Source organism: Podarcis tiliguerta (assembly GCF_965153285.1).
Source record: "Podarcis tiliguerta genome assembly, chromosome: 3".
Lineage (NCBI taxonomy): Eukaryota > Metazoa > Chordata > Lepidosauria > Squamata > Lacertidae > Podarcis > Podarcis tiliguerta.
The window spans coordinates 93,366,663-93,806,037 of record NC_139536.1 but is presented as its reverse complement, the minus strand read 5'-3'; the positions used below and the strand labels follow the sequence as shown (position 1 = coordinate 93,806,037).

General features: G+C 41.6%; 2 protein-coding genes and 2 long non-coding RNA genes across 23 annotated transcripts; 2 read left to right on the top strand and 2 right to left on the bottom strand.

The window, feature by feature from the left end:
* The first annotated feature begins 28,799 nt into the window (after positions 1-28,799).
* LOC310673443 lies at positions 28,800-68,445 on the top strand. The gene is made up of 4 exons (XR_014509015.1): positions 28,800-30,519; positions 63,466-65,195; positions 65,726-65,847; positions 68,340-68,445. It is a non-coding gene; the product is annotated as an uncharacterized lncRNA (long non-coding RNA).
* On the bottom strand, positions 54,266-128,338 carry PXDN (peroxidasin). Of its 4 annotated transcripts, XR_014508940.1 has the most exons (24): positions 127,230-128,338; positions 101,867-101,938; positions 100,821-100,892; positions 95,931-96,002; positions 91,676-91,747; positions 89,725-89,796; positions 87,800-87,969; positions 84,612-84,729; positions 83,988-84,157; positions 82,374-82,646; positions 82,130-82,246; positions 80,397-80,555; positions 79,829-79,941; positions 78,826-78,982; positions 77,356-77,464; positions 75,427-75,584; positions 71,243-72,746; positions 69,944-70,078; positions 68,367-68,575; positions 65,116-65,233; positions 60,991-61,123; positions 59,540-59,653; positions 58,425-58,610; positions 54,266-56,064 (listed from the first exon to the last, which is right to left on the bottom strand). XR_014508940.1 is itself a non-coding variant. In XM_083431434.1 (23 exons), the coding sequence occupies exons 1-23, from the start codon at positions 127,460-127,462 to the stop codon at positions 58,485-58,487; spliced, it is 4,476 nt and encodes a 1,491-aa protein (XP_083287560.1). In that variant the 5' UTR covers positions 127,463-128,338; the 3' UTR covers positions 57,275-58,484. The 4 variants fall into 4 exon arrangements, 2 of the variants coding, with proteins under 2 accessions (XP_083287560.1, XP_083287561.1); XR_014508941.1 differs by lacking the exon at positions 95,931-96,002; XM_083431434.1 differs by lacking the exon at positions 54,266-56,064 and having other exon boundaries at positions 57,275-58,610.
* Positions 128,339-131,853: 3,515 nt separating this feature from the next.
* Positions 131,854-418,477, bottom strand: MYT1L (myelin transcription factor 1 like). 17 transcript variants are annotated; one of them, XM_083431460.1, is made up of 25 exons: positions 418,387-418,477; positions 325,494-325,597; positions 324,084-324,133; positions 243,665-243,719; positions 243,444-243,477; positions 243,079-243,141; positions 223,621-223,994; positions 219,930-220,025; positions 202,396-203,370; positions 196,029-196,163; positions 191,718-191,808; positions 188,593-188,700; positions 184,564-184,775; positions 178,477-178,724; positions 173,997-174,233; positions 171,408-171,529; positions 170,964-171,026; positions 170,395-170,463; positions 150,969-151,031; positions 147,399-147,482; positions 145,600-145,821; positions 139,379-139,470; positions 137,043-137,146; positions 135,112-135,255; positions 131,854-134,774 (listed from the first exon to the last, which is right to left on the bottom strand). In XM_083431460.1, exons 3-25 carry the CDS (start codon positions 324,120-324,122, stop codon positions 134,634-134,636), a joined length of 3,771 nt encoding a protein of 1,256 aa, XP_083287586.1. In that variant the 5' UTR covers positions 324,123-324,133; positions 325,494-325,597; positions 418,387-418,477; the 3' UTR covers positions 131,854-134,633. The 17 variants fall into 17 exon arrangements, with proteins under 17 accessions (XP_083287586.1, XP_083287585.1, XP_083287575.1 ...); XM_083431459.1 differs by lacking the exon at positions 418,387-418,477 and adding an exon at positions 412,071-412,509; XM_083431449.1 differs by lacking the exon at positions 418,387-418,477 and adding an exon at positions 412,080-412,509.
* On the top strand, positions 159,939-173,057 carry LOC310673441. Its single transcript, XR_014509013.1, has 3 exons — positions 159,939-160,085; positions 170,894-171,061; positions 171,442-173,057. It is a non-coding gene; the product is annotated as an uncharacterized lncRNA (long non-coding RNA).
* Positions 418,478-439,375: the final 20,898 nt, after the last annotated feature.

Below are 439,375 nucleotides of genomic sequence, written 5' to 3'. Positions count from 1 at the left end.
TATCTGGTAAAGTCAGGAAAAATAGACACGTCATGGTGGGTCAAGTTATAGTAAGCAACATCTGGTTAAGTAGCTCAGGTCAAAGTCAGCCTGGTTGAGATAAGCCAAGGTTTGTTTAGTCAGGTCAAGGCAAGACAAGTCGCAGCAGATTCTGATGAGCATTGATCAGGACCATGGATAGCACCAAGTGTGGCCAACTACTTCAGTTGCAGAAAAATGTCTCTGCAAAGGTTTGGACTGAGCCATAGAATCAGAGTTGGAAAGGGACACCGAGGATCATCTAGTCCATCCCCCTGAAATGCAGCTGTCCCTCATGGGGATCAAACCTGTAAGAAGAAAAGTCATCTCAGAATCAGGAGAAGATAGGAGAAGTATGTCCTCAGGCTGAGAAGCTGTAGGAGTAGCAGCTGAGGGCTTACTTCTGAGTGGGGTGACCAGCCGTGTGTCAGGATCTGACAACAGAGGACAGAAGCAGGACAACTGGCCACCCTATCCCCAAAAGCCTTAAAGCACATGAAGTGGAGACTGAAAAACTTTTCCAACACCTATGCACAAATAGCTGTAAGCACTAGAATTAACTGTTCCATATGGAAGTGTCTGTGAGGGAACATTTTTTTGTCAACTGGAGCTGTTGCTTTTAAAGGAGTGCTAAACTCTGTTCTCAAGCGGCTTCCTTTAACCAGATTAAATTGTAATACTAGGCAGAAGAACTCCCAGCCTCTACATGTGGGAGAAATTAGCTCCACTTACGTCTTTCTAATAATGGCAATGTTGAAAACGGGGGGGGGGGGGGGATCACAAGCTACCAGAAGGAAAACAGATTTTGTGTTTCACTGGAGGAATGACTGGGGACAGGTGTGGGAGTCCGTATCACCAGCTCTGCCACGGTACGTGTAAAACTGGAGGAGAAACAAGTCCCCCACCACCACCACTTTCAATCGTCCCACTTTTTCTTACTATTTCACAAGCCTGTGGTTTTTTTTGGCGGGGGGGGGAGTTGAGCAATGATTATCTCCAGCTCCACTCCAATATAAAAAAGGCCACATAACATACTGTGTGGCAATACTAATTTATGAACGCTCCCTGGTCTCACAACAGTTAAACCCTTTAAAATAACAAATTTCCCTTCCTGGCTGAGGAAGAAAAATGTAACAGGCCCGGCACTGCCCACCCTCCCCAAAATATATACACAAGGATGTACAACAAAGTAAGCCATCACCGTCCACAACAAGACAAGAATTAACTTCATTTCCCCTTAGAGATTTTGGTGGTTTATGAATTTGCAGAGCTTAGAGCTAATCTCAGATAAATCCAAACTGCCCCGTTTTATGAAGGCAATGTTTCTGCTATAAATAAGCAAGAGCGCCAGAACCAAATGCATTTTTATACGTGGTGCTGGAGCACTCCAACTTATCTTGATGCATTATCTATTTCACCAAAGAACACTTTTCTTCTTTATATATGAAGGTATATTATTAGTGGTTTAGTACCAGTGCTTATCTAAAGCCGGCTGACTTTTTCTACCCACTTTTCCTCTCACACAAATAGAGGTGATGGGATGAGGAGGGGCTCCATTCTGGACTCAAATTTATAGCCTAATGTAATCTGCTAATATACCTCTCCCAGCCCCTTTCAAAACTACGTCTTACTAGTGTGGGTGCCTCAGGTACTGAAATTCTCCTGCAGCCAACACAGATAGGCTGGGTGAGAGGTGAATTATTCTAAATTACTCAGGAAGCAATCAACCCAGCCAAGGTTTCCACTACCTGGGGCCATCTGCTCAGAGCCCAGCAAAACCTAACCCCAAATATATCACCAGCTCTCCAAAAACCCTCATTCCTCTGTCCTGCTGTGCAAGTCCAATCATGGGTACTCAGAAATGAGTCCCATTAAAAGTAAAACTGCAATCTAATGCTAATATCCTGCAGAAAGCTTCCTGTGTCATCCTAATTCCTGGGGGGGGAGAGGAAGGCAAAGGAATGGGCTGCCATTACTGGAATCAAACCCAAACCAGGATGCTCTCGAGATGAGCAAGCTTTGGGAAGTAGCAACTGACCCATCTTAAGGTACCTTCACCTAGCAAGGGTTATAGCAGGTCACAGTTGGTTGGAAATTAATTTCTGGCTGTTTGGATTCTAACATGCCACAAGTAAGCCTTATCACCAAAGAGATAATGCACACTGATTCTTATTTTCCACTTAAGCCTAGAACAGCATTGGGTCCATATGGAGCTGAACTGTGAACATTGATTCTCTTGGGTGCCTGAAATTCTGTTCATGCACAAATATCAATCATTTATCTGGGGCTTGCAGAAGCTTTACAAGGGACAACAAAGGAACCCAATCAGGCAGCACACACCATGCTGGCAATGACAGTCTTACTGGCTTCTGCATATAGAATGGGGAAGGCGCCATCTTGTCCTTTGCCTCAGGCAGCAAAATGCATTGGACCAGCCCTGGCAATACCTCCACCATCACTCAGTCAAAGGAGTGAAGGCAAAGGACTTTCAGAAGCCAGCTCAGCTCCTACTGTCACTGGATCCTGCCTTGGATTGGCTGGAGACTACTCAAGCATCCACAGATGAAATGCCACCTACATCACAACTCACTTTTTATTGCTTTTAAAACTTATCAAGAGAAAGAAACCAGGAAACAATTCCCTTACAAATACAATTATCATGCCTACTCAGAAGAGAATTAAGTTATACGAGTTCTGTGGGACATATAGTTAAGGAACACTCTCTCGAGGGCCCTATGAACTTAGCATGAAGAACACTTAAAAGCTTCCCAGGAAACTACAAGTCCATAAAGCACCATATGCATGGATGCTATTGTAACTAACAATAACAAATGATTTAAAAAACTAAGTTTCTAAACAACCGAATTGGGACTAACCTTTGCATCTTTAGACATTCTCTCCCTCAATATGCCAACACACACACACACACACACACATCTTACTAATATTGTACTTTTAAGCAGAGAAGAGATCTAATCTGAGCTAGAAAGTACTCTACTGAAATAGCCCTGTTATGCCATCGATTCTTGTCTTAATTAATGAAGTAGTTAAAAAAAAGCCCATTGTTCTTTATGGAATATGTTCATGGATCATCCTACATGGGAAGGCATGGATTAGTTCACTGGAGCAACATAGCTTCAGATGAGGTTGGTAATGCTTGTGTAAACCAGAATGCTATTACATCTGGGTGTTAAACTAGCAAGAGATCTGTTGGAATGTTTTAATTCATTCTTTTGTGTCACCCATGTTGTGCCTGGTACACTGCCTGTGGAAATAAACTCCATCCTGGGCTTGCAAACCTGTGAACTCAGACCTGATTTCAGCTGTTTTAGAGATGGGGATAGCCAAACACTAAGATTCATACGACTATAGAAATCAGAGCAAAATGTGGTAATTACTAGTCATGGCAATAAGGCAGGTGCATGAATAAATGCAAATTTCGAGTGTCATCCAGATAAGATTAAGCACACTTAAGTACCTTTGATTGCGATGGGACTTCACTTGGGTGGCAGCTTTGAGTGTTCTGTTGATTATTTCCATAGCAATGAAGAAGAAAACAGAAAAGCCATAATAAAGGACTGTACTCTATAAGAAACAAAACTGATCTCTAGGGATTAAAAAAGGGAGAGATGCAAAGCTGACCATGCTAAAATGAGAGCTTTAAGCTCATGAAGCAATGGTGTAACTGCTGGAGACATTGCAAGAAAGCAAACCACGCAACCAGTAACATATGAAACACTGTATACATAGCATACATAGATAGTAGTTGTAGTAGTGAAAACAACATCCAGCCCGTATATATTTCCTTAAAACAACTTCCAGAAATGAATTCACAACTTGTCCTGTAGCAAGTTCAGCAGATGGCAAAACTCACTCCAGTTTCTGCAGGGTGAAAATCAGCCTCTTGCTCAATGTTTGGCCTCATTTACTGAATTTACATATCCTGAAGTGTTGTATCAATACAAAACCAGGGGTGTGATGTGTCAAAAATGAATTCTGACATCATTTGTGTGTGTGCTTGCATGTGTGCATATGAATGTGCATCAGTTTGCCTCTATTTTCTTTTCACTGTGATGTTATTCGTCATAAACTAGGGAACAGTCATTATTTGTCCAACAGTACCACCTTCTGTGAAAACTGAGAAGTGCAAGCATGTCATTAAAACTCAGTCAAAGCGTGAATGTGCTTGGCTATGAAGTTTCAGCTGCTTTATTTTCTTAATAAATTTCTTTTGAAGGATCACACTAAGGATGCAACTCAAACAAACTTAGTAACTTTCAAAAACTGCAGTGTCAAGCTTAGCACGTGTTTAACTTTCTGCAGCTGGGTTCAGCAGGAGAAACGTCTCTGCGATATACAATTTTATATTTCTTTCTGGTGAGGCAAAAACAACGGAGGAGGTGTTTTGCAAGTCTGTTTTATTTCAGCATTCGATTAACACAATTCCACTCATCTTTCCATCCGATTCATGTACTAGGATGACTTCACACACATACACATGCTATTTTTGTTTTAGTATTTATCACTGGTGGCAAGAGCCCTCCAGGACGGAAGGCATAGACACCAACACTAGGTGGAGCTGGAAGCAATGACAGGCAGAGCCAACACCTTCTTGACTGTTGAGCCCACTGATAAGTCTTGTCTGTTCCACCAACCAGAGTCTTCACACACAGGGGAAGTCCCTAACTCACTGAGAGTTTGAGACCCATCAGCTACTATCCCCTGTTTTATCCAGCCAGTCAAATCCATTTTCTGGGATATGGCCGCTGTCACATGCTGATGGCATCTAGGAACCACAGGTGAGAGCTGAGTGCGGGGGGGGGGGGAGCAAGGTGGACAAACTACCCCCAGAATGAGCACAACATGTCCCCCACCCAAGGTACTACCCCTCCCCTCACATCCTATCAAGCAAAGAAAACAGTTTATGCTGTAACTAAGAAGTTAAAAACCAGGATAGAGCACTGGTTGCAAACTTGAGGGAACATCAGTCCTGTCCCAAATATCAGCCCTCTGTCCAAGCCTGCCTACCACTGGCTAATCAGGCCAGCAGGCTTGGATCCAGCACCTGACAGACAGAGGGGGAATTACACTCCCCTCGCTTGCTCAGATAGAATTCCAGCACCCAGAACTCCCTTGCTGGGTCCTACGAGAGTAGGCGCTGGCCTACAATCCCACGATGCCACCACACTGAGAAGGTGAGCGGACCTGTTCACTTCAAAGTTTGGTTTTAATTGTGTATCATGACAACGCCAATACTAAAATACTAAAAACAACAGGTTTAGAAACAGAGTAGGAGCACATTACAAGGCAACCACAGTCAATCATTTAGGGAGAGAAGGGCTAACACTCGCATGCATAACTTTTTTGTCAAAGTCAATAAGACTGACTCCTTAATTTTGTCAAACGTTTACTGCCTAACAAACGTCCTTTCGTAAATTATTAAAAATGCTTGATAAACATGCAGGAAAGCTTTCTGAACGGGAGCTTCAAAATACATATTTTCAGCAATACACATCCAACCCTGCTCTACTCCCATTAAAAACTTATTGCAGGCAAACAAACAAGCTTCTTTGTTGTCTGCTGTGTAGAGAACGCAACCGAGAGCAAAACTGAAAAGCAGAGCAAAGGAAAGGTCAAGAGATGGAGCCAAAATTTAGCTCATAATACAAAGTTCTGAGATTTAACTCTTCAGATGTTATTATACAGGCTGCCCCCCCCCCATTCTCTTAAGTAATTATAGGGTGATTGCGATCACGAAAAATCCACCCTCAGGCAGTGAAAGTCTTGAGTGAGCAAGGTTCTTCCAAATAAGGCTTTTGTCGAGCATTTTCCCTGCCTTATTCGCCCAATTTCTCAGAGTCCTATTCTTAAATTGCTCCTGTTCTTAAAACACGCTGTCGTAGTCTGTTACATCACAAATTAAAAAGACAATTCTCCCAAAACAAAATTCCTGGATGGGGAAGTGGGTGGAACCAGCAGCAGAGCATGCTTTAATTGTGTCAGGGGGGGTACATGCACACACACTGGGGGGTGGCACAGAGGGTAAAAAGAGCCCACCATGTGCACTCGCTGCCAACACAACACCAGCTTCAAGTCGCTTTGTGAGGCTGGGATCTGATCAGCAAAGTGACACAGAGCTGGCTTGGGGAGGGCGGCATGAGCTGTGCGCCCCCCAGGAAAATGTGCCCGGGGTAATCGCCCTTGCAGCCCAGCCCCACTCTACACCGCTGGGTAAAGCACTGGCTACAGGGTAGGTGTGGCAATGAATCTGGCTAATGGAAAAACAATCCCATTTCCGTATAATTTATTGCCCGCTCCCAAAGAACAATTGTCACTGATTTACTGTGAACATACAAAAGCATTTCCAGGTATGACCTCTCTCTCTCTCTTGTGACGCTATCACTGAAATCTTCAGGCAATGGTGATGAGTGAATCCTCCCGGTTTCAGTCTGGAATGCAGGAGCAGCACAAGTTGCTTCCGAACATAATGCCTCATTCCTGCATGTGTAAGACTAGTCCAAAATTCAGATTTGATGCCCCTCCGATGACATCGTTGGGTGTCCCCATGAGCAGCTGGGACCTGCCACACTGCCAATCTCAATTCCCTGGAACCTACCAGGGTTTCCCAGGGTGCTTAATGTGAGAAAGCGTGTTCTCCCTAAAATGAGAGCACATGTTGCGGTGGGGTCTGCCAGGCCAACCCTCTGTTGCCAGGCAGGTTAATGGTTATTGCCTGAAGCAACGATTGGCTGACCGGGTTGCTGGGGCAAATTGCAAGTTGCAAATTGGGCGCGGGGGACCAAAGGCTTTAAATATTGGGGGCACTCTGCTTTTGCTTTCTCTTTCGCAGAGTGCATTGGATCACCCACCCGCCCGCCCTGTGTTCCGGTTGACCTTGCTATGCCTGTCATGGGGTCACCTGCTGTTGGGGCAGGGGCCTAGTAGGAATTTTGCCATTTGGTGATTGGCTGTGCCATTTGGTTTTTGCCTACTACTTAGCAATTCGTCACAACTTGTAAGGTTGCTCAACTGATCCCCAACATTGTTTTCCTTTCACTGGCTTCCGAGGGAGTTCCGAGGGAGTTCGGAATGCCAGTTCTGTCCCATGCGGGGGGACAGATAGTCATAACCAATGCCTAAGCAACCACTCACAGATTATGTATTTTAATAAAGTTGTGGCCAAAATAGTGCCAAAAACCTTAAACAAAAATTACGTGTGATTTGTGAATTATTTTGAGGGGTGGCTCCACATGCAAATCAGGCATCTTGGACACTGTGTTTCCATCTACTCTGTACAATCACACTTTGGGCTAAGCAAAATGCCCTTTCACGTACACACACACACACACACACACACACGGATATATGTGCCATGCTTTGTGAAACACTGGCATAGAGTATCCTTGTCTATTTATTATTATTATTACATTGATATCCCAACTTTCCTAAGCAGCTCAAGGTGGGATTTATGTTTATCCACCCCTCCCCCCATGTTATCCTCACAAGAGTGCTGGATTTAGAGAGCTGCAGGCAGTTCCCCTAATGACAACACAGTTGTACCTTGGTTGTCGAACTGAATCTGTTCCAGGAGTCCGTGCAACTCCCAGAACCATTCGAAAACCAAGGTGCGGCTTACAATTGGGTACAAGAGCTTCCTGTGCTCGATCTGAAGCCGTGGAAGCCACATCAGATGTTCAGCTTCCAAAAAATGTTTGCAAGCTGCAACACTCACTTCCAGGTTTTCGACGTTCAGGATCCAAAATGTTCGGCAACTAAGCTGTTCGACAACCAAGGTACAACTGAAATTAAATAAATAAGTCCAAGGTTTTTATGATATTTTTTGTTAATAACTTTTGTTAATAATCTTTGTTAATAACCGCATAAAAAGTAGCATAAACACAGCTGAAGCTTAAGGTTTATAACTACGTAAGAAAAGAAAAGTATATGTTTTGTGTGTGGGTGTGTGTGGGTGTGCGCGCATGTATATGATTGAAATCTCAAATTACTCCACGAGATGTACTATATATATGTAATGTATTGTAAGACTATTAATAAAGCTTGTTACATTGCTAAATAAATAAATAATAAATACCTATATTTCTATAGGTCCCTACTGAGAAGATCAATTTCAAAAGCAACTGTACCAAAATGAATTATTGCAAAAACAACAATGGGGGGGAGGAAGAGAACCAAATTTTGTTATTGCTCAGGATGTCGTATTACCAAAGTCAGCACCTGCTCACGACAACCCTGTGACGTAGGTTAGGCTGGCCCAAGGTCACCCAAGGAGCTTCGTGACCAAGTGAAGATTTGAACCCTGGTCTTTGAAACCCCAGTCCAAGTCACATGACCACACTGGCTCTTTCTTCATAGCATGCAGGAAGTTCTCTCTCTATGTTCCTTCTTTCTTTTTAACAGCACAATGCTCCCACCACACACGACAGCAACACTTTCTGTATTTTCAGCATCTCCAGCAAATATTTGGATAGTTTTCCTATTTTTTTTTCGGGGTTTACTTTTAATGTTATTTATTTTCTGTGTGTCATAATTTTAAAACAACATCCTCTTGGGGCTGGATTTAATAAAAATATATGTGCTTTCCTGCTCAAACTCTCCCAAACTTCCCAAGGGATAGTCTTCCCTATAGCTAATTAGGGCATTTTCTTGTCTCTCTCTTTTTATCCTGAATACTGGCTAGAAAGCAAAGGGAAGTCCTCCAGCTGCCTCGCTCTCTTCTTTTGCTTGGCTCAGAATTGGAAAGGAAGAGAGCAAGTCTGCTGGAGGTCTGCACTTTGCCTTGAAGCCTCCTGCTGAAAATTCAGGTGCTGCTTCATTACATTTACGGCATGGGTAGGCAAACTAAGGCCAGATCCGGCCCAATCGCCTTCTAAATCTGGGCCACGGACAGTCCAGGAATCAGCATGTTTTTACATGAGTAGAATATGTCCTTTTATTTAAAATGCATCTCTGGGTTATTTGTAGGGCAAAGGAATTGGTTCATATATATTTTCCAAAATATAGTCCGGCCCCCCACAAGGTCTGAGGGACAGTTGACTGGCTCCCTGCTGAAAAAGTTTGCTGACCCCTGATTTACAGGATAGGAGAACAGAGAGAGAGAGAGAGAGAGAGAGAGAGAGAGAGAGAGAGAGAGAGAGAGAGAGAGAGAGAGACTCAGCTACATTTGTCACAATAATGCGATTTGGATGCGTTTTAAACATGTAACACCAGATGGCGCCAGAGAGCGAGAATTGTTTAAAACAGGCTTTCTCATTGGAATTCTTTCTTTTGGTAAAAAGGATCTAATTTCTGGCTCATTTACAGCGTTGTATTCCTGTGTTTAGAAAGAGATTTGGCTTCCTAATGTCCCTCTTCTTTTGTTTTGTCCTTTTTATTTTCTCTGCATTGCTGAGACTTCTGTTTTGTTTTGCCCTTTCTTTTCCTTTCCTGGTGGGTGATTTACATGGCTTGGATGTTTAGTTTTACCCAGTTTTTATGTTGCTGGAGGGGTGCTTTGCTTAGTTTGAGTGCATGTGTTTTGCCAATTGTTTTATTTCATTGTCCTGTTGGTTGGTGTGTGTGTGTTCCATTGGGCATCACCAGTTCTCATTGCTGTGAAACGGGTATTTTGTGGTACCCAACACATTTTTTCAAACGGGCCTGAAAAACTTTGGGATCCACACCCTACAGGACCGAATAGAGGTTATAATTGTACATAAGTAAGCCTCTTTCCACATAATTGGGGGGCCTCTTTCCACATAATTGGGCTCCCTCCGCGCTCCGGAGGCTGCGCGTTGCTTTCGCTGAAGCCTGGAGAGCGAGAGGGGTCGGTGCACACTCTCACTCTCCAGGCTTCAGGGATAGCTGCCTGAAGCCTTCGGAGCACAGCGCGAGTTTCCGCTGCGCTCCGCAGGCTTCGGGTTCCTTTTGCTGAAGCCGGGAGAGCAAGACTCTCCTGGCTTCAGCAGAGAGGGAGAGCTGCGCAGGCCCCTTCAGCCAAGTGGGAGGAAATGGAAGGGGCTCTGTTTCTCCTGCCGCTTCACTGAAGGGGCGCTGAGCAGAGAGGGGGAGATTTTTTTTCTTGTTCTCCCCCTCTAAAACAAGGTGTGTCCTATGATCCAGTGCGTCCTATAGAGCGAAAAATACGGTAAAATATATACAATGCAGGTAGGTGTTTATGTTGCTAATACACTTTGCATAGATTTGTATTTAAGATAAATACTGTTACAGACTGACTAACCCTGAGGCAGACAGCAGCGTAACGGAAAATACCTGCTGCTCTAACTGTTAAGACTGTTAATAACTGCCATAACTGAACCAACCGAAATAACTGCCTCAGGCGTATGACATCACAGAGTTCTACAGCTCTACTTTCCTTGGGAGAAATTTTGGAAGGTATGGAGTTGTGACCCCTGAGCCAAGGAGATAAGTAACTATACAACCTTTAGAAGACATGTGAAAGCAACCCTGTATAGGGAAAGCTTTTTATTTTTTAAAAAAATGTTTAATGTTTTTATGTATGTTGGAAGCCACTCAGAGTGGCTATGGCAACCCAGTCAGGTTATCTATTACAGTGGTACCTTGGGTTACATACGCTTCAGGTTACAGACTCCACTAACCCAGAAATAGTACCTCGGGTTAAGAACTTTGCTTCAGGATGAGAACAGAAATTGCATGGCGGGAGCGGGAGGTCCCATTAGCTAAAGTGGTGCTTCAGGTTAAGAACAGTTTCAGGTTAAGAACGGACCTCCAGAACGAATTAAGTACTTAACCTGAGGTATTGCTGTACTATTATTATTATTATTATTATTATTATTATTATTATTAAATAGGATGTCCCTATTTTCATCAGAGACATGTTGGAGGGTGTGATATTGGTAAGGTCTTGTGTGCTTTTCCATCCCCACCAAATCTATTCTTACCAACTGCCCTATCTAACCCCATTATTTAATTTGCTTGTTATGAGCCTCGTATGGCTGTTCTGAATCACACAACTAGAGTTGCCTGCTGCAGACCTGGTCTCCACCATCATGTCTTTGTCAGCCTTGCCAGCCAGTGATTGGAGGAAGGTCTGCTTTATAGGTCTAGACTCCTTTCATCATACTGGGTACCAATTCATGGGGTGAGCACACACATAGCAGGTTCACAGACCTTCCTCTAATGCAGGGACAGTTTTTGTGTGTACACCAACAGGAGGTGTCATACCATGGGTGGGTCCAATAGGTGTAGCCCCACTCCATGTAATGGCTATTGCAAGACTCAGAAATCCCAATCACTGCCTTGGTGAGAATTTTTTTTTGCAGGAGCAATATACCTTGATGTATATTTTTTTTCCTGACCACAAGGCGGTAGTGTTACTCTGTTCCTTTTGCTATATAGTGGTTCTTGAACTTAATCCATTCCAGGAGTCCATTCGACTCCCAAAACCGTTCAAAAACCAAGACACGGCTTCTGATTGGCTACAGGAGCTTCCTGCACTCGAGCAGAAGCCGCATTGTATGTTCAGCTTCTGAAACATGTTTGCAAACCGGAACAGTTACTCCCGGGTTTGCGGCATTCAGGAGCCGATTTGTTTGGCAACTAAGCCGTTCGAGAACCAAGGTACAACTGTACTTTCATTTTTTATTGTTGTTGTTGTTGTTGTTGTTGTTGTTAGTGGGGATGGTGGTGGGATTGTAACCCAAGAAAATAAGAAATGTGTATATTGATGAAACTGTTAAAACTATGAATGTGTCAAAAGAACTTCAGGCATCTCAATTCATGTTCAGTTCCCTCACTCCCACAGCCTACACAAAGGAATACCCCATTAGAAAGTTCTCCTACTTAATTCTACCGCAATGGATAGGAAACTTACAAAAGCACAAGAGTTGTTTCATTCATTTCTATGGTGCTTGAGAGTGATAATTTCTAAAGGATTGTACCCAAAAACAATGCTGCATTTTGGAGTTGGAGTTCCTCTGGTTTTCAAAATTGTTGTGTTCTCTGGTGTCAAAGAGAATACATGTATGAGGAGGTCTGGGGGCATAAGTACATTCCAGTAGTTTGTTGTCATCTGTTTGGGTGGGTTGTTTCCCAATTCTGTTCTCCCATGGTGGGGTCAGCAGCAACATTGTGTTCCTTGCACACCAGTCCCTCTTTGGAGGTCACCAGACATCCATACGTGGGTGCAATGTTTGAACAGGGCGTTATGCTTTGACAATCCAGTGTGTTTAGGCCAAGATTGTGAAGCCAGTTTTTTGGATTTTACGTGGGATGTCTACCGAGATACTAGAAAGAAGCCTCCTTCAGGAAATGGATGGCTGGACAACAAGAAAGTTAAAGATGTCTAAAGGAGGGGGGAAAGAGACAGAAAAGAACATTTCTCTGCAGATTTTTAAGGGAAAATGCTACATTTAGTATTGTGCTATGGCAATCATTTCGGCAAGGCAAGCATTTTAGTCTGCCAGATGGAGCAATTTCCCCTTTCCCTCCGCCCTCTGTGTGTTGTTCCAGGGGTTTTGTCTACCTCCTCAGCTAATTTTGGGGGTGCAGGGACACATGGGTGGGAGGGGGAAGCCCTATTGTGCAAGCAGAAGTCCTTTGCTGAATCTCTCCTTAAATTGTTTTCGCCACACTAGCATCAGCTAGAAAGTGCTGTTAGGAGACATCTATATGCACCACTTGCATATAAACAGTTCCCAGAATGATTTAACAATCATTCCCTTTTCTCAGGGAACTCTGGCAGTTGTAGCTTTGTGAGGGGAACAGGAGTGTCCAAACAGAGCTCAGCACCCTTAACAAACTACGCTTCCCAGCATGCTTTGGGGGAAGCCATGGCTGTTAAAGTAGTATGTTTAATGTTTGTGTGGCCTCAGTCTGGCTGGCTTCTGTATGTGGAATTGGAAGGTTGCCCCATCTTGTCCTCCACCTCAGGCAACAAAATGCCCTGGTCCTCCCCTGACACAGACTCTCTTCTTACAAAAGGAATTCTGTTTGAATGACTCCTTTTCCGAACCTCTGTATTTTCCTTGGCTTAACTGTCCCTCTAGCAGCCAGGATAATTTGGGCAACAGGTTTAACCTTGCCGGCTTTATGACAGTTCACTGAAGTTCCCCTATACCTTGCTTTTTTCAAATATTCTGTATATAAACATACCATTTGATTCTTCACATCAGGAGTTTCCACCTTTCAAATGACAGAGTGAATCACCATCCAAGGACACTATAGAAAGGCCATCCTAATAGGCTTTCAAAGTCATGTGGTGGATGGCTTGCTCTGGGATTGAAGGATTCCCACAAGTCCTGCCAGACATTGTATTTAATCACGGACAATGAACTAGTTCATTATACATAGTAAACACTGTGCCAATTTTTGAGAGAGCTGAAGAGGGGAACTGGGAGGGCTTGGGGTGGAGGGGTTGTGTGGGAAACTATGAATGAGAAGATTTTGCTGACTCTTGCAGATGCACGGCTCGACACAGTGTATATTAGAATGTTTCCCATACCATTTGTTGGCGTATGGAAGCATTGCTCAATGATAAGGGCATGTTTCAGGAGGCTGTCAAAACACCAAGCTGGATTGAGTGAGGGGCAGAGAGGGAGACTGATTAAAACATTAGCAAAGAAAAGCATTGCTCATCACAAAAGATGCTGTCTCTCGCACAAATGCAAAACATTTGCTCTTTGAAAAATCGCACCAAAGTGGGAGCATTAACACATTTGCAGCATTAGTCATGTTTTCTAATCAGCTCCTACGATGTTGCCAAAATACCTACTTATGTCTGCAAACAGGATTTCTCAATTTGTAAGCAGGAAACACATGCACATTCAATTAACAAAAAACAAAAAACCTTTTGTGTTTAAGATGTTGTGTAAAGGGTTTTCCACAATCCGTCAAGCTCCAAAATGCTAGGAAACAGCAGCAACTGATGTATTACTTAGGCAACATGGAACTGGTCCCTTACATCTCTCTATCACTAGATTACTGCAATGGAATTGTACATTGGGCTGCCTCTGAAGATCGTATGGAAACTTCAGCTGGTGAAACTTCAGTGTCCATTTTGCTCACTGAGCAGGATGGTTTGAGCATATTACACTGATCCTGGTCTGACTGCTCTGGCTACCAACTAGATTCTGGGCCCAATTCAAAGTGATGGTTTTGAACCATAAACAGCTCAGGACCGCAATACGTCGTGGACCACCTCTCCCCATATGAACTGCCCCGGACTCTGCAATTATCATCTGAGGACCATCTTTGTGTGCCTCCTCCATAAGAGGTCCAGAGGGTGGTAACACGAGAACAGGCCTTTACTGCAGTGGCTCCCTACTTGTAGAATGCTCTCCCAGGGAGACTTGCCTAGCACCCTTGTTACATATATTTAGGTGCTGGACAAAAACATTCCTCTTCTCCCAGGCCTTTGGCTAATTAAACAATCTATGGCCTTTTAAACTTGGAGTGTATTGTTTGCTCGTTATTATGAAGGAATGGGTTTCTGTGTAGTCAGTTTAAAACTGACTCAACCCCCCCCCCCCTTTCTTCTTTCTCCAAGAGAGCACTCTAAAATGCATAAAACCTGAGCTGTTGAGCAAATGCATAACAAGGACACAGCTGTATAAACAAACTCTCTCCTTTATCAGTCATGGCAAGGGATGACCTTGGCTGTTCCAGTAGAACAGGGATGACACGTCTAGATCGTATCTTATGTCCTGACCACAGTGACGCACAGACCTAGTCTGGGAACAGCACCAGAGTGTGTTCTTGGAGATGGTGACCTCTTGCTCCAAGATAAGAGTAGGAACAGGAATGTCCTTTTATGGTCAGAAATACAGGAAGGAATACCCTTTTATGGTTAAGGATACCGGAGCAGGAACATATGTGATGTCAACCTGCGTGTATAGGCTGACGTGGTTGGATTCCTGGGGAAGGAGGGAGAGGGTGCCTGGAGGATATATATACTGCATGAAATTTCTCATTTCTTTCGACTTGCTGTGGACTGACCATGCAAGTGCCTTCTGCTATCCGGAGAGCAGAATAAACACTTTCTTTGAATCAACCTCGGTGTCATTTGACTTCCTTCCTCCCTCTCGGGAGCAACACAGACCCAATCGGTGAACTCCAATAAGGCTACATTTCTGGTATGTATTTCTGTGTTTTTATATTGTAAACTGCCCTGTGATCCTCAGATGAAAGGCTTATAGCATAACCTCCAACATTTCTCTGATGAAAATAGGAGTGCCCCATTCCATATTGATAATTTTACTTTTTATACCCCACACATCTTACTGGGTTGCTCCAACCACTCTGGGCAGTTTCCAATGTATATAAAAAACATAGTAAAATATTAAACATTTTTTTTAAAATTCCTATAAAAGGATTGCCTTCAGATGGCTTGGGGGGTCGGATAACTCCATACCCTCCAACATTTCTCCAGTGAACATAGGGAGATCCTAAGGAAAAGTGGGACATTATGGGATCAAATCAGAAACCAGGATGGCTTCTCTAAATCAGGGCTGTCCCTGAAAAATAGGGACACTTGGAGGGTCTGATATAGAAATTTTATAATAATAATAAAGTGCACAGAAAAAGCATAAACAAATCAAGAAAGTATGGAAGCAAGTATGAGGCATAATGCAAAGGCATAATGCAAAGCCAGCAATAAATGGTAGGCAAATAATGCCCTTGGCAATCAGTGCATATAATATCAGCTCCTAGATTATGCAGTCTAAATCCAATTACTGTTAAAGTCAATAACCTGAAAGCACTACTACTAATTTGAGAAACCAGGCTGTAGTCAGTTCTTTTAGGTCTCAGACTGCAAATTATGCTTCAGTCACATGTCTGTTTTCAGCAGAACTACCAAACTCCTGCTCTTGTATTTCAGCCTAAAAATATCAGTCTACACTGCTCAGTTCAGAAGTCTTTTGCAGTCAGTGCATGATAAATCCCAAGTTGATTCCCACAGGTTTAAGAAATTACACCCCCAATTCTATCTTCAGACAATCAGGTATTTACTTCCATCTATTCTTCAATCATTATAATTGTCAGAACCGTCCACCTTTGAGACAACATGCTTCTTCCCATAAAGTAAAATAAATTCAGAATCCAAAGTATTAGGGTTTAATCAGCCATGTGCTGATTTAGGTAACTGGTCCTCCCACACTTAGGTTTTAGCCACATAAGCAACAGAAGTTGATTGATGAAGGAGCAGCTCAGAAGCAATTTATCACTAATCCCTCAGTCACACTGAAAAGGAAGCCACAAAGCAGGCTGAAGGGGCAAACAGGAAGATATTAATTTAAAGGGACACGAGCTCTTAAAAGCCTCAGCAACACTTTGCCTGTCTATTCTGAACAGACTGATGCTGTGATTGTGTTGGGATCCCCTCTGCCACAACCATGTCAGAACAGATCTGAAAAAACATGAATGGACAGCAAAAAACACTGGAATTCAACAACTTGGCAATGACATCACCTGAATTTTCCATCTGCCTTGCATGCAGTAAGTCACAAGTTTGTCCCTGGTAGGCTTTAGAAACACTCTCTGCTGGAAACCCTGGAGAACTGCTGCCAATCAGTGTAGACAATACTGAGATGGATGGACCAATAGTTTGCTAAAGCAGGTTCCTATGTTCAATGGAATCTACTAAGAGTAGCAGCAGCTCTCCAGAGTTTGAAGCAAAAAGTCTTGTTTATGTCTGCTCATCTTTCAACGATAATTCTAGTTATACCCCAGTCAGTATAAACAGCTTCCTCTGTTCCTATGAAGTGAACAAAAGATAGCAATTCCAGGGGGAAAGGCATTTCAGTGAATTCCATCCCTTATACTCAAACAATAGACATGCTCTTAACATGAAATCATATATGCCAATCTACAGCTGTGATCTTTATCACCAAAACCCTAAAGTTGATAATAATTGTATGGCATTTCTAATAGGGAGGGAGAGAGGCTCATGGTGTAAACTAACAGAACACAGGTAATTCCACAAGGAGGAATAGTCTCCAAGTCCTCAGGTCATCAGTTTAGTAAACCTGGGAGAATGCAGCTACATTCTTTACCTGCTCCATTCCACTTCACTGCTACCCTAATACATGTTAACACATGATCTTGAAAGGAAAACATGACCAAATATAACAGTATGGAACTGAGTCACAGCTGGGACTCTTGGTATCTGTCCTTCTAATTAGAGATAATGGGCTAATCAGTAGCAGAAGGCAACTTCAGGAATGGAACTCCAGGAATTGGAAAGATTCCGCCTAACACATCACAAAAGGGAAGCAGATTTCTAATGCTGTCTGACAGCAGCAAATACAAAAAAAATGGCATTGAGGCTAAGGAACACTGAGATCCAAAACAGCAAATTCTTGGCTTTCCCAAATCATTTTCCTAGGACTTCTCCACCTCGTCTGCAAAAAAAAATTGATATTCATTTTGTCTGTTTATCCTGTGAGGTTTTCCATATCTAACAGAATGGTTTCTCCTGGGACTGACTAACAGCACAGCCGTTTTGTCCGATAAGGCAAACAAAGAGATGCTGTTATTCTGTTTGCACAGAAGCTTTCTGGGAAAACGGAACAAAACTTGACAGTAGCAATAAAGGGAGTTTGGAAACCAGCATCAGCAGAAGAATTACAGAAGTGTTTACTTCTGCAAAAACAGAACCTCAAAAGTCTCCATGTAATACAGTGCACCACAGCATATATTCTTTAGCTGAAGGGCTCACAGGATTGCTACGGATTAACCCTGATGCAATGCTTATAATGGACCTGGTACCACAAAGAATATAGAGATGACAACTGTTTATGCCTCAAGAGCTGACGTCTCTTAGGATCTCTGGTCTATGACTCAATAAGCAAATGGAATAAAAGGCTGACCATCAATTCAATAATTCCCAGGAGCCCATTTTCCTTAATTGTCCACAGATTTGAAGTAGTCACAAACCATAGTCTTACACTCTTTCTGAGTACAGCTGAAGGAGCCACACACTAGCTGAAAATTCTTTACCAACATGTAGGCCAAACAACTCTCACCTGCCCTGCTTCATGCACTCCTTGAGTGCTCTTGCCTAGCTGGAAAGTGTTCTTGAACTGTGTGCCTACCTGGCAGCAGGTGGGTATGTCAAGTCCCCAGTTCAGGGTCAATCCACAAGTCCAAAGTACTGCAGAGATCCTGGAGCATCCAAACTGAGGCCCACCAACACGGGCAGTTGAGCAGACATAGCACCTCAGCTCTGCTGCTCTTTTGTACTTTGCCTGCTGATTGCAGCATCTGAGCTTGATGAGCCAAATGACCCTCACCTGTTCCAATCCTCCTCCACACCTCCTCCCAGAGCTAGCGAGCTCCACCTGGCCAGCTAGTAAGCTAGGCTGTGGGTCCTTCTAGAGAGTATCCTTTCCACTGCTCCCTACGCCTCAGAGCTTGCCATGTTCAGGGAGACTGGGGTCTCTCTGTGATGGGTCCTGCTGCCTTGGTTCCTATGCCCTGACCCCCATCTCCTCATCATCCTCCATCAGCCCGTGAGTACTTCCTTCACCAACCTCTCCCTCCCCATCCCCAGCTTGCCCCGGTGTGTCCCAGTCCCACTACATTCCTTGCTGGGATCCTCTTCCTTTTCCCCATTGTCCTGCCAGTTCATGGCACTGTGCTAGTGTCTACTGCCACTTTGGCCTCTGGCCTATTCAACCACCAACCAGGGCTAGATTTAGGTTTGATGAGGCCTAAGCTACTGAAGGTAATGGGGCCCTTTATATGTCCAGCTGTTCTTTGTCAACGGCAAATTGTCACTGTTTTTGTGTTGAATATAGGCGATATGGTAATTTATGGACCTAATAGGTATCTAAAGCCATTTGCAAATAATAAAATATGTATTTTAATATTAGATAACAGGTACAACAGCTTGACCTACATTCAACTGTGCAGCACTGCAGTCTGCAGCTGCATGCTACATGTTTCCATGCAAGCAGTCCATGCAGAATGTAGGCACCCTATATATAGAAATGAGGAAACCAGTGATATTTTAGGGAGCAGGCGGGGCCCATTACTTACATCAGAGGAGCCTACACAACACAAAACACTGTTGCTGTATGGAGGTTTTATTTTATTTGTTTTTTATCCTATATTTTGGAAATGTACATCCAGTATTTTTTCCCCTTTAAATTTTTTGGGGCACCCAAGAGAGTGGGGCCCTAAGCTATAGCTTGTTTAGCTTATATGTAAATCCGGCACTGCCACCAACATATCTCCAGAAGGTTACACATATGAGACAAAGGCTCTCAAATTAGGTCTAGACCCAGACCTGCTTAGCTTTATCAAGGTTGTGTGTCTTAAACCCTGTCCAGGAATTCTCAACTTCACTGATTTTGCTCATTCTTCATGACCCGGAACCCTTCAATTCTCCAGCATTTCACAGACTCTGTGGCGGTCAAAAGCAAATTCCCACCCCCACCCCCCGCTCCTGTCCTCTCATCACAGGCCTTCAAATTTATTTATCTATTACAAAGTTCACACAGCACTTTTCACTCCTGTGAAAAACCTCTCAAAGTGTTTCACATAATAATGTGCTTCATATAAAACAGATTTTTGAGAATAAAACTGTAAAATGCCAACGGTTCCGTACGCCTCAGAGCCTGTCATGTTCAGGGAGACTGGGGCACACAACTGGCCAGGTGTATGTGGGGAACAGCTCACCGTCAGATCAGTAAATCTACTGCATTCATGCCGCTGGGACTCTTTTTGACTGGCATGGTAGAAGCCATGTGTCCTAATTACATGGTTTTAGAGACTTGCTGGAAACTTAATTTCAGCAAGCCTACCCAGACCTATTTAGGTTCCCTAGGTTTGTTTTAGGTTCCCTAGGCCATTTAGGTTCCTAGGCCAATCGCATGGTCGGCGGTTCGAATCCCCATGGGGGAATGCGCTCCCGTCGTTCGGTCCCAGCGCCTGCCAACCTAGCAGTTCGAAAGCACCCCCGGGTGCAAGTAGATAAATAGGGACCGCTTACCAGCGGGAAGGTAAACGGCGTTCTGTGTGCTGCGCTGGCTCGCCAGATGCAGCTTGTCACGCTGGCCACGTGACCCGGAAGTGTCTCTGGACAGCGCTGGCTCCTGGCCTATAGAGTGAGATGAGCGCACAACCCTAGAGTCTGTCAAGACTGGCCCGTACGGGCAGGGGTACCTTTACCTTTACTTTAGGTTTGTTTTAAAAACACTCTATCAACTGTGTTTTATTGATAATTAACTTGGTTTTTTAAAAATCAGTTTCATGACATTTAGTTGTGTTTTCTCAACAGTGTTAGAGAGTTTTGTGATTAAGTGGTACACAAATATTTCTAAAAATAAAATAGAGGGGGGGGGGAAATACATCCATATCTTTCACATTGCCTTAGGCTCAAAGTAGCTGAGCTACAACAGCTTTAAAAAACAAAACATTCAGTTTTTTCTTTAAAATTCCCATGGAACTCTTAAAATCTCTTGTCTATCAAGTAACCTCAACCTATATCCATTTAGACAATCCTTATGCAAGCCCCTCAATTCCATCCACACTATTATTATACAAGACAAGATCTGAACTTTTCGTTCTAAGTCAAGGAACACTATTAAGTATTGGTTTAATGTGCCTCCGACGTGCAGTTCACAAGAAGTTAGAAATATGCTCCTAATGTGTAGAAAATGTTTTCCAGACAAAATTAGCTTTCTACATGGGTCTGTCTAGGCATTTTTAAAGATTACAACATCTGGGAAGTGATTTCAATTCCCTCTTAACCACAAATCTCTGGACATACTACTGGCTTTCAGGAGAGAAATGTGGAAAAATTGCAAAATCCAACTCAGAGCTTAATTTGTTAGGATGCGAACACTGATATTATTTACACTTTTTTATACAGTAGTGGATTGTCATTACCTTTACAAAATGAATTAAGTTTTATCTTCTTTTGAGGCACATTTGCTGAGCTATCAATATTTATTCCCTATGGATCACACAGATAGTGAAAAAAGACTTTTTTTCCAAGTAGCATAACATATTGGCTGCGCCATCTGAGTTCCCCTCACCCCAATTTTCAGTGCTTGTACTGTCATCTTGGCATCTTGGTGTGCATCGTGTTAAGTTGGTGAGACTTTATGTCCACCATTAATACGTAGCCATCCAAATTGTTTTGCAAAGGTGGCAGCCTGCCAAGAGGCAGCACTGAGATACAAGACATCATGTTTGAAAAACACAAGATATTCTAGTCCAACCATTTGGCAGACTGACAACAGCAAGAGGCCAAATTCTGATGTTAAAACACCTGTTTCTTTAAACACCTTTCAACCCCCCTTTTTGGTGCTGTGCCTCATACAAGAATTATAGTTGCAATTCGCTTCATCGTCAAGTCTTTTAAAGAAAGGCAATAATTTTATGACCCTCATCCTATGAACCAAGAGCAATGGAACAATTACTAGTGTGAATCGGAATGTTCATTTAAAAAATCAACATGCAAACATTTGGTAGGTGCCTTCAAGATGATAAACTGAGGGGGGGGGGATGAACTGTGCCTAAATAAATATTGACTAGCTCTATACACAGGGACGCGGGTGGCGCTGTGGGTAAAAGCCTCAGTGCCTAGGGCTTGCTGATCGAAAGGCCGGTGGTTCGAATCCCTGCGGCGGGGTGCGCTCCCGTTGTTCGGTCCCAGCGCCTGCCAACCTAGCAGTTTGAAAGCACTCCCGGGTGAAAGTAGATAAATAGGGACCGCTTACTAGCGGGAAGGTAAACGGCGTTTCCGTGTGAGGTTCTGGCTCGCCAGAGCAGCGATGTCACGCTGGCCACGTGACCCGGAAGTGTCTCCGGACAGCGCTGGCCCCCGGCCTCTTAAGTGAGATGGGCGCACAACCCTAGAGTCTGTCAAGACTGGCCCGTACGGGCAGGGGTACCTTTACCTTAACTTTAGCTCTATACACTACAGTGACGGTTAGTTGTTTATATGTGATTCTGACGTTGTACTCCACAAATCACAGAAAAGCAGAATTGACTCCTTTCCCTCTACGGTACAGTTGGGGAACCTGTTCCTCCAGACATTGTGGGACCACAACTCCCAAGATGGTCAAAGGTCAGGGATTATGAGAGTTGTAGTCCAATGACCACTGGATTCCCCAGTCCTGCCCTCAAGGGAGAGATGATTAGGATACAGAGGGGTCATACTTGAAGGATGCCAGTCTGAAAGTTAACTCTGCTTCTGGAGGTCTTAACACTGCTGCAGCTGCACTTGACAGAAGTCCTGTCTTGTTAAAATACAGGCTTTAATTGTAAAACAAAGGTACATTCTCTCATTCGCTTGCACGCAAAGGCAAAAACTCCCCAAACAGGAAGTTGCTTCTTATGCGGACCATCTGGCAAGTTTATCCCATTATCCAAGCAGTGCAGGAGCAACATTCCAGAGCAAAACAGGAAAGGTCAAAGAAAGTCGGAGCCAGTGGTTTGCCATGATTATAAGCCCACTCATTAAAATATTGGGAATTGCACACTGAAATTTTAGGACTCTTTCTACTTTGACCTCCGTCCCGTGAACACCTCTTGGTGACATTGTTTTGCAGAAAAAGTCTGGACAGCAGCCCTCTCAATTTGCTCAAAAGTCAACCCCACACTCTGCAAAATTTATCAACAGCACTATTCTCATGTCATCAAAAGAGACAAGATTTTATAACTTGCATAGCAAGGGCCATTCAGTTTGTGACTTTATTTGAGCAAATAATTTTTTTCAATTTATTTGAACAACAAAATTGCTCTAGTGACATTGTTGCTTTCGTAACAGAGGCGATGTGGTAGAGGCAATGGGGTGTTGGACTAGACACAGCAGACCTGGGTTCAGAGCCGTGATTGCCCCCAGGCCTAGTCTTGAATGAGCCAAATCTTGAGAAATGTGGTTTGTTAAGGATGCTGGGTACTGCAGCTTTGTTAGGGGGAAACTGCCACCCCCAGGATTTGTGGGGTACAGGGAAGTCATGTGTTTCAAAAGGAATATTGGCTTTGCTTCAAATGTATGGTGTGGGTCTGCCCTCTAGTACCTCATTTAAAGTGGAATAACTCCATGTATGCTGACTCAATGTTTTGGCAAGATCTTCTGAATGAATCACCATGTTCTTAGTCAGTAACAAATGGAACAGTCCCCAGGACATAGACATATGGCCCAGTTTACAGCAATTAAAATAACAGGGCATCCTTCACTGTATTTTGAAGTTTATAGAGACAAATCTGGATACACTGGTAATCTGTTATAAAGATACCATTAATACTTCTTGGGAGTTTAATCTTCAACCCACTCCCATCCCCCATCCCCACAATTGTTGCTGATTATGCTCCCAAACTTCCCTATATTGCTGGATGTGAGAAAACAGCGATACAGTGTAGGCTCTTTATGTAGGAAAATAGGGTTGCCACTCAAACCAGGTGTTTGAAGGCCCGGCTCATTTTGGGTATTTGGTAGATACTTTATTAATGTATCTGCTTTGTCAGTCTATCCCTGTGAAACACATTGCCAGGTGGCTGATGATATGGTTAAATATCACTGCAGCCAACTGGCTGAACATCTAGAAGGCTCTCCTGCTGGTAGTGATTAGAATGGAGAGACAAGAGGATTTCAGCAGCCATGATTTACAATGCTCCAAGGTTTGCTAGTTCCCAAACCAACTGAGCTGAAAATTCCCAGACTTCCAAGGCATCTGATAATGGAACAAGCATTAGTAGCAAGACATGACCACATCTGTAAAAGGAGCTCAGCGACGCTACGCACTCTTGTCATAAAATCCACATATCTTCTTTAACTACCAGATACAATGCTGTCAAATCATCTAAATCAACATGCTGCAGGAAAATATTTCTGAAACAATAAACCTGCTGGAGGAAGCATAAAAGGAGGCAGGAAATACAGATGGACCCCAAAAATCAGCATCTCCTTTAAAAAGTATTAAAAACAAGATACAGTGGTGCCCCGCAAGACGAATGCCTTGCAAGACGGAAAACCCTCTAGACGAAAGGGTTTTCCGTTTTTCAATGTGCTTCGCAGGACGAATTTCTCTATGAGCTTGCTTCGCAAGACGAAAATGTCTTGCGATTCCTGGGGTTTTTCCCCCGCTCCCCACCCCCTTTTTCTAAGGCACTAAGCTGCTAATAGCCTTTTAGCAGCTAATCCGCTAATCCCTTAAACCTTTAATAGCCGCTAATAGCCGCTAAACCGCTAATAGCGCTAATCCGCTAATCTGCTAATGGGCTTGCTTCGCAAGACGAAAAAACCACTAGACGAAGAGACTCACGGAATGGATTCTTTTCGTCTTGCGAGGCACCACTGTACTGTAGAATTGCAGGCACCTTGTATAACTATTTCCCCTTCCATTATCAAGGTTGAGTTTATATGAATTCTATGAACTACAGTGGTACCTCAGGTTACATACGCTTCAGGTTACATACGCTTCAGGTTACACACTCCACTAACCTAGAAATAGTACCTCAGGTTAAGAACTTTGCTTCAGGATGAGAACAGAAATCGTGCTCTGGCGGCGCGGCGGCAGCAGGAGGCCCCATTAGCTAAAGCGGTGCTTCAGGTTAAGAACAGTTTCAGGTTAAGAACGGGCCTCCGGAACAAATTAAGTACTTAACCAGAGGTACCACTGTACAGTCTAGTAAAGGGCTGGAACTCTCCTCTTAGAGATTTTAGAACTACAGTTGTGTACACACAACATTATATTCTACATTCTACTTAAGATGGGGGGAAATGAGAAACTGAGAGAAACTGAAATTGATAGATTGGTCCATCCCTTGTGTTCAGTGAGACTTGCTCCCAGCTAAATAAGATTGCTGCCTCACTTTCATTTATTTCACAAGGTTTCACTTGGATGGCATTGTGCCTTTTGTCTGTGCAAGCAATAGTGTCAACTTTGGGAGAGTTTTAGAAAGTTCATTTTTGAAATGTGGCATGGGAAAGAGTAATCCTATAGGAAGGCTACTGGATTGGAGTCTATGAACTATGAATGGAGCTTGTCTTGTGAAATGTGACTTTCTCACTTCAGCCCTGCTGTAAGGTAAAGGTAAAGGGATCCCTGACCATTAGGTCCAGTCGTGGCTGACTCTGGGGTTGCGGCGTTCAGCTCAAATTATTGGCCAAGGGAGCTGGCGTACAGCTTCCGTGTCATGTGGCCAGCATGACTAAGCCGCTTCTGGTGAACCAGAGCAGCGCACGGAAACGGTGTTTACCTTCCCACCGGAGCGGTACCTATTTATCTACTTGCATTTTGATGTGCTTTCGAACTGCTAGGTTGACAGGAGCAGGGACCGAGCAACGGGGGCTCACCCCGTTGTGGGGATTTGAACAGCCGACCTTCTGATCGTCAAGTCCTAGGCTCTGTGGTTTAACCCACAGTGCCACCCGCATCCTGCTGTAGCCACCCCAAAAAGTGACTCCTGATGGATCAGGCAACCCACTGGAATGGTTTGGGACACAGAGCTGCAACTGGAATCACTGGATAAGAAGACCCTGCTTGCACAAGAGGGTTTCTGCCTTTTGGATTCAGCCCACTGAAATGGAGCTTGGGACAAAAATGGAAAATGCAATAGCAACAATGAGTCTTGCTTCACAGATATCCAGGACATAGTGCTATCTGATGACTATGCCATAGTAATGATGGAGCCATTCCCTGTAAACTTTGCAGACATCATCCCAACATGAAATTACTTTGATCACACTCTGTCTCAGGGTAATAAATTCCTAGTTCAAAGCAATAAGGAAATGACAAACAGAAGAGGCCCATTTTTTGCAAATGGATGCTACTGCAAAGGAAGGCTACAAACCCTTAATGAGGAATGTTTCGGGTCAGGCTTTTCCCCCCAGCCTTCTCAGTAAAAGATACAGTTTGACAAACATACACTTTCAAAAGTGACACATTAAAGTCCTTACTATGAAAGTCAAACTGAAGTAAAAACAACGTTTCAGAGGCAGCTATAGTCCCTGTCAGAATGTCTGCTTCTGCTATTAAACAAATGTTGCTTCCAGACAATTTGTTTACTGAGTGTTCATTCTGATTTGCTCACGCACATTTTCAGGAATTTTTGACCACTTTGGCTATTTAATAAGCATTCGTTTTGACTTTTTTTTTAGTGAGGAGGTTATGTGATGGTGTGTCAAACGAGTGCTACCCCACAGTGCTGAAAGGTACATGCACCAATTTTGGAAAGTCCCATTTCCCTCTTTCTAGAAGAAAAAGAGTATATTAATAAGCCAAGCATGAAGAACAACCAGGGGTGTTAGAGGAGGGGTAGCACCCCTGGTGGGAGACATGTTCTTCTGTGCTCCTTCTTGGGTATTTTTGTCCACTTATGGTCCCCACCCAACACTCAACTTGCTCCTGTGGCTGCTAGAAGCTGTCAGCATGTGACAGCAGCCACACCCCGGGAAATGGCTTTTAGTTCAGGCATGGCCAAACTTGGCCCTCCAGATGTTTTGGGACTACAAATCCCATCATACCTGACCACTGGTCCCGTTAGCTAGGGATGATGGGAAATGTAGTCCCAAAACATCTGGAGGGCCAAGTTTAGCCATGCCTGGTCCAGTTAAACGAGGTGAGGGTAGCCACTGGGTCTCAAACCTTTGGTGAGTTTGGGGCTTCCCCTGCATGCAAAGACAGACTCTGGTGGATTGAGCAGACAAGACCAACAGTGGGTCCAACAGTCAAGATGGCGGTTTCTGGGAAGTGAAGGGCAAATGGGGCTTGTCAACCTGGGAAGGTAGTCCACCAAGGAAAATTCTAGTCCTAAGCCTCTGCTGTCTTGTGGGATATCAGAAGAAGAAGAAGAAGAAGAAGAAGAAGAAGAAGAAGAAGAAGGGTAGTTTGGATTTGATATCCTGCTTTATCGCTACTCTAAGGAGTCTCAAAGGGGACGCGGGTGGCGCTGTGGGTAAAAGCCTCAGCACCTAGGGCTTGCTGATCGAAAGGTCGGCGGTTCGAATCCCCGCGGCAGGATGCTCTCCCGTTGTTCGGTCCCAGCGCCTGCCAACCTAGCAGTTCGAAAGCACTCCCAGGTGCAAGTAGATAAATAGGGACCGCTTACTAGCGGGAAGGTAAACAGCGTTTCCGTGTGCGGCTCTGGCTCACCAGAGCAGCGATGTCACGCTGGCCACGTGACCCAGAAGTGTCTCCGGACAGCGCTGGCCCCCGGCCTCTTGAGTGAGATGGGCGCACAACCCTAGAGTCTGTCAAGACTGGCCCGTACGGGCAGGGGTACCTTTATCTTTACCTAAGGAGTCTCAAAGTGGCTAACAATCTCCTTTCCCTTCCTCCCCCACAACAAACACTCTGCGAGGTGAGGCTGAGAGACTTCAGAGAAGTGTGACTAACCCAAGGTCACCCAGCAGCTACATGTGGAGGAGCGGGGAAGTGAACCCAGTTCACCAGATTACGAGTCTACCGCTCTTCACCACTACACCACAGTGGCTAAGCTAAGGAGTGAACCCTGTACAAATCTGGAGTGGAGTCTGTACGGTGGTTGGGTGGTGCCTTGTACACTGCCTTCTAGCAACTTGAGCAGCCAAGCTGATGCCAAACTTATTGCTCTGCTTTCCTTTGGACCACATCGAGACTTGACATCTGGGCAACCCAGGACCTCCATACACACTGCCTAGGCTTATGAGCCAGGGAGGCCATTTTGGTGCTGCTAATGCGGCGGTTTGACTTCACCCCCAGAGGCACATTCCATTGTGTCTTGAGACAGGTGCCAACAACTGCAGCTCCACTTCATGTTAGTTTGTATTAGTGTGGACACATCATAGTGATGTAAGCGGCAGGCTAAATCCTTATCTCCACGTGCACCAAAGGGCCAAGTTTGTGAATCTCCTGACATCACAATGACTTCAGGTAACCTGTTTTTACCTGCAGAGTTTGAATTTGCAGCACCTGAATTTACTAGTATGAAAATTTTTGAAGCAGGAAGAGGGGTTGTTGTGCAAAAGAGCAAAATCTACTTAAATTGTACAAACTGAAATTTGCCAGTATGGGATTGAATCCCACTTGCAAAATAGTGTCAGTCTAGAAATATCCCTAGTAAACATTTTGCCACCGTATACAACACAGCCAGAATTTGGCAAACTAATAATCCATAAAGGATTAAAATGCAGTGGGATGGATCTGCTTTTAGATGCCAAGTGACTTCCAGTGCAGCTCTATACTTATCTACTCAGAAGTAAAGTCCATTCATTTCATTGTGGCTTACCATCAGGTAATAGGGCCTATGATTTCAGCCTCAATCCTCCACATAATTTTGACATGTATAAAGGTTGCAAACTCTTGCTCAGGCAGGTGCATTGACGCACACCAGCTGGCCTAACATCTGGAAATGAGCAAATCTCATTGTTCCCCAGATAACATTAAAATGTTGCACTATCAGCAAATACCTTATGCCAGTATTTCAATTTTTATTGCATTCCTTTTTTAAAAAACACCCTCTGTTGCATAGTATGTCTCTTTGGTACCTCTTAAAACAGGCGTTCCTGTTTGTAATTTAGATGTGTGCAAGCAGTTGTGTGTACAAGCATGTATTCAGTGCAGTAAGGTAAAGGTAAAGGGATCCCTGACCATTAGGTCCAGTCGTGGCTGACTCTGGGGTTGCAGCGCTCATCTTGCTTTATTGGCCGAGGGAGCCGTCATACAGCTTCTGGGTCATGTGGCCAGCATGACTAAGCTGCTTCTGGCAAAACAGAGCAGCGCATGGAAACGCTGTTTACCTTCCCGCTAGAGCGGTACCTATTTATCTACTTGCACTTTGACGTGCTTTCAAACTGCTAGGTTGGCAGGAGCAGGGACCAAGCAACGGGAGCTCACCCCGTCGTGGGGATTTGAACCGCCGACCTTCTGATTGTCAAGTCCTAGGCTCTGTGGTTTAACCCACAGCACCACCCACGTCCCATTCATTGCAGTCCTTGAGTTTAAATTAAAATAGATGTTTTTCTAAGTATGGTCTTGGGGGGAAATATAAGAACCCCACAGAGGCCGTGTTTCTCCCATAAGAAATGCTACATACTTTATTTATCATGGCCTTCGGAGTGCTCCATTTCTCTTTAAATTACAGTAGTTGCAAAGGTGTGTATGGTCCAATTACCGCAGTCAGTAGTAAACAAAAGTGTTCTTTGTCCCAGAGACTGCTCTTCATTAGGGCAACATGGGGCAGTGCCCTTTCTGCCAGAGTTCCCTCACACCGATATAATTCACAGCATCCTTAACCAACAACAATTCCTGAGATTCTTTGGGAGAAGACATGCGCTTTAAATGTGTGCTGGGGTGTGGATCTATGAAAGCTAAATATGTTAGTCTGTTAAAAGGTGCCATAATTCTTGGGGTCTTTTCTTTCCCCCCTACAACAATCTAACAAGCGTACCCTTCTGGATTTTCTTGCTTAATTATTGGCTTCCTCCTGGGAGAAAGACGGCCAAAGATCATTCTCAGACATTTTAGGAGCAATAAATCGCACAGTAGGAAAGCTATTTCCCATTGTTTAATCCAAAATACGTGCAGCCAATTGGAAAGCGAGTGCATGGAGGAGAAATATGAATTCACATGCAGACTGCCCTGCTTTTGGAGATGCACACTTTGAGGTTCAGCAATGAACAGAGAATAAGTAATTCAAAAGCTTTAGGGAATGAACTGCACTAACCAAGCCATTCCAGGATTGCTTTTCTAAAACAGAACTGCACTGACGCTAATCAGGTTCCACAGTCACTGCATTAACTGTGACCGAGGAAGCCTCCAGCCCAAATCTCACCTGCTTCCCCAACCTCCTTGCTGTCCCATCCCAGTCCCAACAGAGGCAGTTCCATCACCAAGACAACACTGCCTCCACTTCCATACAAGGTATTGCTGCTTTTCCTTTACAGAGGGAAAGAGGGAGAGAATGAGCAATCTAGAAGATGACATCATCTTTCGCTGGGCGAAGGAAAGCTATTCCTCTGTTCAGAACCCTCAAGGATGTTCTAGCTACTTCCTGGCTATTGTATCTTATTAAGAAGAATTTCTCTGTCCATTGAGCAATTAGCCAGTAATTCCCCTAACTAAAGGACCATTGTTCATAAAAATATGAAGTGCTTTGAATGTTGGAAATGCAGTACTGTTAAATCCATTTTTAATTCTAAGAACATTTTAATTCTATTAATGCTGAATTGCTTTTTAATTATTGTCCCTCCCCCCGCCCATCATTTTAGTTGTTCTTATTTTATTTGTAAGCCGCCTTGAATCCCTGCTAGGGACAAAGGCGGGAGAGAAATAAATATACAACAACAACAAGCAAACAACACAAACTAGTGTTAGCTCAGTTAATTCTGTGGGGCTGTGCCTTTAAATCAGGGGATGGTTGTGGAAAAGAGGAGTGGGAAGGCCCTTTTAAGACACAACACCATGTGAGAGGGTCTTCTCTTGTCCCCAGGCTATGGAATGCCCTCCCCTCCAAGGTGTATCTTGCACCAAGATTGTTCAGGTTTCGCCATCAGATCAAGACTCACCTCATTACCCAGGCGTTGGGGTAAGTGAATGCTTTCTTCTTACTGTGCTACCTCACTCCTGCTTTGCTGCTCTTGTGACTTTGCTTAGTCTTGTGGTTTAAATTTAATGGTTTTATTGTCCGGTATATTTTGTTTTCAATGGTGATATTTTGTGCAACCTGCCATGGGTCCATTCTGTGAAGGGCAGGCTGTAAGTATAGATAATGTTCTTATTTATTTTTTAAAGATAAATTAGGATCTCACAGTGTAGCGGTAAGAGTTCCTATCTCCCAGGAGTTCAGCATTAGCAACAGCTGAAAGCTATACACATGCCCACCCCTTAAATTAGACTCCTAGAGTGGAAAAATTATTATGAGGAAACCAAGAGTGGATTTGTGAGTGCAAAAGACTGCAAACTCACGAATGCCTGGACTGAACATATGCATGTTCCTTAATTCTAATAACATATCCTCTTCCTCTTCCTTCTCACCCCTATTTGGTACCTGGTGGACCTCAAGGTAATAATAATAATACAATATCAGGTTTCTAGGAAGCTTGTTATATATCCACCGCTGCCTTAAAGGACAAGTCTTCCTTCTCTCCCATTGCTAAAGGATTGTGATCTTCAGAAACTTAAGACAACTACTAACTGAACAACACTGGGGAAAAGACAGCTTCTTCAATCAATACCAGCTGTGGGGACATGTTAAATAAGGAGTTCCACAGGTGCTTGAACATTTTAGGACAGAGGGAGTTGTCTCTTTAAGAGTACCGGTAATTTACACAGCCCACTTCAACTTGCCTTGATTGAAGAAACACTTCCAAGTTACAGACCCATATATTCAAAGTTCATTGCTTTGCTCAAAGAATCATGGGAGCTGCTGTTTACCCTCACAGAACTATAGTTCCCAGGACCCTTAAAAATTACAACTCCCAGGATACCATGCACTTTTATGTTGGTATAAAAGAAGAATTCCTGAATGCCAAGAGCCAAGTCTGGGGCAACTACTCTTTGATGAGAGAACCCCCAGCAGATATTTAAAATCATAAAACATGCAGCAAAGTAAAGGAAGTATAGGCTGTTAGACCTTTAACAAAGACCTTTCCGAGTTCCAAAACTCCCCTCTTCCCCCGGCATAGGAAAAATACCACACATTTAGTAGGCTAAAAATCGGTTAACTTACAAACTCTTCAAAGGTCAGGTTCATGTGCTTTTCCATACATCAGTGTAAAAGGATGCACAGGCAGTCAAACTTGGCTTAGTTCCCAAGTGGTGAAAGTTCCTAAATTATTGGGATAGGGACTGAAGAGTGATGTGTGAGAGCCATGCAGACTGAGCTTGGAGCAACCAGCTGAGACCCCCTCATAAGCTGAGCTCCTCAGACTGAAGGGAAATAAAGGTTTGATTATTTACCTCCTCCCTAGGTGAGCTAAACCTGGCCTGGCAGCTTTATACATTAAATAGACTTAAGCATGTTGGTTATATGAGGCTCTAATTATTTGGTGTGCCTTTTTATGCTTAACAGTTAATGAGTTTTGCTTCAGATGTGATCTTTGTCTAGCAGGCCCTGGATTTGGGCTTCATTAGTCCTTTGCAAACTAGTCATATTTTTTTTAGGAAATAATGAGACAGACAGAAAGATCCATGATTGGTCAGAAACAGCTTTCAGTTTTGAAGCACAGCCTTGTGTGGGAGTTGACTAATTAATGCAAGGCCAGTTCAGGAGAGCCAAGTCCTCAGTCAGGGGGAATAATATAAATCCACATAGGCACACTCTTGGGACTGTGTTAGCACACATCCTGCATTCTAACTTTCACATTGCTCTTCTAGGTCCACTGGCTGTCATCAAGTTTCTTCTCACCCACATTTGTCCAGATTCAACCTTTGCTGGGGTTTTTTCTTTAGCCAGCTGTTTGCAGTTCTCTGTTTAGGATAGAGACTGCCTTGCTCTGTATAAGCTGTCCTGCAAAAGCTGTGCTTTTGGGCTGCAGTCCTCAACACCCTCAAATACCTTCTGCAGCCCATTTCAAGGAGCATATTTTGCAGGATCACAGAATGTTGGATGGGGTCTTGGAGGTCACCTAACTTAACCCTGTGCTTTAGGCAAGAGCTACATTGCAGGATGCAGCTACAACTTCCCTGGAAGTTGGCTGCGCAGGCCCTGCTTAAATACCTCCAGTGAAAGAAAGCCCACCACTGTTGAACAACTCTTACTCTTAGGAAGCTGAGGTTTACCTGAAATCTGCTTCCAAGCAATTCCCACCCAAATCTGATCATCACCAGCATAACAGCCCTTCAGATCTTTGAAGGCTCATATCTCCTCATGGGTTGCTCTCTTCTGGACACAGCCTGGTTGGTCAGTGTCCTTAAAACATAGTGCTCAGAAGTGGGCACAATCCGTTCCAGATGTACCAGGGAACTGATTTGGAAGTATGTAGAGCATCGGTTTTGAAGCACACATGTACACATAAATCAAAACACTGAAGTCATCAACTTCTGTATAATGCAATGATTAATGTTCAGCTAGCCTGCTTTTGCCATGATGAAATAAAAATATAATAATAAGACAAGAAGCATTCCACTTGACCTCCACTAAGCACCCGTCAGTTTTGAGTGTGTGTGTGTGTTTTGGGGGGTGCTTGTTTTATTTATGACTGCTTTTCATATTATTAAAATAATTATTTTACTGATTTAGAAGTATTTATAGGCTGCTTAATTGGGAAACTCTAAATGGTGCACTTGGTAACTGCTTTGCACTGAGCTGCTCATAGGGAGGACCAGGAAACTAAGTGCTCAGTGTCCAGAGGGGGAGCCATGTTGAATTGCTGCAGCAAACACGCAAAGAAGAGAGTCTTGGCACCTTCACGGGACAAAGGAATTTATCACACATGTATTAAGCATAGGCTAAGCCAGCTTCATATAACCAACATGCTTGAGTGTAATTAATGCATGAAGGGGTTAATACCATAGAGTAAACTGTTCTGTCAGGCTTAGCCTATGTCACTTCCCCTCACCTTGGGAGGAAATAGATAACTAAACCTTTGTTCCCTCTGTCTACATGTGAACTTCTCTGAGCTACTCTCTCCAGTCGAACCAACCTCTTTTGTTCCAGACAGGAATGGAGCCTGAAACTAGCATTTCCCTAAACCAATAGTTTAGGAACTTTAACCATTTTGTGGCCAAGCAGTGTTTCCCTGCCTGTGCAACTTTTTGTGACTGCTGTATGGAAAAGGACACGACTCTTTGGAGAGTTTGTAAGTAAACCATTTTTATAACTTACCAAATGTGTGGCCTATCCGATTGCTAGGGAAGTGGAAACCTTTGGAAGGGGATTTAAAAAAGGTTGCTTTGGAATTCAGTGGAAAGGGCATATTTTAAAGGTTTTACAATCTATATTTTCCATGCTTTCTTTGCTATATGTTTTGCCATGTTAAATCTGTGCTGGGGTTCTCACACCAAGGAGTACTTGCCCCAAACTTTGATATTGGATTCCAGGGATTTTCTAACATTAAAGATGCCAGGTGCAACCAATGTTTTGTGAATTACACAGTTGTCATTACCTCTATACTTCCCACATTTTGTTTCTCTGTGTTTGCAACTCTCTCCTGCCTCAGCTGCCCCTGCCCAAACTATGTGTATATATAAACATGCAATTCAGGATGCTTCTTGTATCTCATGAAGTTCAGAGTAACACTGCTTGTAATCTCATGAAGTTGCCTCTAGTCACCAAAAGCTTAGTCTTTGTGTGCTTCCAGGCTGCCACTATTTGAATCTCACCCCCCAGTCACATGCCAGCAAAATCAGGTTGTGCCATTAGAGCTGATATGGATGTCTTGCGCAATAAAGCCACTTTCCCAGAAGATCATACTTTGTGGGCTAAAGGGATGGGTAAAGTATGGGATAACACTTGCTTTGAAGTAGCAGCAAACAAATCAGGATAGATGCTCAGTAAAAGGTGGTCTGAAAGTACCCTTTTGTCCTTTTTAAAGGCAGGTCTTGTTGCTCAGTCAGTTGTTGGGAGCATGTTTGAGATCTCTTTCAGAAACTGTACTGCTCTGTTAGCTTCTGGAAACCATTCAAGGTGTCAGCAAGGTAACCCCTGCTGGTCAGGCCCTGCATCAGGTGCTATAGTGTGTGAAGTTAGGGCATCTCAGCAAGAAGCAAGGGCATTACTGCAATGGGCCCAATGAACTCCTGCATGACATTCAGAGTTGATCAAAGGCACCTGTTCTAAGCAGTTTTCAGCCCCAAAGTTTTAATGAGAGCTTGCTGGTGCTGTTATGAACGTTACAGGCTTTGCTATATTTATATTTTATTGGGAGTTTGCTCTGCGGGTTTATTGCTTTCATCTTTGTTGCCTGGAGCTTTGGAGAGGTGGAATGGAAATGTTTAAAATAAATAAAATAAATGTGCACATAAAACAGGCTTTTAAAAGAAATTCTCTGATTAGTAGAGTTCCTCTCTGTCCTACAAAGTTCAAAGAGGGGAAGTGAGCACTTAAAAGTGAATTCAGCCGGTTTTGTATCAATCAGAATTGGTATACTTTTTTATAAAGGATGCCCTCTTTTGCCAGGCAGGTTTCGTCATCAAGGTTAATTCTACCTTTGTACAGTTGGCTAGCTACTAAACATTCATACACCTCTCTCTATCTTTCATCCAAGCAAGCAAGAAGCATGATCAGAATTCAAGGACACATTCTAGCCAAGCAAAAACCCTTGGGTTGCAAAACAGAAGCATTGAAGTGTGTGGCCTGGAGATAGTTATGTGGGCAAAACAGAGAGGTCTTGAGATCTGCTGGGGCTGAGATTCTCTAATCTTGTATTCTGTATTTAAAACTTCAGGTGGCCCTGGAGAATATTCAGAACCAAAAAGCACTTCACTTCACCAAAATAATAATATTAAAAATTCCACCAAGCACTAATTTGCCTCTTTCCTTTTGCCAACAAAGAGGACATATTGTGAAATAGAAATTAAATATTGTTAAGATTCTTTGTAGAAACCTTTTGCTATCACTTGATTTTCCCAATGCAGAGAATTACGAGAAGTGAAAACGTAAGCAATCAAAGCAAATAAAGGTTTGAAAACAATACAGGCAAGGCTATGAAATGGCTGGCTTAGTCATTGCTATCTGTGGGTCCCTCCAGATGGTTGTTTGATTGCTGGTGAATTCAACATGTTCTTGATGCAATAAGAGTGCCTTGGTGGTGGATTTATTCTGCTTTGTTAGCTGTTCTGCGATGCTTCCCCGGTGCTGCCATTATTGCTGTCCAGAGCGGCTATAGCGCAACAAAAGTGAGGGTGGGGGACCAGAACTTTTGTGGTATGAAAAGTTAATGGGATTTCAGCAGGGAGTTTGGGGGCATGCGCTGATTGGAAATGAGGTGGTGTGACCGCCCCAAAACTTTTGCATTCACAAATGGTGTTGAAAGCAGGATCCCGTGTTATTGTGTTCATGATACTGTCAGGGCAAATCATCATGGAAGTACAATAGTTTGTCTGGAGAGATGTGGTCTGCAAGTAACTTTTCTGGGTGGACATTTCACGCAGAGGTTATTTTCCATCATGTGAACTGATTCAGCATGTAGCCGTTGCTTCGCTGCTGTCTACACAAGCCTCACGTGTGAGAGAAACAACGCATTTCCTGTGGGATATATTTGTCTAATGGTGGCACTCAGTCATACAATCCCTTCAGTCTTTCCCGTCTAAACAGAATAGGTCATCTCAATGCTTTCTTTGTAATCGATAATGTAAATCAGGGTTTCTTCCTCCACCTCCTCCCCCCCCCCCCTTTTCTCCTGCAAATGCAAGAATTGTACCTTCGCCAGAGCTTGGTTGTTCTTGTTGTTTTATTTGTTAAGCTGGATTTAATTTGTGCACACAATAACCCCTCCCTTATGTTTCATTTTCAGTATAGCTAACTTGCTGAGGCCGCAGCCTGTGAAAGCAGCTGGGGAAATTTACTTGGCATTCTGTGACTACCCCTACCCTGGCGTTAACCTGTTATTTTTGTTTTGTTTCTGTTTTGTTTTTTTAAAAAATGAGGCTGTTACAGAACATTGCAAGGAATCCCCATATAGTCTGGAATACACTAATATTCTGGAACGCAGTAACAGCCTGCTCCCAGAAGCTACTATGGTGGTTAGTGAGTAGCCATGATGGGAGAGCTTACATACGTTCTGTGCACAGTGAAAGGGGTCTGGGCACACTTTCTAAACTGCTCCCCCCCCCCAGCAGGATATTATGCCTGTCTTCACCCTAAGACTGCTCTTCCAGAATTGCTGCTGGAAGTCTGACGCTTGCTATAAGGCCTCAGCAGAATAGCAAAAGGTAGAATTTGAGGAGACTGTGCATTGTTAGGGACAGGTTATCCAAAAGGCACGGTAAAGCTGTTACAGAACTTGCAGTATCACCCTATGGGTCAAAACATTTTATTTCATTGCATATGGACCAGCTGTCCTTATTTAGTAGAGGCCTTCTTTATTTTGTGGTACCCGCTGCTGGTAAAACTCCAGGAAAGGGATGTACAGTCAACGATTGATTTGTAGGGTTACATTCCTGACCTCTGCATAAGTTGACAGAGCATGCATAAGCTTATTGCACCCCCGTTATGCCCCATTACACCCCTGCCCCACCCCTTTTCCCACCACTTCTGGGTCTCCACGATGCAAGTGCGTGCGGTTGTGTGTAAATTGGACATGCATAAATCAGGTCATTGCCTGTAGCTCAAATGGTGGAGCAGCTGCTTTGGATTCTCAGGTTCGATCCCAGCGTCTCCGGGTAGGACTGGGAAAGGCTGCCTGCCTGAAACCCTGGAGAGCAATTACCACTCAGAGCAGATCTACACTCATGGTTTTTAACGTTAAGGAATGGTTTTGATAAATGTGTATGGACATGACACATGACGTCCTACTTTTAATGTCCATAATGCTTTATTAAAATGTGACACCGGAGGGTGCTGCAGAGCAACCAGCAGCAGGGAGACAGCGTTTTGACAGAGAAAAAAATGCTGTAATTAACAAATATACCCTGTGACGTTTTAGAATGGCATATGTAATATCATTCTAATAATGTTAAAAGGTCAGTGTAGATCCAGCCTCAGTGACCAGTGATCAGTGACTCAGCAGCTTTCTCTGTTCTGTTCCTAATACAGTAGTACCTTGGATCCCAAATGCCCTGGAACTCGGATGTTTTGGCGTCTGAACACTGCAAACCCAGAAGTGATTGTTCCGGTTTGTGAAAATTCTTTTGGAAACCGAACGTCCGACCGGGCTTCCTCCAGCCAATCAGAAGCAGCGATTTGCTTTTCGACCATTTTGGAAGTCGAACGGACTTCTGGAATGGATTCCGTTCGACTTCCAAGGTACGACTGTATTTCTTTGGGGGGGACTTCTTGCAAAATATTTTGTTACAGCACCTTCCTAGCTTTGGAACTGTTCAGGTTTCAGCAAATCCACCAAACCTCCAGAAAGCTGCATACATGTAACAAAAAATTTCCCTCAAAATCATTTTAATATCTTCAAAGATATTTGTCTTGGCTGTCTTTGACTTCCATAAATATGAATGCAGTTGTGCTCTCGCCTTGATGTTTATGGAAAATACTCAAGGGGACCCTTCCTGGAATTCCCTTCCATAAACCACCAGCCAGGAAACCTGAGAGCAGAAGTTACCTCTGTTCAGCTGTGCTTCAGGGAAAAACAGTCCACGAAGATTCTGTTTTGCTTTTATTAAGTAACAGAGCAACAGCATTTCCCCTTCCAAGCCATTGTAGTGATTAAGAGAATTTATGCTCAATTATGTCAAATACAGTGGTACCTCGGGTTAAGTACTTAATTCCTTTCAGAGGTCTGTACTTAACCTGAAACTGTTCTTAACCTGAAGCACCACTTTAGCTAAATGGGGCCTCCTGCTGCTGCCGTGCCGCTGGAGCACAATTTCTGTTCTCATCCTGAAGCAAAGTTCTTAACCTGAAGCACTATTTCTGGGTTAGCGGAGTCTGTAACCTGAAGCGTCTGTAACCTGAGGTACCACTGTATATCCTCTAATGCATTTGCAGTTTACTTATTTGTTGCTGCTAAAGATTGCCCTCATTACAGAAGAACAAGCTTTCCCACAATCAATCTGGTCAGCTTGTCCTGTTTTCTGCTCATTGTCTTCTCCTTTTTAGGGAAGCTCTTTATATTAGCACTGATTCACCGAAATGAAAATAGTGCCAGCTTTCAGCCTCTACTCTTGACATGCAGTAAAAAAAATGACATCATTTTTAAAATTTATTGTTGCATCCAGATTTGCAAAGTGCACCCACTGCCACCCAAACCAGCCAACACTTCCTGTTTAAAACCCTAAAACATCACCAGAAATATTATATGCTCTGACGGCTCTCAGTACAAATGAATAATAGCAGAGCCCTGAGCCAAAAATGAGAACGGTGGAGATTGAAGAAATGTTTAATGAGCAGGCTGCAAGAGGGAAAATGCCATGCAAATGAGAGAGCCAATAAGCTGCTCTGCAAGTTGGGAAAAATAAAATGTTGGGGGCGGGGAGCTTCTCATTGGGAAGCGGAACAGTCATCACTGTCGCTTCAAGCATTGCCTCTTTCTTGATCCTGCTGGATTTTTTTGTTGCAATGTGCTCTTTACATTCTCAGGGGGCACACCCTGAATTCTAAAGTGGTTAGGATGCTGGGGGGTTGTTGGTAGTAGAAGGTAATAGATGTCTGAACCTTCACTGCTAGAGGCAGTTTGCCTCTCTGCGCGAGTTGCTGCTGCACTCCTATCTTATTTGCAGGCTTCTCAAGAGCAAAAGTGAAACTAGGCTTTATTTCACCTGGGTCGGAGACTCAGTTTGGCACCCTCCATGCACATTTGTGTACACAAACACACTCTGGAGGCTTCACCCAGGGCAAAATACCTGGCTACCACCACCACCACCCCAATAGCTATGGCTCTGCTCAAGAGATATCTGGTTGGCCACTGTGAGAGCAGGATGCTGACTAGATGAACCTTTGGCCTGATCCAGTAAGGCTCTTATATCCTTCTACTATGCACAGATACCCAGTGGAGGTTGGTCCACTGGTTGGAGCATTGCCCCACCAAGCCCAGTCTCACATCTGCCTCCACCCTTACTTATGATCAGTCTAGACGCAGCCTTTCTCAACCTGTGGGTCCCCAGATGTTGTTGGACTACAACTCCCATCATCCCTGAGCTCTGGCCTTGCTAGCTAGGGATGGTGGGAGTTGTAGTCCAACAACATCTGGGGACCCACAGGTTGAGAACCGCTCTAGAGGGTGGCCCTGCCTGTCAGCTTCCTCCTCGTAAAACTCAGCAGGGAGGAGGATGGGGACAAAACCAAAAGTAGTTGGCTCTGACAGTTTGGAGCTCTAGTGCCACCTGCTGTTGGGCTCCCGGCCTTCTTGCCTAATGAGCAGCCACTGCCGCCACCCTCACTTACTATGTCCCCATTGCTCATTGTTGTTCCTACCACGTGTGAATAGTTATAGGATCAAGCTGGTAATAGCACAATGAAGTCAATTTTGTGCAGTGCCAGGTCTTTGGCATGGGGGCAGGAGTGGAGTGAGGATGTTGTTGTTTAGTCGTTTAGTCATGTCCGAGTCTTCGTGACCCCATGGACTAGAGCACGCCAGGCACTCCTGTCTTCCACTGCCTCCCGTAGTTTGGTCAGACTCATGTTTGTAGCTTCAAGAACACTGTCCAACCATTTGTCCTCTGTCATCCCCTTCTCCTTGTGCCCTCTATCTTTCCCAACATCAGGGTCTTTTCCAGGGAGTTTTCTCTTCTCATGAGGTGGCCAAAGTATTGGAGCCTCAGCTTCAGGATCTGTCCTTCCAGTGAGCACTCAGGGCTGATTTCCTTCAGAATGGATACGTTTGATCTTCTTGCAGTCCATGGGACTCTCAAGAGTCTCCTCCAGCACCATAATTCAAAAGCATCAATTCTTCGGTGATCAGCCTTCTTTATGGGAGAGGTAGGATAGAATCGTAGAATTGTAGAGTTGGAAGGGACGCCAAGGGTCATCTTGTCCAACCCTCTGCAATGCAGGAATCTCAACTAAAGCATCTGTGACAGACGACCATCCAACCTCTGCTTAAAAACATCCAATGAAGGAGAGTCCACCACCTACCAAGGGAGTCAGTTCCACTGGCAAACAGCTCTTACAGTCAGAAAGTTCTTCCAGTTGCTTAGTTGTGATAGATGCACCACATTTTAGGAATGTGTGGGAATTCCAAATTAAAAATTAGGAACCAGCGGGTGGGCAGAGGCTTTGCATGAAGAAGGTCCCATGTTGAGTTAGAGATGAGTTAGAATTGGGAAGACACTTGTCTGAAGGGCATTGCCAGTCCCTGTAGACACAACACTGAGCTAGATGGGCCTTCAGTGTAAGACGGTGGCCTGTGTTCTTAACCTGACAGCATGAGTGCTCAAATCGACTTCCTTCCCTGTATGATAAATGGACGAGATGCCAGATGGAAGCCGTGAAAACTCTTCATTGCTCTGGTCCAGCTGCTCAGTGGGGAAAGAATAAGATAGAGAGGGAAACTGCTGTGGATCTGGTTGCCTGTGGGTTTGAACTAAGAAATACCCATTGATGTAAATGCTAGGTAGAGAACAGGACAAGTCGCTATATGAGAAATTCTAAAAACAGAAAATCCCAGGGGTGATGAAACAAGAGTGCATTGTGGCTTCTGAGACTGGGAAGTATTTTATTTTATTTTCCAAGCAAGGCCAAAAGAGAACACCAGGGTCACATTGTTATATTCCAAAGGGGGTTGCTATGTGTGCAATGGCTAGTGTTTAGTGTTTGTTTTAAGAAGGGAAAGAGACCTTGCTGAAGTGCATGGTTGATCCACTGGCTTGATAGACAAGCTGGAAACACACCTATAGCAGGCTTAGCGATTGTCCACGTCTTTGCTTTGCAACTGTTGAATTATCCCATAAATCAGGCAAATGCTATTCTCTCATGCTCTCAATAATACCCCCCAGTATATTGCCTGCAGCTGTTCCCTATATCACCCCATTCCCTTTCCTGGTGGATTACTATTACATTATTATGAGTTTGTGGGGTGGGACAGATCCCCACAAATTCTTAAATCTAGTGAAAAATTAGCTAATATTTGGAGTATTAAGGAGAGATGCCAGGCACAGGCGATACCATTTATCCTGTTAGGAGACAGAGGCTGCCACAAGAGACTAGGCCCCTGCGGGACTTGACATCTTTCTGCAGGACCTGCAAGACAGAGCTGTTCCACCAGGCCAGGGGTCTGCAACCCGCGGCTCCGGAGCCGCATGTGGCTCTTTTACACCTTTGCTGCGGCTCCGGGGCGGATACTAGCGAGGGGAGGAGGTGCATTGTGCACCCCGACACTCCCTACTGTGGCGGGCGCTGTACTGGCTGTGACATCACATGGGGCGGTGCGTGCGTTAGTCACGCACCGTCCCAACGTCACCTTCCCTCCCGCCCGCCCGCTACATTGTAAGGGGCATGTACACTGGTCACTGCATTGAAAGGGGGCATGTACGGTGGTCACTGTTTTGAAGGGGAGTGAAGAACACTCACACACAAAAAGGTAACTTGTTAATTTAACGTTTATTTCTATGAGGAGGAGTAATTCTGAGGGGTCAAACAAAGAAATAATAAAAAAGTGACAAAAAAGTTATTTTTATAATGACGAGTTTTGCGGCTCCCAGTTTTTTTTTTCCTTCGGAAACGGGTCCAAGTGGCTCTTTTTGTCTTAAAGGTTGCAGACCCCTGCACCAGGCCTTTGGCCAGGGCACAGCCTGACTCCCTCCTTTGGCAATCCTCACAGAACTTCTAGCCCAATGGTTGCCATTAATTTGATTGGAATTAATTTTAGAATGAAATGATTTTAGAATGTTTTATCGTTTTACTGTTGTTAGCCGCTCTGAGCCCGGCTTCGGCTGGGGAGGGCAGGATATAAATAAATTATTATTATTATTATTATTATTATTATTATTATTATTATTCCATTAAGAAACAAAGAGAGCAGAGTACCAGGCCATTAAGAGCAATTGACAATGCAAATACTTTCCTTCCCCTAGCTCTGAGTAGTGGACAGAGACAGAAGAACTGGGAGCGGAAGGTTGCCAGGGTTACAGGGGGAGTGATGTCGCCACAGGAAAAAGTGTCCATTTGCAGGAGGTTTTTGAAAGTAAGGCAGGGGCAGAAATCCATGTGGAGAGGCTGTACCCAGAAATGGGAAAGGGGGCTGGCTTCTGCTCTGAACCCAAGATTGTTGAAGCCTTGAGAGTAGCAACAAGAGAGACACTTGGGATGTAATGTTCTGCGCTTCCCCGCCATCAAGGCTCAGGTGTGTCTACATAAAGCCATCTATCTTAAAGATGCTACAGTCTCAGCTGTGCCTCGTTTTTCCGAAGGAAACCTAAACCCTGCTTAAGTGCCAAGGCTTCTGGAACCTCTCACTGCTCAGCAGGGGTTGGAGTGGCCAATAACAATATATTTGGTTCTAGGAACCTCCCAACTCTCCAGGGCTTCATAGAGAAGTCTTTCTCAGTCCTACTTCGAGATGACAGGGATTGAACCTGCGACACACCTGAATCTAAAGCATATGCTCTAGCTGTGCGCTGTGACTCCATCTATGTCTGGAAAACGTCAGGTTTAGTTTGTAGCTATTTGCAACACATTGGAACACTCCCCTTGCCTGAGCCCCAGTTTGCACTTTGAAAGTGGATAGAAGATAGAGAAAAGTTGGCTGGAAAAGACTGGTAAAAAAAACTTTCTGACCTGGCACAAACATCTAGCCAAGATATTGGGAGGCCTTTGACACTGCCTTTATAAACCATTGTTTGCCATGCGCTGAACCACGATGAACTAGAGCTGAATGAAATATTTTCCTGCACATATTTCTGGCACAAAAATGGTGTTTTCGAGGCAGGAGGCTGAAATGCCCCCCCCCCCACACTGCCTCTCTGCTTATTGTAATTCAGTTTTTATTTTATTTTCAGGGCTGGCTCTCTGCTGCATGACTGGAAATTGTTTAGGCACAATTTCCCACTCTCGAGCCAAGCTTTCTCTTTTAATAGGAAATGGTCACAGCCAATCAGGGATCCCATAGTGAGCAGGATGATGCCACAGTGCCAGTTCAGAGCAAGGGCCTTCTAACTGTGTCAGCATTGTTCTCTTTTGAATGGGAGGACACATTCACTGGCCCCCCTTCTGCAGCACCTCTGACAAATCATAAAAAGGTGAAGCACCTTTTTATGAACAGCTCATTACAGGTGGCACTATGAGTCTCCAATATTTAGGCCACAAGGAAAGTGTTCCTGAAAAAAGGCTATCCTTGACTTCTACGCACCACACATTTAAGCACCCCTTCAAGAATACTGGGAACTGAAGTTTGCTACTTATAGAGCTACAATTCCTAGCATCCTTAACAAATTAAGATTCCCGTGGTTATTGGGTGGTATGTATGTTTTAAATTTCCACAGCCATTTAAATCCCCTAGTACATCCCCTTACCCCAAAACAAGCACCATGCTAAAAGTCACTTGTAAGTTTAAATATATATATATGTACTTGTAAGTTTAAATATATATATTTTTCTTCCAAACATTGCTTTCGTATAGCTTGTGCATGATCCAAAGCTAGAGTTCATTTTATTAGCATCTAAAAACAACATTGTTTTGGGGGAAAATTCGGAACACTGCTTACATTTTTTATTTTCGTGAATTGTTACCATTAGCCTTCTCGTAGTTAGGTATAAGACAGCATATTTTATGCGATATGGTCTGGAGAGAAAGTTGTGGGTTGTACTGTTGTGTGATCTGCAGGGGTTTCTCCCATTGCTAGTCCCTAACTCATCACATCCTTTTTGGCAGCGCAAGTTTCTTTGGAAACGTGAGACAGTTGCCAAATGCTCGGGCTGCTCCAAGAGAGTTGCGTTCTCTCCCCCCCCCCCCCCATATTGGGCAGCTGTTTCCAGTGAGTGTTTATGTAATGTTCTGGCATTCTAAAAAAGCACAAGCTCTAGACAAAGGAGCTGAGATTTATTTATTTTTAAAGGCTAACGCCACCTTAGGTTTGCACACTCCTTTCGCACGTGAAGTATGAAACTGTCTGCTTCAGAGAAAAAGCAGTGACTTTTGTTGTTGCTGCTGCTGTTCCTTTCTAAAATAGAAATCTAGCAAGTTAATACAAAAATACTAGGCTAGCATAGCTTCCAACATTTTTCCGATGAAAATAGGGATGTTCTATTTCAGAATAATAACAATTTTTTTATTTATACCCCGCCCATCTGACTGGGTTGCCCTAGCCACTCTGGGCAGCTTCCAACATATATAAAAACATAATAAAACATTAAACATTTTTTTTAAAAACCCTTCCCTATACAGGGCTGCCTTCAGATGTCTTCTAAAGTTTGTATCTCCTTGGCTCGGGGGTCACATAACTCCATACCCTCCAATGTTTCTCCATTGAAAATAGGGATGTCCTATGGAAAAGCGGGACAGATAAGAAACTGGGAAAGCTTCTTTAAATCCAGAACTGTCCCTGGAAAATAGGGACACTTGGAGGGTCTGCTAGAAGCTGAGTTTTGCCTGTTAGGGGCTCTGCATTTTTCATGACAAATGGTGTATGGCAGGGAGGGAATTGAGGACTGGGTCCCCCAGTTTCACAAGTGCCAGAGTCACAGACGGCTCTTGCGTTCTCTTATATTATGTTCTCTTTTCATTTATAATTCTTTCAGAACTGGTAAGTTTCATTAACCACCAGCTGATCTGGTCCAGCTGCTGGGGTTAAGAAGAGATAGTGAAACTAATGAGTTCCATAAGAATTATGAAGAAGGAAAGGAGAAATCAAGGAAAGGGAAGTTGATGACCCTGCAAATTGTCTTCCTTCACAAAGCCACCCCAGAACTTCTATCATGAAGCTGCCATCTGGGCAACAAGAAGCTAGGAGAGAAACGAAGTCAAGGCAGGGCCCAGAACCAAGGGGCAGAAAGTGCAAAGGCAAGAGACAGCAGAGCAGGGTGAGGCTCAAAAGAAAAGTCACATATAGCCTGATGACCCAGAGGGCTGTTTGCTAAAGAGGAATGAATTGTCACTGGAACTTTGGATGAAGAAGCTAGTCAGATAACCAAGGCAAAGAGGTAGTGTGTGCCTGTCTGAATTTGTCCTACTGACAACCAAATGTTTGGCTAAAAATCTTTACTTTACTATTGTTTGTTTTAATACATCTACATTATTCAGTTATTTAATCCCGACAAACCAGCCAGCCATGGTTCTACCTCAAATGCTACAATGCCATTACAAGTGGAAATAGTCCTGCAATGAGGTTTATTAATATTTTTCAGCTTGGCACGTCTCAATCATAATTGTAAATTGCTCTCCTGAGCACAGTGTACAGACATATTAGACGCTATGCCTCTTTATGTTATCACTGGGCCTTGAATGACTGCAGGTGCGATAATATCACACTCTTGGGGCCTGCTTGGAGGGAAAACACATACATTAGAAATCTCATAAGGATAGAAGCTCTGGTTAAAATGTGACTTACACATCTGCTGCCTAACAGTGCTAGCCTCCTCTCTCTATCTGAGATCTTAGCAGAACTTGAGAAAAACTCACATATTAACCTAGTGATGAATTATGTTCTAAAGACCCAGCAGCTTTGGTTCAATTCAGAAGCGAATTTCTGGATACTGGGTTGTCAAGAATTATTTGTTTCTTGATTTCTGAGCTATCTCTTCTCCCCAACCCACCAACCCCAGCCAGGCATTAGGAGTGGAGAGACAGAAACCAAGAGGCCTGTCATGCAAGCCTGAAAATGTGCCATCCCATGCCAGCCAAGAGGCACTATGGCACCTCTAATCTAATTATTATTATTATTATTATTATTATTATTATTATTATTAATACCCCGCCCTCCCCAGCCAAGGCCGGGCTCAGGGCGGCTAACAAGCAATAATAAAAACAAGTTGAATGAATACAACTTAAAAACAAGATTAAAATACGACATTAAAATATTGGAACATTGAAATATTAAAATGCAGCCTCATCACAGGAGGAGAAAGGAAAAAGAAAGAGGGGGAGGGAATCAAATCTAGGAATTATACAGTGCATGGGAACAAGATGAGACAGGAGATTCTGCTCTTCCCTTTTGCCAAGGGTCAGGCAGGAATGTGTCAGAGGCAACAGATTTGATCTTTGCAATCTGAGAAATCATTTTTAAATGCCAGGGTAATTTAAACGAGTCAGCCCCTCTGTACAGGCACGCAATGATACCCTTGATTCTCTCTTCCTCCCTGCAGACCTCACACAAAGCCATTCATCATGTATCCCTCACTTCATTGTACTGGGTGACAGCTGTGCGCTCATGGATGATTTCAGGCCTTTTGGCAGCTAATGCTGACTGCCAGCCCCATACAGCTGTAACCTTGGCCCGTAATGCTGATAAAAGCTGTGCCCCCAAGAATACTAAGAAGAAAACAAATGCCCTTTTGTCCATATGGATGGCAGGGAAGAAGATCCAGTTATGTTTTTAACAGCTATGGCTTTGACATCCCTCCCTCCCCTCTGTCACTGTTTTTAAAAACAATAACTGGTAGTTCTAGGAGCCTAGTCCCAGTGAAGTGGGGGGAAATATTATTGGTTTTAATAGGCAAGCCTAGTGTGACACAGTAGATTCACATGGCTACTTATTTTTTTTACTTCCTTTAGTATTTTTTCAAGCTTTTTCTTTGCGACTTCGAGGACTAGAACCTTATTTTACACATCGTATTTCTCTTTCTCTAGTCCACCTAATTCTGCACCAAGTCCCACATCTTACAGGTATATGTAATTTACAGGATCCCGTCAACAGTTCGACATTTCCAGAGGCTAATAAGAGACCAAACTTATAGATGCTTGGCAAAGGCAGTCACTGCTTATATGACTTCCTCTTATAATGGATAGGATAGTGGGAGCTAAGTATTTTAGACTGTATAGAAGCATAGTTCAATGCCCACACTTCAGGGCAGTGAGCTGAAACCTGTGGCCTTCTGGAAGTTCTCAGACTCCAACTCCCATAAGCCCCCAGTTGCATGGCAAGTGGTCAGGGATGATGGGATTTGTCGTCTGACAACATCTGGAGGGCCACAGCACAGGAAATAATAAAAATATTTGCTGCGTCCTGGCTGCAGATAGTTTTGCTACACCCAGGAAAACTGCTTGAATAGTTAAGGCAGGTCCGTACAACTTGCAATGCACCAAGTTCAACACAAGCTGCCAACTAAGTATGAGGGCTCAGTGGAAGATCCATAAAACTTCTGTTTTTGTTGTCTCTCTGGGACTACTGAGCTCCCGTTGCTCAGTCCGTGCTCCTGCCAACCTAGCAGTTCGAAAGCACCTCAAAGTGCAAGTAGATAAATAGGTACCGCTCTGGCGGGAAGGTGAACGGCATCTCTGTGCGCTGCTCTGGTTCGCCAGAAGCGGCTTAGTCATGCTGGCCACATGACCCAGAAGCTGTATGCCGGCTCCCTCGGCCAATAAAGCGAGATGAGCGCCGCAACCCCAGAGTCGGCCACGACTGGACCTAATGGTCAGGGGTCTCTTTACCTTTACCTAGGACTACTAAAAAACAACCCCAGAGGTGTCAAGTACCTGGCAGATTGCCTGATTTAGGAGATACATATTCCGTCCTAAGAGACTGGGATGTACAAATTTTAGAGAACTTTGATTTAAGGAGATTAGAAACTGTCTGGAACTGAAGTTTGGAAACAAAAGAGCAAATACTATGAAGAAGTACAGAAAAAGGGGAGAAAAGACTCGGGATCATGATTAGACTCCAATAGCAGTGTGTAGGCAGTAGATGAGTCACGTCATATAGCAGGGATAGTCAACAGTGCTCTTCAGCTCCCATTAACCCCCCAGGCAGCATGGCCAGCGCTGAGAAAGGATGGGAGTTGGAGTACCATGCTGTGGTGCCAGTGTGGTGTAGTGGTTAAGAGCGGTAGTCTTGTAATCTGGGGAACCGGGTTCGCGTCTCCGCTCCTCCACATGCAGCTGCTGGGTGACCTTGGGCCAGTCACACTTCTTTGAAGTCTCTCAGCCCCACTCACCTCACAGAATGTTTGTTGTGGGGGAGGAAGGGAAAGGAGAATGTTAGCCGCTTTGAGACTCCTGAAGGGGAGTGAATGGCGGGATATCAAATCCAAACTCTACTATCGATTCTGTATTTTTATTACGGAGGAGTGAAAGTGCTTTTTGAAAACTAGGAGCCAGTTCAAAAGGTCAAAACTGGAGAATAATTCAGTTCATTCTTGTGTTATTTCAACAGAGCTTTTAAATACCGTTTTCAAACAATTATTTTTATTTTCCAATATCTCGGTATCTCCCAATAAGTGCAGCAGCACTTATTGACACAGGTCAAACAGCCACTTCCACATAGAAATCTGACAACGGAAATCCTGTCTGCCAGGCTAGGATACCTGGCAATGGTCATTGATTGCTTTACTTGGGCAGCCCGGCCATTCTTTTGTGATGGTAAATACTTAAATTCCTGGATCCTGGTCACAGGCTCACCCTATTCATACACAAAGACGCCCTAAAGACAGGTAAGCAAAATACAATGGAGAGGCTTTCCCATTTCCTTCCTCCTTGCAGAGAAACATTTGAGGTCAATTTGGGAGAGTCAAAATGGTTTCAGGATTGCTCTCCTGTACTATTTCAGACACATGGTTTATATACTTATGTGTTTGCCTTTTAAATTTATGAACATTTAATTTATATATTTGAGACCTTAAATTCTTATAATTCTCTGTTGTCCATATGACTTTGTCCTCCAAATCACTGCTTTCCTACACTTTTCTCTGTCTCAATCTGGATTTTCTCATATCCTTTTGGAGCATCCCTGGTATGAGAAAGTCCAGATCAAGGAAGGTCAAAAGTGTGGGAAGGCAGTGATTTGGAGAATCACTGTAGCCATATGGACCACAGAGAATTAACGGGAAGCTTACTACCCACATTAAACAACAGTGAGGATGAGTCCTTAGTGTCTCTTTGTGGGTGCTTCCCTTCTATTGCATTCTGCTTAAATTGGAAACTCATAGCTTAAGCTATAGCTGTGTGTGTCTGTCCCTTTGATCTATTTTAATGGATTACTTGCAGCAAGGGTTTTTCCCTGCTTCAGGGCTCCTGACACACAAATAAAGAGCCTTTTGTGTTGACTTGAATTAAAGTTGAATAAGCCTGGTAAACATCTGGTAGATCTTACAGGAACAGCAGGAGACACAAAAGCTGACAAGAGTAGCTGCCCTATGGGAAATCTCAGCTTTCAGATCTGCATAAGGAAGAACAATACCAAAGTTGTATTTCCTCAAAGCGCCTTGACAAAGGCTGGAAAGAACAAGCCAGTGAAGTGATGTCCGCCGCTTGCCAATTTTGGCAACGTGTCCGAATGTTCACGGAGGCAACACCTTTAACAATAAAAACAACTCTGCGTCCATATGGTGAGGAATATCATAGCTGCCCTCATGCAAAACGAAAACCTGCTACAGCAAGAGTCTGTTGAAAGTCTTTCGTTATCCCTATGGCAACAGCCGAAGCAAAAAGCTGATCTTGGGACAAGTGGAAAGTATGTTATGAGAAAACCAGACATTCCAAAGGGGAGGCAGAGGAAAAGGATCTCTGCAATTTACCAGGAAAAGTATGCTGAAGTTACCGTTCAAAACATGTGGAATGACAGCCAAGTAGCACAAAGGGAACGATAACAAAGGAGGGGAAAGGTAAACTAGTTGGCTCTGGTCCTTGCGAATTCTGTGGGGAGTAAAGATAAAAAGGGGACAACTGAGCAGGCTAGCCATATCTCATGGCCAAGCTAGCCGTATCTCGCATTTCTAACCACACGCTCCAAAGTAATTACAGTCTAATCTAGATGAGGATTCTTTAGGGTGTTTCTGCGTATAAAGGTAAAGGTACCCCTGCCCGTACGGGCTAGTTATGTCCGACTCATCTTGCTCTAGAGGCGGTGAGCCGGCGCCGTCCGAGGACACTTCCAGGTCAAAGATTTGATTGAGGTTCTTCTGATAGGAGCAATTCAGCTGGAGAACTGCTTGAAAGAGCATCTCCTTTGCATGCAGAAGGCCTCTAGTTCCATCCCTGGCATTGCCAGATAGAAAGAACCAGATGGAAGTCTGAAATCTTGGAGAGTCCCTGCCAGTCAGGGCAGATAATGCTGAGCTAGATGGAGCAGTGATCTGACTCGGAATAAGGCAGCTAACTGGATTTTCCTTCTTTCCCCCCGAGCCCTTGGAGAGTTAGAGTCAATGCTTACTATGGCCCTGGGGACACTCTCCCAGGGACCACAGGATTACAAATAATTATTTCAAAAATGACTGGCACATCGCATATGCTCAATACATCTCACTGTGTCAGTATAGATCAGTACATCATAGGTTTTCTCCAGATAGTTCCTGCCTCCTTATTTCTATTTACATCTATAGTGCTTTGGGTTTGTTTTGCTAGGGTTGCTCCTTGCACGCTGTCGGCCATTTTGTATTATATGCCTTTTAGGCAGCTCCACAATCGCAGAGAACATGCTTAGTTAGGCTTTCTCCTCCGTGGCCTGAGGGCAGTGGGGATGTTTTAGGTCAGATCTATGTGTTCGACTGAAGTGCGTAAATCCAGCATGCTCTGAGCCAGAGTTGTTCATTTTGTCTTCAAGGTCAGCTACAATGGTGATAATAACTGATGACCTTTACTTCCAATGGCTAAAGAGCAGTGGTAATTTCCCAAGGATGATTGTTTTCTCTTTCCACAAAAGCCAGGATTTTCTCAAGAGTTTCTCTCTCCTGCTGTTTCCTCCAGGTTTTCTCACCCCTTCCAGAGCAGCCTTTTAAAGCCTCTTCTATTTCCTGTTCTTCCTCCTCTCTTGGCTCTTAACAGAGTGCATCTGTTTTCTCTGTTTAGGTTATTGAAACTGTCTACTAATCTAAGATATGCACCTTTCAGTTTATGCTCCTCAGTGTTGTTTTTAATCCAGCAATTGCTTTTCTAGCAGCTGACCTAAAAGCACCTCACCCCCCAAATAGGCCAATATTTTCCTGGCCAACTGTTACATGCACAAAGGGCATATAGGAAGTGCCAAAAGTGGCAATTGCTGTACGTTAGGGATGGGGAATCAGCCTAGGGGCAGCATTCTATCCTGGACAACCTTCTAAGGACTACATGCCAATGGTAGATGGGATCCAATGGCAAAAGTGGGTGGAGCACTGGATGTGGCACTTACCTTTGTCCAATAGGCCAAATCTCTCCATTGCCCATTCAAACAAACAAGATGAAATATCACAGTCCAATGACACACGCCAGCCAGGAAAAAGTGCTTGAGGATGACATGGAGCAGGGTCAGTGAGGGGTATAGATGGTGGGGAGTGGTGTGACCGGAGGAGGAGTTGTTTGGCTCTGGAAATTCCTGCATTTGCCCCCCATGCGTAAGGTTGTCCTCCTCTGATTTACACATATTTCGGGTAAGGGGAACTTGTAGTCCAACAACATTTGGAGGGCCACAACTCCCATCATTCCTGACCCATGGCCATACTGGTTGGGGCTGAAGGGACCCAGAATCGAAGCACATCTGGAGGGTCACAGGTTCACCATCACTGGTATAGTAGTAATCTCAGAATGAGACAACCAGAAATATGTTTTAGAGGGCAAAATCCTTGAAGGACACCCCAGCTCTGTCTGCAGTGTATGTTTAGGCAATGTGATTGCGTTGGTATGGCGGGAACAATACTCATATCTAAACTGATTAAGAGGTTTGGAGAATGTTTCCATGGGCATAATACATCGCAGATAAGCAGTATCTAGTGTGCAGGTCCAAACCATAAAATGGAAAATATGAGATGACAGAATGTCTTTTCAGTATGCTACTCATCCTTTTACATGTTCTGAATTTGTTTCTTGGGTGAAATCTATGGTGTCTTGGGCTGTTTAAAAGACTCTTACACCTGTCTAGGTAAGAAGAATGGGTAACTATAGTTTATGAATAATTAGGAATTATCCTATGTAATATTTATATGAACATGATATTAGCAAGAGGAAACTAAGTCTGGAAAACATAGCTGAAATGTAGACAATGGGGGTTCTGGTCTATTACCATACCAAAAGATCTTCACATCTGTGAAAGTTGCAAGTGTACAGAATTACAAAGAACAATGCTGATATGTTTCCGGAGTACAAGCTGTACCTTGATAGTTCTTGGTGTGAAGCACAGGATCAAAACTCTGGGATGGTGCCCAGAGAACATCTGATTCATCCCTCAATATAAAGTTAGCCTCTCATAATACAATCTAAGTAATACTGAAAGGGGCTTAGAAGTAGAATGCTGGTGAAGAAGCCTTCAAAGTTAGGGCTGCCATATGTCCGTATATTACCAGGATTTCAAAGGTGGAATTGACGTCTGGGGTGAATTTCTGAGAAGTGGTGCTGTGTCCTGGATCTTCGGCAAGTCAGTTGAAAAAATGTTGTTTTTTGCATTAGCTCAACTTTTTGGGTGTCCTGGGCTTAACTTTTTGAAAAATGGCAACTCTAACAAAGTGAAGAGTTCACTTTCCACATGATCTAGATGCCCCTGAGGCCTTGTTCTGTTGAACGGTCACTTTAAAATGTGAAGGTTCGTTATTGTTTCACAAGTTGTGTATGTCTTTAAGGGCCAGGGCCAGGGCAAATAACGAGACCCAGTCTTACAGCTGTGAAACATAGCAGGTGCTGCTAGGTTGTGTTAATGAAGCTGTGTCAGCAATTGGGTATAATATACAGTGGTGCCTTGCAAGACGAAATTAATTCGTTCCGCAAGTCTCTTCGTCTAGCGGTTTTTTCCTCTTGCGAAGCAACCCTATTAGCGGTTTAGCGGCTATTAGCGGCTATTAAAGGCTTAAAGGATTAGCGGATTAGCTGCTAAAAGGCTATTAGCGGTTTAGCGGCTTAGAAAAAGGGGGTGGGGAGCGAAAAAAAATGCAAGACATTTTCGTCTTGCGAAGCAAGCCCATGGGGAAATTCGTCTTGCGAAGCGCATTGAAAAACGGAAAACCCTTTCGTCTAGCGGGTTTTCCGTCTTGCGAGGCATTCATCTTGCGGGGCACCACTGTATAAGGAGCAGCACCTAGCTCTCCCATTACCCTGGGGGATGGGTTGGTGGTTGGGTCTGGTTTGTTGTTGATGTATTTAGTGTATAAGGAGTTTTTGTTTTTGTTATTAAAACCTTGTTTAAGTTATTTTTGAGTCCCTTTTTAATGCATGGTCTCCCCAGCAAGCTCTCTGCAGCGCTACTAAACTGCAAATAGCCAACATGTTCATGTGTGCGCAACTGTTGAAGCCAGGCAGGAATGCCATTAACTCAACAGCCCAATTGGTAAATGTGTGCCTGGTTACCTGTGGTTAGTGATATTGTCCTACATCAACAGGGCGCACCATGCACTGACAAACTGACATGCAAGCAGATTCATTTAAATAATTACCCATGACTCTTTTAAAAAATGTGACCTGTTTATTGTAACTGAGAAGCATTCATAACAGTGCAAACAATTCTTTGGTAGATTTATTTAGTACAATAAAAATAACTAAGACTTCACTTTTGGTAGGAATTTTTTTTTATAAAAAAAAGTAAATAAATATGGAACAATTGCAACTGAAGAAATACTGAGAAAAATGATCATTCGGCCATTGGCCACTGTCTTAAAATGTTACATAGGCTTTAATCAGCAGAAAATGTAAAAAGAAAAAGAAAAACATATTCATTTGTACAATGTTTGAATTAAAAAAAAAATAAAAATTAGAATGAGACCTATTTCCTAATCCAGTTTACCACCAGAGGTTTAGTGGTAATAAATGCTGGAATCTGTATAATTTTACATACTAATTTGGCAAATACTGATTAGATATCTGCTTTATTTAACAAGGGAAAACAGAGGTATATTTGGTTAATGAATACATGGAAAATACTAAAGTGGCCGACACTACAATTGTATACAGAAGTAGGACCCATTGAATTTAATGGGGCTTACTCTCAGGTATGTGGTTATAGCATTACAAACTAAAATACCTGAGTAGGTTTTTCCGCTCCCCTCTTTTAAAACGATACACAATTGAAAATTAAGGGTGATTGGTAACATTAAAAAACTTCCTCTAGCCACCAATATGCTTGTTATCGTTCTAGCCCTTGTTTTGAAATCTGTCCAAGTTTGTAAGAATTTTAGATAGCAGCTTGGAAAGCACAGCTGGGATCTGGATTTTCAATAAAGCAAAATATTTTCGTGCACTGAAAGACCTTAAGAATTAAACTCCAAATTTAAATATAACACATAAAAATAGGTATTTTGCTGCAATGGCACAAAGCCAAATATTTGTGTATGAAACTGCCTCACAGTACAAACCTGTGCATGTTTACTCAGAAGTAAGTCCTGCTGTGTTTCATGGAGTCTTCATAGGCTGCAATTCAATCCCATCCCCGTTAGTTAGCGATTTAAGATAGAGTGCAGGGCTCTGTCCACTTATGTTGTGTGTATGTCCATTTGTAGCAGAGGTTGGTATGCTGCCAATAAGTCCTGAAACGGGGAATTTCAAAGCAAGGTGCCAGAAACTTTGGGATCCAAAGCCCGCAGAACCCTCAGCAGCCTAGTTTTAAGCTCCTCAGCTATTCTAGCCTTGGCAGTGGAACAGCAAAAAAATGTAAAAAAAAAAACCAACCCCATCTTCAGCTTTCCATCCTGGCTGGTAGGGCTTTGGCTCTCAGGCGCCTATTGTCCCTGGTCTGGTTATGATTGCAATCATGATGCTGTATGCACTCCATTTTGCTTAACACCACCATGTAGAGACACAGTTGCTGTCTCCATCAAACAGGTTTCTTGGCTAATTTGGCAATGCACAATATAATAGATAGCAAATGATTTATGCGAGGGAGCTGATGTGCCAAAATATTATTAGACTGGCTTTATTTAATGCACTACTGTGTTATCAAACAAAATTATTAAGCAAGTTGAAAAGCTTCCTGTATTTGCCCGCTCCCCTCTTTTTCGATATGGCATTGCTTTTTTAAGTCCCTGATCCTTAAATCCTAATGATTTAACTTAGCAATCAGTGACTTTGTCTTTAGCATTGGTTAGAAAAGAGAGTGAGTGTGTCAGGACTTGAAGAACACTGCTATATTCCAGGGAATTAAGATTTGTTTTCTGGAAAAGCACCATTTAAGAAACCAAACATGTCTGTCAAATGAGGTATGAGAGTTTTCCTTCACTGTATGTAATAATACATGTTGGTTATAAAGAGGCAAAGTTGAAAATACAAAGGTAAACAATGGCAAGTTAATGTAGACGTACATTCGACAGTGCTTTTTTTTAACGTCTAAACTGGGCACACAGATTCACAAAAAAGTAATCATTAACATGATTTTGACACAAGGACTATGGGGGCAGGGCGGGAAACAGGCACTATGCATTATGGGGAAAAACCCTTAAATGAAACCATATTTTTAAAATAAAGTTTGTAAAGGAACAGCTAATCTCTATTTGGTAGGCCTTCTGTCGGATGGGTTTTTCACGCCATGGTACAGCTTAGGAACAGATCTACAGGAGCAAGTTTTTTTTGAACAATTCAGTAGGTAGGTGTCATTTAGTGCCTTTCACTAAGCTGTGCTTCACTATAATTTCTCCACCCCCTTAGTTTAAGTGGGCCTGCCCTTTTCTATCTGCACACCTTTGTTTTTACTTTCACATTCCATGACAATACCATGGAATACTATACTAGAAGATAGAAGAGGATGCGTACACCCAGTGGCGTAGCGTGGGTTGTCAGCACCCGGGGCAAGGCAAGTAATTTGCGCCCCCTAACCTGTGGATTTGCGCCCCCTAACCCTAACCCTCAGATGTTGCGCCCGGTGTGGCCGGCCCCCCCTGCACCCCCCGTGCTACGCCACTGCGTACACCGTACCCTTGAGAAATAAGATGCTGGGGAACGATACACTTTTTAACAACCACACAAGGCAGCAGAAATAGGACTAATGAAGCTTTCACAATCCTTGTACCTTGATTCCAAGATAATCCAAATTCACTGACAGGCAGCTATTGATGGGGAAAGGAGTCTCCCTGGGAAGACATGTGGCAGCTTCAGGCACAATGCAGGACCTAAATCGAGAGTGAATCTGACATAGGTCTGATTCTTGGGGGTGGAGGGAGGGGATGCCCAGTCAGCTATGCTTTTTAAGAGCAAAATGACTCCAAAATTAGAGGGCATCATATTAAAAACAAAAGGTTGCAGCATGGAGGGCTTCTGTTCACTGTTCCCAGTCAGTTAGACATGCCCCCCCCCATGTCTCCCATTTTATTTCCTCTTGCACATGATTTTTCTACCACTGCAACAGGAATTTAGTATTCTGTGGCAAGTCAGGATGCACAGACCCCATTGGGCAGTCTTTGCCTCACATCCCAATTTCAGGGATTTCCCCTTAATATTAGTATACATTTCCAAACCTTGGGAATCCTCCAAGCCAGCTAAAAACTCTCTCTCTCTCTCTCTCTCGTGTGTATATGTGTGTAGTGCCATTTTCACAATATAAGCTACAACATTTGCATCATAGCATCACAAATAGAGGGAATTATATCTGCTAGAGCTCACCAAAGTTCAGTCCTTGCATCCATTCAAGCAGCAGCAGGGGATATATGAAGTATTCCAGGGGAAAGCAATCTTGAACAGGTGGAAATGCTACCACTGAGTAACTACAGAGAATCTCTATATGCAGGGTTTGTTTGTTTTTCAGCTGGAACTCAAGTTCCAGCACCTCTCAGGTGGGTGCCATTGGCATTTTAAGAGAACAAGGGAGGCGTTCATGCTGAGTTCATGCCAGCACCTCTTTTTCTAGAAAAAATATCCCAGGCATTAAATGTTCCAGATGGGACGATGGTGCTTTTGGAAATCTGAGTTCTAGATTGTATTTCCCCACCCCTAGAAATTAAGCTCAGATAAGAGGATTTGCTATTACTGTACTGCTTCAGTGCCCTATAGTTTGCAGTGCTGGAGGGGTAGGGCATTTTATCCCATTTATGACATCAGATAAGCAGTAGGAACCCTCTACGGTCCAATCCAAGCAATATTTTCTCAAGGGCAAACACTGCAAATGAGGCCAGAGGTGTCCAGAAAAGTCAGGTAAGTCCTATCTCAGGTTTAGCTCAATGTGCAGTAGTCAGAGCAGCCTCTTTTTTGTTATTGCTGCTGTATTGCAGCAGTGCCTTTTCTTTCATGAGTACACAGACTTTTGAATTACGTTACACAGTGCAAGGCTGAACACATATTTTATGCCTATGATTTCTAATCATCTCCTAGGTATTGAACAGAGAAATAAAGAAGGGCAACTGTGGACAGTGGATAGGACAGAATATTAATACTGCAAAGAGATGCGGGAGAAAACCACAGCAAAATTTGTGTTCTCCACCCTCATCCTCCTTTAGAATTGGCGCTGCCACAGAATATTGAGTAAATACTGAGTGAATGCTGTAAAGACATGATGTGAGTAGCTAAATAAGTAGACTATGGGTCTCAGAAAGACAAACTAGCTCCATCAAGGTATTTGACAGAAGGCAAGCTAGACTATCAACACTGGGCTGCACAGTATTTTAAAAAAACAAAAGCTGTGGCCCTCTTTGTCCTAATAAATGGCTCCTGACTTCCTTTGGCCAGTGTATGGAGAAATAAAAGCCAGCCTAATAAGACTCAAAACCACTTAGCAAAGGAGTCTTTAAAAAGTAGCACCAAGTTTTCAGTTTGTTGAACCTGAGAAGATTGTCCTGTCCTGTGTATTCCCTTTCAATACTTTTACACGGTGGTTTTTCAGTGGGCAAGCATGTAAAATAATACATTTCCTTACATTGTTACACCATCATTTGAATGCTGTCCTGCAAACGTCCTGTTGTGGTTTTATGCCTAATGTTACCTGTATTTTGCCATCAGCAGATATCCATATGACTTGTATTGTGACCATTGCAAAGCAGGCTTAGAGCTTATTTTCCTTGCTAACAGTTTGTTTTAAGCAGACAGGACAGCAAACTCCTTTAAGCTTCACAGGTGTTGCACAATCGTTCGGTGGACATGATTCCACGTAACAGGTTATCTGGCCAACCTGTGTTAAGAAAATTATAGCAACAGCTTAGCACACATCCTAATAAAGTGTTCAATAGCCAGTGACATTATTCAGCAAATATCCTCCCACAACTGCCATTATGCCATGAGCTACTAAGATCACTCATTTAATCAGTTTTCTACCACAGAACCCACATTTAATCTAATGGTTATTAATGTCAGCCGTGTTTAAAGTTATTGTCCCTAACTCACACTTCAATGTATGAGACTCTCTACAGTCCAATGGACATACGAGATAATAGCTAGCTTATCCTGAAAAATCTTCAAGAGTTTGAATTGTGTAATCTGAGTTAAATTGGAAGAAATTTCAGGAATCTTCTTCTGCACTGTTTATTCAGTAATCTGCATTACCAGATTTCACTAGTTTGGGGAAGGGGCAGGAAACAGGACCCCTCTAGCCAGGCCCTACCCAGCCCCCAGACCACACTAGCAAATTTCAACCATGCCTTTGGTTTCTGAAACATTAGCAGGCATTGCTCAAAACATTTTACAGCTGTAAGAACTAAGGGCTGGCTCTTCAGAATAAAATAAAATAAAGCTGGGATTCTTAGGAAGCCAATTTCTGTGCCCATTTCCATACTGTTCTGGCAGTAGCTCCTTTGGTGAGAAGACAAGCCAGTAGACTGACTGAACAGAAGCTTGTCTTGCTGGCAGTGAAAACTGTTGAGGCCAAAACAGCAATCAAAGTTCCAGCTGTATTCATTATTCTCACTTCTTCAGTTTGCAAGTGCAAAAACTGCAATGGCAATTACCTTTATTTACAATTGAGAACACTGCAAAATCAGTATGATGTTGGAACCCTATTCATGCTTACTTGGGAATACGCCCCACTGAACACAATGAGCCATGTCTAGGTAAGCGTGGAGACGCCATATTAAAACCATGAAAATGAATATTCTGATTACTCACTTTGCATTCGCACGTGGTGCACGGGTCTTTTTTCCAGGTTTCGTTACTGGAATAAGATTTACCCTTTTCGTCAGTGCATTCAGATCTACTGAGCCGTGATTCAAGTTTCTTTATCTGAAGAAAGGCAGGAAATCCTTGTTTAGCTATCTGTATACTAAAAGCATTCTCATTACCTTTCGTATGCAAGCCAGTAAAACCACAGAAACACAGCCTTCTCTTAAGTACTCAAATTGTATCTAGTTTGTTTTACTGAGAGATGCAGTCCAATAGGGTTCCTGGCTGGTTGTGGAGGCTGAAGGATGCATTTAATGTCACATTTCATTTGACTGTCAAAAAGCTCTGCTACTGGAAGGAATGGGGTCAAGCAGAAGTTATAGTCTGGTAGTTTCCAAAGTAGGTATTTCTGGTCTGTGACCGTAATAAATCAATTCATTCATTCAAAGTGGGTGGTACTGCCCCCTGGAGGGCAGTGGGATTACCTAAGAGGGGCGCTCTAAGAGGCAAGGGGGCAGTAAGAGGTATAAATGACTATGATACTTTGAAAACCTGGTATTACTAGATCAAGTTCATCAATTTTGTTGAATTTTTTGAACTATATTGGATTTTGGATAAATGTGCAATTAATTGCTACTGTTTTGAATTTTTCTGTGTTATCATATGCAAAAGACCATTCTGAACAATGTTTTTTATAGGGTAGGGGGCACTGGGGGATGAGGTTATGGAACCAAGCAGGTGATGGCCTGAGGTTTGGGAACCACTGTTCTAGGCCCAAGATTTGCTGCTTGTTGATGGCATGTATTCACACATGAAAGGGCATATGTGTGTAATTGAGGATGTCCTACTCACTTCAGGAGATGGAAGCCAAGAGATGGATTTGAGATGTCCAGTGTTGAGCACAATGAAGTTACATATTTATTGTATGTATATCCAACCTTCATTATGAGGAGCTCATAGTTCTCCGCCACCCTCACAATAGCCCTGTGGGAATCCTTCTCTCTCTCTCTCTCTCTCTCTCTCTCTCACACACACACACACACACACCTGGATCTTAAAAATGCTTCCACTGCCACAAGGATTCCTTCAATGAGTGGAAGGGCCTTTAATTCAGTGGGGGGAAACTGTTCTTTTACCAATTCCTTTCACCACTCTCGTGCCACCTTCTATGCCATCCTAGAGGGTCAACCAGACCTCCAGTGAATTGTTTTTCCTGTGTGCAACTCTCAACCCATTCTGCCGTGGGTGCCGATAGCATATTTTCAACCCATTACATGCATTCTTTCATACAATGAGCAGGGAGCTTAAGACAGTGACTTTCCACCCACTTATCTGGGTGTAAGCCCCATTGGACTCGTGAGACTTACTTCTGATCAGACATGTATGGGATTATACTGCTGAAACACTTTCTGTGCCACATAGTCTAATATTATCTGAAGAACCTTTTTTATGTTCACCTGTTTTCTGAGGTCCGTGATAGTTTTTTGCATGTCACCAACAAATTCTTTGAAGTCATTCATGACGGGTGCTTTCTTGCGCTCATCAAAGGATGAGATGGTGAGGTTAGAAAATTTATTCTCCCTTGCAGAACTGCAACGACAAAAAGTTAACCAGTATATTAAGCAGGAGGGGCAACCCATTTCTTTTTTGATACGTAGACGTTTCTATAAAGAATGTTAGTTTACTAGTATGCTTATGCTGTACAAATTAGGCTTAGGTGTTTCAATCCCTTGCAGACACACAATGGAGGATCTAGCAATGGCAGAAAAGAATTAGGAACTTTCCACAACGGTTATGATTTGCAATGGTGACCCTTTGGTGCTGAATTAGATACAGAGTTGATATAGTCATTAAAAGTTCTTAGACTCCACATAGTGAAGGCCAGATGGCAACTGCTTTCTCCTCAAGATGTTTTTGAAATAGGTGTTGCTGCTGTAACAGAATTCTTTCACGATGTGAAACTTGGCATAAACTTTACCGCATGCAGGAAAAAAAGAATATGCTGATTGGCAGGTGTTCCCTTTATTGAGCTTTACATTCTGCAGACTTACCGGTAAAATAAATGCCAGTAATACATTCCAAAAAAAATCAGAAGGCTCGCAGTCTAATAAAGTGCTTTAATCCTCTCTCCTCCCCATGTTACTTGAGATAAGGATGAGAAAGCCAGCCAAGATCAGAAAGAGAATGCAGATCTAAAAGTCTACAGCAACAAGTGAACACATGCATTATTATTCTCCAGTGTATAAAATGTGACCCGTGTAGCAGAATTACTATTTCCTCTCCCAAGAGAATCTCAGTTTTACTTACAAAGAAAACTTAAGCAACACTTAGTGAAAGAAGGAGATTGGCGCTGAAGGGAAAAACAGCAGAGTGTAGGATTCAGTCCTAACATCCCCATTGTACTTGAATGCTAAAAACTGACCCCTTTGTATTGCAGGAGGGTTGGAGAAGAGGAGCAGAGGCTTGAAACAATCTGAAAAGGTCGACCAAAGCAACATCGTTTCAGCCATTACTCACTAAGTCTTTACACTTCACCATGGAAAGATGTTACATCATTAAGGTGTAGAATGACCCTGTTATTCTTTAGAAGATATATGGATATTTAATTTTATATTAAATATCCATATATTTGAAAAGAATATATATTTAAAAGAATGCTCCAACTACCGCACAATTGCACTCATTTCACATGCTAGCAAGGTTATGCTTAAAATTCTACAAGGAAGGCTATATGGACCGAGAACTCCCAGAAGTGCAAGCTGGATTTAGAAGAGGCAAAGGAACCAGAGACCAAATTGCAAACATGCGCTGGATTATGGAGAAAGCTAGAGAGTTCCAGAAAGACATCTACTTCTGCTTCATTGACTATGCAAAAGCCTTTGACTGTGTCGACCACAGCAAACTATGGCAAGTTCTTAAAGAAATGGGAGTGCCTGATCCCCTCATCTGTCTCCTGAGAAATCTCTATGTGGGACAACTGGATATGGAACAACTGATTGGCTCAAAATTGGGAAAGGAGTACGGCAAGGCTGTATATTGTCTCCCTGCTTATTTAACTTCTATGCAGAATTCATCATGCAAAAGGCTGGGCTGGACGAATCCCAAGCCGGAATTAAGATTGCCGGAAGAAATATCAACAACCTCAGATATGCAGATGACACAACCTTGATGGCAGAAAGTGAGGAGGAATTAAAGAACCTTTTAATGAGGGTGAAAGAGGAGAGCGCGAAATATGGTCTGAAGCTCAACATCACAAAAACGAAGATCATGTCCACTGGGCCCATCACCTCCTGGCAAATAAAAGGGGAAGAAATGGAGGCAGTGAGAGATTTTACTTTCTTGGGCTCCATGATCACTGCAGATGGTGACAGCAGTCACGAAATTAAAAGACGCCTGCTCCTTGGGAGAAAGGCGATGGAAAACCTAGACAGCGTCCTAAAAAGCAGAGACATCACCTTGCCAATAAAGGTCCGTATAGTTAAAGCCATAGTTTTCCCAGTAGTGATGTATGGAAGTGAGAGCTGGACCATAAAGAAGGCTGATCGCCGAAGAATCGATGCTTTTGAATTGTGCTGGAGGAGACTCTTGAGAGTCCCATGGACTGCAAGAAGATCAAACACATCCATTCTTAAGGAAATTAGCCCTGAGTGCTCACTGGAAGGACAGATTGTGAAGCTGAGGCTCCAATACTTTGGCCACCTCATGAGAAGAGAAGACTCCCTGGTAAAGACCCTGATGTTGGGAAAGATGGAGGGCATAAGGAGAAGGGGACGACAGAGGACGAGATAGTTGGACAGTGTTATCGAAGCTACAAACATGAGTCTGATCAAACTGTGGGAGACAGTGGAAGACAGAAGTGCCTGGCGTGCTCTGGTCCATGGGGTCACGAAGAGTCGGACATGACTAAACAAACAAAAATTTTATATTCCCAGTCACAGAATAGTGTATCCTGGAAACAGCAGAGCAGGAATTTCTACTCTGCAGATGCATTCTGCTTCTAAAGGTAATAATAAATACAACGAAGAACTTGACCTCTTTCCATCTCTTTGCAGCTGATGGAAGTATATAAAACGGTAGCATTTAAAAGGCAAAAACCAGGGTTGTTGTTGTTTTTTTGGTCTTTCCTGCTTTTTTAAACAAAATTATTTAATAGTATTGTTATTATATGTTAAGAAGTGCATCATATTAATTTTAACCCTTGTTTATTGTTGTTTCATAGTGCTGAAACATGCACAGTTCCCCCCCCCCCATTTTTATTACCTTTGCATGTTTTTAAATGCCTCTCACTAGAAATAAGCATATGTTAAAAGACTGACTCGCAAACAAATGGAAGATTAAAGACTTGGTGATTGTCTTAGATCTGGGTTTTTAAACGATAAAATATGAAACTCTAACAAACATTCATACTGGCTAATTTCCAAGCATGGTATCCCATTACAGGTTTTGCAAGCTACAGACTATTTTACAAATCTGAGACCGTTACAGTGTGTACTACACACATTTTTAAGCATCTCTCCCACCTACCAAAATGACAAGAACCATACACTTCAACTTCCTAAGATATTTACATCATGTTCGCATCCTCCTGTTCAGAGAAAAAAACCAGGAGGAGAGAAGGAAAAGCCAAAATGTAATTTAGGTGTGTTGTTGATGCAACTCATAAATTACTTTGCCTATGCACTGAAGGCATGACGCCCATCTATCATCCTAGGTGGAAAAAGTACACTTGGATTAGCAAAGCTGTTCAGGATTTTTATTATTAAAAGCCCTGTACATTAGTAGGACATACAAGATTCTTAAAAAATAAATGTTATTTGCTTTAGAACTGGAATTGTATTAATTAAAGAATCCAATAATCCTGTTCCTAACATGATATTCTGACATGTTTGTTGCTTCGCATTACCAAGGCTTCCCCAGATATCTCCCTCGTAAGATGCTATGGCTAACTAGAGCCAAGTGTCATCAGCAAACTGACGACACCTCACTCCAAAACGCCTAATGACCGCTCCTAATGGCTTCTTGTAGATATTAAACAGCACTGGAGATAACACACCTTTGTTGTATGATTCACAATCCACTTGGTCTTATCAAAATGATTTTGAATAGTAGGCTGGCACTCAGTGCATGAATCTCTGGAAGGATAGCAACCCATAAAAAATACAACGGCGCAAAAAATGACCGCATTTTGGATCACACAAGGTAGCCAACCTTGCAATCTGAATAACCATGTATTTGCCCCGAATTATTTTTCCTATGTAAGATAAAACAAGTCTGGGATTCTGAATGATTGCTTGTGATGCATTTGCCAAGAAAGAGTTCTTTCTAAAGCTATTTAATTATGAAGCACTTGAAATAAAAGGAATGCAATTTTGGAAACGAGTAAGACATACGACCTCCTAGCTGATAAGATACGGCCACATTCCTAAAATTCATGTGCTGAAGGACAAAAGTAAATAAAGACTTGCAGCAGAATGTTTGGGAGGTGTCCAGAGACTTCTGTGCCTCAGTAATAACATGCATGTTTACATATTGTCCTTTTTTAAAAATGAATGAATGAATAAATAAATAAATAAAACCTTTACCTTGTTTTTGACATTTTCATGTGCTTTGATGGCTTGTCTTCACGGAAGCTGAAATCAAGGGAACGTCTTCCTCGAAAGTGGTAAGAGAATGCATTGAATTGTCCTCTAGTTCTACAGTCTGAAATTGAACAGAATGTTATGGGGTTTATGAACACGTTTTCAGATTTTAAAGACATGTGAGTTAAACCACAGAGCCTAGGACTTGCCTATCAGAAGGTCGGCGGTTCGAATCCCCGCGACGGGGTGAGCTCCCATTGCTTGGTCCCTGCTCCTGCCAACCTAGCAGTTCGAAAGCACATCAAAGTGCAAGTAGATAAATAGGTACCGCTCCGGTGGGAAGGTAAACAGTGTTTCCGTGCGCTGCTCTGGTTTGCCAGAAGCAGCTTAGTCATGCTGGCCACATGACCCGGAAGCTGTACGCTGGCTCCCTCAGCCAATAAAGCGAGATGAGCGCCGCAACCCCAGAGTCGGCCACGACTGGACCTAATGGTCAGGGGTCCCTTTACCCTTTACCTATTGTGCCCAGTAAACTGTAATTGGCTTTTTAATTTTCTGGCTTGGAAAACTGTATGGAAAAGCTCAAAATAACCTCTTCCCTAAAATCTTTTAGTGAAATATCAAGTACCTCTCTAAGAGACATACAGAGAGAGAGAAACTTCACTTACAGTGAAATTAAACATCTACAGGAAGTTTGATTATACATTGGAGGCCGAGGTAGGCAGCTGTTTGCAGGTGCTATATACTTTACCCCTTAGGAGATGGGAAGACAGGGGTGGTGAATAGTATGGGAACTCACACTAGGGTTGTGCAAAGCTTTCCTACAGTAGATTTGCTGGCTGAGAGTGGAAGAGAATGTTAGTGATGTGCTATTTACTGCTGAGAGAGGAGGTTTGTTCATCAAAGTTCTCTGCCTGAAAGATTTGAACAGATTCCTTTTTCAGGGGGCATCACTATGCAGATCTGTGGTTTGAGAGGGTTGGCTTATGTTGATGCTTTAAGATTTGCGTTTCAGGAAAGCTCAAAAGGGCAAGAAAGCTGTCAAGGGTATTGGAAGAAAAGGAAGATGAAATATTAATCACTTTTGAGAGAGACACACATGGAGAGAAACTACTTTGCTTACCAGATTAAAACAGTAATTCTGTGGCGGCAATGGTTTGTCAAACAAGTATCTGGGTTTTGTTATTATGCAGAGGAAGAGCCACTTTGTTTTTCTTTTTATTACACTGCTTTACTACTTGCTAAACTTCCAGGAAGAGATACATTTCAGTAACAAATATAACAAACAAAAATCTATTCTGGAAAAGTATTTAGGAGCAAGGAAAACAGGATGGATAATGAAAACAGATACATTCTATTATGTAGTGTTGCCATAATAAAGACTCAATAAAAAGGCCAGCTTTTTATAGTATACACCTTGGCCAAACTGTCAAATTTTGATTGACAAGTGCTTGTTTGCAGAATAGGAGCAATGTTTCTCATTTCAATATATAGAGGAACAAAATGTCTGTAAGTGTAATAGCCTCTTCTTGCTTTGTCTCAAAATAGTGAAAACTTCCATTAGCTGCTGAGGAAGAAAGGGGTGCAATGGGAACAAATTTGGAATTGGGAGAGCCTGAAATATAAATACCCACGGTTTGAAGATCCTCACTCCCTTTAGAGTAGGGCCTAGGCCCCTCCAAATTCAGCTGCAGCTCAAAGTGGGCCTCTGCTAGTGTGTCACCCTTGCCAGTTCTTCCTACTTCTTCCTAAACCAACAAAAACCTTAATCTTTGGGAGAGGGGTAACCACCTGTGTTATGTACTGAAGTTCTCACCCTGGGCCAGCAGGGGGATACTGTAGATAGTTATGCAAATAAGGGATTGGAAGTGACGTTCAGTGATTGGATAGTTTTAGAAAGTTGTTACAATTACGTGTACTGGAGCTCTATATAAGCAGGCTGACTGAACCCTTCAGCTCAGTTCTGTTCTGGCCTCTGAAGAAAGAAGAGCTGTTTGAAGAATCACTGTGTCGTCTGATATGTTCACCCACAACTTAACAACCTGTGGTGAAGGTTCATTAGAGATAATGTAGGCACTGGTGACCTCTTCTTGATGGAAAATGGAGGTCCTGATCATGTTGAGGACTGTTATTCCATTGGGGCTCATGGGATTTACATTTCTTTCTGCCTCTAAAGGTGAAGAGGTTGGGGCAGGAGGAGACTACAAACTTCACGCACGCCAACTAAATTCCAGTGCAGAAGAGACAATGAGTCCTGTCTTGTTCCTAGTGAGCTTTCACAACTGCCACTTCCTCTCCTTCCCAACTGCTGTTATTGTTTTGTCTGGGAAGGAGCCAGGGGGAATTGACCAGGATGACTGTCTAAGAGATAAGGATAAACTTTACTGTAAACAGTGCTAGCCATAGACTTCTCTTGAGGAGAGCAGATGAGGTTCAGGCAAAGTGAGCCAATGCATACTCACATGCTACAGTCCAAACTGAACATGTATTAAGCATAATGAATACGACGTCTAGCTTTTGCCAGATATGAGCCACTAAAGCACAGTGCTTATTAAATACTTGTATATCACATGGATACTCCATCTTTCTTCAAATGTCCTTATTGGGGAAGGAGGGCATGCATGGGTGTTTTATTTTTCATCCTTTCTCACCAGCCTTTTAAGATTGGGTTAGAATGGTCATTCCAGGGGAGAATGCTCACTTCTCAAAGATCTCCCGACAGGGCAGGGATTTGAACCCATGTCCCTAGAGTTCAATTTTAAGAAGTTTTGCGCTATGCCACCACATTCAGCAGGATTTGTGCAAGAAGAACTAAAAGCCTTAGAACATCTAAACAGCTGCTTTGAGAAAGGAACTTAATAACCTATTTTCCTCAACTTGTTTCCCTGCCTAATATCAATGAAGTTATTTCAGAGGTCCAGAGGGTGGCAACACAAGAATGGTCCTTTACTGTGGTGGCTCCTCTTCTGTAGAATGCTCTCCCCGGGAAGGCTCGCCTGGTACCATGATTATATATATCTTTCAGCACCAGGCAAAAACTTACCTCTATAACCAGGCCTTTGACCATTAACTATCTGTAGCCTTTTGGAAGTGGAGGGATGTTTTTAATGTATCTATGTGGGGTTGTTGTTTTTTTGGGTCTGTCTGTTAATTGCTTTATAAACCCAAAGCAACTTAGATGCAAACAAATTCAATAAATAAATAAATAATAATAATTTCCTTTTCAGAATAATTGTGTGTGGGTGTCTACCTACCTTCACAGCAATCTTGCCACATCCTGAGATCTACTTTAGGAATTTCATCGCAGCTTCCATATCCATGTGGGAACTCAGCCACTCTGAAAACATCACGTTGCACTCTGGTTATGTTGTCGCCATTGTCACACAGAATTCTGGCAAGGGATGCCTGCTTGATCTGAGTCAACTGAGATGGAGTAAACACACCTGGATTCTCATGCCATAACCTATAGTCTCACATAAAGTAAGAATAAATCATTAGACAAATCTCAATGAAAAAAAATATGGATAGAACATTCCATCGGAAGATGGGATTAAACTCTGCAATTATCAGGACTGTTGGTGGGAGTCAACTAAGTTGTTGCATGCATGGAACAAGGTATGCTTGCACAATGGGACTCCACCTCCATGAATCACCACTGCCTGATGGCGAGTATTTCTTAGCTCACCTGCCATTTCAACCCTTAAATGAAAATCCAATGTCAATATATTAAAATACTCCAGTACACCAGAACTAGTCTGTCCTTTGAGAAGATAGGCAAATTGCCTTGAGCATTAAAATAACTGCAAAATGGTGGTCAGTTACTTACTGTTCTTTGTGAGACATATACTGAAATGAGCTCACAGTCTTTCAATAAAAACCCACTCCATGTTTTACTTCCCTTCACTTCCATGGTGGGAGAGGGGAGGCAAGCCCTTTTTTTGGTGTTCCTATTATTAAACAGGGACACGGGTGGCGCAGTGGGTTAAACCACAGAGCCTAGGACTTGCCGATCAGAAGGTAGGCGGTTCAAATCCCCACAACGGGGTGAGCTCCCGTTGTTTGGTCCCTGCTCCTGCCAACCTAGCAGTTTGAAAGCACGTCAAAGTGCAAGTAGGTAAATGGCGTTTCTGTGCACTGCTCTGGTTTGCCAGAAGCGGCTTAGCCACATGACCTGGAAGCTGTATGCCGGCTCCCTCAGCCAATAAAGCGAGATGAGCGCCGCAACCCCAGAGTCAGCCACAACTGGACCTAATGGTCAGGGGTCCCTTTACCTTTACTGTTAAACAAGTCAATCAGACCTGAGAAGCTATGTTATACTGTTTAAGACAAGGGCTCTTTTTTTCAGCTGGAACTCAGTTCCGGCATCTCTCAGCTGAGTGCCATTGCCATAAGAGAGGCGTTCATAGTGAGTTCCAGCACCTATTTTTCTTGAAAAACAGCACTGTTAAGACCATGGGCCCATAGCACTAGGCCACATTAAATGGCAATGGCTGTCCAGGAAGACAGGGACCTTCTGATGCACTCTGGCAATGCCATGGATGGAATCTGTTGCTTCTGCATGCAGAGCAAATGCACATCATTCTGAGATCTAACAGCAGATTCTGATCTATATTCTGCCTGCCTTTCAATTTTCCTGAACATGCCCCCCCCCCCCACCAATTCCTACATTTTTACCACAGGGTACTCTTCCTCCTATACTAGCCAGTTATGGTAACTGAAAAATTAATTAAGCATAAGAAAGAGGATACACAGCCACTATCGCTGATTACTGTTAAGATGGTGAAATTACTAATTTTGAATTATTATTTTTTTGTTTTCTACCAAAACTTACCTGTCCCCATCTCGGAGACGCTTAAACTGTGTGCTCAGGAGACACATCAGTGTTGGTCCCAATCTGCTACCAGGAATTAAATCTTCCACCATAAGAGCAGGAAACAAATCTATGTTCAGTGGTGAACCATATAACCTATTACAAGTAAGATGAATGATTGAGGATTTATAAAAATGAATTCCAAATACAGTGGTACCTCAGGTTACATATGCTTCAGGTTACATACACTTCAGGTTACAGACTCCGTTAACCCAGAAATAGTGCTTCAGGTTAAGCACTTTGCTTCAGGATGAGAACAGAAATCGTGCTCCGGCGGCGCGGCGGCAGCAGGAGGCCCCATTAGCTAAAGTGGTGCTTTAGGTTAAGAACACTTTCAGGTTAAGTACGGACCTCCAGAATGAATTAAGTACTTAACCTGAGGTTAAGCAAGGTAATGTAAACCTCTGCTGTAACTCAGAAGGTAACCTCCAACATTTTAAACATTAGTTGGTTCAGCAAATCTATCAAATAAATCCATCTATCTAGATAGCACAAAGGCATTCTTAGCTTTGTCTAAGGGCAGTAGTGTCATATGCAAGTTTAAATATATGTGTATATAATATATTGACAGACTGCCATGAAATTAAACATTCTGGGTTGTATCCAATGCTGCTGGTTCCTCCTCCTCTTCTCTCTCCTATAGCCCAATCATGCACCTTCAAAAGCTCTTCTAAAGAATCAGGAGATCCTCTGGAGCAGATCTGGGGAGCATGCAGGGAGAGGAGGAGGAGAAGAAAAAGTCCTGTTGTGTGAGCAGAAGTGTTGGATACAACCCTTTGAAAGTGCATAACTTACAATTGAGAGCTTTATTGCTTTTGTTTAAAGAAATAAGAATGTTTAGTTCCCACCAAATAAGTACATTTTTATTTTAAGTCACATTTATCTAACACTTTGAGACGCGGGTGGCGCTGTGGGTTAAACCACAGAGCCTAGGACTTGCCGATCAGAAGGTCGTTGGTTTGAATCCCAGAGACGGGGTGAGCTCCCGTTGCTCTGTCCCTGCTCCTGCCAACCTAGCAGTTCGAAAGCACGTCAAAGTGCAAGTAGATAAATAGGTACCGCTCTGGCGGGAAGGTAAACAGCGTTTCCATGCGCTACTCTGGTTTGCCAGAAGTGGCTTAGTCATGCTGGCCACATGACCTGGAAGCTATACGCCGGCTCCCTCGGCCAATAAAGTGAGATGAGCACCGCAACCCCAGAGTCGGCCACGACTGGACCTAATGGTCAGGGGTCCCTTTACTTTACCTATCTAACACTTACCTCCTGAGTTTCTCTCTGATGTCAGGATTCTTGATTTCATTTTTCAAATCTTCAAACGTGTGAGCCGAAGAAAGGTTACAGTAAACTCTAAAATCGTGGTAAGGTGGTACTCCGTGATCTCTACCTCTTTGAATATTCATTGCGGCCAGATCTAACGCTACTGCCCGAGCCATGGAGAAAAGCCTCTCTGTCAATTCCGTATTGAGCAACTGCGACGTTACACGCATCTTACCAGCGACACCAAATAAACCCCTTAGAAGCGGGTCAATGCCTCCTTCGTTTACAATCCGAAACGGGGAGAAGAACGCTTTATGAAGAGGTATGTGGCCTTGTGGAATAGTCTCAAAGTTTTCATCCAACCGATACAGTATGGGATTGATCAGCGTGTGACCAAACCTAAAAGCGGCAGTTGCAAATTCATTAGTTATTCCAGAATTAATATTGGGGTCGTAACCTTTATATTCGCCAAGCATCTTCAATCCTACCTCTCCCAAAATCTTAGGCAGCCAGTGGCTGTACGTTATGTGTTGCATTTCTGCACCCACAATCTTGCGTGTTTCGTGATAAATTGTATCGCCGTCCCAGTGTGGGTTGAGTTTCAGCAACTCTGTGGCAATCCTGTTGTGCTCTCTGAACCACAGGGTATGCATGCTGGTGAGTCCCAGCTGTTCATTGGCGCGATGGTCGCCGGCTAAGAAGCAAGGAATCGGGCTCTCATTCTCATCCCGCATACATTCAGTTGGTGGGCCGGTAGCAAATGGGAGAAGAGGCTTCCCAGATCTCTGCACAATGCCCTGTCTCAGAAGCCCCCTGTGGCTTGCCAAATCTCTGATTTCTTGTGCCTCGTGATCCGAACTGCCATACACATTGGATGCATCGATATAGGAAGTCAGCTGGTTGATCTGTTCTCGTGGGTAAACCGAATTCATGAGAAGGGAAGTCATGCCGCTTCCGCACACCGGGCTGGAACGCACAAAAAACATGCACCGCGCTCCGTTCCTGACTCGAGGGTCGTTGGGCGGCACCATGATGGAGAAACACGGGGGGTCGTTTGTACAAACGGAGCTGCAGTGCTGGCCATCAGAAAACCTGGCTTCACTCAGAGCAGCAACGGTGGAGTCCAGGTCATGGTCTAGGAATTGGCCCCATTGCATCAGCATATGGCTAAACTGGTCGTCAGGGGTTATTGTTTCCGTCCCGATCAGCGTGGTTGAAACCAAGCGTGGCATTGGGAGTGTGTGTCCATTATACCGCCGGTTAGCTCCAATGCCCCTTGGCAAATTAAATCCGTTTTCGTAGACTGACTTCAGCAAGCGTTCAAAGGCTGTTAGGGAGGCTCCCCACATCGGATGCTGCAAGTTATTGCAGGTCCCATCATGTGTTCTGTATTTCTGGTGATAGCACATATCTGAGCAGTTATTCACACGCCTATGGGCCGTGCAGCCTGAGAGGTTAGCTATCAGATTCAAATACTGTGGAGACACAAGGTCATTATAGTGATAGCCTGAAACAGATAAGAGAGAGAGAGGGAAGGATCAAATACTTTTTAAGTCCTGGAAACAAAAATGCTATTACTACATGCTTTAATCAGTTTTAACCATGTACAATCTACAACACTGATAAACTAATTAGTTGGGGGGCATTTTAAATCAGGGTACTGTGAGTTAAGGGGCACAGTTCTTTACCTTTTGAGGCTCTTTTGGTTCTGGTGTGTTACTGCAATAGGAACGGGAAAGAAAATATTAAAGATAGCCATTTTCTTTCGGAAAGAAGGCACAGGAGCTATGATGAATGGTAGCTTCTGTTTATTATATCATAAGCTAGAAAGCTCCCTCTTTCGATATCTCAAAAGGTGTGACATTACTTGATCTATTAATCGACCAGTTGACTTCACACACAGTCATTACTGAGAATACAGGCCCCCTTGAGTACAATGGGGCTTCCCATGAGGAAGTGGGTGTAGGGTTGCAGATCACCTTTAGGAGGTAGCACAAAAATTATTCTTTTCCTAGTAGTATTTTTAAAAAAACTTGCTTAAAGTAATGGGAGACAAGCTACAAATAACTTAATCACAAACTTTTTTTATTTTAAAAAAACTGATCCACCAGTGCCCTTGGTTGCACATAATGCTGGCATAATACAATGCTATGGAAATTAATTTGTGCATGAGCTACAGCTTCCACAATCCCTGTTTTGCTTCCTTGGTAGGGCAGCAGCTTAGGAGTTATGCATTTTGTGACCTGTTTCTCTCAAACAGACATCTATTAGAAGCCAAGGCTTATTCGTAAAAAGAGACAATAAGAAAAAACTAAGATTGTTTCAGCCATATCCAGTATGATTGTATTATTGCCAGAATTGTTTGCGAATTACTTTTTAAGAATGATTAAAATTATTTTATATAATATTTAATCTAGAAATGTTAGGATTTTATTCACAACTATTCTTGAAAATGGTTTGTTTCGACAAGACTGCTATCAAATATATCACAACAGTTCCACACAAAAAACGTACATTGTCAAAGTCATGATTTGGATTTGGAGAATGCGACAAGACAATAAACGACTCAGTATATATTATCTGTTTAGTCCGAATTATGTGGAGAAATCTGGGTAGTTGAGTTACTCTGGTAACGTTTCAAAACCATGAAGCATAGAACCTTGTGCTGAGTTCAGGGTTTTGAGTTTAAGTTTTTAGTATATTTTAATAAAACTCACAATTACTCAAAACAGAAGAACCATCCTAAGGAAAAGTATTTCCTTTCACATGATCAACCTGGCTGCAGCAGTTCATTACCTGCCAAGTCCTAGCTGTTCTGCCTTTCTAAGATTTTGGTATAGCTTCCAACTACTTTGCAACATGCCTCAAGCACAGATAACTGCCAAAAACAAGGCCTTGGAGGGATTATTAAATAATTGCTTTACAAATGCCAATTTAGGTTATGCTGATACATTCAGACTAAGGATATGGGTATTCCACCGGGGCAATTATTAGGCGTTGTCAGAAAAGGTGATTACAAAACACGCTTTAAGCAGTGTGGATATAGAGTTGCTCATATCCTCAAGCAGCATTCCACACTGGAGGGAAAGAAGTAAAGAGTCATATGTGTTTCATTTGTGAAACCCTCGGATGAACCTTTATGGTGCTAAAACATCTTATTTGCATTTTGCTTTCAGAATAAAGTATGCAGTTTGAGAGAAGAGAGACACTTCGAAAGAGAAGAATGAGGGGAGGGAGAGAAAACATTTTTTAAAAATCCCGCTATGTATTATTTTTGAATTTAACCTGTTGTGTAGGTGCTATTTGAGGCACTTACAAAAGTTTCACATACTTCATTCCAGCTCATGGAGTCTACACCACTCTTTTCAGCTGTTCGGTGTCAATGCCATGTGTCAATGGCTATTCCTTCATTTGGGGCACAAACTATCTGAGCCCCAGCCTGCAGTTCAAGAACCCTAGCTTCAATTCCTAGCCTGTTCCTTCACCCACCACAACTTTCTTCCCACCCAAGCACTTTATGTTTGTGATGAAACATTTAATTTTACCCCCAAAGCACCTTTTCTGGAGGGAAAATGAAACCAGGTTGCTCACCACTATTGCTTTTCACTTTGCCGGAAGCAGTTTAGATCAGAGACATCTTCCTGGCGCAAGACTTTTTTAAAAAAGAAGGTTTCAGATGTGCATTTTATTTATTATATACAGCTAAAACCCTACGCTCAAGATACACCAGCCGAGAGGACAGAGGAGGTGGAGAAGGCCCACTATGCCAAACAAGGAACACAAGGCATGTCACTGTCACAGGTGGTACACAGGCAGAGATGCTCAAATCTAGCAATGGTGCTGGCATAGCTGGGACTGGCATGTCCACACCTGCCAAATCCACCTTTAGAATCTGGCCCTGATACCAACGATGGAACTCACAGGAGGGATATGTTTGCCACTAAACTGATTTGAAAACTAAAACCACACAACCCACAACTGACCACCAACTCCTAGTCCCACAACAGAACACAGGACTTGGCATAACACACATGACATAACTCTACACCCAGTGACAGCACGCAACATCTGTATATAAGCTTCTGACAAAGAGGCCAAAACCTGGACAATAAGGCACACAGCGCTGGACTATGCCACTCCAGGCTAATGTCATGCATAATTAGAGCACACAAGGCAAAAGCACTGACTTGTTCCATTTAGGTCAACCATCAGACCATCTTGCACATGTTCTTGAATTAGCTGCAATGTTCTTTCGAATATTTCTCCAGCTCTTGCTTGCTCAACAGTGTAAGGATCTCTTGGGTATCGAAATAAGGCCAGCAGATCATTTGGAGAACGAGGGCGGCTAATAGATGAAAACAGGAAGAAGACATAAAAGTAAAAGGGTAAACAGAGCCATCCAGATGTGTGTGATAAAGCGGCTGTGCCTTTAACACTATGTGCTGACTGGTTACTAATATGAAGACTATGATCTATAAAAGCTCTAATTGCTATATTAAATTGTTGGCAACAAGTCGTTCATAAATACATACCTTGATTGCTTATCCCCCAAATGGCAAGCAAGAAATAAATAAATAAAGTATCAGCAGCTGACAACTTCACATGGTTTGTTGAGTAAGGACTGTCAAGCATGCTGCACAACCACAAAACGAAACAAGGAGAAAAGAACCCCTTGTTGACACATTTCACTAGATTCACTGTGGACTGGAGTATACAAAATCTAAGAAAATGTCTCCATCACATGCATTGGGCAGGACTCAGCTAATGAGGCCCATCAGCGAGAGCCTTTCATTTGTGCAATGGGGCTTTCCCTTCTCTTCCCTCCCCCAATGTGGCCCACAAAATTGGGTCTTTGGGAGGGGAGAGGTCAGGAGAATCCCCAGAACAGCTCGCTGGGGTGGAAGGAATAGTTCCAAAAGACGTGAGTGGAAAGCTATACATGTGCACAACTGGGATCCTGAAAGTATGCTTCAAAACTTGAGAGAGTTGTTTCCAAAGATAAGCTAGTGTTGTTTCAAAAGGGGACAAGTGTACTTTGGCATGAGATCTTAGGGACACAAGGAGAGCCCTGATGGGATGGAACAGTGGTCCATCTACTCCTGCATCCTGTTGCCACGGTGGCCAACCAGATGCCTATGGGAACCCTTCTGATTGGCAAATCCTAGGCTCAAGTGTTAAAAACCTCCCCATACAGAGCTGCCTTCTAAAAGTTGTGTAATTCTTTATCTCCTTGACATCTGAAGGGAGAGCATTCCACAGGGAGGACACCACTACTGAGAGGGGCCCTCTTCCTGGTTCCCTGTAACTTCACTTCTCACAGTGAGGGAGCCAACAGAAGACCCTCGGAGGAGGACCTCAGTGTCTGGGCTGAGCGATAGAGGTGGGGACGCTCCTTCAGGTATACTGGGCTGAGGCTCTTTAGGGCTTTAAAGGACAGCACCAACACTTTGAATTGTGCCTGGAAACATACTGGGAGCCAGTGAAGATCCTTTTGGACCGGTGTTATATGGTCCCGGCAGCCACTTCCAGTCACCAGTCTAGCTGTTGCATACTGGATTAGTTGTAGTTTCCAAGTCACCTTCAAAGGCAGCCCCACGTAGAGCGCATTGCAGTGGAGAATAGTAGTACTTCCTCTTTTTCCTCCCTCAAATAGTTGTACAGCTTCTATGGGGAAGATTTTGAACTGGTTGGGCTTCTACAATTACTTGGAAACTGGAAAAGCCACATGGCTCTGATTTAGGGAATCGGATACACAGCTTCTGCACTTCCAGTCTCCAAAGAGTCAGCAGGCCTTAGACTAAGTGCTCCCTATCCTCCAGTCCAAACAACCAGTAGAAATATCCCAGAAGCTTAGTTATGCCTCAGTGGGAAAGCATTTTGTGCTACACCACCCACTGAGATTGCAGGCAACTGATGTGTGGATATGCCTATATGGGATTACTTGTGAAGAGAGGGGGATTTATCGTAGCTAAAAGAATTACAAGATGTAGAGTATCCGGTTGATCTTTGAGCAAAACTGCCATGTCCCCTCAAGCTACTGTTACAAAACGAACAAGTAATAAACCAGCACACTGTCATGATGAAATAAAATAAAACAAAAACCCTCCAGACAATACCTGTCAAACAAATGTGTACGGGTTGAGTTTATTGCTCTGTCAACAGTAGCAATTGCTTCAACAATTGAGCTTGCTACAAACTGATCTCCATTTCGACTGACATCAGGAACTAGAGAGAGGGGGAGAGGAAAAAAAGCTGCAAATTTATCCACATACAAAAATGACTCACTATAAGCAAAGTCTAGACACGACATCATTTTTGTATTACAAATCAATCTCTTCTTTTCTAAAAAGTTTCACTTTTACAGCTGAAAAATTTCAATATATTGAGAACATCCTTAAAAAAAAAACAGATTGCATTGGGAATATGCCTCCATTCTTCTACAAGTTCAATGAAAAGGTATAAATTACCATTAGTATTTGTTCTTTGTTTTGTAATACAAAGGTGTTAAAGAACCCCAAACCACAATGCCATATAAGCCAAAGACACACTTAAAATATGTGAGCCATGATAGATTCACACTGTCTAAAAGGCTCTGGGCTTTTTCTTGATCACTTGATCCCATTACCTTCTAAAATAGATAGGAGTTTCAAAGGCAGTGCATTGGAAGAAAGCAAGAAAGCAAGCAAGAAAGCAAGCAAGCAATCTCTGACTCTTTAGGTCTTCCTAAAGCAAATCCAGGGTTCTCAGCTGCAGCATGTAATCTTATCTGTATCTTAGCAACATTTCTGATCTAGAGGGGGGGGGGAGGCTGGGTGGTCTCTAGGAAAGATGAAAGACTCCTATTTGCCCTGGAAAGCATTTTATCTCTTCAGTATTCTCAGTCTCTTGAAATTCTGCCACAACTTCCCTGCACACCTTCCTTCTAATAGTGAATGCAAGTGGTGAGTGTCAACAGAACTGTAGCCATAACAGCCACTGAGAAATAAGGAGGAGGTATCAGCAAGCTTGTGGAAACTCTGAGGTTTGCAGAAGTACAAAAAACCCCACAGCCCAACCCTTTACAATAAGCCAGGTGGAACAAACCTCGCCAAAAATAGCCCATTCCAAATTCTAGATTACCTTTCTAACGGCATCCTCTGAAACAGGAGACAATGATGTATATTAGTGAATTTGCTGGCGGACACCTTATTATCGAGCCATCCAAAGAATAATTAAATATGCAGTAGAAATTATCTTCCCTTGGTGTGCCTGACACCTGTGTTTCAAAATACCTTTCCATTTCCCTCATTCCCTGCAACCCTTCCCTTTTAAAGTAAAGGTAAAGGGACCCCTGACCATTAGGTCCAGTCGTGGACGACTCTGGGGTTGTGGCGCTCATCTCGCTTTATTGGCCGAGGGAGCCGGCATACAGCTTCCGGGTCATGTGGCCAGCATGACTAAGCCGCTTGTGGCGAACCAGAAGTTTTTATAATTTCTACATTCTACCACCAGTTACTGCATTGCCAGTGAAGCCTCTTCTCTTCTGAAGATCCTGGTAATTTTTTTAGAGAGAGACTTCCACACCAACTGCAGTTTATAAATCTTACCATTTACACTTAGTACCATACTAACTGAAGAATATCCAATTGTATTCCTTGCGACACATTCGTAACGGCCTTCATCCGCTGGTCCAACATCACGAATGGTAAGAAATCCCTCAGGGCTAACGTGAAATTTTCCACTTTCAGTAACTTGAACACCATCCTGCGGCAAATCAGAAAGCCAATTTAATTTACTGTTTTAAGTCCACCCGCTGGTGATAATCAAACACTAACAAACTTAAATAAATTAAAAAATACATTGTATTAATAACGAGAGCTATGCATGAAGAATATAGGATGGGATTCAACTGTAAGCAGAAGTCCTGTGTGCCCCTCAAAATTGGCTCCAGAACCCCCCAGAACAGCATGCAGGGAGAAGGGATTGTTCCTTTTGCAGGTTGAAATGTTTGCCTTTGGCTGAAGATGAATTCCTCCCATACTATTACCAAGTAGGAGGGCAACTTTTGAGTCTCATATATTCAGCATTTCATTTATAAATTACAGTGCTTTGTATAATTTTAAAATTTGTAAGCATGGCGATTGGAGGATGGGTCATAGCCAAATATTTTCACAGAATTGAGAAAGCATTAGAACTATTATTCCCCTCCTGCTTGCTGTTCCAAAGCTCTCTTCGACCATTCTTGTTCAAATTTATTTGTCTCCCTTCCCTTTGTCAAAGGCTTTGCTACACATTGTCACATCCTACAGTTTAATATTCCAGGCTCTCAAATGAGGAATTTCTCTTTTTTCCAGTATTTTGCATATAAAGCCCTTGCTGCTAATATCATGTATATAATCATCTTTGCCTTTAGGAAGCATATTTTCCAGATTAATTGCATTGTTAAGTACCTGCAGTTTGAATAACTTTTCCAAACACATGGTCTCAGAAAGAAGCGAAACTAATAATTTATACCAAGGCGCCACAGCTGTCAGCTACCATATGCTTTGTAAAGAACGAACTACACAGGAATCTGAAAACCCATTCTTATTATAAACATGAGTTTATTACCTTATTCCATGTTATTACTGGCTCAGGCTCTCCTTGAGAACTGCATGGAATCTGCACATTTGTGCCAACTACTACTGTCATATCACTTGGAACATTACCAAACACAGGGGTTACTAAAAAATAAAATAAAATAAAAGTTGCACAGAAGCCATCACAAGCGGCTAAAAGTCTTTAAACAGAAACATTCACATTCATCGAGGCTACAGTTGTACACCCACAAACCTCTATTCAACTAAAAATTCTGGTGATGAAAAAATTCTGTATTTCATCGCTATCATCCCTATAAATGTGTCAAGCTTTATCTTCCTAGCTTGTCTCAAATAGAGAGATTACATCTCTCTCTCTCTCTCTCTCTCTCTCTCTCTCTGTGTGTGTGTGTGTGTGTGTGAGAGAGAGAGAGAGAGAGAGAGAGAGAGAGAGAGAGAAATTGAACAGTATATCAACTGTATACTTAATAGTTCTTAACATGTGTATGTTCAAAATAAGGAAAATCTAGTCTGATTTCAAACCGAAAGGTGGTTTAAAACATATTAACAATCTGGATGAACATGAGTTTTTGTGAACCTACCTCTAGGCTGTACAGTCAGATGAACAGCAACTCTTTGAGATCCTACAATGTTAACAGCTTGACATTCATACTGGCCTTGATCATGTAAAGCAACTCTGGAAATCCTCAGTGTTCCAGATGATAGGACTAAGTGCCTTCTGTCTACAGAAAGTTGGCTTCCTGAAACATACAATTATTTTTTTCAAAAAAAGGAAAGTATTGCACCATTGATTTGACCACTGGGCCAACAATATTTCCAAAGCATTCTTCATTCTGTCAACCTTGTTCTTACAAAAAGAAGATGAAATAGGACAATTAAAATGGACAAATCTTACTTGGTTCCGGTTGATATCATTCCCCTCCCCAGCTTTCCCAGAAAATGCAGCATGGGGAGGCAATGTACTTTAAGAAAATATTTATGTATATTCTCAAGCCTAAAACAACCCTGTTTTAACCATCTCATATTTGCACAGGTCTGGGTCCAGGCCAGTTTGATTTGGTGGAAGCTCATATTTTGCATTCTCCCAATTGTGGATTTGCCTTCTTCACTAAGCTTAGCCAAAGAGATTTTAAAGCACTAAGAATGATACCAGAAATGATCATTGCGAAAGAATAAGTCAAAACTGATTTCCTCTTATAATTGTATTGTCTTAATTCCATTGCAGAAAGGAAAACACTTTTGAGATAATGGAAGATTTTTAAAAAGTGAAAATTAATATCAAATATCATGTACTAATATGGCAAATGCTGTCTACTGCACTTTTTACATCTTCTTCTGTGCGTGCTCTATTTTAATAAATATATAAAAATTTTGAAATAAAACAATAAATTTTAGCTTTTCACCTTGATCACAAATTACTTGGAAGCATATCCTAGTGAAATCAACAGTTCAAAGTGATCAACACAATTCTGCAGGTTCTTTAATGCAAGTGTAAACAGTAACATGTGTGTATTTGAGTTCTTCCACCTGTTTCCTCTGCAGCAGCTGCAGAGGAAAACAAGAGGAAAAATCTGTGAATGGCTGAAACTTCTGCACCTTCATATAATATATTTAGAAGAGGAATATCTTCACAATCACGTAAACATAAGTTGTTTGGACTTCAGATATAACATGTATCTGAAGGAAGTTTCAAGTCATTCTCAACTAAGAAAACAGCTCAAATCTTGTCTTTATTTCAGATACATAAATTATAAGTGATTGGTGCCTACAATTCAAAGCATATGTAATGGTCACATGTGTTAGTAACCTGTTATGGAAAAAAGGAAGGAGATAAGGTTAAAGTTGATGGTTGTATCAAGTCAAGTTGTCCCATTCACACAAGAGCATCCATTTATGCAACAGAACCTTGGGGGCCAGGTGGGGAGAGAGATTCAGAGGAAGGAGAGAGGTGGGAAGTTCTGTTGTGCGAGGGAAACCTTCCTTGGATACAGTCCTAAGCCTAAAAATCTTCCAAGTTAATCAAAAGGCAAGAGCAACATGTGGGACAGAGGTAACTGATGGAACAGCCAAAGAATGGAGACCATCTGGCCGTACCCAATAATGACCAAATTTTCCTGAGCTAGACTTCAGGGGCTCTTAAACCCAAACTCAAATGAGAGGTGAATTTTTGAAACCAAGAACAACTGTTACTAGCAAAATCAGGGAAACTGAAATAGACATAATTTCTGCTAGATCACATAATGGCTTGAATTTTGCAAAAGCGTATTAATTTTTTTCAAGGTGTACAGATTTCTCCCCAAATCAGAATTCTTACCTCCTTTAGTCCAGGCAATGACTGGCTGTGGATATCCCTGGGCCTCACAAGGGAAGTCAACAGTTTGTCCCTCAATTACTATTCTGTCTTGAGGAGTCACAGTAAACTGAGGTACGGCTATGTGATAAAGAGAAAATGGAAAGAGAGTCAGAATATATACTTCGGACTATTCCCCCCCACCCCCAATAGCTCACTGAACCACAGAACATCAGTACTTAAGATTGTAGATCAAAACACCACGTACCTTGAACAATGATGAATGCAGTCGCATGGATGCTATCGATGCTGTTGGTTGCAAAACAGGCATATTCTCCACCATCTTCCTGCTCCACGTTTTGGATGTAAAGCCCTCCTGACGGAGTTATGGTGATGCGAGGGTCACTTGGGAGAGGAGTTCTGTCCCCTTTAGTCCATGTGATCCGTGGCTGGGGGTGACCGGTTGCGCTGCATTCCAGGGTGACACTTTCTCCAACCAGTACCTCTGTATTTTGGGGGTGAATCACAAAGCTTGGCCTAGCTGTAACAAATGGAATAATGTTTAAGATACCCTCTGTTAATACCAATATTCTGGCATTTAGAGAAATGAAACAAAAGGAATGTACACTCTTTAAAAGAAGCTGCTGTATAAAAGTTGAGAAACGAGAAATTTCAAGCAAAACATGAGGAAAAAGCAAACTGAATTTCCCCTTGATCACAGTACAGTGGTACCTCGGGTTATGTACCGTCCCCTTTGCGAACGCTTTGGCTTACGCGCTCCGCTAACCCGGAAGTAGGTGCTCCTTGTTGTGAACTTTGCCCCGAGATTCAAGCGGAGGTTGTGCTCCGGCGCCGCAGGACACCATTAGCAAAAGCACGCCTTATGTTACGAGTGGTTTCCGGTTACGAACGGACCTCTGGAACCAATTAAGTTCGTAACCGGAGGTACCACTGTAAAACTAGCAGTAGGCAATGTGGTGGTGCCATAGGAGCCAACTCCTAGGGGCCATGGGGGGGGAGGTTCAGCCCCCGCAATAAGTGACAAGTGAGATGCTGCTGTTTACTGAGGAGAGGGGGAACTGAGACGTGACACAGAGACTGACAAAGTGCAAATATAGCCGCAGAAGCACCAGACTGATTCCACCAGCGCATTTCTACTGCCCCAACATCCCTGCCACCTTGGTCTCTCCTCCTCCTTCCCTGGAAGCAGTAGCAACACAGTCATCAGGAGGTCAGATGAGCGCCGCTTCCCTGCCATACCTTCTGCAGTTGACTACAGTGGTACCTCGGGTTACATACACTTCAGGTTACAGACGCCGCTAACCCATAAATAGTACCTCGGGTTAAGAACTTTGCTTCAGGATGAGAACAGGAATCGTGCTCCAGTGGCGCGGCGGCAGCAGGAGGCCCCATTAGCTAAATTGGTGCTTCAGGTGAAGAACAGTTTTAGGTTAAGAACAGACCTCCAGAATGAATTAAGTTCTTAGCCCAAGGTACCACTGCACAGCTGTTTATCCCTGACTGTTTTTTCTTCCTGCAGCAGTTGTTCCTGGCAACTGAGTTCCACCAGGAGAGTGCTCAGCTCCCACTCGCAACTAATGCACTTTAAATCTCACCCACCTCCTGTTATATAGGCCCTATATCATAGGGATATTATTATGTTATAGGGAATCTGGTGTGGCCCTAAATATTTCTGATTTCACACGACTTCTAAATTTACAAAATAAAAATAAAAGGAAGGCCCTGGTCATGCTGTTTTGTGTGTTCTAGATCTGCAATGGGTCATGCAAATTATATTGTACTATTAAGCTTATCTCTTTGAATAAGAGGTATGCAACATAGTATTTTTTTTAAAAAAAACACACATTAGAAATCTACACACCTGGTGAACCAAAGTAGCGTAGAGTAACTTCTTGAGTTTTCACTTCTCCTGCCACATTTTTGGCCATGCACTGGTAAATGCCCTGGTCAGTCTCTTGAGTGTTCTGAATCATGAGCGTGCCATCATCGAGCAAGTTCAAACGGGAATCCGTTTTCATACTGAGCTCATTACTATGGAGAGAGAAAACTGTGGGACTAAACACCTTCAATTTATAAGTATTCTAAAAAAATTACCCCAAAAAACTGAACGTGAATTTGTTCAGTGTGTTGTGTGTGCAGGCCCTCACAGAACTGTATAAAAGGAAAAGATATCGCAGCTAAACTCAAAATGCAAACAGTTTTTGCAAGTGATCTGATGTTGGTCAATGAACTCTTAAGATGAGTCTACACATAGAAAATTATTTTCGAATAATATTAATACTAATACATTTTATTTATACCCCACCCTCCCCAGCAAGACCGGGCTCAGGGCGGCTAACACCCGATATAAAAACAAATTGATTGAAATACAACTTAAAAACAAGATTAAAATACAACATTAAAACACAGCCTCATTTCAATGGAAACTCAAATCAAAAACTTTTTAGGGGGGTGAAAATGTCCAGTCTTCACCAAGTAGCCTTACTTGTTTCGAAGCCAAATAATTTCTGGTTTGGGATTGCCTTCAGCTCTGCAAGTGAAGTAAACGGTATTCCCTGAGGTAACATCCACATCCTGAGGCTCTGATGTAATTCTTGGTCTCTCTGTATAATCAACAAAGCATTTTATTTTTTTTAATGTGACTGAAAAATAAACTATGAATAGGTTAGCTCTTCCATTTTAATGTAAGGTATAAAAGATTACCGTATTTTTCGCACCATAGGACGCACTTTTTCCCTCCTAAAAAGCAAGGGAAAATGTGTGTGCGTCCTATGGAGCGAATGCAGGGGGGAGGCAGGCGGGAAAAGCCCCCAAGAGCCGCACACAAGCTCCGTGCGCTCTTGCGGGCTTTTCCACAGGAGGGAGAAGGGACTGACTGGCCGCATCAGTCCCTTCCCCCACCTCCCAGAAAAGCCAGGAGAAGCCGCGATCTCTTTAAAGGGGTTGTGCGGCTTCTGCGGGCTTTTGCGAGAGGTGAGGGAATCCCCCCACCTCCCAGGAAAGTCAGGAGAAGCCGTGCAACCCTTTTAAAGTGCGCGCGGCTTCTGCCGGTTTTGCGGGAGGTGGGGGAATTCCCCCACTTCCCGGAAAAACCAGGAGAAGCCGCAATCTCTTTAAAGGGGTTGTGTGGCTCCTGTGGGCTTTTGCGAGAGGTGAGGGAATCCCCCCCACCTCCCAGTAAAGCCAGGAAAGTCCTGCGCAGCGTCTCCCAGCAAGGAGAGGCTGCACGGGGCTAAAGGGGAAGCTAAAACAGCAAGCGGGATCCATCCCGCTTGCTGCCTTGGCTTGCTCCATAGCTGCACACAACCCCTCCGGTAAGGAGAAGCTGCACGGGGCTATGGCTTCTTTAGCCCTGCGCAGCGTCTCCCGGCAAGGAGAGGTTGCGCGGGGCTAAAGAGGAAGCCAAAACAGTGAGCGGGATCCATCCTGCTCGCTGCCTTGGCTTGTGCCATAGCCACGCGCAACCCCTCCGGCATGGAGAGGTTGTGCGCAGCCTGTACGCTGCTCTTTGGGGCTGGCGGGGAAAAAAGTTTTTTTTTCTTGATTTCCCCCCCTAAAAACTGGGTGCGCCCTATCGTCCGGTGCGCCCTATGGTGCGAAAAATATTATAGTTCTCACAGATGAAGTTAGGCTGTGTGAACCTAAACACTATTAAGCATAACATCAGTTATTATTTTAGGCTAATAATAAAGTTTTAATATATATTAACAAAAAAGTTTACAGTATGAAGATCTATATGCCATGCATTACACAATTTCTTTAATGTCTCCTTCTAAGAACAATTTTTAAAATGCAGTGTCATACGTAGTACAGCTGTCTCAAATAACTGTACCACCAAGAGTTTTCAGACTTTCAATGCAATGACAGAAAAACTGTAGAGGTAAAAAGAACCACATGAGGCATCATTTAAAACACATAAGAGTAGACCTTCACAGCTTGCTGAACACAATACTTAAGAGCCCTGCTGGAGCAGAATAAAGGCCTAACTCGCCCAGCATTCTGTCCTCACAAATGCTTATGGGTAGCCGCAAACTCAGACATCAACTATGTTAAGTCAGGAGCCTGACAATACTCTTGTTTTTGCAGTCCCAAGCAGGCAGCCAGAACAGGTTGTTTATTAAGTCCAACGGGCCACATGGCTGGCTTGGTTTGGTGGTTCACAAGCCATGCAGGCCTGGCTTAAAAGTACCCTGTATCTCTTTCGAGGGTTTTAATTTCAGCTCTGTCGTGTTATGTGTATCAGCGCCACATGAATGTTTGGCTGCTTGCCTAGAATTTATATCCTCACATTTACTCAGCCGTCACACGACACGTGCAAATTTCCAAGCAAGATGCCCAAATCATATTTTCATTATTATAGGATGAAGTAGTAATTCACGGACATTTAAATACCCTTCAAGCAATCCTTTCTGTTTCAAGATGTGTGTTTTTTTAAAAAAAAGGTTTATTACATTGGGCAGTATCCAATGATGTACATAGTTCTGTTGACACAAGGACCTCTGGCTGAGCACTGGCGTTTCCACCTGACTCTCTACCCTCTGTGCATGCCCCCTCAATCTGCTCTGAGGTCTCTCCCAACCCTTTGGAAGGGAGGTAAGTCAAGCTCAGGAAGACTCTGGCTCTGGCTAGGGGACAGCCAGGAGGGGAGGGAGGAAAAGCATGCTTTCAGGGACCAGTGACTTGAAGAAGAAGAAGAAGAAGAAGAAGAAGAAGAAGAAGAAGAAGAGGAGGAGGAGTTTGGATTTGATATCCCGCCTTTCACTCCCTTTAAGGAGTCTCAAAGCAGCTAACATTCTCCTTTCCCTTCCTCCCCCACAACAAACACTCTGTGAGGTGAGTGGGGCTGAGAGACTTCAAAGAAGTGTGACTGGCCCAAGGTCACCCAGCAGCTGCATGTGGAGGAGCGGAGACGCGAACCCGGTTCCCCAGACTTACGAGACTACCGCTCTTAACTACTACACCACACTGGCTCTCCATGCCTCATGAAAACAAAGAAGACATTGGAAGAGCAGGGTTGGACCAAATGACCCTCAAGGTCCCTTCTAACTCTACGACAGTATGATTCTATGATTTGGGGAGGGTGTGGGGGCACAAAGGGAGAGGAGATGGAGGGGAAGTTCCATCGTCCAGACAGAAATAGCAGAAGCACTTTGTTGGAGACTGCCCATAGTTTTGTGGATTATTGCTAACAAAATGCCGAGAAGGGGCTGCGATACAGAATGGCGTGCTTTCATAATGCAAAAAATAAATGAGGATGAGCCAGGAATCAATGGAGTAGAGAGATCCCAGGAAACAATTAAATCATTTATTGTTAATACAAGTGGTACCTCGGGTTACATACGCTTCAGGTTACAGACTCTGCTAACCTAGAAATAGTACCTCGGGTTAAGAACTTTGCTTCAGGATGAGAACAGAAATCGTGCTCCGGCGGCACGGCAGCAGCAGGAGTCCCCATTAACTAAATTGGTGCTTCAGGTTAAGAACAGTTTCAGATTAAGAATGGACCTCTGGAACGAATTAAGTACTTAACCCGAGGTACCACTGTATGAAGTACACATGGGCAAGATGTACTTCTCAACAAAATTTAGATATCATCCCCACCCACCCCGGAAACAGACAGATGGAGGCAAATTACACACACACACACACACACACAAAATCAATCCATCTTACCACAGTTAAGTTCTTCTGGTGTTATTGTGGCCACTGATCTTCCCTGGATTCTCCTTGGAAATTCACAAGTAGCTGCAGCTTGTGCATTACCGGACTCTGCATATGTCTTCAGCAAATCTGCTAGCCACAGTATTTCACAGTCACAGTGAAGTGCATTTGAATCCAGACGCCTGGACAAAACAACAAACTGTACATATTAATGAGATCAAGCATGACACGTACGTACTGTGAGATGCTGTAACATTATGCAGAATGCTAGTGGGAAACCTGAAAGCCAGGAGATCCTAATTTCATTGGCACCAGTTAAAAGTGAATTGTGACCCTTCAGCTACGAACCTTGTACTGAATGAAGCAGTCTTTACTTGAAGCAAATTTGAGAGTCAGACTAAGGTTACTCTGCCTCAGACTGCAGTCAGTTGCTACAACCCGAGTGCAATTAATCAAGGGGTGTGTTTAGTGAAGGATTGGGAGGGGGGGCTAAGAGACAATTTGAAAGAATAGTATTTAAAACTATGGGGTTGCTGAGATCCACCTGGGATAAAATGGAATGTTGCAGCTGTAAGTTAAAATACTGCCACTGATTCCGAATCTCCTCCCCACCCAACTCCATTTTCCCATCAAATGACACACAGATATTATTACATGTTATTTCTCTTAAGATTAATAAACTGTGCTTTTATACTAAATTTCCTTTTTTTCTGTGTATATTGTAATGTTTTATTGTTGCTATGGCCATCGGCTGATGCGAATAAAGTTCTATCTATCATCTATCTATCTATCTATCTATCTATCTATCTATCATCTATCTATCTATCTATCTATCTATCTTAAGATTAATAAACTTAAACGGTGCAGTTTTGTGATACATGAAGAAACCACCTCCTTCTGTTGTTATATTAATAAAACACAATGTGATGAGTGACTAAAATAATAATAATAAAAAAGAGGAGCCGGCAAGATTTTTAAAAGCTGTCATTATTCAGTCTACACACTAGAAGAAGGAGAAGAAGAGGAGGAGGAGGAGGAGGAGGAGGAGGAGGAGGAGGAGGAGGAGGAGGAGGAGGAGGAGTTTGGATTTGATATCCCGCCTTTCACTCCCTTTAAGGAGTCTCAAAGCGGCTAACATTCTCCTTTCCCTTCCTCCCCCACAACAAACACTCTGTGAGGTGAGTGGGGCTGAGAGACTTCAAAGAAGTGTGACTGGCCCAAGGTCACCCAGCAACTGCATGTGGAGGAGCGGAGACGCGAACCCGGTTCCCCAGATTACAAGACTACCGCTCTCAACCACTACACCACACTGGCTCATAATTGTCAAGATAAAACATGTAAAACTAGAGGTTAATTTATTTCCTTCTCCAGATGAAGCAAGGTGAAATGAAGATGCGATAGGAAGAGTTCAGGCTAATGTTTAGCAGTGACTCCTGTAAAAAAATTTACGACCCTGGTCCACAGTTTACTCAACTAATAGCAATAGCACCATTACTCACTGCACTGGAATACAGGAAATTGGTTTTGGGAAAGAAACAGATGTGATGAGAGAGAGAGAGCAAGTTACTGTGACAGATCTGCAATCTTTATATTTACCAGGAATCTGTGCTAGTGGTCGTGAACGAATTGTCAATTGCAACAGGTATTCTCTCTCTGTTTAAGATAATAGAAAGCTTTCTGCATTTGTAGCACCAAAGGTCAGAAAAACAGGAAGGGGCTTGCTCAGGAGCCAAATGTGTATTATCTGCTGAACACTGAGATTCTGTACCTAGCACAAATCTAGCTTAAAATACTGGCAGGTCAGCAATGAGATAGATACTGCCTCTATCAAGAGTTACCACCTGAAAATGGCATATAAATACAAGAGCTTTAAAGAGTTAGAGTTAGTTGACAGAAGATTAAGTACAATTTTAAAGGGGAAAAGGAAATTTACTTACAGTCGCTTCATAGATTCCAAGTGACTAAATGTCCCGGGAATTAAATGGGATATTCTGTTGTTATGTAAAAATCTGTTGAAATATTGCATTTACTAATTAGCGGTTTGAATGCCTTATACCAGTCTTTCCCCAGTCTAGCATGCTTCCTGTGTACTCCTTTTTTAAAAAAAACATGTTGATGTATTTGTTGCTGCATATCATTGTATTTTTATAAGTAATGACCCAATATTCCTGTTAATGACTATAAAATACGTTCGAAAGCTGAGGGCATCTGGAAAAAATGTAAGTGATGATGTAGCTCAATCTTATGGAAGTTTTAACTAGTAAATTGAGATTTACCCTCAAGTTAGTAATTTACCCTCAAATCTGGCTGTTGCCAGATTTTAGGGGGCTTTGGGCAAGGTACTCACAAAGGGTGGTATCTAGGAAAGTAGCTCTGATAGCAAAAGGACTTCTACTTGTGCAATGGAACTTCCTCTCTTCTCCTCATGCACCCGCCTCAAAACTGGTTTGGTGGGTTGGGGAAATCACAGAACAGATTTAGGGGGGAAAGAAATCCTTACTTCTGTGCAGCCAGAAGCCCTTACACTACCTTGTCTGCGCACAACGGCACTGCTTCTCAATCTCTTGCAGCCTCCGTTTCTCTCAGCCTTGTTCTTCCAGTTTGTTCCCTGGTCTCTCTGCTCCCACTTCCAGCTGTGCCCCCACCCCTGCCAGTTCCTCCCACCCTGCCAGCCAGGCATGCTGCGCCCTGCCAGTTAGAAGATCAAGCCGAGAGGAAAGGGAACTAGGCTGCGTAATCATAAAGTGTAGTTCCTTTCTCACTTCCTCTCAGCTCCATTTTCAAAATGGTAGCCGATTGCCTAAGCAGCAGTTGCCAAGATCTCAATAGAAACTGTGCTTGGAGATACTTGAGTGGATTTTAAACTGCAATTTATTTCCTTTGCAGTTAAAAATCCAAATTGCACTTTTGCCGCGAGATTAGCAGCAGGCTGGGTGGCCAGCCTAGGGTCAATCCTTTTTTTAAAAAAAAATAAAAATATTTTATTAGGTTTTTTACATAAAAAATTAGACAAAAAACCCCCAAAACCCCCAGAAAGATACAAAGTTACAAAAACACAAAACAACAAAAAACATTGAAAAGAAAAAGCAATAATAAAAACAGTTCCATCTTCATAATATTTCTTGCATTTACTTATTTCTCCGACTTCCCCACACCTCCCTTCACTGTATTCCAAATCATATATTTAATCAGCAAATCCCTTCCCTCTGTCTTAATTGATCTTTGTCTTAATTTTGGTATCTTAATATAACTTGATCTCCTTAGTATCTTAAAATATCAAATCTTTTCAGCCTAGGGTCAATCCAGGCTGGTGTGTATGTGTGAGAGAGAAAGAGGAAAAAAAGAGAGATCACTTTGTCTCAAGAACAGTGGCTACAGGGACTTGAACTTCAGTTCCAATGTCCAAGCACAGCAGTGCTACTGCACAGAATTTCCTCCCAGGGAAAACTATATATACTGAGGCTACATTTTATTTAGGGCTTATCCAGATGGCAGCTTCCTTACTAGCTAATTTAGCACAGAGTAAAATGTATGCAAAAGGAGAGGTTCCAAACAGCATGGAGGCCTTGAGCTTGGAACTTGGACTGTGTACACATTTAGGGCTTGAAACACAGCAAGGTGGTTCTTTTTCTCAAGCCAGATCAGTGCTGCTTTAGGTAAAAACACATCGAAATGAAGCCTTTCTTAAGAGACAACAAGAAAGATATAGATTGTGGCTAACATCACGCGTACACCGCTTCCCAAAGCAGAAGTGAGAGCACCTGGAGGTTGAGTAAAAGGGGCTGTGTACACAGTCTAGGATAATAAGGAATCGCCATGGGGACTGTCATCCTCCATGTGAGGGGAAGCTGCCATCTGGAAGAAGGAGTAAACAAAAACAAAACTTACAATCTTTCAAGTTTGGGAAGATGGGTAAATGATTCTGGTTCCAATGTTTCAATTTGATTAAAGTGCAGGTACCTGTTGGGGAAGGGGAAGGGAAATAAGACGACACAGAAACACAGTGTGCTTAATAAAGGGTCCCAAAGCAGCTGCTTAAAAAAAAAAATGTGTACAAGTAACTTGGATCCTACAGCCATCCTGCATTAAACAGAAAGCCCAAGCCTTTATACAACAGGTGGTGCCCATGATCTACTAATGCAGTACAAATTATCAGATAGGATCACTATATATCAATCACCAGGAGATTCAGAACATTTCAGAACAAACCTATGAATAACATTATATTAAAGGATAATGTTTGGATGTGATGTCAGCAAGTCCTGCTAACACAGCAGAACTTAACACCTTTCCCCCTCCATGCACCCTCTCCAAATCTGTTTGCTTTTGATGGCATTCATATACATATGAATGAGCTCTTAACTATATATATGAATGAGCTCTTAACTGATTATATATATATGAATGAGCTCTTAACTGATTCATGAACTTACTGGCCCTCAAATCAGAATGAAAGAAAAAGGAAAAAAAAGATGATTGCTTTGTGATTAATGTTTCCATCCACGAAATATAACGTATGCTTTATCTACAGCAAACATCTTTCTCCTGTAAACAAACTACCACTTACCTCAGCATACATTGCTTACATGAAATAGTTAAGAAATACAATTCTACATTTGTTCTCCAATGAGAAACTTTCAGCTCAAATTTAAACCTAAAAAAATAAATGCTGTCATTATGCACACATGCAGCAGATCCACTTATGATCATGTGCCACAGCAGTGCCTGGGATACACAAGTAGGGACATTTAAACCTTCTACAAAACACTGATACAGGAAATAATTGTTTACGTCCAATATGAGCTACGGCATGCAGTTCAATTTCACATTACATGCTTCTTCATTCCTGTTTTGGTGAGCTCTAGAACAGAGTAGTACCTACATCCATTTCCAGCACCGTCATTTACCGTATTTTTTGCTCTATAAGACGCACCAGACCACAAGACGCACCTAGTTTTTGGAGGAGGAAAACAAGAAAAAAAATATTCTGAATCTCAGAAGCCAGGACAGCAAGAGGGACTGCTGCGCAGTGAAAGCAGCAATCCCTCTTGCTGTTCTGGCTTCTGGGATAGCTGCGCAGCCTGCATTCGCTCCATAAGACGCACACACATTTCCCCTTACTTTTAAGGAGGGAAAAAGTGAGTCTTATAGAGCAAAAAATACGGTAAATGATATTTGGTAAAAAGACTGGGCTTAAGAGTAGCTTCTCTGTTTATACTTAATGACTAGCGTAGGAATGTTGTCCTTACAAGTACGGAAAAGGCAGAACATTCTACTAGTCATATTCTCAACCTTCAAAGTTACACAAAAACACACCCAGAAGTAATGACAGCTGTTTGAAAACATCTGTAAGCCTTTTAAGCTATTTTGTTTATATTTTACTACTACTTTCTTTTGAAATATTGCACCCCTAAGAATTTTGCACCCATGGCAATTGCTCTCGTGACCCCCGCCCACACTACGCCACTGGACACAGCTATTGTGAGCAAATGTGTTATTCTGTGATTAATATTCTACCAGTAACGAACCAAGGATATGTTGCAATAACAGAGAACAATAAAAGTTACATCATTTTTTGTACAGTGAAGAATCATTTTGCAGAAGAACAGGCAGAATCTACAGAGCAATGCTTCCGCCACCACCCATTAAAATGTACCTCCACCTGATATATATGACAGTGAAAGCATGCAATTTTTGAAAGCATCATCATGCACCTTAAAACCGAAAAAGTTCAAAATAAAAAAAAGAAAGGTGTGTGGTTCTACTTGGAGTAACCAAATCGTACGCTGTTCTGTACTTCACAATTAGGTAGAACACTATTGATATAGGTAGTTAGCATCTGGGATCCCACTGATGTCACAACAGAAGTGCTTAGGAAATGGGAATGATGGTCTGATGTCACTTCTTAAATGAATGTCTGTGTGTAACTCTACATCATGCTTGCAACCATACATCAAACTGCTGCATTAAATTTCATCACCAAGCTACAGCAAAGCTTAAGCACCTTCTGAAAACCTTAGTGCTGCATCAACACCACAGGAGTATGGCGAATATGAAAACTTATGTGTTTGTGTTAAAGAAAAGTTAATATATTAAAATCCACCTCAGACAACAATTTTGTCAAATCGGCTTCATTTGAAATTCATGGAGACTATATCTATGGATGATGACCATCTATGATAGCTAAACTGGAACCCTTATAATCAAAAGTAGTATCCTTCTGATTTAAAGATGAATAGGCAAATGGGGAGGCTACTTCCAACACATCTTGCTGACAAGATTCCCAGAGGTTTTGGCAGGCTACATTGACCCTTGGTCTGATCCAGCAAGTCAGTTTCCTTCCTTCCTTCCTTCCTTCCTTCCTGTGCATAGACTCATGCACTGACTTATATTGATTTAAGTCAATGGGATCTGAGTTGGAAGATTAAATCAATGTGATAAAGCCCATTGCAGCTTGACTTTCTTACTTTAACCACCACTAAAATGTCATTTAAAAGCATATTTTATTCATTTATTTAATAGATTTCTATACCACCCCTTCAAAATACATAAAAATAAGAACAAAAATATGGCATTAGGCATTCATACAAACAAATAAATAAATACACACTGACAAAATATTCAACTACCACACCCAACAATTCTTCATGAGTTATTCTGCAGAAATTCAGCTATATCTGATGGGATACTAATATAGCAGAATCATGCTGTTGTGTACTGCACAACTGAAGTTTAAAATGCTGTGGCAGGGATGGGCAACTTGTGGCTTTCTACAGATCATTGCATTGCGGCGCCCAACATCCTTGACCATTGGCCATGCTGCCTGGGACTGATGGAAGCTCATCAAACATACTGTACGTAGTTAAATCTATAACTGAATCTATCACAGCACTAAGGACTATTGCGATTTCACACACCCACAGCCAAAATGTACTCTTGTCCCGTTGAAATCCATAAGGAGTTTAGTCTTCTGTAGGTTACAGGGTGTGCTCCCCAGCCATATTTTTCTATATTTTGAGTTTTCCTCTGTCTGATGCAGGGTGGATAAAAATCAATGATTTTTTAAAAGGTTTTTTTTAATTATTTAAACCAGTATTTTAAAAAAATTAAATTGGATTTTTAAAATAAAATGCTTCTGGAGGAAAAACCTTTCTAAAGATAGTTTTCTATTTAAGTTACATTATAGTCCAAAGGCTATTCATCAGCAAATAAGAATTTGTTTTAAGTTTTTCAAGTGTGCTAAAACTCAGTCTGTTTTTTTAAAAAACAACAACAAGACGTTTAACCACATCAGTTAACAAACATGGATACATATGCTATAATGTTATTGTTTTAAGTAAATTGCTTAAATTGCTGTTAAGGAAATGATTATTTTTCTCCTTCAAATAAAGTACAGCAGAACAGTTGTCCAAATATAAACTGTTAACTTATTAAACCTCACAATAATTTCGTAATTATCTGTCTATGTATTTCTAATACTATAACCAAATCAGTAATTTTTGATATAAGTGTAAAAACTACTCTGATAATTTATTACTCCAAAAATGAAACCTTCATCTGGTTGTAAATATTAAGATTATACCAGCAAGAATGAGTCTTTCTGTTAAAAAAAAAAAAAGATTTAAATCAAGCCTTACTGACTAGTGATTTAAATTAAGTCTTACTGACTAGTGATAAATCGATTTGATTTAAATCAAATCCACCCTGGTTTGATGAGCCAAAAGCATACCAAATTAAAAATACTTTAATTGCAAAAAGTATAGGCTGGGGAAAAATCAGAACATAAATTCTACCTGGTTACATTGAGGCAATCATAAGTTAATTCCACGAAATTCAAAACTGAAAAGTATTTGATCCTAATACATGTTTTAATTATTGTTGCTATACTTGAGTCTGCTCACGTTAAGTCATTATAAAATGAACGGATAGCCTTGAGATGTAAATCACAAATGCAATATGAACACAGACAGAATGAATTTGACAGACACGTTTTCTGCGCACCACTAATTGCAACCACGTTGGACTAGAAACCCATTCCGTGCAGACATGCAAGGCATGCAGGCAAGAAATGTCGACCAAAAACGTGCACTTTTTCTCTGAGGCAACCAAGCAGATGACAGCACAGAAGAGAAAAGGCACTTACAGTTGTTCTAGAGAGGCAAGTCCTTTAAATGCTTGCCTGTCAATTGACTGGATTTCATTCTTGTACAAATAGCTGAAACAAGAAACAATCAGTAATATTAGTATACACAAACAAGAGCTACATTAATGTGGGATGGAATTAAGGCGACACGTGAGGACAGTTTTCCAAATACATATTAGAAAGCAACAAAACAAGACATGTATGCACACCAAAAACACTTTTATTTTCTTTTTAACTTGAGCATCTGCCTGCCATGGTCTCCGGAAGCCAAATAAGATTTTGCGCAGGATTTATGATGACACACCAAATAGATTTTGGTTCTTTTTGCTCTTCTGGACATGTATCTCCACAGAATTCAATTGGCAGATCTGTGGAGCATCTTTAAAGGCATGAAATACAGCAATTGTCTTCTTCTCTATAGGACCACAGAAGTCTTGAGTGAAGCTAGAATGCATGGAATTATTGGAGAAGTATTTTTTTATTTTTACTGGACTGAGATAAACTATTATTGCAATTCTAGTTCAGTAATGTTTCTACTCTTCTTAGCAACCTGATCCTCTTTTGCATCCAACCACCCTAATTTGTAATAGACTACATCACAGGGATGTCTGCAAACCTCTTGCTAAATAGCCACAGACATAAGATGGAAACTGACAGGTTAAAAAATGTCACTCCAATCACAGAAAAGAGGACAGCATGACTGAGACTTTCCCTTCATATGTTAACTTGAGCCATTGTCCAGACACCAGAGAATGATTCTCACACCCACACAGAGAATGCATAAAACTACATAAAAGCTGCATGCCATCTTACATACCAGTACACTAAACTGTACTTTCCAGAAATGAAAGTTTTTGTTAAGCTTGTGTCTTGCTTCTTGAACACTTTCAATACACTCACAGTGTGCTTTTGGGGTGGGGCACAGCATGTATTTTTCAATCTCCCTCTTCTCTTAGGCAGGTTATTAAAATGCTTCTGTCTTAAGATAGTTAATTAAGCATTTAACTGAAGGGGCTTTTCTCTTCAGGCAACTGGGATACAGCAGTAGCTCCTATTTAAGCCTCCATCTAAGAATGACAGCTGCTGAACCAACACCTGAGTTCTGTTCTTATGGGGTCTCCAGCCTGAGCCCTTCACAGAGCTGTCCAGGGTACCACCAAAGCCTTGTCATGTCTCTGTACTCTTTAGGATATTGCTCAAGAGAGAACAGTTACCATGCATAAAGACCTAGCCAGGGCTTTTTCCCCCAGCTGGAACTCACTGGAACTCAGTTCCAGCACATCTCAGGTGGGCGCCATTACCATTATAAGAGAAAAAGGGAGGCATTCATGATGATTTCTGGCACTTCTTTTTCTAGAAAAATTGCACTTTATCATTTCTATAACATACTAAATTAGCAACATACTTTATCTTACTTGTGATAAGAACAGCCCTATGAGTTGGGTCACTATCAGTTCAACAATCAAAAAGATTTAAAATTTCCTGATCACAGAACTTTAAAAGTCTCATTTGCAACAGAACCTTGAGTCGTTCAGCTGTGTCCTTAGGCCTTTCAACAGCTACATGTTTCCTAGTGTTTTCAAGTTCTATCAATCAAACAAATTTTACAGGTCAGTTAGGTCATAGCAAGGAAAACAAAGTGATGGCTAATCCTATGCAATGATCTTTGTCACTAATAACTGCTTATGGATATCTTACGGACAGTAACCCGCAGGAGAAACTATCCTCTGTTTCTAGATCTGACACTGACTGCCACAGGGCTAAGGGGGGAAATATAAACTGCCATCTTCACAGTTGCAACCTTAGCTTCATTGGATAATTGACCAGGGTCAAATAACAGGCAGTCAACTGACCGGTACGATAATCCTATTTGTACTAGTTTCTTTATTATTTCACAGAGGAAGCCAAACCTCTGCCAGTTCACCGTTCTTCTAATATTTAACTAGCAACATTATGGGTGCTATGGGTATATTAATACACAAATATTTCTTGTTTCACAGAACTGCTACCATTCAAGAAGAGTAATCAGGGTGTCAAAGGTTCCTTGTGCCTAAGAACACAATACATAATTTCTTTCCCCATCTACTAAAACAGGGATGTCCAGCAGTTAGATCGCAATATACTGGTAGACCCCCGGGAGGTTTTGGTAGATTGCGGTCGATTGCCAGGTCCCTTTCTGGTCCCACCCCTAAGAAAAGCTCAACAACTTTGCCCTGCATCCCCAGAAAGGTGGTAGATCGGTAGATCACTGGCAGTTTTTAATTCTGTGAGTAGATCGCAGTCTCTTGGGAGTTGGCCACCCCTGTACTAAAACATTGGAATGTTCTTACAACACTACGAGGAACGTACATGCTCTGTTTCTTTTGATTTATACCTCCAGTAGACAAATTACATTATTTAACAATTTCCCACAAGTAGCTTGCAACCCACTATTTGTAAAGGAATGTGGTCCTCAATGGGATGTTCCCCATTCTTGCCATAAAGAACCAGGAATGCAATAATTTCAGCTTGCAGATTTCAGCTATTTCATTAAATGTGACTTACTGTTGTATAAGGGGGAGGTGGGAGGTGGGTATGGCCACCCAAACTCTCATACACACCTGACTCCCATCTATCCAGTCACACTCACATAAACACACACTGCTCATCTCTCCACCCATCTGCCACCATTTATTCTTCTTCACAGACACAGATATGTACATCTATCCATATTCAGTTATCCATACACGAACACAGCCTTCACTACAACCTGCATTAGAGCAAAACCTCCCATTGATTTCAATGGGAGTTCCTCCCCCACAATACAAATGCCAACCATCAGGAAAACACTCTCTGGATCAAGCCGCCGACATAGAGGTAGAAGGGACTTTAAGCCTTTGCCCCTCACTGTGTTCTGTGAAGGAAATAAGCAGTTATCTTCTTTTTAAAAGACATCTGAAGGCAGCCCTGTTTAGGGAAGTTTTTAATATTTAATGCTGTATTGTTTTTAACACTCGATTGGGAGCTGCCCAGAGTGGCTGGGGAAACTCAGCCAGATGGGCGGGGTATAAATAATAAATTATTATTATTATTATTTGTATTTGGGCAATGCAAATCGCAGATGCGGCAGGCCCAGTCTGGACTGGGACTGCAGTGCAGGGAAAAAGTTTACACTTCTACACTCACATCGGGTCCTGGATCTGGGGTGGGTGTCAGCAGCTGCAATTCCTCCAGAAGACTAGGAGGAAATTAGGACAAGGAGGAGAAGCCCCAGATGTGAAGCCTCCAAGGGCCGCATACAGTTTCCCAGGTGCAAGTTCCCTATAGCCTCATTATGAGCCTTTTCCCGCTTTGACTTCTATTCACAATGCTGGTTTATCAGTACTGCACACACTATTGAAAGAATTAGAATCTGTCAAATTCTTTCTGATATCATAATTTGTTGGATTTTTTTGGTCATCACATTTACACCTACTGTTCTCTTCAGTGCAGATGTTAGTAATGTATTTGTGAATTATGAATATTCACAATACTATCGTGTGTATTATATTTAATAAAATGCTTCAAGGTATCTCTCTGCTGTGCAACTGTATTAAATAAATCAAAGTGCTTTAACACATGTATAATAAAAATAAAATAAAATAAAATAAAAAATACCCCACTCATCTGCCTGGGTTTCCCCAGCCACTCTGGGCGGCTTCCAACAAAATATTAAAGTACAATAGTCTATCAAACATTAAAAGCTTCCCTAAACAGGGCTGCCTTCAGATGTCTTCTAAATAATACACAATTCTAAAAATACAGAATTCAACCCAATTCTTTTCTTAAGGAATTAGGACCGCTCAACACTTGTCTGAATTTGAAAGATTCATCACCGAAAGAGAATTTTTACAGGTGCTAAGTAGTTGGTGGTCCACAGTATTAATTGTTATTAAGGATTTCATATGTGCTTATGACATTTTCATTTTGCTTACATTTTGTAACATTTTAACAAAGATTCTATTAGCATATATCTGGGTCTCTATTTAGCATGCAAATTGTTGTGAAACTCCGATTTTTATATATGCTCTGACAATATTGCCTGTATGAAGATACACCATGGTTGATGCAGATTTCTAACCCCAAACTCACACAAAAACCCAAAACCCAAAACAAAACAACAACAACCCAAATGGAGGCTAAAGCACACACACGAAATATGGAAAGTAAGACTCCACAACTTGTCAACAATCCTCAAATGGAATTCTGTGTAACCTGGTATTTTCTCACAACTACTCACAATGGGAAGACAAATCTCACCCAAGGCTGAAACATGTTGGCTAAGAAAAATACATACTGAACCATAAAGTTATCAGCTTGAATCAGGCAACACTTTACAGGACATAAAATTTAGCATTCACACTGAAAAAAACTTGAAGATCCCCACCCTTCTTTGGTATTCCAGGAACACTACAATAATCTAGATTTCTTACTTATAATCATGCCACAAATGGAGACTTTGCATCTCTTACACACAACTGACTGAAATACCATAAAGCTTTAAAATGCACATGCAGATGCCAGCACAATGACATGGTATGTGATGCTGCGATAGCCACACTAACATTAAAATTAAGTACTTTCTTAACACCTGTTGGTTGGTGTGGTGTGTCTTGCACTGTTATGGTGCACTGAAAATTCTATGTGTAAAATATATTTTTGAAGTTCATAGCAATTGTTTCTTAATACTAATAAACTGAGGTGTTTAATAGTTAGTCCTGGATGAAGTGAAATAAGTAGCACAGACACTGCTATCATTTTCATAATCCTATCAACTTTCTAAACACATTAGAGATGAAAAAATAGCATTTTTTCCATACTGTGCAACACATACATCGTACCTACTTTCTTTATAAAAGCATTTCAACTTACAGATATTTTAGATTTTCAAGGTCTTCAAATGCTCCAGTAGGTATTCTTTTAATGTGATTGTTGTTCAGAAGTCTAGAAAATAGATGAAAATAGTTGTTTACTTTTTCTCCTCCCTCAGAGTACATTTTTCTGAGAAATTGCAACTGCACCACACAGAAACAAAATCAAAACGAGCTTAAAGTGATTTCTTACAACTGTTAGTTGAATTTCATTATCCTTTTCAAAATCTTTCTAAACTGTCTGGGTTCAACTGAGACAGCTGTTTAAATTACTGAGAAAGGAAAAGATTGTTCATCATCATGCACTGCAATAACATTCAGCAATTTGGAATAAAATTAAGAAGTTCTCCTACAAACCAGACCGAAGCAGGCAACTGACAGCTTACTCACTACTGTGTGACATTTTCATGGAATCACACGATTGGAAGAAACTTCGAAGATATTCTATTCCAATCTGCTGCCAATGCAAGGATTCACTAAACTAAAACAGCATCTCTCCTGGGTTGCAATCCAGCATTTACTTCACAGCCTCTATTAAAGGATAGCCAAGCACCTTGTGAGGTAGTTTGTTGAATGTCAAACAGCTCATACTGTCAGGGAGTTTGTCCAAATGTTTAGTTTATTTTTGTTGGTGTTGTTGAACCTAATCAAGGTATTGCCCGCTTATAGATTGTGGATTTTTTTCTTAAGGACCAGCATGAGGCCCTTTGTGTGCTCTCTCTCTCTCCCCACCCCCCAGTGTGTGTTTGTGTGTGTGTCTGTGTGTGTTCAGGTTGAGAATACTGAATTTACTGTTCCAGAACACAATCTTAAAACTAGAAGATGACTGACTTTCTACCACCTGAAGGCTGGAATGGCTTTTTGTGTCCAGTCACAAGGTAACACCAACCAATTTGGCTTCTATTGAAATTTCTAACTGGGTGTATCACCTAAACTTTTTGATGGGAGTCTAGTAGTATCTGGGGGGCCACCCCAGCTGTAAATATTATAATAAATTGTTAAACTGTTTACAAAAGGAAAGTAGGTTTTATGAGGGATGAAACTTACAAGGTGTTCAGATTCTTAAGCCGTCTAAATGCACCAGGCTGGATTTCTTTAATCCTATTAAACCGCAGGTCCCTGTTGATGAAACAAATTAGACTCGTTAGTATAGAGATTACCATTTCAGGTCAGCATTTCAATGATCTTAAAACAAAAAACTTTGCTACCAACTTTACTATATGTATATACAGTGGTGCCTCGCAAGACGAAATTAATTCGTTCTGCGAGTTTTTTTGTCTTGTGAATTTTTCGTCTTGCGAAGCACGGTTTCCCATAGGAAATGCATTGATGGTTTCCCATAGGAATGCATTGACGGTTTTAAGAAAAAGGCGCAAGACGTTTTCGTCTTGCAAAGCAAGCCCATAGGGAAATTCGTCTTGCGAAGCAGCTCAAAAAACGAAAAACTCTTTCGTCTTGCGAGTTTTTCGTCTTGCGAGGCATTCGTCTTGCGAGGTACCACTGTATTTCTCAATCTGCCTTGCTCTAATCAATAGAGTATTCTCCAAAGAAAATGAAGCCTGTTTTGTAAACAAATACAGTGGACACTCGGGTTGCGAATGTGATCAGTGCAGGATGCACATTTGCAACCCGCAGCGCCACTTCTGTGCACGCACTGGTTGTGATTCAGTGCTTCTGTGCATGCGCAAAGTGCAATTTAGCGCTTCTGCGCAGGCGCGACTGCCCGTTCTGGTACTTCCGGGTTTCGGCAGTCCGCAACTCAAAAAAACGCAACCTGAAGCGGCTGTAACCCGAGGTTTGACTGCAATCAAATTTCAGTAAGAATTTAACACTCAGCCTGAATAAAACTGAAAGGCTGTTACCTTTTATGGTAACATGAACAAATGTCACTTTGCTCAGGTGGTATAAAGTAATTAATTGCTCCAGTGTTGAATCACAATAAAGCTTAGCCAACACTACTGATAATTAGTTAAACACTTGATAATTAGTTAATCACAGCAGCTGTCAACTGAAGAATGCCTTTGTTTACTGCTACTAAAACAGCATTTCCCTCTCCAAATACCTACTGAGCTTTGGAAAGTTCAGTGTGTTGAGAAAGAGTCTTCAAGGTCTCTTGCTTTAAAATGGATGTAAATATACTCACACTTGCATAATAAATGCAAGGAAATAAAAACATTGCACATAGTTCTGTGACTAGAATAGTTCACATATGGCCCCTCGAGCAAAAAAATTAGACAATCTTAATACTTCTCGTATCTGAAAAAGTTTACATAATTCTGGTTTAAATAATCTAGAGTGAGCCGAATGAAACCTATGGAAATTCTGTCCACGTCTATCTATATATATTTTTTTTTCAGGAATATTTTATTGGGTTTTACAATAGACATAAAACAACAATAAACAAACAACATCACAACAAAGGAATAGAAAAAAGGGCACTACAACACACAGACGCAAAACAGCAAAATACAAAAAAGAAAATAAACATATTAAAAGCAATTTTTGTCTCCTTGTATTCTTTGCATTAACTTATTTCTCCGACTTCCCCAGACCTTCCTTCTCTGTATTCCAAATCAAATATTCTGCCTTCTGTCCACGTCTATCTATATGACCACTCGTCTACAATTGCAACAACACCCCAACACAACATGTTGGTGCACAGTGATGCATGCTGTGAAGAGTTCAGCAACCGCAACAACCCATCATTTCACAAACTTGAATACTGAAGCATTTAGAGCAGGCATGGGCAAACTGAGCCCTCCAGCTGTTTTGGGACTACAACTCCCATCATCCCTAGCTAACAGGACCAGTGGCCAGAGATGATGGGAATTGTAGTCTCAAAAACATCTGGAGGGCTGAGTTTTCCTATGCCTGATTTAGAGAGATAAAATATGTGTTGGGCATGGATGTGTGTCGGCTGCTTTACAAAATAAGGATTTCGCACATAGTTGGCTGAAAGTAACTCATGTCTTGGATGGGGGAAAGAGGTCCTACGAAAGTGAGTTTCAAATAAACAAAGAAGAACACGTTCATACTGTAAAAAAACAAGACACAAAGTGATACCTATTTGATCTAATTAGTCCATCTTTCAGTTAAAACCCTGAGCTTAACACCACAAAATGCAGGGGGATATGTATACCTCTCGGCACTGACAGCTGGAACGCACCAGAATATTTTCCATATAATGATATCTTCAAAATCTTGGAACTGAGTAAATCAGGGAGCTTATGTTTTCTTTGGACACTCTTTGTTCTTCCATTAAAAAAAAAACTGCCCAGAGGGCAAACTTATCTTTCAGCATATGCCAAGTTTTCAGACATGATATACAATCTCTTCTCTTTTGTTTCTGCTTTTGCCCTGTTCCTGGGGGGTCAACACGAAAATTACCCTTTACAAATTCTTTCCTCAAGGACGGAGCAAATTCTAAAACATTCGTTCCACAGTTTTATGTCATATTTGGGAGAAAGGAATGAACACAGGGGTTTCCATTCAAGAACCATAATAAACAGGAAGAAAAGTTGCTTTAAAGGGAAATAAGATTTCGAACACCTAAAAATAGGGTAGATAGGAGATATAGCTGTTATCGCCACCATTTTAATGAGAAGCACCTAACATAAGACAATGGTTAATTTCCCAGGCAAATAACAAAAGATCTGCAAGCACCAGCAAAACTACATTGCTTGTGTTTACTTTATTCTTTTTAAATTCTTATTCAAGGTCACTGAAACAGGAAATAATAAAAAAGTCATCCGCACAGCAAAAATTAGCAAACGGGGAGGGGGGAGGAATCATATAAAATATGTTATATAAACCAAGGGTGGCTAAGTGTCGCTTGTTCCACTGCAACCAGTTAGAAATAATGTTATGCCTGTACAGTGGTATCTCTGGATGCGAACGGGATCCGTTCCGGAGCCCCATTCGCATCCTGAAGCAAACGCAACCCGCGTCTGCACGGGTCACAATTCACCACTTCTGCGCATGTGCGTCACATCATTTTGAGCGTCTGCGCATGTGCGAGCGGCGAAACCCGGAAGTAACACACTCCGTTACTTCCGGGTGGCCACGGAGCGCAACCCGAAAACGTTCAACCTGAAGCTACTTCAACCCGAGGTATGACTGTAGTTATGAAGACCACCTCTCTCCCTACAGGCCCTCTTGGGTTGTAGTATCCTGTGAGTTTGGGAAGGCGACTCATTGCAGGAAGAAGCCTAGCACTGAGTCTGCCCTAAAACCAGGAATAAGAGGAGTCATGGGAACTTCTACAGCGGCATCTATCTGTGAACAGCAAACCCAGCATAGCTGCTAGGACTCCTTCCACAGGCAAGACTAAGACTCCATCTAGTCCCCTCTGTGCTATGGAAGGAACCACATACCCAGAAGAGTGAGGGGAGCTTCTATTACTGGCTAGGCTTGTCTCTTAGAGACAGGTCCTACACACTGCAGGGTGCTAAATCAGCAGAGGGGCTACTCTTGGGAGTTCCACAGCTTTCAGAAGTTGAAGGTTGGCAGCCCAGGAGATAGCATTCTCTGTGACAGCTGCTCAGGAATTCCCTCCCCATAGAAGTGCATCAGTCAATCATTGTGAACAATACAGTGGTACCTCGGGTTAAGTACTTAATTCGTTCCGGAGGTCCGTTCTTAACCTGAGACTGTTCTTAACCTGAAGCACCGCTTTAGCTAATGGGGCCCCCTGCTGCCGCCGAAGCACGATTTCTGTTCTCATCCTGAAGCAAAGTTCTTAACCCGAGGTACTATTTCTGGGTTAGCAGAGTCTGTAACCTGAAGTGTATGTAACCTGAGGTACCACTGTACTAACAATAATAATGAGACTGGGTACAAGGCAGCCTCCTTTGTTCAATAGCTTTAGTTGTTTTTGAATTAAGATATTTACCATGAAATTGTCATAAAATATATTTCATTCCAAATGCTGAGAAGTGTTGACTACATTTCACCGTATTTCTAATACTTTACAATTTTTCAACCAATGCTATGAAAGTTAGTTTTCGGTAACCTACCAAACCCTGGGCCCTTCTCCTTTAATTCTGCAACTGAACTCACTTTTCCAATTTCTGGCACAGGTGATTGTGGTTGCCACCATTAAGCTCATCAAAAACACTCTTTGGCATTTATAGCTTACCTAATACTTACCAAGATTATTTTTGTTTCTTTTTGAAGCCTTTGTCCAGCTGATTCTTCTATAAGCACTTTGCCCATCTTTAGACAATTCCACCAGATAAGCGCAACACAAATTATATGCACGGCCCAGTCCCAATAAATAAATGCATTAACTTTGTGGATTCTACTTTGTTTCTATAGCATTGTATAAAGAATGTTATATGGAAGCACTTTTAAATTTAAATGCGATGGAAATTCATCTTCTGCTAGAATATTAGTTTTCATTTTTGGACAGACATATCATGCCCTATTTCTCTATTCTATTAATGCTTAAAACGGGTCTTCTCTGCTCTGGGTTTTTTCCAGTACTGTATTTTTGCAACAGGTTTTTTTGGCACCCCTTTCACTAAATAGCTTTCCTGTTAGCAGAACGATGTCTTATTGAATTATTTTCTCTCAAATAATTATCTTTATTCATACATCAATTGCATGAAGGAGCTTTACCCAGTGACTGAGGAGCAGGGCTTAGCCCCCATATGTCCATCTGTTGGCATGGATTTCTGCCTGTGCAGAGGAAGCCTATATCTGAGCAGATGCAGGGAGAAAGGAATTGCAGAGGAGTCCTAGGAGTCCTCATAAGAGAGCTGTTCCTGGAGGAAGAACTGTGAGGGGAAGGCTACCTTCCACTTGCCTTGTCCCACCCTCTAGTCTCTGCTTCTCAATGTGTATTGTATTATTTTATGTACTGTGGCTTGCCATTGTTTTATTGATTATAGTTTAGAAATTATTTATTGTAACTGTTGAGTGGATTTCTGTTTAACTTTTATATGTTGATATTATTAATATTTTATACTATCCTAATGATTGTTGACGCGGGTGGCGCTGTGGGTTAAACCACAGAGCCTAGGACTTGCCGATTAGAGAACATTGGGGGTTCGAATCCCCGTGACGGGGTGAGCTCCCGTTGCTCGGTCCCTGCTCCTGCCAACCTAGCAGTTCGAAAGCACGTCAAAGTGCAAGTAGATAAATAGGTACCGCTCCAGCGGGAAGGTAAATGGCATTCCATGCGCTGCTCTGGTTTGCCAGAAGCGGCTTAGTCCTGCTGGCCACATGACCCGGAAGCTGTATGCAGGCTCCCTTGGCCAATAAAGCAAGATGAGCGCCGCAACCCCAGAATCGGCCACGACTAGACCTAATGGTCAGGGGTCCCTTTACCTTTACCTTTAATGATTGTTGAATGTTACTTTTGTGATGTAGGTTGCAAACAGTTGGACCTGGTGAGCATTTAAGGTCCCCAACCCTAATCTGTGGGTTGCCATCTGATTGGATTTTATACTGATCCTGATCTGATTTGAGGATGTATTTTAATTGATTGTCTGATTTTATGTTAATGTGTTATACATTTGATGTTAGCTGCTCTGAGCCCGGCTTTGGCTGGGGAGGGCGGGATATAAATAAATTATTTATTATTATTATTATCTTGCTGGGTTTTCTTTCTTGGGGAGAAAAATCTGTTTCGTTTCCTCCTTTCGCTTGTCAAAACAAAAACTAGTGAACAGATTTGTTAGCTAGGTGATTCTGTATTAACTTAGTAGCCCTGCTCAGATACAACTCCAACAAGAAACCCAGGAGAGTGGGAAGAATTTGCAGTCTGTGTCAGTACAGTTTTTCACCCCCTCCCTGTTATGAAAACAGGACACAGGTGCGAACAAATAAATATAAGCTTTATAAAATTGAAACAACATGAGTTTGGTGTATAGGAGAATAACTCCTGCCAATATTCTAAGCACCCGTAAAACTCTATGTTTATATGTGCCAAGAGAATGGATTTTGGACCTATTCTAGATCCTCCTCTGCCTACAACTATGCATCTTTGGCCCTTTCCCCAGCTCTTCAAACTCACATTGGGAGATTTTGTGCCTTGTATTTTTGGCAGCAGTCTGAACAGGCCCCAATGAAGACTTTTTCAGTTTATCTTCATCCTCAACTGCTTCCCTACTTTTCTTATAAACAACAGGGACCCTACCTTATGGCAAGGACAGAAAATGCTGTTTAGCATTAAGAGGAGCATACGCTATACTGTCATACCTCGGGTTACGAACGCTGCGGGTTGCGCATTTTCGGGTCGAGGACTGCGCCGAACCCAGAAGTACCGGAATGGGTTACTTTTGGGTTTTGGTGCTCGGGCGTTCGAAAAAACACAAAATGATGTCACACACATAAGCGCTGAATTGCGGCAGACGCGGCGCTGCAGGTTGCGAATGTGCCTCCCGCATGGATCACATTTGCAACCCGAGGTATGACTGTATAAACAAGAGGGCAGCCATGTTCACTTTCAAAAGTTCATAGGCTTTGTTTTATATTAAAAACAACCACCATCACAGCTTCTATATTGAAGTAAATAAAATATCAATAAAACACAATAAAACAAAACAAAAGCAACTCCTATGAACACCAGAAAAACAACAATGCCAGACTAAAGCTAAGAGATAGCAAAAGACTGAAAATATTACACAGACAGCACCAGAGAAGCTTTCCAGCATGTGTCAAAGTGGGGTGCTATAACTGAAAAGGCCCTACACTGGGTCTCTGGTCACTTTAGAACAGGGTTGTGGGTTAGAGCCTCACATTGGGCAAAAGATTCCTGCATTGCAGGGGTATGGAATAGATGACCCTTGTGGTCCCGTCCAACTCTACGATTCTATCTCACTCAGAATGTAGCAGGAGGGCTCGTAAAAGCTGAGAGCGCTGTGTGGTTTCACTGGTTGTAGCTTCATCCATACGATTTGGCTATATGAAAAGAGGTGAACCATTGAGATGGTTTGCATGTCAAGTTCAACCAAACTATGGCTTAGTGCAAACATGTGGGTTCTCAAAGAGGAGACTGTGGCCATGTTGTTGCTCCTCCAGGCCTCCTGCTGAAAGCCAGGATTAAGCTTCGCTTTCCCAGAACTGCCTCCATCAGCATCCTTTCCACGTGGCTACTGGGGCCCTGGGAAAGTATCTGTTAGTGCATGTGCACCAGTGGGCATGCAAATAATTTTATGCATGTAACAGTTTTTTGCAGGAAGCCTCAGTTATGACTGCTCTTTGTGCATGTACACAAACAGTAAAAAGAAGCAAAGAGCAGCCACCACCCGGCAAGATATCCTTTAGTTTATCCTAACGAATATGCAAAATGAAAGCGAGCGTCTTCCAAAGACAAGTGATGAACCACAAAAGACAACAAAACAAACAAACATCTAACCTATAGTCGAAGTAAGAAAATGAAGGAAGGAGGATTTTTAAGCAACCAGGATAACCATATGCTACCCACCCACATTCTGTAGTATGTGGTCAGCTCTAATCACCAACATCTGACACAGAAGTCCAGCCACAGCTGTGTTTTCCTGAAGTAGAGCCCTGCAGCAACAAACTGAGGGCTTATTCTAGAGCAGCATATTGTTTCCCACAATGGCCAGCCAGCTGATTCTGGGACGCCTCAGGCAGTGAGAATGATGGCAATAAACCTATTGCTTATCCCCCAGAAATTGACATTCAAAGAGGTTTTTTAGAAATGACCACCTCATCTAAGCCAGCAGCCACCTCTGCATCTTGAGGCCCTGAATTCCATGCTAAGTATGCATTGCATGAAGAAGTACCGTATTTTTCGCTCCATAAGACGCACACATGAGTTGTGGTCCAAGAGCATCTGAAGAGGGTCACATTGACAACCCCTCGCTATACACAATATCCCATATGCAGGGCTAAGAGACTGAGTGATAAATCAGTAAGTCCCTGGTTTGAATCCCACCTCTCCCATAAACTCAATTGGTCTTAGGCAATCCCTCCTAAGCCTCAGTCCTCCCATCTGGAATTTAGGAAATAATAATACTGACTTGCCTTAAAGACTTGTTGTAAGGGTTGCAAAACGATTGGTTGTTGTTGTTTATTCCCAAGCATGGACTTTTCTGCTGCTGCTACATGAGGTGTTATTTTTTAATTGAACACTCCACAAGGACTCCAAAATCATTTCATTGGATCAGTGTACAGTGGTGCCTCGGGTTACATATGCTTCAGGTTACAGACTCCGCTAACCCAGAAATATTACCTCGGGTTGAGAACTTTGCTTCAGGATGAGAACAGAAATCGTGCGGCGGCGGCGCAGCAGCAGCAGGAGGCCCCATTAGCTAAAGTAGTGCTTCAGTTTAAGAACAGTTTCAGGTTAAGAACAGACCTCCAGAACGAATTAAGTTCTTAACCCGAGGTACCACTGTATATGTGTAGTTGATTATTTGGGGGTAGGGGGTAGGCAGGGGCCCCAATGCAAATCACTTGAAAGAATGGACAGGAACCAATTAGTCCCTTTGTAGGACAATTATTTAATTCATTTAATTAGACAATAAAGTCATTGACCTAGTTCCTGTTTGAACAGATGCTCTTGATGAGCCCTAAACAAATTAAAACAATTCCTCCACTCGGCGGCAGAACACGCACAATGAGGGGATGTATTTACTTTACAAATGCAGACTGAATATTACAGGGGATCTTAATAGCATTTCCCCCCATGTTAGTGAAGCAATTATCATTGCCTAGCCTCTTATGTCACCCTGACACCATCCTCCTATTCTTTGTTCCCCTTGTCAGTCTGATCTCAGGCAAAGCTATATACAGTGGTGCCTCACAAGACGAAATTAATTCGTTCTGCGAGTTTTTTTGTCTTGTGAATTTTTTCGTCTTGCGAAGCACCACTGTGTATTGACGGTTTCCCATAGGAATGCATTGGCGGTTAAATAAAAAAAAAGGCGCAAGACGTTTCGTCTTGCGAAGCAAGCCCATAGGGAAATCCGTCTTGCGAAGCAACTCAGAAAACGGAAAACTCTTTCGTCTTGTGAGTTTTTCGTCTTCCGAGGCATTCGTCTTGCGAGGTACCACTGTACTCTGTTCTAGGAAGTACCGGTACATATGACTAAAATATATGGCCAGGATGTGCTAATTAATACATTTCTTTTATCTGTTTGACATATGTTTGGCACATGGGTTGGAATACAATTTTAATTGGGAATTTTCAAATTGCTAACATCGACTATACACCTGCGATTAATCCAAGAACTAACTATATGGCAGCACAGAAATGAGGGTCAGGGGAAGTTTACATGGTGATATGACTGGTGCCTTTAAAACGTCATGAGGAGTGAAGCAAGGCTGCATTCTGACTCCCACTCTTTTAAACTTTTATATTAATGATCTGCTGTCATACTTAGCCAACGCGTACTTCCCCTCTCCAATAATTAGGAACAGAAAGATCTCAATCTAGATGTATGCAGATGATTTAGTGCTCCTCTCTCTTTCCCGATTGGGCCTCAAAAATCTCCTGGAGGTGTTCAGTACATACTGTAAACAGGAAAGCCTATCTATAAATTACTCTAAGACCAAGATAATGGTTTTTGGCAAACACAGTCCTAGATATAAATGGTACAGCAAGCTACAAAAAAACCCCCACAAAAAAAACAAAAAAACCCCCAAACTCGCTCATTTAGATACCTGGGCACACTCTGGGTGAAACTCTCTCTTGGTAACAGTGGTACCTTGGGTTACATACGCTTCAGGCTACATACGCTTCAGGTTACATACTCTGCTAACCCAGAAATAGTACTTCAGGTTAAGAACTTTGCTTCAGGATGAGAACAGAAATCGTGCTCCAGCGGCGCGGTGGTGGCAGAAGGCCCCATTAGCTAAAGCGGTGCTTCAAGTTAAGAACAGTTTCAGGTTAAGAACGGACCTCCGGAACGAATTAAGTACTTAACCCGAGGTACCACTGTAATCATATGGAGCCAGTGAAAATCAAAGCACAGAAAACCATAGGGACATTGATGAAGTTCTATTAAAATAAGGGAGGTCAACCTTTTGAATCTGCCCTAAATATATTTGGTAGCAAAGTGCTTACTCTAATGCTTTATATGGCATTGAGATCTGGGGTCTGATTAAAGCTTTGGAAACTGTGCAGAATAACTTTTTTGGAAGCTATACTCTTACCATCAGGAATATCAGCAACTCATCTTCATACAGAATCTGGGTGGCCAACAATTAAGGCAAGAGCAGACTGCACTCAGTTAAAATATATTAAAATAATGGCTACTATGTCAATTGGGCATTTTCCTGTGCTGTGCTATACTTAAGTGGGTGATAACCAACTCTGAAAAGCAGCTTGTCAAGATTTTTAGACTATTATTTTTCCAGAACTGAGCTCTGCATTGACCTTGAATAAGTGCCAACTAAGGGATTGGCTCTTCTGGGCAGAATACAGAAAGGATCTGCAATTAATTAGAAACAACCAATTTTCCCCCTTGGTATCCTCTCCTGAGAACAGAGCATTTTAGCGCTAGTTATCCAACCAAACTCTCACCAGCTTCCTTAAGAAATGTCTTTATTCAGGTGTGTTTCTAAGTGATGCCCACTGAAGCCTTGGACGGCTGCCAAAACAAGGTCCCATATGCAGACAGACTTTTTATTTGCGGCCAGCCTCAGGTGAAAGACATCACTCATTACCCGTTAGCCTGCCCCTTAGATAGAGACCCAAGAGATCACTTTCTGAAACCTTTTTTCACACAAGCAAGCAGGTACAACCCAACATAAATGGTTTGGCTTCTTTTGAGAGACAACAGCAGCTTCGTAACACAGGGAATGCCACTCTGCACACTGGCTGCAAAATAAAATAAAATAATCATGAAAAAGGAGTTTAATAAAAAATCACTCTTAGTTGTTGTGGAGATTCAAAGGTTCAATCTAAAACCAAGCTAGATTTAAGCTTGTTGGTGTCTCTGGTATCGTCTCTCTCTTACTTATAAGCCAATGCTGGCTTATATTACGGATGTGTGTTCTGTATTATTTTAGTAATACTATTGCTGCAAGTTTGTCATAGCCTTTAGCTAGAGCAATAAATGTATTAACTGGTTTTTTTCAACATGCATTTAGACAGTGTTTTAAACGGGAACCGTCCTCCCTATTAAAAAAAATCTAAGACTATGATTGTGACAATTTACTGGCATAAAGCGATCTAAATTTCAATCACACAACATACACTGGATGTGTGCTTTTTGTACTATAGCAAGCAGTCCAAACCCACACAAAATGGGTGCACCTCTTGTGGATCATTACTTGCTCAATCTGTCCACCGTGTTTAGCTATAGAAAGAGCCAGATGGAAAACTTGACTGCTGCAAATTCCACAGCTGTGTCTGTCATTTCCAGGGCTACTTTGTTAAGTCTCATATATGTTTGTTAACAGCTTGAGGCTATTAAATTCATCGGGCCTGAGTGCATTCTTATGATTAGCATTTGCAACTCAGATATTATCACCAGTGTCCTGGCAACAATTAAGAATGACAAAAACAGAATCACATAAACATCCAGCCTTCTGAATCCAAGGAAAGGGGGGGGGGGGAGAAGGAACCTACACTTAAAAATGGAAACAAAAAAACTCCTGCCATTCTTGTATAACAAGAACACGCTTGATACAGTATATCAGGATGATGCAGCTGTGTAACCAGACACAATCTTTTCTCTTGTTTTCATATTTGTTTTTTTTAAAAAAGATAAACTACAGTTTCTGGATGTCAGTGGAAAGAAAGGAGTTTGCAAGAACTTCTGGAGTGCAGCCCAGCGGGTGAAGTATAGTAGCTGAATAGAAGCTGTGTGACTCATAGACCAGGAGGGTCGGCTTTTTGCAACTGATTGATTTCAACAATGTGAAAGGATACAATAAAAGTGATATTGTTCACAGGGAGGCTGAGTGAATGAGGCTTGCTGCCTGAACAAGATGGATTAGAGGTGGTGGCAGGGCCTCAGCACCCAAAAGGGCAAAGGAATTGCATTTTAAATGGATTAAAAGATTTTCTTCATCTGTGCACCAGAAGCCTGAAATTCAGAATTAGCCATCAATGAAGTGTTTTAACGATCGTCCACTATCGTTCACTTATCTCCATGAAAAGCCTGCGGATCCACATGCCAGTTTTTACGACCACCAAGTTACATGACTCAGCAGTCATTACAAAAAGAAGACCCAGCAGGCATTGGGATTGTGGGTTGCAATAAGTACAGCAAGTCTCAAAAGTCCACCATATGTTTTTTGAGCACTCAGCACTGTTAAGACACGTTATCTTCATGTGGACTTAGTGTGAATCACCGTATGACTTTGTCCATCTAGACAGAGTTTATTTTATGCTACAAAATCCAGTTTGGGGGGGAAAGGGGGGGAAAGGGCATTTTTCCTATGTTTGTGCTGCAGTTCATCTAAGAGCTGAAGAAGTAAACTTTAAAAACTAAGCAGTGGCTTGTTTCTGACAGAATGAGTTACCAAAGCAAAAATGTCACAGAAGGTTACTGTAATATGTGGGATTGCTGCCTACCGACCAAAATAGCTACTCTGGATTGAAGCCAATCAGTAATTCTTGAATATAAGCCTGATTCAGATTGGCTTCTCACCTGTGATTATGAGCAATTTGTATCATTCAGCACAATGAAGATCGCTTACATTGTTGGAATTTGTACAACAGGTGTACGTCACACGTGCTAAGTGACAAAGCCTGACATCCTCTCAAACGAAAGGATTGTTATTAGAAGCCAAATTATTCACAGAACAAGTGCTGTTTTATTTTCCCTTTAATAAGCAAAAGCTGAAATGACTTGCTGTGTGTAGATAAATATATTTGAAAGCAACAGTGCAATGCAAGGGTGACAGCAGCATATCCCTTTTCCAAAATGAATTGGGAAGTGCAATTCACTACCATTTGGGACAGCCACCTTCTTCTCACGCTTTTAACTCAGCTGACCAACTCACTTTCCAACCAAAAAGGTAAATTTATAACACCTGGTGTCTTGAATCAAGAATCTAGACACTCAGAACAATCTAGCTGTCAAACCTGCAACTAAAATATGAGGACATCCCTATGGACCATTCCCAGCTCAAAGCAAAAGTATCCACCTCTTGTCTGAGCAGCATTTGAAACTAGCATGCCTACATATTTCTGAGGAAAGAGATAACAAGGCAAATTTCTGGTGAGGACTCAAAAGACTCTTTTGGTATGTTTAAGTTGATCTAAGATAGGGCCTTTCAATCAAGGATGTGCCATTGTAGTTTGACCTGCTGTTATGACACTGAACTGTTATTTAGGAATGATATATATAACCATAAAACAGTAGTCAAAAAGTGTTCTGACATCTTTTTTATTACCACTTTTGGCAGATGCTGAACAGGAAACCCCTGTGAGTAGCCTGATCTTTAAATTCTCTTCCTGCAAAGCCATTTGGTGATGAAAACCAAAAAAAGGCCATTAAATTTAAATATATCTGTTTTTGCTTGGTGTTTTTATAAAAGTTGGAATTCTAGACATTTTCCCTTCCATGCATAAGAGTTCTTACAATTCTCAGTGAAATCAAATTTTGAGCAGTAAAGTAAAAAGTAGAATGATTAAAGCCCCTTAAGGCCTGTGGATATGTAGAATGAAAGTTTTTGATTGTATTCTATTGGAAACAATGCAGTCTCACTCAGAAAAAGATGAAACATAAAGAGCTATGTAAAATAGATACCTGAACATATACATTTTTTATATTAATTCCTTTTAATGCACGTAACAAAAATGAAACAATATTGGTAAAGAAGCCCTTTGGTTTCTTCAGAATTTCCATTTCCATGTGCATTTATTTGCACCATTGTCCCAGAGACTGAGTAACAATAAACTCTAAAGCAACACTAAAACATAGCGAGTGAATAAGCAGAAAGATTTGCGAACACCAAAAGCCATCCAAAGGAAAAGCTCTTTTACACAGATGTTCTTGGAACTTTAGCAGGACTCCAGTAGGAATTCAATAACTAACAAATCCAACAAAAGCTCTCACCATGTGGGTAGGCTTTGTCATTTGCATTTCTACATATGGTACTGGAAACAGTAGGTTTGCAGTAAAGGAGAATCAAAAGTGTAACGGCAAATGTACCGTATTCAAAAGAGCGAAAGGTAGGATCAGTTTCCAAAATCAACATGGCGAGTCGAATTGAAGAGGAAAGCTCTCAACCTCCTTGTTTAGAAATAAGACATACTGTGGCTGTTCCTTCCCTTAATCGCTTAATGTGTCCTAGATTAGCTTTTCTGAATCTTTAACAAGACAATCCTCAAAAGAATGGCAACTCAAAAACAGGTCCAACTGAGATCAATGAGTCTTACTATCAGGGGTACTGGGGTATAGGATTGAAATCCTAATCTTTTTAACACGGCAATATTACATATATTTCAGCATAATATTTGTAAACAGTGATCCCCAACAAACACCAGAAATCTACGGCAATTTTTAAGTCTCAGTTCAGAAGTAAACCCATCTGTATCCTCTTCACACCATGCCAAGGGATTAGAAAGTGTATATTGGAAATGTTTTCGGAGATTATAAATAAGAAAGACGAGAGGAAGATGGCAGCAGATGTGTCACCGCAGCTGCCAGGGCGCAATGAAAGGAAAGCTTGCAGACCCTAACATTTCTCCGGTTTCCAAGTCATTAGCTGTTGGGTCTTAAATGTTCATTCAATTTTCTTTTCAAAGGAATCAGCTGGCTCTTAGCAACAGTAATAGCCCCAGAGCAACAAGCATCCAAACCTGGCAACCAATGAGAAGAAGACCTCCCTTCCCCCCCAACATTTGAGAAATTCCATTTCAGCTGAGCCAGCATTCACTCCGCAGTTGCTCTGTACTGCTTTGAAATTTATTCCCATAGCTAAATGTAGCAGAACAAGTTGATTATCCCCACCTTCTCTTGAAACAATGGCAAAGGGACCTTGTTTACTTGACATAACATTCTACTGCAGTGTTGTTGTTGTTGTTTTAAAGCCACCAGGCACAACCAGAGTTTTAACCATTTTTGCCAAGCACAGTGGTGCATCTTTTCTGTTTCTGCCAACAGACGTTGCAGACTGACCTGGAAAGGCTCACATACTTTTCACTTTACCTCTGACACTGAACTGCCTGGGAAAGAAGGCATGAATACTTTTATGAGGAGCAAGTAAGGAATGCAATGGTGCCGACTTTGAATAAATAATAATAATAATAATAATAATAATAATAATAATAATAATACAGTGGTACGGTAAAGGGACCCCTGACTATTAGGTCCAGTCGTGACCGACTCTGGGGTTGTGGTGCTCATCTCACTTTATTGGCCGAGGGAGCCGGCGTACAGCTTCTGGGTCATGTGGCCAGCATGACTAAGCCCCTTCTGGTGAACCAGAGCAGCACACGGAAACGCCGTTTAACTTCCCCCCAGAGTGGTACCTATTTATCTACTTGCACTTTGACATGCTTTCGAACTGCTAGGTTGGCAGGAGCAGGGACCGAGCAACGGGAGCTCACCCCGTCATGGGGATTCGAACCGCCGACCTTCTGATCAGCAAGTCCTAGGCTCTGTGGTTTAACCCACAGCGCCACCCACGTACCTGGGGTTAAGAACTTAATTCGTTCTGGAGGTCTGCTCTTAACCTGAAACTGTTCTTAACCTAAAGCACCACTTTAGCTAATGGGCCCTCCCACTGCCACTGCGCCATTGGAGCACGATTTCTGTTCTCATCCTGAAGCAAAGTTCTTAACCCAAGGTAATATTTCTGGGTTAGCAGAGTCTGTAACCTGAAGCGTATGTAACCTGAACCATATGTAACCTGAGGTACCACTGTAATAATAATAATAATAATAATAATAATAATAATAATAGCTCACAGTTCAGCCATATGCAAACCAATGGAATAGACTGGAAAAACTGGAGCTTCGGCACACATTTAGCCCAGTTTCCCCACGCAATCAGAACTGCATAAAGTAGAACACGGATGTGCTGGCTTGTCCTAGCCCATTCCACTGAGCACCAAGCCAAACCCCGCACCCCCATACAGCGTTCAAAAATTTGCCAGGCACATTTTGCGGCCAGATATTGGCCACTTGCGACCAAGTGAAGATGCCCGAGTGCCAGGATGGAGCTGCATGCCTGGGGTTTCTTGGATCTTGACTGTTTTCACACACTAGCAACACATCCTGTAGAATTCTATCTGTTATATTTTATCTGCACAATCAGAATGCATTTCAGGAAGCAAAAATAATTCTTTTTTTTTCAAGCTACCTGGTCCAAAAATGACAACTTGGCATTCTGTTTTGGCACCTGTAACCCTGGTTTAAGGAGCAACTTGGCCCCTAGCTTATACAGTTTCCAACACTGTCTCCGTGCATCGGGAGGACAAAATGTCTGCACCAGGGAGCTTGCTGTGCTCCTCAAGGCTACCTGTGCAAGGCAGAATCCTGGCTGTGTAAGATTCTAAATCGCAGGATAGGAAGAGGTCCCATTGAGCATAGCAGGCTCTTTGCTACAGACCTTTGTTCACGTAGCACATGGAGGGTGACTTGAGATGCGCTGCAGATGGAAGACAGGGTGTTCATGCCGTCCACTCACCACATGAAATGAAAAGTATCTCTACAGGGCTACTCTGTGTGGGGTTTCACATTCCTCTTGCTTCTGGGAGGAGTAAAATGCAATTCAACATTTCTGAACAGTTTATTTCAGATAAGAAGCATTGCTGTTTTGCATGGGTGATGCATGGCAGACACAAAACAGAAATAACTGGGAATCTTGAAAGCACTCCTTTTGGGTTCATCATCCCAATCATAAAGTCTGATTGCAACTTTTTTATATTGGGTTTGAAAATGGTGAGACACAGTGAGAGAGTTAATTTAGCCCTTCTACCACAGAAATTTGTTGTTTTCATAATTTGATACCACCTTTCTTTTGGAAAACGAGACTCAGGATGGCTGTGTGTGTGTGTGCGCACGTTTGCAACACCAGCACCAGAAACCTGATATAACACCACACATAATTCACATAATTTTAAAAACCTGCATAAGGCACACACACAAAAATGTCTTTTAAAATACCATTTTGTTCTACCTTTTTATTATGCTCTTGATATTTTATGGACTGCTAGCCACTCTAGCCATTGTTTTTTAGAAAGAGAAGTGGGATCAAAACTGGGGGGGGGGGGGAATTTACTTCCCTCTGTGAATGCTAACGTACTATTTGACAGCACAAGTTAACTTTGTATATTGTGCATATCTCTAGGAATGACTGTCCAAGGGGAAGATTCTAGAGGTGTGTGTGTACTTTTTTTTTTGCAGTGGCAACACAGGTTTCTATTTACCACAGAAGACAACACATTTTTGAAGGGAAAGTAAGCAAGGCAGCAAGGAATACATTCCGCCTCAAATAGGACCAGCCCTGCATAAAAGGGGTCAGAATACATAGCAGACCTTATTGATCCAAGCAGAGTGCTCCAACTGAGAACTGAAAAGGAAGCATCCTGTATCAGAATTGTTAATCAGAATCAGAAACTGGAATCTTTGATGGGGGAGTTGGGGGGGGGGGAACACAACCTCCACATGTTGGTCACAAGCACTAAGCTACTATGCACATACAATGTTACATAGCTAGATAGGAACACATCTGTATTCTGCATATCTGCAGCGATGGAGAGTACAAGTTACGCATTATAAAACTACAGGCGTTGGGTTGCATATATGTAAGTTCCAATCCATGCAACAATAATAATTATTATTTGTACCCTGCCCATATGACTGAGTTGCCCAGCCACTCTGGGCAGCTTCCAACAGAGTATACAAAACCACAACAGTACACCACACATTAAATACTTCCCTATACAGGGCTGCCTTCAGGTGTCTATGGAAGGTCATATAATTATTTATCTCTTTGACATCTGACGGGAGGGCGTTCCACAGGACAGGTGCCACTACTGAGATGACCCTCTGCCTGGTTCCCTGTAACCTCACTTCTCACAATGAGGGAATCCCCAGAAGGACCTCGGAGCTAGACCTCAGTTTGGGCTGAATTATGGGGGAAAAGATGCTCCAGATATAAAGTATGTAGGAGGTCTGCACAGGACTATAAAAGATTATTGTGAAGAACAAAACTAAGCATATGCACAATGGATTGTGTGAATAAGACCTCACAACTGTAATGAGGTAAGCATAAAAGCACAGCATGCATGGCATACTCACACACAAAAATCAGACAATGATGACTAAAGCATGCTCATTTAAGGAAGAAATACAAGGAACACTATAAAGGGGGGGAAAAACAGACTCAGTTGTTCCACGAAAAAGCAAAGCCATTACTACTGAGCAGAAAGGAAGCATAGTTTTTCAATTACTACTTAGCTCCACTCAGTAAAACAAAAACCAAACAATGAACTGAAGATTAACAAAAAATAAAACTAACATATAAATGGAAGGATAAAAAAAGCAAAATAAAAAAGGAGATGAGTTGCAGAATATTCAGACAGTTCAGATGAATTAGAACAAGCAGCATTTAGTGTCTTGTTAATAAAGGAATTATTTGGGGGAGGAAAGTATACACCTCATTAGGATTAATCGTTAAATGCATGCTAAGAGAAGCCTGGACAAAGGAAATAATAGGTCTTGTTTTTCACAGAAGGAAAAAAGAAGAGCAGTGAAGAAACAGCACAGCTTAGGGAGAAATCTTTTGCATGATATCTGCCAGCTGAGAGGACACAGGATTTGATGGATACATCAGATGCATCACTGCCACAAAATTAAGCCAGTGGAACAACGCAAATGCATCAGCAGAACAGATTAAACAACTCATGTTTGGGATGGAAGCAGCAAAAGGGAAGAGCACACTTAGCACCAAATCCTATACCTCTTGAGTCCACTGTCATGTGCCTGACAAACAGCACAGCTTCACACCAGCTCCAGATCTGGGGCTTAAATGGGAGAAGGTGAATTTCAAACAGTTGTGCCCATGTGGATGACCAACCCATTCATACAACTGCAGCAGAGAATAGAATATGGTGGAATTTGGCACCCAATCACAGCACACTACTACCAATATATAAATCCTACATCCAGAGACCATGCAAAGGAGAAACAAAGGAGAAGGGGGGCCCTTGCTGATAAGTACAAGTACTGCAACTATCTCCCATGGTACCTCAGGTTAAGTACTTAATACGTTCCGGAGGTCCGTACTTAACCTGAAACTGTTCTTAACCTGAAGCACCACTTTAGCTAATGGGGCCTCCTGCTGCTGCTGCGCCGCCGGAGCCCGATTTCTGTTCTCACCCTGAAGCAAAGTTCTTAACCTGAAGCACTATTTCTGGGTTAGCGGAGTCTGTAACCTGAAGCGTATGTAACCTGAAGCACCACTGTACTGTGTCTTACCTGAGTTGCATGGGTTGGACTCTTACACACTTACACCCACACAGCAGTGAGAAGACACTCATCTCCACCTGCAGGTAAGCTCCACTCCACCACAACCTGGGATGCGGGAGAGAACACCAAAACCCCACACAAGGTAAACAAGGAAACGAGAGATTTGTTGCAAAGCGTACCTGCAGCAAATATCTCCATGTCAGCCCCATGAGAAAATGGTATTTTGCCCCAGCTGCATGGCATAATAATACTCTTCTGTCCCAACAGCTAGGATCAAGGAATTCACTGTGATTCACCTGCAGCGAAGGTCTCTGTTAGCAAAGGCCAGGCACTCTGCCTTCTGGCGACGGTGGTTGTTGGGGGGAACAACCCCCCCCCCCGAGTGCAAGGAGCAGAATAAGCTACAAACACAACCCCTGTAACATCAGTCACTGTCGTTTATGCCTCCCCCTCAATAAAACAGGAGGCACCACTCACTTTCCCCTCTGCTCTCCCACCCCCTTGCCAATAACTACTGTGAACCCATCCCCAGAGATTATGCCTTCTTGTTTCTTATTATTTTCTAGTTTCTTCCTTTCCTCTCTACAGACAACTTTTTAATGGGTACCGTGAATGGAACCAGGAAACCACCCCGTTCCATGTAGACCCTGAGGGAGGCCCATCTGATTTCTACCAGGACGCAGCTAGCTCTTCACTGAAAAGTTTGGATTTGATATCCCGCATTTCACTCCCCTTAGGAGTCTCAAAGCGGCTAAAAATCTCCTTTCCCTTCCTCCCCAACAACAAACACTCTGTGAGGTGAGTGGGGCTGAGAGACTTCAGAGAAGTGTGACTGGCCCAAGGTCACCCAGCAGTTGTATGTGGAGGAGCGGGGAATCGAACCCGGTTCACCAGATTACGAGACTACCGCTCTTAACCACTACACCACACTGGCTCTCTAGTTGCCTACCTACATGCAGCAGGGCAGTTTCTTGCATCCTGCTTGCATCCCCCATAGGAGATAGAAGGGCAACAGCTGGGGATAACCAGGGACCTCACATTTGCTCATCATCTCCACAACTGCTGAAGGCACAGGATCGCTGCGAGAGCAACTGGCAAGCAGCCTCAGGCTTCTGTCTTTGTCCTTATGAGTTAGGACATGTGAGTTAGGAGGTGTGGACGGCAGTCGCTGCCAGAGTGAGGCCTTCCCTTGACTCTAAGCACCACTGGAGGTGAGGAGCTCCTCTTCGTACCATGACAAGGCATGTTTTGAAAACATAATCTCTCTTTTTACCCCAATACCATGGGACAATCTACACAGACTTCCTGGCCAAGAAACGAAAGACAAGTGTGCTATGTATTTTTCATTGATTCCAGACACAAAGGAACCAAGAAGGAAACAGGTGAGGGGGGGGGTCTTTTGCATGTGATCTAAGGGACACACATGACTCAAATCCTGGAAACAATTGATCCATGCCAAGATAACACATTTGCTGAAAGTTATAACCAATGGTATTTTCACCTGCTTCATACTATCATTAATTAAAATTCTGGCTAACAGATTATTCTGATGTGAAAGAGAAACTCGCTTTTTTTAAGGACTATAGGCCAGATCAGCTTAAAGTTCAGTTCACTTCCTTTACGCAACTACTTAGTAGTGCTCTACTGAAATATATGATTCAGATCGCATATAGTGGTACCTCGGGTTAAGTACTTAATTTGTCCCAGAGTCCGTTCTTAACCTGAAACTGTTCTTAACCTGAAGCACCACTTTAGCTAATGGAGCCTTCAGCTGCCACCGCGCAGCCAGAGCACAATTTCTGTTCTCATCCTGAAGCAAAGTTCTTAACCCAAGGTAATCTTTCTGGGTTAGCGGAGCTGTAACCTGAAGTGTCTGTAACCTGAAGCGTATGTAACCCGAGGTACCACTGTATTCCAAATCATTATAGCTCTTAAGGCAAGCTGTCATCCCAAAGGTGAGGTAACTAGTCAGTAAGAATGTGATGTGCTTGTGGTGGAATACTACCGGTACTTCTCAACCCCAACTGAAATAGTCCTTTGCTTATTAAATGCAAGAATTAATGACAATTTACTGTGACGTCCACCAAGCCCCAGCAGTTTTAATCAAGTATTTTGATCTTATATTTCTGATCTCCATCTGCCTTCAGACATGTTTCCATGACAGAGGACAACAACATGATGTCTCATTCAGGGCCATGCACAACTTGGCATTACAGGAAACAGTATAAAGAAAACCGATCAATACAAAAGCCCTCTGTAAATGTACTTTGTTTTAAATGCAAGAAACATTAACCACCCACTTCCTGTACTAGTCAGTTAATTTTTCTTTCCTTTTTTTACAGCTTCTGCGGGATTACTCAGATGCTGCCAAAAGGTTGTGCATTAAGCCAAAGGTTCAGTTAGTGGCAAAATAAATTCCACTTTTTATTTTCAGAAATATTTGGAATCTGAAGCACAGTGGCACATTCTTAAAGGCCTTAAAATAGTCTAAAATCTTTTTTTTTTTTTTTTTAAGAATAGGATTCACAGCTAAAACCTGCATTTATAAAGTTGTGCCCCTAACATATTTATTTGGAAATAAGATCGAATAATATTTCTGGGTAAAGCTGTATTGATCAGTGTGTTAATGATTTCTCCCTTCTAACAGTATTTCTGTAATTCAAGAAAAATGCAAGCAAAACTGCTGATATAATATCTTGCAAGACACTACAAATGTAACAAGACTACGGGCTTGTGAAGTCTTTTTTTTAAGGCGAAGTAAACCGCAGAAGTTGAAGAGCACTTACTGAAACATATCAGTGCCAAAACAGAGGTCTTTGGAAATTCCAGGCATCTGGTTGCCTAGAAATTTAAAATATTTATTCTTTAACAGATATGTAGTCTACTTTTCAATACTCTTCACACAGCAGCTTACAATCGCTTATAAAATACGACCTATAAAATAGAATATAAACTATTTAAAATACCCACTTCACAACAATCCTAAATGTAAAGGTAAAGGGACCACTGACTGTTAGGTCCAGTCGGGGACAACTCTGGGGTTGCGGCGCTCATATCACTTTACTGGCCAAGGGAGCTGGCGTACAGCTTCCGGATCATGTGGCCAGCATGACTAAGCTGCTTGTGGCAAACCAGAGCAGCACACGGAAACACCTTTTACCTTCCTGCCAGAGCAGTACCTATTTATCTACTTTTACTTTGACGTGCTTTCAAACTGCTAGGTTGGCAGGAGCAGGGACCAAACAACGGAAGCTCACCCCGTCACAGGGATTCGAACCGCCGACCTTCCGATTGGCAAGTCCTAGGCTCTGTGGTTTAGACCACAGCGCCACCCGCGTCCCGCCAGACAACAATCCTAGACCAGCACAAAAGCAACAAATAAAACTAACAAATCCCCAATATGCAGATATCAGTCCAGAACACCATTTTGCATTAGGCACTGAAGAGAGAGGTGGACTGAATCTGAAGGGATGCAGTGTGCCTGATAATATCACATGGAACTGAATCTCACAGCTGCAGTGCCACCACCAAAAAGGCTCTGTTCCAAGCAAACGCCTGCCTTGTGCAGGCCTGGCTGCTACAAACTTGATGCAGGCTTGTAGACCTGTAGGAATCTGAATCAATTTTCCATATATCATAAAATGTTAAATTTTAGGCCCTGTTTATGTAGTTTTCAAAACCGCCATGATGACTTGGTCTGTAACTCAGACACAAGAATGACAAAAACTTAAATAACTCACAGAAACAGAACACAGCTACAACTTCACCTGCCTAGATAAATTGCAAACTATTAATTATAAATTTTGCTTAGGGTATTAGTATCCCAATGCAAAAAAAAAAAAAAAGAATCCCAGGTAAAATATATTTCTGGGTTTTTGATCATTGTCTCCCTAAGAGACTAAATGACTACAGTGGTACCTCGGGTTAAGAACTTAATTCGTTCTGGAGGTACATTCTTAACCTGAAACTGTTCTTAACCTGAAACGCCACTTTAGCTAATGGGGCCTCCCACTGCCGCCGAGCGATTTCTGTTCTCATCCTGAAGCAAAGTTCTTAACCCGAGGTACTATTTCTGGGTTAGTGGAGTCTGTAATCTGAAGCATCTGTAAACCGAGGTACCACTGTACTGGGCAATAAACCAACTATGGTTGGTGTTTTTAATGTGGCATGTATTTTCCTTCCTGACTGATATGCAGTCTTGTTAATTTTTTTCATCATGATGGAAATACATTGATGCTGGATTGTTTTGTATGAGGCAGCCCATCTCAGGTGGCAAAAGTGCAAGAGGCATCTCCACCTGCCCCACCAGAATGCTTCCTTTTTCTGAGTATTGGCAAGAGGTGGGCATTATAGTGCATGGCACTGCTGCTGGACAAACATTAAAGCCTTATGGAACGCCCTATCTCTCGCTGTGTTTGGCAAGAGGGAAGGCTTTCCGGGGAACAGCAGAAGTCAAGTGCTGGCTGGGGGGTCAAGTGCAGCACAAGTTAATTGTCGATGTGCTCACAGCCCAAGTAATCCTGTATATATGAATATGAATACTCATAACAGTCAGGCATTCATGGAGCTGCCTTTTTCAAAGGCTGCATCTTGGTCTGAGTCTTGCACATGCTTCATTTTGTACCCTGGAAGATCCCTACAGTATTAAGAGAATACTTACAGTGACATCACTGTGGTTCACACAGTTATGTTAAGTTTGGCATGTCCATAAATCTCTGCAAGATCAGGAGGCTTATGTTCTTCGGGTATAATTGAGTGCAGGCTCTGTTCTGTATATTTTACAGCTACCCACATTAAAACAAAGATGAAAGTATCCCCGAAAGACCCCTTTCTTGCCCGACGAAGTACGCCGCACCTAAAGGCACTAACAAGAATCATGTTTGAAAACTGCTCAGAAGTGGTTTGCTGTTGGGAAAGTGCAGGGAGGGGAACTCTTCAAAACCCTTGCGTTTCATGGCCGTGTTTCCTTTTTAAAGAAAACGTATAAATCCACAAACCCTCTGTCCAAAATACACACAGCACTGTTTCCAGTCAACATTCCCACCTATGGCAAGTACCAAAAGAGGTGGGGGAGCAACAAAAATTGATAAGGGTCCCCAATTATTGCATTCTTAACAGACATATCCCAGGACACCTTTTAAACAGACATTCCTGAAATCGAACAGAACTGAGGGATGAATGGAAATCTACAACAAAGAGGCTTGGGAGGCCAAGTGACTTGGAAAAGCCACACAGTTCATGCCAGTGGCTACATTCCTGAAGAGGACAAAGCCACACAAAAGGTCTCGGAGCTGCAGAGATCAAAACTCTCAGCCAGAAAAACCAGAGCAAAAGGAAGGAATAAACGAAACCACAGAGCAGAGGGCTGGTGTGTGTGTGTGTGTGTGTGTTTTCCTCCAGTGAAACTTCTCCAACAGTGCAGCCGTCAATGAAATCAAAAACCTCCATCGAGGTCACCTTTTTTTTTAGGAAATCAAGAAAGGCTGGGATCGGGTGGCTTGGATCCTTCCCGTATTCCCCGGAGCTTCAAGATCTGCTCCGCTCCTTCCTACCACTTCTTCTGCATTACAGGGCTGCGGGGTCTCTACCCAAGGCGTCCAAACTTAAACTAGCTTGTGGACCTCAGCCAACATGCCTGGGTAGACAAAACACGAAAGGTGGTGGCGGCGGCGCGGACAAAAGAGAAGTCTGCACGGCACCGGTAGCAAGAGACCCAGACCCGCCACGGGCTGCAGACAAAGGAGTGCGCTGGGGGCCGCAGCAGCCGTCGTGGTGCCTCCCCCACCCCACCCCCCAAAAAAAGCCTCAGGTATCCTCCCCTCCCTGGGAGTCTTGCTCAAGCCCCGCGCGATAGACGTGGCTGTCCACAGGAGCCAACTCTCCCCCGGTAAAATAGTTGAGCCCCCCCCCCCCCAAAGTTGCCATTCAAATAATTGGTGCGCGCGCCATGTCTTGGGATCGATGATGCGGGGCGGAGCTTTCCTCGCGCGTCCCCGCAATATTTTATTCAAGTTGCCCCCCCCCCTCTTTCTCTCAACCCCCCCCCCCCCAACTTACAGGATGGTGGTCTGCGGCGACACGGCGGGGACGCTCTCGAGCATGAGGTGCATGCAGCGCACGGTGGTGCGGAAGCAGAGGCAGCGGCTGGGGCACCAAACGCTCCCCCTCGGCGGAGAAGGAGGCGGCGGTGGCGGCTGCTGCTGCTGCGGGGAAGCGAGGGGCAGGAGGCTGCTGAGCAGGACGCCGAGGCAGAGCCCGGGGAAGGCAGCGCCCGCTCTGCGCCGGGCCATGCCGTCGAGCAAAAACCGAGCGGAGGAAGGGGGGTGCGGGGAAAGAGAAGGGGAAAATAAGAAGGAAAGCAGGGCGAGGAGAGGTAGCCGAGGCAGCTCTCGGCTCTGCTGCCGCTGCTCTCGCTCCGGTGGTCGAGCCGGCGGCGGCGGCGGCGGGGGCTTCAAGAGGCGAGCCAGTCGCCAGCGCGCAGCCCGGAGGGGGAGGAGAAAGAGGGGACGGCGGCAGGAGGGGCCGCCTCAGCCAGCCAGCCAGCCAGCTTGCTTGAAAGCAGGCAGCAGCTTCGCCGCGCCAAGGCCGGGGCTTTCCCCTGCGCTCCTCCGCCTGGAGCAGCGCAATGGAGGGAGGAGGAGGAGGGGGCTTCTGGTGGCCTCTTCTTCCACCCCACCCCGGCGCCAGCGGGGGCAATGGCTGCTGATTTTTTTCCCCGCCAGCTGCGAGGAGGGAGAAGAAAACCTCCCCTTATGGCCACCACACCTGGCGGAGGGAAACACAAAAGACCCCCACTTCCGGCAGGCGTAGTTCAGCTGTGGTCGGGATGAGTCTTCTTGTGGCCACTTATTTTGCAGCACTAACCGCTCTGCAAATGGTTCCCAGTGTTGGTATTGACCTGTAAAGCTTTACAGGGCTCAGGGTCTCAATATTCTCTCCATACAAACCAGCCCAGGCCCTGCAATTGTTACCTGTCGTCCTTCGCTATGTCCCCCGCTCCCAGAGAGGTTCAGAGGGCGGCAAAAACATTCCTCTTTACCTATAGCTATTAAATAATACAGTGGTACCTCGGGTTAAGTACTTAATTCGTTCCGGACGTCCATTCTTAACCTGAAACTGTTCTTAACCTGAAGCACCACTTTAGCTAATGGGGCCTCCCACTGCTGCTGCACCACTGGAGCACGATTTCTGTTCTCACCCTGAAGCAAAGTTCTTAACCTGAAGCTACAACTCCCATCATCCCTGCTAGCTAGCGATGATGGGAATTGTAGTCTAGCAACATCAGAGGACTCAAGGTTGAGAAAGAAAGCTGTCCACAGAAAGCTGTCTGTGGACAAACGCCAGCACTCTCGGCCTGAAAGCGAGATGAGCACCGCAACCCCATAGCCGCCTTTGACTAGACTTGACCGGTCAGGGGTCATTTACCTTTTTTTTTACCTGCAGGCGGGGAGGGAAGTGCATGCTCACACATAAGACCCAGTAAAGACACAAAGCACCAATCTTTGGGATCAAATAAGGCCACAACTTTTATTGATTACAGATGTAAGCTGGTTTTGGTGCAGGCATTGGGTGTGTATCCTGAAATCAAGCAGCCACCGCCTGATGGATAGTAGCGGTAGACCACTGCCAGGGGTCACCAGCACATTATCTTGCAGGAATACAGAGTATTTTCCTTGACTTAAGAGAGAGCTGCATCCATCTATCACCTTCAAAGTTACTCCCTGAGAGTATGATGTACTGGTGAGCGAGTGTGATTGATATTGAACAGTTATCATGAAGTTAATTATGGCAAGGAATAGTCTTGGTTAGGACCTGATGCTGGAATTGTATTTTTAAACAGAGAAAAACTTCCACAAAACAGTGGCATGTTTTATTCTCTCACTGAAACTTACAGAATATAATTTGAAGCAGCTTGTTATCAGAACCAAAAGTATTTGTATCAAAAGCCAAATTAAGTGCACAATCACACACACACACACACACACACACACACACACAAGTTCAATACTATTTCTAGGTCAACATGAACTTTTTCTTCCGAGTGTTGTGTAATACCTTGAGGCGGCCAGTGTTAATGTTTATTTAAATGTACTGATAATACTCCAAACGGATGTAATAGGAATGTCCAAATTGTGACATATTTATACTTTTAGTTTTAAACACATAATTTGCTGGCAACGGTCAAAGGGAAGCTAACTTCTGCCAAAGTCAGAACGATGCATATTGTGTGCTAGGAAATCTTAAAAAGTAAAATAGAAAAAGAAAGAAAGACATAATTTACATCTGGAGCAGATTTTTGTTTATTTATCCTTTGCCTGAAACAGGATGTTCTGTGTCAATAAAGATTATGGGGTTATGGCAAAATGTTCTAGAGCAGGATTTTGATAACAACCAATGATTCTAATATCCAATTAGCTTGGGGGGGGGGATTGGCTTTTGGAGGAGTAGAAAACCTTCAACTGATTGCTTCTTCTGAAAGCCAACTATTTTCCAGGCACTATTCAAGATGTATGTAGAGCAATTGGAAGATAAAGTCTAAGTTGGCTGAAGCTAAATCCAGAGGTGGAGGAGGTAGCCAAATCATGGCCAACAGAATTCTTACCAGTTATTACCTTGGCAGACCTCCTTCTGGAGACTTCCAAGAATGAAAGATGATTCCCTACTTTCTGGATAATCCGGACAGCACAACTTTGTTCCTTCCCAGCAGTACAATCAGAGGCAAGTCCTGGCAACGTTTGATTCTTCTGTACAGGAAATGGTGTGACAAATATGCTAGAACATTATCTAAAGAAAAACCAGTGTTTTGATGTAACTATTTGAGCGGTAGCTCAGTAGGAAGAACAAAGATTACCAGGAGGAAAAGTGAAACGCAAATGCACGACAAATATGAGCCTGAATTGAACAACAATAATATATTTTGCAGCCGGGGAAAATATTTAGGTATTTCACATGATGGTCAATTTCAGAACTTTGCAATCAAAAGCAGGTTTACAATGTGAAAAAGGCTTGCATCACAAGTAAAACATCTTTCATGCCTTGCCTCACAAAAATCTGGAATCAAATCAAAGTGGTGGTCCATTTTTTATCCGAATTCTGGATAAAAATGATGGGGTGGGGTATGTTACCTCAAGATGACTTGAAACCAATGAAGTTGTGCTTATTTCTGGCAACTAAAGAACTATTCAGATTCTGGCTACAATTTCTGATGTGCTTCCTTGCACACATGCCTGCTTTATCTTGTTTTTTGTCCAATACTGCCACTTGCTGGTTTTCTCGCCACACTGCTACCGTCTTCAATTGGTTGCCCCATGAGTAAGAATGCAGTTTATGGAAGTTTTAATTTCACATGGTTATCATCACACAGCATAACATTCCAGAAGAAAACACATGGGGCGAATTTGCTTCAGGTTGGTCCTGGCAGCAAGCTGCATATATTTAAAGAATGCATAAAGCCCCGGGATTAATGTAACCAGCATTTTAAAATTCTCATTTCCTGATTTTCTTATAAATTAACACAACAGTCATCTATGGATATTCTTTTTCTTTCTCTGTATAGTTATTTATAGAAAATTCTGGGTTCCACCCCCACCCCTTGACAGAGAATATTTTAAAAGAGAAGGGACCTCTTTTTTAAAAAAAATATATCCATGAATGAATGGATATTTTTAACTCCAGTCTTCAAAAACAAGAAGCAAAGAGAGAGCGAGAGCATGCACAATTTGTTGGTCCTCATCTGCGGCAATGTTGGGTTCAAGACATATGAAGTGATATACAGCTCAGGTCCAGTCTATGTTAAGAGATTTGCCTTATGCTTTATACACTCAGCAGACCACTATGGTCTGTGGGAAAGTTTCTCTTGCAAAGTCCAAAGATCTCAGAACTCAGGGTAGGGCTTTTAGTTTGGCTGCCCCTGTTCTGTGGCATGGCGTTCCTGGCAAGATATACCAGGCACTCAGTCCCTGCAGTTCCCAGAAACAATGGAAGACCATTTTTGTGCTCATAGGATTTCTCAGCTGGATAAACAGGTCTTTGCCAGGGGTGTCTTAATTTGTATTGTTTAATGTTTGCTTTAAATGCATTGACTGGTTTTTGTTTGTTTTGCTTTTTGCTTTGTTTTGTGTTTATCTGTTCGTACATCATGTGTCAAAGGTGATGACTGAATTATTCATTCCTGAGGGATCTCTTGACACTTCAAAACAAAAATCTACTGAGAACCCTGGTATTCTTATAGAAGTGTATTTTGCATTTTCGTCATTTGCTATCATAGATGGTCAAGTCCCAGCTTTTGAAGCCTCAGTTGGAAAGCATGCAGAAAAAAAGATAGATGGATGGATAGATGGATAGATAGAGATATGTAACTGTATGTATGTGTGCATACATGTGCAGGGGGTAGTAAAATCAAAATATCAACCTAATTTCTTAATTTTGGTGTTTTAAAAAATAGGGCTCGTCTTATACATGGGGGTGTCTTATACACAGAAAGATATGGGTGTGTGTGTGTGTATAGGATGAGAATTCAGTTATTAAAAAGGAGAAAGAAAGGTTCCACTGCAAAGTTTGGCTGAATATATGAGACTACCAGTACTGTGGGTGAAATCAAGAAAGGTAACAATGGATTAGAGAACAGCTGTGCTACAAATGTGGCAACACGTTTGTTTGTTTATTTATTCATTTATTTATTTAGAGTAAGATGTGTTCACATCCAGCATGACAAAATTTGTACAAATTTCACAATTTAAAAATGAAGTTATCACAGCAACTTGTGATTTCACACATTTATAGCAAAATTAAAATGTCAACAAACCCATGCCGTGTAGTACAAAAATAAATCAAACCTCAGTTCCACAGAGAGCACAATAAGTAGTTTATACAAAATTCTGTCTTAATAAATGAGCACTTAAATCAAACTCAAGAAAAATGAACAATAAGTTAGAATAAATAAAACTCTGATGACTCACAATAATTTCAGATGAAAGGTCAGCATTCTAATATGTGACACTTTTTTGTGTGTGATCCCTATATAATAGTCACAGATATCTTTTGATTTGATATTATGTACCAACATTAGATGAGCAGCGCGGATTTGTGCTTAAAATCCCTTTTTCCCATTGTACATAGGTGATAACGATAAGAATCCAAAACTGATACTATCTATTACTCTACGGAAAGCATTACTATATTGGCAAAGAAGCGGCAGACACAATGCAGTGGAAAAAAATGCATATGCCCTTATGAACAATGAGAGCCCTAAAAGGAGGCTAGGGCAAAAAGTACAATATATATGGCAGAAGGTGAACGACAAGCACCTTGCTTCAGCTCTCAAAAAGGCAATTCTAAGCATGGCAGCTACAACTAATAGCACAACAGAAAAAGGAGGGCACTATACAGAAGAAGACACTGCAGAGCCCCAAAAGTAATTACATAATCTTCTCCCAGCTAGTTATTAAAGTCCTCGTGGAAAAACTGTAAGCTTTTTGTACAGTGAATAGTATAAAGTGCCGCTGGGATATACATATATTTATACATATATATATATACCGAGGTTGAGTATTGTATCAGAATATTTGTTGTGAGATCCCTGTAGCAAATATTATTGGACGAGCCCACGTCGGCTTCCACTCTAATTTGTTCAAATTTAGTGTCACAAAGCGAATGACACACGAGATTGCACACCTCCGTATGGATATATAGGGCAAGGTAAGTGCAAATAGTCAACTGGCACATTGTGGGGACAATGACCCTGTAAGTCCTGTTCTGCTAAAAATATTTTATTTTATTTATTATTATTATTTTATTATTTTTTACAAAACCCATCTTTTTTATTTATTTTTTTCATAACAAAATTTTTCAAAGTACTTTTGTACTTTCTGCATAACATCAAGACATGGAAGGAAAAGATATGCTATCAAATCGAAATCAATTCAACATCCGACATACACGACACGCCATCTGAATTACTAATTTAAATGGGAGGGGGGGGAAACAAAAAAATGCCGCAAGAAAAAGTGGTCTTATGCATACATATAGTGCAGTTATTTTGAAGAAATAACAATCAAATCTGAAAAGTACAATACGTCTTTTTTTTTTAGCTTGAAATGATGCAATTTAAAGCAAAAAGTGCCAAAGTATATTTAGTTACATTAAATTTTCTGATTGCATTCATTCATTTATTTTTATTTATTTTTTGCAATAGGTAACAGTAGAACAAATAGATAGCATATGGAAATGCCACAGGAATAATGATTGTACGCCAAAAAATAAAAATAATAACCGTAACCCCAGAACCAAAACAGTAAAAAAAAAGGGAACAAGGTAAAAAAAAACAGTTTAACTGAACTGCATTCTATTTCCTATGCAGGGTAGCAATGAATCCAGGCCAGTAACTACTGTAAAGATAAAACTTAGGGGTTCATTCCCAAATTAAAAACTTTTTTTTAATGGCAATATTTCTTTGAAACTATTGCCTTTGTATTAGGAAGGAAAGACTGAACTTCTGAAAGATGAACTACAATGCTGTAACACATAACTCAGAGGGAAACTCTAGGAGTCCTGGAGAAACAGAGGATGTTGGCTCCAAAGTGTATTTGAAAAGAAAAGTTGATATCTTCATGCTGTCCACCTCTGATAGAGCTCCTGTCATTATGGAGGTTCCCATATTCATACCATGTAATGCTTAGAAGTTAATTAAAAAGTGCTGTTTAAGCTGCTTTGAATCTTCTCTCTCAAGTTTCCATGGCTTGATGTTGTCTTACAATAAATTACTCCTTTTACATCTCACATCTAATTCATGCCCTTTGCTTGGAATTAAAAAACAAAACAAAACAAAAAAACCTTCTTTTTATTGCCCCCCGCCACATACCATCCTCTGAAAACAAAAGTCACACAATATTTCAAGCATTGTTCAAAAATAAAGCATTTTTGGCAACCAAATCTTGCTATGAAACAATATGCACACAAAATGTAATTTCTTAAATCCCATAAAATCCTCCAGCAATGAGACAAAATGAGAGTGTCTAAAAAGTGGCCGCAGACTGCAACATTGTCATTCAAAGCGGATTTTCTTTTTTCTTTTTCTTTTTTTTTGTCCATTTCAGTTCAAAATACTAAAACATTTAATCACTAAAGCATTAAAAAGAATTTACACTCTATTTTGATCAGCTTACCTCTTCAGAAATATATTTACCCCAAAAATGTGCATACATTAGCAGCTATAAACATTACATGGCATATCACACTATGTCAGCTTATATGAAAACGTACAAAATGTGAATGTATTCAAAAAACTATTCTGCAGTTACTATCTTTAAAGCAAGACATAAAATTATCATGAAGTCTTGTAAGCATAACACTGTTTTAAACAGAAAGAAATATATAACACTTTCTGGTAAATTACAGCAGCAAAAAACAAGAGGCATCATTTTTTTTTTAAAGGTAAGATTTTTTCACCACTACAGCAGCTGCTCACACCTGAATTCCTCTCACAGCCTGTTTTATATTTTCCAGTAGGGCTTTATTTTCTGGACTCTGATAACGATCTTGATTTGTATACATGTCCGTCAAAGTGGTCACGTAAGCATCAAAATTTTGTTCATTGATTGGTTCCTACGAGATATTAAATAGTAGTTCATATACAACTTTTATTTGCTTAATGGTATATTCATTTATGCATAACAAACTATCACAGCACATTGACACCATTTTCTTAGCACATTAAAAAGGTCTAGTTTAGCGCTTACTTAATTTTTACAGGAGACATCGGAATTGGCCCACCGTGTCTTTTTTTTTTTTTTTTAGCAGTTAAATTTATCTCTATGGTTTCAGGGTTGATACCGCAAATCTCCATCGGGCTGAGGAGCCATAAATATAAAAACAAAAAGACATCTACTGTATGAGGTGAAGGAGACCGCCAAATTCCTTAACTTGTGCCTCAGTCACTTACCATATGCGGTAGCTGGATATTAGCTAGACTATGAATTAAAGATTGGCTTAAATTAGCCAATTCGTGAAGGAGCGACTCATTTTGTTGCTCAATTACTTTGTTTTCTTCTTCTATCGTCTTCAGGTTGCTCTCCATGGTGGTAATCTGAAAGGGACAGAATAGTGTACAATGTAACAGGAAGCAGAACATCTTTAAAACGACGGGGGGGGGGGGAATGTTATGTCAATTATAACACTAAGTTGATCCCGAGTGTCCCTCTATGAGCCAGTGCAGATCTACGGTATTTGGAGGGTGCAGTGCATCTTTTGCTGTTCTATAGCTCATCCAACCTTCCAGAACAGATTTCAGGGAGCAAAAAATGCTCAGGAGGAAGGAAGAATCAGTGACATTCCTTTCCTGGTCTGTGTTCTGTGTTCAGCGTTCCACTTATGGGTGATTCCACATCAAATCAATGCAAAAAACAAGGGTTTTGTCACCAACAATCTCATATTTCGATGAAACTTGGTGTACACCCTTCCCTTATGGTTGAAAGAAACCCCCTTAATTCCCCCCCCCCCTCTGTCTCAAACGGTTTTAATTTTATAGCACTTCGAAGTTTCCTGTAAAATTTCTAAGAGATCTGATCATTGGTTATGGGGGGGAATGTACACAAGGGTATCTTGTGCCAAGGGTCTCAAGAGGGACAGACAACACAGATTTAACAAAACTTTGAAGTGCTATAAAAATTAAAACTATTTGAGATGGGGGGGGGAATCAAGGGGTTTTTTTTCAACCATAAGGGAAGGGTGTACACCAAATTTCATCAACATCTGTGACGGAGGGTGACATGACCTCGTTGAAATGACGTGGAATGACCCTAATGGAAACACTGAACCCAAGCCATTATGTTCTGCCAAATCTCCTGGGCTTGACGTCTCACAATAAAGTACTCCTTTTACACCTCACATCTAATTCATACTCTTCACTTGGAATTAAGAAAAGCCAAGCTTTTTTTTTTTAAAAAAAATGTGCCTACCACATACCATCCTCTGAAATATATATATATAAATCATGCAAATTGTTCCCTGGCCTTACAATGGATTAGTCCATGTCCATTTTTATCTGTAGAAAACTACACTTTTTGAACCATCTACGTAAACTAAGAACAGATGGAAATAGATATTAAGCAGCAGTCAATGACCAAAACTAGATATGACTTTAAGCTTATTTTTAAACACGTGCTCGCAGCCTCCTTTTGTTTTCAAAGAAAGGAGAGCCATCCCTCCACCCTGGATCAGGGCCGCAGCAAAGGGTTCCTTTTCGCCACCCCCATTGTCCAACAATTGTCTCCCTTAAACTGCTTAAAAATCGGAACAAATAAGCACTTTGGGGCAGGAGACCATTTTTGCAAGGAAAATGGAGATGGGAAAATGGTTAAGTGGCCTCTTCCCCTGCAGTGCAATTCAGATCCAAGTTCGGAGCACCACAGTTACTTTTTAGGGGAAAAGGAACATGGCCAGTTGCGATTCAAAACAGTACTTAACATCATGGATAGTTTGCGCCTTTGCACAATGTAGCATCTAGCGTGCCTGAGCAGAAAGCTTGGACCATTGATTTCTGGTGATCTGCCTTTACTCTCCCCCCCCTCCATCTATCATCCATATATAAGAGAGTAAAAGCTGGACATATTCATTTAGAACAAAATCCTTCTTTAACCTGATGGTTTTGATTACGATTTCAGGGAGAAATGTTTGCAGCTGCCATGCTAGGGAAGCAGTACCAAATCACGGTTTTCTAACCTCCCATACGGTTTTTAAAACAGGGCAAACACATTAAGGAAAAATTGGGAGAAAGGAAATAAAATATCCCCACAGAGTGCGACTAGCTTATTTATTTATCTTAATCCAGTCATGTAAAAAACCATTGGATTTAGGACTTTATAAAACTGTTACCTGAGTTCGGAGTTTTATCATATCAGCTTCCATCTGGGAGTTGGATTCATTTAGTTCCTTTATTTCTTCATCTAACTGTTTAATTTCTTCATCATTTTCTATACCTATGCAATAATAAAAAAGATATATTAAAATATAGTTGTTAGAAATCTGAGTTAAGCAACTCAGCCATTTCACAGTTTGAAGTTTAGATCAATAAAACAAAAAGGTCAAAATGGTTACATCTCATGGAATATTCCATTTTAAGCAGAGCCTTCCACAAGCTAAGGTAAGAACATTCTAAGGGGAACCAAGACCGTAGGAATCCACCCGCTGGCAAAGTAACCACACGTGGAAGATTCTATAAGGCTTCATGGTCTCCAGCTCTCTCCCCTGTTGCCCAGGCCCTGTGATGGGTCACTGAAGGGAGTGGCAGGTCTCTGCATACTCTTCACATTTTCATCCTACCCAACCTGTCAAAAAAGGCATGTAGAATATACTGTATTTTTCCGTGTATAAGACGCCCCTATGTATAAGACGACCCCTATTTTTTGAGCCCCAAATTAAGAAATAAATATTTTAAACACCAAACGGAACAATATTGATATTTTATTAAATATTCAAAACACCGGTATATTTAGTACTGTATATTTAAACATCAAACAGTGAGGCAAGCTGTGTGTGCTGCACTTTTGTCTCAGTATTTACGGTATGTACCGTATTTACTCCATGTGTGCTGGCAGATGCGAACACTCATTGAGGAGCTGCGACTGCCAGGCCTGCCTGAGTGAGTGCGCTTGGGGAATGGAGGGTCTGGGTAGCCAGGGGGCAGCTGAGGGAACCGGGTGGAAGGGACAATGTCCGGAGTGGGGGCTGCTGGGGGAGGGGAAGTACCAGACCAGTGTTTGTTGTGAGGTCAATAGTGAGGGGAGGCTGGGGGGAAAGAATATGGATGGCGGCATATATTTATCTATATATTTAATTGCAACGTTCCGTGTATAAGACAACCCCCAATTTTAAAGATCATCTTATACATGGAAAAATATGGTAAGTAGCTTGCAAGGCACAGAGAGGAAGAACTGGATGGTGGTATGGAAAGCATGTGCAGACCCTCCCAACATCCCACTGTGCCATCTGCATGCGTAAGTGGAGGAAAGGGGGAAAATAGAGCAAGTATCCAGCCCAGCTGTGAACCTTGACATTCCCATGGGGTGGAAAAGTCCTTCCACATTCTAAATTTAAACTAATTAAACCACAACTTCTATCTGAGCCCATTCGCTCGAGTAACAGAGTTTGATGGCTGCCCAATGAACTGTGGCATTAAATTCATGTTTCCATCTAATGTGCACTTTTTAGAAAATGCAGACTGTAGTCATTGGCTGGGGGTGGGGTGGGGAGATGACTGGAATCGCTGAAAGTGGGGAGGACAAATTTGACCCTCCTCACAAGCTCCTGATCAAAACCACTTCCCCACAGATGCTATTTGAATTGGGGGGGGGGGGGGACTCTTCATTAGCACCATACAGCTAATTTTTATTTTTTTCTTGAGATATTTGTTCTTGTCTTTCTTTCATATGAATGATATGTAAGGTTACTGAATTGTTGCTCGACATCTCGGTTCTTTTTGCTCATCCATAGCTTCCTGGCATAGTTTTGGGTAAAAAAGGCAGGGTAAAAATGATGAAAATAAAATTGATAAAAGTATCCAAGTTTCATCACAACGCCAGATGAAGTGATTATATTATATGAGCTTTTCTGGCCATACATAGTATAATGGAGCAGATTAAATACCCATGCCCAATGTATAATTTGGGTTAAAGACAACAGGATATTGTGGGAATTTTAGACTTAATGGTTCCCTTTCGATGGTAATGTGGTATTTCAAAATCCAGCCATGCTAAATTTGGGGACCCTCTTCGTCAGTCTGATGAATGAGGCTCTGTACTGGAAGGAGAGGAATTCTGGTAATTCCAAGTGCCTAAAGAACTTTGAGCCAAGGCTGCACTGCTTTGCAAACTTTCCTTGGAGTAAGATGCAATTAATACAGAGGGACATGTTTCTGAGCAAACATGCATATGATTGTGCTTCACATAAGCTTTCTGCTTTACAATGGCAGCACAAATCACAGCATAGGTGTTCTCTGAAGCACGTTCAGAAGCTGATTTTTTTTGCAGCAGCAGCAAAATCACTTCAGTGTCGTACACTGTAGCCTGATGGCACTTTCTAGAAGGACTCCAAGATTGTGTTCAGAAAGACTCCTTTGTAATACCATATAGAGTAAATTATTCTCACAGTGAGAGAGTGAAGTAAACAGTGATAGCTGCGTCTCATTTAATTCACAACAATTAGCTATTTACCATTGCTAGCCCTCTGCTTTATTGTAAGCATTTGTTCTCCCGACAGCTTTGCTCTCTTCATTGCCGACGTAGCTCTGGGGCATCCTGATAGACTGTAGACAATAAGTGAGGAAAGAATTATTAATTGTAATAAGTCACGGGTGTTCAGTACGTCAGCTAAATCGACTACGGAAACAGAGTTACAGGGAAGTCTCTCTCGACTGCCACTGGTAAGGTGCTGGATTCTGAAAGAGAAGAGGAACTGTTCTCAGACAAGAAGAGGAAAAATATAAGACTTAAAAATGGAAAGGGGAAAAAAAACTAGTTACTTTTGTACACCGTGGTATGTCCCTCTTCTCTTTGTCTAATTGGCTGATGTTGCAATAACTTCATTCATTGCCTAAAAACACTGAAAGGTAGAAGAATGCTAGTTTTTCACTAAACAAACAAGGAGAATGGTGCCCATACTTTTGCCTTATATACAAAGGGTAGAGACTTATTTTTATAAAGAAAGCTGTGACTCTGGGGATTATAGTTCAGCTGCGGGGAAGATGCCCATGTTCATCTGTCTTAGAACCTAGTTTTTCTTACCAAATGACAGGAACACGCATTTCATATAAATCCAGTTTTAATAAATCACAGTAGTTATAGTTAGAACACGCACACCTTTTTGCAACAAATTTTCCCCATGGCAATGAAACCTATATTTATCATTCTTATTTAAACTACCTCAAAGGAATAAATATGAATTTATAGCTTGTATCTTATCCCAAATAAGTGATACGCACCCTATTTTAAGCTTGAGGGATTTGAGCTGATTTCATTTCATTTGCAGGTTCAAATACAAATGCAGAAACATTTCCTACCATTGTGTAACAATAGGGCAGCTCCTGAAAAGTTTGTCACAAGTTCTAGATGAGTTCTAATCAAAAATCATATAACCATTCTGTATTTACAAAATAGTATGAGGGAAATTTTGCTGGTTAGGAATTTGACTGCAGGGGGTTGGGCTACTTCCGTCCCTACAATTCTGTGATTCTATGAAATATACTGTATTAGTAAGGGTATGCCTAGAGAACATGGCACAAACTAAGGACCAATTTAGAGTTTTAATTGTTTTTTTACAGTGTTATTTTTCTAGAAAAAGAGGTGTCAGAACCCATCATGTATAGTATATAATATTTATGTATATTGTGGGGCAGATTGGAGTGAAGGCACCTGAAACCAGGCTTAGAGTTTGCATTGGCCCTCCAAGTATTTATCCAGGAAATGGTTTTGCAGGGCTGGCTGAAGAAATTTTGCTTCCCAAAGCAAATCACTACTGGCAATGGAGCAGTGTCCTCTCCTACACTTGAGGGCAGTAAGCAAGGTTATGGGGTGCATACACAGATCCCTCACTATCTACTAAATCAGGCATAGGCAAACTCGGCCCTCCAGATGTTTTGGGACTACAATTCCCATCATCCCTCGCTAACAGGACCAGTGGTCAGAGATTATGGGAGTTGTAGTCCCAAAACATCTGGAGGGACATGTTTGCCTATGGCTGTACTAAATGAAGCACCCACTTCATTCTTACTAATGGGTTGGTCCCATAGTCTGGTTAGAGGAACAAACTTTGGGGACTTGGCCTTTGGTTCAAAGCCTTTGGTACTGGTGGGCGGGGGAAAGGAGGACACTCCAACCTGCTACTCCTGGATGAATAATCTACTAAATAAACTCAGAACAGAGAGGTGGCAGCCTGAGTGCACCAAAGGGAATGAGAGCTTGAGGGCATTGGAGACATCTAACTTCACCCTTTAAGGACAGAAACTTGCAGGAATGGTGCTATTTTCATGGAAGCTACTTTGCACTAATCATTTGGCTCCAGGATCCTAGTAAGAGAAGGTTTGGGGCTCTGGGGGTGGGTGGGTTGCCCTAAACAAAGAATAGAGAGAAGCAGATAGGTTAAGGTGAAAGATGGCAACTGGATTGAATGACCCAGTTCTAGGTGAGCTGGTGGCCATCAAATTTTCAGCCAGTTCACTGTGTAGATAGCAAAATCACAGAATCATGGCCCATCTGATTTGTTGTCTTTCTGTACTTTTGCTGTATTGCTTGCTTTATTAATATGCTGTTAACTGCTTTGGAAGTCTTTGGGCCAAGAAACGCAATACGAATGAACCACAATGTAACATGTTTTCCCCATGTTTTTAGCTCACGTTTTATCTCACGAATTGTAGGTTTGGGGACTATGGGGGGTTTGATATTTGCTGCTATCTACTGTTAATATAGGGACGCGGGTGGCGCTGTGGGTTAAACCACAGAGCCTAGGACTTGTCCGATCAGAAGGTCGGCGGTTCGAATCCCTGCGACGGGGTGAGCTCCCGTTGCTCAGTCCCAGCTCCTGCCAACCTAGCAGTTCGAAAGCACACCAGTGCAAGTAGATAAATAGGTACTGCTCTGGCGGGAAGGTAAAGCAGCTTAGTCATGCTGGCCACATGACCCTGAAGCTGTACGCCGGCTCCCTCGGCCAGTAAAGCGAGATGAGCTCCGCAACCCCAGAGTCAGCTACGACTGTACCCAATGGTCAGGGGTCCCTTTACCTCTTTTTACTGTTAAAATAAGACTGACTGGGTGTGTGGAATCTAACTTTTGAGTTGTCCCTCACTTTCTTGAGAGTATAATCTTAGCACACACCTGGAACTTCTGAGCACTCTTTAAAAGATGTGGGTGGAAGACATGCCTTGCATGCATATTTTTAATTTTATTAAAGGCAAGTTATATTATGGAGAAAAGTGAAGGAATAGAAAAGGAAAGCAAGCTAGTTATGCTTTAACTATTTGTTTGCTTTGATGTTTGTACTGATATTTTCTAATATATTGCTCACAAAAAAAAAGGTGGGCCAATTTAAAGCCTGGGTGAGGTTCACAAATGTAAATCCAAATTTAAAAAAGGAGTGTATGAGACTGACTACTAAGAAGGCAGGGTTCAGATTAGATTCAGAATCTAACCTTAAACCATCTTTAACCATCACAATTTCATATATTATGAATGCAAAGATTAGTCGCAATATATTAAGGAGATCTTCCATTTTCTTGCATGTTATTTCGTTTCCTCGGGCACTAGAGGCCAGTCATAATAATTAGTCTGGTGGAATATAATAAGGATATAGATTTATAGGCAGACTTCATTTCTGTTTATAGTGCTTTAGGGCATAAAATGCCAGCTAGTGAAGATAAATCAGATCTTATTTGCTTTACTCATAGGCCAGATTACTCAACTGTCACTTCCACAGTTCATCATCTGAAGGAAAGTTGGTTACTGTTTGGTGGAATACGCTATAATGGAATTTAGTCTCATAATCATGCATATTGCTTGAGTCTGAAACGGAATAAGGATTCAATCCTGTCACCAGTTGAATGTCGGTAACTAACAACGAATGAGCAAATGCATGACTTCAGTCTCATTGTTATTTGAGCTCTTTCACAAGAGGGGTGGGAATCTCCATCCCACAGGCCAGTCTTGGCTCACCAAGGTGTCCATGTTGAGCTGTGAACCAATTTCCTCCACCTGGTGACATCAGTTGCTGGGTGCAGGGCCAATCCTTCACCAGCATGTTGCCTCAGCATGTGAGCATTGCAGCTTGCAGGGTTGCACTCTGACTCTCTGATCACTAGCTGGCAGGTAAAGGTAAAGGACCCCTGGACGGTTAAGTCCAGTCAAAGGTGACTATGGGGTGTGGCACTCATCTTGCTTCAGGCCCAGGGAGCCAGCATTTGTCCACAGACAGCTTTCCGGGTCATGTGGCCAGCGTGACTAAACTGCTTCTGGTGCACAGAGGACCATGACGAGTGCCTGCTTTTGAGGCTAGCGCTACTGAGCTCATTTCTAGGTTTAGGCCACCAGCTTCTCTAAAGATTTATTTTTCATGCTGCATAACAAACTTGGGACTATTTTGTTACAAATTTCAGAAGAAGAATCTACCCTCTGTTTTTCATCACTTATGGCTTTGACATGTCATGCTAATTATTAACACCCCAGAACTAACTCCGCACGCAAATATCATCTTAACAAAACCGCAACATACTTGAAAGAGATGTGTAGCTGAGGTGAAGAGCTTGGGCTATATCTACTCTTCCAACAAAAATGGTCTGGGAATGGTAGCATGTGGAGTGCTACCCCCCTAATCATCAAACTACAATTTCCTGGGAAGAAGAAGCCAGTTAAATCTGCAGTGTAAATTCATTCAACGTATCTAAGAAACTTAATCGGAGGACACCCTTACAAACATGAGGAGAGACTGTTTCTCACATGAAAAAAATATAATTAGTGCAGAATATATGTGGAATAAATGTGAGGCTAGTTTCGTGCAAAGAGAGAAGAAAAGAAAGCATTCAGTCTGAACAGAATTTTAAAATAAATAGACTTTGGTGCACAAGGAATTAAAAGCAAAACACATTTAACTCCCCAAAGTCACTCATTGTTCTAAAATAATTCCATCCAAGAGAAGCAGCGTTTCATTGGATTATTTGTTGGTTGTATAGAATAATATGCATAATCGCACATAAGATAGAAGCTTTTCCTTACTCACTCCTGAATCACAGATCCTAGATTACAAGTGGGATTAGTTTGTATTCCTGCTATGGTACGCTCTCTCTCTCTCGTGTGCTTTTTCTTAAAAGCATTCTAATGCCTAGTAAAACTTAAGTTGGTTTTCACAAAGACATAATAATTTATAGTTCTGCCTACTCTGGAAGGAACATTCACATGGTTGGCACAAGGCTTAAGAATCCAGGTGAGCTAAATTGTTTCTTTCCTTTGTCAGAACACGTTATCAACAAACCCCACGGATTGTGAAAAGATTTATCCTGGAGGCTGATACATGTCATATGCCTAACCCATAAAGTTGACCAACTCAGAACTCAACAACACACCAGGCAACGACAGGCTTCCCCAGCCTTTGTCATAGAGTTTTAGTCTTGTTTTAAATGCATTTGCTGCTTTCGTGCTTTTAACTGCTTTTCATTATCTATTGCATTTCTCATCTTGAGATGGTGGTTTAGAAGGTGATTAATAAATTAATTGTAATAAGAATAAGAGTAATGGTGTTATTGTCTTTGCTCCGGCCTTGGGTCTTTGAAAGGGAGGTCTTTCCAGGCTGAAGTACTACAGAAACTGCAGTGGCATGCAAGCCCAGGAGATACGTAAAGGAAATGAGCTCCATAGCACTTACACAGGTATGATCTTCTGCCTTCGGCTGGTATGCTTCCATGCCATAACGATATACAGGAGCAAACTAGGCAGTATACTATGTGGTTCATCGGAATACAAATTTATTGTTTTTTTTATATTTAATAACAGAATTTCAATTCCATAGAGTAAGAACTCTTCAGGAATGACAGAACTATTCTGATTCTCCTCTGCCCACCCAGCCTTCTCCTGTGTATGGAGGCAGAACAGGACAGGTTTGTTTCGGCTAATTCTGATTTGTTCCCGCTCATTCTGCATTAAGTATTAGATTTAGAAGTGTGCCTGTTTAATATGCTTTTCTTTCCTAAGGGATCTCTCTCTCTCTATATATATATGTAAATATAATCTACTTTCCACAATCAACAGTCAACAAGTTTTGAAACTGCTCATTGGCATCACCATCAGGACGACACCAATTAGCTAACACTAATTGTTCTATAGCTTCAGTAAAAGGGCTAGTTAACGTAGGTAAAACATTTCCCCCTTTCAATACCTATTCTCTCTCTCTTCAGAGTTCTCGGGTTAAGGCATGTTTGAAGAGCATCTTTACTAACTTTGGACAAGTGAACCATGGGCAAACTATGTTCTGCTAGCAAAAAACTTACAAAAACCATGGAGGTTTGTACTTGGAGATGGCGCAGATTAGAACATCTAGTTGAGTTTAGGCAAATCTAAGCTGCAGATTCTCTAATAAAATTAACATAAGACTAAAACTAGCTGCCTTGAAAGTTTATCAAATAAAAACCAAAGATTGGCACACGGTACTTATTTGTTAATCTGCTTTAGGAAAACAATATTGGGGTCGAATCATTATTATAAGATTGATAGGGTCTAATTTGTTTCAAGGGTGTCATAAACATGAGCTAGGTAGTTCTATCTAGCTTCATACCTGGTTGACTCTTTTTTTCACAGAATAACGTGTTAAAATTAATTTAAAGAGATTTGCCAATGGAGAGCTTATTTCAAATAAGGTACAGTTAGATAGGAGGGGGGAAACCTCTGCAGTTACTTACCTCCTATGTGTAAGAAAACTACCACTGACATGTCCTGAACCATCACATCCTGGGGTCGGACATGACATACCTTCCGTCTTCACGGACTTCCAAGAAAACTGGGAGCCATTCAAATACCCATCCTTTTGCCTTTTAGTAGCTAGAGGGCATCCTGATGCACTACGGTGAGATGCATATTTCCCGGTTATATGACCCTGACCGTCACAACCAGGAACTGGACATCTGGATAGCAGATAGATGAAATAAACTTTATTGTCTTGCCATCATATACCTGGCAGCCTCTACAACAAAGTCAAAATAAATCTCACATAAAAAAAGAACAACCATGCTTTATGGCTTAAAAGAAAAAGCAAACAACAACAAAAAAAAACCCCACCAAGAACACCAACAAGAAATGCAACACAAACATAAAAGATGCTAATGGAATTGGGAACATTCCACTAACAAGCTCTGTGTAAATGTAATGTAATGTCGACACAGTGGGATATGGTAACCGCCAGTCTAGCAAACCTTTGTCACTGACCAGGTCTGCACATAACACCAAGACATGTTTGTTTAAGAAACCATGAATTAACCATAAATTGTTTCACAGATTACCGAAGGAACTTTGGCTTATTTCCCCAAAGTTTAGTCTGATTCCCAGCTCCTTTTCCCTTGTGTGTTTGTAACACGGTGAATGTTGTGGAGTGGGGTGGCCAAGCAAACCACTGTTAAGGAAGGGCGCTAGTTTCACACAGAGTGCCAAGCCATAAATGAAATAAACCAAGGTTTGCCAGTCAAGAACAAACCAAGGCTTCTTAATGTGGTTAGTTGGCAGTAAATAGGCCATAGTTAAGTTGCTGGCATAGAATGCTAAGCCATAATTTAATAAACCATCATTTACTAAAGCAGGGCTTCGTGTTATGTGCAAAACCAGATTTGTGCCTCCCTGGGTGATAAACAGTGAACGTGCTTGTCGGTGAGAAGATCCCGGATTTTTCATGCAGACTTTGCCAACTGCTTTTATAAAATAGGAAAGTCTTAAATTTAGTACCTAGGAGTTGTGATTAGAACTGAACGTTGTGTGCAGGTTTGGCTCTGCTTTTGTTATTATGAAACAGACACAAAACCATACCAAAAATACCCCCTTATGTTTCTCATTGTATTTTAAATTGCCCCTTAAAATGACAGCTTTTTAAAAATTCATGTCCGGTGCAGGGTGTGGCCAATGATCCTAGAGAGCCATACAATATTATAGAAAACCTCAAAGAGCTGGGGAGGCAAATGGTATGCTGTACATACACAGAAAGCGGCTGTGTTGCACAGCTGTCCTGCTGTTGGCTATAGGAAGAGAAAGAATCTGTATGCTCTCCTCAAACTTCTCCCATGGCTAGGCACAGAAAATCTGTGAGTGCCCAAGACTCTAGATTATAGATGGGCAACAGACTCATGTGTGCATATTCTTGATCAAAAGCACAATGCATCCACCAGCTTCTAGTTCATTTGTTCATTGTCTTCAGTAGAAGTATTTGGTCAGATGTTGAACGAATACTATGAAAGCTGCATTTAATTCAAATCTTTCCAGGCACATTGTGTGTGTTTGTATGTATATGTGTGTGAATATATATGAGTAGATATATATGTATATATATATTTGTGTGTGTGTGTGAATGCATGCATATATGAAGTCGTACAGATTTAAAAACAACTAACTTGCATGTAGAAATGTCTTATTGTCATTCAAATATGTATCCAAGAAGAAAACAGGCAGAAGAGATAGCTGAGCATGTTCATAAGAAGTTGACTAGATTCATGCTTACCTAATTGGCTCTTGATCTTCCTTGTCTTCTTTGCTTTGTACTATCCTGATCCCACTTTTCTTTGCTCGTGGACAACCAGAAAGACTGAATGAAAGAAATCATTTCAAGACTGAACACCTTAATTCTAAAAATAATTCTCTTAAGTGTCCTAGAGAATTAAACTTTCTGCAAAAGTTACTTGCAGACGACATCCTTTCTGCATTGACTTTAGTAGTTCTATTCACACCACAAGAGGGAGCCCATGAATCATGATTTCCTCTCACTGCAAAACGAAATTGCTTTCCTGGACCCTTATGGACCAAGACCCTTGGAAGACAAGGACAACTGTGCATTAAATCTCTTGCTAATAGTGTCTCCAGCTATGACACTGATGGGCTTCAGAAGAATGTGAGTCGAGAAAGTCAGAAAGCTATGTGTAATTTATGGCCAAGGGGGAAGGGAAAGGTAAAACAGAGAGGCAAGTGGTGAATGAATCATTTAAAGAAGACACAAAAACCTTTTCAATTCCCTTTCCCCACGGTATATTATTTATTAACGCATGGGGATGCCTTTCTGTTTTCTATAGTGTAACTGGAGGTTGTGATGCATTCCTTCTTTCTTATGAAGAATTCGAAACTTTAGGGCTGGTACTTGATGCAAATTGTATTGATCACAATATCAAAACTAGAATGTGGCTTCTCATTTTTAAGCAGGAGTGGTTTGCAATATAAATGAGGCCCAGGCACTTTGAGGCCTGCCATTATAACACATCTTTCTTACAAAAAAAGAGTTTGAATTCATGATATCAATTACTATACCCACGGAACTGTTGCTTTCATGGCAATCTAAATGGGGGGGGGGGGATAGCATTAATTATCAGGGTAGCTCCCTTTTCAACCATTATGTGTTGCTCGTGCCTGAGTCTATATATGTACCACTTGTATATGTAGTCTGGGTCTTGCAGAATTGACATTCCCTGATTACACGGAGTCCAAATCATGCATGTTGTCAGCACGCAGGCCCTGTGCAAACAGGCACAGCTAATGCAAGGGGGGTGGGGAAGGAAACAGCAGGTTCAACCTCAGCTCCCCTCCACATATTCATTGAAAAATAATGTGACAAAGTCCAGCGAAAAGCCAGAAGTTAGAAAGGGCTAGGAACTGGACATTATATGAAGCGTATGCAGACCTGGTGCCAGAGGTGAGCTAGACCAGGCACTGGTCAAGGACCCAGTTGGCTCAGAAGGTTTCCCATTGGTCTTCCCTTGTTCATCACTCTTCTGGCTGGGCCCCCAGAGCAGTTTCAGTGCTGCAGTTGTGGTCGTCACCCACCATGTTTAATTAATCCAAATGAACCAGCCCTATGCCTATAAATTCTTACAGATCTATTTTATAGGTATAGGGAACCACAGAACTTTATGATGTTTAACATCTAGAATCCCAATGGGACCAGGACTATAGACAAGCCCTGTTCTGGTTGTGGTGGGTGAGTGGCCTTCTTTGGTGACACCATGCCAAGGAACCTGTGAAGTCTGCCGCCAGCCCCATTTATAGGGCTGCTGCAGAAAGGAACATTTGCATCAAAGCTTCCCCCCACCCCTTTGTGTAGGAATACAATATCATCACATTTGCAAACTTTCTTGCTGCCGCCACCAATGAATGAGGTGGACTGGGAATGAAGAAACTTAGAACATAATGCTGTCATGACATATGATAAGTATATATCTACATATTACACAAGGAAGAGAATTTGACACAGGGATAGAGGTTTTAGCCATAGGCCCATGGTGCATGTCATGTGTAGTCCTGACTTTAGTTTATGAGAGGCCTTTTAGTAACTGGGACTTGGAAACTGAATCTCCTTGGTAACCTGATTCTAAAGGTGGGTTTTTGAACAAAATACATCAGGATTCCTGGAGGCCCAAGTCACCTCCCACCTGATCGTGTTTGCTTCTTGTAACTTCTCCTAAGCTGCATGCACACAATACACTTAAAGCACCCACCCAGCCCCGCAAGAATGCTGAAAGCTGTAGTTTGTCGCTCACAGAACTACAATTCCCAGCACCTTTAACAAACCACAGTTTACAAGATTTGGGGTTTCAGTGTACGGTGTGCAAACAGCCCTGGTCACTGATACATTATTTTAGAATGAGATGAGCAACAAGGGCTGCGTACACACTGTACATTTAAACCACATGGCTTCTCCTAAAAAATCTTCTGAACTTCTGAACAAACTCTTCTGAGTTTGTTAAGGGTGCTGGGAATCGTAGCATAATCCTTTCTACCTGTGAACGTAATCCTTTCTACCTTCCTATGGATATTGGCATGTGCTTAACTTACCAGTAACCAGACACAATCAATGTAAGCACATTTTAAGGTTATTTACATGATATGGATTGGAGCAGCTTGTGTATGGACCAGCTGATGTGGATGTGAATAAATATGGACTAGCTGAAACATCAAGTAATAAGAAAACAATTTCCATAAAGTTCCAGGCATTTTAGCATATATGGTAGATTGTGTCAAGAACTGCATTAAACCAAAACCTGTAATGCTACAGCAAGAAGTGATCTGTCTGCTTCAAATGTTATGTCTAAAATGAAACTTCCTAAGAAGCCATGGCTTGGACTCTGAGACTCTGTGAGCATAAGTCAAATGAAAGGATCCTCCTGTTAGCAAGAAGCAAAGGTGGGAGATGTTGATTTCCACTAAAGTCCCCTGAAAATATTGCCCAGAGTTTTGAGGAACACTCTGGAATAATGTGGGAGTGATGCAGGGGGCTGCAGGTGAAAGGAGGAACTGATGTAATCCTCTTGCTCCATCTCAGTTGTGAATAGTTATGGTTCTGAAATCCCACAATGCTAGAGACTCTCATTGTTTGTCAGTTTGTTTTAGGAGGGTGGCTATCATCATCATCATTTTTTTAAGCCTGAAAACTGGTAATAATTCAACCGTAACCATGTGCCCCTTTTACAAATTTCTGATGGTGCTTTTATATTGACATTTAGGTGTGATTTTTCTGTGAGCTGTCTCAAAGATCCGGTTGAAAATGCAGGTTGAAATATAATTTTTTCAAAAGACAAACACAAACCAGGACGTTCACAAAGAAGTATCTGAAGTAATAAGTAGGGAGATAGGCACCTGTAGCAATATTTCTTTTGTGTGAGGCTGAACTCCATGTGACAACAGTCACATGCTTGAAACAATCATTCCAATTGTTTTGGGACTTTTGAACCCTATTATACTGGCACAATTTGTCTGTGCATTTGATGTGGCTGAACTTTGCTGTGGTGTTTGTTTTGAGTCTATAAATGAATTGTAACTTTTTATTTAATGTTGCCATTAGCAGTTTTCAATATAATGAGTTGTTTGTAGCTGAGTATCGATTTGTTTTGAGACTTACTCATTTTTACAATGGACTTAGTTGTTGGCTGGATCTGTTGTGAATACACACTGAGTGCAGTAACTGAAGATACTTGACAAGCACAGCTCCCCAACGCCCTTTGCTGGTGGGCCTTGTGATTCAAGACCAAGACCAAGTCGACCCATGAAATGGAAATCACTGTGATAAAGAGCTCAACATTTTACATACCTTCGATGTGAAGCATAATTTCCGGTAATATGCCCAGAGCCATCACAACCAGGTGTGGGACACCTAAAAGAAACAAGAGAGTTGTTTGAGTAACTTGTTTGGGAGACATAAAAGCCTACATCATCAGAAACCTTGGCATTTGCCCAGTTGTGCTTACAGTGGAAATTCCATAAAGCCTCTTTCACTGAACATTTGCCGGACGTAAAAAAAAACCCTTCCAAAGGCCTATATAGTCAAGTATGATTTTTCCAATGGCCAACCAGATAGGAAGCCCACAAGCACGAAATGAGTGCAATAGCGTTCTCCTACTTTTGTGTTGAAAATGCTATTAATCACAAGCATAAATGTGCTTGTTTCTAGGTCACCCAGTGCCAGTTCCAGGTTTGGGGTGGGAGGTGGTGTCTTTTGGACAATATTCTTTCTGTGAGTTCGCCTCCTTGTCTTTGCCATTGTTGCTTTTGTCCATTCACTTGCTTTTCCATGGGCAAATCTGACCACCTACCCGAGGGAGATGACAAGGGTGTGTGTAGAGATTTATTACCCCACCTCATTCCTCTGTAAGGGGATGAGGGCAGGCAACAGTAAGGCAGATTAGCAGCAGAGACTCCAGGGTTTAGAGTTGAACTCCCTACTGGTTTGAGTTTCTTGGAAGATGCCTGATCATACCAGACCCTGCAATCCCATCCCCAGCGATCAGCTCCTGGATATCTTCAGTATCAACAACAAATGACCCAAGTCTCTGAATTTGCAAACCCACAACAGGAAAAGGACAAGAACTGCACTGATGTTAGCGTAACAACGGCAACATTACATGCTAGTCGTAATATTTCGCAGGTAATTAATGTACATCGTCACAGCCAGGCAATGAATGATGTTGATTTAGCTAGGAAGATCTCTTCACCAGAGGAAATGTCCTTCTAGCAAGGCAGAAGAAAGCTAGGCAGGACAAAACAACAACAAAAAGTATACTGCCCTCTTGTGGGCAAAAGCCAAGATTCATTATTATTATTCTCATTATTATTTTACTTGCCTAATTACTTAAAAACATTGTCAGACTTACATAATTTATAGAAAGCTCAACTGCTAGTATCTTTAGGAATTCACCATTTTACAGCCTAAAGAGTTTTACCTCCAAAAAACAAACCCCCAAACAAATCCTAAACAGAAACATGTCTGAGTTCATTCAAATCCTGGCAACTATCTAGTTTAATAACTTTTCTCTGGATTTCTAAGTCTACTCCGTTTTTCTGCTCTTCTTGTTAATCACAAATATTAAAGCTTGAAGGCAGCAAGTTCATATAGCTGAGATTTTATCCCCCCCCCCAACCGGATGTGGCCCGTCCATTCTTCCTTCCTCTTCTCTCTCTCCCTCCCTCCCTCTCTTTCTCTCTCTCTTTACATATCCCACCCGTGTCAGGGTACAAAAATAAAGTGGGCAAAGTACCCCTTTGCAAAGCCGCATGCAGCATTTGCTGAGCAATGGAGGCGGGAGAAGGAGTTCACAAAGTGGCATGACATTATTAGCTCAAGCCGTGTCAGTTGGGGCTTGTGTCAAAAGAAGTTAGGCTCTGCGACCGCTTCTCACTTTCCCTGCCATGTCCTGTTGTAGTGTATAATGCCACTGTGCCATGTAACACGCCATCACAGGACAAAACCACCCAGTGGGACAGTGATCTCCCTCACTTTTGGCAGGAAAAGTCCTGTAGGCCCGACTATAGCATGGTTGTCATGGCGATGCCACTGGTGTGACTGCTCTTTGCTTCTCCACCCCTCCTCCCGCAACACATTTTTATTATTTTTTTAGACTCTCATCTAGCACACATTTTCAGAATCAATGCATGATTTAATTATGGCTTTCCAGCTCTTTAAGGCTGTGGTTTACCCTCCAGTCAAGAGACTCTTTCTGTCTTTCTTTCTTTTTACATTAAACACACTTTTCAGAACTGGAAAATGCTTCAGTTAAATCTCGTGTTTTTTTTCAAATTCCAGGGCTGCCGTGCAATTCCATTTTGCAGTGTTCCTATGTTCTGCAGCACTGGGTGTAAACTTCTATGTAATTCAGAATTATCTCAGGGGTGTTTGTGTGTGTGTGTGTGTGTGACGTTTTAAAGATCCAAGCTTTCCCTCCACCAGACTAACCAGCAGCAATTCTTCCGAGTGGAACTTCCTTTGCTAACAAGCTGACAAATCTGAGACTGACCTAGAGGGCAACTTTTCATTAAGTAGCAAATCGCTCCCTTCTATAGTATTAAAAAGGAGGTAGGGGGAGGAAGAGATCACATTCATTATCTCAGTTCACGACTCATTTATTAACTTGGTATTAGATTAACTAGATTACATTTCCCCCACAAATTTTATTTTCAGGAGAAAGAATGATAAGATGAGTGATATGTACCCCCATTCATACAGGCACTGCTTCCAACAGCATTCTCCAGGGCTACTGACAGAATGAATTATGTTCTCCTCACCTCACTTTGGGCTGAGTTAAGAGATTGTGACAGTGGGAAAAGAGAGAATAAACCTATGAACTGAGGAAGTGGTCAACAGACAAGTCCTTTCAGAAGCACTTTATGGTAACATATTGAGGATCCAAGTCTGTAAGAATGATCTTGAAAGCACTGCTTGCTACAAAGGCATTTTAAATTGAAAGCCTTTCTAGGTTTTTTCTTTTTTTTTAATTACTCAGAACTATGGAAAACTACTTATAATAATGAACTAATTAAGATGTGCCTGTGTTCACATGAAAACAATTTCTTGCTATTGTTTGCTGCACTGATGAATTGGTGAAGAAATGTTAACAAAAAAACCAAGTTAGTGCCAAAAAAAGGCACTTTTAATAGTATATACCTATATTTTATGCAAATATCCCAGGATTGGCACACTGAAAAGAATACTGGGACCAATTTTTTTGATGTGCACCATCAGTAAACACAGGTAAAATGCTCAGGCACTGGATGGTTAATCCATTTGTGGTAGAACTGCAATGGGTTACCCACCCATCAGTGCCTTGACATTTAGACCCAGATGCTGTTGTTGGCCTCTGTCTGTTTCGAGAGACAACGGAGTGCACCTCCAAGGGCAGAGTCAAAGTGGAGAAAAGACTGGCCCCAAATAACCATCAAACCCAGAAAACAGGCAAACCCTGCAAACAAAACCAGGGTGGGAAGCAACTGCTCTCCAAGAGGGCATTTTCGGGTAAGAGAAGATGGAGCTTGAAGGGACTCACTCTGTAAAAAGACAGTTATAGCCAAAACACATAGCAACTTCTCCTTTGACACACAATCTGCCACTCTTCCTCAAATACTCAAATGTGGTGTATGATTGACCTAAGACTCAATTTTTGCAGTTTGGAAGCCTAATAGCTCAGATAGTGGGATAAAAAAACGTTGCAAGTGCAGATTCACATCATTGTTAGAATAAGCCTCTGGCATGGATAATTGAATTGTCTCAACCTTTTTACTTTGCCTGGATTTCAGCTGTGGGGTTTTAGTTTCGTTTTGTTGTGAGTTTGTCCTGCAATAGCTCCACCAGAAGCTGAAATCACCACTAGCCATGCAGCATTCGCTGCAGAGCTGGGCTGAATTATGTCACACCCAAATTGTGATGTAGGCCTGTGGTGGTGGAACCTAGACATGACTTATGCAAAGACAAACAAACTGCAATTCATGTCCCCGTCCCCCCCAAATACAAGTGGCATTGGAGCTCAAGTAAACAGACTCTCCATAACTAACATGCAATGGCTGAAGATGGAGGGATCTCTGATGAGAGCTCCTGTGGTTCAAATGCAAAGGCTCAGTGCTCGAGAAGGAAGCTGTGGAAGCTTCCCAGCTGGAGGAGGAAGCAATATCAGCAGGCGAGCAAGGAGGAAGAGGCAATGTGGATATATTATCAACATTTCGATTCACTAGTATTTTAGAGATAGACGTAATATGAAAACAGAACTCACAGCACAATTAAAGTGGCAGTGCGGTGATTTCTCTATACCTTATCTATGTTTCTAGCCTCAGACATACTAGAAGGGAAAACATAACGAGTGCTACTCAAGCAAACAACACATCTGCCCTGGGCCAGCACAAGACATTTTGGCACCTGAGGTGAACCACAAAATGGCATCCCCCTCCTTGCCAAGGAAGATGGGGTAAGTGAAGATCTACATCAGGAACGAGGGAGCAATAAAGATCTACATCAGGATCTGGTGCCCCTGTGGATCTTGCCGCTTGAGGCAATTGCCTCACCTTGCCTCATATGTGGTTTGGCCCTACATCTTCCTCTCATTCCAATAACACTGTGGGTGATATGGCCATCAAACTTATAAAAGGCAAAAGGACCTTCTTAAATAAGTGGCCATTCAGTGTGCCAGCTAATAAGTCATAGGGTGATGTGTACCAAATGTGTACCACGTAACCATACCTTAGTGTAGTGCTTTAGAACCATTGGTAAATCAAGGCAAATATGAAATGCATTGGAGTGGAGATTTTGAGGGGAAAGTCACAAAATGAGCTGGGATTTAGTAGAGGAAGATCACTGCTCTTGATCCCATTGAAGACGTTGCACAATTTAGGCAAGAGTACTTTAATCCTGTTAAGGATTAAACACCATTCAGTAAGGTCACATCATGTCTTTTGAACAAAGTGACCAAGGCATTTGAAACAGCAGCTTTGACTTGATTTTGATCATACATGTAGGAGACCAGGGATGGAAATTATTCAGTAAGGAAAAAGGAAATAAGAAATATCGTCCTCTCGCATGGTACTTGAGTGCCTCACATATAAGCATGGGGCTTTTGAAGCTGATCTAGAAGGTATTAGGAAGCCAAGTCACAGCCTTAAGGAGATGTGAGATGATCATATCATCAAAAAGTGGGGAGGATTTTGTTGCAGGGATTCTGGACTGACCCAGAAGAAGGATAATGCCACGGAAAAAGCAACTGTAATAGCAAGGCAAGAAGATTACCAGGATATGGGCAAGGATTTTAGCAACAGGTAGAGAAAGCATGAATAGATTTTGCAGTTGTTACTGAGGGAAAGAAATGAAGAACTTTTCAATAGCCTGTGCTCAGAGGGGAGAATGAAAGACTGAACAGACACAAAAGATAATCATTGATTTTATCTGATATATAGATGGCGTATTAAGACTGTCAAATTCTCTAAGCAGAAAAAAGATAGGTAGTTCATTACCATAAAGTTGTATCAGCACATAATTTTTCTATAGATGTAAGGTTTAAGGGGGAAATAAGATGCTGAACCATAAACAACTGAAAAGGTAAATAAAATATTTCTATTGCAATTTCTACAAACAGACAGTACTTTCCAAAGCTTTGCTTGGGTTGAAGACATTTTACATCATTCAAATAAGATTGCATGCTTAGGGGTGTAGAAATAGGCTGCTGAATCAGCCATGCAGAGCAGAAGGAAAGCCAAAGGTTAAAACGGGAATCAATATTGAGATGAGGAAATGAAAATGATTTGTGCAGCAGAAGGAAAGGGAAGGAACACCACTATGGAGTCAGGGAAAGCCCATATTCTGGTATGGCAGAATCCCACAAAACCATAATTAACACCATGGCTAGAAGACACAAGATGTACGGAGGTAAAGATCAGATGAATCACCACTAGCCCCAAATCAGGTCCACTGTCAGCTGAATCAGCATTACAGGAACCCCAGTTCTTTACCTGTATGTAACAATATGGATTGTTAGTTGCTAGGCAATGTCCTCAAAAAAGAAACCGTGGAAGACAAACTTTCTAAATAAATAAATAAATAAATTGCATTTATCAGTCACCTCACAACCATTGTTCTCTGGACTGACTTGGGAGAGATTCATCTCCTAGTCCCCCACTGTGAAAAAGTTAAGATGCCAAGTTCTGAACCAGTGGTTTCAAGATTTGATTTGTATGCTAGTTGTAGATTTGGTTGTCCACTAGTTATCTTGCTTAAGGCAATCATAAGGTGTAAAGAGTTTTGACAGAGTTTTGATGTGAGAAAGCAGGCAGTAAGTGGTAAAGAGCTTTTTTCCCATACTACTTCCCAGCCATACTACTTCTGTGGGTGAATTACGGGGAAAGTTAAAGCCTCATGTGCTCTTGATGCCATAATGAGTTTGGATTTGATATCCCGCTTTATCACTACCCGAAGGAGTCTCAAAGCGGCTAACAATCTCCTTTCCCTTCCTCTCCCACAACAAACACTCTGCAAGGTGAGTGGGGCTGAGAGACTTCAGAGAAGTGTGACTGGCCCAAGGTCACCCAGCAGCTGCATGTGGAGGAGCGGAGGCGCGAACCCGGTTCACCAGATTACGAGTCTACCGCTCTTAACCACTATACCATGCTGGCTCTCAGCTAACAGGAATATAAAGGGGGGGGAGGGAGGGGGAGCCAGTAAAAATAGAGGGGAGGGGTGAGAGACTTGTGGGATGTGGAAGAGAAAAAGAGGGGCAATATTGACCTGTGATGATAGAGAAGAGAGACTAGGGAACCTTGTGGAATTAAGACAAAGGGAGCAGTTGCAGAATCAGGCGTCGTGCTTCTCAGTCCCTGACCAACCCCATAGAATTAAAAGACAACAGACCGGTTTGGATCTTGACAGCTCCCCTTTTAAGGCATAGAAAATGAACAGATCTTGTAAAATAATAAACAAACAAACCTCCATGTTTATGCCACCGAACAGGGGTTCTTAAGGAGAAGGCTATTGTTTTCAAGCCCTGTTGTGGTCTTCCTAGGAGGTGACTGACTGAGCTCTGTAGGAAGAAGGATGTTTAACCAAATCGACCATTGGTTTCCTCCAGTATGTTCTTATGGGATTTCTTAATGTTTGAATGTGGTGGGACAATGGGAATCCATTTGTTTGCACTTCTGCTCAGCTTTGTATGCAAATGCCAACTGGGTGGACGCAGCTTATTGCTGAGGGACTCTTAGGGCACTGACTGTTTCTATTTGCGAGAGGGATTTTGTCACATACTGGCAAAACCAGGTTACACAAATACAGTTGATTGGGGGCGTATTATGCCACACACCAGCTTCCATTCGAAAGAGGCCCACTGCGATAAGAAAAGTAATGGGGAAACAGTGTAAAGTGTGGGATAACACTTGCTTTGAAGCAATGTCACCTGCTCTCGCTGCAAACAAATCAGAACGAATGCTCAATAAACAGGTTGTCTTTAAATCATGTCTTTAAAACATGATTCAGCAGAAGCCCACCTACTCCTTTGGTCCAACGCTGATTAGGATGTGCCACATCATTTCTTTGCTTCCGTTGGCTATCGTCTCTGGGCTCGTCCATTCTTGCGACTATCTTGTGCTTTCTATTGTAGGCATGGATCCGAGGTATTTTTCATTTGCCCTGCAGCTTTCCCCAGGAAAAAACTGCTTACTGCTGAATTGGAACAAGTGTCAATCTGCAGAAAGCCTGACTGACATTTGTTAAGACTTAGCAGTAAACGGCAGGTATTCCTGGGTAAAGTGGCAGGACAGACGAGAAAGCCCCCCAGGCCTGTGCCTAGAAATCACAATCTGCATGGCAATCCTTAAGTGTTTTTACCTGAGGATTCTATCATTAACTTCCTTCTATCTATCCCCTCCTCAGCAGATGTACACAAATCTTTAGAGTATGTGCACAGATCTCCACAGTGGATATGCACAGATCTGTTGCAGGGGGCTTTGTACCTGAGTGCATCCCCCCGTGCAGGAGTGTGCAGTGACTACATCTGCTTTTGGCACCCCTGCTACTGGCATGCAAGTAGATAAATAGGTACCACTCTGGCGGGAAGGTAAATGGCGTTTCCGTGTGCTGCTCTGGTTCGCCAGAAGCGGCTTAGTCATGCTGGCCACATGACCCGGAAGCTGTACGCCGGCTCCCTCGGCCAATAAAGTGAGATGGGCGCCGCAACCCCAGAATTGGCCACAACTGGACCTAATGGTTAGGGGTCTCTTTACCTTTACCTTTATTACTGGCATGAGACCCCTAGAGGGTTAGCCAAGGATGAATGTGGCCTCAATTTAAAAACTGGTTTGCCAACCCTGATTAAAATGAATGTGCCAGAAAAGTTACAAACATACAGAATTGCAGGAAGGGAAAGCTCTTCAACAGACATAGAATTATAGGTACTGCTATAGCGTGCTTACAGGGACGCGGGTGGCGCTGTGGGTAAAAGCCTCAGCGCCTACGGCTTGCCGATCGAAAGGTCGGCGGTTTGAATCCCCGCGGCGGGGTGCGCTCCCGTTGTTCGGTCCCAGCACCTGCCAACCTAGCAGTTCGAAAGCACTCCCGGGTGCAAGTAGATAAATAGGGACCGCTTACTAGCGGGAAGGTAAACGGCGTTTCCGTGTGCGGCTCTGGCTCGCCAGAGCAGCAATGTCACGCTGGCCACGTGACCCGGAAGTGTCTCCGGACAGCGCTGGCCCCCAGCCTCTTGAGTGAGATGGGCGCACAACCCTAGAGTCTGTCAAGACTGGCTCGTACGGGCAGCAGGGGTACCTTTACCTTTACTATAGCGTGCTTATTCATGACATATCTCACACAAGAGCACTTATCTTGAATGGCATATCTCACACAAGAGCACTTATCTTGAAAAGTGTTCTGAGAGAACTAGCTAAGACTCACTTCTAGGCTTCAAACTATTTTATTGGAGACTATCAGGGGGTAATGTAATTGGGTTACCTATGAGCAACTGGTGTGCTAGTTTTGGTCAGGGCTTACAGAGGATGTTGCTCTATTTCTTCTCTTTTGCCCCCCAGAAACAGCCGCTCAGAATTTCCTGTTACAATCTCTTCTGGGCACAGAGGTGTTAGCTTTCGGGGGCGATGGACGGGGGCGGGGGGGGACGCTGCATGCGCAATGCTCAAGAGGAGCTGGGGTGGAGCCAAACATGGCGACAGTGCAGCTTCAATGGCTGGTGGCTCCTGCCACTGTAACTGAATGCAGGCTGCTTTAACCCACATTCTTCTCAGCGGCAGGAGGAGGAGGAGCCAGGAACTGAAGCTGTGTCATGCTTGGCTCTGCACTCAGCCTCCTTCACCCCCTGATTTTTTGGGGTACTGGAGAGGGGCTTGGAACTCTCTCAAAAAAATATTAGGGGAGACCAAAAGTGCTTGGCCCCCATGAGTTGGCGCCTCTCTCTGGGTAAGATTCCAGAATACCCTGTTGAGCAGATCATGAGTTACCTGTTTGGAAATATGTTTGAAAATAATACTGCGAGGTCTGCAAATGTGATTGTGTAAAGGCCTAGAAAATTAGGAAGGCTACATGCCAAAACTGGGTCTTTTAGTGGCTTGCCAAGACCGTTTTTAAGTATTAACTTGGGAGATGTTCCCTGTTATCTTCTGTTTTACACCAGTAATGTACATAATATTGTTTTGTTATGGCCTGGATTTTTGGGTTGTTCTTTTTTACAAATAAATTGATTATTGATAGGGTATACTAATATTCCTAAGCACAAGTAACTTGGAAGAAAACAGCAATGAGTCTTATGGAAATATATTCTACTAAAATTAGTAAAACTGATGGTAAACAAAATGGAATAAATCTATAGCATAGAGAGTACTTGAAAAGATCCATTGGCATTATGCACATATGTGCAGGACGGCCACAATTAGGCATTTGCAGTGTAGTCCTGGACATGTTTACTCCTAAGTAAGTCCAACTATATTCATTCAGATTCAGGTAGGTAGCCATTCTGGTCTGACATAGTCAAAACAAATTTTAAAAAATGTCCAGTAGCACCTTAGAGACCAACTAAGTTTCTTCTGGGTATAAGCTTTCCTGTGCATGCACACGAAACCTTACACCCAGAACAAACTTAGCTGGTCTCTAAGGTGCTACTGGGCAATTTTTTAATTTTTTAAATTTATATTCATTCAGGTTTACCCTCAGGTAAGGTGCTTTGGAATGAACCCTAAGCTTGATACTTGAGACAAGCAGATCAACAAATATATTTACAACAAAAAGAGATATTAACTTGACTAGATCATACAATTCATGTTATTTATTGAATAATTTAGAAATGAGTTTTCTATGATTAAAATTATTACCGACATACTAAACCAAACATGATGTTTTGTAAGAAACTGTAAGAAAATTATGAAAAGTTATAAGATTAACAGGTTACATATATTAATAAAATGTCATTAATTGAATTGATTTGATTTAGGTTCCCATTGTGAATCCCACTGATGCCATTACTTCTGAGTTATTAGGTCTACATATTTATGTTTTATTGTTTAATGAGGTGGGGCACTAATTAGATTTATCTTCAGATGTATAAGTACAGTGGGATTCCTGATTGAACATCATTTTCCATGGATATATTCTACTTGGATATCTATTGGGATCTGTGTCTCAACTTAGCATACCTATTTGTGTGTATACTAAAGAAACATTGCACTGGTACATTAGGGTATGAGCTGTACTGACCTGTAGCTGATTCTATGTTGATAGGAGCATGGGTATTCAGATACCGGCAAATGGCTTAGACTCTATGCTTCATGAGGATATAGTGATCTTGGTTTTGTAATACTGTATCTGACTGTGACACTATAGTCTCAGTCTGGAATATTTATAATGCTGAGAGATTGAGAGGGTGACTTTTCATTCTGCTTAAGCTACAAAATCTGGAATGAGATCCCAGTGAGACGCTTTGAGTAAGCCCCAAATGAAGCAGGGCTTTGTTTACAGCAATTTCTATTTAAAGTCAAGTTTCATCACAACATGACAATCCAACCTTATCCATTTTATGCAAGCCCCACTAAATTAAATTAAATTTACTCTAAAGAAAGCGTACATAGGATTGTAGTCAAAGTAAATAAAGGTGTCCGTTTGAGGGCACCATGTAAAAACTGAATAAGTTTGCAAAGTTTTAAAGGAAAATAGCAAGTTAATTAACGCTGCAACCCTATGTATATTCTTGGAGTACATCCTACTGAGGTTACTTTTGTGTAAACCTGTGTAGAACTACTCTGTAGCTCTTGCTGGCTTTCAATGTGATCACCTTTCGAGATGAAATCTTAATTATGAAGTTCTTGGAAACTACAGCCACTTCAAACATGACATTTTTGCTACACAATCAGTATGGTGTATGGGACAATAGTTAATTTTGATATAATTATATGAGTTCAGTATCTCCTATATGTTGGTATCTGGACTATAGTTTCTCTGTGCAATGAAGTTACATAGGAGTATGCAACTCTAATTATCCCTTTATACCGCCTATGCAGAGACAAGGGCAAAGGGTACCCCAACATAATGCAGCTGGGCCAGAAGCCTAGTCTACTTGGGTACTGTGTGGGCACCACTGTCATGTGTGAACCAGCCATAGTACTGGTATGCTGTACTGGGATCTGGGCAGGTGGTGATTGCTTTTAGATATTTCTGCTTATAATCCCACGGCCTAAATAATAGATCAGTTATACTTCTGAATTGCAAAAGTTGTTACAAAACCCCTTGCAATTATTTTTTTTAATTATTTCATTTACAGGTATTGAAATTTTCAAACAATTGCCAAACAACCAAAACAAAAATAGAGTATTCCATAAATCCCCCATAGACTCCCCCCTCCCCTTTGTGGGTCCTTATGTTAATATTTTACCTCCTGCATCTTCTCTATTAATCATTCCAATCCTACTAATAATTTTAATTGCTCGCAATTTTTGAGGCATCTTAATATCACAGTAATAATAACCCTATTTATGGGGTTGGGTGGGTTGGTAAAGCTCATTGCAGGACTTGCAGTGTTCGTAACATTGGTATACACACAGATTGGTAGAGGGGAGATTTGCTTTTTCTGGCCACATGACAGAACCTTCATGTTCAACCTGAAGCTTATGCAGGCTCTGTTCAGAGTTACAGATGAATACAGGAAGGTTAGTAGGGAAAGGCCAGTGAGTTCAATCACACTCCATCTGTCCATGCATTCATACCCATAGATATGGCATAAAACAGGGACTAAACTAATTACAGTACAGTTATATTTTGTAGAGTGGAAACAAATGCTGAATTGTCGAGTTGCCATGAGTGGGTGGGGGTGGGGGGGAACATACTGCGTACTTTAACCTGCAAACTGCAGTGGTACCGTGTTACTGCACTAGTTCAGTGCCTTGGCCCAAATGTTGATATAATCCACACTCCAATTATTCATAGGATAATTTCTTTGCTTGTTGAACCACACACCCATAAAATTGTCCGCAACTGGGTTTTAGAACTGAAGGCGTTCTGCTAGACTATTTAGCAGGCTGACAATGGCAGAGCCATCAAGGTGGAACCACCTACGAACAGAAGGCATCATATGCCGGAAACCTCCTCTTTCACTGGACTAATATTCATTATTAATTCAGGGCCGTCAGACTCCATGTATTTGAAAAACCGAAAAACAAGAGTTTAAAACTTCTCTCTCACCTGATATACTGAGAAATTCCAAAATTCAGCCTGGCAAATTCTTACAGGCTGGTGACATCACCAGTCTGGATCAATGCACAAGCAAGATCCAGCATGAGAGGGGTTTGGGGTGTTTTTTTGGAGAAACTTTTAGATCATTTATCATCTTCCCAAGAGTCTTCTCCCAAATCAGAATTAATGGCTTCTGGAATCTGCCACCAGAATGCCTTTCCCTAACTTAGTGATTTTGTGAAACTCAGCTCAGTAGGACTTGTGCACAAAGTAATTCCTTTCTGTAACGATCAACCACATAGTTTTAGTCTTTCTTCATCCCCCTTCTTGGCTGCTGACTTTTACATGCATTTGAAATAACCTCAACACAGCACTAAATCTGTGGGCCACCAGATTTATGTGGCCCTATATGGGCCCTACATGGCAGGGCTACAGCCAGCAACTGAGATCCACAAAGCAACCTGACAAATATGAACAAGGCATTTCCCATTAGTCTCTTTTTCTTATATAGCTCCCAGCACCAACCGCAGGAAGGGCTGATGACAGCTAAATCAATATATGTAGATTTCTTTTGTTGCTGAAGAATAAAATGATAGGTATCAAAGTACTTTCTGGCACTTTGGATTTGATTAACTGAACAGTCTCATTGCAGGAAAAAAGGCAATAATAGTATTTAGCTAGTTATCAAGTTAAACCAATAGTACATACTAGCTAAATCACAGGTGGATAAATGTATAATACCCTTTGATTAGAAATTAATCAAGTGCCCTGCCTTTTATCTAACCTGTGCAATTGGGAAAGGAAGCAGGCCATTAGGCTAGATGTACTCTAGCTTGGATACATGCGTGTGAAGCATGCAACAAATACTTCAATGGACTTTAAAGGCATGTTCTGCCACATATGCACAAGTTGAAAAATAAAAACTACACTTAGCAAGGATGGTAGTTCTCCACCAAATGAAAGGTGAGCCATATTTTATTCTTATTCAATCAAACTGTTCTTCACATAATATCCTATCATATTTTGCCCTCTCAAACCTCTAACTCTAATAAAATCCATTCACCCAGCAATACATTTCTGTGAAAAATCTGCCTGGCCTGTTGGATTTATTCTGTCTCATTATGTGCTACCATGCACCCTATATTAAACATTATCAAATGTTTTGTAGCATATGGACAATAAAATCCACGAAGCAGCTTGGCTATAGAGTTCATATATATTATATGCATCAATATTCTCTCTCTCTCTCTCTCTCTCTCTCTCTCTCTCTCACACACACACACACACACACACACTATATACAGGAATGGTTGCTTCTGAGTACCAGATGTTGTTATGTATATGCAGTTATATCACAGTTGCACTGCATCATGGGCTCTATAATCTGCAATTATACACTGAGGTCCAGCTCCGAGTGCCTTCTGACGGTTCCCTCCCTGCAAGAAGTGAGGTTACAGGGAACCAGGCAGAGGGCCTTCTCGGTAGTGGCGCCTGCCCTGTGGAACACCCTCCCTTCAGATGTCAAGGAAATAAAACAACTATCTGACTTTTAGAAGACATCTGAAGGTAGCCCTGTTTAGGGAAGTTTTAATGTTTGATGTTTTATTCTGTTTTTAATCTGTTGGGAGCCACCCGGAGTGGCTGGGGAACCCAGCCAGAAAGGGGTATAAATATATTATTCTTATTATTCTTATTATTAGCCAAGGCCTTTTTAATGTTTAATATAGGAAGCATGGCAGGATGTTAGGGACTAGTCATAATCTGACAGAAACGAAATAGATACCAGTAAATCCCTCACACCATCAGCAGATGGTAATTCTGAACCTACTTAGACGGTTGTTTTCAGAGGCTGATGCTTGGGGATTATCATTTGGCCTTGTGGGGCCTTCAATGCAGGGTTCCTCAATTCCTCCTGCCATGCTATTTAGCATCTACCTGAAACCACTGAGTGGGGTCATCTGGAATTTTAGAGTATGTTGTCAGCAATGACACATAGCTCTACTTCTCCTTTACATCTGTAGGTTGGGAAGCAGATGTGCTGGACTGAATAAACTGAAGCTCAGTCCAGAGAAGACTGAGGTGCTGTTAGTGGACAGTACACTAGACTGAATGGATAGGAGGAGACCTGCTCTTGATGGAATTACATGCCCTCCGAAGGAACGGGTACGCAGCTTGGGGTACTTCTGGATCCACTGCTGTCATTTGAGGCTAAGCTGGCCTCGGTGATGTGGAATGCCTTCCATCAGCTTCAGTTGGTGGCCCAGTTGCATCCTTATCTGGACAGGAATAGTCTAACTACTGTTGTCTATGCTCTGGTAACCTCCAGATTAGATTACTGCAATGCATAATATGCAGGGCTTCCTCTGAAGTTCAGAAACTTCAGCTGGTGCAGAATTCAGCTGCGAGGTTGCTCACCGTGGAAAGATGGTTTGAGCAAATGACACCAATCCTGGCCCGACTACACTAGCTGCCAATTAAGTTTCCAGGCCCAATCTAAGTGCTGGCTTTGACCTATAACGCCTTAAACAGGTCAGGACTGCAATACCTCAAGGACTGCCTCTCCCGATATGAACTGACCAAGACCCTGTGCTCATCATCTGAGGTCCTTCCTCATGTGTCCTCTCCACAAGAGGCCCAGAGGGTGGCAACATGAGAATAGGCCTTTTCTGCAGTGACTTCCCATTTGTGGAATGCTCTCCCCAGGAAGCCCTGGTGTCTTTATATGTCTTTCTTTATCTTCCTCTGTAACCAGGTCTTTGACCTTCTGTGGCCTTTTAGAAATAGGATGTTTTTGATGTATTTCTCTTTCCTTTTGATATTTTTGATGTATTTCTCTTTCCTTTTGATGTTTTTGATGTATTTCTCTTTCCTTTTGTATCTACTGTATGTGAGTTTTATTGTCTATTTGTTTGACTACAATCTGGAGAAAACACAAATGACTGTTTGCGCCGACTGAGAGCTAAAGAGCGGTTTCCTCCTGGTGGAAAGCTGTGGGACAAGAGGAACTGTGGATTAGCCTTCTGTGAACTCTTAACAAGCTTGAGCTGTACTTTTATTGGCATAGATGCATTTCATCCACTCAACCTGTGGAAGGGAAGGGCCCTTACTTGGCAAAATGAAAAAGACGAGTACTTATTCTAGTTTTCAGGGCTGCATTTGGTGCTTCTGCCTTCCTGACAGAACATTAGGGAAGGAAAGGGAAGCATGGAGACTCTCCTTAGCAGGGGTTCCTGTATGTATATATGTGCGTATGTTTGTATGTCTGGCAGGAAGCTGGAAGAGAAGGATACAGTGGGAAAGTGGCAAGGGGTGTGCCTGGCATGCTCTGGTCCATGGGGTCCTGAAGAGTCAGACACAACTAAATGACTAAACAACAACTGCTTCGCTTCTCTCAGCTTGATGCCTTTCACTTGTCTCATGGGCACCCGAGTTCCCAAGGAACAAGCCTGCCACCAAGTTTCTAGTTTTTGTCTTCTGATATCTTTGGCCCTGCAGCTGTCTCCCAGTTCCACTGGCAAAGCGGCACAGATGCTCCTGTTTTGGAATGCAAGGACATCCAATGCCATACTTTGGAATATTTTCAGTTGTGGAGCTTTTTTACTGAAGTCCATGCACTGGTCATCATGCCTGAAAGGGTGGTTTTTTTGTTCTTACTTCCTTTATGTGCATGGCCCTGATAATTCTTCCACATCAACATCTTCAGAATGGTGGTGAAGGTGATAATACTCTGGCAATAATCTGATTGGCCAGGAAATACACCTTGGAATACCCAGAGTTTCTCTTGTTGCTGCGGCAAAATGAAGAATGGGACCTTTTGCCATGATCCCCTGGTGCTTGATGCTGACTTCAGGGCTTTCCCTTCCTTCCTGTCACCCTCCCTGGGGGCTTTTCTATGACTATGTAGGATGGATTCCAGAAGAGAGGAGGAGGGAGGCAGGTGGGGCAAACCAGGTCTTGCTCCAGCTGGGATAGAAATGAGAGGAGTGGGAAGATTTGTTCCTCCCTGGTAGTTTTAATTAGGGCCCCTCAAGATGACCTATTAATTGAGCATTCTTCCCAAATAGCTTGCACAATGCTTACATGGTGGTTAAACTGCGTCTTGTCTTTGTTGAGCATTCACGCTGATTTGTTTACAGGGTGATTATATGAAAATGAGCATTGTCCTGCATTCATCTCATTTCCTTACAGAGTGTTTATGTGTCTTCCTGTATAAACCACTGAACCTCTTGGGCTTGCTGATCAGAAGGTTGGTGGTTTGATCAGAAGGTCGGCGGTTCAAAAGCACACCAATGCAAGTAGATAAATAGGTACTGCTGTGGCAGGAAGGTAAACGGCATTTCCGTGCGCTCTGGCTTCTGTCATGGTGTTCCATTGTGCCAGAAGCGGTTTAGTCATGCTGGCCACATGACCTGGAAAGCTGTTTGTGGACAAACACCGGCTCCCTCAGTCTGAAGCAAGATGAGCACTGCACTCCATACTTGCCTTTGACTGGATTTAACCATCCAGGGATCCTTTACCTTTATTTGTTCATCCCACACTTTTCAATGCATTACCCTGTCACTTCTCAAGCTGCAAAAAGGCTTTTTTTTTTTAAAGTGGATTTGGTGTGCCAGGGTGACAGAGCATATCAATCCATTTTAAATGCACAAATTTAACATACTGGTATGTGACTGAATCCTGACATTCCGGAGGTGCTCTAAGTTGTGGTGCTGATATTTTGCTGAAAACTGCAGAGAAGCTGGCAGTTGATCAGTCTCATAATTTTCAATACAGATCTGATTGCTGATCAGATGTGGCAATGAGATCTTTATAATTTCAGTATGGAAGCTTACTGCAAGGAGAACAGTAAACATCCAGGAGGCAATATCCATCTGGTAATGACAGAGGAGTCAAAGAAAGAGTTTAAGATTGTCTCTTTCTAACAAATCTTCAGAATGAAGGAGTAGGTGGTTACCTTCAGGTAATAAATCAGACAGGCCAAAAAGTGCATCTTGGAATACCCAGAGCTTCTCTTGTTTCTGCTACAAATGGAAGAATAAGATTTTCTTATCTTTTTCATGATGCTCCTTTCTGAAAGTGACAGCATTCCCCACTGGAGCAGGAATCTAAAAGTGACAAGTTGAAGATGCCCAAATATAGGTTCAAAGAGCTCCACACTCTCACCAGGGAAGCACCAGTTCTGCTACAACACTCATAAATATGTGGTAACTGGGCTGAGACAAGAAAGCCACCTCCCTCACTGATGAGGTTAGAGGACTGAGTCTATCTCATGGACATCTTAAACATCTCATTTGCAAGTGCTTAAAAGCCTGGACTCCCCCCAATGTTGCCAATCCTTTATGAGCACATTAAAAAAATCAACTGCATATTGGATCTTTGTTCTGCAAAAGTGACGGCATCCTTAGCTCTAATGTCCTTTAGGTACTTCTCCGCGGAATTAATATACTTTCCCAGAGTTTTGATAAAAACCATTTGTGTGAAATGGTTTAAAAGAAATTTGAACTATTTTATTATACAGTACATACTGACTGTTCAGAGGACTCATGGGCTAAACACTGTTGTTTATGACGTGAATAAAGTCACAGGGAAAGCAAAAACAGATGATACTGATGTATCCTTGATTTGCTCTTTGTTTTAAGAAAAATGTCTCTCAAGTGGGACCATCTCTGTTTGATAGCCGTTGTGATGGTGCTTGGAATTCTTTCTGTTGCCAAAAAGATCTGATTAAACTTCAAAGGGACACCTGAACTTATTTATACCAATTCAAGTGCGTTCTCATTTATAAATACTATTATGAAGAGTTGAATACAACTCTGATTTTATCCATGACATCTTCCAAAGCCAGATGCTCTTTAGGTCTTCAGTACTCACATAAAAATCCTTCTTGGAAAGTTCTCTCTGGCTGCTTCTGTACTAGCAAATTTCTTTGACATCATTCATTTATCTTGTTTTTATAGGCCAGAGATATCCAATATAGTGATGAGAGGGGGGTCTTGTCGTCTGGGCCAACCGGGACCTCCATACACACTGCTCAGGCTTGCCCCCTAGAGAAGTACTTTGGTGCTGCTAACGCAGCAAAAACAATGTGGGAGGCAACAATTATGAGTTACCAATTACCACAGCCACAGCAGGTGCTGTGATTCTCCATTGTTTTGACTTCACCCCCAGAGGAACACTCCATTGTCTCTCGAGACAGACGGATGCCAACAAAATGCTTCAACTACATCCAAGCAATAAAGAACCTGGGGATGGCCTTGACCCTTCTTGATCCTGTTGCCATGTGTCTCCTTCTGATCTGTGTCCTTTGGTGTACTCTAATTCCTTCCAAATGTCAGACTTATTAGATTATGAACTCCACTGAAGGATCTGTCCCCAACCCCACTCAGCTTTTTGGAATCTGGCGGCAGGTGCCCGCAGTTGAGATATGAAGTGTTATTCTAATCTAGCACTATGCTATCCTAATTTCAAATCTTTCACTGAAAACAGGACACTAAGGAACTTAAAATATAAATGAACATTAAGGTTTGCATTTCCTACTTCCACCAAGTAAGTTTATTTGTCCTACAGGGAAATAAAAGCGACCTGAAAATCTCATGTATTGAAAGAGCCCCTGTTTTTATCTGCTCAACAACTGTTTACTACAAGCTCAATATTTATTCAAATGTTCTGCATCAGAAGGCCAGTAGTTCAATTTCAAAAACATTGCTTTAATGTTATTGTAATTCTAAGGTCTTCACAGCTTCCTCTTTAAAACACAGCATCCCAGACGCTCTCCTACACCATGGATGAACAGCATGGCATCCATAAGGGCTATGAATCTCTGCCTAGCCTGTGCTTGCCGTGACATCACAGCAATCAGCAACCTGTGACAGGACAACGTCCACAGCTTGTGGATCGTAGTCTGTGTTAGTGTTTGATATCCACATGCCGTAAGAAGCTCAGTAAGGTATCAGTAGCTTTGTTCAGTGTCCTCTTATATTCCGAAACTTCTGTTTGCAACTGCTAAGAAAACAATTTAAAAAGAAAAAGAGAGGCATTAATTATATCTTACTTGAGTTCCTGTGAGCTTGTGGCCAGCATACTTCGAATACTTTTGTCAGCCAACGGGCAGCCAGACAGACTGTAAAACAGGTCAGGATAGCCATGTAAGTCAACCTTTTAAACTAAGACCTTCCAAACAAACACAACGTTAAAAAAAATTAAATTAATAAAAAAAAATATTGTAATGCAGAGAAGCGATGGGGCGGGCAAGTGCTGCAATACTGAATTTTGTAACACAAGTTAACCCTCTGAATATATTTAGGTATAAAGCTTTATTGCTGGTGTTATCAGATTTTTTCCCCCTAATAAGTTTGTAGGTATAACAACAAAAAAAGCATTAGTAATCCATGGCTTAACTATCTGAAAAAGTTTTAGGAAATTTAAAAATGTTTTAGTAGTAGTTTTAAAAGAAAAAAGACGTTTATACAACACACAAATCAGCATGCTCTTAAGATCAACATTTATTACTCAAAGGGTTAACACATAGTTCAACATTTTTACTTTGACAGCATTGTTGAGGTAAGCTGAAAACAATAAATTGAAAAGACAGAATCCACCATGAAAAAAATGAAGTCACACCTTCTATGTGAGGCGTAATTACCAGTCACATGACCACTCCCATCACACCCTGGTGTTGGACATCTGCCACCAAACAAAAACAAAAAACAGCCAAAATAGTAAGTATGTTTAAAAAATACTTTTAAAAAGTTTCATTGTTTCCAGTTTAGCTGCAATGTCTGCAAGGGGGGTTTAAGCATCCTACCGAAAAAGCTGCAAAATGAACAGAATTCAATGAAAATGGCGTCTCAGTACGATATAGCATCATTAAGGACAAGCAGGTACCATGTTAGCTTCATCACTTAAACTTAACTGACAGTCTGAAACATTTATATGCTGCAAATGCTGCATGCTCATACTGCAAGGCATATATGTAATTGTTTATTCAAGTCAGACAACGAAAGAGAGAGAGAGAGAAAGGTTATAAAAGGAGTAAAAAATAATTTCACCTCACATTATGCTTACGTTATTAAATCCTTTTTATTCTCTTTGCACTGAGGATACTTGGGCTTAGGGCTTGGGATCGTGACTTCGCCGGGGTACCTTCGTTCTTCTAGCGCCTCTTGGAAAGGATCTAAGTCTTCTGGCTGCAGGCAAGGATAAAGATTAATCAGATTAAATAGCGGGCCATAATGGATAGAGGTATGCCAATGAAATGTTATCTTCTGGGCACAAGGCCTCTTCACCTTCAAAAGTCACCCCGTTCACTTCAGTGGAGTAAATACTTCCACATATGAATTGGATGTCCTGCGCCTTCAGCAAATCACTACTTTGGAAGGATTGCACACTACATCCTCTGCGATGAAGTGAGAGGAACAGTCTGCATGAACATGCGATTCTAAGTGCATACCGTATTTCACTGCATAACGGTCGCATGTTTTAATGCTGATTTTTCCTTTCAAAAAAAGAGCTGTGTGACTATTATGTGTAGGAAAACCCGAGACACAACCATTATGTGAGGAAAAACCTGAGGCGCAACCATTATGTGAGGAAACAATTCTTTATTAATCAACATACTTATGTTTCTGTTGCTTATTATTTGTTTTTGGTGCATCAGTCATTGCAGTTTCTCTCGCCCACCCGCTCCCCTCACACCTTTGCTTGGTACAGAGAATGTGTGCTGAGTGCCCCTGTGACTATTATGCGGTGAATCCTTTGGGATCGATTTTAGGGACTGAAAAAGGGGCGTGGGACTATTATGTGATGGCGACCATTATGAGGTATTAGGGCTGCTTCATAGGCTAACTCAAAGTTCATTCCATCTGTTGGGAACTTCACATTGCTGCTATCACTTGCGCAAGGAGGTCACCGCATGGATTGGTCCTATTGCATAGAAGTCTCTTCATCCTCAGCTGCACACAAAGGAGAGATGTGCATGTATTTCATTTACATGCTGCAGTCCCAATCCATGTGATGAGACTGGTACATAAAGTAGCTACACGGAACGGTTTCCATATGGAAGTCATTTTCACCTGCAACCAAAAATTGCCACTTTTTACTTTCAAATTTGGTGGTGTAATTTAGAATGCGTGAAAGGGAATTTATTGCCGATTTAGAATTCACCTTCGTTTATTCAAATGGCTTGTATGGGAAACTTCAAAATGTCAAAACCACATTTTATATAGATGTTTGCTAATATGGAGTAGCATGGAAAAATAGCCGAGAATTAGGAACTCTGAATGTAGGTATAAAAACTTCTACCGTGCTTGGGTTGGAAATTGCAATATGCTTGTTCTGTGAAGTTGTTCTTTTGGGTATCACCCTCATTTTATGAATAGTTATGTACAAAAATCCACTGGGTTTTTTTTTGGGGGGGGGGGTTGTAGAATGAACATATGTGAAGACTTTACTCTCCCATATATAACATATCCAGAAAAACACAAACATAATAACAGAGTCAATTAATTAAATATCCAAACATAGTATTTGATATTTCATAGTTATATGCACAAACGATGCCTCAGTTCTAAATTACTGTTCTTACTAAGTATAGTTTGTAGGTTAGAATTCACAGCTCTCCACATATTGAATTTGGAAATGTTCAGATTAATGAGCTGAGATGCTCGGACACAAAAATTCCTGTAGATGGCAGTCTAATAAAAAATATGAAAGTTCCGCTTCTGCTTGGTTTGCATATACTATCTTTTATGTATTTTCTCCTATTTTAGTGATAATGTATACAAAGCATATTCCATCATGTCTCATTTAAGGCCCCCCCCTCAAAAAAAAGAAGAAGCTGTGCCATCATTTATTGAACGAAGATTGATATGACAGCAGAGGAAAAGTGCATATAAGATCAGGCAATCAAAATGTACCATCACCAAATTCCTTGACACTAAAGTCTGGGACTGTAAGATCATGTCTGTATTACAGAAGCTTGACTATAAATTGTGCTAAGGAAAAGTTAGAACCTAACAAAGATAAACAGCACCATCATAAATAAAGCAGCACCGATGATTACCAAAAGCCTCCTTTCCAAGCAACAATGGAAAACACAGCACATTCTACCTTTTTTGTCATTTGGAAATTTGTAATGAAAATATAGTCACTAACGAGATTCTTCGTCTCCTTTCTTTACTACCACTTTCAATGTCTGCAATGTCATCACAGCAACAAGAACACGGAAATAATCCCAAGCAGTTTACTTTTTTCCCATTATGGTGAATGGCTAACAGCTTTTTCCAGTATAAGGACAAAAAAATAGGCTATCTATGTGACATGTCTTCTGCTCTGTTAGCAAAGCAGTTTCTATATATCTGCATTCCTTAATATCCCTGAATATGACAACCAAAGTTGATAAGCTAGACAAGTTAGTTGCACAAAATTGCAGTCCCCTGTGTTCATTCTAAATTGAACTTAGATAACCAAAGTATACCTTGAATTTCTGCAATGGAAATCAGAAGGATATGGAAAATGAGCACATAGTTAGTAAAACAATTTCTAGTTAAAATATTTGATCAGATGTCAACCATAGCTGCTTGTGGGTAAATCATTTCCCCACCACCACCACCACTTCTTAGAAATTCAAGGGAACAAAGCATGAAAGAGACATACACTGATTTCTTTCGAGTCATCTTCATCTATCCTACTAGGCTTCATTTTTGTGTAGTCCACCGGCAAATCCCAGCAGTCACTCTCACTCAGCTGGTAACACCTGTTATTCATCACAGCCTGTTGTTGCGGCGACATTGGTTCTAGGGGCGTCAAAATGGTGCAACAGCCATCTCGTTGCCGCTGCTTGTTCAAGCTCAAGTCTAACGTTCCATTTTCATCAACTTCCATATCAGGGTTCTGTTTAAAAACACACACATGCCAAGGGTATAGAGTTCAGTTTGTTGTCATCAATTATTTCCCAGCACATACAGAGTTATAACCAAAAGGAGTGCTCCATTTACAATTCTGCTTCCTGGCAATACTGCTGTATAATCTCTGCAAAACATTTTCTTGTTGCAAATTCTGCTGTCTTGATTTTAACTCCTTGACATGTCTAGTTCTTTGAGTTAACAACTATATGAATCTGATATGGCCTGGAGCGCCTTAATTAGGTGAGCAATCAACAACAGAAGCTTAAACGTTAAATATCAGCAAACCTTTCAAATGCTAGCAACTGTGGAATCAGAAAAGAGAAGTTTTAAGTACTAAACAAAAAAACATAAAAAACATACCATTCTCAACCAGTAACACCAACAGGCAGTTTCATGGGACTGGCCCCCATAAGCCTCTTTGTACTGTGCTTGCCACCTCCATATAAAGTGGAAATGTATTCAAACCACACAGACACCCCATCACAGACATTCAGTGATAAACTGCCTTTACATTCTACAAAGTCCTCCTTTATAATCATCTCAGCTTGGGGAAATGAAACTGGTACTGACATTCCCTGCAGCGATTGAGGAAGTGTGCTGGGAAAGTGAGGCATTTTCTTTCCGCCTTTCTACCTTTCCTTCTCCCTCTTTTATTTCCTTTTGCAAGTGAAGCAAAAATATCACACACACACACTATACACACCTTCAAACCTTTGTTTTCCTAAAGCCAAAATGCACACAGCAATTCATATTTTAAGAGAGAAAGACCCTTCTCCCAAGAAATCTTATTTCAAGCATGGCTCTACTTCCTCATGTTCTAGCAACCTGCTTTCCTTACAGTAATAAAAGCTTCCAGAAGACACTCCAAGAGAAAATATCTTCCCCATGCTTATTACCTAGAAAAATCATACATCACAATCCTGCTTGGATACTGTTTTTAATAGACCAAACTTGATTATTTCCTTGATGGTGATTTGGTGTGGCATTTACCTTCCCAGGAGTACCACTTCGATTTTAATAAAAAGGGAAAACATTGGGGAAGGGGGAATCCTCTTTTAACTTAAAAAAAGAAAATGCAACATCTCCCAGTGATATTACTTAAATTTCTTCTACCTAAACTGGATTAATATTACATGCCAGGGAAAAATAGGTTTTCCTCTCTTCTGTATAATAATACAATGAATTCAAGTAAGATGAAAACAAAAGCTTTCTCCTTTTCTCTAAATTGACATTAATTATTTCTAATAGCTACTTTTGGGATAAGCTGTATTATCCATTTATCTTTATCTTTTGTTAAAGAAAATTTCTCTGCAAAAAGCAGAATATGTTTGCCAGACACAAAGTTCACTTATAGCTTCAAAATCTTGGTTTGATTCACCCTCTGAGTGTTTGTTTGTATAGCCATCTAGTGGTCTCATGAAGGAAGCATAGTTTTGCTGGGAAACGGTTTTAAACAAGCAACATCTCATTAACTCTCTGAACTTTTTTTTTTTTTGTAAAGATGAAATTTCTTCACAATGTTTTTTTTTAAGAGTCTTATTTCTTTTCTTTTTTTAAGACTGAATAAATTATTTAAGTACACGGTCCTAATTGTAAGGATTGCTCCTTTTTGTAATTAGTTCCTTTAGGCTTTGCCAAGTGGTTGTTAATCTATTAAGTGTTCACTAACACTTATAAAGTGGTGTCAGGCTGTGCAGCTCTACTGTGTTGTGTTGAGCTGCATACTAGGGCTACTGAAGACACCTGGGACAGCTTTATATTTTCAGACTAAGGTCTCTCAGCATTAGTGACGGACAGACAGACTTAAGTTCAATCCATCCCAGTTTTGCGTGAGGGTAGAATCAAGTCTACCCTGTCCCGTTTCTAGGTGAATTTTTAAGGGGAAGTCTTTTAAAATCCACATGGTGTGGAGTTGGGGTTTTTTTTTAGCACCTGAGTATTTGTTCCAGGTATTTGTACTTACTCTACCGCATTTGGGCTGCATGTGGGCTGCATCAATAGGAGTATAGCATCTAGATCAAGGGAAGTTATAGTGCCACTGTATTCTGCTCTGGTCAGACCTCACCTGGAGTACTGTCTCCAGTTCTGGGCACCACAGTTCAAGAAGGACACTGACAAACTGGAACGTGTCCAGAGGAGGGCAACCAAAATGGTCAAAGGCCTGAAAATGATGCCTTATGAGGAACGGCTAAGGGAGCTGGGCATGTTTAGCCTGGAGAAGAGGAGGTTAAGGGGTGATATGATAGCCATGTTCAAATATATAAAAGGATGTCACATAGAGGAGGGAGAAAGGTTGTTTTCTGCTGCTCCAGAGAAGCGGACATGGAGCAATGGATCCAAACTACAAGAAAGAAGATTCCACCTAAACATTAGGAAGAACTTCCTGACAGTAAGAGCTGTTCGACAGTGGAATTTGCTGCCAAGGAGTGTGGTGGAGTCTCCTTCTTTGGAGGTCTTTAAGCAGAGGCTTGACAACCATATGTCAGAAGTGCTCTGATGGTGTTTCCTGCTTGGCAGGGGGTTGGACTCGATGGCCCTTGTGGTCTCTTCCAACTCTACGATTCTATGATTCTATGATTTGAAGTGTGGGGGTGTCAAGGAACCTGACACTCAGGCTTTGGGTGGCTAGATAAACATTATTATTTTCAACCCAGTTTTAAAGGGCAAAAATCATTTTTAGAAGAGCAGCCCTCAGTCGCCCCTCATAAAGGATTGTGGATTCCAAGCTGGACGCATGATCCAGATATGTTGATTCTCCCGGATCGAATCAGGTGAGTCTGCTTTGGAGTACAGGTTTGGCAGATTTCTCCTCCATGCCTAGCTCTGTGTAAGAAGTGTGGTTCTGACTAGCTAGTTCCCATCTTTGTGTACAGATACACGAGCAAAACAGGCCTTTCGATTAGTCAGTAGGGGTGCGTTAGCTCCTCATGTTGTTGGGAAGGCTAGCTAAGTATAGATCTCTTTTCTCCTCCCCAACTTCCAATAGGAAACAGTTGGTATTTGGGGCTACCTGAGTTTGCATGCTTATTAGCAACAGGACTAACAGCAGTAATTCCGAGTCCCCACTACTGATGTGTCATTCAACATGGGCAGAACCCTCAGATCTCAAGTACCACCATGGGGAGATTCTCAGAAGTGAGAAATCAGAAAGCTATTTTCAAGTCCCACACCAAAGAATGTGGAAAACAAGCCTTAGTTGCTAACATAGAATGTTCCTTAGGGTCAGGGTTGGAAACAACAGTTTTTAAACAACATCAAAACACTAATGCATGAAAACAAAGGAATGTATTTTTAAAATGTTTTCCATTACTTCCAAAAATTTAGGTCATGGCTTAAAGTTTTTTGAAATATTAAGCTGTAAATAAATGTACTTAATTATATTTTTTTAAAAAGTGGGTAGTCACAGATTTTCCATGGAAATGGAACATCTACCTTCAGCAAGTCTTCAACCTTTTCAGATTCAGGGCCCACCTTTAAACCCAAACATGCATTTCAAGACACATTTCTTAATTTCTAAGCATAAATCTGTATGATCTTAGGCCAGATTTTTCAATATGTTCAAGACACTGTTAAGTGAATATTTATCACTGGACGTAGCAGTTTCCAGGGAGACACAAGCACCACACAAAACAAACGCGCAACATACAAGATGGAGTATGGTTGAAGTTTGAAGTTGTGAGGTGAAGTCACTAATCTTCCTACTGCCCTGCTAATGTTTATTTGTACACACATTATAAAAGTAGGCCTACTCAGGAGTCTAATTCTGCTGTGCCAAACCACTCGTACTTGCCATGCAAAACAAATCCATTGCCAAATTATAATTTAAGTAATAAATAAATAAATACACCAATAAGCACATTAAAGCTATAGCACAGACTGTTCAGTGAATTCAGCTGACATAACCTTTGTAGTCTCCGCAGACCTCACCAGTTAAGGAAACATTTAACAATAACAGCAGGCTTTTTATTCGTTTCCACCCTGTTTTTTAAACACTGTATTCTGAGCTAGATCATATCAGATGGTTGCTGCTGGACTACCATAGCAAAGCTGCAAGATGTCACTGCTAGAATTTATATGGAGAACAAGATTAAGCATCCTTGGAAGCTCTTGCTGTATTTATCATAGATGATTAGTATGATGCCAGTGCAGACAATAAAGCGTTATGCATTTCCCCATTCGACAAACAAATATACATAGAGATATAGAGGCACAGGTTTGTTTGTTTTTACCCTGGAACAGAGATCCTGAGGTTTAGTGGAGAGGTTCTGAGGCATCTCCCTGCAACGAGTGGAAAGGTTCAGTATAGCAGTAGCAGCCATGTGCGCTGCTTCCATGTCATGGGTATAGTCAAAGCTGCTCTTGCTGCAGGTACTGCTGGCGCTGCTGCCTCCTCCACAGCTCATATTGCTGCTGCTGCTAGGGGCATAACTGCTTGTTGTGCTGCTAGTTGGGCTGGAGTTCTTACAGTAACGTTTTGCTGTGGGAAGGAAATATGACAAGGATGACTCAAAAGGGCTGGCACTTATGTACGTACATGTAAAAAAGCAATGCAATCTGCAGAGAATGGTGTTCGAAAGGAACTGCAAAGACTATTAAGGGAGGGGGAAACCCAAGGTGTGTGTGTGTGTGTGTAAAGGAGCCGCTCCTGATAATTTTATGATATTTGAGTGTGGCTTCTTTTGCACAAGAAACCTGGATGTGATACTGAAAAGAAGCAGAGTGATAATCTCCAGAGTATTCTGCAGTGACACTCAGATCAGTTTTATAGCAAGCAAAATGTGCACAATGCACTATAAGGAGGGCTTTTAAAAAAACAAAAACCACACACACACACACCCTCTGTTAACTGTTGGCAGGAGGAGAAGGAATGCACTGCCCCAGGAAAACGGGAGAACTTGCACAAAGCTCCTAATTCACACTATTTTCTGGGGGGGCCTGACAGAAAAGAAGCTCACTGAGAAGATAATATGCCTGATCTCCTCTGTGTTGCCTTTGAAAGTGTTGCTACCTAAACAGTACATTAAGAAGGCATCCCCTCATGAGCTGAACCTGGAACTATTGGAATTCCTTCCTCACCTACCCAGCCAACTGTTTATGTAATATTAAAAGCTATTATGTCTTGGCATAATATTTTTTTTGACAGCGTCTAATATACAAAGGCTGGTTCAGATGTAATGTCAAAAACCATGGTATCTGAAACTTTTACCTGTGGGGCAAATAGATGGTATTGGGGCAAGAATATAATCAGGAAAGTGGCACAGCGTTAAGGGGTAAAATTTCCTAGCCCGGTTCTATGGTTTTGATCTAAACCCAGCCCCTACCCCTGCCAATTGCAATGACTATTTAATTTCTAAACGCCTCAGGAGACAAGAACGGAAGGGAAAGGTACTGGATCAGGCTAAAGGACCATCTACTCCATCATTCTTTCCTCACAGGAAGCTCACAAGTAAGGACCTCTACACACTTGGTCTATGCATCTTCTAAAGCTATCCAGGTTTGTGGCCATCACTACCTCTTGTGAGAGCAAATCTAATAGTTTAGCTATGCCCTGTGTGAAGAAGTGCTGTCTTTTGTCTGTCCCGAAGAGCCTTTTCACAAAACTTCCATATCAACATCTAGTTTTGCATGGTGCAGATGGAGGGAAGGATGGGAGTTTCAAAGCAATGTCTGGGTCCCACAAAAGTCTATGCATAAACAGATCCTAAGCTTCACTGGCCCAGGCAGTCTCTCTGTTTTAGAAGTGGTCATGGCGATTCAAACCATTTGATTTTAGGCATCTAAGTTGTGTGCCTTTTTGCATGCTATACCAATATCATTTATTTATTTATTTTTTTAAAAGAACCCTTCTTACAGTAACTACTTTATGTTCTGAGCACGCATTGGTCACCGGAATTTTTTTTTATGATGATCTTTGACACAAGCTATGGCTCGATATTAACAAAAGTTCAAACATTCCTCAGTTAATATGCCAAACCCTTTGCTCAATTTTCATTTTTAATCATCTGGCACCATAAACTGATGTTTAATTTCCAGATACTAAAATAATCACAGATATTTAGACAACATTGTCTATTCAGAGAACAGCTTCACCCATTATTTGTCCCTGTAATACTGAAATAATCAATATGGCTCAATATATAATTTGTTGACAATATGAATGCTATGGGGGAAGTGTTGGGGAATGTCTGAAGAGGAGAAAACTCAGGTTCACCTCATACACTACAAAAATACTTTAGACCATATTTCTTTTTCCATCTCCGACATCAACATAATGAGAAATTACAATTCAACAATCAATACGCCACCAACTCTACAGAGATCCATTGGTGTATTATCTATATAGTCAAATACATCTGCTTGCTACAAGCACACATGACACAATATCATGGGGACAGAACAAATGTTTTGTGTACAATAGTAAGAATGTACAAAGGAAAAAAACTGAGGTTGAAAAGGAAGCACAATTAATTTGAATGTCAGCACAAATCTTATTCTGAAAAACACTTGTTTCTTCTACTCCTTTTGACTTTCCCCAAGTCATTCCTCATTTCCTTATTATTAAACCTCTAACTTCTCTGCATCCAGTCTCTTATTTGTTTCTATTGCACAACCTATGATCTGCCAAGTTGAACACAGCCCATCATCAACCATAAAGCTCCAGCCGGACCTCAATAAACCCCTTTTGTTGCTTGCTTGAGACTTGAAAACAAATGCATTCTCTGTGTTGACACCTTCCCCAGTTGTAGACTGTCCCTTCCCTGGAAACATGTCTGCCTTATGGCATTTTGGCACCAGACAGAGACCTGTTTATTTGCCCAGACATTTATGGGTTGTTAAGTACAGTTATGGCAAGTTGGCCATTGCTTCAGTTTGTGTCTGAACCATGACTGAATTTTAGAGTTCTGTTTTTATTGTCTCATAATTGTTTCAAATTGTTGTAGTTTTCAATTACGTTGTAACCCATCCTAGAGTGATGTGATGAGGAACTGGCTAAGCACATATTTTTAAACAAAATATCAGGAGAAGGGGTGATAAGGATATGACTATCACAATCATATCTATTTATAAGTTGTACAGAACTGGTCAAATGTAAGTTCCCTGGGCCAGGAAAAGCTTACTTCTGTATTATATACTAGCTTGCTGCTGAAGCATAATAGACCACTTATTAGTAGCACCAGCAGGGCAATCACAACATTGGTTGGATTAAATCCAGGTACTTCTGCCTAACTAGGCTGTGTTTTGGTGGAATTATAGCTATTCTCATCCAGTGATCTTCTTTTCTTGCTTAATTCTAAATACAAGTGAACAGATAAGAGAAGAAATTTGTGTCAGGACTGAAGGTTGCATCTAACAGTATAACTGCATGAGCAGAACAAATACTGTACATGCAACAGAATTTCTTCTCCCTCTCCCCTCTCCTGCCCAATCTGCTCTTCCTAACCTTCGAGAGCAAGTTTCGGGTGGATCTGTGTAAGGGGAGGGAAAGTTCCACTGCGTGAGCAGAAGCCATTTGTCATGTTCAAAGACTTTGTTGGATACAAATCCTTACATTGAGGGTTGACCGTACCATTAGGCAGAGTGAGGTGGCTGGCTCAGGTGACTGAGTTCGGCTGTCACAAAAGGGCAGAAAATAATTAATTTATTGTCATTTTTATTTTATTTTATTTTATTGCTAGGGAGAGATGCTTGTGATATTTTCTGCATCATGTGCCAAAATAATTTGGCCAGTCTTGGTTACTATGCACCTTGACTTTAAGAGTGCCACCATTTGCTGCTCTGCCTCAGGCAGCAAAACGTCTTGGATGGCCCCTATTAGCCACTTTATACTTTCAACATTAACATCAATACAACTACTGTAGTAACCATCACAACACCTTTTTATGCCTCACATACAATACAGGCCAACTTCAGTTCATACTTATTAATAAAATGTTCTCTCACCTTGCACAGTGCAGATAAGCCCCATTTAGATGTTCTCCATCACTGACAATCCAGTTCAACAAATCCTCACGGAATAAGCCTACACCTTAAGCACGTTCTTAGGCTTCTGGCCTCCCCTAAGAATGCTTAAGTTCTTTAGTGAATTGAGGTCCTAAAAGGGTAATTCCTTGGTCCTTACTACACTTTAATTTATACAAACTATGAAGACATAATCCATGCCAATTCTTGTGTGTGAAGGCTTCAATGCATACACACAATAGCTGTAATCCCTTTCAAAACCCCACTAGTTCCTGAAAAACTCTTTCGTACCGGTTTTATGAAATTTGTGTATAAATTGACATGAGAAAGTAAAATCATGGCTAGGCTGCCATTTATTGCCCTGCTTCTGCAAATGAAATCCATTACTGGGTTTGCGTGAGGCATTACCATAGTGTGTCAGATAACAGACTTTGTAGACTTGTTTTTCACTATATACTCATCCTTTGTTTGTTTTTTTAGAATAAAAAAGAACTCAGAAGATGGGTGTGTATGTGTCTCATACCTGCGTTTCATGTCTTCCCCCAAATAAAGATAAATTAAGTTATTGTCCAATAACAAGAGAGCACTGTACTAATCAGTCCAGCAAATGGAACCTGATATCGTTATCTATGTTTGTTACATACAAAAACAACACTACCACAGAATTTTGTTGTGGAGTCTAAATATGCGTATCGGCATCGACACCTGGCATTCTCACACAGTTGACAAGGCCTCAGGATCTTGGCAAGACTCACACATGCTGACACCTGTCTGGTGACCCCTTTTGCTGGGCACCTTGTGTTGTGAGCAGCTGGATAGGGAGTGCTCTGTATTCCAACACAGTGCTGCTCCAGGTATAGCGTGAACTATAATCTAAATTATGTCAGGATTGGCTGTGGGTGGGAAGGGATGCAGAATTACCATACAAACAGGTCCCAGACTTAAGCCCTCTTCACCATGATGCACCTAGAAAGCTGGGCAGACTGCACACCTCCCACTTTGTCTACACAGAATTTCATTACAGTCCAAACACAGGATTGCTCAAAGCGTCATCTGTTATTCTAAATACTGCTGGCATGCTTAAACAGGCAACAGAAGTCTCTTGCTTTATTTAAAGAATTTACAACCCCCTTTTTCTACAAAACCTTATACCTTGAAGGTTGCCTCGCAACAAAACGATGCGAGCATTCTCCAGTTCATTTATCTTTCACTACTTTTCACACCGATCTCACTCTATGTCTGTTCCAAGATATTAGGTCTATTGTGGATTTGTTTGGACTATGGTTAAGATTGTCACTTGGACATTACTGTACCTCTTCTTCACTGCTAGAAACCAGATTGTTTTACACTGACATGTTGTATATTAAAAAACAGAAGTGAAAACATGGCACACATCTCCCCTCCCTCCTTCTGCACACAAAGGTCTAGTAATCATGTGAAGTCTCGGTGCTAATCTATATTCCACAATCATTACACCCCCCCACCGCCCCCTGCCAAAGTAGAGTCATCAGCAGAATCAGGTGATATATAATAATTACAGGTTTTCCAGCACTACCCTCCTTCAGCCCAAAAAAACCCCCATCAAGAATTTGGTAATATATTAGGGCCATAATTAACATGACTAACAAAAGGTGTTGGAACTGCAGCTAAGTTCAACACATTTCCATTTCTCAAACCTCAGAGAGCAAGCACATTATCCTTGTGAGTTAGCAAAGCATTACATAAGCCATAATTCTGGCTCTCCTAGACATTAAAATGGATGCTAAACCACATGGCCTGGGGCCACTGCCCATTTGTATTGCAAACTTAATAACAATAACCCACCAAACTCAATCATTAGACATTATTTGGGGAGGGGGAAAACAAAGCAATCCAGAATCCAGCATGATATAAAGTTTTTGACATGCTTTCATGAAAAGTTCCAGGCAACACCATCATCAAATGAATAGAATTCCCTTAATATAGCAGAAGTCTGCTTATCTGCTTTAAAAACAAACAAAACAAAAACACATCCTTATTCTTGTTGCTTTTCTGCAACCTACCTACTGTTGGCCAATTATGTCAACCTTGTGTAATTAAGGACCAAGTGATATTGACCTGTGCCTCAACTTTTTCGGCCTAACGGATCGGGCCGCAGAAGCAGAAGCAGTTGTGAGTCTCAAGGCTGCAATTTCTGACATAGAAAAAGGCAGAAACCATACCATTTTTATTACTACCAAGCAGGCAGGTGAGATAAATAGACTTCCGCTCTATTACATGGGCATGAACATATACAATACTCAGATGCGGTCTGCATAACCCACACCATTGTTAGATGCAGATTGGTTTCTGATGATTAAAGAGTGTGCACCTCATACCATCATATCCTTTGGGAGAAATATCCCTTGATTGCACCTTGGGAGCTATGGCTCTCTTGCCATATGCATGGTTGTCATAACTGTTATATTCAAACGTAGTCTTAGAGTATTTCTCTAGTTCCTTGGCCAAGTTGGAGCGGGGCGTTGTGGTGGGGACATTGTTTCTGTAGCCATACTGAGGGATCTCCAGCTGCTTAACAAAACACATGGGCCTAGAAATTAAACAAAAACAAACACGTACAGTGTGTTAGACAGATAGTACACAATTTGAAGCCTTGATAGTAACACTTCTTACAGTTTGTTTACTGCACACAAGCAGCAGCAATGCATTTATTTATGTATTTATTTAAGCGCTTAAGTTGTGTTTTAGCAGGACACCTTCCTTCAACAAAAGCCCAGAGAAAACAAATTATAATTACGCCACATGTGGCTAATAGCAAAAGAAATAGGGAAATGGTCCTATTAAACCACCACCAACAACAACAACAACACCACACACACAGAGATATGTTCACACAGAGATATGTTCCCTTGCTATATGAGGCAATAAGGGGAGGAGCATAATTACAGCAGCTCTGCAAGGAGATAGCAAAAGTTACCTGAGCATATTACATGTGCATATAAGTTTTGGAGCAATAGCAATTCCAGGGCCTACCTGCCCCCAGAATAATTTCTAAATCTAGGATGATCAAGGTGTGGGCAATGAGTCCACATGTGCTTTGATATCTAGTGCGTCCACCAACCTCCTGAAGTCTGCTCATTGAACTATACTGCCACTGGCCCGACATTTAACATCACTAAAATTTTGAACTGGTTAGTGCTGGCACCATCAGTCTTTTCAGCTCCCCAAGAGGGCATAATGGTTGACATGCCTCCTTTACACATACTTTTTTCTCACCTACCATTAAGAAAAGGGAAATGCCATATTGGCAGGCTTGTGTGGTGAGATCAAACAGACCTTTTTAAAGTTCTGTGATTTGACTATTTTGCTGTTTCTTTGCAATATCTATGGTCTTATTTCAACTGCTGTTGACCTTAGCATTGCTGGGAACTCATTATTGCAACAAATCATGGCGTGTAATACTGTGTATAAAATTAGAAGCTTCCCACAACCCCTCCCCCGGAAGAGACCAACTCACGTCTCTTCAAAGGTGAGGGGTGGTGGGACAAACTCATCCCTGATAAGTGTGGCAATGTCATTTTCAAGTGCTTCCCCACTGCAATCATAAAATGGCAAATATATAACAATGCAAAATTTAAAAACATCGTGTGTGTGTGTGTGTGTGTGTGTGTGTAAAAACCCTTCTAAGCTGAAATAAAATACAGATGGCAGATTTGCTCCAATGCATGACTGTACATTTGTTAAAAGAAAGCCTCAACTGCACTATCATGGATGGGAGCTCAAATACGTATTAGTTCGTTTAATAAGATGGCTTTGTGCCTCTCAAAGTGAATGTGAGAAATGTCACATAACCATAAACTTTTAGACTTCCAAAGTATTATTTCGTTGGAATTTAGGTAAAAGATATGTATGTATAAATAAGATTTTATTACTCATCCACTTTGATTTTATTTCACGTGCTGGGGTGGAAAATTACTTCTGAGAGAACAGAGCCCAACAGTGTTCTGCAAACACAGAACCAAGATCACTAAAGCAAAAAGCTGCTTTAAACTATGAAAATAGAATTCATATACTGTGCCGTCAAAACAAGTGCTAATTGTACACTGGATCACATATTCTGTAAATCAGATTTCTTCTCAAAAGACTTTTAAAAATGTATCCTACTCCACTTGCACTACAAAAGGGAAATTTCCCCAGAAAGCACCACCTCTGTGGGAAATCCTAAGTAACCTGGCTTCAGTTCTGGATGCATGTTGTTGCTGCTAGGAGACATCTTTAGGTCAAGGTGTGCAGCAAAAAAAACCACAAAAAACCCAACCCCCCAAAACTTAGGCGCTTCTTATGGGTTACTCTGTTTGAAATCAAGTTGAAGGTAATAACAGCAGTCAATACGTGCTTAGCCAGCACAAATATCACAGGGCGAGCTTCAGAGTTTTCATCTTAGGAGCTCTTACAGGAGAAAGGCAGCGGAGAAGTCAAATCTGAGGTGACAATGTAACTCAGATCACCTATCAAGATCTGAAAGGCACGACAGTCCCAGCGGCAAAAGCAAAAGTGCCAAAACATCTATTTGAGGAATCTGTCAAAAGCTCAGGTGCTGCTTCTTATAAGAAGCTTCCTTTGCATGGCATTTGACTTTGCACTAAAGAAATTCTGGTTCGAAAGCAATGGCAAGGCTACACCAGCTTTGTTCTGTTCCTCTTGGCAGCTGCCACAGAAGAGTCTTATCTGTGGTACTGTTGTTTTGATCAACAAAGGAGTTTCCCCCCAAAATTGTTTCTGAAGTGGAAGAGCATGTGGAACACCAAACCCTAAATCTGTAAACTCACATCGTATTTCTGAATGATGAACAAAATCAGCCATGCTTCTTCTTTGGAAAAATTATCTTGTTTTTCTAATGGCATGGAGAAAGCACACTGATACATATGTGATTTCTGCGCCTAATTTAACTATCCTTCTCCCCCCCCCCCCTATTTTTAGACTGTAGAAGAAGCCAGGAAAAAATAATACCAGGGAAACTCTGTAGTGTTTGGCTTTCAAATAGTGGCATTCACTATTAGCAAATTTTCCCGTGCTTTGCATTTTCAGTCTTCCAGATTATGGAGTGATTTGCAACAAAACCTGCAGTTCCAGGGCAGTACTAAGTGCATTTTCAAATACCATTTGAATGAAGATTAGAAACATCATTAGTAGTAAAACCACCACAAGATTTCTAGGCCAAAACACGATTCCTGATTTCTTTTGTGTATGGACGATACTATTAAAATGTCTTTGCCACTGGATTTGCATTGCCATTGGATTAATGAGAGATCTGAGGGCACTCTAAACGTAGCTTCAGACATCATGTTTGTGGGTTTGCTTTTGACATCACTGTAAGTCGTAAATGCATGTGGAAATGAATCCAAAATAGCCCAACATGTTTTGACCAAACCCTCAGCTTTGAGCTTGAGTTTTGGCTGGATTTTTTTTCAGATGATCCAGTATCATGAGGCCACTAAAAATGGTCATTAGACACGTCACTGTGAGAGAGGAAAGCAAAATCTAAATCTATACCTTCAAGTGAAGCCATTCTGTTAATGTTTATAACGAACTAGTTTCCTGACAGAAAACATAGGAAAACTCTCTCTTTTTTCCGAGGGAATGCTGTGTACATCTACACATATGCATTTAATTAGAAAATATTACAGCAGTTGGGTGACCTACACAGCACAGGACATAGCCTTAGGATCCTGACTCTCAAGATTCCCAAGAAAGGTAACTGCTTCAAGGAAATGCTTATAGGTTCTGCACAGGACAACCTAGAAACTGTATTCCTGAGGAATGAGATGAATCATGAATTATTGGCAGCAATAAAACTGTAAGCCATATGATGGTGTAACTTTATCATTCTTTTTAGAGAGAATAAGAAGCCAACTAAACCTCAGTGGGTGGTTTTCATTGTTAAATCTAAGAATGAAAATACTTTTGAATTAGAAATCCATACTGGCAAACTAAAATTTTGAAAAAATAGGGCTTCTGGTTTTCATTTAAACTGATATTTACTAGTAAACGCCTGCTGGAAAAAACAAGACTTACCGGTAAATATTAGTTTATTTCCCAAAGATATCAACTTTTTTTCACACTGTTCTTAGTTTCAGAACTCCAGCAGGCAGCTTTACACCAAACAATGCCTAAGACAAAAATGAGCTTTTCAGCTTTATTGATATTTGCCAAAAAAACATTAACCCACCCACCCCCAGGGTATATTGGTAGGCAGATAAATGCTGAGAACAGGATCCAGAAGCCCTAATTCTAAACACTTCTTCAAGGGTCGTATACTTTTTCTTTCTTTTTTTTTAGTGCTCAGGCTAACTTATTATGCAATTAATCTGGTATACGCTATTAAGTGTTAGAGCAACTCTTAATACCTCAAGACACGATCTGATGCCTGGTTTGATTTGGATGCATCACAGCTCTGATGCTTCTCTTGAGCTTTAGCCAGTTTCTCTGCTGCAGCAATAGGACATCCCGAGAGGCTGCAATTACAGAAAGAAAATGTAATTGTCGTGTCCTGAATAGCTTCATAGAGCCCTTCTTAGTAAATATAAGGAGGAAGCTTGCCAGGAACAAAATAATCTACTTTTTGATGCCCTGCGTTACTCCTCTTCGATGCACAACTCTAGCCTTTAAAGACACAGGGCTGACATCATTAAAAAATAAAATAACTTCCTATCCCACTGTACATAAGAAAAGTTCTGTGAAACGTGTGACCCACCAAGCCAAACACACTTTCCAAGCTACATATTGCGGCATGCCAGCCAGGTACTTGAATATTACCGTTCAGCCGTTCTACAATTTCTGCAAAAAATAAAAGTTGAACGAGCTGTTGATTAACCACCATAAATAGCTGGTGAGCTGCAATCAGCTTGATAGGTCACAAGTTATGCTTTAGTTTCGTGTTCTGGTAAATGTGCAGGAGAACACTACTGCCAGGCAAACAGAATGAAAATCTGAAAATTCCACTTTGCAATACTGTCGGGCAGGATTGCCAACAAGTATTTGGAAAACTTTGTTATTTATATCACTACACTGGTATTTCAGTGGCAATGACGTGTAGGCCAAATTGCGCAGGTTAACACATTACACAATCATTGTTTTGCTTTGAAATGAAGGCTGCAACCCTGAAGCTGCTTATTTGAACATAAGCTTTGCTGAATTCAGGACTTACAACTGGTAAAGATGGTTAGGGCTGACCTGCAAAATGAAGCTGTGCCAATCGTAAATCAAAATAGAATTTAGCCTATAAGTGAAGATATTGCTTGCTGTTGAAATGGATGGAAAGCTGCCTTGGAAAGAACCCAGAATCATGAGGATACAGGAGCTATGGAGCTGAGCATATAATGACAGTTCTGCTTCTGCTAGAAAACAGTTTATGAGAAAAATAAACAACACACTGGTAGTAGCATATATATGAACATTATGACGAGGTAAAGGAAAAGTTGTTTATCTGGTCATAGTTTGCAATATGCTTATCTGATTTCAAAATTTCTACAGAGGAAATCAATACACTCTACGGCAGAATTCTGAACAGAACTTCACTCTGAATCTTCCTGAAATCTAGAAAGTCATTCCCCTTTCTATAGGGGAAAAATAAATCATAAAGCCATAGAAATGTTTAAGAGAAGACACGATACAGTAGACAATGTTTCCTAAACTCTTCCATGGATTACATGGCATGCACTGAGGTGACATGACCACTGGAGTTCATTCATTCAGACATCCTCCATGCCTCTTAGCAAGAGATTACTATTGCTAACCAGCAACACCCATTCTCAAAGTAGATATCTTTTAGGGAGCATGGCAGAGGGGGCCAGGAATGGAGAATCAAATAATGCAAACAGAAAGAGGGGTGCCAAACAGCACTCCTTGATGTCTCAAAAGCCATGGATCTGAGACATGGTGTTTTAATAATCCTACAGCTTTCCCCAGTGCTTTTGTCAAAGCCATGGACATTAAGCAGGGTCAATATTTTTTACAGTTTCATTTAAGGTGGTGGACTCTCCTTCATTGGAAGTTTTAAAGCAGAGTTTGGATGGCCATCTGTCATGGGTGCTTTAGTTGTGATTCCTGATATATTTGTTTTTAACTTCTTGGGCTCAATTACAGTGGTTTGGATCCAGAGTAAGCTAGTTGAACTTCGTTTACATTGAAATCAATGTGAAAAGTCAGCAATAACTAAAATGAAATTTGGTTGCCCTTCACATTAGCTATATTTAAGGGCAGGTTTGTCTAGGCCTTCAGGTTTTTGGTTGATGTTGACTCTGGAGCCAGTTATATTATTTATTGCTGCTGAGTTGGGTTTAAAATGTTTTTATTTTCAATTTTTTTAAAAAAAAATATATTTTAGCTGCTATTGTATATTCTATGTTGTGAGCTACCCTGCTGGAGGAAGAGTTTAGTATAAAAGCAATCATACATAAATGAAGTCCCATTGATTTCAATAGAAGTGAAGGTCACCACAATCCATGTCTACTCAGAAGTTAGTCTTACTGAATTCAGTGGGGCTTATCCCCACTTATGTGGGATTCTACGTCTGGATCCAATCCTTTTATCTTCTGTAGCTTTGAATGGGACCATCTCCAAAAGCAAATTAAAAAGAAAACAACTTCCTGTGGATTTTAAGATAATTTGAAAACAATCCTGCTGTTTTAGTCCTTATACGAGAAGACTTTACTATCTGTGTATAGAAATTTAATTAATCAATTAATTAATTAATTAATTAATAATTTCCAGTTCTACACAATTTGTTATTTGCAATGCACTGGAATCCACAACACTTCATTAACAACAACAAAAAGTTAGTAGGCTAACATGGTATAAAGAAACTGTCCTGGTTCTGATTAGATACACCTTATTTTAGTATCATTGGTGATATTCTCCAGAAGTGCCATTTTATATTTCAATCAGGTGGCAAAGAGATTTCAGTAGAGCTGAGGGGCTTTTGTGTGTGTCAGGATTCGTATCATGGTTAAGAAGCTGCTCTCTGAAATATTAAAGTGCAGAACATTTAAAGAAATTTGTTGCAGCTACTTTTTTTTGTATCTCAAAACAACCAGATATGCAGGTGACTCATATTCAAATACAGGTGAGAAATGATTACAAGCAGCCTGAAGCATTGTGGGAAGGGCAGCTAGCGACCTCTCCCCCAATGATAGAAAATACCTATTGCAGCCTGCTGAAGGAATTTAAGCTTGTATATTCAATTCTCACTTAGGAAATGCAAATGCTGGCCAACAGTGACAAGCCTTGAAATATAGCTTATTATTTGAATTAACTGTGCGCCAGAGTTAATCCTCTCATACGATAAGCCGTAAAGGACAATCAGACTGAGCACATCAGTCCATCTGCTCAGTTAAGGCCCAGAGCATCTTCAAACACACCACACACATACATATGCACACAAACACACACACTTGTCAGGAGACGTTCAGAGGTGTTGTTGCTGTGAAATGGTATCCACCTACATTATAGCTCAGTGAGCACATCATCTTACCTTCTGTGAGAATTCCTGTTGCTATTTACGTGGCCTCGGCCTGTGCAGCCTGGTGTAGGACACTTAAGAACGTTTTCATGCATGGCAAGAACTTGACAAGGAGAAGGAAAGGAAACAGCAGAGTGTGGAAACAACAACAAGAAGAAAAAGATTTCAAGTCCCAGTCTGTAGGAAGCCATTTTAGTACAAAGCAAGATTAATTAATGATCAGCATTCCTGAAAATAGACACGTGACAGGTATAGCCAATAAAAGCCTGGTGAAGGAAAGAGGTGTTGTGGTACTCATTAACATAGGGATGATGTTAATACATTAAGAGTTATGGAGGGCAGGTTATCTAACAATTAATGTGTCTCTGGTGTGACAGTGAAGCAGGAGGCTGCATACATAAGCACTGAGCAAAAGCACTGAACAGCACAGTGGTGAGTTGGAGGTTGGAGCAGTTTTAAGGTGCATATATGCAATAATAAACTGATTAGGTACACAAAACAGGCATCCAGAATCTGGAGTCCATAACTGCATAAAATGTGTGCGAATTCTGAGGTGCTGAAAGCAGTACCAGAAAGATCTTTGAAGCCCAGCTAAGGAATTGGTTCCGAGCTCCACAACTGCCTTGATTACGTAGGACTAACGCTTGTTAAAAGTTCAATGGCAGTTACACTCATGTTGTGATCAGAATAATTGCTAAAAAAATAATAATCTATAGCTGTCAATAAATCATAAAGGGTCCAAAAAAGGAAGAAGAAAAAAAGGAGGGGGGAGAAACCAATATAAGCAAAGAATGTGAGCACATTTTAAAGTCAAGGGGGTGGTGGAGTGATAAATTAGGAATAAAAGGAACCAACAAGGTCTGGTTTAAACAAAAAAGGGTTGTCATTTTCCACCACCAAGCAAGCATTGGGGAGGGGCTGCAATTCAGCGATAGGGGAGCACACTACTTTGTAAATTGCATCTCTGCTATTTTCCAGTGTGGGATTTGAAATATCAGGGATCCCATCCTACAGATCTCAAAGTCTCTGGATTCAATACAATAGGACAGTACTTATAATTTACTTGAACTGAAAACCATTATGTGCCAAACATTCACTTTTTTTTTAACGTTTAAAAATAAATTGAGCTGCATCCAATTGGTGTGCATGTGTACAACATGAAAAATGCTCACATCTGTGTCACTGTTGCTGGACGACTAGTGCAAAATTATGCTACATTTCAAAGGAACCAATCTTTAAAAAAAATCATGTGTAATGCTTACACAAAAGCCTAGAGGACATAAGGAATAAAGCCTGTGCATAATTGATTTAAAGAATAGTCACAACCACCATCATTCATCACCATCACCACACTACTAGCAGTGTACTAAAGATGTGAAAGCTTCACTTTGGATTTCCTGCTATTCAAAGCTGTTCTTGAAACATGCTTTACAAGCCCAGCACTGCAGGAGTAGGGTAAGGAGGAAAAAAAGAGATAGATAGAAAGAGAGAGATGATCTCACCTTTTTCACTTTTGTCACTACTGAACATGCAAACCGTTTAAAGCTATATTCTTCTTTGATTGGTAACGTTTTCTAAATGCTTTATGTTTACCATTTACGTTGGTGGGGAGGGAGGAGATAAACCGCTTTGAGGAACTGAGTAAACATTTGTCTTTGAGAAAATTATAGGCCTTGCTAAACTGGAAATTGAATTCCTTTGATCAGCTCGATTCACACACCAGCTGAGAAGCAGTGTTGCTTCCTTAAAGAGGGATTTCCCTTTCTCCGAGGTTTAAGGGAGACTATGAAATGGACAATACTCTGCCATTGATGCCCTCATACCACTTTTAACTTCAGACTGAGTTAAGTGCTTTCAAGACTCAAAAGTTTCTTGCAGCTTCTCTTTCCAAATCTTCATTGTCATGAATGAAAAATACTTTTTTCACTTCATATATGTGATGATACTACATCACATGGTAATTACTTCTCAATGTAATGGCAGCATGCAGAAGCACTCTCATAGCGATATTGTTTTCAGTGGCAGATATATGAAGAGCTGCTTTGTGGAAAATGACTGTCCTCATCCTAACCCGATGGGGTGATCCTTAAGGAGAATTGAGACAGTTTCACACTGTGTGGAATTTGACTAAGTTCTAAACAGAGGAGACCCACTGAAATTAATGAACATGACTAAGGTCCCTTAATTCTAGTGGGAATTCTTGACCTCACTACTATATTATATATGTTTTTCTGGTGTTTTATATTTATTATTGTTGTTTTTCATTTCAAGCCACTTCCACTATTGTTTTAATGGAAAAGTGGGGTGTAGATATTAAATCAAATACAGTGGTACCTTGGCTCTTGAACTTAGTCCATTCCGGGAGTTCGTTCGACTCTCGAAACTGTTCGAAAACCAAGGCGTGGCTTCCAATTAGCTGCAGGAGCTTCATGCACTCAATCAGAAGCCGTGGAAGCCACATCGGACGTCCGGCTTCTGAAAAATGTTTGCAAACTGGAACACTCACTTCCGGGTTTGCGGCATTCGGGAGCCAATTTGTTCGACAACTAAGCTGTTCGGGAAGCAATGAATCAAATCTACATGTAGCCCAGCTTTTAGAAATCCACCATCTTGCAAAGACTGGATAGCTCAGTTAGTAAGAGCGGAGTGCTGACAAGTGTGGTGCTGATAAAGCGTGTTCTCCTTCATGGAGAGCACATGTTACGGTGGGGTCTTACAAGACACCCCACTGTTGCTGGGCGGGTAAAGGTAGTTGGCCACCATTGCAATTGGGTTCCTCTTGCCATTGGGGAGAATTTGATGTTCCCATTTTTTGATTGACAGCCAAGAATTTTTATATTCCCTGTGCGCAACGTTGAGCTTCCTCTTCTCGCTGTGTGCATCGGATTACCTGCCCTCCCTCCCTATATTTAGGGTTGTTCGCTTTGACCTTGCTATGCCTGACATGGGGCCGTCTGCTTTTGGGGCAGGGGCCTGGTAGGAATTTTGTCCGTTTGGCTGATTGGCTGGTGCCATTTGGTTTTTGCCTACCGTGTAGCAAATCGTCACAACTTATAAGGTTGCGGTTAGGCATTGGTTTTATGAATTGGTTGGTGGAGGGGTAAGGATTGGTGGCGCCTGCCCCTCCAATGCTGCTGCTGCAAGGGAATTCCATTAAAGGAACCCAGGGGCTCCCCATGCTTTTGTCCGAACCCCTGTCAAGGGGCTAGGGCCACGCAAGAGCCCCTGGGAGTATTTGGGGAGAGGTGAGGGCATGGTACCCAACTCCATCACTCTCCCCAAAATGTTTTCCCTTTCTGACTTTCATGGGCATGCAGATGTCAGTCTGTCCCAGTGCGGGATCAGATAGTCGCAACCAATGCCTAAGCAACCACTCACATTTTTTGTATTTTAATAAAGTTGTGGCCAAAATTAAGCCAAAAACCTTAAACAAAAATTCCGTGTGAATTGTGTTTTATTGGGGTAGCTTGGGGACCTCGACACGCAACACCCGGTTGCAGGTTTGATCTCTGGGACAGCTGCTTATTCCTGCATTGCATGAAGTTGGCCTGGGTGATCCTCAGGGTCCCTTTCCAACTCCTTAATTCTATGATTCTATGATTAGAAGCCTTGTTTTTGTAATGTTTGAAGCCTCCCACAAAATCTGAGAATCAGTTTAGTATATTCTTCTTAGCAGGTGGGTGGATGAGTTCTGACAATCTCAGACAATTACGGCACCTGTTTTTGTTTTTTTACATATTCCTTCTCCCTTCATACCTCTTATACAATTGCAGCATTTTTGTACTAACATCCATGCAGAGCTGTATTATTGCAAGTCAACCACAATTCTAAAGGTCAAATATTTGAATTAATTGCTTGAATAATTATGTATATATATAAAAATTTAAAAATGAATCCAATTGCCTATTTTCAAAGTGGAAGGAACATCGGCTCCTTTATTTGAACATGAGAGACTCTATTCAAAAGATGGCTATAATTACTCAGAATTAAAAGCAGTACTGTTTTGTTTTTTTCTGGCGGGGGGGGGAATACCTGCGGCATAGAGAAAAACAACAGTTTGCGAATATCCTAATACTATCAGAATAAAAAGAATACAGCTTTAAAACATCTTTCTTCAAGCATAAAGGTTAGTATAGATGTGAACATGATGAAATAAAGAAAAAAATGCAAATATAACAGAAAACAGTTTGCTAAATTGAGACATATCATACTGGAAAAATGGGACAGAGAAAAAAAGAGAAGGGAAAAAAAGTTTCTTAATGCATGCTAGAAAAATTTGTGTGGAGTTTTATCCCCAGTTTCCATGAAACAATGTGGACTTACTTTCTGGAGGGACCCTATCTTTGTGTGGGCATCCTGACAAACTGCGGTGATGGGGGTAAAGCCCCGTTACATGGCCAGTTCCATCACACCCAGGGGTAGGACATTTGCTTTCTTTCTTTTCTGTTCTTGAGGGATCTATAATTTACAACAAATGTGTCAAGTGAATGATGTTTTCCCTTTTCAGATTTCCAAATGGACGAAGGTTCACTTAATGAATTCAGTTACTCTTTGGAAAATGTTCTCAAAGAACACTGGAAGAAAACACATCTACGACTGAAAACATTTTTATCTCCTGCTTCCTTCTTCTGTACCGTAGGCTCCTATGGTCACAGCTGTCCTCCATTCATGGAGGCTAAATGGTGGTGACTTTCTTCCAGCAAAGCCACCACCACTGTCAACATAACTTCTGTCAAGCATTAGCTATAAGTTGGCTCTGTTTTGAATTTGTTTTAAAAACTATTTTCCTCATATATATTGAAGTCTAGAGATCTTATGCGGGAGAAATTCAGAGTACTGATGATAGTGGACCCAGCTCCTTGCCAAAATTCTTCAAAGATGCAATGCAAATTAATTCTTTTTCAATGGCATGCTAAAACAGACAACACTGTTTCTCAAAAGTTTGCTACAGAATATAAGAACTTACAGAAAAGGATGTTTCTTTCCACTGAACATTAACTACAAGTTTTGTTTTTTTAAAAAAAGTTAAGACTTGCTTTTAAATTGTCCTGTGAAAGTCACCACATATTTAGAACACTTAGATATTCATAACATTCATAATGAAGAGTTGCATCACATTTTGCTGTTTTCGTAATAACCTATGAAAATTATTTTTCTTATTACGCTTATGTGTGTGTTTGCAGAGAATGTTGTGGAATTACTGCTGAAATTGGAATTAAAACTGGAACCCCCAATAGCATTCTTTTACTGAATGCATTGGGGGGGGGGTTGTACTAAAATACCCCTGCTCTTTCCATTTACACAATCCATTATCCTAGGCTAATTATCTCCCAAGCTAATTTCAACTTCTGATTTGTATCCATATTCTAGGGCAGGGGCAAGTAGCTCTTTAGATGTCGTTGGACTTTAACCCTGATCAGTGTCAGTCAGCACAGCCCATGGTTAGGGATGTTGGGAGTTGGTACCCAACTCTTTCTTGAGGGCACCATGTTGGCTCTCCCTGTTCTAAGGAATCTGGCAGAGCATCAATACTAACTAGAGTGATAGGAGAGGGAGGCAGGTAAGAAGAGTAATGTACGTGTCATAATTCCTTGAAATTGCCATTCTCACCCTCAACCTCCTTGCCCCACTGGTTTTCTTCTTTCAGATCCCCTTCTCTCCACCTCCTGCTATAGGTTAGCTTCAGTAGCAATCCTAAAGTTCTTGTTGCAGTGCTGCAACAGCCCTGTGCTGTTGAGTGCCATGAAAAGCAATTTGGTTTGCATTTGTCTCAGCCTATAGAGGCAGGAACTGGGATGATGGGTGGAAGATACAACCAAAAGGGAAAGGGAGACGGACTGGACATAGACTGGACATAAGACACAGGAAGCTGTCTTATACGAAGCCAGGCCATTGGTCCATCTAGTCTGTCTACACTGGCTGGCAGCATCTCTCCAGGACCTCAGACCAGGGACATTTCCAGTCCTACCTGGAGAGACCAGGGATTGAACCTGGGACCTTCTGTGTGTAAAAAAAAGATGCTGTACCACTGAACTACCTCTCTTCCATTTCCCCAAAAGGGGGTCCTGTTCACTCTTTTTCTGTCTTTCCTCTCTGACAACCATTAAAGGGAGAAATAGTAAGTGTGTATGAAGGAGGAGAACCGTCTCCACCACTTCAAATCATAGAAGAAAATTGCCTGTGACCTTCCTTGGTTATGCCTGTGTGAATCAGAGGCTAAAGTCAGCTGTAAGAGAATTGGCAATGCCTAAAAAGATAGGGGGATGATCCTAAAATAAATGATTGTGTAAATATCAGGGCTATCATCTCAGCACCCTTTTCCAATTTGTGTGGCAGTAAAGCCGTGTGTACAGAAACAGGCAGCTAGAGCTAATCCTATCTCCCTAACTAATACAACAATTCACTTTTTTTTTTTTTTTTGGAACTCACATATTTAAAAAACCAACATGTCTTACACCTAAAATGTCAGGTGCAAAGCAACCTTCGGAGTTCAGCAGTACACAGTAAAGTTTACATGATTCAGGATAGTTGGGCGAAAGGACCCCTGTGAATTCTGATCAGAAGCTCCAGATCAGAACATCATCCTTTTATACTGTTGCAATGTTTTAAATACAGTACTAGGAATAATTCATATCTGGTATCAAACAAATGCAGCCAATATTGCTCATAAGATTCTGTCAGCCAAACTCAACCATTTTAGAATTCATCCTTTTAAAGCAATGTTTTCATTTTTTTAAAAAAAACCCAAACATTTATCTATCAGTGCTGTGTGTTTGAACCTGGCATTAGGAAGGACATTAATTCCCTTCAGAATGTTGTTATTCAACTGTCTCAACTCAACTCATTCAACTCATAGGTCTTGATTCAAATCAAACATTATTTTTTGACAGCTCAAAGTTTGGAGAAATTAAGGTGCTTGCCTTTTAGTATTTAAAGCACAGGTTAAAGCAAGAGATTGTATTCCAGGACTGGGGTTTCTAATTAGTGCTTGTTACTGATATATTATACACTGATTCACAACTCAAGCCAATGCACAGGAAACTCTGGGTTATTTGGCCTCTGCTATATATTTGAGCATTGATTTTTCTGCCAGCTCACAGAATAAAAGTGAGAAGCATATGCAGGAATTTAGCGTGCCACTCCAGGAAGGCTTTATACTGGTGTTTCAAACAGTCTGCTTTTGCTCACGGCAGCAGTTTCCCATGACTGGCCTGCCATGATGGGAGCCAGTGCACATGCAACTTAAAGTGGCCAGTTTCATGTGCTTCCACACCTTGTGGTAGATGTGGTATTGCAGAGGGTTGGACCAGCTGAACTTGGAGGGAGGGTCGCTTCCAATTCAAGGATTCTATAATGCAGCGTGCCAGTCACCTATGGAGTCCCACGAACAGGGTATCAATAATCCTCCTGCTTCTGCCGCTTGCCTAAAAACTTCAAAGCACAGGACAGGAAGGCTGCCATACATTTGGCACGCTACATAACATGGTTGGGGAGACTGAATTTGCTTTGGTAGGTCATAAATTGTGCAAGCCTACCCTTAGTGGTTTAAATCCAAAGGTTGTAGTTTAATTAGGTTGACAGGGCTTCCTGACAGCAGGAAGACCAATATATGCATTTAATAACCCCCTGCCAAAAATTAAACCAAATTATAAAGCAACACAAATACTAAAATGCCCCATATTGGTGACTATGTCTGTGGCAGATTATTCAGCCCAAGAAAACAGAAAGAAATTAGTATTGGAGCTGGGAATAGAACTCATCAATGTCTTTCTCTATGTCTCTGAAGTTATGTTACCTCTTGACAGCCATACCATTCATTTGCATACATAAAGCTTTATGGAACTCTTTACATAAAGCACTCTGATATGTTATATTGTGGTCCAAAGAATCCAGCCAATAAGAGCACTGGGTGATATCCAATATCAGTCAAACTCAGAGCTGACCCATTGAATTCAATGGGCCTACTTTTAGTATGAATTAGCTGACTATCTCTCAGAGTATGTTGGTTATTTCTATTTCATATGACAATAATCAAGTGCAACAAGGTACAGTTAACCCAAAAGAGTATAAATCTTCACATCTTAGTTAATTAGATAATAAATGAGGGGGGCATCACTAAGATCAATGAATATTACTGAATTATTGCTACCCATGGGGCTGAACCATACAGTATTCACATCTTAATTTGAAACTCATAAAAACAATGTTTTAACTGTATTACTAATGAGAAGTATAATGCTGGAAACAAGTTAGGCTGAGTGAATCAGAAATGTGGGGCAGGCTCCCTTTGTTTCTAGGTTACTGTTATGGAGCTTTACTATCAAAATGGTTATTTGTCCAAACAAGGAATGGAAATAGCTTTCTCTAGTACTGTGTAAGAAAATATTGAAGGAGAACTTAATACTGACACTTGGGTAATTCAATTTAACATCATGACTGCCTCATAAATATTTCCCTACCGCCTTAGGGAAAGTTGTTGTTCTCTACCAACTCTTGATACAATTGTCCAGTCGGGACTGCAATATTATCAGATATAATTTTGCAACGGTGAGGTTAGGGACACAAAGACATCCGGATACTTTCTAACATGGAAAAGCATATATCTATAGAAAGGATTGCCTCTCGCAATGTTTTTGGAACCCACCATAGGAAAGCAGCAGAAACAGAATTGTTAGGCATTCCTTTTGATGCATCTTCTTCCCTACATTAAAGTGTGTGTATATTCCCTGAGATGTGCACCCCACATCTCCCCCAAGAGGAGACACAGTTGAGGGAATCACCTGTACTTGATGATGAGTGGTGTTAGAAGGATATAGCCTTCATTCATTCACTTTTAATTTTCCTACAGTAGAGCAAAGAAGGTATATGGTTATTTATTTTATCCTGCTCTTTGAAAAGAATTGAGTCTGGACCGCAAGTCTGAGGTTAACATTGCCCAAACTTTCAACATTAGATCCAGGTATCGCTTGTGACTCCTGTTAGCATCATTGTTTATATTTACGTTCAAACTCCGAGAGGTACAGAAGCACCTTCTGTTTCCCCTGAGGTGGCAATGTTTAAATGATATTGGGTCTGGTTAAGGGCATGTTATAATATTATATTATATTCTGTAAGATAAGGACATTTGTAATTTTTACTTGAATGGTGTCTCAACTATTTGCTGATTTGTACAGTGCTTTATTTTCTTTTTAAAAAACGGACTGTCTTTTTTCCTTAATTGCAATAACAGATTAAAATATTGAAGTATATACGCATTACTTTATTGTAGCACGTAATGGGATAGTGTGTTTTTCCTTGTCCGTAAAAATAAGCATTCCGGACCAATTTGAGATATTAATTTGCCTGGGCAAGCATAATGTGCATAGCATGCCAGAAGCGATTCCCATAATTGCGGCAACCATGGTGAAACTGTTTGCCAGTCATACAAATTGATGCTGGCCACATCCATGATTTCATTGCCCATACATTACACTTGTTCATACAAGTGTGTGCCCCACAGTAGTTTGCATGTACAGAAAAATGTATTGGGCGAACGGTCTCAAACGCAGTCAATAACTCACGTGTTGGTATACAACAGTGGCTCAAAACTGGATTGCAAGAAAGCTTCATGCTTTCATCATACTTATGTAGCTTATGAGGGTTATATGGGTCTTTTATTTGTCTTACAAACTTTGCTTAAGGAAAGAAAAAGTCTCCTGTGCAGATATATTGAAAATAATGTTTTAATATCATGATTATACTTTACAGCCCTGTTACCAAGTTCATAATATTTTTAAAAAACACAGAATAACAATTTAATAAAGTGATGCTCTGGAAATCACAGCATCATCCATAACCATCTAGGTTATTCACACCTCCCTCCAATGATTCAGATTCCTCAACTCCCATTAAAGTTAATGGGAGTGAAAAGTATTCTGCTGTTGGGAAACTTTACAAGAATGCAGACTCATAAAAATAGCATGTTGATTTTTACATTGTATATACCTAGACATAATACATGGTTATGGTAATTGTTTATGTTTTGTCTTTTTTGGTCTTATATATTGGATAATTGTTATGGTAGCACCTTAGCTATTTCCACAAAGGCATGAAACCAGTGGAGTGGAATGCATATAAGAAAGAAATTGCTATTGATCTCAGCCCAGGCCAAAGCATGCCTTGCATAGCAAATGATTTCCATTACCTTACTATTAAAGATAATTAATGTGCAGTCGTTGCCCCTATCTCATGTTATCGGTCACTCAGATACTATTCAATTTCTATCAAGCAGCTCTACATTTTATATGGGAGAGGGTTCATCAATAACCACCATCTGGTTATAATTTTATAAATCAAGATGCCCCACACAGTCCAGTCTATAAAAATATGCATTTCCCAGCTAATTGGCTGTCTTGCACAAAATCTTAACGTATAAGTCAATTCATGCAAGATGTATTTGCCTTTAGTTTTAAAATCATAAAATATATTCAGCATTTCTGGACAACCTTCTCTCTTTTAACATGATCTCTTATTCCCTTTGCTTCTCCTGGCATGACGTAATGTTCTACCTAAAGACACAGAGCATTACTTTGAACTACTTGTGCTTCTAGAATTATTTTTTGAGTGCAAAAAAACACATTCAGGTGCATGGCTTGTTAAGATTCACCCCATAGTTCATCATAATACAACATACATTAGAGAGAAATATTACCTTTACCATAATATGGCTTTTTGACATGGCCGTCACTGGACTTAGACTTCCTGTCGTCTCCAGAAAGCTGTCTTGGAGACTGCTCCTCATAGGATCTCATATTATCCCTCCTTCCAGCTTCCATTGCCATTTTTTCCCTCATGGCTTTTGCTCTTTCTGTTTCTAAAGCAATCGCTTTCTCAAGCAGCGTTAAGTTTCCTTTCGTCATATCAAATACCTCTTCCGACCTATCTGAAGTTACAGAGGCGGTGTCGTCATCTCTTTCGTGACACCCGTCCTCTTTTGCACAGCTAGAAAAAGTTCTAGATCTGGGGCTCAACTGTTCTTCAAGCCTCATTAAGTTCATCATATCAGAATAATTCCTATCAGATGTCCTTCCTTGGAAATCTTCTTCTTGCCGGGCATGTTGGCGGGAATTCATGTTTTGCTGTTGATTCCTTTCCTGCGGGTTTGTCTCGCTGAGTTTCCTGGCCAAATCAAAACATTGGTTCCTCAAACATTCCAGGCTGCTGAGACATACTTCTTCGTCGCTCTCTTCCACCATTTTTTCTGTAAGCCCATTGTTGGTAGGCTTCCCCAACATCCCATAGTTCATATTCCTGTTCTCTTGCTGAGACATACCGTCTGCGTAATTTCTGTCATTAACGTTTTCTGAAAGCACTACCCCATGTCCTTGTGCTAACAATTTCAGCGAGTCCACAGTTTCCCTAACAACGTCACTGTCTAAATCTAAACTCAGCTCACTCTTACGGCCAACATTTTCATTTTTGTCGCTATCGTCTTCCAGGCTATTAGATGTATTGCTATTCATTTCTGATTCTGTCCTGGCTCTGTACGCTGCATCCTCTGCAATTTTGCCAAGATTTAACAATGACTTCGCCACCAGTTCATCGTAATTATCATACTCATCATTATTGTTATCATCTTTTTCTGTGTCTTGCATTCGAGTATTGTGACAATTCATTTGATGGTCTTCTGCATAGGAGAAAAAAAAAGAACAAAGAAAGAAAGAGAAATGGAAAAGGAAAGGGAAAAAAAGTGGCTAGAACTGGAACTGTTTTTGCAGTGCCATGGACAGAACACAAACTGCCTATCAATCATACTTTAGCATACAGTGGTTCATAAGCACTAAGAAAACCATATTAATTTAATTTTAGGTTACAGGATTAAGAAAACTGATGGTTCTTATGGAGAAAAGGACACATACCTTTGCTAATTTCTTAGTGAAGCATTACTGGGCTTAGAAAACATATTTTCTTACCAATTTTTTTATTTGACATTATAATCTCAAATAGTTTTTAAACTTTTATTTTGATCTTTTCTTTCTAATTTGCTTTTTGAAAACAGTTGGATTATTTGTGCTAGTTTACTTGTGTGTGTTCTTTCCAAATATCCCCAATCCTATTGTTCAGCAGTTAACACTTGGGGACACACACACACACACACACACACACACCTAAAAGGTTATTCATTTAAGCTCCACAACACTAACATATATTATAGTATTATTATTATATTATATTATATTATATTAATGTAATCACATTTTCCGAGAGGATCAAAAGACATGGGGCTCTTGGGGAAATATGTAGTAGTTGGATGTTTCAATTAATAATTATAGACTGCATATCTCCAGCATATAATTTTAAAAATACAAGTACATAAAGGCATATGCATGCATTCTCAGAAAGCATTTTGTTTGTTCAAACAAAGCAGGCAAAAACCTTAACAAAATCTTTCACGATAGTAATACTTGCTAAATACCAGTAAGTGCTTATTAACCTATGTGCTACATTATCACAGGTAGACATTTTGTTGATATTTCTGTTCTTATAATGGTTCCATAACAAATAGATTCATTTTTCCTGTAATGCCTGTTGGAACTGTTGAAATGAATGGTAGCTATCCATTACACGAATAATATTGTTCATCTATATATGAAAGCCATTCCTCAGCAACCCTTAACGATCTGCCAATCAAGCAGAAACAACAACCAGGTTGGGACGACGCAGGATGGAACAACCTAGATTCTCAGTAGCTGGGGTCACAAAGTGGCAGGGAGCAGCTTTATTTCCTTTCCCTTAACACCCCCCCCCCCCATGAATGAAAACATACTCCCTTCTCCCCTGGCCATATATGTGAATGACTTCTCTTCCCCTCCATAAGCAAAAGCTGAGCCATTAAAGATAACATTGTGGTTGTTGGATATAAGCAACCTTTCATGCCTCCGGTCAGCAGAGGGCAGTGTTGAAATATAGATTGTTGTTTCCAGTCATTCCCACCACCCGAGGCAGCCATGAAACTAGTTTCCACCATGTAGGCTTAGAATCCAAAGCCATCCTTGTAAATATGAAAAAAAACTGTAAGGGCCTCGGTATGGTTTACCTTTTAAAGCAACACTAGTGATGTGTGAATGGGGAAGAAGAGGGGGTGGATCTGGGTAGCTCCAGATTCCAAGCTTTTTAACTCTGCTGAAAACTACCAAAAGAAACCCCACCATGTTTTAATTTTAGAACTCACTTTTGCCTCCACCTGCCACTGTGGTGCTTGTCCTCAATAACAAAGATTCCACAGAGGACTGCAGCATGTAAGATACACTGCACACCCAAGAGAATCCTTGCAATGTACACAAGTCCTCCATCCACATATATCCCATTTGCCATGCTGACTATTTGTTTCAATCGCACTCAGAAAGGAATTCCCAGCTACTGTATTTTTCGCTCTATAAGACGCACCAGACCACAAGACGCACCTAGTTTTTGGAGGAGGAAAACAAGAAAAAAAATATTCTGAATCTCAGAAGCCAGAACAGCAAGAGGGATCGCTGCGCAGCAAAAGCAGTGATCCCTCTTGCTGTTCTGGCTTCTGTGATAGCTGCGCAGCCTGCATTCGCTCCATAAGACGCACACACATTTCCCCTTACTTTTTAGGAGGGAAAAAGTGAGTCTTCAGTTTTTACCACGGGCGCTTTCCCTTACCTTTGTGCCAGAGGTCAAACTAAAAATTACTAAAAGAATTGAAGCAATTATTACAGGGTTGCGAACTGGTCCAAAATGAGATTTTTCAGAGACTTAGTTCATAGTAGTCCAGTCCTGCAAACTGGAGAAGCCAATCAACGTGTGGGAAAAGTTTTTGAACTGCAGTTTGCCAGCAGGCCCAAGAAATGTACAAGCTGCATGTTAGAGATGTGAATCACATTGTTGGCTCTGACAGGGCTCTGATCATCCTTTCATTAGGCAAAGGGAGAAATAGGCTCCATCCTTGTATGCAGATAGGTCCTACATTTAGTGTATTGGGCAAATGCAAGTAAGGATCTTGCAGCACATGCATACTACCGAAGGGGTAATCACTGGCAGCCTCTTCAGCAAAGAATGGTTAACAGCCAAGCTACACTCCTTCCCCCCACAAAGTACAGTTGACTTAAGGTCATCGTGAACAGTACAATCACTAAAATGCACATACACCAAAGAACAAAACCACCCTAACTATCCTTCTAGAAAAATGTGCATTATCGCTTTGAAGTGTCCATTTCTTCCATTCCACAGACTCCTCAGAATTGGGACCCTGCAACTTGAGGTATCTGTGGAATCATGCTACATGCCACAAGTGTGTTGAGGTTGGAACATAGCTTGCTTCAATTTTTCTTAATCACTTTTCAATAATCATAAAATCAGATCGTTCCATAGACACAATGGTCAAGAGTCCTGATCTGCAGGGATAGCCTTTATGAAGGGAAAAAGAAAACTGAGATAGTTGTGAATTGTGGTGAAATACTGCAATGGAGAACATGGCATGAGAAATGCCTAGTTATGAACTCATGCAATGAGCTGAGGTAGGAAGGAGTATTTGCTGTTAGAGGAGAGCCATGCACAAGCCATGCAATGGGTTGACTATGACAATAACCCAATTAGGTACAGGTTTTCTGAAATGATGGTGAGGGACAATACCTCTTCAGGCATTTGTGTACAGCATTAAGGGCTCGCCCACACTTCTGCTTGCCCTGTGCCTAGAAAGCATGGGTCTGAGTGGCTTCCCGCTTAACCCACACTTTCTAGGCATGGGTCCAAGTGGTCTTCTCCTTGCCCCACCCCTTCCCCAGGGAAAACCCACTCTTTCACTCTAAATCAGAGCAAACATCAATCTGCTGGTGTATAAACGTGATCTGCAGGGTATCGATGTAAAAATAAAAGTAAGTAAATAAATGAGTTGGAGGGCGAAAGGAGGAGGTGCATTTGTGGAGGCTTCCCAGGCATTCTAGAACCATGCTAAGTCGGGGTTCGAAAGCACAGCACACATATTGGAAGACGCCACATTTTCCTTGGTTGCTTTTCGATGTTTCTTTGTATTCTGAAACATATGTCAGTGTTTCAGGGATTATGATGAAGAATGCAACTATAATTTAGTATTGGTAGTTGCTGTAATCCTCACAGACAAAGGCTCCAAAAATTTCTCATAATGGGAAATGTATCTGGGTCAGTTTGTGAAGGAGCTTTCTAACAGCATGGTGGGAAACAAATCATTATGGTGGCTTTTTAAAGTTAGACTAAAATGGCAGGGGCAGGGTGGGGGTGGGAAACCTGTGGTCTTCCATATGTTGTTTGATTCCAACTCCCATTGGCTCCAGGGATGTTCCAATAGCAACTGAAGGGGCACAGGTCGCCCAACTTCCACTTAAATAATTCAACCATCATCTTTCTGGTCAGTGCAACAGCAGACCAAAGAAGAAATGAAAGATCTACTCACATAATGGTTTTTCCAGTATCTACTATGACAAGCATATTCTGCACAGGTAAATAGGGATTTTTCCTTCATAGAGAGTAAGTGCAAAAAGCCTCTGGCCACAATATGTGTTGATTTTGGGCTCTTTTGTGCATAGGCCAGACACCCATGTCTCATTATACAGAATTTTGCTTTTCTATCATTGATCTATTGCCCACATGAAATTAACTGCACTCTCCCTCTTACACACACACACACACACACACAAAATCTACTTTAGAATACTTGGGAAATTTGTAGTCATTTCAAAACTCTTGGAAGCACTGCTGTCATCTTCCCTAACTGTGCCAGCATTAAAGGTTTCACCCATGCGTCCCGCATCATCTCTCTCCCCTATCAAACCGCATCCTTCTTTTTTAGGTATCCTGCCACCTCTCGTCCTCTCAATTTGAAACGCTTCTGTTAAAATCAATTTCTTCTCTGGGAGGCACCTCTGCTTAAATCTCTGCACTGTCTCTTTGTGTCACTTTCATGAACTTCAAGCAGCTCCTGATCCTTACATTTAAGGCTCTCCACTTCTTTGGCCTTGACGCTTCTCTCATCTCTCCATACCCGCTTTCTTGCTGTCTCTGTTCTGTGCAAACTGATCCGCTATCACTCTCTTTGATTCTCTCTACTTGTCTTTGCCTTTGTGCCATCACCCATGCTGTTCCATGTGCTTTGGACAACCTTTGTTTATCCTGACAAGCCAACACTTTCTTCTCTGCAGATTCCATCCTTAAAAACCACTTCTCCCTCAAAGATGTTTCTTAAACACACACAGAGTTGCCTGCAGCCATGTCATATCCCCCAAACCTGGTCCTATACTCCTTTAGCAAGTCTTGATTTTTTTCCCATTCACCTGGCCACCTCAAGTGTAGAGCAGAGGTACACAATTCAAAAAACTGACAGCGGTTTCTACTCAAGAGTATGTGTCACATTTTAGCCCATTCTATTATCCACCTTTTTTCTTTCTGCTTCCTTTGCAGCACATTTGTCTTGGAACTCCCATCTTCATTAACTCTTCTCCTTTCTCTCTCTCCATCTCATAGCACTCTCTACTCTCTCGTAGGATTGCCAGGACAAAAACACACAAAAAATGTGATTTTTCGATTGACTTGACTAACATCCAGGACAAAGCAGCCCTTCTCTCCAATCCCTCTCTCCAGGATGTATGGCAGCCCTTCTCTCTTGTATCTGAATTTCATATATTCGCACAACCATTACTTTCACTTTCCCTCTTTCCTCAACTCGTGTGTTTCTTTTCAGCTTCTTTTCTCTCCCCCCCCCCTTAACATCCCATTTCCCTCTCTCCCCCCCATATTTAGCATCACCACAGAAAGGAATATGTTGATTGGCCCAATTCAGAAGGTTTCAGAGGTGGCTTTGCCTTACAAAACTTACAGATTTGAGGCTTAATACAGGGCTAAATATAAGTGTCCCATGGACAGCATATTACCAGAAGAGTAAACTATGTATTCTATTTTTTTTAAAAAAAGGTTCCAACCCATATGCGTGCAGGGATAAACTCAAAACTATATATTTTCCACCCAATCCCAGGTTGTAATTTTTAAGCGTTGACTTACTTCTGGGGTAAGCAACTTTAGATATACAGGCATATGTCTCCTAAAAGGTAAAGGGACCCCTGACCATTAGGTCCAATCGTGGCTGACTCTGGGGTTGTGGCGCTCATCTCGCTTTATTGGCCGAGGGAGCCGGCGTACACCTTCCGGGTTATGTGGCCAGCATGACTAAGCCGCTTCTGGTGAACCAGAGCAGCGCATGGAAACGCCATTTACCTTCCCACCGGAGCGGTACCTATTTATCTACTTGCACTCTGACGTGCTTTCGAACTGCTAGGTTGGCAGGAGCAGGGACCGAGCAACGGGAGCTCACCCCGTCGCGGGGATTCGAACCACCGACCTTCTGATTGGCAAGTTCTAGGCTCTGTGGTTTAACCCACAGCACTACCCACGTCCCACATATGTCTCCTAGGTGTGGTGAATTTTTTTTATTTGTTTCCCCTGTCCCTGATCTGTAACAATGTTGTGCAATGTCACAAATTGTGGTTGCTTACAACTTGCCTTCCATGCACCCACCCTTTTGCTTAGTCATTCAGGACCTTGAAACTGGCTCAGTAGTAGATGGTTTTTGTATGCAGTTTTGCATAATATGTGTTTATTATTTTCACAGGAGAACTGCACCACAAAATCTGGAGAAGTGCAGGTAGCTGTATTTTGGTTCAAGAACTGAATAACGCAGGTTGATGTACAACATGAATGGAATTAATTTCTCCCCCATCATTACCTCTAGGATAGCTGTGAGTAACTCATGGCCCTTCAGATGTTGAGAGACCCCAACAGCCCACCTGTTATCAAGGGCCATTGGGATAGTAGTTGAGCAAAATCTGGAAGGCCATGGATTGCCTCTGAACAGCTTGCGACCATCATGAGGGTACCTGAAGGTTAGCTTTCCCCCACATGAGCTTGTTTAAACATTAAGAGGCCCTTATTCTCAGTCCAGGGACGCGGGTGGCGCTGTGGTCTAAACCACAGAGCCTAGGACTTGCCGATCAGAAGGCTGGCGGTTCAAATCCCTGTAATGGGGTGAGCTCCCGTTGTTCGGTCCCTGCTCCTGCCAACCTAGCAGTTTGAAAGCACGTCAAAGTGCAAGTAGATAAATAGGTACTGCTCTGGCGGGAAGGTAAACGGCGTTTCCGTGCGCTGCTCTGGTTCACCAGAAGCGGCTTAGTCATGCTGGCCACATGACCCGGAAGCTGTACACCGGCTCCCTCAGCCAATAAAGCAAAATGAGCGCCGCAATCCCAGAGTTGGTCGTGACTGGACCTAATGGTCAGGGGTATTCTCAGTACATCTCAACAGTTCATTCATCAAGGGAAAATAGTTATGTTTTGAACAGCATACATGAAGACTGTTCCAAAAAAAAAGTTGCAGACCAATTAAGGATATTTGTTTTGTTTTGTTTTGTTTTTTAAAAATAATTTATATTAAAGATTTCTAGGTGTGGTGAAACTTTGACATGCAGTGTATAATATCTGAATTAGCTTCAGTCCTCTGCCTCATCAAGCATTTCCATTATGTCCGTCCATGCTAAATAGGTTGCCCGCCTCAGTTTAATACAAAGTAATTGATTGTCAGCAGAGTCAAAAAGGTCTATTCATTCATAGATAGTGACTATCTCTAGCACGTCTTCTGTTGATGGTGCTTTATCATCTATAATGCATCCTACTCAAGTCTGTCACAGACCTACAGCATTTGTTATTTATAAGCCCATCACAAGTCATTTGCAAATTAACAGCTGATCTTAAAACCTGTTCAGCTAGCATGTAAGTAGGGGAGATATTGCACAGCAGCAGCTATGCCCACTTAACATTACCTAACATGATGTTTTACAGGTACAGCATTGGCATTTATATGCTTGTGACCCGAACAGATATTCCGAAACAAATGTTCAGGATCAATATGTAGGCCACATTATAAAGCCAAATCAGTATGCATAGGATACAATCCGTATAAATTAAGTAGGCTTGAATCCTGATGAAATTCATTGGACTCACGGCCCAATACTTCTATTCTATGCATGTTCACTCAGCTGCCCTGCTGAATTCAATAAGACTCCCTTCCAAGTAAGCATACGTAGGATTTCACCCTCAAGAATACAGCTAAATGCTTAGGTCTCAATGTAAACTGGGCATATCCAAATTCTTTTGCCCACTGAACGTATAAGCCAAATGCACTCCCCCCGCAACTGCTGATGATTCACATAAATGCAGCACAAGATTTCTGCCCAATCCTCAACCTGTTTTGCTCATTCTAATATGGTTATACTTGGCTCTATCCTCATTACTTCCAATTTCTTTGTGCTGCAGCATTTGACCTACTTGCTTGCAAACAGAACTAATTCACTCCAGTTGAATTGGTTTTCTCTATCCATTTGTGTTTGCTGTTGCACTATGCTTTATGATTTCCTAAAATCAATTTATTAAGCCTGAATGAGATGCTTTATGCAATTCAGGTAAACTGCGGACCATGTTTCGCCTCTACCATATCCATTCAGTGATGCCTGGTAAGTCACCTTGCAGGCAGCACACCCTGCAGAGTTCAGCCCTCTGTTTAAACAACAGCAGCAGCAGCAGCTGCTGCAAATTCCAATTGTGATTTTTAAAAGAGTTAATAAGTATGTGGCTTATTGGTAGGCTTCCTAATACCTTTCCTGCACATGCATTTAAGTTTGTGTACTTCTCATTTGCGCCAAATGGAACAGACAAACTCATGATCAGTAAATACATCATAATCACTATATCAGTAACATGGCACAACCTGCTTGAATCAATTTACGGTGCATGTGGATGGAATAGTAAATATGCAGATAGGATGGAAATAAAGCAGGGGTAGGAAACCTGTGGTTCTCCAGCTGTTCTTGGACTATGACTGCCACCATCCCTGAACAATGACCATGCTGGTTGGGGCTGATGGCTGTTGGCCTCCAACAACATCTGGAGATCCACAGGTTCTCCATCCCTGAAACTTTGGAGATGTGAAAACTAACTCTTCACTCCCCACCCCAGAGCAAGTATCAGGTCAAGCTAAGAGTGAATTACTTTTGACTAGAAGTAAGTGTAGGAAAAATACGGAATTATAGCCTGAGATGTAGAAAACAGATTTGTTTGGCAACTTCAGCAAAAGCTTCAATGCAATAAATCATTATTTCTCAGTAGATTCTGAGGCTTCACAGTTTGAACCATTTCATAAGTTGCAGTAGCCCCAAGCACTAAGTTATCGAGGAAGTTTAATTGCTGAGAGAGGGAGGTGAGTAGAAAAAATATATGCAGGCATCTGACTACGTGGCTTGGCTCTGTCAAGGGGCTTCTCACAAATGTCACCTTTGGCCAGGAAAATATTGTGTCAGTGTGGAGAGCCTTGTAACAGTGCTAAAAACACATGGCAAGGGACTTACATACATGACAAACAGTGCCGGTCCTACTATTGAGCAAAGTGAGAAAACTACCTCAGGCAACTGATTTTAGGTGTCATGAAAGGGCAACAAATTGTTGGTTATTCAAATTTTTATTTTTCCTACCAGGAAGATTTGATGCTTTGGGAATTTTCTGTTTCAGGTGCAAAAAAAACTTAGTTGTTATGCACCTCACCTTGGGGAGCAGGGGCGAGGGACTTGGGGCTGCAAAATGTCCTGGGCCATTCCAGATTACAAACTCTACAAGGAATCACTCTTATACAGAACTATCGCTTAGAAGCTTAAATGTGACTGATGTTGTTTGTGAAGCAATCTTTAATCCACAACCTTTAGCCTTATGAACAAAACCAAGCTATTTGTTGCATTAAATGTGATCTCATGGCATTAATCCAAAACGTAAGAATGAGATGTCCCAAGGACCTTTCATAAATGAAATAACCAGCAGCTAGATTTTCAGGCACACTTTCCTTCCTTAGTTTGTAAAAGCAACTATTCTGCTAGCCCAAATATGGCCCATTAAACCACGTGCTTTGCAACATGTAATCTTTACATGGTAGTCAGACACCTGTACGTTACCTGTTATGTTTTTACTCTGGCTTCCCACTGTTGAAGACGTGCACATGCTAAAGCAATTACAGAAGTGCCAGTAAATCAAAATGGTCTTGATTGCTATTTCTCTTCTTTAGTGGTAAATATGATAACAGCAACAATTCAAGAGTGGAGAACTAATATTACTAAGAGGAACATGATCTTGGGAAATGTGCTGGTTAATCCACCTGCACAGAAGGGCCTCTTGCCCATTTCCACCTCCACCCAACCCAAACAACACCCTCTCACTGGTTCTGTATCAGTAGTACCCAGTACTATTTCCAGATTGATGCCTGCAGTGGGTCTACCTCCCTCACGGACACCAAGGAGAAGGAGCATGGCCAGAAATCTCCAGGGGTCAGTAATGCCTCCTGGAGTTGTCCAGTGATGATCATCCCTGACAGCAGATATGGTAGCAGTGAAGGATAAGGCTATTAACATCCATGATGGTTGTGTATGCCTCTGAATGCCAGTTGCTGGAGAGCATCAGTAGGGAAAATGCCATGGTGCTCAGGTTCTGCTGATATGCTTCCTAGAGGCATCTGGTTGGCCACTGTGAGACCAGGATGCTGGTCTGATCTAGCAAGGGTCTCCCTATGATCTCATGGAATAAACCAGCATAGGTCAATAAAGCAGTGGTCTATGCTGGACGCTGTTGAATAATGTATTCATTTTTTGAATTATGGTGCTGGAGGAGACTCTTGAGAGTCCCATGGGCTGCAAGAAGATCAAACCTATCCATTCTTAAGGAAATCAGCCCTGAGTGTTCACTGGAAGGACAGATCATGAAGCTGAGGCTCCAATATTTGGCCACCTCATGAGAAGAGAAGACTCCCTGGAAAAGACTCTGATGTTGGGAAAGATGGAGGGCACTAGGAGAAGGGGATGACAGAGGATGAGATGGTTGGACAGTGTTCTCAAAGCTACCAGCATGAGTTTGACCAAACTGTGGGAGGCAGTGGAAGACAGGAGTGCCTGGTGTGCTCTGGTCCATGGGGTCATGAAGAGTCGGACATGAATAAATGACTAAACAACAACAACAACAACAACAACGTATTCATTGTGCAGACCCCCTTTCTTCTCCCATTCGTCTTCCATTGGCAGCCACAAGTAACCACTTCAGCCTCCTACTCCCTTCATTCAGGCTTTTAAAACTTCTCCCAGTTTGGAAATGGCAAGAAATAGAAAAGAGTTGCTAATCTGTGTCTAAGTAAATGTGCCTAGCGCATTTTGCTTAGGAAAGGTTTCCGTTTCGTGCCCAATAAGCACGGGACAGGTTTGCCCGGTGGCATTGTGGCCCATAGATTGCAGCAAAGTGCTGGGCAAGGTTTAGCCTAGTTTCCTCTCTATGCAATGGGCTCATGGGAAAAAGCTGTCCCATGAGCCCTTGCTGTAGAGGGGAGGGGAAGTCCTATATAAGGCTGCTTCCCCTGGAGCTCATAGCCATTTTGCTCTGAGCACTTCCCACCTGCCCACCCTTGGGTTAGAGCAGCCTTTCTCAACCTGTGGGTCCCCAGATGTCGTTGAACTACAACTCCCATCACCCCTAGCTAGCAAGGCCAGAGCTCAGCGATGATGGGAGTTGTAGTCCAACAACATCTGGGGACCCACAGGTTGAGAACCGCTGGGTTAGAGCCTTCACTGAGCAATTTTGGGTCACTGGTTGACAAGGCCGGAAATAACACCCCCCCCCAACCTGATTGGCACTTGGTTTTCCCTCAGTGAAATTATGGCTTTCCTTTGTTAGGTGGAAGAACATTGTTTTGTATGATGGCAGAAATGGCATTGGGCAGGATCAACATAGTATAGGGCAGGCCTAGGCAAACTTGGCCCTCCAGATGTTTTGGGACTCCAACTCCCATGATCCCTAGAACAGAACCAGTGGTCAGGGATGATGGGAATTGTAGTCCCAAAACATCTGGATGGCCGAGTTTGCCTATGCCTAGTATAGGGGGTCCCCCATAAGGGGCCCGAGGGGAGGATTGACCATGGCAAACCCAAGCGTGGGTTCGGTATCTGCCTAGTTGGAATCTGCAGCCTGGTTCCCCAGTGAGACCTTTCTTGCTTGCTTGCTTGGCTTGCACCATGGCAAAATTAAACACTGGCCGACTCCCATGGTATAAGTTTGGAGCGATCCAAACCTAGCGGATCCATTTCATCAACATGGGGCTTGTGGAATGATGAACTGATCCTGGGACCCAATGCCATGCCAACCCTTGTCTTGCCTGCTGCTGTTCATAAAGATTTAGCCTGATTTTATCCCATCACCGTTGTACAGTCTGTTTATTTTGCTGCTCTCATCGGTCAGATCATCTGCCTGCCTGGGCAAAAACCATATCTTGTGGGGATAACTGGGCAAAACCAGAATGTTTTACTGCATGAGTCTGTGTGACTGGATCTAAATATATAGACACGTGGAAGACCGACTTCCAGAAATGAACATTCATAGGAAGCATTGCCATTTTTATTTTTTTTAAAGAACTCAAATATTTTGCTGTGGAGGGGGAACTGAAATTTTGCTTTGACATACTATATTATAGGCTCTATAGTGATGTCCTATTTTTTCCTGGACCAGCTTCCCAGACTTTAGTGAAACTACTCTGAACTAATCAGTTTTTGAATCACAACTAGGCAGTCTTACTTCTGTCTCTCTGTTGCATTTGCATTTCAAGTCCTTCCCTGCCTCTCATCCTTACCTTTAAGACTTTTCACCTTTCCCATCATGCCTTGACAAGGGTTTCTTTAGGGACCAAGCTGCGTCTTCACAAAGATTTTATGGAATCCCAATTCAAAATACCCTGCCAATTTCAAATATCTTACTATCTGCAGCAATGGCAGAAAGTAGCAACCATTTTTTCTGTGTACAGTTAATATAAACATATTCAGTTTGCAGCTGAGGCAGGCCTATTAATTCAGAAATATTTTAATAGCCAAGGACACCAAAGCCAGCTTGAGCTCCGTGACCCTTCCAATAGTCCCCTCTAATTACCACTTTGTCTCCTTAAAGTGGTTTCCTTGCTAGTAATAGGCTTCTCTGTCTTTCTCTGACTGCAGCGGCTAGATGCCTGGCTGGCTAATTCTGGCTTCGGCAAAGGACGCTCATGACTGTAATCTGAATTAATTCTTTCAGGTAGATGTATATTTTAAGATACAAAAGCACCGAGTCCAGGGGTACAGGCAATAGATAAACCTAATGTTGTGAAGAAGTCATGGCAAAAGGAGAGAGCACTAATATTACTGTTTGGTGAGAATTATTTCATGCTCTCTGGCAATTTTTGTTTCAAAGCTATGGCATCCTTCATGTTTTGCCTGCTATTGTTTTTGACCACTTAGTGAAACTCCACATACTGAAATTCTAGAAGGAAAAATAATCTCTTTCCCTCCAGGCCAACTACCTTGGCACAATCAAAGGTCCCCAAAAGAAAGAGAGACTGGTTATCTGGAAATCTTTCTGGAGCACAGGTAAGCAAGATGTGGGTAAAATACCTGTAAATTGATACTAAAAAGGAAAGGAGCTTCTGATGGCCCAGGTAAGAATTTTATACTCTTCAAAAACTGCTTCTGCCTTTTCCTGAATTCCCTGAGCTGGTTACGGATAGTTTCGAAATGCCTCATATTTTGTAAACCCACCGCTTCTGAACAAAGTTCAAATTTCAGAAATCAAATTAGATGGACCTAGGTTAAACTGACAATTTATGTTTGTGTAGTTTATTCAGTAGCAGGATTTGACTGCAAAGTTATGAATCTCAGGTGTGCAGTAGGATTAAAAGTATTCTTGTACTAAATTTTTTACTGTTCATACAGAGACTAAAGTGCTATGTCCCCAAGATGAAGCTATCGTGGGTGAGATCACTTCAGATACCCATGAACTGTGTTGCAACATTCTTTTACCAGTGGTGGACCTGGGTACTGTGGCACCCTGTGAGAAGCCAAAATTTGGCGCTCCAATGATGGGTAAGGAGGTGTCTGGCTTTGGAAAGGAGGCATAAGACTCTGGCAGGGTCCCAGATCCCTCCCACCTCCTCCCCAAAGGTGGGAAGATGCTAACTGGGGAGGAGGCAAGAGGACTCTAAGACCCTGCCAGAGCTCTCACACCTCTTTCCCAAAGAGAAGCACTCAGTGTGTGTGTGCACCACTTGCACAGCCCCAAATCCTGCTTTTACATACTAATAGTGTTGTATACGGTTTATGTACGAGAGGGGGAGAAACCCCGGAATGTGGCTGAGAAATTCACAGTGTTATTAGGGATGGACATATAATGTATGTCCCTGACCTTCTCTCTTGCTGCAGGAATAAATAATTTATGGCTTTGCTGCGCTGCCAGAGTATCCGGGGAAGGCCAAATTATGAGTGTGTCAACTCTTCCTTCCTTCCTGGCTATTAATGGGAAGAGGGGAATGGACAGAGGATTGGGGATATTGATGCAATTCCTTTCCATGCTTCCATGATCTGATTGTATGAGGCACATAGACGCTTCTTCTATCCTGGCTGCTTAATGACACAAAGGGAACGTATGGGTAGTTGTTAACATTACTGCACAAAGAAAGAAAGCTACAATACAGAAGTAAGTGTAGTGAAAAACACACACAGTGAACAGAAATAAGTAGGTAATAAAGGGATAAATAAATAAAAATCATTGGCTCTCAAGTAACAAAAGCTTTAGAACAGGCTTTTCCCTGTCAAATTTCTGTGGACATTTCAAACGAAGTGTCTCTTGCATGGAATAGAGAGGTATCGCTTACCTAGACCTATATGATACAGGTAACATTCCCCCCTGTTAAGGAATCAACTTCCTTTGAAATTAAAAAAAAAGTATTTCTGGGTGGGTGTGGAAGTACCGTAGTTTTCAACTCAACTAGGTTTTCACTGCTTCTAGTAAAGTTGCTTGGGCTGTGACTCTGAGATTGTCACTGGTATCTATTGCGACTGAGAATGTATGAACTATCCTCTCCTATTTTATTTTATTTTATTTCCACTTGATGAAGCAGGAAATCCTACTAGGCTACTCCAGCAGGAGCACTTATTGATTATTTGAAGACTTATTGATTACACAAGGGCAGGAAATGGCTTTGCAGGTCCTGCGACAAGACTAGCTAGATGCCAACAATTGGGCAGGGAGGGGAAGGAAGTGGGAGAAAGTTCTAATATGTCAGAAAAGGTCCCCAGCTGCACAGCTCATTTATAATATGTAAGAGGTGAAATCAGCCCAACATTTCTCATGAGCAGATTTAAACAGAACCTTACTATCCGACCAACCACCTTGTGGCGATTTTGTTCCCTTTACACGCTATAATTGGCACTCCACGGTAGACCTAAAAAACCCCAAATCACCGTACTAATCATTCCTTGACAATTAGGAGTGGTGTTTGTTGGCTTGTGCCATTACAGCCACCACCACTTATATAGAGCGCTTGAATTTTAAAGCACTTATCTTCTTCAATCTTTACAAGAGCCCTGTAAGGTAGCCCAGTGCTGCTACCCTCATATTGCAGATACTGAAGCAAGGGCTGAGAGAAAGTAAATGTAGGCTCATCACAGAGATGAACTTCAAACTGAGTGATTCCTGATTCACGCCTGAGCAGCGACTTTCTTAATTCCTTTGAGTGGAAGGGAGGTCACTCTGAGGGCAGATTTAAGGATTGTAGGCCAAGGTCTCCCCCACACCCTCCACAATGGATTGCTTTTCAGTTCTGTTCTTAGGACCAACGCTCATTTGCGATGTGGAGAAAGTTGCTAAATATTTTCCCCAGTCCTATAATACCAGGACTCTTGGGTATCCAGTGAAACTGATGGGACATTCACAGCAATCAAAATAAAGTACTTCTTTACCAGATGCAGATTTGACCCTCCAGATGTTGCTGCAATGTCTGTCATCCCCGACTATTGAGCAATGCTGACTGGAGCTGATTAGAGTTAGTCCAGCAACATCTGGAGGCACATAGTCATCACAACTCGTAGTCACTGATAGAATTATTTCCCATTATTTTGCCAGTCTCCTGGAAGCCACCCAAACTAATGCCCATCCACCCATCTTGTGGCAGAGAATTCCTGGCCTAGCTCAAGAAAAGGGATTCCTTGAGGTACAACGGCTTGTCTTTGAAGAAGGAAAAAAAGACTGAGGTTGATCTACACGTAGCAACATTTGTTTAAATCAGTCAGCTGTCTCTTTCAAGATGCTTGCTATGGGGATAAATTCATCCCTGCATCACTTATTTCTGCCATAATGTATTTGCAAAATAAATGTGAACACTGGGCAGTAATTCTGTATAGACAAAAGGGAACCAGGCAGTGTGCCCATTCTAAGTAATCTCCACCCTATCTCCATATGAAAGTTGATAAATCTCCTTCCTGTGAGTCTTACTGCTGCCTTACTGTTTTATGTAGGGGGGCAAGTTCATAATATTTTGATGGCGTATCCACACTTTGGTAGGAGTTCTGTCCCAAATGCTTATGGATAGTTTGTGAAGGCAGATGTGCATATGAACAAGTTTTGATAAATCCTACCTTCGGATATATATATATATATATATATATATATATATATATATGAATGAACTAAAGGGAGGGTAATACTTTTAGGGTCATCAAAGAGCAACAATATACACATGTTTTTAAACAATGACAATAACAACAGCGAAAGAATAAGGGTGAATTGTTTTTGTACAAATGTAATACATAATAGTGTTATTTTTCTAAGCTATGCCTGATTTGAAAACTAGAATAAAATGCCACAACAAACATTCAACTTTAGTGACCTATTTTTTTCATTTCCTTATTTTATATTAGAACCATGTCACTAGATAACATGATTATGCTGCGGTTGCACTGAAATCCCTTCATGTGCTACTTAGTTTCCCCCACTAATATGATGAGTTATTCAGAATAAATAAAGTGGCACCCCTAGTGATAATATCCATCCTGTATCTCATGAAATATGTCACATTTTCACAATAATGTGAGTTGGGAGGGGCGGGAAAATATTAACGTGTACAAGATTTATAAAGATATGGGGGGGGGGGGAGTCTTCCAGATCTAAACCAGATCTAACCCACACCCCTTTAAGGAAACATAAATATAGACTTGTATAGCATAATTGTAAGAAATGGGTGAGTGTTTCCATCAGTTGTATTGACTCTCCTGGGAGTTCTAGAATCAACCTGATTCTTCCTGACCCTAAGGGGTTTATGAAATACCTGGAGCACAAGCCATCTTGAATGTCTTCATATGATATAGGCTAAATGGTGCCTTGGAACATCTGTTCCTGGAGCTCCTCCACCGGAGATTTCTTTCTATAATAGAAAAGCTTTGTGAAACAGTCTTTGGGAACCATCTACCACCTGATGTGATCTCCTCTCAGAAGAAGGAGAAACAGGTCACTTAAGTTTGGCCTCACAAATTAAACGGGACATTAATACTAATTAAGCAATAACCACCACAGAGGACGGCAAACCTAGAAGAGCCCCCCCCCTCCAACAATGACTCATTCTGCCATGTTACATAGGATTTATGGGATAGGTGATTTCAAGGGGGGTGGGGCTCATAATTTCTTTCGGGGTAAGGGGTGAGATGCAAAGGAAATTTGAAAGATTAGCCATTCTTTTAACGACTAGGGTAGAGCAGTTACGGCCTTTTGAGGGTGTAACAGAACTTTTTGAAGACAAGGTATATATTCAATAAAGGAGACTCAATATACTTAATGATATACTGAAGAAGGTCTTTAAACTGTTGAAAAGGAATTTTAGGGGTACATCTTATTGCTGAGGTGGAAGTCTTTGGTTCTCTTTAATTGGTATTTTGAGATTTGTAAGAGTGTTGCTTTAGTATGCTTTGTATATTTAATCAAAGACCAGGAGTGGAATTTCATAAGAGCCTAACTGCTTTTGAAATTTTATTTATATACCTCGGGATCTATGCTTCTAAAATCCTACACTAGGTGCACTAATGTAAATCCATTGAAATTAGATTAATTTCTGTCAGAGAATGAACCTAGAAGGTCACAGAAATCAAGATCTCAAAGGACCAGGGCTTTTTTTCAGCCAGAAATTGCTGGAACTCAGTTCTGACATCTCTCAGATGGGCGCCATTGCCATTCTAAGAGAATGAGGGAGCTGTTCATGGTGAGCTCTGGCACATCTTTTTCTATAAAAATAGCACTGCCAAAGACTATGCCCAGAATTCTCAAGCACCTTCCAAAACGTCTCAGGCCTCTCTCCAGAACATAACCCGCTGTGCTCCTTGTTCCCCCAAATTAGGGGAAATTGTCACTCTAGAGCAGCCATTGATGTTTCAGGAAATAAGGCAAGCCTCAGTAAGCACGCAGAAGGACTTAGCTGCACACACAGGGCTTCTTTGACGTATTATTTCTTATAGGAGTCTGTTTATTTGGCTATAACCCCTTTGGTGAAACTTTAAGCAAAGGAAGTCTGTAACATTATCCAGAATGGAATTTGTTAACTCCCTTGATCTTAGGGTCTGAGAAAAAACTTGTGCTAATGAGTTGCAGCTTTCTTAAAGCACAATCTCAAATATTCACCTTAAGGGAGCTCAAGTTGCCTGTGCTGTCCACAGGAGGGAAAAAAAAAAAATATCTTAGTGCTGGCACAGAGGTAAGACACCTAGTCTCTTAACTATGGTTTAGAGATTGAGAGTTCTCCACACTGTCTCTTCTCTCTCTTGTACTAATTATCTCTACTTTGTTGGTCTTAACCATCTTCAGTGCTAAGGAAGACCCATTAATCAGATCTGAATGTTGCTTCAGCCCTAACCACAATGAAAACCAGTTGGTGGTGGGAATAAACCAGTGAAAACCAGTGGGTGGTGGGAATAAACCTATACAATTCCACAAAACCCAATCTCACTCTCTTAACCATTGCTTGACAAATCTGGAGTGTTATGTCTATATCGACACAGACTTGAATTTAGGGGGTGAAATACATTTCTCCTAACCTGCTTCGTTAATACACCATCTTAAATTAAACTAGCAAAACCTTCACATTTCTTCAAGAGACAAAAGTTTGTGTTATATTTGGTTATTTGTTTCATGATACCTTTGTGCACTAACAAGCAACAAGTGTGTTGTCTGGTTATATGCGAAGTTTCAAAGAACACAGTGATATAATTATATTTCTATAGTACTATATAAACCCCTTTCCTGCATTTCTACCTTTGTCAAGCATTGTTTTTGCCAGAATCAGGAATGAAAAGGTTATTTCTTATGACTAGAGGCAGTGTACTCTCCAGTTCCTGTTTCTAATAGGAACTAGCTGTGCACAAAACAAATACCCAAAAAGCAGTAACAGTTATTGGCTACTGATTCAGGTCACTTGACCATGTAGCTGTAAAAGTAGTGTGTTCCATAATATATCAGTGGCAATCAATTTATTTCACAAGGTTGTCTAAATTCTAAGTAAGTTTGTTTATTCTCATTATTTTGGATAGCATAGATGCATTATTTGCTATCAAACAGTCTAATCCTATGCATGCATACTCAGAAATAAGCTACATTTCTATCCAATAGTGCTTACTCACTAATAATTATGCATAGTTCCAAATTATTATAAGGTTTGTTGTCCTCCATAAATTCTTCTGTCTGTACAATTGGCCTTCTTAACTTAGTTGTAATTAATGATTACAACCCTTCCTTTTGTTCAAATTCCAAATTAGCAGAATATGAAAAGATGCTTTGTCCCTAAATTGCTCTCTTGCAAAACTTGCATGTTTTCCTTCTCTGAGAATTTGGTAGAATTCAGAAAAGGAACCATATGAGGCACACCTTTCCAGTCTCTTTTAAATGAGTACTTTTAAGCCACTTTCTACTTCTTACCTAAGATAATTCTGAATCAGAAATCAGACAACTTTCATACCTGGTTCCTAAGAGGAATCCAGCTGAGGAGTGCTAAAACTTGTTATTAAAAAAAGAGAATCTTTTTCTTATATTCTTATTGATTGATGATTAGAAATGTGATTCTACCCAACCAAAAACATGTTCCCTGGAAATGGGAACAAAATACTTTTTAGATGGTTCATTATTATTATTTTTATTATTACTGTGTGAATATTCATTTTCATGGCATTAAGGTATGATCTGATTACTGTAGGAACTACTGAAGTTAAAAAACTGGAAACTAGTGTTTAAAATAACACCAATTATTTTAAGAGTCCACAGAACTTGAACAACTGCCTTTGGTTTAATTGTATTAGTAATATATTAACTGGACGTCCAATGAGTGTCTCCTAACTTGTTGAACGGTGTATACATATAATGCTTTTAACAGGGATACCTATGTAAATCTGCCAGTCTCCATAGTTTTAATAAAATCAGCTAAAGTACACAACATCCAAGTCTCAAAGAACCAAAGTAGGTACCACTTGTTCCTTGCCTAAAAAAAGGTGTAGTTTCAAATTTTCGAAAGGGAAGATGCCCATATTGCATTGCCAAGAACACCTGCAAACATGTGGCCATATCTATATGAGAAGCAAACGATTACTATGAAGGAGACAAGTACAGCAAACAAACATGGAATTTTCCGGACACAGATATGTGCAAACATAACCATTTGCTTCCCAAGTTCTTTGGCTAGTCTCGTGGCACTGATAACTCTAAGCATCAATGCAGCCACACTTCTCTGCAAGAATTTTGAGCATGCAGGAGTCTAAGCTACACATTTTGAAAATTGGACTGCTAGCTGTTTCAAGAGCTATTTGTAGGACGGTCATCTGAAAATGATTGTTAAGAGAATGCAGTGAGGACAGTTGTCAGCATGTAGCAGAGAGACGGTAGCAGAGTGATTAGTATTAGCCTTAAAGAAAGATGCACTGCTAAATCCCATAATACCACGCTGGAAGATTAACCCAAAATGTGCATGGTGTTTATCTATGCATTACCACTTTCTTCTTCCTCTTCTTCCTCTTCTTCCTCCTCCTCCTCCTCTTCATCGTCCTCTGCTTCGTCTGCTTCCTCTTCCTCCTCCTCTTCCTCCTCCTCCTCCTCTTCAACCTCCTCCTCATCCCGATCTACTTCTTCATCCTCCTCCTCCTCGTCATCATCAACTTGCTCCTCATTATCATCAGAATATTCCTCTTCCTCCTCCTCTTCTTCCTCTTCCTTATCATCCATTTCCTCAGTTCCATCTGTTTCATAGCATTCATCTACTGAAGAGTTGTCCGTTTTAACTACAAATGATTTTCTTTTAGGAGCCGGTTCTTGGGGTTGCTTCTCTTGCGTCTTTCTTTTTTTTGCCAAAGGACAGCCGTAAACACTGTTCAGGAAAACAAACACATGTTATTGCACCGTCTGCCAGACCACCTGTGAGCATATGATCAAAGGGGGAGGGGACCTGTTTTGATGAAATTGCTTGTTTAAATGCTAGTTCTCCCAACATAAACCTTTGCTTTAAAGATGGCTACAAGAGAGAGATGTGGAAATATTACGAGCGGTCACTAATGAGCTTACATAAGTGACTATTTAAATTCTTATTCCATTAAGTCATAAAATAATAGTGTTGTAAGGAAGCTGAAACGTAATCAAGTCGAATCCCTTGCTGATGAAGGAAACCCATCCCTGCTGCATCCCTAAAAGAGACTATCCATCTTCTGCTTTATCAAATGAATGAGACTATACTGGCCTTAAAATTCTGAGCTGTGGACTTTTCAAGTATTGTTTGAAGTCATATTCTGGTTTATAGAAACACAGAGCTGAAGTCTGATGAAAGCAGAAGAGAGTGGTACCATTACTTTTTCTGATCTAGATGCCATATGTCTACTGGCATAACCCGGAATTGCACTATCCTTTAAAACTGCCACAGTGCACAGGTGACTCTTGTTTAGCTCATGGTCTACTAAAACCCCGATTTCACTGTCAAATGTACTGCTCTCCAGCCAGGAGCCATCCATTGTGTATCTGGGCATTTGCTGTTTCCTGTCTAAATGCAGAACTTCACATTTATCTCTGCTGGTGTTCGTTTTGTTAGTTTTGGCCAAGTTTTTCGTTCTGCCAAGATAATATTGGATCCTGTTTCTGTCTCTGAAGGTATAAGCTGCTCTACTCAATTTGGTGACATCTGCAAATCTGAAGAGCATCCTCTTCACTCCAAGTCAGTTAATGAAGATGTTAAACAACACTGGGCCCGGGAAAGAACCCTGAGGCAACCCCACTTTGTCATTATTCACCAGGCTGATGTTGCTTTTCACTAGGATCAACAGCAGAAATGGATGTCACCCCCAGTGTCCTTGCCTCCCAATAATTAACTAATACTGCAGTCGCCAACAAGCTTGCTCTCAAAATAGTTACCCAGGTGATTTCTGATAAAGAAGTTGTATTCCAGCTAGCAAATTCTAAAACAGAGGGAACCAAAATGTATACCATATGGGGAGGGGGAATCCAATCAAGCTTCTTTATAAAGGCAGTAGTGCAGTATTAACAGCTATTAACATCTCAGCAAACTATGACATCAAATCTAAGTCAGGTTCAGACGGTTTTAAAAATTGTCTCTTAGCCAATAAGCCAGTGGCATATCATCCATGAACTGTAAATGGCAGCCAAATAAATATTTTACACACCATCGGTCTGGATCTTACAGACTAGAGTTGTTACTGTGGGTCCCCCCCCCCCCAAAAAAAACACACATCAGTACCTTGGGTGGGATTCAGCTAACTAGTCCAGCTAGCAGAAGGGCTTCAATTACTGCAATTACTCCTCCCATGTGCCTACCAAAATTGGCTGGGGTGTGTGTTGAGGGAACATCTACCCACCCAAAAGAGTTTGTGGTGGGAGGATTTTTCTGTCTGGTAAACAAAAAAAACCATAGATTCCCTTCACAGAACTAAAAATTCCCGGAGATTTGTGGGAAGAGGGATAGACAGTTACTTAGGAAATGTAGCTCTGTGAAGAGACTAGGGGGTTACCCCAGAAGCCTCTGCCCCTTTAACAAATTGCATTTCCCAGCATTCTTTGGGGGACAGCCATGACTGTTGAAAGTGGTATGATACTGCTTTAAATGTATAGTATGAATGGGGAATTAGTTCTTTATAAAAATGAATCCTTGGCTCCATATTTCATTAACATGTTCATTTGGAGATTTATGGAATGCTGTCGATTTGACTAATTAAAAACCTCTCACAAACTGTCCAGTCAGTCTTATTTTAAAAGTATCTCCTTACATTTCCAGTGATAACCAAAAATTTGTTCAGCCCCACTGTTACACTGAGCAAGATCGTAGTTACATTAACATTAGTGGTTTTGTACAATTAATTTCTCTGAATTATTCAGTACAAATAATGAAAAGAGGGTGGGATTCATAAATAAATACCTAAAAGAAGTGAATAAAAAAGTTCACTAAAGTGAGAAAGGATAGGAGGTGAGAAAGAAAGAAAGAAGAAACCAACACAGTTATTATCTGCAATTGGCTGAACAGGAAGCACCCAGTAAAATGTTATAAACGAATATATTTCATTTTTTCATGTCTTTATGCAAATACATACTGATAAAGTGTTAAATGCACTGATATTTTTATACAGTTCTCTCTTAATACTAAGTTCACTGAGTTAGGGTCCTGAAAGGGAGATGCTGTGGGTGAAGGGAGTTTTAGTCCAACAATATCTGGAGGGCCACGTGCTCCCACCATTGCACCAGTGGTTCCTGCAGGCATTGCCTACTGACCTCTTAGGCTTCATGCATCCAGAAAGGATTTCTGGTACGTAACTACCATGTGACAGCTAGAGATCAAGAGAACTGGAAATGACTGTGTAATGGGGAGGTATGTGTGTAGAATTTGAATGGTTTAGAAATGAGTCAAGCCATTTGCAGGCCCAGGCACAGTGGAGCTGCAGACAATGGTACCAAAGCATGATATAGTTGCAATAAACACAGGACCACCAATGGGGATTTAAACAGGCCACAACTTTATTGATTACAGATGTTAGCAGGGTTTCGTGAAGGCACTGGGCATGTATCTTGAATCGTCTAGCCCATCTGCTGCTTGATTATTTTGGCAGGGTTAATCAAGCTTAGGGATCACCCTATGACGTACATCAGACTGGGGCGACTCTCCTCCAATATCACCATTTGGGGGTGCTATGGCCCATTAGCCCCCACCTGCGTTTCTGGATGGAAGCACCTCTCCCTGTACCCTTTTAAGGGGATACCCTGATCCCTTGGACCTCTCATCCACTTAGACTAAGGATCCAACCCAGTGCTTCATCCGCCATAAACTTGTGGCAATTGCTATGAGGTAGGAAACTCTTCAGAAAGGGTCAATGAGTCTGAAGGCAAATTCCTCCCTGGCCCCAAATACAGCGACTGAAGATTTCCATAGCAAGGTGCTCTGCACTGCCTTCCCACTTAACCTTGGGCAGCCCATCCATATAGGGAGGGTGAGTAGGAATCGGTGACGAATGAGGCTGAATGTGACTAGCTTTTATAGCCAGGGAAGAAGTCCCACCCCCCGGTCCGCTCCCAAACCACGCCCCCTAGCTCACCCATGATTGGCTGTGATCGTGGGTGATGCCCCACCCATCTATGTGGCTGGAAGAGGAAGTGCCGAAGACAGAACGCAACCCCTGACCCACCACAGCTGTGCTGGAGCTCAGCCACTGCTCCTCACCAGCTGACTTGATTCGAGCCATGGCTGGTTCATCACCAGTGCTTTGCATTTCCACAGCTACAGGTATGGCCCCAAGGACAGTTTGTAGATTTATTGCCATGTTAGTTTTGATAATAATGGCAGTACTCTTGCAAATGGCTTCACACTGTGCAAACATTGTGTGGGACTTTATGTACGTATTGATCAAGGAAGGATAACTGTTCTAAAACCCTAGGAAGAGCTGGGTTGCATAATGGCCCTGCAGGTAAGCGGCTTTCATGCTACAAACATGGGTGTGTTACTAGTAAGAGTATTCTTTAAAATAATGTGAGAAGAGGCGTTGAATGTTTCACTCTCTGTGGACACACTGGGTTCTTCACTCATGTACTGATAGCAAAACAACCACCCAATGCTACACTTCACATTTTTCCTCTGTTATCTCTGTGGAGTAAATTGCCACATGTGAAGTTGTTCCATTTTTTAAAAAAAAAAACTAGGATTCCGAAGATAAGCAATCATAAAAATAGTTATGGCCTGCCAACTCACTAACGGCTGGAAGACTGAAGAACTGGATCTTAATAAACAAAAAACCCAAACTTTGCTGTTCATTGGGCAAAAATGACACATGCAGTGCTACTGATGAACTTAATGATCAGGACCAAGCAGATAGGTGAAGCAGAAAATCAAATTAATTCTGGTAGTCATTTAAAAATTAAATGGGATACAGAGCACAAGAAAGGCGGGGGGACAAGTTTATACTGAAAGCAGTGTTGGCCACATGTATACATGGAACAGCATATGCGCAGCGGGAGCTCAAAAGGTCCTTTTCTTCAGAAAAGAATATGCTTAAGAAATATATTTTCAGCATTTACAATGGAATTACAATGGGCGCAACAAACATTTTAATAGTGTGGAAGAAGTTGAAATTTTAAAATGGCACCATCTGGAACTGCGAATGTTTTCATGTTAAAAATCTGCTCAAGAGGGCAGCATTCAGATAAAATTTCTTCATATAGGGTTTGCACCCACCTGCTTTCCCCATGTGTTCAGGAGACTCACCCAGACCCCAGAGCCCCACCAAGAGCACCTCTGTCTTGACTGCACTAAGTTTAAATTAGTTAGTGCTCAGAAAAGCACAACAAACCCTCTTCTTTCTCTTTCCTGCTCATTCTGCTTTCTCAGCGCACGACATTTAATAAACTCTATGGCAACATTATCTATACCCATAGCGATATGCAGAAAAATATTATATTCTTAATGAAATAATACATAATTTCTATGTTATATTTTAATAATGTATTTTAAAATGATGCCTTAAGCCCTTCATGAGCACTGAATTAAAACAGCACTGACAGTATCGTTTATTAATAATAATAATAATTAAGGATACCTTGTAAGAAAAAGTGTATTTAAGATATGGAACCCACTTCCCAAACAGGTAGCTCTAAATCTTTTATTGCTATTAATTTTCCACATCATTAAATTACGATTATTTCTAAGTTGTCGTCCACATGTTCCCATTGGTTTTATATGTGAGCCACTCTTCTGTGTGACTCAAGGTTTTATTATGAAATGTTACATTTCCCAAGAAACCGCTTAATGTTGCAACCCATCTCATCTCTTTTTTCACTTTCCCTGGCTTTTGCCTGTTTACCACCTGGCTCCCTGCTTGATCTTCCTCCTCAGTTTCATGCTCCCTCACCCTGCCTTGATGTCCTCCCTTCAATCCACCCACTCTTACTCTCTCGTCTTCCCTCTCTCCTTCATAGTAGGCTCCCATCCTACTATCCAACCAACATTCTCTCTCAGAGGCTTCTACCCAACCAAGCTCTCTCTGTCTCTCCTGCCACCTCTTTCACTCCCATTTTCCTTTATGTGTATTGATCGGTTGGTTCCTGTTTCCCCTTCTCTTTTCAGTGGCTGGGACTCATACCCACTGTCTGCCCTGTCCTGTCTTTATCCTGGCGGGGCTGGGTAGCACTGCACCCTCAGTGCACTCTCCCCACAAGTCACTTCCGGTCAGACCACCAGCACCTCAATTTACCAGAGAGGATGCCTCTTTGTCCTCTCCTCACACACTATTTGACAGAGCAAGAGAGGAACATGCATTGAAAGAACAGGGAAGTAATGCATGAGTGTTTGACGTAACTATGGGTGGAAGATCAAGACTTTATGCCTGAACAGGAATATGATGTGCATAAAGATACAGTAATGATATAATGTCCATTTAACATAATTCTAAACTAGCATAATTCTAGCCTTGCACGGTCTACAAAAACTGAACTTCAAAATTCACTGTCGTTTAATGGCATTGGAAGTATAGGTCTACTACAGTGGTACCTCGGATTAAGTACTTAATTCATTCCAGAGGTCTGTTCTTAACTTGAAACTGTTCTTAACCTGAAGCACCACTTTAGCTAATGGGGCCTCCCGCTGCCGCCGCGCCACCGCAGCACAATTTCCATTCTCAACCTGAAGCAAAGTTCTTAAGCCGAGGTAATATTTCTGGGTTAGCGGAGTCTGTAACCTGAAGCGTATGTAACCTGAAGCGTATGTAACTTGAGGTACCACTGTATACTATTTATTTGGGGAACAACATGGTATATTTATTGTAAAACTATTGTTGATGTGGAATCAGTGACGGATAACCATTCTAGTTATCCACTACAAAATCCAAATTGACAATAATTTTACAATAAATGCACAACATTGTTCCCCAAATTAATTTTATTCAAGACTAAGCAAAGACACACTTTTATTCATATATTTGGGAAAAAACCAACAAGAAAATTATATAAAGAAACACTATAAGGCAACAACTTAAATTACTATTTAAAAAAAGTGGGGTGGTGGTGGGGAAACAGTAAGGAAGAAAACTGCAGCTAAATCAGGGACACAAGATTCTCACATCCAACTCAAAGTATAATACATTGTTCTGTCTCTTACATGGTTGGTTAGGAATCATTCAAGTGTGTAATATTCTGAATTGTAGTTAGAGGATTGAGATGTTATACATTCCTGATTTCAGAGGAAAAAAGGGATTGTAGCTTTTCTTAGCACAGGGGGAGAAAGTTATTTTCAAGCAACTTAGAAGAGGCAGTACCTTAGCATTCTATAGTGCCATCAGCTACAATCTGGTTCTTTAAAAATATGAAGTATTATTGGCGTACGTTTAGCAAACATAATGACGAACTGTGGGTTCATTTTGCATTTCCTTTTCCTTTCTTACTCAGTAGCTTTGTAATATAACCACTCTTTCTTAATGCAAAACACCTGTTCGCATGTAAGTTGGGGGCAAACATTAATTGTGTGCCGGGGTTCCAACTTGAATAAAAATTGGGGGGAGGGGGGAGGTTAAGTCCGCCTCACATAACTGATCACAAGATGTGGCAGGCACACACACCATTTGAATGGCAATGCCCCCATTTGGTGGGGGACGGGGCTGCTGAGGAGGAGGCTGATCCGGCATCCCGGAAGTGTGTTGCAGCTGCTACTGCCCCTTTGGCAGCAGTGGGCAGTGCCTTACTTGGAGGTTCTGCTGCCTTTGTGGATCTTGCCACCTGAGGTGAGCACTTCACCTTGTGTCATGGATGGACTGGCCCTGCCCCACAGCCTGCTGCAAGGGAGGTTTGGATGGCAGCCTAAGTCTACTTTTACAGATGATATATTTTTTTATAAACAACAACAACACAAAAAACCCCAAACCACAACCTTGACTGAATATGTGGATATTTTCCCTCACAGGATAGGATGAATGAGAAAGATTTCAAAGTGTACCTTAAGAGAGCTAGGAAGTGATTTGTAGTGATAATAATATGCCCTGGAAGCTTGAATTGCTTCCTGCAGACAAACAGTAAAAAAAAAAAGCCAATAATCAGAACCAGTGCTAAAATTAGCAAATAGCAGAATTCAGGTCAAACAGATGTGTCCCGACAACCAGCAATTATTCCCAGAATAGTGCCAAGTCTTACTGAAATCTTGCTATTACAGTTAATCTTATTTGTTTGAATGTGCTCCTTTTATGGTTCTGCTATTAGCAGTCTGTATTCTCATGACATCTTATTTAAAACCCTGTTCGTACCAAGTTACAAGGTTGTACCGAATGCAGTACTCATGCAGTGGGAATTCCTGGTGCCCACCTCCTCATTCCAGCCACCTGTGGCATTGAAAAGGCTTTTTGGAGTGCTAAGAGACACTCAACAAATGCCTAGAGTGTGGGGACAGGAAGCTATAGTGGGAGGAGCTTTCAATGTACTCTTGCCCAAGAACGGAGACTTTCTACAGAGGCCCTTCTCACTGTCCCTTCAGGTATCCATAAAGAGACAGTGCATGGGGGCAGCTTTTCTGTGGTGCCCCTCTGCTGTTGGAACCCCCTCCCCCAAGAGTTCTTTACAAGTCTTTCACTGCTTCAAACCTTTCTTTTGGAAAGCTTCTTCAACTTTTGCTAAACTGTGGTTTAGATGCCTGAACATGGCTGATGTCTCTCAATGGAACCCAACACATAAGGTTACTGTGAGAGCAAGAATAGAGAACCCCACATATATCACCCTGAGCTACTTGGAGGAAATGTGGATTACATACGTAGTGTCATGGACTAGCTGGATTCAGAGGAAATGTGGGAGGCAGCCGTTGGGGCAGGGTAAGAAGGGGGGGGGGGAATTGGTGGTGGGATGACGATGTGTGGTCAGAGGGAGAAGACTGGGAGGAGGAGGTGTCGGAAGCTGAAGAGGCTGTGGCAGAAGGCAGTGCAGAATTAGGGGCAGGAGAGGAGGGGGGCAGGAGAGAGATTGAACCTGCTTGAACCAGCTCCCCTTCCCCCGGACTCCCAGAACACACAGAGAAATGAGAAAGGGCAGAGCAACAAGAGGGAGGACAGTGGAGCCTTGGGCTGCCAGGGAAAGGAACTGGGCTAGGGGAAGAGCCTTAAATGGTAGGAAGACAGGGACCTTCAGTCCTTGTAACTGCTTCATTGGGGCAAGACCTACTGGGAAGGGGTTGCTGTGACCACTAGGACTGAGCTGTTTTGTTTTTGATTTTTAATAAAGAGTTAACTTCACTGACATCAGGTACTTTATTGTTTTATTGCTGACCTACACCTGATTCCAGCTCCTGATATGTAATAATTATTAGATAGTGAAGAGAGTTTTTATCATCCTAGAAAATAGACCACTGTTATTTATGGGAAAGACATGCAAACTGTAGACATGAGAGTGTGTTGCATAGTCCTTTTAGGGAAAGAAATGTGGTTCAAAACAAAAATCTCATCACTAAAATAAATAATTCAAAAATCAAATAAAATGAAGAGTTGGTCCAAAATTGATCCGTGCCACTGCCAACAGAAAGTATTCTACTATTGGGATAAGGATTGCGTTATTATGTGCAGAAGTAAATAGCCACACTGAATTGGTTGTGCTGAACCCAGTCGTAGTAATGACTAGCTCTTCACAGTGCTGTTCATTTAGACACCTCAAAATATTTTACAGATGAGGGCGACTGTCTAGTGTCTCTGTTTTATAGATGCTGAAAATGGAAGGCAGAGAGAGAGAGAGAGAGAGAGAGAGAGAGAGAATGACTTACTCAACATATGAAGATTGCCTTGGTATCCCTCTTAGAGCCACTTTAAGAAGTTGCTCTCACACTATCTGTTTCTATCAGCAAAGTGAGCACATTATGCTATCAGCCAAGCCAGCCATTCTTTAAAAAAAGAAGAAATCTGCTGCAGGTAAGAGGACAAATCTATATGGATATTTGCAGAAGCCTCTTGAGAAAATTATCTTAGTGGGTACTGCTGCTTCTTTTTCCCCCCTTTCCTGCAGCACACACTGAGCCCTCATTTATTTGGTGGCTGTTACAGCAACACATCCCCTCCGGTCGCCCCCTTGTAAACCTTCCCACATCAGACAATGTGGTGGCAAGCAAAGCACTGATGGAGGAGCATGTGCCCAACACCTGCTGTTCAAAAGAAAACAAGTTACCATCATGGAAACACCTAGTTCATGCCAGAGACTTCTGTGCAGATCCTACAGCCCAAATCTGCTCTCACTGTCATGGCACAGATGGACCATTCAGCACCTTCTGACACCATCCTTCTGACACATCTTTCCTTCTCTATCCTGCTCAGTGTTGCACTAAAACGCACAGGGGCTATTCTTCAGTTCCTCCTAGCTGTGAATTTCTAAATGTTTGAAAGAAAAATTCTAAACACACTGAGATCACCAGCCCGCCTTCTCTTTATTTACACACTCTGATGTGGAAGCCTTGTCTCCAAATTCAGGAGTAGGCAGCAATTACTCACTGGTGAAGGAAAGGCAATTTGCACACCCTCAGAGGCACCGTTTCCCTATTTCACAGCACAAGATTCCAGGACCCTCCAGTTCACGTAGCAGGGCTGGGAAAGACCTCTGCTGGTTCACCGCCAGTTCATCAGAGACAATATGCAGTAGGCGGATCAATAGTTTGGCTCCGTAAGTATAAGGCAACTTTTATGTCCTTCATGTCTTCCTGAGCTTACTTCTGAAATTTGAGGTTTGAGATGAAATATCTGATGCATTGTCCCTAATTGTAAATTAGGAGCCAGTCTTAGGGATGTACACTTCCTTCCTTCTTCCATGGAGCAAGATTTAATTTCCACTTAGTACAATAGAACTTATTCCCAGATAAGAAGGTTCTGGGTTGCAACCTCAGAGTTGCATGCATGCCAGCAAAACCATGATTTGCAAACCAACTCGAAACCATGGCTAGCATTCAGTAATTATATTGGTTCAAATACAGCCATGAACAGACAAAGGAAGGATTTCTCTCTATATAAAGGAAAGAAAGAAGGAAGATAAAGGAGTACATATTCTGAGGATTGCTCTCAATTTGCAATAATAATAATAATAATAATAATAATAATAATAATAATATTGCATGATGCCAGTGAAGTAGATAAATAGGTACTGCTCTGGTGGGAAGGTAAACAGCGTTTCCGTGCGCTGCTCTGGTTCGCCAGAAGCGGCTTAGTCATGCTGGCCACATGATCCAGAAGCTGTATGCCGGCTTCCTCAGCCAGTAAAGCAATATGAGCACTGCAAGCCCAGAGTTGTCCGTGACTGGACCTAATGGTCAGGGGTCCCTTTACCTTTAGTGTTACATCTGCACCAGGTTTAAGCCTTAAGCTAAGATAAATGGACCCAACAAAAGCTGATGAATTCATCAGTTTTACCTAGGCATGCCAACGTCCTTTCCTAATTTAAGCTTACTCCTGGAATCTGGTGCAACCACAGCTGTAATGTTGGGTCTTGCCAAGAAGAAAACAAATTTGCATTTTTAAAATGTTATCCCAGTTGGGAAATGGCCACTGCCGTGTGTGATGACTGAATTGGAAGCTATATTAAAATACAGGAGGAAGGGTTTGCATTTTCTCCACCCTACACAATGCTTATCTAACAATTACACCACAGCAGGTGGAGCCAACTTGCCTAGACCATTATCTCCATAGCATCATAGTTAAGCCAGCCTTAATCAAGTTACCTCTTGCGACAAATCAAGGTCACGAAAACCTGTAGCAAAAGAAACGGCAATTTGCCAGCCTACATGGCAAAGGTAATAGAACTGCATATGAAAGATCAAAAACATCCACTGCCATACAAAGCCACAGACCTGGATTTTTGGTGAATGTGTTACACTCTGGTGTATACTTCTTCAGTAATGCATCATGGATTCTGATAAAAAATATACTGCTGTTCTACTGCGAAGGAAGCCAGTAACAGACTTCAGATATATTATGGATTCTCTGTCAGTACGTTTATTGTTTGCTGTGTTTCATTTGAAAATCCTTTCGCTTAGGACTGAAAGTCAGCTGGGGGAAAGCACCTAACAGCATTTAGCTAAATACTGGAGCATGAATGTGTGTGCATATTATTGATTGATTGAATGAATTTATATACCGCCCTATACCCGGAGGTCTCATGCATGTGTTATATACTACACAGCACACACATGATTTTTTGCAAGAATTTCTACATTATTTGTCAGAATTTATTTGGAACCTTTTTTTCTTTTAATAACAAAACTTGTATTATGACCTACACGAGAAATTTGAACTGTGGTCCAATGCAAAGGTGCCATTTTAACTTCAGGGACAAACTTATAATGTCTTCCCTTATACGATTCATTATTTTTCATGTAGTGCAAACAGAGAGTAGGAGAAGCCCAGAGAGAAGAGGGGCTTCTGCCTGTTTTGTCCAAATGGAGCATGATCTTTGAATAGTGCACCACCAAATCCTTCTTTGAAATTAATGTTAAAATATGTATGCCCTGACTTCTGATTTATTATATCATTGACAAATAGTAAAGAGGACAGGCACGTCGTAAAGTTTATGGATGGAGTGATGGCATGCACAATAATGTCTCGTAAAGAATAACAGGGAGGGGGAGTTATTTATTCTTGTGGATTCAAGAACGTACAGATAGACTGTCTGCGTGCACAGAATTTTTCATAAATATCCCACAGTGCACCCCATTGTACAGCCGCCATACATTAATTAGAGCGTTCAGCAGACACTGCAATGTGTTACACTCACCCAAGTGAATCTTCATTTTTCACATGCAGGGCCTTACTAATTAAAATCAGCTTTGCAATTAAATGTGGAAAATTGTGTTAAACTTTCTAGCATGGTTTTAAGGATTGAGGGGGGAGAGCCAGGGGAAGGAAGCAATGTATTTATTTTTAGGGTGTTTTATTTTGTTGCAAATGATTTTTTCCCATCAATATAAGAGCCAGCAAAAAGGGACGTGTGAGGATTTCTCCTCCCGCCGCCACCCCCGTATTATAGATGCTCCTCTCTGTTGCAAGTTGCAATGCTCCACTATCTCTCTGCCAGTACCTGGCCCGGTTCCAATGCTTTTAGTGAGTGCTATCTGTCAAGGCATGAATAATACAGCCCCTAGGCTGTCGGCAGAATCCAAATGAGGCATACATCAGGAAGCAAGCACTCGACTTTAGCTCCAGAACATGCTCCTGTGAAGACAGGCAATTATTCACCCACGGCTGCAGCCATGGCAATCAAACTGGTGGGTGAAAAGGTATAAGAAACATGGGGGGGGGGGATTGAAGAAGAAAAAGAAATATGGCACAACGAGCGGAGGAAACTCAATAATTTTCTAATAAGGGAAGCTTTTCTAATAAGAGAGAGAGAGAGATTGGAGTCCTTTCATTTTTTAAAAGTCTGGATCTGAACTGTTTGTCTAAGACTTCAGAAGATGCTAAAGCAAGCCTAGTTGTTTTGTTTTTAAAAAGTGCACAGAAAGGTAATTCTAAACAGGCAAGTATTTACTTTTTAAAATAAATTTTCAAGGTTTCCATTTTAAAAAAATAGGGGATAAAAAGGAAGAAAGAGATAAGGATCCAATTATTGTAATAACGTTTGGTATCAAATGGACTATTAACAAGGGGGGTATTGATTAAGGGGCTAAAAGCAGAAGGCATCCCATTGCTCCAATCATGGGGGTAGTAACTTCACACATAGGTTTCCCCCCTTAGGACTTTAGCAGATGACCAAGGTGGAAGGGAAGGGTGGGGAGAGAGATGGAGTTTTATTTTTAGCTCTATGCTTGGATTCAGGACTAGCAGCTGAATAACCTGTTCCTTTGTTAACGGGGTGGAGGTGAGACTCCATCCTTTGCTGTGGACAGATGGCTTTTTGCCACCTTTTAATTATTGGGTTAAACGTGATTAAATAATAGGTAAACACTGTGCATAGTGAGGTGGGGGCCACAAAGCCAAAGAAAAAACCATTCATGAAATGGCAAGTGGAAGAGTAATGCTAGTGCTGGTGCTAGCAAGATTACTACCCTCCAATTTTTATTTTATTTTATTTTATTTTTTAAGGCTGCATATGCACTCTTGTCAGAGTGATCAACTGGGGAGGCCAAACTAGATGAAATACTAATTGCACGAATGCAATTGACATGCTTGTTTTTGTTATGTAAATAGAAGCCACAGGGAGACTGTGTGTGTGTGTGTGTGTGTGTGTGTGTGTGTGTGTTTAGTTTATATCTCCTTCCCCCTGCCACAATTGGGGGGGGAAATGCCTCTCCAAAACTGCTATTTGAATGGTAAAGGAAGCCCCCAAAGGCTATCTATTTTAAAAGAAAAGATAATATTTAACATTATATCCAGCCTGGCCCACAATCCATTAAAAACAACAACAGAGTCCTCTCCTCCAAAACAAAACAAAAACAAACAGGCAGGTAAAATGTGTAAATCAGCAGTGATGTCACACATGCAATTTAAGGTGTTTTTCCTTTTTGGGTGATTCTTAAAGCTCCTGATCAAAGTGACCCAACTTTCCTTACCAAGTGGGCAGCAAGAGTATTTCAAAATGGAATCTGCAGATTTTCATTTTGTATTCTTATGTTGTGAACAACCCTGAGATCTACGGATGAAGGGCGGCATACAAATTTAATAAATAATAATTAAATTCTTTAATGTATTGTTATGATTTTACTGTATTTTTATACCATTCACACACACACACACACACACTTTCTTGAGTATTCTAACTGAGAGTGGAAATTGGGACACGAATTCCGCAAAATAAATAAAACAAAACAGGACCTTTCCAGGTTCAGATGTGGGTGTTTACAATGCCAGAGTAACATTTTGCTTTCATTTGTATCTGTGGCACTTCTTCCCCAATAGCTATGACATCACCATTCTGAGGCATGCATTTCCAATACGCTAAAACTGCATTTCTGGGGGTTCTATGCCACCAGCATAACTAATAGCCTCATGAGTTTGCCTGATTCCATTTTAAACTATCGAAGTTAGTGGCTGTCACCACATCCTAAGTGATGTGTGAAAAATAAGTGCTTTCTTTGTCTGCCCTGAATCTCCCCACCAATCAGTGGATGATTACAGGATCTAGCATAATCATGAGATTGGGAGAAAAGCAAGTGCCCTGAGTTTGTACTGTTATAAATTGGTGGGGGGGGGGGCAGGATACCCTAAACTCCTGGTTGGCTAGGTCTTCCCCATAATTCCTGGATTTAATCAAAGTTGGGATTAATCAAACTATGCCAAACGCTCCTGGATTCAGTTTATGTTAATGAGCCAGGCCTCTGGCACAGCTAGCTGAGTGTGGGTCATTGGAGGAACAGAGCTAATAATGGCTGAGACATTAACCCATCAATAAAGCCATTAGGAAGGTGAAGCCAAATGAGGAAGGGTAGGGCCCCTCCTCCAGCTGGGTGTTGGTGGACAGAGACAAAAGGGTGTAAAGGGTGTAGCATTTTGGTTTGGAGGATGTAAGTGAACAGGAACCAAGTGCCTGTTTTACAAACTTGAGAGAGGGGCCAGGGCAGAAGGCGGGCTGTCTGTTTTGTGAGGCAGAGAGGGTCAGACGTGCTGTTTGGGGTCTCTTTGAATTTCAAGTTGCAGCAATGGAAGAAATAGGATCCTCTTGGGATGAGAATACTCTGCACTCTCTCCATCTAGCCTCAGGTTGCATATGTGTGTAAATAAACCATATATCATAAAGTCTGTGTTGTTCTCACTGTCCAAAAGGAAACACAAACTCTGCTACCTTGTGGAACCTCACAGCACATGGAGATTGGGGTGGTGTAATGGGTAACTATGGTTTGTTCTTAGGCGAAAACGGATGTTCTTCCCTTCTTTCCTCCTCTTGTAGGTGAAGGAAGGAGGGCAAGGAAGGAGCTCATAACTCCAAGGCACATTTCCTGCCAGGTAAACCAAGTTGTAGATTAGGAGGGGAAACCAGAGGCCCCTCCTGATGTTGTCAGACCATAGCTCCCACTATTCCTGACCAATGGCCATGCTGGCTGGATCTGGTTGGAGTTGGGAGTTCTCCACAGCCTCTGGAAGGCCACAGGGTTAGATTATCACGAAGAAGCATGCATGAGATAAAGCTTCCTAGTTCATTCTCTCAGGCACAAGGAAGGAGCATCCAAGCTGAGGAAGAGGAGCTGTTCGCTGACAAAGCACAAAGCAATCTACAAAGCCTCGATCCAATGAGATGTGCTGGAGGATGCAGACACACAGTATTTTGGGTACTGGGGTAAAGGTTGGAGAACTGAAGGAATTGGAATGGGCATGAACAGAAGGAACTGTTTCAGGAGCAGAAGCAGCAGTAATGTTCAGTTCAATTTAATATGGTCAACGCACCAATATTAAAGCATTACATATTCAGACACAATAGCAGCAATCTGCCCTGTGTCTGTGAGTGTCTTTATTTTAACGCTGATCTTGGACTGAAGAAATTCAGCCAGCTATACTGCAGATACTAAAATTAATAATTACTGGGAGTCTGCTGGATGAACCAAAAACCACCTATCTGTTCAAATACTGCCTTCCAGTTGAAAGTCGTGAGCACAGTGTAAGCAAATGGCATATGTCTGTAATAAAGAGGCGGCCCTTCACAGGAAAATAGAAGTGGAGCATACTGGAAATCTGGGTACAAATGCTTTCGAATGCAAAACTGCAATATTGTTTCCATTCATCAGAAATTACACCATTTCCTGCTTCCACAAACGCACAATGCTATTCAAAACAAAGACGTATTTGCAATGTGGAGGGGGTGGGAAAACTCTTAAAAAAAAATTAGATAGTGAGTGTCAACTGAAAGCTTTCTTTCCAGTCCTATTAATAAGAGGTCTGTTCCATGGACATAACTGATAATTAGGGTGTTAAGAATTCGCTAACAGCCAGAAATTTTTTTTTGATACTTTTCCAAATTGTCTTGTGAAATGTCCTCAAATTTTCATTTAATTAACAGCTTCAAAATCCAGTCTGTTCATGTATTGACATAGCAGGATCATGTCAAGAAAGCAAAATAATAAAAAATACATCTGAAAGTGAAACAATTTCAACCATGGATCCTTAAACACACGAACATTTATAGCCTCTAATTCTTCCCCTCCCCTGTATCATAAACATATATTAATTAAAATATTTGAAAACTATATCTAAATTCAATTAAAGCATAAAACTGAACTTAATTTGTTAATTATGCAATTCTTAATAAGAACCTAATATTAATATAATTCAAGCACTGGATTGATCCTGGAGTTTGCTAGAGAGAAAGGAGTGCATTTTGCATTATGAAAAAATGAAGAAAAGGTGCAATTTGAAATCAAAACTCAAAAGAATCATATTTTCCTTTGGCAAGCTAATAAAGTCAGTTATTCAACTCTTTGAAATAACCCTGTAGATTAGACTGATATATATTTTAAAATGTGACATGTAAAACTATTGCTGATTCTTCTCTATCTGCATTCAGAAAAAAAGCATTCATCATGTTTTGGGTGTTTGTTTGATACAGATGCTAATATATAATTCTAATATATTAATGAGCTGTTCACTCCTTTCAAGTGCCTTCTGAATTTATTTTCTCTACTTGGGACCTTCCTCTGTCTTGCAGCAAGCCGTGGCTTTATTTCTTCTTCTCTCATCACTTCCGGTCTGTCCTGCTCACCTTCCGGAAGGATGGCTGGGTTTTAAGAATGACAGTTTTCTCCCCATTTTGCACACCCACACACCCCTGCACTACTCTGCAAATTTGCCTCTGGAGACCACCTGGTAGTCTGCAGATCACATTTTGAGAACATCTTAAGTCTGAGCAGAAAAACCGTTATTTGCCCTTAAAAACCCATTGCCATTGGGAATCATCAATCAAATTCTAGGACCAATAAATAAGTCGTATGCTGCAGGCTCGAGCTCCACTCATTTATTCACCCACAATTTTTTCCAACACAAATCTTTGCCACATGGGGAATCAGATACAGTATACCAATGCCACTGCTGTTGCTGCTAAAAGTGTCCAGGTGTGGATTAGATTCCTTGCACCGTCGGCAAAGATTCCATTGGTCTGGTGGAATCTCTCATAAGTTCATGGTAAAAGCAAACCCTAGAACACACCAGGGCCCTAATTCTGAAACTGCTGTCTTAGGACTGGGATATTATACTGTGAAGAAAATAAATGGCTGATAAACTAAAGAACAAAACAACACTTTGGATACAATATTTAAGTCCGTAGTTATTATTATTTAGTTCAGGTATTTATATACCACCTAATAGTCAGAATTTCTAAGTAGTGAAACCCACAAATCCTTGTACTAGGCTGTGCACATCTGTCCAATTGTCCCCCATTATATTTGGGGGAATTGTGATGGCGGCTTCCAGTGGCCTGAGTTTGACACTCAGGAAAGGAAGCACTGAGGCCAAAGTGGACATCTTCGAAAACCAATCACCTAAGTACTTTTTCTTGTGACATTAGGGTGGAACTACTATGGATAGGCAGTCCACAGTTTAGTGTTAAAACATCTGTAGAGGAAACTTCAATCCCCAACATCTTCAGGTACAGACTTCTGTTTGAAACCCTAGAACATAGCTGTCAACTTTCCCCCTTTTTTAAAGGGAAATTCTCTTATTCCGAATAGGATTCCTCGCAAGAAAGGGAAGAGTTGACAGCTATGCCCTGGAAAGCCACTGCCAGTAGGCAGTGCTGAGTTCAATAGACCAATAGCTTGATTCAATATAAGGCAGCTTTCTATGGGTGGTATTCAACTAAATACATGTATGAACACAATAACTTCCACTTGCTCAACCAGACTCCTCCCCCTTTCCCCATTACACGTGCACCCTGCCACCCCCAAATCTGCTCTGGACAGTTGGAGAAACCCCCAGAACCTATTTAGGAGACATATAGGGGAAGGAGACAGGGCTGAAGTCCTATTGCACAAGCAGAACTTGTTGGGCTTGTGTGAAGTGCTACTTAGCACCGTGCTGAATACAACTCACTGTTCCTATTCCCCTTTTCATATTAGTTATGGCTTGGCTCAGATCTCCTCTGTGTTATGCTCTGCTGGTCTTTGGATATATGGAACGGATGAGCAGTAGATGTATATGAATCCCTTGAAACCACATGTCAATGAACTTGTACTTTAAACACAGAAACATAAAGACCAATCTGAAGTAAAGGCCATTGAATTAGGTCCAAACAATGGAAACGAAGGAGTAACAACACTAAACTAACATGTTGTTACTGGAAATTTTATCATTCATCAAAGTCTACAAGGCCTAGCTACTGTATTAATGGCAATAATATAACCATCTGGATCTCAAAGACTCATTATCACTAATCTGTCCTAGAATTGTCCCTTTGAATCTATCCCCGTCATTGAACTCCCTGTGCTCAAAAATCTAAGTTCTTATTCCAGTTATGAACTATATTAAATTATGGAAATCACAATAGCCAGGGGTGAGGGTGGGGAGGCGGGGGTGGGGATAAATGTAAATTTTAATTTGCCTCGCATGAACCACAAAACTGCATACGTTGCCTGACAAAATATAAGCAGAAAATGTGTATTCATGAAAAAGTGTCTTCACTAAAACAGCATTTACACATTCTGTATTTGGGGATTTACTTCTCTCCGTAACTAATATACCTAACGGGACGTAAGTTTGAATGGAAAGTGAGGAAGGAACACCTCAATATCTCAGTGCTTGTTTCCTTTTGTTAGATTTTCATTTTAGAGCGCAGTTTTGCATACAGAAAAGTTAATGGTTGGGAAAGCGAGACTGCAATTAGAAGCAAAGAATGGAACACAAATAATAATAAAAGAATTATTCGGCACACTATTAGACCCCCAGTGATTGTGCCTAGGTCATCAGCAGAATCATGTCAGGTAACTTGCCTACTAAATCGCTTCATTATTTGCGTACACACGCGCACGCACACACACACACACACACACACATTACCTTCTGTGTCTTGCATATTTGCCACTAACATGACCACTGCCATCACAGCCAGGAGTAGGGCAGCTGTAAAAAGGAAGGAATTAATTATATAGGTGTTAGTGTGCTGCACAGAGATTATATTGAAAGCAGGCGGCAGGTATTACAGAGATGGAGGGCAACAAAGACAGAAAGAGAGAAATCAAATAACTGAAGGAAAAAGGGTGGGTGGGGATGCTTTTTATTAGCAAATCCCAGGGGAATTAATTTCATCAGTGCAGCAGGGCATGAGCAAACCACCAATGAACTTGAAAGTGCATTATAACCATTAAAAGGCATGAATTTTCTAAATTGCTAATGGGGATACATTTTACACTCAGCGCACTAACCTGAACAGCTCTTGTATGGCTGGTTCCACGGGAACTGCAGAGAGATGGAAAATATATAAAAATTTATCATCTATCACAAGTACCCCCTTCTCCTGCTGAAAATTGCCAAAAAAGGCTGTGTAAAAAAGCAAGGGTCAGAATGAATCATGCAAAGAGATTCTGGAGGATGAAGGTCACCCTGAGCAGGGGCCTTGAGTGATTTACTGAAGCAAGAGACGTACCTCGAACACCTTTGGACCGTGTGCGATGGCGCTTCTCGTCTGCATCCACCTCCATCTGGGAATAGATTAGCAGGCAGTCAATGCTCTTATCCTGCATGCACAGACTATCAATGCACAGGCTGATACAGTCTCTCTCTCACACACAATTTATTGACAATATTTTAATTCCATTTTATCCTGCAAGGGGAGAGCCTGCATTAAGAGGGTTCTTAAAAAAAAAAAAGCTCCCTACATTTGTTTAGAACCAAAAAAAATACCCACATGGTGCTTTTTTTTTATTATTCTAATCACCTGGCTTATGTGCTCTCTTCCTCTTAACCAGTTTCGTGACTTAAAATACCTGTATAGTAGGTTTCCTTCCCTAACCCCCCCCCCCCCCGTTTCTTTATAAAAGGTCTTTCTTTAAAGGAAACCAAACAGAGGGAGGCTATAACAGATTTCTCTGCAGTTTGAATCTGAGGTTAGGTGCTCTAGCATATTGGGAGGCTTTTAAGAGAGAATTTTAGGCAAAAGAAGAAAGGAAAACAGAGTCAGAAGCACAAAAGAGATATTAAGGCTTGGTATGTCTGCCTGGTCTTGAAACTGCTTTTTCTGCTTGTGTTTGCTGTTGCCTCACTTTAGATAACTTGGTCAAGCCACGTGTTATGGATTAATATTATAATGACTTCAAGTTTCATCAGCACAGGTCCTCTAAATGAATCATGCTCCTTAATCAGAGATCCAAAGGTGTGCTCATATATGCTCCCTGGAAACATATATTGTATTCATGAGGTTCCCTTTAATGCCGATGGAAGGACTAGCTCTACATGCATAATAAAGGGGGGGAGGGATGTTCCATGCATACTTGTATCAAATGAAATGAATGCAGAAGACATTTGTGGGGGCAGCCAGCTCTGGTGAGGCACAGAAGCTCCCATACCCAGGAAAGACCGCTAGATGGACGTGACGGGATGGCAAAGAACAAAAGTCATGTGCAGTCATGGCAATGTGAGGATTTCCAGTCTAACAGCCAACAGTGGTACCTCTGGTTACGTACTTAATTCGTTCCGGAGGTCCGTTCTTAACCTGAAACTGCTCTTAACCTGAAGCACCACTTTAGCTAATGGGGCCTCCCGCTGCCGCCGCACCGCTGCTGCGCAATTTCTGTTCTCATCCTGAAGCAAAGTTCTTAACCTGAGGTACTATTTCTCGATTAGCAGAGTCTGTAACCTGAAGCATATGTAACCCAAGGTACCACAGTAGTTGAGATGCCTAGCAATCAGCAATCGTGGTTGGCATTTTAAAAGTAAATAGTAGGTGTGAGGACCTACATTCAGAATGGGACCAAAGAAGAGAGTTAGGGAGTTCGTATTTATTTGGGGAGAGGGAGATTTTAACCCTTCCTTGCTACATTACCAACCAGAATTTCCTTCGAAATGAGCTTTGCAGGTAGGGGAGGGATGATCAAGGCCACAGCGGGGGGGGGGGGGGGTGTTTCAATGGATTAAAGCCTTCTATCCCCACATTAAGTTCCTGATCTGGATTAGGATCGTGCTTGCAATTTCCTTTTTAAAAAGTCGATCAAGCAATTGTTAATTGTGTGATTAGCATCTCATCTATAGTTTGACCCTCAAACCACCCCCAATAGGCTGTCATTTGAAATCTGGCAAAGGTCTCACCATATTTTGTATAAGATGCTTCTACTGATACAATCCAGTGCATGGAACAAAACAGAAAAATGTTGATATGAACAGTTTATGAAAACACCATGGTGCTTTGAACCTAAGTCCTTCATGAAATAACTAAGAAATGGCCAGCATTCCCTAAAAAAAGAAAGAAAAAAGAAATTTTCAAGAAAAAACTGTGTTGTAATTGAAAAAGACAAATCTCAGTACCAGAGCCCAGTGGGAAGTTACCCTTCATCTCCAAGCGCTGCTGGATGCCCCTCTCACATGTCTTCCTCAAAGAAAGTAGTGAAAAGCTGTCACACTGAATAAATACCTAAAGAGCTGCTGATCATTGCCAGCTCTCATGCACTGGAATTCATTTTAAAACAATACATTTTTCAGAATAGCACACGTTTTTGGATTTAGAACAGAGGTGGGAAACCTGTGGCCCTCCGAATGATGCTGGATGCAACTCTCACCATCCCTGAGTACTGGTCATGTTGGCTGTCTTTTGGTCGCTGCTATTGGAGAGACGTGTTTGGCGTGGCAGCAATTCCCCAGCCGTAGAGACTGTGCCTGGAAACGTTTGAATCGTTCCATTTCACAGAAAGTGGTTGCATTGGATGGCTGGCCCTATTTTGTGACGATGGCATACACCTTTCCGATTGGGGGAATGATATATGGCTGGCCGATATAGCAGATGGCTTGAGGCATTGGTTACAGATGTGAGGGTGTTTGGCGGCGAGCCTTTGGGCTCTTGTGGCGGTTAGGCATTGTTTGAGCTTGCGGGGGGGAGGGGAGGTGTGGCCATCACCTGCCCCTCCATGCTTAAGGGTATTCCGTTAAAGGAATCCGGGGATGTTGATCTTGTCCGAAGCCCGGTCAGGGGCTAGGGCTTTCACACGACCCTGACAGGAACACCAGGGGGAGCTTGAGTTGGTTTGCATCGACAGGGCTCCCCCTACCGGTGTTTACCCTTACCGGACTTGCTGCGCAGCGGGCAGGAGTTAGATATAGTCGGGTCCAAACAATGCCTAAGCCAATACCGCTCACATTCTGTAATTCAATAAAGTTGTGGCCAAATTTGCCCAATAACATAAACCTAATATCTGTGTCCTTGTGTGAGTTATTATCCAATGAGGGGGTTGGCTGCGGAGTCTGGACGTGCAAATGAGAATCACAGACCAACAACATAGAATCATAGAATCATAGAATCATAGAGTTGGAAGAGACCACAAGGGCCATCGAGTCCAACCCCCTGCCAAGCAGGAAACACCATCAGAGCACTCCTGACATATGGTTGTCAAGCCTCTGCTTAAAGACCTCCAAAGAAGGAGACTCCACCACACTCCTTGGCAGGAAGGCTTTCCCAGCACAGAGTTTTGTCTATTCTGTTTATAAGTTTCATTCAGCAGAATATCATTACTGTCTTTTCAAGGCAGGAAAATATTACTGTTGTGCTATTAGGTATAAAACTATAAAGCAGGTGAGAGATTATCACGCACAGCTGATCATCCTATTAAAAGAAACCATAGATGTCTCACCAGAACATCTAAAAGTAATGTCTGTTATGGACCTTCTATGATCATTATGGCTAAAGTTTGGTTAGCTTGCCATTGTAACCTCATGTTCTCAGAAATCAGCCACCAGAGTGGATAAAGAGAAAAGGAAAGCTGTGTATACATGTGATGGGATGAAGAGCTGCTTGTGCGTAAACTGCAAGTCCCTCAGAGTTTGAACAAGTTCTCAAACCTCTGCCTGTGACGGAGCCCCTCCAGCATGGCTGCGTCAATCGCTAGCAGAATCCGAAAGTGGCTGCTTTCGGAAACGTTTCCAACATAAAAGCTCCTTAACGGAAACACGTCTTCTGGACTCTCGGCGTGACAGTTTCCGGCGAGGAACGGGTGTCCCTATAGGAGGTCCTGAGACCTCCCCACTGTTTTCGCTGGAAGCGTCTCTGAGCCATTCCTCCGACTCTCCTTCCCTTGACGTTCCTGTTCGCCCCCTACTGGTTCCCTCTTCAGCTGTTACGTCTCTCTCCACCTCAGAGAGCCTTTGCACCTCCTGTCCTGCCGATGGCAGTTCCCTGACATCCACCTCCCCTCCAGGGCCCCCTTCACCCCCTCCCGTCTCCTCCCCTACGGGTTGGGAGGAGGTAAAACCCCGGAAAGAACCTTCCTCATCGTCCGAAGTTTCGAACACCTTTCTCCACTTGTTGTTGTTCCTAGTCTCTCGGTACTCCTCGTCATCTGAGTCCGTTCCTTCTTCCAACTCCGACTCTGCGAATCCTTCCAGTTCCTCTTCCTCGTCTGTGGTGCCAAAATACTCCCTCCTAAACCTTGCTACCGGCTGTGGTTTCCTCGGGAATCTTTGGTGGAACGTTTCTGTTAAAACCTCGTCATTGACCTCCTCTGCAGTCACCCAGGTGTTTTCTGACTCCGGTTCCCCTTCCCACGCCACCAAATACTCCACCTGATTGCCCTTCCACCTGGAATCGAGGATTTCCGCTACATGGTTACTGCTTTCCCTCTCTTCCAAGACTGGTCCCCTGGTGTACTCCCCTTCACCTCCCCCCTTGTACGGTGACAGTAACGACCTGTGGAACACTGGGTGCAATTTCATATGGCTGGGTAACCGGAGTTTGAAAGCCACTGGGTTGACCTGCTGAATGACCTCAAAGGGTCCCAATCTCTTGGGTCTTAATTTTTTACAACCCCCTTTGAACGGCAACCCTTGGGTAGACAGCCACACCTGATCCCCCACCCTTATTGTTTCACCTTCCCTTCTGTTCTTGTCTGCCTGCTTCTTATATTGTGCCTTGGCCCTTTCTAAGTTGAGCTGAAGCTGACGATGGACCGCTTCCATCTCTTCTACAAAATGTTCGGCCGCTGGGACGCTCCATCTCTCGCCTCCCTCCCCTGGGAATGCCCTGGGGTGACACCCGTAATTAGCCAAAAAGGGGCTCATCCCTGTGGACACATTCTCCGCATTGTTGTAGGCAAATTCTGCCAGCGCCAGCTTTTCGACCCAATCATTCTCTCTGTCATTGACATAACACCTCAGATATTGTTGGAGGATGCCATTTGCTCTTTCCGCCTGCCCGTTGGTTTCAGGGTGCCGGGCAGTCGAAAAATTGACTTCCACGTGCAGCAAGCTCATGAGCTTCCTCCAGAACCTGGAAGTAAATTGTTTCCCGCGGTCTGAGATAACCCTCAAGGGGGCGCCGTGCAGCCTGAAGATGTGTTCTACAAACAACTTCGCCGTTTCTTCCGCTGTGACTGCATGTGAACATGCTACAAAGTGGCACATCTTAGTTAACAGGTCCACTACTACCATGATGGCCGTTTTCCCCTTGGATTTGGGCAGATCCGTCATAAAATCTATTGATACCGCCTCCCAAGGCCGTTCTGGCGTGGGTAATGGTTCTAATAACCCTGCCGGCGCCCTTCTTTCCCCCTTGGCCCTCTGGCATTGGTCACACCCTCTTACATACTCCTTTACATCTTCCCTCACCTTGGGCCACCAAAATTCCCTGGTGACCATCCACATGGTCTTGTGTTGTCCAAAATGTCCCGCCGTGGGACTATCGTGCAACTGCTTGAGTACCCTCCCTCTCAATTCACCTTCTGGTATATACAGTGCCCCTTTGTAATACAATGCCCCGTTTCTTTCCTCAAAACCCTCCGGGCTCTCACCCTCTCCCCTGAGACCTCTGAGCTTATTTTGGGCATATTCTTCATTTTCCGTTTCCTCTACCAGTTCTCGTCTCCCCACCAGCGCCGCCCCACACACCCAGCGGTCCTCAGGAATGACATGTCTTTCTTCGATTGCCCCCTCCCCCTCCAAATACTCTGGTTTGCGTGAGAGAGCGTCCGCCCTGACGTTCTCTGGGCCTGGTACATAACAAATCTCAAAGTGGAATTTGGAAAATTCCTGTGCCCATCTCACTTGTCGTTGGTTGAGTACTCGAGCTGTTCTCCAATACTCCAAATTCTTGTGGTCGGTGCACACTTGCACCTTGTGTTGTGCCCCAATCAATAAATGTCTCCACCTCCGGCACGCTTCGTGAATGGCGAGTAGTTCTCTGTCATACACCGTGTAGTTCCGCTCGGACTTATTCAGCTTCCTCGAGAAGAAGGCACACGGTCTCCACTCCGACGTATTCCTTCCCGGCTGAAGAAGTACCGCCCCTACCGCTCGGTCTGACGCGTCTGTTTCCACTCTCATGGGCTTCTGTAGGTCCACATGCAGAAGTTGTTCTTCCGAGGCGAAAGCCCTTTTCAGTTCTTCAAAAGCTCGCTCCGCCTCCGCCGTCCAAACAAATTTCTTCTTGCTACTGAGGCAGTCGGTGATGGGCGCCGTCAAGTGTGCAAAGTTCTTGATGAACTTCCGATAAAAGTTCCCAAACCCCAGGAATCTTTGCACATCCTTCTTGGTCTTCGGTGTCTTCCATTCCAGCACCACCTGGACCTTGCCTGGATCCATGGCCAATCCTTTGTCTGACAAGCGGTACCCCAGGAATTCCACCTCCTTGGCATGAAACTGGCACTTCTCCAGTTTCACCCACAGCTGATTGGCTTGCAGCCGGCCCAACACTTCTCTCACGTCCCTCACATGCTGCTCTTCATCTTCCGAATACACCAACACGTCATCTAAAAAGGCCACACAATTCTTGTAGAGCAAAGGTCCCAAGACGTGGTTGATAAAACTTTGAAAACATGCGGAGCCGGCTTGGAGACCGAAGGGCATTACGAGGTATTCAAATGCTCCCAAAGGGGTGAACATGGTGGTCTTCCATTCATCCCCCTTCCTTATGCGTATCAGATTGTACGCCCCCCGCAGGTCCAGTTTTGTAAAAATCTTCCCCTTCCTCACCCTGGTCAGAATGTCATCAATTCGGGGCATAGGAAAAGCCAGGGGTTCCGACACGGCATTTAGGGCCCTGAAGTCCACTACAAGTCTCGGCTTATCTGTGTTTTTTTTGTCCACAAAAAACACTGGGCTGCCCCCCACCGCTCGGGACTCTCTGATGAAACCTCGCTTCAGGTTTTTGTCAATGAACTCCCTCAGCTCCTGCATCTCCCTGTCTGACATGGCGTACAGCTTGCCCACTGGGAGTTGAGCCCCAGGGAGTAGGTTGATTTGACAGTCAAAGGGTCTATGCGGCGGCAGTTTGTCCGCTTCCCTTTCGCTAAATACGTTGCTCAGATCTGCATATTGCGGAGGCACCTCCCCTTTATTCATTACCTCCATCCCAGCTAGGGTGAGCCTGGCTCCCCCTGGATCCTTCCCCTGCTTGCAGTGTTCTAGGCAATGCGCTGACCCAAAGGAGACCACCCTCTGATGCCAGCCCACTAGAGGATCGTGTAGTGCCAGCCAGCTCATCCCCAAAATGATGGGAGCTCCTCCTAAGGTGGCCACATTAAACGCTATCCTCTCGGTGTGCCTTGCCACCCTCATTATCATAGGGACTGTCTGTTGGTTCACTTCTCCTCCCAACAGCTCTCTGCCGTCAATTGTGGTCACCTGCAGGGGTTTACTTAAGGGGAGGGTTTGTATCTGGTGCTCAGCTGCGAACTCCTTACTCATGAAATTACAGGAGCTGCCTGAATCCAGAAGGGCCTTGATCTGTAGGGGGTGTCCGTTTGGCAGCTCTAGCAACACCTCTATCACTAGAGCAGGTCTGGGAGGTTCTGGTGAGGGCACTTTCACTGCTTTTGGGCCTGGCTGCTGTGCCCCGACGGTGGCAGCCAGGCGTTGGCTTTTACTTGCTCCTTGCTTTCCTCCTCCTCTCCCCCAACAGCTCCTGCCATGCCTTGCCATTCCTTTCTTCGTGGACAGACTCTGGCAAAGTGTCCTGGCTGTTGGCATAGATAACATTTCTTGGCGCTCTTTCCCTCCTTCTTCCGCCCTTCACCGAGGTTTGAAACTGCGCGCGCCCGCACTGTTCCAACTTCCATCGGCTCTGCCAGCGGGAAAGGCTGCTCTGGAATGTCTGGAATGCGGAGCTCCCTCCAACGTTCTCCTTTCCCCTCCCGCTTCTCCAAAGCCCTCGCTTCCTGGCGCGCTCCTATGGCCAGCGCGGATTTAGTCAGCTGGTCCATAGACTCCGCTCTGGGGGCCCGGGAAAGTTCATCTTTTAAGGACGAAGAGAGCCCTTCTTCGAAAAGCATCTGGATGGGCTCCGACGATAAGTCCCACCCCAATCTATGAATCAACATAGTGAACTCAGTCCAGTACTCACGGACAGACCGGTTCCCCTGTTTGCAAGCCATTAACTGCCTTCGCACCCCTCCCTGCTCAATATCGCTGGAAAACATCAGGTCCATGGCACGAAAAAACTTCATCGTGTCCTTTAGGATCTCATTATTTGCTGCCATCAAGGGTCTAACCCAGTCCTTCGCCCCTGATTCGAGATGGCTAATTACAAAAGCCACTCGCGATTCCTCATCAGGGAAGTCATCAAATTGCAGATTGAGAGCGTATTGCATCTCTGTCCTAAAGGCATGATAGTTTCTGGGGTCCCCCCCAAATTTCTGCACCAATCCTGGCATCTTTCTGGTGAGCGGGGTGGTTTTCTCCTTCCCCCTTTCTGCATCCTGAGCCCTCCTCTCCTCCAGCCTCGCCGTTTGCAAGGCAAGCTGGATCTCCAACGTCCTGTACCTTTCCTCCAGGCTTGGACCTCCTCCAGCTGCTCCTGCTCCTCCGGTTCCTGCTGGTTCGCTCATGATGCCTCTCCCTGGCACAAGCTAGCTTTCGGTGACTTTCGGATTGCTGTGATGGGATGAAGAGCTGCTTGTGCGTAAACTGCAAGTCCCTCAGAGTTTGAACAAGTTCTCAAACCTCTGCCTGTGACGGAGCCCCTCCAGCATGGCTGCGTCAATCGCTAGCAGAATCCGAAAGTGGCTGCTTTCGGAAACGTTTCCAACATAAAAGCTCCTTAACGGAAACACGTCTTCTGGACTCTCGGCGTGACAGTTTCCGGCGAGGAACGGGTGTCCCTATAGGAGGTCCTGAGACCTCCCCACTGTTTTCGCTGGAAGCGTCTCTGAGCCATTCCTCCGACTCTCCTTCCCTTGACGTTCCTGTTCGCCCCCTACTGGTTCCCTCTTCAGCTGTTACGTCTCTCTCCACCTCAGAGAGCCTTTGCACCTCCTGTCCTGCCGATGGCAGTTCCCTGACAATACAGTCCCATTTAGTCTGCATTCAGTGCCTTCTCACCCCTGGTTTGGGAAGCAGTGTACACAGGATATTAGCAACAATCCATGTCTATCCTTTTATTTCTTGTGATGCATTTTGCCCCAACTAGTTTCAATCTGAATTGAGAAAAAGAATGACCTAGCTGCATTTTAAACTGATAGTGTACACAGCCGAACTCCAAAAAAGAACCTGAAACGAAGCAGAGAAAATTCCTTGCAAGCTTTATCAGTCATGTCATGTCAGAATAGCCTTATTTCTTTTTCTGATAGAATTACAAGCTTAGTTGATCAGGGGAATGCCATGGATGTAACATATCTTGATTTCAGTAAGGCATTCAGTGAAGTCTTCTATCATATTCTTGTGGAGAAGTTGCTAAAATGTGGGCTAGACAATGTTACTGTTAAGTAGATTTGTAGCTGGTTGACCGACCAAACTCAGAGATTGCTCACCAACAGTTGTTCGTCATGCTTGGAAAAAGTGGCCTTGGGGTGCCACAGGGTTCTGTCCTGGGCATAGTGTTGTTCAGCATCTTTTAAATTACTTAGATGAAGGAATGGAGGGAGTGCTCATCAAATTTTCAAATAACACGGAACTCAGAATATATTTGTGATTTCTGCATTGCAGGGGTTGGACTAGATGACCTTTGGGGTGCCTTCCAACTCAACAGTTCTGTGATTTACTCACAGGTTAAAAAATGCTAAAGAAATTTGTGTTATCCTTTTCTGCAAATCAACTATAGTTTTAGGTTATCCTATAGGTTTTCTTTACACTTATTAGATGTGTTCCTTTTATCCGTTCCCTTTAAATACAAACCAGGGCCTAATGGAACAAAATTTGTAAAAACAACAACAACAAACAAACAAAATTGTTTAGTATGTTATGAACCTGCTTCTGTTTTAATACTTTGTGATCTTTGTTTTGGATTCAGTTTGTGTTAAGCCTTTTTCTTTTTCTTTTGCCTCTGTCTTTATTGTGAAGGGAACTGTTAGGGATAGAATCCCCCCGCCCCAAACCAAGCTAGGAAATGTATTTCTACAGCTGAAAAGGTGATCATGCATATGTTTTGCTGTTTACAAGTAGGTTCCCTCCTGGAAGTCAGAGCAGAATATTCTGTACACTGATAAAATGAGACTCTTAATTTCTCTGTTTTACTAATGAGTAGTTTTCAGCTGACACATTAGAAGCTATAGAGGCTGCAAGGGGCAATTGTAAAATACACTGTACTCATCTGAAAATGCCTTTACTAAAATCAATAAAATGAGAGATTTTTCCGGCATTTTAAATGTGCCTGCTTATTCTACCAGGGGCTTGAAGCAGAGTCAAGAAGCCAGTCCAGCTTTTGCAGGAAACATTCTTAACCCGTGGTCTATTCATAATCTAATTAGGTTCATCTGCCAACCTGGCTGTTTTGATTTGCAAATGTATAGGAATGAAGCAGCTCAGACAGCTCATCACCAAAACTGCACTGACATTGGGCAAAGCTGATCCTCTGCTCAACAGATCCTTTGTGCAATGTAAGTTGCTGTTTTATGACAAAGGCACTCAGAGCAATTAAAAAAACATACATTTCTCGATAAGGGAACTCTAATAGCATTCATGCCTAAGAAGTCCTTTTGTGTTCAATGGGGCTTGCTCCTGGGTAAGTAGGTATCAGACTGCTGCCTAAATTAGGTCTTATTAATGCTACAGAGATGCCTTCTTTATGCTGTGGGCAGTTCTTGAGAAATATGACCCTGATTTTGATTACTGCTACTGTAATTTTATCAGTACTACTTGTAACTGGTGTTTATTTCAATTACGGACAAGCTAGAATTGACACCAAACACATCTGTATTCCATGGTTGGGATTCTCTTAGAATATGTAAGTGAAAATTAGTGGCTATGTTTAAAACGAGTACTTGATGCCATAATTGGCTAATGTAGTGTTCTTTGGCCATTGTCAAATAAATAAAACTGAAGCCAACAACCGCCAGTTGAAGTTGCAATTCCCCTCTCCACCAAACAAGCGTGTCACAGCTCAGGGATAAAAAGCTTGCCTTTTTCCACTACCCAGTTTTCAAGAAGAGGAACATAACAGGTGACATGATAGAAGTTTATAAAATTGTACGCAATGTAGAAAAAGTGGTTAGAGAAAAACGTTTCTCTTCCTCTCACATAATAGTACAACTCATGGGCATCCAATGAATGCTGGAAGATTTAGGACAGACAAAAGAAAGTGCTTCTGCACTTGTTAATTGGACAATGGAACTCACTGCCACAGGAGGCAGTGACAGCCACAAACTTGGATGGCTTTGAAAGAGGAGTGGACAGAGTCATGGATGGCTATGTTGTACCTCTACTGCTGGGAATCACAGGCGGGCAGAGTGCTATTGCACTCATGACGTACTTGCACGCTTCCCACAGGTATCTGTGAGAAAAGGATGATGGCCTGATGTTCGTATATTTATATTTCATTATTTATAATCTGAATAGTCTCGCTAATGCCATCTCATTCTGGTAAACTCTCAAGAGCGGAGCCAAAACTATCAGTCGCTTTGGCTTGAAAAAGCCTAAACTCAATTTTTGGAAGTCAGCAAAGCTCATCTGTTTAATGGATATTCTGTGTCTGTCGTGCACAGTGAGAGAGGCCTGTCACTATTTCCCCCCTCACCGAGCACTTTCGTAAAGTGTTTGCATATGTCTGTTTCCCTGCTTCTAGGTTCTCTCTATGTAAGTGCCAGGACATTTGTTTCTCTGCTGAACCAAGTTGACCAATTTAGTTTCCTTCATAAGGACGAAGAACGGGATCCTCTAATTAGCACAGCCTTCCCTAACTGGCTTCCACAAGCCCCTACTTCTTGCCACTGCATATAATATTGATGGGATATGTCACCGGAGAAGTGAACTCCCTGTGTCAATCCTGTATTTTAGATTTTCAGCAAGAGGCAGTCATGAGTTCAACTATCCATCTCTCATGTTCATCCTACCAGATGCTTCTGTGAAGCACACATGGCCTGGCTGGAGCTGTTCCATGTCCTGGGTGGCCTAGCAAACATGATTGATAACACTGTGGACACTTTGAAATGGCCTGAAAAAACCATGCCAGAAACTATGGAATTAGCACTATGAGTGCCTTGTTCCTTATACTATGATAGGACAAAAGTTTTCTTTTTAGAAAGCTTTAGAAAGTGTGTGTGTGTAGCAGTTATAATACCCTAATTAACAAAACTATTTTTATTTATTGCGTTCACCTATGCTTAAACAATTGGCTGTTCTACACTTTACAGATAAACAAATATTTTGGTTTCATATGAGAAATTGCCTATAGGGCTGGAGAAATGTTTATTTGTGCTGATCGTCAACAAGAAGTATCACTGAGTTTGTTTTTTTGTCATTGCCTTAAAAGAGATTGGGGTGGAAAGTATTAGTGTCCAAATCAACATTTTATTCCAGGGGCCTCAGTGATTATCTAGGCATTTCTGCATTTCTAAAGTTCTAAAAGGCATGATGGCCCCATAATAAAATTAATAATGTATTTATTCCAGATGGCTAAAAAGCGTCACATTGTCTGAACTATATCTCGCTTAAGAATTCATCACAGATTACTTATTGATTTATTGCCTCCCATACATGCCTCTCAAGGTGATGTACAAGTTGGCAGCATATTGGCCTGTACTTCTCCAGCACCGGTGCCTGGAAGCCTCATGACCCATACCCGCTTCTTGTTGGAATTTTACCCACCTAAAATGCATGGCACAGATATTTAATTAATAATTACGATATTTAATTAATACATCAGAGCCATTGTCTTTTTGACTGGTTTTGTATATTGTATTATTGCTATTTGCCCCACTGTAAACTGCCCTTTGACCTTAGGGAGAGTAATAAATAACAGCAGCAGCAACCTTACAGTAGTGTACAGTGGCTGCTAGAAAATATTCAGCCTGAAGAGCACTCCTGCCTTAGCTGTGCATCCTATGGGGGTTGTGCGGCTATTTCCTTTGCACGCTGAGCTCTGTGCACATTGGCCTACGATGAGCAACTGAGATGCTTTGCTAAAAGCTAATCTGTGCAGACTGCAGCCTGCACCTGTGGCAGTCACACCTGGAATTCAATTCATGCTGTTTTCCAGCAGGAGCTGTACACAGAGGGGGGTCATATAGGCCCTTACCCTGAGAATATTTGCACATGGATTGCACAACTTGCAGGGATCGTGATACAGCGAGACAAACGTCTGAAATATCGTTTCTTCAGTGACTAAATTAGTAACCATTAATGAGCATGGTTTTAACTATGGAAAGGCAGCATACAAATCAAATGATGCATGTATGTGTATATGAAGACAGACTACCTTTCCATTTTTGTTTCCCCTCAAAAAAAGTATAAGATATCCCCCCTTTATTCATATAAAATATCTAATTTCTATAACGTGCTATACTGTTTACTTCAATAATTAATATCCTACACCAGCAAGTTCCACAGATTAATTATACATTTAATAAAATGTATTAGAAAATCCAGAGCTTTTACATTTTTTATGAATATCTTAAGGGGTGATAGCTAACATTGTGATGGTATCATGTATATTTGATGATATATACTTCTTATGGCACCACGAGAACTTCCAAAACTTTTTGGACCAATGGGTGGCTGCTTTCTCTCACACAATTTCCCTTTTGCCATTACCAGTTTTATGCTGCCAGTATCTATATTTCAGCTCGCCAGGAATCCCAAATGGCAGTGACAGCCCATTGCTCTGTGTTTTGCAATTGGAACCATATAAAAATTTACAGGGCAACAATTAGAGTAATGGGTTATAGCTGCCATCTTGAATCTCCTGTGAATGCTGACAAAGGGACAGACTCTCTAGTGATACCTTCAGGGAAGCACTGAAAAGAAGTGAAACATACTTCTCAGAGAGCTCCTGTTGCAGAAATATAGGAGAGGGCTGTGAAAAGGGTTGACCTGTTATAAGACTATTTGCACTAACCATTACACAACTAAACATACAACAGACACACAGCCTGGGAAACAAATTTTGCATGGGTAGCTGTGTACCTTTATCATAGCTAAAACATCAGAGAATCCTGAAATACCTTAAAGACTACCAATTATACCATGCTATATGCTTTCACATACCACAACTGTGCTTGCCAGACGCAGGAAGAATTACCTTCAATTGGCAAATAGCTTTGGAAACAATACACTAAGTAGAGCAAGTACTCAGTGTGGTGCCCCTCCAGATGTTGCTGAGCTCTCATCTTTCTTGGTTGGGATTGATGGGATTTGGAGGAGATTGTGGGTACTACAGCTTTAAAACCTGGACTTCAAAATCACTTTTTAGCTACCATCAACTCGAATGACCAACATCATCTTCCCATAGCAGGACTTCCATGCTGTTATTCCATGCCAAATTTCTAAGGGGTTGCTTGGTATGGGGAAGGCTTTGACCATATTCTGTCACAGATCAATGTTAGTAATTTGCACCATAGCTGAGCCATAATGAGACGGTAAGTGCACAACAAGACAGCTAAGCCTCACGTTACAGCAACTTGCAGTCGCTAATCAACTTTATCTTAGTGATCTGTATCAAAAATCCTTTCGTACTGCTGCAAATAAGGCACAGATGAATTTGCAAAACAGGGGCCCATGCCAGCAAAGAAGGCGAAGGAAAACAGATTGTTGGAATGTTCCGTAACACAAACACCCGCAAATGCTGGGACTTGATTCTATAGTGGCATATATTTTTGCTTCCAGTAATTTGAAGGAGGAGATAACTTGACTTCAACTTTCTGCAACTCAAAAGAATGAACAAAACAATGGTGAAGAGTTTATGGGTAACAAAAGGGCACAGGCAACCGTAAGCTGGTAGAATAGTGGAGATCCCGCTTATATTCAAAAGCTCGTCAAAATATTTTTCCTTGCCCCTTAAGCTTAAATGGTGTCCCTACTGGTAGGTAGGTTACAACAGGATGCTCAAAATCCTTTCACTATGTGTCTAGACGCTATACAACACATCTGCAGTCACCAAGTGAGGGTTCGGTGCAGCTTCCAATGCAGAACACATAAGGAATGCAAGGAAATTAGGTCTTACTGCTTCCGTCCAATTTGACAGCAATGTAAAAAAAAAACAACGTATTTTTCGCTCTATAAGATGCACCAGACCACAAGATGCACCTAGTTTTTGGAGGAGGAAAACAAGAAAAAAAATATTCTGAATCTCAGAAGCCAGAACAGCAAGAGGGATCGCTGTGCAGTGAAAGCAGCAATCCCTCTTGCTGTTCTGGCTTCTGGGATAGCTGCGCAGCCTGCATTTGCCCCATAAGACGCACACACATTTCCCCTTACTTTTTATGAAGGAAAAAGTGAGTCTTATAGAGCAAAAAATATGGTATTTAAAAAGTGCATGCATTTTAGGGTAGTATGTTTATTGATACTAAATATTTAATTTTCTAATTTTGAGCTTGAATCACATCAATTTGCAAATCCTACTAGCGACCACAGACGAACAAAACTGTGGCTGAAAAGCGTGTCTCAATAAATCAAGCAACACTGCAGTAGTGAAAAAGCCAAAAGAGCTGTTTCAAAATCAGAGCTGTAAAGACGTGATAGAAGAATGAAGATTCTTAACTGGATCTGGGCATTGAATGTCAATCCTATTGGAATCCGTAAAAAAAAAAAACTTCAGTCTCCCTCCACACGAAAGGACTTCACCCCTGCAACAATTAATTCTCAGTTAACACCCTCTCATTGACACATCATTTTGCACCAATGAGTGGTCTGAGATGAGGAAGGGAACAATTTCCTAACCTTTACTCATTTGTGAGTTACTGCTATGGACTCAAGAAATGGTAAATACTCTCTCCCTTGTGTATACGGTCTTTCTCACTACTCTATCCCCAATCCCCATCTCCTTGGCAAGCAACATAAAAAAAACACGATTTTGGAACAGTGTTTTGTCTCTGTCTTTGACAGACCAGACAAATTCAGAATTATATCCAACGGTGTGATGCAGCTGATGGCAAGACTTCCATCAGCAGAATGGGGAGAGAAGCAATTTTAAATGATCCCGCAGCCCCGCAGCCCATCACAATTCTAAATCTGCTCAAGTGGGGGGGTTCTGATGGGGGATCTTGCCAAAAATTGTTTACTTCCTGTTCTGCTGATGGAAGCCTTATCATCAGCAGAGTGCCGCTGCTGGGTCCAACCCTCTTCCACCAATTGAATTTAGGCTTGATCTGTAAAGAATGTACCATCATAATGTATTTAATATGATCGACCATTCTCCCTTAGTTTTACTCCTGGATCTTTCATAAACTCAAATTAGAAACCTGTAGGCTTTGCTAAGGGATCTCACTCATGCAACTGCTAAGCCTTAACACTACTCAATTGCTAGAAGCACATCTGACTCAGGTCTCTTTCCCCTTTAAGTACTGCTTCTGGCAACTTCTCACCATACAGAGAAACAGAAGGTGCATGGGAGGTTTAATGAAGCTGTAGTGACATCTGCGTGTTTGTGAATGACAACCTGGATTCCACCACTACGTGAGGTGCCCCAGGTAGCTAACCAGAGGAAGTGTTCAGTTACGGAATGCCCTGCCCATAAAGGATCATGTTGTAGCACCTTCTTTGCCGTCTTTTTGTTATCAGATGAAGACCTTTTTATTCTCCCCAACTTCTACATTGTGAACTTTTGAATCTACTGAATTTCAAGCGTCTTATGAATATTTTTACAGAAGCAGTGCATTCTTTTCTACACTGTTTCCTGCTCATGTGCTACAATTTCGTGTGTTTCACGATTGTTATTGTTTTTAATGTTCTGTTGCTGTAAGCCATCAGAGAACACTGTTACTGGGTAGAATATAAATGCTGTAAACAAAACAACAACAACAACCCATGTGACGATTTCGAGTGATGTGGCTGAAGATTTTACATCTTTTGCTTTTGGAATACAGATTTGAGCATCATTTCCCCAAAAAGTTCATTTGTAGCTTACAATGTAAAATGAGATTCTGCACACATGCACAATTCGAAGGTGGGGGGGAACCTGATTATTATTTCAAGTAGTCTCCAAAGACGCTTGTAATTGCTGACTCACTCCTGAATTGAGCGGAGGGGGTGTTCCCAACATTATGAATATAATTCCCAAAGTTCAACAAAACAGCCACATAATATGCTTGAAATGCAATTACAGTATGGAGTAGAAAATGCAAGGAAGGGGGAAGAGAAAGAAATCTGGTAAGTAATTTTTAAAAATGCAATTTTTCAAGTTTAAGCTGGTATGCTATGCTTGAAAAGGCTGATAAGCATAGGCTACAAGTTGTTGTACATCTGCAGAACAGTTTTAAATGCATAAGCATTTGTAACTGACAAGCAATACTAAGTTCTGAGAAAATGGCTGCAAATTAAGTTTCAGTAACATAGAATAAAAAGAAAGCACAGAGACAAAATGTATGGGGGGAAATAGTAAAGCATATATTCATTCTCTCTCTCATGATATAATTACAAAATTAAGAAGAGCTCGGCTAGATCAGGCCAAGGCCCCTCTAGTCCTGCATTCTGTTCTTGGTAGTCAACTAGATGCCAATGGAAAATCCCCAAGAAGGAGTAGAGTCGTACCTTGGATCCCGGATGCCTTGGTACTCAGACTTTTCGGCTCCCAAACACCACAAACGCAGAAGTGAATGTTCTGGTTTGTGAACATTCTTTGGAACCCAAACATCTGATGGGGTTTATGCAGTTTCCGATTGGCTGCAGGAGCTTCCTGCAGCCAATAAGAAGCTGCCTACACTTTGGTTTCTGAACGTTTTGGAAGTTGAACGGGCTTCCAGAATGGATTCCGTTTGATTTCCAAGGTATGACTGTATAGCAAAACAGCACTTTCCTCATGTTATTTATTTTCATACAAGCATTTCTGTACTGCCCTATCATAAAATATCTGGGTGGTGCACAACAATAAAACATGAAACTCCATTTAAACAATGCGGACAATCATTTGGCTAATAAAAATAATTAAAGAGCTGCAAAAGCCTGTCAACATAACAAAGTCTTCAAGAGATGCCTGAAAGTCAGAAGCAAGGGTTCCATCTGAAGCTTTCATCCACAGCATGGGACCAGCAACACATCTATAGCTAATAGCGCTCTTGTGGATGATCACAGTGATTGAGATGGGATATAAGGGCTCAGGCAGTTCTTAAGGTATCCGGGAAATAAAGTATGCAGAGAAAGGGGAAAGGAAGCCTCGGCTTATACTTATTTCAACTCTTCTCTATATTAGGTCTAAATATCTAACTAGCTAATGTTGAGGTTATTGTTCAATGTTCTTATCACACCCTTGTTATTTTCTTCGCATTGTGCTTTTAAGTGATTTCTGGTTCCAGAGAATAAAATTACTGACTTCTGGAAGAGCCAAAGGGCACTGTCCGAATTATGCTTTATAAATTACTTTACATAATCCTTCTTTCTTTCCTGTTCCAAAGACTTCAGCCACCTGAAACAATAGCTAACTATGTTTGAATAGTACACTGAAGCTTGTCAAGATATAAGGTTCAAGGAGGAGAAGCTGGGGAAATCATATCTTTTTCACTGTGGCATACCATATACACAATTATTCTGCGTCTCAGCCTTTCAATTATTTCATTTCCCCTCCTTTCCATATTGCCACCTCACCCTCATTTCCCCCCCTGCAAGAATATACTGCCACATTCCTTTTTCTGTTTGTGAAGTAGGGATGAATCTCCAGCAGAAAGGCTCCATGCTCCATGAAGGATAGCTCAGAAATTATCTCAGGTTAGAACTACAGATGCTAAACCTTTGCATACTAACACTCAACATGTAGTTGAGTTAAGGCCAACAGCAACATAATCCTTGACAATACCACAAGTCTGCTTAGCATTCAAAGTTTTCAAACTTTCTCTCACCTGCGGTTAGTACAAAAATGAGGACAGTTAACACGCAGGGACAATTTGTACACTCGGCTAAATGGCATTGCCCTGGGTGTTAATATGGCTACACAACATGCCAGTACAGTAGCCTCGTAACAAGATTTCCTTAACAACCCAACCCAAATCTAGCTTGTGTACCCTTTTCAGCAACCCAGTGCCCATGAGGGGAAGTGAGGCAGTTGCCTCAGGTGGCAGATTTGGCAGAGGAAGTATGCAGGTGTGGCAGCAGCTGGGTTTTTTTTTTTTTTTTTTGCATTTTTTGTTTTGCCTGAAGTGGCAAAACATCCTGGGCTGGCCCTGAGCATGCCCAAAGTGCACCGTGGTCTCCTTCAATACCTGATATACATGAGTATTACCAACATCAACTAGATGTATGTTCAAAGAAGCCTTACAAACATTTCACCCAGGCCTTCAATGGCCTTCATCACGCCATGAAGCAGCCTTAATCCACATAATAAATTCGCTTTCAGGAGCACTATGGTGCAAGTTTGTGAAGGCTACTGAGAACAGCTCAACCTGAGCCTCTTAATCTCAGGGTTGTGGGTTTGAGTCCCCTGTGTTGGGCGCAAGATTCCTAAGGGTCCCTTCCAGCTCTGCAAATCTAAATCCAAAATCTCTTCCTTTGGGATGGAGCCCATTAACAGCCCAGCTGTGCAGATCTGAAATATGCATGCTGCCTAACCAGCCCCAGAAAGAGGAAGCATGGTACAGCTTCCTAAAAGAAGTTCAACATGTTTGGTATATTAAAAAAGAAGAAGAAGCAGCGCAACAATTTCGGTGGTTTCCTAAAAAAAAAAAAAAAAACTTTGGGAGTGTCAGTAATTTTACTTTTTGAAATATGTTAAGCATAGGAAAAGCCAAAGTGACAGTCAAGGAAAGTCAGTATTATACTAGTCTTATAAGAAAAAATAACAGGACTTCATAATTGAATAATTACTGTTCTCAGCTGAAACCTCCATGATGCTATCATTAATTATCTGCAAACCATCCTGGAAGATGATCCCCTCACACAAAACTTTGGCCTGTGGAAACAATTGGTCGGCCCTCACTTAAAAACAAAGCCGAACCTGAAGCAAGTAGCAGCATAATGCCACTCAGCAGACACAATGAGGTAGGAAACACATAATGAGGCCAGGTATCACCAGTGTATTTCCTTCTGTCCCAGCAACACATTTACTGTGTATAGTGACATGAGATGTACTATCCAATGCTCGTTCACCTGCACATCCTCCAGTCTCATACCTTGGTTGTTCATTTATTTGGTTGTTCACTTTCAACAATCAGAACAGAGTTTACACTCTTAGAGTGTAAACGTCAGAGTATGAACAGACGTAAACCACACATTAAAAATGGCAACACAAAGAAACCAATGGGAAACTGCAATTTCCAATGACTTAACACAGTTTTGGGCATAAAAATTTAAACATTCCCATAATCACTGTTTTTAATACATCTTATGTGACCCAGTTTCGCTCCTCCATTTTGGACACGAAGAGACTATTTAACATAAATACCCTATAAGCAGCAAATTTCTAATTCTAAGGATGTTATATAAGCAGTTGCTGTTTCAGTGTTCACAAGCTGCTATGACATCCTGATTAAAGGAGGAACAGATCAAGTTTAGAATTTAAAAAATCAAAAAAAAATCTGCAGCATACTATAGTGTATTTAGTCTGTGACAGCTTTCCTTGAGTGTTGAAAGTGCATCTGGCTGGTACTGGTCTGGTTAAATGCTTTTTTATATCCCAGCAATAAGGGGCAGAGGGTGGAATCATAGTAAAAGGTATAAAGGTATAACTATTAATCTGAAGTCCTCATTACAGAGTCTTACATATCTGCCTGTGAAAAATACCATTAAAAAAAATGCGGGACAGATATTAGGGGAGAAATGTTAAATTGGGTGTTGTGAATCTTCAACTTGTTCATTTCCAAGCCCTTAAAATGCATGGGTAGCTCCAAATTTATATAAGATCAGAAAGAATGGCTGTGATGTCTTTAAAAAAAGGACACAGAAACCCTAGAGATATGGCATAAGAAAGGATAATTTTCACTAGACTAATTATATGTAAGTAAAAGGAGGGGGAAATACATATTGGTAATGGAGCTTGACAGGGACATGTGGAATTCCTATCTGGCTCATATTTTCATCCAAGCCAAGAAAAATCTTTGGTACCTGCCTTTCCTTTGAGGTGGGCTCTTACAAGCCTGGCTTACGAAAAAATTCTGGCACCTCTATGCAGCTGAATATCAACTAAATTCAATGTTTTTAGGGTGCAATCTCTGTGGGGCTTTTGGAGTTGTGGGGTTACTGCCACAGCTACCGTTCTACTGTTCATGGTGGCTTGTTGTTGTTGTAAATTGTATACTCCCCTTCATCCAAAAATCACAGGGCTGTTCACAACAGAAACATACAAAATTGCCATGGCAGAAGATGGGAGGCATAATAATCGGACCTTATTGCTGTGTTGCTCCAGGTTGTGGGCTCTATTGCATCTGAACTTGGATCAACCTCATTGCAAGATGGCAGTTGAGACTAGCTCAGGAACCAACACAAGACATACTTTACAATGCAATATTCCAGACGTAAGCTTACCAGGGCATGTGCCACAGCATGCATGAGTTCTGTTTCTAGCTCAGGGTGAGCCAGGCATCTAAAAAAAGACAGCCACATCTGCAAGTGTCCTACACCTTCCTGCCATCTCCAGCTGAGAACTTCCAAAGCATAAATAAAATGCTGAAAAGGTAATTTAAAATAATCTTTAAAAAATGGTGGAAAACAGAAACCAGTCCTACCAGCCATATCAAAACAACAAATAAGGATTTCGGAGCATTTTCAGAACAGAAGCACCTTGCATCCTGCAAATGTGATAAAACGTGAAGAAATGCCTCTCCCTGTACTGTGCTGCCCATGTTAGAGAGGAGACCTAGCACTGGCTTCAGGCTTCACTGACCAGACCAAGAGAAGCACAGGGCTCCAGAAAACATTACTACTACAGCCCTACCTTCCCTGGACATAAACCGTTTCAAGTAGATTAAATAATTGCAGAGGTGCATTTGCAATTTCCATGTTTAATTAAATAACGCAACAAGATGCAACATAATTTCAGGAAATAAAACCCAATTCAACATGCATATATATATATATATATGGGGGGGGGTCTTTTATTGCCAACCTACTGTAGTTAATTTGGAGGTGCGCTCATGCCTCAGACTTCAAGAAATTAACAACCCCCTGAGCAAAAGAAGGAAAAGAGTAACAACTTCCTGGTAAACAAGTCCCCATAAAGAAACTCATTGCTGCTATCTGTCATGCTGCACCAGAATGCTATCAATTCAGTTTGTTTTAATGGTAGCGAGTAATTTGCAGTTGATCCGTTTTCCTGTTTTCTTATCTCCTGTGGGTGGGGGGGACGGTCTGTGCGGTTTCAGAACAGCTATCAGAATTTTGTTTCATTCCTGCTGAATTTATACTTAAATTGCATATGGCATAAAAGCTTAAGACTGTTTAGAAATGCAGCAGTCAAATGATAAATTAATAAGAGGCAAGCAAATAACACATACCCTCCATGTAATTAGCATAAATTAAAGTGGAAATACCACAGGGCCCTCTTGAATGTAACAACGATAGGAAATAAGAACACCTTTTGCATTCAGTCTTGGGCTTGTATGTTTGCTACCAGCGCCAAAACAAAATAAATCAAAGTGCTAGAAAGTAATAAGAAAACGTTAATTTAAAGCTCATATGCAAGACCTGCACATAAACATCTTTACCAAGAACCTGGGGGGGGGGGGGATCTGGCAGTAGGGAGAGCCCGGCACATGAATTTCTGTTAGATATCCGATACCCAAAGCAAAACAGATGCTGAGAGCAGACATGGGAGCAAGTTTTGCACTATTACCATTGTTTCATCAGAGACCTATTGACCTGCTCAAGGCATTTACAAATGTGCTTTATTAAAGCTGCAGCAAAACGTTCAGCCAAAGATAAGGGTGGTTTTTTCCCGAGGCTGCTATTAGGTCTTGAGCTAGAGAGAGCAACTAAAGGATTATTTCTTCTGGTGTGTGAGGCCATCCCCATTGGGTCCTGAAGTATTTCCTAGTAGAAGTCTATGCTCACGGGCACTGACTCTCTCTCCCCCACATCCCAACTCACAGACACTTTTAAAAGTGCAAGTGTGCTGGAACTGAAACACCCACTACTGCCTCTCTAGCCTCCGCAACCTCACATTTTCTTTTCTCACTTTTCCCTTCTCTCTGCACGGTCTACCGCCTGCCCCTTTCCTTTGTCCCCACAGCCTAAGATAGGAAGTCAGACCCTGAGGACCCAAAGGCCAAGCTGCTCTTTCTGCTGTGCCACCATCTCTTTCTCCCTTGGGGAGTCATACCCCTGTTGCTTAGGAGCTGTATGGAGTCTGGCTACCCGGGCATTGTATTTTGAAAGACAAGGTTAATTGCTCTCATAACCACTTTCTCTAGGGGGTTCACAATTACATTCCAGCTGCATTTGTTGTTGTCGTTGTTTCACAAAAAATAAATTAACATGAATGCACAGGTTTCAGTCATCTGAATGTTAACCAAATCACGTGTTAAAAAACAGAGGAGATGCGGCTGCAGTTTATATCTTTGTTGTGCCATAGTAGCCTCATTGACCCCAGCTTGTGATGTGGGGAGAGAAATAGCTATACTTCTTGAAGTTACGTAGAGAGAGGTTCCACTGGTGCTCAATCTAAAATCAACATGATACATAGCTCCCAGCTACACTTGCATTGTCAGCTTATATTCAATATACATTTTTAAAAGGTACCATTACCCTGACTGCTGGCATGCAGTTCCTAAACAATCCCCATTCACCCAAATGCATGAATGTGTGTGTGCGCACACATACACAATGCTAAAATTGTTGACAGTATAGTTATTTGCAAGGCATTTGAATTTAGGCAACTTCTAAGACTGAATAAAAATCTTAAACTTGGAGCCTAGAGGTAGAAGTGCCACTATTGTTTGCATTTACTATTTCTCCTTCTGTGTTCCTTTAAATTTTTTTTTTAAATACCATGTTTAAAAAAAGAGCCACAGCTTAAGAGTTTTATTCCCTTGGTGTTACAGGTTTCCATGGAGATGAGTGGGAATCCCAATGAACGAGGGGTGTGTGGCTATCTATCTCTCACTACAGTATTTGGCTTCTGAACAGCTGATATATTAAGCAGTTGTCAGAAGTACCAAAAGCACTGCAGAAATTAGAACTTCAACACTTGGGCTATTCGGGAATTGGAGAGTTGTGAGCAGGAAGAAGTTGTGGAGACTTGCATGCTGCCCCACCCCCCACCCCCCAGTCCAACCTGGCCATGATCAGCAGCGAAGGGGTGTGTGGAATGGATTTCTAAGCCTGATCACCTGCATATGAATACAAGCCTCCTTGCAATCAAGAACTCTGCATGTTCTGAGCTCCTGGTTGTTGGAAGGCTTGCACGTCCCTTTCACCGAACGTGGCAAGGCTGGGAATGGAGGTTGCGGCACACAGCCCTGCACCAACACCATTTCAGCTTCCTAGCACCTGAAGGGTGAGCTTCATATCTGGGCTCCATAGGTGAAGTCTAACTGCAGCTACAGGTCATGAAAGCTATTTTTTTAAAGCTACTTTAATAGTTAAGGATATAGATTGTATCCCTCACATGTATGATACAATGCTGATTTCAACACAGCCCAGGACTTCAAAACAACACAGAAGTACAGAAAAGAAGGATAGTTGCAGGGATCCCTGTTTTCTTATAATGCAGATAGATGGTTAAAGGGCTTGTTGTTGTTGTTTAGTCGTGTCCGACTCTTCGTGACCCCATGGACCAGAGCATGCCTGGATAAAGGGCTATCCTCCATTAAAAAGAAGAAGAACCTGTAGCCACTTAGAAATCTAACACAGAAAAGTTCTCAGCCAGTCTTCTTTCTAATGCAGGGGTCTTCAACCAGTGTGCCGTGGCATCCCGGGGTACCTTGAATGATGGTTTGGGGTGCCACAGGCAACACTGGCCTCTGTCCCTCTTTCCTTCCCTCCCTTCTTCTGATGCTCTCTTGCCTCTCTGCTTCCCAAAGGCTTGCACAGCTGTTTGTTGCAGCAGCCTTGGCTATAAGCTCCACAAGTGAATGGTGCCTCTTTTGGGGGCGGGGGGGGGGCAGAGCTCAGAGACCAGGGACAGCAGCAATTGCTGCCTGGAGGACTCCCAAGGAGAGGGGAGAGGAGAGGAGGCTGAGGGAATACAGTAGTACCTCGGGTTACAGACGCTTCAGGTTACAGACACTTCAGGTTACTGACTCTGCTAACCCAGAAATAGTACCTTGGGTTAAGAACTTTGCTTCAGGATGAGAACAGAAATCATGCAGCAGCGGCACGGCAGCAGCGGGAGGCCCCATTAGCTAAAGTGTTGCTTCAGGTTAAGAACAGTTTCAGGTTAAGAACGGACCTCCGGAACGAATTAAGTTCTTAACCCAAGGTACCACTGTACTCCAGAAGGGAGGGTGTTCAAAAAAGGGTGAGAGACTGCCAGCTCTGTAGGCAAGGGGTGACATAACTGGGCTCCTGAGCCCTACAGGGGTGCCGCACAAAGAAGGTAAGCTTGAAAACCTCTGCTCTAATATGCTAGATTTATGGATGCAGGGATTTTGTTCATCATGGAGAAGTATTCCAATACTCTGAAGTGGTACAGGTCTGACAAGGCTGTAGCATGTGATTACTGTGACTATGTGAATCAGTTCTTAGGTGAGGGTAACAATCTTCAATGTACAAAATTAAAACTATGCTAAATCCGGACATCATTCAGACACTATCAGGTTTACCATTTCTGGTACTGCAGGTAAGTGTTCCGGCAGTAGAACTAATTAAAGCAGAATCTAATTTTCCTAGTATTGATTTCTCACCACAGATGGAGAATTAAAACGCACCTACCTGTTCAAATTGCCACTTAAACTGTGAAAGCATTAAAACTTACAAATCTAATATGCCCCAAAACTTCAACCACACCTTTTTAAAAATCTTATTTGTAAGAGGAAATCTTTTCTGGTTACAGAAATGCTGATTGCAGGTATATGGTTTGGGCAGATGAAATGTCAATTTTTTTTGGGGGGGGGGTCCCTTCCTTCATAAAGAACTGCATAAGCACCACATTTATGATATCTGATCCTGCTTTGTCCTTGTTCACATGTGCACCAATAAGTGAGAAAGAAGACAAAGCAATGAAACATAATCAGATGTATATAAATTAGATAAACTAGAGAGAGAAAAAGTTCTACTCTCCCCAGATTTGCCTTGTTATCTACCACAAAGATGGCTTTGTGAGGGCTTCTAATCCAATCCAAATATCCTTTATTATACTAGCAATTGGCCATGACAAATGAGGGCTTCTAATGGGAAGGAAACTTTTTCATACAAGAACCTCCTTCACCCAACACTTAAGTTGTAAAACTATGTATGTATGTATGTATGTATGTATGTTGCCTTCCAGATTTTCAGATACCAAATACAGCTAATCAGGTCCCTAGGATGAGTTACTAGGGGAACTTTGGGATAACAGAGGTTTCAGAACTATGCTCCACTTTTGAAATATTAAAAAAGAAGACGCTTATTACTTTATATGTCTGTGAAAAGTTGCAATTAGGCGTTAACGAAGCACAAATAAGGGGGGAAAGGAGCAAAGCAATCTTCTGTAAAGAAGAGGGGAAATGTTAGTGTTTCCCTTGAAATGCAAGCATCTGACTTTTCTAAGAAAAATTCCAGCTGCCTGGAATCAGTCTACCGGAGATTAGAGATGGGCAAAACTGGAGACAGAGGGAGAGGTGATGCCCTTTTCCTTCTCCTACGATGACAGCAAGAGACATGATTGCTGTCACTGCTCTAGTCCTGTGTGCCTCTTGCCATTTGTTCTTAGTTCACTGGCACACATAATTTATTCATTGCAAGATGCACCTGTGCAGTTGCTGGTCAAGGGTGATGTAGAATATCCCTCTGAGCAAAACCAGCGAACCGCACAGAAGGCACAGAATCTGCTGCGGCATCCCAAGTGCTTTCGATTAACATAGTTTTGGGAAATTCAGTCGCGTTGAAATACTGCTGCTGCTGCTTTCACTGTAACTGCAGAGCGCCTCTTCTGCCTTAGTTTTTGTTTTTAGCGCAAAGTAGTTACATATTCAAGTAAACAACTTACCCATGCGATTTTATTTTTCAGCTCTCCAATTCGGAAATCAGCAAAGGGAAAAATTATTTGGCGACAAATACCAAAAACGTAAAAGGTGGAGGGTTCCTGAGGACTAAGTCAGTGCGGCTTCTACCGCACGAAAGCTTGTGCAACTCACGCATCAGATAGCAAACATAATGACATTTGTCATTTGTTAAGGGCCTCAGTAAAATCTAAGGTCCTCTCCAATAGGTAAGAAAGGACCCTGCCATACTTGGGAGGACAATGAATCAAAAGTTTAGAGGAATTAGATTTAAAAACCCGGCTGGATTTATGAGACAAATGCATACCATGTATACTAGCACTTCCAGAAGTAAGCATCACTCCACAAAAGGAATGAAACTCCTATGGATTTCATCTGACCAACGTATTTGCTGATAAACAAGCTACCGTATTTTTCGCTCTATAAGACGCACCAGACCAAAACCAGACGCACCTAGTTTTTGGAGGAGGAAAACAAGAAAAAAAATATTCTGAATCTCAGAAGCCAGAACAGCAAGAGGGATCGCTGCGCAGTGAAAGCAGCAATCCCTCTTGCTGTTCTGGCTTCTGGGATAGCTGCGCAGCCTGCATTCGCTCCATAAGACGCACACACATTTCCCCTTACTTTTTAGGGGGGGGGGAAGTGAGTCTTATAGAGCAAAAAATACGGTATTTTATTTATATTTACATTCATATCCTACAATGTTATCATATCCCACAAAAGAGCCCAGAGTGAGAAACGGGTCTTTGCCCACCTCCTTTTATCCTCAAAATAACCCTGCAAGGAATATTTGGCTAAGAGACTTTGGCTCCCTACATCACACAGCCAGCGTTGTGAATGAGTGATGGCTTGAATCTGGCTCTCCTCGGTTCAGCTCTGACCCTCTAACCCCTACACAACACTAGCTCACAATGCAACTAGCAGCAGTAAGGTCTGAGGTTTGTTGTTTCTTTGAGTACAAAATGATGCAACAGTATTAGATCATACTAACCTGCTTCTGCCTTTATTTGCACAAGACACTTAATTTCTTAAGTCTGACCCCAATTCTTGCATTATTTCTCTAGATGCTGCTATTTCTGAAACAGGATGATTCTATTCCCTCATTGGTTCCCACCTGTCAGTTGAAAACCCTGCCAGGGAAACAACAGACCCATGTTGCGCTCCTCTTACCCTTGATATATTTCCAGGAAGGAACAGACATCTGTTCTATATGCCACAGGTGGGAGTGTGCATGCCCAGCTCCCCACAACATCACATCTAGGTTTGGCCCACACTCCCAGCAACGCATCTGACAGCAGGGAATATGCCACACTCCCGCTGCTACTGGTGCTCCTACTACAAATTTCTGTGTTTGATACACAACTCATGTTGTTTTCAATTTCTGCAGTTTGATCTACAAGTCAGGAAAGGGCTAAACATGCAGAACTTGCTCAGGCTTCTGTGTCTACACCATATGTTTAGGATTTGATTTAATATCTTCGAACATTTTATCTCACTCTCTCACACAAAAGTGTATTCAAGACATTATATACACATACACACACGCACACCTCTATTTCCCAGGGGTTTTTTGGCGGGGGACGGACGACGACTTGCCAGCTAACAACATAACACAGCCCAGTGAAAACTAAAGGGAAATCTTGCGAAATATGAACAGTTAGAAATTTGTAAGTGGGAATAATGGTGAAACACACGCGTGTCAACTGGCTAAAGCTTTGCAGCACAGAAACACATCTGGTATTCCAGTTGAATTCATGACATTAAAATTAAATTACTATTAAAACATACAGTAATGGTAGAAAGATAAGTAGCGTATTATCCCGTCAAAATGCACAACTCCCTATTTCCTATATGTACTGTATAGCAGCTGCTGAACTATAAAAGAATACCACCTCAGGCATTTCTGAGTTTGAGCTGATTTTGGCCTTTGTGCAAATAACAACCATGATGGAGTTCTAAAGCGTTCCCCTCCCCCCATTATGAATTCTGAAAAAGTCAACAGAATAAAATTCAGCTATGCCTTTCCTTCTAAAAGACCCAGACAATATAAACAAGAAATTCTGTTGATCACTGGCTCTCTATTTTAGAAATCATAGTAAGAACACAGAACAGCGTCAAATTAAAAACTAGTTAAACTAACATTTGTTGGACCATTCAGGGCACTGTATCTTGACATTTGGTAGCATATTGGGATAAAACACAGCCCTTCTGGCTTTGAACAGGCCAGAAAGGAGGGGGAGGGGTTGCTGTCAGTGTTAATGCTATTGTCTATTTACATAACACATAAGAGATAATTCAAAAGTCATACACTATAGCAGGATGTTCAAAAAAGACAAATAGCAACACAAAACAATGCTAATTGAACTAGCTCCACATCAGGGGCTGGAGGAAATCAGCTCAGTTCTGAATCGCTTCAAGCCATGTTTAGCCATGTTAAACTTACACTATGGTGAAGAAAAGTAGCAAAGGCAAACCATGGTTTGGAACTGCTTGTCTGTTTTTATTTTCTATCTCAGCAGCCATCTTCAGTTGCTCTGCTCCTCTTGTATCCACAGTGAAGCAGCCTCTTCTCATGGAACAACAGTCCAAATTATGGCTTTTCAATTATGTGTGGTGTAGTGGTTAAGAGTGGTAGACTCGTAATCTGGTGAACCAGGTTCGTGTCTCCGCTCCTCCACATGCAGCTGCTGGGTGACCTTGGGCCAGTCACACTTCTCTGAAGTCTCTCAGCCTCACTCACCTCACAGAGTGTTTGTTGTGGGGGAGGAAGGGAAAGGAGATTGTTAGCCGCTTTGAGACTCCTTAGGGTAGTGATAAAGCGGGATATCAAATCCAAACTCTTCTTCTTCTTCTTATGATTATAATTTTTTAAAATATCTATGCCACCCTTCAACTGAATATCAAGGGTCAGTTTACAATATAAAAGCACAAAAACATACCATAATAACAGACCAAATCAATAACCTCCACCCCCACCCCACACAGTTTAAAAGGCCATATACTGTTTAATTAGCCAAAGGCCTAAGAAAAGAATGTTTTTACCCAGCACCTAAATATATGTAACAAGAGTGCCAGGCAGGTGTCCCAGGGAGAGAATTCCACAAGCAGGGAGTCACTGCAGAAAAGCTCTGGTCTTGTGTTGCCAGCCTCCAGACTTCTCACGGAGAAGGCACACGAAGAAGGCCTTCAGATGAAGATTGCAGGGTCCAAGTCAGTTCATCTGGGGAGAGGCGGTCCTTTAGGTATTGCAGTCCCGAGACATTTATGGCTTCATTTATGGCGTTAAAACCAGCACTTTTAATTCAGCCTGGAAACTATTTGGCAGCCAGTGCAGTCAGGCCAGGATTATATGCTCAAACTGTCCTGCCCCAGTGAGCAACCTGGCCACTGAATTCTGCACCAGCTGAAGTTTCTGAACTACCTTCAGAGACCACGCCATGTATAACATGTTGCAGTAATCTAACCTAGAGGTTACCAGAGCATTGACGACAGAGTGCAGCTATCCCTGTTCAGATAGGGGCGCAGCTGGGCCACCAGCCAAAACTGATGGAATTAACTCCATGCCACCAAGGTCACCTGAGCCTCAAGAGAGAGCAATGGATCCAGAAGCACACTCAAGCTGTGTACCACCTCCCAGGCCACCTCCCATCCATCTGGTTTAAGGAACCACCCACTAACATCACCTCTGTCTTATCTGGATTAAGTTCAGTTTGTTGGCTCTCACCCAATCCATTACTGAGGCAATGCAATGGTCCAGCACACCCACTGCCACACTTCAAGCAACTGAGCTATCCAGCCAATGCTTAAAAAACACTTGGGAATGGAGTTTAAAAGCACAGACCTGCGGGTGTAAAGGAGAAGTAGAGCTGGTGTGTCATCAGCATTTTGCTGTCAACGTACTCCAAAACTCTGGATGACTTCTGTTATCAGGCTTTAACAGCAAAGCACAATTACAAACCAGCTTCAAACTGGTTTGGTACTCCCTCCTAACAAACCAAAATATGTGAAAACATAGGAAGCTGACTCATATACTGAGTCAGAACGCTGGTCCATGAAGCTCAATATTGTCTACACTGACTGGCAGCAGCTTGCCAGGATTTGAGGCAGGAGTCTCTCACAATCCCACCTAAAGATGACAGAGATTGAATTTGGAGCCATTTTCTTGCAAGGTCTATGCTCCACCACTGACTTACAGATCATCGCCAAACCATGGTGTAGCCATTGTGTGATGGATTGGTAACTAGACGCCTTATGATGGAAATGGAGGTGTCTTTCCCAACACCTGACTGATTCCCATGGTTGGACAGCTCCCAATAACATCCAATACAAATAATTTACCAGAATGAAGTTAAAAACCCACAGATTCATGGTTATGGACAAAAGTAAATCAAAGAGGTTTGCAAGTAATAGTAGAGTCCGAGGGGGAAACCAGCCATCCTTGAAAGCTTCCCCTCCCAGCCAGTTGGTTTACTGCAATCAATAACCCTCCAAATTCTATCAACAATAAATAAATCCACTGAAGTCTCTTCGAAGTGCATCCTTTGCTGAATGTTTAATTAAAAGTGAGGCCAAGGTGAAATGCCCCTTCCCCATTTCACTGCCTTATTTGGAGTTGAGAAAATGGGGTGAGGTTTCGGTCAGCTTGGTTGTGACATGGAATTTGTAGGTAGGGATAGAATTCACACCCATTGTAGAACTTCTCTCCCACTGGCCATCATTTCCCCCCCAGCCCTCAGCAGAAGTACTATATAGGGACCTTGGGATTTTGAAAAAGTTGATGGCTAATTCTTGGTAGAATCCTGGAGAAGAGCTCTAAGACAACGGGTGCCTCTGAATTTTGTTCCACCCCAAATTTTGCCGCACGCGCCCAATCCATGATTCCATAACTACTTAAAAATAATTAAATAAGGAAAAATTCCAAAACATACATTAGTGTTGGGCTGAGTAGAACTATTTATTTATCAGTATGCTCCAGAACGACTCACATGGGGGTGCTATTAGCTAAGAAGTGGGTCTGTGATTCTAACCTCCATGCATTCCTCCACTTTATCTGGAGCAGAAGTTAAGCTGATGTGTCTGTGATGTGTTCCAGTGATTTTCATTAAGCAATCTAAGCTGATCCATAGCCCATGATGGTTCTATTGGGAAATACACTCAGAGATCTGTGGCTCAGGTATTTGGGTCATGGAAGATATTAGCCACATGCAGTCACAGAATATGTTTTCTGCTACCACTGCATGGTGTCTAGATGCTCAGAGGAGGTTTTGCCTTTGTCTTTTATGAAATGAGAAAAGTCCATCAGTAGACAGGAGAAAATATTATGAGGGTATAAAATACCCTGTCATGTCGAACTAAGCTAGTCAACAAAGCATATTCTGTACCTTTCTTGCTGAAGAGAGTTGCAGAATATATATTTAATTCCAGCCAGACAATTCAGCAGGGAGCCAGTCTCTGGAACCATCAGGCAAGCTTGGCATAAAGTTATTTTAGAGGACATTGAAAAACAGAAAGCTGAGAATTCATATTCATGATGCACTGTAACTCTTCACCCTGCTGTATTCCTACTAAATTTGAGTTAGGAATGCCACGGACAAGCCAACACCCAATCACAACCATGCCGCTGTTGTTGTTTAATGGAAAGGTAATCCCACTGATAACTCATCTAAACCCAATTCAATTCTTATTGCACTTATGGGCATATAAAAACTTGCTGAGCTGAAAAGGATTTGCCTGTGTACAACTGAACAAGGCTACATCCTGTGTTTCTCAGGCATTTCCTTGCAATTTCAGGATAATATTGAAGCTTGCCTTAACATGAAGGGGAGTAATCTGTGTCAGGTGGCAGATTCCAAAGACAGTAGTGTCAAAGGATAGTGATATTTTCCTGCCTCTCTTCTCTACTTTGGTGCAATTAAAAACTGACCTCACAAGCCAAACTTGGATAATTGACACATTAATTTTCATGCAGTTTCTCATCAGCTTATTTTTATACACATCTTATCATCCTTTGCACGGATTATGACCTGAAGTCATTATGCTGGGGTTCGCCGCCCCCACACCATTATAACTTGCAGATTCTGGGGTGGTCCATGGCCATCCTCTTATGTATTATGGGTTACAAAAATAAGAACAGCTAGGCTGCTAGCCACAAGATGGAGAAATAAGGAATGTAAAGGTGAACATAGTTTATGAATAACAAAACTGTGATTCAGCAATGGAATTGGGCAAAGTTCTTATGATCTCTCAGTAGTGAATCTTGTGTTCCTACTGACTCTCCTTGCAGATTCTCTTCGCCTTCCTCTAATTATCAGATTTCCAAAATGCTGCTGTCTAGAATAAACAGTGGTATTGAAAGGGAGAGTCATACATTTAGTCATCACACCTCATTGTATTCCCCCTGCCCACCGTATGCATGAGCACATATCACTCTGAGCGCACACATTTACAACAGAAGCAATTTCTGACAAAATGTCAAAGTAATGAAAACACTAAACTTAAACAAACATGAGATTCAGTTAATGATAGTATTTAGGGTCACCAGGTTAGCTTTAACATCAACAAAAGTCAGGGAACTAAGGGCTACTCCTTATGATACCATTGCCACATGGAGGCCATTTGAAATTGCAGCTACTTTATGTAATGAGCCATTGTCAGATATTGGATTGCCATGTGATTTGCTCCCACTACATGACAGGTGCTGGTGTGGGAGGCTAAGGATCAAATCCTACTCAGCCATGAGTGTGGGGAAGGATTGTGGCATTAACTAATTAAAGACGTGTCGTGTGTGGTTTTGGTCAACTGAAATTCAGATTTCCAAAACCTTTGGAAACCTTTGCCTTCTTGAGATACGGTATGATGCAACTTTAAAAAATAATATATAAAAGCAAGTACAGTAAGCCCACAACTTATATTAAACATGCATATTGTGCTTTACACACTTGACAGGTTGTTGTTGTTGTTGAAAGAGGCAGGTATTCAGGAAAAACAGACTATGGGAATCCCACCCCATCACTGAACCCAATGTGTTTTGACTATACGCAATTTTGGTCTTAGGCATGATCCCTAGAACATAACACCTACATAAGTTGTGAGCTTACTGTACTCAGAGGCCATCTTTGGGACAATCTTCTTCATTCCCTGTTTTGAGAACTATGAAGGAATTAAATTTTCAACCATTTTGTTGTTGTTGTTGTTGTTGTTGTTATAACACCTGTTATTTACCGTACAGCTAAGTGTCATACATAATATAGAGAACAGATTGAGCTGGTTGAAAATCTAAAAGGTTAAAGGGGCTTTTTCAGTGGAGGCAGCCAGAGAAAAGTAAATATACCTGCTTGCTGTTAGGCGAAGCAAAGGGGGGTGGGGTGGCTGCAGCTGCAGGTCTCACCGCGCAGGCTGCAGACTGTGCCATCACAGTAAGACACCAGAGCCAAATTAGCCGCAATTGCATCCTGAACTCTTAGCACCGCTCATTAAAATTGATCTGTATCTGATTTGTCCCCTAAAGGTTTGGCTGATTAATCTACCAATTATGATAGTTTAAAAACCTGTAACACTGCATCTAATGCAGTCCTGATTTATTGCACTAAACACAAATCTTAATTTGTAGCAATGAGATCTGTTTGTCAAATCTCCACTTTAGAGATACTAGATCAAATAGCAGCACACTAGTGCTGAGCAGGGATTTCTCAGTTCAAAAAGGATCTAGCATTAAAAAAACAAACTCTTGGATGTGAAGCAGGAAGGGACAGTGGTGATGCGGGGAGGGTTGCAGCTGAGGAAAAGAGATCCTATGGATCCCTTTTTCTTACCGCAGCTGCCAGCATTCGTTTTTCTCCACAAATAGACTGAGCATCTGGTAATCTCACAGGGGCTCTATTTTTGTTACTTAGCACACGCACACACAAAGGTGAGGGGGACAGAAAAAATTATCTCAAATGTTCACACATTTAAAAATAAAGCAAGTGCTGTTCAGAGAAGACATTCCCCTTTCCACTTCCCATTACTTCCACAAGCAAATATGACTCTGACGTCTCTCCCCACTCTGGGCATTCCCTGCCAGTTCCTATGATTTCAATCCATTGTTCTGAAAGCCAGTGATGCTTGCTGAGAAGAGGCAAAATCTTCCAGCAGAGAAAGGTTTCTCAATCTTTGCATTTCTGTTTCTCTTCTGCTATGCTCCTTTTTCATTATACACTAACTTTATATTAAAAACCACTCACACTTTGATGTGTGGGTCTCCTCTACGTAACCTTCTTCTGTCTAGTATTTTGCCTCTTCTCTCTCTTACATCCTTTTTAGTTTAGTTTAGTTTAGTTTACATCCTTTACCTAACTAATTTTTTTCAGTCATTTGTCATTCTCCCTCTGTCCGTCTCTTCCTTGACCTACACACCTAGCAATAGGGGAGCAAGTACATATTAAGTATTGGGCCATAGCTCAGTGGTAGAGCATGTAGAAACTCCCAGGCAATCTCCAGGTAGGGCTAGGTATTGCCCCCATCTGAAATGCTAATGCCAATCGCTGTAGCTAATGCTGAGCTAAGAGGATTGGTGGACTGACTCAGTATAACAAAGCTTCCTATGTTCCATGTTAAGTATAGTAATTCAAGCCACCAAAACTGTAAATGTTTGTGTGCATTACTATGTAAGGTAAAGGTAAAGGACCCCTGGGTGGTTAAGACCAGTCAAATTCAACTATGGGGTGCAGAGCTCATCTCCACTTTCAGGCTAAGGGAGCTGGTGTTTGTCCACAGACAGCTTTCCGGGTCTTGGGGCCAGAATGACTAAACCAATTCTGCCACAATGGAACACTGAGTGCCAGAGCGCACAGAAACACTGTTTACCTTCCCACCACAGTGGAACCTATTTATCTATTTGTGCTGGTGTGCTTTCAAACTGCTAGGTTGTCAGGACTTGGGTCACAGCAGATTCGAACTACAAACTTTGTAACTGAATTTTAGAGAGTTCTACAGTAGTTCTCATGTGATTGGCTAATGTTGGGCGGTACCTAGTGAAGGAGAGACTCCATTTTATGTGAAGCAAGGTGACTGTGTTTTAGAATCCACTGTGAACACTGCTAAGTTGAATAGAGTGTTGGAGTGCTTCTTGAAAGAAAGAGAGCAAAGCTGTAGGAGAAGGTAAAAGTTGAAATATCTAATAGGACCTGCAAGGCATGGCCTAATTGAGATACAGAAAGCTGAGGGCTGAATGCTGGAAAGAGAAGAAAATACAGTTGTTTGGAAGTTAGAAGAAACTTGGAGAAGCATGCGACTGTAAATGTTATGTTTCAATTCATCTATAACTATAAATTTTTGCAAGTAAAGTTTTTGAATGTTAAAAGTCTGGGTACTGGTTTAACTTCCAAAGAAGTCAAGGAGTGTGGTGGAGTCTCCTTCTTTGGAGGTCTTTAAGCAGAGGCTTGACAACCATATGTCAGGAGTGCTCTGATGGTGTTTCCTGCTTGGCAGGGGGTTGGACTTGATGGCCCTTGTGGTCTCTTCCAACTCTATGATTCTATGATTCTATGATTTTAAGGGTGCAAATCATATATATGATTTGAGCTTCTTAGCTGTGATTTTGCTACTCTTACTTCAACATTCCTTGACTCACCCAGGGAGAGGATCTGCATTAGATGCTGCCCTGAATGTAATAATAATAATAATAATAATACCCCGCCCATCTGGCTGGAGTTTGAAGCCTTATTTGTCACAGTGATCGCTAGCATTAAAAGCTATCATTTGTTAGCAGGTTATTACAGAAGTGCCACGGTCTTGTTCCAGTGTTTAAAAATAAATTCAAACACCATAGGTGGGAAGCCTTTGCAAATGGGAGCCTTTTTTTAAGCATGACCCTTTCATGTTCTCATAATGTAAAACTGTGACAGAATAGGGACAGTACTGTCTTTTTTGAGAGAGATACCAGGGCTCCAGTATTGTTTCATGTTTTGTACACAGATATGAAAAGATCGCACACCCTGAATTTCCAGCTTCAATGTACCTTTAAAAAAAACCTTCCCTGGGGTGTAACGTGAGAATTGTCTATAGAAAAAGGTAGAGGAAACCACTATTTTACCATAGCTGTGACTCACACTATGCGCCACTGTGCCCACTCGGATACAAAGGCTGTTGAACTTATTGCATGAATTGGTTCACAAGTAGTTTAGCTTCAACAAGGATTTGGGTTATTCCCGTTTCACACTTACAGTGCACTATAGCATTTCGCCGCTGTCAGAGAAGCCGTTTTAGAAATATCAGGGAGATTTGGGCCAGTCTTGTTCCAGTGTTTAAAAATAAAAAAAGCATTTTCTATTTTCATCTTCTTTGCCTTCTTAACTTGACCCCATGGCAATTTGTATATTTAAGTTATTCAACTGTAATATGTGAGTAGAGGGATTTTGGTCCTTCATATATGTATTTTCACTGTTATTAATTAGAGAACTGTGTTGTGATGGTAAACCCCTGCTTGTACATTCTTCCCCTCTCTGAGCAAAGCAATAGTTGCCCCAAGCATCCATCTGTGAAGGTTTCTTGCATATGGCGCCTGCCTCATGGACTCCCAGGTCTTTCCTCCATTGTCTGGACTTGCCCCATCCATTCTTCCACTACTCAAGATACAAGCAGTGCTTATATCAAATGTGGTGTGATACCAGAATGGGGAACTTAATCTTAACATAGTCTCAGCTCTTGTGAAATATACTCGGAGTCGAGTGTGGATTTCATGCTCTTTATTCAGCTCATAGTAGTGAGGTATGAAAGTTTCCCCAAAATATCTGCTTTATATACATTATTTACACAATGGGCCACACGTGATTGGCTAATTCTGGGATTCTCCTGTAGGCCGATCAGGTTGCGGATTCACTTCCACCTATAGCTGGATTGGCTGGCTCCTGCAGACCAATCAGACTGCTGCATTGTTCTAGGACCAATCAGACTGCTACATTCTGGACCCTATTGTTCTAGGACCTATCAGACTGCTAAATTCTGAATCCTATTGTTCTAGGACCAATCAGACTGCTGCCTTTTGGATCCTATTCAACTCAGTACATAACATCTTGCTATAAGCCAGCCAGCTTTGCACGCAAACCGCCTGAGGTTCAATCTCATCTCCAGTTAGGCTGAGGGAGGGGGGAACTGAAATCCCCTTCCTCAGCTCTGAAATCCTGGAGAGCTGCTGCCAAGTCAGAGTAGACAATGCTGAGCTAGATGAACCAATGGTCTAACCCACTAAAAGGCAGCTTCCTATGTTCCTGGGATGACAACATTATTTTGCTGTTCAACAAAGCATTTAAGGTCATAATTTACAAAAATGTTTCACTGTGCTGTAAGTGACAGTTTCTTCTACCCCACGTCCCAGTGCAGGCAGCCAAGCTGTAGCAAACCTCAGGCAAATATGGGAGCTATGTAGGCTGTCACCCAGTATGATGACTCTCAGATCTTCCAGTGAAGAATGGAAGAAATGCCTTGTTGTATGGTCTTGTTGCTTGCATAGCACCCAATTTTGAAGTATGCCTTCTGGCAGGTATCTGGCCAGCGGAGCTGTTTTGTGGATCATGCCCTAAATAATGTGAAATCATCTTTGTTGAAAGGCTTGTCGCAATGAGTGACAATAGACACCCTGTTTGTGTCTGTCACACTGAATGCTTCATCAGGTATCAGTTCATCTATTATTAACTATTTCCAAGGCGGAAATAGAACTGTAGAAGATCTAAACCACAGCCTTATTCAGGTTTTCTCAGTGCACTCTGATACTCAGAAGATGTGCATTCAAGGATAAGCAAAAGGCTCTTCCAAAAAAACTATTGCAGAAAGGGGGTGGGGGTGGTGATCTTATTTAGGAAGAGTCACAGGACAAAAGAACACCTTGTAAGGAAACCTCATTCTTTAAGCACACACATCTTTTAAAGGTGATAGACTAACAATAAAAAATATAAAGAAAAGCAAATAAATGTCAGGAGCAGGAACATGTTCATACTATTACTTATTGTAATGTAAACAACAAGGAAAGGCTTCTAATTGCTTTCTGAGTGTGTGAGAACGGCAGTCTGAACTCATACTGTCCTGGTACCTGGAACAACCAAATTTAGTGTTAAAAGGACCATTATTTGTGCTTGTCACTGCTTCTCTATTGATCTGCATGCCAATCTGCAGGTCAATTTTTTTTTGCAATCAAAAAGTTCTTATGCAGGCCTTAAATAACTTACACCCCACCTACCTATATATAACCCACCAACCACCTACATAAAAGATCTAGGTGATTCTCCAGTCTTCTCTATTTTTGAAGTTCTAGGCAGAAAAAGGGGGTTGGTCTAGCTGGCACTTGGGATAACCAACACATGGCCTGATGGATTAGGTCATGCATGTAGGATTCTTCTTATCCTGCAATGCAGGCTGAATTATCTCTTCAGTTTTAAGCTCTGTGTCCTCATTGGCACAAGTAGGTAAACTAATAGATGTTTCCATTGACCTCAACAGAAACAGAGCAAAATTGTGCTAGTATAGATGTACCAGCAAATGAATCTCTGAAGATGTAAACATTATGAAAGATGCAAACATATCCTAGCAATATCCTATAATGCATGTTAATGCCCTGCACCAATTCACAGAAGAGAAGATCATTGATATGATCAAGCAGCAGGCACAAATGGCTTTAGTTTTGATGCGTGCAGCATTATATACCCTTTGCAAAAGCAAGCCTTCAGAACATGTACATTATTTATGTTAAAATCATCAGCACAAAATATGACAGCATACATTGCGTGGCAAGGTTCCCCCCCACCCCACGAGGTTGAATAAGACACCTGACAACAGTATTTTAGGTTAATCGGCTAAAAAAGGCCTCAACTTTATTGGTTACAGATTGTGAGCGGTATTGGCTTAGGCACTGGACCTAACCGACTATATCTGACTCCCGCTCATCTACGTGGAGTCCGGGAAGGGTTAACCACTAGTAGGAGGAGTCCTGCTAATGTACATCAACTAGGAGCTCCAGCTGGAAGTGTATGAAAAGGGGTGAGATTCCCACTTCGTCCTGCTTAAATCAAGCAGGCCACACCCCCAGTGCAATCAGCTTGGTTGCCTGGGCAGTGACACAGCCAGGAATCCCCCCCCCCCCCGCAATCGTGCAGGGCTGACCACGCCCCTGCACACGTGAAGGGGTCGTGAGTACCCGCAACTCCACTTCCTCCTAAGGCGGAAGTGGCTTTATAAAACCCACAGCACACTAGAACACCAGGGAGGAACATTAATTCGTTTAAAATGACTGTTTCCAAACACCTGTCTTCTTTTTAAAGTATCGTCACAATGTTCTAAAGCAAAATGGGGAAGATTGGAAAAAGGCAGAAAAAAGGTGTTTTGTACAGAGGTAAGAATCAGGAGGTCTCAGGCAGTGCCCACAGTCTCCTTGTAAGATTCTGAGTGTAAAATTGGTGACAGACAAGGGGAAGATTACTGCAAAGCTAAATGATTTGTTTGTCTCAGTATGTTCAACTGGGAGTAGGAGGGAAACATGCCAGAATCGGGAATAAGTTTCCTAGAGGCAGAAAATGAAAAAATAATGAAACAAAAGGTGACTCCAGAATAGGCAAAAAGAAATCACAGCTGGTAAACAGAGAGGAAAAATTCCAGAGCTGGGTAGCTTGGATCCTGATTCTGGAAACTAAGCCTTGTGAGGAGCGCTTGAAGGAGCTGGGTATGTTTAGCCTGGAAAAGAAGAGTCTGAGAGAAGATATGATAGCCATCTTCAGATATCTTAAGGGCTGTCACATGGAAGAGGGAGCACGCTTGTTTTCTCCTGCTCTGGAGCGTAGAACTCAAATCAAAGGAGATTCCAACTAAACATTTGGAAAAACTTTCTGACAGTAAGAGCTGTTCGGCAGTGGAACAGTCTCCTTTGGGAGGTTGTGGACTCTCCTTCCTTGGAGGTTTTTAAGCAGAGGTTGGATGGCCATTAGGGGTGCTTTAGTTGAGATTCCTGCATTGCAGGGGGCTGGACTAGATGACCCTCTGGGTTCCTTCCAACTCTAAGATTCTGTGATTCCTGGGATGACAAACTGCAGGAGGCATCACTCATTAATGCTCTGCCCCAATTCACAGAACTGAGAATAGAGAGGTAAACTTCGAAACAAAAGAGAATTTGAATCAATCAAAATCTTTTAAAAACATTACTCTAGAGAAGTAGGAAAATCTGACCAGCGTTTTGAGAATAATTCTAGAGAATTTTTGAAACTTATTCATGGGAAGATATACGTACTTTAAAAAAATATATCTACAAGATATACCAGAATAATCAAAACCAGGAGAATGGTTTCAGAAGCTCAGTCTAGGTTGCACCCATACAAACAAACAGCCCATGAGACAGGTTTGCATACACTACTGCTAAATGCCTGCTGGGTTGTATTTCAGAGATATGATTGGGAGTTAACGCAATACAAGCAGTCATCATGTTGCATACTGCAGAACAAGTCAAATACAACCTACATAGCAGCTGCCCTGCTCTGAAGGTACCATCTCAGATAGGATAAGCCACTGTGTGTGAACAAGAACGGGCAACAGGCAAACTGACTGGACTCCCACCCTACCTGGTGCACTTGCGATCACTGACATGCTTTTTAAATCACATTTGGTCTTGTATGACTCATTTTTCTTTCAAAAGTAGTCAAAGGTAGTGTGGGAGTCAGTTCAGGATCATGACTTGGAACAAGAAGGCTTTCGTCATATGCCCCTGCTGTAGTCTCAATCAAAATCTGCCCCCATGCGTAATATTCACTATCTGTTTCTATATCATGTTGTTGTTGTTGTCATTGTTCTTCCTGTTTATAATAACAAAAATATCACAATATGCGAAAAAGTATTCTTAGTGTAGGGGGTTTGTGTCAGCATTATATGGGTAGGTCCTTTGTGTATTTTTATTTTATTTTATTGATATAGTGAGAGGTTAGGGATTCCTGAGCTTGACTGGTTAAAAAAAGAAGGGAATAAGTATTACAGTGGTACCTCGGGTTACATACGCTTCAGGTTACATACGCTTCAAGTTACAGACTCAGCTAACCCAGAAATAGTACCTCAGGTTAAGAACTTTGCTTCAGGGTAACAACAGAAATTGTGCTCCAGCGGCGTGGCGGCAGCAGGAGGCCCCATTAGCTAAAGTGGTGCTTCAGGTTAAGAACAGTTTCAGGTTAAGAACGGACCTCCAGAACAAATTAAGTACTTACCTGAGGTACCACTGTACTACTATCCATTTCTATTTCCAAACAGGAATATAGTACTCTTCATCTGAGTAGTACCAGAGCAGTTCCCAAAATGCAAGCAAATGTAATAAAATGAAATACACATTGAAACCTGATAAACCACTAAGTAGTTCCTCATCCAGTCCATCGCAGCACCCAAGCACAGGTGCAGGCTCCTCAGAGCCACACCTGATTAGGATGATATGGAGAAATGGATATGAGTCTCATCGATATACTAGTGACACTTCATGTCCAGATCCCCTAATGGTAACTCCCAACAGCTTCACATAGAGGTTAAAGAACACTGGTAGCTGGAAGCTGCCAGCACCCCCACAGCATAACTGCCAGGATGCCAAGGTACAGCCTCCCAGTGAGAGTTTCTAAATCTAGTCCTGCAGGTGGGAGCCAAATCATTATAACACAGTGCCTCCCACGGTGTCAGGTTCATGTGTTTTTCCATATAGCATTCATAAAACACAGGCAGCAAAACTTCGGTTAGTTCCAAGGCGGTGACAGTTCCTAAATTATTTGGATGGCTTGTAGAAAGCCACACAGTCTGAGCTTGGAGCAACCAAGCCTCAGACCTCTTTACACACTGGAGTTCACATGGAAGACTGAAGGGGAACAATAGAATTGATGACCTTCCTCCCAATGTGAGGGGTAGTGACCTGTCTAAGCTTGGCTGGACAGCTTACTCTATGGCATCAACCCCTTCAGGCCTTAATTAGGCTTAAGCATTTTGGTTATTTGAGGCTGGTTATCCTACAATTGCTATAATTATTAATAATACACAGAATAGAATAAGCACTAAGTTGAGTTGTTGCTGATTATTCCTCAACTGTTAACCATTTCATTAAGAATAGCAGAATGGCTCTGATTAGCTTTGGGGTTGGAGAGTTATGTCAACTTGCTCAACTCCCATCCTCTCACCAGGAGAGCAGGAATATATGGATAAGTATTTACCTTAGCATTTCCTTTGCAACAGAGAGTAGGAAATAAGATGGTGAGGCTTCTTTGAATCAGCTGCTCAAGTGCATGGACCCTAAATAATAATGGACCTCTGAATAATTAAGACACAACAAGGTTGCTGCTTATCATCTATCACCCCATAGAACTGCAGCTATCCCCCACACTAGCATTTTTCTTTCTTTCTGACAGCAGAAAATGTACCCATTTGACTCTTCAGGCAAGGATGTTTTATTTTCTCTGATTGCTGTAATGTACAGATTTTGTTTCACTGTTATACAGTAAGCTTGCAACTTGTGCACATTTAACTTGTGTGCTTTCAGCTTTGAGCACACGGCAAAAAAATTATAAAGGGGGCAGGGGTTCTGGGGAAAATATGGCAACTGCACTCACCATTGAACCCAACGGGGTTTGAGTATACACAATTTTGACTTTAGGTGTGATACCCGAATGTAACCGCAGTGTAAGTAGGCCACCTGTATTCTTCTAACACAATTTTAATATGAGTGTTTAAATGCTTTATTGTTATTCTGGTGGACTATATGTACACTGACCTGGGCTTCTTTGGGGTGAAAGGAGGGGTAAAAATGTAACAATGAAATTAATGAATAACTTCATGTTTTTGTTTTAAATGAGCTTTAACTTGCATTGTTTTGATGTGATTTTAAAAAGAAAAGCATAGTGGGTTGCACAAGAGTTAATCCTGTAAGAAAGTGAATTATCCTCATTGCAGCGGGGCAGTATACATCCGATACAGTGGGCCGATCATGCAGCTCAGATAGTACTTTAGGCAGCCAGTTAAGGAAATTGCCCATTTTAGCAACCCTTATGCTGATTGCACACTGGAAAGTAGATGGGAGCATTCTTGCCTCATTTGCTGATGTAAGCTTTATGCAGCTAGTAGCCAGGTTTCATTCATTTATTTATGTATTTGGGGGGCACTGCACTCAACTTTACTACTTTGTTTACATGCCACAGAATACAGTTGGGGGCATCCTTTGCCAGGCAGGCAGGCAGTGGTAGTCATTAAAGCATGGGTAGGCAAACTAAAGCCCGGGGTTGGATCCAGCCCAATCACATTCTAAATCCGGCCTGCAGATGGTCCGAGAATCAGTGTGTTTTTACATGAGTAGAATGCGTGCTCTTATTTAAAATGCATCTCTGGGTTACTTATGGGGCATAGTTTATATTTTGAAAGGGGGGGGGGAATGAACAGTCTGGCCCCCCACAAGGTCTGAGGGACAGTGAACCGGCCCCCTGCTGAAAAAGTTTGCTAACCCTTGCATTAAAGCTTTGGGTGCCCAAAGCAGGAAGGAAAATGAACATATATAGGGAGGCCATATTCAGAGTCTAGTGGCAATATACAACCTAAAAACAAGGCAATATACAACCTAAAAACACAATACTGTATTTAGGGTGGTGTGCATGGTCCTCACACTAAAAAAGCACAGAGCCGAAGGGGCACAAAATTGAGAAGATCCATGATTGAGAAGATTCATTTTGGGGCACCAAATTCTGGCCTTGCACCGGGTACCATATTACTAAAGTCTGCCCCAGTTGTACTACAAAAAAACACACAATAAGAACAATAAGACCAGCAAAAGTTGGCTGACAAACAAACTCAGATTTGAATGGCGTGTCTGGAAAATAGTTTCCAGAAAATGCTTGAAAGTGAGCAGGGATGACTCCTTCTGAACCTCTACTGGTAAGACGTTCCACAAGGTAACACCTACTACACTAGTAAAGGCTTGGTCCCTGGTAAAATCTCAGGAGTATATGGAACAATTATTTCCCCGGCTACCACAATCATGAGATTTGCTGCTGATAATACCTACAATGGCCTTGTTCATAAATTGCATATTCCCACACAAAGACTTGGAAGGAAGAGTCGGAAGTGCTGGCTTCAAGTTGTGCACACAAAGGGTTTATCTCAACCTCCGTTTGCCTAGCTGCTTTCCCCTAGGAAACCCAAACTTTACCATTGAATCAGAACAAATGGCAGGACAAGTGGAAGTCTGGACGAGCTCATACATAAATTGATTCATTTTACATATAAACTGGTGGTACAACCCCTATAAGGGACACAGGTGGCGCTGTGGTCTAAACCACAGAGCCTAGGGCTTGCCGATCAGAAGGTTGGCGGTTCAAATCCCTGCGACGGGGTGAGCTCCCATTGCTCGGTCCCTGCTCCTGCCCACCTAGCAATTTGAAAGCACGTCAAAGTGCAAGTAGATAAATAGGTACTGCTCCGGCGGGAAGGTAAACACTGTTTCCGTGCACTGCTATGGTTCGCCAGAAGCGGCTTAGTCATGCTGGCCACATGACCTGGAAGCGGTACGCTGACTCCCTCTGCCAGTAAAGAGAGATGAGTGCTGCAACCCCAGAGTCGTCCGCAACTGGACCTAATGGTCAGGGGTCTCTTTACCTTTACACTTACAACCCCTATATGATAAAAAGGAGCTTCCGTCATGTAAATCTGTACCGTGTTATACTGTCCATGTTTCTTTACATGTGTAAAATGTTTTAGTACATTTTTAAATTATTATTTTTTTAAAGAAAGAAGGCCATGCCACTGCAGTCTTTGGAACTAATCCATGAACTGCCATGTAATGCAATAATAACTGATCTGGAGGCTTACAATGAGCTATTGTGCCAGAAATGTAGAAGTCAAGTGCAACACCTGTGCAATGCTAACAGTTTCCTTGGAGATAAGTAGCTTGATCCACTTCTGAACAATCGTACCAATACTGTATAAGTAAGAAACAGAAGGTAAAACACAGAGAGGGGTTGCGTACCAGCGAGTGAGTTTGGAGAATGGAGAATTCCACCTTGTGTCTGAAGAAAAGCATATCCATCAGGTAGCTGGGACTCCCTACGGTCAAAGTGCCAGCATCACAAAGGGCCAATCATGCACCCATTTAAAAGACAAAAGTATACTTTCCGTGCTGAGTTACTTGTGTTTACTGATTCCTGTTTTGCACAACCACCACAGAAATATGGTTTCAGTTTACTTTTATTTATCGCAACTATTAGCCACTTTAAATCTTTTTAGAAAAAGTAAACTCACAGAAACTTACAATACAAAAATTAAAACAAAAAAGCTAAAAGAAAAGAAAAGCTAAAAACACCGATTTACATTAAAAAAGGAATCAACAAATCCCACCCACTAAAAGAGTCACAATATCTAAAACTTTCAAAGTTAAACGCCTAATGCCTGACTAAAAAGGAACATTTTTGCCTGGCGCCTAAAAGTAGTTTAATGATGGTGCCCAGTGTGCCTATTAGGGACAGCATTCCACAGGCATGGAGCCACCACTCAAAAGGCCCTTTCTTGTATTGCCACTTTCCAGACCTCCCTCAGCGAGGGCACATGGAGAAGGACCTCAGAAGGACCTTTAGTTGTTATGTTGGTCAAATTATCACTCACCAAACTTCAACTTAGAACTGCTGCTTCATGAACAGAGAAACCTATTTCATATATCTGAAGGTGGGGAAAGCCAAACAGCAGAAAGCAAAATATATTGCTCTGTACCATTGGTGTCTATCTGTTATCTGCTACTATTTTCTGTATTGTTTTAAACTTTTTTTTAGCTGTTCTAAATGCATTCTGCACATCACCTTGCAACATGTAGGGAAGGCGATTAATTTATAATAATAATAATAATAATAATAATAATAATAATAATAATAATAATGGGCTCAAAATATTACCATTATTAATGCAATTCAAAGATTGTGTTAGCAAATTCAAATGCTGTATTGGAATTCTGAGATTTTTGAAATTCAACACTGAAATGCTTCACTTCTTATTTTTTGTGTATGGAATACTGATCAACTTGGAAATATATTAAATGATATGAAATAATTTAAATATAACTTGGCTTGACCACCTGCACTCTATGGGTAAAGCTAGCAGAGATCAATTCCAATCCTGAACTCAGAGTGAAAGTTAATTATCAATTACTTGGTTAACAATTAGCTTTAACTTTATTCATTTTAATTTTATTAGACTGAACTTACAAAGCCCTTTGCAGTCAAAACAGTAGAAAATATTTGCCCTTCCTTGCTTGGGTTTATCTGTCTTTAATTGTTTCCCCTAAACTGAGCAGAATAGCAAATATCAAATAACACTGTAACTGATTCCACTTTCACTGGTTTTTTGCAACATATCCCCCCTGTAAAAGGTAAAGGGACCCTTGATTGTTAGGTCCAGTCGCAAACGACTCTAGGGTTGTGGAGCTCATCTTCCTTTACTGGTTGAAGGAGCCGGTGTACAGCTTCCGGGTCACGTGGCCAGCATGCCTAAGCCACTTCTGGTGAACCAGAGCAGCACGCGGAAACAGCATTTACCTTCCTGCCAGAGCGGTACCTATTTATCTACTTGCACTTTGACATGCTTTCGAACTGCTAGGTTGGCAGGAGCTGGGACCGAGCAACGGGAGCTCACCCCATCGCGGTGATTCGAACTGCCGACCTTCTGATCGGCAAGCCCTAGGCTCTGTGGTTAAACCCACAGCGCCACCTGCGTCCCTATTACTCCCCTATACCAATGGCTTAATGAAATACATCATATGGTTTACTATGACATCTAAATTGACAAACTGTAGTTTGAGACCTCCAAATCAAGATAAAAAAAATAGGTTGCAATCTTGGCTTGCGTGGCTTGTTCATACCAGAGTTTGCCAGTTCTGGTGGGCACAAAGCTCTTTCCAAAATCCTCTGGACCAGGAGAATCAGAGAAGGTGACATCTGGATACAGCTGTTTTAAAGTAGGTGAGACAAACTCCAGAACCTGGCCCACATTTTAGTAACTCTTTCCCCAGTCCTAGTTCAGTTTTATTTGTTTCATCTATTCTTTCAGAGATGTTTATCATGATTTCATGCACCATTAATATACGCTCCTAACTAATATTGTATTTAGCTTGTCAGCTGTGGCAGCATGCCTGTATAAGCCATATGAATGATAATTTCATAGTCAGTCAAAAACATTTGGTATTATTTATCCAATAGTTATATTGACCTCCCTCGGCTTCCTTTTCAATAGAAGATTGTACATCTAGCATTACTCATTAGTTTGGATAGGCACTCTGGCAGAACTCCCTGGTGTGTGTTGAATTAATTTTTTAAAAAACAGCTTCCTATATACATGTATTTGCCTCCTTCACTCTGTTTGGGAAGGGCAGCCTATGTTTTAGTGGTTCTTGTTTTTATCTGTAAGCTGCATGCATGTATCCTGTCAGGGGAAAAGGCAGGGTATAAGTAAATTTATTATTATTATTATTATTATTATTATTATTAGTGCTGGTGCTGACCTTTAAAGCCCTAAAAGGCCTCAGCTCTGTCTACCTGAAGGAGCATCTCCACCCCCATTGTTCAACCCAGACACTGAGGTCCAGCTCCAAGGGCCTTCTGGTGGTTCCCTCGCTGCGAGAAGTGATGTTAAAGGGAACCAGGCAGAGGGCCTTCTTAGTGGTGGCACCCTCCATGTGGAATGCCCTCCTATCAACAGTTTTTAATGTTTTATTAGGTTTTTATATGTGCTGGAATCTGCCCAGAATGGCTGGAGCAACTCAGCAAGATGGGCGGGGTATAAACAATAAAATTAATAATTAACAACAACAATGAAATGCTTGACCATGCTTAGGAGAACCAAGCCTGCACAAGTGTAAGATGGACATTATTAAAATATGCCATCAAGACATGTCAGTGTATCAAAACTGAGTACAGCAGACAATAGTTCTGCTATTACTGTTTTTGCTGTAATTCAAGCAATGTGTGCAATCGTCTATTAGCAGCCAATGCTTGTGTTCTATAGTTTGCTAGATGTGCTCTGGAGAACTGTGGGCTTAGTATGGATACCATCTTTGTAAAACTTGTGCCAACAGAAACAGGGTGTATAAAATACTTTGTCACTCAGGCGCTGGGACAAACACAGTGATAACACTCATGTATATAATCTTTAGGCAGAGCCATCATGCTATAGCAGCAACAATTTAGAGGGAAAGGGAAAACATCTGCTCGTGCAGACAGTTTTAAGGAGCAGGGCCTGTTACAGTTAACGAGGGCTTTATAAGAGAGTCTGTGTACTGGTCCAGTAAGCGCTTCCGCTGCGCCACCAGCAACAGCTTTCTTTGCAGAGTATTAATTAAGTCCAGTGCAGAGATTCTTCTTGTTGCAGTACAAGCTTCAGAGTCTCAGCAGCAAAAAAACGACACAGGGAAGCCTGTCTTTCCAAAGACAGGTTTATTGCAGAAAGATAACACCTCCAGAGCTTTCAGACATTTTTTGCTTCACGTCCAGCACGCCCCCAAACAGGCAGAGAAAACAAACACTCTTTATATACTGAGCAACTTAACAACTTAACGAGCTTGACTACTTAAAGTCACATTACATTGCTAATTTGCCAGCGTCTTAGGTTTCACACCCTAACACCCCCTCTCGCTGGCAATACAAAACCAAAATTACTTCAGACCCATTTCTTCACAAAAGTTTTCATGCCGCTGAAACCCAAGCGGTTTTGTAAAACCATCAGCTTGATTTTCATGACTGGGACAGTAATTTAATTTAACAATTCCTGCTTTTACCGTTTGACAAACATTTTGAAAGCGGATATCCAAATGTTTTGTACGACCTTTAAACTGCCCATTTTGTGCTAACTTAAGACACGGTTGATTATCACCCCATACAGTGATTGGAGTGATGGCCTTTTCATACATCTCTTGTGCCAAGCATTTGTAAAATTCTAGATCTCTACATAACTCAGATAAGGCACAGAACTCAGCTTCTGTTGACGACAAAGCAATCAGGTTCTGTTTCTTGGATCTCCACCCAATCAGAGAGTTACCAAATTTTATTACACAGCCAGACACTGATTTTCTATCTTTTAAATTTGCCCAATCACTATCTGCCCAACAAGTAATCTGTGCTTGTCCTTCCGAAGATAATTCAAGGCAAAAATCTTTGGTGTATTGTAAATATCTTAACACTCTTTGAATTCCTTTCCATGCATTTACACTAGGTTTTGAAGCTTCTCTGCTGAGTAAGTTAACAGCGTAAGCAATGTCTGGTCTACTCCATTGCGAAAGATGAAGTAAGCTTCCCAGTGCTGACTGAAAGATTTCAGCACGCTTGAATTCAGCACTATCCTTGAACTCATTGTCTTTTACAAAACCCATTTCCATTGGTGTTCTAACACCTGCACACTCTGTCATGCCAAACTTTTTCAACATTTGCAATATCTTGCCTTTTTGATTCAGTAGAAAACTGCCATTTTTGGTCCTATCTATCTGAACACCAAGATAGACCTTCACATCACCAAGATTCTTAACTTTGAAGTGTTTATTTAACTCTTTGGCTAGTTTTTTTACTTGTTCTTGTGTCTTTGAAGTATAAATCAGGTCATCTACATAAACAAGCAAAGATTCTTGAGCATCTCCTGAACCTCTGAAATATAAGCAATTGTCAGCCTTGCTCCTGCTAAAACCAATGCCTACCAAAACGTCATTCAAACACTCATTCCAATTATGAGCAGATTGCTTGAGTCCATAAATAGATTTATGTAGTTTCCATACCTGATTTGATTTACTAACTTTCAATCCTGGCGGTAGCTCCATATAGAGCTCTTCAGCCAAGTCTGAATGAAGATAAGCTGTAGAGACATCAAATTGATTCACTTTAAACCCTTTCTGAGCAGCAACTGCTAATAGTGCCCGTAGGGTTTCACTCCTTGAAGTGGGTGCATAGACTTCAGAATAATGTAACCCCTTTCTTTGCGTAAAACCTCGAGCTACAAGTCTTGCTTTGTACTCTGGTTTCCCCATCGCTGTTGTCTTTAACCTGTACACCCACCTACAACTTACTGCCTTGGCACCTTCTGGCAGTTTGGTGATGGAAAACACACCCAGTTCTTTCATAGAATTCAACTCCTTTTGCATGGCCTCACGCCACCTACTGGCCTCCTCCTGGGGTAATTGCTCAACCTCCTCAAAACTTTCAGGTTCGCAATTTGCCAAACCAGCCCAAACACTAATAGCTTGGTACCTTTCAGGAGGTTTACCTTTGTTGGTACGCTTGGAACGCCTTGGCAGTTCCTGCGATGTTCCTTCAGTTTCCCCCTCTGACTCAGAATCACTAGTCGTCACCTGTTTGTCACTAGTAGTTGAAGAACTTTCTGATTCTGACTTTACACGTCTCTCTTGCTGTACAGGTGAACTTTTAGAGCTAGAAGATTCTGACTTTACAGACTTGGGTGAACTAGGCGATTTCTCACCCTTGTCCTCAGACTCAAATTCCTCAGCCTGTTCTGGAACTAATACCTGCCCTGGGGCCTGAGTTTCATTGTTACTGTTCACCACATCAAATAGTATGTCAGGATTTCCATGAATTTTATTCCAACCATCCTGTTCACAAAATTCCGCACTTCTGCTGATTGTGATTTTCGTTTGATTGCCTTCTACATTCACAAATCTCCAACCTTTTGTGTTTGCTTGATAACCACAGAAAAACATTTCTTTAGACCTAGGATCGCCTTTCCTACGTTGTGCCCTAGGCACCAGCACATAAGCACGACATCCAAAAACTCTTAGATGATCAATTTTTGGTTTTTTTCCAAATAGCATGAAGTAAGGAGTGTTGCCTACTGTGCTATTGTACACTCTGTTAAAAGTATAATTCGCATACAGTGCAGCCTCAGCCCAAAAACGCTGTGGAAGTCCAGAATCAAACAGCAAAGCAGCAATGGCTTCCTGTAATGTTCGAAATTTTCTTTCGGCAACTGCATTCTCCTGTGGTGAATAGGGATTGGTAAGTCTATGAACTATACCTTTCCTTTTTAACCACGTCTCCAGCGTGTGGTTCACATATTCCCCACCACGATCGGATTGTATTTTATGTACCCTGGTGTCAAATTTACATTCGACTTCTTCAATCCAATCCATCAGGATGGAAGCTGCTTGTGATTTTTCTTTCAGAAAGAAAACCCAACTAGCTCTTGAAAAATCATCCACCAAAATTTGCATAAATCTCGCACCTCCAAGTGATTTGACTGGCATAGGGCCACACACGTCTGTGTGCACAAGTTCAAAGGGTTTCTTGCTTACTCTATCAGATCTAGGATAGTTACATGTCTTAACCTTAGCATGTTTACAAGCACAACAATCCAGAAAATTTGGACAGGGTTTAATGTTACACTCCTCAGCTAAATCTGGCATCTTGCTTACATACTTAAAGCATATATGAGCTAACCTTCTGTGTAGTAGATGTACACAACCTGTATGAGGAGCCTTATTTACACACTTAGCTTGCGCTTCACCTGTTGAACATCTACCTGCTGCTAACTGCTCTTCATCCAAAACAAAAAGCCCATCCTCACAGGGAATTTTAACTAGCTCCTTCCCCTGTTTCGAAATGGTGCACACATCATTTTCAAACTTAACCTTAAAACCACTTTTTACCAGGCATGACACACTCAAAAGTCCATTCTTCATTCCTGGAAGAACAAAAACAGGAAGGTTAGTTTGCAAACAGTTAACATAAATTGTGCCTTTAAGGTTCATTTCTCGTTTACTATTGTCTGCTATAGTCACAGTTTTTGCAACTGGCAATGTCTTGCAGTTCATCAAGCTGCCACTAGATGTCGCTGGAACTAAACTGTGACTTGCTCCACTGTCAATTATCCACTTCAAGGTTTGTTGGCTCCTTTTAGGACTCTGTTGTGCTGCCATTGCAGATAGTCCCTTATCAGCACCTGCTCCCCCTCTGAATCGTTGATTCTTGTAGTTCTCACGTCGTCTTCCCCTGTAGCTCCGGAAACTGGCCTTGGACTGTTGAAATTCCTGTTGCTTTTCTGGACACTTTGCTATCAAATGAAACCTGCTGCCACATCGAAAACATGACTTGCTGGCCATAGCAGACACTTGTGAGGCTTCCTTACAGCTCTGCCTGCTAGTTCCCTCACGCTGGGAATTATCTGAACATCCAACCCTTGGGGTATTTGAATTATCAATACGTTTTCGATGATGTTGATATTCTTGCTCACACAATCTACCAGTCACATAATTCATATTCAGCTGGTCCTCTGGCAAAACTTGTAAAGTTAGTACTAAGTTTTCAAACCCTGCATGCAGGCTGCTAAGCAGAGTATAAACTTTAATATTTTCAGGAAAATTCACACCTAGAGATGACAGTCGGTTGAAATACTCAGTCATCTGTGACGTGTGTTCAACCACACTATCCCCTGGCTTCAGTTTCAACTCATACAAAGCACGTATAATGTTCACCTTCTCTCCGGGCGTGGCTCTATGGTAAATTCGCCTAAGAGCTTCCCAAATTTCAAATGCAGACCTTAAATTTTCCACATGAGGTAATTGGGAATCGTCTATCGATACCATCAACATGCATCTAGCTTTAGTGTCCATTTTATCATGTTCCCTGTTCTGAGCATGTGCAGCAGCCTGTTGCTCTGCTGTGGCATCTGCTGCAACAGCCACAAATGGCTTTCGCCTCTGGACATAGTCAGCCCACACTTCTTTGGCTTCCAACCAGACTTGAGCCCTCTTAGACCACTGCACGTAATTAGCAGAGTTCAACTTTGTAAAGGGAACCTGGAAATTTTCCACTGCCATTCTTGGGGTCTGCTGCTACTCCCTCTGTGTGCCCTTGCTTCTCTTTCCCCTTGGGATTTGTTTTACTCACTTTTCAGACGCCTCCAGCCTCTCAGTTCCTTTAAGAGCTGGATTTACGACCAAGCCGGTCTTCTCTCATCCGAAAGCTGCTTTCACTTTCTCTGCACACAATACAGCTGTAGAAATGTAGAAGTTCCCATAACCTAAGAGAGTCTGTGTACTGGTCCAGTAAGCGCTTCCGCTGCGCCACCAGCAACAGCTTTCTTTGCAGAGTATTAATTAAGTCCAGTGCAGAGATTCTTCTTGTTGCAGTACAAGCTTCAGAGTCTCAGCAGCAAAAAAACGACACAGGGAAGCCTGTCTTTCCAAAGACAGGTTTATTGCAGAAAGATAACACCTCCAGAGCTTTCAGACATTTTTTGCTTCACGTCCAGCACGCCCCCAAACAGGCAGAGAAAACAAACACTCTTTATATACTGAGCAACTTAACAACTTAACGAGCTTGACTACTTAAAGTCACATTACATTGCTAATTTGCCAGCGTCTTAGGTTTCACACCCTAACACTTTATGCAGCATCAAATTTAAAAAAAAATATGGGGGTGGGAATGTCAGTTGATTGGGCCTGAGAGTGGAATTGCTCTCTGAACTTTTTCTACAGAAAATTAAAGAGTGATTGGCATAAACAACACCCACACCAGCGAAGCCTTTAAGGGTACCACCCAAACTCTTGCTTTTCGGTGCTGGAGGAGGTGGGGTTTTTATCTGGTGCTGGAGGAGGTGAGGTGGGATGTCTCTCTCCAGCCAACCCAAAACAGCTTTGACAGTTTCCACCTGCAGAGTGATGCGAATGCCACTCCCCTGGTGTGAATCTTCCTGTTCTGTCCACTGAAACCTCAGGTAGGGGGAACAACAGAATCAGTACCACTATTTGTATTTGCACTGCCAACACTCCATGGAAAGCCCTGAAATGGGAAATTCTGGGGGCAAGGCAACACAGAGCTTTTATAATCACAATAGCTCCTTGTAGCATCTCTGCTGTAACCAGTTATAGGTATCCCCAGAAATTTCTTCTGTGACAAATACTCGATGACCAGTTTAGGAAGGACTTCCTGATAGTATGAGCTGTTCAACAGTGGGAGAGATTTCCCTGGAAGAAAGTGAACCCTTCTTTGTTAAGAGATTTGTAAGTAGAGGCAGGATGGTCACCTACCAATCAGAGATACGTTAATAGAAGATCTCCTGCACTAACAGAAGGTTGGGCAACTAGGATTGATGACCTTTGACGTTCCTTCCAACTCTATAGTTTGAAGTCTTAACCACACAGTTTGGCATGTCTACTTCTTGAGACTTTACTTCCAGGTTTGGCAAGGAAGGCAGTTTTCTTAGGTTGATGAACATACTAGGAGGCCTAAGATGAGGATGAGCATCAAAGAAATAGTTGATGTCATACAGAAGCACCAATAATGCTGTACTGTTTCCTCCTTTTGGTTACTTTAAACATGTTTTGTTAGTATTTTTTACTTATGTCTACAAACATGCAACTCTTACCGGAGGCATTTTCAAATTTAAGATGTTTACATTTACCCCAAAGAGTTTTGCGGTATTTGATACATTTTGAAAGCAGCACAATAATGTTTTCTTAGTTCCTTCTTCTAAAGTTCTACAGAGTTAATCTTTAGAATTTCTAATTGCTTTTGCAAAATTAGAAACTTGTTCTCATAAAAGAGAGATGGCACTGAAGAGCCTTTCAGTAGAATTAATATTTTTAATCAGTGGAATAATCATGCTTCTGTGGCAATCAGCTAAAATCCTAAAGCAAGTATAGCTATTTCAATGGTCCACTTATAATGTCACTTCCTTGTGCTTGAAGCATGTTCTCATTCTTCTAGTCAGCTGCTAGAAGACGGGATCTCCAGTGGCTATTTGACCCTAAAAAACCCAAGTTAATTCTCATAGATCATTAAATCATTTTACACTGTTCCACTAGAGAGCAGAGGTTTGTAAGTAACAGTGCCAACGCAACTCACCAAACAGCAGATGGCATCCAACTATACAGAACAGCTATTGAAGCATGAAAGGTCAGCAGTCAGAAACAGCAGAGGCTGAAAGAGTTGCTTCACATTATTACTGGGGAACAGTGATGTGCAGCCATCACTGGTGATGATTGAGAGAGAGTCCTCAAATGGGATCATGTTTAGAAACTGGACAGTCTTGCAAGAAGTGAGCCTCTGTAGCTTTAACTATGGAAATGGGACATTTCCAGGGTATGGACAGACTTGTTAACAGAATGTAGGATTACTGAAATAGTACCAGTGTTGTTTACTCAAGAGTTCCTCATTCCATGTTTGTTTATGCAGCCCAGTTTTACTTATCTGGTTATTGGTCATTCATCCTACCAAGGAGATAAAAATTCATTGATTTCGTTTCTTTCTGTTTCTGATATTTACCATGATGTTATAAAAATATGCAGACAGAATGAGATAAACTCAGTAGATGCTGGTGTTTGCTGATAATTCTAAAAAATAAATAAATCTGAGGCTAGATTATTACATTTGCCAGTAAATCTCAAGGTGAACTGAATGTTGTTGACAAATCACCAAACACCATCTGTATTCCCATCATTTAGAATGGTTCTACATGCAGCAGGGAATAGGAACAAACCTCAGATTTGCACATGGATCCCACAGCACGTAGGACATCATATGTGCTCATCCCACCCACTCATAATCTCTCCATAGATTTTTTGTAGCAAAAAAGAACCTGTAACACTCCAGATGTTATTGGACTGCAGCTCTCACCACCCTTGAACATTTGTGATGCTGATTGGGTTGATGAGCAATGAAGTCCAATAATATCTGAAATGCCACAAAATCCCCATCTACACAAGGTCAAGGTTCACGACTTCTATTCCCCACTGTGAGTAGAATCTAGAGTACACATAAGGGTGATGCAATGTCCCAGTATTATTTGAATACATGGCTTGCTAGAAGTTCCTTAAAAATTAAAAATGAATAATTTTGTGCATTCCTTATTCCTAATATTGGAAATAATTTTATTTATTTATTTGCTAACAAATATTAATGCAACTCCCTGTTCCCTTCAAGCTGCTGTGCTGACACCTATGTTTGTGTTGTTTTGAATCTGATTCATATTTCCTGGCTTTGGTTGCTTGCTACCAACAAAAGATGAGAACACCACTGATCATTCATGGGTATGCGCTAAACTGGAACCGCAATTAACCCCTTGGCACCCTACTCAAACAAAAATATGGAAGAGCCAGAGAAATACATGCTCACCCACGAGCCGGCTGACCAGCTTGAAATACAAAGAATCAGGGCACCACTGACAGTTCTTTGCCTGGCATAAATACAGAACACTGTATTTATTTTGGACAGAGCCATATGAAAAGACTTGAGAGCTACTGTACTTTCTTTTTGTGCAACATGCTCTCCTTATCCATCTCAATTTTAATTTTTATTTTGTTCTCACAAACTTACGCAGTGCAAGGGTTAGTCCGCTCTCCATGCTAACCAACTGCAAGTATGCCAAACATCCCTCTAGCTGTTCCATTGCAGTTATACTATGAATCACAGATTTTTAAAATATTCCTAGTTTTAATGAAGCAAGGAATAAAATGAGCACCTCACAGTACAAAACCCCACAAAATTAAATGCAGCAAGTGTCACTGATCATATGAACACACCTTTGGTTTCAGCAGAGCCTGGATGACCAACTGTCATGGGTACCTTAGATGAGATTGCTGCACTGTAGGGGGGGTGAACTAGATGATCCTTGGGGTCCCTTCTAACCCTACAATTCTACGATTCAGACAACCATCACAATATTGCAGGTTGAGATATAAGCAACTTACTTGCTGCAGTTGAAAAAGTTCTCAGTAAGGAGAAAATATACAACTTACATTTCAATAAAAACATTCCTTATACTTTGTGTTTTTGTATATTCACCAGTGGTGATATAGACAGTATCTGCCACTACAGGGATTCCGCCCTGCCCCCCCCCCCCCCCCATTTAGAGAAAAGGTGACAAAAGCTTCTTTTGCAGCTTTCCAAAGAGTTAATGTATCGGCTTATTGTGCAAAAGTTGGAATGCTTGCAGATAAATATTTTTTAAAAAGAAATAGAAAATTTTCCTTAGATGTTGCCTGTCCAGCCTTCTAACTATGCTTGCTTGCTTGCTTATTTATTTATTTATTGAGTTAAAATAGTTACAGTATTGAAGCAATTTATATAAACAATAAAAAATACAAACAGCATTCAATAAACTTTCTTAAAAACAGGATACATCTGTAAATCACAATCAAAACCGAGCAGTGTACAAAATTAAAGGTTGAGTCAGAATCCAGGCGTCCATGGGGTCACGAAGAGTCGGACACGACTAAACAACAACAACAGAATCCAGGAAAGCTTAGGTAAACATGAGCTTTTAAGACACATTTAAAGATCATTACTGTATTGTTTTCCAAAATTACCCAAGGAGGGCACTTCCAGAGACTGAGTGCTATCAGCAAAAAGACCTACTTCTGTATTGTCAACAAGAGGCAATCTGCTGTTTGTGGACTGACCAACAGGGTATCATTGGAAGAACTTGCAGATCAACTTGGTTTGTATTAGGGAAGCCCGTCTGGGAGGTATTGTGGTCCCAAGTTGTTTTGGGCTTTAAATGCCCACAAGAAAACCTTGGACTTGGCTCAGTAACTAATGGGCACCCAATGCAGTACACCAGTACTCTAGCAGCTGCATTTTGCATTAATCACATCTTTTGAACAAGGCACAAGGGTAACCCCACAAACAGCACATTACAGTAGCCTAAAACAATGAGTTAGCAACGTAAGGACATCCCTGACCAGAAATGGTTGTAGCTGGCACACCAACCAAAGTTGGCAATGGATGCTCTGAGTCACCGAGGTCTCCTGGGCCTCTAGTGACCATGGCACATCTAAGAGCACCACCACCCCATTACGCACCTGGTCCTCACAGTGCAACCTCGTTGACCTGACAACTGCCCATTCAAAGGGTCTCCATTTTTACAAATTCTCATGTGAATTTGCAAGTCTCTCTCTCTCTCTCTCTCTCTCTCTCTCCATATATATTTCAACTTGTCTATTTTAATGCATTTTAAAATTTCTATTCTTTGTCTGTCTATGGCCAAGACAAATTTACTGACAGAAACCTTAAAGATATGAATCTATGATATATGAAGCAAGAGGTATCAATCACTTTTGTTGAGGTCCCTTTCAAGTCCCTCATATTTACAGTTACTATCCAACTACTCATAGCATAGCTCAGAAGCTTTGTCCGTGGCAAGCAGAAAATGTTTGCCCACATTTTTTCTCTCTCTCTCTCTTATGGAATCCTGTTGGATAACAGTGAATTTCAATGGTAGGACAAATGAGATCATTGATTCAAGATTTCAATAAACTACTGCTGATATGATGCAACATACGTTTCCCTTAACTGCATGCCGTGCTGGGTATTTACATTGTGCGGGGGGAAATCTGTACAAATTTCTACAAGAGGAATCTTCTAGGAACTTCCCCTCCCTAGCATATCTAGCAAATCTAGATCTTCTAGGATTCCTTGTGCACTGTGATAGTTTACAAAGAGAATGCAGGCAGCATAGAACTGGCATGCTAGTTGCATTGCCTTATTAAAAGGTTTTAATTGCTGGACTGCTAGATTGATAAGATGACAACCTAGATTCATGCCACCTTGATGGCAGCTTTGCATTTCCGGTGTAGTTTCAAAGTAGGATGCACTTCCTGGTATACACTAGTCTTTCCAGGGAGGGATAAAGAGTTTACCTTCATTTTCTCAAAGTACAGAAGAAACAGAAATATTTGGGGGGGGGGGGAGGAAAGGAAGAGGAATGGAAACAATGACGCACAGACTTTAACTTAGCTATTTACCATATTTTTTGCTCTATAAGACTCACTTTTTCCCTCCTAAAAAGTAAGGGGAAATGTGTGTGCGTCTTATGGAGCGAATGCAGGCTGCGCAGCTATCACAGAAGCCAGAACAGCAAGAGGGATTGCTGCTTTCACTGCGCAGCGATCCCTCTTGCTGTTCTGGCTTCTGAGATTCAGAATATTTTTTTCTTGTTTTCCTCCTCCAAAAACTAGGTGCGTCTTGTGATCTGGTGCGTCTTATAGAGCAAAAAATACGGTACATGTTACCTGCTTGAGGTCTTGAGTTTCAGAGCACATGTAGAGTGCTTTGAGCGAAAATCAAAGATATTCCTATATAGATTCCTATATAGATGTATACAGGAAGATAGAAAGTGAGAGCAAAGCCTCACATTTTTAACCGGCCTCTTGGTGGTGTTGGATTATTGTTTGGCCCAGTTTTGAGATCCACTCCCATCACTGATGTGCATGGCTAATCAGAAATTTAATTACAGGTTGGTTCCTGTTCTTAATGACTCTGCACTTACAGGTCAAAAGAAGTAGCCAGTGCTGGCCAATAAGTCTTTGCAGGGGGAAAAGGAATAACTTTCGAAATGTTTATTGGGGAAGGAAAGGCAAGATGTCTGCTGTGAACTTCCCCCAAAACTGATTGCAGACACTCTAGATGGCACTGTTGAGCTACATAAGAATAAGGGGGTTTGCCACACATCCATAAATCAGAAATTAAAGACAGAATATGGACCAGGAACTCTCTATACTTTTCTTTTGATTCTATTTATAATTAATCTTTAAATTGTTGGCTGTATAGAAGGCCTCCTAATATCTCACAGACTACCAAGCTGTTGCTATTCAATTATTAATACATTAATAAAAATGAAATGTTCTGCAACTTCATTCAGCACTGTGAATCACTCAAAAGGGATAGGTCTCTCTCTCTCTCTCTCTCTCTCTCTCTCTCTGTGTGTGTGTGTGTGTGTGTGTTTGCAGGGGGGATAAGAAGACAATCTCAACAAGCAACCTAGAATGGAGGACAATTTTTATAGTACTTCTCCATAGAAGATTACTCATTGCGATATATAACATTTAGAATGGAGATGTAAGGAAGTTCAGTAGCATGGATACCACAAAGCTGCGCTGAATCTTAGCATAACTAAATCATTATTAGTAAATGTTTTCTTCTTTTTCTATTTTTCCTGAACTATCTCTAGGAAATGAGACTGCATAGTTTCCCTAGGTTCCCACAGTTCCATTTAATTTATGATGCAAAAGCTTCCTCAACATAGACTTTATGGAGAACAGCTGCTATCAAGAGGTCAGTCCTTCGAAGATTTCTGTACCTCTTTCAGGTGCTCCTGGTGTCAAGTCCCATAGCAAATTTTGGGAAATGGCAACAGATACTGAATGATTTTACAACCAGAAGGAAACAAATAAAGTAGCCTCTAAAAACATGTACATGTGAGGGACTGGGCATGCCAAATCTCAAATATTATTAGCAGTGGTTATGGAGAAGGGAACCTCTTTCAGACAATCTTCATAAAAACTTGCTTGTCTACTTAGGTCTAGCAGTCTGTTTCTATTGGCAGCCAACAAAATAATGCAGAAACCAGACACAATGTATCAGTACAGAATGCAACAAATTTTACTCAATTTACTATAACACAGTCAATCATTGAAAAATGAAACACAAAAAAATGTTTTTTTTTTAAAAAAGTAAAAAAGGTAACAACAAAACCATGTCTTTATTGCAAAGTAGAAACAAAAATCTAATCACCATGAACAATTCCAATTGCCAGATGAATTTCAGCCTTGAGCTCTTCTTCAGTGGCATATAAATGACAATTACTGGATTAACTGCTCCAGAGCAGAATCAAATTTAGGCTTGCCTAGATAAGGAGTCATGCTCACGTATCCCTTTAAACAGACTTGGAATCAAAAATCCCCAAATATTGAAAAAATGCTGCAATAATTACAACTCCTAATGTTTTGGTGTGAATCCCTGAAATTATCCACCAAGAGATAAAATACTTGATCTTGTTTAATTGTTTGACTGTGCAACAGTAAATATTATTACGTTATATTACAGTAATATATTGTTCCTGACATCTATATTGTTTCATTTGGCCAGGAATTAATTGTCTCTATTTCCTTATCCATCAGCAGTCAACCAAATGACTTGAGAAGTTCACAACCCAGAGTTGGGAATCGATGGTCATGTTCCAAAAAAATCTGAAAGCTAATACTTGCTTATAGAGAAAGGAAGATCATATTATAGAATTATGTAGCATCACATCATTAGACCATAGGGAACATTACTCAGCTGGGGAGAAATTTATCAGTATACAGTGGCCAACGTTTTGTTTGTCAACTTTTCTTGAGACATACGCATCACAGCCCACAACCCAATATATTCGTATTTCTAGTTTATGTGGTCAAAGCACCTTAATCTTTGAATCCCTTCCCTATTTCAACTTTCCTTTTTCATTTCTGTCTTGAATGCTATTTTGTATTGTTAAAAACTATAATCAAAGTAGTATTTTTTTAAAAAAAAAACAACCTGTGCCTTCATCTTATGCATTTTGCTTTAAACCCTGGAACCTACTTGATTTCACAAAGATATGTCTCAATTAGTCCTGTATTTATTTCAGTAAATAAATCACCCCAGGCCCCAAAGCTACTAGGAGTTTAGGGAATAAGTAATCTGCTAGCTCACCATCCTTCATGCCCAGTGGAGACAGGGATTTGATAAGAGATGAGTAGGAAAGTTTTCCATGACAAGTCAGAGTTACTTGCAGGAGACCAGCACCATGTGAAAAGAATTTCTCTCTGTCTTGTATAGGTCTCTTGCCCTGCTCATTATAATAAATTATTGACATGAAGGCAGGTTTATTAAAGAAGGAAAAAGTAACTGAAAGTTAGCCAACTGAATTTTGCATTACTTCGTACTACTTTTCTTGAAAAATTGGGGCTGTTGCTTCTCCTGAGCGAGATTTGTGTCACACATTTCAAAGGTTGGTGTCACACACATTTAAGCCTGGGCATGCTGAGAAACCATGAAACCAGGAGCCTGGGTGGGTTAAGAAAAATGCTTTAAAAATCTATTAAAAGCAGGAAACCAGCTAGGGATATGGCTGGACCTTTGGACGACAAGGCAGTCAAAAGTCTGCTAAAGAAGGAAAAAGAGTTTGCAGGAAAGCTGGCTGAATTCTTTGCATCTGTCTTCACAGCAGAAGATGTGGGGCAGGAAGGGAATCCGAGGAATTGAGCAAATAGTAGTGATAACAGATAACAGCGCTGGGTGTGACACATGCAGAATTTTTTTAAAAAGCATTGCTGCTATGTACACAACTGGTAAATTAAAAGATACATGTATTATTATTATTATTTAATGACAACTTTGCTCTCTTATGAAACATGTCTGAAACTCTTACTCTGGTAGGTGTTAGTTGTTGCGCAATTCCAACAGAACGTGTGTTTTTTTAAAAAAAATATGTGCTTGAACAGTTAAGCAAATACCCATGTGCATGCCTACAATGCCTCTGGTTTCTGGAACTTCTGTATGATGGGCAAGTTGTAACCGAGGGAGGAGACAATACAACACAAATACATCTTTACTGTGGATTGGAAATGTCAACAAAACAAACCACTTCTTCACACAGCTGAACTATGCAAGTTGGGTCATCTTAAAAGATGGTCCTGGTTGCGGGCAGGCCCTTAACACAGCTCCACCCCACCCCACCCCCAGCATGGGTGGAGTAAGGCCTTCCGTGCCAAGGTGGCACCACAATCATCCCAGGCCTCCTTGGCCAATCACTTTGAGTGGGGTGATCGGGAGGGGGCGGGGTATATAAGTGACAGCACGTTGTGTGCTGTGCACCTGCTTTGCGCTGCCGAACACCCACCCACCCTTTTATTTTAGGTGTCATCTGGCCTTGCTTTGGACTTTGGTTGGTCACCTGTCTTGGACTGGGGGCCGGGTAGGAATTTTTCCATTTGGCAGATTGGCATTAGCCACTTGGTTTTCGCCTACCTCTTAGCAATCGTCACAACTATGTAAGGTTTGGCGGTTAGGGATTTGCTTAATGATGGGGGGGGGGGGGTCGGCCATTGTGTTCCCCTCCATGTCCAGGGGTATTCCGTTAAAGGAATCCGGGGCCTGGATCTTGTCCGAAGTCCGCTTGAGGGGCTAGGGCCATGCCAGGCCTCTGGGAACATCGAGGAGAGCTGCAGGCGGGTTTCCCCAATGTGGTTACTTCTTTTGGTGGTTACCCTTTCATGACTCCCTGAAAGGTGGGCAGGAGTCAGATATAGTCTATTGCCAATGCCTAAGGCAATACCACTCACATTTGCTGTAAACAATAAAGTTGTGGCCTAAAATTTGCCCATTAACCTTAAGCCAAAATTCTGTGTCAGTGTGAATTTATCTCTTATGGGGGGTCTGGCTTGGGGCCTTGACATGCAATTTGCTTTCACAGAATGTAGTGGTATCTACTAAGTTGGGTGGCTTTAAAAGATTAGACAAATTCACGGACGATAAGGCTACTAATGACTACTAGCCCAAACTGTGTTATATGTCACTGAATACCAGTTGCTGAGAGTCACAAGTGAGATGGGCACTATTGCTCTCCTATAGGCATTAGCTAATTGGAATAGATTAACTTTGGGCCTGATCCAGCCGGGTTCTTCTAATGCTCTTAACCAGGAGCACTTTCTGCTAGTGCAAAGCCGCCACCGGTTACAGTACACTGTACAGCTTTATGCATCCTAGTAAAAGCAATGGTCAATCAGGATCAGACCTCCTGGAGTTCCTGGTGCATTATTGGCATTTGATGATATACGGAAATAGTTCAATAAGAACCCCATTCCTCAAGTAACTGTGTCACTGAAAGACCAATTTGCTCCACTAACCTATGTGTAAGCAGAATACTGTTCAGGACTGTGTTGCAATTCTAAAACTGTCCGTGAATTTGCTGAGGGTCAGTAAATAGCTGAGCTAATGAGGACTTATTCAAACTGCTTGCCATGCAATGGGAATTCCCTAAATGGTCTTTCCTAGCTACATGAGTTCCTGGCAGCATTTGATGAGATTTATAAATATCAGAGATTTGCCTGCAAGAGAGTTACCTCTTCTGCTCCAAAAATAAGAAAGCCACACGGAGAGTCATGAAGCAGAAGAAAATGTTAAATGGCTAGCATTTGAAAGGTAAATGAAAAGAATGGTTTATGAACAAGGAATTCTGAGAGCTCAACTATTAACCCACAGTCCTGGCTTGGGCGCGGGGGGGGGGGGGGGAGTACTACAACAGATTATATTGCATTTTTCTAAATACTCTGGTGAACTAGTTGATTATTGACCTATAGCTCAGAACATTTAAAAATGAAATAAAGGAGTAAGAGAAAGCCATATTGGCATTCTGATGAGATTTAGAAAGAGATCTCAAAGCTGTAATAGTGAAACAAGGAATGGAAGGAATTTTTTCACAACTTTGGGGAGGTAGGGCTTATATCTCTTCTGTGGGGGTTTATTATTTTCTTGATTGTTTGTAGTGTACAAAGTCAAGTGAACAAAAAATCTTAAATATGATGGGGGCAGGCACTTAAAAAGAAAAACAAGAACTTCTCAAAATAGTTATCTATTAAATCTCCCTATTTCTTCTTCCTGTTTCTGCAAGTTTTGGCAAGTGGATCATGACACTGACTCACCAAGTCTGATACAGATAATTAGGCTGGGTCATCTGCATGAATAACCATTGAGAATGCAGGAGATTTTTTTTTACTGCTGTACAAATGGAAGCATTAAAAGGAGGTGCAGGAAAAGCCGGGTTAATTTCCGTCATTTAACCATCCTTTGCATAATGGTCACACTGCCTTAATTCTAATGGAGATGGGCCTTAACGTATGCCAGCACATCCATCTTCCAGGCCAAAACCTTGGAATCAAACCATTGAAGTCTTGGGTTGCAGCTGCTGTGACTGAAACTGTTCCTGTTTGGTCTTGGTTTAAGTCAACAAAGATTCACTAAGTAGTTCAGCACAAGCCCAGAGCTAATTCAGTTTTGGAACAGCAGGTTAAGAAAGGTAACAGGTCTACAGCCAAGGCAACAGTCCTGTATAGTACTTGGAAGGATGCACAAAACAAAACAGGCATATTTGTAGCATGTTATAAATTTGTACTTCTTAATCAGCATGGATTGCACCCTTAACCAAGAGAACAGCAGCTCTGCTGCTTTCCAGTCCTTTAAAGACAGAGCAGACTATGACCAAATAGAGACAAACCAAATTTTATGTGCCTGTGATTCATTTGGGTTGGAGTCATCATATCACCACTTCTTGATACCAGGATGTGTGCTTGTGGTTGAACCCTTATTCTGAGGTGGCATTTGCTATTCAAGGTTCTATTCAAGGTTCAGGTGCAAAAGAGACTTTCAAATAAGGTTTGAATTATGTTTTCTGATTCAGAAATAACAATTAATGCATAGTTTGTCTGTTTTTGTTTAGGTTGAGCTTAACGGCCTGATATTTTTTTTCTGTATGTTTCAGGTGCCACTTAAAAGGTGAGTATCCACTCAAACCCATGACAACCATGTCTCACTAACTCAGGCAATCGTAGTAATCAAGAGCAAAAGGAGCCACAGCAGAAGGCAGAACAGCACAGAACAAGTGGTGTTACCTCCCACTGAATCAGAAACAAACTCAGGTAAGTCAGGACCCATTCAGGTGAGCATTGCTCATCCACTTGGGAGTGATGTGTTTATATATCTTTCCCCTGGGTTAGGTGAGCCCAAAACATAACAAGCACTATGCAAAACACTCTATTGGAAATGCACAGCAACTGCACTCTCATTCCAATAAATTATCTTATCTGATTTTACACTGGTGAGCATAGTTCTCTTGCTTTCCCCTAGATTCCTAACTGTACAGTCTGGCATGCATTCACAAAAAGGTGAGGCTATGAACATTTCTTCACCAGCTTCCACACTATACTGTTAACTATATAACATTATAAATGGTAAGGCAGAGGCTGCAGGATATTTTACAGAGGGGGGAAAAGTAGAATTAGTTCATGTGGTCTGAGAAAGAGGACTCATTTGCATATACTCTCCATCTCCTGGTTGGCTACCCCAATGCCTGCAGCTTAACTCTGCGTAAAGGTTTTATTGCTAATTGGCTTCTGCATTTCAGCTCATCTCTTGCTGCATGAGCTAACTGCTTGTGGAGCCAATTTTCACAGCTTCAAGTGTCTTACATGGCTTTCAATGCCACAGCCGCTTCCATATATTTTTAATTGAATTAAGAACATTCTTATGCTTATACATCTATGGAGATTCTCTGTAGTTGTAGTTGTTGTTATTTTAAAAAAAATTCTAAGGATTTGGCTAAAGTATCTTTTTAGATACATAGTCAAGTTCTATAGTATGGTCAAAACCATCACAATATTGCAAACACAATCAAAGAACTTCGAATGCCAACAAAACTATAATAACAAGCAGGAATGTTCAGAAAGGATCTTCAGAGCGAACAGTAAACTAATAATGCAACGTAGCCTGTTGATCGTCTCCTGCACTTTCCTCCAAAGCAACAAAGAGGTAAGTACATTTCCCCAATTTCTATTCTTCCTGGCTAATCTCCAGAAAGGCAGCAACAAATAAAACCACAAGCTCCAAACCACATGACACAATAAAATATGATGGAACAAAAAGCGTATAAATAAGAATTTCAAATCCATTATAGCAGATTCTGATAAAATATCACTGATGCGGGGAACAAAACCCATGCCCCTCACCCCAAACAATTCATAACCAATCTAAACAACAAAAGCTCTCTGTGGAGCGAGTTTCATGGTGATGATTCCCTAGCTAGCCTAACATAATGCAGTTGGTATATGTCCCCATCCTAGAGGCCGATGGAACCACTGGCTTGGTTCACACATCATGCTATGCCAAACTGTGGCTTAGCATGAATGAGCAAGTAATATTTTTTAAAAAATGTGACTGCACCACTCCTCCATTGATAGGGACTAGGGAGCAACAGCAGTCATCAATTTAATCAACCCTATCCATTGATTCCCTCCCCCTTCCCCCCTTTTTGCATTGGAAAAAAAGTAAGAGCCCAGTAAATTGAGTGAGTTTCCCTTGCACACAGACACCTAAGCCCACTTGCCTTTCCAAGGCTTTGCATCTTGGTCAACACAACCCAGCTGTATTTCTAAGGTGTTATGCCTCCTATTGTCATTTGTACATCACCCTAGGGTCCTACACAATGACACCTGGTCTAAAAGTACAATCAATCAATCAATCAATCAATCTCCTCTTCCAACCTAGCAGGAAGTGATGCTACTGGGACTTGGTGGGATGGAAAGCACCTTGCCTGTTTGAAAATAGTCTGTCATGAATGGTGGACCCTGAAATTTCTGGTTGGCGGAGAAGGAGGGAGGTGGAAGCAAATCTGAAAAGCCAGGCAAGCTGGCCTGCCATGTTGCCAGTAATCAGCCTCAGTAGTTTAGTAAGTAGGCACTATTTAAGTGGGGTGGTGCTGTAGTAATTTTGGGGTGGGGTGGCTGACTATGGTTGGGGAAACCTCTAAACACATCTACCTTTACATTATTTGCCGGGGTAACTCTTTCTGATCTTTTTTTTTTTTCTATTGTTAGAAGCATCTATTGTTAGAAGCAAGTATTGTTTATTCAGTTTATGAGTTCTTTCTCCCACAAAAGTCTCAGAGTGACCTAGAAGTGTTGGCTAATATTGGAAGGAAGATACTACACCTCAGTCTTTTAAAGTCTCCCTTGCCTTAACCCCTGCCAATCCCCCCTTGGAGGCAGACAAAGCTGAACATAGAAAACAAGAACTCAGGAGGCAGATGCTTTATTAGGGAAGGTGCAAAGTTTCTGTATTTACAGGGGGAGTATAGTGCTGAGGGTTTTTTGTTTAACAGAGACTAAATCATTGGTCTAGTTAGCCTTCACAAATAATCCATTCTTGGCAACAACATCAGCTAAATATAACCCTATGTGTGCCCCCCCCCCTTGTTTAATGCTCTAAGATTCTGAAAAATTGTCTCTCTATCTCTCTTCTCTCTGCCCTGCCCCCGTATAAATTTAAATGGCATTTAAAATGACATTTCCCACTTGAAATCATTATTTTCTACATATGTAGATTTATGCATATTTAAAACTTAATATAGACAAAAATGTATTTAATTTTACTGGCAACTCTAATAAAAAGATACCAGCTGGACATCCAGGAGAATCACTGGATCAAAAAGCACACCTTTTCAAGGGGAGCAGAGTACAAATGATCTACCATTAACAGCCCACCATCTGTCTGGTCTGAGATTCAGTTGATTTGCCTCATTTAGTCCACCACCGATACCATACTGATAGTACCTCAATCCGAATCTCTGGACAACCTCTCTTGGTAGATGTTCCATAGATGTTTAAGCACACAAAGAACAGGAAGGAACATTGCAGCACCTCACATAATAAATTGCATGAGGTGAAGAAACATTCTCCTAGAACCACCTTCTAGGGTGAGTGTGACATATAAGACAAGAATCACCAAATTCCTTCCAATTTCCAACCTAGCCAGTCCAAACAAAAATACAAAAATCGGGCAATTTACTGCAAAAGAAGCTTACCAAGCATGGAAACTAATGAATGTGGTATTCAGTCATTTGATGTTATTAAGGAAATCCTAGCTACTACTATTTGCACGTTGTATTGCTTGGACACGTTTTATATATGTGTGTGATATACTCACAGAATTGTAATAATTTTTTCATGCATCTTCCTATCTTCTTGAAGTCTCAAAAGGGTTTTTAAAAAGGAATGTACATACAATAAAGCACAATTTAGATACTGAATACAGTTCAACTCTCCCCTTTTATTATTTTTACTCCTACCCTCCCACCCACAAGATTTGGTGAACTGTTTGCCCTACACATTCACATCCTATCAGCTTTGGTAGGAGGAGGATAATTTTATGGGTGGTCCACTGTCAAAAAGATAATCCAAAAGTGAAGGCTTCCCGCCATGGTTTTGATGATCCTGCGCTGTTCTGAAGGGTCCTTACCCCCACCACACCACGCCCCAAAGCATATTTTCAGGCAGTCCCAAGAATTCCCTTTTTGTGAGTTGAATTCCACACATGAGATTTTGGATCCAACCCAGTTTCTCCTCATTCTACCCATGGCAGATACTGCAAAACAACAACAACTAGTCAAGAGTGTGGTAACATGAGGTACTTGGGCTAAGATGTTTCAGCTAAGGGCTCACAGCCAATAATTGCAGCTTGTTAGCACACCCATTTATTTTGTACTACTAACATTTCCTTTTAAGATATTTTGAAATTAATCTGTAACTTCTTCTTTGACAAAGTGAAGAGGTTTATTATCTTTTGCATCTCTCTTCCAATGTTTTCCAAGAAGACATTGGGAAATGAATGTAATAATGAGAAGAAGAAAACCCCCAGTCTCTCTGGTAGTATCACAATACTTATTAGTACAATCCTCACAAAAGCCATAGTCTTTTATCATCAATATTCACTCTTCTGTTTAAAGAGATGAGCTTGTTCTAGTAAATATATGGCATTATTTCACTGATTCTATGCTGAACAGGACCTAAATCTCTGGGTTTTTGGTTGCTTCTCATACTGATTCCAACATATTCTGACTCTGAATAATTCACTTGCATCCAGAAAGAAAAGAAGCAATTCCTAATTTATATTTGAATATAAATCAGGAGTCTATATTTCTTCACCACAACTACTGTCCTTGATTTTTAAAAAAATATAGTACTGTTGCCATGGTTTCAATATAGCAGAATATTCAGTTTACTATCTAGTGGCAGGGTGCAATACAGTCTGCTTTACTCAAGTGGCCTGAGTGACATCTAAGGGCTGCTTCATGTTACACTTTAGCTCCACAGAAAGCACACACTCACACACATGCTTTCTGTGTAGGGAGGAAAGGGGGATGACATGAAATAGGCTTTAGATGTCACTAGGAAGCAAATTACATGTTCTGCTGGATTATAGCAGTGCATAGATTTCATAGAACTGCCATTCCACCTATGTAATTTGATAAAACTTGCTCAGTCTCTACTTGTATAGTAAAGCCATGCATGTTGGACTGCCATTATACAACCATACTAAGAAAAGGTTGATGCAGTGAAATGATTTATAGGTGTGATTTTAACCATCAGATATCTGGTTAGGATTACAGACACACATCCAGTATAAACCATATGAAGTATATAGTTACATGCACATTTTTTTTATTTTAAAAAGAAACTAGTCTCCCAAAGAATGGAATTTGGGACACAAGATTCTGGCAACTGGATGACATGAGTGTTAAAGATAGATACTGAATAAAAACAAGTGAAGGGATATGAATCATGACAAAAGGAAGGAATAAATCGAAGGTTATTCGTGACCACTCACCAATCACTGAACAGACCCCTTCTGATTTTTGTCCTTCACTGGACAGTGACCATCATTTCCTTTGAAATGTAGCTTATCAACCAAAGTAAAAAAAAAGAGAGAGAGATTCACACTGTCAACTTTGGTACTGTACCCTATGCCTGAGCGGAAAACCCAGAGAGAGACCCAGTTTTTACAATCTGGAGATTACCAGCAGCAAGGTAAATCACACCCACATTCCACTTGCAGGTAGTTTCAGATTGCAAGTTTAAACTGCAAGGGTAAAAAGGTACCATGGACTCACCATGCCATGTTTTAAATATCACTTTGCCCCATGATGTGCACTTTAAGTGCTTTCACAGATTTCACAGGTTGTACATTGACAATAAAGGTATTATTATTATTATTATTATTATTATTTCTTCTTTCTGTATACATCTGGGCTGCCATATCGTGATCATGGAGACAAAGGGAGACCCAAATATGTTGCTACTACTAGTAATTCCTTAAGCATGAGAAATGCATTCTGGGCTATGACTATTAGTTTCCCATAGGGCATAAAGACAGTTATATAAGAGGAAGGCTGAATGAGGGCAGCGGAGTAGAATAGGATACAGGTTTTCCCAAACACAAGCCAACTCGGTAGCAATACAGTGGATACTTTTTTTCCTAGACCCCTTACTTAAAACTATAACATGGAAAGCTCTCGGGCATCTCTCTCACTCTCGCACTTCTGTGTAGAAACATTCTAATCCAAGAACGGCAATTTCTCTTATGGTACCCCAGTGTGTGCTATGATTGTAGATATGGCAGAGACTTGGAGGAAACTTCCCTTGACTTCATATTACCTACACAGTCCCCCTCAGGGCAAACTGTTATATGCCATACCTCTTCTTTAGGGCCAGACTCTGAAATATGCATGCAAACCAAAGTTGTAATATCAATTAATATCCTAAAAGATAAAAGATCTACAGACTTTATCCTGGGAAATGCAAAAGGTATGTTGGTCTATTATCTAAGTATCTAATGAGCTGCAAAAATACTAAGCTTTATTTCTTCAAAACCTTATAAACCAGATACATGACAATTATGGACCCCAGTACATCTTTACAAAGGCATGAAACAGTTCGTGGACTTCCTGAAATTAAGCGGCTTGCATATTTGCAGTGAAAAGTAAATACAATAATATATTTTGTGTATTTTCAAGTACTGCATAAAGAACCACAGCTGTTATTTAGTTAACAAAGGCTGGCCTGCCCTTCACAACACAGCAGTCAATGCCTGACTCCAGATCACACTGGGGAATCCTTCCTTCCTGATCAGACTAAAAAAGATTAATTGCCTTGAAAAAGTTTACATAAGTGCATGTAAATGAGCAGAGGAAAGGCATGTGTTGCATGGTAAACATCTCCAGCAAAGCACAACTGATTCAATCTCTGTGAGAAAAGGCAAAAACAAATTGGTTTTATTGTTGTTATTTAATTTCATTTTCTGCCGTTGCCATTTATTTGATATGTCAGTCACGTATGCATTGGGCAGGGCAGGGCAAACTCGAAAGCCTTCCAAGCTCACACTACCAACTGGAGGCAAAAAATCTATCAGCAGGCATTTTGGAAGCACGCATACCACAAGGATGCTCTTGTGCAGATTGTCAAGCATTCCCTGGCACTGATTAATGTGAAAATCAATGTGGGCTTTCCCACAGGAGTAAGGGAAGCAGGATAAGGCTCATCACTCTTAATCACAGTAAATGGCTTTCTAGATCCTGAGATAACATTTGGAAAGTTAGGCATTATTTTCTGGTCCTCTCTTGTTTTTCAGATGAGAATGAACAAATGAAATAAAAGGAAGATTCAATATAATATGGCAGAGCAGAATTAATCCTATAACCAGACAAGTGGGGGTAGGGGCAAAGGGAACGAGTTCTGGTCTCCAGGTGAAGTCGTTCAGCTCATATAATGACTCTGCTGGATTAAACCCACTGCTTCAGAGGTGGCTTGCCTGTGGCCTTCCATATGTTGGACTACAAATCCCATCAGTCTGAACCAACATGCCCAATAGTCATGAACAATGGCAGCAACATCCAGTAGCATCTGGAGGACCACAGGCTAGCCACTCCTGGCTTATATAACACAGAAAGTTTGGAGATGTTATTTCTTTCCAAGAAAGGGAGGATGTGCCCCATAAAAGCGTAGAGACCCGCAAAGTGCTGCAGAGGATGGTACTGAAACACGTTCTCTGTAAGCTGATGCTTTAACATTATCTAAGGCTGCTTTGTATATAAATAAATGGATTCTCCACTTGGAAATACAATACAGAAAGCTATTTAGCTGTGGATTTGTCTGAAGTATAACTACAGGTTATGAATCATAATGCTGCATGAATCTACAGGAGGTACAGTATTGATGGGTATTTTGAATCCATCCTGTATTTTTCTCCCTCTGCGCAGAATTTTAATCATGCAGAAAAAGAGGACCAACCCTTTTAGGATGTTAAAATCATAATGCTACTTGAGAATTTATATTCTAAGAAGCAAACACCTTAAGTTCTTTCTGCCATCCTTCCTCCAGTGTCCTTTCCTTACTCTCCAGGAATAGGAAGAAACAGACCTGGGCTGGCAATATGAGAGCAACAGAGACTGTTATGTGGGTCATGCAATGAAGGAGGCAGTTCCTTGTCCCCTAAGACATGCAGCTGCCCAAAGGCGAAATTCTGATCTCAAATAGATCTAAATCTCACTGACAGCTCAAGGCAGAACCAGAGATTTGTTTCTCAGCTATGGCAACAATTTTAGCTTGATTTGTAACACGGAATTAGTTAATTTTATCAGCTGGCTTAGACCAGCCAAATTTCTTTCCAGAATTTCATTTAGGCTCACAACGCAGTTCATTAAATTAACAAGGGCACTGAAAAAAATCTACATGTGCTGAGAATAATATTGTAGAATAAAAACCCCATATATGTTCCAGTTTTATTTCAGTGAGCTTTTGGAGGTCACCATCTTTTAAAGTACTGCTGCTGCCTTTTCGGTTGAGATTGTCAAAAATAAACAATAGGTTTGTTAATACAAGCAAAAGGATGAGCAAGATCCAGATCCACAGCCCCAAGAACCTGGCGAACTATTTTTTTGGCTGATTATTGCATTGGTTCTTAAAGAGAAAACATTTTCTAGGTTTGGGGTAATCCACATGGCTGTCTCATCATTTGGTTGGACCTGTTTATAACCTTTGGATTATCTTAATCTATTGGCCATGTAACCAGAGTGATCAAATGTGAGAGAGGAACAGGGCTCCTATATCTTAAATAATTCCAAATATGGGATTAGAGTAGGATCACCATATCATTTCACAACAATGGAGAGGGCAGAAAATCTTCAGCAGCAGAAAGTTGGTATTTCAGCTGTTTCAAAGGAGCAGAATCTCTGTGGTGTGCCACATTACAAGGAAATTTTCATAAATCCTGTGGAAATATGTAAGTTGCAGAATCATACTCATAACTCAAAAGAAAGAACAGGACAGACACCCATTTTTTCTGTCTTAGAATATTTCACAGTACTAGCTAGGGAGATACAGCAACTACTTATATTCTCCTGCATATGGCTATTTCACTTCCAAAGAACAAAATAGAAACAGTGGCTGAGAAAACATATGAGAAGCAATAATTCCCTCTAACATACACTTAATAAAGCTAAGAAGTGTTATTTTGCATGCTGAGAAGTGTTTTAATTAATGTCTACTGTGCAAATTGCCAACCGTATCAGCAGCAACAGCTTTCTTTAAAAATATATATATATCCTTGGAACTGTATACTTCCCTCAAAACACACAGATTTACATCTATGGCTTTCTGTGCAGCAAGGACATTCCATAGCCATCAAGAGAGAAGAGTTAATTTGATTTTATAACCTACAAGATTTTAAAAATGATTTAAGGATCATGTTTGCTGGTGGGCTAAAAGCTATGTCTTTCTGAAAGCGCTGGAAACATTTCCTTCTTCTAATTCCTATTGGTGTGTTGTCTGACCCTGCCCTGATAGAACATAACTGCTCTCTTTAGCCCGCTGACATCAGCAGAGTCTGTGTGATCAATCACAGCTGACGGTCTCATGAGATTGAAACAGCCAGAGTAGCTAAGGGTGCTGAGATGTTGTCTGTGAGCAATAATTTTGAAGAGCCTGGTGCCTCATTTCTGAAACCACAATATACCACGAGGAAAGAGAGTGTAGGGTCTCTTTCCCTGCTGTAGTGCTGATTTATATAATACTGTATTTCCTTTTCAGGAAACCTGCATTTAGTTTTCTATACACGATGTACCTAAGGTGTATACTTCCAAAGATTACATGGGGGGGGGGGGGGAATCAGGAAAATGGAAAGAAAGAAAGAAAGAAGATTAACAACAGGAAAGAGCAGGAGACTCTGAGAGGAGTAGTGGGAGAAAGGTGAACGAATAATTCAATGACAGAAATAGAGAAATATATTAATACTACTAACATTTTTTTTAAATCCTACTTTAAAAAATAGTGTATATGGTCAGTGACTAATATAAACCTGCCATCTTTGTGGTACGTCTGCAGCCACCTTTATATGTATACCTGGAGTACTGTGTCCAGTTCTGGGTACCACGATTTTATAAGGATATTGACAAGCTGAATGTGTGCAGAAGAGGAAAACAAAGATGATCAAAGGTCTGGAAACCAAGCCTTATGAGGAATGGTTGAAGGAGCTGGGTATTTTTAGGCTGGAAAAGAGGAGGCTGAGAGGAGATATGATAGCCATTTTCAAATATCTTTTCAGTTTTATCTTTTTATACTTGTATAATATATTGTTGTAACATGGCCTAGGACCTTAAGATTAAGCATGAATAAGAAATCTTATAAATAAATATAAATAACGAATACATTTCCTGCTACTTATTTATTTTTCATTTTATTTCTAAATAATTTTATATACCACTATTCATAAAAACTATCAGTTTATAATAGTTATACATCTCTGTAATCGAGCTGGGATATAACCTACACCTAAGTTGTCCAGGGCTTTAAAATCAACACAAGGACCTTGGCTTGGTAACAGCTGGGCTGCCAGTCCATATGTTGTGACAATGGTGTCAACATGCTGTTGGCCAGGGGCTCCCAAGCTTCAAGACCACCTTTCTATCTCCATGTGCCTAAGCTTAGAGCATCATGGTAACGATATGGAACTGTTAGTATAGAGTTTTTCCTTCAGAGTACCTAAGAGTTCTCATATAAGACCTTCCCTCTTGAAGGACAGATTTAATCTCAGATACAGCTCAACATGAATGTCTTCAAATGCTCTTGCAAGCTATAACAGTAGAATGGGTGCACTTATATCATAGTCTCAGCAGTTATTAAGAAAGGAGCTCAACTTATACCAGAACTTCCACTGAAAGAATAAGCCATCAGAGCTTTTTTTTTCCAAAAACACACACACACCAAAAAAACACACAAGAAAAATCACTACCAACATAAGCTTGATAATCAGGAGCCAATGATTAACTAATCATTAATAATAATAATAATAATATTAATAATAATAATAATAATAATACATTATTCATATGACGCCCATCTGACTGGGTTGTCTCAGCCACTATGAGCAGCTTCCAATAAATTATAAAACCATAGTAATACATCAAACATTAAAAACTTCCCTATACAGAGCTGCCTTCAGATGTCTTCTAAAAGTCAGATAGTTGTTTATTTTGTTGACATCTGACATGAGGACTTTCCACAGGGTCAGCACGACTACCAAGAAGGCCCTCTGCCTGATACCCTGTAGCCTCATTCTTGCAATGACGGAACCACCAGAAGGCATAAACCAACTTCACAACATTCATAATATTTGCCTTAATGTACAGGTCAAGAAACTGAGTAAGCAAAGCTACATACTGGATAGAATGGTAGGCTGTGACAGATCTGGTGCTATTTAATATATTCAAATCAGCCAGTAGCAATTAAGATACAGTATATGTTTTCAGAATTAACATACAGTATATGTTTTCAGAATAAGAGCTTATTCTATATATTATATGCACAAAGAAATTCAGTGCCACAATAATAAAATATCTACTCTTAAGAAGCAACATGGGCAACTAATAGCCTTGGAAGACTATTTTCTGAAGAAATTCAGTTTGTCGTGTCCTACAAAGGAGTCATGGAGAGAATGAAGCAGAAGCTCCAGTTCTGTAGGCTGCAAACTTCTGTAGGCTGCAAACTTGGACCATTCTGAGAGCAAGTCATATAAATATTTCAGCAGTGACTCATCTGAGCCAGAGGCATCCTCTTATGAGTCATCTAGTCTGTCCCTTGGAGTCACTGCAAAACTGATGTCTAAGCCCATGATTTGCTAGGTTTGTAAATAGAACATATATCCCATGGGGCCACCTGACCTCTCAAACATTTTTTGTTCGTACGTACATCCCTTCTTGTTGAAATACATCATGTGAAAGCCAGATATATAGTATTTAGATTCAAACAACAAGGTCCAAAAACAGATATCAAGAATTGTTCCTCTCTAGCAGCTTGTTAGGGATGCGGGTGGCGCTGTGGGTTAAACCACAGAGCCTAGGACTTGCTGATCAGAAGGTCGGAGGTTCGAATCCCTGCAACAGGGTGAGCTTCCATTGTTCGGTCCCAGCTCATGCCAACCTAGCAGTTTGAGAGCATGTCAAAGTGCAAGTAGATAAATAGGTACCGCTCCAGCGGGAAGGTAAATGGCATTTCTGTGTGCTGTTCTGGTTCGCCAGAAGCGGCTTAGTCATGCTGGCCACATGACCCAGAAGCTGTACGCCGGCTCCCTCGGCCAATAAAGCAAGATGAGCGCCGCAACCCCAGAGTCGGCCACGACTGGACCTAATGGTCAGGGGTCCCTTTACCTTTCTTTAGCAGCTTGTTAAGAAGCAATGCTGTATGCATGAATTTCCTTCCTTAACTTTGCCATTCTATGTTCAAGTGTACAGCAATCATGATACTGTGTGACGGAAGGGCTTTAGTATATTTCACATAGATATACACTTCTAAGATTAATTGGAAATGAGACCCCTCTCCAGAATGTCTAACTAGCACAAATGCTCAGCATTATAACAGTACTGGAATGGCCACATGCATACTCAGTACTTCAAATCTTCAGAACAGTCTTGACTATTCTGGTGCCTTCCAGATATTTTGGACTACAGTTCCTATCAGTCCCACTCAGCACATGCTGACTGGTACTGACAGATCCCCTGACCTAGGCTGATGGGAGTTGCAGTCCAAAACATCTAGGCGCCTGGTTGGTGTAGGCTGAAGAAGACACACCTGATGGGATTTGAATCATTATGACATGGAAAATAAAAGAGTTTTAACAACGTTGATTGAAACATGCATCCATTGGGATGCACATCCATGGTGACACCTGCTTTCTATTGGGAGGTTACCTATGACGTTTTGCACTGGATTTGACCTTCTATGAATATTCTATCAAACTCAGAGATTTAAAAAAAATTATTGTGTATTTTAATTAAGTGTGTCTATATTTTTTCGTAATTGGTTTTATACCCGTTAACTGTTTAGAAAGCACCTGGGCAATTAAGTGGCTAATAATAATAATAATAATAGTCAACACATGCCCTTAAATCGCTGATGCAGCCCTATAAAGCTCCCCTCCTCCTTGCCACACAGCTGAGTCAACTCTTTCACCCTAGTTCCCACCTTCCAGGCTCCAGAATGCATAAGATTGGGACTGGAGGCACTGGAATGAGTTTTGATGAATCAAAAGTGGTACGTCCACTTTTCCATAATCCTTTATTCCATTAATGGTCTACATTAGTCCATGGTTTAAATTATCCTCTTGGCGCACTTTGCATCCAAAGATAACCAGGATAAACTGAGTTTGAAACCAACTACTTCTTTTAATCAAATACTTGCCACCTACAATATATAACTGGTTTCATAGTTGTAAAAAGGTTACTTCATTGCAAGGCACTCTCTTCCTTTCTAAATAGTGAGTAGAAATATTCACTAACATTGGAATCCACAGCAACACAAACCATACTCCACTGTGCACAAGCAAAAATTCAGACACCCAAGAGCTATTAATGGAAGTCTTCATTTCCAGTAAGAGAAGGTACAAATGAACAGCAACACAAAAGTTTTGCACTTAGAACAGAATGAAGAAAGAAAAGAAGCAAGCCAAGAATATTGGTCTATACAGTTTAAATTCAACTGAAATTGAAAGAATTTACTTCCAAGCAAGTGAGCTAAGAATCAGGGTGATAGATGGATAAATGGAAATCTTTTTACATTACTGGATTCATTTTTCCAAGATTATGTTTACCAATGTTTGTTTTTCTCTTTGGGCAAGGGTTCATTTTAGAACAATATACAACAGCTAAACTCAGGCATGTTTAGCTACTCTTAAAAATGGAAAATGTTGTTTGGAAAACATTGTAAAGTAGAGCTAGTATTTCAGAATTAACACAAATGCTTATCTGTATTGAAAGGCTTGAAAGTATTTTGACAAACATTCTGAAAAATAATTGAGATTGTAAACAAATTCTGATTTGGTCAACTCATTCTACTTATTTTTATTTTCTGGGAGATTTAAAGTACTAAATCGTGGGAAATAAATTAGAAAAGAATTCCCAAAGAAAGCTTCTTCTTTTTTTTAATAATCCACCAGATACAAGCACAAACGCTAAGAGCTGCCTCTGTGGTCGAAATATAGTTTTTCATATCCATCCATGTTTATGTAATATTCTAACTGGAGCAGCCAGAGTTCTCAACAGATTCATTATTTGTTGGTAGAATATAAAAAGAACCCTATAACTCTCAGTTTGTTCGCCAGTGCAGAGCAATGTCATTAAAAAAGCAAAAAAACCAACCTAAGACCACATATACCAATGAAAGATTACAGAACCTGAATAGTTTCTAAAGGAACAGTGGGTAGTACTAGTTTCCTTTGGTATACAAAACTAAGAAAATTTATTGCTTATGAATGAGAACTCCAAGCTGTCATAGGAGCTTTCATATACACCAAGTTCCATGACTCACGCGAACATAGCAAGCTCTAAATGCATAGTCTGTAGGGGGCTTTGTTGGATTCAGGCAAATTCTGAATCCTGAGCTGAAGCAGGATGCTATGGTGGGACCTGGGGCTTTTCAGAGGCAAAGTGGGACCCGTACAAAGCAGCACAAGTGAAAGCAGGCCCCTCTGAAGCAATTAAGTGCTCCAGATGTTTAAAAGACACTTAAGACAAGTATCTACTAGAAGGAAAATAGTAAAGGCCTCTTAAGCTTACCATGTATGAAATGAAGCAGGTTGGACCAGTGTTGAGCATTCTCTGAAGCACTGAATTGGGGTCCAAACCAAATGTTATGGTCAGTGCACATAAGTAAAGATACATATCAAAAGATCCAAGTATTTGAGTGGGCAGTCCATCTGCACATAACTATCTGCATCGCAATGTATATGGGATCCAGTGGTGCGGGTGAGAATTAGGTTAAGCTCAGGTAGTACTTAGATTCTGATTCTGATTATTATTATTATTATTAAAAACAGCATCTTTTCTTGATTGCATTTCAGATGTGAAACTGCATTGATAAAAACAGAAGGAATAGCAATGTCACTCTATTTGCTTTTAAAAAATTGCTCTCAAGTCTTTTTGATTTAAAACACTTGCATTTTCTTTGTAGGTGCCACATCCTCTTATTAATACATACAAGGATAGATGGAATAATTAAGATGTATGTGTTTAATTAAGATGCTTAATTAATAATTAAGAAAACCAACTGGTGCATGTGTGCTCATGGAGGGGCTTTTGATCTAGGCATCTCTTATTGGAGCCTGCCATGCTACGTTCCACCCTGTTCTGTAGGGTCCTGTAACTCCATGAAGCTTGATTTCCAGCAGTGAAACTATTTCCCTGGGTCAAAATCCAAGTTTATAGTTTATAGTCTATTACACAATATCTATTTGCTGCCCCAAAATGTAACATTCTGTGGATGGTTTGCAATAAACAAATATAAAGATACAAAAGAAAACTATACAACCAAAATCAACATGAATGCAATGAGGGTGAGAAAACTCCTCACAAGTCCAAAGATGTAAAAACTGAGTGGGGCAGACTACATGAGTTATTTTTTAAAAGCCTGGGGAGCACCCAGGAAAAAATTAAATATGCACCATAAACACAAGCTTCCAAGTTCATTTGTGTGTTATCTTCACACATTTCTATATTTAGGTTGTTGAGTGATTTGTTCTTCTGACACCTCATGAAAATTGCAGATCTGTCTATAGCCTGAGATTTCCCTTAAAGAGGAGGTAATGCAAAATTTCACTACTGCTGAGTATATAGAGAAAGACAGCCGGGTTTATTTCCACAGTGATTTTCTTCTGCTGCTATTACTCACATTTTGAAATAAATCTCTAAATCTGAATATATGTTTGGATGATTAGATCACAGGCAAATGCCATTTTGTATCTAGGTAATGCTGAGAACAATAAATGTATTGTCTAATTTAGTAGCGCATGGATTTTTTATAGCATGAATTGCCATTTTAAAAGCACATGCAACACAATGCAACTTAACTGTACCTTAGAAGTTGCCAAACACCAAACAGATAATATAATGTGGTTGGCAAAAGCAAGCATGGGAAAAGCACATCAGGAAATGGTCCAACAATCTCAATAATATATGGGTTAATTGTACCTGAAATTGTTTAGCAGGATAATTGTTCTTTGGTCCAGACTCTGTTCTCCAAGTCTACCAAATCCACTGGGTTGGATTCACCAATTTTCCTTCAAATTCATTTTCTAAAAGATAAAATAAATTAAAATAAATTCCTCTGTAACAGAATAAAAAAACCAAAGAAAAGTTATCATAAATTAGTATGCAACCAGATAGATTGGGCTGGATCCAAAGAACCACAAGTGTTTTGGAAATAGCTGCTATCACTCATAAATACCTATACTAGTAAGAGAATTCATGCCCAACTACAGCAGGTAGCCTCTACTGAAGTGTTCAAGCTGTGTCTTCTGCAAGCTGAAGAACACCTTTGGATTTCTTTACTTGTGCTATGCCCTAACATGTAGTCAAAAACAGTCCTCCATGAACAGACCTCAATACCTTCTTATTTTATCCTTAGAAAAGCCACATTTATAGATGAAGTGTCTGCAAACAACATACTGGGATAGATTTATATATCTGTTCCATTATTCAAGCTTTCCCCAGCACTTAAGTCTGAATAGGCTGATGTTCTGGCACCACAGTCCTGTTGATTTCAATAAAACTTTCTGCCAAGTAGGTATATACTATTTTTCTGCCTTTCTACAAGAGAGTCACCTATAGCAAATAGAAACTTAAAACCTTGAACTCAAAAATTATGATGCAACTGATGTTCACTGTCACAAATTTATGTTCACACTGGAGGGAAATTTGGAAGAGAAATGAAGATGCTGTCCCACCATGCACATCAGCAGGTTTCAGTGAGCAACATATGCCTGACATGCCTTCCTCAGAAAACCTTGTCAATGTCAGGTCAGGGGAGTTGTGTGGAATGTAGGCCAAGTTAAAAAGAAACTTAAACTTTCAAGATTACCCTTTTGGATTTACAAAGAGAGGCAGCTGCAAGTAGCATCACAGTACAGAAATGATGAATTCCACCTTTCAGATGAAGATAAAAGCTTTTTGCTGTACACATCTGAACCCTATAGCACTTTTTCTGCATGCAGGAAAACACATGTCTTTGCTGGGACTATACTTCCACAACCTCAGAGGGGTATATTTAAGAGATTTTGGAGGCTCCGGCAGATCTGGATGGCTCATGTGAACAAAAAAGATTTCATGAGCTGGAATTATCTGTGGTAACTGAGCTGTACAGATTTGCTTAGTTTCAAGTCTCTCTTCATATGCATTTGTCTTGTACAAATAAGTTTGGCTTTATTGCACATATACATGTATATGTTTACTCCTTTTTCAGCACCAGCCAAAGACCCTTTCTTATTTTCCAACTATTAAATATTTTAGTACTGTTGTATGGGTGTTATTATTTTGCTTCAGGTTTTATTCATTTTTGGATTTTATTTTCTCACTTTCTTATATTTCTATAATGTATGCCTGTTTTCTTTTTCACTTACCAAATGAACTAGACAACTTTTGCTCTTGGGTGGTATATAACTGGGACGGGCAGGGGATACATATGAATTAAAATACTGAAATACAATAACAGAAAGGTTCATCAGATGTTTTCACTGTTATTAAATATTCCTAATTTGGCTTGCTTCAGGCATGTGCTAAGCATAGGCTGAAGAATGCTGCTCCTAGTTAGGATCTTACCTCCAAAATATGTGAAATCATGCACACTCTCTCTCTCTCTCTCTCTCTCTCACACACACACACACACACAGAGAGAGAGAGAGAGAGAGATACTGTTGTGAGAATGTCTCTTACAGCAATATGCAGCTATGTTCAGCTCTGTACATAAATGATGTGCATTTTATAACAGCATTTTTCATACTTATTAGTAGCTTGTTCAATTCTAGGAGTAACAAAGGGCCTCATTTGGCCCCAATAACAGCAATCTAATCTTCATACTTCCAGGGAAACCATCTTGGTCCACCTTAACATGGAATCTTTCTAAGATGCAAGATTATTGTGGACAGTAAAAAGGCCAGACTCCCTTCACTAAAGAATCATCCTCCATATTTTCCTGTAGCTGCCCCTTCCAGGAGAAGGGGAGCGAAGTGTCTTTCAGGTAAGCTTTCCATCCATTCCTAAGCTTCTTTACCAAGGATTCCCCTGCAAACTTCTGCTCAATATAAAATGTACTTTTTAGATAGGTATGATATAAAATTTGATGCTATTACACTGGGATTGGGATTAATGACTACAATATTAACTTTTTTTTCTAAAGGCAGGTTATAATGAAATTCTGCTGAAGATTTCAGAGCACGCAGTAGCATTAACAATCCCAAGCACCTGTAAAAAGGGCTTGGGAAACCTGGAACAGGTGATCCTTTAAAGGTTTTGTTTCTAGTATACAGCTCTGAATTCAAAGATACTAATTAAAACATGGTATATGGCACCAATAAGAGAAGACGTGTTAATGCGGCTGCAGTGGAAAATGAAGGGACCCTTAGGGGTTCACCAGGTTGTTTATGATCAGCTAATTCAGCATCACCATAAATCTTCTAAAAGAAACTATACTAGGCTTCTTATATATTACTTCTCACGAATTGGAATTGAAGATGAAAACAGTTTCACTGTTCAACAGCTTGCATTTAAGGTTATCATAAGATTATAAAAATACTAAGCATATAAGAATACCGTAACAAGTATGATTTAACAGATTTCTAAGGCGCCTATATAAACAGACATGAGCACGTATGTACAAACTCCGTCTTCATAAATTCAAAGACGCTATTGGAACATTTGGTGGCAAAATTATTCTTTAAGTTTTTGCCTCATCTACACAATCTGTGGTTCACATGGAAGAGTCTTTTCGGTTGCAATAATGGAACCAAACCACTTACAATCTGCCAAAACTTCAGTTTTCACTTTACATTTGTATAAATTGCTAAGGAGGTATGTTTTGTGAAAGCAAACCAGCAGAATGAAATAGGTTATAGATTTTCAGTCTACAGGATTAATAATGAACCTTATTAATTGTTGCATATTAGTTTAACAGCAACCAGATTTACCACATCTCAGGAGCTTTTCAGCAAATGCTGACCCTTTACTTTCCTCCAGCAAAACTCTCCCTGACCTCAGTTATGCCAGAAGTGGTTCAATATCGGTGCTTTTGATCGGCATGCTGAAAACAAGGGTGCTTCACACAACTTCAATTATAAATTTATGAAGTTATATGTGTGCCACAGTAAATATGCTACAGAAACTCTGTGAAACTGTTTGGATGCCCTTCATTTCTGTAAACTTGTTTACACAATAAATGCATGTTTATCATGGAAAAACTTCTGATTAAGCGTTAAGTTTACACTGTGAATTAATTTCCTTTACTGTGGTTCCTCTGCTTCAGCACCAAGGCTAGCGACTGTAACCATAGCAGTGGAAGGCAACCCCCCTATGACATGCATTATTCATCACCACTGACAACTTGAGCAGAAAGCAGACAACTCAACTTTGACTTCTGCAGCAAAATTTAACATATGACTTTTCTCTCCATTGCTCCCGCTCAGGCATAAACATGTACTGTGTGTTTTCAGAACACCTCCTCCCTTTAAATTAGGACAAAATATTTGACCAGTTCTGTGGCAGAAAAGTTTCAGAGCAGAAAATGGCCACAGATTCAAGAAGCTGGAATGTACTTACAAATGAAACACATCACCCTTCATTTTAAGATTGCGGGGCGGGGGAGGGGGGAGCTGTTATTGTGGTTAACCAAACTCTAACCTAATTCGGTCTTTATAAAATAAATCAAAATTGTATCCAATTTCATTTTTGTTGTTGTTGTTGCTGTTTTGTTTTGTTTTCTACATGGGTACTATTTCCTTCTTTTTGTGTCTTCTCTTACTCTGTGCACTTGTAATTACATGTACTTTTTTATTTTTCAATAAAGAATCTAAAATAAAATAAAATAAACACTTCATTTTGAGGTTTATTCCTTGATTTTCATATTAAAGAAACTATTGTAAATGCCTAACAGATCTCCAGGGAACTAAAAATGTGCCTTCCATCTGGATATGAAACTACTGTTAATATAGGTTCTCACAAAACTAAGACATTGGTGGTGTTTAGCTGATATGTATACCTACCGATGTATTTTCCAAAATCTATTTGTCCCAATGTATTTGTCCCAAAAGTCTGAACGAAATTGCGTGTGAGGATAAAAAACTTAATCGATTTTTCAAAAAGGCCAAAATGGGATACAAAATGTAACATAAACTTCAGGATCAAGAGTGAAGGGCAGCAGTCAATTGGCTGAAGTGAACTATTATGACAGCCCATTCCTTTCTTCTTTGAAAGTTCAAAAACAATACAGTCATAACTTGGAAGCTGAACATCTTGACTCCCAAACAAATTGGCTCCCAAATTATCAAAACCTGAGTGTGTTCCAGTTTCTGAATGATTTTTGGAAGCCAAACATCCGGCGTGGCCTCCAGTGGATGCGGGATGCTCCTGCAGCCAATCGGAAGCTGCACTTTGATTTTTGAACAGTTCCAGGAGTCGAACGGACTCCAGGAATGCTTTCTGTTTGAAAACCAAGGTACCACTGTATTAAAATTGGCTCTTCCTTCTCTCAAAGGACAAAGAAAGCAATGCTAAATATCATGCTTTTCATCCCGCCTATCCTGTGCTTTTTTTCAGGATGAGTTCATGAATGAATTCATGGAATATCCAGGGAGGCTCGCTGAGCACAAACCTTGCCATTGTTCTGGCACCAGACAAATCTGTTTCTGTTTTCCCAGGCATCTGGGCAGCACCATTTATATGACTGTGCTGTTAAATTTGTTTTTAATATGCAGTTTTATTACTGTATTTTCAACTTTGTTGTAAAAGGCTTCAGGAGCCTTTTAGTAAGAAATGATATATAAACCTAACCTAGTCCAGCCTAACCATATACACACCATTTAAGTAATTATTTCCTTTAAATGTTTCATTGTGTCTATTAGGAAGTGTTTTCAAAGGAAAAAGTGGATGCTTCTGAATGCCTGCTGCTGGGAAGCGAGTAAACTGCTGTTGCTTACATTGGCTTTTCAAAGGCATCTATCTGGTCTGTCACTGTGAGAACAAGATGCTGGACACAATGGTCTCTTGGTCTGATCCAGCAGAGCTTTTCTTATGTCCCTAAGCTGCACAGTGTTTGAATCTTCAAACACATCTGCTATAAAATGGCTCTATTAAGTTTCCTTGCTCCTGGATAAAGTTAGAAAACAGTTTAAAACTGGTAGAAAGTTTCTGTAGTACTATTACCTTTTCCAGCATCTAGTTCTGTAGGCCTCTTGGTCTGATGATTAGGTACCAATAAGATATGTTTGTTTAAAAAAACACCTTGTATTGGCAGTTCCTATTTTGACTTCTGTCACCCGGTTATTTCCCATAAAACAGCGGGGAGGGGATTCTCCTAATGTGCAATCTTATACATGTCTAATCAACGAGGATTACTCCCAGTTATATGGGTACAGAATTGCAAACTTAATGTTAATAAAGGTCATGTGTTTCTCCTGAAGGGAAAGAAATGTCAAATGCATGAGAATTTCAAGTGAGGTATTCATGTCACTTAGTACGTTGATTACATGTATACCTAACATCTCTCTCTTTAAACATGTCGTTCATATTCAATGGCCATTTGGGATTGTTTTTTATAGTTATTTTTCACTTGCAAGCTGACTTAAGTATTATTGTGATGAAATGTGCTACCATTTCCAACATACAGATTAAAGAACCAATGTATATTTTATATTTCCATTCACGTAAGATTTGCATTTGTGAGCAAAAATTTAGTATGACGCTTTATATATGTGCAATTAACTGATGGTAAATCACTGTCTGCTCTGCTAGCTCTGATGTTTGAGCTAGTTGATTGCTCTGCCAGCACAAAAACCAACCACACAACAAATATTGTCATAGTTCAAACCAAAAGTAATTTCAGGTTCGTGTTCTCTCTCTCTCTCTCTCTCTCTCTCTCCAGGGGCACAAAATTAATTTATCAAATTTCACCGCTATAGAAAACCATAACAATACTTTCAGGTTGCTTTTCAATCTGCTTTGCCAGAACCATCCTGGCTGATCTCTGTGTGACTGGGGAAACACTGTTGGGATGAGGAGCTGTAATCCTTTACTCCCAGCAGAGTCAAGCTCCCTTAACAGTTCCCCAATAACTCTTTTCTGTCATTATAACTAAAGAGTGAAGAGGTCACTTCCAGGGCTTTTATTTTTTCAGACAGAACTCATGGGAACTCAGTTCCAGCACCTCTCAGGTGGGCACCATTGCCATTATAAGAGAACAAGGGAGAGTGAGTTCCGGCACCTCTTTTTCTATAAAACTAGCACTGGTCACTTCTAGGAGGCCATATGAAAATGACTTTCATGAGCTTGATGTAGTATCTTTCAAACCTGAAGAGGCATGCTTCAACACTGCTATACATTTCAGTTGCCATACATGTTGAGTTCCAGTTGTAACTATAAATAAATCTATTTTTGCAGTTAATCTACATCTCAATTTATGTAAAAGGCAACACTGATAAGCCATAGAGGAAGGATTCTGTAACGAGAAGAATTAAAGGCAAGAACCTTTTCCTTAAAAAAAATTAAAAAAAAGGAATGCTCAGCATTGTTTTTTAAAAAATGTATAGCTCGTATACATTTTATGCTTCAACCACTATGGGATTCCCTGACGGGATTACATGACTCTTTTCCTTCAAAGTTACGAGAACTTTGCAACCACACTAATCTGGTAACATAGGCATGAAGACTGAGAAACTTCATATTGCATGGGAACAACAGACCACACAATCTTGGTGGGACTCATTTATTTATTTCCATACTCCACTATACTATAATCCTGTGTTATATATAAGAAATAGGCCATTCTTATGAAATAGTGGTATGCTTCTACCCAAATGAGATACACTCCGCTAGGGTGTATCTGGGTGGGGCAACAGTCCTATATGTCTTATGGCAATCTTGCGTCTTCTGCTGGGAGTTTCTCCCCAGGTTCTCAGGTGTCCACAAAAAGTCTGCAGAGTGTCTCAAATATTCTTCTTTTTCTGAACCTCTGCGCCAGCAATTCCCCCCAACCCAATCTACGTTGCAGTGGAAGTTTTGAACATGCAGGTTAGCGTTCTATATCTGCAATTTTACAGGTTGATCACACTATGATGTGCACTTTCAGCACTAATTGTGTGTTACCTCCTCATTGTACAAAGTCCACAAAGAGCAAAAGCTAAACTTTCAGGCTTTCTCTCCACCTGTACAGTGAGCTAGGAGAAGCATCTCTGCTGCAACCCAGTGGCGAAACTGACAAGTTTCCCCCCAACCCAGCAGGGTGTACAAAAACAAAAAATCTCTTCATTGCAGAAATGAAACTGGGAAGGAGTTTCAAACTCCTTTCGAATGTCACTCTGTACTGCAGGAACTTCTAAAAAATTCCTGTAAAGGGGTGGGGAGTGGGGTTCAGTTGCACTCCTTCGGCTCACAGCTTTTGCGTACTGTTTTCTGAATTAGCAAAAGATGTATATTTAACCACTCCTAACATTCTACTTTGATCAGCATGTGTAAAAATATGGACTGCTGGTATTTTTTTCATCTAACCAGCATGTGCAAAAGTCTGCACATCCAGATAATTCTTTTCACTGATGGAAATTAAATTGGACAGAACGGGGCCCAAGAAAGACCCAGGATACTTGTCTACTACAGCGGAACCACAAAATCAAAATGAGAAACTGAACATTGCAGATTGTTGCAGCATTTCTAGCATTGTCACCACAATCCCTTAAGTGGCACATCATTCTTTTATTTTAGTTTTTACTTTTACCTCCCCCCCATTCAATATAAAGAGGCACAATAAATTCTCGCATTTGGAATGTGGAAAAAGAGAAGAACTTGGGAACACTAACAAAACTTTGCTGCTCCCTCTCCCGCGCCTCCAGTTTTCTCTGTCTGTTGAGAACAGATTCTACCTTTCTTTTTCGGAATTTGCATATCCTGTAAGGTGAGAGGATTGTACAGCGTAGCAAGATGCAAGTGGGGAAAAGATTTGCAACTGGTTATTTGTTCTGCCTAAGGAATATCTCCTCACAGCTTCACTCATTCATCTCAAAGTCTGGCCTGGTGGCAGCAGAACTCATTGATGATATATCAGCACATTTGATTGCCCAGTACTGAGTACAACCAAAACAACACTGCAAAGTTATAGAGGGTGGGATGGGCAGAAAGAAGATTGGCTAGTTGTGCTTCGCTGACAGAAAGTCATAAACAACTTCACAGGAACCTTGCAATATTGGGGAAATTCTGTTGCATGAAGAACTTGAGAACTAAACAGTATCCTTGACAGAGAAATGGAAAGTTGTTTGAAAGCACTCTGTCGCGCTCTCTCTTCTCTTCGCCCTCCCCATATCTATCCAGCTCTGAGAAAGGTCCTTTGAGTTCCACCAACATCTTTCTGTTTTTCTGCATTCCTGAATCCCAAACATCTGTTAAAAATTGGATGTAGAAGAAAATCTCCCACAGAATATGAGATATAAAGCTTTTAATTTACAATGGACAAAACACCAAAGGACCACTCCTAAACCATGCTTAATGAGCATGCATACAATATACTTTCAATACAAACAACTGATAAAAAGCACAGGAACGCTCTTGGTATAGACATTTATAAAGAACACATCCCTATGTTATCAAGAGATTCAAATGCACATAAAACATTTTGATGTGGGCTTTCAATCCAGATTGTGAAGCAATTTTGATATATTTAGGGATACATAGGGATATTTAATACTAACTGTTTCCAGCATGCAATCAACTTCCATAGGGCAACAGGGATTTTTACTCATGCTACTCTGAAGCCTGTTCATGTGCATTCTATCAGTAGCTTGCATTTTACTGCTGCATGAACAGAAGGAAACCAAGTACGCTGGAAATTCGCAAATGGCACACTAGGGGAGAAGCCTAGATCTTCTGAAGGTTACTCATCTAACCTACCCTACGAAAGGCACCTCTCTCAAATTTTGCAATTGAAAACTGTGTTATGCTCATAAAAAAAGGATGGTGAATCTGTGGCACTCCAGGTGTTGTTAGATTTCAATTCCTATAGGCCTAGCATTATCAATGATCAAGAACGATGGAAGTTATAGTCCAATACCATGCCTGGGAACACACACACACACACACCCTGCTTGAGCTCCCTGAGAATAAATGAAAGCTCACTATTTGGATGGTCAATGTTTCTTACTGAAGGAATACAGAAAGCCATTTATTTATTTTATCCCACTTTTCAGGAAAATATCCTCCCAAAGCAGCAAACATAATAAACAAACAACAAACAAACAAACAAACAAATAATACCAATATAAAAAGAACACAATTTGGAACTTTGCATTACACCACCGCAACAGTAAGGGCAAATTAGTCAGATCCACCGAGATAAAAACAACCAGAGGTATGATAAGCATATAGTTTTATTTCCAGCTTTAGACTGTAAAAATAGGGAGAGAATTGTGCTCCTCGGAGGCCACAACACCTCTGCTTGGGTTCAAGCCTAATGGCTCACACAAGTGTTGACGCAATGAGCAAAGATAACCTGCTGCACCAGAATAGGAGCAGAGGTGCTTCCATTCATGAACTATAAACCTTTCCACAAGCTATTAATGATTACAAAATGTTTTATATTTACACTTTGGCTGTGTACACACGACTGTCTCAAAACTCAGCAATGTTGTTCCCCACCCCTCCACCACACTCTGCATTTCAGATGACAGTTGCACATCTCCGATGTGTTTCCAAGTGGACCACTATTCACATCAAGGAGTGGAGAGGGGGAAGTATGTTTACATGTTTCTTTTGTTTTCAAATCAGATTGAAGCTACTTTGGAGGAAAATGCATCAAAATGCAGTACTTCTTGCATTCACAGTTTCTCAAACCAGGGATGGGATGCAGAGTAAATGGGAGCGTGTACACAGACTTGTGTGTGACCACTACAGACACTAGTAGAATACCACAGACACTAGTATAATACCAGTGTGGTGTTTGAAGTGCAAAGCAGTTCTTCAATAGAAAATTTCAACTTGACCAACATACACTGATACTGAGATTTGTGTGTGTATGTGTTGGTTTTAAACCCATAACCTTCAAGGCAGGATAGGAAAGCAGGTACTGTTGTTTTACTTTATGTGGCAAAAGGGTAGCAGAGAACTGAAAAACGGAAGGGACTGGGGAAGCATACAAGGATCAGCAAGGAATCCAGGGAATGAGGAGCAAAAGACAAACCAGTATAGTGGAAAAAGGCAACAACAGAGAAGAAAGGGTAACTGAAATAATCAGTAGAGGGGCATGCTAAAAGTAAGAGATTGGGGCAGGGGGGGGGGGTGGGAAAAAGAATGTGCAAAAGTGGTTTGGGAAAGATAATATTAGAGAGAATCATCAACTGACTAGCGAAGAGACGGATAAAAAGCAGGGGGAAATGGAAAATATGAAGAGAAAGCAAGGGAGACAATTGTGGTTCCCAAGCTATACAGTGCAGCACTGAGCTTGCTCCACACATGATTGTTTCCCATGAATTAGTGAAGCATTGCCCCATTAAGGTGAATGCAGAGAATGTACTGTAACAATAAATATGCACTGTAAATTTCCAATCCAAAACAGAGCAGTGTGCTATGGGAGCATGGCTCAGCCTCTCTCCACAGCTCAAAAGGATTTCTAGCTCTTTAATGCAAAAATGAGATAAAGTTGCACATGCACTGCACTGTATATGCTGCTTGGAAACTATACTTGGAAACTGTAATTGCAGCTTCAAATATTTAAGAACATTTGTGGGGGGAATATGCAACCTCAAAAAGGAGACATATGACTCTCTCTGTGTGTGTGTGTGTGTGTGTGTGTGTGTGTGTGTGTGTGTCTAACACAGCAGGACACACACACAGACACACACACACACACACAACTCCAAAATGCAGGAAATGTGAACGTATATGCAGACACCTGATAATTCAAGAGTGCTTGCAATTTCATATTCAGCCACTTTTCATTGTAACTTAGAATGATCTTTCATCACATTGCCATGAATTAGTACCAAGATAGGGATCCATTCAATGGTTTAAATGAGGCAAGGTCTCATTTAAAACACTGTCTAGCAGAATTGATGCTTGAACTGATCCCGCGTTACAGGCCGGACTGCTCATTTCAAATGATCAAGTCAGCTTCCTACAGAGACCCAAAGAATGTAGCTATTTTAATTTAAGCAGCGGCTGATCAATAAGCCCAGTGGAAAACCTTAATAATGCAACATTGCGGGATATTACAAGGGTATATGAAACACAAAAACATATTTGGATTACTAAGAATGATTCGTAAAATGTCAGTACTTAGTATGGGAGATCTTTTCTAGCCTGACAGACAAGAATATAAAAATTCCTTAAGTCACCATTGGTTGGGAATTTTCTGGTGCACAGGAGGTGGTTCTATATGACAAGAACAAAATCTTTTTTAAAATGTATAAAAATTTCAGTTGGACTTACAGTGGACTGAACTGCCTAGAAGTACTCCCCCCGCCCCCTTCTTAGAGTAATGATGGTATGTGGAAAATAATACCACCACCATAAACAGGCTGCAGGAGTTGTTGGGGTTTTTTTTTGGGGGGGGGGGAGTAAATCCAGGATATGGAATGAAGGGATACAGGGATTTTTGTTAAATTTGACACAGAGAGTTTGCACTTCAATATGCAGTTATTTGCAGCTTGCCAAATAAAGCTATTATTTTTCTTGTTCAGAATAGGAATCTTGTTATGACAGTTCATTCAGATCATTTTCAGTTTTTACTTATAATTTCTCTTCCTAAAGGACTCCCTTGGAACCAATGATTTTTTTTGTTCACTGTTTTATATGCCTGCTCTTTTATCCATTTCACTCACCACAACATGTTTAATTCATTAAAAATATATGTAAGACACTGAAAACAAATCGGGAAAATGAATTTATTTTAAATGATAAAACCTTTGTTTCACCAATACGACTAATCACCAGATCTAAGTAGTACAAGGTAGTTTCCCTTGTATATGACTAGCTAACAGATTTTTTTTTTAAAGCAATAGTAAAGACTTTTTATTTGTACAGACATTAAGTCAGGAGACATGCAAATCTCTCTCTGTATTTCTGCCTCTCTCTTTTAATGGTACTCTTATAGAAAGAAGCAAATCAAGGAAAGCCCAAAAAGGAATTTTGGCCCTAAAGAGCATAACTAACCATCTACAATCCCAAATCCTGGCTCTAAAAAGACTGCCAACATAAGGCAAAGCAGGTTGCGCAAAGCTGTCTTTATGTAAAAGGCAAATGTCAAAAGAAAACCTCTGATATTTGGTTGTGGGCTCCCACTTTTCATACAGGCATTTCCTAAATCCATGTTTGATGAGCTTCCCCAGCTCTAAATTCTGCAAATTCCCTCTGGAGCAGTACAGAGTGTGCTTCATGAAAATGTCATCTGCCAGTGCTGCAATTACTCACACTCCAGCAATCATGTGCACAATGCAGAATGGGTCGAATTCAGGTGAGAATGAGAACCAGCAATCAAGCCTCTGGAATTGAGAACAAAGCCATTTTCTTTCATTTGCCATCAACACAACCATCAAGGCCTTAATTACAAGGCAAGTGTCAAGCCTGGCTGCTGAAAGCCTTATTATTATACAGCTCAGCTTCAAATCAGTTTTGTATTGATGAACTGCAAAAAGGAAAAAAAAAAAAGGAGGAAGCCAGCTATGCCCCACAAGAAAAGAAACAGGGACTAAATGATTAGATGATTGGCAGGTGGGGGGGGGGGGGAGAAACATAGCCATTAAAAATGTATTTTTAGATAAGGAAATAAAAACTGGGCACAAAGGAGAGAAAGCAAAATACCTGAAACTATTCTATAAATACATTCCTCATTCAAAATCTGAGTTATTGAAGAATCATTTGGAAATGTATTCTAATTGATATTACATATTAACATGCGGGCACACTCCATCATCACAGAAATCCAGAAGGAAACCCCAATTTCTTATCAGGAAAGCTTACTTAGCAATTCTGTAGCCATTTAAAAAAGAAAGAAAGTAGGTTTTTAAAAAATGGACGTCCTCCACCTTACCTTATATTACTGCTGTAATTAATATGCACTGTAAATGCTACTGGTATTCACCTTTACAAGATACCTGACCCTTTTCTGTACTACCACATATTCTCATGATAATTCAGAGCTTTTGAGCCATATCATCAAAGGCCACAGACACACACATGGGCATGTCCAAATACTTATGTGTGCGCATGCAGATATACATATACATATATATATATATATATATATATATATATATATATATATATATACACACACACACACACACACACACACATAATACAACACAACCTGAAAACAAAACACTGAATTACTATATATCTACTGGTGATTTTGCAATAGCAGATCACACTTCTGCTTGTACAGGTTAGAACACCTGATTTTTGCTGGTCCTCCTCACCCACTGCAGAATCCAGTGCCCTTGTTCTTTAACCAATTGAAGAATGCTTTCCACTAGTTCTCCCAGAACAGATGTCAAGCTACCATCTGGATCACTTTTTTAAAAAACTGGTGCTACCCTGCCTACTTGAAAGACTATGGAGTTTTACTTGTCCTTAAAAGGGAGTAATATTTTATGCACACTGGAAACGACTGATGTTAAGAGTTGATAGCCAGATTTTTTTTATGGAAAGTGACCACTCAAGATTCGGACACTGTGCTCCAAACAAAACTTCTCAAGCAGGTTTCAAATCTGCCTAAGTAAGTTCCTACTGCTGCTATATAGCTCATAGGCATGCAAATATTGGGCTACATTTAGTTAACTTGGTGTGGTAATGGAACCTTTGCCTTGGCTGCAGCAAAGAAAAAAAAAATTTTGGGGGGGGGGATGTGGGACTTATATTTGGCACACAGAGCCATCAATTTACTGGTTTCAAGTGAACTGGTAGACTGATAGCAAATTCTTAACACATCTGATATGTAGAGGGGGAGAGTAGTTTGGGTAAGTAAAAATAAAATGGGGGGTGGGGTGGGACAACAAATTTGACCAGGTCATGCAGTCTGGATTTCTGCAAGTAATTCTGATCCTTGCAACTATAGTCATTCATTAGAAAGTCTTCAGGAGTAAACCCCAAGGAAAATTCCATGTAGGACAACTCCAGGAGAAGCAGCAGCTAAGGAGTAAACCCTACATAAATCCAGAGTGGAGTCCCTAAGATGGTTGGATGACGCCTTGGACGCCTCCTTCTGGCAACTCCTGCAGCCAAGCTGGTGCCAAATGTATTGCTCTGCTTTCCCTTGGACCACACCAGCAAAGCCAAGAGGTGGGTCTTGTCACCTGGGCAGCCCAGGACCCCCATACACACTTGCAACCCCGAGAGGTCACTTTGGTGCTGCTAGCACAGCAAAAACAATGCAGGAGGCAGCAGTTACAAGTTACCAGTCTCTGCAGCCACAACAGGTGCTATGATTCTCCAGCGGTTTGACTTCACCACTGAAAGCGCACTCCATTTTCTATTGCGACAGATGGATGCCAACAACTTTATGTGTCAGTACTCACTATTACATAGTACTGTCTTATTCTATTTTCGATGCCTGTGGCAGCCAATTATGTGCTAGCATCCACAGCACATTTATCAATATATAATTTTTTTATTATTATTACAATTTAATGTCCACCTTCACCCTAGGCTCCCAGGGTGGGTTACAATAATATGACTACTAGCACCTCCACCACCCCCACCCCCACCCCCCACAAAGAACAAATTGTCAATTGCACAGACCTAAATAATGGCAATCAACAGGGGGAAAATATGTTGTAGTATGTCACAGTCTATTGATGGGAATACTGAACAGTAGGTCTTTCTAATATCAAACTTATTTTTAACTTCCGATCATAGAGTTTTGCCATCAACTACAACTACAGGCTTCAGCTCACTATTTTATTAAATCAATCCTTCTTTGAACTCAGCTGACATCACAGTCACCATAAGCCCCATTTAAGCAGAATGAGATGCCAAGGGTGGTATTCATTTAAAATTACTTTACTGAATTTGTGCTAGGTGGTATGCTATGTTCTATGATTTAAAATAGACCCGTACTCAAGTTTATTAAAGAGCTCTTTGCCCTCCCTCCCCCCCGCCACTGCCATTCTCTTTCGTTTCACACACGCACAAATATAGAATCCTGCCTTCAGTTTTGTTTCTTCTGAATTCTGTGCCCTTCCACACAAAAAAACATTTTCAAAAGGAAAATGAAACAGAAATACAGGGAAAGGGTTCCAAGGCGGTCCCTATGTTTTATCCAGAGCATGTAGGTTTCTGTTTCATACTACTTCCGAGAGGAACATAGCCATGGCCATTTGACATATCTCCAAGGAGGTACTTAAGGTGGAAAGTTTCAGATTTTCCAGTTAAGTTTACCAATATGGGTTTAATTAATTGATCCCTGGCTTCAGTGTGGTGTAGTGGTTAAGAGCGGTAGACTCGTAATCTGGGGAACAGGGTTTGCGTCTCCGCTCCTCCACATGCAGCTGCTGGGTGACCTTGGGCTAGTCACACTTCTCTGAAGTCTCTCAGCCCCACTCACCTCACAGAGTATTTGTTGTGGGGAAGGAAGGGAAAGGAGAATGTTAGCCACTTTGAGACTCCTTCAGGTAGTGATAAAGCGGGATATCAAATCCAAACTCTTCTTATTTAAAAAGAAAAAAAAATTGATCCCTGGCTTGTTTGAACTGCTCACAGTGTAGTAGGATATGCTTCATAGAGTCGACACCCTGAGAGCATAAGCAGAGCCTATTCTGATAGGGTATACCAGATAGTCTGTCGTTTAGTACTTCTGATGGAAATACATTTAGTCTAGCCTTGGTGAATAATCACTGCTTCTCGCAGTGAGGGAACCGCCAGAAGGCCCTCACCGCTGGACCTCGTTGTTCATTGATAACTTCTTTAGTTGGTATTTCAAGCCAGGTCTGGAACGGGACACACACACACACACACACACACACACACACACATATATATATATATAAAGGTAAAGGACCCCTGGACAGTTAAGTCCACGAAAACACACACACACACACACACTATATGAATCTTATTGAAATATTTGCAATCTAGGCATTAATACAAATGGTTCTTATCCCTGGGTTATTTGTTTCTTCCCCTTTCATTTTGATAACCAACTGATGAATCACAATAAATCATGTAGGGGCAATAACTTTCTAGTGAAATTGAACTTTGAAAAATGTGTGCTACTAGAATCACTGAATACGAGAGAGAGAGAGCCCTTTTCCTACAAATTCATATAAAATGTTGGTAATGTTGAGTTTTGCTTTCTCTTATACCACATATGATGACGTGACTGAGCCTGGGTCCATTTTTAAAATTCTATACAGTACATTTGTAGAAAGTAAATTTGATGGAAGCCCCATTTTAAGCAATCCAGCGATGCAAATCTAGTCACAGGAAAGAAACTATACGTCAGGTGTATAAAGTAAACATTTTAGGTGCACAATTATTTAAATATTTATACACCTGTAAGAATACAATAAAACTCTCAGTAATATTAAATACAAATTTAAAAAACTAAGCAGATATAGTTGATTGTAATTCTGTTGGTGACAATCAGTTCTAAGTCATTAAAAGCTAGCAAGAATAAAACATCTTTATTCTTTATTCTGCTGAGTGTACCTTTAGTAACCTAAAAGTGAGAAAAGATTTCCTGAGATCTACACAGGGCAAGAAAGGTTAAACCACCTTATTATGCTCTCAAAAGAAAATAGGTTTGCTAGCCAAATCTCTTTTCATTATTTAATCAATGTTCACCAAAATGAAAGAAAGGAAGAAGTCATTCAGGTGGCCTACCAGTTTAAGTATTACACGATTCATTAATTATTGTAATAAAGGGCTTTGTTTGAACTAATGCAAGCACTTGAAAATTCCTGTTCTTAAATTTTGTAACTGTAAATAATGTTTATAGTAACTTTAATGATTTGTAATTTCCTGATGTTTTAAGATATTCGTTTTGCATACCATTAAAATAGGTTTGCCCAATGAATTGAAATTCAATGTTATTAATGAATTCACCACAGTTAAATACTCCATACTAAACTTTATGAAGCATACATTTATTATGTTGATATTCTGTGTATTTCAATGTATTGATGGCAATTGGAAGAGGTACAAGCGGAAGACCCCAAAACTACATTTTGCTTCAGGCCGCAGGTTTTCTCTTTGTGGCCCTATTCTACTACATACTGAAGTTAAGACTTCCAACCCTAGCTTCTCCCGCATAATGAACAACATTTCTGGAATCATTACATATTTTTGCTATTGACAAAAAGGGCACCCTTGGTGTTGTACACAGTAGAACTTTCATCCCATACATAAGATTGCATTGTGAAACTCCTTTTGCTTCTCCTCTTCACAACATGGCCAAATGGATGCTGAGGAAAGCAGCTGCCACCTTTTATTATCGGAGTGAAAACTGCTGCAGTCAGATCCGCTTCCAAAGCCACCCACCCTGGCTGGATTGGCTGAATTCAAAGGGGGGGGGTGGCAGGAACCTTCATAGTACCTTGGGGACGGCCTGGTGATTTCCAATGGTTGGCCGCACAATGGAGAATGGGCAGCTGGATGCTATGGGTCGAAACCGCTGCCCACCCCAAACTGGGTAAGCATCCATTATAAACATCATGTCAGCACAACCCCCTTCCTTCCCAAAGGAATGTCACATCACTGTTGCAATGTAATTATAGCATGCTCAGTTATTTAAAAGCTGAGGTGCATAGCAATGACGACCAGGCAGTTCCTCTTTTGAGAATGGGAAAGTGGTATCTCTGGAACAGATGGTGCAGGATGACATTTGATGGGTTCAGTGGGACTGTGTAGAACTAACATCCCAGAGCACAAGGACTGATCTAACTGTAACTAATGTGACTCTTTTTTTTCCCCCTTGCAAGTTTCCATGTGATCTTCGCTAGGCAGGCAGACCAGCTGCAGTATACATATCCTGGCAGAAGCTGCAATGATTTACAATGATCACCTTTGCATAGATACAGCAGCAGGGGATAAGCATTATTCAATGTTTACCAGTATCCCTATCAGTTTATAAAAAAAAAAAACACCAGGCAAATTTCTCCCAAATTGCTTGGACACAGACCATCACTTTTCCATGCTTCTCAGTTTAATACATTACACTGCACAGCTCTTTGCTGAAAATACATGCATGCTTCCATTCTTCATAAATTAACTCCCCCGTTCTGACGGATACATCAGCATAGACCTAGATACAGGCAAAAAATAACTTTAGATAGGTATTCATGCAGCATTGCAAATTCAAGCAAAATGTAGACTATGCTTCTCAAAGAAGTACGTACAGAGATTTGAGGACTGGGCCTTTGGGTTTTGTAAAAGTTTCGGCTTGTTATATATTTTTAACGGAAAAGGCAAGCCATGCATACTACAAATAAAATAAATATTTAGATGTAGTTTGCCTTTTGCACAAAAGAAAGAAAATCCTAACTTGAGAAAATTCCTTGTCAGCCCCTGTTGGGATAGTGTATTCTTAATATTGTAACTTGCCCTGAGCTGTTGGTTTAGGCAAGGAAGGAAATCTAAAATTAAATGAGAGTACAGGCCACTACTGAGCACAGTGTGAGAAATAATACATTTTGTGCATGTTTTATCTTTCTCTACCTTTTAAATAAAAAAAAAGACAGGGCGGGGGGAGGGGTGGTTCTAGACTCCACTCACATACATGAAAGTCTGCTTTGTTTTACTGTCCATCCCTAACGAGTAATGTATTTTCAATTCAGGTTACTGCTGAGCTATATGAACAGTATTATCATCGTGTGCAGGTCTTTCAGAATTGGACCATTTCAGAGTGCACAAGCATCCAAGATGGCTAAAACAGCCTCTCGCTTTTAAAAAAAATAATAATACATGCACACAGAAAACTAGCATGTTGCAATATATATTCCTGACTTTTCGTTTTCTGTCTAAACTGGTATTTTATTTATTAAATTTCAATAGCGCTCTTCATCTGAGGATCACAAGGCAGTTCACAATATAAAAACACGAAATTACATAATATAATAACAAACAAAAACAATAACCCCCCCCCCAGCTTAAAAGGACATAAATTGTTTAATTATCCAAAGCCTGGGAGAGGAGGAATGTTTTTTCCTGGTGCCTAAAGATAAGTAATGAAGGCAGCAGGTGAGCCTCCCTGGTGAGAGCATTCCACAAATGGGGAGCCACCACAGAAAAGGCCTGTTCTCATGTTGCCACTCTCCAGACCTCTTGCTGAGGAAGCACACAGAAAAAGGCTTCTGATAATGACTGCAGAGTCTGGTTCAGTTCATATGGGAAGAGGTGGTTCCTGAGGCATTGTGGTCCTGAGCAATTTAAAGCTTTGGGCCCAGAAACTAACTTGCAGCCAGTGTGCAGTCAGACCAGGACTGGCATTATATGCTTGACCTATCTTGCCCCTGTAAGCAACCTGATCAGCGAATTCTACACCAGTTGAACTTTCCGAACTGTCTTCAGAGGCAGCCCCACCTACCACGTGTTTCAGTAATCTAACCTGGAGGTTACCAGAGAATAGATGACAGGTGTTAGGCTATCCCTGGCTAAATAGGGGCACAGCTGGGCCACCAGCTAAAGCTAATGGAAGGCACTCTGCACCATAGAGACTACCTAAGCCTCAAGTGACAGCAATGGACCCAGAAGAACCTCCAAGCTACATACCCACTCCTTCAGAGGGAATGTAACCCTCCCATCAGGAGCAGGCACCCTCCCATCCATCCTGTCTAAGGAACCACCCACTAACAGTGCCTCAGTCTTATCTGGATTGAGCTTCAGTTTATTGGCTCTCATCCAGTCCATCACTGAGGCAAGACAACGGTCCAGCAGATTCACTGTTGCATCTGCAGATGTAAAGGATAAGAGCTGTGTGTCATTAACATATTGCTGTCAATATACTCCAAAACTCTGGATGGCTCCACTCAAGAGGTTTCATGTAGATGTTACACACCATGAGGGATAAAATTGAGCCTTGAGGCTCACTTTGAAGGCTCCACAGGGCCAAAGAGCATCATCCTCTGGAAACAACCATCCAAGTATGACCAGAATCACCACAAAGCAGTGCCACCCACCTCCAACTCAAAAGCCATTCCAGAGGGATACCATGGTCGATGGTACTGAAAGTGGCTGAGAGGTCAAGGAGAATTGACAGAGGTAATCATACAGGGCAACCGAAGCAGTTTCTGTGCCAAAACAGGCCCTAAACCCTGATTGAAATGGATCTAGAAAATCAGTTTACTCCAATAGCGCCTGGATCTGGTCCACGTCTACCCACTGAAGAACCATACCCAAGAAGAGAAGAAAAACAACAGCTGTGTCACATGATTCTGCTAATTATTCACCTCCATCTCAGCATGGTATGATAGTTTTGTGAGCACTTCAAATGATTAAGTATAGTGTCTCCAACTTAACCAGAAATCAACTGAATTATTCCTTAGAATGTTTTTTTTAAAAACAAACAAACATGAGTATTCCACACACATGTATGGCTTTTGCTGTGGGTTGCAAGCTACATAAAACATGTAGGCTTTCCTGGCAATAACTACATGAGAGCAACGTAGAAAAAAACAAAATATATGAGTATGTTTTGATGTGTATGGATTCATAATTAAAAAAATAAATCAATATGTTAAAAGAAAAGCCATGCAAATCCAGTGCCTCAGCATATTGCAAAACTGCAAGTAAAGGCTATCACAGCTTAATTTCCTGTGCCTCGCTTACCTAAAGCCACTCTGTTTACATTCCCCTCTGCATTGTAGCCAAATTTGGGGGGGGGCAATCTGTCTGCCTACTCCCCCATATTTGCAGAGAGATACATGTGCACATGATATTCACATAGCTAAAAGAAGTCATTGCAATCGGCAAGGAATGTGTGTGTGTGTGTGTGTGTGTGTGTATGTACGCACCAAGCTGCAGGGGTTGGCCTTTCTAATACCCTCTAGCTCCTAAACAGTGGCAGGTGGAAACTGACTTTGAAATTGCCTTGCCAATTTATTTTTAATTATTATTAATACAAGGCAAAGCCTATTTTCCTTTGTGCCCGTCTCCAGTTCTGACATGTGATCCACAAGGCCATCATAGAGCCCAGATGCCACGCTGCGGAGAATATTCTTCCAGCAGCAGCATCTGGCTCTACAGTGAGCTCCACAGGCAGTGAAGCTGACAGCTCAGAAGTTGCCTGTGGGTCTGTCATGTAGTTAGGCTGCTAGCTGAGCTGTCTTAGTGCCACTTTTCTTTGACTTACCTTTGATCCTAAAATATTTGCATATGATTATGCAGTGAGGAAAGCTCCTGTGAAAACCTACTACAAGCATGTGAACATGCATGTGTGCATACACATGCACTCTCTCTATTTGTGCATTTGCAACCTGTCAACAGATAGGCATGGTCTCCAAATGAGTTCCTCACGACCACTTTGCAACAATGACCAAGGGGAATAGTTATAATTCAAGCTTATGCACTCTCTGTGGTAAAAATCACGTAATGTATACTATCAGGAGATACAGTGGTAGCTTGGGTAAAGAACTTAATTCGTTCCTGAGGTCTGTTCTTAACCTGAAACTGTTCTTAACCTGAAGCACCGCTTTAGCTAATGGGGCCTCCCACTGCTGCTGCGCCGCTGCCACGCGATTTCTGTTCTCATCCTGAAGCAAAGTTCCTAACCCGAGATACTATTTCTGGGTTAGCAGAGTCTGTAACCTGAAGTGTATGTAACCCGAGGTACCACTGTATAGCACTGGGTACCTTCTAATCTTCAAACTTTGTACACTTCAGAAAGTAGTTCTTATTTCACGAGAGCCAGAATATTAAATCTCACTTTTCCCATTTAGTATTTTTCCATGTTCATCATCACAGGATTGAACACCAGAAACGGAGACAAGGGAGAGATTGGTAGAAATGAACAAAAGAAAGTCAAAGACAAACAAACATTGATAACCATGATAACCACCCTTTAAAAAAGTATGTACATATTTCTTCTTCTTACTTCCCACAGGCATGATTGTTGCAAAGTTAAAAATGGTTAAGTCCTACTGCTTTCAACGGAAGAGTAAAGCATACGCCGGATCAGAAGGATTGAAGATTGTTTAAATTTGTGACTGTCTATATAGAGCCGTTCCTTTCAAATACTTGAGAAAACAAACGAGGGGGGGGGGGAATGGAAGTCAAAACTGGGCAGCTATTGCAATAACTGGGCAATTGCCATGGCTTACTGCAAACAGTGGGACGTGGGTGGTGCTGTGGTTTAAACCACAGAGCCTAGGACTTGCCGATCAGAAAGTCGGCGGTTCGAATCCCCGCGACGGGGTGAGCTCCCGTTGCTTGGTCCCTACTCCTGCCAACCTAGCAGTTTGAAAGCACATTAAAGTGCAAGTAAATAGGTACCGCTCTGGCGGGAAGGTAAACGGCATTTCTGTGCGCTGCTCTAGTTCACCAGAAGCGGCTTAGTCATGCTGGCCACATGACCCAGAAGTTGTACGCCGGCTCCCTCGGCCAATAAAGCGAGATGAGCACCTCAACCACAGAGTTGGTCGCGACTGGACCTAATGGTCAGGGGTCGCTTTACATTTCCTGCAAACAGCATGCATGAACTGGCAGCAGGCCAGTGCATGATACCAGAGCAGTCCTGTTTTGCTGCAACCTTCCTTGAGCCACGAGCAACAAGCCATGAACTTTGGCTTCTTGTGACATGTAAATCAGCACTTGTTGTTTGTTTCTCCCAAACAAACCACAACTGTTAAGCCAACAATTCGTGGTTTGCCGTTGTTGTTCACATGTCACAAGGCTTGCCACTCCTAGCTTGAGGAAGAGTGGAACAAAACCAGAAAGGTACAAGAATTTGCTGCTCATTCACAGTTACAGTAAGCAATCACCCATGGCTTACCATGACATATGAACATGGCTGGTGCATGGCTAGAATAAGTTAGCTTCAAGTCATAGTATGAAAAAATAGTCTGAAGTCATTTCAAGTATCTATAAATACAAACAATATTTTTAAAAAAACAACAACATGTGCCTCCCCTTCTTTTCCTACAGCAAAACATTGAAGCATAATTGTACTTAAGCCTGTGACACAACTGAATAAGAGAGCCAGTGTGGTGTAGCGGTTAAGAGCGGTGGACTCGTAATCTGGTGAACCGGGTTCGATTCCCTGCTCCTCCACATGCAGCTGGGTGACCTTGGGCTAGTCACACTTCTCTGAAGTCTCTCAGCCCCACTCACCTCACAGAGTGTTTGTTGTGGGTGAGGAAGGGAAAAGGAGATTGTTAGCCGCTTTGAGACTCCTTCAGGTAGTGATAAAGCGGGATATCAAATCCAAACTCCTCCTCCTCCTCTTCTTCTTCTTTTCAAGAAACACCTCATATAAATAATCTCTGTGGGCAAGAATGCTACCCCTTGTCAGCTGCCATTCTCACTCATTTCCCTTTCAGTGAATTTTCTCCTTCGACACAACTGTGAGCATGAGCTCTTCTGCTGTAAGCATCCCAGTGCCCATCAACACCTCTCCAGTTCCTGAACTCACCATCTATAACGTCTCACTTGTGGACTAATGCTACTTAATACTAATACAGTACTGCCAGCACAGCAGCAGCCTCCTTCTCTGCCGTCTGACCCAGACAATGTTTCTTTGACATGTGTCAGTCATTATGCCTTCACACGCTGTATAATTGCTGAAGTCATCATTTAAAGGTTGATCTTCATAATGAACCCCAACCTTAAAATATCTTGTTTCCATAGGGATATTTCACACCCACTCTATTTTACTCAGCTCAAACGTTTTCCATAATCTGTGCTTCCCTTGTGATTAAAATACATGATCTTCCAAGTGCAGAATCAAGCTAGAGGTACTGTGTGTGCATAATTTTTTCCCCTCCCCAAATTTTCGCTGCCAACAGGAAGACAAATCAGGATCTTCAGAAGCAGCGTAATCACTCCATTTGTGCTACTTCTGATTATGTGGAACAAATGGATACATGGCTTGGAAAGCTCCTGAATGAGTAGAGATGCTCTGGTTGCTGCAAAACTGTTATTAGCATGACTGCAAAAACCCAGGGGCACCCAATAGCACCAGGAAGGATGTACCTGGCGACTGGCACCCAGACTGCTCAAGAGGACAGACGTAAGTTTTTGCTGAGTGCTCCCAGTGTATTCAAAGGATCTAGCCTCTACTTCATCTTGCATTCTCTTGGATATGGAGATTTCATTCTCTACTAGTATTTCTGCCCCTACACTCTGTCTAACCCAATTATCTATCTTTCTTTTTTACTTTGAGATAATGAGAACAGTGGGGATTTCAAATGTAGTTTGGGGTTTTATTTATTTTTTTAAAAAAAGAAAACCGACAGATATTCCCCAGTGCCTGCTTAAGACAAGTTCTGCAGATTTTCCTCTTCTCTCTATGCTTCTCTTTTTCCTCTTCCTTCCACTCTTCACCCTTTCTTCATTTCACACTTAAGTTTACCCCTCCCATCCCTTCAATTCACATGTTTGCATTGCATCCTTTCTAATCCCTGAATATTTCTTTCATGCAATTCTCCCTCCTTGGTCTCATTTTCTTCCACACTTGACATTTCTTTACTTTCTCCATATATATATATATACACACACACATACATACATACATACATATATATACACACACACACACACACACACACGCCCTTATTTGGCTCAAAACCTTTTCTCTCTCCCCCCCTCCCAATTTATTAGCCTTGTCTCCTCAACTCTCCCACCCTCCCCATTCCCCCCCATTCATTTTTTTATTGCCAATCACCATTTTTATTGCAGCAACCATCTGATAAGAAAGGCTTAAACTTGAATCAGGGATTCCCAGACAACTGTGGAGCCATTAGGAACTCCCTGGAGGAGAAGAGTTTCTCCTGTGTTTTCTTACGCTAGGTTCCACACCAGAAGAACAGAATCCCATTTGTCATTTGTATGCTCAGCTAACTCTTTATGATTATTAGCCCTTAAAGTAGGGGGTACATCAATGTGGTGCCATCTGAATGTTGTGGGCTACAACTCCCATCAGCATAGCTAATGGTCAGGTATTATGGGATGAGTCATTCAGAAAAACTAGAGGTCACCATGTGATGTTCCTCTTGGATCCTGGCAGAAAGGTGGACTACAAATTTATTAAATAAATATAGCAGGATTTCAAACGCATCTTCCTATTCTTCAGCACATAGGAAAGCATGTGTAATCCTCATATTATTTCAACCAGTTGCTTCTCCTGTGTTTCCATATGCTATAACCCATGCCACAAATATGTTTGTACATCCTATTCCCTCCAAAAAAACTGGTAACGTTTGTCTCAACCAGCACAGGAGACATCTTTCTTTAGAGAAAAAGTGATGGAAAGTAAGAAATGCAGACATTGGAAAAGAAGATAAAAACATCAGTTGGAAGCAGCTCTTCCAAATATGGTAGAGTATTTTCATGTCCTTCATGGGGCTTTCAGTAACAAAGGAGTTCACTATCCTAAAAACTGTAGCACAGAGCTTTTCCACAAGAGCCAAAACAAGGATTAAGATCAGAAGGGCTATGGAGCATCTGCCCAAAGGCCATTTTACTCCATCAGCTTCATGTCATGGGTAATATGAATGTTGAATCCACTAGAAAACATTCTGCCAGACATTATAGCTTTTAAAACAAAAAAACAAAAACAAAAAAACTCCATTAGCATTAGATTTGCCATGCATAGGGATGCTGAACAGCTGGCAGCTATTTAGTAGGAATACAGGTGGCATATTTGCAGTGTGTTTTACTTGGCACTGAATTTATATTGAGAAGCATACAGGTTTTTTCCCATTGGCAATGTGGGAGGGAAGACAAAAACAATGTATGCCAAGATAAGGAAGATATCTACAAGACAGTAGATAACTACAGAAGCAGATCTGCCAAATGGAAGCAAACTGTGTGTCACTGAAAATCAAAGCCTATCTTGCAGTGGTGATTAAGGGAGAATCCTAACAACCATTATGCAAACAATTCCGGGTTTGTTCCCCCTACAACTCAGATTGCACCATTGTGTAAGGCCAACAAAGCAGTCCCGAAATTAATCTGAGGCATGTTTCACACAAGCATGGTCAGCATATGAAGACTGAGAAACAAGAGGTGCTCATATCACACCACCAGTGCTTTTTTGCAGACATTATTCACTGTGACTCATTAAGTGTTTATCAAGTAATGGCACATTGTGATGTAAATACATGTGTAAACTGGCTTTTAAGTATCAGTAGTTCATTAAGAATCCATCATTTTGTGAATATACTAAGGAGTATTTTGCCATGAACATCACTTGGCACTTACCAGCACTGAAATTTAACTTTCTAACTTGATGACTGCTTCTACAGTTTGTTGTCTTCACAGCACCCAACATACCAATAGTTATCTACCTAAGTGCAGATGCAGATTTAGGGCAACGCAACTGGTTCCTCTGCACAGGGAACAGGGGCCAAGAGGCATCTTCCTGTCTTCCCAATAAGCACTGGGCTTTGGGAAGGAGGTGTGGGGCTCTAGGACCCTGCCAGAGCCTCACACCACCTTCCTGAAGCCTGGTGCCTCTCTTACCTGGCTTTGGGAAGGTGAGGGCTGTTGGGTGTGTGTGTCAATTTTTTGCCTCGCTGAGGCTGCTATATTACCAAGGTGTGCCCCTGCTAAGCGAGAAGTGACCATCAGATACTCAATCAAGCAGCCTAAACATTTGGTCACCATGCTTCAATGCCACAATCACTCTACCTGTAACTCAAAGTGATAAAAGGGGGATTTGGTTAATCTCTTGTGCATAGCTGAAAGTTCCTCTTTTATCTGAACTTCCTGCAGACTTCTGTACTACCCACAGACTTCTGAAACATTTATGTTGCACATGCAGCAGCAATGACACCTACACAGATAACACTTAACACATGGGCTTTCTTGTGCATGAAAAGCTAATAGCAATGATCACAGAATCATAGAATCATAGAATCATAGAGTTGGAAGAGACCACAAGGGCCATCGAGTCTAACCCCCTGCCAAGCAGGAAACACCATCAGAGCACTCCTGACATATGGTTGCCAAGCCTCTGCTTAAAGACCTCCAAAGAAGGAGAGTCCACCACACTCCTTGGCAGCAAATTCCACTGTTGAACAGCTCTTACTGTCAGGAAGTTCTTCCTAATGTTTAGGTGGAATCTTCTTTCTTGTAGTTTGGATCCATTGCTCCGTGTCCGCTTCTCTGGAGCAGCAGAAAACAACCTTTCTCCCTCCTCTGTGTGACATCCTTTTATATATTTGAACGTGCTCTTCTTCACATATAGCAGAACTTTCATATGAACAGAATAACAACAGCCCAGTGAAACTTACAAGTTGCAACTGATGGAAGGGCATCTGAGATTCCCAGATCCACTTAGCCCTAACAACATAACCAAAGCATAAACAATCACCAGCTATACTGTGCAAAGCTTAAAAACTCCAGATGACAAAAATAAGATTTATACCCTGTTTTTCAGACTAGTGAATAGAGGGAAAGATAATTACAAGACTAATCATATTGAACAGGACTCCTATTACTCAGAAGAGAGTAGTGTTGTACAGTGTACAACTGATGCTCTACATGATGCAAAAAGGAAAGCCTGGACAGCCAACCTAGCACAGTTCTAACAACTTATGTATTTTCATGATGCCATCTAGCACAACGTTGTTTATATGCACTCTCACAAGGGGAAGTGGGAGCTCAACAATGGTTAGCCACTGAATTTTTACTCTGCATTAAAAGGATAAATTACTGTTGCTTCTTGGCAGAATGTCTTGAGGAAGGGAGGGTGCTAATGGACTTGTCTTCTCCTACCTACTGATTTATTCATGCATGGGGCAGGTCACTAATGACAAAATGCTAGCATCTTATGGCAGAAAAAATGGCCTGGTGCAAGGGATACAAACTGGTGGCTATGCTAGAGCTCAGAGGAAAGCAGTGCCCTTCAACATCACTAAATGTTTTCACCACAGTCAGCACTAATTAGCACTTCTGTTAGCTAAGCTAAAGCAGGAACACCAATGACAATGTGCCCATATTTTGAACACACCAATTTATCTCATTTTATGAGAAACAAAACAGGAAGCTCAGATGAAATTCTCTCCTAGCAGGAACAGTCACAACATTCTACTGTTGTGTCAGGACTGAGCCACAAACCAATAGATCTGGCATTCTATATTGTTGCAAGAATCAGGGAGCTTGTAATTTCTCAGTTAGATGGACTAACTGATATTTTGAACTGGTTATTGTGGAAACATGTTTACAGTATTCATAAAAGCAAGGAAATCCTTATTAAGGGTTAGGCTATGTGTTGTAGTTTTTAATACTCCCATAGAGGACACAGCACATAATTGATGATGATGATGATGATGATTTCTTTGTGCCCCACTCATCTGGCTGGGTTTCCCAGCCACTCTGGGCAGCTTCCAGCAGAATATTAAAATACATCTGCAAAAAACAAAAATTAGGAAGAACTCTCCACAAATACATATCTCCAAGTGTCTTTGGGATTCCAAAAGAAATGAGTTGGCATGAGTTAGTGTGATTTGGTTTAAAGTTGCCTCCCCCACCCCATCAATTCACAGCCCTTATCAACTTCCTACACCATTTTATGCCCATCAAGATATTCTTCCTATAAAGTAATGCCATAATGTAGCCAGTGATGTCATAGCATAGCCAATCAGATTTCACTATGTGTGAGGGCTGGAGTCAGATGCAGGTCAGCAAGCAAGAATGAGAGTTTGCCAGAGAAGTTAACTCTTTATTCAAAGAAACAGCATGCAATCAGCAACTCTGCCCAGTAAGCCTTGCCCCTATAGAGCAGTTGCCAGGACTGATGGTCCCTGCCTTCAACTCTTTCTAAGGCTCATCTGCCGGATGTTTCCCAAGCAGCCTCAGACTGTGCCTGGGCACTTCTAATCTCTGTACATCCCTACGCATCATTCTGTGCATCCTTGGAGACAAGCAGGAGGGGAATTGGTCACTGCAGGAAAGGGAATCTCTTTGGATCCTTCTGCAGCCTCTTGCCTCACCAGCTTCAGCCTCTTGAGTTCAAACTGCTTCCTGTTACAAGCTCTTCCTCCTCACTAAACCCTGGTGCCCCTTCAGCATCTAACAGCTCCTCCCACTCTTCTCCTTTTGACCTTTCATTGGTGTCCCTCCACCAATTCCTGGGTTCTCAGCCTTCCCCCTCTGGGGGTTCCCTTGGGGGTTCCCTGGCTGGTACCTCCCACCACTCCTCATCATCCAGTCAGTCCCTGACACTGTGTGACATCACTGTTAGTGAAAAGAAGGAGCAGCTCATTCTGGAGTACTAACACTATTTAAATACCTATTTAAATCACAGTCACAGGAATAAGGTTATTTGAAGTGTAATGCAAACAAACAAAAACCACTCCACCCTAAAATCAAAACTCCAATAATTATAAGGGGCTGGGTTACACTCTACTCCAAAGAAAGAACTACAGGCTTCAATAAGACTTACTATGAGAAAACTATGTACAGGATTGAAGGCTCTTTTTTAAAAAAAAAAAAATCTAGCAGCAAAATTGTTAGACTGGGGTATCTACTGCAATACAGTAATTATAAAATCAAGTGTGGGGAAATTTTCTGTTTTAAAGTTGTTTTATTATATTAGATCGGGGGAGGATAATTAGTGAAGTTTTAGCAGCATGGAATAATTGCCTGTTTTCCCCCCGAAAAATGCAATAGAACACTTGTTCATTATAGAATGAGAAATAAATGTGCCTCCATTTATGAGAAACAATGTATGTTTTTCATGTGTCATGCACAACATGTTTATTAATATATTATTTCAAAACTATAAACTATGTTATCTACATAGATGTGGGCAAATGCATTTTTGGAAAAATTAGAAAACCGCAGGAAGTAATAAAATTAAACACCGTATTGGCCCAAATATAAGCCATACCCGAATATAAGCCGTTCCATTTCTCGCTGCTCCTGGCTGCATACTGGGGGGGGGGTGCTGCATTGCCACTGGCCTTTCCCCTTCCTCACTCTCTCCCTTCCCGGCCTTGGGGGAAAGAATAGGGAACTATGAATGAGACGGGCGCTACTTCACCGCACTCCTGGCTGCATACCGTAAGGTCGCGAATGTAAACCAAACTTTAACTTTTCATGGTCAGAATTTGGGGGGAAAGTGAGGCTTATATTCAGGCCAATACGGTAACTCTGGTTTAACGTTTTCTGATTCTCACATTCCAATACAAATAAACATGTACAGAGAGTGACACCTGGGCTAGTTTTAAATAATTTGTGTCAGCATTTGATTATCAGAACATGAATATAAATATTTGAATACTGGATTCTTACAGTCAAAGATCACTGCTACTTGAATCTTTAATAGCTGATTACCATTTAGACTTTCAAAGTCTGACTTTATTGAACTTTTACTTATCAGACCAATGACTGAAAGAACCAAGAACAGAGAGTCAACACAATAATAAACTTTGCATGTTGTCTCTGCAGACTCCCAATATAAGTCCCGCCCCCAAAATCCACCATTTGATCAATAAAAGTTAATGGGGAATTTCACTTTTCAAAAGGCTGGAATGTTGAGATGGAAGAGAGATATTGAAATGCTACCTCATGCGAGAACCACTAAAGCAACATTCCCTTAAATAGATATTGTGCACTGAGCAACAACTTGGTGCTTGAACTAAGTACCTGGCACATTTAACTATTTTTCCTTGGTTGTGTTCCCTCTATCACCAGTCCCCTGCCCCCTGCCAAGGTGCAACAAATCACCAAGGGCACCATTCTGCCTCTGTCCAACAGTTGTTTATTACTTGCTGAAATCACTGCTACATTAAAGCTCAGACCCACCCATTCAGGCCAATGGATGTTGTGGCTCTTGAGTACATTTGCTTCGGAAACTATTGACAGAAATTCCCTGCGATTCCATCAACTCCAGTTATGACATTCGGCTGAAAAGTTCTTGTGCCTTATTGTGATAGTACCAGAGAGTACATACACATCACAATGTGTTAGAATAACAATGGAATCAAGATTCTCTGCTTGAAGACTGTTGTAATGTTGGCTTAGAGACTATGTAAGGATTAGTTTTGCTTAGAATTTCTTTGCTCTAAGTGAAAAATAGATGAAGAGGTGGTGGGAAAGGCTATGACCTAATTAGAACAGCTATCTGGGGAATTTACACCAAGCTCTCAGAATCTATTTTGCACTGAGTTATGTATAAAGGGCAAAGGACATTGACCTGCGGATGCAATTCCTGAGAGGAGGTTTCTAAGAAGAATGTTTAACATTAAGGCACAATTTTGTGGAAGATTCTGAATTCAAAGTGTAAAATTGTTGTAGGTATCCATCTGTCTCAAGAGACAATGGAGTGTGCCTCTGAGCATGTAGTGAAACTGTTGTTTTAGCAACACCAAAGTGACCTCCCTGGGGTGCAAGCCTGGGAAGTGCATATGGAGGTCCTGGGCTGCTCAGACAAGGCCCTCTTGAAGTGGTCCAAAGGGATGCAGAACAATATATTTGGCACAAGCTTGGCTGTACAAGTTGCCGAAAGACGTCATAGAGAAGGCACCATCCAACCGTCTTAGGATTTGTAAGATACAGTGTCAAAGACACGACTTTAAAATTAAAAACTTATGAAAGTAATGCACATATACAATGCCAGGCAAAGACTAACATAATTTTTTGATGAAATGCTATAGTGCTCAAGATTGTTTTGAGACAAATAATACAGTGTCAGATTCAAAAGATGTGTGTCCTTTAGTTATAAAAGAGGTATTAGGTAGACAATTCCTCTGTCACTTCTCTTAATCCAAACCAGAGTGACTCCCTTAAAAAAGTACCGTAAATTATCACAGCTGTCCATCTGAAAACTATAGACATGCTTGCCAATATTAAATTTTTGATATTGCTCTCTAGTGTCTTAACTAGTTTCTTTTAAATTATTTCCTTCACTGTTTATATTTCATTATCTGTAGCCATTTCTTTTGCTGACAGCTACTGTTATGAGATTAAAATATATATTTAATGTGAATATACCAGTATTTATCAACCCATTTTTCCCCTGCTTAAGCTTTTTTAAAAAAAAAAAAATATTCACCAGAAATAAGTGTATTTGACTTAAGTTCATTTTAAAAGTATGTATTTTTTACCTGGTTTGTGATTCAGGTTATAGGTGGCTCATGGGTTAGAAGTGATGCCCAGTCTCAACTCACAGGAGGGATCCTAGGCTAAGGCTTAGTTAGGTGCTTGTTTTCCAATCTTATCATTAATGTCTAGATACTTTAGAAGTGTTAAAAAATTTAATTGAGCTCAATTACTATAAGCAAACCTTTTAGCATTTTCCATTAAGAATGAACTCACATACATAGACAAAAAATATAGGGAGAGAAACGATCAAGTCAAATACAGCTTCATTTTAGTTAATAATGGAGACGCAACCTGAGCAAGTTACAGAACTAATGAACTGTGTTTGCCTTCGACTCATGATCTAAAGGAGCTGCATTTCATGTGCACCACAATATTGCTGTACGCTACTGAAACAATAGATGCACATCACTGCCATTTCAGTCTACTATGAAGTGGATAGTGTATTGCATTTATTGACCATGTTCAAATACTTGTTGGAGACAAATAAAAAATAATAAACTCCTCCCTTATATTTAGCAGTGTAGCTTTTGCTAAAGTAAAAAAAGTACCTTCACACAAATACAAGCATGAACTAACCCTCAAAAAGGGTTATGTTAGGCATGTTGAGTAAAAGAAGGCATCAAATGATGACAATGAGATGCTGGGCAGATAAATGATATCTGCAACACAACATGGCGGCAAAAGGGAAAGAAGATTTCCAGTTCTTGTGTGGCTCCAGATGGTTGTACATTTTACAAAACACAGGTTCAAAAGGCAAAGAGCAGACTGTATCAGCAACCAGGACTGCTCACCCCGCTGTTCCTTGGAACACAACCTCAGGTGAGACCACTTAACTTCCATGCTTGCTTTGGGTCTAATTTCCCAGCCGCTCCTATAGAAAGAAGAACCACTACCTGTAGGCAGGCTGGTCAACAACTCTAGTTAGAGCATTTTGACTGTGCATTCTTGGTCCTGTTGTGTTTTCTGCTCTTTCTTGCTCCTCCCTATACTCACTAACCCCTCCTGTAGTTCACCAGGTCTGTTTCCCTGTTTTCTCTCCTTTGCTTCCTGTAATTTTCCTTTCCCATAACAGACCTGGAGTGACCCTTTACTAGATTGATCAGATATTATTTCAGTTGTATAAAAGCTGCATGTTAGAAGATAGAGCACAGACAAGAACTAAAACCACAGCACTGTGGCACGGGTGAAAAACCTGTGGGTTGAGAAAATTGTCTCTTAAAAGTGACAAATCCTTACTTCTAGCAGAACAGCAAAAAATCAGATTTGATTCTCTGTGCAAAGTGAAGTTTCTTTGCCCCTATCCCTTTTAACTACAACATAACTCTTCCACTTAAAACTCCACCCTTCCTAGTTTCAAAGCTTCCTTTCCCTTTTGAAGGATTAACGCCTACTGAAAGGGTTCCTTAGAAAGTCTCGCTGCTAGCACCAGAATCTACTGTCCCGACTCTGCTCAACTGTCTTCTGTTCTGCAACCTGCTGTACTCAATGCCAACTCAAAATAACAAATGGGAAACTACGTATTATGGAATCCTATCATAAAAGCATAGTCCCCAAGCATACTGCTGTCAGCAATGTTGCTGTGCAGGGAAAAGTGGAAGGCCGTTAAGATCGCCTATGTATTTATAAAGAAGTGAATAACCACATTAAACCTTAAGACCATTAAATAATGTTTGCAAATACACATTTTGCATAACTCAGTGCCCCAAGGAACTTGGTTTGGAGTTTCTGGCTCCTTACTGAGTGTCAAAAGCACTTTAGAGACATCCACTTTTGAATATACTGTAAGCACCTGATTAAAATTCCTGAGCCTCTTAGGGCCTGTTACAGATCTTCCTCCAAGCAATTATTTGTGCAGGCCATTCATTCACTGAGCAAGTTATTTACCCAAATGAGGCTCACGTATGTAGGACTACATTCATGGAGGGAGCTGTTGGCTTACTGTATGAGTAGTTCAGACATAATCTTTCTTCTCTTTTTGGTTCATGTATGCAGTGCTTTTTTTCTATTAAAAAATGTTTAGAAGTACTCTCATTTTCCTACTCATATTGAAATAATGCCCCTCAAAGAGGCCAAACTTAGATTCACAAAATGTTTAGGGGTATGCGTACCCCTACGTACCCCCAGAAAAAAGGCACTGGTATGTGGATTGCACAAATAAATCCAAAACTGTGATCTGACCCCAAGTGGTGATAAATTCCCATAGAAACTAATGTGATTTTGGAATAAGGAAAGATGACATAAAGAAAGAAAGGTAATTTTGGTACCAGGAATTTTGTGGTCATTGGATTTTTTATTTTATTTTTAAATCTGTATCCCACGATGATATTAAATATTCAAGGTGGTTCACAATAAGAATAAAACCACACAAAAACTACTGGTAAGTTAACAAAAGGAAACAAGAATGACAACAGTCAACGTAGTCTGAGAGGACAATGAAACTAAAAGGCAATAGAAGCATAAAACATGTTCAAAATAAAAAAAAAATGCTCTGCAATAATACTAAAAATCAAACAGAGTTGGATGCCCCTTGGGGGATTGTTCCAAATCTTGGGTGCCACAACTGAAAAAGCCCTGGCTTAGGTACCTCCCACTGTATTGCTGATGACGGGCGGACCAAAAACACAATGTTATTTTAGCTACAGTTCTTTGTGGTCATTCCTAGAAAGTAGTACTGGATTATTTCTGTGCCCACTAGTAAGATCTATCAAGTTCTCTAACTCAAGAGCCACCCAAAAATAAACGAGTGATTTCTACATCCTCAGGGGATTTCTTAAGTACACTGAAGTATAGAGGTTTGTAAATTATAAGAAAGAACTTGGTCACATGGCAACCTAATGCTATGTTATCCGCATCTGGTTCTTCAGACCCCTAGACTTGGAAAATGCCTGCCCTAGACTATACTATTACTTGCCTCTAACCTTCCTGTGCCCTGACATTTGCATTATAAAAGCCCATTCAGGTTAAACATAAGAAACACCCAGTAATTTGGAGTGTGGTCACTAACAAAGTGAGCTGCATTTGTGTTCCCCAAATACTGTAAAGTCAGTGTTTGGCCAAATGTAGCTCAACTAAAGATGCTATTTACGGAGTACATGGTTGTTGCAACAAAGGAATGGAACCAAGTCTCAGATCCAGCTGAGTAAAGGAAACAGAATACGACCCTCTGTATATTGGGCGTTGTAGACTGCCCTCTCTGAATGCTTCCTAATTCTTGCACTAATATATATGGGGGCACCACACCGAAATATCTCAAAGCTAACAAACTTTTTCTTTTGACGTTCTAAGAAAACATGGGTCATAAATATGGAGCATTAATTATTTGATGAGCAGTTTTAACAGACATACTGAAGTACACAGCGTGGGCTTGCCAGCCTGCAAAGCGATGCAAATAAAACAAGGAATGCGCAAACTGAAAGGAGAAATGACTTAAATGGCTGCATTAAGTGCTTAACATTTCTCTTATCTTCTGTCAACTGTAAGTATCTATTCATTATTATAAATATTCAAGATGTTTACTGTACAATGGCATTTTTGTCGAGAAATGGATTCTGAAATAGGAAATGGGAAATGGTTCTCAATGGCCCAAAGTGGGCACTCAGCTCATCATTTGCCATATAGGCACCATTTCTTCATGCTCCTCCTGAAAGGGGAGTAGGAAATAAGAGGTGGAGAAACTAGAATAACAGTAAGCTTGTTAACTTCCCAGTACTACCTTGAGATGTCTCCACCACAATCCTGAAACTCAAGCAAAGCTCACATCCAGACTGACTAGTCATAGGCCACTGAATACAGAAACATACAGCTCAGAATCCCTCATAAAACATCTATTTGTAATGCACTCTTCCTTGTGCATGCATCTTCCAACAAATATAGTAGCATCATTATTGGATGTGTGTGTACTTGGCTTAAAAAGGAAGGCTCAAACTAACAGATCATACTGGTTTAAACAGAAAGTCTAATTAGGCCCAGGTTAGAGGTTCCTCAAAACCAATACAGACCTATCCCCTTTTCTATAAGTTCAAGACATTAGGGCTGTTTTAACAGCAGCAAGGATGTGGTTTGGTGCTACAAGAACTAGGAAGAGACTTGGGTAAAGTCACTGTACAAAAAACATCCTGCCTTGCTGAATTAGTTGCAAGATCGTCAAGCACTGTTCTGATATCTGAAAAAGTTAAGTTTCTTATTACAAATCTACAGCAGCGAAGCTGACACCATACCTTTTGGCAAACTGCAGAGTTTTATTAGCTGGAATGCCTAAAAATTATCCCTACTTGTCTGGGAAACTTGCCAGGGTGTTAAGTACTCGTCCACAAGGAAATGATACCTTTTTTCCCAGCCCTTCTACCTTTCATGAGTGTTCTCCTTGCTAGCAAATGTGGCTATACAAACTGGGACACAAGCAGAAACAGTTGATGATGAGAGATCTGTGACTCCAGATTACATGAAGTAATAGTTGTGCAATAACTGAAGTTTATCCTGAGGAATACTTTGAATTGTATCTCATTAGGAGAAATGGGCAAATCTGTCGATTTTGATTTCTAATTTTTCCAATCTTCAGTTCTCCACATTTCCACATCATGAAAATCTGTCAGCATTTTAGTCGAATTTCTCCTAATGGATATACGTGGTTCTGCCCAATATATACATTTTTGCAAAGCAATTTCCTCTATTAGAATGCATTTTTGTTTTTAAATTTTGTTTATTTTCACTAAAATGCATTTTTATCCATACCTTTCCATTGTAAATGCATTTGTATATGTTATGTACTGAAGTTCTCACCCTGGGCCAGCAGGGGGATACTGTAGATAGTTATGCAAATGGAGGATCGAAAGTGGCATTCAGTGATTGGATAGTTTGTATGCAAATGAAGGATTGAAGGTGACGTTCAGTGATTGGGTAGTTTTAGAAAGTTGCTAGTTACGTTGTTCTGGAGCTCTATATAAGCAGGCTGACTGAGCTCTTCAGTTCAGTTCTGTTCTGGCCTCTGAATAAACAAGAGCTGTTTGAAGAATCGCTGTGTCATCTGATATGTTCGCCCAGAACTTAACAGTATACACATTATTTGACTGGAGAACTACACTGCAAAATTCAGGAAAGTGTGAATTTCAAAGGATAGATGTGCTTCAGTTCTTTGTTTTGTTTTGGAAAGCATGGATTAAGGAGGTTCACTTAATCCATCAAATTTCTCCAACATTCCTACTCATTAACTAATCATACAAATCACCTAAATAGCTGTACAGTTACTATGCTTGGTTATCTTATATTCAGCTAAACTTTTCTTATAATTGCCGCAGACCACACTTCTTGCTCTTTTGGGGTATTTTCACCCTTTATGATGATGCGTCTTTCTGTCTACCGATGACGTGATGTGGGCTTTGGTCCATGAAAGCTTATGCAACAACAAATCTGTTGTGCTTATATGACTCCTTACTAATGGTACTACCCCACTGGAACTAGAGAATACCAACATCTGTAAAAGCAGCTGTATCCATTTAATTAATACAGTGGTACCTTGGTTCCTGAACAGCTTAGTTCTCGAACAAATCAGCTCCCGAATGCCGCAAACCCAGACGTAAGTGTTCTGGTTTGCAAATATTTTTCAGAAGCCAAACATCCCAACGCGGCTTCTGCAGCTTCCGATTGAGTACAGAAAGCTCCTGCAACCAATCGGAAGACATGTCTTGGTTTTCGAACAGTTTTGAGTGCCGAATGCACTCCTGGAACAGATTATGTTTGAGAACCAAGGTCTTGGCAACCTATGTATTTGTTAAGGTGCCTATCACAAACCGTTACACACTTATACAGGAAAAGTAGTCAGGCTTGTTAAGACAGGCTCCAACTTCCGAAAATTCTGAAGCCCCACAGGCAGTCAGGAAAGGAAAGCTGGTGCCAATGGTTGCCTCTCTTATCCCCATTCATTTGTTGTTAATCTCTGTTTGTCATATCCATTTTAGAAGGTTCTCCCACTCTTAACCCTGAGGGGAAATCATTTGCCAGAAAGAGAGATAAGCAATAGAGAGAGGAAGGCAGGCATTAGCTCCTGTTTCAACTGCATAGTGTCCTCCAGCTTTCTAAGCCTCTCTACAGGGATATTCCAGAATTCTCAACACTCAGGTTATAGGCAGCCATGGTTCATGTGTGTAACCATGGCTCTAAGACCACTGTCACATGCGTCTTGAAAATAATGGCTCTAAGACCACTGTCACATGTGTCTTGAAAATAATTGGAATCATCACCACCCACTGCATCAACCCGTTCATATTTCAAAGATTCAGATAACAATGTCTCCCTCCTCACTTCACCCCCGAACATCTAGTCTGCTTTTCCCATTTGTCTATCCCTGAATTTGTGCCCTTTCGATGCCAACATGGTTGTGAAGTGACCCAACCGTCTGTTTCCATTAGAATACTTCTACAAATCAAAGCACAGGAAACCCACAATCAGGACAATAGGGCAATAACCCTCTCACACTGAACACCAGTCACTATTCAGAGGCATTCTGCCTGTGATTGCCTATCATATATATCAAGCATATAGCCATTATACAGCAAATTCCTGCATACTTGGTGGCAAATTCCAAATGTATTGTGTGAAGTATTTCCTTATGTCTGTCCTGAATCTTCTAACATTCAGCATCATTGGATGACCCCGGGTTCTACAATAAGAAAAAGAAAGCAAAGAGAGAGGGCTTCTTTCTGTCCACTTTCTCCATCCCAAGCATTATTTTATACACCTATATTATGTAAACCAGGGGAGGTGGTGGGTGTGCCAGAACAGTGTCTGGTTGCAGTAATGGACTGAGTGGGTGCCAGCTGTTACCATATATTTAAATCTCTCACCTATTCCATCCCAAAGGAATGGATAACTTTCACTGAGGATTGCTTTTTTCACACATGACAAAATGTTCTCCACACACACCCTGAAATCGTAAGAACTTTATAACCTAGTAAGTGCCTGCTGGCTGAGGCCAATGAATGGCCCATCTAGTTCAGCATCCTGTTTTCACAGCAGCCAACCAGATGCTTGGGGAAAACCCAGAAGCAGAATCTGAACAAAGAAGCAGTCTCCCCTTCTGCGGTTTCCAGCATATTCAGAAGCATTCTTCTTCCAACAGTGAACACAACCATCATGGTTAGTAGCCACTGATAGCCTTATCCTCCATGAATTTGTCTAAACCTCTTTTGAAGCCACCCAAACTGGTGGCCACCACTGCGTCTTGTGGGAGCAAATTTCATAGTTTAACTGTGTTTGAAGTACTTCCTTTTTGTCTGTCTTGATTCTGTGAAACACTGATTCTGTGTTATTCATTTAAAATGTGAACATGCCAGCAACATGGGCTAACACACCAAAAACTAACAAATACGACATATATATTGAACCAACAGACTTCCAAGGCACCCGATGAGGAAGGCCAAATTGCAAGGTTTCACAATGTGCTCCAAAAGATGGTCACAATCGGCTTTCATAATTCTCCAGAGTTAAGGAAGATCCACAACTAGGCCATCACCACCAATATCATTATACAATAACAAAAAATCCTGGGAGGCCTCCAGAAAGCTTGGTTCATTCCCTGTCTTATTCACAGGGATGCTAGTGCAAATAACCATATAACAGAGAATATTTTACAAGAAGGAAAGCATGCCATTCATAACACAATCTAAATTTACAAGGCCAACTCCTGTTTTCTTTTTTGTCATTTTAGCCACCCAGGTTCTATCAATAAATTATCTCCATGACGGCTGGCTCCCTGAAGCTTTGTGGACATTCTATATCCATAGCCATGGAAACAGCCCATTTCTAGCTGAATTAGTCATGGACCTCATCCTCCCCAAATACCAACAATGTATTGCTCCCCCCCCCCCCTTCAGCCATACCAAGCAACAACTGCATACACACAACTTTAGCAACATTTGCATACTGTGGCCCAAACATATATGCATCCATTCTGACAATGATTCATTGTCCTTCTAACTGGAAAGTACCAGTGTTTTCAGTTCTTATCCAATTCATCCTCACCTAGAAGAGCTGAGAACTACTAGACTCAATAGTGGTTTCAACAGTGCAAAAATGGAAATGAGGCAGCTGTTAACAAACTATGGACTAATTTCTTATAGAAGTATTGTATAGCCTAGCCATTAATATAACTCAAGAGCATTGTTAAGGGTCAACATTACAGTCGTATTTGTGATTTTCATAATACTAGTTCACACTAATTCCAGTAACTTCTATATCCTAATGCATGCCCACCTACTGCATATATATATATATTTCTTTCTTGTAATAGGGCATCCCCTCCAACAAAACACAGTTGCTGAGATTTTCGTGTGTGTGTGTGTGTGTGTGAGAGAGAGAGAGAGAGAGAGAGAGAGAACACTGTCTTGACTGGGGTCAAACACGATAGGGTTAACACTATAGGCACCCACACCAGAGGGCATGCATGCATACTGCAGAGTCTACTCCAGCCCTATCTCTCCACCACTTGGGTGTTCTGCACATCTCACATCTGCACATCTCACCAGGGGTACTAACTTTACTAATACAGTGGAACCTTGGTTCTTGAATGCCTCGACACTTGAACATTTGGTCTCCCAAACGCCAAAAAACCAGAAGTAAGTGTTCCAGTTTTTGAACGTTTCTCGAAAGCCGAACATCCAATGCAGTTGTTGGCTATTGTTTCTGGGGCACCTGCGCCAATCGGAAGCCGTGCCTTGGTTTTCGAATGTTTCAGAAGTCGAACGGACTTTCGGAACGGATTATGTTCAAGAACCAAGGTACACTGTAGAGGGAAGTAATATTTATTAAACAGTTGACTATTGATAGTTTTAGCAGGGTGATTTAATATCATTTTCCACCATCTGGATCACTTTCTCCGTTTTTAGATATTTCTTATCTCACAGAGAGTTATGAAATCCAGGGCCCTTACTCTCATTTTAAGTCACATTGACACATTTAAGACTGAGTGCCATGGGATTTTTGGGGGGGAGGTAGAAGGTGAAAAGGTGAACAGATCCTAATGAAAGCCTTGGGATTAATTAAAAGGAACATATAAGATTTCCACACCTCCTGGCCAAATTCCGGCTTCCTTCCATACTGGCAGGCCATATCTGTCCTGAATTTGCCTTTGCACACTGGAGAGTAGGGTATGAATCATATCTCTTTAGTAAAACCTAGAGGCCAAGCCCTTCTCTGAAAGTGCAGCTTAAAATGGGTATTTCCAAAACGTTTGCAAAGCCCAGATACGGTTGTGAATGAGTTTCCCTGTGAGTACAAAGACCACATCTCAAAAGGGAAATTCAACTATCTATTAGCTAGCCCAATGTGGGCTGGTATGTGGTTGTGTCACTCATTTCAGAATGCCATTTGAGAATGAAGTCTTTCCCCCCACTTTACACTCGGTTTGATTGTGCGAACATCTAAATCAGTACTTTTTTTTAGAAAAAGAGGTGCCAGAGCTCACCACAAACTTCTCCCTTGTTCTCTTAGAATGGCAATGGTGCCCACCTGAGAGGTGCCAGAGCTGAGCTCCTGTAAGTTCCGGCTTGGGGCGGGGGAGCCCTGATCTGTGAGAACCCCCATCACTGCCTTTCAAGCTGAAATCTGGTTAGCAATATCCTTGTTAAATAACCCGATTCACTTCACTCCATTAATCAGACAGTTCTGGAATAATACTCTATGGTTAAATGGAAGGAAAGAAGGTGAAAATCTGCAAGGAGAAAAGTGAAGTTCCCCAAATCTAGCTGCAAATTAGACTCATTATCCAAGGGCACCTCTCGAACCTTCCTCTTCCCATAGAGAAATGCCTTGGCTAAGGGACTGTCACATATTGTTCAGGGAGTTCCACCCACCAATAGGAAGAATAAATGATGAAGACTCTTAAGAGTCCAGAGAGACTCATTAAGGCCAAGACCATAGCAGAGAGGCATCTGCACCACAGGTAAGCCCTGAAGATTACCGAATCCTAATTTGAGGAAGACGTCTGATAACCCAAGGGCAGCGTGCTGAACACTCTGGAGAAGTATACAACAGCCCCAGCAACTTTGATATAATAGGTTTGTCTTAATTAGTATTAACCTATATACAATGTTATAATGCAAAGCACTAAAAGGGTATATATATACGATAAAGAGCTCTTGGTAACCTGGCTGGAGTAATTGTATATATGGATGCATAAGTATACCGAGTTTTCTCATGTCATCTGTATATCACAAATATAGCATAATAAATGTGGGAAAATATCTACAACATATGTTTCATTACTAGTGATCAATGTATATATTCTTGGTTTAAACAATTAGGAAGAAGAAGAAGGGGGAAAGGGGGGAAGACGGGGAGGGGCAAGTGGGGTGAAGCACTTGCAGAAAGGAGAATATTTTCTCAGGACTGTATCCTGGCCTCAAAATTTAGGACCAGCACTCCTGTTAAAGCCAATCAATGCTGCCAGACGGACCCCTAAATGGTGAAATTAAGCATTTATACACAAGCCCAGAGATTTAAGCTTCCAAACCTGTAATGCCCTCATATAGGTGATTTAAACAGGAGGCAGGCAAGCTATGAGTGGAGAGGTTCCTCCCCACCCCCAGAGCTCAGATTCTATGATCTATTTTCAGCATGACTGACATGCCTCGGCAAATCAGCATGAGTGGCGTGCATCAGTGATTTAGTGAATGCTGGGCCTTTAATGTCAGTGAAAGGTCAATAACTGGAATTGAATTCAGCTCGCTATGAATGGTATAACAAGTCTGAAGAAATCGGGCTTTCCTTCATAAGACACAAAGGAATTACCAGACGACGACAACAACACAGCTCAATAGGTTCATAAGCCTGCCTCCCTCAGCTTTAGCTGTCAGCCCTGTGCTTATGGTGACTGCCTACTATTTTCTTCCCATTTCATGGAAAGATTCAGATGGCGATCCCAGAGCTAATTACATAGAAAGCAGTCTCCCTTAACTCAATAGGATTTGCTTCCATTTATTAATGTCTGAAGGTTTAGGGGGTTGACTATAAATAAAGTATCTCCAAATCAGGGTGTTGGTCCACACAGCAGTTTATCTCAAATTATTAGTTTAATAAAAGATTTATAAAATAAAATATAAAAAAAAAAATTTACACAGCCACAAGACTCAATACAACATTTCTGAGGTCCAAAATTAAAGTTATGGCTACAGACATTACTGGTTCCAAATTGCTTAGTCAACAAGACTTTGGACACAGGAAAACACAAACGCACCATGATTTGATTTTTAACACTGTAATGAGGCACAAGTTGTGTTATCATTACACACACTACAGTGGTATGACAACATCATAATGCACTTTATTTAAGAGAACATTAATTTCATGTTTATTTTTATATTCCCACAGGAAATAATTTTTTGATCAAAGCTGATTTAGGCAAAACAACATGGGGGAAATGTTACCCAGACTCTGTTAAAAATCTTTTTGTGAAGTTCCTAATGCACAGGCAATAGTCGTATATATGAACTTGTGCTGGCTATTAAATGCCTTTCTTTCATGTAGGGTGGCACTGTGGTCTAAACCACAGAGCCTAGGGCTTGCCGATCAGAAGGTCAGTGGTTCAAATCCCCGCGACGGGGTGAGCTCCCGTTGTTTTGTCCCAGCTCCTGCCCACCTAGCAGTTTGAAAGCACGTCAAAGTGCAAGTAGATAAATAGGTACCGATCCGGCGGGAAGGTAAACTGTGTTTTCGTACGCTGCTCTGGTTCACCAGAAGCGGCTTAATCATGCTGGCCACATGACCCAGAAGCTGTCTGTGGACAAATACCGGTTCCCTCAGCCTATAGAGCGAGATGAGCGCGCAATACCAGAGTCGTCCACGACTGGACCTATCTGCCAGGGGTACCTTTACCTTTACCTTCATGTAGGAATTCCGTGAGCATCAATGACAACGAAGAATGTCAGTTGTATTTCAGTATATGACGCATTTCTAATATAGCAATGCATGACAATGTTTTACAATTTTTTATATATGCAGTAAGCTACCCAGAGTGACTGGGCAGATGGGCAGGGTATAAAATATTATTATTATTATTATTAGGCTCAAGGCTCCCAACACTAGGTGCAAGGGCTATTTCTCAGTGCCAGGTCAAAAGTGTGAGTAACTATACCCAAATATTTCAGCTATGGTCTCTGGGGCTAATGGCTTGAGATGGAACCTAAGTGTCGCAAGAAAAAGATGCTTGCTGGGCAAAGGCAGAAGGTTCGGCTCCTAGTTATTTATACCAAGCATGGCTTATCCAGAGGCTTCATGCTAACTTGCCAGTTGCAAGGATGATGTTGCCCATTCCCATTCCTTTCTGTGCTTCATGGGCAGTCAGGAAGCCACAACACAAGAGAAACCCTGCTAAATCAGGGGAGTGGCCCATTAAGTCCAATAACCTGTTCTCACAGGGGCCAACCGGATTGCTGTGGGAAGCAGAATTATTGTGCAAAAAGCCTATTTGGAGCAGGAAGGTGAAGAGTCTCTTCCTGGAAGGATCAAGAGCTCTTTGCACCAGCTAGGAGGGGCTGCAATGCCCCCCCCCCTTCTAGTGAAGAGGCAAGCCAAGCATAGCTGTGCTCTTTCCTTATACTGAATGCCACTGCAGCCGTTGCAGAACAACTGGCTGTATGATTCCTTCACTATGTACCCAAGAACCAATTCCCCAGTAGAGGTTAAAATGTTGTCACTGACCATCTCTTGAAAGCATTGGCAGTGGTCTGGTGAAATCAGCCACTGCAGTTGGAGTGTGCTTGAACTGTGCTAAATTGCATCTGGAGTGTACTTGAAAAGCCATGACATATGTATTGAACGGTGTACAGTATTCTACGTAGTGTATTCTTTTAGACACTTCATTACTCGAGAAGTTTCATAAGTCCGCATGATTTCAAATGCTAGATATTATGTCCTGAGTACTAATGTTAAGCTCTCATTATGAGATTAAATCACAAATAATGGATAAAATGAAGAAATTGCCTTCTCTCTATGCTGTCGAAGCATAGAAGCCTGTGCATTGTTTAGCCGAGTCAGTTTGTGAAACATGCACTCAGGAAATGCGGTGTGCTTTCATTTGTTTGCCACACAGGGCCCTGTGAATAATTGATGCAGAGTTGAAATCCCCCAATTTGGGAACGTCACACCCATTTCCTGGCACACTTCATTCAAATGGCATATCAGACTGATGTTAACTGTCATAATGTGCATTTGGGAAAAGGGAACAGCATGCTTTATTTCATCTGGCTCCCATTTCAGTAGAAAGAACTAATGCAACCCAAGCGAAGTTCTGCAAGTAAACCTCCGTTATTCACATTGTAAGACTAAACTACAAGCCACTTTAGGATTCCAGCACTAAACGCTGTAGCTATTTCCCTCAGCCTTCTTTTCTATTTGCCAATGTTTGAGCCAGTTGTCTCTCCAAACCTGAACCTTTCTCCTAGAATCACACTGTGGGCATGCTGCTAAACTATTTAGAGCATTCATATTCACTGTTTGGGTATAAAAAACACAAGTAATATTAATATTCCACAAGCCTCCACCCAGGATGTAGAGAATGATGTGGTCATGCTGAATTGTACATCTCTCTTATTTTATACACAGACACTAATATGTATCTCAAACACAGACACACACACACACACAATGTTATCATCTTAATTAGCATTGTTATCATTATTATTAGTAAGCTGTAAATCACAGAGAATTATTAATGCAGGCAGGTCTGAAGCCTCTTGTGTAATTTTTTTCCCCAGCTAACACTGTTGAAGAATGCAAATTAGTTGGGAAACTCTGGTCATTTCAACACGAGAATGTTTCAGAATCCTTGTCCAGTATCACCAAAAATAGCAACCCCCTTAAACTAGGCTTTGACTGTCTCAATCAACAGAGTATGAAACCCATAAATATACAACATGAAGTTGGATATATTTTAAAGGTGCCGTGCTGATAATTTATTATATTATGCGTGATGTGAATGGTCACCCTCTCCACTCACCTTTCTAAAAGCTTGCTGCATTTTCTTAAAACCGTGAACTTTAAAGTTTGAAGTTTAGCCACCCTTGACAATGCATTATGTAATAGCAATGCCAATTTTAGACATTGCTCTGTTTGCCAGGGTTTGCGGCATTTTCTCATCTCCCCCACCCCACCCCCAAAAAAGAATTGGCTATGCCCTACTGGTGCAGAAGAGGCAAGAACTTTCAGTGTATCATTCTGTCAGGAGTGGATATAGTCAGATGTTTCCGTTTCATTTGATTTCATCCCAGTTTAAAAAGAAAACCATACAAACTTGATTCTCAGTCATTCTGCACAAGAATGCTGAGCTCTGTGACACAGGTTTTAAGCAAGAGAAGTATTGACTCAAGTTTTAGCGTTCACCTCTGCATGAATGAAAATCAGAAACTATTTGAACCTAGTCTCTACCCTAGTCTTCCAAAATCCACCAGACTTTCTGAATTAATGACATTTTCTGATTAAATGTTTTAATATTTTTGAATGGCATTATTAAGATCCACAGCTTAGTTCATACCAGATTCCGTCAAAACCTATGAAGTTTTGAAATCTAGATTATGACTCAAAGGTGCTGCTGAGGTTTACCAGGCTCAGATATGGAAACAAACTGGGGAGGCTTAGGAAGCCTTGGCTCAAGAATACAGATAAGCATTTGGAGCTACGGAGGAAGAAAATACTTCCTAGAAGACCGCTGCTCTGAGGAGCAGACAGAAGGCTCATCTCAGTGGTGTCCTCAGTGTTTTTTTGGTACTCCACTATTTGTGAATGATTGCCTGGAAGAGCAAAACCTGCCTGTTCCCCTTTACACTGGGTAGCTCATCCACCAGTGATAAATTTAGTTGAAGAGATTACAGTGCCTCTCTCTGCAACAAGCACAAAAAACCACACTATGCCACAACACAGATATATTTGCAAGATACATGTCCTACAACCAAATATTCCATGTTTGTCACAATAGGTATTCTTCCAATGTATTACAACATTGTAGTTCCATCATATAATCTCTATGCAATATTTATATTCAAGCATATAAACACATATAAAGGTAAAGGTAAAGGTAAAGGGACCCCTGACCATTAGGTCCAGTTGTGACCGACTCTGGGGTTGCAGCGCTCATCTCATTTATTGGCCGAGGGAGCCGACGTACAGCTTCTGGGTCGTGTGGCCAGCATGACTAAGCCGCTTCTGGCGAACCAGAACAGCACACGGAAACACTGTTTACCTTCCCGCCGGAGCGGTACCTATTTATCTACTTGCACTCTGACGTGCTTTCAAACTGCTAGGTTGGCAGGAGCAGGGACCAAGCAACGGGAGCTCACCCCGTCGTGGGGATTCGAACCGCTGACCTTCTGATCGGCAAGTCCTAGGCTCTGTGGTTTAACCCACAGCGTCACCTGCGTCCCTATAAATACATATACACTTGACCAAATATATATGTGTATATATTCAGTTGTCCTGGAATGTCAGAGAATTCTAGCATATACAACTTGAACATCATCTACCCACTGATAATCCTGAATGCAACCAAATAACTGTTGATTGAACTTCAAAGAAAGCGCTTCTGTTTGTTATCCTACAAGTTCTTATTTTATCAAATGTCATTGGTAAAATGACAGGGAGCCATTCTGTTTCATCAAACTACTCTGTCAGCATTCTTCTTTTTTTAATTGTTTCACGGCAATTATCCTCTACCATTTGCTCTTTAATCTAATGCCATTATTAATCCTTTCTACAAATTTGCTCTTATCAAAATCTTTTCTCTTCAGTTGTCCTTAACTATAAAATTCAACATTGTTTCTAGTTTCCCATGTAACCTCACTGAAAGAACCAAGGTAGCCTTACCAACCATGCTATTATTGTCCAATTGATGTTAGTTGGGGACAGTTCAACATTTATCTATTGCATTTACTTACCTATGGCATTAATGCCCCACCACAATGGTGTGTAGAAATCAATACTACAATGGTCCCTGCCCTCAGTCTCACAATCTAAAAAGTTACAACACATTATGAAACAGCATACTGGTGCAGATACCAACATCAGCACAGGTATACATAAAAGAATATTCAAGCTATTATGGATAGAAGAGAATGAACAGATTTAACGACCTTCTGCAATTATTGTGGCATGTCCACAATATGATACATGGCATGATGAATCAAGTGTCCATATTGTCATGTCAAGTTTTAAGTCAAAATGAGACATTTGGGAACGGTTATGCTCTCTACCTTTTTACAGATACTACCCATCCACACAAATTTCCTGAACTGGATTTACACATTTAATTTTTCAAATGTCTACAAAAAACGTGCTTCTGAATTATTTTTTTATACACATTTTATTTATTGGAAAAGTTTTTGTGATGGTCATTATTTTGTCCAGCTGTTCAACTTAAGTGAAAATGATTCACTTGGCGATTCAGCTTAAGTCAAGTTAAGTGAAAATGGATAAAAGCACCATAGTCATTCAACCGCACACTTATCATACATGAACATGGTGATGTGTCTAAAGCTAACACTGAGACTCTTCCTCAGCTGGTGACACACGTCTTCGCCCAGACCTTTGGATGGGGTGAGAACTGTAATGAGCAATTCAGTATGAAGTTGTGTGTTACCTGCAGCTAGCTGATCTTGTGCATTTTAAGGATATTTTATTTAGTTTTATTTACTATTTATATATGGGTATGGTTTTATTGGCTTGTTTTGTTGTCCTGCCCTGGTACCAGGTGATGAGGGCCAGGTTAGAAAATACCATAACAACATAATGAAGACACACCCACCCAAATGTTGGTACAAGTTAATCCAAGACAGCAGCAAACCGACAAAACACTGTGATTAGTAGCAGCTATAACATCACTGGGGCACAATCTGAATTATGATCTAGCAAAATACCATCTTCATAAACATAGGACAAGTGCTCCAGAGTTCCAAATAAATTACATCTGTCCAGATGCAGGACTTCTGATCTACATCATTAGCTACAAATGCTATGTATTGGATCTCCTCTTCAGAAGACTGCACATTTGTGCTAAGCCATGGTCTGAAGGAAGTTGTGCAGGGATGTATGTCTTTGTGTTCACATATGCGAATGAGAACAGTTTGATGTTTAGAATAGCCAAAGACAGTGGCAAAGAGAGAACACAGAAAGCACTTCGATAGTCTTCAGTCTCTCCTGGGCACTTAATGGAGGCTTGTAGATCTGCTGCCTTCTAGAAATGCCTTCTGTTTGGCACTTCTGGCTCTGGTTGTATATTTATAGATAAAATATTTCAAGGACACAGTAAAGTCTCCAAGTAAAAAGTAAACCCAATCCAGATATCGCTACCCCTGGAACTTCACAGCACTCAGGGAAATAAGGAACTGCAACTGAATTTTTGTATTATGATTCCACACAGTTCATTGACACACTGACAGCATGCTATAATAAGGGGGAATTGATTAAACCATCAACATCAGCACTGCAGAGAGACATATAGAAACAGGTAGGGCAGTGTCAGCATGCAAAAGTGTTTTTCGTTTACACAACCAAGTTCAATATGTAGCTACTAGCCGTGAAGTATACCACAAAAACAGCAACAACTTTAAATAATAAAGACAGGCTATCACTTAGTTCCTGCACTTGTTTAGGTATAACTTTACGGTAAAGAATATTGTTACGAGTTGGGATTGGGAAGTTGAGACCCTTCTAACCCTTGGATCCAGCAAGTGGTAAAATATAAGACAGACTAGCTTCCTGGTGAGGTGTTCACCTGGGTGATGGGCCGTTAAGGGGAACAAAGGATTAAGACTCTCAGTGTGAGACGACAAATGCGTGGTGTCCCATCCCTCAACAGACAAAGCCAAAGTTTGAAGTAGAGTTTTGGAGCAGAAATGTGACAGCTGAAAAAGCAACAAGCTGTTGTCAATGTAAAGGAAAAGTTGATGTGTACCTGGAATTTTAAATGGCAATAAAAATCCCTTTTTTTAAAAAGCAGCAAGCTGGAGAGTCAGAGAGCAATGTTTGATGTCTGTTTGAATCCAATGCTGCAGCTATGGGAGATTCAAGACCCTTTTGGGGTGTTGATTCTAAGAATCTCTCCATTGTAGGCTCAGGTTGTGTGTGTGTGTGTGTGTGTGTGTGTGTGTGTATGTAAATAAACCATATATTATAAAGACACTACAGTCTCCACTGTAAAAGGCAACACAAACCTTGGGTAAGTTCCTGGAACCCCTGGAATCTTGCACCACTCTGAGTTTGGTGTGCAACAATATGTGAACTGCAGTAGTCTAGGGATGTTGTCTAGGAATGGGCCACAGTAATAAGACACAATCTCTTTCTGTATTATCTAGAAATGTGCTGGTGGGGGCTGGAAAGTGGAAGACAAACTTGTGTCAGGTTAGAGATCGTATACCTTTGCCCAGGTTGGAAAAATTCTCTTGACAAGATCCCCTGATGCAGAAACTGTGCTATATTTAATTGCAAGAGGTGAAGAGATTCAAGCATTGCAGAGAACATAAAACCTAATGTTCACCCACAGGCAAGATTTCACGTGGGTGGATGCAGCACAAACACTCTTACGCAACTCCCTGTCTGGATGACGTTCTCATAGCATCTTTCTAGGACAAAAGCAGTCACTTCTATTTCCTCCATAGATCCTAAATTTGCCCTTGACTAATCTTCCCAGCTTGCATCAAGACAGCAGGTCTTGCTCCTTTACAGGCTTTGTGCAAAGAACCTCAAATGCACTCAAGGTTCAAACACATTTTACCTCTATATCTGGTTGTTCTAAGATAGGCCCACCAGGTGTAGACTTGCATATTAATGCAGAAAATCTGTCTACGGTGAAGGTGCATCTTCTAGCCACTGTACTTCAGAGAACAAAAAGTAGGGGTGGAATTGGCTGTTCTAGATATATTTCTTCAAAATGTGATAGTAACCTCTCCAAAATGGCATCTCTGAAGTATAATCAGACATTTATGGACTTTTAAGAGGTGTACATGGAGGTTATAAAAACAAAACTTGCTAAAGGACAAGGAGAATGTGTATGGGGTCATTCTTTCACACAAGTGCCCAACCATATCTTTCGCTATCATCAAAAGCATTTAATTGCTTCTAGCCAATTACAGACCTTAATTTGCTCTTTTTACTTGGCTATTTTTATGACTCTATAATCTTTTACACCTTGTTCTATATACTGCACAGAATATTTTATTCCTGCTTTACATTAGCTATATACTGTAATGTCTCTGAAAGGGGTTGTTATTAAAATCAGCCTGCTCATTTTTCAAAAATCTGTTTGCTGAATAAATGCTACATTATTAAAATAAAAGGGCTACCTGCTTATCCAAAATTTATAAATCACAGAAACACTAGATATCCAATTGGAGCAAATTAAATTTAGTTTTCACAAAGAGAATCATTGCTTTCAAGATAGTAATCATATAATATCTCGTGAATGACAGTGATGTGTTTTATTTATGTAGACCTAAATATATTTCAAGCTAATAATGCTAAGATATATATCCTAACTCATAAATTACTAGAAACAGTTTTAGTAAGACTAGATATTTCACAACACATTTTAAAGCTAGAAAAACTGAGGATATTAATGCTGCTTTTGTTACCAACAAGTTTTTGCCTTTTTCCTTTAATCACCACATATCCAAAGACATATCTGTTCTGTGAACTTATGCGCACCTATTTGTAACTGAATTTAGTGGCACTCATGCCATGGGTGTGGTGCCAAGAACAAGGTCTCTGCCTCCAATGTGAGGCTTCCATTGAGGTCCACTGCAGCCACAGGATACATATTTCCAGAAGCAACGCCCAGCTTCCGGAAGTACGTCTGCTGCTGCAGCAGGCTTCAGTGGAGGCTTCATGGCAGCAGCAGAGGCCTTGGCCTAATCACGATGGCAGTAGTGGAGAACCAGTGAAAGTAAAATATTAAGAAATAAAGAAAAATCGGTACGATACGTTGTAAGAAAGTATTAGAAAGTATATTAAATGTAAGGTAATCATTGTAAGTACATTCAAAATCATAAATGTTAACTATATCAGGAAATGATGGGAAGTCTACATTTATTTTATTTTATAGGTAAAGGTAAAGGTACCCCTGCCCGTACGGGCCAGTCGTGTCTGACTCTGGGGTTGCGTGCTCATCTCGCTTAAGAGGCCAGGAGCCAGCGCTGTCCGAGGACACTTCCGGGTCACGTGGCGAGCGTGACGAAGCTGCTCTGGCAAGCCAGCACCAGCGCAGCGCACGGAAACGCCGTTACCTTCCTGCTATAAAGCGGTACCTATTTATCTACTTGCACTTAGGGGTGCTTTCGAACTGCTAGGTGGGCAGGAGCTGGAACTGAACGACAGTAGTCAAAACAGGAAAATAGGAATCTGGGATTGTAGATGGGTTTTGATGTCTTATGAACAGAATCCTGAAAACTGATGAACTTTAAACAACATTTATATGGTTTAATGTAACCTGGACAATTAATGGTGACCTTTTTTCCCCCCTTAACTGTTCATTTCATTATGTTTTTAGATGTGCTGGAAGCTGCCCAGAGTGGCTGGGGTATAAATAATAAAATTGTTTTTGTTGTTAGTTTATCAAATGTGCATATTTCCCATTGCTTAAGAAGCAACCTCTTGGTGGCATATATAGAGTTATTGTCAGCACTGGATTTGGGGCAGTAACAACAACAACAACACCTATATTTATATGGATACCTACTGAGATTAATTTTAAAAGCAACTGTATCAAAATGTATGATTGTGAAAATAAGAAATACTGGGGATGGGGCACCAAATGTTGTCCTCACTCAGGGAGCCATATTACCAAAGTCTGCCCCTTTTATCATATTCAGCCCTCTTCAAGGCTATGCAAAACAAGTTACAGCAATTAGGGATGTTGTAGAATTTTGACAGAAATAGGAGAGAGATTGCTGATGTTTGCTTATTCGGCCCATGTCCAGAATGGAAATCAATCCACCTGATAGGATCGATATCCGTGGCAGCTGTTGTTTTCAGTCTGCAAATGATGCATAACTGATTACCTCTCCCTGCCCATTTGCATGGTGCTTCCTTTGCATCGACAGGAATAGTTTAGAACAATATAGCAATTACATAATTAATTACATTATTAATTCCACAAAATTCCACCACAGCAGGCAGCAAGATGAACAGTGTAGCTTTTGTTGGAAGCTGAACTGCAGTGGAACAGAAACAGAACTGCATGCAATGAACATAGGTCTGAAGATAAATTGATGCTGTCTTACATCCCTAGCTGAGACATAGTTTGTAACTTGTCAAAGACCATCCCATGAATTAGGCTTCTACACACTCCATGGCACACTGATATCTCCTCCTAGTAAAGCACTATAAGGTGGGAGACATTATATCCAATCAGGTTCCCCCTTTCTGTGCCAGTGCTGAAAGCAAGTGATCTCTTGTCTTGTATGGAATCTTCCAGCCTCTCTTATAAATGAGGGGTAATTATACTGACACCTATACAGTTACTCTTGCAGAAAGGAAAATTCGGCAGAAGCTAATCAGGTCCCACAGGTATACATTTCTTTAATTTATATTTTACATTTCGTATTTCAGATGTAAGACTGAACGCAAAGTCAGCGGACTCTATTAATATGAATACAAATAAACGTTATTCAAGCATCATCCCTGACTAACAATTCTAAGCCCTAGTCCTTTAACATTTAAATCCCAACATACCTGAGCTGTTCTGTCAAAAACAAAAGATGGCAAAAGGGCCACATGGATATTTAAGGTTCTCTCTACTGCCAAGGGGCCTCCCACAGCTCTTATCTCCCTTAACAGCCAAGCTCTGAACCAAGCCAGCTTCCTCCAGCCTGCAGACCTCACCACCCGGAGGATTTCATGCTAATTAGCACAGTTATTTGCATATGGCAAAGCTCTTTTGTGGGAAGCTCATAGCACCTCAGTTTATTACAGCTTCCATGAGCCAATGGAGTGAGTTTCAATCACGGTCCCTTTAATTAATATTTGTGCTGCAGTGGAATTGTGCCACAATAAGTGTTTAAATATGGGTTAGGTGCATTCCTTTGGTTGTCTGGATTTTTAAAAAATCCCTTTCATCCTTCAGATCTAGTTAGAATGGATGGCAGAGGAGGGGAGACCCTGAAATATATGGTGCTTCTTCAGAGAAAAGGTTGGCTTTTTATAAGACATGAAAACTGCAGTTCCAACTTTATTCGGTTTATTTATTTATTTGCTCTATTTATTCTATTTTGATGCAATTCCTACTGAATCCCAGCCCTATACAGACAAAAGAGGCAAAACACCTGTAAAGAAAAGCAGAATTAGAAATCCTTCTCATCACATGGAATCTTAGTAAAATGTTGCTGGCTACAGCAGCAACCGAAATCCAAGAACATTTGGCAATATAGGAAAAAGCAGGAAGAAAAGGGGGGGGGGTAAAACAACAAAAGGCATTGTGACAGACTAAAAATAGAAAAACACAGGAAGGACAAGGAAGGGAAATGGATGAATAGTTAAGAATTGTCAAGCGAAGAATGTTACAGCTAGTCATCCAGCATAACAGTGTTTAAAAGTCAAGATCCGAGGGAGAAGATGATTCACAGTGTGCCTGCAAATCTATAACCCAGATAAACAGACAGACCTGGATTTCAACCACTGAGTCCTAGTGAGATCAACAAGACTAAATCGGCATACATCCAAACAGATTGGCTATGTAGCCTAGCCTAGTCAGCTGCCAGAAATTCAGAGGGTGGGAGAAATATGAGAAGAAAATGAGCACTAGAGATAAGATGAGGTGGTGCATGTAAGATACCCTAAATTGCAAGGACATGTAGAAAGAGCAGGGAGATATATAAGAATGAAGAAGCTGAGCAAATTGTCAGGGAGGGAGGTAGACTAAAGGTCAAAACAGAACAGATGAGCTAGTGCAGAGAACCTGGGATGAGGAGAGAAATCGAATTGGATTGGGAGATGGATAAAAAGTCATTGAAGGTGACAGAGTATGGGATGATAAGGTCCTGCTTCCTGGAACAAAGGAATAGTCTAGCCATGCTAGTCTGGAAATCCAGACAGTGCTTAAATATGCAGCAATGAAGCTTTTATCAGTCAAGAGTAGCCAAAAGGTCCAGGATTCTTTAAAATATCAGTGAACCTCACAGGCACTCCCATCTTTTGATTCCTGCACATAGCTCAGAAAGCATTCACCATGTTTCCATTCAGAATAAATATAAGCACACAGCAGCTAGCAGAATTCTATTTGTCCCACAGGGTTTTCATTTGGATATGCTGTGAAATGCCATGGCACTTGAAATCCACAACTACATGCCGATCAGCTAAGTTTGCCAGCTTAAATGTAGGATGGTGCTCTTATGCCTTTAAAAGTTCACAAGAAAGAGAACTTTAGCAGGGGTGCTTATCTATACCTATTTCAGTGTAGGTAGTCTGGCAGTGAAGCAGCCTTGGTCACTTTAATTGATGGCTTTTGTCGAGAGAGACTTATTATTAGAACATGAACATGTGAACACGTTTAAAGGTAATGTGTATATAGAACACAAAATTACAAAATGCAATTTCTCAAAGTCATAGCTCCCACTTACAAAACAAAGAAGTTCTCCAAACAATGAAACGAGTAACAAGAATAACACATTATAAACAACAGCAGGAATAACACATAGAATGTAGAGTCTTGGAGGACTTCATTTGGACCTCAGGTCTGAGGGTCCCTTCCCTGTTATAGGTGGTCCTAATGAAGTTATTACTTTGGGCTACTGTAGGGCAATTATGAGGTTTCTGCCCCCCACCGCACCAAGCTCTGCTTTTAGATTAGTTCAGGATAGCCTATTAGAACACACAATAAAAAGACAAAAATCAGCATTATTCAGCAATGGGCATAGCAATGGACTTTCAGCCCACAATTTTCAGTGTGAAAATATTTATTTATCTGGGCTATTTTTTGGGCAGGCAAATAAAGGTACTTTGTGTACCAAAAATTATAATTTTGCAATAAAGTAAAAAATGAAAATGAAAATAGATCAAAATGTATCACTTAAAACCAGAGAATAGAGGAATTAAAAATGCACTATACTAGGGTTGCCATACATCTGGGAATTCTCAAACACATCCTCTTTGGGGGGTCCTACATGCCCATTTGGCGGGAATTTTACATTTTAAACCAAATGTTTGGATTTTTTAAAAAAATTGTGCACAAGTGGCTCTGGCCTGGGTAACCCGGGCTTGTGCTCTGGGCATGGGTGGCTCAGGCTTTGCTATGGAGGAACCAACAGGCCATAAAAAAAGCTCAACAACTTTTTCTGTCCAGATTTTTACCTCTTGAAATATGGCAACCCTACACTATACCAACTTGAAACAGATAGCAGAGAAACAAAATCCATGGAGCTAAAACAATGTTAACATCACAACATAATTTTAAAGGCCTAGCAAAATGAAAAGGGTCTTTGTTGGCAGTGAAATGACATTATGATAGGTGCCATGTGGACCTTCTACAATGCAGGGAGTCTCTACTGCATTCATTCATTTACTGCCACTCACCATACTACACTTGGGGAGAGAGGGCACGCATCGCAAAGCATGTTTATGGGAAGAGGCAATCCAGTAGGTACCAACCTACTGAGTCATAAAGGACCTTCAGAGCTCAAATTGAGCCTGGGGGTGGACTGGGAGTCAGCAAAAATGCACTCATCTCTACACTTTTTACACAGGACCAGCCTGATAAAACCTAACAATTTCCCACTCCCCTTCCATCAGTCACAACTGATATGATATCATTAGTTTACCAATAGTTTTTCTTTTAAACACACCCCAGACACAAATTCAGACGAACTTCAGAACTTATGGAGTGCAGGAAGAATGGAGAGAAACCTGTGAAGTTTCTTTCGAGTTGTCTCTGTAAGTAAATATTTTTTAAAAAATAAAAATCTTGTTGAATCTGTAAAAGAAGACACTAATTGTTATGAATGGAAGGCTACCTAAAAGTTCAGAAAACCACTGTGGAATTTATTTATTGAATGGTTGTTTTTAAAAATTGATTAATGGAGTTATATTTCATGCCACATCTACTGATTATCACAAGTGTTTTGATACTTTAAAGAACTCATTTTGACATGAATTTTCCTAAGCACTAGCATTCTTCAGATGCAAACAGCAGTCGGATTTGGCCATAACTTTAAACTTCAAGCAACTTCACAACACTTACTTTTACATGAACTTGCCAGCCCCAAAGAGCCACCATCAGCAAAGCAATGGTTCATCCATTTGCAAAGGAGAATATACATTTACTGGTAGCAATGAACATTTCTTCCCCACCCATGCAAAGTGACATCAATTATTGAACAAAAGAACTCTAAATGTATAACATATTCATTAATTTGAGCAAAGGCTAACTGCAGTTGAACTCTGGCAGCTATTTTGACTGCAAGAGCCTGTAAAATGAAAAACAATGACATTTAATACCCCTGAGCATGTACAGAATGCACCTCTGTGTATCCTATTAAGCCAAATGTATCTTGGATTTGACAGAAACATCTTCAGAAGGAACGATTTTGAGATATGAATATGCCCCAGCACCACTTGCTTGCTTGCTTGCTTTCAGGAATTAAGGACTGAATACAATCCACTCTCTCATAGAAAATCCATTGGCACTCAGGTAGGATTTCATATTATTATTATTTTTAAGTGTTGAAGTAAACATGATTTGAATCACTCATCTTGTGTAGTATTAAGCAAAGAAATAAATAAAAAGTAATAGTCTCAGCTCTTGCCACTTAACATAAATTGTTATCAGGCTATTTTTCCTCCAGACTAAATCAGCATGTACAAAAGCATGTACAATATAAGTGGAACAGTTTAGAGACCATGGTATTTCTTGTTTGATTTTCAACAATCCATAAAGAACAAAAACCCAACTATTTATAGACCAAGCACAATTAGAGAGAGAAAAATGAAACACTTCCTGGAATGGCTTTTAATTCAAATTACCTTTCTGGATACCATTGTACTTTTATCCTCTATAGAGCTTCCTTCTGTTTTCACTCCCTTTCTCAACTTGGCAGATGTTGCCTGAACTCATAATGCCACTGTGGGAGATTTCAGCAGATATACTTGCCTACTTTCCACTGTCTCACCACTAAAGTGCCAGTAGACATCCACAATATCCAAAAGATGAGTTTAAGACCATCCCTAAAGCAGACTATTATTACAGACGCAGAGCAAGCTGATCACTCCTGAAGATATCAACTCCAGACCCAGAAGAACTTAATAATTATCAGCCAATTGCTAAAATCCACCTCCTACAGAAGATACCTGAGCATGTGGTTGATGTACAAGTCGAGGATGAATTTCCAGATACGTTGTAATCTGAGTTCAGGACATTGTTTGGGCATCATGGTGTTTGGACACCTTGAATGGATAACCGATGACAAGAGAAAGATGGAGGAGTGTGACCCCGTTGATTTTCCTGGTCATTTCAGCAGCTTCTGTTAACATTGACCATGATATCCCTTCTGGAGAGTCCAGAGGGATTGGAGTCACTGTGTTCCATTTCTACCTCTATGGACAATTCCTGGTGGTGGTTCTAGTAAACTACAGTTTGAGTTTTTGGCATTTATACTTTGGGATCCTGGATGACATGCTATTTAATATCTACATGAACATCTGAGTAACGTCAACTAGTAGAATGAATTGAGAGATTATTAATATTTCACTAATGATGATGATGATGCTCTGGGCGCCAAAACTGTAAGAAGGAGCAGTATGAAAATCAAATAAATAAATATACAGATGACAACCAATATTTATCTTCTTTTCATCAAAGTGGAGTATTAAATCAGTTTCTGGCTATGGTAAGGGACTGGATGAGAGACAAAAAACTGAAGATCAATCAGGACAAGACAGATTCTTTGGGAGAGTAGCTCACCAATTCAAGGGAGTGGTGTGTGCTAGACAAAATTGCACTCTCCCTAACTGTCCATAACTTGGGTGTTCTTGTCACTGAAGACTCAGGTTGTTTCTATGGCACAAAGGGCTTTTTATTAGCTTAAGCCAGATACAGTTGAAGTTCCACCTGGAAAGAAATTGCCCGGCCTCAATAATCCGTGGCCTGGTACTCTCCAGGTTATAACACATGCCACATGGGACTGCAGTTAGGAATCAAGCAGCCATATTCTGCGGTAGTTGCAACTGAGTTGTGTGTTCATGTAAGGCTTATGTCAGCTGCACTAGTTTACAGTTCATTTCCGGGATCAAACCAAAGTGGTAAACTCTAAAGCCCTTCACAGCCTGACACCAGAGTGCTTTGTTGTTGTTTAGTCGTGTCCGACTCTTCGTGACCCCATGGACCAGAGCACTCCAGGCACTTCTGTCTTCCACTGCCTCCCGCAGTTTGGTCAAACTCATGCTGGAAGCTTCGAGAACACTGGCTAACCATCTCGTCCTCTGTCATCCCCTTCTCCTTGTGCCGTCCATCTTTCCCAACATCAGGGTCTTTTCCAGGGAGTCTTCTCTTCTCATGAGGTGGCCAAAGTATTGGAGCCTCAGCTTCAGGATCTGTCCTTCCAGTGAGCACTCAGGGCTGATTTCCTTCAGAATTGAGAGGTTTGATCTTCTTGCAGTCCATGGGACTCTCAAGAATCTCTTCCAGAACCAGAGTACTAGCTGTGCATTAAATTCTTCAATGGAGGGTCTCCTGTAGGTGCCCCTGAGATAAGTTAAGCAGCTACCAGAGAGACGGCCTCCCCGGTGGTGGCACCCCAGGTGCAGAATGTCTGCCATTGTTTTTCAGCACCAGGCAGGCCTCCATGACTTCATTGTTCCTCAATGTTCTCATGCTAAATGCCTGTGGTGAGAACACACACAATAACCCTCAGGAAACAAGGGGCAGGTGAGCCAGCAGCTCAGATCTTTACAAGAAGAGAAACCTGCTGTTGAAGTAGAGGCATTAAAAAAATGCTGCCAAAATGAATACCTGCCCATTCCAGCATTTAACTTTATGCTGCTCCAGTTCTTTGAAGTATAATTTGAATCAGGATTAGTCATTGTTATAGTTAAACAGTTAAATGTGTGCATTCAGTGAGCCCCATAAAATTCAATGAGACTAAAAGGGTTAAAATCTTATTGTCTTTACTGAGCCAAGTTGTGCATTGGACTATTGTCTTTCATACTAAATTATGAATCCTGGAGCTGGAGCAGCTTCTCTGGCTAAGGATTTCCAAACCAATAATTATGTCAATGTCACTAAACTGCCCTAGCAAAATGCAGCAGATTTTATTTTATTTTTTTGCATTGCCATGCATGCTTCCCATAATTGGTGATATCCTATCTAATAAGTCAACTTTAATCATAGCAATATGAATTAACACAACCTTGTGGCTGTCAAGGACACAAAATTAGGTGGATGGAACCCCATTATCCATCACGTTCAGAAAATGAGCCAACATCCAATTTATATACAAGTCAAAGGAACCCTAAACTGCTACCACCACTGGCATATGAGGAGCGCTGAACAAACCTCTTAGATCTTAAGAACCCTGGGTTTAAAAGTCCATCCCTCTTCTTAGAGAACTCTAGGAATTGGAGCTCTGTGAGGACAATACAGGTCCTCACAAAGCTCACATAACAACTGTCAGCATTCTTAACTACAGTTCCTAATATTTTCTGGCGGAAGCCATAGCTACTTAAAGTGGTATAATGATGCTATAAATGTATATTACAGATGGGACCTCATTCACTTGAGAATGTTTAACAATGCAGGTCCTCCTGTACGATTCCACCATAAGTGTGTGTGTGTGTGTGTGTGTGTGTGTAAGAAAGAAAGAAAGTGAGAGAGAGCAAGAGGGGGGGAAACCTGGAAAACGAGGCCTTTTGCACTAAAGTACTGTGGCTTGCAATAAACTCATAAACCTGCCTGAGAGCAGCGGAACAGGGTTAAGGGGACTGCAATCCCTGCATATACTAATGATGTTTGTTGGAAAAAAGTACCTAGTCACCGACTGACTCTATACAATCTTCTCCATCCCAAAGTTTTGACTGTTAAAATAAATGGCCTCTCAATAAGAACGAAACAGCAATGAATATCTAAGTACAGCAATCCATTAATGTTTATGAACACAATCCATAAAGCACAAAGGTTTGAATTTTAATCTCCAAGGATATCTTGGCTTTAAAAATACCCACTGGCAAATGAAAGATTGTTTTTATATAGAATTATTAGAGTTGACTTCATTCTTCTTATCGCTAGTATCCTAAGTGCTCTTCAAGAGCAAAACAGGGATGCATGACAACAATTTTTTTTTTAAGAACCTGTGAGAACCTTTACCTGTTTAAAGTTCATTTTTACAATCGTTAATGCCACTTACCCTCAATACCCATATGACTTGATAGGATAGCATTATTTATTAATTTATATACCACTTACTTGCCAAAACCTGCTTCCAAGTGATTTACAAGTATAAAGCCAGCTACAGAAATACGGCCACTCGTGATTGAAATATACAATAGAACAATTCATTCAAAACATTAAAATAAACATCCATAAAGAAAATGTACCATAAACAAGGCCATTAAAGCAGCAGTAGTAAAACAACAGTTAAAACAATTAAAATAGGGTGCTCAGATCAGGGAAATGCTCATGTTAAATAAAAAAAAAAAGTGTTTTCAAAAGTTGGCAGAATTGCCATATTGAAATTTCGAAAGGTGGAGGATTTAACAACACAGGTGCCACCATTGAAAAAGTCTGTCTCCGTATTACCACATGCCAGTAATCATCAGATCATGGCAGACTAGCCAGCTTCCATTTGTTGGCAGTGGAGGAGAAGACAGTTTTTTAGTTAACCTTGTCCAGAGTTATTCGGGGCTTTATATGTAAGTAGCAGGATCTTATAATAGGTTAATAGGCAGCGAATGCAGATCCTCTAGTACTACAGTGGTACCTTGGGTTAAGAACTTAATTCATTCTGGAGGTCTGTTCTTAACCTGAAACTGTTCTTAACCTGAGGTACCACTTTAGCTAATGGGGCCTCCTGCTGCCGCCACTCCACTGCCGAGCAATTTCTGTTCTCATCTTGAAGCAAAGTTCTTAACCTGAGGTACTATTTCTGGGTTAGCGGAGTCCGTAATCTGAAGCGTCTGTAACCCGAGGTACCACTGTAATATGATATGCACCCAATAAGGAGAACTACTCACCACCTGGACCATTGCATTCTGGGCCAGCTGCAACCTCTGGGCCAGCCTTAATGGAAACCCTACATAGAGCACAATACTCTAAAATGTGAGGTTACCAATGCTTGTGTTAAGAGTGGCCAAAGTGTCAAGGAAAGGATGTAGCTGACACTGTGGCCAAAGCTGCTGATGGGCATTATTCACCATGAAGGCCACTTGGGCCTCCATGGACAAAGACAGTTCTAATAATACCCCTCAAAAACTGTGTAGCTTCACAGGGAGTGCAATCTTCTCTAGAACAGACAGACCCACTAGACCTCAGACCCGGGAACCAATCGCCCAGTACATCTCTGTCTTAGCAGGATTCCAGTTTCAGTCTATTGGCCCTCATCCACCCCATCATTGCATCCAGGCACTGGTTCAGTTTATGCACAGTGTCTACGACTCAAGATTTAATGGAAAAATTGAGCTGTATGTCAGCATATAGTATAATGACACTGTGCCCCAGATCTCCTGATGACTTCTCCTAGCAGCTTCATATAGATGTTTAATAGGATTGAGGGCAAAATATTGGCACCTCCAGCTAAGCTGCCGGGGTATAGATACATAGTCCCCCATGGCAGTTTTCTGATACCAGCCATTCAAGGAGAAGCACTGTAAAACAGGTGCCTTTGACTCCTAGCACAAATATACAGACCAGCAGGATACAATGGCCGATAGTGCCAAAAGCCACGATGAGATCTATCAGCAGCAACAGCTCTCTGTCTCTCCCTTGAAGGAGGTCATCTGTCAGAGCAACCACGGCTGACACTATGCCAAAACCAGGCCTGAATCCAGACTGGAATGAGTCCAGGTACTTTGTTTCAGTTTCAGCCAAATATGCTTCCAGCTTAATTGCCACTACCCTCTAGGGCATTTTGCTCAAAAGGGGAGTTGTATTAGGGACTGGGCAGTAGGGACAAATACCTCAGAGTCTAGGGAGGGTTTTTTTCAGCAGCAAATGTAACACCATCTCTTTTAAGCTGATAGTGACCATCCCCTCGAATTTCAGTGGCACCCTGTGTGACACCAAAATTTGGTATCCCCCAACCCTCTGCCTCTTGCCTTCCATTCTACACAGTGTTAGAAGCTCAGGTATAGATGCTAGGCACCAAATGGCTCCTTAAATTAGGGTTATAATCACCAAAACAGAATGACTAGTTGTCATTTTGGACCCAGACAGCTCAAAATTTGTATTTTTCAATGACTTTTTGGTTTCTGAAATTCATTCTGATAGTGCAGATAAAACATAATGGATAGAATTTGACAGGATGTGTTGCTAGCGTGTGTAAGCAGTCAAATAGCCAAAGATCCCCCAGACATAGCAGCCAACCACCAAACCTAAGATGGTGGGAGAATAGGTGGAAAAATCCAATCCAGATAATATTGTGTTTTGGGGGGGAGTTATGTTGCAGACATTGCTTCAGATATCCAGGACTCAAAACAATTTAAAAGGAAATACCAGTTCTTTAATTGAACTCACAAACTAACTTGCAGCTAGTTCTGGTCTCTGCAACGCATGCCTGTTAACCTCACCATCATGTTCTGAACTAGTTGCAGTTTCTGCAACTAGTCTATTCGTAAGTAGAGGTACCACTGTACTGCAATAGTACAGCTTTTTAGCAGAGCATCATTCCCTGCTTTTATCTTGCTCAAGCAATATATGTCCACAACTTTACAGTATGAACCAGGCACACAAACTTCTGCTTTAAAAACTGGGTGGTCTTTTTAAAAGGAAGAGTAGTCTAAATACCAAACAAATTAATAAGAAAAGGAAGGCAAAGCGAGCACTAATCATCAGGGAAATTGTACTTTTTCTGTACGTTCTGCCTGTTCATGTACTGCAGAAATACCCAGTGGGCATGACACAGCTACTGTAGGTGGATAAAGGGAAAACCCAGTTCACTTGGGTGGCCATTTGAAAAAGAAAAAAACCCAGGCAATCTTTTTTTAAAAAAGTCGTGCATGTTGCACTAAGAATCTATTCATCACTGCTACCCATGAAATGTCAAAAAACAAGTGCTTGATGTTTGTTTGGGATTTGAAGTGTTTAATTAGGAGGAAAACCCATGGCAGTGACTAGATTATTCTTCCCTCTTTAAAATTAGTATGATAGTGTTATAATGCTACAACACTTTCATTAAACCATATTTTACTAATACTTTTAAATTTAAAACAATGATGATTGATTTAAAATACAAATGGGATTATTAAATGATGCACACTGCAGAGGTTATAGTGAACGTGTGCTGAGCTGTGATAGGTTCACCTGTCTAGTGCGACATGCAGTCAGTCCCATGTCAAAACCACACCTCTTTAAAAAGACGGAAGAGTACTGCTAAAAGCATTTATACCTTTGGAGACTGTCAGAAGATAAACACGTTCCCATAAGAGAGTTTTCTTTTTCTGCAGTGAGAAAAAAAAGTGTGGAAGAAGTGCTGAGAAAACACAGGAGGGTTACAAATGGATGACGACGTTATGTGGACTTTCCATAAAACGTAAGTGAATGAGGCATGGCAATTCCACTCTAAACGCTGAGTCTGGAAGCAACCCTAAACAGAGGCCCTGGGTACCTTACAGTACCTTACATGAGAAGACTGGAATGAACTGGATGCACTTGTGGAGAGAACCTTTCTGGTGTTTTCAAATGCTCTCCTGAGCAAAGTCAGAAGGAAGAGCCCACCACAGAATAAAAAGTAACAAGGTAACACTGGCAATGAATAAGTGTTCTGTAGGCTGTGCTTCTCAACACTAGAAAAGGAGAGCACTGAGCAAAAGAAAATAATATATATTTTTTAAAAATGTGTTCTCAACAGAAGTGATACTGGGCAGAAAGTGACAGATAAAAAGTGCCAGTAATACAGTTCAACCTCATTCATCAACTAAGCTCAAAATAGGATTGATTTATTATAAGTACTTTTATACCATCCTTCAATCATATTCCCAGGGCAGCTTACAAAAAGAATACAACAATTAAAATGTAAACACAAATAATATTAAGCCACAACATTACAAAAAAGTAGGCTAAGCACAGTCAGCAGACTTATAATTGCTTCTAAAAAGTTTCGGAAGCTATAATAGTGTTTGCCTGGCATCTGAAAGACGATATAGGCACCAGGTTAACCTTTATGGGTCATTACCATTGACAAGATGTTGGCCCCCATGTCATCTTAGGACCACTGACAGGAAGCCCTTCTAATTATGATCCCAATTATGAGTAGGATGTAATGTAATTATCTCTAAGCAGTAGGCACAAATTTGCAGGTATCTACATACCTGTGGAGCTGTGGTCTAAACCACAGGGGTTCAAATAGAGAGCCAGTGTGGTGTAGTGGTTAAGAGCGGTAGTCTCGTAATCTGGGGAACCGGGTTCGCATCTCCGCTCCTCCACATGCAGCTGCTGGGTGACCTTGGGTTAGTCACACTTCTTTGAAGTCTCAGCTCCATTCACCTCACAGAGTGTTTGTTGTCGGGGAGGAAGGGAAAGGAGAATGTTAGCCGCTTTGAGACTCCTTAAAGGGAGTGAAAGGCGGGATATCAAATCCAAACTTTTCTTCTTCTTCTTCAAATCCCCGCGATGGGGTGAGCTCCCGTTGCTGGGTCCCTGCTCCTGCCAACCTAGCAGTTCGAAAGCACGTCAAAGTGCAAGTAGATAAATAGGTAGAAAATGAATGAGCTAAAATATTATGTTAATTTTTCACATGGTCTAGTCCTTCCCCTGCCCACCCCTCTAATATTCTTAAGAGGGTCTCTTCTCCAGTCTTCAGAGAGTAGCTGGAAGTGGGGAAGCAGAAAAAGGTCCTCCTTTCCTTCCACACAGCAGTTTTAATCTGAAATCTTAGCGCAGTACTGCGCCCAGAGATCACAAACTGTTCGCACTAATGTCACAAAATGCACCTAGAACAAAGGGAGTTTCAAACAATGAGTGGCTCCCCACTCATAGAATGCTCTCCCCAGGGAGAATTGCCTGGTGCTTTTACTACATATCTTTAGGGGTCAGGCAAAAAAAACCCACTTCTTCCAGGTCTTTGGTTAATTAAACAATATTCCTTTTAAGAAGAAGAGAAGAGTTTGGATTTGATATCCCGCTTTATCACTACCTAAAGGAGTCTCAAAGCGACTAACATTCTCCTTTCCCTTCCTCCCCCACAACAAACACTCTGTGAGGCGAATGGAGCTGAGACTTCAAAGAAGTGTGACTGGCCCAAGGTCACCCAGCAGATGCATGTGGAGGAGCGGAGACGTGAACCCGGTTCCCCAGATTACGAGTCTACCGCTCTTAACCACTACACCACACTGGCTCTGAATGGGGGCAGCAGATTTAGTGTGGTTGTGGTGGTGGTGGTATATATCTTTGTGTTTTTATATTGTAAACCACCCAGTGATCCTCGGATGAATGGCAGTATAGAAATTTAATGAATAATAATAATGATTCTTGAAAAGGTAAACAACTGCACTGTGAAAATGGCTGAAGATCATTGTGGACCATTTAATCATTACTCTGCCTGTTGTAGCAAGTGTAACACACTGGGCTAGATGCAGTGTGATCTTTAATTAGAATTTTACAACATGCCACGGTCTACCCAAATAAAGTTTACAGTCCACAAACCACAGTTTGGGAACCCCTGTCTTAAACAGTTTGTATGAGCATTCCAGTGCTTTAAAACTTCATTGCTAAATAATGTTCCTAAAAGAATCTAACAGGCACGAGGAAACTGTGTGTGTCATTTGATATTTGGGTATCACGCAAAAGGTTGGTATACATGGTGCCTTGGGAACCATAGTCCACACCGAACTTGCTAGCACAAAGGAAACACCAGCATGAGTAGAGATAATCTCATTTTTCATTTGACCAAGTATTACATCCTGAACACTGCAAAGCACAATTTTCTTGAAACTGCTTATGGGTGATTATTTAGATCCCCCACAAATAGCCAACAAACAATTATTGTTCCCAAAATGAATTGATGGAATGAGCCTTTGGACAGGTATACAAGACATAGGAACAAAAAAGGCTGTTATAATTCGTGAGAAACAGTAGTACTACATTCAGAGCATACTTGCATTACAGAGAGGCAAGAGGTAGACTGACCCTTTGCCTTTTATGATAGCACCTTCAGCTATTGCTTTTAGAAAGCTCCCAGGGACATGGGTGTGTGGGCATGTGTCTCCAAAGCCCACAGGGCGGTTCACAACATAAAAATACAAAATGAAAACACAAAAGGCATAATGAAACCAAAGCGAAAGTGAAACAAACCAATAGCCCCCCTCGCAGATACACATTTAAAAGCCCACATAATGGTAAGCAGCCAAATGCCTGGTTAAAGAGACAATATAGACCAAGAACCTACAAGGAACTAGACCAGGCCATTGGGAGAATCCTAGCCTGTGATCACCTATTCCTGTTGGGAGATTTCAGTGCCAGAGTTGGAAACAATTGTCACTCATGGGACAACTGCATAGGCCACTTTGGTATTGGAAGCATGAACAAGAACTGACAAAGGCAGCTTGAGCTGTGCTTCTACCACAGCCTTTGTTTCATGGACACATTCTGCATCATGGTGGCGAGCAGGATCCTTCTCTAGCAAAAGAGGACCTATAGCACAAAACAAAAAGTGCAGACACTTCCAGAGCAGCCATACTTGAATTTTGTGGGTGCTTCGCCGATTCCGTCAAACAAGCTCTACTGAACTGCCCCACAGACAGCACTGAAGCAAGGTGGAACTACATCGAAGAGGCAGCTTTGTTGCAAAACAGCAGCAGATCCCTGACTGGTTTGAGGCTGGCATTAAGGACATGGAGCCTGTTATTGCCACAAAGGACTAGGCTCTTGTGAACTACAAGTAGGTGCCATGTGAGAAGATGCTTGCTGCACAAAGAAAGGCAATATTAATATTAATTTATCTATTTATACCCCACCACTCTGGGCAATTCCCAACAGAATATTACTCATAATAATTAAAAAGCGATAAAACATCAAACATTAAATACTTCCCTAAACAGGGCTGCCTTCAGATGTATTCTATAAGTCAGATAGTTGCTTATGTCCTTGACATATGATGGGAGGGCGTTCCATAAGCAGTGACAGAGGAAGAGGGGTGCAAGGGGTGTGGTCCATCCCGGGTGTCATCACGGGGGGGGGGGTGACAAAATGACAAAAATATGAGTTTAGGGGGAAATGGGCTCACAAAACTTTTTAGCTCAGTCAACAAACATAGTGGAATGTGGCTGGCACTGGGCACCACACAGCACTTTCCGTGGAGGCTGCAGCGTGCGCAAGCCACGCATCTCTCCTGGGAGTAACATGGTGGCTTGGGCACCTGCAGGCTCCGTGCTGCCTGAAACGGCAGCATGGAACTTGCATCTGCCCTCCGTCTCTCCCTCAGCTACCCTACAGCTGAGGGGGAGGCAGTGGAGAGGCTCCACACAGCGTGCCCCACCCACACCCGGCACCTGAGTGGCTAGCTACACTGCTGTTCACAGGGTGGGCGCCACTACCAAGAAGGCCCTCTGCGTGGTTCCCTATAGCTTCAAGGAGTGATGCCCATTGGATTGCCAGAAAATATGCCAATGCCTATGGGCTAAAGCTGTGTCAGAACATTCAACTCGATGCTGAGTATCCCACTTCTACAACAAGCATAGAAACCAAGTGGATTGCCAGAAAAGACAAGCCCCTTGCTCTGTGCCCTGCATAGAAATGCAGCAGGCTGCTTGATGTGTAATGGAGTTCGCAGTCCCTCCTCTGCTAACTGCCCCCCACCAACAAGCTAGCAAAATGTTCTGCAGGCTAGTAACTTCTCTAGGGACACGGGTGGCGCTGTGGGTTAAACCACAGAGCCTAGGGCTTGCTGATCAGAAGGTCGGTGGTTCGAATCCCCGCGACGGGGTGAGCTCTCGTTGCTCGGTCCCTGCTCCTACCAACCTAGCAGTTCGAAAGCACTTCAAAGTGCAAGTAGATAAATAGGTACTGCTCCAGCGGGAAGGTAAACGGCATTTCCGTGCGCTGCTCTGGTTTCACCAGAAGCGGCTTAGTCATGCTGACCACATGACCCGGAAGCTTTACGCTGGCTCCCTCGGCCAATAAAGTGAAATGAGCACCGCAACCCCAGAGTCAGTCACAACTGGACCTAATGGTCAGGGGTCCCCTTACCTTTACCTAACTTCTCTAGCCTTATTTAAAACTACACATTACAACAGCAGTCCTGTGTGGCTACACATAGAATCACACAAGAGCAAGTGCACGTTTGTGAGAGAGAAGGAGATTTTATTTACAACATTTGCATACTGTGTTTCATAATAAATATCCCTGTTCATTCTTAATAGCAAAAGGAGTACATGAGTGAGGAGGACTGCAGAACAACCCTCACACTTACATTCCTCCTTTACAGAAGTTCACACGTTGTGAATGTTCTTAGCTGAACACCAACACAAGTGGGAAGCATATAGAGAAGAGGGGCTGCAGGGTGGTCAATGGCAAGTGCGTGGAGAGTTCAAGTACCTCACACAAGCACACTGCCTTTAAAATCAGACCCACCATTTCTACATGAATGCCATGTTTACATACACAGAACTGTTGGAGTCTTATCTAGTTTGGCCCTAACGTGAAGCTCTTCCGGTATGCTTCTAATCCAGCATAGGGGAAATCCAAACAAAATCACCACTATTTCAGTGTTAATGCACTCATACACTCGTTTGCTGTGAATTTATGGCTACAGAACCTGCCACACAATGTGCTGCCTCTTTTCAGATATAACCAATATTCTGCTTGTACTGCAGAATTTTTTGTTCCTGCCTATTCTTGATAGCAGCTGCTTGCACTACTGCTTTGCACCCTATATGCCTTTAACTAGTGAATGCCATTAAATCAACTTCTCTAATTGGCCAAAGGCCTTGTTTGAGATCACCATCTCTGTGTAGTAATTTATTGCAGTAAGAGTGCAGGGCTCTGATCAGCTAAAGCACTTAACATACACAGCTTTAAGCATGTGAATAAAGCATGTGTGATAATGACTAGGTAGAATGGGATGTAGGGGGCAGGATGGAGACAGATTGTCATTGCCACCCCATATTTATCTCATTGGTACACACTGGGAATGAACAAAAGCAAACAGTTCACCGCCTATAAACCCCCAAAACTTTGCATTTCTTTCACTTGTTGCGTTTGTTAATGATAATATCAGCAATTAAAAATAAACGCACACACCTGTATCTCTGGAATTTACTTGGCCTCAGACTTCTTAATGTGATGCAGACTCCAGAAAATAGAAGCTATATGCTTTTAAAGTTTCTTACACAGAACAGAGGTCTAGTACAGCATAGCTAATTTGTGAACGTGGTAAATGCATGTCTTTAAACAATGCCTTCTTTCCAAGAACTTAAAATGGGTGATCTCAATATATATGCATTTCCTAGTAGAGACAGAAACCTGGGTTCAACTCAGCTCAAGTATTTATGGCCTTGGTAATTATGCCAGGTGAACATTTTGCACATGAAGGACATTCAGAAAGTTTTCAATTTTTATTTGTGTATAGTGGGCCTGATTCAGGATGGACAATGATGCAGTAAGTGGGGAAAAAATGAATCTTAATGTGAAAACAGTTCAACAACACTTTGTCTAAACTTTGGTCTCGTATCTTGTTGGAAATTAATTTGGCTGTACAACCACTGAATTTCGTAAAATAATTTCTAGCTGGGAAGAACACCGTTTGATGTGGAAAGCTTGATAATCTTTTTTTACTACTACTACTAATAATAATACTAATTTATTATTTATACACCACCCATCTGGCTGGGTTTCCTAAACCTTCCAAGTGTCTCTATTTTCCAGGGGGCAGTTCCAGATTTACCGCTGTCCCGGTTTGATCCCAAAATGTCCTACTTTTCCTTAGTACGGTGGTACCTTGAGTTACAAACGCCTCAGGTTACAAACACTTCCGCTAACCTGGAAGAGTTACCTCGAGTTGAGAACTTTGCCCCAGGATGAGAATGGAAATCATGTGCTGGAGGTGCAGTGACAGCAAGAGGCCCCATTAGTGAAAGCACGCCTCTAGTTAAGAACAGTTTCAGGTTAAGAACGGACCTCCAGAATGAATTAAGTTCATAACTGGAGGTACCACTACACATCCCTATTTTCATCAGAGAAATGTTGGAGGCTTTGCAACCCCAAGCCAAAGAGACATCTGAAGGCAGCCCTGTATGTTTTTTAAATGTTTTTATTATTATTATGTTTTTATATATGTTGGAACCTGCTCAGAGTGGCTGGGGCAACCCAGCCAGATGGGTAGGGTATAAATAATAAAGTTGTTGTTGTTGTTGAATAGGACATCTCTATTTTCATCTGAGAAATGTTAGCGAGTATGGCAGGGCAGAGCTCTATAAATCCATGCTGAAAATAATCACTGGTAGCATTCAATGTTTCATTAACAACAATAACAGCAACAGCAGAAACCGTAACATTAATTTATACACACAAAACATCCCATGCCCATCATTATATCCGCCTGGGACACATTCAGAGTCTTCTGCACAGTTCTGATTGCCACACATCTGAGGATGTCACAAAGATGGAAAGAAACAGAGTATTTAAAGGTGATCATGGAATGGATAACCTTTCACATAAAAACTGGTTTAAAGTTTTGTGGCTTTTTCCTGGTGGAGGGGGGGGAATTCCAAGGGTTGTAAATGCTAGAGTTTTTGTATAATTATGAATGGACCAGTTTTTAATGGAGAGACAGATTGCTCCCATGTTATACTGCCGCTTTGGGTCACCCAATGAAATTCATTAAGCTCAGAACAACAACAAAAGTACTTCTTCAGATAGAGTTCAGTTAACTAAATACAATTCACTGTAGCAAGATGTGACAAAGGACCCTTGCTTAAATTGTTTTTAAATAAGGTTAGACAAATTTGATAGATCCGTAAAGGGTTATTAGCTGCGTTAGCTAAATAGAAACACCGTGTACAGAGGCACTGTACCTCTGAAAGGCACTTACTGGGGACAAACAACAAGAGATGGTCCATTTGAATAATGCAGAGTGCCTGCCTTTAGAAATAGAGTGCTAGTTTAAATATATTTTGTAAGTGAGATAGCTGTTCAGGAATCTCTGTAGAAAGTGAGTGGGTCTGCATTATGTAATCAGTCTCTACATTTTGTGTCTTCATGCTATAATCATTATAAAATGTTATTATCTATGCCCTGCCCTCCCAGTCTTCATCCTACAAGAATGTCTACACTGCTCAAGGAACAATTTCTGCTGGTCTTAAATTAGGATACAATTCAAACTGGAATTTGACTTTTAAACTGTTTGAGTCGTAAGCCTGCTCTAGTGTTTTCTACCATATAAAATTCCCACAGGAGACCAAATAAGACAATGCCATACAAGTTTCCATTTATTATCATACTTTTCCATTCCTTACCACTCTGGAGAATTTTCAAAGCTATGTTTCATGAACATTGTTTGGAAACATTTTATTCATTTTCTGGTGTGACATAAGGTGTTATTTATACCATAGTTTTTAACACAAATTACTGCTATTCATTAACTCCTTCCTTTGTCCCTGTGTTTAAATCACCCCAAATCCAGGAAATAACAGGCCACTTGAATACCTGCTGCCAAAGTCCATGGCTACCATACAAATATCCAAGTTGGGATTATATATTATTACTTATGGCGTTGAATACCGATGAATACAGGTTTGCTAACTATCTCATACATGCTCACAGCAGCCTGTCATGATGCCACTAATGCTCATCCATGCGCCAAAACCTGCCTCCATGCATATGAAGCAGTTTCTGGATAAGACTGACTTATTTTCAAACCTACCCTTTATGAAAAGTTCCATATGTGAAATAAATGTAGGCAATTATTACTATATTTCCAGGAAACAGTCAGTAACCCACACTTCACTTTAGCAGTACAAAACGTGCATTAAGCGACATACCTGCCTCAAATACAGGACATATAAATTTTATGATAACTGGAAGTACAGAACCTCCAAACTGTTAATGGGTGTTCATCCAAATTTGAATGGGGGCACCAATACCACTCATTGGGAAACTTCAAATACCGCTAGTATTTTTAGATGTCCCAAAACTGGGTACACTCTATTTTAGTGGGCTTCAGGACTTGTTTCCAAAAGGTAAATATTAGCTGAAATATTGTAATATGCTAAAGCATATATAATTAGTTTGTATATATAATACCAACTTCAGAGACCACGACTGGCTTCAGGGAGCTAATTCAAGAATCCCTCTAATACAGGAAGGCCCCATGAAAGGACCTAAGTATGCATACAGAAGGTCCCATATTCAATCAATGGCATGTCCAAGTGGTAGGGCTGTGGAAGGTTCCTGTCTGAAACCCTGAAGAGTTGATACCATTTAGCATAGACGACGCTAAGCTACATGGATCAATGGACTGATTTCATATAGGGCAGTTTCCTATGTTCTATTGTTCCACACTTTCAGAATTACAGAAATGCAAGGAACAAGTGAAATGCAGAACTAGCTTCCTGTTTTTGAACTTCCCTCTGTAAAGATCAGAGCAAAGTTGGGCATCTCCTCCCCACAGTGAGATGAGTTAACTCCAGATGTAAAGACAGCTTACATCTCACTCTGGGGAAGGGCTTCAGGGTGGATGTGGAGAGGTCCATACACTGTGCTTCAGCAGCAGGAGTGTAAACAAAAGCAGCATGGACCACACACATTCTTCCTCTCATGTATCTTCTCCATAAAGTTGCTAAAGCTCCTGTGTACTTCAGCACTAAAGACGATAATCATTCTATGTCTGTCCTGAAAATGAAATATCCCTGACAGATCATGGCTAGCAAATAAAATTCCCTTTAATTATAAATGGAATTGGTGTGGATAGAAGCCTTCAGAGATGAACTAATTTGGAAGATTTAGACATCTGATTGTAGTTAATTTGCAACAGAATGGGACTGTTTTGTACTGAAATAAGCACACTCAAGAACATCATCAATCTAAATATAGCTTCACTATACATTAGAAGATACTCCTGGGTGTGAAATGTACCATGCATGTTGCCACCTATATTAAAAAAAGGGAGCAATGATAACGGCTTTGTTTTTTCCTTAGCTGTCCAGCAAATTTAACTTTCCATACTTTAATTTATATTTACAAAGCCAAACCTTACTGAAGTTTAAATGCATCACACATGACCATTATGCTTTTCAGTGTGGAAAAAAGGATTAATATTAGATTTGGTCAGGAAACATATCTTGATCAGGTATAGTTCTAATGAGCATCTGCCTAATTTGTGGAAGTCATGAAACTCTTTGTCCTGGAAAGGTCAGTTTGCCCCTTCTCTTGTTTCACTGTTATTTGTTTGTTTAGGCAGACTTTTGGTTTATTAGATAGATAAGGGAGCTGCTCCAGACTACTTTGAAATCATTGCTCTTTTTCCTGAAGTCACTGCTAGAACTGGGAGAAGAGAAAGGCTATATTTTTTTGGAGTTTTACGTAATCAGGCAGATTTTTGTTAGATTGCATTTACAGTGTTTACTTCTATTGGTATCCTTACAAATTTATTTCTGCCTCAAAAGTGCTGACTCTAAACTGGAAAGTAGTTGGCAACTGGCAAGCGCTAAAGCTGTATCTCAAAATGAAGAGGCTCTGAATGAAAATTTGCGTTTGTCATTTTATAGACATGACTGTTTAATTTCACTACATCAAAACATGCTTAGTCAGATAAACCAAATGAAAACAACAACACTCTTAACACTGAAATAGGAATTAATATGAAAGAAATTAATAGTTGTTGGATGCATTAAGGAACAATGCATTAAGTCTGACAGGGATCCAGATTTCACAGGTTTAAAAATCTGTGCTTCAGCCTTTATTAAAGGGGAGGCTTTTTTATATAGCTCGTTCTAATCTCCCACAGCTCCAGAAGAGGGCAAGGGACAGTCACCAGTGTGGGAAAGTAAGCCCTCACAATGTCATCATAGTAATGGCAGCCTACCACAAAATGCTGTTCAGCCACCCTTTCTCAGCAGCAGGATGCCTTTGCAACCTGTAGAGGTGACAGGAAGTCAGGCCTTGTTTCCTGGTAATGCCTCACATCACCACATAACTCCCCTGCACACGATACAGTGGGGGGGGGATCTAACTTCACTCCCTCTTCCTCTGTTGGTGGCACATGCCCTCCTTCCTTGATTCTCAGTGCAGGCTACGGTGGTTTGAGGCTATATAGGAACTTTTTGCTCACTGGTTGCTCATTGTGGCTGGTGAGGTTTGTTCACCTGCTCCACACTGACCAGTGGGCAGATGTCATTAGGAGTCTGGTCCACCGCTGTAGACAAGCATATCTGGTTCAATTTGGTCACTTTTGGTAGTTAGGTGTGGGATGGGGAGAAATAAAATTTCAGCAAGGTGACCTTAGAAACCTTTCATGGTGAAGACATGAAGGGTCATCAGCCTGTGTTGCTGACGTAGGGTGACACCATCATCAGAGACACACACCGTGAGCAAAGGAATCAGTTGCCAGAATGTATCAGTAGAAAAGAAGAGCTTGGATTTTAAAGGCCTCCACAAGAAGCAAGCAAGCAATCTTGGGTCAAAATACTACAAGAGAACTCTGCTGGTGCCCAGCTTCTTTAGTATTGGTGAGTGCACAATAAAATATGAGATCAAGGTCTGAAACGGCATTAGCACAACTAAAAGCTATCTGAATTTGCAGCAGAAGGTTGAGAAGAAACAAAATAGAATGTAGTCTTTTCTACAAGGTCTCCTGCTTCTTAGTAATAATACATTAGCAAAAGTGGTGGGGACTACTGGAAGGTAATTATGCAGAGCAGATGTAATAAGAATGACAGGACCTCACAGCTGGCATCAGCTATACCTGTAAAACTGCAGCCTGGAGTACCTGAAATTCACCAAATGGCTCCAGCATAGAACCATCCACATGTGCATTCTAGACAGCAGCCAGATATGGGCTTTTCACCCAAACTGGAATGTTTTGCTTGAGATGCTAACACTATGCCAAGAGGGTTTCCCATGTTAATTTTTACCACATCCATTAAGAGCATGCCACCCACTTTTGCACTCCATGCTCATTAATCCAGAACCGCTTCTCTAACATCTGCCCTTCACTCATGAGCATGTAGTAACAGGATATCCACTCCTGTATGGCAGGATGTTCTTGGTTAGACCTTGTAGTTAAGGAGAGAGCTTAACCATGAAATGGGTTCAAACAATAAACTAAACCAAACAGCGGTTTAGCTCCTGCACCATGCAGAGATAGAACTAGAAGGTAGGGAGCAAAGTGGGTATAAGCCTCTCTCTGCAAGCGAGCACATTTGCACAGACCTAGTAAGCCATAGTTAAGCTGTCATGCAACCTAGGCCAATATTATGATTATTTTCCTTTTATTTTATATATGTATCTGGGCAGGTCCAGCTGTAGTATTCTCCATGTTGGGGGAGAAACATATTAAAAATGAAGAGTAACTGCAATTGTATCTGCACACAGAAAATCCTAGAACATGAACTTGTTCACAAATGAATATTCAATACTTTATAACTACAGTGTCAGGAGGTGGTTTGCACGTGTCAATAAGCTATCAGAGATCAAGCAGAGCAGACAGAACTTTCACATCAGCACACATTTCAAACACAATGCTTTTCACTTGATTCCTTTCACATGTTCAGCTGCAAATCAAAACGAATAGAGAAATCAAGTTCCATGCAAGTCTGTGTAAAAACAAACTGAGAAACCCAGTTGCTCCAAAGTTTCTAAATGTCTATGAATAGGTTACATTACAAAACCTGGCCTTTGGAATTCCCTTTCCTTGAATCTAAGACAGGTGCCATCCCTGTTGTCTTTTTGGCACCTACTGAAAATCGCCCTCTTTCAACAAGCCTTTTAATCTGATATCTTTCCCAGTATGTATTAGAATCATTTTTAATGTGTTCTATTGATTTATCCCTTGTTTGCCACCCTGGCCGCATTTGGAAGAAAGGGCAGGATACAAATTAAATAAAGAAATAAATCCATTTCTTGACAAAGAAAGTAGGTAACTGGACTTATTTTGGCTCAGCACTGCATTGAGTCAGTTCCACACCTGAGATGCACACACAACACATGTAAATGTTGTATACTAATGGCAATATGCATGTTGGGCCACAAATGTTGAATCTGCATAATGGCTTGTGCCCAATATATTTAAAAAGATCATACCCTTGCCTAAAGTCAAATCTGTTCTCAGACTGGCTGAAAGAGCTATCTTAACAATACCATCTATTTGCCCAAATTCAGCAGAAACTGAAGTATTCTCGGGGCTGCCTTAAAACTGGGCAACTGCCTTCACCCAGAGGTTTGTCAAACACTTGAGCTTTTTTTTAAGAATAGCTGTAAGCAGTTTATAATGCACAAGAAGCTTTTAGCATGCAAGGTTGTGCCACCATATAGATGAGAGTGTAGCATTTTGATGTGTTAAAACAAAATCATGCTACTAAAATCAGTGCATGTTGCTAATTTGCCATCATCTACCCTGAACATTTGGGAAGAGGCTGGATAGAAATTTGAATAAATAAAGCATACTCCAAGACAGCTCGTTTTTAAGTGCAGCCCTACAATCTTGTGCTCTCAGTTTGCATACATAATTTTTAATGCTATCACTGAACATTCTGTCCACAATCCAAAGGCAGTAGATGGTCATGACAGACAGATTGTTGACAAGTCTGCTAGGAAGAAGAAAAAAATCCATTAGTGATCTGGATTTTAAGTCCAAGGAACTGACAATGAAATTGTTTAAATCATAATAGTATCATCAGTTCCTGATTTCTACCAAAACTTAATTTGCTGGCATTTAAATGTTAATATTATTGATAACCAGTAAAATATTTCAGCCTATTACTGTTTAGATCATTAGTGACTCTCTCTCATTTGTAAACAGGTACAATAACTTGTCCTTGGAGGGGTGCAAATGAGAACATTTCTTGGCCTGCTGTATATGTGTAGCTAATCCCTTGGGGAAATATTGTTTTTAAACTTGTCAAAAGCATAGTAGTTTTTCAGGATATTTGGAAATGGGAATAAAGTTGACTAGCTAGTCCCTTGGACTATCAAATGGATCGAAGGTACTGATAATTACGAGGTCAATTTGGGACACTATTGTGAATTATAAATTTTATGGTATTCAAAAGTATACAACCTGTTGACAATCACATTTTGCTAACAACATGCTTTATCAAGACTATTCTGGTTCCCAATAAAATATTTGGAAGACAATGGCCCGGTCACGCTAACCCAAATCTTTGCTTAGCATGACAATTCTTTGCTTAGTTTGGCACTTTGCTCCTCCCCTGTCTTTTTGCAGTTGCGCCAAGCTAAAACAAAGTTAGGTTTGGCATGTTGTCCAACTCCAGAGTTGTGGTTAAGTTTTATTCAGACTAACCATGAGCTATAACAAAGAACAAACCTTGGCCTCTGGTCAAATTCATTAATGCCCTTTTATGCTTACCATTTTAATGTACCTTTTAAATGACACATTCCAAAAAAAACCACCAACACTTAAGGCCACAATTCAAACTTAACTGGATTGTTTCTAGTGTCCCTAATCCTTAGCATGCCTTCTACTAACTAAGTTCTAATGAACTCTGGGAGATTTAACTCTGAGTAAATATGGTTAGGACTGGGTTTCACATTACTTTCAATTATTTGTCATAATGTATGTTTGTCTGATGCTTCACATACACAAATCTCAAAGCTATCAACTACCCTTTGTGATAGGCCAAGATTATACAGTATATGCATTTTTAAAGGAAGTTGATGAGACACACAAAATGACTTTGTGGCTGAGGAAGGATTTGAAGTGGGAATCATTCCCACCCCTAGCTGCTGCTATGGAATACTATGCCACACTAACTCCAGGAAATCACAATGGTTAAAGTCATATTCAAGAGCTCCAGAGACAAAATCAATCCTGCTTAAGCCCTACTGAACTAAATGTGAATGGAGCTAGTTGCAAAAGAGCTCTTCTTTATTTTAATACAACTTCAGAACAAATGGCTTTGCCTGGACTGGTACAAATGTGTTCTTGTTGCAGCTCTCAAACACATTAAGATGAGCTCAACTTTAAACAGAGTGGGTCCCCACAATCATTTCTTGGTTATGTTTTCTGCAATAAATTTCCTGTAAGTTTTGTATGTGAGAGAGAACACTGTACAAGATAATATCCCACCACCTCTAGAAAACTTTCAGAATGTGAGCTGAGATAGGGTATGGTGATAAGCAATCTCATAACATGCCTGATATATGTCAGGTATGTGTGTCACAACACTACTAACCACCATGATGGAGGCAAAATCATCCTATGTTGGCTTTATCACATCAGCTGCAATCCCAAAAATGGTTGTACAAATCCACTACTACTGACCACAACCCCTCTTTTAAACTAGAGGCGGTACGAGAGAAACATATTTTACTGGCCCACTTATTTACCTGCATAGCCCAAATTCTTTAAAAAAAAAAATCTGAGACAAAAAGACCCAATACTAGTAAGGATAAACCAGGCTTCCCTGGTTTAGTATACATTTTAAATCAAGAGGTTCTCCTCAGCTGTGCTCCTATAAAAAGCATGTCAGAACCTCAGTTCATAGCGCCATGGCCCATTGATTGAACATCCTTTGGAAGTACTAATACGTCATGATTCCTTCTTCAAGACAGATTGAAGAGAAATATTGTTTAAACTATATTTTTCATCTCCAATCTGTTAGTCCTTCCAAAGCACCTTGTATCAGAGTTTTCAGTTGTGTGATCCATCAAGCATAGAAGAATCATTATGTACAGCCTAGAAGCAGAAACAACATCCCATCCGGTGTTAAATGTGAGACAGGACTCAGAGGCAAAAGATCATCCCTTCCATAATTTCTTCAAACAACAAATCTCAGGTATCCTAAGCTCACAGCATTGGGGGGAGGGGGTTATATGAAAAGAACAAATGTTCAGGAAGTGACAGAGATGGACAGAGTTAAATGCTGTAACATGGTACTTATTCACAGCACATTAGGCAGAAGAACACTAAAATTAGGCATAACATTTTATTCCCTTGGTAATATTCTTCAGCCCTGACCAGAGATGGTAGAAGACAAAATGTTGCTTGGAAAAATGAATTTTGACATTAACTCTGCCCCAATAATACCCCAATAAGTATAAAATGTAAGGGGGAACCGTATAGTCTGTTGGACCCAGTACCTGTACATTTAAGCTAATACATCACAAACTTGACTATTTAATATGTTATTCATTTCTACAACCAAAATAGAAATAAATTCTAGAAGGTTGGAAAATGTAGAAAGCTAAAAACATCCAGTCCTAGAACGACATACAACTGAAGCTAAATAAATAAGGTTTTGCTGTTATAAACAGCATATATGGACACTGAGGACAAAGAAGCTTTAACTGTGCTGTGTTCAAGACCAAAGTAGCTGTCTGCTCAAAACCTATCATGCAAATGATTTTTAAAACAGTGCTTTCCCTACCACCCCATGGCCAATAACAACTAGCAATGAGCAGCACAATCCACAACCCACAACTTACAAACAGCTGGATCATTGCCAGATAGAAATAGAACATCAGTATATACCATGCCCTTTTTCTAATCAGTTTCCCAATTCAAGAGCACCATGCTGGCATGAGATATGCCATGCTGGGATGAGGGAGATGGGTTTTGAAAACAGCAGACCCTGATGCTGAATGGCCTTAAAATCTTCAATCTTACAGATGTTTATGAGTTTGCCTGGTGCAGAATCAATTTGCTTATGCCTGACCCTCAAGATGCATTAAATTTATCCTGAAGGAAACTAGTGTCTGAAACCAATCGGCCAGACTCATTAGACACGTGGGAGTTTCAGAGAACCGAAGGGCCTACTGGCAGATGCAACATTGATTTCTGTATGTTCACAATTTACCAGACTGCTCCATACTAGACGTGATGGCTCTCTATGGGGTGCCCTGCAGCCTTGATTATTTCACATCCAAGCTGGCTAGCATAGTTATGTGGCAAATGTATATTTGCAGCCTTTCCCAAGGAGCAATATTAAACTTTGGTATCCACACCATATCTAACGAGATAAAATAAATATAATAAACATTTTACTTTAATGGTCTGTTGGACATTTTTGCAACTCGAACCACTTCTCTATTCTCCTTCAATCATTTTGTAACTTTAAATTTTTCACATAAACATGTTGGTACTAATAAAAGAATAATGTACTTTAATGGGAGGAAATCACATTTAATCAATATACTATTAGCATGGGTGAACTGTACTTTGTTGACAAACCTTAGAATTTACAGCGTGCAAGTTACTTGCCCCAATAAACAATTTGCAAATGTTGGGGCTCTGTGTTTCATAAGGGTTTAAATATCACCACAAAGACTCCCCATTGCTTACAATCAAAGAAGGAACAAACAATAACAAAATGGTACATTTTGTTGAACTATAATGGCAAGAGGTACATGATGACAACAGCAGTTATTCTGCTTGATACAAGTGTTATCCTAGAAAATGAGATCACTTACTAAATGTGATTCTGAAGGATGGCATTTGAAAGAACAGCTATATTTTGAACTATCATTGTGTCAAAAAGTATAATTACTGTGTGCCTGCTTAAGTTTATGTGTGTGTTTGTTTGTGTGTGTGTGTGTGTGTGTGTGTGTGTTGATAAAGTATAGCAATGGTTATGACTGCAAGGCACCACTGCTTCATTACATTCAGAACAGCACTTTCTGAATTCAACTTGCAAAGTTCCCATGAGAATGTTTGTGGCTGGTTTGTGAGTACACACACCTCTCTCACTATATATAGGGGTGGGTATACCCACATGTTCATTTTTTATATATATGTATTGACTCAACTTCTGCATAATGTGAAATTATGAAGAGTCAAAACAAACTAGAGTTCCTCAAAAAGCAAATTTAATGATTCATAATGGAAAACAAGAGCAGGGAAATCGGACCAAAAAAACAACAACAACAACAAGATAGCTCACCATAAAGTCATACTATAAATTAATAACTTCGGTGAACAATCTAGTCACGTATGCAGTGGCAGGAACATACTTCAGCAGTGTATACTCAAACACAAAAGAAGGGCTGTTGCTGTCAATGAGCAAACTATTTTGCATGCCAAGCTCTTAGGCTTGCCACCTAACACTTATTAATTCATCAGACAAGACAATCTATAAACTAAGCTAAAAATCAAAGTACTCCTTTTAGTTATTTCTTAAAATCCCCACCCCATCCCCATTTTCAATTATTTTGTCTTTTTTCTTCTTTGTGCAAGCTTGTCAGTACAGCTCACTTTTTTCCCAGTGGCCAAAAACAGGACCTCTATCTTTTAAAAAGCAATTATGTTTTTATTTACACAGCTTTTTGATTCTCTCACTTATCTGGGTTTTATTTTGTATTATAATCTCACTATACTTAATACATATATATGCATATGGTGATTTAACTAGATGGTAACCACTAAGTTTAAGATCAGCATTCAAACTTGAACAATGAGCGAAAGTAACTGCAAGCTGTTACATATGAAGGGTTAACAGTTTGCTCAAACAATTCTTTGTCTGATGATTATTGTGTCATTTTTACCATACTTAGTTCTCATATTTGGTATTTCATCAAAGGTAGCCTGAGAACCCCAAAATTTTAAGATTTGCACCTTCTTAGTATACATATATTTTCTACAAAGAAAAGAAGTGAGGGGGTATACTTATAAATTAGACCCCCAAAAAACAAAAAACAAAAAAACCCCAAACACTCCACAGTCAATTTCTAGTGGCTAGAGGACTAATTAAATACAATTAAGGGATGATTTATGCTTAATTCCAACCTCACAACCAGGATAGGTTGTTTTTGGCTTTTTAAAAAATTAGGTCAGTTAAAATGAAAACCTCGGTTTTTAAGGAGATTAACAGCCATTATAACAGGATAAAACTACTCTTATATCATAAAAAGAAGGAAGGCATTTTCAACCAAACATTCTAGTAATCCAGCACAATTATACAGTAAACATGTAAGTCAATTATTAGCTTACTAGAAGACTAAATTATATTCAGGTCCTGTGAAAGACTTTGGAGTAACTGCAATAATAGATTTTACTGTCTACATTTAAATAGGCTTTTTTTTGCTATCTCTGTTCTGCTTTTCTATACAGAATATCATTTGGGAGTACAAAAATAATGCTTCCCTCTACCCTTTGCCATCTCTGTATCAGTAAGTCGTTAAGGTTCTCAGAATCACAATATAAGGCACAATATTTCAGTCAGTGAAAACACATACTCTCTCACAAGCATGTCACACAGAATTAATTCCTTCTGAAATTTTAACTGAAACAACATTTATTAAGACTGTCCGTCTGACTTTCTCCTTTTTAGAAAAACAAAAAATAACGATGCAAACACTGAATAATGTCTGCTGTGCATTTCAGAAAACAAAACCACTAAATTCCTGTTTGACTTAGGAGAAGAATCAGCTTCTCTCAATATTTCATATATTCCCCCCCCCCATGCATGCAATAAAAAGAAATAGCCTATTCTTTTGTTCCCTCATCAAGCAAATCAAAATCCTTGCAGTTGCTGAACAGAAAGCCAAAATAACGAAGTATAAAAGAGGGCATGCTTACCTTTATGGGCTATCAAATGGAATGCAGGAAAATTGCAAAACAAAGTAGTCCAAATGAATTATCTATGCATGCAGTCCAACTTTGCACTTTCAAGTAGGCCACACCGTCAAGCAATCATTTCAAACACCAGCCACCCTGCTTTTCCATCTTCGAGATATTCACCCAGAAATCTGTGACAAACCAGCTTCACGCTAACAACACAAACTCTTGCAGTGCTTCCAAATGTCCACCATTTGTTTGCCATTCACCCAGTCAACTTTTTCCAGTGCACATCTTCTCTCTGTGTGTGCATTTCCCGAGGTACAAGAGACAGGAATTGCTCCTCATTTGTATGCTAATTATTTTGCCACACAGACAGAAGTCATAATGTTTTCAGACAGGAACACAATGGATCCAAAGTTGGAAGGCAAGAAATTAATAAGTTGACGCCACTAAACGGCGGAGGAAGATGTACATGTGTGCAGCACTCTGCTTGCAGGATCAGCAGTAGCCTCCATTTAAAAGAACTAGCAGCAGAGAGGCAGGCAGTGGGCTACAGGAAAGCCTAGCTGTGTAGAATATGCATCAAGAACAGGTTCCCTTAGAGACCACATTACTGCAGCAAAATAACATCAGTAGCATACTGCTGACTGATATCCTCCTCCAGCTGCTGTAAACTTCACCTCTGAATTAAGAGAGGGACTCCTCACCTTCCTTTGCCCCCACTTTTGGATTACAACAATAGTTTCTAAATCTCCTGTTTATTAGACTCGCCAACAGAGTCAGGCAAGATTGAGGATGCATACTGTATGCTGCCTACATTGTTACCCACAGGCCCCTAAATCTCTGGAGGTGTATCATGTGCAATGCTGTATTTAATATAATAGATGGGAACGGTAAATACTACTCAAGCTATTTAACAGCAACCCAGTGAAAGATATATGTTTTTAACATGCGGTCTCCAATTCTACGACGGACAAAAGTCTGCTCGTTATAGAAAAAGCCAGGAAATTCAGCAAGCTCCCTACCATTTTGATGTGTTTCTTTGGAAAGAATTAAAACTCTACTTAATCCTTATATAATCGTGCAACGTGTACAGGGTTAACTCCAAGTATGTCTTTAACCTCATTTTGGTTAGCAGATAGCCACACATACCTTTGAAGGGAATGCGCAAGAAAAGCAAACCTTTAATGAGGATAAATGAAAATAAGCCAGGACTGCAGAGCCAGATACATTAAACAAAAACCATCTCTGGTATAAAGTTTGGGAACAAAACTTTTGTGTGTGTGTGTGTTTGTTTGTTTGTGTGTGTATGTGTATGTGTATACATACACATACATGTGATGATTCATATACAAAACGGCAAGGGTATTGGAAGCTTTCTTCAGAATTTTGTATTTTGTTTCTGATGCACTTTCTCCCAAGGCTAGCAAAGAACTGTTTTAAAGGGTCATCAGTCAGACACACATCTAAATTAATTCACTTCAGGCACACAGCACATACCTGAAAAGTCTAACCTGCATAATACTCAGTCATAAGACAGGTAACTTTGCTGTTACTGTTGCTTGAAACATGACCCTTTAGGAACTTTGTGACTGTAACCCTATGCTTAAAAGGTCAAAATAAATTTGACTGGCCAGTTCCCTGCACAAGAAAGGTTTGTCTTTTTTAATTTTATGCCAACTTTTCTAAATTCTAATTATTGTGGTCAAAACCAGTGAGCTAGGTACAAGCTGTAGGGACCTTTACACGGAGGCACTCCACAACTACAGGAAAGCCATGAAAAGAAACCAGAAACATCTCACACAGATGGCAACACACACAAACTACTCTTCCTGGTACTATTTTTTTCCCCATGTATAAAACATGTATGGACATTGGAGAAGTAACTGGTGAAGAGCTGTAAGAGAAAAAGCTTTCCCTGTGACTGAGGGACAAAATCTCTGCCCACTCCACCTTCTCACACAATATCTTATCAGAGTGCTCTGTGTGTGTCTCTCTCACACACAGAGACAGTAACACAAGCCTGCATCCATATATATCACACACACACACACACATACCATAGTTCCCTCACGAGTTCTCTCTCACACACGGTCAAACCCACCCACCACCCCATTCACTCACATCCCACCGTTTTCTTCCCCCAACCTCCCCCCTCACACAAGCACAACCTTCCACAATTTCCCCTCACAAACGCGCGCGCGCGCACACACACACACACACCCGAGTCCCCTCAGAGTTCTGTCACACACAATGCCCACCGCCTCCATCTCTCCCACCACACAATGCAGACACGCGTGAAGTTGCCCCTTCTCAACACACCCCGTTCTCCCCATCTCTCTTCCCCCCATCTTCTTCTCCTTCGCCATCCACTAGCTCCTGGCGTGTGTGTTGTGTGTGTGTGTGTGTGTGTGAACGCGCGCGCGCGCCCTCTCCCCCCCCCCCCCGCCGCCGCCTCGGAACTGCAGCCTCCTCGAAAAGGAGAGACAACAATACTGACCGCTCCTGCCGCGGCGGAGGAAGCAGCTGGGCTGACCCCAGCGCGGGAAGTCACACGGCGCACCTCCTTGCGCAGCCACACACCAGCCAGAGTAATCCGCCTCTCGCGGCTGCCTGAGGTGGCCCGAGAGAAGAAGGCCCGAGACGAGAGACGCCGCGGCCAGCGGCGGCCGCGCACCAAGGCTCGCTCTCTCTCTCTCTCGCTTGGCAATTCCCTTCCCAGCTCGCACTGCAGTCTGTGAGGGGAAGGGAAAGCCTCGCTGGAGCGCAGCCCGCCCTTCGCTCGCTCGCTCTCTCGCTTCCCTCCTGGGCTCTCCCCGGCAGCTCCACAGACGAGGCAGCCACGCTGAGGGCAAACTTTGCTGACAAATCCTGCCCAACGTGTGTGTGTGTGTGTGTGTGTGTGTGTCGGGGTGCGCGCGCTGCAGCGAAAGAATGCGAGGGCACAAGCCTTTCTCTCCCTGGACTCGATTCGGGGGGGGGGGGCGGGAGGCAGGACGCCGAGGTGTTTCCCCAGGAAGGAAAAGGGATCTTAGCGGGCTGCCCTCTCCCTCGCACCTGGGCTTCCTCTAGCCTCCCCCAGCTCGGCTTCTCCATCGACGGAGCCTCCTGGGGCTCCCTCGGTTACACCTAAAGCCTCAAGCAGTGCGTCTGTCCGGGGAAGCAAACAAAAAAAACCAGACTCGGAGTAACCTGGTGTGAACCAAGGGTGGCGATCAGAAGGTTACCCAGGCCAAGCCAAGCCTGCGCTGGCTTTCTCGGGAGTAAGCTTCTGTTACTCCCGAGTAAGTGCGTGCAGGACGGCACTGCAGCTTTTCCGGGGGGGGGGGGTTTAAAGCTCGTCATCGAAACTCAGGGGACTTACTTTCAGGTAAAAATAAATAAAAATTCATTAAAATAAATAAATAAAAGGAACCCAGGATCGGGAGGGAGGGAGAGAAAGCGTGTTAAGGCGCTTTTTCAACGGATACAGCGCGTGGACAAAGCGTGATATAAAGCATCTTCACTTGTCCTGGAAAAGCCCCGTCGATTTTGATGGTCAAGGAGAACCGTTTCCTGGGTAAAATTAGGAGCTGGAAGTGGCACTCTGAAGGAGAAGATAAACCCAGGGGAGGGCAGGTGCCCCTCAGATATCCTGGGGGGGGGGGACGCACCCTGCACTGGCTCAAAGGCCCTGTGGCTTTGTCACTGCTTTCAGGGTACTGATAATAAAGCTGGGTGAAGGTTAACTCGCCAGGGCTACTGATGACTTCCTCCTAAAATGATGATATGTGCAAGTGCCTTTTGGGTGGCAGATTAGGTTTCTTGGGGGGGAGGGTCCTCGTCCAAATTACTCAACGTTTGAAATGGGAAGAGGGATAAGTATCAATTATCAGTTTAAATGGGCATCTGTTTCTATGGCTTTTGAGGTCAACTCTACTTTCCCCCTTTTCAAAAAACAAATAAATCAAATTGTTAAGAATTTGACCGTCTTTTAACAACAAAACAAAAGCATGTCCTGCACGAAGTCCCCTTACATGCAGCTATCAGCAGGAGCAGGATGAGGAAGCTCATACGGATCTTTCACATTTCTCCAGAATGTTTACATCATCTGCATTAAATGCCTCCCTGAAGTCACAAAGGCAAGACTTTACAGCCCCTTTCATAATTAGCGCAGCACCAAGGGTGCAATCCTAAGCACAATGGGAAGTAAACCCCGTTGAGTTCTGAGTAAGCATCGTTAGGATGGCGCTGTAGTACACAGGAACCCATGCAGACGAACACCTTACCACAGATTCCCACCGGCTGTGTAAGAGAAGTCGCCTTACCACTTGGTACGTTGGTGCAGAAGAAAGTTCACCCGAGGTTCTTTGGTCATCTGCATAGGCTCAAGTGCTAACGCGGATTAGACACCCTTCTTGATGAGCATGCAGTGCAAGGGGATGGGGATGGGGAAATCCATCCTTTACCCAATGTGACTCTGAGTATGATGGGATGGTTATAGGGAGCTAAGGAAAACGATACTGAGTATATATACACTGTGCTGTTTTTAAGTGTGAATACATTTACTCCTGAGAGAAGTGTTGGCGAAAAAGCAAGCAGCCCCCACTCTAGGGCTAATGCACTTGCAATAGGGGGGTTAGGGGCACCTAAAAAATAAGGAACTTTAGTGCACCGCCGGGGAAACATCGCAAAGCTCCCACGCCCTGGCTTCGATTGAAAGTCAAGGTAGGGACCCCAAACGACTGCAGCAGAACCGTGGCAAGTTCGAACAATAGCAAGTGCGGCAAATCGCTGCACTCGCCAGACTTGGGCTGAATGTTGGTGGGGTGGCGTGGGGCTTGGGCTTCCGTTCCCCAAAGGTATCTCTGCAGCAGACCGCTCTTTCCACTGGGTAAAGCTGTCATCCACGAAGCACCTATAATGAGAATGCAACGCCTTCTCTTTGATGCACACGGGAGCAGGATAACGCAGTTTGTCTCATTCAGCCCCTACACTTGAAAACATAACATTTCATTTATTTTGACTGGCTGGAGCGGGAGAGGGGCCGGACCTGGAGGAGCACGAGACAACGCCAGAAGTACAACAGACAAGGTTCACCACTGCCAGGCTGGAAGTGTAGATCTTTGTGGGAATGCAGAGCTGTGAACAGCCTTCATTTAAACAGCAAATTGTAGGTGTCGCTATGAATGCCTCTGTCCTATACATTCTCTCTTCCACTAGCTTCCTCCTCTTACTTTCCACCCACCCTGAAAACAGTACACACGGGCACACGCAGAAGTCCAATACTGAAATCCCATGCACACGTAGTAGCAACTCCCATTGTTACTTCCCGTGTAAACATGCAGAATATGTTGCTGGAGAGAGTAGCAAATAAAACTGGCCTCAAATAAAGCGTTCGCACTGTGCAACCAGGAGCCCTAATTATTGAGAGTACATTATTGCATGCTTAATAGCTCAGTACTAAACACATTTTCTTAGAAGCATGCATAGGATTGCATCTTTAACAGAGTTGCCTAAGAATGAGGAGCGGGGCATATATGCATATCTAATTGTCTCTGCCACAAGTCCCTTGAATTCAGAGAAAACTCTGAACACAATGGAGTCTAATGATGGCTTGAAATTTTCAGCATAGTGGCACGTTTCCTGAAGAATAGGGAGGATATTCAAAACAGGATGGAAAAGTTGCTGCACATGCGCAGTAACCGCATCTCATGATAACAATGTAGCTTCAAATAATAAAGTCAAACAGCAGACAGCTTCGTTGATCATGCGCGGATGCTATGCAAAGCATCGTGCTTCAAACAATGTTCTTTTAGACTTAGACGGAGTGTTAGCTCCACACAATGAAGGGGGGGGGGAGCAGAGACTTCTCAGAAAAGACAATCTCTATGATTATTTAGTACTACAGCTGAGACGTTCAGTTGAGCAAACGCTCTCGGAAGAAATAAATGTGCGTGAGTGAGTGAGAGATAGGGGGGCGTTTAAAGTCTGAATATGGGTGGGAGTCCATTGCAAGCGCGGTGGAGTACTGCAATTGTGAAGAGTTTAAAGTGGTGGTAGGCATGCTATTGTTCGTAGGTTTGTAAGGAACACTAGTCATGTTTGTTCCAAACGGGCTCATTTGAAGGCAAGCAACGCTGTTGAAGGAAAAAAAACCTGCAATGTCAATAATGTCCTAGTCTTAAAACTGTATGTATGAAACAATGCGAGAGAGAGAAATTCCTATATTTTCCCCACCCCAACGTTTAGCAGGCTAAGTAAAATGCATGCATGAATAAGGACAAAAGTGGACATATCTTGTGTTTTTTCCCTCTTCAAGAATATGCATAGTGCCTATGATGGCTGTGGAGTATAAACATTCCCCTTTCTTTAACCTGCTCTTTGTAGTAGAGTCGCTGAACTGAGCGAAGTGAGTTATTTTCCTATTTGCCAGTGAACTAATAGGAAGTCAGGACTCAAAAGTAATTGCTATCAGCAACGGACAGCTCCTGGTGCTGAAAAGAGAAGCCGCTTTCATAATACAGTTCACTCAAACAACCTTCGGAAAAATCACAGCAAAACTGAATGAGGTGGCAAGTTCTTGGGCTGAATAGCACTGTCTGCAGAACAATGGCAGCCAACTCCAAATCCCACCATAATCACATTAATGAGATTAATCAGTGAATTAGCAGCAGTCAAATGTCAGGGTGGCAAGGAGGAATCCAACCAAGCTTGGTAATTAACTTTTGTGGGGGCAGGGAAAGGGAATCAAGTGCATTATCTCTTTTTGGTGGTTGAAAAAAGGCATGTTATTCCCGCCCGCCCCCCCCCACCTCACTACAAGCCATTGGAACTTCCTGAAACTTAAAGGGTGGTGTTATTAAACTATGAATGGCTCAAACTGTTATGAAGCAAGCTATTAATTCCCCCCCAATATTCTCTAGCTGGCAGCAACTGAGGAAACTAGCAATTTTATATCTCCTCAATCTGTTGAGAGTTGGTTGTGATTGAGCATATTGGTGTGAACAAGGCTGTGTAATTCAACTTTCACCAGAAAATCCAATTAGTGCTGGAACTATGTTTGATACAGAACTATAGTGGAGTTAGATACCTACATCTCTTTATATACATACATATATATATTTTTTTAAAGCAAGGGTAAACCAAACAGTTTGTACAGCAAGAGACAGCAGTGCAGAGAAGTACTATTTAAAATGGCAGGTCAGGTGACCTGTCAACCAAGTTGTTTTAAAACCTCTAAACTTCTATGTATATATATATGAACTAAGCAAGGTATACTTCCTTAATAGGGTTAATTCAAAAATTCCAATTTCCCATTGAAATTGATCTGAGGACTAGTGAAATTTCTTTTCCATTTTAAATTCAGCCCAGCAGAATAGTTCAATTCAAAAGTTATTCTTCATTGATACATTTTGGAATTAAAGTTATGTACAAGGGGAGAATCCTTCATTGGCTGCACTTTTAGTTATTTAGCAGAAGTAGACATTCTATATTTTTCAGTGAAGAAATACTGTCCCCAATGCTTTGTCAGATATTTACTTTTACTATGACTTTAAAAACATCTATAATTACATTGTATGCAGTAAACCACTTTTTAATATATATAAAAGTCTTTGATTTGCAGTATTTACAGCTGACTTCCAGGACTGTATCACAGGAAATAAAATGCAAGTCAATTTGTTCTTTGGTGTTTAATCTTTTTCATAGCAAGTATAAATTCAGCAAGAGAATCAGCTTAGTATTTATAACTGTTCTTCTATAAAGGGAAGTAAATTTGCTGTGCCAAACTATTACAATATTTATCACACACACACCAAGTTTGCATATCTGAAAATTTCAGTGCAGTATTCTCAACTCTGTGCCATCTTTAAATTGAAGGTTGTGGAATATAAAAATGGAATTTAATAAGAGTTAATTCTCACATGTTGTGACAAGTTAAATATATCATAACTCAGCTCTAGAACTGAAACCTATGTATACATTTATTTTAACTTGTTGCATAACATATATATATTGCCAGTCTTTTGTCATGGTGATTTTAAAAATACAGGTGTTGAGAATAAAGGCACAAGTTGGAGTCCACTTACTCCAGGGTAGCCCATTAAAGTCAACAAAACTGCTCCACAATAAGTTGTGGAATGCCAACTTAGTGTCATCGTTCAAATGTATCTAGATCTATTAATGACTGGTTATATTCAAGTGATGAATGGGTGTCTATGAAGTTTCTGCCTCGATTGTTTTCTTAGCAAAGCAAGTACTGTTCAGCATGCAGCAACTTTATATATAAACAACATGCTTCGTGCATGCACGATAATGGCTGTATACATTCGCGACAGATTTCACCCTGAGATTACTTCCTATTCCAGATTCCCATGCAGTTTCGACAGCACGGCAAATATGCTGTGAAGAATTTGGAGGGAAAGAAGGGGCAAAGGGGGGTGGGGGTGGGAGTGGGGGTGGGCAAGCAAACAATGGAAGCTGTAGGTATTAAAACTACCCAACAACTGAAGCAAAATAACACGCAGTCAGCTCAGCCAACCAACCCCCAGATGAACACAATCCACAACCTTCATTCACCGTCAGATAAGCTACAACATATGAAATCTCGACACGGTTAAGGGAAAGAGGGTGGGGGTGGGAACACACACATATGCCTTAGCTCGCTGCAACTTTAAACGGACGAGAAGTAGTTAAAAAAAAAAAAAGCTTGAAGCATACCGCGGAGACCCCCGGAAAGATTCCGTTTTTTCCCCTCTTCACTGAATACTGAAAAAAAACATCCCACGTTCCATAGATTTTAAAAAAATAAAATAAAACACACCCACCAACGCTCAGTGTTGAAAACGGCGGGTGGGGGTGGGGGCTGCGAGAAGACTGCGAGGGGGGGGGGAAATAGCCCCTCGCTCTCTCCCCTCTTTCTCTTTAGTGTGCAGGAGCTATGGGGGGAAAATGTCGCCCTGGCAGAGATGACAAATTCAGAAGGAAAGGCTAGCAGGCCTAAGGGATCTGTTTTACTTCCACATACATCCCCTAATGCACGCACTCCCACTCATTCTCTAGATATGGTTTCCCTCCTCCCGGTTCCCCCTTTCCTCTCTTCCTCCTCCTCCTCCTCCTCCTCCTCCTCCACTTCTCCCTCCCTCCCTCCCTCCCCTCCTCTCTTTCTTTCCACCAGCTCCAAATCCCCGGCATATGACCTTCTGTTAAATAGATAAAAAAAAATTGCTTATCAGTCATGCAAATGAGGCTGAATTCATTTTCCACAACAGATGGCCTCATAGATAATGATGATGGAAGAGAGAAAATTGAATGTCTCTCACAAGGTGGTCATGGCAACCGAGAAGGGAATAATATCAATAATAAGCCTCGCTGCATAATAAGGTTGTCAATCCCACAAATCAAAGTCTCCGGCTAAATCAGGTAGCCCACCCCACGACTAGCTATCAGGTAGGAAGAAAAGGAAGAAAGGAAAGGATCGGAGTAAACACAGACAGCAAAAGCCGGGGAGGTTGTGGGTGGGGGGCGTGCGATGGGCATTGCCACCGAGTGCAGAGACAAGGCGATGGTCCAGAGGTGATCCTCTCATTCTGTCGCTAATTGTGCTTTATTTAATTATTTGGGGAGCAGTGGGGCTTTTCCTTCGCGAATTCCGCCCCGTTCTCCCTCCTTTAAAAACAGAAAGGGGGGGGGGCGCGGAGGGAAAGGGAGAAGAACCACCCAACCCAGAAAGGCTGGTATATTTTGAGCTGGATCTGCTGCGGGCTGGTGCCAGATTTCCGTGCCTTCTCTGTGCTGTCGAGTGGCGCATTGATGCAACAGCGGCTCGCCTCAGGCTTCCACCTTGGCTCCCAGGGGGCCATCCTGCGAAATGAATCAGCAGCCATCCTGAGCAGGCTGATTACAATGAGAATGGCAAGGCACATGTCTGGGCGGAACTGGAGAGCCGAGCTGGGCTGCTGCTGCTGCTGCTGTTAGTCTGGCAAGCAAGCAGGCTCAATATAGCTTTTGCTAATAATGGCTTCCTGCGCTCTCTCTCTCTTTCTCTCCTCCCACCCCACCCAGCACGTTTCCCCCCACCCCTTCCACCATCGCCAACCCTCATTTTTTTCCCCTCCCGCCCGCCCCCCACACATAATGGTTCTGATTTCCCTTCCTTCCCTCCGTCTCTCCCTCCTCTCGCCCCTTAATTGTATATTGTTCGCAGCCACAGTCTGTCAGGCTGACAAGCGCTTATTGTGAAACTGCAAGCTTTCTTTCCGGGGTTTTCCTCCTAAAAAAAAAAAAAGCGCTAGGGTGGTAAGGGGGCATCTTAGCTGGCAGCTAGAACTTATTGCCAGCCCTGAGCTACGACAGACAGCTCAAGGAAAGGGGAGAGAGAGAGAGAGAGAGAGAGAGAGAGAGAGAGAGAGAGAAACTAGCCCGATTAATTTCTTATCCGTCTGTCCTTATACTCCGGGGGTGGGGAGGGAGCATTGGAAATGTGCGCATGTGGGAGAGACACGATGTGTCTAAAGTAGGCGATTATGCCCCACCAAACCATCCCCACTGCTAATTGAAAAAGCAAGTCTCTTCTGCTCCATTCGCGGTGTGTGTGTGTCCGCAATAAGCAGTTGGGATGGAGGAAAAGCTTAGGGATGTCCTGAAACGCAGTTGCCTCATTGGATGAGAAGAGGGCGGCCAGTCGCGTTGGGAGGTGGGAGAAGAGAACGAGAAAGCTTCTACACTTTCAAACATGATGTCGTCCCCCAAAGCCATTTTTATTTTATTTTGGTTTGGGCTGGGCGAAACGTGCTGCTTAACGAAGATCCTCCTTCGCTACTGCTCATATATGCTCATATTTTCGATGGAGGAAGGAGGCAAATGAAAGCAAGCTTTGGCTGCTCAGATTCCGGCTGTGCCAGCCTATCCCTTCCCCAGCGTACTGTAAGCCAGTGCTTTTGGTTAGCTTGCCGTAGGTCACCGTCTTCGAGATGGTCCTGCGCATTCTGCGCCTGCGCCCTGTCCATCTTCGCTCTCCCCTTCTCTGTAGAAGTGGCATGTGCGCATATATACAGTGGTACCTCGGTTTAAGAACAATCTGGTTTAAGAACGATTTGGTTTACAAATCTATAGCTATAGCTATGTATATAAACGGATAGCTACAGTCTATGTTGAAACGTCTGCATGCACCTAAAAATGGGTCTCTATGAAAAAAAGAGAGAGAAAAGGAAGAAAAAAGAGAGAAAGCAAAGGTGCTGGGATAGCTTAATGGCTAGACTCTTAATCTCAGGCTCATGGGTTCGATCCCCACGTTGAGCGACAGATTCCTGCATTGCAGGGGGTTGGACTAGATGATTCTGGAGGCGCAAACAGTCGCGCTTTCTCATGCAACCTATTAGCACCGTCCCATACATGCAGACATGGCTCCTCTTCTACCATCTTTCCCCATTTCTGCCTTCCATCCCTGCTAGTCCCCTCCAACGGTGCACTCCGGGTTCGGCTGCTGCTGGCTGCAGCTGCGACGTGAATCAGAAATCAATAGCTCTCCTCTAATGGAGGATCCGATCAGCAAAGCAGCCGCAGTTGGCCGTGCACAAAAAGCGCGCGCACATACCACACAACACACACACACACGGAAGATATTGAGAGTTTAATGACGTCTGCGCAACTTGTACAGCTGATTGGGCACTGCATCGGATGTTCTGTGGAGCAAAGAATAGAAATCGCTTACAGTCTACTTCCACATATATAAAATATGGGAAAAAAGGTCGCTCGTATTTTCCTGTCTCCGGGAGACCAAGGTCTGATTTTCCCTCGCCGTCAGGTGACAGTCGGTCACGAGCAACGACCAGACCAGGGAGCTGGGGGGGGGGGATGCGCGTGTCGTCACCGCGCCAGGGAAGCGTCTCCCCCTTCCCCGCACCCCGCCACCGCCTCCAAGATGAGGATCATGTGAACGGTCGTGACACAGAGAGATCCGCATTGCACGGGGGTTTTTCCACACCGTGCCTTGCGCAAGACTCCCCAAACGACAGCCAGATTTTTTTATTTTATTTTTATTTTGCGCGCGCGTGCGTGTTTTTCTAACCATCAACATCAGGTTCTCCTGAGATCTCTGTATTTCCCTCTCTGGCAGGGATGCCAACTTGAATAAAATATTGGGGGGGGGGGTAAGCCCCGCCCCACATAATCGATCACATGACATGGCCCACGCACACTATTTGAATGGCAACTTGGGCGGGAGCTCCCTCTCAAATATTTTATTGGGGGGGGGGCGATGGGACCTCGGACCCGGGGCTCCTATGCTGTCTGGTACCCTACCCGGGCGCCATTGCTTGGTTCTGCTGTTACATTTTTAACCCAACTTCCCATTCCCATCGGCTTCTGCAGCCCAGCTGCGGCTGAAATTCCAGCCGTGGGCGTTCCAGAAACTGGTGGCTGGTTGTTGTCGGAAGGGGATTGGTGTGTGTGTGTGTGTGTGTGTGTGTGTGTGTTGGGGCAGTCCGCACCCCCGCCAGCAAATCTGGAGCTAGGGGGGCCAATTTAAACAAAATATAGGGGGGCATCATCAATCACAAGGCGTGACATACACAACCCATGAGAATGGCAATGTCCATCAACTTTTTGGGGGGGACCTCAGATATTTTATTGGGGGGCATAGCCGGGGGGTGCAGCTGTCCCCCTAAACCAAGTAAACAAAAATACGTCGTAGATAACTCGGTTCTGCTCCCCTATCATAAGGTCTGCCCCTCTCCCCATAAAGAAATCCTGGCTATGCCCATGGGAAGAAGGGTTCTTCTGCGCCTGGAGCTCCAGGATGCCCTGCGTGGACACGCTGCGTAGCCCCGCGCCCCGCTTCTTCCAGGAGCCCGCGAGTCCCCTCGGTTCCAACGGGGCTCGCCCTCCCAAGTCCGCGCGGGAATGGCGGGCAGGAGGCGCACCACAGCCACCGCAGCAGTACTGCGGCACAGACCCCTCGCCTCTTCCTCCGCCACCTCCTCCTCCTCTTCCAGCCCTGTCAATGTATTACAACTCCGGTATATTGACAGCAACCGCCCTCCTCTCCGTCTGGCTCCAGTGAAGCATTTCCAGGCGTCCCTCCCTCCCTCCCTCCGCAGCCAGTTGCTAGGCTTCTTGCAGGGACGGGGAGAGCGCGCCAGTCCCCAGATCAGGGCTGGAGAGGAGCAGAGATCTGGGGGAAATGAATGAATCATGAGGCCATATTGCGACGACACAAGTCGCAGCCTGGGCTGGCATTTTCTCTTTCTTTTTTAATGCTTCTCTCTTTCTCAGACAGGGGGGGGGGGGAACCAGAGAGAGAGGATGGGAAATGGCAGGCGGAAACCTCGTAGACCGCAGGATGTCTCAGGACAAACACGAGAGGATGCGAAGCTCCTCCTTTTCCCAGTTAGCACTTAGACCACCACAGCGCTGCTTCCCCTTCCTCCTCCACCCGCCTCACCAAATCTCTCTCTCTCTGAATTTTCTCTTTAAATTATTTATTCCAGCTTCTTTCTCCGTTGCCAAGTATGAGCTTCTGTCTCCCTGAAGAGATACTGCCCGGGTTTCCTTCCTGCCCTCTACCTACTTAGCTTTCCAACCTTTCTCTTTTTCCCTCGCCTCCCCTCCCACCGCGCGGCGGACAGGAAGGTGGTTTATTTCTTCTTTTATTTTATTTTTTGGCTCGGCAGCCATTTTGAATCTCCGCCCGAATGAAAGGAAGGCAAAGCCCAGAGTCTTGCCCAGATGCTCGTTTTATTATCGCGCCATGCAAGCGCCGTTGTCGTTCATCTGTTGGGAAGGATCCGGATTTATTCATTCATTTATTTATTTTTAAAGATTCAATGTAGCAGTTCTTTTTGGGGAACTCCAGCATTTCTCCAAGGAAAATAGGGACGTCCCATTCCACAATGATACATGTTACTATTTATACCTCACACATCTTACTGGGTTCCCCCAGCTACTCTGGGCAGCTTCTAACATATATATAAATACATAATAAAACATTAAACATGTAAAAAAAAAATATCCCTATCCAGGATTGTCCTCTGACAGCTCTGGGTGGAATTATTCTATACCTTCCAACATTTCTCCAGTGAAAATAGGAACATCCTAAGGAAAAGTGGGACATCTTGGGATCAAATCAGAAACTGGAACGGCTTCTCTGAATCAGGAATGTCCCTGGGAAATAGGGCCACTTGGAGGGTCTGAAAATATTTAGTCACTGGTCCCCCCCCCCACAGACTCGCCTCACCCATGTAGGAAGTAGATGGTGTAGCAACATCAGTCTTGAACTGATTTATCTGTCATTCTGCTTCCCCAGTGGAACCGTAGCAAACCGATGTAGTCTGTAGAAATGGAGTAAATGGGAAGATTGGGCACAGTTTCCTACATCCTTTGAAAACATGTACAGAGGAGGAAAATAAATCTTGCCCACTGTTTCTGGACAAAGGGCCTTCCACTTTACAGAGTTGATTCATATAACAATTTTTACTTGCATTGGGGACATGGTAGAATGGTCTTCTGAAACTGAAACACAACACCCCAGAAAATAGTTATTTTCTTGTTTTTGTCAGGGTATGCAAGCCCATGACACACACTATTTGAATAGCAAAGGGTCTGTAGGATTATTATTATTATTATTATTATTATTAATACCCCGCCCATCTGGCTGAGTTTCCCCAGCCACTCTGGGCGGCTCCCAATCGAGTGTTAAAAACAATACAGCATTAAATATTAAAAACTTCCCTAAACAGGGCTGCCTTCAGATGTCTTTTAAAGATAAGACAGCTGCTTATTTCCTTGACATCTGATGGGAGGGTGTTCCACAGGACAGGCGCCACTACTGAGAAGGCCCTCTGCCTGGTTCCCTGTAACTTGGCTTCTTGCAGTGAGGGAACCACCAGAAGGCCCTTGGCGCTGGATCCCAGTGTCTGGGTTGAACGATAGGATAGCACAGGAGTGGCTGCGGAACCATTTTGGCACCTCGCCCTAAAAAAGTCCAACAACTTTGGCTCCTCTGCTCTGCTAAGCTTCGAATTTCTCATGGACCTTTGGTGGGAGGTGAGTGCCACACCCCATAGTTGCCTTTGACTGGACTTAACCCCCCAGGGGCCCTTTACCTTTTACCTTTACCTTAATGATTTTGCAAACACACCAGACTTCTAGATTGTGTATTAGATTGTAATAAGAGCAGGTGGATAATGAAACACATTGGTCCTAGGAAATCTAAGAATTTCCCTAGAGAGGAAATTCTAGGGACTCTGCCCTGTTTTAGCCTCCCCACCAGCTTACATTACGTGAACAGCTGTGCTAGTAGTGCGTCCCATAGTGATGGCCCATGTGACATTTTGCTGGCATAGTGCGGTATCCCTCTAATCCTACAGGCATAAATCAGATAATGTAACTGATGTTCTCTTAAAGTTTGAACTACGTTAAGATGCTGCAGAATGCTGCGGCGAGACTCCTCATGGGGTCCTCACCGCGGGAGCACATTCATCCAGTGCTATACCAGTTGCACTGGCTCCTGCTGGAGTACAGGATCAGGTTTAAGGTGCCGGCTTAGGACCCTCGTACCTACGGGACCGCCTCTCCTGGTATGCCCCATGGAGGACCTCTCCAAATAGTAACACTCTGAAGATCCCAGGCCCCAGGGAGACTAGACTGGCCTTGACCAGAGCCAGGGCCTTTTCGGCCGTGGCCCTGGCCTGGTGGAATGCTCTCACAAGAGACCAGGGCCCTGCGGGATTTGACATCTTTCCGTAGGGCCTGCAAGACGGAGCTGTTCCGCCAGGCCTTTGGTTGGGGTTCAGTCTGATTCTTTTCTTTCTGCATAAGAACAAGCATTATAGAGGCCTCCTAGCCCGTTTGTAGGTCCTTTATAAGACCAGTGGTAACATTTGGCCCTGGAGAATATTAACCACTCTCAATTTTACCCGTGGACTGCCATCTGTCCAGATTTTAATTTGCTCCGAACTAATTTTAAGATGTATTTTAATTAATTGATTGCCTGTTTTTATGCTCTTATGTTCTTTGTGTGCTGTGTTAGTTTTATGATGTTAGCTGTCCTGAGCCCGACTCCGGCCGGGGAGGGCGGGGTACAAATAAAATTTTATTATTATTATTATTATTATTATTATTATTATTATTAAATGGCAAAACAAATTTATAAATTCTTTTTTTAAAAAAATTAAATTAAATTTTCCATTTTAACAATCCAATCAGATCACATTACGTATTCCAAATTATACAAATACATAACATATAGTCCAAATATTCTGCCAAATTATAAATTTTTGTTGGGGCTTCCCATGCTTCAAGTTCGGTGGGGCTCTAATCATCTTATGTTTCTACTGCCTTGAGTTTCCAATAGTTCCTTCTTTAAATCTTCTTGTTGTTATCCTTCCTTCTTTCATGGCCTCTGAGTTGAAATAAACAATAATGTGCTTCTGTGTGAAATTTGTATGACTCTGCTTTTTTTTGCAGCTGGTAAGTCTATTGTTTGCAGAATGTCCTCACACGCTGCTGTTTATGCCGAATCAATCCAAAAGTCCTTCTCTGGTGGCAGACGCCATCTTCTCTCAGTTACGATGAAATAAAATCTAGGCATTTGCTCATTAATTTTCTCAGACAGGTTGCATCAAACCTTAGTCCTTTCCAGGGGAGATTTGCCAAACAAATTTATAAATTCACTTCAGACTGAATGAACGTTTTCGCTACGCCGCAGCAGAGGGGCAGCAGGCTCACTCCATTGGTTTGGCTGAGAGACCACCTGTCATTGAGCTTTCCTTCTCCATCCACTGCAGTTTATCATCAGCCGCTCCACCTAGTTATGGTACAGGGAGAGACAGGACAGCAGGGTCCACTCCACCAGCTCTACTGAGAAATCAGCTGCCATAGTGTTTCCATTCAAGCTAGTTATTATGGCAACTATGTACCTCAAATAATTGGTGCCTGAGCTTGCTTGTTTTCTCCTTCCTTTTCCTTTTGTGCCATGTCTCTTAGAACAGGGATGGGCAGAAGGTAGGTCTGGGTCTGTTACCAGATCTTTGGATGATTGCAGTATACCAGCAAGGATTGATAACCCTAAATTGTTTAACAATAGCAACAACACAATGATTACTCATTATTCTAAATAATACGGCTGAGTTGAGGAAAGCTTGTGGTAACCACAAGTGGGGTTTGTGTAGGAGGACTGTGTGCTACATTCAGTTTATGGTGATCAGAACAAATTCTTGGGCTCAGAATACCTGAAGTACCGTATTTTTCCATGTACAAGACTAAGTCCCCCCCCCAAATAATGTCAAAAATTAGGGGGTGTCTTATACATGGGGCCATCTCCCTTCATTTTCTTAAATCTGAGTCCCCAAAAATAGGGGACGTCTTATACATGGGGGCGTCTTATAGACGGAAAAATACGGTGTGTGTGTGTTTGTATATATGTATATATGATCTTTGCACCATGCTATGATTGATGGGTCTTGGGGCTCTGATAAAAAACAAAGAGATTCCACAAGCCCAAAGTCTGCCAGTATCTGCTTTAGAATGCAAACCTACAGGCAAGTACTTAATCGTACATAATGCTTGTCAATCATTTAATAAAATATAGGCACCTTAAAAACAATACTAACAACAATAACCATTTCTATACAACTTCTCAAAGCATTTATTTTGATCCTCCTGTTAATTAAGACTCTGCATCTCTCTGCTAAATGTTTTGCAAGGAATAAGGACAAAATATGGATGAGCTGGACAAATGAAATGTTGTATGTAAACACAGAGAAGGCATTGCTGCATCTGGTTAAAAACAGAAAATCACCAAGACTGCACTTACATGCAAGCAGGGATGTAATTTATGCCAAATCTGGGCCATGATACAGTCTGCAGTATTCCCAGTTCACTTCCGGGATCAAAGAGAGCCAGAGCAGCACTGAAGAGTGGCGCTTGTTCTCCAGACAGCTGTCTGCCAGTTGTTTGATACCTCTGGCTCTTCCCATTGGCATTAGAACATTGCTGGAGAACCCAGGAATTTCTCTTTGTAAGCAGACAACATCCCTTTCGGAACAGGGCTCCTTTATCTACATCCAAATCTCACATGGTTTCTTTCTATATACACCCTCGCTGCACAGAGAATACCTGTATTACAAGTCCAAAGCACTTAGCATTATTGAAGTCAAGAATGTCATGTCCATTTGTATTATAAAGCAGTCAGATTATTTTATGTGCATCTTTCAGAACACTGGTTGCCCATTTGCTCCTCAATCCGCTTCAAAGGACTTGTTGTGATTTCTGTTGCCTTGTTTTTGATGACTGTTTTATTATTGTTTCGTTAAATATTTGGGGGCCTTTCTGTCCCCCCAAAGATAATTCACATAAATTAATAGTCCAATGTGGGATTCAGTTGTGTGTTGTTGTTTTTAATAGCCGGTATCAGGTGTAGGCAATCTGCAGCCTTAGGGTTGCTTGTGGCCCTCGGACTAATTTTATATGGCTGTTGGCCTAATTTCAAAACCCTCTGCAGGTGTTCAGTTCAGATGCTGTCAAGAGCTATCTATATCCCTCTGCTGGCAGCCTGCTGGGTGGGGAAGGAGAGAGGAGGGGATGTCAGAAGAAGACAGGAATGCCACAGAAACAGAGAGCAAGGGGTCACACTTTTGACTCTGCCTGTGCCCACACCAGCCCTGCCCCACAATCAGTAGGCAGCCTCCATCAAGTTACTTCCAGGGAATGCGGTACATAGCGGGGGGGGGGGGGGGGGAGGATTGTGTATCCTAATCTACCTGATGAATACTCACAAAAATTAAGACAATTATTAAAGTGCACAGTTGTAATTTCTTAAATCATCAGTGACTTTTTTTGTCTTGTCTTTTAAAGTAAATATCAAAGCAAATACATGGTGCATTTTAAAATAATAATAATAATATACACAATTCTACTGAAATTTAAGTACTTTTAAATCTCACTGAATTGATTTCAAGGGGAATTAATTTCCCAAATTTACCCAGCAGTTCTGTGAAGGACCATGGTCTGTTTAACTCATTACCCAATGACCATAAGTGGCAATAGATTCAGGATAGGTTTGTTTTTTTAACGTCTTCATTGCAAGATGAGATGATGGTCACTAAATTGCTGGGTTGGTTTTTCTTTTGGGCTGGTCAGTATTAGTAATGATAGTTAAAAGCAATCCCTGACCCCTGATAGAGAGTTAGTATGCTTTTTAATACACATGAATAAATGAAGGCAGTATACCTCTAAACCTGCACGTCAGAAACAAGAAACAAGAAAAGGCTTTGACTTGCATCCTTTTCTGGTAAGCTTCCAGAGGCAGGTTCCTGGCCACACAATACAGGACTAACTAGTCAGCACCATCAGCCATGCAGGCAATTTCTATGTCTCTAACTTTTGGTTCCTTCAATATCCTCATAAAGATTTGAATATTCAACTATGTGCATTCTATTTATTGATTAAAATTCAGTTAATTTATCCGCTTAAAAAAACAGCAGTCCACATTCGTAGTTCTAATTAGAAATTAATACAGCATGATGTAGCATGATATGGGAAAACATAGATTTATGCAAAAGCTGGACCAGGTCACTATAAATTCTATACTGAGTGATAGCAGTTCTCTGGGATTTCAGACAGGGATTTTTTTTGGGCCCATCTGGAGAAGATGGGGATTGAACCTGCTCTGGCATTCAGAGATGAGCCTTCTCCTTAAAGTTCAAACCCTTTCTTAGCTACGAAGCCACCCAGTGGCCTTCAGTGTGTCATCGTGTTAGAATCTCACCTACATAAACTGCTGATTGCATTAGATAATTCCATATATGCTGTCCTGAGCATTTCAGAGGAAAGATGGGACACAAACATGACACATAAATAAATGTATGTAATTATAGCTAAGCGGTTTCTCAGGTGAACGAACTACAAATAAAGGGCAAGGCATTTTGACTCACACAATTCATCATCTTCTGTGTTCCAAAACAAAAAGCCCAAGTTGCAGTAAGTAACAGATCCCCTTTACTTCAAGTAGTTACAAAAGTGGTTTAATTGTGTGTTTTGTTAAGGAAGTGGCTAGTTCCATTCATCCAGATCGTTCCCAGATAGGGATTTTCTCAAATAAAAATGCAACCAAGGTATATTCAAGTAAGATAGGCCAGAATAGACAGCCTTCTTCATTTCTGCTGCACCAGGACAGCACCTCAGGTGAAAACCCAAAAGTACTGCCCCAAATGAAGGCTTTTATACATTTCTGTAACTAGGAAATAATTAACCAAAATACGTCAAAGTGTGCCATATGCACACATTGTATTTGTTATATAACTATTTAACATTTACTATACATCAGCCTCTGACAATTTTAACCCACACACATAGCTCAAGGTTCATATTTGTGTACTGGCCAAGTTGACAGAATGAGACAACAGCCTTTGGTCAGTGCAGTAAACAATAGCTAGCAACATTAAACAAAAAGTTAAATTTTAAGTATCTAAATTAAACAGAAAAAAACTTTCCACCTTTTTCTCTCTGATTTTTGCTGCTTTCTCTGTGACCACGTGTAAGATATTTTCACTATTGCCTCACAGGCCTGGGGTGCCAAAGTTTTGAGGTGCAAAGGCATTTCCTTCACAGTTTGATCAGTTATTCTTAGTTCAGGAACTAAGTGCCAGATTTTGGCCAGCCACCTTAACTGCAAAACTCACAGATTTAGAGTTAGAGTCCTGAATCCGTGCCAAGACTGGAGTTTGGAGAATCTGTCAAAGGGAAGTAGAAGTTACTGTAAAATAGGGCAAGGAGGACAGCAGGCAGCAAGGAACTGTAGCTATAGCACATTTCTGTTTTAAGCTGCTGCTCATTATCTTTGCAATACTTCTGTGTGCATGTGTTCCAGTTCTTCTGGAGTTGCCTGAAACCCGGTCTAATGATTGCTAGTGAACTGTCATGACTAGCGGTGATCACAATGTCTAGCCACATGCTATAGTTCTACTAGGTAAGGTTTTAGCTCTGAGCCTGGTATAGTGGTCCAGGGACCACTGAACTAGATCCCACAGCACAAGGGCCCATGGAACCATAACCAGGACCACTATGAGTGCCTTCCCCTGGGCTTGAGTAACTAAATGATTCCCACCATACCCCATCAGTCCGATGGCAAGGCTGGAGGCCATGGAATGCAGGAAAAGTGCCCATCTTTAGGCCAGAGGGCTGGCTATTTAAGAGATGTCTACTTCCAACCCTGTTGGAGTGAGTCGCTCTCCATGGTGCTGCACAATAGCTCTCTATGATGCTACAACAATTAACTAGCTTTGCTTTGTGGGCTCCTCCACCAGGAGAATAACAGGCCAGAGACACTAAGGTGCCTTCAAATAATGAAGCAAACTTTGAGGCAGAGACAGGGGAGCACACTGCTGGTTTTGCTTATCTTATGTCCACTCAAGAAGCAGGAGGAGGATGGCAGAAGGAGGTAATGCAACCATTCTTCCCTACCAATTATGCTACTTGGTCATGGAACAACTAGCGAGGGACAGATGGCAGCTTTAGGCTTTGCAGCAGCAGCAGCAGCTAATTATTATTATTATTATTATTATTATTATTATTATTATTATTATTACCCCGCCCTTCCCGGTTTAAAAACCGGGCTCAGGGTGGCTAACAGCAAATATAAAACATTGATTAAAATGCGTCTTAAAAACAGCATAAAACAGCATAGAATACAACATAAAATACAGCATCGATATCAATAAAATTAAAAAAAAAAAATGGGGGGGGGACCCAGTCAGTAGCTTATAATGATATATACATGATTTTGCCTATGGTCATTCATACTTTCCAAGCACAGATTTGGTAAAAGCATTCAACAGCTCCTAGCCACCAAAATTCCTGTGTGTCTAATGACTTTTAAAAAATTATCAACTGATTGAGCTCCTCCTTTGAAAGATCAGCTTTGGATTGAAAATGTTGTATCAATGATTAACCCAAAGATTGTCACTTGCAAGGTGCAATAGATGACATCTAACAGTTGCTGCCCATACGTTATTGGTTCAAAAACGAGCAGTAGCTGCCTATACATTAGTGGTTCAAAAATGATAAAATAACGGTTAGCTAAAATCAGGAAGGTAACGGTGATTCGTAAACTTACTAAGCTGATTTAATTAACAGCAGACAAAGAAGGGAAAATTATAGCAGCAAATCACTTCCATTAACTGAATTTATGAAAACTTGATATAAGATAAATATTGATAAGCGTAACTGCTTTTTCATGTAGTAAAATAAAAATATTTAATATTTATTGGATGTTAGTACTATCATTTATGTACTTGTAATGTATGTATTTATGTATTTGATAGTCAGAATATAATGTTATGTAGTGTGTGTGTGTGTGTGTGTGTGTTTGTTTGTTTGTTTGTAGAATATGTTCTTTAAACAACAACAACAACAACACATTTACAAATGCCATTGGCCACACTGAGACAATTCTTGGGAAGTTTGGTTGTCACTCAAGTCACTGGTCTGCATCTTAACATCTAACTTCACAGGGATAGTGTAAAGCACCACCACAATTTTCTGTGTGTGTTGCTTTGCTGTGTACTTATGAAGGGAAGGCCAGCCATCTGGCATCAGTCCAGTGGGGAACAAGGCAAAATAAATAAATTGCACATGAATATGTCTTATGCTTTCCTACCACGGTCAAAAAAGGTGATTATGCTTATTACATCTAAAGTAGGGGGTGCGGCAGGCAAACACACCTGCCTGTATATATGACAGACCTGGAAGGCATTAATATCCTTCATGAGGCAGGTGCGCAGCATGTGGTTCTCAGCTGAGTAAAGAGGAATCCATGCATATGTATTTAGGGAGATATTGTGGGGGAAAGGAAAAGGGATGAAAGTTGGTCTGACACAAAGGAGAGGCATGAAACAGGAAGACAGATGACAGAAGAGAAAAGGAGACAGATGTAAGAGGATGCTACATAGGGGAAAACAGCCTGCATTAGAGAGAGAAAGCAAGGTAGGGAGAGAGGCAAGAGGGGAAGAATGAAAAACAGAATGATGCATGATTGGCACACACTGGCAGAAATCATTACTAAAATAGGAAGAGAATAGCATTATAACTGAACAATGTTGTCCTTTTTTAAAACATGGATTCCATCGTTCTTTTCCCCAGCTCAGTTTTACTGGTAGCCTTTGAGAATACCTGAATGCACTGAATCTGGAGGAAGTCCAAGACAGTAAGTCTAACGAGTGAGGCTCTGTATCAACATCCCTCTGATGTCTCTTGTCGCTACTTCCCTATCTCTTATTTGTTCTAAGTCCCATTCATATGACTGTCCTTTTTTTCTGGAATGAAAGCAAAATATATGCAGGATTTGTCAACATGCAAGGAAAACTAACAAAGCGATTTGGAACAGCTTCCCACGTCCCTTTGGTCCCTGTAGACTAAAAAAAAAAAAAAAAAAAAAGAAGAAGTTTTGGGAATGTAAATAAATCTGCATATTGCAGAATCTTTTCCTCCCAGGTCTTCACACTAACTCATTATCCAACAACTTGACAAAGAGGTCAGCCAAGGAGATTCATTGACATGCAAGCAAACACTGGGTAGTAGGTAACCAAGCTGGTATTGAGGCAGCCAATGGATGGCAACTGGTTCTTTCCCCTTCTCTTCTTAAATCATCCTCTGGACCTGCAGCAGCTTTTGTCCATCTTCCTTAAGCATCCCAGGAACTGATGGGTTTAAAGGGGCTACTCCTGCAATTAGGTATTTCAGCATTCATAAAAAATATAAATTTGGTACGCCTGAATTCCCAGATTTTCTAACTACAAACTTTGAAAGTGGCAATTTGCACATCTCTACGAAAAGAAAACCACCCTGAAATTCATGAGGCATCCCCACGCCACTCCTTTGGTATGAATCTCAAAGCATTTCGACCACTAGAGAAGGTCTAATCAGACATTCTTACAGCGAACAATCAGAGCCCAGGATCTCTTCTAGTAGAGACCAGCAGTCCAGCACAAAGGAAATGAAGCATACATGGAGTGGAATAATGAACTGTAGAAGTGGCAGTGCTTCTTCAGACACTTAAATCAGCCCAAGAGGAGCATCCATTAGGAACTAGTGTTTGCAGGTTCCACAGCTGAGCTGTCACTTAAAAATGCAGAAACGGTCTACAGAATAGAAAGAATTCAGATGCTGATGGAGAAATGGAGAGAATATTGAGGAAAATGAATTTGTTACGTTCTAGAGATAAATTTCAGCCAGAATGAATCTTAAGCACAAGCATCCCTTCCTCCTCCTAAGTGAATGAAACTGTACCATTGACTCTCAGTATCTCCCTGACCACCCAGCCAACATTCTTTATACCCCTCCAATTATTTCTGGGGACAGAACAGGTAGCCAGTGAAATATCACATGCAAATAAACATGGTACAATCTAGGTCACTTATCACTCTTAGTGCAGGGAAAGGATATATGATGGCTCGAGATTTGTGCCCACCACTTGCAAACATTATGAGTGAACAGGCCATTAAATGACGTGCAATACTTGAACTAGGTCTAAGTGAAGGCTATATACACTTCATTCCTACTGAAATCAATTATATTCAAGCATTTTGCTGTGCAGTTTCCTTCCACTGATTTCAGGGGTCCTAGGCACACCTAACTTTGGCTGGGTTGCATCTATTGCCTGTGAAATGTTTGCTACATGCTCAAAAACATCCTTTTTAAGAGATACCCCACAAAGGTATACAACGACCTGATTTACCACCTCACTGTGCCAACATACCTAACATTCACGGACAAACGGAGGCAATTTTAAGGCTCTTCAAAAGTCAGCATATTGTCTCTGCAACATCAGCAGAAGTAGGATGGCAATAAGAGTTTCGCTTTACCCATAGTGCATTGTATTGTTTTTCTGTTGGAATCAACAACACAGCCCACAGGACGTTCCAGGTTGAAGTGGAGACAGGCAAAAACATCCAGACAACAATAGGTACCTTTGGAGAGATTTGGACACTGGAGAACAGGACAAATAATACCCGTGTGCAACACATTTCTGCGGCATCTGCTGTTCGAATTCATATTGATTGCACTCTGGGTTTTATGTATAGGTGAAAAGAGTGATTGACATTTTTTTCTCTCCTGCAATTCCCAGGCAAGGCCAAACCTATCCTTTACAAATAGCTCGATGCAAGAGATAGTTTATTTCCGTTTGGCTGTCAAGGTCCACGAGCGCTGCTGGGGTTATTTAAATTACGGTTAAAAAGAGAGAACCTGGGCACATTCAGCTTTTGTTTAAAGTGTGAGATATTATGCTAAAATATTACTTTATGTTTACACCTGACATGATAAACTGCAAACGTCTGACAGGTGCCATGTAACCCAGTCCAATGCATATTCACTCAGAAGTGCATTTGCTCCCTGGACCCTGCTGGGTGAATTCATAGCCTCTCTCACACAGAGACACATTTACCACAGCACTTTTTTTCTGAATGTGACGAAAGGTTATATGCATAAGCATTCACAATAAAAAGGTAAAGGGACCCCTGACCGTTAGGTCCACTCGTGGCCGACTCTGGGGTTGTGGCGCTCATCTCGCTTTGACGTGCTTTTGAACTGCTTGGTTGGCAGGAGCAGGGACCGAGCAACGGGAGCTCACTCCGTCATGGGGATTCGAACCACCGACCTTCTGATTGGCAAGCCCTAGGCTCTGTGGTTTAACCCACAGCGCCACCCACGTCCCTTCACAATGTATATAGATTAAATCCCTTGTTCTTCACTCCCACCTTGGCAACACAAGAGGAAAAACCAGGGCCACAGCAAGGAGCTCCGTCTCCAATGTTCATTCCTTCACCAACATCCATACATGTAGGTGTGGACATCAGGGAGGAGGGCACAGGGTCAGGGATGGGGGTACCTGGCATGGCCTCACTCTTGTGTTGTTCAATGTGGGAGTGAAGACTGGTCAACTGAAACTATACTGCAGTCAGGTCCAGCCCACCCATGAGGCAAGGTGAGGTGATGGCCTCAGGGGGCAGAATCCACAGGGGTAGCAGATCCCAATGTAGATCTTTATTCCCTCCCCCTTGTTCCTAATGTAGTTCTTTATTCCCCCCCCCTCCCTTGTTCCTGATGCAGATCTTCACTCACCCCTTCCTCCCTGGTGGGGAGGGGGACACCATTTTGTCATTTGCCTCAGGTGCCAAAATGTGTTGGGCTGGCTCTGATTACTCTTTCTAAACTGCAGCTTTGCCCTGATCATAATACTACTTTGGGCTTATCTGGACAGTTTCATAAATGCTTAAAATGGGGCTGTCAATCAGTTAGAGAATGTTCAGTGTTATCCAGCTTCTCTCTTGTGGGCTGTGACCCCTATGCCCCATGGGGTGAGCTATTGGAGGAGGCTGGTATCAGCATGTGTCTGTGGCTTCCCTTGTTCTGTGTTCTGGTGTCCCTCACTCACAGCTGCTTGACAAAAGAGTTTCCCCCTTCCTAGGTAGATTATGAACCCTTGTGCTAGGAGAACTGTGTGCGCTCTGCACTGAAGGTATCTAGCTCCTAGAAAGCTATGTGAACATTGTGTTTTGTGAGCTTCCCTCCCTTCCCTTTGGGTGCACCAGAATGATGCATGTGAGCAGCAAAAGTGGTTTTTCAAAACCCATCCAGTAGGAATTCTTGGAAACTGGGAGCACTGAGTCATTGCTGGCTTTGCCACTAGAACTGATGGACTGGGTGTGCTGGCATGACATTACTCCTTCTGTGTATGCTGTGATGAAGACACCTTGTGCCCATAATTGTGGGTTCATTGGCTTCCTCCATGTGTGAGTAGCATGTGGACATCAGCAGTGGCACAGCCCAATTGGTGAGCACTGAGATAATATCCAAGGGTGCTGGGGATGTATTTTGTATCTGGCTTTGTGTGCTTGCTGTGGGATGCAGCAACCATTCCATTGGCATAAGGCATGGTATATCCTGGGACCTGTGGTTTATTCCCCACAGAGCTACAATTCCCATGTGCCCTTGACAAAATACGCTTCTCAGGAAGTCATGTGCTTTAAATGTATGGTGTGCATGTAGCCATTGCCTCTTGGATTTGTGATGCTATCCCCTTTTGTGTTTGTGAGACAGAAACCATGTACAGGCAGGTGTATTTTGTTATGAAAGAGCTCTAGCAGTGAATGGATCTTAGCAAGAGAACAGCAAGTAGGAGGAGAGAGAGAGAGGAGAACATCTAATCTTACATTTCTTGTAACTAGGATTGGCAGGTCACAACTAAAGAGTTGCTGCACAGAGTAAACGCCAAGGAGGCGGTGAATGCTTGCCTGTAGATTGCACATTCCTTCACTTGCCCTTCTCTCCGACCCGCAATAGCAAGCTCAGGAGCAATGGTGGGAAGAGAGTGGTTGAAAGGACCAGGAAGAAATAAATGGGGAAAACAGTAACATCACTGACAGCTCCTTCCTTGGTGCTTTTAAAAGGTGTGTGTGTGTGTGTGTGTGTGTGTGTGTGTACACACACACACCAGCTTACATACAGCATCTCAGGATTGTGATCTGTTCTACTGACAATGTTTTAGTTATGGGTTTGTATCTGTGAGAAATTCCATAGACTCAAAGCTTTAGCATGGAGATGCAATGTCAGGAAGGCAGTATCTGCCAAGTGCCTCTGCACTGTGTTCCTGTCAGAAGGTACAGGAGAACATCTGCCAGGGCAGGTGGTGAGAATCCTAAAAGAAGAATGTCAATACTGCAGGAAATATTAGGCATAAATCTGCCATAGTAGTCAAGCGGGCTTCACAAAAAGGCATGGAGATCTGAAAGATTCTTTGGTGTCGTCGTACAATGAATATTCCCTCTTGGTGTATCAGTATGAAATTCCTTTTTAGTGAATGGGGGGGGGGGTAAGGGGTGGGATGGTGGTAAAGAATATTATACTGTTTGTCATAAAGTTCCCTCTGCTGGATGCAAGGACAAAGTGCAAGTTAAAGAGTGTTTCTTCGTGAACATGGCTTACTGAAGCAAAAGTAGTTTTCTACCGCCACAAACAGCACATTGAATTTCCAAGGAACTTCATTTTTCTTTGACTGCAGTAGTCAGATTCATTTTTTTACATGACCTCTATTCTAATATTGGGAAATATTCTGGAAATGCTGTTATGAGCATTTGAAAAGCCTGTTCCAAGAACCTATACATAGATACATATCTAATAGCTGATGAGATGTGCAGGACCATGCAGGTTTTGCTCTGCTGGGTATTGGCCCCTCACTCTAACCATCCTGGTCACTTCCATAAACATCAGCCCTGGAAAACATATTCAACTAGTATATGGTATCCAAAGGCCATTTCAATGTCCCCTAGATCAGGAAATCAGCCCTGAGTGCTCACTTGAAGGACAGATCCTGAAGGTGAGGCTCCAATACTTTGGCCACCTCATGAGAAAAGAAGACTCCCTGGAAAAGACCCTGATGTTGGGAAAGATGGAGGGCACAAGGAGAAGGGGACGACAGAGGATGAGATGGTTGGATAGTGCTATCGAAGCTACCAGCATGAGTTTGACCAAACTGCAGGAGGCAGTGGAAGACAGGAGTGCCTGGTGTGCTCTGGTCCATGGGGTCATGAAGAGTTGGACACGACTAAACGACTAAACGACTAAACAACAAACAACAAACAACAACAGATTATTATACTACAAATATGGGCTGCTAGTTGATGATCAACATCATGATCAGGACAGTTGTGTCCCATAGGAGGCAGAGAGTGGGGAAAACACTTGTGTAGCAGTGTTGTTGTGCTTCTGTTGTGTCAGCTCTAGGGATGTAGTTGTTGGATCTTAGCATGCTTTGGGCTTGTCCTTGAAGTAATCACATGAGCCACCACATCTGTCAAGTAGCGCATAGTAGCCTACGAAAAGTTGTCTGGAAACAACAATTGGTCCAAACTGCTGCATTTGGATTGTTAACGGAAGTCACATACAAAGAGCATGTGACTCCCTTACTGAAACAACTGCAGTAGCTTCCAATTATTATTTTTAGTCCCAATTTAAGGTGTTAGCTATGATCCCTGTAAGGAGCTACCGGGGCAGTTTCCACGTCAGGCACTCAGAGCTTTGCACACCGCTCTGAGGGAGATCAGGGTGTGATGGAAAGGCTGTGCTGAGATCACACAGCAGAGAGAAAAAGAGTTGTGCAATCATCAGCAAGATAAATAAAGCAGCTATTGGCATATCTCATCCAGGTTCCAGAGAGGGGTAGGTTAGAAGAAAAGGAGTGGAGAGCAGCAGAGTGGACTCTCCCAGATGAAGAGAAACAGATATGGAGGAAGTCAACAAGGACAGCAAAGAGAGAAAGGAGGGAGGATAGATTGGGAAAGTCCAAGAGGAATTGGCAAGCATTTCCCAGCAGCAACTAAAAAAAAAAGGTGAAATAGATGAATGAAGGGTTGAGGCAGTTGAGGAGAGAAACCATCTTAGCAAGAAAGCTAGTTGTGGCAGCAACATAGCACACAAAACTTGTGTCCTGTAGATACTGTACAACTTCACTGCAGTCCATGATGAAGACGTCTAATCTTGGTCTGAATGCTGAGCTGACAAATACTATTTGCAGATAAGAGACTTCTGGTGGTTCTGAGGGTCCTTGGGAGGATGGGTCGGAAAAGTCTGTATCCTTTAAAGTCTTCTAAGTTTGGGGGCTAGGATATATTAAAGGATATCCACCATACAATACTTCTCACTTTCTGGGAACTTAAATGGAAGCCACCTGGTCTGTTCCAGTGGTCACAGAAATATGTTTAGCTAGAACAAGGGAGAATGCCTTTTCTGAAGCTGCACCCAGGGTGACTGTGCGCTAAAACT

Coding starts and splice junctions, on each gene's coding strand:
- PXDN (XM_083431434.1), bottom strand. CDS start 127,462: ATGGCCCGGCGCAGAGCGGGCGCTGCCTTCCCCGGGCTCTGCCTCGGC. Junction 89,797..91,675: donor CTTCCCAAACTTGAAAGATT/GTAAGTTTTGTT, acceptor ATATTTCAACAG/ATTTTTACATAACAACAGAA. Junction 77,465..78,825: donor TATGGTACTAAGTGTAAATG/GTAAGATTTATA, acceptor CCCTCTCTCTAG/TTCCTGATGTCAGTCGAAAT.
- MYT1L (XM_083431460.1), bottom strand. CDS start 324,122: ATGCTCAACACTGGTCCAACCTGCTTCATTTCATACATG. Junction 243,478..243,664: donor ACGGTCCAAAGGTGTTCGAG/GTACGTCTCTTG, acceptor ATCTCTCTGCAG/TTCCCGTGGAACCAGCCATA. Junction 243,142..243,443: donor GCCATACAAGAGCTGTTCAG/GTTAGTGCGCTG, acceptor TCCTTTTTACAG/CTGCCCTACTCCTGGCTGTG.